The sequence below is a fragment of the Hyla sarda genome, chromosome 1 (genome assembly GCF_029499605.1).
Source record: "Hyla sarda isolate aHylSar1 chromosome 1, aHylSar1.hap1, whole genome shotgun sequence".
Classification (NCBI taxonomy): domain Eukaryota; kingdom Metazoa; phylum Chordata; class Amphibia; order Anura; family Hylidae; genus Hyla; species Hyla sarda.
The window spans coordinates 277,113,754-277,690,469 of record NC_079189.1 but is presented as its reverse complement, the minus strand read 5'-3'; the positions used below and the strand labels follow the sequence as shown (position 1 = coordinate 277,690,469).

At 44.8% G+C, this 576,716-nt stretch overlaps 2 protein-coding genes and 2 long non-coding RNA genes across 13 annotated transcripts; 2 read left to right on the top strand and 2 right to left on the bottom strand.

Annotated features, from left to right (window-relative positions):
- The first annotated feature begins 1,069 nt into the window (after positions 1-1,069).
- LOC130368739 (uncharacterized) lies at positions 1,070-1,542 on the top strand. Its single transcript, XR_008892551.1, has 3 exons — positions 1,070-1,180; positions 1,264-1,349; positions 1,491-1,542. It is a non-coding gene; the product is annotated as an uncharacterized LOC130368739 (long non-coding RNA).
- Positions 1,543-30,565: 29,023 nt separating this feature from the next.
- Positions 30,566-102,394, top strand: LOC130368729 (ectoderm-neural cortex protein 1-like). 2 transcript variants are annotated; one of them, XM_056572850.1, is made up of 4 exons: positions 30,566-30,895; positions 92,780-92,863; positions 95,029-96,837; positions 100,333-102,394. In XM_056572850.1, exon 3 carries the CDS (start codon positions 95,063-95,065, stop codon positions 96,827-96,829), a length of 1,767 nt encoding a protein of 588 aa, XP_056428825.1. In that variant the 5' UTR covers positions 30,566-30,895; positions 92,780-92,863; positions 95,029-95,062; the 3' UTR covers positions 96,830-96,837; positions 100,333-102,394. The 2 variants fall into 2 exon arrangements, with proteins under 2 accessions (XP_056428825.1, XP_056428815.1); XM_056572840.1 differs by lacking the exon at positions 30,566-30,895 and adding an exon at positions 92,387-92,411.
- Positions 50,612-108,680, bottom strand: LOC130368734 (uncharacterized). 2 transcript variants are annotated; one of them, XR_008892550.1, is made up of 3 exons: positions 108,485-108,680; positions 107,840-107,943; positions 50,612-52,385 (listed from the first exon to the last, which is right to left on the bottom strand). It is a non-coding gene; the product is annotated as an uncharacterized LOC130368734 (long non-coding RNA). The 2 variants fall into 2 exon arrangements; XR_008892549.1 differs by lacking the exon at positions 50,612-52,385 and adding an exon at positions 104,753-105,143.
- Positions 108,681-175,667: 66,987 nt separating this feature from the next.
- LOC130368702 (uncharacterized) lies at positions 175,668-531,017 on the bottom strand. Of its 8 annotated transcripts, XR_008892546.1 has the most exons (12): positions 493,651-494,146; positions 468,642-468,711; positions 467,744-467,835; positions 454,866-455,214; positions 407,452-407,537; positions 335,835-335,900; positions 329,564-329,680; positions 305,487-305,552; positions 263,951-264,102; positions 201,535-201,625; positions 183,097-183,178; positions 175,668-175,940 (listed from the first exon to the last, which is right to left on the bottom strand). XR_008892546.1 is itself a non-coding variant. In XM_056572756.1 (11 exons), the coding sequence occupies exons 1-11, from the start codon at positions 493,898-493,900 to the stop codon at positions 175,870-175,872; spliced, it is 1,410 nt and encodes a 469-aa protein (XP_056428731.1). In that variant the 5' UTR covers positions 493,901-494,142; the 3' UTR covers positions 175,668-175,869. The 8 variants fall into 8 exon arrangements, 7 of the variants coding, with proteins under 7 accessions (XP_056428731.1, XP_056428778.1, XP_056428768.1 ...); XM_056572756.1 differs by lacking the exon at positions 183,097-183,178 and having other exon boundaries at positions 493,651-494,142; XM_056572803.1 differs by lacking the exon at positions 183,097-183,178 and having other exon boundaries at positions 468,642-468,769; positions 493,651-493,751.
- Between the last annotated feature and the right edge of the window lie 45,699 nt (positions 531,018-576,716).

The following is a 576,716-nucleotide window of genomic DNA, read 5'->3' as shown; positions in this document are numbered from 1 at the left end:
GGTTAAATAGACAGGGAGCAGGTGGAGGCTAATTAGACTGATTGGGCCAGGCACCAATCATTGGTGCACTGGCCCTTTAAATCTTAGAGAGCTGGCGCGCGCCCTAAGGAGCGGAGCACCGCGCGCCAGGACGAGACAGCCGGGGACCGGGACAGGTGAGTGACTTGGGATGCGATTCGCGAGCGGGCGCGTCCCGCTATGCGAATCGCATCCCCACCGGCAGTGTCAGTGCAGCGCTCCCGGTCAGCGGGTCTGACTGGGGCGCTGCAGAGAGAGGAACGCCGCAAGCGCTCCGGGGAGGAGCAGGGACCCGGAGCGCTCGGTGTAACATGGACAAGTATCAAAAGGAGATTATGGATGGCATAAAAAGCAAATTGTATTAGAGATCGGGGTGACTATGATGTATATAGATGGAGACATAAGGGCAACCATAGGCATTGGAGGAAAAATAACATCAAAACCAACTCTACTCCAGATATAGAGCCATGGAGTTCAAATGTTAGCAGTATTGATTTTTATCTATGGAAGCAAGTGACACAGATTGAGGACAAGACGGGGCAAGCGCCAATCCCAAAAAAAAGGGAACCCAGACATCGGTGTCCCACTCCAACATATTGCAAGAGATACAAGTAGTTGAAGGGGATGAACATCATTCATCAACCCTCACCTTACCTGATGACCAACAAGATCAACTACAGATCATACATTTCTCCACATATACTCTCACAGATATTGAGAAGTCAGTATTGAGAAAGTGTCTGTCATTTTCACCTATGAAAACATTGGATGAATTAGAACTTATTAAGGATACGTATTTGTTTTGTAGGAAACTCATTGTCAGACTTCCACATGCTCAGCCAGAGATATTAGACAACTTGGAACAGAACGACCAGAGGGTTATCCGGGATCTTATGGAATTATTGGAAGAAACTGAGACAGGTATGACAGTAAATGACCGCTGCCCATGTAGAATTCCTTCTAAAACTGCTCCTCCGTTTTCATTATTCCCTGTGGTCCAGGTATTTTTTCAGACTGTGAGGGCAATGATTCAGAGGCTTCCTTCTGATTCTATTTCCGGGAAGACTCTCACTAGACAAGAAACTAAAGCCATCTAAGAATTACAGAGGAATGAAGAATTTTTGATAAAGGAAGCAGACAAGGGTGGCAATGTGGTACTGTGGTCAGTTGAATTATATATGAGGGAAGCTATGAGGCAAATGAATAACCAGCAATATTATCAGCTATTGCCCTCTAATCCTACAGATTACTTTCAGAGGAAGTATCTGCATATATTGGATGCAGCACAAGAATTTGGAATCAGCAGTAAAAGGGAACACCTATTTATAAAGGTAAGAGAACCCCACACAGCGACTTTTAACATGCTGCCTAAGGTGTATAAGAACATCATTGTCCCGCCGGGATGACCGATTATATCGGGTATCGGTAGTATGTGAGAAAAAGCTAGCACATTCATTGATTTTTCATTGCAGCATCTGGTTACATCTTTGCCATCATACATCCGGGACTCAATGCACCTAATACAGACGACACAGGAGATGGCATTGCCAGAAAAACGTATTACTGGTAACATATGACGTGGAGTCATTGTACTCTAACATTGCCCATAAAGATGTGTTCGAGCGGTATCTTACTTCCTTTAATTTTGATTCGTTTCAGATTAAACTTCTGGATTTTGTTCTCAACCATAATTTCTTCACTTTTGATGGACAATATTATTTACAGGTATCCGGTACGGCGATGTGTGCACGTTGCACCCCCTATTACGCCAATCTCTTTTTGGGGTGGTGGGAAGGGGTGCGCGTGTATCCATCACCGTACTTTACACAGATTTTACACTGGTTCAAATTGATAGATGACATTTTCTTTTTGTGGCAGGGGTCTGAGGAGGAATGTCTTGAATTTATTTCCTCCCTGAATAATAAGAACCTCAATATCTTCCTAATGACTGATATTTCTTCAATTTCAGTGGAGTTCCTGGATCTACAATTCGGTATGGCTGATGGACAACCGGAAATCAAACTTTATCGCAAGACAGCGGCAACTAAAAGCCTTCTCCATTTCTCCTCTTTCCATCCTCTTCATACACTACAAGGCATACCAACAGGACAATTTCTCTGGGTGAACTGTAGCAACAATCACGACTTTATACAGCAATCCAGAGACCTCACAAAGAGGTTTAGAGAATGAGGTTATCCAAAAAGAACCATTTACAGAGCCTTCCAGAGAGCACAGACATTAGACCGGAAATCTTTATTAGTACCTACTCCTGAAAAAACATCAGATGATACGGTGAGATTCGTCTCCACATACAACAACCAATGGGGTCATATATGAAACATATTAGAACGAAATTGGAACATCTTACTGTCAGATGCAAGAATACGGACTGTGGAACCAGAGAGACCAGCCTTGGTATCAAGACGGGCCCCCAACTTAAGGGACTTGTTGACTAAAAGTCATTTTTAAAAGCCGTTGAGACGTACTGAAGTGGGCATGAGACTTTCCCTGTGAAAATTACACTGTGTGCCAATTTATGGTTCTGACTCGTATTTTTGTAAATCCTGTGTACAACAGAGAATACAGACTAAGAAGATATGTGAACTGTAAGAGTACACAGATCATTTATGCCATTGTCTGTCCATGCAAGAAAGTCTATGTGGACCAGACGAGGCAACAATTGAGGAAACGGTTGCAGAAGCACATCTCCACCATTGCATTAGCGAAACGGTATAAAAGTTGTGGAAAAGTACTTACCTCTGTTGCTGGACTTCTTAGATCATCATCATGGGGGTCCCAATGGCTTGCAAGTCATTGGTCTTGAAGTTTCCTAAATAATATCAGGGGAGGACCCATAACAAACCATCTTTTATAAGCAGAATCCCGATGGATTTATGAATTGGGGACGGTTTCACCCGATGGACTGAATGAAGATCTCTTGTTTTCTGGATTTTTGGGTGAGTAGACGGTGGTAGACAACTATATTTATCTTGTTGGTTGTGTGTTTTTTTTATTTATGCTTATTCTATTAGAAGATCACAAAGCCATTATGGCCGTGTCACGCATTGACATAAAAATTGATTACAGGGGTCATGGATCTGAATGTTTCACAGGTAAGCAGTGGTTTTGGTGTTTGTTTTTTTGGGTTGTTGTGACACACATTGCAATACACGATATTGATGTATTATTATGATAGTATTGCTAGTGGATACTCACATTGAGTACACTTAATTCTCTTACACTAGTCACTTGTTTAACACGGGTGGATAACGTGGGTCTGGTATCTCTGGGTTCCATTTTCCATTCTCCATAATTTTTTACTGTTTTCTTTTAACACACTAACACACATCTTACTCCTTTTCACTCAGATGGATCAGTCTATACCCTGATTTATGTATGATTTCTCCCTGCATCTGGATGAATGAAGTATATCAGCATATGTACGTACCTCTTTAATCCGGACCAATCAGGATGGATTATAACATCGGTGGATTCCATATTGGCGACCTGTAACCAGGGATTTAAATACAATTGGATCTGGATTCACACATAAAGAAATGTCTAAAAATCGGAAATGGACTCCCTATTTGTTGGCATCAAAGTGCTTGACATGCAGTTTGAGAGCCCCAAGTGGTTCTGTTGCCGGGCATTATTTTGTCGTACATATTGGAGATGGACTCTAGACTATTCGAGACACTCCCATGACAAACCCATGAATGTATTTAATATAAAATTGGAGATTGATGATATTTCAGAACTACTGATCTACTAGAGATTTTGCTGAGACCTGAACACTATAGAGCTGGTCTATATTCTTTGAATACACATATTTTCTCTTTTTGTACATCTTTCTAGTAAATAGAATTTCTTGTATATTATAATATATTTATATCAATTTGTATTCCTACGGACACCACTGTTGTTGCAATGTGTGATATATACCTTGCAGTTGATTAGCACTATACACTACGCTTATCTTATATGGTAATTTGACTGGCGCAATAGCGGCAATAGTTGCACACATAAGCGATGATTTCCTGGGGAATACACGATACTTACCTACTACATGTGTCTATTTCCTAGGGAATATACATTATAGTGTGTGACTAAATCAAAACTTGTTATGGCATAGATATTGTCCATGACATGTGACGCATACTATTACCATTGATATTTGATAGATAGGTACTGTCATTATACATGTTTTAGATGCGCCGCTACTAATATGCATTTAGATGCCTAATATAGGTTACTTAGATGTTTATTAGAGGGTATTTCTGCGTTGCAAGTATAACATAGCCTATTAATCACTATCAATAGACATTTACCAGATGTTCCATTAACATAGTGGATAATTATTGGATGCGCCGTTATTATAAATTATAACTTCTAATTAGATGCGCCGTTAACATAATGGATAATTATTGGATGCGCCGCTATTACAATTCATTTTTCGTAACTTTAACTGGGTAAATATTTTGCGCATGCGTTGTATGTATACTATTGACTATGTGATGTGATTCATAGAGATGCACATCTGGCATTGCGCATGCGTTATATGCGTACCAATGATCATGTAACATAGTAACATAGTTCATAAGGTCGAAAAAAGACCATCAAGTTCAACCTATATCCCTAATGAGTCCCTGCTGAGTTGATCCAGAGGAAGGTAAAAAACCCTCATACTAGAGGTAAAAATTCCTTCCCGACTCCAAATATGGCAGTCAGAATAAATCTCTGGATCAACATTCTGTCCCTATAAATCTAGTAAACATAACCTGCAATGTTATTACTCTCCAAAAATGCATCCAGACCCTTTTTGAACTCTAGAGTTCACCATGACCACTAGTGATGAGCGGCATTGCCCATATTCGAATTTGCGATATTTCGCAAATATATAGACGAATATTCACCAAATAGTCTCGAATTTCGCGTATTCATTATATTAGAATATGCGAATATTCGCATATTTTGCGTATTCAAGGAAGAAAACCGAGAGGGGGTGGGCAACTTTACCATTGGTTGCTAGGGATGTTGTTGATAACCTCTGACAAGTGTATTTGCATCATTTTAGTTGGCCCACAAGTGAAAAGAAGGAATATGCGAATATGCGCATATGCGAATATTCACATATGCGCATATGCGAATATTCGCATATGCGGAAAAAAGTGAATATTCGTAATTTCGAATGTATAGCGAATATATTTGCAATATTCGCTATTAAAAATCGAAATGGGAATATTCGCGCCCAACACTAATGACCACCTCCTCCACAGTCTCACTGCTTTTACAATAAAGAACCCCCGTCTTTGCTGGTGTAGAAATCCTGGGACCTACTGCTATGGCCGGACCGGAACACTGTATATGGCTGGAGGCTGTATGTCTGTGGGGGAACTATACTGCACCTAATGTAGGGAAACTATACTGCACCTAATGTGGGGGAACTATACTGCACTTAATGTGGGGGAACTATACTGCACCTAATGTGGAGAACTATGCTGCACCTAATGTGGGGGAACTATACTGCCAACCTAATGTGGGGAACTATACTGCCAACAAAATGTGGGAAAATATACTGCCAACCTAATGTGGGGAACTATACTGCCAACCTAATGTGGGGGAACTATACTGCCAACCTAATGTGGGGAACTAGTTCAGCAAGAAGACAAGAAAGGATGAGACAACACTCACCAGACAGGATAACTTCTTTAATCACTCCGCAGTAACATCAAGCGGGATACAGGCGGGGCAGTGGGGTGGAGGAGGGATAGCCGGAACAAGTTGTTTTGTGCGCCTTGCGCACTTCCTCTAGCCGAGTGTGACCACTGGGGAGCGCCGTCCCGGAATTACATAGAGACGGCGCAACACAGTCGCTAGGCAACCTGATGCAATCCAGGATCATGTGACAGGGGAGGTAAGGTGATGTGAAAAAAATGAACAAAATAATACAAATAATAGTATAGAACAGCATCATTAGACATATATGTCAAAGAAAAGAACTGTATTCATTCCTGTCATTAAGTCAGATGTTGTATGTTGCGTTAAGCCGCACTATCCAGCGGGCTTCTTTCTTTAGGAGAACCCTGTGTCTGTCACTTCCATCACAGAGGGGTGGAATCTTTTCAAGCCCAAAAAATTGTAAATCGTTTGCTCTACCCTCATGTTCTTCTATCATGTGGGCAATCAGTCTGGGAGCTCCAGTGCCGGTTCGAATAGAGCGGACCTGCTCACGGAAATGGACCTGGAGCTGCCTGATCGTCTTGCCCACATAATACCTTTTACAGGGGCAAAGAAGGATATATACAACAAAGGTAGGCCTACATGTGATAAGATCAGAAATTGTATGAGTGACGCCAACTAAAGTGACATAGTCACTTCTGTGCATATGTTCACAATGTGGGCAAGATCGACATGGTCAATTACCAGTGTCTGGGTGGAAAGCCAATGGGTGGAAGATTTGGATTTCGATTGAGCCAGTTTTTTTATTCTATCACAGATAGTGAGGTTCCTACGGAAGGTGATTAAGGGAGGTTTACTAACTACTTCTTGAAGATCGGGATCCGATTCCAGCATGAACCAATTGCAGCGTATGGCGTTGGCCACTGCTTGGTTCATGTTGGAATTGGCGAGGGAAAAGGTGAATCTCTTAAGGGAGGCTTTTGGTTGTTTCTTGGGATACAGAAGTTGGGCACGATCCAGGGTCCTTACTACGGGATATTGTCTTATTAAAAGGTGCTGCTTAAGGTCTTTTGCTTGGCTCTCAAACATGTGGTCTTCACTGTTATTGCGACGAAGTCTGAGAAATTGAGAATAGGGAATACTGTGCTTCACGTGTTGGGGGTGTGAGCTATGACATTGAAGGAGAGCATTCTTTGCTAGGTTTGCAAGTTTTCGGAAGCCCTCAGTGATGAGGGTGCCATTTTGTACCTTTAGCTTAATGTCCAAAAAGTCAGCTCATCACCTCTGAAAACAGCTGTGAAGAACATATTCTCCTTATTCGTATTGTTCAGATACGTCACAAAACTAAAGAAATCGGCCTCTGTGGAGTCCCATATAACCAAGATGTTGTTGACATAACGAACAAACATCTTGATGTATTTGCAGAAGGGATTTGAAGGGGAGAAGACATACCTACGTTCAAGGATGGTGAGAAACAAATTGGCATTTGTGCAGGAGACCGACGTGCCCATGGCCGTCCCGGTCTCCTGCTTATACCAGTTCTCGCCATCCTTGAACGTGCTGTGGGTCAGAATAAAAAGGAGGGACTCACAGACGAAGTCTGCAAAGTCACCGCTTTTTCCAATCTCGATGAGGAACTCATGCACAGCCTGTACACCCGCATCGTGTGGGATGCGGGTGTACAGGCTCTCGACATCCACTGAGGCGAGGCTGAAAGTTTTGCCCCAGTGGAAGTCGGCGATGGTGGTGAGTAAAGCCCCAGTGTCCTTTATGTATGTTGTAGTGGACGACAGCTGTAACGCACCCTCCCGTAGCCTTGCATTGAGGGGCGGAGCGTGACGTCACACGGGGCGGAGGCGTGACGTCATACGTCGCCAGCCGCGTGGTCGCCGGTAATCAGACCCGGAGTGAACACGCTCCGGGACCTGATTACAAACGGGGTGCTGCGTGCAAGATCCCCGGGGTCCCCAGGGTCGGGACTCCTGCGATCAGGCATCTTATCCCCTATCCTTTGGATAGGGGATAAGATGTGTAAGCACCGGAGTACCCCTTTCAGGAGCCACTCCAGGTACTGCAACAAGTACTCGTCACAGAGCCGATCCCGGCCACAAAAGGTCGACCGGGGGGGTCGGCTCTGTGACTTGTGCACTTTGGGCAAAAAATACCATTTGGAGTGGCGAGGGGCCCTGGGGAGTAATTTAGCAGCAGTTTTGGTAGAGATCACTCCCTTCTCACACTGGGTACGTAGGAGGGTGCGCAGTTGGTTGAGGGTTTTCAAAGTAGGATCGGAAGACAGAGGCTTGTAAGTGGCTTGTAATGTGGGGAACTATATTGCACCTAATGTGGGGAACTATACTGCACCTAATGTGGGGAACTATACTGCACTTAATGTGGGGGAACTACAGCCTAATGTGGGGAAACTATACTGCACCTAATGTGGGGAACTATACTGCCTAATGTGGGGGAACTATACTGCACCTAATGTGGGGGACTATACTGCACCTAATATGGGGAACTATACTGCACCTAATGTGGGGGAACTATACTACACCTAATGTGGGGGAACTATACTACACCTAATGTGGGGAACTATACTGCACCTAATGTGGGGAACTATACTGCACCTAATGTGGGGGAACTACAGCCTAATGTGGGGAAACTATACTGCACCTAATGTGGGGAACTATACTGCCTGATGTGGGGGAACTATACTGCACCTAATGTGGGGGACTATACTGCACCTAATATGGGGAACTATACTGCACCTAATGTGGGGGAACTATACTACACCTAATGTGGGGGAACTATACTACACCTAATGTGGGGGAACTATACTACACCTAATGTGGGGAACTATACTGCCAACCCAATGTGGGGAACTATACTGCACCTAATGTGGGTAACTATACTGCACCTAACGTGTGGGGGGGGGACTATACTGCCAACCTAATGTGGGGGGAACTATACTGCACCTAATGTGGGGGGGACTATACTGCCAACCTAATATGGGGGAACTATACTGCATCTAATGTGGGGGGAACTATACTGCCAAATTAATGTAGGGGGAACTATACTGCCAACCTAATGTGGTGAACTATACTGCTGCTAATGTGGGGGGAACTATACTTCCAACCTAATGTAGGGTGGACTATACTGCCAACCTAATGTAGGGTGAACTATACTGCCAACCTAATGTAGGGGGAACTATACTGCCAACCTAATGTGGGGGGAACTGTGATGCGTACTTAAAGGGGTAGTCCACTGCCCCAGCATTCGGAACATTGTGTTCCAAACGCTGGGTGCTGGCTGGGGGGGTCGACACGCCACCTCTCATAGACTTGCTTTGAGGGGTGTGGTGTGACGTCAAGTCTATAGAAGGGGGCGCGTCGACACCGCACGCTACTCTGATTGTGCTCCTCCTGAGACTAGACTCTGTATCCGCCCCTGAATGAATGCATGTACAGTATGTGTGTGTATGATGCATGTACAGTATGTAATGTGTACAGTCTGTGTATGAAGCATGCACGTACAGTATGTAATGTGTACAGTATGTGTGTTGTGTGTATGAAGCATGCATGTGCATGTATATGATCTGAACCGGTCACCAAGTTTTGCCACATAAGCTCACACTGTGCTATAGGCCTTTTAATAAACATTTATTTCATGTCTGTGCTGTAGCTGACACCGTTAGCGCAATTCACATATTTAATTCAGCCATGAGCCCTATGCAAATTGTTTTATTGTCATCTGTACATGGGGTTCTGTTTTTAGCATCAATAGAACCAAGGGAGCTATGACAATATCTGTATAAAATTGTCCTAATGCATTAGGGAGCACTATTAGGTGTACAGTGAGTCAATGTACATATTAACCCTGTACTGTGAGTCACAGTACAGGGTTAATATACTCAATGATGTCACAGTACAGGGATAATATACAGTGATGTAATAGTGCAAGGACAGAACTCAGGAAACAGTATGTGGGGAACAGAGTCTAAATAAAAAGGACAAAGGGGTCTGGAGAAAGGGACAGTGGGGTGATGAGGATCTCTGCAAGAGGACCAAGGGGTTGGAGAAGGAGGGAAGAGAGGGATCTGTAGGAGAATGGGTGATGTAGGGGTCTAGGGGGGGACTGAGGGATCTGTAGGAGGACTGAGAGGAGGAGGGGAAAGAGGAATCTTGAGGAGGACTGGGGGTGACTGAGGGACCTGTAGGAGGACTGGGGGGGTCTGGTTGGAGGAGGGGACATAGGGGTCTGGAGGAGGACTAAGGCATTTGAGGTGACTGAAGGGTGTGGGGTGACTGAGGGGCAATGGAGGAGAAGACAGGGATCTGGAGGAAGGGACACAGAGGTCTTGGGGGACAAAGGGGTTTGGAGGAGGACAGTAGAGGGTTGTATTCAGCCAAACTGAGAAGAAACAGTGTGTGGCAGTATTTTCAGGGGCTTAGTGTTTGGCAGGATTTTATTCAGGGGGCACAGTGTCTAACAGGCTTATATTGATTATTTTTTCATATACAGGATAAGGATCTGCTGACAAAGTGAGGAACCAATGATGTCTGGGCATCAAACTCTGCAGAGGAAGATTTAGCTGGAAGTCATCACCCCATCTGGACTGGTTGAAGGAGAAAATGGTAGACAACTGAGAAGACATCACCTGTAAGCCATTATATCATTGTGTAATCTTCCTGACTAGGTGATCATGAGTGAAACGGTACCCCAATCTGTGGCTTTCCAACTGTTGCAAAACTACAACTTCTATGATGCGTAAGGCTCTCAAGACATTATGGGAGCTGTAGATTTTCAGTAAGTGGAAAGCCACTGGAACTGAGGTAATTGATGGGGTCCCAGCAGATTTGGGGGAGTGGCCCCCTCTTTAGCTGTGCACTTCTCCCTGTTTACAAAAGTTTTTTTTAATTGATAGTGAATCCTGCATGTCACACAGTCAGAGGCTATATGCTCAGCAGAGGTGAGTGGACTGAGCGTGTTAGGGTCCTATCCGAAGTGAAGCCACCTCCGCTTGGAGGATGGGGGACATTTTGATCAAAAAGTGCGCTAAGAGCCTCCATTTGACCAAGAGTGCTGCTGCAACCTTCCTTCTTTCTGTATGCTTGCCACTGACATGCCCCTTCCTGAGTAGTGGATGTCAGAATGAGTAAGCATCGGGACAAGATGATTTGTGAGCACAAATACAGAAGCTAGACACATAAAGATGTAAAGAATCTGCATAACCTAGTAATTAACATATACAAGCATTATTTTTTCCTGAGATATGGCAGGTACGCATTAAAGAATTTTCTGCTAAGGCTTTAGTGCCAGATACCACAGGACACCTGTGACGTTCAAGCCTTGAGGATTCAAAGCTGTTTTAGTGGCAAAAGGGCTTTTAATGTTATAAATAATAGTAGTTATAACATGATATACGTATTTTTACCAATCATTTTGAAATGTTGCAGAGTAATGCAGGCTGTGGGTTATGTGACTGTCATGCTAAACTTACTAGGAGTCAAGGTGCTAGTTCATTACAGGTGATCTGCACTGTCATTCCACAGACTATAGAAGAGAATAAAACAGCACTGATCAGACTCACAGGCAGAATACATAAAAGTTATTCTCAGGTGACATCTTCTGTAATTGAAGTTGATTACTTTCCTTTCCGTCTCCTTCCAACAAGATCCTCATGATGATTTCTGATATTGGCAAAGTCAGAATGTAGTGAACATCTGCTGTCTACTATGGAGGAAACTGCTGCCCACTATGGGGGAGTCTGCTTCCTACCTAATGTGAAGGAGATCTGCTTATTATGGTGGAACTGCTGCCCACTATGAGGAAACTGCTGCCTACTATGGGGGAATCTGCTGTCTACTATAGGGAAAAATCTGCTATCTCTCTATGGGGGGACATCTGCTGCCTACCTATTGTGGGGGGACATCTGCTGCCTACCTAATGTAGGGGACATCTTCTATCTACTAAGGGTGAAACTGCTGCCTACTATGAGTGAAACTGCCACCTACTATAGACAAAAATGCTGCCTACTATTGGGGGAATATGCTGCCTACTATGGGGAGAATCTGCTGCCTACCTAATGTGGGGGACATCTGCTGCCTACTATGGGGGGATCTGCTGTGCCTACCTAATGTGGGGGACATCTGCTGCCTACTATGGGGGAATCTGCTGTGCCTACCTAATGTGGGGGACATCTGCTGCCTACTATGGGGGAATCTGCTGTGCCTACCCAATGAGGGGGACATCTGCTGCCTACCTAACGTGTGTGTGTGTGGGGGGGGGGGGGGTGTTATCTGCTATGTTCCTGCCTAGCTAATATGGCTCAGAAAGGGGAAAAAAATATTTCTGTTTACATTTCTCTGTTGGTAAGGCAAGCTATGCAATTTCAGAATTTTTATATAGCTAAAAATAGTCTTTATTACAAATTCTCATTAAAACCCTATACAAAAAGCCGTCAAAAAGATATAGTAGTACAATTGATCAATCTTGTGTATCACATCAGTAAAGACTCTTACATTGCATCTGACCTGTTGACAGATTGCATCATATTATTACCGGCTTCCAGATGATTCACAGTTGAAATAGATTACTCCAATCCATATATTTCAATAGTACAGTGTTAGTGTGTATGTGTCTATATATATATATATATATATATATATATATATATATATATATATATATAATCAATATACTCCAGGGTTTTAATGAGAATTTGTATTAAAGATAATTTTTATGCAGTTTTTGTAGTGAAATATTATTTTATCTTAGCAGACTTTTATTACTGAATTAATGGTCACATTGTAAAACGATGTTGTAAGCAATAACCATACTTCTTTGTTGAGGTAAACAATGTTGATTTCTTAATAACTAAAATATGTTTAGTTTTCTATGTGTTTCTAGATTTTCTTGCACACAGAAGAACAAAGCACCCTTCTTCTATTAGCATTTGGTATTGGTGTAAAACAAGGTATTGAACCTTGTGTCCAACTGTTCCAAGGAAAAAGCTAATCTGCACATAAATCATGTTCTGTATAGTTGTGACACCTCTGTGAACCATCCTTTTGTTCCACTAGAGGAGAAAGAACAATAACTGGGTAAAATAATAAATAAATAAATAAAACTATACAAATATTTCATCCAAAACAAAATATTTGGCATTGTAATCAGAATAAATAGCTACCGTACTCTAAGACAGTATATTATATAAAGAATAAAGGTTTTCACCCCCTGACTGAGCGCTCTGCCAATGCATCACTGATCAGACAGAAAAGACGCATCTGGCTCTCTGGGGAAGCAGTGAAGGGGGAGGCTCATACAATGTGATCACTTTCAGATTAACACCATTACTAGCCAAAGCTATAATAAATGACCCATCAGCTTCTTCATCTGCTGAAAATGACTCTGCCTCAATTATCACACACCCCTCCCCCATCCTGGGATTTGGGCTATTAATCCAACAGGAACTGACTACTACTGTATTTTGTGGCTACTGGGTAACTTTACAAGAATAAATGTGAAATTTATCTAGGAAAATATGTGCGATAAGTTATCTTTACAATGAAAGCCATAGCTTTCTGTAAAAGAAAAATATTTTTAAAAATAAAGTCTCTTGAGCTGACTGATACTTGTAATGCTGATAAATGCCCAAAGTACATTCATTTATATACAGAATACCAAATATGTCCCCTTAGTATCATACTGTATGAGGGACATTTATCAATGTTTGCTTATGTATTCCTTTTTTTAGTACTTTTTTCTTTATTTTTTTTTGCTTATGTGTGACTTATTTATCAACTGGTTTTAACCTGTTTTCTTTCACGTAAGCAATTTTTTCTTTTTTACTTTGGTAGTAGCTTTTTCTGCTCCATTTTGGAGCTGGAGTAAATTTAGTAAATTTTTAACCTTATTGCGACTTTTTTTTGCGCACTTGCGACTGTCGCAGTTAATAAATACCTGACTACCCATAGTCCATTTTTAAATTATTACCACGTAGTTAAGTTTTGGAAAACTTGCTTTTCTCGCTTTCCAGTCAAAATGTTGCACGAAAAATCACGTAGTCGCAGGTGCGACATTTGTGCGACATTTTTAGTTAAAAAAAATTTTACTAAGTCGCTTGATAAATGTCTGTCTATGTGTTTCACTATAGGATTAAGTAATCATAGATGTATATAATACATTCATACAATATAAAGTGTTATTTGTAAAATTAACGGACTGATGGCTACCTGATACAAACACTGATCATCGATGTGCAAGTCGTTCAGCGTTAATTTTAAGAGCCCTTTAGAAAGATCCATAATTGATGGTGAAGAGCTTCTCAGTCAATTCAGTCATTCATTTTTAGGCTATGTTCACACAACGGAATTTCCGAGGGTATATTCCGCTTTAAAATTTCTCTGCAGCAGAGTCCCATTGATTTCAATGGGATTCTGCTACACTGTGCACACGGTGGAATTTCCGCTGCAGATTATATTCTTTCTGCTGAATTGACTCAAAAATGCATTTTATGCTGGCGCCCCCTGTCTGCCGGTTCGCCTCACCGGAAATGTACTTGGTGGACATTCCGCCATGTAAACATAGCCATAAGCTCAAAACTTTTCCAACACAATCCTCACCTCTCCTCCACCCATAGTGCCCCAAATTTCAAATGGTAATAATGCGTCCCTTGGTGGATAGGTGTCCTTTAGTAGGCAGTTGCCCCAGTAGGTAGATACTTGGCCTCAGTGTAGACAGGTTGCATGTTGGCAAATTCTCCTCCTCTACACTCTCACACCAACAGTAACTTTTCCAGGGCACTGTTCCTGGCCTCTTGTAGGTCGCAGGCCATGGCAGCCAGCAACCTAGAGAGTAGGTGACAGGAGAAGGAGTGGCTCCTTGCTCCATCATTTTCATCTGCATGCTCGTCCTAGAGGTGTGCTTGCAGCTAAAAGTAATGCTATGTAGCCGAGAGATCAAGGGTAAGTTTCCTGGATTCACGGTGTTAGTGATCGCCTAGGTGGATGCACTAGGTGGATGCCTACCCTGCAACCCCTTTTTTCCACCCTGTATGGAACCTAGTATTAGTATTCATCTTGCTTTCCCTACTGTCTGGCTGCACTGATGACTCTTTTTGAGGCTGTCAGAAATGATTACCCCCAAATCTTTCTCTTCTGAAGTCTGCACAAACACAGCTCTACTGCTTTTAAAGGGAAAAAAAAACCTAACTACCACAAGAATTAAAGGGTTGTGGGAGTTATTAAAATTTTTTATCACCTACTAGGGATATAAAATAAAAAAAACATTTTAAAGACCCTAGAGCAGGTCAAAATGTTGTACTTTTACATGGAGGAATAAAGCATTTTTCATTTGCTAATCATGCCTAGATTCATGTGATTTCTTTGAATATGGGCATTTTTATGGGTCCAGAATCTTGAAATTGTACGTTCACTTGCCTAGCTGTAGCTGTTTGATATAGGTCTAGGCACACACCTAGATTTTCTGTTTGGGAGATATTTCAGCTGACACTTAAAACCTTTAGTCTTTCCTCTTAAAATTTCTATTTACTTTACTGTGAATGTAATGGTAGAGGTTGGGGGCTAATTTGAGGACAATAGAATTGGACATGAAACCCCAACCCATCACACATACAGTACAGTGATCCCCCGACCTACGATGGCCCCGACATATGATAATTTCAACATACGATGGCCTCTCAGAGGCAACAACATGATGACGGCGATGGAGAGCGATGATCCTGGCCAGCGATGAGAGTCCGGAGCAGCGAGGACACCCCAGGGACGTGATGACAGCGACAATCCAGGGCAGCAGTGATGGTCTGGAGCGGCGGGGACACGCAAGTATAAATTCCTATGTTACTATTGCACGGATCCATCAACATACGATGGATTCAAGTAACGATGGTTCATTTGGAACAAATTACCATCGTATGTTGAGGGATCATTGTACTTGTAGGTAAAGGTTCCCTTTACTTCATCAGCTTGTACTGTTCAGTATATATGTTACAGTTAAAATTGTTTTTGCCTAGTGAAAACCACTTTGTAAACGACTTTGAAAAACGACTTTGTAAAAAACTGAATATACTGCTGTTCCCCAGTTTAAACCAGTTTTTAATGGACGCCTTTGTGAAAACTAGAATGTACTGCTTTTTCATAGTTTAAACCAGCTTTTACTGAGTGCTTTTGTGGAAACTAGTATTTTTGCTAATCAAAAGTCTGAATGTCAGTTAAAACTGTGACAATGTGCAAACCGGGCACTCCAGTATCCCAGCCAGACCGCCCTGCATCTCATTCATTTGAATGAGCTGACCGGAGTCAGATAGTGACTCCGGTTGACTCATTTTTGCCCCGTATGCGGTTTTGTGACCGGACTGAGAAGCATGGTATACTACGGTTTTCAGTCCAGTCACAAAACCAGACATGGGCAAAAATGAGCCAACCGGAGTCACTATATCTGACTCCGGTCAGCTCATTCAAATGAATGAGATGCGGGGCCAGGTCTGGCTGGGAGACGGGAGCGCCCAGTTTGCACATTTCCCAGCCGGATCCGGTCCCTGTATTACATACACTTAGTATGAATGCAGCCTAAATTGTAGTTTTTAAAAGATGTTCAGTCAAAACTAGTTTTCATTAGGAAAAAACAGTTTCAACTAAAAAACTGTTTTAACTGAAACATATATAATATAGGCTACAGTGTAAACAGAAGGGTGAGATCATACATTGTGGTCTTGCTGTACTTTTTAAAAACCTTAAAGGACATCTGCAGCGAATTAACACTTATCTCCTATCCACAGGATAGGGGATAAGTGTTTGATTATGGGGGGGTCTGACCGCTGGGACCCCCCGCGATCTCCCAAACGGGCCCCAGCATTGCCGCTCTGTAAGAGCGGCTAATGCACGTAGCGTTGACCTCAGTGAGGTCAACAGTACGCCCCCTCCACATACAATACAGGAATATGGGTGCACTACTGTGGTAGATGTATACAATGACATTGGCTATCCCTCAACACTGATGTTAAAATTGAGACATTCGCCAGTGTATCCTTATATGAAGGACACACCAGAGCCCGCACACCAACGCCAAGGTTTCTCAAGATGGTGCGAGACCTACGCTAATCCTACCTGTGCTTGATAAGCAAAACAGGGGCCAGTGGGCAATTACGGCAGCATTCGGTCGACTCACAACTTCCTCCCAGATACCCTCCAGCGTGACTGAGCACACATGCAATGGGAGGAGGGAGGCAAGCTGCAAGCCCCACCTGAGTTGGCTAATATGGGTGCCTGGCCTCACAGGTGCTACCTTAATGCTGCCTTGAAGATATTCAAGGCGCATTAATTTTGGAGTTTACACACCTCCAAGTATAAAATTTAAACAAACAACAAGAAACGTGGTCTCAAATGGCTGGAGGTGCTCAACCCCAAATGCGGTTGTGCATTTATACTGGGGGAGCAGATCCCGCCCTTGTAGTCCGTTGCTAAGGGCGATCCCCAGTAGTGTTGCTCGCGAATATTCGCAATTCGAATTTTATTCGCGAATATCGCATATTCGCGAATTCGCGAATATTCACGAATATAGCGCTATATATTCGTAATTACGAATATTCGTTTTATTTTTTTTTTATTTTTATTTTTTTCACAGTACACATCACAGTGATCATCCCTCTCTGCTTCCAGCTTGTGTGGTGTAAAGAAGGCTCTAATACTACTGTGTGAGACCGGTTTGTGAATTTTCGCATATGCGAAAATTTGCATATGCGAATGTTCGCATATGCTAATTTTCGCACAACGCGAATATTCACGTATGCGAAAATACAACGAGAATATTACGAATATGCAAATATTCGCGAATATGACGAATATTCGTCCATATATTCGCGAATATTCACGAATTCGAATATGGCCTATGCCGCTCAACACTAATCCCCAGTATAAAAATGCATACAATGAAGGATGCCTGCAGCGGACTACAAGTGCCACAATACAGTTCTATGGGAGAGGTGGGGAGGCACGAACATTTGTGAACATTTTCTCATAGTAGATGCTGAAAAATATGCTGGCAATGTAAAAAGATTATTTTATAGTACCAACTATACATGGTACTGCTAGCTGCCATGGTTACTATAGGATCCTCATATTTTTTTCTTCTCCTGTAATAGCTTTGTTCTTATCATTTTTGCCATTCCACACATAAGCCACCATCTGCTGTTCTTTAATAGGTGTTTAAGAGATATGTTGTGCTTTATGATTACTGTTACTGTGTAATTTCATTTTAGGTTATGATACTTTGTGATGCATGTTTATTATTAGTCTGTACAGACAGCGAGGTGTTAATTGTCACCAGTGAATTAGTTCAGGCACACCAGGATGACCCTATGCACATGTCTGTGCTTGATCCCTTCCCTTGCTTTCGGTTATTTCCCTATTGAATAAGCAAGAGTGAAAAAGCAATTAGCAATACAATGGTGGCACTTATTATGTCACTGTCAGATGTGGCGCAGGTTAGTTCAGCAATGAAATAAATGTGAAAGACATGAGCTTACCGGAGTGAACTAAGTTATTATGGCAAGTATGGTATATTAAGCTTTACACAATCTTTGTTTCAGTACACAGAAATGCAGCAGCAGTCTCACTATATAAATATATGTAATCTTTATTTTTTGTGTTTAGTGATACAAAACATAAAACATGCAATTTGACATGTAGTATATATAGATGGGATGTTAGATACTTGGCAGTTCTCAGGTTATAAGTGTCATCTACTAAGGGCCCTATAAGATGGCCTGATTCTCCATAGTAAACAATTGCTGATCTTGTAGATTGGTGCTCCTTTACACGGCTTGGTGATCAGTGGATTGTTCATGTGGCCCTTGGCTGCAATCAGCTGTTGCTTCCCATAAGGGTGCTTTCACACCACGTTTTCAGGCTACGGCTGCCGGATCCAGTTGGGGGAGGGGAAAACCGTGTGCTCCCGTACCCCAGCCAGACCATCGCTGAAATCCATTGACTTTAATGAGCCGACCAGAGTCACCGTTTAACTCCAGTCCGCTCATTTCTGCCCCGTATCCGCTTTTGTGACCACACCTAAAACCGTAGTATACGGCTGACAGGAGTCAAGCGGTGACTCTGGCCGACTCATTAAAGTTAATGGATTTCAGCGCCGGTCCGGCTGGGGTACAGGAGAGCACGGTTATCCCCTCCCCCAGCCATAGCCTGAAAACGTGGTGTGAAAGCATCCTTACACAGGACGATGTGTGGCCAATGGCTAGTTGTTTTCTGACAGGTTAAAATGACTTGTTCATGTTCTTGTTGGATGACTGCTGGTCCTATTACACATGGTGATTTATCGGTCTGTACGGATAATAATGGCCCAGTGATATAGGGCCCTAAGTCTCTAGTGTCGCACTGCTGCGATATCTCAGATGATGGACACTGTTAGCAAGCAGCTGGTAAAATCGTGAATGTTTGGTTTGCATCACTGAGGCTTCTTGCTTCAGTGACATAAGATGGAAATTTGAATCTGGGTTTTGACCGTGACTGAAGGTTCTAAAGATAAAGTCACTCCCATACTCCGGTTATGGTGTGTGTGAGTGTTGGAGTCCTAAACCTGATCTTGCAGCTATGTTAGCACCTCTAGAGAGCAGCAGAGAGGAGTTGTTCTGAAGCAAGACCAGTTTGACTCTGGTGTACCGATACACTACAACAAAAAGATTGATTTTTGGGACTAAACCTGCCATGTTTTGTGTGAGAGGCACATAGGTTTATCTGATGTGAAGGTTATTTAAATGGGTATTGTCAGATTCAAAAATGTTTTATATGTTGTACATCATTAAAGGAGTACTCCAGTGAAATACAACTTATCCCCTATCTAAAGTCCCCTTCTTGCTGACTGCCGTGCAGTAGATCATGGGGGTTCCAGCAGTCGGACCCCCCTGTGATCTATAACATGTCCCCTATCCTTTGGATGGGGATAAGTTGTATTTCACTTCAGTACAGTGGTCCCTCAACATACGATGGTAATTCGTTCCAAACGACCCATCGTTTCTCGAATCCATCCTATGTTGAGGGATCCGTGCAATGTAAAGTATAGGAAGCTATACTCACCTGTCCCCGCCGCTCCGGACCAGGTCCTCACCGCTCCCGATGCTGTCCCAGGGGCTCCCGATGCTGTCCCGCTGCTCCGGTGTCTTCTTCGCGATCCTACGGCTTCTTACGCATCTTCTGCAGGGTCCGGGCCTCGCTTTTGGGTGACGTTATTACGCTGCTGCGCCGGCGCGGCGTGCGTAGTGATGTAATAATGATGCCGGAAAGCGAGGCCCGGACCCTGGAGAAGATGCGGAAGACGCCGGAGGATCGCGAAGTGGACCCAGAGCAGCAGGAATAGGTAAGCGAACCTGCCCGGGATGCTTAAACTGCTATCCGACAGCAGCTTAAGCATTTTGCGCTGCCGGATAGCAGTTAATGCGATGGCCCCGACATATAAAAGCATCGTATGTCGATGCTGACCTCGACATGCGATGGCCTCTGAGAGGCCATCGTATGTCGATTTTATCATATGTCGGGGCCATCGCAGGTCGGGGGGTTACTGTAGTCCATTAACCTTTTTAATACACTCCATCAGAATATTTTATTTCCTTTTTAAAGAAATCATGGTTTATAAAAAAAAACTGAAAAAAACACCCCAATACCATCCAGAACATAATCCTGTTTGTCCACAGCATCATCTTTGTCCAAGTTGAAGCACAGGCACGGACAAAGTCCAGTAAGTGAGGGTGGAATAAGCACTCCTCTGTGCTCCTTCCTGTCCTATCAGACTGCAGCATAAAAAGGGGGAGGGGGTTACAGAGCAGCCTGCAGTGATTGGATGAAGAGACCCAGCACTGCACTGCAGACTCAGGGATTCATGCAGAGTGAGGACACACCCCTTCAAAGCACAGGATGAAAAACCAAATAAGCAACAGATAGAAGGTATTTGTAGGAAATATAAGCGCTAAACTATACATACATGATCAGGAATATGTACTGAGTAATCTATCATTTTTTTTTGTGGGATATGACAGGTACACCTTAAAGGACTCATGATACTTTAAAGTGTTAAGGTGACCAAAATGATTTTGACTGCCGATCAATATATATATCTTAATACGGATATATTTATATGTCATTTCTAATGCTGAAGGAAAAAGATATTTGTTGAACTATGCACCACTTTCCTGAATTTGCAAACTGCTAGTGACTGAATAACGTTGGATCAACGCCAGAAAGCCCAAGATGGAAGTCAAAACATTTAAGGAAGATGCAGATCGTATAAGAAGGGCAAAGAACAGAGTGAGAGGGCTGCATAAATGAACTTTGGCCAAGAAAGAAATTAAAGGTATTCCAGGCCAAAACTTTTTTTTATATATATATATCACTGGCTCCTGAAAGTTAAACAGATTTGTAAATTACTATTAAAAAATCTTAATCCTTCCAATAGTTATTAGCTTCTGAAGTTGAGTTGTTGTTTTCTGTCTAACTGCTCTCTGATGACTCACGTCCCGGGAGCTGTGCAGTTCCAATGGGGATATTCTCCCATCATGCACAGCTCCCGGGAAGTGACATCATCATTGAGCAGTTAGACAGAAAACTTCAGAAGCTAATAACTATTGGAAGGATTAAGATTTTTTAATAGAAGTAATTTACAAATCTGTTTAACGTTCCGGAGCCAGTTGATATATATGTATAAAAAAAGGTTTTGCCTGGAATACCCCTTTAATGGACACTAGATATGCTAATATATACGGACACAGTAGTCGAACAACCAATCAAATTGTAATATACTAATTTTGATGTAATAACTAACCTCCTTCTTTGCACAATGTAAAAACCAATTTACTTCCTGTAATTAACAGAACTCCCTGGGGTACCAAGGAGGGAACTCATACCAACTTGACATGGTGTGAATTTTCTTATGTCGACGCTCGGGAATTAGTACAGCGGTAGTGACTGACATATTAAGGCCGCACATTAGAGGCATCCTTAACAAAAGTATGATGTAAAAAAAAACAAAAAAACGTATCCCCTATCTGAAGGATCTCTGTTTTGGATGTTATACTTTTTTATTGATTTGAGTATTTCTGAGATGAAATTTCTGAATCTCATGTCCCCTTCAAATAGGTACTCCAGTGGAAAAAAAATTTCTCTATCATTCTTTTTTGTTTGACCACAGTGCTCTCTACTGACTCCTGTGTCCATGTCAGGAACTGTCCAGAGTAGCATCAAATCCCCATAGGAAACCTCTCTTGCTCCAGACAGTTCCTGACATGGACAGAGAGCACTGTGGTCAGACAGAAAAGAACATTTGAACTTCCTCTGGATCTTACAGCAGCTGATAATTTCTGGAAGGATTAAGATTTTTTTTTTAATAGAAGTAATATAGAAATATGCTCATGGAATTCCGCAGTGTGAACATACCCTAAGGGGGAGATTTATTAAACCTTGTGCCAAGGAACAGTGCAGCAGTCGCCCATAGCAACCAATTTGATTCCAGCTTTTGTTGTTGAGGAGTTTGAAAAATGAAAGAAGCAATCTGATTGGTTGCTATGGGCAATTGCACCACTGTTCTTCTGTACACGTTTTGATAAATCTCCCCCTCTCGGACTTCTTAGAAAGTGACAAGGTCCCCTACATCATTCTTCTATAATCTTCATTGCCAAATCTGAGTTTTCAGTTTTTGGCTAACTCTGGGCCTATAAATAGTTGTTTTTTAAAGCTTTTCTTTAAGTAGTTATACTAATTGACCTATTATGAGGTTTTCATAGTTTGCTCTCTCAGCTGTGAGGGTGACTGGTAGTCACTAGCTGAGGGAGAGGCTGGTTTCAGGTAGCTTGTAATAATCTTCTTGTTCCCATCCCCACCCTTCCTCATAAATGTACACCTTGTAACTTGGCTGCAGTTTCATATTACTGGCTCTTAGTATGCAGCCTGTGATTTTATCAGGAACTTTATTTGTGACTAAAACTTGACAAATAACAAAAATAACAAATAACAAAATAATAGTTTGGTTAGATTATTGGTTTCCTATAGATTATTATTGATTGAAGTGTAAAGATCCTTCATGCAAAAAAAGCAAGAATGGAAGAGTCATAAAAAAATATATATATCTAATGCAAGACATTTTTTTATGTGTAATATTTGCTGCTTTAAAACACTGCTACTACTGGACAAATATAAACAATCCAGGAAGCATGAAATGTTGCAGTTGGATGCTGTTGGCTTGGTCTGAAAGTCCCAGAGACATTAAAGGGGTTATCCACCATAAGGTGATTTTAGTACATACGGCCAGGCTATCTTTTTGTGAACTGGGTATTTCCTGTTGGAGTTCGGTCTCTTAAACTACACATCCCATAGTTCCATGCTTGTAAGTGTGAAGTTACATTCTTCCATCCCACACATCAGCCACCCCCAACCATTGCAACACAAATTAGCTCAAAAGATCAGTGTTTTCTAATCAGGGTGCCTACAGCTGTTCAAAATGATCTCTCTCCCACCCAGCGGTCGCTCCACCCATTGAAGCAGGACAGGCTCCCTTTCTACAACTGACTAGTGATGTCATGTCTCACGCAGTGCAACCTGGGAAATCCTGAGACCTGAGTAATTTTGTATGCTTTTAAAAATAAATACTGGGGTTGAAAATCCCATAAGAATTTCCAGACCACCATCACACACAGGCACAGACACTATATTATGAATAGTGTTGAGCGGCATAGGCCATATTCGAATTCGCGAATATTCGCGAATATATGGACGAATATTCGTCATATATTCGCGAATATTCGCATATTCGTTATATTTTCGTTTTATTTTCGCATATGCGAATTTTCACGTATGCGAAAATTAACATATGCGAAAATTAGCATATAGGAAATTCGCATACTCGAAAATTCGCATATGTGAAAATTAGCATACACTAATTTTCGTATATGCGAAATTTCGCACGCCAGTCTCACACAGTAGTATTAGAGCCTTCTTTACACCACACAAGCTGGAAGCAGAGAGGGGTGATCACTGTGATGTGTACTGTGAAGAAAAAAAAAAAAAAAAAATGAAAATTCGTAATTACGAATATATAGCGCTATATTCGCGAAATTCGCGAATTCGCGAATATGCGATATTCGCGAATAATATTCGAATTGCGAATATTCGCGAGCAACACTAATTATGAACTACAGTTACTTTTAAGCCCCTGAAGCATAGTCAAATAAAAAAAAAATCCTGGAATACCCCTTTAAATTTCTTGGAGGGTATGAAGACAACAGGGCATTACAAGACATAATTATTTTAGTAATAAAATTGTGAAAAGGTCAGTATGCCAATTTGAGGGAAGGATGAGCTATGACCTCAAACATTGTAGTTTTTATTGGTTGTATCTTAAAATCAGCATTATAAAACACAGTCTTTACAGAGAGTAAATGGTTATCGGACACTGATAAATGAACCACTGCTGGTGAACGTTTAATAAATATGCAATGCAATGGTCTGTCAATCTCAGTGGTGCATCCCGTAATAAGACAAAATCCTTAAATCCATAAACATGTCAAAGAAGTAAGAAACAGTGCACTCACCAGATATTCTTGCAGCTTTCATTGTATTGTACAGACAGGGATGTAAGGCTGTGTTGAGTGACTAAGATGTCAAAGGAGCAGGGGAAACAAGGAACACACCTGCAACAATTGTTTCGCGCTTCTATGGGCCGGTGCTCCGGACCTGTCCAATGATATTATAATGGACTATTTAGAAAATGTTAGGATACATTTATGTGCTGAGGTTGTGATGAAGGGCAGATGCTATTACCCTAGGAGCAGATGGCATTAACCCCTTGCATTTGTGACGCCAGGGCGAGGTTAACCTCTAAACCACGAGAGGTATGGCCTCTAGTTCTTGGGCTAGGTGCGGGGAAAATAATCACTCCGATGCAAAGTTACGGAACAACGGCAGCTTTACTGAGCCTACAGATGGAATAGTCTTTACAGCTCAGTTAGGCCCAAGGAGATGACCAGTGACTTAGGAGACTTGTGGGCTCGGTGGGACTTGTAGTGGACTTGGACTGAATTATGCAGACCAACGCTGATTTTAGCAGACTTTTTAGACTTGACTAGGACAGACTAGACTTCCCCTCTGTGATTGCTTACCAGGCTTTGACGTTCACCTGAAGGGGCACTTGGTGTTGGAAGCGTGGCTGCGTGGTTAGGCCTTGGGTCACACGGGGTGGAGTCGTGACATCACGTTCGTCCGCCATTGTGGTCGGGATTCGAAGCCTCCAGCGTTGCCAGTGTGAGGAGGAAGCTGTACAGGTGGGTGCTGCAGCCGAGATCCCGGGGGTCCCCAGCAGCGTGACCTCGGCGATCTGACATCTTATCCCCTATCCTTTGGTTAGGGGATAAGATGTCTAGGGGTGCGGAGTACCCCTTTAAAAAGCTCCGTATCTTACCTTCATTATTGCTCACATAGTATGAGCTGCTGGCAGGAGGAAGTGGGCGTTTCCCAGCAGGTGCGACATCACTAAAGCCTGCTGGGGGACCGCTTGTGCCCTCTCATTGCTGCTGTCTCCCTGTCGGTAAAACGAAAGCAGTGAAGAATAGAAGACCTCTCCGTGCAGCTATCAGTCAAGCAGGCTCAGCGCAGCATTCATTTTCGGGTTCCTGCGCTGTACTGATCCTCAGCCGGTTCTCTGTACGCGAGAGCTGTGCCCCGCTCACTTTCTGAGTTTGGACTCCTGCCAGGCCGTGAGGAAACCGAACTCACTGTATATTTTGCGGCACGGATCAGAACAGCGCCACCTAGTGGCCATTTTTTCAGTAACAGTTTAAACATATTTCTGTAAATAATTTTAAAATAAAGTGAATGGGAAAGTGTCTGGAAATTACATAACACTATATTAAAAGTTTTACTTGGTTACAGGTAGTCTTTAACAAACAGGCATTAAAGGGGTACTCCGGCTCTAATACATCTTATGGATAGGGGATAAGATGCATGATCGCGGGGGTCTCACACATACACCAAATACAATATGGTTGGTATATAACTTGCATCTTCCTATGTCATTCATGTGTGTCATCCTTTGCCAGGCCTGTAATGCTGGGACTTGTAGTTTTGGAATAGTTGGAGGTACAGTGTTTGGATAACTCTTTTTTTTTTTTTTTTTTGCAGCAGTGTTGTCTTCAGCTGTTTGCCTCCAGCTTTTGCAAAACTACAACTCCCAGCAGTGGCGTAACAAGGGGGGGGGGGGGTGCGGCCCGCCGCGGGTACCACTCTCAAGGGGGGTGCCAGGGACGGACTGACCCGCCGCTGCTGAAGTCCGGGACACTCGTCCCAGATCCCCAGCAGACAGCGGTGCCTTCTCCTGTATGCGCGATACACGCACATACATGAGAAGGTGTCCCCTCTGTGTGAGCCGCATCTGCAGCTTACACAGAGGAGACGTGACCTCCGCCCCCACGCAGCACGCAGTACAGGCGCCGGTGACGTCACTCATCCGGCGCCTGTACGGTGGAGGGGAGAAGACGCAGGCCCCTGCTGCTGAGGAGATCACTGCGTAGGAAATCAGGTGAGCATCCTTTTTTTTTTTTGCTCTGCATTTACCTATAGGGAAGGGGGGGAGAGGGGGGGTGCTCTGCATTTACCTATAGGGAAGGGGGGGAGGGAGGGGGGGTGCTCTGAATTTACCTATAGGGGAGAGGGGGGGGTGCTCTGCATTTACCTATAGGGAAGGGGGGGAGAGGGGGTGCTCTGCATTTACCTATAGGGAAGGGGGGGGAGGGGGTGCTCTGCATTTACCTATAGTGAAGGGGGGGAGAGCTCTGCATTTACCTATAGGGGAGAGGGGGGTGTTCTGCATTTACCTATAGGGAAGGGGGGAGGGGGGGAGAGGGGGGGGTGCTCTGCATTTACCTATAGGGAAGGGGGGGAGAGGGGGGGGGTGCTCTGCATTTACCTATAGGGAAGGGGGAGAGAGGGGGGGTGCTCTGCATTTACCTATAGGGAAGGGGGGAGAGGGGGGTGCTCTTCATTTACCTATAGGGGAGAGGGGGTGCTCTGCATTTAGCTATAGGGAAGGGGGGTGCTCTGCATTTACCTATAGGGAAGGGGGGAGAGGGGGGGTGCTCTGCATTTACCTATAGGGGAGAGGGGGGGTGCTCTGCATTTACCTATAGGGAAGGGGGGTGCTCTGCATTTACCTATAGGGAAGGGGGGTGCTCTACACTTACCTATAGAGGAGAGGGAGGGGGTGCTCTGCATTTACCTATAGGGAAGGGGGGTGCTCTGCACTTACCTATAGAGGAGAGGGAGGGGGTGCTCTGCATTTACCTATAGGGAAGGGGGAGGGGGGGGTGCTCTGCATATACCTATAGGGAAGGGGGGTGCTCTGCATATACCTAGGGCTGGGCGGTATGACCACATATGTGTATCACTGTATTTTTTTTTAACTAATGGCGGTTCCACGGTATATAACGGTATTCCCCCCCCCCCCCCAAATCATGTGACCCGCGCGCGGTGTTGGGCTCCCCCCCAAAATCATGTAACTGCCAGCACTGTTCTGCTCCCCCCAATTAATGATCAGACCAGCGGGGCACTACTCACATATGTCAAGCACTGCCCTCCTCCTCTTTTTTGGGGGCTGCCGGCAATGGAACTCACTGTACGCCAGTGGTCTCCAACCTGCGGACCTCCAGTTGTTGCAAAACTACAACTCCCAGCATGCCCGGACAGCAGTTGGCTGGGAGTTGTAGTTTTGCAACAGCTGGAGGTCCGCAGGTTTGAGACCACTGCTGTACGCTGTATCCCTATGCCCGGGCTGCAAAAGATACAGAAAATAAACTTTTAACTCACCCATGTCGGCCGCACGCTGGGGACGGGAACGCCGGACAGCCGTCAGCCTATCACCGGCAAGAGCGATGCCCCGTCCCTGCCAGTGATAGGCTGAGCCCACTGTCATGTAAGAAGCCGGCTTCATACATGACAGTGGGCTCAGCCTATCACTGGCCAGGGCGGGGCATCGCTCTGGCCGGTGATAGGCTGACGGCTGTCCGGCGTTCCCATCCCCAGCGTGCGGCCGACGAGGGTGAGTTAAGTTTATTTTGTGTATCTTTTGCAGCCCGGGCATAGGGATACAGCGTACAGCAGTGGTCTCAAACCTGCGGACCTCCAGCTGTTGCAAAACTACAACTCCCAGCATGCCCGGACAGCCGTTGGCCACTAGCGTACAGAGAGTTCCATCGCCAGCTGTCCGGACATGCTGGGAGTTGTAGTTTTGCAGCATCTGGAGGTCTGCAGGTTGGAGACCACTGGCGTACAGTATAGAGTTCCAGCGCCCGGTGGCCCCCAACAAAGAAGAGGAGGGCAGTGCTTGACATATGTGAGTAGTACCCAGCTGGGCTGATCATTAATTGGGGGGAGCAGAACAGTGCTGGCGGGTAACATAGGATTAGTTCCCGATGTGGGGACAGCGCTGTGCTAGGCTGATAATACATTCCCGAGGGGGAGGCGCCCAACCGGTATTGCGGTATGGGGGAAAATTCATATCGTGCAGCCCAAAAAATTTGGTATTCGGTATGAACCGATATACCTATGGGAAAGAGGGGGGGTGTAGCTCTGCATATACCTATGGGAAAGGGGGGGTGTAACTCTGCATATACCTATGGGAAAGAGGGGGGGTGTAGCGTAGCTCTGCATATACCTATGGGAAAGAGAGGGGGGTGTAACTCTGCATATACCTATGGGAAAGAGGGGGGGTGTAACTCTGCATATACCTATGGGAAAGAGGAGGTTACCGGGCTACCTACTTACCTGCCCTTTTACTGTGCAGGACACCAAGGAGGGCATTATTACAGTTTGTTGAACTATAGATTGGAAGATTGTGTAGAGGAGGGCACTGAATATATGCAGAGTCTGACATGTTTTTCCTGCAGATGTTAAGAGATCCACATGGTGGTCTTATCCGGACGGAGAAGAAAAGGAAAGAAGATGCCGCTGATCAGAAAAGACGTAATTGTGAGTCCCAAAATGTAACTGTAATCACTTATATGGTATACACATCCTGTGTACAGCTGATATCTACCGCCATATGGTCCTGTATATAATCACTTATATTGTGTACAGATTCTTTATAGTATAGTGGTCTGTATATAGTGGTTTTATTCAGTACAGTATGGCGGTATTATCCAGTTATTGTGTGGTGGTATATATTTACTCCTTGTATACCAGTACTATTGGTCATGGAAATTTACCTACGTTAAAGTGTTTCTGACATATATACATTTTAGTTTATTGTGTGTGGGATTTGGGTGGAACAGGAGCGTGGCAGAAGATTGACGAGCTGCAGAGCCTAGCAGGGGCCCTTGCCTTTTTTTGGGTCCGGGGGCCCCCGAGTGTTGTCAGTCTGCCCCCGGGGGGAGGGGAGGGAGGGGGTGTAATTAAGGGGGGGTGCATGTGTGTGTGTGGGGGGGGGGTGCCAAACAAAGGGTCCGCCCCGGGTGCCAAATGCTCTAGGTACGCCCCTGACTCCCAGCATGCCCAGACATTCTTTGACTATGCAGTTGTAGTTTTGCTACAGCTGGAGGCACGTTTGGTAAAACTCTGTATTACATGAGTGTTGCTGCAAGCTGTGCTCCTTCTGCAGCCTTGTGAATTAGCCATCTTGTGTCCATGACCCTTGGACACACTCATGCTGCTGTGGGACTCATCAGTGTCCCAGGAGGTATGGGGACCCCTAGTGGTGGGATTTTCTATGCAGTTTTCTTCAATAAATGTGAACATTTTTTTTTTAAAGAAGTATATTAGAAAAACCATTGTTTTGCCCAGATGTACAACAAAGTTTTTATATCTGACAGTGCCCATTTAAATCCTAGATGATCTTCATGTAGAGTTCTTTGCCATGAGGGGTGTACTTCATTTTGTTTCCAAGGTTTGGACATTAAAGGGGTACTCCAGTGGAAAAACATTTTTTAAATCAACTGGTGCCAGAAAGTTTAACAGATTTGTAAATTACTTCTATTTAAAAATCTTAATCCTTCCAGTACTTATCAGCTGCTGTATACTACAGAGGAAGTTGAGTTGTTCTTTTCAGTCTGACCACAGTGCTCTCTGCTGACACCTCTGTCCATGTCAGAAACTGTCCAGAGAAGAAGAGGTTTGCTATGGGCATTTGCTCCTGCTCTGGACGGTTCCTTAAATTGGACAGAGGTGTCAGCAGTAAGCACTGTGAGAACTCCAGAAAGAAATACAACTTCCTGTGGAATATACAGCAGATGATGAGTATTGGAAGGATTAAGATTTTTTAATAGAAGTAATTTATAAATCTTAGAAAAAGAGACAAAAATACCCAGACCTCAAGGAAGGTAAACTATATGAATCAATTGAAGGAAACAAGGATCGTGCTTCAATTATAATAGGATATACAGATTTTATTAAAAATTGATATAAAATATTCCACCTCACAAGGGGCCCCTTGTGAGAGGAGTAGACAATGACCTAAAATAGATGACCTGAAATAGACTATCACTGGTAACTAATTAATATCACAGAATGCACTATTAAACTGGAACAGTTATAGACCAATTGCACTGAAATAGTGAAGGCAAAATATGCTGATATGGACTGAAAGAGTTAAAGACCCTTGAATTGCCGGAAAGTCTCTTGGAAAACAGTCCTTTTCACTGGAGAGATGATAATGTAATATTATAACAAGTTCCTCTTAATGGATGACAATGAAACAATGTTTGGTGTGTTAAACTGAGGAAGTATTAAAGTTCACAGTTGCTAGTTCTGTATCACTGTGTTAGGACAGATAACAGGCAGCTTGGTGGTACATTACCGGTCCTGAGAGCGGAAGACTCCCGTGAGGCTGGATGGATCTAGCACTTGGATGGTCACTGCAGGTGGGCTACCTCCGTGTCCCGGCGCTGGCAGGCGTCGGGGATGGACACTTTCAGAGGTGGCACTCGCTGGTGGAAAAGTTCTGCCGTGGAGACCAGGTCTGCAGCAGACCGGTAGTAAATGCCTCTGCCTCGTGAGGGTGGCGTGTGATGTCAGTGCCAGCACCTGCAGGATGTGCTTTGATTCCACAGCTCGCTGTGGATCCACTCAAAACTAGATGTAAATTATGGACCGGAGCGGCAAGATCAACAGGGTCGTCTCCGGACCGGACCAGCAAGGCCACAGAGGTATGTCCAGATAAAATTTAAGTGCCAAGTACAGTCAGTGATAGTCCGCAAACTGACTAAGATGCGTTTCAGGGTATATAAATGGACCCTTTCTTCAGTCGTCAACATATCTCTTCCTAATTTATAAATCTGTTTAACTTTCTGGCACCAGTTGATTTCACATAATGTTTTAAGCAATACAGGACCGTATACGGCTGGGGGGGAACAAAAACTGGGCGCTCCCGTATCACAGTCATATGCGGCCTATATGTAATTAATTTCAAAGAGCCGACCGGAGTGAAACGCTGACTCCGGTCAGCTCATTTTTGCCCTGTATGCTATTTTCCCAGCAGACCTAAAACCGTGGTATACTACAGTTTTAGGTCCGGTGGGAAAACCGCATACAGGGCAAAAATGAGCCGACCGGAGACAGCATGTAATTGAAATGAATTACATACGGGGCGCATACGGGTGGGATACGGGAGTGCCCGGTTTTTGCTCCCCCCGGCCATATACAGTGTTGCTTAAAGCTTAATGTGAATCCAGCCTACCCCTTTAAATACTGTGTGTTGGGTTATTTTGAGGGGACACTGTTATAAAGATTGTGCACCCACTTCTTTACATAATATCACTGTGTCATTTGTCCAATGTTGTCACATGAAAAGATATAATAAAATATTTACAAAAATGTGAGGGGTGGATTCACTTATGTGAGATCTTGTTTTTCTGTTTTTTTTTCTTATTATGTTATTGACAATGCACAGAACCAAAGGTTACAGTTTTTAAAAATTTAGCTTGGCGGGAAAATGTCATAAATGTAATTTTTCCTCTTTGACAGCCACCTGCATAAGAGAGAGATATTTACAATGACAACAGCAATTTGCATTGCACATTTTTCACTAGGCTTAAAAAAGAAATAAATATATGTAGATATATGTTTTGGCATATACCATTTACTATGAGGTTTGACCTCTCTATAAAACTAAATAGTAAAACTATAGTAAATCAGGAAGGTTTTAAAAAGAACCAGTGAACCAGTAATGAGAGAGTTAACATATTATTACTCAGCAGCTGAGCAAATACTAAGTACCCAGAACAAGAGATTGTCTATCTTATGTGAGACTTCCTGTGCAAACAGCCAACATTGTTCATCAAGGACACTAATGTAACTCTTTACCTGTGGAATCAAGTAGTATTGATGCCTGAACTAAAAGAGAGTCACTAGTATAACAGGGATTTTCAGATACGAATCATTTTGAGGTTGTTTGCATATAGCCATACACCTTCACCACTGATAGGCCTGCAGGTAGAAAGGGTTACCAGTGAACTGCTCTATCATCACAGGATTCTGGCTTTTAAAGCTTGTTCTTGAGGGGTTAGTTCCGTCCCCTACCCTTCGTGGGTGCCTGAAAAACTACATTTGTGCACAGGAATGGGTACAGCAGTGCTGCTGATCTAAGACTAGGGTAACTGATCACCCAACATTTACATCTGTGCTGGGATGGTTGGCTGATCCAGGGAGCAAATGTGTAAGGGCATATACTCCAAATTTTCCTCTTTTGCATAAAAAGTACAGAATATGTATGTCACGTTCAGCAAAACTCTTAATTGTTATTGTTATATGTTATCAGTAAACATCTGTAACACTGGTGGTTGGCAACTGCCAGAGTGTAACGCATTCAGCTGCCTTCCTCACCAAACTCCTCCCAGCTGCAGGCTCTGAACCAGTGGTTCTTAACCTGGGTTCGATCAGTCTTGCGGGTTCGGCGGAGGTCAAGACACACACCCGACTCATATGATTCATGATGACATGCCCCGCTTGTCCATCATTGGCTGCGGGTGATCATGTCCCACCTAACAGATCTCAGAGTACTGTTTTACCGTACTGTAAGGGAAGCCTCCTATCCTTTATGGTTCCGCTCCTACGCGATCGCCTGCATGCGTCCCACTCTGGAATGCACCACTTCCGGCGGGGCCTCCCGTGACGCTCTTCCGGTCCCGCGACGTCTTAAACAGGCTCAACCAGAAGGTCCCTCTGACAAGCGGACAGCCTGGACGCACGGACGCCGCGGGAACAGGTAGGCACACTGAACCACACTGCCTTCACTCAATGCCTGGCTAACTGTGTCTAGTTCATAGTTAAACCTATCCTTACACTGAATCACCACTGCCTGTATTCAATATTTGTTTATCTGTGACTATAATCTTTTTTAACCCTATCCCTACCTAGCTACCCCGATCATATTTTATTTTTCCAATTAAGAAGGGTTCAGTGAATGCACATATGAAACTGGTGGGGTTCAGTACCTCCAACAAGGTTAAGAACCACTGCTTTAAACTGTTCCCTCTGCTTTCTTGCCTTTGCCTGCTCGGCCAGCTGCCACTTACCGGGATCACTCTTGTGGCAGAGACCTGGTGTTCCCCTGCAGCCAAGACCAGCTTCCACATCCTGGAGCGGGATAAAGAGTGAAAACCAGGGGAACACCTAGACTCCGCTCCCAATTTTGGCCCTACGCCAAACCGGTAAGTGGCACAGCTGGTCCACACAATTACAGTCAGGCCATGGACCCCCCTGGCAAGTCCAAGCCCACAGCGCAAGGTTTATACCAATAGCTACAACGCAGAGTGAATGCCAAGATGTTCGGCTGTAGTGCTTGAACACGATTTCTGCACATTTGCTCTTGCTGCACCACAGGTCACAGCAGCTCCTGCAAATCCTGTTTCATTTTGTTAAAACCATGGCGTTTCCGCTGTTCAGCTGCCTTTGCCCTCACGCTACAGTGGCAATCTAAAAGCCTGCAGAGGATTCCTGAATCAGTGCCTGATCCAAGTTTCTGACTGAACGAGCAAAATTTGCCTTCATAATCTCCCTGCTCTTGCCTAGGCTAATCCTAATAATTAGGATTCATTATTTCAGAAGACTTAAAGGTAGGAAGACAATGTAATTAGTGTTGCTCGCGAATATTTGCAATGCTAATTTTATTTGCGAATATCACATATTTGCGAATATTCGCGAATATAGCACTATATATTCGTAATTACGAATATTCGTTTTTTTGTTTTATTGTTTTTTTTACAGTACACATCACAGTGATCATCCCTCCCTGCTTCCAGCTTGTGTGGTGTAAAGAAGGCTATAATACTACTGTGTGAGACTGGCGTACGAATTTTCGCATATGCTGATTTTATATGCTAATTTTCGCATATGCGAAAATAAAACGCGAATATAACGAATTTGCAAATTTAGCGAATAGGCCATATCGCGAATTCGAATATGGCCTATGCCGCTCAACACTAAATGTAATAGAGCAGCAGGACGCTAGCAGAATGCTTGGATGTATAGGGAGAGGTATAAGCAGTAGAAAGAGAGAAGTGCTCATGCCGCTGTACAAAACACTGGTGAGACCTCACTTGGAGTATTGTGCGCAGTACTGGAGGCCGTATCTCCAAAAGGATATAGATACTCTAGAGAGAGTTCAGAGAAGAGCTACTAAACTAGTGCGTGGATTGCAGGATAAAACTTACCAGGAAAGATTAAAGGACTTTAACATGTATAGCTTGGAAGAAAGAAGAGACAGAAGGAATATGATAGAGACTTTTAAATACATAAAGGGAATCAACTCGGTAAAGGAGGAGAGCATATTTAAAAGAAGAAAAACTACTAATACCGTGTTTCCCCGAAAATAAACCCTACCCCGAAAGTAAGCCCTAGCAGGATTATGGGGTAGGGCTGCAATACCCTACCCCGAAAATAAGACCTAGTCCAGGGGTAATCTGCTGGCAGACCGCGGTCCAGATCCGGACCACGGCCGCCAGTAATGCCCGCAGACCCGACACCACGCCTGGCCACCACAGTGCGGTAATGCCCGCAGATTCCACATCTCCCCCGACCACCCGCGTAATGCCCGCAGACCCCACAGCCCCCCTCGGCCACCCCCCCGCCTCCTTTGGCTGGTCCCGCGGCTTACGGTAATTCAGCTGCGGCAGGGATGCTGACGTTCTAAAACGTCGGCGCGTATGCACGGCCGACGTCACGGACGTGTCCCTGCCCCCGGCTGCTACGGTAAGCTACAGGAGAAGATCTCGCCGCAGGGAACGGTAAGAAAGTGAAATGTGTACCGGTACCCAAGTTTATTATGGCAGAGGGGTTGGGGGGCACTGTAGGGCAGTGTTTCCCAACCAGTGTGCCTCCAGCTGTTGCAAAACTACAACTCCCAGCATGCCCGGGCATGCTGGGAGTTGTAGTTTTGCAACAGCTGGAGGACATTGGTTGGGAAACACTGCTGTAGGGTATGGTAGGAGTGTGGAAGACAACAGGGGAAGGGGAGGATGGGGGGCTGAAGGAGTATGGGGGGCTGCAGGAGTGTGGAGGATGCCCCCTATTCTCCACACTCCTGCAGCCCCCCATCCTTCACACTCCTGCAGCCCCCTCCATCCTCCACACTCCTGCAGCCCCCCATCCTCAACACTCCTGCAGCCCCCCATCCTCCACACTGCTGCAGCCCCCCATCCTCTACACTCCTGCAGCCCCCCATCCTCCACACTCCTGCAGCCCCCCATCCTTCACACTCCTGCAGCCCCCCATCCTTCACACTCCTGCAGCCCCCCATCCTCCACACTGCTATAGCCCCCATCCTCCACGCTCCTGCAGCCCCCCATCCTCCACACTGCTGCAGCCCCCCATCCTCTACACTCCTGCAGCCCCCCATCCTCCACACTCCTGCAGCCCCCCATCCTTCACACTCCTGCAGCCCCCCATCCTTCACACTCCTGCAGCCCCCCATCCTTCACACTCCTGCAGCCCCCCATCCTCCACACTGCTATAGCCCCCATCCTCCACGCTCCTGCAGCCCCCCATCCTCCACACTGCTGCAGCCCCCCATACCGTAAATAAATAAGCCCTACCCTGAAAATAGTATCACGCTAGTGTGTTTTTTTTTAACTAAAATTAATATAAGACCCGGTCTTATTTTCGAAGAAACACAGTATCATGAACTATTACTCTACTGACAGAGTAGTGGATGCATGGAATAGCCTTCCTTCAGAAGTGGTCGCTGCAAATACAGTGAAGGAATCATGCATGGGATAAGCATAAGGCTATCCTTCATATAAGATAGGACCAGGGACTATTGATAGGATTCAGATTATTGGGCAGACTAGATGGGCCAAATGGTTCATATCTGCCGACACATACTATGTTTCTAATCCTATATGGGAGCGAAGTGGACCTGAAACTGCTAAACTTCAGACTTTTCTGGTTGTTTTCCATACTGTGTTTGAGGTACCAGGTCATGCCTTGTCTGCAGCCTCTGCTCTCCTTTGTAAAGGCGCCATGACAGTTCTGAACCCTAGCTGCAAAACTGTCCTGGAACACAGCAAGCTGTATTCTGGGAGGGTCTTAACCTCTTAAGGACCACAGGTTTTCTAATTTTTGCACTTTTGTTTTTTTCTCCTCATCTTCTAAAAATCATAGCACTTTCAATTTTCCACCTACAGACCCATATAAGGGCTTTTTTGCACCACCAATTTTACTTTGTAATACCATCAATCATTTCATCACAAAAAAAAAAAACTGAAAAAATATTTGTGCACTTTTCGGTAAAAATTACACCTGTGCTGCAATGCAGACTGACACTATGGTCGTAGTATGTCTGGAATGGTCAAGTGCTGGGTGGGGGCCATTCCCCACAATCCAGGCTGCCTTTTGTTGGCCTTAAAGGCAGCCTGCTTGACCAGCTGAGGGGGGATTTGCTAGTCGCAGCTCACACTGCCAGAGAGAGCTGAATGTGGAGTTCTTCACTGTGTTTGCTCCAAGGTTGGAAGCTGGTGAACAGCCTGCTGCCTGCTTGATGCCGCGTGGCATCGACTCAGGTGTGAACAAACACCTAAGGAATACAGGTGGACTCTTGCTACATTTTCATTTGTTCTGCATTTAAAGACTGTTTGCTATGTGCCAAGTGTGAATAAAACACTGAACTTTGATTTGAAAAGTATTGTTTCCTTGCCTCTATACTGCAACCACACCTATCTGCAAGAGCCATCACAATATATATACAAGTGTGCATACACATATATAACCATTGCTCAATTTATATAAGTGCATCTGCTCTAAAATTTTGTTGAGTCCATTCGGATATAGGTTGTTCATTCTAAAAATCTCTTTATTACATGCTAACTTAAAATTACCATTATTAATTATTTCTAAGGGAATAATTTGCATCAAAGTGTCATGACACACTATGGAGCTCATACCTCATTTGAATAAAAGAGCAGTGTTTATTTTTCCGCTATCTTACACAATTGATGGTCCAACTAATGTGTCGTAGGCCACAAGGGCACTCAATCATATATATAACATAACTGCTACTATGGTTTAGATATTCTTTAAATTGGTAAGGTCTTTCTTTGCCCGATAAACTGATCTCAGTCCTTTTGTTCAAAATTTGAGCACAGAATTTGCATTTATCAATGCCACACCTAAAGGGGTACTCCACCCCTAGACATCTTTTCCCCTATATAAAGGATATGGAATAAGATGTTTAGATGTCTGATCGTGGGGTTCCCATAATTCCTTGTTTGTGTGAGGTCACTTTTCTCCATCCCACGCATCAGCCACCCCATCCATTGAAACACAAATGAGCTGCGTTCCATTAAAAGATCAGTGTTTTTTAACCAGGGTTCCTCCAGCTGTTGCAAAATTATCTCTCTCCCACCCAGGGGTCGCTCCACCCATTGAGGCAGGACAGACTCTTTTGTCCACCTGACTCGTGATGTCATGTCTCGATGCACTGTAACTTGGGAAAACCTGAGTTATTTTGTATGCTGTTAAAAATAAAAAGTGGGGCAAAAATCACAGAACAATTGCGAGACCACCGTGACACACAGGTACAGACACTATATTATGAACTACACTAAATTTACAGCCCCTGTTGCATAGTCAAATAAAATAAAAATCCTGGACTAGCCCGTTAACCCCTTGGGGACCAAGCCCATTTTGACCTTAAAGGGAAACTCCACCCCTAGACATCTTATCCCCTATCATTGAGCACTGAACAGTATTAGCAATGAGTGCTATAAATAGTCCTCTATGCGGACATAAAGAGTATAAAAAAATTGTAAAAAAGATTTAAGAAATAAAGCCCCTCCCCCAATAAAAATTTAAATGGCCCCTTTCTTTCACCCTAAATAGCCTAAAATAAATTGATAAACATTTAATATAGTCACGTGCGTAAATGTCCAAACTATTAAAATACAACATAAAAGATCCCGTATGGTAAACAGCGTAAACGGAAAAAAAAATCCAACATTGCTGCTTTTTTGTCACATCACATATAAAAAAAATTATAAAAAATTATTAAAAATTCACTTTTACGCAAAAGTGGTACCGATAAAAACTAGAGATCATGGCACAAATAATGAGCCCCATACACGGAAAAATTTGAAAGTTATAGTTGATCAAAATAGGGCAATTTTAGACTTCCTTATTTTGTAAAAAAAAAAAAATTTTTTAAATGCAGTACAATAATAGAAAAGCATCTAAACATGGGTATCATTTTAATTGTATTAACACACAGAATGGAAAATAAAAATTATTTTTTACCATAAAGTGTAAAGCATGACAAAGAAACCTTCCAAAATTTGCAAAACTGTGGTTTTCTTTTCAATTTTCCCACACAAATAATAATTTTTTGGTTTCGTGGTGTTATTACAAAGTACAATTGGTCATGCAAAAAAAAAAACCCTCATATGGGTCTGTGGATGGAAATATAAAAGAGTTAATGATTTAATGAGTTAATGATTTTTCGAAGGCGAAGAGGAAAAACGAAAAAAAAAATGTCTATGTCCTTAAGGCCAAAATGGGCTGTGTCCTTAAGAGGTTAAAGGAGAATCATGTTTTATTTGCATTGTTATGTTTTTACATAAGTTGTCATATACTGCATCATAGAGACTGTACACAACGCTAGGTGTGAAACAACCACAATGGCCCTGTGGTATGTAGATAAATAATAAAAATGTGTGTGTCACATATCACTGAATACATACACCTTATTAAAAACCCATTTTTAGGTAACTAAATGATATCTATGCATTAGGAATCCACTACCTCTCTCATTCCCAACCAGTTATACCACACTGTAGAGGACTAATTCTTTTTCATTTCTATTATTAATGGTGACCCAGTAGGCACATCTGGTATGTTGTTCCCTCAGTAAACCTTGGTCCCCTCCAGGAGGTCTACTTGCTTAAGCTGCACATCTCTCTTTTCCTCTAAACATCACCAAAAGGTCATGGCTTTCTTAGTTTGGAATGTGTCCATAACATTCACCGTAGTAATCAAGAACTACAATGAATCTTCTTTGAAAAGACCCCTCCAAATTGCATTAAAAAGTACTCTTTTATGGGGTGGCCTTCTCAAGTAAAATGACCACCATGCAAAATGTATTATGGACTGACAGTCACACTAAATCTGGACTGGATAAAGGGTGATCTTCTTAAAGAGGTGGTTGGAGAGTTTTTTTTAATTTACTGTAGATTAGTGTTGAGCGGAATAGGCCATATTTGAATTTGCGATATTTCGCGAATATATGGACGAATATTCGTCATATATATTAGCTAAGCTCGCATATTTGTAATATTCACGTTTTTTTTCCGCATATGCGAACATTCGCATATGCAAAAATTCACATATGTGAAAATTAATGAACTTTATAGCATGTATACCAGTGTAACTTGATAGAAGTAGCAGAAGGGAGGGATCAATATTCACGAATATTCGCCCGGCGGTCTCACACAGTAGTATTAGAGGCTTCTTTACAACACACAAGCAGAGAGGGGTGATCACTGTGATGTGTACTGTGGAAAAAAAAAAAAAGAAAGTGAATATTCGTAATTTCGAATATATAGTACTATATTCGCGAATATTTGCAAATTCACGAATATGTGATATTAGCGAATAAAATTTGAATCGCAAATATTCGCGAGTAACACTGCCAACAGTTGTACAAGGATCTGTTAAATTAACAACATCAAATAAAAAGAAGACTTAACATAAAGATTTCACATTTGTATTGATGCTAGCATCTGGCCTGTCAACAGATAAGACAACGTGGCAATGATTAATAATGCATTAAAACCAGCTTCATTTGCCATGCTCTCCAGAGATTTGCATTGATTTATAGATTCATGTTTGGGCACCTTGGCAAACGTGGAAAACCAATTAAGAATTTACAGTCACCTGGTGTCCTGTTTAATAAACATGGGTTGTAGATAGAGCACAGTTTATTAGCATTCTTATGCGTTGTCTGGATTTTATTATTAAATGTAATCAGTTCAAATATCTATCTATATATATATATATATATATATATATATATATATATATAAAACTCAATGGCCCTCATTTACTAAGAGTGGAGTGTAGGTTTCTTTGTGGGTTTTAATTCCCTACAATTTATTTTCCACGGTATTTACTAAGGTTTCCCTACAGTTTCCACTTTCCCTACATTTTGCTTTTTTTTACACATGCTCTGATCTGTAGAGTTTTCCTCAGCTCAAATCCACCACATTTTCTGTGGAAACCTTAGTAAATATGTTGGGTTTTTGTGAAAATGTCAGGAACACGCCCCTTTTTGGAGACCACGTCCCCTTCTGCCAATGACCACACCCCATTTTCAGGTTTTCTAAGCAAAATAGAGCGTTAGTCAGGTTTTTTCAATTCTGGCGCAAATTCTGGCGCAGACAGAATTTCTGGTGCAATGCAACAGAATCTGGCGCACAAACCGACAAAACATGTCGGGTTTGCAATAGTAAATGATGGCCAATGTGTGTATGTGTGTTTGTGTGTGTGTGTGTTCGTATGTTCCAGCATCACTTCCAAACGGCTAAAGATATTAACATGAAACTTGGGACACGTTACATATATGTCAACAACAAACATAGGATAGGTGATTTAACCCTTACTCACCCCCATTTGCCAGGGTCAGGGTTTTTGTTTAAAGTCCCATACAAGTCTATGGGTAAAATATGTTACTGCATAACTTCCAAACGGCTGAAGATATGTCGATAATACTTGGTCACATGTTACTTATATGTCCACTTAAAATATAGTTAATTTAACCCTTAACTACCCCCATTTGTGAGGGTCAGGGTTTTTAAAGTCCCATGCAAATCAATGGGAAATGTATGTTCCCACATAACTTCCACACGGCTGGAGATATTTCAATACCTGGTACACATAATACGGGTCGGGATAGGAGGTCAGGATAGGAGGTCGAGATAGGAGGACGGGATAGGAGGTGGAGATATGAGGACTGGATAGGAGGTCGAGATATGAGGACAGGAAAGGAGGACTGGATAAGAGGTCGACATAGGAGGACGGGGTGGGAGGTCGGGATAGGAGGTCGAGATAGGAGGACGGGATAGGAGGACGGTATAGGAGGTCGGTATAAGAGGTCGGTATAGGAGGTCGGGATAGGAGGTAGAGATAGGATGTCGGGAAAGGAGGACGGGAAAGGAGGTCGGCATAGGAGGTCGAGATATGAGGACAGGAAAGGAGGTCGGGATAGGAGGATGGAATAGGAGGTTGAGCTAGGAGGATGGGATAGGAGGACAGGATAGGAGGACGGGATAGGAGGTCGGGATAGGAGGTCGGGATAGGAGGTCGAGATAGGAGGATGGGACATGAGGATGGGATAGGAGGACAGGATATGGGGTTGGGATATGACAACAATATATGAGGACGGGATATGAAGTCAAAAGCTTCCTCCTTTGTTTATTTTCCTCCCCAACAAGGATTAGGAAGGAAAAACCAGGCAACGCCGGGTACTCAGCTAGTAATTGCTAATTAACAAACCTTTAAATAATCAGAAACACAATTATTTTTATCTATTCTATATTCTTAAAATTGTTGTAAAAGACAATGATTTACTATTATTGTAGGTTTTTCCTTATGGTTTGGATTTCATACAGTTTTTATTTTTTTGTTTACTATATTTACTAACATGGCTCATACTAATTGTGGTGCACTGATAAAAAGGGGCACATTGTGCTCCAGCTGTGTTTAAACAACCCATTAAGCCATTTATATTTTAAGTGTTGGTAGATTTAAAATATTAAAATTAGCATTCTGGTATTAAAGGGATACTTCGGCCCTAAGACATCTTATCCCCTATCCAAAGGATAGGGGATAAGATGCCTGATCACAGGGGTCCCGCCGCTGGGGACCGCCGCAATTTTTCATGCAGTATCCCGCTATCATCAGCCTCCGGAGCGAACATCGCCGCCCCCATGTGACCTCACGCTCCGCCCCCTCAATGAAAGCTTATGGGAGGGGGCGTTACATCTGCCACGCCCTCTCCCATAGGCTTGCATTGAGGGGGCGGAGCTGTGACATCCCTATACTCCGGCCCTGTGATCGTGATTCACCAGACCCCGGAGTGATGTTCCGGAGGCTGATGATAGCGGGGTGCTGCATGAAATATTGCGGGGGTCCCCAGCTCCGGGACCCCTGCGATCAGGCATCTTATCCCCTATACTTTGGATAGGGGATAAGATGTCTTAGGCCCGGAGTACCCCTTTAAAAAGGACTTATAAACAAACAAACAAATTATGACAGGAAAATTATATTAAAAAAAACACAGTAATTTTTCCTACACAATTCTGAAAGCTTTAAAAATGTCCTAAACTTAAGCCAAAACTTTTTGTAGGGTTTTTTCTGACCAACTTTAAATTGGTCTGTTTTAAAATAAATTATGGAATTTGCAAATTTTGGCACAAATAGTCCCATAATGATGCAACTGAAAGCTAAACATACCCACTATGATCATGGGCGACTTTAACATTCCCTTCTGCCACTCTCCACAATATGTTGTCTCCATGATACAGACACAGCCACCACATTCTACAATACCACAGTCAACACAGTAGTTGACTCAGTCACCCCTCTCACATTAATTATATCTCAGAGCATCAATAGACTCCCTTGCAACACTAGGCCGACTAAACAACTCAGGCAAGCTTCTAGGGCCGCAGAGTGTCACTTGAAGAAAACACTCTATACAGAAAACTTTGAGGTGTGCAAGCAAGCACTCTTCACTTTCTATTCTTTACTTACCTTCGCTACTTTAATATTTTCTCTGTCTCACAGACCCAGGCAACTCTTTAACACCTTCAACTGCCTTCTCCGTACCATTTTGCCACCCCCCAACATTTCTCATTTTGACTGAAGACTTTGCTAATTGCCCCATGACAGGGGGAAATAAAATTCCTTCCCTACCCCAATATGGGTATCAGAATAAATCCCTGGATCTAGCATCCATAACCTGCAATGTTATATTTTTGCAGAAAAACATCCAGGCCCCCTTGAACTTGTCAGTCATCACAACATCATGTGGCAGAGAGTTCCATAGTATCACTGCTCTTACAGTAAATAATCTCTGTCTGTGATGATGGAGAAACCTTCTTTCCTCTAGATGTAGAGGATGCCCCCTTGTCATGGTTATTGGCCTAGGTATGAAGAGATCACTAGAAAGATCTCTGTACTGTCCATTCATATATTTGTACATTGTAATCAGATCGCCCCAAATAAATAACCCCAAGCTTGATAACCTGTCTTGGGACTGTAATCCTCCCATACCATTAATTATCTTTGTTGCCCTCCTCTGCACCCTCTCCAGTTCAGCCATATCATTTTTACATACAGGTGCCTAAAATTGGACACAATACTCCATATGTGGCCTGACTAGTGATTTATACAGTGGCAAAGCTATGTCCTTGTCACGTGCCTCTATGCCTCTCTTGATACATCCCATGACTTTGTTAGCCTTTACAGCTGCTGCCTGGTACTGATTGCTAAAGTAGAGTTTACTGTCCACCAGTACCCCCAAGTCTTTTTTGGTAGTAGTTTTAGCTAATGTCTTATTATTTAACACGTAATTGTACATTTAAATTTTACGGCCCAAGTGAATAACCGTACATTTCCCCACATTTAACATTATTTGCCATGTCTGTGCTTAAGCCTCCAGCTTCCCCAGATCCCTCTGTAATATTATGTTATCATCCTCTGTGGTAATCACCCTACCCAATTTGGTGTCATCTGCAAATATAGAGATTCTACTTTGTAATCCCACTACAAGGTAAATAATAAATATATTTAAAAGAAGTGGACCCAGTACTGACCCCTGTTGTATCCCACTTGTAACTGTCACCCAACCAGAGTAAGTTCCATTAATACTCACCCTCTAACATCCTCTAACATACTCACCCTAACATCCACAGCTTCACCCTGGTCCAATCTATAACTGACCTCCTCATAGAAGCTGATCAAATTAGTCTGACAGGACCAAATCCCGCATGAACCCATGTTGGTGCTGTGTCAGAAGGTTATTTTCATTGAGATATTCCAGAATAGTATCTCTCAGAAAACCCTCAAAAATCTTACCCACTACAGATGTTAAACTTACAGGCCTGTAGTTCCTAGGATCCCTTTGTGACCCATTTTTGAATGATGGTACCACATTTGCCAAACGCCAGTCCTGTGGATCTATCCTTGTCATTATAGAAACTTTAAATATAAGGAATAGGGGTCTGTCTAGCACTGTATTTAATTCTTGCAAAACCCTGGGATGGATGCCATCTGGGCCCAGTGATTTGTGTGTTTTTATGATACTAAGGCGGCACCTCACCTTTTCTTGGTTTAAACAGGTGACATTTGCCAGAGAATTTACTTTGTTCCCACCCTTGTTATCTGACATTGGATTTTTCTTTGTAGATACAGTAGAGAAGTAATTTAGTAAATTGGTCTTTTCCTCATCCTCTTCCACCATTACCCCCATATTATTTCTTGAGGGCCAACATTTCCAGCTTAAAATTTCTTATTATTTATGTATTTATGTAGGTGAAGAATATTATGTAGGTGAAGAATAACTAGCTTCCCCTCCATTACTGAAGATGAGCTCTCAAAACTACTCTCCACTTGGAACCTCACCACATATGCACCTGATGCAGGTTACCTTTCGCTTGTGCGGAAGAGTAGAACATGAATATTTATGAAGGGGCCAGATTATAGGGACCAGCCGAGCAGGCAGAACAATGCCAAGGGTCTAGGATCGCCCCTTGTGCACCAAGATCAACGTGCAACCAAGAGCAACACAACTAAACAAAAGTTAACCTGTGTTAGATTCAGCATCATTTGCACTATTGCTCTGTGTAACCAGTTAGTGTGGGAGATGCTGCTAACAGATTCCCTTTAGGAGGCTAGTGCCCACACTGTTCCCCACCAATCTCTGGCAAGCTCTATCTATTTAGGTATATAGAGAAACATTTAGTCGGCACTGATAGAACTTTGGCCTTTCCACACACCTGAACAGTTCACAGTAGTGTTTGGAACTACGGATCCCATTCTTTTAAAACCACTGTGTTCTACCATTCGAGTGAAAGCAGTTCATTGGAATAGAAAACAAAAGAAATCAGGTGGCACTCACGGTAAGTAAGCAGAATCTTCTTTATTCGGTTCGGTGCGTAAAACAAACAGCGGGGCGCTGGACAAGCTGTGCGTTCGGACAACAGCTATTTCACGCCGCTCCCGGCGCTTCTTCAGGTCACACCTTCTCTGATGCGAGAGGTCAGGTAAATACCTCCTTACACTTGTCACGTCAGAGGTGTAACAGCACTACAAGAACATTAAAACAGCATAACAACACTTTTAACATTTTCGAGTCTGTAGAAACATTTAAAATAATTTCAAAAAGAAAGAATCTTTCCTGGCAGGACCTATATACAAAATGATCTCTGCAAAAATTCTTAAGAATGTAAAAATAGTGAGGATGGCTTAGACAAACGCATCCATGTCTAAGCCGTCATTCAGACCTAGATTTCCCCGTACATCTGTCCGAATAATCCACTTCGCCTCACATTGAAGGAGGGCTCGGCGTCTGCCCATACCTTCACTCAATGGTACCAGTTCTATTCCTAGAAATTTCATAGTTAATATGTCCCCTGCAGGATCCTCTATGATATAAGCAATTAGTCTGGATGAACCTTTATTTCTTTTTATGGAGTGAACATGTTCCCAGAACCTTATATTTAAAGAGCGAATGGTGCACCCTATATAAGCAGAGGCAAATCACTACAGGGGTAAATCACTGCATACACTATATATATATCATTCTGCAAGATATAACATCTTGACAAGACATCGGGATACCTCCTAACACCACGTTTTTTTTCTAGGCATGCAAAGGTGCACCAATTACAGGAACCGCACCTATGCATTCCAGGAGCAATAGTTCTTTGAAGCCAATTTTCACTTCTAGTTGAGTTGGTTTTTAAGCTACTTCTCACTAGGATGTTTTTGATATTTAAATTTTTTTTTAAAGGCTATCATAGGTTTAGACTGTGTATAGCTTGTTAAATCAGCATCATTTTGAATTAAAAAACAGTTATCATAGATGGATTTTTTTTATTTGTTTTGCCATTGGGCTAAACTGAAAGGAGAAAGAGAAACAAAACAAATTTGGAATTTACTGAGTTATGAGAGGATGTTAAATTAGAATTACAGTAGGGGGTCTTGTCACTTTCCCTACTGTTAATTAGTCTCAGGCGTAGAAATTGTCCATAAGGGACTGCTGATTTTACGTGCTCGGGGTGACAGCTTTTAAAATGAAGGAGGGCGTCACAAGCGGTCGGTTTTCTGTAACCTTTTGTCACAAAATTTCCCTCTTCTATCACCACGAGCACGTCCAGAAACTCTAGTTCTGATGGGCCAATTTTAGATGTAAATTTCCAATTCAGTTGATTATTGGAATTTAATGTAGAGACAAATGTCAAAAACTCAAATTCAGAGCCTGTCCATACCATAAATATATCATCGACAAACCGTCTATAACATGCAAGAAATTTCAAGAATGGGTTGGTATCAGAAAAAATATGTAATTTCTCAAACATTGCGACATATAAATTCGCTACTGTGCTGGCGACACCAAACTTGAAAGAATTGCATGTCAAAATCAGGTAAAGTGCATCACACACAAAATTCACATTATTCAGAGACCTATCAGAACATTTCAGGAATTCTCTAATGGCCTTCACTCCCTTGCTCTGGGGCACACTCATACATAAACTCTCGAGAGACACCAACATGGCATTATCTGGCCAACTTAAACCCTCCAAAGTAAGAAGAAAGTGGTTGGTGTCCTTTACTAGACTGGGTATCTCCTCTAGCAACGGGTGCAGAAGCCAATCAATGAACCTTGAAATGGGCTCTGTTAGTGACCCCACCCGGATACAATAGGTCTCCCGGGTGGGGACACCAAAGTTTTATGTGTTTTAGGTAAAAAATACCAGGTTGCTGGTCTTAGATTCAAAGGCAATAACGTCTCTGCCATTTTTTTTTAGAGAGGACATTTTTCTCTACATTACATCTCAAAAGTGTTTGGAGTTTCATAGTAAATTTTGGTACTGGATTATAGGGAATTTTTTCCCATCAGGACGATATTTCCTCCTTTATCGTATTTTCTAACAATGAAAGAGATCAATGCTGCTTCCAGACTGCACCGGCGGGTTAAAGGAAAATCCCACTCCGCCCGGGAACGCAAATGATCTATGGCTCTCGTTCAACATGCTCCTCTAACAAGAGATCAGTGAGTGTATTTAAACATTCTAATTCTGATGGTGGGGCATTAAGTAACGCACTAAAACCAAGAGAACCAATGCTCACAGGAATTTCTCCTTCTGCTCTTAAGGTGCTGTGAAATTAACAAAATCAAAGTCCTCTGTAATGCAAAAATTTTGCCCTCTAGCTAACACAGGCTTAGTCGCATCATCCATGATGAATTTAGACAAATTGATCACTGCCATATCGTCTATGTGATCTAAGTTTGCCACAACACTGTCTTCCTCTTTTGTCCTCTGTTTCCTCGTTCTCCCCCGCCGTGTCCTCTTCCTCCTAAAGGCATATTTGGCTCTGCAGCAGATGTAGGTTTGATGGTATTATAATCAGAGCCTCTAGACTCAGAGTCTGTCTTCCAAAAGTCAGTTTTTCAACGTCTTCCTTTATTTTTTCTCTGCTTGCTTTTTTGACCTGCCAATGTGAATACACGTTTGGTATCGAAATCAATCTTATCGCGCAAAAACTTATCGCGCTTAGTGTCCTTAATAATTGATTGTATAGAGGACAGTTTCCATTCCAGTTTTTTCATAAATACCGAAAAATTCACTTCATCCAGTCTGACACGCAGCTCCGTTTTGGCTTTAAAAAGTTCTGCTGTCACGATCTCGTTTTCCTTCTCATGTCTTGCATTGACTAATTTTAACATATTCATAGAGTAGTCCTAGATGAATCTTAGTCCACTTTTGCATAAAATCCTTGTCTTCTCCATATTGAGACGGTTCTTTGTAGTTACGTAAACCGCGAGGTACACGGCTGAATTCCACATAAGAACGAAGAGACTTGAGGGTCCAAAACAGTCTTTTTCTGACAAAGCTGAGACTTACATTTCTAGATTCTTGGCACTCATTACTTGAAGTACATTCTTAGTATTACAGACCCGAAAAAAGCTGTCTGCGTCCCCGCGCCCCGCGTTAAACGCTCCATCCGTGATATCCGTCACACTTCCACCTCAGTTGTCCGACTCCATCTCTGCGACTGGACGACTCATATAGGACAGAGTATGCGGTAGCAGACTCATATTGTGCTCTGACTTGAATACACTTCAATAGCAACTCAGATATATAGAGAAACAGATACAGTGACCCCCCGACAAACGATGGCCCCGACATATGATCAAATCGACATATGATGGCCTCTCAGAGGCCATCACATGTCGATGTCAGCATCGACATACGATGCTTTTTTATGTTGGGGCCATCGCATTAAGTGCTATCCGGCAGATCAAAATGCTTAAGCTGCTGCCGGATAGCAGCTTAATGTTCCCCGTGTGGTGCGGTAAGTATTACTTACCCCTTCACGATGCTCCGGGGTGCCCTTCGGGTCCAGCGCTAGTCCTCCGGTGTCTTCTCGGCCCTCTCCGGTGAGGTCAATACGAAGCTGCGCACGCTGTCCCGTCATCCAATAGGAACGGCGTACGCAGCGACGTAATAACGTCGCTACGTAGGCCCAGTAAGGCCTTGCAGAAGACAGCGGAGGACCGGAGAAGACCAGGAGAGCCCAGCAGAGGACCGGAGAAGACCAGGAGAGCCCAGCGGAGGCCCGGGGACACCATCGGGATCGGCGGTGACATCATCAGGAGCGGCAGGACGTGGTCCGGAGCGGCGGGGGGCAGGCGAGTATGACTTTACTTTTTTATATTGCACAAATCCCTCAACATACGATGGATTCGACAAACGATGGCTCGTTTGGAACGAATTACCATCGTATGTTGAGGGACCACTGTGGTCGGTACTGATAACACTTCGGCCTTTCCACACACCTGAACAGTCCACAGTAGTGTTTGGAACTATGGATCCTATTCTGTTAAAACCACTGTGCTCTACCATTCGAGTGAAAGCAGTTCATTGGAATAGAAAACAGAAGAAATAAGGTGGCACTCACGGTAAGTAAGCAGAATCTTCTTTACTCGATTCGGTGCGTAAAACAAACAGCGGGGCGCTGGACAAGCAGTGCATTCAGACAACAGCTATTTCACAACGCTCCCGATGCTTCTTCAGGTTGCGCCTCCTCTGACGCGAGAGGCCTGAACTGAATTTGAAATTTACATCTAAAATTGGCCCATCAGAACTAGAGTTTCTGGACGTGCTCGTGGTGACAGAAAACGGACCGCTTCTAATGCCCTGCTTTATTTTAAAAGCTATCACCCCGAGCACGTAAAATCAGCAGTCCCTTATGGACAATTTCCATGCCTGAGACTAATTAACAGTAGGGAAAGTGATTATGAAAGACAGGCTCTAGATCTTAAAGAAAGACTTGTAAAAAGAGGATATCCAATTTCAGTTAGGCGAGCAAGTGAACAGGATAGAGATAAATTGCTAAAAGGAAAGATAAACAGGAAAAAAATGGAAAGACAAGACCCCCTACTGTAATTCTAATTTAACATCCTCTTATAACTCAGTAAATTCCCCCCGAAAATTTGTATTGTTTCTCTTTCTCCTTTCAGTTTAGCCCAATGGCAAAACAAATTAAAAAAATCCATCTATGATAACTTGTTTTTAATTAAAAATGATGCCAATTTAACAAGCTATACACAGTCTAAACCCCTGATAGCCTTTAAAAAATGTTAAAAACATCTTAGTGAGAAGTAGCTTAAAAACCAACTCAACTAAAAGTGAGAATTGGCTTCAAAGAACTATTGCTCCTGGAATGCATAGGTGCGGTTCCTGTAATTGGTGCACCTTTGCATGCCTGGAAAAAAACGTGGTGTTAGGAGGTATCCCGATCTCTTGTCAAGATGTTATATCTTGCAGAATGAAATATGTAGTGTATGCAGTGATTTGCCCCTGTAGAAGATTTCATATAGGGTGCACCATACACTCTTTAAATATAAGGTTCCGAGAACATGTTCACTCCATAAAAACAAATAAAGGTTCATCCAGACTAATTGCTTATATCATAGAGGATCATGCAGGGGATGTATTAACTATGACATTTCTAGGAATAGAACTGGTACCTGAAAGGTTCTCTGTCTACTCAGTACCCCTGGTACTAGGTCCAATTTGGCTTAAGGCTTGTACTGGCCAGGAGAGCGTCTTGTCAGGTGTGGAAAAAATACATGCACACAAGATGCCTTCTAAGTACGCTCTGTTTTACTATTTGCCAACGTTCATATATATATACCATGTTGCTTAATAGTTACAAGTCAGCAGAACACAAGAACAGGATGTACGTGCACAACAGTTAGGAATCAGCAGTTGAGAAAACGAGAAGTACGGTACGAGCCTTGCGGTTACAAAAGGCAGAATTAAGATATATCATACAGTATTACAGAATTAAGATATACATCATACAAGATTACAGAATTAAGATACACATCATACAAGATTACAGATCTGTATTATTCTATCAAGACCCTTGTATCCTTCAATCCCCTCTTAAAACCAGTTGTCACTTTAGACAACTTGGTTTTTCTTGTTTTCTATTTTCTTTTGAAAAGTCTTTATGTAGGCAGTATAGCCTTCTGCTGAGTGACGGTGAAGTAGAGGGACTTGGGTGTCTGATGAGGTGGAGAGGAGGATTTTAGTATCTGCAGCAGGTCTTGGCTTGCAGCGTTTCATACATAAGAAAATAAGTTTTATTGACACATATACTATGAGGGTAATAACAGTAATGTATATTATGAGCTGCAGAACGCCTCCTATCCACCCCCCTATGCCAGGTAGCGGGATTCAATATTGAAAAGGTATCCCCCCACCACTTATCCTTGTTGATTTCATTGTCTTTGGCATATTTGTCCCTCAATTTTGGTATGTTCTCAAGCTGGTGGTGCATCTGAATTGTTCCTGAAGTGTCTATGTAATGGCAACAAGTAGGACCTATGCAATAAGTCTTTGGGCATTTTTTTAAGTAACACCAGAGAGGTATCTGTCCTAATCTACCGCAGTAGCCCACATCTGGGTTATTACATGTTGGATCAGTAAGATGGTATTCTAACGTGTCATTGCATGGTTGGTGTCCTGTTATATTATAGCAGTCTACGTCTTGAGTAGCCTGAGGAAAGAGGGTGTTATTTGGCCACCTTGGGTCATGTAAGTACCTTTCTATCTGGCTGGGTTTAAGAAGATCAGTACTTGCGGATGTCCTGTTAAAACTAACTTTCATTCCTTCTGTGGGGATCGCTCCTAGGTCTAGTATATGTGTGACCACTCGAGTTACCCAGGAACCCCCCTTGAAAGCCAACATTTGTTGTGGTCCTAGGCCTGGGCTGCTTAAGTTTCCCTGCCACCATGGCTGCCCCAACCATCCTACTATAGGAATACCCACTGAGGTGTTTCAGTTCTTTGCATATGGTGTCTCGTGTCAGCAAACATGTCAAAACAGTCTCCCTGAAATATGAGGGCACAGGGATAGCAAAGTAGGGAATGCTTTGGTCAGACACAGGGGCATGGGTGCATATCCAACAATCCTTCGCAGTGAGGTTTTGTGCAAACATTATATGGTGTTTCAGGAACTTATTGTTTGGGTGTCTCTCTAATTCATTATGCAGAGTCACCGTGGGGTGAATCAAAGTCAATAAAGTCATTAATGCAAACATCATGATTAATGCAAACAATTAGTTTCTTCAACCATCTGCCAGAACAAGGCCAGGGCATCAGTGAGTACATCTTTCGGTAGGCTTTCAAGGTCAGGGCTGTCTGCCCCCGTTATTACCTCCTTTGGGTGATGTTGGACGAGTTTGATCCGAGAGGCGTGGATCCAAGAAAGGCTGTCTTCCGTGAGAACCGCCGTCCTCGTCACGGCAACAACTGTGGTTGGGGGTCCAAAGGTGAAGTCTCCGGGCTTCTTTCCTTTCGACAGAGTCTTAACCAGGACAGTGTCACCTTCCTGGAACTGGTATGTTGGTTCCTGTATGAGAGAAGGAGAATTACAGACAACTTTTTGTTCTACTCTATCAAGGGTTTGGATAAGGTCTGTGACATATTGTTCCCTTATCTGGTCGAGGTCCCCTTCTTCTGTTATAAGTGGTCGTTGGGCCCATGGAGTCGGGAAAGGCCTACCCATGAGAATCTCAAAAAGGGGAGAGTTTTAAAGTCTTATGGGGGGTCATTCTAATTTCTGAGAGTATGATGGGAAGGACTTGTTTCCACTTCTCAAAGGTGCTCCCTGTGGCCTACTCCGTGGAAATGAGCAATAAAACTGGGGCACTGTGTTGGGGTAGGCACTGTGTTGGGGTATGCATGGTGTCCCCTCTTTGCAGATCAATCCTGTTACAGGATTTTTCTGCAATACCAGATAACACCAATCATATTCCTCTTGCTCGGGAACAGAGGACTGGAGAGAGAAGAAGTTTCTTTTTTTTTGTGTCTTCGAGTGAAGGAGGTGTAAGAACTGGTAACATCAGTGAGACAGGTTGTTGTGTAGCAGCCAGTTTGGCGGTGTGGTCTGCTAGAGCATTGCCCTTTGAAATGTGATCAGTCCCACGTGTGTGTGTCCTGCAGTGAATGATGACTAATTGTGATGGTAGGGATGTCCGGCATCACATCATCATGAATTTTCAGGCCAACTTGTGCGCAGGGCCAGATGTAGGGGAGGCATACACCATTTTCAAGTATGGATTACTGAGGAGAATTACCTCATATCCAGAGAGCCGTTGTGTTTACATGTGTTGTGTATGTAGGCCTTTAAGGAGAAAGATAACATCATGAGAAGTGTACAAGGTAGTGTCATGTCCTAAAGTAAGGGTGGTAGCTTGTTCAACAATCATAGCACAGGCAGCAAGAGCTCGCAGACATGCCGGCATTCCCTGTACAGAGACGGGCATCACCTTTGAGAAAAAGGGCACAAGGACATAGTTTCCCTCCATGAAACTGTATCAGCACACCCGCCATGGTTTTACAATTGTCTCGTGCATACATGTGGAAAGGCAAATTGTAATCTGGGAGGCCTAGCCCTGGACTTGTCATTAAAAGCTTTGTACATGTATGAGGACCATTTGATTAGATCGGGTTTGCCTGATAGGGTAGCATCTCTATGAGCAATCGGGAATCCACTGTCTGCAGTAGTTTATCATACCCAAGAAAGATAGCATTTCCTTCTGGGCGTGCGGGGTGACCAGGCCCGCTACAGACTGAACTCTAGACTTGCTCAACTCCCTTTTCCCTTTTGGCAGAACAAAACCCAGATATTCAACCTGTTCACAACACCATCCTCAAGGCAGGCCTCCTCAGAGAAACTACACATTAACAAATCATCAACATTTTGGAGGAGAACAGAACCCTGGGGGGCGTGCCATGATTGTAAAAAGGCTTGGAGGACAATGCTGAACACAACTGGTGAATCAGCATACCCCTGGGGCATTCTACACCAGGTTAACTGTAGTCCCTCAAAGGAAAAAGCAAAAAGGAGTCTGGTCTCTTTGTCCACTGGGATCGAGAAGAAAGCATTCTTCAGATCGAGGACAGAAAAATGAGTTGCCTGTGCTTGGATTGATGACAACAGTTGGGTGACATGAGGAACTATAGGGGCAATAGGCACAATTAGTCTGTTGATGGCTCTCAGGTCTGGTACAAAACAGACAGTACCATCAGGTTTGGGGACCGGATTAATTGGAGTGCAGTAGGGAGAGACAGTATGTTCTAAGACTCAAGTTTGTAGGAAATGTTTGATCATAGGGCGGATACCTTTGATTTTTTTTCCTGTGACAAGGGGTACTGTTTTTGGTAGACCGGGAGGATGTCTGGTTTGAGTCTTGCCTTGTATGGTGTACAGTCAATGTGTCCCACATCATGGTCTCCATGTGATCAGACAATGGGGTCTACCTCACGTGGGACTTGGGTCGGGGACATAACAGGATAATGTTAGTACCCTGCAGGTGTGACTATGGGTGCGAGGTCAGACGTGACATGTAACCTGGACTGGGATGCAGTGATATGTAATTTGAGTTTACATGTGAGGTCTCTTCCCAGGAGGTTTACAGGGCATTCAGGTATGATGCGAAAGAATGGAAGGTTAAATGGTCACCCTCGGGGCATTGTATATACAGCTACTATGAACATACTCAATTTCAAACAGTTGACATTTATATACGCATATATATATATATATATATATATATATATATATATATATATCCCCTGAAAAACAAAATTACTCCAGATCCGAAGAAGAAGAAGAAGCTGTCATGCTCCCTGTAAACCCCGCCTTACTCCTCCCAAACCTCTATGTCACCAGTCACCGCCCCTTTGAGTCTGGCTTCTTGTCTTTCCCCAGTTCTGGTCAGTCACCATGAAACGTCTATTATCACATGTGTTACTGACAGTGTTACTTAACATCAAGAGACATACAAGAAACATAACATGTAACAATACCGACATTTACAAATACTTAACTTACAACACACAGGGCCCACATTCTCACCAAAGATATAAAAATAAAAGTGTACACAGCTCTCTCAAAAATTTGAAAAATAATTATCTCCAATGCGCATTGTTTATAATCCAGTAAACCATTAGCTTGATTTTAAATGCCTAAAGTAATGTTTATCAATTAAATAGTGATCACTTTTTTATTTATTTTATCTTCTTGGCCAAATTTCTTCTCTTATTACTCCTGTAATATAATCAGACAATTAATCGCATTTCCTGATACATTTAATTTTTTTCATCAACCCTGTGTTACTGTGAAGGCAAGAAATTAATGAAATATCATCAAATAGTTCAATTTAATACCACGTGAATATATTTTTCTTTTAACACCATTTTCATTACAACAAAAACAGCTTCACCAGGAAAACATTCACTGGTCATTTTCTATACACTCCTGATTCTATACACCTCACACATATTCAACATACTTTATATCATAAGAACCATCCTATAAACGCTATCATATGACCACATACACAGGGCTTTCCTAGCGATTTACCACATCACTCCATTCCATAGCATTGAACACTCATCTTCACTTCATTTATTCCAGAAGTGTCAGCTCTGCTCATCCTACATTCCTCACACTGCTTCACATGCTTTCTCCTTCACAAATCACCTGCTTTTCCACCAAAACTTTGAGTCTCTATTTCTGACAACAATTTCTAATCCTATTAAACAATTTACACAGCTCTGCATCATAACGCCAACATGCTGTGATCCTTTTCCAAAAATCAGTAACAGTTTCACCAAGTTTTTGTTTGCATGCCACAGCAATAGGCAGTGGTGATTTTTGTTTGAAAACTTGGTTGAGTTCCTCTTCTAATTCTCTCCATATACGCTCTCTACCCTTCTCGAGATTACAAATGTAGTTGTTAGAGTGGGGGTCAGGTGGTATTTATCATTGGCCCCCTCCCTTGGTTATGGGCTGGAGTCCTTCATGTATTCTGACCAACCAACTATATCATCTACCCACGGATTCACTAAGTCCCATCCTGTAGGGCTAACTCGGGCCACATAATCCTTACATGTTTCACCGGGAAGGGGAGGAGGATAGGACTTAGATGATTTGGAACCCATGTTCCGTAATTGGTGCAAAGCCTCATTCTCTGGATTTGGCTGTACTGAACTCTGAAGGCTCCGACAATTCCTCTCAACAGAGTAGGGATTCTCTGATTTAATTGCACCAATCACTGAGCATGCACGGTATCTCTGAACAAACTGTCACTTGCTTTCACCACATCCCGGGTCAACAAGTTTCCTCTAGCCGGGAGGGTGGGGCGTCTTACAGATGTTTTGAGAACCAGCAGATTATTACTATTATTATTATTATAAGTTATATGCACCTTACTCTATACATTAAAGCAATGTTAGTATACTCACGTGTCTTCTTAAGCTTAAAGGAAAAAAGGAAGTTACAAGTAAAACACTAAACAGAACTAAACAGAAATACAAGAATTTTTTTTTAAGCGTTAAGCCAAATTGAAACATGACAACCACCCTGGATTGTCAAATTACTCTTAGTTCCTCATTTCCCCAGTTCCCTGAACAGAAGTCAAATACTGTAATACTGTGTCCCAGACACGATATGAAAGTAACTCTTATACTTACTGGAATCGAGACGTGGCCAGTGCCCCCCGGGTCGACAATACCACACAAGGATATGGTTCTTACCGGTCCGGAGGATGACCCTCTCGACCCCGGACTGAGCCCCCAGCTGAAAGGTTCTCTGTCTACTCAGTACCCCTGGTACTAGGTCCAATTTGGCTTAAGGCTTGTACTGGCCAGGAGAGCGTCTTGTCAGGTGTGGAAAAAATACATGCACACAAGATGCCTTCTAAGTACGCTCTGTTTTACTATTTGCCAACGTTCATATTTATATACCATGTTGCTTAATAGTTACAAGTCAGCAGAACACAAAAACAGGATGTACGTGCACAACAGTTAGGAATCAGCAGTTGAGAAAACGAGAAGTACGGTACGAGCCTTGCGGTTACAAAAGGCAGAATTAAGATATATCATACAGTATTACAGAATTAAGATATACATCATACAAGATTACAGAATTAAGATACACATCATACAAGATTACAGATCTGTATTATTCTATCAAGACCCTTGTATCCTTCAGTACCATTGAGAGAAGGTATGGACAGACGCCGAGCCCTCCTTCAATGTGAGGCGAAGTGGATCATTCGGACCGATGCACGGGGAAACCTAGGTCTGAATGACGGCTTAGACATGAATGCGTTTGTCTAAGCCTTCCTCACTATTTGTACATTCTTAAGAATTTTTGCAGAGATCATTTTGTATATAGGTCCTACCAGGAAAGATTCTTTCTTTTTGAAATTGTTTTTAATGTTTCTACAGACTTGAAAATGTTAAAAGTGTTGTTATGTTGTTTTAATGTTCTTGCAGTGCTGTTACACCTCCCCCTCTGACGTGACAAGTGTGAGGAGGTATGTACTTGGCATCTCGTGTAAGAGGAGGTGTGACCTGAAGAAGCGCCGGGAGCAGCGTGAAATAGCTGTTGTCTTTTCCAGCGCCCCGCTGTTTGTTTTATGCACCGAACCTAATAAAGAAGATTCTATCTATTTAGAGATGCTCTGCTAAGAATCTTTGGCTGAGGAAACTGTTACAGGACAACACCTGGAAATGGGATCTAAGTACTCTTTTATTTTCACCCTTTATCATACTCCAAGAAGTGCAAGCGGACTTGTGCACCAGTCCGCTCCACAAGCATTATCCCAATGTGGATAGCGACTGGTCCAGTGGACCAGGTGAAACCGGTACATGCTTGCTCAGATACAGGCAAATGTACAATGCAGGAAGCACAGATTCAGGTCAGCAATCTGGGTCATAACAGCAATGACAGCCTAGTACAGAAATGGTATGCTCTTTATGTACATGAAGAGACCACAATACTGTTGAGGCACAATATGCTGGATGGAACAGCCTTAAATAGATAGTGCTGGTAAAATGGTTTGGGACCGATAAGTGTGCACATGGGCCCTTTAAGAATCTGCAGTTGCATGCACACATTCCGCCTATGAGTTAACGGAAAGTTGCAAGAGCATAGAGGTCAGAAAATGGAAAAAGAAGATTGGGCAGACAATTACAGAATGCCAGTGTGAGCTATCTGCCTGTATCTGCAGAGCCACCAGTAGATAAGGGGTCACAAGACGCACCAGTCCACATTACAGTAAGTCAATAGGATTCCTCAAAATAAATAGGAATCCATTTGAAAATTAATCTTTTATTCATAGAATCCATGACGCTTCTGTGAAGAGAACCTAATGATATGTGCAGAATTGCTTAAAAATTTGTATCAGCACACAGTAGCAGCCATTTTTACATCCCAAACTGCTACAAATAGAAATGCTACTGGATAGCTTTTACAGTTGTGAACAATATATAAAAAATATGCAACAAACCAGTCACATGTTTCTTCACTCAGCAGAACTTTGTCCACATATAATAAACCAGTGTATTGCCCTACTTGTCCATTACAATAATGTTGGTTAGTGTAACATTGGGCAGGGATAAGTGCAGCCCCTGATTCACCCACAGCCAAAACAATAGATCCTCAACTGGACTGCGGTTCTTAGTAAGTGCAAGGGCGTAAGAAGGTCCAAAAATAATAAAAGAACGCAGTTCAGATGTCAGAGAAGCAGGTCAGGGTACAAAGGGTTAACAGGCAATGTACAAGAAACATAACACAGGGAGTAAACACACCAACAGATAGTGGTCAAACAAGCCGGTTCCAAACCAAGATAGCAGTAAAGATACCAAATCAATAAAAACAGATAATTGTAATGTCACAAGCCAAGGCCATAATTCACAGGATTAAACAAGCAAGGAGTATACAAAAGCTAGTACAGAAGAACTTAACACAAGAAACTTGAGATACAATCTGACAGTGTATTAATGTGCAGCTGAGAAGGGTGTGGACACTGAGACCAGATGTAATTGGCTTCATGTCCAAGCCTGCTGATTAGGATGTGGAGTTGAAGAAAATCAAAATGATGACCTGATGGACAGAGGCAGGGGTGGCCAGTCAGCAAAGCCCTGCCTCCTGTGTCTAATTCAGTGAACTGAGCAGCAGAACTTCTGCAGCCTATATCAGCAACCAGAGGACCAAATTTAGTAAGTGACCCCTCTGTGGATTCCTGGTCACCCACTCTATAACCCAGTGTTTTGGGTTTAGAGTGGGTGATCAGGCTGACAGTTTTCCTTTAAGGCCCAAATGGGATGTGTACTTAAAGGGTTCCTTGAAGGACACAGCCAGGTTCATTTGCATTTTCGTTTTTAAAATGGTCACCCGTTCACTTGCACTATAACCCGATACACCGGGTTACAGTGCGGGTGAACAGGAAACCGATGGGGGGGGGTCTAGGACTGCTATACCAACCTGCAGACCAGAGCCCCAATCCTCTGAAGTTCCCCATCTTCCAGCGTTGACTTGATGGGAATTTTTGATCATTAGTTTTTATTAGGGTATACAAAATGACCAAAAATATGCAATTATGGACTTTGGAATTTTTTTACATATACACCGTGCGGTTTAATTAAATTATATTTTTATAGTTCGGACATTTACGCAATACCACATATATGTTTATGTTTATTTTTGTTTACATTTTTTTTTTTATGGGAAAAGGGCTTGATTCAAACTTTTATTAGGGAAGGGGTTAAATCACATTTATTTGCTTTTTTATACCATTTTACATGTAATCTTCTGATTGCATACACTGTTCAATGCTATGCCATAGCATAGCATTGATCAGTGTATCGGCGCTCTGCTGCTCCGGCCTGCAGAGTAGGCATGGAGCAGCAGATCACCATTTGGATGTCGAGGAGGCAGGTAGGGACCCTCCCCCCATCTGTTCGGGACGCCGCAATTTCACAGCGGTGGTCCAGAACATCCCGACTGAGTTGCAGGGAATTGTTTACTTTAATTTTAGACTTTGATCAACTTTGTCTAAGGGGTTAATGCTGATCAGTAATGTCCGGCATTAGACATGGGTCCTGGATGTTGACCATGCATCATAGAAGGGGAGCGGGACCAAGGCATACAGGTATGCCCTTGGTCCCCAAGGTGTTAAAGAGGTACTCCGTTGGAAAACATCTTATCCCCTATCCAAAGGATAAAGGATAAGATCTCTGATCGTGGGGTCCTGCCGCTGGGGACCCCCGCAATCTAATTTATTCACATTTTTTTGTTTCTTTATTTGTACTACGTTTTTTACATTTTTGGAGGGCTATTTAGGCACTTTTCCTTGACACTTTACAGAAGGTGTTCTTTCATAATCAATCTTTTGTTGATTATACAGTTCAGTGCTCTGCATATGCATAAGACTGATCGGTATAACCGACAAACTACAGGGTGGGCCATTTATATGGATACACCTTAATAAAATGGGAATGGTTGGTGATACTAACTTCCTGTTTGTGGCACATTAGTATATGTGAACGGGGGAAACTTTTCAAGATGGGTGGTGACCATTGTGGCCATTTTGAAGTCGGCCATTTTGAATCCAACTTTTGTTTTTTCACATCAAACACACATCAAACTTCTTGGGAATTTCACAAGAAAAACAATGATGTGCTTGATTTTAACGTAACTTTATTATTTCATGAGTTATTTACAAGTTGCCCATTGTGTTACAAGTTGCCCATTGCCCATTGTCAATGCAACCCTCTTCTCCCACTCTTCACACACTGATAGCAACACCGCAGGAGAAATGCTAGCACAGGCTTCCAGTATCCATAGTTTCAGGTGCTGCAGAATGGGCAAAACAAAAATTGGAACAGGACCCTCAGTTTACGCAGATTTTGTTCAGTGATGAGGCAAACTTTTATGTGAATGGTGAAGTTAACAAACAAAACCACCGCTATTGGTCTGACACTAGCCCACATTGGATAGATCCCTCCAAGACTGTTGGAACACAAAAATTGATGGTATGGTGTGGTATATGGGGTACAAAGATAGTGGGACCATTCTTCATCAACCTCAAGGCCACTGGATATGCAAAATTGCTACATGATGATGTGTTCCCCTCTTTATACACTGAAGCTGGCACGCTCCCTGAGTTTTCCCAGCAAGATGGTGCACGTCCACATTATGGGTGTCAGGTCCGAGCATTCCTAGATGAACATTTCCTGGAAAGTGGATTGGTCGTCGTGGGCCAGTTGAATGGCCCCAAGGTCTCCCGATGTGACCCCCTTAGACTTTTATCTTTGGGGTCCTCTGAAGGCAATTGTCTATGCTGTGAAGATACGAGATGTGCAGCACCCGAAACTACGGATACTGGAAGCCTGTGCTAGCATTTCTCCTGCCGTGTTGCTATCAGTGTGTGAAGAGTGGGAGAAGAGGGTTGCATTGACCATACAACACAATGGGCAGCACATTGAACACATTTTATAAGTGGTCAGAAACTTGTAAATAACTCATGAAAGAATAAAGCTACGTTAAAAACAAGCACATCATTGTTTTTCTTGTGAAATTCCCAATAAGTTTGACCCTCTTCCTATTGAAAAAACAAAAGTTGGATTAAAAATGGCCGACTTCAAAATGGCCACCATGGTCACCACCCATCTTGAAAAGTTTCCCCCCCCCCCCACATATACTAATGTGCCACAAACAGGAAGTTAATATCACCAACCATTCCCATTTAATTAAGGTGTATCCAAATAAATGACCCACCCTGTACTTCTCTGGTCTGCCAGAAGGCAGAAAAGAAAAGAAGATTTTCTAAGAGTTGCAGGAGGCAGTTGAGGAGACCTCTGGCTGTAATCTTGGCTCATACAAAGCACACACAATGCTTCAAGTTAATCATGGCATGAAGGGTTAATGGCAGGCATCAGTGTGATCGTCATTACTGGCATTTTCCCTGCTGCTCATAGCAGCCCATACCCGCCATGCATAAATAGAGTGCAGCTTCTGTTCACATACAGGATGCAAATGTGCTGGTGTGGGAAATACAAGGGCATCAGGATGTACATTTACGTCCATAGTTCTTAAGGAGTTAATATGTTAAAAATGTTTAAATTCTTTTAATGTGTAAGGCATCATTTTACATTATGCTTTCACAATTTATAACCAAAGCTACAACTGTAATGAGGTTAACAACAATAAAACTGTTGGAGCTTTCAGGAAAATGGGTACAATTTAGGCTGTGCCCAACCTCTCTTCGGTAGACAGCTAGTCAGGAAGTTAGTCTTAAATGGGCACTGTCACTTTAAAAAACGTTTGACATGTTGTAGAGACATGTCAAAGGTTTGGATCAGTAAGGGTCTGAATGTTCACACCCTGACTTATCACTAGTGTACTTGCACTATCAGAATCATTAATTAGGCCTAGATATATAAAACTAAACTTTAATAAATGACAAATAAATTTAGACATAGAGACATATAAATATTTTCAAAAACAGTACAACATTGTGTCTTTCAACCAAATAAGGGACACAAATCACAGGTAGGGTAGGGAAGGGGTAAAGGGTACAGGTGAACCCCTACTCAATAAAGAGCCCTACCTAGTCTGATGTCCTTGCCCTCACTAGTCAATAAGTGTGGACAGGGGTTGGGTAATATGAACATTCCTTTATAAAGAATTCATCAACACAACAGGTTTGTATAGCATCTCGTGCTCCCTTTCCAACGCGTTTCTCCCTTAGCAAATGACTAGGGTTCATCAGGGAATGGAGGAGAAATTTTTTTAAATCATATAAATATCAAGAATCGCAGATAATGTACCGTAGTAGAGTTAAATCAAATAATGCTAAGACACAGTTGAGTGGGTCACGACTGTCAAAAGATAATAACAGTCAAGCCTACAAGCTGAGTTCATTAAGCAAATGTGTATAAATCAGTCCATTATTTGATAAGAACGGCCCCTTCCAAAGCGATACCAGCTTAGGGCCGAAGAAAACTGTAACAAAAACAGAAAAATATATATACCAATCAGGTTACTGTTGAAGATTCTCACATATAGGCATATACAAAAAAGAAAAAAGATCAAGTACCTCTGTATTAAGTTCACAATGGAACAACAGAAAAGCGAGATGATCCCAGTATAGTTCAGACAGAGCTAAATTAATAGGATATAGATGATCCCAAAAGCTGTAGAGATAAGATCCACCATTTATCAAAAAATATATATATATAGAGCAGTGTGACATAGTCCCTACACATGTGCGAAGAAAATAAGAAATGATAAAAGATAGCATACCAGGTTCAATTCAGGACCTAGACACGCAATCGGAAGATGGTACAGTCCTACAGATTTGACAGTGTTGGCCCATCCTGATGCAAGCCAAAGTACGTCCCTTCTCATACAGTAATTACTGTGAAGGACAATAAGAGCCAAATAACAACATCGCTCCCAACAATGTGTACAACAAGCCAAATTAAGCGTGCAAGCCTGGTCTAGGAGTCTTACCCTGATAGTAAAGTCCCATAGATGGAGCCGTGGTCAGAAAGTAAGACTATGTGTCCCTGTTCATTCGACTCAATGGCCTTCCTAACAATCAAGGATATCAAAGTCAGGCTAAATAAAAGTGCCAACAAAACGGTCAAATCATATGAAACACCAATGTGGACAACTTACCCCGCCCAGAAAGCTCAGACGCATGGACCCACAAGATGTGCGTGTCTAACCTGAGTCCCGCGCCCTTTTTATATCAGTCCAGACAGGAAATACAGAGGAGGTGTGTAACAGACTAAACACTGCGTTTCCGGCCTGTGGAACGCACTCATATGTCAGCGATTCCCGGCCGATGCTCAATCCATGCTGCTGATATAGTTCTGGATAGGGTTACCTTTTAGTGGTATAGTTTAGTGGACTTCCGTCCAGTGATGTAATTTCCTGGACTTCCGCCCAATGGAACGCATCCGCGTATCAAAGGGAGATAGTGTGAAACTTCGATGCGGGTCACCGGTGGAACGCAAATGCATATCGCCGGCCTTCAAACAAAAAGTAATAGTTGCTGATTATTGGGCCCTATTAATTTTACGCCCAGTGATCGTATATGTACAAGGGACATCGCAAATATGTCCAAGTGGCCAATTAACTATCAATATTATCAATCTGATAATTAAAGCGATAGCCACACTTATGCGCATGCGCCCGATGATAGAATACTTCTATATAGGCGATGCTAAAAATATCTATATCAGCAGTGTTGTAAGAACTGATGAAAAATAATGGTGGCTTAATAGGGGCGCATCTCAATATATCCTTAGTGTAATTGCATATGTTAAGGTACTTAAGTATAATGCAAAATGATGAGGGCTATAAAGTAACAAATAATAATAATTAATGAATAAATCAAAAGAAATAATGCATAGTGATGTGAACTCAACTCCAAAGCTACATGATAAATCATGCTCACTCAACTGTCAATTAGATGGTCAAAAAATACGTGGTAGTACCACTACCAAAAAATAGAAATTATTATAAATGCAGGTAATTTAAGATGAACCTGATAATTATATTAGGCTATAGTCGAATAGATTATTACCAAAGGTAGACAAGAATCTGGTTACATAAGGCATCTACAAGGAGACTCCTTGGTGGTCAAGCAAACATCATAGATTCACTGACAAAGTTAGTGATCTATGATAACAAAGGAAAATTTGAACAAATCAAAGCATTGGCCTTCTCCAAAAATGAATTATAAAAATCCCATGGGTTATATAAACGAGCAAAACGATATCTGCTCATTTAGGCCATGTGGAGTTACCGTCCGAAGACGGTAGATCCACCTGGCCTCTACTTGCAATAGCCTCTTATCGACGTCACCTCCCCTGACATCATGTTTGAATACATCTATAGCCTGGAAGCTAATATTCAGGGGATCAGCCGAATGCTTTTGATTCATATGGAGTGCCACCGGTTTCTCCTTCTTGTGTTTGATATCATTAATATGTTCAAGAATTCGGCGTCTTAGTTCTCTCTTCGTCTTTCCAACATAGCCCAAGGGGCAGGGGCAGCTGGCTAAATAAATAACTTGAGTTGTCTTGCAGTTGGCATAATTGTAACATTTGTATGTTTTTTGGTCCTTATAGCATTGGAACGTCTTAGATACCCGTACATACCTACACGCTTTGCATGTACCGCATTTGTAGGTACCACAGATCTTGCGGTCCAGCCACGTACCGGGGGGTCTGGGGGGGGTGTACAAGCTGTGTACCAGATGGTCCCCCAAATTCTTGCCCCTCCTGTATGTAATCATCGGGCAGTCCTCAATCAGTGGACCAATTATTGGGTCAGTTTTTAAAATAGACCAATGGTTAGAAATGACGTTACGGACCTCCCGTGCCGCCGCGTCAAAAGTCCCCACTATACGAATCGGAGGGGGATTATGGTCTTGATCTCTGGGTTTTGATCGTAATAAGGTAACCCTATCCAGAACTATATCAGCAGCATGGATTGAGCATCGGCCGGGAATCGCTGACATATGAGTGCGTTCCACAGGCCGGAAACGCAGTGTTTAGTCTGTTACACACCTCCTCTGTATTTCCTGTCTGGACTGATATAAAAAGGGCGCGGGACTCAGGTTAGACACGCACATCTTGTGGGTCCATGCGTCTGAGCTTTCTGGGCGGGGTAAGTTGTCCACATTGGTGTTTCATATGATTTGACCGTTTTGTTGGCACTTTTATTTAGCCTGACTTTGATATCCTTGATTGTTAGGAAGGCCATTGAGTCGAATGAACAGGGACACATAGTCTTACTTTCTGACCACGGCTCCATCTATGGGACTTTACTATCAGGGTAAGACTCCTAGACCAGGCTTGCACGCTTAATTTGGCTTGTTGTACACATTGTTGGGAGCGATGTTGTTATTTGGCTCTTATTGTCCTTCACAGTAATTACTGTATGAGAAGGGACGTACTTTGGCTTGCATCAGGATGGGCCAACACTGTCAAATCTGTAGGACTGTACCATCTTCCGATTGCGTGTCTAGGTCCTGAATTGAACCTGGTATGCTATCTTTTATCATTTCTTATTTTCTTCGCACATGTGTAGGGACTATGTCACACTGCTCTATATATATATATTTTTTGATAAATGGTGGATCTTATCTCTACAGCTTTTGGGATCATCTATATCCTATTAATTTAGCTCTGTCTGAACTATACTGGGATCATCTCGCTTTTCTGTTGTTCCATTGTGAACTTAATACAGAGGTACTTGATCTTTTTTCTTTTTTGTATATGCCTATATGTGAGAATCTTCAACAGTAACCTGATTGGTATATATATTTTTCTGTTTTTGTTACAGTTTTCTTCGGCCCTAAGCTGGTATCGCTTTGGAAGGGGCCGTTCTTATCAAATAATGGACTGATTTATACACATTTGCTTAATGAACTCAGCTTGTAGGCTTGACTGTTATTATCTTTTGACAGTCGTGACCCACTCAACTGTGTCTTAGCATTATTTGATTTAACTCTACTACGGTACATTATCTGCGATTCTTGATATTTATATGATTTAAAAAAATTTCTCCTCCATTCCCTGATGAACCCTAGTCATTTGCTAAGGGAGAAACGCGTTGGAAAGGGAGCACGAGATGCTATACAAACCTGTTGTGTTGATGAATTCTTTATAAAGGAATGTTCATATTACCCAACCCCTGTCCACACTTATTGACTAGTGAGGGCAAGGACATCAGACTACTCTTTATTGAGTAGGGGTTCACCTGTACCCTTTACCCCTTCCCTACCCTACCTGTGATTTGTGTCCCTTATTTGGTTGAAAGACACAATGTTGTACTGTTTTTGAAAATATTTATATGTCTCTATGTCTAAATTTATTTGTCATTTATTAAAGTTTAGTTTTATATATCTAGGCCTGATTAATGATTCTGATTATATTATATATAGATTATATATTTGTCATTTAAGGGCATTTACCATAATTTATATACGAGGGTACATATATTATCCCCTCGTTAGGTGAATTATCACTAGTGTAGCCTGGAAAAAAGCATGCTTGTCACGATTCGGCTGGCTGGAGGTGGATCCTCTGTGCCAGAGAGGGATTGGCGTGGACCGTGCCGGTGGACCGGTTCTAAGTTGCTACTGGTATTCACCAGAGCCCGCCGCAAAGCGGGGTGGTCTTGCAGCGGCGGTAGCAACCAGGTCGTATCCACCGGCAACGGCTCAACCTCTCTGACTGCTGAGATAAGCGTGGTACAAGGGAATAGACAAGAGCAAGGTCGGACGTAGCAGAAGGTCAGGGCAGGCAGCAAGGATCGTAGTCAGGGGCAACGGCAGGAGGTCTGGAACACAGGCTAGGAACACACAAGGAAACGCTTTCACTGGCACAATGGCAACAAGATCCGGCGAGGGAGTGCAGGGGAAGTGAGGTATAAGAAGGGAGTGCACAGGTGATGATACTGATTAGGCCTGCTGCGCCAATCAGTGGCGCAGTGGCCCTTTAAATTGCAGATACCCGGCGCGCGCGCCCTAAGGAGTGGGGCCGCGCGTGCTGGGACAACACAGACGGGGAACGGGTCAGGTACGGGAGCAGGGACGCGCATCGCGAGCGGGCGCATCCCGCGTCGCGAATCGCATCCCGGCTGGGAGTAATATCGCAGCGCACCCGGTCAGCAGGTCTGACCGGGGCGCTGCGAATGAGAGGACGCTGCGAGCGCTCCGGGGAGGAGCGGGGACCTGGAGCGCTCGGCGTAACAGTACCCCCCCCCTTGGGTCTCCCCCTCTTCTTGGAGCCTGAGAACCTGAGGATAAGACTTTTGTCTAGGATGTTGTCCTCAGGTTCCCAAGATCTCTCCTCTGGGCCACAATTCTCCCAGTCAACCAAGAAGAATCTTTACCTCTGACTGTCTTGGATGCTAGAATCTCCTTCACCGAGAAGACGTCAGACGAATCGGAAACAGGAGTGGGAGAAACAACTTTGGGAGAGAAGCGGTTAAGGATGAGTGGTTTAAGGAGAGAGACATGGAAGGCATTGGGAATACGGAGAGAAGGAGGAAGGAGGAGTTTGTAAGAGACAAGGTTGATCTGGCACAAGATTTTGAAAGGACCAAGATAGCGTGGTCCCAGTTTATAACTGGGGACACGAAAGCGGACATACTTAGCGGAGAGCCATACCTTGTCTCCGGGAGCAAAAATGGGGGGAGTTCTTCTTTTTTTATCAGCAAATTTTTTCATCCGGGATGAAGCCTGTAAAAGAGAATTTTGGGTTTCTTTCCATATGGTGGAAAGATCTCGAGTCACTTCATCAACAGCGGGCAAACCAGAGGGCATGGGAGTGGGGAGGGGAGGAAGAGGGTGACGGCCGTACACCACGAAAAATGGGGATTTAGCAGAAGATTCGGAGACTCTGAAGTTGTATGAGAATTCGGCCCATGGTAGAAGATCTGCCCAGTCATCCTGGCGGGAGGAAACAAAATGCCGTAAATAGTCACCCAGGACCTGATTAATTCTTTCTATTTGCCCATTGGATTGGGGATGATAAGAAGAAGAGAAGTTTAATTTGATCTTGAGCTGCTTACAGAGGGCCCTCCAGAATTTAGACACAAATTGGACGCCTCTATCCGAGACGATATGCGTGGGCAAACCGTGAAGGCGAAAAATGTGTATAAAAAATTGCTTTGCCAACTGAGGCGCTGAAGGAAGGCCTGGAAGAGGGATAAAATGTGCCATCTTGGAAAATCGATCAACGACCACCCAAACAACTGTGTTGCCACGGGATAAGGGCAAGTCAGTAATAAAGACCATACCAATCTGTGACCAAGGTTGTTCAGGAACAGGCAGAGGATGAAGGAGACCAGCAGGCTTCTGGCGAGGAGTCTTATCCCGTGCACAGACAGTACAAGCCCGCACGAAATCCACAACATCAGTCTCCAGAGTAGGCCACCAATAAAATCGAGAGATGAGTTGAAAGGATTTTTTGATGCCCGCATGGCCTGCGAGGTGGGAGGAGTGTCCCCACTTGAGAATCCCGAGGCGCTGGAGAAACGAAGGTCTTCCCTGGAGGAGTTTGTCTGATGGAAGCTGGAGAAGTGGAGATCAGACAGTCCGGAGGAATGATGTGTTGTGGAGAGGCTTCCACTTCAGAGGCATCTGAAGAACGAGAGAGGGCATCGGCCCTAATGTTCTTGTCAGCAGGGCAAAAATGGATTTCAAAGTTAAAACGGGCAAAGAACAACGACCACCTAGCCTGGCGAGGGTTCAGTCGTTGGGCAGACTGGAGATAAGAGAGATTCTTGTGATCAGTGTATATAATAACTGGATATTTGGATCCCTCCAGCAGGTGCCTCCATTCCTCAAGCGCCAATTTTATGGCCAGTAATTCTCGATCACCAATGGAGTAGTTTTTCTCCGCCGGAGAGAAGGTCCTAGAAAAAAACCACAAGTAACAGCATGCCCGGAAGAATTTTTTTGTAGAAGAACTGCTCCAGCTCCCACTGAGGAGGCGTCTACCTCCAATAAGAAGGGTTTAGATGGGTCAGGTCTGGAGAGTACGGGAGCAGAAGAAAAGGCAGACTTGAGATGTTTAAATGCGTCTTCCGCTTGAGGAGACCAGGACTTAGGATTGGCATTTTTCTTGGTTAGAGCCACGATTGGAGCCACAATAGTGGAAAAGTGTGGAATAAATTGTCTGTAATAATTGGCGAACCCCAAAAAACGTTGGATAGCACGGAGTCCGGAGGGGCGTGGCCAATCTAATACAGCAGATAGTTTATCTGGCTCCATTTGTAGTCCCTGGCACGAGACTAAGTATCCTAGGAAAGGAAGAGACTGACATTCAAAGAGACATTTTTCCATTTTGGCATAAAGTTGATTGTCCTGAAGTCTCTGAAGAACCATGCGGACATGCTGGCGGTGTTCTTCTAAGTTGGCAGAAAAAATCAGAATATCGTCCAGGTAAATCACAACACAGGTATATAGAAGATCACGAAAAATGTCATTAACAAAGTCTTGGAAGACGGCAGGGGCGTTACACAGGCCAAAGGGCATGACCAGATACTCAAAGTGTCCATCTCTGGTGTTAAATGCAGTCTTCCATTCGTCCCCCTCCCTGATGCAGATGAGATTATAAGCACCTCTTAAGTCCAGCTTGGTAAAGATGTGGGCGCCTCGTAGGCGGTCAAAGAGTTCCAAGATAAGAGGTAAGGGGTAGCGTTTTTTTACCGTGATTTTATTAAGTCCGCGGTAATCAATGCAAGGGCGTAGGGAGCCATCTTTATTGGAGACAAAAAAATCCAGCTCCGGCAGGAGAGGAGGACTTGCGGATAAACCCCTTTTTTAAGTTCTCCTGGATGTTCTCCGACATGGCTTGGGTTTCCGGAGCAGACAGAGGATAGATTCTGCCCCGGGGTGGAGTAGTACCTGGGAGGAGGTCAATAGGACAGTCATAAGGCCTGTGAGGAGGCAAAGTCTCTGCTTGTTTTTTGCAAAAAACATCAGCATAGTCCAGATAGGCCTTAGGAAGACCAGATACCGGGGGAATAACAGGGTCAGGACTGTGAGTACTGGGAGCCGGTTTAAGACAGTCCTTGTGGCAAGAAGTACCCCAGTTCTTGATTTCCCCTGTGGTCCAATCAAGGGTTGGGGAATGGCGTTGAAGCCACGGTAATCCAAGAAGAATTTCTGAAGTGCAGTTAGAGAGGACCAAAAATTTAATTTTTTCGTGATGGGGTCCGATGCACACTAGGAGAGGTTCCGTGCGGTAACGCACGGTACAGTCCATTTTTTCATTGTTAACAGAGTTGATGTAGAGGGGTCTGGCGAGACTGGTCACCGGGATGTTGAACCTGTTGATGAGAGAGGCCAAAATAAAATTTCCTGCAGATCCGGAATCCAAGAAGGCCATAGCAGAGAAGGAGAAGGTAGAAGAAGACATCCGCACAGGCACAGTAAGGCGTGGAGAAGCAGAGTTCACATCAAGAGCTGTCTCATCTTTGTGCGGAGTCAGCGTGCGTCTTTCCTGGCGAGGAGGACGGATAGGACAATCCTTCAAGAAATGTTCGGTACCGGCACAGTACAGGCAAAGGTTCTCCATGCGGCGTCGTGTCCTCTCTTGAGGTGTCAAGCGAGACCGGTCAACTTGCATAGCCTCCACGGCGGGAGGCACAGGAACGGATTGCAGAGGACCAGAGGAGAGAGGAGCCGGGGAGAGAAACCGCCTCGTGCGAACAAAGTCCATATCCTGGCGGAGCTCCTGATGCCTTTCGGAAAAACGCATGTCAATGCGGGTGGCAAGATGAATAAGTTCATGCAGGTTAGCAGGAATTTCTCGTGCGGCCAGCACATCTTTAATGTTACTGGATAGGCCTTTTTTAAAGGTCGCGCAGAGGGCCTCGTTATTCCAGGATAATTCGGAGGCAAGAGTACGGAATTGGATGGCGTACTCGCCAACAGAAGAATTACCCTGGACCAGGTTCAGCAGGGCAGTCTCGGCAGAAGAGGCTCAGGCAGGTTCCTCAAAGACACTTCGAATCTCTGTGAAGAAGGAGTGTACAGAGGCAGTGACAGGGTCATTGCGGTCCCAGAGCGGTGTGGCCCATGACAGGGCTTTCCCAGACAGAAGGCTGACTACGAAAGCCACCTTAGACCTATCAGTTGGAAACTGGTCCGACATCATCTCCAAATGCAGGGTACATTGCGAAAGAAAACCACGGCAAAACTTAGAGTCCCCATCAAATTTATCCGGCAAGGATAATCGGAGGCTGGAAGCGGCCACTTGCTGCGGAGGAGGTGCAGGAGCTGGCGGAGGAGATGATTGCTGAAGCTGTGGTAGTAGCTGCTGTAGCATCACGGTCAGTTGAGACAGCTGGTGGCCTTGTTGCGCTATCTGTTGCGACTGCTGGGCGACCACCGTGGTGAGGTCGGTGACAACTGGCAGCGGGACCTCAGCGGGATCCATGGCCGGATCTACTGTCACGATTCGGCTGGCTGGAGGTGGATCCTCTGTGCCAGAGAGGGATTGGCGTGGACCGTGTCGGTGGACCGGTTCTAAGTTGCTACTGGTATTCACCAGAGCCCGCTGCAAAGCGGGATGGTCTTGCAGCGGTGGTAGCAACCAGGTCGTATCCACCGGCAACGGCTCAACCTCTCTGACTGCTGAGATAAGCGCGGTACAAGGGAGTAGACAAGAGCAAGGTCGGACGTAGCAGAAGGTCAGGGCAGGCAGCAAGGATCGTAGTCAGGGGCAACGGCAGGAGGTCTGGAACACAGGCTAGGAACACAAAAGGAAACGCTTTCACTGGCACAATGGCAACAAGATCCGGCGAGGGAGTGCAGGGGAAGTGAGGTATAAGTAGGGAGTGCACAGGTGATGATACTGATTAGGTCTGCTGCGCCAATCAGTGGCGCAGTGGCCCTTTAAATTGCAGAGACCTGGCGCACGCGGAGCAGGGCCGCGAGCGCCGGGACAACACAGACGGGGAACGGGTCAGGTACGGGAGCCGGGACGCGCATCGCGAGCGGGCGCATCCCGCGTCACGAATCGCATCCCGGCTGGGAGTAATATCGCAGCGCACCCAGTCAGCAGGTCTGACCGGGGCGCTGCGAATGAGAGGACGCTGCGAGCGCTCCGGGGAGGAGCGGGGACCCGGAGCGCTCGGCGTAACAATGCTAAGTGCGTTCTCTCCCAACAATATGCCACATGATTGAGACAGGTTTAGTCTGTGAGGGGAAGATGTACAAGGACTTTTTAACTCTGGACTAATACCTCTTTTCTTTTAGTTTGGCTTAACCCCTTAACGACACAGGGCGTAAATGTACGTCCTGGTGAGCTGGTACTTAACACACCAGGACGTACATTCACGTCCTATACATAACAGCGGGCAATGGAGCGATGCCCGGATCATGCGCGGCAGGTCCCGGCTGCTGATAGCAGCCAGGGACCCGCCGGTAAAGGTCGACATCCACAATCGCGTGGATGTCTGCCATTAACCCTTCAGATGCCGTGATCAATGCAGATCATGGTATCTGAAGCAGTGCGGTCACTAAAATGGATGATCGGAGCTGCCATGGCGATCCGATCATCCAGAATGGCAGATGGAGGTCCCGTCACCTGCCTCCGCTGCCTTCCATGGGTCTTCTGCTCTGGTCTGCGATCGAGCAGATCAGAGCAGAAGATGGCCGATAACACTGATCAGTGCTATGCCCTATGCATAGCACTGAAAAGTATTAGCAATTGAATGATTGCTATAAATAGTCCCCTATGAGGACTATTAAAGTGTAAAAATATAAGTAAAAAAAGTAAAAAAAATTTAAAAAAAAGTTAAACAAATTTGAAAAACCCCCTCCCCAATAAAAACGTAAATTGTCCCATTTTCCCTATTTCACCCCCAAAAAGTGTAAAAAAAAACAAACATTTTATACATATTTGGTATCGCCGCGTGCATAAATATCCGAACTATTAAAAAAAACGGGAAAAAAAGTCCAAAATTGATGCTTTTTCCTAACATTTTATTCCAAAAAAAATTGATAAAAATTAATTAAACGTTTTATATCAGCAAATATGGTATCAATAAAAAGTACAAATCACGGTGCAAAAAATGAGCCCTCATACCGCCGCTTATACAGAAAAATTAAAAAGTTATAGGTCTTCAAAATAGGGGGATTTTAAACGTACTAATTTGGTTAAAAAGTTTGCGATTTTTTTTAAAGCGCAACAGTAATAGAAAAGTATGTTATCATGGGTATCATTTTAATTGTATTGAGCCAAATAATAAAGAACACATGTCACTTTTACCGTAAATTGTACTGCATGAAAACGAAACCTTCCAAAATTAGCAAAATTGCGGTTTTCTTTTTAATTTCACACCCATAGTATTTTTTGGGTTGCGCAATACATTTTATGGTTAAGTGAGTGATGGCATTACAATGGACAACTGGTTGTGCAAAAAACAAGCCCTCATACTCGTCTGTGGATGAAAATATAAAAGAGGAAAAAACTAAAACTTAAAAATAAAATTGTCTGAGTCCTTAAGGGGTTAACAAAACTGTCAGCTTATATGTTTCTCACTTAGGCTGGGTCCACACTACGTTTTGTCCCATACGGGAGCGCATACGGCAGGAGGGAGCTAAAACCTCGCGCTCCCGTATGTGACCGTATGCGCTCCCGTATGCCATTCACTTCAATGAGCCGACCGGAGTGAAACGTTCGGTCCGGTCGGCTCATTTTTGCGCCGTATGCGCTTTTACAACCGGACCTAAAACCGTGCGCTCCCGTATGGGACAAAACGTAGTGTGGACCCAGCCTTACATGTTGCATCTGCTGCAGCCTCAGCGAACCTTGTCTGTAACCTTGTTAAAGGCTGCCACATTTTCAAGTGGACCTGCTAACTGTCAAGTTTGCCAAGAAAAGAGAAGACTAGTTATGTACAAATGACCATTATGGTCACCCCACTGGGCCTCCATTCCATACACTTTACCCAGGAACTGGGCATGGAAAGGGGAGTTTTATACTTACATTGAACACAACTGAAGAATGTTTCTATATTTTCTATAGTGGGATCAAAATGTGCATTAGGAAGTTGGATTACATTACATTTGTTTTCTTATGAAAACTGTGACATCAGGCCACTGACTAATACCAATACCTCAAGCAATTACTAAAAAACCGAATTGATGTGAACTCAAATTCTACACATATGTTAGGAATCTATTTTATTTTAGTACATACAAGTGGCCAATTGTTTTTTCTAGGTTCATAAAAAGACAGAAACATCCATTCATCCTAAATATCTGTTTTAAAATCCCTTGTCTTGTTGACAAGCCTATACATGCCAAGGAAATGCCACAGTCTTCAAACAATCGGAAGTATCACCGGAGGGTAAATGCACTTAAAAAGCAAAACCTGAGAGTTACTTTAGGATAATATATATAATATTACATATACACTATACATTTTATTTTGTCATTAGTTATCCATGGATATGTAGGTAAAATATAACCTACATATAGGCTACTAAAATTAGTGGTGCTACATAGGCCTAAATGTACATAGTCATATTGCTTTTCCCTGACTAGAAAGTTTCTTCTTCGTATATAGTGACCAACATGTGACTGTAAGAGGATAGCAACAAAGAGAAGTTTTGAGACAAATATTCTTCGTTCCTGTGTATAGGTTATCTGGCTGTTTCCATATGGAACTGTATATGGACATACTATATGTGATTAAAATGATTTAAGAGGACACTGGAACTGTTATGGTGGCTATAGTGGAATGCACTATATGGCGGTGCAGCGCCATATTTTGTGTTTTGCCGTGGAATGTGTTACATGACTCAGCACTTTCTAGCGCTGGACTAAGACAGCTCCATTGGCTGACACGCGCTCACACGCCCGCTACCATTGGTTCTTGGGGGATGTGTGCGTGTGTCACGTGACCACAAATATGCTGTCTCAAACACCGTTCCCTTCAGTGTGATTTCGGCTTCCACAGCAAAAGGATGTCTCCTGCTGTGATAGCCGAAACGCTGTGGCTGCAATGTTGTTTGGGCTGCGGCTATAATGTAATTGATTCCCCGCTATGAGGACCGTGTGCCCGCAGGTGTCATAAGCTGAGCACAGCGCCTGGCATCTCATACAGTTCCCGCTACCGGGGATCGCGCTGTGGCTGACATGTGAGACTCGCCCTGCTATGGGGACCATGCACTGCGGGTGTCATAAGCTGAGTGCAGCGGCTGGCATCTTATACTGTCCATTACAGCGTGAATAACATTGCAGCCGCAGCGCTTCGGCTATCACAGCAGGAGACATCCTCTTGCTGTGGTAGCTGAACTCATACTGAAGGGAACGGTGTTTGAGACAGCATATTTGTGGTCACGTGACACGTGCACCCCCCCCAGGAACCAATGGTAGGGGGCAGGTGTGCGCATGTCAGCCAATGGAGCTGTCTTAGTGCAGCACTGGAAAGTGCTGAGTCATGTAACACATTCCATGGAAAAACACAAAACATGGCACTACAGCTGCATTAATGGTTTGTACAGTTATGGGTGAATTATGAATAGCATTGTTCAGTAGGGCATTGTGGCTTTTACACCACTACATTTTTTACATCCTATAAGTTAAAAAAAAGACACAGGCCCAGATTTTGGTAAAGTGAAAGCTGAGCTGTGATTGGTTGCTGTGGGGAAATCGCTCCACTTTTTCTCACACACAGTTTGATAAATCTGGGCGACAGTGATTCCAAAGGAAGAGTTTCTGCATTCATTTCTCTAATCATTTTAGGTGATAGGCTTCATTATATGCATTGAGCGCAGAGTTGGAGAGGGAAGTGTGCTACTATATGCTTCACCCAACAATATGTAATGTTTGGAGGGACCACTGAAACCCTGACTAATCTCAACTTCTCACATGTATGCGTGACATGTCAGAGGTTAATTTGAAAGACAGTAACACTTTAAGAATATTAGGAATCACTGGAAACTTGTATGACCTGTATGAAAGCAGTCATCCTTGGTGACTCGTAATGTTCTGATTATTTATAATGGGTGCATATTATCCCATATTTTTGTATGATTTTATTATGTATAAAATAAAGTTATTTTTTGTCATCATATTGGTCTGTGAGAACATGCTTTCATAAAGTGGGAAGATCACATAAAATGATTTATGGAACAATTTGAGAGCAGAAATAACTGTTAAACACCTTGCTTGGGTGTGACTTTCCAACAATAGCCCTGTCCCACAATTTCTGAACAACACAACTATCCTATTATTATGAAGTCTGTGACTGGCTGGTACCTATAGGGTAGTTTCACACAGCAATTTTGGGAAGAAAAATTAACTCCACCTCCTATGAAATGATTCTTATTTAAATTTTTCAATAGTTAGTACAAAGTAAGCAACATTTAAAGATTTAAATAACAGCATGTATGTACTGAACTGTGATATACGAGTTATAAGTTATAAGACAAATCCTTGCATCCATATCTATAGAGTATATAATTGTGTGGTGTCCCGGTACCGTATTGCATACCGTACCTTGTATGGTGGTCCCCAAAGTCAGAGTTACTACGTTCAGGTAGGATCCCCCAGGTGGGACAGCCCCTAGTCGCCTCCTTCTTTTCTAATTTTGTAATGTTTAAATGTATATATTTAATATAATGTATATTAGTATCATTCGTTCATGTGACTGTGTTAATTCCTTTATTGTATGTTGGAGGACCTTTGGAGGTCCTTGGGTCAAATGGTTTCCCAAAACTCTTTGTACGGAAGATTGACAGTTGTTATGGACCAGTGAGCTTAAGTCCAGCCCCTGCCCATATAAGGGAGCTGTAGCCAATGATCGCTCTCTTGGGTTGCTGCTCTCGTGGATGCCAGACTATCAGGACGGATCTGCGCAACTTACAAAGACAAGCTAGGCCAGAAGCCTATCGGCCTCAGCCTGAAACTAAACCGTGAGTTAGAATCTCAATCCCCACTAAAGCTACCGTGATTACTGGACCGAATCTATACCCCTAAATCCAGTGGATCAGCGCAACAATTATCTTCCTAAGCTCAATAGACTCACTAGTTCCCAACCACTTGTCAAGCTCTAATAGACTTTGTTATATGGACTGTTCCTGTTCATTATTGCATAACATCTTCAGTAAAAGTTCCGACAAGTTTCTGCAAATCTCCGGTTGTGGACAATCAATTCTTTCCTATCTCCCTATCGCTCTTGGGACAGGTGGCGGTAGGACAAGCATACAGAGAATAGCCCTCACTCTGGCGTCACGAATAGAAAGGGTTAAGCAAGTACCCTTTAGTAACCGCACAGCTACACCACCATATACCCTACACCCCCAAGCTACCTCATAGCTTTTTGGCGTCCCACAAACAGGATACGGATGTGTGTCTACAGCTGTTGCCACCAGTTAAAGTGTACTCCCCCCTATGTAAAGGACTTTATTAATGTGCTGCAAAAATGTGTAAATTCGCTGCAGAAATGTGTAAAGTGATAAGTGAATACATGAGGAGCCCATTATAAAAAGAGCCCTGCACTGAGACCTCTTCAGTCTGCACAAGGAAGAGATGAAGCGTACAGACATGGCGGAGAGCAGCATTCCACATGGCGTGAGCACCAAGATGGCGCCAGAGCAGAGGAAAGTTGTGGCGGTCGCAGCCCAACTATTCCATGACCTTGCCGACCGTCTGCAGCAGTTATCGTTGGATGAAGAGGGGGGCCTGCAATTTTTCCCCATTTCCTGACGATGACTATGACTGGCCGGATACCCCTCCAGGGGAAATCGCTGGGACACATGGAGCATTTTCACCGGTGAGACTGTCCCCTCACCACCGGATATGGGGTTCGTGGGCTGAGATCCAGACGGAGGAGTCTTCTGTAAGTACTCCATCAGAAGCTGCATTTTCTTCCTCCACCAGCCCTGAGCCAGAAATACCCCTGTCTGCTTTGCCGAGTGCATGACCGCGCTCACCAAGATTGCCTAAATGGACCTTTGGGGATGAACCTCAAATGATCCAGTACATGCATGATGTTCTCCAACCCCTGCCTGGGAAGTCCCTCCAACTGGTCCCTAAGGCACAGAGGGAAAGGGCCCGTCAGGAGGCTGAAATGGCCGAAGTGATGGAAAAGCTAAAGGCCCGACACCGAGAACTTTATGCCCCCAAGCATGTTCATCTACCTCATGAGAAGAGGATCCGCTACCAAGAAAACACTAAAGAAATGGAGGCACTCTACATTCGCATGTGGGACTATCCCCGAGAAGGGGAGAAGCCCTTGGAACGTCGCAGAGCAACAGTGGCAAAGTTCGACAAGGTCAGATGTTACGGTACCCTCGTTGATTACCACACCAGCTATACCATGCTCGTAAACCGTCGAGCTGTCCAGAGGCCTTACATCCACAAGAAGTTCCATTCCCTGGAGGTGGGTGAGATTGTGGAATACACAACCGTCCAGGGCCTGCGAGGAGAGTAGGCTGCCGCAGTCACCAGTCCAGCAGCTCCAACCCAGCTTCCTTTCAAGTATTTTCCATCCACTGATTGGGAGGCGGACCCCTTCCAGCTGAGGTCGAAATGGCCGGCTCCTGCTGCTTCCACCTATGAGCCTGAGGAGGAGTTTCTACAGCAGCAGTCACTTCCTTCTGTTTCCTGCAAAGTGCCCAGGCCTACTCCTACCAAGGAGGTTTGGCCTAAACTGCGGGCACCAACAACAGTGCCTAGGCCTACTCCCGGTGAGGAGGTTTGGCCTGCCCACCAGGCACCAACGAAAGTGCTGCGGCGCACTCCCGACGGGAAGGTGGGGCCGACTCAACCAGCACCAACTAGTCTGCCTTTGGCCATGACCACAGCGGCCAGTAACCATATGATTAATCTTAACCTTACAGTGTCCCACTCTACCCTCACTAATGTGGTGTGTGAAAGTCACATCAATTCCTTGCCTGGTTCTGATGTTGAGAGGGGTAGAGGTTCCAGAAGAGGAGGAGGGCGACACCGCAAGAGTTTCTTCTTTAGTGTGACCTTCATGTTTTTCTAAAGTTTTGCCTTCACAGACTTTTTTTTTGTTGCAACGTTTAAGAAGTGTGCCTAGTAGGACTATGCTAAGACTGTTCCAGTTAAACCTTAACCATCAAGCTTTTGTGCCTGGCCCTTAGGCCAAGAGACTCCTAGCCCCTTAGGAGATTCGTAAGCGTGTGCCCGGCTAAATGTGGTATCCGTGGTCCGTGGACTCTTAGCGCAGGTGGACTGATGCTCCTTGCATGCCTGTTTACATGCAAATACCTCAACAGTAACGTAATATTCTTTGCTCAAACTGCACTTATCAGGTGAATGCACATGAACCTTGTTGTAGTGTTTAATAAATGTCTGTGCTAAGGTAACCTAATGTAAATGGTTATTGTACACGGAAAAAAAATTGCCTTGTGCACGTGTACATAAAATGAAAAAATAATAGGTGTTGTAGTAGTTGCTAGTAGGTGGCTTTCTCAGCTCCTCTGGGAGTAACATTACCGTCACCCATCACTAACACCATCTCAAAGGTCTACACAGGGAAAACCCCTCTTAAGGTACCAAGACTGACCTTTTACACATAGTACCTCAAACTAATCACTCAAGTGTACTTACCTCACTTAAACTTAGTACACCAAACAACAAAAATATCTCACACTCAAGTCAACGCTTTAGGAATTGTAGCCTATGTCATTTTCCAATTCCTGCCACTGTTATGTACATTAACTGTTCTCTTCTTTCTCTTACGTGTGCGAGATGCCCTGCCAGTAGGTGCTCTTGCGAGCTAAAACAATACACGTAATCAAAAAGGTAACCTAGGTAAGGTTTATCTGCTGTGTTCTAGGGATAAGAGTGTGTAGCCAATGGACCCTGTCTCCTCCTGTTTCTCAGGGAGTCAGTATTGTTTAAAGGGGTTATCCAGGCAAAAACTTTTTTATATACATCAACTGGTTCTGGAAAGTTAAACAGATTTGTAAATTACTTCTATTAAAAAATCTTAATCCTTCCAATAGTTATTAGCTTCTGAAGTTTTCTGTCTAACTGCTCAATGATGATGTCACGTCCCGGGAGCTGTGCATGATGGGAAAATATCCCCATAGGAGCTGCACAGCTCCTGGGACGTGAGTCATCAGAAAGCAGTTAGTCAGAAAGCAGTTAGTCAGAAAACAGCAACTCAACTTCAGAAGCTAATAACTATTGGAAGGATTAAGATTTATTAATAGAAGTAATTTACGAATCTGTTTAACTTTCCGGAGCCAGTTGATATATAAAAAAAAGTTTTTGACTGGAATACCCCTTTAAGTCATATGAAATACACTGCTCAAAAAAATAAAGGGAACACTAAGATAACACATCTTAGATCTGAATGAATGAACTAATCGTACTAATACTTTCGTCTTTACATAGTTGAATGTGCTGAGTACAAAATTATTTTTTGCGCCACCAATTCTACTTTGTAATTACGTCAGTCATTTTACTCAAAAATTTTCGACGAAACGGAAAAAAAAAATCATTGTGAAACAAAATTGAAAAAACCCCTATCATTTTGAAAATTTTGGGGGCTTCCGTTTCTACACAGTAAATTCTTTGGGCAAAATGACACCTTATCTTTATTCTGTAGGTCCATACAATTAAAATGATACCCTACTTATATAGGTTTGATTTTGTCGTACTTCTGGAAACGTACATAACTACATGCAGGAAAATTTATACGTTTATAGTTGTTATATTATGACCCCTATAACATTTTTATTTTTCCGTGTATGGGGCGGTATAAGGGCTCATTTTTTGCGCCATGATCTGAAGTTTTTAGCGGTACCATATTTGCATTGATAAGACTTATTGAACTTTTTATTCATTTTTTCATTATATAAAAAGTGACCAAAAATACACTATTTTGGACTTTGGATTTTTTTTGCACATACGGCATTTACCATGCGGTTTAATTAACAATATATTTTTATAATTCGGACATTTCCGCATGCGGCGATACCAAATAAGTTTATTTTTATTTACACTGGTTTTTTTTTCTAAATTGGAAAAGGGGGGTGATTCAAACTTTTATTAGGAAAGGGGTTAAATGATCTTTAGTAACTTTTTTTCATTTTATGTTTTTGCAATGTTATAGCTCCCATAGGGGGCTATAAAACTGTACACACTGGTCTTTTACATTGATCAATGGTTTTTCATAGGAAACCATTGATCAATGATTCTGCCGTTTGACTGCTCATGCCTGGATCTCAGGCACTGAGCAGTAATTCGGCGATCGGACACCAGGAGGCAAGGTAGGGGACCCTCCTGCCGAGTCACAGCTGTTCGGAATGCCGCGATTTCGTCCCGGACATCCTCCTGAGATAACCGGCAATGATTTACTTGAACGATTAATTTGAACTTCGCATCTAAACGGTTAACAGCGCGGCAACACGATCAGTGCTGCGCGCTATTAGCCACTGGTCCCGGCCATTGTTAGAGGCCGGGCCCGACCCACTATGACGTGGGGCCATGCCGTGGCCCCGTGTTATGGAACGGGAGCGGACTCATGACATACCAATATGTCATGGGTCCTTAAGGGGTTAAAACAAGTCAAAATGAGGATCAGTAGTGTGTGTGGCCTCCACGTGCCCGTATGACCTCCCTCCAACGCCCAGACCTGGACTAAAGCATCCGCCAACTCCTGGACAGTCTGTGGTGCAACCTGGCATTGGTGGATGGAGCGAGACATAATGTCCCAGATATGCTCAATTGGATTCAGGTCTGGGGAATGGGCGGACCAGTCCACAGCATTGGCTTGCATTAGGAGGAACCCAGGGCCAACCGCACAAGCATATGGTCTCACAAGGGGATCTCATCTCGGTACCTAATGGCAGTCAAGCACATGGAGGGCTGTGTGGCCTCCCAAAGAAATGCCATCCCACACCATTACTGACCCACTGCCAAACCAGTCATGCTGCAGCATGTTGCAGGCAGCAGAACATTCTCCACGGCGTCTACAGACTCTGTCACATGTGCTCAGTGTGAACCTGCTTTTATCTGTGAAGAGCACAGGGCACCAGTGGCGAATTTGCCGATCTTGGTGTTCTCTGGCAAATGCCAAACGTCCTGCACGGTGTTGGGCTGTAAGCACAACCCCCACCTGTGGACATCAAGCCCTCATACAACCCTCATGGAGTCTTTTTCTGACCGTTTGAGTGGATACATGCACATTTGTGGCCTGCTGGAGGTAATTTTGCAGGGCTCTGGCAGTGCTCCCTCTGCTCTTATTTGCACAAAGGAAGAGGTAGCAGCCCTGCTGCTGGGTTGTTGCCCTCCTATGGCCTCCTCCACGTCTCCTGATGTACTGGCCTGTCTCCTGGTAGCGCCTCCATACTCTGGACACTACGCCGACAGACACAGCAAACCTTCTTGTCAAAGCTCGCATTGATGTGCCATCCTGGATGAGCTGCACTACCTGAGCCGCTTTGGTTGGTTGTAGACTCCGTCTCATGCCAGCATTCAAAAATGACCAAAACATCAGCCAGGAAGCATAGGAACTGAGAAGTGGTCTGTGGTCACCACCTGCAGAACCACTCCTTTATTGGGGGTGTCTTGCTAATTGCCTATAATTTCCACTTGTTGTCTGTACCATTTGTACAACAGCATGTGAAATTGATTGTCAATCCAGTGGCGGATCCAGGGGGGGGGGGGCAACGGGGCAATTGCCCCCCTCCCCCCGAGATTGCTGCCCCCCTCCCCCCCCGCTCCCTAGCATGGTGGAGCCGAAGCTGTAAGCTCCGGCTCCACCATTCACTAACCTTACACACACGCTGTGCGTACACAGCACGTGAGCTGCGGGGACGAGATCCACTAAAGGTCGGCGCGATGACGTCACATCATCGCGCCGTCGCCTGGAGGACCCGTCCCCGCGGCCTGCATACTGGAAGTAAAGGTATGCTCAGGGATTAGGGAAACAGGATATGCGCCATTGTTAGGAGGGGGGGGTCAGAGAAAAGGGAATATTTCATGAGGGTCTGCAGGGCAAAGCATAGGGGGCATTATATGTGAAGAGCACATGACAGGGGGGCCCCCTGTCCTGTGCCCTTCACATATAATGCCCCCTGTGCTGTGCCCCTCACATAATGCCCCCTGTGCTGTGCCACACATATAAATTATATGTGTGGGGCACACAGCACAGGGGTCATTATATGTGTGGTCACAGCACAGGGGGGCATTATATGATATAATGCCCCCCTGTCCTGTGCCCCTTACATATAATGCCCCCTGTGCTGTGCCACACATATATATTATATGTGTGGGGCACAGCACAGGGGGCATTATATGTGTGGGGCACAGGACAAGGGGGCATTATATCATATAATGCCCCCTGTTCTGTGCCCCACACTTATAATGCCCCCCTGTCCTGTGCCCTTCACATATAATGTCCCCTGTGCTGTGCCCCTCACATAATGCCCCCTGTGCTGTGCCACACATATAAATTATATGTGTGGGGCACACAGCACAGGGGGCATTATATGTTTGGGGCACAGGGCAGGGGAGCATTATATCATATAATGCCCCCTGTTCTGTGCCCCACACTTATAATGCCCCCCTGTCCTGTGCCCTTCACATATAATGTCCCCTGTGCTGTGCCCCTCACATAATGCCCCCTGGGCTGTGCCACACATATAAATTATATGTGTGGGGCACACAGCACAGGGGGCATTATATGTGTGGGGCACAGCACAGGGGGGCATTATATGATATAATGCCCCCCTGTCCTGTGCCCCTCACATATAATTCCCCCCTGTCCTGTGCCCCTCACATATAATGCCCCCTGTGCTGTTCCCCTCACATATAATGCCCCCTGTGCTGTGCCACACATATATATTATATGTGTGGGGCACAGCACAGGGGGCAATATATGTGTGGGGCACAGCACAGGGGGCATTATATGTGTGGGGCACAGGACAGGGGGGCATTATATCATATAATGCCCCCTGTTCTGTGCCCCACACTTATAATGCCCCCTGTGCTGTGCCCCTCACATATATTGCCCCCTGTGCTGTTCCCCTCACATATATTGCCCCCTGTGCTGTGTCCCACACATATAATGCCCCCTGTGCTGTGCCCCTCACATATAATTCCCCATCATCCGCCCCTCATATATAATGCCCTCATCATGCACCCCTCACATATAATGCCCTCTGTGCTGTGCCCCTCACATATAATGCTCCTGTCATGTGCCCCTCACATATATTGCCCCTCACATATAATGCTCCATCATGCGCCCCTCATATATAATGCCCCCTGTGCTGTGCCCTTCACATATAATGCCCCATCATGCGCTCCTCACATATAATGCCCCCTGTGCTGTGCCACACATATAAATTATATGTGTGGGGCACACAGCACAGGGGGCATTATATGTGTGGGGCACAGCACAGGGGGGCATTATATGATATAATGCCCCCCTGTCCTGTGCCCCTCACATATAATGCCCCCTGTGCTGTGCCACACATATAAATTATATGTGTGGGGCACAGCACAGGGGGCATTATATGTGTGGGGCACAGCACAGGGGGCATTATATGTGTGGGGCACAGGACAGGGGGGCATTATATCATATAATGCCCCGTGTTCTGTGCCCCACACTTATAATGCCCCCTGTGCTGTGCCCCTCACATATATTGCCCCCTGTGCTGTTCCCCTCACATATATTGCCCCCTGTGCTGTGTCCCACACATATAATTCCCCCTGTGCTGTGTCCCTCACATATAATGCCCCCATCATGGGCCCCTCATATATAATGCCCCCATCATGCGCCCCTCACATATAATGCTCCCTGTGCTGTGCCCCTCACATATAATGCCCCCATTCTTTGCCCCTAACATATAATGCCCCCATCATGCGCCCCTCATATAGAATGCCCCCTGTGCTGTGCCCTTCACATATAATGCCCCCTGTGCTGTGCCCTTCACATATAATGCCCCCATCATGTGCCCTTCACATATAATGCCCCCTGTGCTGTGCCCCTCACATATAATGCCCCCATCATGCGCCCCTCACATATAATGCCCCCTGTGCTGTGCCCCTCCCATATAATGTCCCCATCATGCGCCCCTCACATATAATGCCCCCTGTGCTGTGCCCCTCACATATAATGTTCCTGTCATGTGCTCCAAACATATAATGCCCCCTGTGCTGTGCCCCTAACATATAATGCCCCCTTAGGGGACAGGACATGGGGCTTTATATGTGAGGGGCACAGCACAGGGGGCATTATATGTGAGGGGCGTATGATTGGGGCATTATATGTGAGGGGCACAGCACAGGAAGCATTATATGTGCGGGTCGCATGATGGGGGGTTTATATATGAGGGGCACATGATGGAGGCATTATATGTGAGGGGCAAAGAATGGGGGCATTATATGTGAAGGGCACAGCACAGGGGGCATTAAATGTGTGGGGCACATGACAGGAGCATTATATGTGAGGGGCACAGCACAGAGGGCATTATTATGTGGGGGGAACAGGACGGGTCATAATTATTATATGTAGGGGTACAAGATGGGGCATTATTACTATATGTGAAGGCACAGAGTGTTTTGCCTTTCAGAAGTATAGTGTATATTATGAGGAATTTCTGGGGTGGTACATTTCTTAGGGGCCACAATACATTACGGTATTTTACTCAGAGGGTGCACTGCACAGCAAGTTATATTCAGAGAGTGCAGTGTGTGGTAGTATTAGATTTAGAGGGCACAGTATGTGTTAGTATTATATTCAGTGGGTACAGTGTGTGATAGTATTATATTTAGAGGGTGCAGTGTGTGATAGTATTCTATTTAGAGGGTGCAGTGTGTGATAGTATTATATTTAGAGGGTGCAGTGTGTGATAGTATTATATTTAGAGGGTGCAGTGTGTGATAGTATTATATTTAGAGGGTGCAGTGTGTGATAGTATTATATTTAGAGGGTGCAGTGTGTGATAGTATTATATTTAGAGGGTGCAGTGTGTGATAGTATTATATTTAGAGGGTGCAGTGTGTGATAGTATTATATTCAGAGGGTGCAGTGTTTGGTAGTATTAAATTTAGAGGGCACAATGTGTGGTAGTATTATATTCAGAGGGTGCAGTGTGTGGTAGTATTATATTCAGAGAGTGCAGTGTGTGGTAGTATATTTAGAGGACACAGTGTGTGATAGTATTATATTCAGAGGGTGCAGTGTGTGATAGTATTATATTCAGAGGGTACAGTGTATGGCGGTATTATATTCAGAGGGTACAGTGGGTTGTATATTCAGGGGGTACAGTGTGTCAGAATTGTATTCAGAGGGTGTGTGCCAGTATTATATTCAAAGAATACAGTGTTTGGCAGTATTATAATAATTATTGTTTTCATATAGAGGATCAGAATGTGCTGACATAGTGAGGAGACGTCTGGGCATCAAGTTCTACAGAGAGAAGATTTAGCTGGAACAAATCCTGGCGGTATGTACCAGCTGAATTAGATAAGGAAAGGCTATAGAGAAGACGTCACCTGTAATCACTGATATCATTGTGTATTCTCCTCACTATAGAGAAGACGTCACCTGTAATCACTGATCTCTATAGTGAGGAGAATACACAATGATATCAGTGATTACAGGTGACGTCTTCTCTATAGTGAGAATACACAATGATATCAGAGATTACAGGTGACGTCTTCTCTATAGTGAGGAGAATACACAATATCAGTGATTACAGGTGACGTCTTCTCTATAGTGAGAATACACAATGATATCAGTGACTACAGGTGACGTCTTCTCTATAGTGAGGAGAATACACAATGATATCAGTGACTACAGGTGACGTCTTCTCTATAGTGAGAATACATAATGATATCAGTGATTACAGGTGACGTCTTCTCTATAGTGAGGAGAATACACAATGATAAGACGTCACCTGTAGTCACTGATATCATTGTATATTCTCCTCACTATAGAGAAGACGTCACCTGTAGTCACTGATATCATTGTGTATTCTCCTCACTATAGAGAAGAGGTCATCTGTAATCACTGATATCATTGTGTATTCTCCTCACTATAGAGAAGACGTCACCTGTAGTCACTGATATCATTGTGTATTCCCCTCACTATAGAGAAGACGTCACCTGTAGTCACTGATATCATTGTGTATTCTCCTCACTATAGAGAAGACGTCACCTGTAGTCACTGATATCATTGTGTATTCTCCTCACTATAGAGAAGACTTCATCTGTAATCACTGATATCACTGTGTATTCTCCTCACAATAGAGAAGACGTCACCTGTAGTCACTGATATCATTGTGTATTCTCCTCACTATAGAGAAGAGGTCATCTGTAATCACTGATATCATTGTGTATTCTCCTCACTATAGAGAAGAGGTCATCTGTAATCACTGATATCATTGTGTATTCTCCTCACTATAGAGAAGAGGTCATCTGTAATCACTGATATCATTGTGTATTCTCCTCACTATGTCCCATCAGAGCTGGAGTTACTTGTAAGTTCTGCAGTTATGATGGGTGAAACAACAACTCCCAGCACAACCTTACCACTGCTTAGGTCATACTGGGAGCTGTAGTTTTAAATGGTAAAAACTTTAGCGCTTTCCCATTCTGTGGCAATTGGTATATTTGATTATTATTCTGACATATGAGCATGGCCAAAAAGTCTTAAACAACATTAGGACTGTATGATACATTTAATAATATTGTAAGTTCTGTAATCTTTTTTTCTGTCCGCCAACACAAAATACTCTAATAGTGCCCCTCCCGAGACTCGACTCTGGATCCGCCCCTGTGTCAATCAGTGTTGCTTCTGAGTGGACAGTGTGATTTCACAGAAGTGTGATTGACTTGGAGTTATGTAATAACCATTGTGCCCATAGTTTGTTGGTTCTGTTTCCTCTGCCACATTGAGACACAAATGCTTTTTCATATACTGTATTTGCACAGTTGAGACATGTTCAGTGATCTCTGTCAGTGTTAGTATGGCAGGCGTCTTCCATCTTCTTGTTAGGCAGGATCTTGTGGTGATGGCAATGTGGCAGATTGGGACTTGTACCTCCTTTTTAAACTTCTCAAGGCCATTATTAAGAAGGCATAGCTCAGGATTTGAGGGGACTGAACCTTGAGAAGGTGTATAGATTAGAGAATATAAGTATTTTCGGAGTTTGTACAATTTTGGCAATTCCCAAAAATGTGGAGAGTGGAAATGCTGGGGGGAGGGGGGGATTTCCATTCTCCACATTTTTTGGAATTGCCAAAATTGTACAAACTCAGAAAATGTGGGAGTGGGGGCCTCCAATATTTTCTCCTGCATGCCATTGGGATGTCGTGATAAAAAACGTGTAAAAAAAACTGGGGTAAAATACCATTAAAAAAAATTTTTAATCTTAAAATATAAAAAAAAATCCACCTCTGCTTTTAAAGCAGTTTCTTGAGTCGAAGTCAGAAGCGGAAACAAAGAGTTGGATTGTGCTGTTATGGGGGAAATGGGACTGGCAGGCACTATTTTTGGGGGGCAGTCTGATTGTCTTTTATTAAAGTCAACTGGTATTGGATACTGCATGTTTACAGCTGGCCATACACTTATAATGGTCAGACAAAATGGACAACTTTGGTCATTTTCATTTTAGCTGACCATTGTCTCTAAATTACAAGTCAACAATCATTTGTGATGACTAACTGCAGAAAATGCGAGTAACTATGGCAAGCTGAAAAAAAAATACACCTATGGCATGCTTGGTCAACCTTGGCCAATCATTGGGCAGAAGAAGCAGATTTTCATAACAAGCACATGCACATAAAAGGAAGGACTATTTACCTGTGCTTAGTTATGTCGATAGCAGTGAGGATAACAGGAGAACAGCTGCACATAACGAAAACAGTATATTCAACATATACTGTAATGGAGGGCAGTGGATGCTATTCCTTTGAATGGCTTGAACAGAGTAATCTAGTGACTCTGCTCTGGACATACACGCTATTTTAAGCGGACTCAAAAGCGCAGTCTTCTGAGTTGTTCAGTCCACTTAAATGGGCACTGTCAGATCCAAAAACTTTTTTCATGTTGTTACCAATGAAAATGAAAGACCTTTTGTAACATGGTTATATAAAACAATTTGAATACTTAATAAAGAGAACGGCTCCTAAAAATCCTACCTCTATGGGTCCCCATACCTACTGGGACACTAACCAGTCCTGGAGCAGCATCAGACTTTTCCTTGAGTCATGGACAAGGCTGCATGAGCAGATGCACCAATTGCAGATGATTCTAAACTCTGTAAAGCAGTAAACACTATAGAGGACAGTGCACTGTTACAAATGGATCTGGATGGGTTGGAGGTTTGGGCTGGGAAGTGGCAGATGAGGTTCAACACTGATAAATGTAAGGTTATGCACATGGGGAAGAATAATCCTGGCTGGGATTATGTATTAAATGGGAGAACACTTGGGACGACTGATGTAGAAAAGGAATTAGGGGTCTTAGTTAACAGTAAATTTAGCTGTAGGGACCAGTGTCGGCCAGCTGCTGCCAAGGCAAATAAAATCATTGGGTGCAATAGGGGAAAAGATGCCCAAGACAAGGAAATAATTGTACCACTGTACAAATCACTAGTCAGACCACACATAGAATGCTGTGTACACCAGTGTACAAGAAAGACATAGTGGAGCTGGAGAGGGTTCAAAGACGGGCAACCAGGGTAATACGGGGAATGGGAGGACTACAGTACCCAGAAATATTATCAGAATTAGGGTTATTTAGTTTAGAAAAAAGAAGGCTTAGGGGGACCTAATAACTATGTATAAATATATCAGGGGACAGTACAGAGATCTCTCCCATGATCTATTTATACCCATGACTGGATCTTTAACAAGGGCGCGTCCTCTGCATTTAGAGGAAAGAAGGTTTCTACACCACCACAGATGGTGGTTCTTTACTGTAAGAGCAGTGAGACTATGGAACTCTCTGCCAGAGGGGGTGGTCATGGTGAACTCTGTAAAAGAATTCAAAAGTGGTCTGGATGCATTTTTGGAGAATAATAACATTGCTGGTTATGTATACTAGATTTATAGCGACAGAACGTTGATCCAGAGATTTATTCTGACTGCCATATTTGGAGTCAGGAAGGAATTTTTACCTCTAGTATGAGGGTTTTTGCCTTCCTCTGGATCAACTCAGTAGGGACTCATTAGGGATATAGGTTGAACTTGATGGACTCTGGTCTTTTTTCAACCTTATGAACTATGTTACCCAAGGCCGGCGCCACCTATAGGCAAAGTAGGCGCAGGCCTAGAGCTCCCAGAGGATGAGGGTGCTGCTCGGGATCCAGGACTCACGTCCCGCATTCCCCGAGTGAGCGCTGCTTTAAACTCTGTGTGCGTTCTAATTACACTGCGTGTGGCTGTAACAGGATGGAGCCGTGCGGCTCCGTCCTGTCACAGCCAATTGGGCTTTCTGTGCGTGCAGCATATGTATGACGCTGCGCGCATAGAAAAAAAAAAGGAACCACGGGGATAGGAGCGCCTAAAGCTTCGGGGGGAACGATGCAGAGGTTAGTGGTGTTTTTTATTTTTTAAAGGGGCCTGCAATATGGTGGCAATGTATGTGTGAAGGCAATTTGTGTGAGGTGTATGGGGGCAATGTGTGTGAGGAACATGTGGGCAATGTGTGTGAGGTATATGGAGGCTATGTGTGTGAGGTATAGGGGGCACTGTGTGTGAGGTATATGGGGGCAATGTGTGTGAGGAATATGGAGGCTATGTGTGTGAGGTATAGGGGGGCAATGTGTGTGAGGTATATGGGGGCAATGTGTGTGAGGAATATGGAGGCTATGTGTGTGAGGTATAGGGGGGCAATGTGTGTGAGGTATATGGGGGCTATGTGTGTGAGGAACATGGAGGCTATGTGTGTGAGGTATAGGGGGGCAATGTGTGTGAGGTATATGGGGGCAATGTGTGTGAGGAATATGGAGGCTATGTGTGTGAGGTATAGGGGGGCAATGTGTGTGAGGTATATGGGGGCTATGTGTGTGAGGAACATGGGGGCAAAGTGTGTGAGGTGTATAGGGGCAATGTGTATGAGGTGAATGTGTGTGAGGAACATGGGGGCAATGTGTGTGAGATGTATGGGGGCAATGTGTGTGTGAGGAACATGGGGGGAAATGTGTGTGAGATGTATGGGGGCAATGTGTGTGAGGAACATGGGTGCAATGTGTGTGAGGTATATGAGGGCTATGTGTGTGAGGAACATGGGGGCAAAGTTTGTAAGGTGTATAGGGGCAATGTGTATGAGGTGAATGGGGCAATGTGTGTGAGGAACATACATAGGGCAATGTGTGTGAGTTGTATGGGGGCAATGTGTATGAGGTGTATGGGGGCAATGTGTATGAGGTGTATGGGGGCAATATGTCTGAGGAACATGGGGGGGGGAATGTGTGTGAGGTATATGGGGGCAATGTGTGTGAGGTATATGGGGCAATGTGTGTGAGGTATATGGGGGTTATGTGTGTGAGGTATTTGGGGGCAATGTGTATGAGGTGTATGGGGCAATGTGTGTGAGATGTATGGGGGCAATGTGTGTGAGGTATAGAAAGTAAGATCTAGTATGTTCTTTGTAAAGGGCACATCTCCCTGTCCAAAAGAGAGAAAATAAAATCTATGCCTGTTATTATAAGGCATGTATTTGGGATACACTTTACACCATTGTCTAACTTTGACAATAATAAATCTGTCAGAAACTTGCTGTCCTACACCATCCCATTAAATCCTGCTCATTTTCTTTACACAAAGATGGCACATTTTAGTGCAAATACTTTTTTTATGTCACGAAAGAGACAAAAAGCAGCTGATAAACCACCAGATTTTCTAAACATGTGCTCTGTTCTTGTGCTATTCGGTGCTAAGACCCAGAAGAAGGCTCAGAGAGTCAGTGCTGGGAAGCCAGCATTCTTTCATTGGCTGCATACTAGTGGGCAGGGTCAGGGCTTGAGAATAGTAAATAGGCTTTGTCCCAGCTGAGCTCTCAGTCTGAGCAAGGGAGGCGAGCTGAGAAGCAGGTAAATTGATATAGATTTGGCATGTTAGATTGTTACTGTAGCTGTATTCACATTTCTGTTATGACCTGTCAGTGACACCTGTACTCATACAGTACATTTTGTCTATGACAACTCCATTTTATACCATTCAATTCTATATTATATGCACACACTAACACATTCTAAAATGGGCACATTTATAGGAATTAGGTACACAGATTATGCTGCTCAGCATGATTTCACCCAGGTGCCCCATACTGATCTTACACATAAAACTATGATCCGACACAAAGAAAAACAGCATTGTGTGTCTGCGTTCAATTCTCGCTTCTTCCACCCTTACTGGTTGCATTAGAACATGCATACTTAACAATGTGTTAATGTTGCAGCTCTTGGAATCCCCTGCCACTGACTCACAAGGCTAGCCTACAAGAGGATGAACCTGAACATCTGATACCACAACCCTGGGCACAGTAAGTAGAACCCTTTCTATATAACTTCTACCAATGCCCTCATGGAGTTACAGGTGCCAACATTGCCCGGCTTCTATTCATGCTTGGCTCCTATTCATGTCTACTGAGTGCAGATTATGTCAGTGGACTGAATCATTGGGGTCAGGTTCTGAAAGCTTCTGTATGGTAATGTGTGACTATAAAGAGGGCTTGTCTTCTTTCTAAAACATGGTAACTGAGTAGGATACAAAAAGTATATTCAGATGCTATATACACTTCATGGCTTTTTGTATATACACTGAGTTAATATATTCCCTGACTGTGAACACAACTTCCATCTGGTGTATGATCACTTGGCAGAATATACACAGGGTTTAGTTTTCGATCTTGCTTGGGTTTTATTGATACGTAGTCATCAAAGATATTGAAAAACCTGGATCATGACACAAAAACAGTGTTTGGGCCGACCACCATTAGCTTCATATACTTTTTTATGTATGATAAAATAATTGTATCAAACAAGATTACATCACTGTGGAACTCACATGATATTTCATTGTGTCTGTGCTCATCACACTTACGCTACCAATTAATACCCAGGCATGGTGTTTGCACTTACTATTACAATGCCAATATATATGGTATACAGAGGCATATTCTGTACAACTGTACATGAGCAGTTAGAAAGTCATGCAGGGCTTGTATCCTCCTTCACTTCCTCTATTGTGCACATGGTTATAAGTCTGAACTTGCCCTGCTGCCATTATTTAAAGGGGACGTGTTCACCCCTATGTGTTGCCCTCCCTGGAGCTAGCATAAAGTGTTGACAGACATTGATTTCAGCATTCTAACACTTGTGTGGGGATGTGCAAAAGTTTAGTAGTTACAGAGTGATGCTAGAACTTTTTGGTAGAATTCCAGTGTATTCATGAAATGTAGGCTACCCCCGCTGCTGATCGACTACTTTTTTCCTATGCACAATTAAGAAAAGAGAAAGCTGTTGATCAATGGTGGACAAGCAAGAGACTCTGCATCTCATGAATACATCAGACTCCTTCCATGCCACACTGACATTGTGCATCAACTATTAAACTGTGAATTCTCTAAATCTGAAACATAGTGACACGTAAGTGACAGACTGCTAGAATCAACTTGCCTGTCACTACATTATACTGCCCTCAGAAAGGGACACATTCCCTTTAAGTAACTTGCTATCTCTGTTTGAGAAGCACACAAGAAATAAAAGAACAGGCTTTCATACATGAGGGAGTTAATGCTGGGTGCTCTGGTATTTCATGTGCCGCTGTATGGCAGGAAGTGACAATGAGTGTTTTGTGTATTTAGCTGGGAGCAGTGTACATTGTGGCTCCAGGGATTGTTTATTAACCTCACATGGTTTAATAATTGATGGAGTTGAGACCTTTGTCCTGACTTCTGCTAGTCTCCTTCAAAGCTAGACCGCCAAAAGCTGGAGTGCTGACTAAAGTAAAGGGGCTGAATGAAGATTAAATAACCATTGTATTATAGCATGCAAGGCTTCCAACCGCAACTGAATTTTATGCATTTACTGGTTTAGTCATAACATTTAAACCATTAAAGCCTATTGTTGGGTAGGTCCAGTTTGTGCCACCAAACAAGTCTGACCCATTGAGCCATGGATTCCTGAAGACCTCTGAAGGTGTCTTGTGGTACTGGGCCTCAAGACATTAATGTCAAATACTTTTGATGAAATAGATTTTGTCATAAAAACATTTTTTGCAAGTTGCAGAAATCCGATTGTGTTGAAATATATCAGAGAATGCATTTGACAGCTCGGTCTCCAGCCACTTCTGCATGTTCCTGAATGGTTGTCTAAGTTCAGTTGTGATTGAATCCAAGTTCTAAAGTGTATCTTTACTAAAGCCCCTTAATGGTTATTAAGCTCCATTCAAAATGTAGGATGTTCAAAGAAAGAGAAGTCAAACAAATCATTTCCACATTATGTTTTTCTGTCATGGTCTAGGTGGAAAGTTCCCAGGTCTGTGGCAATGAGAGGGTTGCTGGGAATTGCCTTTGTTTGCTTGTCTATGTATTCTCCCACCAGTATTTCCTGATGGTGCTGAATGATAGGGCATACACGGTTTTAGATTTTCAACATAGTGCTGTGTCATTCTGCCATCTAAAGATATTTATAATTTATTTTTTAGGTTTTTATCCTGGTAACAAGGAAATTACCCGAAAATGTCAGTCAGCAATCACGAGAACCGCAAGTCCCGCTCCAGCACAGGTTCAATGAACATTCATTTATTTCACAAGCCTGGGCACGCAGATAGCCTTCTAACGCATCTTAACTTGCTACGCAAACGCTGCCTCTTCACAGATGTTGTGTTGTTGGCCGGGAACCGTGCTTTCCCATGTCATCGAGCTGTTCTAGCCTCCAGCAGCCGTTATTTTGAGGCAATGTTCAGTGGGGGACTAAAAGAAAGCCAGGATAGAGAAGTCAACTTTCAGGATGCTTTGCATCCTGAGGTCTTGGAGCTGCTTCTGGATTATGCCTATTCTGCCCGTATTATACTCAATGAGGAAAATGCGGAGTCCTTGTTGGAAGCTGGGGATATGCTACAGTTTCATGACATTCGAGATGCAGCTTCAGAATTCCTGGAAAAGAATCTTCATACAGCAAACTGCCTAAACATGATGCTGATATCTGATGCACACTGCTGTGAGAGACTGTTTGAGCTGTCTTGGAGAATGTGTCTTTCCAATTTTGTGGAATTATCCAAAACAGAAGACTTTTTCAGGTTGCCAAAGCTGAAACTGATGGAGCTTATCCTAAGTGAGGAGCTTGAAGTAGAAGATGAAAGTTTAGTCTATGAAGCTGTGATAGGATGGATAAAATATGATCTTTGTCTTCGACTGGATGATCTACCAGATGTACTGCGCTGTGTCAGGCTAGCCCTACTACCTGACCAGTATCTCAGAAGTCTTGCTATGGATGATTTGGTGGTTAAAAATAAGCTAGCAAAGGCAATTGTGGAAGAAGCAACGCATTGCAGGAACAAGATTTTGCAAAATGATGGTCTAGTGACTGGTTTTTGTGCTCGTCCACGAAAAGTTAGTCAGGCCTTGCTACTCTTGGGAGGACAGACATTTATGTGTGACAAGATCTATGTAATGGACCAAAAGACCACTGAGATAATACCCAAGACTGACATTCCCAGCCCACGCAAAGAGTGTAGTGCCTGTGCAATTGGCTGCAAAGTTTATGTTACAGGAGGAAAGGGGGCAGAAAATGGAGCATCTAAAGATGTCTGGGTCTATGATACATTGCATGATGAATGGTCCAAGGCAGGGCCTATGCTTGTTGCTAGGTTTGGTCATGGATCTGCAGAGCTAGACAACTGTCTTTATGTGGTTGGGGGGCATACAGCTATTACAGGAGCTTTTCCAGCATCTCCTTCTGTATCCTTGAAGCAAGTTGAGCATTATGATCCACAAGTTGACAAATGGAGCTTAGTAGCTCCCCTAAGAGAGGGTGTGAGCAATGCTGCAGTTGTGGGGGCAAAAATGAAGCTTTTTGTGTTTGGAGGCACTAGTGTCAACCGTGAAAAGCTTCCCAAAGTCCAGTGTTTCGATCCAGTTCAAAATAGATGGACAGTGCCAGCCACGTGCCCTCAACCCTGGCGTTACACTGGTGCTGCTGTTTTAGGAAACCATGTCATTGTGATTGGGGGAGACACCGAGTTCTCTGCTAGTTCAGCCTATCGCTTTAATAGTGAGACTTATCAGTGGTGCCGCTTTGGGGATGTTTCCTCAAAGAGGATTAGCTGCCGTGCAGTTGCTTCTGGCAATAGACTATATGTAGTCGGTGGATACTGTGGTTCTCAGCGGGGCAAAACATTGGACTGTTACGATCCTTCAAGTGACACATGGAGTAGTGTTACCACAGTGCCTTATTCTCTCATCCCAACAGCCTTTGTCAGCACATGGAAGTATCTATCTGCATGAGCAAGAAGGTAAATATTATTTTTAGTTATAAGACTGGAAATGCATCTAATAATGGCTTTGAGAAAAATTTAGTAATCAGAATTATGTGAATCCAACTAAAAGCTCCTGCCTTTATAGGGATGGTAAACTGTGCATGAATTGGTGTTGTCTGTGTTTTTTTAAGGCAGATATGCCACAATAAGATAAATAATTTTCACATTTTTTTTAATAGTCCAGGAGGCTATAGGGTGGCACACTTGGGCCACTGTGGCTGTGTGCCAGTTGTCATATAGTGCTCTATGGAAACCAGATTATGGGGTTATTCTCCCTAAGAAACAATAGAGCCTGCCATTTATAGGAGTACAGTGGACTTTATTACAAAGACTTGGCTCTGTAATAAAATACCCACAAAAAAGCTCTATGAAAAATGTCTGTAATAAGCCTGTAATACAAATGGGATTTCTAAGTATTATGGATTTGCTTATCCTGCAGTTGTGCTATTCAGCTAATCTGCTTGTTTTTATTAAAGCCTTTTTATTACAAGCATGCCCACACAACAAGTGCCCTCTGTTGTATTGTGTGTGTATTCTTTTCTACAAAACAAGGTTTAAACAAGGGAACTGTTACAATGCTGTGAATGTCATGCGTCTCTCTTCATCTGTGATTCTTTGTAAGGCAAATGCCAGTCATTTTCTCAGGGGATGAGGAATGAACGAGCTCTTGTTATAGCATGCAAAATACTTCTGAACTATGTAGGTTGCCTACATACATTCTAGTCTTGTGAAATAATACTTGATGGATACCGGTGCCAGTTTGTAACTTAGATTCTTACATTATTTGTTTAGTTGTAGGCCAAGAGCAGTGTAGATTATGGAACGTATACATGGATGTTTAATAATGCAGTTAAAGCCTAGCACAGAACTTTGTTAAGAGGAACACCTGAGCCTTCTTTTCCTGCTTTGTGTAATCTGAAACCAGCAGAGAGGTGTTGGCCTAGGGCACATATTTCCCATGTCTTTTGACCTCCTAATTGCTCTATGACCCAGTATAAGTAAAATTCCCTTACTGCAGTATTTTTGCTCTCCCCCAACAGATAGGAAATAGACAGTTTTTATTTAAAACGTGTTCTTACAAGCACCTATCTAATGCCTGGTCTTATTTATCAACACCTATCCGATGCCAGGTCTCATTTTACACCACTTTTCTAATGCCAGGTCTCATTTTCACCACATATCCAATGTTATGAATGCTGCATTATGGCACTATCCTTTTTTTTTTAACCAGTATAGATTGTAAGCTCTTGTGAGTAGGGCCAATACACCTCTTGGTTTAGTTGTTAATTTGTTATTATGTAAAATTATTTATACAGTGCTGTAAAATATGGTGGTGCTTTGTAAATAGAGATGATTATTAGCATTCACCTCCTACAGCATATGCAGTCCCTACAGCTCCATATCATACACAGAGAGAGAGAATTACACATTTATTAAATCAATACAAAACAATAGTGATGAGCGGCATAGGCCATATTCGAATTCAAGATATTTCGAGAATATATGGAGGAATATTTGTCATATATTCGCGAAATTTGCATATTTGTTATATTCACTTTTTTTCTATGCGCATATGCAAACATCTATTTTCGCGAATATTGACCCCTCCCTTCTTTAATGGTATATGGAACTAATGGGGCTAGTGCATTAACTCTGTGATTTTTTGCCCATTGAAACCAATAGGCCCATTGTGGCCTATGGGGATCTCACGATATGTGAAACTGTAAGATAAGCAGGAGGGTCTCGGCAGTTCAGTGGATGGGAGACCGTGTGGTGCTTCGAGTCACAGGGTGGGACGGAGTGTTACAGTGTTGTGGTTAAACTTTACTTTCCTGGAAAAGTTGCTGAGTTGCCCATAGCAACCAATCAGATTGCTTCTTTCATTTTGCAGAGGCCTTGTGAAAAATGAAACAAGCGATCTGATTGGTTGTTATGGGCAACTGGACAACTTTTCCTTTGCACGGGTTTTGATAAATCTCCCCTATGGGGGAGATTTATCAAAACCTGTCCAGAGGAAAAGTTTCTGAGTTGCCCATAGCAACCAATCAGATTGCTTCTTTCATTTTTGAAAAGGCATCTGAAAAATGAAGAAAGCAATCTGATTGGTTGCTATGGGCAACTCAGAAACTTTTCCTCTGGACAGGTTTTGATCTCTCTCTATGGGGGAGATTCATCAAAACCAGTGTAGAGGAAGAGTGGTGCAGTTGTTCATAGCAACCAATCAGATTGCTTCTTTCATTTTTAACAAGGCCTTTGAAAAATGAAAGAAGCAATCTGATTGGTTGCTATGGGCAGGTATTGATAAATATCCAATTATGTTCCTTAACCTCCCATTCATTCATTCATACCCAGCCTTGCACATTACATCCAATTTGAATTAACCCCAATACCCATATTTGGTAACCTATTAACCTAGTTCCTACGGTTCAAACACTCAGTTAATTGCCAATTGACCTAGTTCCCACGGTTCAAAGGCTTTCTTAATTACCAATTGACCTACATTTGTCAATCACGAGTAAAAAAGTTAAACCACAACACCGTAACACCCTGGGACTCGAACCACCGCCCGGGCTCCCATCCACTGTACTGCTGAGACCCTCCTGCTTATCTTAAAGTTTTACATACCGTGAGATCCCCATAGAACACAATGGGCCTATTGGGTTCAACAGGCAAAAAAATCACAGAGTTAATACACTAGTGCAGCCAACGGCTGTCCGGGAATGCTAGGAGTTGTAGTTTTGCAACATATGGAGGTCCACAGGTTGGAGACCAATGCACTAGCCCATTAGTTCCCTATACCATTAAAGAAGGGAGGGCTCAATATTCGCGAATATGCGCATATGCGAAGAGCAGAGAGGGAGTATCAGTGATCACTGTGATGTGTACTGTGAACAAAAAAAAAGCGAATATTCGTAATTGCGAATATATAGTGCTATATTCGCAAATTCGAGAATATGCAATATTCGCAATTAAAATTCGAATTGCGAATATTCGCGAGCAACACTACAAAACAAACTGTAGTAAAATCAAAAAGATGTGTTTGCCATTGGTTAAAATAAGCAAAAAACATATATATGGATAAACCATACCATGGAGCTGTATGAGATTCCCCATGTTGTTCATATGATGCTGTGTGCATGTGGCCTTAGAAGACCCAAAGTACCAACAGCACATTAATACCCACTGCTGGACATGTGCAATTTTCCATGTTATGTGCAGGAAAGCTGCTATGACCCTTTGTCTGACCTATGGTCTTCTTGTGCTTCTTGAGCACTATTTGAATTATCCCACTCTGCTGCCTATGCCACAGTTTATCATATGTAGTTCCAGTAGTGGGCTATGTAAGACATTTAATTTTGGTAGGTTTAATCTAAATGTACTGGAAAATCTCCAAATATTAAGATTTAATTGTTCAAAATTGCTTTACTTTAATTTCATATATATATCTATATATATATTTTTTTTTTACAGATTTGCCTTTGTGGATTATTATGAAAATGAATAATTTTCATGGTGGAACAGTTTGGAAATCATCTCGAACCGTTGTTTATGGATGGCAAGAATGTCCACGGGCATGGGAATCTCTTTACCAGTGTTAGGATGCACAAAAAAAGCACTGTTATGGACTGTTTAGTTACATGTTTAATGAATTAGAAAGTCTTTTGCTAATGGAGTCAGAATAGATTTGTCATTTTATATTAAAATGACATTTTTATTTCTAAGTAAATTTTCCAAATTTCAGTTTCCCTCATGGATTCCAACACAACCTTATCATTCCATAACAATGATGATTATGTGATTTAGTAAATATTAAAGGGGCATTCCTGTATTTTTTTTTTATTTGACTATGCTACAGGGGCTGTATAGTTAGTGTAGTTCATAATATAGTGTATGTACCTGTGTTTCATGGTGGTCTCGCAATTCTTCTGTGATTTTTGCCCCAAGGTTTTTTTAACAGCATACAAAATGAGTGTTGTCTCAGGTTTTCCCATGATGCTGTGCGGCCGGAGACATTACATCACTAGTCAGGTAATCAGAGGGAGCATGTCTTTGCTTCAATGGGTGGAGCAACCTCTGGGTGGGAGAAAGATCATTGTTTTTGCAACAGCTGGAGGCACCCTGGTCAGAAAACACTGGTCTATTGCATTGAAGGGATCACATGTATGTTTCAATGGGTGAGGTAGCTGATGTATGGGAGGGAGAAAAGTGACCTCACACAACAAGGAATAATTTGTAGTTTAAGGGCACAAACTTACACAGGAAATAGGCAGTTCACAAAAAGCTAGCCACAGCATTATGGTAATCTCACAACCTAACTATTTAGCCCCAAGACAAGCACAGATCCTTTCTAAGCATGTCCAGAAGACAGGGCCTTGCTGGCATATTGAACTTAGTGCACAAAGGTGTAAGACTCCTATATGTAAATTTCAGAGTGGCATGCAGGGCAGCCAAAGATGCACCCGGATTTATAAAGTAACGTACATTCTGATAAATCCAGAGCATTATACGCTGGTAAGAGTTTACTTACTCCCCTCCCCCCCTCCCATAGCTTTCATGAACAGCATGTCACTGATAAGGCACTCTCTTTAATAAAGAAGGGTTACAGAAGAGTCACTAACACAGTACAATGTCTGATTCAGTAAAAATTGGTACAATGGGGTATGACTAGCAACCCTAAGGCAAGTTTCAGACTACGGAATCTCCAGATGGAACATTTCCTGTGGCCAGCGCTGACTGAATTAGTCGGCACTAAGATCACGCGGACATTGCCGTCCCCAATAGATGGCTATGTCTTCCTCGTGTAGATCTGCCTGAAGCAAGTCCTTACATGCAAATTAAGAAAGATCTGCTGGAAGCTGTAAATCACTGTCAATGTAGAGAACAGGAGCTTCTTCAGGCTCCTGTACAGTACACGTAATGTCCTAAAAAAGTAAAATGGAGCTGCCCTTACCTGGTGCCCAAAGAAGCAGCAGAGGTTAAGAATAGTACAGAACATGTAATACCTCCCTGTACTGTAGGGGCACTACCAGACAGGAATTCAGTGCATACACTTCAGTAATACAGGTGTTTGACCAGTAAAATGCCCATTCTAATTGGTCAGTTCTTCCAGCCATTGACATGTTTTTCAGATCTGGACTGTCCATAGCATTGAATGTTGAGGCTGGTTTCAAGTTACAATGGTCCAGAAAAGTTGAAATTATTGTATGTTGAGGCCATTGTAAGTTGAGGGATAACTGTAGTTGCATAGTAAAGTGTAAACTATAACTATGATGCACTGCTTCTTCACTCACAGCACTTTAGTTAATATATATATGTCCATATAATAAATACTTCTCAAACTCAAAGCTGGTAGAATAAGGTAAGATATTCTGCTTAACATTTTTTGTCTCAGTCTCAGCTAATGTGCCATCTAGAGATGAAACCTTTCTATTTGTAGAATTTTTACTGTGAGTATAGATGTCCTTTTGTATATTTCATACTGTTCAGCCTGGAGCTGATATTTGTGACAATTGATTAAATAAAGATAAATCACTTTAGATGGATATTATTTAAAATTAGGGGACTCAGACAACAGGATTTTACATCTGTGGAATTTCCTAACACAAAGGCAACAGTTTATGTTGTTCTTTTGCCAGGCACGTCTATTCCAATGGACTGAAATGGAATGTAGCAGCGGAAAAAAACTGCAACTAAAGATGAGAAAAATATTGATTTTATTTTCTTCACTGTTCAGATTGTTCCCTGCTCTAATGTTCTATTTATTGTAAGAGCAAACAACATATTTACAGTAGAAGAGACAGTTATATAGGATTCTATGCTTAGTATGTAGCTAATGCTCAAGTACAATACAGCACACTTACACATCTGGCCATTAGTATAGATATTGCTCTCCCCTTCCAGAGCCCTGGACATCAGTCAAGTAGGGTCTGAAAGGTAAGGACAATCAAGAAGATGTACCAGGCTGTGGCACTCGAGAAGCTTGGCCCATGACTGAAAAATAGCCATTTATATAAGTTTGAAAATGTACAGCGCCAGAAAATGTACAGTTTGCTTTTATACCATTAGTGTGAACATAGCCTTAGAGAGAAACATTGGACTATTCTGAAATGGCCTTATATAAGCCCTGATCTAATACTATAGAACATCTGTGGAAGGAGCTGAAACATGTAGTCTGAAGAAGGCACCCTTTAAACCTGAGACAGCTGGAGCAGTATCTTATGAAGAGTGGGCCAAGATACCTGGAGACAAGTACAAAAGTCTCATTGAGAATTAGGCTATGTTCAGACTACGGAATCTCCAGGCAGAAAATTTCCGCCCGGAGATTCCGAGTGCGGCCAGCGCCGGCTGAATCAGTTGGCGCTTGGACCGTGCGGACACTGCAGTCTCCAATAGATTGCAATGTGTTCCGCACGGATTTCCACCTGAAGAAAGAGCACGCCTTTCTTCAGGTGGAAATTTCCAAGCGGATTGTCCGTTCACAAATTCCGCTTCACAAATTCCGGTGTGAATTTGTGAACGGAAAATCATTCACTACACTATACATTTTAGAAAGCGGAATTTCTGCCTGCAATTTCAAAGCAAAATTGCAGGCGGAAATTCCGTAGTCTGAACCTAGCCTTACAGAAATCACTTGACAGCAGTGACTGTACTTAATAATGTGTAGCACAACTTTTGAGGCAGAGTATGATCATTTTTGTCCAGGACAGTTTCATTATTTCAGTTTTTTTTTATATATTTTTTTATTTTTCTGTTTAGCTGCAATATAAAAGCAATGCCTGATTATTTCAGGGAGCATTGTTTTTCTCTGTCTTAAACGGAAGGGTACCAACACTTTTCCTACATTTGGCCAGCTTTATCAATCTGGCTGAAACCAAAGCTAGTTTTGCCAATTTATCGCTAGTTTTTTCCAATGATAGCTCAGCTTTTCTTTTACTAAAACTGTTTAATAGATGAAAGCTAAGCTGTGATTGATTGCTACAGGCAAAACTAGTTTTGGTTTTAGGCAGTTTGACAAATCTAGGCCATCTTGTTTGTCGTAAAAGTGATAGGATCTGAATCTGTAAAAGATGCAAGTAAAATTTTCTAGAATTTAGTACAGAATTAGGTAAACCCTTTCAGGACCCATGATGTACCGCTACATCCGTGGGAATTCCACATCCATGGGATATCGATCAGCAGGCACCCTGTGCAAATGCCCAAGGGGGTCATCAGATCCCCCCATGTCGGCGATCGGCGCAAATCGCAAGTGAATTCACACTTGTGATTTGCACCAATTCCGGGTCATACGGGTCTATGGTGACACGGTGACCCGGAATATAAGGGGGATCGCGGTTGTCTAAGACACCCTCGATCCCCCTGAAGGGATAGGAGTGAGGTGGCAGCGGTGCCACCCCTCCTATCCCTGCTATTGGTCGTCAGAAGCGACGACCAATAGCAGATTGGGGGCGGGGGGTTAACTTTCGTTTTCCCCATTCTGCCCACCCACAATAGGCGGGGCAGGACGGGGAAACGATAGAGGGCCAGGCACCGAAGATCCACTTACCCATCCGGAGGTAGCGGGCGATGGTGATGGGCGTGCGGCGATGTTGTGCGGAAGAAGAGGACAGCTCCCTGGACCCTACGGAAGCCGGTAAGTTGCCTAGCAACATCTGGAGGGCTACAGTCTGAGACCACTATACAGTACAACAGCAAACAAAGTTTTGTATCAATATATCAAGATAGTACTTATTACAATCAACCTATTGTGTACTCCTACAAAAATATTGCAGCAGAAAACGAGAATGGAGACACTTATAATATAAAAATTACATAATTTTATTGAGTATGCATTAAAAAGTTCATTTAAAATCACATATGGGGAGAAGCATTCACAAAGTGGAGAGACAAAGGCGTTGCTTACAGACAGATCCACATTAATAAGTTGCATAAGGAAAAGTAACATGAAGCATAGTCACACGTGTGCATTAACAGCACATATATATGCAAAACAATGCTCTAAATATCATACAGTACAATGCACACAGTGAAGACAATAGGCATACCAAACTGTAATATCCAGTTCCTAGCAGGGTCTGCTGGAGCAACGCCACCCCACAATAGGCGGGGCAGGACGGGGAAACGATAGAGGACCGGGCACCGAAGATCCACTTACCCATCCGGAGGCAGCGGGCGATGGTGATGGGCGTGCGGCGATGTTGTGCGGAAGAAGAGGACAGCTCCCTGGACCCTACGGAAGCCGGTAAGTTGCCTAGCAACATCTGGAGGGCTACAGTCTGAGACCACTATACAGCAAATTTTTCCCTGCAGCGCAAACTGCTAGCGAGAAACTCACCGTAACACGCCAGTGCGAATGTACCCTAAAAACACTACACTACACCACCACATAATAAAGGGTAAAACACAACGTATACACCCCCTTACACTGTCCCCCCCCCCCCCCCCCAATAAAAATGAAAAACGTATTGTACGGCAGTGTTTCCAAAATGGAGCCTCCAGTTGTTGCAAAACAACAACTTCCAGCATTTCTGGACAGCCACTGACTGTCCAGGCATGCTGAGAGTTTAGCAACAGCTGGAGGCACCCTGTTTGGGAATCACTGGCATAGAATACCCCTATGTCCACCCCTATGCAATCCCTAATTTAGTCCTCAAATGCGCATGGCGCTCTCTCATTTTGGAGCCCTGTCGTATTTCAAGGAAACAGTTTAGAGCCACATATGGGGTATTTCCGTACTCGGGAGAAATTGCACTACAAATTTTGGGGGCTTTTTCTCCTTTTACCCCTTTATGAAAAGGAAAAATTGGGGGCTACACCAACCTGTTAGTGTAAAAAAATTAAAATTTTTACACTAACATGCTGGTGTTGCCCCATACTTTTTATTTTCACAAGCAGTAAAAGGAAAAAAGGACCCCCAAAATTTGTAACGCAATTTCTTCTGAGTACGGAAATACCTTATATGTGGGCGTAAAATGCTCTGCGGGTGCACAACAAGGCTCAGGAGTGAGAGCGCACATGTACATTTGAGGGCTAAATTGGTGATTTGCACAGGGGTGGCTTATTTTACAGCGGTTCTGACATAAACAAAAAAAATAAATACCCACATGTGACCACATTTTGGAAACTACACCCCTCACAGAACGTGACAAGGGGTATAGTGAGCCATAACAGGTGTTTGACGAATTTTCATTAAATTTGCATGGGAAAATGAAAAAAAAAATATTTTCACTAAAATGCTGGTGTTTTTCATTCAAAAAAATGTCATTTTCATAAGGGAAAATAGGAAAAAAAGCCCCCCAAAATTTGTAACCCCATTTGTTCTGAGTGAGAAAATACCCCATATGTGGATGTAAAGTGCTCTGTGGGCGAACTACAATGCTCAGAAGAGAAGGAGCACCATTGGGATTTTGAAGAGAAAATTTGTCCGCAATTGAAGCCCACGTTTGTTTACAAAGCCCCCATAGTGCCAGAACAATGGACCCCCCCCCACATGTGACCCCATTTTGGAAACTACACCCCTCATGTACAGATTAAGGGGTGCAGTGAGCATTTACGCCCCGCAGGTGTCTGACAGATTTTTGGAACAGTGGTCCGTGAAAATTAAAAATAAAATTTTTCATTTGCACAGCCCACTGTTCCAAAGATCTGTCAAAAGCCAGTGAGGTGTAAATGCTCACTGTACCCCTTATTAAATTCTGTGAGGGGTGTAGTTTCCAAAATGGGGTCACATGTGGGGGGGGGGGTCCACTGTTCTGGCACCATGGGGCGCTTTGTAAACACACATGGCCCCTGACTACCATTCAAAACGAATTCTCTTTCCAAAAGCTCAATGGTGCTCCTCTTTTGAGCATTGTAGTTCGCCCGCAGAGCATGTTACGTCCTAACATGAGGTATTTCCATACTCAGAAGAGATGGGGTTACAAATTTTTTTTCATTTACACATCCGATTTTAACGAAAAGTCGTCAAACACCTGCAGGGTGTTAAGGCTCACTGGACCCCTTGTTACATGCCTTGAGGGGTGCAGTTTCCAAAATAGTATGCCATGTGGGGTTTTCTGCTGTTCTGGCACCATAGGGGCTTTCTAAATGTGACATGCCCCCCAAAAACCATTTCAGCAAAATTCACTCTCCAAAATCCCATTGTTGCTCCTTCCCTTCTGAGCCCTCTACTGCGCCAGCTGAACACTTGACATACACATATGAGGTATTTCCTTACTTGAGAGAAATTGGGTTACAAATTTTGGAGGACTTTTTCTCCTATTATCACTTGTAAAAATTAAAAAACTGGGTCTATAAAAACATGCGAGTGTAAAAAATTAAGATTTTGAATTTTCTCCTTCACTTTGCTGCTATTCCTGTGAAACACCTAAAGGTTAACACACTTACTGAATGTCATTTTGAATACTTTGAGGGGTGCAGTTTTTATAAAGGGGTCATTTATGGGGTATTTCTAATAAGAAGGCCCTTCAAATCCACTTCAAAACTGGACTGGTCGCTGAAAAATTCCGATTTTGAAAATGTTGTTAAAAAATTGGAGAATTGCTGCTGAACTTTGAAGCCCTCTGATGTCTTCCAAAAGTAAAAACAACTTTATGATGCAAATGTAAAGTAGACATATTGTATATGTGAATCAATATATAATTTATTTGGAATGTCTATTTTCCTTACAAGCAGAGAGCTTCAAAGTTAGAAAAATGCAAAATTTTAAATTTTTCATCAAATTTTGAATTTTTCACCAAGAAATGAAGTATCGACGAAAATTTACCACTACCATAAAGTAGAATATGTCACGAAAAAACAATCTCGGAATCAAGTTGAAAAGCAAAAGCATCCCAGAGTTATTAATGCTTAAAGTGACAGTGGTCAGATTTGCAAAAAAAATGCTCCCGTCCTTAGGGTCATAATGGGCTCCATCCCCAAGGGGTTAAAGGGAACATGTCACACAGAAAAACATTATTAAACCAAAAAGAACACATAATACCTCTAATACTGTGTCCTGGAGAGCTCAACTCATTCCCACAAGGTAGAATGTCGGCACAGCAGTCCACACCACAGGGAACTAGGTGGTAATGCTCTCCAATGAGCCTGCAAACAGTCATAAATAATGCTCCAATTCATACATGTACAGATTAGCAACAAAAAATAGCAGCGTTGTAGTATAGTGTGCATTGAAACAACTGGTATATGAACCATGTCTAAAACTCGCTACGGGTCTATGAACTAATGCTGCAGTATAGCTCTGAAAATAAATATTGTATACTTATAGAGAAACACTAGAGCCACTAGACTACTGATAAAACAAAATGATTTTATTAATACTCTTTAAAATCACAAATATAGCTACTAAATAGTGTCATTTTACAAGGTCAATGATTGTAAACAGATAACCAATCCGAAAAGAAGGTGGTAAGACAGGTATAATTAATATAACAGTGCTCATGTATAGTATGTAAACAATGAGAGCTACAGCAGCAGTAATGGGTGTCCAACAGTAATGTCCAATAGGACAAGAGAAGGGGTATGTAACCTCTACTAATGTAATATCCAGCTACCCACACAGGATAGCTGGAATAGACACCAACAGTGCATAAAAGTAATGGCACTCTCAATGCTGGTCCTCACTTACCCATAATAGAGTCCTGTCACCACCGCCCCAATGTACGTTTCGTCAGCCTGGACTTTCTCAAGGGACGCTTTCTCAAGAGTGCACTATCTCCAGAGAATTAGTACAGGTATAGTCTGCGAATATAAAATGTAGACGGCACTCACCCCTGTTTATGTGCAAAAATCTTCTTTATTAAAATGCATAAAATCCATGCTTATGGGCAGACAGGCTTACACCGCCTGTGTGACAGCTGTTTCACAAAAGTTGACACCCCAGATGGGGATGTCATGTGGCAGGGTAGCTATCCTAAAGGTTTCCCAGTTACTTAACTCCTTAAAGGAGTACTCCGATGCAAATCATTTCATGGGCAAAGCATGCATTAAGTAAAGTTATATAACTAAGTAATATACTTGCGCTTTGCATATTGAATGGATCCCGGTGTTCTTCAGCTCTCTGCCGCCGACCGGAAGCTCTGTAGTTCTCCTGTGTTTGATGATGCTCGACCCTGTATTCTCAGCGCTCCGCTGCCATGTTAGCCCGGTGACTCACACTTCCCATGAGTCATTGCGGGCTCTGCTTGCCTCCTAGCCCAGAGTCGACTACTCCCCCCTTGCTTATTTATTCATATATTCATGTTTGCTGAGCTGGCATAGACTCAGCTCAGCAAATGCCTATCTAGCGCAGCCGGCCAATCAGATGTGATGAGCGGGCATTCTGGGAGGTGTAGTTTTTTTACACTGCGCTGGCCATGCACAGAACCAGGAAGTAACGGAAAATTCGGACAGGCATAGCGCAGGAATGGCTGGACCATTCTGCACGATATGAGGCTCTATGGACAGGTACGTGAATGGGTTACATTTTGATATTAGTTTATTTTTTTTAGGGGGCATCGGAGTTCTTCTTTAAGGACTTAGGACGTATGAGTACGTCCTAAGTCCGGTCCCTGCCTATAACGTCCTTGTCATAGCGGGATGGTCCCGGCGCCTATTCACAGCCGGGACCCGCGGCTAATAGCTCGCGGCCGCGATCGTTTGGCCACGCGCTATTAACCCCTTAAGGACACATGACATTCTCATACGTCTCCATTTCCGAGTCCTTAAGGACACATGACGTATGAGAACGTCATGTGTTTTACCGGCCCCCCGCAACCATCTGGAGCGGAGCCGGTGCCCGATGCCTGCTGAAATCGTTCAGCAGGCATCGGGGCATATCGCCCAGGGGGGTCATTATGACCCCCCATGTCGGCGATGGCCGCAGATGGCCCGGAATCCACCGCAGATCGTTGGACTGAATTGAATTGTGGACTGAATCCGGGTCAATCGGGTCTCCAGTGACCCGGAATTATTGGCTGATCGGGGCCGTCAGAGACGGCCCCGAACAGCCAGAGCCAGCAGGGGTGAGGTGGCACTGGTGCCACCTCACGATCGCCCTAATTCGTCGGCCGGATTACCGGCCGACCAATCAGGACGCCTGCTGCGGGTGTCACTCCCGCAACCCGCTCCGCCCCTCTTCCGGAGGACGTGAGCGGGTGCGGGACGTGCACCCCAAGGTGCTGGGGACCCCGATCCCCGGCGTCCCCGTTGGGATCGGGGCCCCAGGAGCAGCGGCGGCGGCGACGACGAGGGACTGACCTGTGCGGCGAGGATCGTTGGAGGTGAGTGACAGCCTCCTGCTGTTGCTTAGCAACATCTCCCAGCATGCAAAAAGGGCATGCTGGGAGCTGTAGTTATGCAACAGCAGGAGGCAGACCACCACAACTCCCAGCATTCCCTTATGGGCATGCTGGGACTTGTAGTTTTGCAACAGCTGGAGGCACATTCTTTCTATGGAAAAGTGTACCTTCAGCTGTTGTGTAACTACAACTCCCAGCTTGCACAATCAGCTAAAGTGCATGCTGGGAGTTGTAGTGGTGCATCTGGTGGTTGCATAACTACAACTCCCAGCATGCCCGTTGGCTGTCGGTGACTGCTAGGAGTTGTAGTTTTGCAACAGCTGAAGGCACACTGAGTTAAGTAGCAAACCAGTGTGTCTCCAGCTGTTGCATAACTACAATCCCCAGCATCCCCAGCCAAAGTAGTATGCCTCCAGCTGTTGCATAACTACAACACCCAGCATGCCCTTCCGCTGTCCGTACATGCTGGGGGTTGTAGCTTTTGCAACAGCTGAAGGCACACTGGTTGCAAAACACTGAGTTTGTTACCAAACTCGGTGTTTCACAACCAGTGTGCCTCCAGCTGTTGCAAAACTACAACTCCCAGCATGCACTGATAGACCGTACATGCTGGGAGTTGTAGTTTTGCAACAGCTGGATGTTCCCCCCCCCCCCCCCCCCCCAATGTGAATGTACAGGGTACACTCACATGGGCGGAGGATTACAGTAAGTATCCGGCTGCAAGTTTGAGGTGCGACAAAATTTATGCCGCAGCTCAAACTGCCAGCGAGAAACTACTGTGAACCCCCGCCCGTGCGACTGTACCCTAAAAACACTACACTACACTAACACACAATAAGATAAAAAGTAAAAAACACTACGTATACACATACCCCTACACAGCCCCCCTCCCCAATAAAAATGAAAAACGTCTGGTACGCCACTGTTTCCAAAACGGAGCCTCCAGCGGTTGCAAAACTACAACTCCCAGCATGCACTGATAGACCGTACATGCTGGGAGTTGTAGTTTTGCAACAGCTGGATGTCCCCCCCCCCCCCCCCCAATGTGAACGTACAGGGTACACTCACATGGGCGGAGGATTACAGTAAGTATCCGGCTGCAAGTTTGAGCTGCGTCAAATTTTCTGCCGCAGCTCAAACTGCCAGCGAGAAACTACTGTGAACCCCCGCCCGTGTGACTGTACCCTAAAAACACTACACTACACTAACACAAAATAAAATAAAAAGTAAAAAACACTACATATACACATACCCCTATACAACCCCCCTCCCCTCCCCAATAAAAATGAAAAACGTCTGGTACGCCACTGTTTCCAAAACGGAGCCTCCAGCTGTTTTAAAACAACTACTCCCAGTATTGCCAGATAGCCGTTGACTGTCTAGGCATGCTGGGAGTTTTACAACAGCTGGAGGAACCCTGTTTGGGAATCACTGGCGTAGAATACCCCTATGTCCATCCCTATGCAATCCCTAATTTAGGCCTCAAATGCGCATAGCGCTCTCACTTTGGAGCCCTGTGGTATTTCAAGGCAACAGTTTAGGGCCACATATGGGGTATCACCGTACTCGGGAGAAATTGCCTAACAAATTTTGGGGGGTATTTTCTGCTATTACCCTTTTTAAAAATGATAAATTTTTGGGAAAACAAGCATTTTAGGTAAAAAATATATATATATTTTTTACATATGCAAAAGTCGTGAAACACCTGTAGGGTATTAAGGTTCAAATTACCCCTTGTTACGTTCCCCGAGGGGTCTAGTTTCCAAAATGGTATGCCATGTGTTTTTTTTTTTTTGCTGTCCTGGCACCATAGGGGCTTCCTAAATGGGGCATGCCCCCAGAGCAAAATTCGCTTTCAAAAAACCAAATGTGACTCCTTCTCTTCTGAGACCTGTAGTGCGCCAGCAGAGCACTTTTCACCCCCATATGGGGTGTTTTCTGAATCGGGAGAAATTGGGCTTCAAATTTTGGGGGGTATTTTCTGCTATTACCCTTTTTAAAATTGTAAAAATTTTGGGAAACCAAGCATTTTAGGTAAAAAAAATATATTTTTTTTTACATATGCAAAAGTCGTGAAACACCTGTAGGGTATTAAGGTTCACATTACCCCTTGTTACGCTCCCCGAGGGGTCTAGTTTCCAAAATGGTATGCCATGTGTTTTTTTTCCTGTTCTGGCACCATAGGGGCTTCCTAAATGCCGCATGCCCCCAGAGCAAAATTTGCTTTCAAAAAGCCAAATGTGACTCCTTCTTTTCTGAGACCTGTAGTGCGCCAGCAGAGCACTTTTCACCCCCATGCGAGGTGTTTTCTGTATCGGGAGAAATTGGGCTTCAAATTTTGGGGGGTATTTTCCGCTATTACCCTTTTTAAAAATGTAAACATTTTGGGAAAACAAGCATTTTAGGTAAAAAAAATTTTTTTTTTTTTACATATGCAAAAGTCGTGAAACACCTGTAGGGCATTAAGGTTCACGTTACCCCTTGTTACGTTCCCCGAGGGGTCTAGTTTCCAAAATGGTATGCCATGTGTTTTTTTTTTGCTGTTCTGGCACCATAGGGGCTTCCTAAATGCGGCATGCCCCCAGAGCAAAATTTGCTTTCAAAAAGCCAAATGTGACTCCTTCTTTTCTGAGACCTGTAGTGCGCCAGCAGAGCACTTTTCACCCCCATGCGAGGTGTTTTCTGTATCGGGAGAAATTGGGCTTCAAATTTTGGGGGGTAATTTCTGCTATTACCCTTTTTAAAAAAGTAAAATTTTTGGGAAACCAAGCATTTTAGGTAAAAAATATATATATTTTTTTTTACATATGCAAAAGTCGTGAATCACCTGTAGGGTATTAAGGTTCACTTTACCCCTTGTTACGTTCCCTGAGGGGTCTAGTTTCCAAAATGGTATGCCATGTTTTTTTTTTGCTGTCCTGGCACCATAGGGGCTTCCTAAATGCGGCATGCCCCCCAAAACCATTTGTCGCTCCTTCCCTTCTGAGCCCTCTACTGCGCCCGCCGAACAATTAACATAGACATATGAGGTATGTGCTTACTCGAGAGAAATTGGGTTTCAAATATAAGTAAAAATTTTCTCCTTTTTACCCCTTGCAAAAATTCAAAAATTGAGTCTACAAGAACATGCAAGTGTAAAAAATGAAGATTTTGAATTTTCTCCTTCACTTTGCTGCTATTCCTGTGAAACACCTAAAGGGTTAATACACTTACTGAATGTCATTTTGAATACTTTGGCGGTGTAGTTTTTATAATGGGGTCTTTTATGGGGTATTTCTAATATGAAGACCCTTCAAATCCACTTCAAAACTGAACTGGTCCCTGAAAAATAGTGAGTTTGAAAATTTTGTGAAAAATTTCAAAATTGCTGCTGAACTTTGAAGCCCTCTGGTGTCTTCCAAAAGTAAAAACTCATAAATTTTATGATGCAAACATAAAGTAGACATATTGTATATGTGAATTCAAAAAAAATATATTTTGAATATCCATTTTCCTTACAAGCAGAGAGCTTCAAAGTTAGAAAAATGCTAAATTTTCATTTTTTTCATCAAATTTTGGGATTTTTCACCAAGAAAGGATGCAAGTTACCATAAAATTTTACCACTAAGTTAAAGTAGAATATGTCACGAAAAAACAGAATGATAACTAAAAGCATTTCAGAGTTATTAATGTTTAAAGTGACAGTGGTCAGAATTGCAAAAAACGCTCCGGTCCTTAAGGTGTAAAATGGCCTGGTCCTTAAGGGGTTAACCCTTCCGATGCGGTGCTCAATGCTGAGCGCCGTATCGAAAGTGAAAGTAAATGCTTTCCGGCTGCTCAGTCAGGCTGATCGGGGTCATCGCGATAAAATCGTGATGCCCCGATCAGCTACCCGGAGAGAAGAAGGTCCCTACCTTCTTCCGTCGGCGTCCCGGCTATGATTGTAACTCAGGCATGGAGCAATCAACCGCCGATTACACAGCTTGTTGCCATGCAACGGCAAGGCAACAATCTGTGTATGCAATCAGCCATTGCAAGCCCTATAGGAGCTATGAGTTCGCAAAAAAAGTGTAAAAAAGTTAACCCTTTCAGGTATTCCCTTCTGAATTAAAAGTTTAAATCACCCAGCATTTCCTAGTAACAAAATAAAACAGTGTAAATAAAAATAAACATATGTGGTATCGCCGCGTGTGGAAATGTCCGAATTATAAAAATATACCGCTTTTAAAACCGCACGTTCAATGGTGTACGCGCTAAAAAATTACAAAGTCCAAAATTGTGTATTTTTGATCACTTTTTATACCACAAAAAAGTGAATAAAAAGTGAGCCCTCATAGCGCCCTGAAAACAGAAAAATAAAAAAGTTATAGGGCTCAGAAAATGACCATTTTAAACGTATAAATGTTCCTGCATGTATTTATGATTTTTTTTTTTAAGTAATACAAAATCAAACCTATACAAGTAGGGTATCATTTTAACCGTATGGACCTACAGAATAAAGATAAGGTGTCATTTTTACCGAAAAATGTACTGCGTAGAAACGGAAGCCCCAAAATATATTAAATGGCATTTTTTCTTCAAGTTTGTCGCACAATGAATTTTTTTTCCGTTTCGCCGTGGATTTTTCGGTAAAATGACTAATGTCACTGTAAAGAAGACTTGGTGGCGCAAAAAATAAGCCATAATACAGATTTTTAGGTGCAAAATTGAAAGGGTTATGATTTTTTAAAGGCATGGAGGAAAAAACGAAAATGCAAAAACGTGAAATCGCTCAGTCCTTAAGGGGTTAAACAATGCTTTTGTCAAATAGATTGTCCCGAGAGTGTCAGGTGCAGGAATGAGAAACACTTGTGTAATGTGGGAACAACATAGAATGTTACAGAACTTTCTGTGCAGAAATGCAATCTCTTTATTACAAGTTTAAAGCAGATGATTTAAGATTTGGTCACTGCCTTTAAGAGTTATTATAATAGCAGATATACTAACTGGAAAGTATCTGGTATGTTTTACACACTTGTAGGTAGTTTTACCAGTGAAAATGCAGTTGCTACTGTAAGGTGCCATCACAGATTGGCTTACTGTGGTGCAGATACTTGCACTTTACTCATGGTTTTGCAGCTGATACCCTATGCACAGGGTATACGCTGAAGAAACTTCTGTGGCATGTTACCCACATTGCACTAACTCTGAATGCAGGTCACTGAAAAGAATAGTATATGTAAAGGGGCCCATGTACAACAATTTTCATCCTCTGGCTAGTAGATACTAATTTTTGGGCTGGAAACAGGATACAGGAAGAAAGATGCCCTTGCAGTCTGGACGGGAGATGACCAATTTGGTAGACATGTTCAGTCACTACATTCAGAACCTAGATATATCTCTTGTTGGATGGTACTTGCAACTAGAACAGGATTTGCGACTAGCTTTGACTTGAACAGGACCCGGGAATAGGCCTGAACTGAATCTAGGAAGAACACCAAGGAGAGATATCTTGCTCTGGCAAAAGCAAGAGTCAGACTCAAACTGAACCAGTTTTGGGGTCCAGACATCTGGAGCGAGGGGGTTAGACTACGGACTCCTCCCTCAGCCTTTCCAGAAACTTCTGCATAAAAGTATAGCTAGGAAGTGTATCATGTGACCAATGATTACCTCATTGTACAAAGATTATGCAAATACATAAACCATAACATATGTAGTGAACACCCCAGATTTGCATTTTTTTTTCTTTCCCTCAGAAAAAGTTATTAAAGGGGTACTCCATTGGAAAACATTTTCTTTTAAATCAACTGGTGCCAGAAAGTTAAACAGATTTGCAAGTTACTTCTATTAAAAGATGCCAATTCTTCCAGTACATATCAACTGTTGTATAATACACATGAAGTTCTTTTCTTTTTGAATTTCCTTTCTTCCTGACCACAGTGCTTTCTGCTGACACCCCTGTCTACGTCAGGAACTGTCCAGAGCAAAAGAGGTGTTTGCTATGGGGATTTGCTCCTGCTCTGGACAGTTCCTGACATGGACAGAGGTGTCAGCAGAGAGCACTTGTGGTCAGGCAGAAAGGAAATTCAAAAATAAAAGAACTCCCTGTGTATTATACAGCAGCTGGAAGTACTGGAAGGATTGGAATTTTTTAATAGAAGCAATTAATAAATCTGTTTAACTTTCAGGCACCAGTTGATTTAAAAGAAAATGTTTTCCAGTGGAGCACCCCTTTACACTTTCCAAACTTGGCAAACTGAAATGTATGAATTAATTAGTGTGGGAGATTAACACTACAGAGACACTGAAATTGCATTTAACATCAGTCAGCAAGCATGGCTTCTCCTGCTCTTTATTTACTTAAAAAAAAAAAAAAAACAGCCATATTCACACAAGTTCAACCTTAACCCCTTAAGGACCCAGCCCAAATATACCTTAAGGACCCGGCCATTTTTTGAACATCTGACCACTGTCACTTTAAGCATTAATAACTCTGGAATGCTTTTACCTTTCATTCTGATTCCGAGATTGTTTTTTCGTGACATATTCTACTTTATGTTAGTGATAAAATTTTGTCGATACTTGCATCATTTCTTGGTGAAAAATTCCAAAATTTGATGAAAAAATTGAAAATTATGCATTTTTTTTACTTTGAAGCTCACTGCTTGTAAGGAAAATGGATATTCCAAATAAATTATACATTGATTCACATATACAATATGTCTACTTTATGTTTGCATCATAAAATTGACATGTTTTTACTTTTGGAAGACATCAGAGGGCTTCAAAGTATAGCAGCAATTTTCCAATTTTTCACAAAATTTTCAAAATCAGAATTTTTCAGGGACTAGTTCAGTTTTGAAGTGGATTTGAAGGGCCTTCATATTAGAAATGCCCCACAAATGACCCCATTATAAAAACTGCACCCCTCAAAGTATTCAAAATGACATTCAGTAAGTGTGTTAACCCTTTAGGTGTTTCACAGGAATAGCAGCAAAGTGAAGGAGAAAATTCAAAATCTTCATTTTTTACACTCGCATGTTCTTGTAGACCCAGTTTTTGAATTTTTACAAGGGGTAATAGATGAAAAATCCCCCCAAAATTTGTAACCCAATTTCTCTCGAGTAAGGAAATACCTCATATGTGTATGTCAAGTGTTCGGCAGGTGCACTAGAGGGCTCAGAAGAGAAGGAGCGACAATAGGATTTTGGAGAGGGAATTTTGCTGAAATGGTTTTTGGGGGGCATGTCATATTTAGGAAGCCCCTATGGTGCCAGAACAGCAGAAAACCCCAACATGGCATACCATTTTGGAAACTAGACCCCTCAAGGCACGTAACAAGGGGTCCAGTGAGCCTTAACACCCCACAGGTATTTGACGACTTTTCGTTAAAGTCGGATGTGTAAATGAAAAAAAAAATTTTTTCACTAAAGTGCAGTTTTTCCCCCAAATTTACCATTTTTACAAAGGGTAATGGGAGAAAATGCCCCCCCAAATTTGTAACCCCATCTCTTCTGAGTATGGAAATACCCCATGTTAGGATGTAAAATGCTTTGCGGGCAAACTACAATGCTCAGAAGAGAAGGAGTCACATTTGGCTTTTTGAAAGCAACTTTTGCTGAAATGGTTTTTTGGGGGCATGTCGCATTTAGGAAGCCCCTGTGGTGCCAGAACAGCAAAAAATACCCACATGGCATACTATTTTGGAAACTACACCCCTCAAGGAACGTAACAAGGTGTCCGCTGAGCCTTAACACCCCACAGGTGTTTGACGACTTTTCGTTAAATTTGGATGTGTAAATGAAAAATTATTTTTTTTTTTACTAAAATGCAGTTTTCCCCAAAATTTTACATTTTTACAAGGGGTAATAGGAGAAAATGACCCCCAAAATGTGTAAGCCCATTTCTTCTGAGTATGGAAATACCCCATGTTAGGACGTAAAATGCTCTGCTGGCGAACTACAATGCTCAGAAGAGGAGGAGCGCCATTGAGCTTTTGGAAAGAGAATTAGTTTGGAATGGTAGTCAGGGGCCATGTGCGTTTACAAAGCCCCCCGTGGTGCCAGAACAGTGGAACCCCCCACATGTGACCCCATTTTGGAAACTACACCCCTCACAGAATTTAATAAGGGGTGCAGTGAGTATTTACACCCCACAGGACTTTGGAACAGTGGGCTGTGCAAATGAAAAAGTTTATTTTTCATTTTTACGGACCACTGTTCCAAAAATCTGTCAGACATCTGTGGGGCGTAAATTCTCAATGTACCCCTTATTACATTACGTGAGGGGTGTAGTTTCCAAAATGGGGTCACATGTGTCGGGGGTCCATTGTTCTGGCACTATGGGGGCTTTGTAAACACATGTGGCCTTCAATGCCGGACAAATTTTCTCTACAAAATCCCAATGGCGCTCCTTCTCTTCTGAGCATTGTAGTTCGCCCGCAGAGCACTTTAAATTCACATATGGGGTATGTTCTTACTCAGAAGAGATGGGTGTACAAATTTGGGGGGGCTTTTTTCCTATTTCCCGATGTGAAAATGAAAAATTTAGGGTAACACCAGCATTTTAGTGAAAAAATATAATTTTTTTCATTTTCCCATCCAACTTTAATGAAAATTCGTCAAACACCTGTGGGGTGTTCAGGCTCACTATACCCCTTGTCACGTTCGGTGAGGGGTGTAGTTTCCAAAATGGGGTCACACGTGGGTATTATTTTTTTTTGCGTTTGTCAGAACCGCTGTAAAATCAGCCACCCCTGTGCAAATCACCAATTTAGGCCTCAAATGTACATGGTGCACTCTCACTCCTGAGCCTTGTTGTGCGTCCGCAGAGCATTTTACGCCCACATCTGGGGTATTTCTGTACTCAGGAGAAATTGCGTTACAAATTTTGGGGGTCTTTTTTTCCTTTTACCACTTGTGGAAATAAAAAGTATGGGGCAACACCAGCATGTTAGTGTAAAAAAATAAAAAAAATTTACACTAACAGGCTGGTGTAGCCCCCAACTTTTCCTTTTCACAAGCGGTAAAAGGAAAAAAAGCCCCCCAAAATTTGTAGTGTAATTTCTCCCGAGAACGGAGATACCCCATATGTGGCCCTAAACTGTTTCCTTGAAATACGACAGGGCTCCGAAGTAAGAGAGCACCATGCGCATTTGAGGACTAAATTAGGGATTGCATAGGGGTATTCTACGCCAGTGATTCCCAAACAGGGTGCCTCCAGCTGTTGCTAAACTCCCAGCATGCCTGGACAGTCAGTGGCTGTCAAGAAATGCTGGGAGTTGTTGTTTTGCAACAGCTGGAGGCTCCGTTTTGGAAACCCTGCCGTACAAGACGTTTTAAATTGTTTATTGGGGGGGGGGGGGACGACAGTGTAAGGGGTGTATATGTAGTGTTTTACTCTTTATTAGGTGGTAGTGTAGTGTAGTGTTTTTAGGGTACATTCACACTGGCGGGTTACGGTGAATTTCCCGCTAGGAGTTTGCACTGCGGCAAAAAATTTGACGCAGCCCAAACTTGAAGCAGGAAATTTACTGTAAACCCGCCTATGTGAATGTACCCTGTACGTTCACATGGGGGGGGGGGGGCAAACCTCCAGCTGTTTCAAAACTACAACTCCCAGCATGTACTGACAGACTGTGCATGCTGGGAGTTGTAGTTTTGCAACAGCTGGAGGCACACTGGTTGGAAAACCTTCAGTTAGGTTCTGTTACCTAACTCAATATTTTCCAACCAGTGTGCCTCCAGCTGTTGCAAAACTACAACTCCCAGCATGTACTAATCACCGAAGGGCATGCTGGGAGATGTAGTTATGCAATAGCTGGAGGTACCCAACTACAACTCCCAGCATGCCGAGACAGCTGTTTGCTTTCTGGGCATGCTGGGATTTGCAGTTTTGCAACATCTGGAGAGCTACAGTTTTTAGACCACTGTACAGTGATCTCCAAACTGTGGACCTCCAGATGTTGCAAAACTACAACTCCCAGCATGTCCAGACAACAAACAGCTATGTGGGCATGCTAGGAGTTGTAGTTTTGCAACATCTGGAGGGATATAGTTTAGAGACCACTGTATAGTGGTCTCAAACTGCAGCCCTCCAGCTGTTGCAAAACTACATATTCCAGCATGCCCAAACATCTGTCTGGGCATGCTGGGAGTTGTAGTTTTGCAACATCTGGAGGGCTACAGTTAGAGACCACGGTCTCAGACTGTAGCCCTCCAGATCTACTTACCGGCTTCCGTAGGATCCCGGCAGCAGTCCTCTTCAGACGCACGTGACGCCGCCCGCCGATCAACGTCGCCGCAGCCTCCGGACGGGTAAGTGGACGTCGGCGCCCGGTCCCCTTCGGTTCCCCGTTCTGCCCCGCCTATTGTGGGAGGGCAGGACGGGGAAAACGAAAGTTAACCCCCCCGCCCCCGGTCTGCTATTGGTCGTCGCCTCTGACGATCAATAGCAGACCAATAGCAGGGATAGGAGGGGTGGCAACCCTGCCACCTCACTCCTATGCCTACAGGGGGATCGTGGGTGTCTTGGACAACCGCGATCCCCCTTCTATTCCGGGTCACCGGGTCACAATAGACCCGTATGACCCGGAATCGGCGCAAATCGCAAGTGTGAATTAACTTGCGATTTGCGCCGATCGCCGACGTGGGGGGGTCTGATGACCCCCCTGGGCATTTGCACGGGGTGCCTGCTAATAGATATCAGCAGTCACCCCGGCCCGGTCCCCGCCCGGCGCGCGGCGGGGACCGAAATTCCCACGGGCGTATGGATACGCCCTGGGTCCTTAAGTACCAGGACGTCAAGGCGTATCCATACGCCCTAGGTCCTTAAGTGGTTAAAGGGTACCTCTCATCAAATAAACTTTTGATATATTTTAGATTAATGAATGTTGAATAACTTTCCAATAGCATGTTAATGAAAAATATGCTTCTTTCTATTGTATTTTTCCCGATCAGTCCTGTCAGCAAGCATTTCTGACTCGTGCTAGAGTCCTAAACACTCAGAGCTGCCAGCCTGCTTTGTTCACAGCCAAACAGGAGGTCCCAGTGGCCGGACCCCCGTGATCAGACATCTTAACCCTTATCCTTTGGATAGGGGATAAGATGATAGGGGTAGAGTACCCCTTTATGCCCCAAGTGCACCCTGACATATACCCTGCTTTCTCCTCCACCCAGCCCACCAAATGAATGTTCATATCCCTCCTTCTTCTTTCAGCCTCCTCTTGTCACTTACTGTAAATGTGCTGCTTCCAGCTGTACGCCAAGAAATGGCACATGCGCAGTAAGTTTCAAAAGAAGGATGAAGACAGAAGGAGGGATATTATCTTTCATAAGGTGGGCCTGGACGAGGGCTGGATGTCATGGTCCACTTTGTGCTTGGAAACAGTGCATGAGCACCAAGTCGGGTCATTAGCATATCCGAAAAAAAACAGGCTTTATGAACCAATTGAGTCATGGAGTGAAGAAAGTTAAAGACCATTTTTTATCAGTGTCACCCGCACTACAAGCCTGTACCAACAGGTTAGTGGGGGTAATACTGACTAGTTTCCCTTTAAAACACATGTACCAGCTACATATGTTAGCTTGCCCTCACTATAGAGGTGGCTTACTACCAGCCACCCCAACAATGAACATGTAACTTAGCATAACATATTTTGCTAGGTAATATATGTAAAATTCAGGAAGCTGGCTATCCTTCACACAACAATCCCTAGCTTTTGTTGGCTGAGAAATGCGCTTTCTGTAATGCCATAGATATGAGGGTGGAATCTTGTATAAATAAAGTGATCACCAACCACTATTCCTATCTCTGTCTCACAAAAAATTATTAATGGTCTAAGTATGACTTTATTGACCAAATTGACCAATTATTGTACTTAAAGAGAAGATGGTTTACATGCACTAAACCCAAGATACGAGGTTATAGTTCGGGTGAAGAGTTGTAATGATGGAATTAGTTAATAGCTTTATTCCTAATGGGCCCCAGCACGCATTGGAGGTGGAGAGCTGGTTGGCCACTTTCAATGCACTCTGGTGTTAAAAATTTATACCGGTCATAGTTTATGACACGGTCACCATTGGAAGAATAAGTGAGCAGCTTGCTTTGTATATAAAGAAACATACATTTATTGTAAGCTTCTTGACATCATGGCAGACAGAATAAAACAAGAAATCTCATGTAAAAACAGTCCTTGCATAAGTAGTAAAGTAGGAAGGGTAGATATGTCCTTAGAGTTGTCTCACCAACTGAGGTTTGTGTCAGCTGGATCCATCTTGGGAAGTCATAAGGTGGACACCTCTGTTAGCATCCTTCATCAGGCTGGCTTGGTCTGGTCAGGCTTGGCCCCGCCTTCCTTCCTCCTTGGTTAGCTTGGCTTGGCTTCCTTCATTAGTCTTGCAGCGCTTGTAGGGGTAGTAATGATGGTGCCCCCTTGTGTTGCAGACTCTTATATACCATAAATATGGGTGTGTTTACTATGACTGAAGTGTGTCTTTTACATATGTGGGTGTGCTAATCCTAAGTAAACCTGTGTCTTCTATCCATAAATGTACCTATATAGTATATATCTCCCCCTAGTGGGTTGGCTTGAATATATCTTTAACTTATGGGTGTATACATTAGGTCATAGTTACCTTGTTATCTGATTGGATACTGCTACCCTAACATATATGGTACTTCTCTGAAGTCTCAACATGACTAGGTGACTATTCCCCTGTTAGAAATAGTATATACTGAAATAGTGTGCCATGTATTACTCTAGATCAGCAATTCTATCTAAAGGTTTCAGAGGCTTTCCTAAATGTCAGGTCAGCCATCTTGGATTTTATAAGCTTGATTCACAGATTATATTAAAAATGTATATTATTTTACAGCTGGGGAGCAATAGGAATAAAGCTATTTACTACAATTTGGCTGCACCTATCCAATGGTTACTTAAGTAAGTGACCCATCATTTTATAGCTCCTCACCCACATATAACCCAGTGTTCTGAGTTTAGTGCAGTTGAGCTAGCTGTAAAAAAACAAATAAACAAGGCTTCATATAACTAAAAAGTAATGGCTCATAGAAACTAGGGTTTAATAAAAAAAAATTATTTTTCTTTTATAAGGCCCAAAATTGGCTGCAACATCACAGGGATGACAGGATCCGGACTGGTATGCGGAGAGGACACTGGTGGTGGATCCTCTGTGTCAGTAAGGTGATGGCGTGGGCCATACCAGGGGAACGGAATCTAAGGGGTTACTGGTTTTCACCAGAGCACGCCGCAAAGCGGGATGGACTTGCAGCGGCAGGTAACCCCCAGGTCGTTCCACCCGATAGCGACTCAACCTCACTGACAGCTGAGACAGGCGCGGTACACAAGGACTAGACAGAGGCGAGGTCAGACGTAGCAGAAGGTCAGGGGCAACAGCAGAAGGTCTGGGTACACAGGCTTAGGAACACACTATAATGCTTTCTCAGGGCACAAGGCAACAAGATTCGGCAGGGAACGGAAGGGGAAGCAGACTTTTATGCACATGGAACAGATGGAAGCTGATTAGACTGATTGGGCCAGGCACCAATTAGCGGTGCGCTGGCCCTTTAAATCTGAGAGCCCCGGCGCACGCGCGCCCTAGAGAGCGGGGCCGCGCGCACCCGAGATCGGGACAGGTGAGTGGGACGGGATGCGATCCACGGACGGGCACGTCCCACTAGGCGGATCGCATCCCTGTCGGGCACAACAGAGCAGCGTCTCCGGTCACGGCGAGAGCGCTCCGGAGGAGGAGGGGGACCTGGAGCGCTCGGCGTAACAAGGGATAGTGGCCCCAAATGCATTAAAATAACAAGCTAACTGAAATTTACCTCTCTGATCCCATACTAGTCCCTCGTTCAACCTCTGGTATACATTACAGTCTTACATTACCGCCACATTCATTCAGTGGCCTTGACGGTCACGCTCCACACTCTCCAGGCTTCACTGCTTAGTAATAGAAGCCATGATTCCAGGAGTACGGATCGGAGTAACTGATTGGTCTTAATTCAGAAGCAGACATCACTTGACAAATGCAGCCAAAGTGTTGACTGGGAGACCAGGGATTTTTTTTTTTTTTACATGGATAACATTGATAACCCTTTTAACCCCTTAAGGACTCAGGGTTTTTCCGTTTTTGCACTTTCGTTTTTTCCTCCTTACCTTTTAAAAATCATAACCCTTTCAATTTTCCACCTAAAAATCCATATTATGGCTTATTTTTTGCGTCGCCAATTCTACTTTGCAGTGACATTAGTCATTTTACCCAAAAATGCACGGCGAAACGGAAAAAAAAATCATTGTGCGACAAAATCGAAAAAAAAAACGCCATTTTGTCAATTTTGGGGGCTTCCGTTTCTACGCAGTGCATATTTCGGTAAAAATTACACCTTATCATTATTCTGTAGGTCCATACGGTTAAAATGATACCCTACTTATATAGGTTTGATTTTGTCGCACTTCTGGAAAAAATCATAACTACATGCAGGAAAATTTATACGTTTAAAAATGTCATCTTCTGACCCCTATAACTTTTTTATTTTTCCACGTACGGGGCGGTATGAGGACTCATTTTTTGCGCCGTGATCTGAAGTTTTTATCGGTATGATTTTTGTTTTGATCGGACTTTTTGATCACTTTTTATTCATTTTTTAATGGTATAAAAAGTGACCAAAATACGCTTTTTTGGACTTTGGAATTTTTTTGCGCGTACGCCATTGACCGTACGGCTTAATTAATGATATATTTTTATAGTTCGGACATTTACGCACGCGGCGATACCACATATGTTTTTTTTTTTTTTTTTTTTACACTGTTTTATTTTTTTTATGGGAAAAGGGGGGTGATTCAAACTTTTATTAGGGAAGGGGTTAAATGACCTTTATTAACACTTTTTTTTTTAAATTTTTTTTGCAGTAACACTGCACACACTGATCTCCTATGCTGATCACTGGCGTGTATTAACACGCCTGTGATCAGCATTATCGGCACTTGACTGCTCCTGCCTGGATCTCAGGCACGGAGCAGTCATTCGTCGATCGGACACCGGGGAGGCAGGTAAGGGCCCTCCCGGTGTCCGATCAGCTGTTCGGGACGCCGCAATTTCACCGCGGCGGTCCCGAACAGCCCGACTGAGCAGCCGGGTCACTTTCAGTTTCACTTTAGAAGCGGTGGATTAAACATATGTGGTGACCCAGTATGGAATACTGTATCCTGCCCATCCTGTCAAGCAGATGTTGCCTTCAGTGTCCCTCATGGGCCCACTACTCAGGACTCATTCTATTGTATTGTTATACCATTATTGTTATTCTGGAATTTTCCATGTTACTGTTTCTTTAAGTCTCAGGGAGGAAGCATTTTAGAAGCGAAACGATCGTTGGGGTTGTTAGGTATGGTCTGGCATTCTTGATAATTTGCTTGGGCATTGGGCTATGTTCTTTTCATTTTGACATACGTCTGTTACAGTTTTATACTGTGGTTTACTTGTATCCTTAACCCTTATTGCCACATATACATGTGATTATTCCTGCATACTATATCACATACAGACCTATACCTGCCTTTCTATAGTGATCCAGTGCCTCTCATTTTATGTATTCTGTAATTTTCTATGTATGTTTTAACTTTGTGAGTTCAATAAAGTATATGGATTTATAATGATTTTATGCATTTGTGTGCACTGATTAGTACACGTCATCGGGGTTCGAACATACAGATTGTATAGAAGGGCAAAGATCTGGGATTTTCCAGTATGAGAGCAAGAGGGCCGCATATATAAACTTTGGCCAAGATGGAAACAAATGCTAAACATGCTAATATATACAGAGATAAAAGCTCAAATAACCAATCAAAATGTAACATGATGATTTTTACATCATAACTAAACCCCTCTTTTTTATCAAATGTAAAACAATGTACTTCTTTGTATTAATCAGAAACTCTTTGAGAACTCTATGGGAACACTCCTAATTTCCTCCTGAGGAAAGAGTTTTTATACCAACATTCTGTCTGGTGTGAATTTGCTTATGCCGGCCCTCAGCAATATGCAGCAGCGGTCACTCACATTTTAATGCCTCACCTCAAGCCATCCTTGACAGTTCTTTCTAAATCATTCCGGATAAAGGAAAAAAATCTCCAACAGAGGCAGAGATTTGTACTTTCACACTTAAACAGCCCTCTCTAATCGAGAAAAGCAAGGAGGAGGGGGCATAGCAGGGAGAACTTGCCTCCTAAATGTTTGCAGCTTCAAATAAATATTTTCTTTTTCAGCTCACTGTGAATGTCTCTTATCAGTATCACATAAAAGTTTGTACCAAATCAAGGTCAAATGTAATTCTAAATAATAATAATAACTGAATTGTAACTAAAGTGAAAATTAAAAGGAACTGTGGGGAAACATTGCCTGTCTAATGTGGGTAACACTGCCTGCCTAATGTGGGGTAACACTGCCTGCCTAATGTGGGGGAACACTGCCTGCACCTAATGTGGTGGTACACTGCCTGCACCTAATGTGGGGGAACACTGTGCCTAATGTGGGGGAACACTGCCTGCCTAATGTGGGGAACACTGCCTGAGCCTTATGTGGGGGAACACTGCCTGTGCCTAATGTGGGGGAACACTGCCTGCGCCTAATGTGGGGGAACACTGCCTGCCTAATGCGAGGGAACACTGCCTGCGCCTAATGTGGGGGAACACTGTCTGCCTAATGTGGGGGAACACTGCCTGCGCCTAATGTGGGGGAAGACTGCCTGCGCCTAATGTGGGGGAACACTGTCTGCCTAATGTGGGGGAACACTGCCTGCGCCTAATGTGGGGGAACACTGCCTGCGCCTAATGTGGGGGATCACTGCCTGCGCCTTATGTGGGGGAACACTGCCTGTGCCTAATGTGGGGGAACACTGCCTGCCTAATGTGGGGGAACACTGCCTGCCTAATGCGGGGGAACACTGCCTGCCTAATGCGGGGAACACTGCCTGCCTAATGCGGGGGAACACTGCCTGCCTAATGTGGGGGAACTATACTACCAACCTAATGTGGGGGAACTATACTGCACCCAATGTGGGGGAACTATACTGCCAACCTAATGTGCGGGGAACTATACTGCACCTAATGTGGGGGAACTATACTGCACCCACCGTGGGGGAACTATACTGCCAATCTAATGTGGGGGAACTATACTGCCAATCTAATGTGGGGGAACTATACTGCCAATCTAATGTGGGGAACTATACTACACCCATTGTGGGGGAACTATACTGCCAACCCTAATGTGCGGGGAACTATACTGCACCTAATGTGGGGGAACTATACTGCACCTAATGTGGGGGAACTATACTGCCAACCCTAATGTGGGGGAACTATACTGCCAACCCTAATGTGGGGGAACTATACTGCCAATACTAATGTGTATTCTGATTTAATTGCTGTGCTGGCACTTTGAGAGGGAAAAAGTTGGCGTGCGTTACGGTTCGGGCACTCGGGCTCAAAAAGGTTCGCCATCACTGAGATAGAGGCACCATGGTTGGGAAAACGGTGACCTACATACATACCTGGCTACCTGCCCTTTTACTGAGTGGGACACTAATGTCTGCCTAATGTGGGGGAACACTGCCTGCGCCTAATGTGGGGGAACACTGCCTGCGCCTAATGTGGGGGATCACTGCCTGCGCCTTATGTGGGGGAACACTGCCTGTGCCTAATGTGGGGGGACACTGCCTGCCTAATGTGGGGGAACACTGCCTGCCTAATGCGGAGGAACACTGCCTGCCTAATGCGGGGAACACTGCCTGCCTAATGCGGGGGAACACTGCCTGCCTAATGTGGGGGAACTATACTACCAACCTAATGTGGGGGAACTATACTGCACCCAATGTGGGGGAACTATACTGCCAACCTAATGTGCGGGGAACTATACTGCACCTAATGTGGGGGAACTATACTGCACCCACTGTGGGGGAACTATACTGCCGATCTAATGTGGGGGAACTATACTGCCAATCTAATGTGGGGAACTATACTACACCCATTGTGGGGGAACTATACTGCCAACCCTAATGTGCGGGGAACTATACTGCACCTAATGTGGGGGAACTATACTGCACCTAATGTGGGGGAACTATACTGCCAACCCTAATGTGGGGGAACTATACTGCCAACCCTAATGTGGGGGAACTATACTGCCAACCCTAATGTGTATTCTGATTTAATTGCTGTGCTGGCACTTTGAGAGGGAAAAAGTTGGCGTGCGTTACGGTTCGGGCACTCGGGCTCAAAAAGGTTCGCCATCACTGAGATAGAGGCACCATGGTTAGGGAAACGGTGACCTACATACATACCTGGCTACCTGCCCTTTTACTGAGTGGGACACTAATGTCTGCCTAATGTGGGGGAACACTGCCTGCGCCTAATGTGGGGGAACACTGCCTGCGCCTAATGTGGGGGATCACTGCCTGCGCCTTATGTGGGGGAACACTGCCTGTGCCTAATGTGGGGGAACACTGCCTGCCTAATGTGGGGGAACACTGCCTGCCTAATGCGGGGGAACACTGCCTGCCTAATGCGGGGAACACTGCCTGCCTAATGCGGGGGAACACTGCCTGCCTAATGTGGGGGAACTATACTACCAACCTAATGTGGGGGAACTATACTGCACCCAATGTGGGGGAACTATACTGCCAACCTAATGTGCGGGGAACTATACTGCCAATCTAATGTGGGGAACTATACTACACCCATTGTGGGGGAACTATACTGCCAACCCTAATGTGCGGGGAACTATACTGCACCTAATGTGGGGGAACTATACTGCACCTAATGTGGGGGAACTATACTGCCAACCCTAATGTGGGGGAACTATACTGCCAACCCTAATGTGGGGGAACTATACTGCCAACCCTAATGTGTATTCTGATTTAATTGCTGTGCTGGCACTTTGAGAGGGAAAAAGTTGGCGTGCGTTACGGTTCGGGCACTCGGGCTCAAAAAGGTTCGCCATCACTGAGATAGAGGCACCATGGTTGGGGAAACGGTGACCTACATACATACCTGGCTACCTGCCCTTTTACTGAGTGGGACACTAAGGGGGGCATTATTACAGGTCTATAGATGGGGAGATTGTGGAGCGTTAAGGAGAGCATTCGAAAAATGCAGAGTCTAAGATGTTTGTTCTGCAAATGAAGAGAGATCAAGTTTTGGCTGGAAGGAGACATCATGGTATTCTGAGTCGGACGGGGAAGAAAAGGAAAGAGGATGACGCTGATCAGAAAAGACGTGACCTGTGAGTTCCTTCATGTAGCTGTAATCACTTATATGGTATATATCCTGTGTACAGCTGGTATGTACCTCAATATGGTCCTGTATATAATCACTTTTATGGTATATATCCTGTGTACAGCTGGTATATACCTCTATATGGTCCTGTATATAATCATTTACAGTATATGGTATACAATTCCAGTGCATAGGTGGTATCTACCTCTATATGGTGAATGTATGTGGGGATATTGGTCTTTTGTATAGTCGATTTTATTCAGTAACAATATAGCGGTATTAGTCAGTGGTAATGGTAGTGGTGGTCATGGTGTGGCAGTATTATTTGTCCCTTACTGGTAACACACAAAATTAGCACTGTGCACGCATTTTGATTTTGTTTGGAGATGATGACCATTTTTTTTTTTGTACTGATAAGATTAGCAAGTATTATTGGTCTCAGATTTGTTCAGTAACAGTGTGATGGTAATATGTTTGGTGGTAATATTCCTCTTTTTACTGTGGTATTATTGGTAATATTAGTCTCAGTATACAGGATTTGGTCAGTAACAGTATGATGGTGATATGTATGATGATAATATTCCTCCTAGTATACTGGTAATATTGGTAAAATTGGTCCCAATCTACAGGATTTGCTCAGTAACAGTATCATGGTAATATGTATGGTGATAATATTTCCTCCTTACATACGGGTGTTATTTGGTAACTGTCTTATTTTATAATGTGTGTGTGTATATATGTGATAACCTGGGGGAGTAGGGTATGGGGAGTGTAGCTGTCCGTTGACTAAAGGGTGCTTGTTAACCCTTGCTATTCGTGATGCCAGAGTGAGGGCTCCTCAGTAATGCTTGTCCTACCGCCACCCTTCCCAAGAGCGATAGGGAGGTAGATAATAATGGAATGTCCACAACCGGAGAGTTTGCTGAAACAGTTGTAACTTTTACTGAAGATTGTATGCAAGCTTCATAACCGTAACAGTTGCTATACATGCAAGCTTTCTTTGGAGATTGACAAAGGTTGGGACTTTAGCAATTTAGAGTCTTTAGGATAATATGCGCTGTTCCACTGGATTTAGGGGATTTAGTTGCGGTCCAGAAGTCACGCTAGCTTTAGCGGGGAGTAGTTTAGAACTCACGGTTTAGTTCCGCTGAGGCCGGTGGGTTTTCAGGCCTTGGTTGTCTTAGTAGAGTTGCGTAGATCCGTCCTGCTAGTCTGGCATCCACAAGAGCAGCAACCCAAGAGAGCGATAACTGGCTACAGCTCCCTTATATGGGCAGGGGCTGGACTAGTGCTTATTGGTCCAATACTTGTGTCAATCACCATTACAAAGGATCATAGATAACACGTGACCCAAGGACCTCCAACATACCATAGAGGATATTGACAAGGTCACATGACCGAAGGTCCTGCGACACTAAACAAGGTAAGTACTATACATTATATTAAATATACATTATTACTAAATATGTACAGGTATTAACATTATAGAATTAGAGTAGAGAAGAGGCGACTAGGGGCTGTCCCCCCTGGGGGACCCTACCTGAGCGTAGTTACTCTGACTTTGGGGACCACCACACTAGGTACGGTATGCAATACGGTACCGGGACACCACATATATATAGATATATATATATATATTTTTTTTTTCATTATGTATCCTATTATAACCAACTATGATTGACAGGTGGTCCCTCTCCTTTTTGTCTCTGCCTTCACATAGCCACACCCATGACAGATGTGGGCTGCTTAGTCCCAGACCTATTTTCTGTTCCAGTCCTACCCTGCCCCTATCCACTGCTGCACCATGACCGCAACACTTTTCCGCCCGGCGCCTGCAGCTGTGGAGTTAGAGCAGCAGGGGAGGAGTGTTGCAGCAGCGCGCAACGTGACGTCAAGATGCCTACACCGCCCTCACGTATCTTTTAAAGGAGCAGAAGGATCCATCACCAGCGGTCGGACGGAGGCATTATCAAGATGTAAGTAAATAATTCTATGTGAAGGGAGGGGGTTGTAATTAAGGGGGTGGGGGTGTAATTAAGGGGGGGAAAGGGGGTGTAATTAAGGGGTAAGGGAGGGGGTGTAATTAAGGGGGGGAGGGAGGGGGTGTAATTAAGGAGGGGAGGGTGTAATTAAAGGGTGGAGGGAGGGGGGTTAATTAGGGGGGGAGGAAGGGGGGTGTAATTAAGGGGGGGGGTGCGGGTGAGGGGGGTGTCAAACAAAGGGTTTGCCCCGGGTGCCAAATGCTCTAGGTACTCCCCTGATTGGAACACCCATAGTTTGAGCACAAGAGGCATTGAGGGGGTCCCCGGGAGAAGCGTCATTAAACAAGGAAGTCCTATACAGCCCTCCGGGATAAGGAAGCACGAGGAGAAGGACGGCTGTAAGAAGCTAACAAAGGCGGCCATCTTTAAGAACATTTCAAGATGGATCCACCATGCTGGATGAAGTACTTAGGAAGAAATCCCATCTGGTGAGACAAGATTTATGGACACGGCTACGTAATCCTCCTACATTATCAATTCATGATAAGGACTACCATTATATGAAGATTTTTTTTTTTTTGTCTGCCATGAAGTCAGGAGGATTACAATAACTGTATGTTTTTTATACAAACAAAGTGCTCACTCTCCCCATGGTCAGTCCGGAATATAATTTAGCAATACGGTATTATTGAACAGTTTCTAGTTGACTCCATTGGCCCATTAAAGGGGTATTTTGGTAAATAACTTTTTGATATTTAGCTGGGGTTGGTGTAAAAGTTAGAAATACTCCTGTTCTAGCACCTGTTCATAATCCCAGATTATCACCACTTGTTCCTGCTTCTAAATCATTTTAGTAAGACCTACCAGCTCAGCCAATCTCTGGTCATAACAAAAATTATATGATACTGAAATTCAAAAGGATCATCTGGAGTGCAATTTTTAGCAGTTTACTAATGTATACTGGAAAGTTAAGGGAGAATAATTTATTGTGAACATTGACCACAGAAAAGTATCTGTTCTGTGCATTCCAGGCAACTACCAGGAACAGCTTCTTACACAGATACAAAAATATAATCTTAACTTGTTGTCACCTTCCTCCTTTTATCTTGGATCAGGTGGAATCAAAGGGCTACTCCAAAGGATAGCATATAAGAAGTCTGATTGCGGGGGTCCAGCCGCAATCTCTCCTGCCCCACCCACTTGTCATTAGCTGCACGGAGTGCAGATGTCTGATGACTCACGGCACAGGGTCCAGAGTACCGTTATACTACGCCCCCTCCCATAGACTTGCACTGAGGGGGCGGGGCACAATGTCATGCCCTTGCCCCCTGATGATGTCACACCCTGCCCCCTCAATGCAAGCCTATGGGAGGGGGCGTTACGGCCACCACGCCCCCTCCCATAGATACTCTGGCCCCTGTATCGTGTGTGCTGCAGGAGAGATTGCGGTGGTCCCCAGTGGATATGGGATAAGATGTCTAGGGGTGGGGTACCCCTTTAAGCAATTCTATATAATTGTTCCAAGTAGAAAGATTACTGGGCACTGCCTGCGTGAATGCAGGAGAAAAATATTGGAGCTGAGGCCATAAAGGGGTAAGTAAAAATAGCAGTCCAGGAATGTATAGGGTGCTACATGAAGATAGGTAATCAAAGCATAACTTCAGACTTGAGAAAGGAGAATTGGAGCATACACCTTGAAATCCTGCTGCATCAATTTATTCAACGTTCAGACATAGAACACAGAAATTCCTTAACCCCCGTCTCACGAGCAGAGCTGGGACGGCAGGAGCGTGTACCCAGACGGCAGCTGCTGTTTCATGCTGCAAGGCGTTTCATCAGGCCCCTGTGACAACATCCTGTTGCTCGTTCTCTTACTTAAATACTGTGCACCCACTATATACAAAGTACAATAATATACTGAAGGTACACAAAACTTATAATATAAAAACAACAACAAACTATGAAAGCTACAAAAAAGAACCTTGTTTGTTACGAGTCCTAAATAACCAAGAGCTTTGGCTCTTATAATCCAACATTTCTGCGCTTGACAAGCAATCTTGCCTATCACTACCTCTGACAGGACAGTTTACCCTTTCAATGCCTGCAAACTTAAACTGACTAAGTCTCCCTGATCGACCTCTTGCATATGTGCTATAAACCTAGGAGCTCCTATTCCTGCTTTTACAGATTTCATATGTTCCTTTATCTAAGTACAGTTTTCTTTTAGTTCTTCCTATATAATAAAAACCACAGGAACAGATTATACAATACACAACAAACGTGCTTTTGCAAGTGATTAACTGCCTCACAAGCACAGAGAGAGAAGGTTTTTAACACTAGATTATTCTGACAAACGGAACAGTTCCTGCGTTTCATTTTACCAATGGGAATTACTTCTTTTAATTAGTTAGATTTTTTTCCCTCCATATTTTTAGTTGTTTCATTTTCAACACATTGCCAATGAATTTACTACGCCCAAACATGATAAGGGGACTACTGGCATCAACCCCTTCCCAATCTTGATCACATTGAATTATATATACCAATTTTTACGCAGTACACCATTGATAATGTGGTTCAAGGGGGTGTTCGAAAAGGTGAAAACTATTTTATTCTCCTTTTTCGCCCGTCCATCGATTCTTTCCTTAGATTTATTCTTAGACAATAGACTGGTCCTGTCCATCTGATTCACTTTTTCAAAGGTTTCATCAATAACTGTCCGAGGATAACCTCTTTCAGTTAGCCTATTCATTACGAATTTTGCATGGAAAAAAAAGTGAACGAATATGCGAAATACATGAACATAGAACGAATATTCGTCCATCTATTCATGAAATATCGTGAATTCGAATATAACCCCTGCCGCTCATCACTACTCGTGACACGGGGGTAAAGGAATTTCTATGTTCTGTGTCTGAACGTTGAATAAATTGCTGCAGCAGGATTTCAAGGTATATGTTCCGATTCTCCTTTCTCCAGTTTGAAGTTATTTCTATAAATTACCTTTCATTCATATACAAAACTGCACAATCCCGACTAGCATTAAGGCGGTTAATAGCTCTTTTGTACCTTTTTGACAAGCCACAGCTTAATGGAAAAGGGGTTTTCCAAAGTCATGGTTGAATGAGAAAATGAAAGTAACTGCTCGGGATCAAATACAATATGGCCCCTGTCATCATGGACAGATATAGCCTATTACCAGTTCCAAGTCTATGATGCCTGGAGAGATGATGGATCTATCGTATAACAAGCATGTCTTCAGTGTAGAAAATTATTCAATCTTCCCCATCCAAAGTGACATTTCAGTCAAATATTTAAGGGGTATTTTGGAGCCTTAATCTTACAGATAAAAGAGCTCAGGGTATAATGATAAAGAAATAAAACCTGGACTCGCCTGCCAGTGTTCTCTTCGCCATAGCCAAACCAGCATTGCCTGTTCCTGCTGCTGAACACTTTCTGGTAGAGCCCTGCATTGGGATTGGGATCCTGCGGGTCCCGTAAATCCTGCAAAATCCCGCAGCAGCCTCAGTGACTCAGTCTCAGCCCCACCCTTCACTCACCAGCTTCTGCCTTAGGTACAGACTCACTAGGGTCTCCTCCCCCCACCGCCATTTTATGTATTTGGATCCACCGCTCAGTCTGCCCTGGAGGATCAGTGACCGTCCATCATCTTCTGCCGCCGCCCGGGCCTCGTACGGTAGGTCAGAATGTCCAATCATGTTACAGCACACACTCACTGTGCGCTGTGCTGTGGCCCCGGCTGGGTCGATGATCCTCCCAGGGCCTCTGTGTCTGCAGTCTGCTCTGCACTGCAGCACTGCTAGGGCTCAAGTCCTGCAGAAACATCAGAGTCCTACAGGACCAGCCCTTGAGTGGAAATCTTTGGTGAGTTCCCTATCTTTTTTTTCTCAGGACTTGACCCCTGCATGGGGGGGGGGGGTATGTGCAAAGTAGTCTGCAGACAGAGAATTGCACCCTAGTGTCTTCTGCAGACCCTAGGGTGCAAAGCTCTGCAGTCTGCACATACCCTATGGAAGCTCCCTATGGGAGCTATAACAAAAAAGTAAAAAGTGTAAAAAAAATAATAATAACCCGTTCCCATTATCCCCTTCCCTAATAAATGCTTGAATCCCCTGCCTTTCCCATTTTTTTTTTACTAAAATAATGTCATTAAAAAAGTTTGTGGCATCGCCGCGTGTAAATGTCTGAACTATTAAAAAAATAATGTTACTTAAATAGCCCGGTTGATGGCGTACACGTTTAAAAAAAAACTAAAGTCCAAATAGTCCCATTAAAACAAAAATGGTACTAATAAAAACTACAGACCACGACGCAAAAAATAAGCCCTCATACATCCCCATAGGCCAGGTATGTGCAGAGGTATGTGAGTCTGCACAGTCACTGCTATTCACATCTGTACATACATGTATAGCAGTGTGTGTACTATGTTAGCGGGAGTGGGTGGGAGTGGACAAATATTTCAGCGGGAGCGGGCAGGATTGGACAAACATTTCAGGAGGAGAGGCGGGAGTGGAGCAAACATCCTATGGGAGCGGGCTGGATTGGTCAAAAAAAAAATAAAATAAAAAAAACATCGGGAGCGGGATTGAAAAACCAGTCCCGCACAGGGCTCTACTTTCTGGTTCCTTTTCGACACACAGGAAATACCCAGTCAATCACTGGCTATAGTAAGATGCCAAAGCCAATGATTGGCTGAGCAGGCATATCCTGTGTGTCAAGAAGAGGCACTGTGTATCGTTTGTATTTACCTGCTTTGCATTCTTTGCTGTGTCATTGTTTTTTTATCAAGGTTTTTTTTTTCCATCTTACCTATGTGCCCCAAGCTTCTACTCACCTTCCTCGTAGCCTTTGGTCTCAACTGTTGCAGCACTCTATGGGGCTGCAGGCACCACATAACGTCACCCATTAGCCAAACACTGACTAGAGTGGGAAATCATTGTGACCAATGGTTAGCTAAGCAATGTGGGGTGTCTGCAGATCCATGAAGTGCTGCGACGGCTAAGACCGATTAAATGAAAAGTCTCATCACAAAGTACATATGGTCAACTAAAAATAGACTTCATATGGCTCTGTGGAAGTTATAATAAAGTTATAGGGCTCTTAAAAGGAGTGGAGGAAAAATATGAAGCAAAAATGGACCCGGTAGTTTTGCTGTATGCAAATGTACATGCAGAATTTATAACAAGTGACATGGGAAGAAGACAGGCAGCACAGCAATTGTGGATATGGGGTTTAGCAGCTGCTTACAGTATTGATCATTGGATATACAGCAGTACTGCATGCTAAAAAATTCAGCAAATCATGGATCTAACAAGCTGTATCGCTGTATGTAAGTATACTTGGGGCACTCTTCAGTAGAAAAGGACGTGAACACATTTTACAATCTCCTTTCTGCAGACACAGGGCCCCCTCTTCAAGGACAAAACAAACGACAGGATCCCTTCTTTATACCACACACAATTGGGGCACCAAGGCAACTCCAGATATTTGAAGAGATTCGCCCCCACCCCCACTATTAAAGAAGAGGGCTAGCTAATCCTTCCTTAGTTTGGAATAGTCCTGCTGTGTGTTAACCCTCCTAGTGCCATGAATAAGCCAGTCCCAGTTTGTGATTTATGTTTATTTTGTTTCCGATGTAACCTACATTCAAAAGAATTCTTAGTGTATAAATGAGTTTGCCTTCTTTAGTAAAATTTTATTTATTTTACAAGGTACATTCATTATCATTTTTATATTAAAGGAATGTGTCTATTTTTCTTGTATATAATACACAGCCTTAGAGTGCTGCCAGCAAGAGTAGAATTCACCATGGTGACACCAAGCAGATGGATTGCAGTTAAATAAAGACAAATGTATAGATCAGTGGTCTCCAAACTCTGGATCTTCTGTTGTTGCAACTAGATTTGCAACCTCTGGAGGTCCACAGTTTAGAGATCACTGGCATAGCTACTTTAACCCCTTAAGGAGCGAGCCCTTTTTCACCTTAAGGACCGGAGCGTTTTTTGCAATTCTGACCACTGTCACTTTAAACATTAATAACTCTGGAATGCTTTTAGTTATCATTCTGATTCCGAGACTGTTTTTTCGTGACATATTATACTTTAACTTAGTGGTAAAATTTTATGGTAACTTGCATCCTTTCTTGGTGAAAAATCCCAAAATTTGATGAAAAAAATGAAAATTTTGCATTTTTCTAACTTTGAAGCTCTCTGCTTGAAAGGAAAATGGATATTCAAAATAATTTTTTTTTTGGTTCACATATAAAATATGTCTACTTTATGTTTGCATCATAAAATTTATGAGTTTTTACTTTTGGAAGACACCAGAGGGCTTCAAAGTTCAGCAGCAATTTTGAAATTTTTCACAAAATTTTCAAACTCGCTATTTTTCATGGACCAGTTCAGGTTTGAAGTGGATTTGAAGGGTCTTTATATTAGAAATACCCCACAAATGACCTCATTATAAAAACTACACCCCCTAAAGTATTCAAAATGACATTCAATAAGTGTATTAACCCTTTAGGTGTTTCACAGGAATAGCAGCAAAGTGAAGGAGAAAATTCAAAATCTTCATCTTTTACACTCGCATGTTCTTGTAGACCCAATTTTTGCAAGGGGTAAAAAGGAGAAAATTTTTACTTGTATTTGAAACCCAATTTCTCTCGAGTAAGCACATACCTCATATGTCTATGTTAATTGTTCGGCGGGCGCAGTAGAGGGCTCAGAAGGGAAGGAGCGACAAATGGTTTTTGGGGGGCATGTCACCTTTAGGAAGCCCCTATGGTGCCAGGACAGCAAAAAAACACACATGGCATACCATTTTGGAAACTAGACCCCTCAGGGAACGTAACAAGGGGTAAAGTGAACCTTAATACCCCACAGGTGTTTCACGACTTTTGCATATGTAAAAAAATATTTTTTTTTAACCTAAAATGCTTGATTTCCCAAAAATTTTCCATTTTTAAAAAGTGTAATAGCAGAAAATACCCCCCAAAATTTGAAGCCCAATTTCTCCCGATTCAGAAAACACCCCATATGGGGGTGAAAATTGCTCTGCTGGCGCACTACAGGTCTCAGAAGAGAAGGAGTCATATTTGGCTTTTTGAAAGCAAATTTTGCTATGGGGGCATGCCGCATTTAGGAAGCCCCTATGGTGCCAGGACAGCAAAAATACACACATGGCATACCATTTTGGAAACTAGACCCCTCGGGGAACGTAACAAGGGGTTAAGTGAACCTTTATACCCCACAGGTGTTTCAGGACTTTTGTATATGTAAAAAAAAAAAAAAATTTTACCTAAAATGCCTGTTTTCCCAAAAATTTTACATTTTTAAAAAGGGTAATAGCAGAAAATATCCGCCAAAATTTGAAGCCCAATTTCTCCCGAGTACGGCGATACCCCATATGTGTCCCTAAACTGTTGCCTTGAAATACGACAGGGCTCCAAAGTGAGAGCGCCATGCGCATTTGAGGCCTAAATTAGGGACTTGCATAGGGGTGGACATAGGGGTATTCTACGCCAGTGATTCCCAAACAGGGTGCCTCCAGCTGTTGTAAAACTCCCAGCATGCCTGGACAGTCAGTGGCTATCTGGCAATACTGGGAGTAGTTGTTTTGCAACAGCTGGAGGCTCCGTAGTTTGAGCAGTGGCAGAAAATTTGCTGCAGCTCAAACTTGCAGCCAGATACTTACTGTAATCCTCCGCTCATGTGAGTGTACCCTGTACATTCACATTGGGGGGGGGGGGGGGGGGGGGGAACATCCAGCTGGTGCAAAACTACAACTCCCAGCATGGACGGTCTATCAGTGCATGCTGGGAGTTGTAGTTTTGCAACAGCTGGAGACACACAGGTTGTGAAACACCGAGTTTGGTAACAAACTCAGTGTTTTGCAACCAGTGTGCCTTCAGCTGTTGCAAAAGCTACAACCCCCAGCATGTACGGACAGCGGAAGGGCATGCTGGGTCTTGTGGTTATGCAACAGCCGGAGGCATACTACATTGGCTGGGGATGCTGGGGATTGTAGTTATGCAACAGCTGGAGACACACTGGTTTACTACTTAACTCAGTCTGCCTTCAGCTGTTGCAAAACTACAACTCTCAGCAGTCACCGACAGCCAACGGGCATGCTGGGAGTTGTAGTTATGCAACCACCAGATGCACCACTACAACTCCCAGCATGCACTTGAGCTGTTTGTGCAAGCTGGGAGTTGTAGTTACACAACAGCTGAAGGTACACTTTTCCATAGAAAGAATGTGCCTCCAGCTGTTGCAAAACTACAAGTCCCAGCATGCCCATAAGGGCATGCTGGGAGTTGTGGTGGTCTGCCTCCTGCTGTTGCATAACTACAGCTCCCAGCATGCCCTTGTTGCATGCTGGGAGCTGTTGCTAAGCAACAGCAGGAGGCTGTCACTCACCTCCAACGATCCAGCCGCACAGGTCAGTCCCTCGTCGTCTCCGCCGCCGCCGCTGCTCCTGGGGCCCCGATCCCAACAGGGACGCCGGGGATCGGGGTCCCCAGCACCGGGGGTCGTCTTCCCGCACCCGCTCACGTCCTCCGGAAGAGGGGCGGAGCGGGTTGTGGGAGTGACACCCGCAGCAGGCGCCCTGATTGGTCGGCCGGTAATCCGGCCGACGAATCAGGGCGATCGTGAGGTGGCACCAGTGCCACCTCACCCCTGCTGGCTATGGCTGTTCGGGGCCGTCTCTGACAACCCCGATCAGCCAGTAATTCCGGGTCATCGGGTCACTGGAGGCCCGATTGACCCGGAATCCGCCGCAGATCGCTGGACTGAATTGTCCAGCGATCTGCGGCAATCGCCGACATGGGGGGACATAATGACCCCCCTGGGCGATATGCCGGGATGCCTGCTGAACGATTTCAGCAGGCATCCGGCTCCGGCTAGCGGTGGGGGACGGAAATGCTCAGGGCGTATCCATACGCCCTCGGTCCTTAAGGACTTGGAAACGGGGGCGTATGGATACGCCCTATGTCCTTAAGGGGTTAAAGGCTGGTGTCAAATTTATAATTCTTTTTGAAAAACAGCAGTTTTTGTGAGCAAATGTGCTCGGAATGGAGAGGAGAGTAAGCTGGTGCCAGACACTTCTGGGGGTAGCTTATCTGCCCAGAAAACAAAAGAATTTGAAATGTGGAAATCCAACTGCTTGATTCTTCTCTTTCCTGAGATGAAAGGATCCCATACACATAAAGAACCCATTCACATCTGTGGTAGAGGGTGTGTGATGTAGGGCAGATGGAATTACCCTAGAGGCACTCTGCATTAACCCAGTGTATTTGTGACGCCAGGGCGTGGTTTATCCTCAATACCACCCGAAGGTATACAGCTGGATCCTGGGCTCGGCACGTTGACAATAATGACTCCGACGCCAAGTTACGGACAACGGTGAGGTTAGACAGGTGGAAAAGTTCAGGCAGAGCCCAAGGAGGTGACCAGTGACTCAGAGACCTGAAGGGCTTGCTGGGACTTGTAATAGAGGTGGTCAATTTAATGCAGGCCACGTTGACTTGACAAATGATGACTGTGACTGACTTGACTGATAATATTGAGACTGTGGCTTACTTGTATCTGCTTGTGGCTGCAGACTGGACTTGAGGCCTCCTATGACTCTGGACACACACTAGACTCGACTGCACAGGACCTCAACAGGAAGCAAGAGAGCAAAGAAAGAGAGTGAGCTAGCTCCTCCCAAGGCTCATATGGGGAGACTAGCAGTGAGCCCATAGGCCATTCTTGGGTCATCTGGTCACTGATACCTCCTGGGTAACATTGACATGACAACCTTCTTAAAGTTATAACACCTCTTTATACATGTTATAATACAACAATTGGTGAAACATATGTACATGGGGGAACAAGTGCAAGGGAGGCCCAGGGGACACTGCAGGAGGCTGCCTGACAAGGAAGCAAGGGTACAGGGTAACACCTCCCGTACTGGGCCACCATACATCATGTTTTGAATCCTGTTATAAAGTACTGTTTATTTTGCAACACTAGAAAAAAAAGGTATCATGAAGGGGCACGGTGGCGTATGTCACTAGTGCCCCCAGACTGACAAGCCCTCCTATCCCTTTAACCCCTTAAGGACTGAGCCCTTTTTCACCTCAACCCCTTGGGGACGGAGCTCATTATGACCCTAAAGATTGGAGCATTTTTTGCAAATCTGACCACTGTCACTTTAAGCATTAATAACTCTGGGATGCTTTTACTTAAAAATTGGATTCCGAGATTGTTTTTTTGTGACATATTCTACTTTATGTTAGTGGTAAATTTTCGTCAATACTTGCATCATTTCTTGGTGAAAAATTTGATGAAAAATTAGAAAATTTTGCATTTTTCTAACTTTGAAGCTTTCTGCTTGTAAGGAAAAAAACAAAAACAAATAAATTATATATTGATTCACATATACAATATGTCTACTTTATATTTGCATCATAAAGTTAACATGTTTTTACTTTTGGAAGACATCAGAGGGCTTCAAAGTTCAGCAGCAATTTTCCACAAAATTTTCAAAATCTGTATTTTTCAGGGACCAGTTCAGGTTTGAAGTGGATTTGAAGGGTCTTCATATTAGAAATACCCCATAAATGACCCCATTATAAAAACTGCACCCCTCAAAGTATTCAAAATGACATTCAGTAAGTGTGTTAACCCTTTAGATGTTTCACAGGAATAGCAGCAAAGTGAAGGAGAAAATTCAAAATCTTTTTACACTCGCATGTTCTTGTAGACCCAGTTTTTGAATTTTTACAATAGGTAAAAGGAGAAAAATCCTCTCAAAATTTGTAACCCAATTTCTCTCGAGTAAGAAAATACCTCATATGTGTATGTCAAGTGTTCGGCGGGTGCACTAGAGGGCTCAACAATGGGAGGAGCAACAATGGGATTTTGGAGAGTGAGTTTTTCTGAAATGGTTTTGGGGGGAATGTCACATTTAGGAAGCCCCTATGGTGTCAGGACAGCAACACCCCCCCCCCCACATGGCACACTATTATGGAAACTACACCCCTCAAGGAACGTAACAAGGGGTACAGTGAGCATTAACACCCCACAGGTGTTTGACAACTTTTTGTTAAAGTTGGATGTGTAAATGAAAAAGTTTATTTCTTTTAACTAAAATGCAGTTTTTTCCCCAAATTTTACTTTTTTACAAGGGGTAATAGGAGAAAATGCCCCCCAAATTTGTAACCCCATTTCTTCTGAGTATGGAAATACCCCATGTTTGGACGTGAAGTGCACTGCGAGTGAACTACAATGCTTAGAAGAGAAGGAGCGCCATTGAGCTTTTAGAGAGATAATTTGTTTGGAATGGAAGTTGGGGGCCATGTGCATTTACAAAGCCCCCCGTGGTGCCAGAACAGTGGACCCTCCCCACATGTGACCCCATTTTGGAAACTACACCCCTCACGGAAAGTAATAAGGGGTACAGTGAACATTTACAACCTACTGGCGTTTGACAGATCTTTGGAACAGTGGGCTGTGCAAACAAAAAAATTACATTTTTCATTTTCACGTACCACTGTTCCAAAAATCTGTCAGACACCTGTGGGGCGTAAATGCTCACTATACCCCTTGTTACATTCCGTGAGGGGTGTAGTTTCCAAAATGGGGTCAAATGTGGGTATTTCTTTTTTTGCGTTTATGTCAGAACCGCTGTAAAATCAGCCACCCCTGTGCAAATCACCAATTTAGGCCTCAAATGTACATGGTGCGCTCTCACTCCTGAGCCTTGTTGTGCGGCCGCAAAGCATTTTACGCCCACGTATGGGGTATTTCCATACTCAGGCAAAATAGCGTTACAAATTTTGGGGGTCTTTTTTTCCTTTTACCTCTTGTGAAAATAAAAAGTAAAGGGCAACACCAGCATGTTAGTGTAAAAAAAGTTTTTTTTACACTAACAGGCTGGTGTAGACCCCAACTTTTCCTTTTCATAAGGGGTAAAAGGAGAAAAAGCCCCCCAAAATTTGTAGTGCAATTTCTCCCGAGTACGGAAATACCCCATATGTGGCACTAAACTGTTTCCTTGAAATACGACAGGGCTCCGAAGTGAGAGAGCTCCATGCACATTTGAGGACTAAATTAGGGATTGCATAGGGGTGGACATAGGGGTATTCTACGCCAGTGATTCCCAAACAGGGTGCCTCCAGCTGTTGCTAAACTCCCAGCATGCCTGGACAGTCAGTGGTTGTCCAGAAATGCGTAGAGTTGTTGTTTTGCAACAGCTGGAGGCTCCGTTTTGGAAACACTGCCGTACAATACGTTTTTCACTTTTATTGGGGGGGGGGGGGGGGGGGGACAGTGTAAGAGGGTGTATATGTAGTATTTTACTCTTTATTAGGTGTTATTGCAGTATAGTGTAGTGTTTTTAGGGTACATTCGCACTGTCGGGTTACGGTGAGTTTCCCGCTAGGAATTTGCGCTGCGGCGAAAAATTTGCCGCAGCTCCTACTTGAAGCAGGAAACTTACTGTAAACCTGCCTGTGTGAATGTACCCTGTACGTTCACATGGGGGGGGAGCGTTTCAAAACTACAACTCCCAGCATGTACTGACAGACCATGCATGCTGGGAGTTGTAGTTTGCAACAGCTGGAGGCACACTGGTTGGGAAACCTTCAGTTAGGTTCTGTTACCTAAGTCAGTATTTTCCAACCAGTGTGCCTCCAGCTTTTGCAAAACTACAACTCCCAGGATGTACTGACAGACCGTGCATGCTGGGAGTTGTAGTTTGCAACAGCTGGAGGCACACTGGTTGGAAAACTTTCATTTAGGTTTTGTTACCTAACTCAGTATTTTCCAACCAGTGTTCCTCCAGCTGTTGCAAGACTACAACTCCCAGCATGCATGATCTGTCAGTACATGCTGAGAGTTGTAGTTTTGCAACAGCTGGAGGCACACTGGCTGGAAAACATTCAGTTAGGTTCTGTTACCTAACTCAGTATTTTCCAACCAGTGTGCCTTCAGCTGTTGCAAAACTACAACTCCCACCATGTACTGACAGACCGTGCATTCTGGGAGTTGTAGTTTTGCAACAGCTGGAGGCACACTGGTTGGAAAACTTTCAGTTAGGTTCTGTTACCTAACTCAGTATTTTCCAACCAGTGTGCCTCCAGCTGTTGCAAAACTACAATTCCCACAGCATGTACTGATCAAAGAAGGGCATGCTGGGAGATGTAGTTATGCAACAGCTGGAGTTACGCAATTACAACTCCCAGCATGCCGCGACAGCTGTTTGGGCATGCTGGGATTTGCAGTTTTGCAACATCTGGAGTGCTACAATTTAGAGACCACTGAATAGTGATCTCCAAACCGTGGACCTCCAGATGTTGCAAAACCACAAATCCAAGCATGCCCAGACAGCAAACAGCTGTGTGGGCATGCTAGGAGTTGTAGTTTTGCAAGATCTAGAGGGCAGTATAGAGATCACTGTGCAGAGGTCTCTAAACTGTAGGCCTCCAGCTGTTGCAAAACTACAAATCCCAGCATACCCAAACAGCTGTCTGGGCATGCTGGGAGTTGTAGTTTTGCAACATCTGGAGGGCTACAGTCTAGAGACCACTATAGTGCAACTTACCGGCTTCCGTCGGATCCAGGGAGCCGTCCTCTTCTGCCGCACGCCACCCGCCGATCACCGTCGCTCCGCTGCCTGGTAAGTGGACATCGGCGCCCGGTCCTCTTCGTTTTCCCCGTTCTGGCCCTCCTATTGTGGGTGGGCAGGACAGGGAAAACGAAAGTAAAGCACACCCGCCCCCGATCTGCTATTGGTGGTCGCGTCTAGACCACCAATAGCAGGGATAGGAGGTGTGGCACCCCTGCCCCTGTCTTAGACAACCGCGACCCCCCTTATATTCCGGGTCACCAGGTCACCATAGACCCGTAATGGGCGCAAATCGCAAGTGTGAATTCCCTTGCGATTTGCGCCGATCGCCGACATGGGTGGATCTAATGACCCCCCTGGGCATTTGCACAGGGTGCCTGCTGATCGATATCAGCAGTCACCCCGCCCGGCAGGGACCGAAATTCCCATGGGCGTATGGATACGCTCTTTGTCCTTAAGTACCAGGATGCAAGGGCGTATGCATAGAAGTGGGAGGCCGTGTGCGTTTACAAAGCCCCCCCCCCCCCCTCCGTGATGCCAAAACAGTGGACCCCCACACATGTGACAACATTTTGGAAACTACACCCCTCACAGAATTTAATAAGGGGTGCAGTGAACATTTACACCCCACTGGCATTTGACAGATCTTTGGAACAGTGGGCTGTGCAAATGAAAAATGTAATTTTTCATTTTTACGGACCACTGTTCCAAAAATCTGTCAGACACATGTGGGGAGTAAATGCTCACTGTACCCCTTATTACAATACGTGGGGGGTGTAGTTTCCAAAATGGGGTCACATGTGGGGGGCTTTGTAGACACACATGGCCTTCAATTTCGGACACATTCTCTCTCCAGAAGCCCAATGGCACACCTTCTCTTCTGAGCATTGTAGTGCACCCGCAGAGCACTTTACATCCACATATGGGGTATGTTCTTACTCAGAAAAAATGGGGCTACAAATTTTGGGGAGCTTTTTTCCTATTTTCCCTTGTGAAAATGAAAAATGTAGGGTAACACCAGCATTTTAGTGAAAAAATTCTTTTTTTTTTAGATTTTCACATGCAAATTTAACAAACATTTGTCAAACACCTGTGGGGTGTTAAGGCTCACTATACCCCTTGTTACATTCTGTAAGGGGTGTAGTTTCCAAAATGGGGTCACATCTGGGTATTTATTGTTTTGCGTTTATGTCCGAAACGCTGTAAAATCAGCCACCCCTGCGCAAATCACCAATTTAGGCCTCAAATGTACATGGCACGCTCTCACTTCTGAGCCATGTTGTGCGCCCACAGAGCACTTTACACCCACATAAGGGGTAGTTCTGTACTCAGGAGAAATTGCCTTACAAATTTTTTTTTTTTCTTCTTTTTATCGCTTGTGAAAATTAACCTCCCTGGCGGCATGATTCTGTCTGGAAATTTGTACCAAAAGCGGTACAATTTTTTGCATTGAAATTCCACATCTCCCCCCGTCACATTCCCCCTCCCTTGTCACATTTCCCCCCCCCCATATCACATTCTCCCCCTCCTTGTCACATTCTCCCCCTCCTTGTCACATTCTCCCCCCCTGTCACATTCATCTCCCCCCTGTCACATTCTCCCCCCTTGTTACATCCCCCCCCCTGTCACATTCCCCCCCCCCTTGTTACATTCTCCCCCCTCCATGTTACATTCCACTCCCCCCCTGTCACATCCCCCCCTTGTCACATTCCTCCCTTGTCACATTCCTCCCCCCTGTCACATCCCCCCCTTGTTACATTCCCCCCCCTTGTTACATTCTCCCCCTCCATGTTACATTCCACTCCCCCCCTGTCACATCCCCCCCTTGTCACATTCCACCCTTGTCACATTCCCCCCTCTGTCACATTCCCCCCTCTGTCACATTCCCCCCTATGTCACATCCCCCCCCCCTTGTTACATTCTCCCCTGTGTCACATTCCCCCCTCTGTCACCTTGTCTTGTCCTGCAGTAACACACTAGGTTTGCCGGGCAGATTTCAAACCTAGTGTATTTGCTGCAGAACAAGCCCTTTCCCCTTCAGCCAATCACAGGCTTTACACCACTGCGGCCTGTGATTGGCTGAAAAGTGAAAGGTCCTGTAAGATGAAGAGAGCAGGGACCAGAGCGCACGGAGGGGAACGACATCTTCAGGGACCGGGATTAGGTAAGCAAAAGTTTTTTTTATTTTCTACCTTTTTACTTTTACACTTAGCTCAGTGTTTTTCTACCAGGGGGCCTCTAGCTGTTGTGAAACTACTGCTCCCAGCATGCCCGGACAGCCTTTGGCTGTCCGGGCATGCTGAGAGTTGTAGTTTTGCAACATCTGGAGGCCCCCTGGTTGAGAAACACTGACTTTTAGTATATGTCTTTACCTGCTCTGGCCGGCCCCCACCACGGGATCCGACCCGAGCAGATAATCACATTTTTTCCCGGGGGCTGCATCACTATATTGCAAAAAGCAAAAATCGCGATTCAATTGCTTTTGCGATATACTGTGCAGCCCGCACAGCAACTTTGCAATTCTACCCCGAGTGAGGGGTTACCGCGTCTAGCAGCTAAAATTAACCCCGAGTCACGCTCGGGAATACCGCTAGGCTGGTTAAAAGTATGGGGCAGCATGTTAGTGTAAAAATATATTTTTTTACACTAACATAGACCCCAACTTCACCTTTTCATAAGGGGTAAAAGGATTTGTAACACAATTTCTCCCGAGTACGGAGATACCCCATGTGGCCCTAAACTGTTTCCTTGAAATACGACAGGGCTCCGAAGTGTGTAGGGGTATGTGTATATGTAGTGTTTTACTTTTTGTTTTGTGTAGGTGTAGTGTAGTGTAGTGTTTTTAGGTTACATTCACACGGTCGGGTTTACAGCGAGTTTCTCGCTGGGAGTTTGAGCTGCGGTGGAAAATTTGCCACATCTCAAACTTGCAGCAGAACTCGCTGTAAACCCGCCCGTGTGATTGTACCCTGCAAACCTCCAGCTGTTGCAAAACTACAACTCCCAGCATGCACTGACAGACCATACATGCTGGGAGTTGTAGTTATGCAACAGCTGGAGGCACATTTGTTGTGAAACACTGAAAGTTTGTTACTTAACTCTGTGTTTCCCAACCAGTGTGCATCCAGCTGTTCAAAACTAGAACTCCAAGCATGTACAGTCTCTAAGTGCATGCTGGGAGTTGTATTTTTGCAACAGCTGGAGGCACACTGGTTGCAAAACGCTGAGTTAGGTAACAAACTCGGTTTCACAACCAATATGTCTCCAGCTGTTGCAAAACTGCAACAATCAGCATGCATTGACAGTTGAAGGGCATGCTGAGAGTTGTAATTTTGCAACAGCTGGAGGCACACTGCTACAACTCCCAGCATGCCCTTTGGTAGTCTGTGCATGTTGGGAGTTGTAGTTATGCAACAGCTAGATGCATACTTTTTAATCGAAAAAACTACAACGCCCAGCATGCACAGACTACCAAAAGGGCATGCTAGGAGTTGTAGTTGGAACTCCAATTGTTGCAAAACTACAACTCCCAGCATGCCCTTTGGCTGTGCATACTGCGAGTTGTTGCTAAACAGCAGGAGGTGAACAGGCCTCACCTCCTGCTGTATCCTGCCGCCGGGACCGCTGCTGCCACTGATCCTGAGGGGACCCCCGCAGGACCAGGGCAAGGTAAGAGACCCCCCCCCGCTGACCCTGATCGCCGCCTTTATCACCGTCCAGCAGGGTCGTGATTGGTCGGTTGTTACGACCGATCAATCATGTGATCGTGAGGCAGCATCCGTGCCACCTCACTCCTGCTGGGTAAGGGTGAATGGGGCTGTCTCGGACAGCCCCATTCAACGTTTTTTTTTCCGGGTCACCAGAGACCCGATTGACCCGGAATAGCCACAGATTGCCGGTCTGAATTGACCGGCTATTTGCGGCGATCTCCGTCATGGGGGGGAGGGGGGTTCTCAGGGGTTTTCACGGGGTGCCTGCTGAAAGATATCAGCAGTCACCCCGGTCCGGTTCCTGCCCAAGGAGCGGCGGGGACTGTAATTCCCACGGGCGTACCCATACGCCTTCAGTCCTTAATGACTTTACAACGGGGGCGTATGGATACGCCCGGTGTCTTTAAGGGGTTAAAGCACATCATGTTCGTTTCATTTCAAATCCATTGTGGTGGTTTATAGAGCCAAAAATGTTACAATTGTGTTGATGTCCCAATATTTATGACCTGACTGTATGTGGCAGATGAAACGAGCCATGCCAGGGAGTGAGCTGGTGTTCACCAGAGCCCGCCGCAAAGCAGCACATAAGCCGTGCCAGGGAGCGGAGTCTAAGGTGCCGCTGGTTTTGCTGCAGCAGGTGGCACCCAGGTCACTACCCATAGCACACCTCGACCACACAGGCAGCTGAGGTGATGTGAGGCACAGAAGGGATGACACAGGATGTAGTCAGGATATCAGGAGGTCAGGGCAAGCGGCACAAGAGCCAATAGTCAGGGATGTAGCAGAAGGTCAATAGGCAGGTGGCAAGGAACATGCTCAGGTCACGGAAAACAGGGTCTGGAACATGGCAAGGTAACACAGAGTAACGCTTTCTCTAAGGCACTGAGGCAAACAAAGATCCGGCAGGGATGTGTGGGAGGTGCTAAAACTTATAACAGAGATACAGGTGTGAACACTAATTACGGGCGCACTGTCCCTTTAAATCTTAGAGCTGGAGCTGAGAGGCAGAGAAGGAGGCAGCAAAAAACTGAGGTGAGTGACGGGCTGGGACTCGCATTTGGGCGCATCCCGCAATACGAATCCCAGCCCCGCCAGCAGGAGAAGAGAGAGGAACAATGCACTCACGGCCAGAGTGTGCAGCCAGAGTGCAAGCTGTAACAGTACCTCATAATAGATCGACAGTCTTGAATATCAGATGGACAACTGTAGTAGTGAGCCACAATGCAATCAGATGCTACAAGAAGTGTTAAAATAATTGTAAGACCCATTGGCATGTTAAGGGAAGCAACACAAGCAGCAATTAAGGGGTTATGATTATAAGATCTCACCTAGCTGCGGAAGTGAATGGATTATATAGCATAACAGCAAACAATCCCGGAGCTCAGTAGAGTAAAGGCAAACATGCTGTATAAAAGATAGAACAGCGCCAAAGGGCCTATGGAATAATAGCACATTGCTGAGGCCACTGATGCAAATGAACAGCCTATAAACTTACCCCGACTATGACCCAGATACTTCTATCCAACATGGTCGGCAGTACGGGTAGATGCCGCGCGTTTTTTTAATAACGGCGTGGGCCTGGAAGTGACGTGGCTAATGCATTCTTAGTTGTGCATGCTCACAACAAAGCCCGAATGGGATGAGCAACAGTGCATATCAGTTAGAGGATGTGATGTGTATCCTAATGATAAGGGGCGTTCATCCTTAATGGAGCGAATGCCCTTCATGCGCATGCTCAGCAGTATAATGAAAGTAACGGTGGAACGCAAATGCGTTTCACTAAGAAAAAGAATTAACCCTGTATGCTGCAATAGTGTATTGTACGGACATTGGTGCAACTAAGTAAAGCATGACAATATCATAGTACTGTGGCTACAAATATAATTTTAAACAGCACCATTGAGAATATAGCAACTGCAATAATAAAATGGTATATACATAAATCAAAGATATTGTATAAATAGGTATGGATTATACAAAACATGATATGAATGATGACTGAATTAAATAAAGGCAAGCATAGAATTGACAGTACTAGTATAATGGAAAAAAGGCAATTGGTAAAAAGGAATGATGGTTACTATATACAGGTGTGGATAAAAATATACACACCTGTACGCCCTGAGTCGGCTCCTGATCTATACCATGGGGCCAGCCTTTAACAACGGCTGGGACCCGTGGCGGTGAAGCACGCTATTAACCCTTTAGACGTGGCGTTCAAAGTTGATTGCCGCGTCTAAAGTGAAAGTAAAACGTTGCCGGTTAGCTCAGGGGGTTGTTGGGGATCACCGCGGCAAAATTTCTGCATTCCAAACAGCTGCAGAACAGCAGGAGGGTCCCCTTACCTGCCCCCTGGTGTCAAATCGCCGAATGACTGCTCAGTGTCTGAGATCCAGGCATGAGCAGTCAAGCAGCAGAATCATTGATCAATGGTTTCCTATGAGAAACCATTGATCAATGTAAAAGTTTAGTGTGAACAGTGTTATAGCCCCCTATGGGGGCTATAACATTGCAAAGAAAAAAAAGTGAATAAAGATCATTTAACTCCTTCCCTAATAAAAGTTTGAATAACCCCCCTTTTCCCATTTAACCCCTTAACGACCACGGATGTATATGTACGTCCTGGTTTGGCGGTACTTCGCGCACCAGGAAGTATATTTACTTCCTGTGTATGACCTCGAGCATCGGAGCGGTGCTCGCGTCATACACAGCAGGTTCTGGTTGCTTTCAGCAGCCGGGGACCTGCCAGTAATGGCCGACATCCGCGATCGCGTAGATGTCTGCCATTAACCCCTCAGATGCTGTGATTAGTACAGATCACAGCATCTGTGGCAATGCGCATGTTAAAAAAGATGATCGGATCGCCTGCAGTGCTGCCGCGGCAGTCCGATCATCTGTACTGGCGGATGGAGGTCCCCTTACCTGCCTTCGTCCGTCTCCCGGCGTCTCCTGCTCTGGTCTGAGATCGAGCAGACCAGAGCAGAAGATGACCGATGATGCATAGCACTGAACAGTATTAGCAATCAAATGATTGCAATAGATAGTCCCCTATGGGTACATAAAAAGTGTAAAAAAATTCCCTCCCCCAATAAAAATTGTCCATTTTTCCCATTTTACCCCCAAAAAGCATAATTTTTTTAATAAACATATTTGGTATCGCCGCGTGCATATATGTCCCAACTATCGAAATATAATGTTAATGATCCCATACGGTGAACTATGTAAACGTAAAAAATAAAAAAAAGTCCAAAGATGCTGCTTTTTTGTCACATTTTATTCCCCAAAAAATTTATAAAAATCATCTAAAAGTTTTATATATGCAAATATAGTATCGATAAAAAGTACAGATGACGGCGCAAAAGATGAGCCCTCATACCGCCCTATATATGGAAAAATGAAAAAGTTATAGGTGGTCAAAATAGGGCAATTTTAGATTACTGATTTTGTACAAAAAGTTTTCGATTTTTTTTCTAAGCAGTACAAAAATATAAAAGTATCTAGTCATGGGTATCATTTTAATCATATTGACCCACAGAATAAAGAACACATGTAATTTATTATCATAAAGTGTACAGTGTGAAAACAAAACCCTCGCAAATGTGCAAAATTTGGGTTTTCGTTAAAATTTCCTCCCTAAAAAAAATATTTGCTTGGGTTCACCGTATATTTAATGGTAAAATGAGAGGTTTCATTACACAGTTGGTCACACAAAATTGGTCACGGTCACGCAAAAAACAATTGGTCATGCAAAAAACAAGCCCTTATATGGGTCTGTAGATGGAAATATAAAAGTGTTATGGATTTTAGAAGGCGAGGAAGAAAAAACGAAAACGCTAAAATAAAATTGGCCTGGTCTTTAAGGTTAAAATAGGCTTGGTCCTTAAGGGGTTAAAAAGATAGAAACAGTGTAAATAACGTAGAATAATGTACTGCGTAGAAAAGGAAGCCCCCAAAAGTTACAAAATGGCGTTTTTTCTATAATTTTGTCGCACAATGATTTCTTTTTTCCGTTTCACCATATGTAATTACAAAGTAGAATTGGAGGTGCAAAAAATAAGCCATCATATGGATTTTTAGGTACAAAATTGAAAGGGTTATGATTTTTTAAAGGTAAGGAGGAAAAAACGAAAGTGCAAAAATGCTCAGTACTAATACATCTTATCCCCTTTTTGTGAAAGAGTTTCTGACCAAAGTCACCGCCTCGGGCATCTGTTTTAAGGTTCTCAATCACCTGAAAATTTTGTGCTAGAGGGTTATCCGGATGATATTGATGCATATGTATGGGGATAGGTTTATCCCTTCGGTCAGCAGCTGTATGCTCCACAGGAATTTCTTTTCCTTTTGAATTTCCTTTCTTTCTGACCACAGTGCTCTCTGCTGACACCTCTGTCCATTTTAGGAACTGTCCGTAGCAGGATAGGTTTGCTATGGAGGATTTGCTACTACTTTCGACAGTTCCTAAAATAAACAGAGGTGTCAGCAGAGAGCACTGTGGTTAGACAGAAAGGAAATTCAAAAATAAAAACTTTCTCTGGAACATACAGCAGCTGATAAGTACTGAAAGGATTAAGTAATTTACAAATCTGTTTAGCCTTCTGGCACCAGTTGATTTAAAAAAATTTTTTCCAGTGGAATACCCCTTTAACCCCTTAAGGACCAAGCGTTTTACCACTTTTGTTTTTCCTCCTAACATTTTAAAAATCCTAACCCTTTAAATTTTGCACCTAAAAATCCATATGATGTTTTTTTTTTTTTTTTTGTGCCACCAACTCTACTTTTTAATGACATCAGTCATTTTACGGAAAAAAAAAATCATTGTGAGACAAAATTTAAGAAATAACGGCATTTTGTAAATTTTGGGGGCTTCCGTTTCTATGCAAAGCATTTTTCGGTAAAAATGACACCTTATCTTTATTCTGTAGGTCCATACGATTAAAATGATACCCTACTAATATAGGTTTGATTTTGTCTTACTTCTGGAAAAAATCATAACTACATGCACGAAAATGTATTAATTTACAATTGTCATCTTCTGACCCTATAATTTTTTTTATTTTTCCACGTACAGGGCGGTATGAGGGCTCATTTTTTGCGCCATGATCTGAAGTTTTTATTGGTACCATTTATGTTTTGATCGGACTTTTTGATTGCTTTTTATAAATTTTTTATGGTATAAAAAGTTACCAAAATATGCTATTTTGGACTTTGGAATTCTTTTGCGCGTACTCCATTAACCGTGCGGTTTAATTAACGATATATTTTTATGGTTTGGACATTTACGCACGCGGCAATACAACATTTGTTTTTATTTACACTTTTTTTTATGGGAAAAGGGTGGTGAGTCTGATGTTTATTTGGGAAGGGGTTAAATCACATTTATTAACTTTTTTAATGCAGTGTTATAGCCCCCTCTAGGGGCTATATCACTGCATACACTGATTGCAGGCACTGTTCAATGCATTGCCATAGGAATGCGATGATCAGTGTTTGCTGCACTTGATTGCTCAAGCTTTGGATTTCAGGCTTGGAGTAATCAAACGCCGATCGGACAGTCGGGAGCAAGGTAAGATACCTCCCGCAGTCCTGTCAGCTTAGCTCAGTGGAGCTGTTCGGGATCTCCGCGGTGAAATTGTGGCGCCCGAACAGCTCCGCTGAGCTAACCGGCAGTGTATTCTCTATATGGTGGGGCAGGGACATGAAGCAAGATATATTACCATTTTGGTTTTACAATTCGCATAGCCCAGACATTATTAAGTTTTACCACTAGTACATGCAAGGAACTCTTTGGATACTTTCATATAGTGACAGGCTTTAAAAGAGCCACATCTGTATGTGCCAGTGATCTTCCGTTCAAATCATGTCCCACTGTGTCTCCGTGGCACATAGTCGCTATGTACCAAACCAAAAGTCACTTAGATTTCTGCCTCTTTTGTAGGTAGGTCTTTCCCTTCAGATTACCCACCATTGGATCTGTTAGAATGTACCAATGTCTGGAAATAATGTTGCAAATGTCTTCTGAGGCGGCATCATAGGTGGCAATGATGGGAATTTCTGTGGTTCCTTTTGTTTAGGTTGTAGGAGAGGTGTCCTTTCAAGGCGTACAGTATGGTGGTATGCATTTTTTGGATATCCTCTTTCCCTAAACCTGTTATGCAGGATATTGGCCTCTTAATGAAAAGTATTGTCTGATGAACAATTTCTCCGTAGGCTTTAATATTGTCCCTTAGGTATCCCTTTTCTTAGCAGGTAAGGATGATGGCTTCCCCATTATAACAGGTTGTTCCCTGCTGTGTGTTTCCTGTATATTGTGCTATCAATACCCCCATGTTGTTTTTTCATAAAAGGACTAGAGATGAGCAAAATTACAGTAAATTTGATTCGTCACAAACTTCTCGGCTCTACAGTTGATGACTTTAGTCTGCATAAATTAGTTCAGCTTTCAGGTGCTCCCCTGGGCTGGAAAAGGTGGACACAGTCCTAGGAGACCCTTTCCTAGGACTGTATCCACCTTTTCCAGCCCACCGGAGCACCTGAAAGCTAAACTAATTTATGCAGACTAAAATTATCAAGTGCCGAGCCGAGAAGTTTGTGACGAATCAAATTTACTGTAAGTTCGCTCATCTCTAAAAAGGACATCTAGGAAAACCAGGGAATCACAATTAATTTTGTGTGTAAAAGTTAGGCCAATGATGTTCTGGTTGGGAGGTACCAAAAAATTCTCGAACTCACTTTTGGGGCCTGACCAGAAAACCACCATATATTGTAGCGGCTCCAATATTGTATATATTGAAGGAAATGTGAGTGAGTATCCCCGAAAACAATCACCTCCTCCCACCAGCCCAGGAGCAAGTTGGCATAAGTGGGCGCCACAGGGCTGCTGAGCTGGTGGTAGATTTGGTAGTTGTAGGTGAAAAAGTTGAATTGAAAAGGTGAGTATGAAATAAAGTAGTGACATGATAAATTGATTATGTGTAATATACTGTATACCTCTACTCTGGAGGAAGTGGTTCACTGCATTCATGCCTGCCTCATGAGGGATGGAACTGTGGAGTGCCTCAACCTCTATAGAACTAATAATTAATACAAATACCTGCATTTTGGGTTAAGTTGCCAACCTCCAATATTGGCCTACACTTTAAAGGAGTTAGGCCCTTATGGACCTTGGGTACTCCATAGAATGTGGAGAGTCGTATTGCAGATGGCAAAAGGAAGAATTACTTCTCATCTAGCAAACAGTCATTCAGGGCCTGCAGACGTTCTTTATGAAATATGGTGGGATCCTTTTACAATGTTTGGTATTACATAGTTACATAGTTAGTACGTTTGAAAAAAGACATACGTCCATCAAGTTCAACCAGGGAATTGAAGGGTAGGGGTGTGGCGCGATATTGGGGAAGGGATGGGATTTTATATTTCTTCATAAGCATTAATGTTATTTTGTTCCAGGAATATATCTAACCCTGTTTTAAAGCTGTTAATTTTTCCTGCTATGACCAGTTCCTGAGGTAGACTGTTCCATAAGTCCACAGTTCTGATGGTAAAGAAGGCGTGTCGCCCCTTGAGACTAAACTTTTTCTTCTCCAGAAGGAAGGAGTGCCCCCTCGTCCTTTGGGGAGGTTTAACCTGGAACAGTTTTTCTCCATATTTTTTGTATGGGCCATTAACCCCTTAAGGACCGGGGTTTTTTCCGTTTTTGCATTTTCGTTTTTTGCTCCTTGTCTTTAAAAAATCATAACTCTTTCAATTTTGCACCTAAAAATCCATATGGTTGCTTATTTTTTGCGCCACCAATTCTATTTTGTAATGACGTCAGTCATTTTGCCCAAAAATCTACGGTGAAATGGAAAAAAAAAAATCATTGTGAGACAAAATTGAAAAAAAAACGCCGTTTTGTAACTTTTGGGGGCTTCTGTTTCTACGTAGTAAATTTTTCGGTAAAAATGACACCTGATATTTATTCTGTAGGTCAATACGGTTAAAATGAAACCCTACTTATATAGGTTTGATTTTGTCGTACTTCTGGAAAAAATCATAACTTCATGCAGAAAAATTAATATGTTTAAAATTGTCATTTCTGACCCTTATAACTTTTTTATTTTTCCGCGTAAGGGGCGGTATGAGGGCTCATTTTTTGCGCCGTGATCTGAAGTTTTTAACAGTACAATTTTTGCATTGATAGGACTTATTGATCGGACTTTGGAATTTTTTTTACCCGTACGGTTTAATTAACGATATATTTTTATAATTTGGACATTTCCGCACGCGGCGATACCATATATGTTTATTTTTATTTACACTGTGTTTTTTTTTTAATGGGAAAAGGGGGGTGATTCAAACTTTTAATAGGGAAGGGGTTAAATGATCTTTATTCCCTTTTTTTTCCCCCCACTTTTCTTTTGCAGTGTTATAGCTCCCATAGGGACCTATAACACTGCACACACTGATCTTTTACATTGATCACTGGTTTCTCATAAGAAACCAGTGATCAATGATTCTGCCGCTTGACTGCTCACGCCTGGATCTCAGGCACTGAGCAGTCATTCGGCGATCAGACAGCGAGGATGCAGGTAGGGACCCTCCGGCTGTCCTGTAAGCTGTTCGGGATGCCATGATTTCGCCGCGGCTATCCCGAACAGCCCACTGAGCTAACCGGCATACTTTCACTTTAGACACGGCGTTCAACTTTGAACGCCGCGTCTAAAGGGTTAATAGCGCGCGGCACCGCGATCAATGCCGCGCGCTATTAGCTACGGGTCCCGGCCGTTGTTAGAGGCCGGGCCCGACCCGCTATGACGCGGGGCCACGCCGTGGCACCGCGTTATAGATTGGGAGCGGACACATGACGTTCCAGTACGTCATGTGTCCTTAAGGGGTTAATATACATTTATCATATCCCCCCCTTAAATGTCTCTTCTCAAGACTAAACAATTGTAACTCCTTTAATCGCTCCTCATAGCTAAGATGTTCCATGCCCCATATTAGTTTAGTCACGCGTCTCTGCACCCTTTCCAGCTCCACAGTGTCCCTTTTATGGACTGGTGCCCAAAACTGAACAGCATATTCCAGGTGAGGCCGTACCAATGCTTTATAAAGGGGGAGTATTATGTCCCTGTCCCTCGAGTCCATGCCTCTTTTTATACATGACAATATCCTGCCGGCCTTGGAAGCAGCAGCCTGACATTGCATGCTATTCTGTAGTCTGTGATCTACAAGTACACCCAGATCCTTCTCTACCAGTGACTCTGCCAGTTTAATCCCCCCTAAGACATACGACGCATGCAGGTTATTAGTACCCAGATGCATAACTTTACATTTATCCACATTGAACCTCATTTGCCAAGTGGATGCCCAGACACTTAGTCTATCCAAGTCATCTTGTAACCTATACACATCCTCTATAGACTGTACCGTGCTACAAAGCTTGGTGTCATCTGCAAAGATAGAAACAGAGCTGTTAATACCATCCTCTATATCATTGATAAATAAATTATACAACAGCGGGCCCAGTACTGAACCTTGGGGTACACCACTAATAACCGGGGACCAATCAGAGTACGAATCATTGACCACCACTCTCTGGGTACGATCCATGAGCCAGTGTTCAATCCAGTTACAAATTAAAGTTTCCAAACCCAAAGACCTTAACTTACCTGTCAGACGTCTATGAGGGACAGTATCAAATGCTTTAGCAAAATTCAGAAACACTATATCCACAGCCATTCCTCTGTCAAGGCTTCTACTCACATCTTCATAAAAGCAAATTAGATTGGTTTGACAACTTCTATTCTTAGTAAACCCATGCTGGTTATCACTTATAATACTATTATCCCCTATGTATTCCTGTATGTAATCCCGTATAAGTCCTTCAAACAATTTACCCACAATGCACGTTAAACTTACCGGTCTATAGTTTCCTGGGGAAGATCTAGAGCCCTTTTTGAACATTGGCACCACATTCGCCTTGCGCCAGTCCCTTGGCACAATACCAGACACCAGAGAATCTCTAAATATCATGAACAGGGGTACAGATATTACTGAACTTACCTCTCTAAGAACTCTTGGGTGTAGTCCATCCGGCCCTGGAGATTTGCTTACATTTATATTACTTAACTAACCTTGTACCATTTCTACATTAAGTCATTTCAGTACATTACATGATGTGTTACCAGCACCGACCTGTCCAATGTCAGCTCCTTCTTCCATAGTGTATACAGAACTAAAGAACCCATTCAGTAGCTCCGCCTTCTCTTGATCTCCCGTGACAACCTCCCCATTATCATTATTAAGGGGTCCTACATGCTCTGTCCTTGGTTTTTTAGTATTTATATATCTAAAAAAATATTTAGGATTAGTTTTGCTTTCTTTGGCCTCCTGTCTCTCATTTAAAATTTTTGCTGTTTTTATTACATTTTTACAGATTTTATTAAAGGGGTATTCCAGGAAAAAACTTTTTTATATATATGAACTGGCTCCAGAAAGTTAAACAGATTTGTAAATTACTTCTATTAAAAAAATCTTCATCCTTTCAGTACTTATGAGCTTCTGAAGTTAAGGTTGTTCTTTTCTGTCTAAATCCTATCTGATGACACCTGTCTCGGGAAACGCCCAGTTTAGAAGAGGTTTGCTATTGGGATTTGCTTCTAAACTGGGCGTTTCCCGAGACAGGTGTCATCAGAGAGGATTTAGACAGAAAAGAACAACCTTAACTTCAGAAGCTCATAAGTACTGAAAGGATTAAGATTTTTTAATAGAAGTAATTTACAAATCTGTTTAACTTTATGCAGCCGACCTTCTATCTCTTCAGTGATATTAGGGGGTCTGTAGATTACACCATATATTATTTTTTCAATATTTCCCTCCTTTTGTAATTCTACCCACAATGATTCCACATCCTCAGAATCATCACACACTATGGCATCGTTCACACTGACTTTCATACCACTTCTAACATACAGACAGACTCCACCACCTTTTCTGTTCATTCTATCCTTGCGAAACAATGTAAACCCCTGCAGATTAACAGCCCAGTCATGCGAGGAGTCCAGCCATGTCTCAGTGACCCCAACTATATCAATATGTTCCTCCAGTATCAAGGCCTCAAGCTTCCCCATTTTATTTGCTAGGCTTCTGGCATTTGTGAACACTTTACATTTCCATTAAGTTTTACACATATAGTCTCACTAATGGGATTTTCTGAGTTATTGGGGTTAATGTTATTATTTGAGTTATAAGGGCTAATTGTACTATTTAAGTTATTGGGGCTAATGGGATTTTTTGAGTTATTGGGTCTAATGTTATTATTTAAGTTATTGGGGCTAATGGGATTTTTTGCGTTATTGGGTCTAAAGTTATTATTTAAGTTATTGGGGCTAATGGTATTTTTTGAGTTTAATGTGGGGGAACTATACTGCACCTAATGTGGGGAACTATACTGCCAACCTTATGTGGAGGAACTGTACTGCACCTAATGTGGGAAACTATACTGCCAACCTAATGTGGGGGAACTATACTGCACCTAATGTGGGGGAACTGTATTGCACCTAATGTGGGGGAGCTATACTGCACCTAATGTGGTGGAACTGTACTGCACCTAATGTGGGGGAACTATACTGCCAACCAAATGTGGGGAACTATACTGCCAACCAAATGTGGGGAACTATACTGCCAACCTAATGTGGGGGAACTTTACTGCCAACCTAATGTGGGGGAACTATACTGCATCTAATGTGGGGGAGCTGTACTGCACCTAATGTGGGGGAGCTATACTGCACCTAATGTGGGGAACTATATACTGCCAACCTAATGTGAGGAACTATACTGCCAACCTTATGTGGGGAACTATACTGCCAACCTAATGTGGGGGAACTATACTGCCAACATAATGTGTGGGAACTATACTGCCAACCTAATGTGGGGGAACTATACTGCCAACCTAATGTGGGGGAACTATACTGCCAACCTAATGTGGGGGAGCTATACGGCACCTAATGTGGGGGAACTGTACTGCACCTAATGTGGGGGAACTGTACTGCACCTAATGTGGGGAACTGTACTGCACCTAATGTGGGGAACTATACTGCAACTAATGTGGGGAACTATACTGCCAACCTAATGTGGGGAAGCTATACTGCACCTAATGTGGGGTAGCTATACCAACCTAATGTGGGGGAACTATACTGCATCTAATGTGGGGGAGCTGTACTGTACCTAATGTGGGGGAGCTATACTGCACCTAATGTGGGGAACTATATACTGCCAACCTAATGTGAGGAACTATACTGCCAACCTTATGTGGGGAACTATACTGCCAACCTAATGTGGGGGAACTATACTGCCAACATAATGTGTGGGAACTATACTGCCAACCTAATGTGGGGGAACTATACTGCCAACCTAATGTGGGGGAACTATACTGCCAACCTAATGTGGTGGAACTGAACTGCACCTAATGTGGGGGAACTGAACTGCACCTAATGTGGGGAACTGTACTGCACCTAATGTGGGGAACTGTCAGGGTCCGGAGTGGTATGCAGGGATGACACAGGTAGTGGATCCTCTATGTCAGTGAGGTGATGGCGTGGGCCGTACCAGGGGAACGGAATCTAAGGGCTTACTGGTATTCACCAGAGCCCGTCTCAAGGAGGGATGGACTTGCTGCGGCAGGTAACCCCCAGGTCGTTCCACCCAATAGCGACTCAACCTCACTGACTGCTGAGTCAGACGCGGTACACAAGGACTAGGCAAAAAGCAAGGTCAGATGAAGCAGAAGGTCAGGGCAGGCGGCAACGGTTCGTTGCCAAGGGCAACGGCAAGGGTCTGGATACACAGGCAATGGACACACAAAATGCTTTCACTGGCACAAGGCAACAAGATCCGGCAAGGACAGGAAGGGGAAGTAGGTTTTTCTAATGTGGGAAGTGATTGGTACTGATTGGGCAATGCACCAATTAATGGTGCACTGGCCCTTTAAATTTCAGAGAGCCGGCGTGCGCCCTAGAGAGCGGGGCAGCGCTCGCCGGGACATGACAGCAGGAGGACGGGGCAGGTGAGAAGATTGGGATGCGCCCCGCAACACGGATCGCATTCCCCGCCGGTGATAACAGAGTAGCGCTCCCGGTCAGCGGGTCTGACCAGGGCGCTGCACGCTGAAGGACGCTGCGAGCGCTCCGGGGAGGAGCAGGGACCCGGAGCGCTCGGCATAACAGTACCCCCCCCCTTTGGTCTCCCCCTCTTTTTGGAGCCCAGGAATCTGCGGACAAGCTCTTTGTCCAAAATGTTGGCCTCAGGTTCCCAGGACCTCTCGTCTGGACCACAATTCTCCCAATCAATAAAAAAAAAATCTTTTACCTCGGACGATCTTGGAGGTGAGGATCTCTTTGACAGAGAAGGCATCAGAGGAGCCAGAAACAGGAGCAGGAACAGTGACCTTGGGAAAATAACGGTTAAGTATAAGAGGTTTGAGAAGAGATACATGGAAAGAGTTAGGAATACGAAGAGAAGAAGGAAGGTGGAGCTTGTAGGAGACAGAATTGATTTGGTTTTTGATTTTAAATGTCCCGAGGTAACGAGGACCCAACTTGTAGCTAGGGACACGAAACCGTATGTATTTGGCAGAGAGCCACACATTGTCACTAGCGATAAAGACAGGAGGAGTTCTTCTCTTTTTATCCGCATGTCTCTTCATACGAGAAGAGGCCAGTAAGAGCGACTTTTGAGTCTAGTTCCAGACAGAGGAGAAGTCACGGGTTAATTCATCCACGGCAGGAACTCCTGAAGAAGTGGGAATGGGGAGGGGGGGGGTCAGCGGGTGACGGCCGTACACCACAAAAAATTGAGATTTGGCGGAAGAGTCAGAATTTTTGAAATTGTGCGAGAATTCAGCCCAGGGCAGAAGGTCGACCCAATCGTCTTGGCGGGAGCAAACAAAATGTCGCAAGTAGTCACCAAGAATCTGGTTCACTCTTTCCACTTGTCCATTGGATTGGGGGTGATAGGAGGAAGAGACATTTAATTTGATCTTTAATTGATTACAGAGAGCTCTCCAAAATTTTGACACAAATTGAACGCCTCTATCCGAGACGATATGCGTGGGAAGCCCGTGAAGACGAAAAATCTGCAGAAAAAATTGCTTCGCCAACTGTGGCGCAGAAGGAAGGCCAGGAAGCGGAATAAAATGAGCCATTTTAGAAAAACTATCAACGACCACCCAGATGACAGTGTTGCCATGGGATAAAGGAAGGTCAGTGATGAAGTCCATGGCTATGTGGGATCAAGGTTGTTCAGGCACTGGCAGAGGAAGGAGAAGACCTGCAGGCTTCTGGCGTGGGGTCTTGTCACGTGCACACACTGTACAGGCTCGGACGAAATCGGTCACAACCTTTTCCAGGGAGGACCACCAATAGTGTCTGGCAATGAACTGTATAGATTTTTTTATTCCAGTGTGACCAGCCAGAAGGGAGGAATGGCCCCATTTGAGGATCCGGAGGATAAGACGTGGAGGAACATAAGTTTTTCCTGGAGGAATAGGCACCAGAGAAGCAGGAGCAGAAGAGATCAGACACTCAGGAGGGATGATGTGCTGAGGAAGGGTCTCGGCTTCTGAGGCATCGGTGGTACGTGATAGAGCATCAGCCCTGACATTCTTGTCTGCGGGACGAAAATGAATTTGAAAGTTGAAATGGGCAAAAAACAACGACCATCTAGCCTGGCCTGGCGAGGATAAGACAAATTTTTGTGATCTGTATAGATGGTGATGGGATGAAGGGATCCTTCCAGAAGATGTGTCCACTCCTCAAGTGCCAACTTAATAGCCAATAGTTCACGGTCTCCTATGGAATAGTTTTTTTCAGGAGGAGAAAAGGTTTTGGAGAAAAATCCGCAAGTGAAATTTTTTCCTTTAGCGGATTTTTGTAGGAGAACAGCTCCGGCTCCAACTGAGGAGGCGTCAACCTCGAGGAAGAAGGGCTTCAGAGGATCTGGTCTGGACAAGACTGTAGCTGAGGAGAAGGCGGCTTTGAGGTGGTTAAAGGCCTCCTCCGCCTGTGGTGGCCAGGATTTCGGATTAGCATTTTTCTTAGTCAGTGCTACAATAGGAGCAACGATGGTGGAGAAAGTGGGGAATAAATTGACGATAATCATTTGCAAACCGAGAAATCTTTGGATAGCTCGTAGGCCAGTGGGACGAGGCCAATCTACTACCGCAGATAGCTTATCAGGGTGAGCGAAAGGCTGTCTGGGCATGCTGGGAGTTGTAGTTTTGAAACGCCTAGACACAGCAGTGAAGATCACTTTACAGCGATCTTCACAGCTGTATCTGACACCGCCGCCGCCTCCTGTCAGCCGCTGGTGTCCCCGGGCCGTGATTGGAGGTAACTGCCGCCGGTCCCCGCCGCCATCTTTTACCCGCTCTGCCTCAACATTCAGTTCTGACCGGCCAATCGCAAGGGATATGAGGAGGACGGATGGGTGGGTCTCAGGACCCCCACCAGGCATTCGCACAGGATGCCGGCTGAATGGTTTCAGCTGGCACCCTGGTCTGATCCCCGTCCGGCTGGAGGCGGGGATCGAAATTCCCACGGGCGTACAGGTACGCCCTTGGTCCTTAAGTACCAGGATGCAAGGGCATATCCATATGCCCGTGGTCCCCAACAGGTTAAAGTGGATTTGGGGTTCCTCACTTTAAGAAATCCCATATAAATTACCCCATTGTAGAAACTGCACCCCTCAAAATGACATACAGAAAGTTTGTTTACCCTTTAGGTGTTTCACAGGAATAGCAGCAAAGTAGGAGAAAACTAAATATCTCCATTTTTTTACACAAACATGTTCTTCTAGCCCAACTTTTTTCATTTTTACAGGGGGTGAAGGGAGGAAAAGCCACCCCCCCCCAGAAAAAAAATAAATAAATTGTAGCCCAATTTCTCTCGGGTATGGAAACACCTCATAGGTGGATGTAAAATGATCTGCAAGCACACTAAAGGGCTCAGAAGGGAGAGACATTGGGCTTTTGGAGAGAGAATTTTAATGAAATGGTTTTGGGGGCCTTGTCGCATTTGGGAATTTTTTATATTCTTGGACCAATGTTCCCAAAAAATCTGTCAGCCACCTGTGGGGTGTAAATGCTCACTGCACCCCTTATTACATTCCGTGAGGGGTGTAGTTTCCAAAATGGGGTCACATGTGGGGGGATTCCACTGTTCTGGCACCATGGGGGCTTTGTAAATGCACATGGCCTTCAATTCCGGGCAAATTCTTTCTAAAAAAAACAAACAAATGTTTCTTCTCTTCTGAGCATTGAAGTGGGCCCGCAGAGCATTTTACATCCATATATGGGGTATTTCCATACTCCGAAGAAATAGGGTTACACATTAAAGGGGCTTTTTTCCTATTACTCCTTGTGAAAATGAAAAATTTGGGGTAACACCAGCATTTTAGTGAAAAAAATAATCAAAGGACCCAGGGCGTACCTGTACGCCCGTGGGAATTTCGGTCCCGCCGTGCGCCGGGGTGACTGCTGATATCGATCAGCAGGCACCCCGTGCAAATGCCCAGGGGGGGTCATCAGACCCCCCCCCCCATGTCGGCGATCGGCGCAAATCGCAAGTGAATTCACACTTGCGATTTGCGCCAATTCCGGGTCATACGGGTCTATGGTGACCCGGAATATAAGGGGGATCGCGGTTGTCTAAGACACCCACGATCCCCCTCTAGCGATAGGAGTGAGGTGGCAGAGTTGCCACCCCTCCTATCTCTGCTATTGGTGGTCTAGATGCGACCACCAATAGCAGATCAGGGGAGGGGGGGGTTTACTTTCGTTTTCCCTGTTCTGCCCACCCACAATAGGCGGGGCAGGACGGGGAAACGACGGGGACCGAACGCCGAAGATCCACTTACCCGTCGGTGGAAGCTGTAGGACGGGATCAGCGGCGGTGATCGGCACGGGCGGCGATGTCGTGCAGCAGAAGAGGACGGCTCCCTGGATCCGACGGAAGCCGGTAAGTTGCCTAGCAACATCTAGAGGGCTACAGTCTGAGACTGTAGCCCTCCAGATGTTGCAAAACTACAACTCCTAGCATGCCCAGACAGCTGCTGGGAATGGTGGGAGATGCAGTTTTGCAACAGCTGGAGGTCTACAGTTTAGAGACCACTACTGTAGCACTCTAGATCTTGCAAAACTACAACTCCCAGCATGCCCACATAGCTGTTTGCTGTCTGTGCATGCTGGAATTTGTAGTTTGGCTACATCTGGAGGTCCACAGTTTGGAGATCACAGTGCAGTGGTCTCTATCTGTAGCCCTCCAGATGTTGCAAAACTGCAAATCCCAGCATGCCGAAACAGCTGTCTCGGCATGCTGGGAGTTGTAGTTGCGATCCCTCCAGCTGTTGCATAACTAGATCTCCCAGCATGCCCTTCGGCGATCAGTACATGCTGGGAGTTGTAGTTTTGCAACAGCTATAGGCACACTGGTTGGAAAATACTGAGTTAGGTAACAGAACCTAACTGAAGGTTTTCCAACCAGTGTGCCTCCAGCTGTTGCAAAACTACAACTCCCAGCATGCACGGTCTGTCAGTACATGCTGGGAGTTATAGTTTTGAAACAGCTGGAGGTTTGCCCCCCCATGTGAACGTACAGGGTACATTCACACGGGCGGGTTTACAGTACGTTTCCTGCTTCAAGTATGAGCTGTGGCAAATTTTTCCCCACAGCGCAAATTTCTAGCGGGAAGCTCACTGTAAACCTGCGCCCGTGTGAATGTACCCTAAAAACACTACACTACACTACACTAACACATAATAAAGGGTAAAACACTACATAAACACCCCCTTACACTGTCCCCCCAATAAAAATGAAAAATGTATTGTACGGCAGTGTTTCCAAAATGGAGCCTCCAGCTGTTGCAAAACAACAACTCCCAGCATTTCCGGACAGCCACTGACTGTCCAGGCATGCTGGGAGTTTAGCAACAGCTGGAGACACCCTGTTTGGGAATTACTGGCATAGAATACCCCTATGTCCACCCCTATGCAATCCCTAATTTAGTCCTCAAATGCTCATGGCGCTCTCTCACTTCAGAGCCCTGTCGTATTTCAAGGAAACAGTTTAGGGCCACATATGGGGTATCTCCGTAATCGGGAGAAATTGCGTTACAAATTTTGGGGGGCTTTTTCTCCTTTTCCCCTTATGAAAAGGAAAAGTTGGGGGCTACATCAGCCTGTCAGTGTAAATTTTTTTTTAATTTTACACTAACATGCTGGTGTTGTCCTTTACTTTTTAATTTCACAAGTGTTAAAAGAAAAAAAAGCCCCCAAAATTTGTAACGCAATTTCTCCTGAGTACGGAAATACCCCATATGTGGGAATAAAATGCTCTGCGGGCGCATAACAAGGCTCAGGAATGAGAGCGCACTATGTACATTTGAGGCCTACATTGGTGATTTGCACAGGGGGGGCTGAATTTACAGCGGTTCTGACATAAACGCTAAAAAATAAATACCCACATGTGACCCCATTTTGGAAACTACACCCCTCACGGAAAGTAACAAGGGGTATAGTGAGCCTTTACACCCCACAGGTGTTTGACGAATTTTCATTAAAGTTGGATGGAAAAATGAAAAAAACATGTTACCCCAAATTTTTCATTTTCACAAGGAAACATAGGAAAAAAGTCCCCCAATATTTGTAACCCCATTTTTTCTGAGTAAGAAAATACCCCATATGTGGATGTAAAGTGCTCAGTGGGCGAACTACAATGCTCAGAAGAGAAGGAGCACCATTGGGATTTTGAAGATAAAATTTGTCCAGAATTGAAGGCTTCGTGTGTTTACAAAGCCCCCATAGAGCCAGAACAATGGACCCCCCCCCCCCCCCACATATGATGCAATTTTGGAAACTAAACCCATCATGTAATGTAATAAGGGGTACAGAGAGCATTTACGCCCCACAGGTGTCTGACAGATTTTTGGAACAGTGGTCCTTGAAAATGAAAAATGTAATGGGGGGGGGCTTTGTAAACGCACATGGCGCCCGACTTCTATTCAAACCAAATTCTGTCTTCAAAAGCTCAATGGTGCTCCTTCTCTTCTGAGCATTGTAGTGCGCCAGCAGATCACTTGGTGTCCACACATTGGGTATTTAAGAAATGGGGTTACAAATGTTGGGGGTCATTTTCTCCTATTACCCCTTGTAAAAATATAAAATGTGGGGGAAAACCAGCAATTTAGTGAAAACATATTTTTTTTTAATTTACACATCCGTCTTTAGCAAAAAGTCATCAAACACCTGTGAGGTTTTAAGGCTCACTGTACTCCTTGATGTGTTCCTTGAGGGGTGTAGTTTCTAAAATAGTATGCCATGTGTTTGTTTTTTGTGCTGCTGTTCTGGCACCATAGGGGCTTCCTAAATGCGACATGCCCTCCAAAAACCATTTCAGCAAAATTCGCTTTTCAAAAGCCAAATGTGACTCCTTCTCTTCTGAGCATTGTAGTGCGCCAGCAGAGCACTTGACGTCCACACTTGGGGTATTTACATACTCAGAAGAGATGGGGTTACAAATTTTGGGGCGTATTTTGTCCTATTATCCCTTATAAAAATAAATTTTTTTTGGGAAAACTAGCATTTTAGTGGAAAAAAATAAAAAATAATTTACACATCCAACTTTAACAAAAAGTCGTCAAACACCTGTGGGGTGCTAAGGCTCATTGGACCCCTTGTTACGTGCCTTGAGGGGTGTAGTTTCCAAAATAGTATGCCATGTGTTTTTTTTTGCTGTACTGGCACCATAGGGGCTTCCTAAATGCGACATGCCCCACAAAAACCATTTCAGAAAAACTCATTCTCCAAAATCCCATTGTCGCTCCTTCCCTTCTGAGCCCTCTACTGCGCCCGCCGTACACTTGACATACACATATGAGGTATTTCCTTACTCAAGAGAAATTGGGCTACACATTTTTGGAAGATTTTTCTCCCTTTACCCCTTGTAAAAATTAAAAAACTGGGTCTACAAGAACATGCCAGTGTAAAAAATGAAGATTTTGAATTTTCTCCTTCAATTTGCTGCTATTCCTGTGTTACCCAAAATTTTTCATTTTCACAAGGAAACATAGGAAAAAAGTCCCCCAATATTTGTAACCCCATTTTTTCTGAGTAAGAAAATACCCCATATGTGGATGTAAAGTGCTCAGTGGGCGAACTACAATGCTCAGAAGAGAAGGAGCACCATTGGGATTTTGAAGATAAAATTTGTCCAGAATTGAAGGCTACGTGTGTTTACAAAGCCCCCATAGAGCCAGAACAATGGACCCCCCCCACATATGACCCAATTTTGGAAACTACACCCCTCATGTAATGTAATAAGGGGTACAGAGAGCATTTACGCCCCACAGGTGTCTGACAGATTTTTGGAACAGTGGTCCTTGAAAATGAAAAATGTAATGGGGGGGGGGGGGCTTTGTAAACGCACATGGCCCCCGACTTCTATTCCAACCAAACTCTGTCTTCAAAAGCTCAATGGTGCTCCTTCTCTTCTGAGCATTGTAGTGCGCCAGCAGATCACTTGATGTCCACACATTGGGTATTTCCATACTCAGAAGAAATGGGGTTACAAATGTTGGGGGTCATTTTCTCCTATTACCCCTTGTAAAAATATAAAATGTGGGGGAAAACCAGCAATTTAGTGAAAACATTTTTTTTTTAATTTACACATCCGTCTTTAGCAAAAAGTCATCAAACACCTGTGAGGTTTTAAGGCTCACTGTACCCCTTGATGTGTTCCTTGAGGGGTGTAGTTTCTAAAATAGTATGCCATGTGTTTGTTTGTTTTTTGCTGCTGTTCTGGCACCATAGGGGCTTCCTAAATGCGACATGCCCTCCAAAAACCATTTCAGCAAAATTCGCTTTTCAAAAGCCAAATGTGACTCCTTCTCTTCTGAGCATTGTAGTGCGCCAGCAGAGCACTTGACGTCCACACTTGGGGTATTTACATACTCAGAAGAGATGTGGTTACAAATTTTGGGGGGTATTTTGTCCTATTATCCCTTGTAAAAATAAAAATTTTTGGGGAAAACTAGCATTTTAGTGGAAAAAAATTAATAAATAATTTACACATCCAACGTTAACAAAAAGTCGTCAGACACCTGTGGGGTGCTAAGGCTCATTGGACCCCTTGTTACGTGCCTTGAGGGGTGTAGTTTCCAAAATAGTATGCCATGTGTTTTTTTTTTTTGCTGTACTGGCACCATAGGGGCTTCCTAAATGCGACATGCCCCACAAAAACCATTTCAGAAAAACTCACTCTCCAAAATCCCATTGTCGCTCCTTCCCTTCTGAGCCCTCAACTGCGCCCGCCGTACACTTGACATACACATATGAGGTATTTCCTTACTCGAGAGAAATTGGGCTACACATTTTTGGAAGATTTTTCTCCTTTTACCCCTTGTAAAAATTTAAAAACTGGGTCTACAAGAACATGCCAGTGTAAAAAATGAAGATTTTGAATTTTTTCCTTCAATTTGCTGCTATTCCTGTGTTACCCAAAATTTTTCATTTTCACAAGGAAACATAGGAAAAAAGTCCCCCAATATTTGTAACCCCATTTTTTCTGAGTAAGAAAATACCCCATATGTGGATGTAAAGTGCTCAGTGGGCGAACTACAATGCTCAGAAGAGAAGGAGCACCATTGGGATTTTGAAGATAAAATTTGTCCAGAATTGAAGGCTACGTGTGTTTACAAAGCCCCCATAGAGCCAGAACAATGGACCCCCCCCCCCCCACATATGACCCAATTTTGGAAACTACACCCCTCATGTAATGTAATAAGGGGTACAGAGAGCATTTACGCCCCACAGGTGTCTGACAGATTTTTGGAACAGTGGTCCTTGAAAATGAAAAATGTAATGGGGGGGGGGGGGGCTTTGTAAACGCACATGGCCCCCGACTTCTATTCCAACCAAACTCTGTCTTCAAAAGCTCAATGGTGCTCCTTCTCTTCTGAGCATTGTAGTGCGCCAGCAGATCACTTGATGTCCACACATTCGGTATTTCCATACTCAGAAGAAATGGGGTTACAAATGTTGGGGGTCATTTTCTCCTATTACCCCTTGTAAAAATATAAAATGTGGGGGAAAACCAGCAATTTAGTGAAAACATTTTTTTATTTATTTACACATCCGTCTTTAGCAAAAAGTCATCAAACACCTGTGAGGTTTTAAGGCTCACTGTACCCCTTGATGTGTTCCTTGAGGGGTGTAGTTTCTAAAATAGTATGCCATGTGTTTGTTTTTTTTGCTGCTGTTCTGGCACCATAGGGGCTTCCTAAATGCGACATGCCCTCCAAAAACCATTTCAGCAAAATTCGCTTTTCAAAAGCCAAATGTGACTCCTTCTCTTCTGAGCATTGTAGTGCGCCAGCAGAGCACTTGACGTCCACACTTGGGGTATTTACATACTCAGAAGAGATGGGGTTACAAATTTTGGAAGGTATTTTGTCCTATTATCCCTTGTAAAAATAAAAATTTTTGGGGAAAACTAGCATTTTAGTGGAAAAAAATAAATAAATAATTTACACATCCAACTTTAACAAAAAGTCGTCAAACACCTGTGGGGTGCTAAGGCTCATTGGACCCCTTGTTACGTGCCTTGAGGGGTGTAGTTTCCAAAATAGTATGCCATGTGTTTTTTTTTTGCTGTACTGGCACCATAGGGGCTTCCTAAATGCGACATGCCCCACAAAAACCATTTCAGAAAAACTCACTCTCCAAAATCCCATTGTCGATCCTTCCCTTCTGAGCCCTCTACTGCGCCCGCCGTACACTTGACATACACATATGAGGTGTTTCCTTACTCGAGAGAAATTGGGCTACACATTTTTGGAAGATTTTTCTCCTTTTACCCCTTGTAAAAATTCAAAAACTGGGTCTACAAGAACATGCCAGTGTAAAAAAATGAAGATTTTGAATTTTCTCCTTCAATTTGCTGCTATTCCTGTGAAACACCTAAAGGGTTAACAAACCTTTTGAATGTAATTTTGAATACTTTGGGGGGTGCAGTTTTTATAATGGGGTCATTTGTGGGGCATTTCTAATATGAAGACCCTTCAAATCCACTTCAAAACAGAACTGGTCCCTGAAAAATTTTGATTTTGAAAATTTTGTGAAAAATTGGAAAATTGCTGCTGAACTTTGAAGCCCTCTGATGTCTTCCAAAAGTAAAAACATGTCAACGTTATGATGCAATCATACAGTAGACATGTTGTATATGTGAATCAATATATAATTTATTTGGAATATTAATTTTCCTTATAAGCAGAGAGCTTCAAAGTTAAAAAAAATGCTAAGTTTTCAATTTTTTCATCAAATTTTGGAATTTTTCACCAAGAAATGATGCAAGTATCGACAAAATTTTACCACTAACGTAAAGTAGAATATGTCACGAAAAATCTATCTTGGAATCAGAATGAAAGGTAAAAGCATCCCAGAGTTATTAATGCTTAAAGTGACAGTGGTCATATGTGCAAAAAATGGCCGGGTCCTACAGTGAAAATTGGCTGGGTCCTTAAAGGGTTAGTGAGAATTTCTCAAACACCTATGGGGTGTCAAGGCTCACTGTACTCCTTTTTTTGTTCTTTGAGGGGTGCAGTTTCCAAAAAGGGGTCACATATGCGTGTTTTTTCTTTTCATTTATGTCAGAAACACTGCAACTATCAGCCACCCCTGTGCAAATCACCAATTTAGGTCTCAAATGTACATAGTGCGCTCTCACTCCTGAGCCTTGTTGTGCGCCCGCAGAGCATTTTATGCCCACATATGGGGTATTTCCGTACTCAGGAGAAATTGTGTTATGAATTATGGGGGTCTTTTTCTCCTTTTACCTCTTTTACCTCCTTTTACACACACACACACACACCAAACATTCTCAATAAAACAAAGCCTTTTTGTGTATACAGTTTTAATACATACCTGAATCTCTCCAAGGAGAGTAAAACTCCTTTCCATTTGCCCCCTACTTCCAAACCTACAGACTGTAGCAGAGGGGTCAGATGGAAGGGAAAAGTACATAAAGTACATGGTTTTGTTTGCACTTGGTTTTCATAGAGACATATATAGGTATGTATATGAGCTGCAAGAGTAGGCTATTTAAATAGACCCTTTTTTTTAGATGCACTGAAGTAAAAATAAAAACAAAACACACAACATTTATGTTCAAAACATATTAATTAAATTAACTTTACAGAACATACATAAAACCTGTTTAGACATTATGTGGCTATAAGTCAACTTTCATCACAGGTATTTAACAGACACAAAAAATTATGTATAATGCTTTCTACATCCTATGAAAAGTTTTCTAGTTATTAACAAAAAACGGAACTTTTTTTTATTTGCTCACTGTATATTTATGAGAAACCTGTCAGTAGATTTCTGCTCTCTAAACCCTCAAAATGCTACAGGTGTCCTTATCCAAACTACTATGTTATACTGAGGGGGTGTCCCCGGCTCCCCTCTACCTGGCTGAGCTTGAATGATAGGTCTTTCCTTATACCTAAAGCCAGGAGAGACCTGGTAGGAGGGAGGAAGCCAAAGAGACTACCTCTAAAACACTTCTCAAGTGTCATGGATCAGTAATAAATCTTAAAATGTATTTGTTTGTAACAAGGGAGCCTGTTGAAATGTCAAGCTGTTCGTCAGTAGGACAGTTTTTCTTTATGGTTTAAAAACAGTAACACCATATAATTTGACAGTCAAAGAATGCTCATCATTATGATCATATGGTCACAGAAAATCAGAAAATGAAGATAAGGCACATAAAGAGAGCATAATAAATAAAGCAGGGACATTAAAGGGGTATTACGGTGGAAAACTTTTTTTTTTTTTTAAATCAACTGGTGCCAGAAAATTAAAAATATTTGTATATTACTTCTATTAAAAATTCTTAATCCTTTCAGTACTTATTAGTGGCTTTATACTCCAGAAGAAATTATTTTCTTTTTGGATTTCTTTTCTGTCACGACCACAGTGCTGTCTGCTGATACATCTATCCATTTTAAGAACTGTCCAGAGCAGCATATGTTTGCTATGGGGACTTTCTCCTGCTCTGAACAGTTCCTGACATGGACAGAAGTGTCAGCAGTCATGACAGAAAAGAAATCCAAAAAGCAAATAATTTCTTCTGGAGTATACAGCTGCTAATAAGTACTGGAAGGATTAAGAATTTTTAATAGAAGTCATTTACAAATCTGAAGAAAAGGAAAAAAGGGTGCAAGTGCAGCTCACAATTAATGTGTAGACACTACCTGAGGTCAACAGGGCATGCAACTATACCACAGCTGCAAAAAATAACGAAATATGTATAGAAAAAATATTGCCCGGACCTTCCAAGGTAGTGTGATTTGATTGAATAGACAATGGATAACTGGGTCGTACTCCAATAATAATTCAATGGTTATTTATTTAAAATGTATAGTGCATTACTCCTCACAGGGCCCTTGTGAGAAAAAACACATATAATAGATGTACAAAATAAGATATACAAAATTAAAAAATATTATAAAATATATCACTGGCATATAAAATAGCTCTATGTGGACGAATTCATAGAACGTCTTTTAGGGTATTGTAAAGATATAGTATAAATGTCCTTTTGTGTGGCAATAATAAATCAAAGTGGATACTCTGTTACCGGTCCTGGATGATGTGACTCTGTCAGCTCCCGTGCCCAAATAGCAGTCAGCGGTCTTGGATAGTACTGTGGCTTTAACTCTCAAGGTCCAGGTGTTATGCGGTAGTGGTCGTCCCAGGCTGGTGGCACTGGCAGGCGCCGATGGTGAATTCGCCGGGAGGCCGTGCGCAAGCAAGCGCCGATGGAAGATTTGTCAGGAGACCAAGCGCTGGCAGGCGCTGATGGTATCGATCTCCTCACCGCTGGACTTGGAAGCCGGAGACTAAACGCTGGATGGAGCTTGCCTCGTGAAGATGGCGTGTGACGTCAGCTTGAGCCGGAGCTGACCAGGTCAAATCAGGACCGGACACTAGTCTAGATCGACTAGTGCGTAGGAGATCCACAATGTGATGGATTTGCTCCGTGAGCTATAGCTTAAGTTCATGAGGAGCATAAATGCCAGTGAGCAAGATTAATGTACAGGACTAATACAGTCTAGTCCTGTACATTAATCTTGCTCACTGGCATTTATGCTCCTCATGAACTTAAGCTATAGCTCACGGAGCAAATCCATCACATTGTGGATCTCCTACGCACTAGTCGATCTAGACTAGTGTCCGGTCCTGATTTTACCTGGTCAGCTCCGGCTCAAGCTGACGTCACACGCCATCTACACGAGGCAAGCTCCATCCAGCGTTTAGTCTCCGGCTTCCAAGTCCAGCGGTGAGGAGATCGATACCATCAGCGCCTGCCAGCGCTTGGTCTCCTGACAAATCTTCCATCGGCGCTTGCTTGCGCACGGCCTCCCGGCGAATTCACCATCGGCGCCTGCCAGTGCCACCAGCCTGGGACGACCACTACCGCATAACACCTGGACCTTGAGAGTTAAAGCCACAGTACTATCCAAGACCGCTGACTGCTATTTGGGCACGGGAGCTGACAGAGTCACATCATCCAGGACCGGTAACAGAGTATCCACTTTGATTTATTATTGCCACACAAAAGGACATTTATACTATATCTTTACAATACCCTAAAAGACGTTCTATGAATTCGTCCACATAGAGCTATTTTATATGCCAGTGATATATTTTATAATATTTTTTAATTTTGTATATCTTATTTTGTACATCTATTATATGTGTTTTTTCTCACAAGGGCCCTGTGAGGAGTAATGCACTATACATTTTAAATAAATAACCATTGAATTATTATTGGAGTACGACCCAGTTATCCATTGTCTATTCAATCAAATCACACTACCTTGGAAGGTCCGGGCAATATTTTTTCTATACATATTTCATTTACAAATCTGTTTAATTTTCTGACACCAGTTGATATAAAAATAAATAAAAAAAATAACAAAAAGTTTTCCACCTGAGTACTCCTTTAATGTCCCTGCTTATTTATTCTATATTGCTTATAATATTAACATCTACATTATAGTAATATTACAAATATCTGTTAGGTGCATACAATAAAACATATTCCAAAATGACTTTAATCTGTAGATTTTCATACTTTTATACAATTAAAGACCAGCACTGCTTCTGTGTCCTGAAGATTGGCTATGGAGTAGCAGTTACCTGAAAAATAAAATCTTTCAATGAATTAAATTCCCCTGACTCTTGCAATTCAAACTTTAAAGTCTGTTGATTCTAGGAGTATAACAGATTTTTCTGTAAGTGAAGTGAGCCCATGTAAAAATGTTCACCCCACATTCACTTGTATCCAAATAACAATGGTTTATCCTGCATAGGATAAACCATGGTATATTACATCCTCACAAACTTAAACATTACATATATTAAGTCTTTATACAAAACAAGGCTGGCTGAACAGATTATAGGCTCTTACTCACTAGTATCTACTATCAGTCCACATTGAAATTTTTTTTTTTTACAGGAATCAGCAATAAAGGAAGTCCAGCTAACAATTAAATTAGGAGGTTAACTAAAAAACCACTTATACCCAAAACAGTTGTAACATATAAAACCTACAATAAAAAGTAAAAGCTGCCAGTCCTCAGAAAATCACCAACTCATATACGACTAGGTGCATAATGGCATCTGGTCTAACCGTATTATTGTGTTCTAGGAGATATTTGTAGGATAGTATTTACTCCTACAGTGATCCCTCAACTAACAATGGCCTCAATATACAATGGTCTTTTTGGGACCATTGTAAATTGAAACCAGATTCAACATACAATGCTACAGACAATCCAGATCTGTGAAACATGTCAATGGCTGGAAGAACTGACCAATTAGAATGGGCATTCACTGGTAAAACACCTGTATTTCTGAAGCATATGCACTGAATTCATGTCTGATAGCGCCCCCTACAGTACAGGAAGGTATTACATGTTCTCTACTACTTTTAACCTATGCCACAGTTAGCTGCTCCTTTGGACACCAGGTAAGGGCCGCTCCATTTTACTTTTTTTGGGGACACACTGGCCCTCATTTACTAAGAGTGGATTGTAGGTTTCTTTGTGGGTTTTAATTCCCTACAATTTATTTTCCACTGTATTTACTAAAGGTTTCCCTACATTTTGCTTTTTTTTCCCCACATGCTCTGATATGTAGCGTTTTCCTCATCTCAAATCCACCACATTTTATGTGGAAACCTTAGTAAATATGTTGGGTTTTTGTGAAAATGTCGGGGCCACACCCCTTTTCCGGGTTTTCTTAGCAAAATGGAGAGCTAGTCAGGGTTTTTTCAATTCTGGCGCAAATTCTGGCAGACAGAATTTCTGGCGCAATGCGACAGAATCTGGCGCACAACCCGATAAAACATGTCGGGTTTGCAGTAGTAAATGAGGGCCACTGTGTACTGTACAGGACCATGAAGAAGCTCCTGTCCTCTACATAGAAAGTGATTTACAGCTCCCAGCAGCACGCTTACTTTTATATTTAAGGACTTGCTTTATATATATATATATTAAATATCTACCTATTTTTGTCTAATCCTCACTTTTTACTATTTTTAGATGACATTTTTGGTGGCTTCCGATCCAATTACAAGGTTTCCATAGAGTTATGGTCTCAACATACAATGGTTGTCCTAGAACCAATAAATATTGTAACTTGAGGGACCCCTGTACAAAAACCACTGTAAAAAAAAAAAAAAAAATCACAAATACAATAAAAAGGATAGTATTTATTAGGGGTGTCCCGATACTGGACATTTGCATGAGTACTTTTGCAAATGTTCCCAATACCTAATCTGATACCTGGGACCTGTTACTTTTTTGGTAAAAATTAGCACCAATATAGTGAGGGGATACATACGTAGTGGACCTAGTAAAAAGGGTCCTGTGGTTCCAAACCACAAAGATACTGTCAGGATCCGGACTGGTATGCAGCAAGGACACTGGAGGTGGATCCTCTGTGTCAGTGGGGTGATGGCGTGGGCCGTACCAGGGGAATGGAGTCTAAGGGGTTACTGGTTTTCACCAGAGCCCGCCGCAAAGCGGGATGGACTTGCAGCGGCAGGTAACCCCCAGGTCGTTCCACCCGATAGCGACTCAAACCCAACTAACAGCTGAGACAGGCGCGGTACACAGGGACAAGGCAAGAGCAAGGTCGGACGTAGCAGAAGGTCAGGGCAGGCAGCAAGAGTCGTAGTCAGGGGCAACAGCAGAAGGTCTGGGTACACAGGCTTGGGAACACACTAAACGCTTTCACAGGGCACAAGGCAACAAGATCCGGCAAGGACAGGAAGGGGAAGTGGGTTTTTATTCACATAGAGCAGGTGGGAGCTAATTAGGAAGATTGGGCCAGGCACCAATTAGCAGTGCGCTGGCCCTTTTAATCTGAGAGCCCCCGGTGCACGCGCGCCCTAGAGAGTGGGGCCACGCGCACCGGGACCCAGCAGGAGATCGGGACAGGCGAGTGGGACGGGGTGCGATCTGCGAGCGGGCACGTCCCGCTAGGCGGATCGCATCCCCGCCGAGCACAACTGAGCAGCGTCTTCGGTCAGCACTGCCGGCCGGAGCGCTGCAGGGCAGGAGACGCCGCGAGCGCTCCGGAGGAGGAGCCGGAGCGCTCGGCGTAACACATACAACCTATCCAAAGAAAGGAACCACTGCAAAAAGCGGACCAAGTAAAATTAATAATATTTTATTAGGTATACAAGAAAACAATGTAAACATTGAAAAAAATGCATAAAAACACACAAATGGCGTGGACACAGACAAAAAAGTGGGGGACTGGGGAGAGGGGGGGACAAAGTTAATTGGGTATGAGCAGCAACAGTCCAGTGCAAATCCAGCAATAAAGTGCAGACACAAAAAGAGTATATAAATATATACACACACAAGCAATGTAAAAATATGCAGATAATTGAATGGGCACTACCGTGTCTAATGTAAAGTGCAAGATGTGTCTAGCAGCAACCTCCAAAGAGGGAAAATAATCCAGCACAAGTGTGCAAATATGCAATACAGTAACCCCCCCCGACATGCGATGGCCCCGACATATGATCAAATCGACATACGATGGCCTCTCAGAGGCCATCGGATGTCGATGTCAGCATCGACATACAATGCTTTTATATGTCGGGGCTATCGCATTAACTGCTATCCGGCAGCGCAAAATGCTTAAGCTGCTGTCGGATAGCAGTGTAATGTGCCCCAGCAGGTTCACTTACCTATCCCCGCTGCTCCGGGTCCTCTTCGCGATCCTCCGGCGTCTTCTGCATCTTGTCCGGGCCTCACTTTCCAGAATACAAGCTTGTTAGTGACACGTCTTCAGAGCAATGCATGTTATCTGACTGTCTACTGACTCGTCTTCAGAGCAGGCTAGTACCGATTAATAGGACCATGTTGTTACTGACACGTCTTCAGAGCAACTCACTGGTCAGTTCCGAACTTCTATCCCGAGCGGTTTTTCATCAGTTATAGTCATTATTACTGACACATCCTTAGAGCAAACACACAACTCCAGGCTGTCTACTGACTCGTCTTCAGAGCAGTCTACTTACTCACAGAATTACAGGCTTGTTACTGATACGTCTTCAGAGCAATGCATGTTTTTCCAACTGTCTACTGACTCGTCTTCAGAGCAGTCTAGTACCGATTAATAGGACCATGTTACTGACACGTCTTCGGAGCAACTCACTGGTCAGCTACGAACTTCTCTCCCGAGCAGTTCTACGTTGAAATTTATAAAGTCATATTATTACTGACCTGTCCTCAGAGCAAACGCATGACTCACGGCTGTCTACTGACTCATCTTCAGAGCAGTCGAGCTACGGTCAGTTACGTTACTGACACATTCTCAGAGCGCAAAAAAAAAATTATGTATTTTTTGGTTTAGTTGGTTTAAAGGTCAGAAGGCAGTGGTGCAGGCCGCGTCCAGCTGTCGGCACTGGGAGTGCAGGTGCGCTATTGCTCATGCTAATTCTTGTGTTGGATGTCTCTCAGTTTCTCAGCTCCTCACTGGTGGCACACGGTGGCGCGATGGGTCGGCCACGGGGGTTGTCCCATTAGTACGCACACTACGGCACAGGTTTAGCCGGGTCACGCCCCGGGTACGGTTTTGGTGAAGTAGGATGTAGCACAGCGAGTTATAGTTGAGATCTGTGGGTCACTTGGTTAACTCGAACTCGGCTCTTCGGCACTCTCCGCCTCGGGGTTGGTAAATCACGTCCTGGTAGCATCAGCCAGGCACTACGTAGTGCACAGCCAGCAATTGCATAAATATGTTATGTTTTATGTATCTAGAGCTCGTCTCGCAGTGCTTTTTCAGGTTCCAAGCGAAGTCTCTTGGTGTTCAGGTGTGTATAGGGACGTTCAAACGGAGGCCCCAGGCGCTTCCCAGACATGGTTGTTTGTCCAGTCCTCAGAGCAGTAGCGTGCGTGGTGGCCTACTCTCGTTCTCATACACCGGGTATACACCTAGTGTAGGGAGCTCATACGTTGTTTCCTTATTAATTCCGTTTTGTCTCTTTGTTAGGTGCTTCAGTGGTCCAGGTGTTTCAGCGGCGCAGCCGCTTCCGGCGGCAACACTTGCAGTGCAGGTGTGATATGTGTCCCTCAGACATTCTGCCCTCGGAGATTCTCAGCTCCTTGCTGCTTTAGAGTCAGGGTTCCCTAGGATAAGGGTCACCCCGTTGTCAGGGCCCGTCACTGGGACTAGTTTGTTCTTTCACAGTGCCATTTAGGTGGGGCTTGGGGGGGGTTTCCAATTCGATCTCACAATATATTATTTTTTTCCGTTTCGCCGTAGATTTTTGGGTAAAATGACTGATGTCATTACAAAGTAGAATTGGTGGCGCAAAAAATAAGCCATCATATGGATTTTTAGGTGCAAAATTGAAAGAATTATGATTTTTTAAAAGGTAAGGAGGAAAAAACGAAAATGCAAAAACGAAAAAACCCCGAGTCCTTAAGGAATATATTTTGGATGTACTTATGTTTCTGCTGCGATATAACTAACTTTTTTACTTTCAATGGTCATTTCTTTTTCCAGGCTAAAGGATGCCCTCTGGGTGCCAAGTTCTCTCCATCTCTGGCAGATCTATATATGGTATACTGGGAGGAGGGATATCTATACCCAGACATCAACTCATACCAGCATAACATCATCTGTTATGGGAAATACTGTATATAGATGGCCTCCTCCAAGTCTGGCAGGGACAGGAGGAGGACATACGTTTTGTGTCTCTTTGCAATGATAATGACATAAACTTTCGGTTTACTGTCCATGTGGAAAAATACCAGACAGATTTCCTCGATGTTACTCTGATTTTAACACAAAAATAATTAGTACCAAAATGTCTTGTAAGCCGACTACAGGAAATAGCATTCTTCATGCGCGTAGTGGCCATCCTAAACATACTACCAAGAGTCTTCCTATTGGAGAATATATCAGAACCAAGAGGGCATCCTCTGAAGAGTCCTATATCCAGCAGTCATGTTCTGAAATTACCAAAAGATTAAAAGCTAGATGGTATGATAATTCTACAAGCCAAAATGTATAGTCGACTCTAAAATGAGGGAACAATAAACAGTCCATCTAAAAGAGATGCTACCATTATGTCCTCCTCCATTCCCACACTCAGCACGCCGTTCAGTCGGAATTTTGACCAAATCAAGAATATTGTTATGAGACATATTCCAGTATTACTACAAGATGACATCTTGGCTAAATTGTTATCGGATGGGATGAGCTTTGTGGCCAAAAAAGCAAAATCGCTAGGCAGCACTTTGTCCCCCAGTGATTTTCCAGGAGACAAACATGCCCCCACTTGGCTGCACACAACTGGAAACCATAAATGTGGTCGTTCACGCTGTAATATGTGTAAATACATGATGCCATCACAAAATATAACCTCAATGTCAACAGGTTCTAATTATTATATTAAGAGTTTTATTAATTGTGACAGCGAAAGTGTGGTGTACTGTGTAACATGTGGGAAGTGCAAATTACAGTACATAGGATGCACAGGTCAAAAACTTAAAAGACGCATCAATGAAAACCTTCAATGTCCTAAGGATTTTTCTGGGCGATCTATGTCTGGTCTCACCATGCATTTGGTGGACAAACATGCATGCAAAAGTGATACTACATACATACAAAGAATAGAAAAAGTTCACCCTCCTAAACAGGGAGGCGACTGGGCAGATTCACCTTACACCAGGGAAGCCTTTTGAATTCTCAGAATGGATACTAGATCAGTGTTAGGCTTGAATTACAGGAAAGATTTAATGTACTTTTATTAGTGAGCTATTTTCCTCTTTTTTTGTCTATTTATTTGTTTATTCTATTTTTGCCATGTTGCTATTATTTCTGGGCTGGTCTATACTAGGAATCGACCGATATCGATTTTTTGGGGCCGATACCGGTAATCTGTGGAGGTTAGGGCCGATAGCCGATAACTTATACTGATATTCCGATATAAGTTATCGGCTATTTATCCCCTCGCGACACCACTGTAGATCATTGATTTAAAGCGGGCGCTTTAAATCAATGAACTGCAGCTGCTTTTACGGTGCCATAGGCCGACGCCGCCACCCGCTTCTCTCCCCCTGCCTGTCCGGGGGTCCTCCTGAGTCCTATCACCGCCACCGCGAGCGCCACCCCCCCGGCCCCATTGCCTCCCCCATCCCCGGTTTTATAGTTACCTGTTCCCGGGGTCCACTCTACATCTGGCTCCGGTAGCATCCTTCTGAACTGTCACTGTGCGCACTGACGGTGACGTCGCGTCACTCGTCATTGCGCACAGCGTAACGCAGGAAGCAGCAGGAGCCAGAAGTAGCGTGGACCCGGCCCACGGGAACAGGAAATTATAAAACCGGGGATAGGGGAGGCAATGGGGCCGGGGCGGTGGGGGGTGAGACGCGGTGCGGTGGGTGGGCGGTCGCGGTGCATAATCGGATTATCGGCAAGGTAATTGCCCATAATCGTGAATATCGGCCAAACCGATAATCGGTCGATCCCTAGTCTATACTATATTTAGTTAGTTTTCTTAATACATGTCTTCTCACCTGCTTTCAGAGTGAAAAACTGTGTTTTTGATTTGTTTGTATTGCGTTATGCTTATCATTCCTATGTTATCTAAAATATATACAATCTGCTTTAGGTTTATTCATGTACACTTTTTAAATGTGCTTTTATATGTATTGTATCCATTTGTGCTTATTCCTTTTCCATTCAATGTAAAGGTTAACTGCATATACTGTGTGGTGGAATAGAGTGTCAATATCCACATGCTGCATTTATCAGGGAGACATACCGTGCTGTTTTCATCTTTGTTATGTCTCTGAATTTTTTCCATCTCAACATCGGCATATCTACGAGTATACACATCAGCTAACCTGTAGTGTCAATATAAATTGATATGATATTATGTATCTATGACACAGTGGAATATTTTACTTCTATTTATATTATTTTATTTGTGTTTTTCTTCCTGGTGTGATTACTGCCATACGGCACTTGTTGGGGACATATATACACACTGCTCAAACAAATAAAGAGAACACTAAGATAACACATCCTAGATCTGAATGAATCGAAGGAAATACTTTCATCTTTACATAGTTGAATGTGCGGACAACAAAATCACACAAAAATTATCAATGGAACTTAAATTTATCAACTCATGGAGGTCTGGATATGGAGTCACACTTAAAATCAAAGTGGAAAACCACACTACAGGCAAATCCAACTTTGATGTTATGTCCTTAAAACAAGTTAAAATGAGGCTCAGTAGTGTGTGTGTGGCCTCCACGTGCCCGTATAACCTCCCTTCAATGCCGGGACATGCCGGGGATAAGGTGCCCAACTCATAAATCCACCTACATTCTCGTTGCAGGAGGGTTTGATCGAAGTCCCCTCCTCTAGCTGGTGGATTCGTTTTTTCAAGACCAAAAAACTTGAGTTCCTGTTCCCTGCCTCTATGACAGTGGTTCATGTGTCGGGCTAAGGGGGTGTCTCTATCTCTCCGTATGTCACCCAGATGTTCCAGTACTCTTTTTTTGATCTCTCTAAATGTTTTGCCAACATATCTTTTGGGGCATGGACAGACCGTCCCCTGACGAAGATCCAGTACTCTATTTTTGATCTCTCTAAATGTTTTGCCCACATATCTTTTGGGGCATGGACAGATCGTCCCCTGACGAAGCACAGGTGAAACGTACGTTGGGGTAGGAGGAGGTGGGTGTTGGCTGCATGGCAGGAGGACTTTATGGTGTCTCATTCATTTCTCCCTTGGCTACTCTCTGTTTATTGTACTCTTTCCCATTTAGGACATTCTTTGATGTGTCACTGTTACATTATTTGTTACCCATGTGTTTATAGACATTTTTCAATAATATCCAGTGACCTCTTCCATGTTTACATTTGTACTTTCTATGGTACACCAGTTATTCCCTGTACTCCATGTAGGGCTACACCACTTGCCTGCTCCCATCTTCTGTGACTGCTATTGTAGTGCCTTATTTTATCCTCTTTTTATAATTTTTTATTGTATGTATTTTTTGCATATGTGTTAATAAAAGTCATTTTACATGATCTGGTTCTATTTGGTTGGTAGTGTTATGTTATAGCGGACCAGCCATGGTTTCTTTACTTAGTTGCTGTGTATGTATGAATTAAACAGGTACTCTTCCAGTTTTTAGTTTTTTGTTAATCGCCCCCAGTGCTACACCCTCTTCCAATATTTTCTTAAGTTCCACTACGACTAAGCACCTGAGCGTGCGAAACGCGTCAGATTGTGTCCTGCCTTACAGTGTGTGAATAAAGCCATTTATAAGTTTTATCTGCAACTTCCTGAGTGCCGGACGTTTTCTTGCGTGACTTCTACTGAGCTGGGAGCGGTACCGGTGTCCGCAGCACGAGGACGTGCAGTAAACGCAGGAGTGGTGAGCAGCCTTACCTTGTCTGCACTTAATAGTTCCCGCATTGGAGTGCTCCCACCGCGTTGTCAAATATGGCTGAATCGAATTTGGAAACGCCAAGGGCAGGACTGGGGAAACCTATAACCGGTGATGCTAGCAATGTGGACAAGTATGGTCCGAGCAGAGATGTGAAAGCTCAAACAGTGTTCAAAGACTTTGTAACACCCACGGTTAATGTGGTTCCCCCCGACATGCTTTCCATTACAAGACAACTGGAGAATCTTATGATTAAAGAGATGAAGACATGGTGGGACAATAAAACTCTCACCACATATTTGGAAAAGAACATTGTTCCAAGGGGCCTTAGGCTCAAAAAAAGACCTATAAAAACATATTCACAGGGATTCATTACCAAATGGGACTCCGCACTGCTGGAATGTTCAGCGAAACTTATGACATATATAGTGGAGGAAGAATCCCTGGAATTAGCCAATATGCAGCAAGAAATGGAGGGCCTTAGGACCCAGCTGGCTAATTACAAAGAGCATAAGGATTTTGCCAGCGTGGAACAAGCAGCCTTGGAGAAACTTGACAGTGTGGAAAACTCCATAATGGATATCAAGAAAAGTAAATTCCAAAGGGACATTTTGGATTATACCACTATATGTGGTTTTTACATGATCTGGTTCTATTTGGTTGGTAGTGTTATGTTATAGCGGACCAGCCATGGTTTCTTTACTTAGTTGCTGTGTATGTATGAATTAAACAGGTACTCTTCCAGTTTTTAGTTTTTTGTTAATCGCCCCCAGTGCTACACCCTCTTCCAATATTTTCTTAAGTTCCACTACGACTAAGTACCTGAGCGTGCGAAACGCGTCAGATTGTGTCCTGCCTTACAGTGTGTGAATAAAGCCATTTATAAGTTTTATCTGCAACTTCCTGAGTGCCGGACGTTTTCTTGCGTGACTTCTACTGAGCCGGGAGCGGTACCGGTGTCCGCAGCACGAGGACGTGCAGTAAACGCAGGAGTGGTGAGCAGCCTTACCTTGTCTGCACTTAATAGTTCCCGCATTGGAGTGCTCCCACCGCGTTGTCAAATATGGCTGAATCGAATTTGGAAACGCGAAGGGCAGGACTGGGGAAACCTATAACCGGTGATGCTAGCAATGTGGACAAGTATGGTCCGAGCAGAGATGTGAAAGCTCAAACAGTGTTCAAAGACTTTGTAACACCCACGGTTAATGTGGTTCCCCCCGACATGCTTTCCATTACAAGACAACTGGAGAATCTTATGATTAAAGAGACGAAGACATGGTGGGACAATAAAACTCTCACCACATATTTGGAAAAGAACATTGTTCCAAGGGGCCTTAGGCTCAAAAAAAGACCTATAAAAACATATTCACAGGATTCATCACCAAATGGGACTCCGCACTGCTGGAATGTTCAGCGAAACTTATGACATATATAGTGGAGGAAGAATCCCTGGAATTAGCCAATATGCAGCAAGAAATGGAGGGCCTTAGGACCCAGCTGGCTAATTACAAAGAGCATAAGGATTTTGCCAGCGTGGAACAAGCAGCCTTGGAGAAACTTGACAGTGTGGAAAACTCCATAATGGATATCAAGAAAAGTAAATTCCAAAGGGACATTTTGGATTATAACAAAGATCAAGTGTTTTCTTGGCACCTGAATAAAGGAGATAATCCAGACACACCACGCTCCATTTTGCGCACACCTCGATCCAGATCCAAATGCAGAAGCCACCCAAGGTTTCGATCTGCAAGAAAAGTGAGCTTCTCAGACCCTGAAAGCTCCCAGGAGGAAAGCACAGGTGCCCAACATTCATCTGTACAACAAAAAAAGAAATCGACACCTATTGCCGCACCACCTAAGGAACCAGGAGCTGTTCCAAAAAACCGTTTGGGACAGACCGACAGTATAAAGGGACAAAAACCAGGAGAGCTGGACGCAAACATAGAAGAAAGAAGATACCCTCTGCGTTCACTATTAGTTCCGAGATGAACCCGGTAATGAACTTATCCGCATGCATTCTAACTGCTGACCAGATTGGAGTACTCAGCAAAGGACTGAATTTTGTAAGTTTAAACTTTTTAACACCATATTAGATGTCAATAGATTGGCAAGAGGACTCACTCTGAAAAGACATTTTCATAACGGGGTAATAGATCACGAGGAGGGTGAATTTTCAGGCACAGTTATGGAGGGGCAAGAAGTGAATAGTGGCGAAGTTAATAACACAAATGTTACTGTTAGTAACTTTAAGGATCAAAATGTATTATTACAACTTACTTGTTTGCAGAGGGAAAATGTAGTCATTGATGACAGTCTGGATAAACATTACCGCTCGGCCAACCCTGGTTTCTATCTTGTTGCTTCCCGTCCGGAAGCACTGGATAGATTCCAGGAGCTGGTCGAGCGGGACCTAGTGAAACTTAATGAGCAGGTGTCTCTTGATAATGGTTATGATAACTTGAATAAAAATGAACGCACAGCATTAAAAGAAATATCTGAGAATAAATCTATCGTGATACGTAACGCCGATAACGGTGGAAATATTATTGTCTTGGATTCTGGGTTATATAAGAAACTTAATGAAGATATGTTATCGGATGCATCAACCTACTGTAAATTAAAAAGTGACCCCACCAGGATGTTCCAAGTGGAACTTAAGAAAATATTGGAAGAGGGTGTAGCACTGGGGGCGATTAACAAAAAACTGGAAGAGTACCTGTTTGTAGACAGTCCAGTCACCCCAGTGTTCCACTCACTCCCCAAGGTCCACAAAGGGGTATTTCCACCTCCCCTTCGACCCATTGTGACTGGCATTGGGTTGCTTGGTGAACGCCTTGGGGAGTGGGTGGATCACTATCTCCAACCCCTGACTAAAATCACCCCCACGTTTATACAAGACACTAAACATGTTATCAATATTTTGGAAAATGTCATCTGGGATGAGCAGTTGTCATGGGCAACCTGTGATGTCATAGGTTTATATCTATGCATTCCCTGGTCTAAGGGCTTGGAAGCCCTGTCTGCCCACATGGAAAGGTTCACCACATACTCCCCTGGTCTGCGGGAATTCATCACCATCGCCATGGAGTTTTTGCTTAAACACAACTACTTCGTGTTCGATGGTGGTTACTACCTGCAGACCAGGGGAGCGTCAATGGGGGCTAAATATTCCCCATCTTTTGCGAACATTTATATGTTCCATTGGGAACAGCTCTTTATTTTTAATGGCAACAACCCGTACCATGATAATATACACTGGATCAGTCGTTATATAGACGATTTACTGATAATCTGGAGGGGTACGGAAGTACAGTTTTCGGAGTTTGTCAGGTATATCGGGAACAATAATTTAAATTTGGGTTTCACCTCACATTTTGATAAAAACATAATTAATTTTTGGGACATCTCGTGGATTGGCAGGGGTGATGGTATAGAAATTCGTCCTTATAGAAAAGATACAGCTTCCAATTCTATTTTACTAGCCTCCTCCTGCCATCCACGACACGTCTTGGATAACATTCCCTTCGGGGAATTAAGTAGAACAAAACGCAATTGTTCTTGCGAAAAACAATTTAAAATTGCAGCTCAAGAACTCCATACTAGATTTGAGCAGAGGGGGTACAGTGAAAAAAATATTTAAAAAAGCACATAAAAGAATAGAGGGATTGGGGCGTGAGGAACTAGTATCCTATTCTTGAAGACATCAGAATAGAAGGGACTTGTACAATGCTGGAGGGAAGATAGCCAAAAACAGGACAAACAACCATTTTTTGTGACATCATACAGTACCCAATTTGGACAGATTAAGAAAATAGTAAACAGGTATATCCCAGGACTAGAAACAGATCCGATATTAAGAGATATATATTATCGGATGGTATTTCTATTGTGTCCAAGAGAGGCCCCACTATTGGAACTAGAGTTTCACCCAGTCTATTCGTCAGTCAAAAAGAATATGTAAGGGACCGGGACTGGCTGAGGAACATAAGTAATCGCAAATGTGGTCATACCAGATGTGTCACCTGTGTACACATGGTAGATTCGAACACAATAACATCTTGCACAACGGGTAGGACACACAATATACATCAGTATATTAACTGTAACACTAAATCCATCATATATGTAGCTACCTGTACAATCTGCAATTTGCAGTATGTAGGCTGCTCGGGGAATTCATTAAAAATGAGGTTTAGGAAACACATAACAGATGCTAAGAGTACACTAACAAGCATCTTTATGCTGTCACGTCATTTTAGAGAGTCTCATTTGGGGGACACTACCCATTTATGAGTATCAGGGGTAGAAAAAGTTACTTTAGGACCAGAGGAGGCGATCTCAGGAAGAAATTATATAATAGAGAGGCACATTGGATGTTCCTTCTGGGAACGAGGTACCCACAAGGGTTAAATAAAAGATTGGATTTAATGTTGACGTGTACATAAATGTAATAAGAGAGTATATCTGATGCATACATTTTGTGTTTATTTTGCGTGTGCAGTCTTTGGTCTAATACTCCTTGTTATATATCAACACTTTTGGAGTTTTGTTGCAATATAGGTGGGAGTTCACACAGGGAGACGCATGTCATGCGTTTAATAGTCACTATACAAATAGGACAGTTTATATCTCCACTTATACACATAGTCCATATTATTTAGTCTGGTTGATACGGGCTCTAAATGGATGAATAAATATTCTTTGTGATGGACTACTTAGGAGTAGAACCAAAAACCACAGTGTAAATTAAAATTAAACTTGAAATTGAAACTAAATCTAAAATCGCAGTACATGCGCCCATGTGTGAACTCTCTCCTAAATGCCATATGTAATCATGATTCCCAGTTCCATGTTTTGTAACGAACAGTTTTAATTAAGATTCATGTGGTCATGTGACCAAACTTATGTGTATTTTAACTCGTACTATTGAATATATGTCTATCTACGACTAAGCACCTGAGTGTGCGAAACGCGTCAGTTTGTCTCCTGCCTTACAGCGTGTGAATAAAGCCATTTATAAGTTTTATCTGCAACTTCCTGAGTGCCGGACGTTTTCTTGCGCGACTTCTACTGAGCAAGGAGTGGTACCGGTGTCCGCAGCACGAGGACGTGCAGTAAACGCAGGAGTGGTAAGAAGCCTTACCTTGTCTGCATATATATATGTATATATATATATATATTCCAATCACTTGGATACAGCAAGACATTATTCAACCATTCACCAGGGGTAGTACGTACCTGGCAGACAATAATGGACATGCTTAGGAAGGATCTGCGCTTGTCTTGGGGCTAGTGGCTATGTTGTGAGATTACCATAACACTGTGGCTAGCTTTTTGTGAACTGGTATTTCCTGTTTGACTTTTATTTTTTTTACTAGAAATCCCACAATTCACCTCCCTCCCACACATCAGCCACTCCACCCAACATAAATGAGCTGCATCCATTCAAAAGACCTGTGGTTTTCAATCAGGGTGCCTATAGCTGTTGCATTTGTTGCAGATTGATCTATCTCCCGTCAAGCGAACACTCCACCCATTGAAGCAGACAGGCTCCCTGTCATCAGCTGACTAGTGAGTCAGGTCTCGGCCACATTGCAAGCTGGGAAAAATATGAGACAACAGTCATTTTGAATGCTGGTAAAAATAGTGGGGTGAAAATCACATAATCGTGAAAAACCCGTCACACACAGGTACAGACACTATATTATGAACTACACTAACTTTGCAGCCCCTTTAGCATAGTCAAATAAAAATTCCTGGAATACCCCTTTAACCTCTTAAGGACGCAGGGCGTATGGATACGCCCTGCATTCCGAGTCCTTAAGGACGCAGGGCGCATCCATACGCCCGTGGGAATTCCGGTCCCCACCGCAAGCCGGTTGGGGACCGGAGCCGGATGCCTGCTGAAATCATTCAGCAGGCATCCCGGCATATCGCCCAGGGGGGTCATTATGCCCCACCATGTCGGCGATGGCCGCAGATCGCTGGACAATTCAGTCCAGCGATTTGCGGCGATTCCGGGTCAATCGGGTCTCCAGTGACCCGGAATTACTGGCTGATCGGGGCCGTCTCTGACGGCCCCGAACAGCCAGAGCCTGCAGGGGTGAGGTGGCACTGGTGCCACCTCACGATCGCCCTGATTCGTCGGCCGGATTATCGGCCGACCAATCAGGGCGCCTGCTGCGGGTGTCACTCCCGCACCCGCTCCGCCCCTCTTCCGGAGGACGTGAGCGGGTGCGGGAAGACGACCCCGGGTGCCGGGGACCCCGATCCCCGGCGTCCATGTTGGGATCGGGGCCCCAGGAGCGACGGCGGCGGCGAGGGACAGTCCTGCGATGGAGCAGCAGCAGGAGGTGAGTTACAGCCTCCTGCTGTTGCTTAGCAACAGCTCCCAGCATGCAAAAAGGGTATGCTGGGAGCTGTAGTTATGCAACAGCAGGAGGCAGACCACCACAACTCCCAGCATTCCCTTATGGGCATGCTGGGACTTATCGTTTTGCAACAGCTGGAGGCACATTTTTTCTATGGAAAAGTGTACCTTCAGCTGTTGTATAACTACAACTCCCAGCTTGCACAAACAGCTAAAGTGCATGCTGGGAGTTGTAGTGGTGCATCTGCTGGATGCATAACTACAACTCCCAGCATGCCCGTTGGCTGTCGGTGACTGCTGAGAGTTGTAGTTTTGCAACAGCTGAAGGCACACTGGTTGTGAAACCCATTTTTTTTTTTACCTAACTCAGTGTTTCACGACCGGTGTGCCTCCAGGTGTTGCAAACTACAACTCCCAGCAGTCACCTTACACCATGCACCGTACATGCTGGGGGTTGTAGTTTTGCAACAGCTGGAGGCACACTGGTTTTGAAACACTGAGTAAGGTCACAAACTCAGTGATACATAACCAGTGTGCCTACAGCTGTTGCAAAACTAAAACTCACAGCTTGTACAGTCTGTCAGCGCATGCTGGGAGTTGTAGTTTTGCAACAGTTGGATGTCCCCCCCCCCCAATGTGAATGTACAGGGTACACTCACATGGGCGGAGGCTTACAGTAAGTATCGGGCTGCAAGTTTGAGCTGCAGCAAATTTTCTGCAACAGCTCAAACTGCCAGCGAGAAACTACTGTGAACCCCTGCCCGTGCGACTGTACCCTAAAAACACTACACTACACTAACACAAAAAATTAAATAAAAAGTAAAAAACACTACATATACACATACCCCTACACAGCCCCCCTCCCTTCCCCAATAAAAATGAAAAACATCTGGTACGCCACGGTTTACAAAACGGAGCCTCCAGCTGTTGCAAAACAACAACTCCCAGTATTGTCGGACAGCCGTTGACTGTCCAGGCATGCTGGGAGTTTTACAACAGCTGGAGGCACCCTGTATGGGAATCACTGGTGTAGAATACCCCTATGTCCACCCCTATGCAAGTCCCTAATTTAGGCCTCAAATGCGCATGGCGCTCTCACTTTGGAGCCCTGTCGTATTTCAAGGCAACAGTTAAGGGTCACATATGGAGTATCGCCGTACTCGGGAGAAATTGTGTTACAAATTTTTGGGGGTATTTTCTGCTTTTACCCTTTTTAAAAATGTAAAATTTTTGGGAAAAGAAGCATTTTAGGTAAAAAATTATAATTTTTTTTTTTACATATGCAATAGTCGTGAAATGCCTGTGGGGTATTAAGGTTTACTTAACCCCTTGTTACATTCCACGAGGGCTCTAGTTTCCAAAATGGTATGCCATGTGGTTTTTTTTTTTGCTGTCTTGGCACCATAGGGGCTTCCTAAATGTGACATGCCCCCAGAGCAAAATTTGCTTTCAAAAAGCCAAATGTGACTACTTCTCTTCTGAGACCTGTAGTGCGCCAGCAGAGCACTTTTCACCCCCATATGGGGTGTTTTCTGAATTGGGAGAAATTGGGCTTCAAATTTTGGGGGGTATTTTCTGCTTTAACCCTTTGTATAAATGTACATTTTTTGGGAACAAAAGAATTTTAGGTAAATTTTTTTTATTTTTTTTTACATATGTAAAAGTCGTGAAACACCTGTAGGGTATTAAGGTTCACTTTACCCCTTGTTACGTTCCCCGAGGGGTCTAGTTTCCAAAATGGTATGCCATGTGTTTTTTTTTGCTGTCCTGGCACCATAGGGGCTTCCTAAAGGTGACATGCCCCCCAAAAACCATTTGACGCTCCTTCCCTTCTGAGCCCTCTACTGCGCCCGCCGAACAATTAACATAGACATATGAGGTATGTGCTTACTCGAGAGAAATTGGGTTTCAAATACAAGTAAAAATTTTCTCCTTTTTACCCCTTGCAAAAATTCAAAAATTGGGTCTACAAGAACATGCGAGTGTAAAAAATTAAGATTGTAAATTTTCTCCTTCACTTTGCTGCTATTCCTGTGAAACCCCTAAAGGGTTAAAACGCTTACTGAATGTCATTTTGAATACTTTGGGGGGTGCAGTTTTTATAATGGGGTCATTTATGGGGTATTTCTAATATGAAGACCCTTCAAATCCACTTCAAACCTGAACTGGTCCCTGAAAAAAAGCGAGTTTCAAAATTTTGTGAAAAATTGGAAAATTGCTGCGGAACTTTGAAGCCCTCTGGTGTCTTCCAAAAGTAAAAACCCATCAATTTTATGATGCAAACATAAAGTAGACATATTGTATATGTGAATAAAAAAAAATATTTGGAATATCCATTTTCCTTACAAGCAGAGAGCTTCAAAGTTAGAAAAATGCTAAATTTTCTAATTTTTCATAAAATTTTGGGATTTTTCACCAAGAAAGGATGCAAGTTACCAAAAAATTTTACCACTAAGTTAAAGTAGAATATGTCACGAAAAAACAATATCGGAATCAGAATGATAACTAAAAGCATTCCAGAGTTATTAATGTTTAAAGTGACAGTGGTCAGATTTGCAAAAAATGGTCGAGTCCTTAAGGTGAAAAAGGGCTCAGTCCTTAAAGGGTTAATTGTAAGTGACCTATATATTAGGATAAAATAGGATAAATCATAGCTGGTATGAAAATCACAGGTGTTAAATTTACAGATCTCTAACAAAGGTTATAATAGATCATGTCATTTTACTATGAATTATTGGATGATTCCTGTTCTTAAAGGGGTATTCCGGGCAAAAACATCTTATCCCCATCGAAAGGTTAGGGGATAAGATGTCTGATCGTGGGGGGCCCACCGCGATCTCCCTGCAGCAGCCCGCATTCTAAGCGTAGCTGCGCCTGAAGTTTCGGAAACCGCCGGGCTTCCAAGACTGGGACGTGACATCACACCACGCCCCCTCCATTCCGTTCTATGGGAGGGGGGCGTAACGGCGGCAGGCCCCCCGCGATCAGACAACTTACCCCTATCCTTTTGATAGGGGATAAGATGTTTTTGCCCGGAATACCCCTTTAAACGTGTTGAGTGTGGAATGACACTTAGCTAGAAACGTGTATGTGTCATCCATTATACAAACCTTGTATTCTAAGGATTACAAATGTAAAGTATTCGTTCTGAGTTGCTCATCTACAAGGGTTTATGGAATGCTACAAATAGTACTTGGTTGTTTCGATTCGGTTTCGGTTCACACACACACAGAAGCCATGCCAGTGCCATGACCGTTGGGTGATGGCTGCATTATACAGCGGACACTTGACATTAAAGGCTGGGAAGGGAAATAACTCCAGTCCTGCTTATTTAACTCTAGATACTGTTGGGACTATAATATTCTGATATATTGATCGCTATATCTATACTCATATGCCTTTGCTAAATGCTATATACTATTGCTAAAATATTGCAGAAGAACTTTGTTTCTCCTTAATTCAAAACATTTCAGCTTTCTCTTTGCCTGTAATTAAGATGAGAACCTTGCATGGAGCCAAGATACAAGAAGTTAGCAGTGCAACTGTCATGAATATTGTACCCCCCAGACTAATACCATGATAGTATAAATGATAACACTTTTAATGCAGCTGTACCTTTGGCTGCTGTTTATCAGCAGGAAAATAGTTTTATTGTGCAGTCACACACAGTGAGCGCTGGGACCACTGTGTGATTGACACACAGGTCCCCACCCCCGATGTCCATGATGTGCGGTCCGGCGTGACTCCACTGAGCCTATACATATTATGTGCACCTTTATGATATATGTAATACAGTGCCTGTACTCCTCTTCTTTCTTCTCCTGGTGCCGGAGACACGCTGCTTTTGCTTTCACTAGAGGCAGAGAGAAAGTGCTCAATCCCGTTGCCAGCCACCAGCTCAGTGCGCCTGTGCAGTGCTAGAGGCAGGGAGCGAGTTCTGTGACTCTAGCGAAAGCAGAAGCAGCGCATCTCCGGCACCAGGAAAAGAAAGAAGAGGAGTACAGGCACTGTATATCATAAAGGTGCATATAATATGAATAGGCTAAGTGGAGTCACGCCGGCCGGCACATCATGGACATTGGGGGTAGGGACACCAGTGTCAATCACACAGTGATCCCTGCACTCACTTACAGGGGATAGGCGTGGCAGAGGTGGGACATTACGATCCCCAGCCACGCCTATCCGACAGTTGCTGACCGCACAATAAAAATTTTTCCTGCTGATAAAGAGAAGCCAAAAGTATAGCTGCATTACAAGTGTCATCATCTATACTATCATGTTATTAGTCTAGGGGGTACAATATCCATGAAAGTTGCGCTTTAACCCCTTAAGGACCATGGACGTACAGGTACGTCCTGTGTGTCAAACACACAGTGATCCCTGCGCTCACTTACAGGGGATAGGCATTGCGGAGGTGGGGTATTACGATCCCCAGCCATGCCTATCCGACAGTTGTTGACCGCACAATAAAACTAATTTCCTGCTGATAAAGAGCAGCCAAAAGTATAGCTGCATTACAAGTGTCATCATCTATACTATCATGTTATTAGTCTAGGGGGTACAATATCCATGAAAGTTGCGCTTTAACCCCTTAAGGACCATGGACGTACGCGTACGTCTAAGCATCCTGGTAGTTAAGGACCAAGGACGTACGCATACATCTGTGGGAATTTCGGTCCCTGCTGCACGCCGGGCAGGGAGCGGACCGGGGTGACTGCTATCGATCAGCAGTCACCCCGCGCAAATGCCCAGGGGGGTCATCTCAAATCGCAAGTGAAATCACACTTGCGATTTGCGCAATTCCGGGTCATTACGGGTCTATGGTGACCAGGAATATAAGGGGGATCGCGGTTGTCCAAGACACCCACGATCCCCCTGAAGGGATAGGAGTGAGGTGGCAGGGGTGCCACCCCTCCTATCCCTGCTATTGGTGGTCTAGACGCGACCACCAATAGCAGATCGGGGGCGGGGGGGGGGGTTAACTTTCGTTTTCCCCGTCCTGCCCACCCACAATAGGCAGGGCAGAACGGGGAAACCGAAGGGGCGATGGAGATCGGCAGGCGGCGATGTCGTGCAGCAGGCTCCCTGGATCCAACGGAAGCCGGTAAGTTGCCTAGCAACATCTGGAGGGCTACAGTCCGAGACCACTATACAGAGGTCTCTATACTGTAGCACTCCACATGTTGCAAAACTACAACTCCCAGCATGCCCAGACAGCTGTTTGGGCATGCTGGGATTTGTAGTTTTGCAACATCTGGAGTGCTACAGTATAGAGACCTCTGTATAGTGGTCTCGGACTGTAGCCCTCCAGGCTACAGTTTGAGACCACTATATGGTAGTCTCTGAACTACCGCGTTTCTTCGAAAATAGGACCGGGTCTTATATAAATTTTAGCCCCAAAAATCACACTAGGGCTAATTTTCAGGGTAGGGCTTATTTATTTATGGTATGCACATTGAACAACATGGCGGTTCCACGGCATTTACCCCCCCCCCCCATTATCATCATGTGATATGCGCGAGCTGCGCATATCACATGATGATAATGGGGGTAAATGCCCCCCAACGTCCCTAACCCCCCCCCCCCCCACCCGGTTTATCAGCCCAGCGCTGCACCCCACAATCCCCACATCGGGGTACTGATCATTTGTTACCCGCGAGAGCAGCTTCTCTCCCCCCCTGCCAAATAATTATCAGCCGCTGCGCTGTATCTATTCCTGTGCCCGGGCTGCAAATATTAAAAAGGAATCTTTAACTTACCTTCGTCCTCCGTTCCCCTGTTGCTAAGGCACCGGCCTCATGGTCCCTCCGCTGTTCTTGCTGCTTCCTGGTGTTGTGACGTCTCAGAGCCTTCAGCCTATCACCGGCCGCAGGGATGTCCCGCCTCGGCCGATGATAGGCTGAGCCGACTGTCATGTACGAAGGACAGCGAGGCCGGTTCCTTAGCAACGGGGGAATGGAGGACTAAGGTAAGTTAAAGATTGCTTTTTAATATTTGCAGCCCGGGCATTGTCTAGGTCAGTGGTCTTCAACCTGCGGACCTCCAGATGTTGCAAACATTTGCAATATCTGGAAGTCCGCAGGTTGGAGACCACAGGTCTAGCTCTTATTATCGGGGTAGGGCTTATATTGCAGCCCACCCGAATAATCCGTCTGTTTTGCAACAGCTGGAGGCACACTGGTTGGAAAATATTGAGTTAGATAACAGAACCTAATTGAAGGTTTTCCAACCAATGTGCCTCCAGTTGTTTCAAAAGTACAACTCCCAGCATGCACGGTATGTCAGTACATGCTGGGAGTTGTAGTTTTGAAACTGCTGGAGGTTTCCCCCCCCCCCCCCCCCATGTGAATGTACAGTGTACATTCACACGGGCGGGTTTACAGTAAGTTTTCTGCTTCAAGTATGAGCTGCGGCAAATTTTTCGCCGCAGCGCAAACTCCTAGCAGGGAACTCACTGTTAAACTCCGCCTGTGTGAATGTACCCTAAAAACACTACACTAACACAAAATAAAGGGTAAAACACTACATGTACACCCCCTTACACTGTCCCCCCCCCCCCCCCAATAAAAATGAAAAACGTATTGTATGGCAGTGTTTCCAAAACGGAGCCTCCAGCTGTTGCAAAACAACAACTCCCAGCATTTCTGGACAGCCACTGACTGTCCAGGCACGCTGGGAGTCTAGCAACAGCTGGAGGCACCCTGTTGAGTAATCACTGGGTAGAATACCCCTATGTCCACCCCTATGCAATCCCTAATTTAGTCCTCAAATGCGCATGGTGCTCTCTCACTTCAGAGCCCCGTCTTATTTCAAGGAAAAAGTTTAGTGTCACATATGGGGTATTTCCGTTCTCGGGAGAAATTGCACTATAAATTTTGGGGGGCTTTTTCTCCTTTTACCCCTTATGAAAAAGAAAAGTTGGGGTCTACACTAACATGCTGGTGTTGCCCTTTAATTTTTATTTTCACAAGAGGTAAAAGGAAAAAAAGACCCTCAAAATTTGTAACGCAATTTCTCCCGAGTACAGAAATACCCCATATGTGGGCGTAAAATGATCTGCGGACGCATAACAAGGCTCAGGAGTGAGAACGCACTATGTACATTTGAGGCCTAAATTGGTGATTTGCACAGGGGTGGCTAATTTTACAGCGGTTCTGACATAAAAGAAAAAAAATGAATACCGACATGTGACCCCATTTTGGAAACTAAACCCCTCACGGAATGTAACAAGGGGTATAGTGCGCCTGAACACCCCACAGGTGTCTGACACATTTTCGTTAAAGTTGGATGGGAAAATGAAAAAAAAAAAATGTTTTCACTTGTTACCCTAAATTTTTCATTTTCACAAGGGAAAATAGAAAAAAAAAGCCCTCCAAAATTTGTAACCCCATTTCTTCTGAGTAAGAACATACCCCATATGTGGATGTAAAGTGCTCAGCGGGCGAACTACAATGCTCAGAAGAAAAGGAGCGCCACTGGGATTTTGAAGAGAAAATGTGTCCGGAATTGAAGGCCATGTGTGTTTACAAAGCCCCCATAGTGCCGGAACAATGGCATGTGACCCCATTTTGGAAAATAAACCCCTCACGTAATGTAATAAAGGGTACAGTGAACATTTACGCCCCACAGGTGTCTGACAGATTTTTGGAACAGTGGTCTGTGAAAATGAAAAATTTTATTTTTCATTTGCTCAGCCCACTGTTCCAAAGATCTGTCAAATGCCAGTGGGGGTGTAAATGCACACTGCACCCCTTATTAAATTCTGTGAGGGGTGTAGTTTCCAAAATGGGGTCACATGTGGGGGGGGGGTCCATTGTTCTGGCACCATGAGGGGCTTTGTAAACGCACATGGCCCCTGACTTCCATTCCAAACAAATTCACTCTTCAAAAGCTCAATGGCGCTCCTCCTCTTGTGAGCATTGTAGTTCGACCACAGAGCACTTGACGTCCACACATGGGGTATTTCCATACTCAGAAGAAATGGGGTTACAAATTTTTGAGGTAATTTTCTCCTATTACCCCTTGTAAAAATGTAAAATTTGGGGAAAAAACTGCATTTTAGTGAAATTTTTTTTTTTTAATTTACACATCCAACTTTAACAAAAAGTTGTGAAATACCTGTGAGGTGTTAAGGCTCACTGTACCCCTTGTTACGTTCCTTGAGGGGTGTAGTTTCCAAAATAGTATGCCATGTGGGTATTTTTGCTGTTCTGGCACCATAGGGGCTTCCTAAATGCGACATGCCCCCCCCCAAAAAAAAACATTTCAGCAAAATTTGCTTTCCAAAAGCCAAATGTGACTCCTTCTCTTCTGAGCATTGTAGTTCACTCGCAGAGCATTTTACGTCCTAACAATGGGTATCTACATACTCAGAAGAGATGGGGTTACAAATTTTGGGGGGCATTTCTCCCATTACCCTTTATAAAAATGGTACATTTGGGGAGAAAAACTGCACTTTAGTGACATTTTTTTTTTTTTTCATTTACACATCCGACTTTAACGAAAAGTCGTCAAACACCTGTGGGGTGTTAAGGCTCACTGGACCCTTTGTTACGTGCCTTGGGGGCGTAGTTTCCAAAATGGTATGCCATGTGGGGGTTTTTCTGCTGTTCTATCACCATAGGGGCTTCCCTTCTGAGCCCTCTACTGCGCCCACCGAACACTTGACATACACATATGAGGTATTTCCTTATTTAAGAGAAATTGGGTTACAAATTTTGGGGGGCTTTTTCTCCTATTACCCCTTGTAAAAATTCAAAACTGGGTCTACAAGAACATGCGAGTGTAAAAAACTGAAGATTTTGAATTTTCTCCTTCACTTTGCTGCTATTCCTGTGAAACACCTAAAGGTTTAACACACTTACTGAATATCATTTAGAATACTTTGAGGGGAGCAGTTTTTATAATGGGGTAATTTGTGGGGTATATCTAATATGAAAGCCCTTCAAATCTACTTCAAACCTGAACTGGTCCATGAAAAATTCTGATTTTGAAAATTTTGTGAAAAATTGGAAAATTGCTGCTGAACTTTGAAGCCCTCTGATGTCTTCCAAAAGTAAAAACATGTCAACTTTATGATGCAAACATAAAGTAGACATATTGTATTTGTGAATCAATATATAATTTATTTGGAATGTCTATTTTCCTTACAAGCAGAGAGCTTCAAAGTTAGAAAAATGCTAAATTTTCTATTTTTTCCTCAAATTTTGGAATTTTTCACCAAGAAATGATGCAAGCATCGACAAAATTTTACCACTAACATAAAGTAGAATATGTCACGAAAAAACTATCTCGGAATCAGAATGACAGGTAAAAGCATCCCAGAGTTATTAATGCTTAAAGTGAAAGTGGTCAGATGTGCAAAAAATGTTCTGGTCCTACAGTGAAAAATGGCCTGGTCCTTAAGGGGTTAAAGTCTCAAGATAGAGACGATGCAACATAAATTGACCTATGCTACGCCATGCTCAAATGACCAATCAGCATATAATACAATGATTTGATGCAATAGTTTTACCCTCCCATTTTTGTCAATTGTAAAAACGAATGTGATTTTCTAATAAATGGCAGAGCTCATTGGGAGTCAGTGCTGAGAAGGGGATTCATACCAACATTGTCTGGTGTGAATTTGCTTATGTTGACACTCCGCAAAATAGCACAGCGTATTCACTCACAGTTTAAGGCCTCACCTTAAAGGGGTTATCCACCATAAGGTGATTTTAGTACGTACCTGGCAGGAAGTAATGGACATGCTTAGGAAAGATCTGCACTTGTCTTGGGGCTAAATGGCTATGTTGTGAGATTACCAAAACACTGTGGCTAGCTTTTTGTGAACTTGTATTTCCTGTCTGACTTTTTTTTTTTTACTACAAATCCCACAATTCAATTTTCCTCCCTCCCTCACATCAGCCACCCCACCCATTGAAACATAAATTAGCTGCATCCATCAAAAGACCTGTGGTTTTCAATCAGGGTGCCCACAGCTGTTGCATTAGTTACAGATTGATCCCTCTCTCACCCAGCGATCGCTCCACCCATTGAAGCAGGCAGGCCGCCTGTCATCAGCAGACTAGTAAGTCAGGTCTCGGCCGCATTGCAAGCTGGGAAAAATCTGAGACAACAGTCATTTTGTATGAAGTTAAAAATAAATATTGGAGAGAAAATCACATAAGAATTGTGAGAAACCGTCACACACAGGTACAGACACTATATTATGAACTTAACTAACTTTACAGCCCCTGTAGCATAGTCAAATAAAAAATAAATCCTGGAATACGCCTTTAAGGCATCCTTGACAATACCACAAGCTAAACAGTGCCACTCATGAGTCTATACATTAGAAGAAAAGATTTAAATGTTCTATATTTCATTTATTGTTAGATTACAGTTTTAGGTATAAAAAAATTAAAACCACTCTTTTCTTTTTTACCTGGAGGAACAAAAAAGAAGTCTCCATCCTTTAAAATGTGTTCTGACTTGTGCAAATTAAGTTGTACCTTGCCCTTTTCAACATAGTAAATCTATAATAAAGATTAAGAGAAATTATAAGTTTGAAAACAGGTAAATACATAAGTTCACTTTTCACAGCAAACAGTTCAAGCATGTTTCAAATGAACTGAAGAAATACCAAGTAGTGGATTTTATTACAATTCAAACTGTTAGTATGGCCCCACACAAACAACCTCTTGTAATAAAACACTTCACAGAAAATGAAAGAAGCAATCTGATGCTATGGTCAACTGCAACACTCTTCCTCTACACAGGTTTTGATTTTTTGTGGTATAGTGGTCCAGATCGAACACCCAGCCCCTCCACCATTCATCTGGCCCCATCAAAACAAAAATTGTACTTATAAAAACTAGATTACATTGAAAAAAAATAATAATAATTAGCCCTCAAATAGCCCCAAAAATAAAAATTTGTTAATAGGGTTTCACAGGGAGTTTACAATGTGAAATTTCCAGATGGAATTTTCATCAGACTTCATTGTTGTTCCCATAGAAAAAAAGTATATCTGAGCAGATCCGCAGGAAAATATGCTCAGAAATGCATTGCTGTATATGGCGATAACAATGCAGTCCGCGTGGTCCTAGTGCCACCCACGGTATCTTGGATGGAAATTCTGTCCGGAGTTTCTGAAGTGTGAACGTGGCCTAAGAATAAAAATTTTCTTACAAAAAGTTATAATTTATTTAAACACTCTTTGCACAGAAACAAAACCAAAATAATTTTTTTTTATTTCACCTCACAAATAGTTTTTTATTTGCTTTTCCCTATGTTTTGTGGTAAAATGAATGATGCCATTACAAGGTAAAACTGGGCTTGCATAAAACGAGCCTTCATATGGCCCTTTAGGTGAAAAATGAAAAGACCTATGGCTATTAAAATGTGAGCAAAGAAAAAAAAACTAAAAGAAAAAAAAAATATCAAAAGTGAAAAAATAGCTGCATCCTTTACCCTTAGAGGACACAGTTTAGGTTAAATCGCACCTGTCAGATCCCACAAAAAACTGTAATATGTTACTCAGTACCTAATCCTGATAATGTACATGCAATTTTTATGTATCTATAACCGAAATTTCACAAAAAAATAGCATATTACAGCTGATCAATGTCTTTTATAAATTGTCAAAGGGAGGGGGCGTTTCCCTCCCTTGCCTGCATTGTGATCATTCCTCCCCCTCCCTCACTCTGTTGACTCACTGCTCTCGGGAGCCTGGCAGCCCTGCTCTGTATCCCTTTCCTCACTGATTTTATTCTTTGCACACACACACAATGATTAGTGGCGATTGCCTATACTCTACCACCAAAGACAATATGGTGAGTGTATAACTTACATCTTTCTAAATTAGTGCAAAGGTTTAGTGCTAAAAGTATAGTGTTTTTTTATGCATACATTTCCTGTGTCATTCATCAGTATCATCCTTTGCCAGTACTGTAATGCTGGGAATTAGTTTTGGAATAGTTGGAGGTACAGTGTATGGATAACTCTTTTTTGCAGCATTGTTGCCTTCAGCCGTGTGCCTACAGCTTTTGCAACTACAACTCCCAGCATCCTCAGATATCCTTTGACTGTCCAGGCATACGGAGTTGAAGTTTTGCAACAGCTGGAGGCACATATTTGGTAAAACTCTGTGTTACACTGTGTTGCAGAATGCTTTGTTCCTCCAGCAGCTTTGTCAATCAGCCATTTCCTGCCCATGACCCTTGGACACGCTCATGCTGCTGTGGGACTCATAAGAATCCCAGAGGTATGGGGACCCCTAGTGGTGGAATTTTAAAAGGCAGTTTTCTGAATTTTTTTTTTTTTAGTAGTAGATTAGAAAAATATTGTTTTGCCAAGATGTGGGACACATAAAAAGTTTTTATTTCTGACAGTGCCCATTAAAAGGACACAACCAAATTTGACAGTGCCCATTAAAGGATACAACGTAAGGGGCGTGGCTTGACATGGCGGAGTGAGGACGCGTTTTGTTGGAGCTCCGGTCCTGCACCCACCATAAGCCAGATTCCAGCATACTTCCATGGGAGGAAATTCCAAGAAACCCAGGAGAAGGACCCGCTCCAGACCCCCTTCCCCTGTGAGGACTCTGTTGCCATACCTGACACGCTTCCAGCCCCGCAGGAGCGCCTCTCTCCCTCCTGGCTCCATGGCTGACTGTGCTCCCGCGGCCGCGGCTACCACACCACCGGCAGCTACTTCAAGGACCTCCACCTCACCGCTGGCGGCAGTACCGGGTGCGTCCCTGGACTCGGGCATGCCTTCATCGGCTCCAGCAGCCCCGCGGCAGTCTCTCCCTCCGGTGCGGCCTTCCCCACCTTCGGCAGCTGTGGACGGCGCTCCCCAAGATGGCGGCGGGGAAGTGCGCACGTCCGGGCACCTGCAGCCTGCAATCTCTCTCCAGCTGGAGTCTCGTCAGGCGTCCGAGGGGGGACCCAAGGTAAGGGGCGCATATTCTACACCCGCTCCCGCTGATGGTGCTCCCGGTCCCGGCGGGCTGCCGGGTGGGGGACAGCATAATCCCCAGCCCTTACCTCCTCGTGGTCCCGCTGGGCCTGTAGGGCCCCCCTCTATGGGGATCACTGGGGGCCCATCTCCTCCTGCAGCCCGGGTACTGGACCTGGCCCCTGATGAGTGGCCCGCTGTTCCTGCAGGCTTATCCCCCCCAGCTCTGGCTCCATGCATCACATCGCAGGCCTCTCCATCCCCTGCCGGCCTGGATCCTGCTGTGTCACCATCCTGGGCCTCAGGCTCACCCTGGGACTCCCCTCTGCACTTGCCTCAGGATACAGTTCAGCCGCTGTACTCATCCCCAGGAATTCCTCCTCCATTGGCCCCCAGCAGTGGGCCCCCCCATCCGTCCTCTCCAGGATTGCCACCTAGTTTGGAGGGGACTCCAGCGGTTTTTCATGCTCCTTCCCCCACACCGGCTGTACTGTCGCTGCCCCATACCCATTGGGGGACCCTCATGTACCCAGGACACTCTCAGCTTTCCCCAGCGGACCGTCCTGTCACCTTGGCGGACCTCCGCACCCTGGTGGCCTCTCTCCCTACCAAAAATGACCTTTCATCACTGGCTAAACAAATAGTCGCTGAGTGCAAAGAAGAATTTGTTCAACTGCGTCAGGATGTGTCGGCGCTGACCGCCCGTGTGGTGGGGGTAGAGGAGACGCAGGCGTCTTCCTCTTCTGCTGTCCAGGCCTTACAAGCAGTGGTGAAACAACATAGTGACCAGCTCTTCACTCTACAACAGCACCTCGACGACGTTGAGAACCGTAACAGACGCAACAATATTCGCCTTCGGGGGCGTCCGGAGGAACTTTACCCTGCTTTACTGTCTATCTTCAATGACCTGTTGGAGCGGGCCCCTGATGTCCACATTGAGCTGGACCGAGCACATCGGGCCTTGAGACCCCCTAGTCAAGATGATCAGCACCCCAGGGTTGTGATATGTAGAGTGCACTACTATGCTCTCAAAGAGGACATTCTCAGGGCGGCCAGGGCCCGCAGACGCATCTATTACAAGGACATACAAGTGCAGTTGTTTCCGGACTTGTCCAGACACACCTTGGCTCAAAGGGTGACGCTCAAACCAGTGCTGGAGGCTTTGAGGGAGCGAGACATCCCTTATAGGTGGGGGTTCCCGTTTGCCCTGACTGTCCGTAGAAACGGGAAAACCTTTACCCTGCGCTCTCCTGCTGACGTTCCAGCCTTCCTGAAGGACTTGGACTTGCCTGCCATCCCTATCTCGGATTGGCCACAGATTTCCTCTGGAGCCCCGAAACGCTCTGTACCAAGATCCCCTCAGCAGCTCTTTAAGATGTCTCGACCTGACCTGCCCCCCCGACCTGGCCGCCGACAAAGGCTGGTGGCCCGATGGGACACTAGCTCTCCCGGCCCTCAGATTGTGCAGTCTCCCCACACTTGATACTGTTAGAAATTTTATTGCTGTGTTTTATGGGTTTATATTCTCCTCCCTTTTCACAGGTTAGCTGGACTACTGTTAATAATGTATATTTTACTATGTGGCTCTGGTGCTAGGGGTTCCGTTCTCCTTGCTCTCCCTCCTATTCATCCCCTCCCTCTCCTTTTCATTCTCTCCCCACTTCCGCTCCCTCTGTAATGCCTATCCTGCTCTTCTACCCCCTCTCTGCCCCTTCTCCTACTCCTTTCCTCCCCCCCCTTCCTTTTCCCTCCCCCGCTTTCCTCCCCCCCTCCCCCTTCCCTTTTTCTCTTTCCCCTCTGTTTCTCCCTCCTTCATCTTCTCCGTCTTCCCCCGTTTTCCCCCCTTTATCTTTTGCTTTTGTCATGTGTCCCTACCCTGGGTTTCCTTCGCCTTCTGCACTTATATGCCTTCTATTTCCTTTCTGGCACTATTCTTATCTCTTGCTCCTTGCTCAGTTTGGGTGACTAATCCGGTCTCCTCCCCTGCGTCAGAGTCTTCCACCTACCCCCAATAGGTTGGAGCCCAGGCTGGTGGCATCTCAGTCCTGGGCGTTTCCGTCAGCCTTTGCTGTGCTGTTTAGATTGTGCTGCGGTAGTACTTTTCTACTGCTACCTCTCTCTTGTTCTTGATTTCTTACCCTCCCCTCTCATTTTGTTCTTATTAACTGTTTTTCTGTTCCTTCCCTAGTGTTTGTGTTTGTCCTGTTTGGTGGCTGAGGCGGACCGGCTGGCTGACCCTTTTCTAGTGCCTACCTGCTGATGGCTGATCTTAACATTGCCTCGTTCAACGCTAAAGGCCTCAACATCCCGGCGAAGCGAACACAGATCCTGCACCACTTCCACAAGCGTAAGACCCATATCCTTTGTTTGCAGGAAACCCATTACAAAACCGGCCACACCCCGACCCTTACTAATAGACACTTCCCAGTATGGTTCTGTGCCAATAACTCTGCCTCCCGTTCAAAGGGTGTAGCGATAGCTTTACATAAGTCTCTGACACATCAGGTTACCAATGTGGTAATCGACCCCCATGCCAGATATATTGTTCTCTCCCTGCTGATTGGTGGTAGAGCCATCACCATCATCAACGTGTATGCACCTAATCAGGGCCAGTGTGACTTTCTCGTCCGACTGGTTGACTCTGTGTTGCCAGTGGCTCAGGGGACCGTGATCTGGTGTGGGGATCTTAACCTGACCCTAGATCCTACCCTAGACAACTCCTCAGGCCACTCTAGCTTGTCCTATGCGGCAATTAAGAGAGTAAAACGCTCCTTAGCCCACCTTCAGTTATGTGATGCGTGGCGCCTACAACACCCCTCGGATAGGGACTATAGCTACTACTCCCCTCCCCATGATTCCTATAGTCGCCTAGATTACATTTTAATTCAACACTCTGCCCTCACTTGGCTGAACGGATCGGACATCGGTAGCATCATCTGGTCGGACCATGCCCCCGTGTTCTGTTCCCTCCATCTACCACACCTGACTAAGTCAGCCTGGTCATGGCGGTTGAACGAGTCTCTTCTTCTGGACACAGCATGCATGGCAGATCTCACCAGGGCTGTTTCTGATTTCACTTTCGTTCATGTCTCTGATTCCACGGCCCCATATACCCAGTGGGAGGCCCTTAAGTGTGTCCTCCGTGGCGTTCTCATCAGACACGGTTCTCGCTTGAAGCGGGAGAGGGCCCACACCCTTACGGCAGCTTTAGCTAGGGTTTCTTCGTTGGAGCTGGCACACAAACGGTCACTCTCCCGTCCTGTCTTACAGGACTTACAGCTGGCTCGCTTGGAGGTGAAGCGCCTCTTGGAGGCTTCCTGGGGCCGTTGGCTCCAAATGGGACGCAGTAAATTTTACGAATATGGGAACAAGAGTGGCCGGATGCTTGCCAGGGCTTTGAAGACACGCCTGTCCCAATCTCATATCCCCTCTATCAGGACCCCAGCTGGGACGATGGTGCACACCACGGAGGAAATTGAATCTGTTTTTCACTCCTTCTTCTCTGATCTGTACCACCTCCCGATTCCCGGGCCCTCCCACCTCCCAGACCCTCCTTCACCCTTCCCGGCTCTCTCCGCAGTCGAGAGGGAGGCGCTGGACGCCCCCTTTTCCCCCGAGGAACTTGAATCGGTGATTCGTGCCCTCCCGGGGGGCAAAAGCCCAGGCCCTGATGGCTACACTGCCAAGTTTTATAAATCACTGTTGGATTCTATTTCTCCTCTTCTGCTGAAAGCGTTTAATTCCATCTCCCCTGACTGCCCACTGCCTCCCGCCTCTTCCCTTGCCCATATAATTCTTTTGCCCAAGCCCCATAAAGATCCCCGCTCGTATGGTAGTTATCGGCCAATTTCCCTGCTGAATGTAGATCTAAAAATTTACTCCAAAATATTGGCCAACAGGCTTAATATGTTTCTCCCCTCCCTTATCCACCAGGACCAGGTGGGGTTTGTGCCGGGTAGGGAAGCCAGGGACAATACCATCAAGACCCTGGACATCATACATCATGCCCAGACCTCTAAATTGCCCCTTATGATCTTATCGCTTGATGCCGAAAAGGCTTTTGACCGTATCTCCTGGTCCTCCCTGTCACAAACCCTACGACATGTTGGTCTTGGCCCTTCCTTCATAGGGAAAATTATGGCACTGTACGGCTCCCCTTCTGCACGCCTGAAGATTAATGGTTCCCTTTCAGACACGTTCCCCATACATAATGGTACCCGCCAGGGCTGCCCCCTTTCCCCTCTCTTGTACGTTCTGGTAATGGAACATTTGATGGCCAGCATTAGAGCGGACCTGGATATCCATGGGGTGTCTATCGGCACATACTTATAAATGCTCCGCGTTCGCTGATGACCTTCTGGTCTACCTCTCTGATCCTTTAACCTCTCTACCATGCCTCATGTCCCGCCTGTCTGAGTTTGGCAAGTGGTCAAATTTCAAAATTAATTATACCAAATCTGAGGCCCTGGGTGTTGCGTTGCCAGAACGTACATTGTCTGCTCTCCAATCTGCTTTTCCCTTTCGCTGGCCTCCGGGTAGTATCTCCTATCTGGGCACAGTGATCCCCTCAGACTTGTCCCGTCTGTTTTCTCTAAATTTTTCCTCGCTGCTGGCACGTTTCCGAACGGACCTAACAGCCTGGAATAGTAAAGAGTTCTCGTGGTTCGGCCGCATAAACATCCTTAAAATGACCTTACTTCCCCGCCTGTTGTATTTAATGCAAACGGTCCCCATATATATCCCGTCCCCCTACTGGAGACAGTTGCGGACTTGCTTCGGCTCGTTTGTGTGGGCTGGAGCACGTCCCCGTTTGAGTAGGCTTACCCTGTCACGACCCAAACTACAGGGGGGCGCGGGTCTTCCCGACTGTCACGCATATTACTTGGCCTGTGTTTACACCCGTGTCTTGGACTACTTCCATAATACCTCTACCAAACAGTGGGTCCAACTAGCGCAAGATATCTGCCCTTACGCTATTTCCACTCTGCCGTGGACGACGTCACGATCGTCCCAACTCCCCTCCCAATTGTCCTTCTCCACGCGCCACACCCTAGCTGTCCTGACCAATGTACGGTCGCCGGCTTCCCTTATAGATCGTGAGGGCCCCCTCCTCCCTATCACGGACAATCCCGTGTTCCCCCTGGGAGTTTCCCCGACTGCTTTTCTCGGGGCCTCCCGATCGGAACCACTCCGTTTCCACCATGTCCTTGACGGGGAGGGGCTCAAGTCATTGGGGGACCTTCTGTCCAACCGCCCACGCGCCAGACGCGCACCCTTTGCTTACCTCCAGTTGAAACATTTCTACTCCCATCTCCCATGTCGCCCTTCCCTACATCGCCCTCCCACGCCCTTTGAGAGATTGTGCTTGGCCTCATCGTTCCCTCGTCACTCCATCTCGACCTTGTATGGACTATTGTTGTCTCCCAGATCGGAGTCCCTTCCGACATTTTGTCGTGCATGGGAAACCGAACTTGCCAAATCGTTTACTCCTGATCAATGGGCTAAGTGTTTCTACTTGACCCACAAGGCCGTGATTGCCACTAAATTTCAGGAAACCAGCTTTAAAATCTTGTCCCATTGGTACCGGGTGCCCGCGGTGTTGCATCGCTGGTACCCTTCTGTGCAGAGTACCTGTTGGCGATGTGGAGTTGGCGAGGGTACTATGGTCCATATTTGGTGGGGATGCCCTAAATTGCAGCCTTTCTGGTCCGCGGTTTTCCGCGTCATCCGGGAGGTGACCGGGGCCCAGATTCCCTGGTGCCCAGAGGCAGCTCTGTTGTATATGTTCCCTATGGCGCAATCAAAGTACAAAAACTCCCTGGCCCGTCACCTTCTCCAGGCAGCAAAGACTGTAATACCCAGGAAGTGGAAAACCCTGGACCCCCCCTCTATGGCCGACTGGATAGGCGAAATTGCCCAAATTCACCGCATGGAGGAACTTTTGGCGGTTCACCCTGACGAAGTCACTAGGTTTGGAGCTACATGGCTCCCGTGGTCGGAATTTTGCTCCTCCCCTGCTGTTCGGTTTTTGAGTTGATTTCCAAATACTGCTATGGATGATAGTGTGGTGCTTCGCTTCGCTGTGGATGCCTGTCCGTCGTGCGTCGCCAGTGGTCCCGCCTCAGCTGTCTTCTATGTTTGTTTGTTGTCCTGTATGTGTCCCCCACTTTCTTTAGTCTTCCGTATGTTTTGTGTATCTCCATTCTTTTCCCCCCTTCTTCTAAGGCCCTTTTTCAAGGTTGCCTCTTCTTTCCATTTACATCGTTCTGATTCTGTTCCTACTCTCGATCCCTTGCTATCTGCTGGGCCCCTTCTTACCTAGTCAGGTTCTTCTGGTATAAGTCAATTGGCATGGTAATTCAGATTATTTCGACAACCACGTGTTAAATTTGTTGTATATTCTTTGCCTGGACTTTAACCCCCGCCCTGCATTGTTGGGATAGGGGAAATTTGAGAAACTTTCTCATATGCTATTGTTCACTGGAACGTATTTGTCTTGTTCTTTTGTTACCCATGTTATTTTTCATCCCATCTGTCTGATATTTCGGTCCACAAGACCGTATTGTGCTAAGTATTCCCTGTATTGGTGTACCCACCACATCTACCTTAATAAACTTTTTTGTTGAATTTAAAAAAAAAAAAAAGGATACAACGTAAGTCTCAGTTTACGTAATAAAAGCTGTAAGATGCTTTTATCTCTCATACTGATTCTGAGACTGTTTAATGACATTCTCATTTACGTGAGTGGTAACTTTTCATCAATACTTGCACAATTTCTTTGTGAAAAAAATCCAATATTTCATGAAAAATTCGTATTTTTAAATGAGAAATTTTCTGCTTGTAAGGAAAATAGACACAATATGCATGCCAAACAAATTACATATTGATTCAAATATGTCCACTTAAACCCCCTTAACCTTTTAAGGACGCAGTGCTATCAACCATTTAGATAAGGTGTTCAAAGTTGATCATTCGGGCTGATCAGGACCATCGCGGTGAAATTGCGATGTCCCAATCAGCTAGAATGCAAGCGGAGGGTGCCTGCGCAGGCTTGAACAATCGACCACCGATAACACTGATCATTGCAATGTTAATGCATGGCAGTGATCTGTGTAGATCAGTGTGTGCAGCATTATAGCCACTAGAGGGGTCTATAACACTATAAAAAAAAATTTGGGAAAAAAAAGTTAAAGATAATTTAACCCCTTCCCTAATAAAAGTATGAATGACCCCCTTTTCCCATAAAAAAAAAAAAAATTTCAAACAGTGTAAATAAAAAAAAAAGGTGGTATCGCCGCGTGCGGAAATGTCCGAACTATAAAAACATATAATTAATTAAACCACACGGTCAATGTGCCAAAAAATTCCAAAGTCCAAAATAGCATATTTTTGGTCACTTTTTATATCATGAAAAAATGAATAAAAAGCAATGAAAAAGTCAGATCAATACAAAAATGGTACCTTTAAAAACTTCTGAATACTGCGCGAAAATTTGCCCTTATAACGCCCCGTACGCAGAAAATAAAAAAAATTATAGGGGTCAAAAGAATACAATTTTAAACGTATACATTTTCCTGCATGTAGTTATGATTTTTTCCAGAAGTACGACAATATCATTTTAATCGTATGGACCTACATAAAGAAAAGTTGTTATTTTTACCAAAAATGCACTGCGTCGAAGCGGAAGCCCCCAAAAGTTACAAAATTGCATTTTTTCTTTAATTTTCTCACTCAAATTTTTTTTTTCCGTTTCGCTGTGAATTTTTTGGTAAAATGACTACTCACTGCAAAGTATAATGATAGAAATATAAGCCATAATATGGAATTTTAGGTGCATAATTGAAAGGGTTATGATTTTTAAAGGTAAGGAGGAAAAAAACAGCATGTGTCTCTTTAACCCCTTAACGACGAAGGACGTATATTTACGTCCCCCGCCGACATGCCGCGGGGTAACGCGGTGTCCCCGCGGCATATCGGATCGGTCCCGGCGGCTATCAACGGCCGGGACCCGTGGCTAATACAGGACATCACCGATCGCGGTGATGCCCTGTATTAACCCTTCAGATGCGGCGATCAAAGCTGACCACCGCGTCTGAAGTGAAAGCTGCTTAGTCGGGCTGTTCGGGACCGCCGCTGTGAAATCGCGGCATCCCGAACAGCTTACAGGACACCGAGAGGGCCCTTACCTGCCTCCTCTGTGTCCGATCGACAAATGACTGCTCCGTGCCTGAGATCCAGGCAGGAGCAGTCAAGCGCCGATAACAATGATCACAGGCGTGTTAATACACGCCAGTGATCAGCATCAGAGATCAGTGTGTGCAGTGACCTATAATACTGCAAAGAAAAAGTAAAAAAAAAAAAAAAGTGTTAATAAAGGTCATTTAACCCCTTCCCTAATAAAAGTTTGAATCACCCCCCTTTCCCCATAAAAAAAATTAAAACAGTGTAAATAAAAATATGTGGTATTGCCGCGTGCGTAAATGTCCGAACTATAAAAAAGATATCGTTAATTAAACCGCCCGGTCAATGGCGTACACGTAAAAAACTTCCAAAGTCCAAAAAAGCGTATTTTGGTCACTTTTTATACCATAAAAAAATTTATAAAAAGTGATCAAAAAGTCCGATCACCAATAAAAACGTCATATCACAGCGCAAAAAATGAGCCCTCATACCGCCCTCTACGTGGAAAAATAAAAATGTTATAGGGGTCAGAAGAGGACATTTTTAAACGTATAAATTTTCCTGCATGTAGTTTTTTCCAGAAGTACGACAAAATGAAACCTATATAAGTAGGGTATCATTTTAACTTTATGGACCAACAGAATAATGATAAGGTTTCATTTTTACAGAAATATGCACTGCGTAGAAACAAAAGCCCCCAAAACTTACAAAATGGCGTTTTTTTTCCCGATTTTGTCGCACAATGATTTTTTTTTCCGCTTCGCCGTAAAATGACTAATGTTCCTGCAAAGTAGAATTGGTGACGCAAAAAATAAGCCATAATATGGATTTTTAGGTGGAAAATTGAAAGGGTTATGATTTTTAAAAGGTAAGGAGCAAAAACTGAAAAACCCTGCCTCCTTAAGGGGTTAAGTGGTAACACATGCTTTTATCTAGCGACGCAATTCTGTAGGTCAGTATGATCATGGCGATACCCAACTTATATAGCTTTTTTATGTTCTTTTACCTTTTCTAAACAAAATCCTTTTTTCACTTTTTAATGTTGCCATGTTCTAACAAAACACTTTTATAACTGTCAGTCCTACACCAATATCCTGTGCGATCCAGACCTATGGACCTCACAGGCTTCCGTATTAGGCAGACAGGAGGCCATCAGCTGGCCTCCTACTGCCATAGCAACAAACGTGATCCTGGGATCGGCGGCGGTGGATTGGGGGGGGGGGGAGGGGATGGTTACCCCCCCCCCTAAAAACCTCGTAGATTCCGTGATCAGGACTGAAAACAGCATATATGGGGTTAATGCTGCCGAGACCGGTGCAATCCCCGGTCTTGGCAACTGCAGCGGGACACCAGCTGTGATTGACAGCTGGGTCCTGCAAGCGATCTCCTGCAGCGCATCGTGCGGAGAAGCATATCGCCAGGACATATGCATACGTCCAGTTGCGCTAACAACTGGACGTAAAAGGGTTAAAGAAAAACTGACATCCTGTTCAACCACACTAAACTTAATAAACTGGTTTATAGTGTGGGTGAATAGGAATTGAGGGGTCATTTGCTAACATACGTATTTTAGGTCTAGAGTTATGTCCCACCGAAGATCCTCTTCTATCTTCACTAAATTGCGAGCTAGAGGCGGGACCCATCAGCTGCATTTGCATATTCATCGGCGTTGGTCTCCACGTCCTAGTGCTGATAAAGGGAGCACTCACGTGACCACTAGGACGTGGAACATATCTCCAGATCTAAAAGTAGGTATGTTAGTAAGTGACCCCTCAACGGACTCCTGTTCACCCACATTATAATCCAGTGTATTGGGTATAGTGTGGGTGAACAGGATGACAGCTTTCCTTTAAGGAAGGAACACCATTTGGTTTAAGAGAGAGAATATGGCTAGAATAGTTTTCGGTGGCCATGTCATGTTTTACCAGACAGCAGAAAGCCCCCCCAAGTGACAGAAGTGTGGAGACTTCAACCCTCAAAAAACATAACAAGGGGTGAATGAGCATTTACACTATGTTTCATTTTTACGCTATAATGCTGGTGTAAACTAATTCTTCTTTTTCACAAGGGGTATGAAAATACCCCATATGTTGTAAGTAAAGCGATGTGAGGGCGTACAACAGGACAGCGCACATTTGAGGCCTATAGTCATGATTTACAATGCAAAAAGGAAAAAAAGCTCCACCTAAATTGATAACAGGATTTCTCCTGACTATGGAAATACCCCATATGTGAGCCTAAACTGTTGCCTGTAAAATCATCAGGACTCATAGAGCTCTGGTCACATTTGAGGCCTCATTTTTTTACTGACCTATCAGTAGCTGACAATTGCATACATTCAGAAGAAAAAATTAAAATAAAAAACACCCAAAAGTAAACTCATTACAGAGAGTACACCCCCCTGAGAAATGTGTGCAGGGGGTGAAGTGAGAATTTTACCCAAGTGTTTCATCAATTAATTTTCCCAGATGGGATGTAGTGCAGTGTGTAAAAAAATGTAATAGCAAATTTCCTACTAATATGCCATCTCTGTATGATAAACCCAGAGCATGCTAACAGTAAAACATGTACCTGTACCAAACCCTATGCTCTTCTTCATCATTCTTCTAGCAGCAACCAACATTTGACAGTGGACAGGTACAAAGGGGTAGAATGAGAAGATATAAAAACAAGTGTAAAAAGTAGGGATGCCCCGAAAGGGAAATATTGGGCTGAAACCGAAAATTTAGGCTGTTGCGTGGCCGAAAACCAAATCTGAAAATGCATTGCCCTGACGACTTTTTTTTTATAAAGTTTTTGTAAAATTGTATTATCAGAAATTTTTGGTTCAATAAATTTGTGAATTTAATAAATCTGAAATTAAAAACTCCATGCTAATAATAATAAAAAAAAACATCACGCCCTGTACACTAAACCAGTCGTTTTTACACAGTGCACACTATGGTTAAAATAATAGGTTATCTTTATTTTGTAGGTCAATGCTATTAAAATTAGACCCAATCTATATACAGTGGTCCCTCAACATACGATGGTAATTCGTTCCAAACGATCCATCGTTTGTCGAATCCATCGTATGTTGAGGGATTCGTGCAATGTAAAGTATAGGAAGCTATACTCACCTGTCCCCGCCACTCCCGATGGTGGCCCCGGGCATCCGCTGGGCTCTCCTGGTCATCTCCGGTCCTCCGCTGTCTTCTCTGGTCCTCTGCTGTCTTCTCCGGTCCTCCACAAGGCCTTACTGGGCCTGCGTAGCGACATCATTACGCCGCTGCGTACGCCATTCCTATTGGATGACGTGCGCAGCAGCGTATTGACATCATCGGAGAGGGCCGAGAAGACACCGGAAGAACAGGACTGGACCTGGAGGGCACCCCAGAGCATTGGCAGCAGCTTAAGCATTTTGCGCTGCCGGATAGCACTTAATGCGATGGCCCAGGCATAAAAAAGCATCGTATGTCGATTTCATCATATGTCGGGGCCATCGTAGGTCGAGGGGTCACTGTATATAAAACTCAACGTGTGTGTGTATGTTCCACGAAAACTTCCAAATGGCTAGAGATATTAACATGAAACTTCTCACACATGTTACTTATATGTCAACAACAAACATAGGATAGGTGATTTAACCCTTACTCACCCCCATTTGCTAGGGGCGGGGTTTATGTTTAAAGTCCTATACAAGTCTATGGGAAATATATGTTACTGCATAACTTCCAAACGGCTGGAGATATTTCGATAATACTTGGTCACATGTTACTTATATGTCCACTTAAAATATAGGATAGTTCATTTAACCCTTAACTACCCCCATTTGTGAAGGTCAGGTTTTTGTTTTTTTAAAGTCCCATGCAAATCAATGGGGAATGTATGTTTCCATATAATTTCTGTACGGCTGGAGATATTTCAATACCTGGTACACGTATTACGGTCGGGATATGAGGACGGGATGGGAGGTCGAGATAGGAGGTCAAGATAGGAGGACGGGATAGGAGGTCGAGTTAGGAGGTCGGGATATAAGGACGGGATATGAGGACGGGATAGAAGGACGGGATAGGAGGACGGGTTAGGAGGTCGGGATAGGAGGACGGGCTAGGAGGACGGGCTAGGAGGACGGGATAGGAGGACGGGATAGGAGGTGGAGATAGGAGGATGGGATAGGGGGTTGAGATAGGAGGACGGGATAGGAGGTCGAGATAGGAGGACGGGATAGGAGGTTGAGATAGGAGGACGGGATAGGAGGATGGGATAAGAGTTCGGGATAGGAGGACAGGATATGGGGTTGGGATATGACAACAATATATGAGGACGAGATATGAAGTCGAAAGCTTCCTCCTTTGTTTATTTTCCTCCCCAACAAGGTGTGGAAGGAAAAACCGGGCAACGCCGGGTATTCAGCTAGTTTAAATATATTTTTCTAATATTGCAATACTTTTATTCTTTATTATTAAGTCAAACAGTATAAAATAAAATTAGAATATTTAACCCCTTAAGGACCAGGCCATTTTACACCTTAAGGACCAGAGAGTTTTTTGCAAATCTGACCACTGTCACTTTAACCCTTTAAGGACCCAGCCATTTTACACCTCAGGACCCGGCCATTTTTTGCAATTCTGACCACTGTCACTTTAAACATTAATAACTCTGGAATGCTTTTAGTTATCATTCTGATTCCGAGATTGTTTTTTCGTGACACATTCTACTTTAACATAGTGGTAAAATTTTGTGGTATCTTGCATCCTTTCTTGGTGAAAAATCCCAACATTTTATGAAAAATTTGAAAATTTTGCATTTTTTTAACTTTGAAGCTCTCTGCTTGTAAGGAAAATGGATATTCAAAATATTTTTTTTTTTTATTCACATATACAATATGTCTACTTTATATTTGCATCATAAAATTTATGTGTTTTTACTTTTGGAAGTCACCAGAGGGCTTCAAAGTTCAGCAGCAATTTTCCAATTTTTCACAAAATTTCCAAACTCACAATTTTTTATGGACCAGTTCAGGTTTGAAGTGGATTTGAAGGGTCTTCATATTAGAAATACCCCACAAATGACCCCATTATAAAAACTGCACCCCCCAGAGTATTCAAAATGACATTCAGTAAGTGTTTTAACCCTTTAGGTGTTTCACAGGAATAACAGCAAAGTGAAGGAGAAAATTCACAATCTCCATTTTTTACACTCGCATGTTCTTGTAGACCCAATTTTTGAATTTTTACAAGGGGAAAAAGGAGAAAATGTATACTTATATTTGTAGCCCAATTTCTCTCGAGTAAGCGCATACCTCATATGTCTATGTAAATTATTCGGTGGGCGCAGTAGAGGGCTCAGAAGCGAAGGAGCGACAAGAGGATTTTGGAGAGTACGTTTTTTTGAAATGGTTTTTGGGAGGCATGTTGCATTTAGGAAGCCCCTATGGTGCCAGAACAGCAAAAATCCCCCACATGGCATACCATTTTGGAAACTAGACCCCTTGAGGTACGTAACAAGGAATAAAGTGAGCCTTAATACCCCACAGGGGTTTCACGACTTTTGCATATGTAAAAAAATAAAAATAAAATTTCACTAAAATGTGTGTTTCCCCCCAAATTTCACATTTTTGCAAGGGTTAATAGCAGAAAATACCCCCCAAACATTGTAACCCCATCTCTTCTGAGTATGAAGGTACCCCATAAGTTGACCTGAGGTGTACTATGGGTGAACTACAATGCTCAGAAGAGAAGGAGTCATATTTGGCTTTTTGAGAGCAAATTTTGCTCGGGGGCATGTCGCATTTAGGAAGCCCCTATGGTGCCAGGACAGCAAAAAAAAAACACATGGCATACCATTTTGGAAACTAGACCCCTTGAGGAACGTAACAAGGAATAAAGTGAGCCTTAATTCCCCACAGGGGTTTCACGACTTTTGCATACGTAAAAAATAAATAAAAATAAATCACTAAAATGTGTGTTTCCCCCCAAATTTCACATTTTTGCAAGGGTTAATAGCAGAAAATACCCCCCAAAATTTGTAACCACATCTCTTCTGATTATGGAGGTACCCCATAAGTTGACCTGAAGTGCACTACGGGCGAACTACAATGCTCAGAAGAGAAGGAGTCATATTTGGCTTTTTGAGAGCAAATTTTGCTCGGGGGGCATGTCGCATTTAGGAAGCCCATATGGTGCCAGGACAGCAAAATAACCCCCACATGGCATACCATTTTGGAAACTAGACCCCTTGAGGAACGTAACAAGGCATAAAATGAGCATTTACCCCCCACTGGTGTCTGTCATATCTGTGGATAAGTGGGCTGTACAACATTTTTAATTTGCACAGCCCACTGTTCCAAAGATCTGTCAGACACCAGTGGGGTGTAAATTCTCACTGCACCCCTCATTACATTCCGTGAGGGGTGTAGTTTCCGAAATGGGGTCACATGTGGGGTTTTGTTTTTTTTGAGTTTGTCAAAACCGCTGTAACAATCAGCCACCCCTGTGCAAATCACCTCAAATGTACATGGCGCACTCTCCCTTCTGGGCCTTGTTGTGCACCCCCAGAGCACTTTGCGCCCACATATGGGGTATCTCCGTACTCGGGAGAAATTGTATTACAAATTTTGTGGCGCTTTTTTCCCTTTTACCTCTTGTCAAAATGAAAAGTATAGGACAACACCAGCATGTTAGTGTAAAAAATTTATTTTTTTACACTAACATGCTGGTGTAGACCCCAACTTCACCTTTTCATAAGGGGTGAAAGGAGAAAAAGACCCCCAAGATTTGTTAGTCAATTTCTCCCGAGTACGGCGATACCCCATATGTGACCCTAAACTGTTGCCTTGAAATACGACAGGGCTCCAAAGTGAGAGCGCCATGCGCATTTGAGGCCTGAATTAGGGATTTGCATAGGGGTGGACATAGGGGTATTTTACGCCAGTGATTCCCAAACAGGGTGCCTCCAGCTGTTGCAAAACTCCCAGCATGCCTGGACAGTCAACGGCTGTCTGGCAATACTGGGAGTTGTTGTTTTGCAACAGCTGGAGGCTCCATTTTGGAAACCGTGGCGTACCAGGCGTTTTTCATTTTTATTGGGGAGGGGGGCTGTGTAGGGGTATGTGTATATGTAGCGTTTTTTACTTTTTATTTTATTTTGTGTTAGTGTAGTGGTGTGTAGTGTTTTTAGGGTACAGTCACACGGGCGGGGGATTACAGCGAGTTTGAGCTGCCGCGCAAAATTTGCTGCATCGCAAACTTGCAGCCTGATACTCACTGTAAGCCCCCTGCCCATGTGAGTGTACCCTGTACATTCACAGGGGGGGGGGGGGGGGGGGGGCCTCCAGCTGTTGCAAAACTACTACTCCCAGCATGCCTGAGAATGTTTGGGAGTTGTGGTTTTGCAACAGCTGGAGGCACACGGGTTGGGAAACACTGAATTAGGAAACAATGTTTCCCAACCAGTGTGCCTCCAGCTGTTGCAAAACCACAACTCCCAAACATTCTCAGGCATGCTGGGAGTAGTAGTTCGGCAACATCTTTAGAGCCAGATGTTGCCGAACTACAACTCCCAGCATGCTTGGAGTTGTAGTTTTGCAACATCTGGAGGACTACAGTTTGCAGACCACTAATACAGTGGTTCCCAATCTGTGCCCTTCCAGATGTTGCAAAACTACAACTCCCAGTATGCCAAAACTGTCCAGGCATGCTGGGAGTTGTAGTTCTGCAACATCTGAAGGGCCAGATGTTACAGAACTACAACTCCCAGCATGCCTGGACAGTAAGGGCATGCTGAGGATGTGTAGTTTTGCAACATCTGGAAGGGCACAGTGGTCTCCAAACTGTGGACCTCCAGATGTTGCAAAACTGCAACTCCCAGCATGCCCAGACGCCAAGGGCTGTCTGGGCATGCTGGGAGTTGTAGTTTACAGGGTCCTATTACAGCAATGCATGTCGCTTTACGGCGACGTGCATTGCTGTAAAGGGCCCGACCGCGGCTGAAGATCTACTCACCTGTCGCCGCTGCCGCCGTCTTCATCGTCTGGATCCTGGTCTTCAGGGACGAGGTAAGTACCGGGGCCGGTCCCCAGCACTCCCCCGTCCCCCGCCGCGTCCTCCGGTCTTCCTCCCGTCCTCTCCGGACTTTCAGGGGCCGGGCAGGACGGGAGGAAGTAACCGCCCCCCCTCCTGCGATTGGTCGGTTAACTAACCGACAGATCGCAGGGGATCGGAGGAGGTGGCCGGCTTGCCACTTCGCTCCTATACTTCAGCATGGTCCTGGCTGTCTGTGACAGCCGGGATCATGCGAAATTACCGGGCGGTCGGGTCCCAGAGACCCGATCAGCCCGGTATCGCCGCAGATCGCAAGGGCGATTTCCCTTGCGATTTGCGGCGATCGCCGACATGGGGGGCCTACATGGCCCCCCTCGGCGTTTGCCCTGGATGCCTGCTGAAGGATTTCAGCAGGCATCCAGTTCCGATCTCTGCCCGGCGAGCGGCAGAGACAGGAAAACGCCATGACGTATGCATACGTCATGGGTCCTTAAGACCCAGGGTGTGAAGACGTATGCATACGTCATGGGTCCTGAACAGGTTAAACATTAATAACTCTGGAATGCTTTTAGTTATCATTCTGATTCCGAGACAGTTTTTTCGTGACATATTCTACTTTAACTTAGTGGTAAAATTTTATGGTAACTTGCATCCTTTCTTGGTGAAAAATCCCCAAATTTGATGAAAAAAATGAAAATTTTGCATTTTTCTAACTTTGAAGCTCTCTGCTTATAAGGAAAATGGATATTCAAAAGAAATTTTTTTTGGTTCACATATACAATATGTCTACTTTATGTTTGCATCATAAAATTTATGAGTTTTTACTTTTGGAAGACACCAGAGGGCTTCAAAGTTCAGCAGCAATTTTGAAATTTTTCACAAAATTTTCAAACTCACTATTTTTCAGGGACCAGTTCAGGTTTGAAGTGGATTTGAAGGGTCTTCATATTAGAAATACCCCATAAAAGACCCCATTAAAAAAACTACACCCCCCAAAGTATTCAAAATGAAATTCAGTAAGTGTATTAACCCTTTAGGTGTTTCACAGGAATAGCAGCAAAGTGAAGGAGAAAATTCAAAATCTTCATTTTTTACACTCGCATGTTCTTGTAGACCCAATTTTCGAATTTTTGCAAGGGGTAAAAAGGAGAAAATGTTTACTTGTATTTAAAACCCAATTTCTCTAAGGACATACCTCATATGTCTATGTTAATTGTCCAGCGGGCGCAGTAGAGGGCTTAGAAGGGAAGGAGCGACGAATGGTTTTTGGGGGGCATGTCACCATTAGGAAGCCCCTATGGTGCCAGGACAGCAAAAAAAAAAAAACACATGGCATACCATTTTGGAAACTAGACCCCTCGGGGAAGGTAACAAGGGAACCTTAATACCCCACAGGTGTTTCACGACTTTTGCATATGTAAAAAAAAATAATTTTTTTACCTAAAATGCTTGGTTTCACAAAATTTTTAAAAAGGGTAATAGCAGAAAATACCCCCCAAAATTTGGCTTTTTGAAAGCAAATTTTGCTCTGGGGGCATGCCGCATTTAGGAAGCCCCTATGGTGCCAGAACAGCAAAAAAAAAAAAAAAAAAAAACACATGGCATACTATTTTGGAAACTAGGCCCCTCGGGGAACGTAATAAGGGGTAATGTGAACCTTAATACCCCACAGGTGATTCACGACTTTTGCATATGTAAAAAAAAAAAAAAAGATTTTTTTTTACCTAAAATGCTTGGTTTCCCAAAAATGTTACATTTTTAAAAAGGGTAATAGCAGAAAATACCCCCCAAAATTTGTAACACAATTTCTACCGAGTATGGCGATACCCCATATGTGGCCCTAAACTGTTGCCTTGAAATACGACAGGGCTCCAAAGTGAGAGCGCCATGCGCATTTGAGGCCTAAATTAGGGGTGGACATAGGGGTATCAGTGGCTATCTGGTATCTGACAGTCAGTGGCTATCTGGCAATACTGGGAGTAGTTGTTTTGCAACAGCTGGAGGCTCCGTTCTGAAAACAGTGGCTTACCAGACGTTTTTCATTTTTATTGGGGAGGGGAGGGGGGCTGTGTAGGGGTATGTGTATATGTAGTGTTTTTTTTACTTTTTATTTTATGTTAGTGTAGTGTAGTGTTTTTAGGGTACAGTCGCACGGGCGGGGGTTCACAGTAGTTTCTCGCTGGCAGTTTGAGCTGCGGCAGAAAATTTGCCGCAGCTCAAACTTGCAGCCGGATACTTACTGTAAACCTCCGCCCATGTGAGTGTACCCTGTACGTTCACATTGGGAGGGGGGGAACATTCAGCTGTTGCACAACTAAAACTCCCAGCATGTACGGTCTATCAGTGCATGCTGGGAGTTGTAGTTTTGCAACAGCTGGAGGCACACTGGTTGTGAAACACCAAGTTTGGTAACAAACTCAGTGTTTTGCAACCAGTGTGCCTTCAGCTGTTGCAAAAGCTACAACCCCCAGCATGTACGGACAGCGGAAGGGCATGCTGGGTCTTGTAGTTATGCAACAGCTGGAGGCATACTACTTTGGCTGGGGATGCTGGGGATTGTAGTTATGCAACAGCTGGAGACACACTGGTTTGCTACTTAACTCAGTGTGCCTTCAGCTGTTGCAAAACTACAACTCTCAGCAGTCACCGACAGCCAACGGGCATGCTGGGAGTTGTTGTTATGCAACCTGTCACTCACCTCCTGCTGCTGCTCCAGGCCGCCGCACAGGTCAGTCCCTCCGCCGCCGCCGCTCCTGGGGCCCCGATACCAACCTTCACGACGGGGATCGGGGTCCCCAGCTCCCGGGGTGCATGTCTCGTACCCGCTCACGTCCTCCGGAAGAGGGGCGGAGCGGGTTGCGGAAGTGACACCCGCAGCAGGCACCCTGATTGGTCGGCCGGTAGATCGGCCGACGAATCAGGGCGATCGTGAGGTGGCACCAGTGCCACCTCACCCCTGCTGGCTATGGCTGTTCGGGGCCGTCAGAGACGGCCCCAATCAGCCAGTAATTCCGGGTCACTGGAGACCCGATTGACCCGGAATCGCCGCAGATCGCTGGACTGAATTGTCCAGCGATCTGCGGCCATCGCCGACATGGGGGGGCATAATGACCCCCCTGGGCGATATGCCGCGATGCCTGCTGAACGATTTCAGCAGGCATCTCCTACGTCCTCGGTCCTTAAGGACTCGGAAACGGGGCGTAGGAGTACGTCCATTGTCCTTAAGGGGTTAAAATTGTCCACTTCTGACGCCAATAACTTTCTTTTTCCGTATATGATGGATGTATGAGGGCTAATTTTTTACATTTTTTACGCCATGATCTGTAGTTTTTATCAGTACCATACTTGTTTTAATGTTTTGTTTTTATTTGTAGTAAATTTTTTGTGATATATAATGTGATTAAAAATCAATATTTTTGGACATTAACATAATGTTTTTATGAACCCGGTGGTACCAAGTATGTTGATTTATTAAAAATGTTTACCTTTTTTTTAACCTCTTAAGGATACAGGGCATACCTATATGCCCTGCGCCTGCTCCCGTACTATAACAAGGGGGTCACACACTGATGCCGTGTCATACAGGGTCAGTCCCAGCACCTAGCAACGGCCGGGACCAGTGGCTAATACCGTACATCACCGATCGCAGTGATGCCTGGTATTAACCCCTTAGATGCAGCTATCAAAGTTGATTGCCGTGTGTAAAATGAAAGAAAATGCTTCCCGGCAGCTCAGTCAGGCTGATCAGCTGAGGGGACACAAGGAGGGTCCCTACCTTCCTCCTCGTTGTCCGCTCGGCAATCCATTTCTCCATGCCTGAGATCCAGGCTGGAGCAATGGAGTAGATCTTAGGCATGGAGCACCGATAAAACTGATCAATGCTATGCTATGGCATAGCATTGATCAGTGTATGCAATCAGAAGATTGCATGTTATAGTCCCTTATGGGGGCTATAAATGGGTAAAATAAAATAATTAAAAAAAGTTAATAAGTGTTTTAACCCCTTCCCTAATAAAAATTTGAAACACCCCCTTTTTTCCATTTAAAAAAAATACCGTATGTAAACGAAAATAAATATAAACAGATGTGGTATCGCCACATATGTAAATGTCCAAACTCTAAAAATATAATGTTGGTTAAACCGCACAGTCAATGGCGTACTCATTAAAAAAAATTCCAAAGTCCAAAACTTCGTATTATTGGTAAAAAATTTATAAAAAGCGATCAAGAGTCCCATCAAAACAAAAACGGTACCAAAAAAAAACTTCAAATCACAGAGCAAAGAATGAGCCCTCATATAGGCCAGTATATGGAAAAATAAAAAAGTTATAGAGGTCAAAAGACGACAATTTTACACATACTAATTTTGGTGCATGTACCCTATTTATCGGGGTATACCACGCACCGGCCTATAACACGCACCCTCATTTTACCAAGGATATTTGGGTAAAAAAAGTTTTTTACCCAAATATCCATGATAAAATGAGGGTGCGTGTGTGCGCGTGTATACCCCGATACACCCCCAGGAAAGGCAGGGGGAGAGAGGCCGTCGCTGCCCGCTTCTCTCCCCCTGCCTTTCCTGGGGTCTAGAGCGCTGCTGCCGGCCCTTTTCACCCCCTGGTTATCGGCGCCGCTGCCCGTTCTGTCCCCTTGACTATCGGTGCCGGCGCCGATAGCCAGGGGGAGAGAAGCGGCGCCAACAGCCAGGGGGAGAGAAGGGGCAGCGGCACCCATTGCCGGCGCCGCTGCCCCGTTGCCTCCCCCCATCCCCGGTGGCATAATTACCTGAGTCCGGTCCGCGCTGCTCCAGGCCTCCGTCGTGCGTCCCCAGCGTCGTTGCTATGCACGGCACAGCGCTCTGACGTCATGCGCCGCGCCGTTCAGCGCATAGCAATGACGCCGGGGACGCACGACGGAGGCCTGGAGCAGCGCGGACCGGACTCAGGTAATTATGCCACCGGGGATGGGGGGAGGCAACGGGGCAGCGGCGCCGGCAATGGGTGCCGCTGCCCCTTCTCTCCTCCTGGCTGTCGGCGCCGCTTCTCTCCCCCTGGCTATCGGCGCCGGCACCGATAGTCAGGGGGACAGAACGGGCAGCGGCGCCGATAACCAGGGGGAGAGAAGGGCCGGCAGCAGCGCTCTAGACCCCACTAAAGGCAGGGGGAGAGAAGCGGGCAGCGACGGCCTCTCTCCCCCTGCCTTTCCTGGGGGTGTATCGGCGTATAACACGCACACAGACTTTAGGCTAAAAATTTTAGCCTAAAAAGTGTGTGTTATACGCCGATAAATACGGTATATATTTTTTTTAAGTAGCAAAAAAACTTTGTATTTTAAAAGTTCGTACTATTCCACTTTTTTAAGTGTTAGAGATCTCTTCATGTAGTCTAGCTTTAGCCTTCATCTTAAAAAAGATAGTGGTTACTCCATATGATCTGTACTTTAGGTGCTAAGAGGAGGGGAATTCCTTATATGCTTTGTGAGGATGCCCACTGGTAGTTCCTGGAATTTCTGTTTCTTCTTACCCCAGGAATTTGGGCTACCAAATATGTCCTATTTTATCAAGTTCACTTTCTTAAGTGGAAACGTTCTAAGAAATTTGACAAGCTGTAAATGCCATGGATTCTTCTAGGTGTCTCAGTTAGTGAAACTCACAGGGCTGACTAAGCTACTATATCACCTACAACAAAACTACACCATACATCCAGAATATGTACAAAAGTGGTAAAAAAAAATATTAATTTTATTAAGTATATTAATTCATTTAGACAACAAGTAACCCCCCCCCCCCCCCCCCCAATTAAAAAAAACACTCAGACATCACTCCTGGACGAAGCAGGGCGAAACGCGTTGGAGTCTGAGGTGGAGGAACACTGGAGTAGGCCACGCTACTTTATTTCGGTCTGTACTGTGCTGTTTCATTGCAGCACCCTATATCTTTGCTGTGTTACCATGAATTTTTACAGTGCCTTGATGGTGATAGATTGGTAATTTATTTTATGCAGCTGTGTACCTTATCCATGGGGATTTCATAAATGTAATGGATACACTCATGCAATTAAATTGAGTAGGTGCATATTGCAGGCATAAATATACAATATACCTATGTTTACCAGCTTCTATCATTTGTAAACCAATAGTATTTGGACTGATATATATATATATATATATATATACATTAATTTCTACTCAGTGTTCCCCCACTGTGTTATTTTTTATCTTGTCTGAGTGTTATATGTATTTTATGGGGGGTTACTTGTTGTCTAAATGAATTAATATACTTAATAAAATGTATATTTTTGGATACCACTTGTGTATATTCATTTTTTAAGGATATATTCTGTATATATGGTGTAGATTTGTTGTAGGTGATATATCATTGTATGTCTTAGCCCTAATTTTTTTGCTTTACTTTCATTTGTGTATTTGGTGGCCTTATTCATGTAGGTTTTTGATTAAGCTACAAAACTGTCTATGGCTGCATTCACAATACCGTTGTGACAGAACAGGAGAAAATTTACTGCATATACCGTAATAGTAAATGGGAGCCGCTGGGGCCCGTTGTTGCAAGTCATGAGAACCGCCATTAAAGTCAGAAAAGAAAAAAAAGACTGACGGCCGTTCTCGACATCAAGCAATGGCAGTATGAAAGGGGCCTATGTCTTTGTCCATCCTGGGGGGGAGGGATAGGCATTGAAAGGACTGGTGTTCTTGTGTGTATGCATGTCTCTCAGTGTTGAAGGCACCCTGGCTGGTTGTGTTTTAGTTGTGCAGTATGAATTTGTTCTGTTACATTTTCCATGACAAGAAGCTGAGATCTCCTGCTATATGCCCTTCTCTACTACATTTGTAGATATGTAATTTCTGGAAATTTTGATGCAATGGAAAATAACCTATTTATCAATCTGATTCCTATTGATGTTCTACTGCATCACAGCTACTGTTTGCCTATTTTTAGTATGGCTGACTAGTAAGCTGTTTTTTCTTTTCTTCCTCACAGTAAAATGGTGAGACTAATTTACAGCATTGAAATTATTTTCAATTTGTAAAACTACTCCATTCTGCATTCCATTTTTCCAGAAAAAACTATTCAGGCCACTCTTAAAACACAGGAACAATTAGTTTATGTATAACAAGATGGAGTCCAGTCACAATCAAACTAAACTGAAACCTTTTCCCTACAGCACCCCTAGAGACAGAAAAAGCAGACTGGTCTTTTTTTATGCCCCTAGAGCAGTGATTCCCAACTGGTGTGCTGTTGACGGCATTGTCGGCATTGACCGGGGTGCAGCGGGCTCCGGCGATCAAAACAATTTTTTATATATTTGAGAATCCCTACTGGCGGAAGCGTCATGTGCTGAAAGATTCTGCCAGAGAGTATCCTGCGTTCAGGCGGGGAAGCGCCCACGTCACTGCAGCAACGATGTGGGACGCTGCCCGGCAGCCCACTTACAGAACAGCGCACAGGTGAGGAGCGAGGATTTTTAATGAACATGAATGAAAATAAATGATGTACGCAGGGGCAAGGGCAATAGGAGGGGAGGGGGAAGAATGGAAGAAGGAGCGGGGGGGGGGGGGGTTAATGGAAGCAGGGGGGGGGGTTAAAGGGTACCTCTCATCAAAAAAACTTTTGATATATTATAGATTAATGTATGCAGAATAACTTTACAATTGCATGTTATTAAAAAATATGCTTCTTTCTATTTAATTTTCCACTTTGAAGAAATGACCACTAGGGGTCTCCCTACCTGTCCTGGCAGCAAGCATTTCAGACTCATGCTGGAGTCCTCAACACTACGAGCTGCAAGTCTGCTTTGTTCACAAAAGAGAACACTCAGAGCTGCCAGCCTGCTTTGTTCACAGGCTGTTTGGCTGTGAACAAAGCAGGCTGGCAGCTCTGAGTGTTTAGGACTCCAGCATGAGTCAGAAATGCTTGCTGACAGGACTGATCGGGAAAAATACAATAGAAAGAAGCATATTTTTCATTAACATGCTATTGGAAAGTTATTCAACATTCATTAATCTAAAATATATCAAAAGTTTATTTGATGAGAGGTACCCTTTAATGGAAGCAGGGGGGGGGGGGGTTCAATGGAGCATGGACAGGAGGGGGTGAATGGAAGAAGTGGGGGGGGGGGTTAATGGAAGCAGGGAGGTAATGGAAGCAGGGGAGGGTTGGGGGGTTAATGGAATCGGGGGGTTTGGGGGAAATGGGAGCGGAGGGGGAAAATGCAAGTAGGAGCATGTGAATGGAAGAAGGAGCAGGGGGTGAATGGAAGCAGGAGGGGGGGGGGGGTTTAATGGGAGCCAGGGGTGGAATAATGGGAGTTGGGGGGGTAAATGGGAGCAGGGGGGTGGGTTAATGGGAGCAGGGGGGGGTAATTGGAGCAAGGTGAGGTTAATGGGAGCAGGGGGGATAATGGGAGCAGGAGGGACAATGGGAGCAGGAGCAAGGGGGGTTAATGGGAGCAGGGGGAGATTAATGGGAGCAGGGGGGGGGTGAATGGAAGCAGAAGCAAGGTGGGTGAATGGAAATCTAAGCCGAAGGAAGGGGGGGGGGGAGTGAATGGAAGCTGGGGCAGGGTGGGGGTGAATAGGGGCAGGGTGAGGGTGAATGGAATCAGGGGCAGGGGGGGTGAATGGAAGCAGGGGGGTGAATGGAAGCAGTGGGGGTGAATGGAAGCAGTGGCAGGGTGTCTGGGGAGTGAATGGAAGCAGCGACAGGGTGGGGGCGAATGGAAGAAGGGGCCGGGTGAAGGTGAATGGAAGTAGGGACAGTGGGGGTGAATGGAAGCAGTGGGGTAAATGGAAGCAGGGGTGGGTAGTTGGGTGGCTGCCGGGTGAATGGAATCAGTGGCAGGGGTGAATGTAAGCAGTGGCCAGGGTGGATGGCTGGGGAGGGAATTGAAGCAGTGGCGGGGGTGAATAGAAGCAGGGGTGGGGGGTGAATGGAAACAATGGCGCTGGGAGTCAGGTGGGTGGCTGGAGGCGTTTGGGTGGGAGGCTGAAGGCAAAAGGTGTGAGAGGTTGGTTGGCTGGAGGCAATAGTGGTGAGTGGGTGGGAGACTGGATGCAAAAGTGGTGGGTGGATGGGAATCTGGAGGCAATAAGGGAGTATGAAGGCAATAGTGGTGGATGAGAGGCTGGAGGCAATAGGGGTGGATGAAAGGCTGGAGGCATTTGAAGGAGGTTGAAGGTATTTTTGAGTGGGAGAGTAACAGTTTATAAGGTCAAAAAAAAGGCAAGAGTCCATCGAACGAGGCTGCATGCATTGTGTGTGAGAGGGGGTCTGGAGGCATTTGAGGGGAGGCTGGAAGTATTGTGTGTGGAGAAAAGAGGTTGGAGTAATTTGAGGGGGGATGCTGGAGGCATTGTGTGTGGGAGAGAGGTTGAGGCATTTGGGGGAGGCTGGAGGTATTGTGTAGAGGGGAGGCTGGAGGTATTGTGTGTGAGGCTGCTGGAGGCATTGTGTGTGTGGGTACGCTGGAGGCATTGTGTTGTGTGTGGGGGGGGCTGCTGGAGGCATTGTGTGTGAGGTTGCTGGAGGCATTGTGTGTGTGATACTGCTGGGGGCATTGTGTGAGGCTGCTGGGGGCATTGTGTGAGGCTGCTGGGGGCACTGTGTGCATGAGTGTGGTTGCTGGAGGCACTGTGTGAAAGGCTGTTGGAGGCAGTGTGTGTGTGTGTGTGTGTGTGTGTGTGTGTGTGATACGGATGTGACACGACTGTCATTTGAGTGTATTAAATTGTAATGACTGTCTCTCAAGTGAATAATTAGGTTACTTTAGGATATGGCTGGGGTTTGAAGACTTTGTTTCTTCCAGATTAAACTGATTTGTATGACTGGTTTGTATGTCATGTGGTGAAATCTTGTCAACGAGTTATATAATTAGTGAATAATAAGTAACAGCGCATGCGTGCCTGTGCTATCTACAAGACTAAGATGATAACACTGCACAGAAGCAGATGTAATTGTTATATAGTTATATGAAAAGGGATTTCCAACAACGAGTGGGACTTATTATTAAACATGATCCAACACATCAAACTTAGTTCGCCCGATATACACCAACAAAAACAACAGAAAACCCTACACAAACTGTCCCCTCGCCCACACCACCCCTCCTGTACATGGGTCAGAGTCTATACCGTTCGTACAGTTCACAAAGTCAGTCCTCACCCATGTCAGAAAGAAAAAAAAAACCACCACCACCCACAAATACACCCTCCCCACCAACTTATACACACACACTGAACCACAAACCACTTTAGGCCCAAGTTTGGTCACCTGTAAGCCCCGACATACCATATCAGCTTAAAACAAAACAAAAAGTTAACATGCACATGCATTAGCCCACCACCAGGAAGAAGGATGGCAAATTTGATACATTCAAAATAATTTTAAACTCTTTCCCTAACTCTCCCCTACAATTCTCCCTAATTCTATCCCTCCATTAAAACTAACCCTGTACTCACCCTATCTCTATCCCTATAACAATACCCCTAACCAAAATAAAGGTACTCTACCCAAAAGGACTAGTACCTAGGGCACATGAAAAGAAAAACCTCTCCATAGGAGAGAAGTCCTACTGGTACCAATACTGCCATACTCAAAAGACCTGATCTTCGCGAGGTCACCGGTGATATTCCTACAGACCTCCCCCTCAAAGAGGATTTTCTGTTGGGTCGACTCTAAACACCGTGCATTCCATGTGGAGTACCTAACCACTAAACTAACTAAGAATACAGTGCCCGGTCTCGGACACCCAGGGTCATGAATGCCCCATAAGCCCACTCCGGATAGGTAAGGCCAGCAAGCTGACTCCAGCCGATTGAAGCACCCACCCTGTTGTAAACCCCTTAAGGACCCAGCCCATGTTCACCTTAAGGAACATCTGACCACTGTCACTTTAACTCCTTGCGGACGGAGGGCGTATGCATATGCCCTCGCGTCCCGTCACTTAAGGACGGAGGGTGTATCCATACGCCCGCCGCATTTCCAATTACTGCCGTTCGTCGGGCTGTGATTGGACCGGGATGACTGCTGATATCTATCAGCAGGCATCCCCTGGCAATGCCTAGGGGGGTCCTGAGACCCCCCATGTCAGCAATCGCGGCAAATCGTTGGTCAATTCAGACCAGCGATTTGACACGTGCGGCGAAGGGGGAGCATGGCCCGGACGGGTGGAGGCATCCTGGACCAACTGCAGCTCCGGCATCAACAGCAGTTAGAGCGGTCGGAAAGTGCGGTGTGCAGAAGGCTGCAGTGAAGATCGCGGTAAGTGATCTTCTCTGTGGCCTTCTAAAAGCTGCAAAACTATAACTCCCAGCATCCCCACACAGCCAAAGGCAGCCTGGGCATGCTGGGAGTGGTAGTTTTGCAACATCTGGAGGGTCACAGTTTGTAGACCACTGTATAGTGGTCTCTAAACTGTGCTCCTCCAGATGTTGCAAAACTACAACTTTCAGCTTGCACTGACTGTCTGGGCATGCTGGGAGTTGTAGTTTTGCAACATCTGAAGTGGCACAGTTTGGAGACCACTATACGGGGGTTTCCAAACTGTGACCCTGCAGATGTTGCAAAACTACAACTCCCAGCATGGCAAGACAGTCAGGGATGCTGGGCGTGCAGTTCTGCAATATGTTGCAGAACTACAACTTCCAGCATGCCTGGACAGTCTGGGCATGCTTGGAGTTGTGGTTTTGCAACATCTGAAGCATCAGATATTGCAGAACTACATTCCCAGCATCCCTGACTGTCTGACCATGCTGGGAATTGTAGTTTTGCAACAGCTGTAGGCACATTGATTGGGAAACACCGAGCTAGAGTCTGTTTCCTAACTCAGTGTTTCCAACCTATGTGCCTCCAGCTGATGCAAAACTAACACTCCCAGAATGCACTGACAGACCGTACATGCTGGGAGTTGTAGTTTTGCATCAGCTGGAGGCACATTGGTTGGAATCACTTAGCTAGAGTCTGTTTTCTAACTCAGTGGTTCCCCACCAGTGTGCCTACAGCTGTTGTAAAACTACAACTCCCTGCATGTACAGTCTGTCAGTGTATTCTGGGAGTTGTCATTTTGCCACAGCTGAAGGTTTGGGGTGCCCAAGTGGGTTTCCTTCTACAAGTTTGAGCTGCGGCAAATTTTCCGCTGCAGCTCAAACTCCCAGCGGAAAACTTACTGTGAACCCCCGCCTGTGTGAATGTACCCTAAAAACACTACACTACACTACCAAATAATAAAAAGTAAAACACTACATATACACCCCCTTACATGTCTTCCCCCCCCACATAAAAATGAAAAACGTTTCATACGGCAGTGTTTTTTTTCTAAATAGAGCCCCCAGCTGTTGCAAAACCACAACTCCCAGTATTGCCGGACAGCCATAGACTGTCCTGACAGGCTGGGAGTCTTGCAACAGCTGGAGGCACCCTGTTTGGGAAACACTGCTGTAGGGTTTTAATGTAGGTAACCGGGTCCGCCCCTATTGCAAATACCTTATTTAGGCCTCAAATGCGCATGGCGCTCTCACTTCAGAGTCCTGTCGTATTTCAAGGCAACAGTCTAGGGCCACATATGGGATATTTCCGTACTCGGGAGAAATTGCACTACAAATTTTGGGGGGATTTTTTTCTTTTTACCCCTTATGAAAAGGTAAAGTTGGGGGCTACACCAGCATGTTAGTGTAAAAATTTTTTAAAAATGTTACACTAACATGCTGGTGTTGCTGCATACTTTTCATTTTCACAAGAGGTAAAAGGAGAAAATGACCCCCAAAATTTGTAACACAAATACGGAAATACCCCATACGTGTACGTAAAATGCTCTGGGGACGAACTACATGGCTCAGGAGCAGGCCCGTTGCTTCAGGACAGGCAAACCAAGCAATTGCTTGGGGCCCCGAGCTGGCTGGGGGGTCCCCGAGCACAGCCAGTGCTTGTCCGTCCTCTAGCGACGGGGCATTTCCCCCCACCACCAGGGCCGGATTAACAAACGTGCTCTTGGAGTTTGAGCGCCGGGCCCCAGGCACCCAGTCAAACAAGAGGGCCCCCAAATGTCTGAATTTTTATTTTAAATAAACTCATTTGCAGCTTTGGAGTTCTTCTCACCTCACCACAATCACGCTCCCCCCCACCCCCGCTGCACTTGGTATGTTCCCTCAGCCCGGACTCTTCTCTCAGCCTTCAACCGTCAGAGCAGGAGGAGGGAGGAGAGAGCTGTGAGGAAAGGAGACCGCAGAGGCTGTACAACATGGGGCCTGACTAACGTAGGTGTCCCTGCATGTATTTGTGTATAAACAGGTGTGGGTGTGGATATATATATATATATATATATATATATATGTGTGTGTACATATGTGTATGTCTATGTACTGTGTCTGTGTGTGTGTTACTACTGTGGATGACTATATGTAAAGTGCATGTGTGTATCTATACCAGTGTTTACCAACCAGGGTGCCTCCAGTTGTTGCAAAAAATATAACTCCCAGCATGCCCGGACAGCCAAAGGCTGTCTGGTCATGCTAGGAGTTGTAGTTTTGCAACCTCTGTAGGCATCCTGGTTGGGAAACACGGATCTATTCTATCTGTGTGTGTATGATGCATGTATAGTATGTAATGTGTACAGTCTGTGTGTGTATTAAGCATGCATGTACAGTATGTAATGTGTACAGTGTGTGTGTGTGTATGATGCATGTACAGTATGTAACGTGTACAGTGTGTGTGTATGATGCATGTACAGTATGTAATGTGTACAGTATGTGTGTGTATGAAGCATGCATGTATAGTATGTAATGTGTACAGTATGTGTGTGTATGAAGCATGCATGTACAGTATGTAATGTGTACAGTTATGTGTGTGTGTATGACGCATGTACAGTATGTAATGTGTACAGTGTGTGTGTATGATGCTGTCAGGCCCAAGGCCTGACTATGGAAACATACATGTGTTTTTATTGTATATGTGTATTATAAATTATAACTGTGTGTGATGGATTGTCCAGGACATGGGTGAGAGGTCATTCAGACGGTGTGTCCTTTTGTGCATTGCATTTTATTGGGGGTCTGGCTGTCTGTTTGGTTTCTCCTTTCAAGTCATGCACTCTGGTCCCATCATATAATCAAACAGATAAGGGGTCGGGAAGAGAGAAGACCACCAGGGAGGAGGGGGGAATGGAGTCTCCCTCCCAAGAAAGCAGAGATGATATTTAAACAATGCTAGACTAAAAGTTGGGTGTTCAATGCTGTGCAACAAGCTGACAAGACCATCCTAAGAACAGCTGAAACTCACTCTCTTGGAACTGCTACATCATCATGCTGTAAGAACTTCATATTTTGTTTTCTGAACTTGCCTTGCTAAACTCTTTCATATTTTTGTAACTGTATGTCATTTGTTTCTGTATTTTTATTCATAGCACTGTGATACCTTTTATCAGATTAAATGTTGAATTAATCAGCTCTGGTCTTTGATCTCTAAATATATGAGCTCACCTTTCTGAAGGCAGCTCTGGTGGAAACACGGTTATCTCAGGGTTAATTTGGTGACTTGCTGGGACTAGTAGTGGATACCCAGAGGTCTGGCAGCTTTAACCCTTGCACCATCACACTCTCTCTAGCGTCTTAGCTGGACCGATAGGGTGTGATCGTGACAACTGGTGGCAGCGTCGGGATATATTTAGAGATTTTCAGTGCTTGCTGGATTTTACCTGTAAGGAAATCTTAGCACTAAAAAGAAATTGCATACATATTCTTGTGTGTAAATTCCAAAGACAGAGCTCAGTGCTGGTTTAAAAGACATACAAAAAGAGTGCAAGACAGTTCTGTCCTCCCCATCTCCTGTTTTACCTCCTCTTTCTCATCTCAGAAATATGGAGGCATATCACAAGCAGTCCAAGCCTGCACTGGAACTAATGTGCCAAGAAAAAGAGATCCCTACTGCAGGAAAGAACAAGGAACAACTTATTGCTGATCTTGTGGAGTATGATGCCCGTGCAAAAGATCTGAGTGACATGAGACAAAGTCCTACAGTTGGAACTGCCATCCAAGGACTGATATCTCCTGGGGAATATAACATTACTCCTCATCAGGACAGTACTCCCCATGAGGCCTTGGACTCTTATATGCGGACTGCCTTACAACACCTTGGGAATGTGGATGCTAATATGAAACTCCAACTGCTTCTCCAGTACCAAACTGCAGAGAGAGAGGCACGAGCCGCAGAAAGAGAGGCCCAGGCACAAGCCGCAGAAAGAGAGGCCCAGCGAAGGCATGAACTGGAGGTTCTGAGGCTGAGAGGGGATGCTTCATCCGCACGGAGTGACGTGCAGGATCAAGGAGACCACAAACCCCGCTTGGAACATTTCCCCATGTTGGAGAAAGATGGTGATCTGGATGTGTTCCTGAGGGGATTTGAAGGTTTGCCGGCAGTTCCATCTACCTAAGGAACAGTGGGGACGATATCTAAGCCCACGGTTGCGAGGGAAAGCTCTGGTATATGTTTGCTTCTCTTTCCTCTGAGAGTGACCAGGACTATGAGGCAATAAAATCTGCCCTGCTAAAAAGTTTTAATCTGACTCCAGAGACTTATCGGAAAAAATTTCGGACTTTGCAACAAAGCGCCACAGAAAGCTGCACTGAACATGCAGGTCAGCTAAGGACTGCATTCAGGCAATGGACTGGGGGCCTACAAGTCACTACCTATGAGGCCCTGGCGGACTTGATGGTCCTGGATCAGTTTCTCCAAACACGGAGCTTTGAAGCCAGAGAGTGGATTTTGGACCGCAAGCCCAAGACAGCAATGGAAGCAGTAGTTGGAGGACACACAGCCGTTCTTCTGGTGTCCGGAGCGGTGAAGAAAAGAGCGGATAACCTGCAGAGTGTAACTGTGGGTGACCGGCTGACAGTGGGGTTACGAGATTCTGGAGCCTCCTTTACCTTGGTGTGGCCTGAAGTGGTGGATACAGAGTACATCATCCCTTGAAGAACCATGGCTTTAAAAGGAATTTGAGGTGTGCGGCCTGCTGTGCCCATGGCCCGTGTGTACCTGGATTGGGGTACAGGCAAAGGTTTGCGGGAGGTGGGGTCTCTGAGGACGTCCCTGTTAATGTTCTGCTGGGGAATGATTTGGGTCGGATGCTCTGTCATTATGCTCCAGAGGACACTACCTGCACACCGGATGGGCTAGGAGAGAGCCCTGTTCATTCTGAGGTATTGTGCGAGACTTTGGGAGACACTATGAACTGTGGTAACTGGGAGGGAGTGCAGGGGATTGATAATTGTTTACCTGTGACTGAACCAGTAATGTTTTCCAAAAGTGAAATGGGGTGTATTGTAAAATGTGGTGACAATGCATTGCCAATGCCAAAACCTAGTGGAGATGGGCTAGGGGGAGGGGTTGGTGTGCCCCTGGTGACATGTAAGGATGAGGGACCAGCAGTGAGTGATATGTCCCAATCCTGTGAGCCTAAGGAGGAGGAGGGAAGGAGTGATAGCCCTGTGTATGATGCCTGTATTGTTATGTCTGGAACTGAGAGAGAGGAAGGTAAACCCCAGGGACACATACCAATGGTGGCAGTGGTAACACGTCAGCAGCGTGCCAGGGCTGCAGCTTTAAAAAGAAGGGAGGATGGTGATGCAAGGGGCAAGCTGTGTGACTTGCAAGCCCCAGCAGAGGAAGGTGGAGATGCTAGTTCACCTGGGGAAAATGTGCTCCCTGATACCACGAGATGGGAGAGGGAAATGAGCATTTCCGGGAAGCTCTGCGCAGTGCCCCTTCCCTTGAAGGGCTGAGACAACGTGCTGAACATACAGGTGTTGACACAGATGGGCATCGGGTATATTGGGAAAATGATATCTTGTACTGGGAGTCCTTTTCCAAAGGCATGCTAGGGGCCCAGGAGAGAGAAAGGCAGTTAGTGGTTCCTAGGCAGTACAGGAAAGAGCTGCTGAGGTTTGCCCATGAGACCCCTCTGGCAGGACATTTGGGAGTGGCCTATGCGGTCATAGAGAAGGAATGTCTAGCTGTGGTCTGGGCTTTGCAAAAATTACAGCCATACCTGCAGGGATTTTACTGTCATAACTGATCACAACCCTCTACATTGGTTGGACAGAGTGTCCGGTAACAATGGCAACTTGAAACAAACGCTAAAAACATTTGTAGAATCGGAGGGCAGAGGCTGGGAAAAGTATTTACCCCATCTGTTCTTTGCTTACAGGGAGGTAGCCCAAGAGCCTACAGGTTTCTCGCCCTTTGAGTTATTATATGGTCACAAAGTGCGGGGACCCCGAGATTCAGTTAGGGAAGAATGGGAAGGGGGGCTACCTGCCCCTGAGACTTCTGTGGTGGAGTATGCTCTGAGATTCAGGGACAGGATGCAGACATTGACTGGTACATGACAACCTCACAACAGCACAGTCCAGGCAGAAGTACTGGTACGATCGCAATGCAAGGGACTGGGTCTATGAAGTGAGACAGAAGGGAATGGTTCTGAACCCCATCAGGCAGAATAAGTTGCAGGCTGCCTGGGAGGGTCCCTTCCCCATTCTGCAGCACCTAGAACCCACCACATATGTAGTAGCCATTGATGAGAAAGGTCAGAGGCAGAGACAGTACCACATTAATATGCTAAAGGCATACTATGACCCTGAGGAGGTGGTACTCAGTGTATGTAGTGCACCAGAGGAAGGGCTGGGTAGTGATCCCTTACTTAATCTAGTGGAGGAAGCTAAGAGCCAGGGATCCCTTCAGGATGTGGAGATCAATCCACAGCTCTCAGATAAAAGGAGGAGGCAGCTTAATCAGGTACTAGGCCCCTTCAGTGTCATCTTTGCCTGGGAATGCATCGCCTGTGGTGTCAAGAAAAGAAATAGATGTTTAAGGGAGACAGATCTATCAGCCTGGATAGGCAAGATCTCTCTGTCTCCATCTTAAGGGGGAGGTGTCAGGCCCAAGGCCTGATTATGGAAACATACATGTGTTTTTATTGTATATGTGTATTATAAATTATAACTGTGTGTGATGGATTGTCCAGGACATGGGTGAGAGGTCATTCAGCCGGTGTGTCCTTTTGTGTATTGCATTTTATTGGGGGTCTGGCTGTCTGTTTGGTTTCTCCTTTCAAGTCATGCACTCTGGTCCCATCATATAATCAAACAGATAAGGGGTCGGGAAGAGAGAAGACCCCTTGGTGGGATCAGAGGGGAGGGGGGAATGGAGTCTCCCTCCCAAGAAAGCAGAGATGATATTTAAACAATGCTAGACTAAAAGTTGGGTGTTCAATGCTGTGCTGACAAGACCATCCTAAGAACAGCTGAAACTCACTCTCTTGGAACTGCTAAATCATCATGCTTTAAGAATTTCATCTTTTGTTTTCTGAACTTGCCTTGCTAAACTCTTTCATATTTTTGTTACTGTATGTCATTTGTTTCTGCATTTTTATGCATAGCACTGTGATACCTTTTATCAGATTAAATGTTTAATTAATCAGCTCTGGTCTTTGATCTTTAAATATATGAGCTCACCTTTCTGAAGGCAGCTCTGGTGGAAACACGTTTATCTCAGGGTTATTTTGGTGACCTGCTGGGACGAGTAGTGGATACCCAGAGGTCTGGCAGCTTTAACCCTTGCACCATCACACTCTCTCTAGCGTCTTAGCTGGACCGATAGTGTGTGATCGTGACAGATGCATGTACAGCATGTAATGTGTACAGTGGACTGTGTGTGTATGAAGCATGCTTGTACAGTATGTAATGTGTACAGTATCTGTGTGTGTATGATGCATGTACAGTATGTAATGTTTACAGTATGTGTGTGTATGATGCATGTACAGTATGTAATGTGTACAGTATGTTGTGTGTGTATGATGCATGTACAGTATGTAATGTGTACAGTATGTGTGTAAGATGCATGTACAGTATGTAATGTGTACAGTATGTGTGTATGATGCATGTACAGTATGTAATGTGTACAGTGTGTGTGTGTATGAAACATGTATAGTATGTAATGTGTACTGTATGTGTGTGTATGATGCATGTACAATATGTAATGTGTGCAATATGTTGTGTGTGTATGAAGCATGCATGTACAGTATGTAATGTGTACAGTATCTGTGTGTGAATGATGCATGTACAGTATGTAATGTGTACAGTATCTGTGTGTGAATGATGCATGTACAGTATGTAATGTGTACAGTATGTGTGTATGATGCATGTACAGTATGTAATGTGTACAGTATGTTGTGTGTGTGTGAAGCATGCATGTACAGTATGTACTGTGTACAGTAAGTTGTGTGTATGAAGCATGCATGTACAGTATGTAATGTGTACAGTATGTTGTGTGTGTATGAAGCATGCATGTACAGTACGTAATGTGTATAGTATCTGTGTGTGTATGAAGCATGCATGTACAGTATGTAATGTGTACAGTATGTTGTGTGTATGATGCATGTACAGTATGTAATGTGTATAGTGTGTTGTGTGTATGATGCATGTACAGTATGTAATGTGTACAGTATGTGTGTATGAAGCATGCATGTACAGTATGTAAAGTGTACAGTATGTTGTTTGTATGATGCATGTATAGTATGTAATGTGTACAGTATGTTGTGTGTGTATGAAGCATGCATGTACAGTATGTAATGTGAACAGTGTATTGTGTGTGTATATAATGCATGCAGTGGCAGATCCGGGGGGGGGGGGGGGGGGGGAACGGGGCAATTGCCCCGTCCCGTGCGTGCACCCATTGGAAAGCAACGCGGAGGAGCGGAGAAGCGAACAGGACATGCGCTGGCCAGCATGGTAAGTGACCAGCGGCACATCAGCTTCAGTGCTCTGACCACCGCTCCTCCAGTCCCGGGACCTACTGCTATGGTGGCCGGACCAGACGCTGGAGGCTGTATGTCTGTGGGGGAACATACTACACATAATGTGAGGGGACTATACTGCACCTAATGTGGGGGAACTATACTGCACCTAATGTGGGGGGACTATACTGCACCTAATGTGGGGGGACTATACTGCACTTAATGTGTGGGAACTATAGCCTAATGTAGGGAGAACAATACTGCACCTAATGTGGGGAACTATAGCCTAATGTGGAGAGAACTATACTGCACCTAATGTGGGGAACTATACTGCACCTAATGTGGGGTAAACTATACTGCCAACCTAATGTGGAGAACTATACTGCACCTAATGTGGAGAACTATACTGCACCTAATGTGGGGAGAACTATACTGCACCTAATGTGGGGAACTATACTGCACCTAATGTGGGGAACTATACTGCACCTAATGTGGAGAACTATGCTGAACCTAATGTGGAGAACTATACTGAACCTAATGTGGAGAACTATACTGCACCTAATGTGGGGAACTATACTGCACCTAATGTTGGGGGACTATACTGCACCAAAGGTGGGGGACTATACTGCACCTAATGAGGGGAGAACTATACTGCACCTAATGTGGGGAACTATACTGCACCTAATGTGGGGGAACTATACTGCACCTAATGTGGAGAAGTGTACTGCACCTAATGTGGGGAACTATACTGCACCTAATGTGGGGAGAACTATACTGCACCTAATGTGGAGAACTATACTGCACCTAATGTGGGGAACTATACTGCACCTAATGTAGGGAACTATACTGCCTAATGTGGGGGAACTATACTGCACCTAATTTGGGGAGCTATACTGCACCTAATGTGGGGGAACTATACTGCACCTAATGTGGGGGAACTATACTGCACCTAATGTGGGGGAACTATACTGCACCTAATGTGGGGGAACACTGCTAGCCTAATGTGGGGAGAACTCTGCTGCACCTAATGTGGGGAGAACTCTGCTGACCAGCGGCACATCAGCTTCAGTGCTCTGACCACCGCTCCTCCAGTCCCAGGACCTACTGCTATGGTGGCCGGACCAGAGGTCGGAGCACTGAAGGGGGGCAGTAAACAGGCATACAGCCTCCAGCCATACACTGTATGGCTGGAGGCTGTATGTCTGTGGGGGAACATACTACACCTAATGTGGGGGGACTATACTGCACCTAATGTGGGGGAACTATACTGCACCTAATGTGGGGGGACTATACTGCACCTAATGTAGGGAGAACAATACTGCACCTAATGTGGGGGAACTATAGCCTAATGTGGGGAGAACTATACTGCACCTAATGTGGGGTAAACTATACTGCACCTAATGTGGGGTAAACTATAATGCCAACCTAATGTGGAGAACTATACTGCACCTAATGTGGAGAACTATACTGCACCTAATGTGGGGAACTATACTGCACCTAATGTGGGGAACTATACTGCACCTAATGTGGAGAACTATACTGCACCTAATGTGGGGGACTATACTGCACCTAATGTGGGGGAACTATACTGCACCTAATGTGGAGAACTATACTGCACCTAATGTGGGGAACTATACTGCACCTAATGTTGGGGGACTATACTGCACCAAAGGTGGGGGACTATACTGCACCTAATGTGGGGAGAACTATAATGCACCTAATGTGGGGAACTATACTGCACCTAATGTGGGGAGAACTATACTGCACCTAATGTGGAGAACTATACTGCACCTAATGTGGGGAACTATACTGCACCTAATGTAGGGAACTATACTGCCCAATGTGGGGGAAGTATACTGCACCTAATTTGGGGAGCTATACTGCACATAATGTGGGGGACTATACTGCACCTAATGTAGGGGAAAATTCCCCTGAAAAAAAATTCCCCTGAAATCCTGGTGTTACCCCAAATTTTTCATTTTCACAAGGGGTAATAGTAAAAAAGCCCCAAAAAATTTGTAACCCCATTTCTTCTGAGTATATAAATACCCCATATGTGGAAGTAAAGTACTCTGCGGGTGAACTACAATGCCCAGAAGAGAAGGCGCGCCATTGGGCTTTTTGAGAGAATTAGGCTAGAATTGACGGCTATGTGTGTTTACATAGTTACATAGTTAGTACGGTTGAAAAAAGACATACGTGTGGAGCGATATTGGGGAATGGATGGGATTTTATATTTCTTCATAAGCATTAATGTTACAAAGCCCCCATGGTCCCAGAACAGTGGACCCCCTCCACATGTGACCCCATTTTGGAAACTACACCCCTCACGGAATGTAACAAGGGGTGCAGTGAGCATTTACGCCCCACAGGTGTCTGACAGATTTTTTGAACAGCCCACTGTTCCAAAGATCTGTCAAATGCCAGTGGGGTATACATGCTCACTGCACCCCTTTTTAAGTTCTGTGAGGGGTGTAGTTTCCAAAATAGTATGCCATGTGTTTTTTTATTTTTTTTACTGTTCTGGCATCATGGGGCTTCCAAAAAGCATTTCAGCAAATTCGCTTTCCAAAAGCCCAATGTTGCTCCTTCCCTTCTGAGCCCTCTAGTGCACCCACAGAGCACTTTACATACACATATGAGGTATTTCCTTACTCGAGAGAAATGGGGTTACAAATTTTGTGGGGCATTTTCTCCTATTACTCCTTGTGAAAATGAAAAGTTTGGGGTAACACCAGCATTTCAATGTTAAAAATAAAATGCTTCATTTACACGTCCAACTTTAACAAAAGTTTATCAATCACCTGTGGGGTGTTAAGGCTCACTGTACCCCTTGTTACGTGCCTTGAGGGGTGTAATTTCCAAAATAGTATGCCATGTGGGTGTTTTTGTGCTGTTCTGGCACCATAGGGGCTTCCTAAATGTGACATGCCCCCCAAAAACCATTTCAGCAAAATTTGCTTTCCTAAAACCAAATGTGACTCCTCCTCTTCTGAGCATTGTAGTTTGCCCACAGAGCCTTTTGCGCCCTAACATGGGGTATTTCCATTCCCAGAAGAGATGGGGTTACAAATTTTGGGGGGGCATTTTCTCCCATTACGCTTTGTAAAAATGGTAAATTTGGGGAAAAAAATGCACTTTAGTGAAAAAAATTTTTTTTTCAATTACACATCCGACTTTAACGAAAAGTCGTCAAACACCTGTGGGATGTTAAGGCTCACTGGACCCCTTGTTACGTGCCTTGAGGGGTGTAGTTTCCAAAATAGTATGCCATGTGTTTTTTTTTGCTGTTCTGGCACCATAGGGGCTTCCTAAATGTGACATGCCCCCCAAAAACCATTTCAGAAAAATTCACTCTCCAAAATCCCACTGTCCCTCCTTCCCTTCTGTGCCCTCTACTGCGTCCACCGAACACTTTACATACACATATGAGGTATTTCCTTACTCAAGAGAAATTGGGTTACAAATTTTGGGGGTCTTTTTCTCCTATTACCCCTTGTAAAAATTCAAAAAACTGGGTCTACAAGAACATGAGAGTGTGAAAAATGAAGAAAAATAATTTTCTCCTTTAATTTGCTGCTATTCCTGTGAAACACCTAAAGGGTTAACAAACTTTCTGAATATCATTTTGAATACTTTGAGGGGTGCAGTTTTTATAATGGGGTCATTTATGGGGTATTTCTAATATGAAGGCCCTTCAAATCCACTTCAAAACTGAATTGGTCCCTTAAAAATTCTGATTTTGAAAATGTTGTGAAAAATTGGAAAATTGCTGCTGAACTTTGAAGCCCTCTGATGTCTTCCAAAAGTAAAAACATGTCAACTTTATGATGCAAACAAAGTAGACATATTGTATTTGTGAATAAATATATAATTTATTTGGAATGTCTGTTTACCTTACAAGCAGAGAGCTTGAAAGTTAGAAAAATGCAAAATTTTCATTTTTTCCATAAAATTTTTGAATTTTTCACCAAGAAATTATGCAAGTATCGACAAAAATTTTCCACTAACATGAAGTAGAATATGTCACGAAAAAACAATCTCGGAATCAGAATGAAAAGTAAAAGCATCCCAGAGTTATTAATGCTTAAAGTGACAGCGGTCAGAATTGCAAAAAATGCACCGGTCCATAGGGTTATAATGGGCTCCGTCCCCAAGGAGTTAAGCATTAATAACTCTGGGATGCTTTTACTTTTCATTCTGATTCCTAGATAGTTCTTTTGTGACACATTCTACTTCATGTAAGTGGTAAATTTTTGTCGATACTTGCATCATTTCTTGGTGAAAAATTCAAAAATTTGATGAAAAAATTGAAAATTTAGCATTTTTCTAACTTTGAAGCTCTCTGCTTATAAGGAAAACAGACATTCCATATAAATTATATATTGATTCACATATACAATATGTCTACTTTTTATTTTCATCATAAAGTTGACATGTTTTTACTTTTTGAAGACATCAGAGGGCTTCAAAGTTCTGCACAATTTTCCAATTTTTAAATTTTTTTTCAAAAATCGGAATTTTTCAGGGTCAAGTTCAGTTTTGAAGTGGATTTGAAAGGACTTCATATTAGAAATACCCCACAAACGACCCCATTATAAAAAACTGCACCCCTCAAAGTATCCAAAATGACATTCAGTAAGTGTGTTAACCCTTTAGGTGTTTCACAGGAATAGCAGCAAAGTGAAGAAGAAAATTCAAAATCTTCCTTTTTTACACTGGCATGTTCTTGTAGACCCAGTTTTTGAATTTTTACAAGAGGTAAAAGGAGAATAAGTCCCCCAAAATTTGTAACCCAATTTCTCTCGAGTAAGGAAATACCTCATATGTGTATGTCAAGTGTTCGGCGGGCGCAGGAGAGGGCTCAGAAGGGAAGGAGCGACAGTGGGATTTTGGAGAGTGAATTTTTCTGAAATGGTTTTTGGGGGGATGTCGCATTTAGAGGAAGCCCCTATGGTGCCAAAACAGCAGAAAACCCCCACATGGCATACCATTTTGGAAACTACGCCCCTCAAGGCACGTAACAAGGGGTCCAGTGAGCCTTAAGACCCCACAGGTGTTTGACGACTTTTCGTTAAAGTCGGATGTGTAAATGAAAAAAAACAACATTTTTTTCACTAAAGTGCAGATTTTTCCCCAAATTAAATATATTTACAAAGGGTAATGGGAGAAAATGCCCCCCAAAATTTTGAACCCCATCTCTTCTGAGTATGGAAATACCCCATGTTAGGATGTAAAATGCTCTGGGGGCACTTAGGAAGCCCCTGTGGTGCCAGAACAGTAAAAAAAACAAAAAAAAACAACACATGGCATACTTTTTTGGAAACTACACCCCTTAAGGAACGTAACAGGGGGTACAGTAAGCCTAAACACCCCACAGGTGTTTGACGACTTTTTGTTAAAGTTGGATGTGGAAATGAAAACTATTTTTTTCCCCTAAAATGCAGTTTTTTTCCTAAATTTAAAATTTTTACAAGGGCTAATTGGAGAAAATGACCCCCAAAATTTGTAACCCCATTTCTTCTGAGTATGGAAATACCCCATGTGTGGACGTCAAGTTCTCTGCTGGCGCACTACAATGCTCAGAAGAGAAGGAGCACCATTGAGCGTTTGGAAAGAGAATTTGTTTGGAATGGAAGTCAGGGGCCATGTGAGTTTACAAAGCCCCCCGTGGTGCCTGAACAGTGGACCCCCCACATGTTGCCTCATTTTGAAAACTGCACCCCTCACAGAATTTAATAAGGAGTGCAGTAAGTATTTACACCCCACTGGCGTTTCACAGATCTTTGAAGTGGGCTGAGAAAAAAAAAATTACATTTTTCATTTTCACGGACTACTGTTCCAAAAATCTGTCAGACACCTGTGTGTGTGTGTGTGTGTGTGTGTGTGTGGGGGGGGGGGGGGGGTAAATGCTCACTGCACCCCTTATTACATTATGAGAGGGGTGTAGTTTCCAAATTGGGGTCACATGTGGGGGGGGTCCATTGTTCTGGCACTATGGTGGCTTTGTAAACACACGTGGCCTTCAATTCCAGACAAATTTTCTCTTCAAAATCCCAATGGCGCTCCTTCTCTTCTGAGCATTGTAGTGCACCCGCAGAGCACTTTACATCCACATATGGGGTATTTTCTTACGCAGAAGAAATGGGGTTACAAATTTTGGGGGGCTTTTTTCCTATTTCCCCTTGTTAAAATGAAGAATTTCGGGTAACACCGGCATTTTTGTGAACATGTTTTTTTTCATTTTCCCATCCAACTTTAATGAAAATTCTTCAAAACACCAGTGGGGTGTTTAAGGGGTACTCCGCCCCTGGCATCTTATCTCCTATCAAAAGGATAGGGGATAAGATGTTAGATTGCCGCGGTCCCGCTGCTGGGGACCCCGGGGATCACCACTGCGGCACCCCGCCATCATTACTGCACGACCGCCACGCCCCCTCCCACAGACTTGTATTGACGGGGGCGGGCCGTGACGTCACGAGGGGCGGAGCCATGACGTAACGATGCTCCGGCCCCTGTATTGCCCGTCATTACGTGCAGAGCGATCTCGCTCTGCGCAGTAATGATAGCGGGGTGCAGCAGCGGGACCCGGGCGATCTGACATCTTATCCCCTATCCTTTGGATAGGGGATAAGATGTCTAGGGGGAGTACCCCTTTAAGGCTCACTATACCACTTGTTACGTTCTGTGAGGGGTGCAGTTTCCAAAATGGGTTCACATGTGGGTATTTAGTTTTTTGCGCTTATGTCAGAACCGCTCAAAAATCAGCCACCCCTGTGCAAATCACAAATTTAGGCCTCAAATGTACATGTGCACTCTCACTCCTGAGCCTTGTTGTGCGCCGGCAGAACATTTTACGCCCCCCACATATGGGGTATTTCCAAACTCAGGAAATATTGCATTACAATTTTTTTTTTTTTTTGCTTTTACGTCTTGTGAAAATAAAAAGTATGGGGCAACACCAGCCTGTAAGTGTAAAAAAATAAAACATTTTACACTAACAGGCTAGTGTAGCCCCCAACTTTTCCCTTTCATAAGGGGTAAAAAGGAGAAAAAGCCCCCCAAAATTTGTAGTGCAATTTCTCCCGAGTACGGAAATACCCCATATGTGGCCCTACACTGTTTCCTTGAAATACGACAGAGCTCCGAAGTGAGAGAGCGTCATGCGTATTTGAGAACTAAATTAGGGATTGCATACGGGTGGACATAGGGGTATTCTACACCACTGATTCCCAAACAGGGTGCCTCCAGCTGTTGCTAAAATCCCAGCATGCCTGGACAGTCAGTTGCTGTCTGGAAATGTTGGGAGTTGTTGTTTTGCAACGGCTGGAGGCTCCATTTTGTAAACAGTGCCGTACAATACATTTTTCATTTTTAAACATCAAACAATGAAGCATTATTGAAATGAATAGCAGATAGCATAGTATAAAGCAAAAAACAGGTCCGTAGACCTAACCAAGAACAGTAAATCCAGGTACAGAGCATAACATGCATAATTTAGCAAAGTACAAAGGTATCAAAAACAAGCAAAATTAGGTGCTACTTCCGTCATGACAAGCAGTTGAAGTGCAATTTTCATCCGGTAATAGAAACAATAAAAACAATGATAGCACAGCACCCCAAACCCCCCCCCCCCACCCCCCAGAACAAACCTTAAAGGGGTATTTCCCCCCTAGACATCTTATCCCCTATCCAAAGGATAGGGGATAAGATGTCAGATCGCCGCGGTCCCGCTGCTGGGGACCCCCGGGATCCCCGCTGCGGCATCGCGCTATCATTACTGCGCACAGCGAGTTCGCTCTGTGCGTAATGACGGGCGATACGGGGGACGGAGCAGCGTGACATCATGGCGCCGCCCCTCGTGATGTCACGGCCCGCCCCTTTCAATACAAGTCTATGGGAGGGGGCATGGCGGTCGTCACGCCCCCTCCCATAGACTTGCATTAAGGGGACGGGCCGTGCTGTCACGAGGGGCGGCGCCATGACGTCACGCTGCTCCGTCCCCCGTATCGCCCGTCATTACGCACAGAGCGAACTCGCTCTGTGCTGTAATGATAGCGCGGTACCGCAGCGGGAATCCCCAGCAGCGAGACAGCGGCGATCTGACATCTTATCCCCTATCCTTTGGATAGGGGATAAGATGTCTAGGGGCGGAATACCCCTTTAATAAAGAGAGAAAGGGTGGCTGACCTCAGGGCAGAAAGAAGAGGAGAACCAGGGATCCCACACCAGGTTAAAGTGATCCACTTGATCCTCTCTTATCGCAGACAGTTTTTCATACAGCATGATAGTGTTAACCCTCTCAACTACAGTAGCGCAAATCAGTCTTTCGCCACTGCAAAGCTATATGAATACGCGTAGCCAACAATACGAACTGCGAAAGCTTAAACAGGCGGTATTGCATTCTCGACAGTTTGTGACTTAAAAGACAAAAAGAGGAGGTCGTGGTACAGTGCATGGAAGAATGGAGGATAAAAGATTTGAAAAATCCATGTCAAGAACCGTGCCACAATGGAGACACTCAACATTTTTCATTTTTATTTGGGGGGGGGGTGTCAGTGTAAGGGGTGTATATGTTAATTTTTACCCTTTATTTTGTGTTAGTGTAGTGTCTTAACACTGGCAGGTTAAGGTGAGTTTCTCTCTAGGAGTTTGCGCTGCGGCGAAAAATTTGCCGCAGCCCAAACTTGTAGCAGAAAACTCACTGTAAACCTGCCCGGGTGGATGTACCCTGGGGGGCAAACCTCCAGCTGTTTCAAGACCCCCCTAGGCATTTGTGCAGGGTGCCTGCTGATAGATAACAGCAGTCACCCCGGTCTGGTCCCCGCCCGGGAGGGACCAAAATTCCCACGGGCGTATGGATATGTCCTGGGTCCTTAAGTACCAGGAAGCCAGGGCGTATTTATACGCCCTAGGTCCTTAAGGGGTTAAAGGCACAATGAAGCAGGAAGTGGTCCATGCTTTCCAGCGTGTCCACGCACTCTTCTCGGGGACATCCCCGGTGATCAGAGTTCCTGTACTTCAAATTGTCCATTACATATAGCTTCCCCGGAAAGCAGCGTCAGGCTAAGTCACAAAACTTCTGGGGGATCCTTTTCATGTTTAACCCTTTAAGGACCCGGGCTTTTTCCATTTTCGATTATTCCTCCTTAACTTTAAAAAATCATAACTCTTTAAAATTTTCACCTAAAATTCTATATGATGGCTTATTTTTTGCGTCACTAATTCTACTTTGTAATGACATTAGTCATTTTACCCAAAAATCTACGGTGAAATGGGGAAAAAAATCAATGTGCGACAAAATTGATGAAAAAACACTATTTTATAAGTTTTGGGGGCTTCCGTTTTTACGCAGTACATTTTTGGCAAAAATGACACCTTATTCTGTAGGTCCATACGGTTAAAATGATACCCTACTTGTATAGGTTTGATTTTGTATCACTTCAGAAAAAAATATATGAATACATGCAGGAAAATGTATACGTTTAAAATTGTCATTTTCTGAGTCCTATAACTTTTTAATTTTTCTGTGTTCGGGGCGCTATGAGGGCTCATTTTTTGCGCCATGATCTGAAGTTTTTAGCGGTACCATTTTTGTTCTGATCAGACTTTTTGATTTTTGATCACTTTTTGTTGACTTTTTTGTGGTATTAAAAGTGATCAAAAATGTTCTATTTTGGACTTTGGAATTTTTTTGCGTGTACGCCATTGAACTTGCGGTTTAAAAAGCGGTATATTTTTATAATTCGGACATTTCCGCACGCGGCGATACCACATATGTTTATTTTTATTTACACTGTTTTTTTTTTATTCTTGGAAATGCCGGGTGATTCAAACTTTTATTGATTTTTTTTTTTTACACTTTTCTTATGCAATATTATAGCTCCCATAAGGGGCTATAAAATTGCATTTACTGATCTTTAACACTGATTGATGCATCCCCATAGGAATGGATCTATCAGTGTTTTCGGCGTTTGATTGCTCAAGCCTGGATCTCAGGCTTGAAGCATTCATTCGGCGATCGGACTGCAGGAAGGAAGGTAAGAGACCTTCCACCTGTGCTACAGTTGTTCGGGATGCCGCGATTATACCGCGGCGATCCCGAACAGCTCCCTGAGCTAGCCGGGCACTTTTACTTTAGTTTTTAGCCGCGTGGCTCAGCTTTGAGCACGCGGCTAAAGGGTTAATAGCACGTGGCACCGCGATCAGTGCCGCACCCTATTAGCGGCAGGTCCCGGCTTCACTATGACGCTGGGCCCGCCGCGATATGATGCGGGGTCACCGTGTGACCCTGCGTTATATCGCAGGACTGGGACTCAGGGCGTAAGTTTACGCCCTGGGTCCTTAACAGGTTAAAAGGTACAACCCCACCCTGAGATCCCGACCTGGGCAGTCCCTGAGCGGCAGAAGCTTCTGGAAGTGGGTCAACAGAACCAGTTGTCAAGGAACTGCCTTGACTGGGTCCTGATCTCCCACACTCCCAGACGCCACCGACGTATCACCTTCAGAGTCGGGGTAGCGTAAGCCGGAAGATATCCATGGGGCGTATGGAGGTCCTTCACTAGCCTCTCTCCCATTCCTGGAAGAAAGGCCAAAACCATTCCCTGCAGGAGAGTACTCACGGAGGAGCCCTCTCTTTCCAGAGGTTTGCGATGTTCGCTTTCAAGAAGGTGTTCGTAAAGAACACCACCGGGTTTACCATAGATAAACCGCCTAGTCTCCTCGTGCGGTACGTAACCTCCCTCTTGACTAGGTTCATCCTGTTCCCCCATAACAGTTGGAAAAACAGGCTGTAGATCCTAGTATAGTAAGCCTCTGGCAAGATACATAGACTGCCCAGATAGATAAACAAGGGGAGCAGGTACGATTTGATCAGGTGTACATTTTCCCTGAGGGTCAAAGACCAACCCTTCCACTGGTCCACCTTCTGAGCGGCATCCTGGAGCTAACCATCCCAGGTTTTGGTGGGATAATCATCCTGGCCGAATGTGATGCCTAAGACTTTTGCCGATTCTTGGGACCCTGGAAGGATGTCCGGGAGATCAAACGTGGAATCCCCCATCCCAGCCACAGACTCTCACACTTAAGTTAATCTCACAGTAGTGGTCCACCTTCAACATCACCACATCGACCTCCTCTCTCTCGAGGAGACAAAAATAGTGACATCGTCAGCGTACACCACCACTCTCTTGCTCCCACCAATGGTCCGTGACTCACCTTCCTAAGGAAGGGATCGATCGCGAACACATATAAGACTGGGCTCCAAGGACAACCCCGACGGACTCCGGACCACACATCAAAAGAGTGACCAGACCACCTGTTCACCAGCGGGAAACTCTCTGCCCCTGCATACAAGATCTTAAGCCAATTAACAAAAGTACTTGGTAAGCCATATTACAGAAGGACGGACCAGAGGTACTCGTGGTTCACCTGATCAAATGCTTTGGCCTGATCCAAGGACAGCAAGTACCCCTTCCAGAGACCCGCACTACTCCGCTCCCCTGCTTCCCTGACACTAAGGACAGCACTTAAGGTGCTTTGGCCTGGAACAGTGCAGTGCTGGGCCTCCGAAAGAAGCCGGGGTGCAAACTTCACCAGCCGATTAAACAGTATCTTGGCCAGAAGCTTCCTGTCCATATTAAGAAGAGCTATTGGCCTCCAATTCTCAATCAAGGTAGGATCTTTACCCCTTTGAACGAAGAATCAGGGCTGACCTCCTCATTGATTTCGGCAGAGTGCCCGAGGAGAGACACTCATTGAATACCTCAGTCAAGAGGGGAGCTAAAGACTCCTTAAAGGTCCTGTACCACTCGGATGTTAAGCCATCCAGATCTGGCGACTTCTTAGGGGCAAGCCCCTCGATCGCCAGTCCCACTTTCTCTTCCCCGATTTCGTCTTCGAAAACATCAAGATAGGGGTCTACCCCTGGCTCAGGAATGGCTTCAGCGAGGAAAACCTACCTCACATCCCTATCCAGATCCTTTCTCCCCAAGAGGTGCGAGTAGAAGGTTCTGACTACCTCCAGGATCCCTGATCTGGACCGATTCAGAGATCCCGTACTATCAATCAGTCCTGAAATTACTTTACTACTCACAGACATCTTGCAGTTTCTTTACGGGTCGGGCGAGCGGTAACTCCCGTAATTCTTCTCAAAAACCAAAAATGCGAGCCTATCGTACCGAAACCTCATCACCAAGGACTTCACTCTGGAGATATCCTCTCGGCTACCTCCAGTCGAGACGAGAAGCTCGAGTTTCCTCCTCAGACCCAGATACAGGCGATACCTATACAGAGACCTTAGGCTAGAGAGCTGGCGGAAGAACCCTGCAACCCGCTTCTTAAATATCTCCCACCACTCTGACTTACTACTACATAGGTCCAGGAAAGGTACCTGACTCTGAAGAAAATCCTCAAAGGACTGTCTTACCTCCGCTTCCTTCAGGAGGGACGAATTCAGCTTCCAATAAACTTTACCCATCCGTCTCTGAAACATTCAAGGAAAACAAAGTCATACAGTGATCGGAGAACTCCACCTCAACCACAGACACTGCGGAAGAGACTGCTTCCTCCTTCAAATAGAACCTGTCTAACCTAGACCTGCAGCTACCTTGATGAAAGGGGAAACCCACATGGCCTGAGGGACCCTGGATGTGGGCATCCTCTAGGCGAGCTTCCCTAACTATATAATTGGGGTCCACACAGTTATAAGTCAGCGGATTATTGGAACCTCTCCTATCTTGGGACCTCGTGACATTATTGAAGTCCCCTCCAAAAATCACTTGCCGACTCGTAAAAAGAAAGGACTCTAAATAGAGAGATCCTTACGGCCCCACCTGGTTTGTGGGGCATAGATGATAATGATCCGGAACTCTTGTCCCTTCATGAAGGTATCATAGATCAGGCACCTCCCCATTTCCAATTCAATAACCCGTCGGCATTCAACAGGAGCGGTAAAAAGGACCGCCACCCCACTATACGACTCAGCCGCAAAAGACCAGTGGGAGGGTCAACGCCTCCACTCTCTTCTGGCTTTAACCAGAGAGGCTAGATCTGACAACCTGGTCTCCTATAGAAAGAAAATGTCGGCTTCAACATGGTAGAGAAAATCAAAGGCTGCAAATCTAGCCGTATCTGACTTTATACTGGCACAATGAATAGATGCCAGTGTCAATGGGGTGAGTGCTGCCATACAGCGTGAATAAATTAGAAGGCCACACCCTTTATCTTTCCTTTCCTTTCTTTTTAGCCCCCTCATCCCCCGAACAAGATGAGAGGTCAGGACTACTTTTAGATTTTTATTTAGATTCAGATTGATCCATTTGATCCACGACTCAAGGTGCCTCATCAGGACAGGGCCCAGTTCCTCCCAGAGGCTCCTTCTCCCTAGACACCTTGCCCTCCAAGGAGGGGGAGGAGATGGTATTGAGGACAAGGTACCGGTTTGACAAGTCAATCAGAGGGGGGGGGGGGGGGGGGGGCAGTCAGGCTTCCTTTTTGGACCTGGCCCGCATTACAAGGAGCAGAGGGCTCTGACCTCTTCTTTCTCCCTTTCCTTTTGCCCTTGTCTTTCTTTTTGGGCCTCTCGCTGCTCTCCTCATCCAGGGTTGGAAATATTGCTTTCCTCTCTGTCGTATGTCTTAGGGGGGATTAAACTGGCAGAGTCACTGGTAGAGAAGGATCTGGGTGTACTTGTAGATCACAGACTACAGAATAGCATGCAATGTCAGGCTGCTGCTTCCAAAGCCAGCAGGATATTGTCATGTATCAAAAGAGGCATGGACTCAAGGGACAGGGACATAATACTCCCCCTTTATAAAGCATTGGTACGGCCTCACCTGGAATATGCTGTTCAGTTTTGGTCGCCTGTACATAAAAGGGACACTGTGGAGCTGGAAAGCGTGCAGAGACGCGCGACTAAACTAATATGGGACATGGAACATCTTAGCTATGAGGAGCGATTAAAGGAGTTACAATTGTTTAGTCTTGAGAAGAGACGTTTAAGGGGGGATATGATAAATGTATATAAGTATATTAATGGCCCATACAAAAAATATGGAGAAAAACTGTTCCAGGTTAAACCCCCCCAAAGGACGAGGGGGCACTCCCTCCGTCTGGAGAAGAAAAAGTTTAGTCTCAAGGGGCGACACGCCTTCTTTACCATGAGAACTGTGAACTTACGGAACAGTCTACCTCAGGAACTGGTCACAGCAGGAAAAATTAACAGCTTTAAAACAGGATTAGATACATTCCTGGAACAAAATAACATTAATGCTTATGAAGAAATATAAAATCCCTTCCCTTTCCCAATATCGCGCCACACCCCTACCCCTTAATTCCCTGGTTGAACTTGATGGACATATGTCTTTTTTCGACCGTACTAACTATGTAACTATGTAAGCCTCCTGATCGCCTCATCCAGCATGTTATCCTCCAGGGCTTCAGCGGATACAGGGCAGGAGCTACCCCCATCACCTGGGCACTCTCCATCTCCCTACTCCTACGTTTTCCTCCCGCCTTAGTTTGGCAGGGCCCGTACCCTCCCCAGCCGAGGCAACTTCACAGCTCTCCTCAGCCGGAGTGGCTGTTGCACAGGCGAAGGCGCAAGGACAACGGCTGAAAGGGTGCCCGAGGACACCACACAGGTGGCACCGGATCTGCCTACAGGATGCGGCCAGATGACCCACCCCACCACACAAGTACAGTACAGGCTGCGAGAAAATTAGTGGGGCTGCCACACCTGTGACAGAACCAGGTCTCCTACCAGGGGCAGCCTAAGGTCTATCACGTCCAAGGAAGGAAGCTGACGGAATGTGGGCAACCGTACTCCCTGAATGCTTGAGCTTGAGGGAAAATGTCCAGGCCCTAGACCAGATCCTGTGCTCATCCAAGTTTTTCTTGGGCATGTCAGTCACATCCCCATACCATCCGAGCCAGGTCATGATGTCATAACAACTGACAGAGTTCTGACGGGAAATCGCCTTTACGATGAAATCCCGCCAGCCGGGCTCGTTCTTCACCACTTCGTAGTTTGACCAGAAGAGTTCAAGACCCTCTGGCCGAACGAAACTGACATCAAACTCAGACGAACCATAGGGGTGAATCAGAGCAAATATGAATCCATCTGAAGGAGGAGCGCAACCACTTTAGTGCGAGGTGGGCACGCATCCTCACCCCTCCAAATCAGACAGACCATATTCCTAGAGTTATTGTCCTGCCCGTATGTCGGGAGGGACCAGACCACCTCCCCATTCTGCTCTCAGAAAGCCCCCAATCCATGCCTCTCTATCCAGAAAGACACTCACCCCTTCCCTCTACCTGGATAGACCTGTCGCCCCTGCGTTGAGCCTCTGGAGGCGCTCTTACAAAAGGCCTCCAGAGCTGGACGGAGATGGGGACCTCCCTGAACCCCCGCAGCAACATTGGCATAGCTCCTAGGAACAGTCACTACTGGGAAGGCAGTTGAACCAGATTAAGACCTAGACCCAGAACCACTAATACCACCATTCACGCCACTACTCTCATCATCTTTATATCCATTCATGCTAGACTTCCCATTCATACCACTACTACTACCACCAACATTCACTCCACTGACACTCCCACACACATTCCTCTCATCCACAACACTACTACACCAATCATTCTCACAACTTACACTCTTAGCATCCTGCCTTAAAAATTCTGAGCTGGCTGGGACTTGTAGTGTTGCTGGTTTTAGATTTTCTGTGCTGGCTTAGCTGCTGGGGTCGACGCTAATGGCTCCTTCTCCATGGGTGATGTGACCTCTGGAGTCTGGGGCTGCCCCTCCAAACGCACACCAGCTCCTCCCACAGCACCTGCACTTAGTTTGTCCGACCGCACGGGCCCTGCAGCTGATCCGAGGTGCCCGGACACTCCCCCCCCCCTCCTCACAGGAGTGTCCCGCAGCGCCCACAGAACACACAGTACTCGGAGGACCCCCCGAGCACATGGACCTACCACTCTCCGCCACTGGCACCCGAACACTCCCCCTCCCTCAGTGGGGATTGCCCCACAGCGCCGGTAATGCCCACAGCACTCGGGGAACCTCCCCCCGAGCACACAGCAGCATGACTCGCCTCACCACTGCCCACCATGAGCCCATCCTGCCCCTCCCTACCGGCAGGATAGGTGGGTTTCACATCTATTGCATCCGCAGCATTTTCTGACGCCTTCCTGTATGCTGGCTCCATTCCACCACAGAAACAGGGTCTGGCAGTCTGGGGGGCCCAGAAGCCTGAACCAGCTTTGCAGCTGGCTCAGGCTGCTGGAAAGGAACAAACACGTACGGCACAGATTCTTGGGAGGGCTGGGGACTCTTGCATGACTATAGCCCTCAATAATCCCCCAGCCTCACTCTGCACATCATCCTCCTCGCTCTCACTTGAAGGAAGCGCCACCTGGACCGGTTCAATGTAGCTGTTCTGGGTGTCACAGGGAGCAGCCACAGGCACTGCATCTTCCTTCACACTCTCCTCCTCCTTTTCATCACCACCATCCTTATTTTTTTTTCACTGCCACTACTCTCCCATTCATCCACCTCCACCTTCACCTTACCTGGGGATTTCATGGCGGCAAACCGATCCTCATTTTCTAGTTTCTCCCTGAAGAGACTGCTCCCCTCCAGGATCTCTGCCCTCCTCTCCTGCAGCTTTGTGGTCTCAGCCTTCAGGGATGTAATTCTTTTTTTCAGCTCAGGCCTGCTTCTCTTGGACCCAGAGTTTGCCAGACTCTGGGCCCCAAGCAGATCCTCTCTGACCAACCTAAGCTCCATACCACAGCGATCATATTCAGCAAACCGTGCGGTCATGCGGAACCAGTAGGTGGCGCTGGACTCCTGGCTCTGGACGGTACACACATTATCATTGTCTGTAAATACATTATTTTAAAGGAAAACTGTCACCCGTTCACCCACACTAAATCTGATACACCGGGTTATAGGGCAGGTAAACATGAGACCAATGCAGGGTTTCAGACCTATATACGTACCTGAAGTACGACGCCCGGTCACTATGAAGTTCAGCGTCTTCGTGCGCTGAATTGTGCCCTGGAGGTGGAGCCTCCAGCTGGATTTGAATATTCATGGGGGCTGGTCACATGAGCACACAGTAGGCAGAAGCGCTCATGTGATGATCGGCGATGAATATTCAAATCCAGCCAGCGAACCCGCCTCAATTGCGTAATTACGCGCTAGAAAAAGTCAAACTTCAGAGGGACCGGGCGCTGGACTTCAGGTATGTATTTAGGTCAGAAACCCAGCATTGGTCTCCTGTTCACTCACATTATGACCCGGTATATCGGGTTTAGAGTGTCGGTTTAGAGTGTCTGCAAAAGTCTGCAACTATTGTTATCTGAAAAGAGTCTAAATACATTTGCAAAAAAATTAGTGAATTTTATTGATTGTGCAAAATTCAGATTCAGAAAATCTGCTCTCCAAAATCCCACAGTTGCTCTTTCCCTCTTGATCAGGCCCGTCGCTACCGGACCGGCAAACAAAGCAATTGCTTGGGGCCCCGAGCTGGCTGGGGGGCCCCGAGCAGAGCCGGTGCTTGCCCGTCCTGTAGCGACGGGGCACTTCGGGGGGCCCGCACATTTCAATTACCATTTTGTAGGGCGCGGGCCCCTTAAGAAACATAGCAGGGCCGGCACCGGACAGGTCAGGGGCTGATTGGAGTAGAGACGTCACGTGCCCCGCGCAGGCACGCACGTCTACGCCAATCACCTGACCTGTCCCTGCTTACGTCCCCACGCAAACCTCCAGCATCCTCCGTGCAGTGACAGGAGCAGCAGCAGACTCAAGCCGCTGCAACGATCCCCGGCAGGGTAAGTAAACTGGCGCGGGGGGCCGGGGGGGGGATTGTATGGTGGTTAGGGGACTGCAATGGTGATGAGAGGTGTGTGTGTGTGTGTGGGGGGGGGGTTGTTATGGGGGTCATGAGAGATGCGGGGGGGGGGTGTTATGGGGGTCATGAGAGATGCAGGGGGGGTGTTGTGGGGGTCATGAGATGCAGAGGGGGTGTTATGGGGGTCATGAGAGATGCAGGGGGGTGTTATGGGGGTCATGAGAGATGCAGGGGTGTTATGGGGTCATGAGAGATGCAGGGGGGGTGTTATGGGGGTCATGAGAGATGCAGGGGGGGTGTTATGGGGGTCATGAGAGATGCAGGGGGGGTGTTATGGGGGTCATGAGAGATGCAGGGGGGGTGTTATGGGGGTCATGAGAGATGCAGGGGGGGTGTTATGGGGGTCATGAGAGATGCAGGGGGGGTGTTATGGGGGTCATGAGAGATGCAGGGGGGTGTTATGGGGGTCATGAGAGATGCAGGGGGGTGTTATGGGGGTCATGAGAGATGCAGGGGGGTGTTATGGGGGTCATGAGAGATGCAGGTGGGGTGTTATGGGTTCATGAGAGGTGCAGGTGGGGTGTTATGGGGGTCATGAGAGATGCAGGGGGGTGTTATGGGGGTCATGAGAGATGCAGGGGGGTGTTATGGGGGTCATGAGAGATGCAGGGGGGGGGGTTATGGGGGTCATGAGAGGTGCAGGGGGGGTGTTTGGGGGTCATGAGAGGTGCAGGGGGGTGTTATGGGGGTCATGAGAGGTGCAGGGGGGTGTTATGGGGGTCATGAGAGGTGCAGGGGGGGTGTTATGGGGGTCATGAGAGGTGCAGGGGGGTGTTATGGGGGTCATGACAGGTGCAGGGGGGGTGTTATGGGGGTCATGAGAGGTGCAGGGGGGTGTTATGGGGGTCATGAGAGGTGCAGGGGGGGTGTTAAGGGGGTGATGAGAGGTGCAGGGGGGGTGTTATGGGGGTGATGAGAGGTGCAGGGGGGGTGTTATGGGGGTAATGAGAGGTGCAGGGGGGGTGTTATGGGGGTGATGAGAGGTGCAGGGGGGTGTTATGGGGGTGATGAGAGGTGCAGGGGGGTGATGAGCGCTGCAGGGGAGGGGGTGTTATGGGAGTGAGGAGAGGTGCCCCCCCCTGCACTTCTCGTCATCACCCCCCCATAACCCCCCCTGGTTATAATAGTGATGAGGAGAGGTGGGGGGGAGTTATTGTAATGATGAGGAGAGGTTTGGCGGGGGGTTATGGGGGTGATGAGGACACAGGATAAGAGGGGTGCTTATGTATATATGATGTGTATGCATGTGTGGCAGTATTGTATTCAGTGGATACAGTGTGGAGCAGCATTATATTCACGGTACAGTGTGGGGCAGTATTATATTCAGGGTACAGTGTGGGGCAGTATTATATTCAGGGTACAGTGTGAGGCAGTATTTTATTTAGGGTACAGTGTCGGGCAGTATTATATTTAGGGTACAGTGTATAGCAGTATTATATTTAGTGGGTACAGTGAATAGCAGGATTAAAGTTAGTGGGTGCAGTGTAGGGCAGTATTATATTTAGTGGGTACAGTGTGTGGTAGTATTATATTTAGTGGGTACTGTGTATAGCAGTATTATATTTAGGGTACAGTGTGTGGCAGGATTATATTCAGGGTACAGTGTGGGGCAGCATTATATTCAGGGTACAGTGTCGGGCAGTATTATATTCAGGGTACAGTGTGAGGCAGTATTATATTCAGGGTACAGTGTGTGGCAGTATTATATTCAGGGTACAGTGTGGGGCAGTATTATATTTAGTGGGTACAGTGTGTGGCAGTATTATATTCAGGGTACAGTGTGGGGCAGTATTATATTCAGGGTACAGTGTGTGGCAGGATTATATTCAGGGTACAGTGTGGGGCAGTATTATATTCAGGGTACAGTGTGTGGCAGGATTATATTCAGGGTACAGTGTGGGGCAGTATTATATTCAGGGTACAGTGTGGGGCAGTATTTTATTTAGGGTACACTTTCTGGCAAGGTTATAATGATTACTGTCTTCATGCAGAGGATGAGGATCTGGTGAGGAGCCAATGATGTCTGGGTGTCAGACTCTGCAGAGAAGATGGAGCTGGAGGAAGACCTAGTCTCTGGACCAGATGAAGAAGAAAAGATAACAGAGAAGATATCCCTCAAGTCAGAAGGCGTCACTCAGGTCACTGATATCATTGTGTATTCTCCTGACTGTCCCATCAGAGCTGTAGTCATTTGTAAGTTCTGCAGTGATGATGGGTAAAACTGTGCCCAATCTGTGTCTCTACAGCTGTTACAAAACTACAATTCTCATTGCCAGAGGCTCTTCAGACATGATGGGAGTTTTAGCTTTCCAACAGCTGGAGAACCACTTTAACCGAGGTGATCGGTGGGGGTCTCGGCAGTCAAACTCCCACCAAAAAATGGCCCTGGGGGGGGGGGGGTTTGGACAGGGGGTATGGGTAGGGAACACTGCTGCACCTAATGTGGGGGGAACACTGCCTACCTAATGTGGGGGGAACTCTGCTGCACCTAATGTGGGGGGAACTCTGCTGCACCTAATGTGGGGGGAACTCTGCTGCACCTAATGTGCGTCGTATCGACGTTCGCTCACGTTGCGCTCCCAGAATTCAAGGGCCGGCGTCAGGACATAGTAACGCCGGCGTGATCATCAAAGGGGGGGGGCCTCCATGTCCATTTTGCTTGGGGCCCCCAAATTCCTTCAAACGGCCCTGCTCTTGATTCACAATCCATTTACAAGCAAAGAGTTTCAAAGTTAGAAAAATGCTACATTTTGGAATTTTTCACCAAGAAATGATGCAAGTATCAACGAAAATGTACCACTATCTTAAAGTAGAACATATTACGAAAAAAACTATCTCAGAATCAAATTCACAAGTAAAAGCATCTCAGAGTTATTAATGGATAAAAAGAAAGGTCAGATTTGCAAAAAAAAGGGGCTGAGTCCTTAAGGTGACTCCTCTTAATGACCATGGAAATCTATACATGTCCAGGAGGGATGCACGTTCCCGCACCTGGACGCGTACACATGTCCATGGTCCTTGTGGGTACTGCCCAGCCACCCAAAAAGCACTCAATGTACTCACTTTTGGTCCGTATGAATACTTTAGGGGGTGTAGTTTCCAAAATGGGGTCATTTGTGTGGGTTCTGTATGGTCCTGGCAGCTAAAACCCTTTGCAAGCATGAAGTGTGGCCATTCGGCCTAAAATGATGCCCTGAAAACCAATCGGCGCTGCTCTTCTTCTGGGTCCCACCATGCAGCCAAGCAACAAAATATGGCCTTAGCGGGGCATTTTCGAACCAGCAAGGGGGTATTTCCAAACACGGGACGAGCCGCTCAATAAAATATGGGGTGCATTTCCTTCCTTTCAGACACATTGCACACAAAATATGTTCCCAAAAAAAAAAAAAAAAAAAAAGCAAAATTCAAATATTTCTACTGACTTTCTAACCATTGCAGCCACACATAACTCAAAGTACTCACTTTTGGTCTAGATGAATACTTTAGGGGGTGTAGTTTCCAAAATGAGGTCACTTGTGGGGGTACTGTATGGTTCGGGCAGCTAAAACCCTTTGAAGGCATGAAGTGCGGCCTACAATCCATTTGGCCAAAAAAGATATGGTATTTCCAAACACGGACTGAGCAGCTCAATAAAATCTAGAGTGCATTTCTTTTGATATTAGAAATTTCTTATTTTTAAACACTGACTTTGTAATAATTCCTGCCAAAAATCTATGGTGTTAAAATACTCACTAGTGAATTCCTTGAGAGTCTAGTTTTTAAAATGGGGTCATTTGGGAGGGGGGGGGGGGATTCCCATGTTCTACCTCTTTTAAGTTTATGCAAACCTTGCATAGCACATTAAAAAAAAATTACTTTTTAAATTTCCTGAATTTTGAAAATTTCAACTAAAATTGCTAGGTTTCTAATTCATTTAAAATAAAATAAAAATGCTTACAAAATAAAGTAGACATCTGAATGTATAGGTTTCATAAACTATTTGCTCAGTAAGTATAAATATGTGCAACCTATTAGTGTTTTTTATTTCATGATTTTTTGCACTGTAAAAAAAAAACTACAAATGATATTGGCTTACTTTTACTCTGTACATGATGAAAAATTGTGACAAAAAAACAATGTCAGAATTATCGTGATTGGCAAAACGTTACCAGAGTTACTCTCTAATAAAGTCAGGCATCCCTGATTTGAAAAAAAAAACAAGCTTAGGATGTAAGGGCATACAGGCCTAACTGTCTTGGTCCTTAAGGGGTTAATTATGAATGGTATTATCTGATCTCTATTCTGGTATCTTAATTTAGGGCACACATACTACAAAGATATACAAGATATAGAAAGATATCAAACTTAAATAGGAGCATGCCAAGAATTAAGTGATGTACTGGCAAAACTTTGTTATGGACATATGTTTATTTGCACATACAGATATCTACTCATAGATGTTTATCTGTCACCTAGGAGTACTCTGAGAATCTGTCCCAGGGCGGTTAGAGTGCATAGTATTCGACCTCACATTCAGTATCACTAATGTTTAATGTCTCATACAGCATTTTTCAGTTTACATATTCCTTCTTGGTTATAAGATGATCGCTCTGCTCATATGATCCTGCTTTGCTATATACTAAGAGGATCACTCTACTCCTACGATCCTGCTGTGTTATACATCATGATAGAGATCATTTGCATATCTATACCCTCAATTGATCCACAAACTGTAGTTGAAGGCTGTGAGAGTGGGGTTCCCCCTTAGGATGCGACACAGATTACACTCTGGTAGGCCTGGCTTTGCAAAGAAGCTCATCTTGCCTTGCTGGGACGTCACTCAAGGGGGAGACTCTGGCTCTCAGAAGTAGGCCATTGGTTGGTAAGGGTAAAGGTATGAGCCCGAATTTATCACACTGTGTGAGAGAAAGGGTGGAGTGGGAAAATCACTCAGCTTTTTCTCTCACAGTTTGATAAATCTGGGCATTAGACTTTAGGCATTACCTGCTGCATTTGCCACTGCAAAATGGTCCTTTGGCATGTAACCATAAAGGTCTCCCAGATGATCCATAGGGTTATGAGAAGCCGCAGATGCAAATATCCGTTTAGCTTTTTTTGAAACTATTGATATTTAAGCACCTTGATAAATATTATTCTTTCTGCACTGTGAAAATTATGAAATACCTCTGCACCTAATGGGCCTCATTTACTAAGAGTGTTGGGTTTTTACTAATGTGAAATGTTGTTTCCAACTTATAGGATTCCTCTCTATTTACTATGGGGATCACAGATTTACAAGTCGGGAAAAAATTTCTGAAAAGTTATTTGTAGGTGGAAATTTACAGCCATTTATGGATTATCTGTGAATTCAATAGGAAATAGGTCTGATTGGGAAACCACGCCCTTTTTTGGGCCGACCACGCCCCTTTGTGACAGACCACGTCACCTTTTTCAGCTTTTCACAATGCAATGTCTGGTTGGTTGGATTTTCCTGGTGTACACGGTCTGAGACATGTCTCAGAAAAAATAACTTGGAAAAACCCGACAAAAGCTAGTGGCTTTTAGCTTAGTAAATAAGGGCCAACAATGTGGGGATTTAGTTTTTTGCCCCAGAGAACAAGTGTAGATAGTGTAGGGATAACAGCTATTACAATATACATGTATAGTGACTACTGCTTAAACTGCATATATGTCTCTGATTTTTGATAGCTATTTATGACCGATTTATCAATTTTTTTAATCTACATGTTATTGTGTCTGGTCTATATGATTTGTGCGCACCACTACAGTTTGTTGTTAAGGTCTTGTTTTTTACCCAGTTCTATTAAAAGTTATATTTTAAACATTTATCTTGGGACGTCTATAACCCAAAGTTTTAAAAGTTTTTTTTTTTTTTTTCAAGTTTGACTGTGACCAACTAAAAAAGTTAAGGAACAGTGCATTACCCACAGAATAAAAATACATTTTAACTCAGATATTCTGTAACAATCTGTACCCACCAAAATATCTAAAAGAAGAATGCGTCTTTGGCTCTTCTTTTTTGGAGCGATAATCATCTTTCCAGTGTTAAATATACAATTGTTTAAGTTAAACCAAGACTTGCAGGATTCATCTCCAAGAAATGTGCTCATTTCACTTTGGGCAATACATTCTACCATGAAAGAGAATAAGAAAATTAGATCTAACATTAGTAGTATAAAAGCAATTTTCGTAAGAGAAAAATAAATGTATATTATATATATATATATATATATATATATATATATATATATATATATATCCAAGTAAGGGCACAGCACTCCATTGAAGTTAAGGTGCAATTTTATTATTTCATGTCACAGCAACATTTCAGCTTCTCAATGAAACCTTTATCAAGCATGGTGACACACAAAAATTTAGGGGCATTTATACCAAAGTGTACACATGTTTATAGTGAATAATTATAGAAAATTACAACTCATTACCAAAAAATTTCATAACCTCATACAATATAAATATACAAAAGTGCTAATAGTGTACATATGTGCTAGATATTATATTGTCCGGAAGAACAAAGTGCAAATACAAATAAGCTAAAAATAGGGCTTGAATATAAACTTCATAAATCGGCTGTTTGTACATGAATTATAACCACAGGTGTATATAATACAGTGAATTAATCTAATATACTAATAGAGGGAAAAGACTCACCCACTATATGTCCAGTAACAGCGCAGCCATGAATCTCAAATCTTTTTCTGTACAACCAAAATCAGAAAGATGTTTTAACACAGGAAGGTCCATTTTTTTTCTTTCTTATACTGTGTCTGTGATTATGTATCCTTGTTTCCAAACCCCAAGTTGTTTGTCCCAGTCAACAGATGTATAAATAGAGAACCTTTCATCATATTAGGACAATTAACACAAGAGAAATGGGTAGGAACCCAGTCTCCTACTACCAATGAGAGTTTGTCCTGTACTTTTGTCTGATTAAGTAATTGACTGTACCAGTTTGTCTTTCAAATTATATGATCGCCTGTATGAGATATTGGGTTTCAAAGAAAATCCCTCAATTTGCGGGAAACTACTCTTAAGGATGTACCAATATGTATTTAGTATTCTGTCCAAGAGGTAGGCAGCACAACCGCAAAAGTAGTGACAAAGTCCAGGGATGCAGGCAGACACTTGCAGTCCCAGTCGCAGACTGCTCACATAATGCAATCCAAGAAATTTCAGCAGCACACCCGTGTATTCCAGTGAAGCAGTGGGATTTTTATTTACCCATATCAGATACAACGTTTCAACTGCATCTCACAGTCTTTTTCAAGCATAGTGCACAGATTACAACACTCACAATATATCAGTTGTCCAATTAACAATCCAATTATTATAAAAGTCATCATAAAAACGATCAAATACAAAATACATAACAATCAAAGTGCATATCCCATTGTGCAACCACAATATACATCATACATTAGCATGATCCTACAATAGTATACAAAACACCATTATATTCTATATTTGCATTATCCCATGTGTTCAAGTTTCAGGTGTAAGGTGTCTTGTACTGATTAAAAACAAATCTCTACCTGGAGACAGATCCACGTTCTACTATGTGTTCTGTAGTCGCCATTACAGCGTCTCATACTTCTACCCGCCAGGGGTCACATGATCGTAGCTCTCCGGCCGGTGAGCTCAGCGCATGCGCACATGACACCTGAATGCCGACCCAAATGTAAATCTCATATTTTCAAGTAGCAACCCATGTATTATATATACTATTGGGGGGTAAGAAATCATTTATGAGCTGTATGTGTGATTGGCGCTATACAAGATATAAGCCAGCGAATTATGTGTATATTTACATCACACGCTCTAGATACTATTGCATAATTCAACATTTAAAACTATATACTATTAGAATATTAGTGTATTCAGATATGTGGATGTGATAAAACAAATGTGTATACTAAAAAAAATAACAGTTTACAGAAGCGCATGAATAACGTCTCAAAAGCGCATCTAATGTGAATGGTGTTGTATAACTAATTATGTGATGGGAGACATATACCTCTCTCTCACAACCTTAGTGTTATGTGGCTGTAATATATAGACTATGTGTCATCATTTATATATAATGTGTAACAACGTGTACGAGTGTATAATAAAATAAAAGATGTATGCAAAATGTGAAAAAAAAATAGAAAAATTAATAAAAATTGCATATTATAGAAATCTTTCTTAAATCAAAAAAATTTTTGGGAAAAGAAGAATTCCAACAAAAATATGTAAAGTGGCTATACAATTTATTTCCTATAGTTATATAACAAATTTAAAAACACATAATATAAGGTCAAGTAGATTTTGTGGATCTGTTTCTTCGGTATAAAGAGGAGAAAAATTTATAAATGTTCTGTCTACAAGACAAAAACTTTTTCTTTTCATATAATCACCGCCTAAGTATCTGTGCACTGTTTTCTACATGAGGACAAAAAGGTTTAGGCCTTGTAAATAGAAGTTACCACAAAATCAACATTCAAACCCTGAGGGCGTAGGGTAACTAACTTATGAATCCAAAATAATTCCCTCTTTTTCAAACGACTTATTCTGTCCCCTCCACGTTTTGATGTCGGAATATGATCTATTAATGTATAGCGTAGGTCGTTTTCCGGGTGCGAAAATCGAGGGTTGTTTCCCCCACATACAGGAGGTGACAAGGGCAAGTTAGTACATAAATAACATAACTTGGAGTACATGTTAAATAATATTTAACCTGTACCCACAATTGGTTTTGGGATCAATAAATGTTGGACCCTTGTTCATGCGGAGGCAGTTGATACAGCCTCTGCATGGAAACGAGCCTGTTTGTTTAACAGTCAGATACCTATGATGATCAGCCGGTTTCAAAGATACATCGGTCTTCACCAACTTGTTCCTTAAGCTAGGTGACTTACGATATGACATTAGGGGCATTATCTGAAATTCTGGGACCATCGGATGACAGTCCTTAATAATGGACCAGTGCCTGCGAATCACATTAGCAATTTTCCCAGAGCAAGAATTGTACATAGAGATAAAAGATACTCTAGAGGGCCTGTCTTCCTTCTGTGTCTGGTGTATAAGTTTTTTTCTATCCATTCCAATTACTTTCTGCTTACTCTTGTTCAAAAGATCTAGGGGATAACCCCTCTTTGAAAAATTAGAAATAATTTTGTCCAAGGCCGGTTCCAATTTTTTATCAATCCCTACCACACGGCGGACCCTCATCATCTGACTAGATGGGAGGGACCGAACCATGGGGCGGGGGTGATGACTGTCATACCTTAAAATTGAGTTGCTGTCGGTTGGTTTCACGTACAGATCAGTAGTTAGGTGGTCACCCTCGATGATAACTAATGTATCTAAAAATTGTACCGATACTGGGGAAAAAGTTAAAGTAAATTTAATGTGATTATTATCCTGGTTTAAATAACAAAAAAATTCCTGAAGTTGCATCTTGGTACCTGACCAGATGAGGAAGATGTCGTCAATGTTAGCGCCACCACCCCAGCACGTGGCTGAAGTGGTGGCACCCATAGACGACATCCTCCTCCAGGGCCGCCATGAACACGTTGGCGTACGTGGGCGCCACGTTCGTGCCCATGGTGGTCCCTGTCAACTGTAAATAAAAAGTGTCATTGAACATAAAATAATTATTTCTGAGAACCATTTCCAATAGTGATAGTATTAATTTACATTTCTCTTCTGTAAGATCTGGTGTAATAGCATTTATTACAGCTGACAATCCTGCCTCATGTGGGATGGACGTATACAAAGATGTTACGTCCAAAGAGGCCAGGATTGTCTTGGGAGGAATTTTGATTTGCTCGATCTGTCTAAGAAAATCCGAAGTGTCACAAATAAAAGATTTAGATCTTACTGCGTATGGTCGCAGAACACGGTCCAAAAAAACTGAAATAGAACTTGTAATGGAACCCCTCCCGGAGACAATGGGTTTACTGGGAGGGTCCACAAGGGATTTATGAATTTTAGGCAAAATGTACAAAAAAGGGGTGGTAGGATGTGCAACATACAAATAATCAAATAATGCCTTATCAATTAAACCATCTTGTAATGCATGGGACAAGTATTCTACAATCCTCCTCTCAATATTATTTCTAGGGTCTGTATTTAATACTTGATAAACCGAGGTGTCAGAGAGTTGTCTGTAGACCTCACTCAGGTATTTAGATTGATCATGACCACAACCCCACCACCTTTGTCAGCCGACTTGATGATGAGGATGTGGTCATGGATCAATTGATTAAAGGGGTACTCCGGTGAAAACCTTTTTTCTTTTAAATCAACTGGTGCCAGAAAGTTAAACATATTTGTAAATTACTTCTATTAAAAAATCTTAATCAGTGGTTAGCACTGCTGCCTTGTAGTGCTGGGGCCTTGGGTTCAAATCCCACTAAGGACAACAATAAATAAAGAGTTATTATTATAATGACGTCAGAAAAGAGCACTGTGCTCGTGATGTCATCAGAGAGAATTCCAAAAAGAAAAGAATTTCCTCTGTAGTATTCATCAGCTAATAAGTACAGGAAGGATTCAGATTTTCTAATAGAAGTAATTTACAAATCTGGTTAACTTTCTGGCACCAGTTGATTTAAAAGAAAAAAGGTTTTCACCGGAGTACCCCTTTAAGTGCCGTATACTGTGCCTTGGACAAGTTAGAGCGAATACATTCATTGTCTTCCAGGTGGAGCCTGTCTAGATCCCGCCTGACTAGAGTGCAGAAAGTCTCAATGGGATTGGATTGGCAGCTGTAAAAAATGCTATTACACCAGATCTTACAGAAAAGAAATGCAAATTTATACTTTCACTATTGGAAATGGTTCTCACAAATAATTTTTTTATGTTCAATTACACTTTTTATTTACAGTTGACAGGGACCGCCATGGGCACGAACGTGGCGCCCACGTACACCAACGTGTTCATGGCGGCCCTGGAGGAGGATGTCGTCTATAGGTGCCACCACTTCAGCCACATGCTGGGGTGGTGGCGCTACATTGACGACATCTTCCTCATCTGGTCAGGTACCAAGATGCAACTTCAGGAATTTTTTTGTTATTTAAACCAGGATAATAATCACATTAAATTTACTTTAACTTTTCCCCCAGTATCGGTACAATTTTTAGATACATTAGTTATCATCGAGGGTGACCACCTAACTACTGATCTATACGTGAAACCAACCGACAGCAACTCAATTTTAAGGTATGACAGTCATCACCCCTGCCCCATGGTTCGGTCCCTCCCATCTAGTCGGATAATGAGGGTCCGCCGTGTGGTAGGGATTGATGAAAAACTGGAACCGGCCTTGGACAAAATTATTTCAAATTTTTCAAAGAGGGGTTATCCCCTAGATCTTTTGAACAAGAGTAAGCAGAAAGTAATTGGAATGGATAGAAAAAAACGTATACACCAGACACAGAAGGAAGACAGGCCCTCTAGAGTATCTTTTATCTCTACGTACAATTCTTGCTCTGGGAAAATTGCTAATGTGATTCGCAGGCACTGGTCCATTATTAAGGACTGTCATACGATGGTCCCAGAATTTCAGATAATGCCCCTAATGTCATATCGCAAGTCACCTAGCTTAAGGGACAAGTTGGTGAAGACCGATGTATCTTTGAAACCGGCTGATCATCAGAGGTATCTGACTGTTAAACAAACAGGCTCGTTTCCATGCAGAGGCTGTATAAACTGCCCCCGCATGAACAAAGGTCCAACATTTATTCATCCCAAAACCAAATGTGAGTACAGGATTAAATATTATTTAACATGTACTTCAAGTTATGTTATTTATGTACTAAATTGCCCTTGTCACCTCCTGTACGTGGGGGAAACAACCCTCGATTTTCGCACCCGCCTCAACCAACACCGGTACTCCATCAGGAAAGCCAGGATGGATTTACCAGTGTCAAAACATTTCGTTGAGGCGGGGCACAAAACAACCTACGCTATACATTAATAGATCACATTCCGACATCAAAACGTGGAGGGGACAGAATAAGTCATTTGAAAAAGAGGGAATTATTTTGGATTCATAAGTTAGGTACCCTACGCCCTCAGGGTTTGAATGTTGATTTTGTGGTAACTTCTTCTATTTACAAGACCTAAACCTTTTTGGTCTTGTAAACAGAACATTTATTAATTTTTCTCCTCTTTATACCGAAGAGACAGATCCACGAAATCTACTTGACCTTATATTATGTGTTTTTAAATTTGTTATATAACTATAGGAAATAAATTGTATAGCCACTTTACATATTTTTGTTGGAATTCCTCTTTTCCCAAAAATTTTTTAGATTAAGAAAGATTTCTATAATATGCAATTTTTATTGATTTTTCTTTTTTTTTTTTCACATTTTGCATACATTTTTTCTTTTTTCTTTTATTTTATTATACACTCGTACACGTTGTTACTGTTACGCCGAGCGCTCCGGGTCCCCGCTCCTCCCCGGAGCGCTCGCTACACTCTCGCTACTGCAGCGCTCCGGTCAGATCCACTGACCCGATGCGCTGCGATTCCGCCTCCAGCCGGGATGCGATTCGCGATGCGGGTGGCGCCCGCTCGCGATGCGCACCCCGGCTCCCGTACCTGACTCGCTCTCCGTCGGTCCTGTCCCGGCGCGCGCGGCCCCGCTCCCTAGGGCGCGCGCGCGCCGGGTCTCTGCGATTTAAAGGGCCACTGCGCCACTGATTGGCGCAAGTGGTTCTAATTAGTGTGTTCACCTGTGCACTCCCTATGTATACCTCACTTCCCCTGCACTCCCTCGCCGGATCTTGTTGCCATTGTGCCAGTGAAAGCGTTTCCTTGTGTGTTCCTAGCCTGTGTTCCAGACCTCCTGCCGTTGCCCCTGACTACGATCCTTGCTGCCTGCCCCGACCTTCTGCTACGTCCGACCTTGCTTCTGTCTACTCCCTTGTACAGCGCCTATCTTCAGCAGTCAGAGAGGTTGAGCCGTTGCTAGTGGATACGACCTGGTCACTACCGCCGCAGCAAGACCATCCCGCTTTGCGGCGGGCTCTGGTGAATACCAGTAGTGACTTAGAACCGGTCCACTAGCACGGTCCACGCCAATCCCTCTCTGGCACAGAGGATCCACCTCCTGCCAGCCGGCATCGTGACAGTAGATCCGGCCATGGATCCCGCTGAAGTTCCTCTGCCAGTTGTCGCCGACCTCACCACGGTGGTCGCCCAGCAGTCACAACAGATAGCGCAACAAGGCCACCAGCTGTCTCAACTGACCGTGATGCTACAGCAGCTACTACCACAGCTTCAGCAATCATCTCCTCCGCCAGCTCCTGCACCTCCTCCGCAGCGAGTGGCCGCTTCAGGCCTACGACTATCCTTGCCGGATAAATTTGATGGGGACTCTAAATTTTGCCGTGGCTTTCTTTCTCAATGTTCCCTGCACTTGGAGATGATGTCGGACCAGTTTCCTACTGAAAGGTCTAAGGTGGCTTTCGTAGTCAGCCTTCTGTCTGGAAAAGCTCTGTCATGGGCCACACCGCTCTGGGACCGCAATGACCCCGTCACTGCCTCTGTACACTCCTTCTTCTCGGAAATTCGAAGTGTCTTTGAGGAACCTGCCCGAGCCTCTTCTGCTGAGACTGCCCTGTTGAACCTGGTCCAGGGTAATTCTTCCGTTGGCGAGTACGCCGTACAATTCCGTACTCTTGCTTCAGAACTATCCTGGAATAATGAGGCCCTCTGCGCGACCTTTAAAAAAGGCCTATCCAGCAACATTAAAGATGTTCTGGCCGCACGAGAAATCCCTGCTAACCTACATGAACTCATTCATCTAGCCACTCGCATTGACATGCGTTTTTCCGAAAGGCGTCAGGAGCTCCGCCAGGATATGGACTTTGTTCGCACGAGGCGTTTTTTCTCCCCGGCTCCTCTCTCCTCTGGTCCCCTGCAATCCGTTCCTGTGCCTTCCGCCGTGGAGGCTATGCAGGTCGACCGGTCTCGCCTGACACCTCAAGAGAGGACACGACGCCGCTTGGAGAATCTCTGCCTGTACTGTGCCGGTACCGAACACTTCCTGAAGGATTGTCCTATCCGTCCTCCCCGCCTGGAAAGACGTACGCTGACTCCGCACAAAGGTGAAACAGTCCTTGATGTCAACTCTGCTTCTCCACGTCTTGCTGTGCCTGTGCGGATATCTGCCTCTACCTTCTCCTTCTCTACTATGGCCTTCTTGGATTCCGGATCTGCAGTAAATTTTATTTTGGCCTCTCTCATCAACAGGTTCAACATCCCGGTGACCAGTCTCGCCAGACCCCTCTACATCAATTGTGTTAACAATGAAAGATTGGACTGTACCATACGTTTCCGCACGGAGCCTCTCCTAATGTGCATCGGACCTCATCACGAAAAAATTGAGTTTTTGGTCCTCCCCAATTGTACTTCCGAAATTCTCATTGGACTACCCTGGCTTCAACACCATTCCCCAACCCTGGATTGGTCCACTGGGGAGATCAAGAGTTGGGGTACCTCTTGTTTCAAGGACTGCCTTAAACCGGTTCCCAGTACTCCTTGCCGTGACCCTGTGGTTTCCCCTGTAACCGGTCTCCCTAAGGCCTATATGGACTTTGCGGATGTATTTTGCAAAAAACAAGCTCTACTCTACCTCCTCACAGGCCTTATGACTGTCCTATTGACCTCCTCCCGGGCACTACTCCACCCCGGGGCAGAATTTATCCTCTCTCCGCCCCAGAGACTCTTGCTATGTCTGAGTACATCCAGGAAAATTTAAAAAAGGGCTTTATCCTCAAATCCTCCTCTCCTGCCGGAGCCGGATTTTTCTTTGTGTCCAAAAAAGATGGCTCCCTACGTCCTTGCATTGACTACAGCGGTCTTAATAAAATCACGGTAAAGAACCGCTACCCTCTACCTCTTATCTCTGAACTCTTTGATCGCCTCCAAGGTGCCCACATCTTTACCAAACTGGACTTAAGAGGTGCTTATAATCTCATCCGCATCAGAGAGGGGGATGAATGGAAAACGGCATTTAACACTAGAGATGGACACTTTGAGTATCTGGTCATGCCCTTTGGCCTGTGCAACGCCCCTGCCGTCTTCCAAGACTTTGTTAATGAAATTTTTCGTGATCTCTTATATTCCTGTGTTGTTGTGTATCTGGACGATATCCTGATTTTTTCTGCCAACCTAGAAGAACACCGCCAGCATGTCCGCATGGTTCTTCAGAGACTTCGTGACAATGAACTTTATGCCAAGATGGAGAAATGTCTATTTGAATGTCAATCTCTTCCTTTCCTAGGATACTTGGTCTCTGGCCAGGGACTACAAATGGATCCAGACAAACTCTCTGCCGTCTTAGATTGGCCACGCCCCTCCGGACTCCGTGCTATCCAACGTTTTTTGGGGTTCGCCAATTATTACAGACAATTTATTCCACATTTTTCCACCATTGTGGCTTCTATCGTGGCTTTAACCAAAAAGAATGCCAATCCTAAGTCATGGCCTCCTCAAGTGGAAGACGCCTTTAAACAGCTCAAGTCTGCCTTTTCTTCTGCTCCCGTGCTCTCCAGACCTGACCCATCTAAACCCTTCCTATTGGAGGTAGATGCCTCCTCAGTAGGAGCGGGAGCGGTCCTTCTACAAAAAAATTCTTCCGGGCATGCTGTTACTTGTGGTTTTTTTTCTAGGACCTTCTCTCCGGCGGAGAGGAACTACTCCATCGGGGATCGAGAGCTACTAGCCATTAAATTAGCACTTGAGGAATGGAGGCATCTGCTGGAGGGATCAAGATTTCCAGTTATTATTTACACCGATCACAAGAATCTCTCCTATCTCCAGTCTGCCCAACGGCTGAATCCTCGCCAGGCCAGGTGGTCTCTGTTCTTTGCCCGATTTAATTTTGAAATTCACTTTCGGCCTGCCGATAAGAACATTAGGGCCGATGCTCTCTCTCGTTCCTCGGATGCCTCGGAAGTAGAGCTCTCTCCGCAACACATCATTCCTCCTGACTGCCTGATCTCCACTTCTCCAGCCTCCATCAGGCAAACTCCTCCAGGGAAGACCTTCGTCACTCCACGCCAACGCCTCGGAATCCTCAAATGGGGTCACTCCTCCCATCTCGCAGGCCATGCGGGCATCAAGAAATCCGTTCAACTCATCTCTCGTTTCTATTGGTGGCCGACTCTGGAGACGGATGTTGTTGATTTTGTGCGGGCCTGCACTGTCTGTGCCCGGGATAAGACTCCTCGCCAGAAGCCCGCTGATCTTCTTCATCCTCTGCCTGTCCCCGAACAGCCTTGGTCTCTGATTGGTATGGACTTTATTACAGACTTACCCCCATCCCGTGGCAACACTGTTGTTTGGGTGGTCGTTGATTGATTCTCCAAGATGGCACATTTCATCCCTCTTCCTGGTCTTCCTTCTGCGCCTCAGTTGGCAAAACAATTTTTTGTACACATTTTTCGTCTTCACGGGTTGCCCACGCAGATCGTCTCGGATAGAGGCGTCCAATTCGTGTCAAAATTCTGGAGGGCTCTCTGTAAACAACTCAAGATTAAATTAAACTTTTCTTCTGCTTATCATCCTCAATCCAATGGGCAAGTAGAAAGAATTAACCAGGTCCTGGGTGATTATTTACGGCATTTTGTTTCCTCCCGCCAGGATGACTGGGCAGATCTTCTACTATGGGCTGAATTCTCGTATAACTTCAGAGTTTCTGAATCTTCTTCCAAATCCCCATTTTTCGTGGTGTACGGCCGTCACCCTCTTCCCCCCCTCCCTACTCCCTTGCCCTCTAGTTTGCCCGCTGTGGATGAAATAACTCGTGATCTTTCCACCATATGGAAAGAGACCCAAAATTCTCTCTTACAGGCTTCATCACGCATGAAGAAGTTTGCTGATAAGAAAAGAAGAGCTCCCCCCATTTTTTCTCCAGGAGACAAGGTATGGCTCTCCGCTAAATATGTCCGCTTCCGTGTTCCTAGCTACAAATTGGGACCACGCTATCTTGGTCCTTTCAAAATTTTGTGCCAGATTAATCCTGTCTCTTACAAACTTCTTCTTCCTCCTTCTCTTCGTATTCCTAATGCCTTTCACGTTTCTCTTCTCAAACCACTCATCATCAACCGTTTCTCTCCCAAACTTGTTTCTCCCACTCCTGTTTCCGGCTCCTCGGACATCTTCTCAGTAAAGGAGATACTGGCCTCCAAGAAGGTCAGAGGGAAAACCTTTTTTTTGGTCGATTGGGAGGGCTGTGGTCCTGAAGAGAGATCCTGGGAACCTGAGGACAATATCCTAGACAAAAGTCTGCTCCTCAGGTTCTCAGGCTCTAAGAAGAAGGGGAGACCCAAGGGGGGGGGTACTGTTACGCCGAGCGCTCCGGGTCCCCGCTCCTCCCCGGAGCGCTCGCTACACTCTCGCTACTGCAGCGCTCCGGTAAGATCCACTGACCCGGTGCGCTGCGATTCCGCCTCCAGCCGGGATGCGATTCGCGATGCGGGTGGCGCCCGCTCGCGATGCGCACCCCGGCTCCCGTACCTGACTCGCTCTCCGTCGGTCCTGTCCCGGCGCGCGCGGCCCCGCTCCCTAGGGCGCGCGCGCGCCGGGTCTCTGCGATTTAAAGGGCCACTGCGCCGCTGATTGGCGCAAGTGGTTCTAATTAGTGTGTTCACCTGTGCACTCCCTATGTATACCTCACTTCCCCTGCACTCCCTCGCCGGATCTTGTTGCCATTGTGCCAGTGAAAGCGTTTCCTTGTGTGTTCCTAGCCTGTGTTCCAGACCTCCTGCCGTTGCCCCTGACTACGATCCTTGCTGCCTGCCCCGACCTTCTGCTACGTCCGACCTTGCTTCTGTCTACTCCCTTGTACCGCGCCTATCTTCAGCAGTCAGAGAGGTTGAGCCGTTGCTAGTGGATACGACCTGGTCACTACCGCCGCAGCAAGACCATCCCGCTTTGCGGCGGGCTCTGGTGAATACCAGTAGTGACTTAGAACCGGTCCACTAGCACGGTCCACGCCAATCCCTCTCTGGCACAGAGGATCCACCTCCTGCCAGCCGGCATCGTGACAGTTACACATTATATATAAATGATGACACATAGTCTATATATTACAGCCACATAACACTAAGGTTGTGAGAGAGAGGTATATTTCTCCCATCACATATTTAGTTATACAACACCATTCACATTAGATGCTCTTTTGATGCGTTATTCATGCGCTTCTGTAAACTGTGCTATTTTTTTAGTATACACATTTTTTTTTATCACATCCAAATATTTGAATACACTAATATTTTAATAGTATATAGTTTTAAATGTTGAATTATACAATAGTATCTAGAGCGTGTGATGTAAATATACACATAATTCGCTGGCTTATATCTTGTATAGCGCCAATCACACATACAGCTCATAAATGATTTCTTACCCCCCAATAGTATATATAATACATGGGTTGCTACTTGAAAATATGAGATTTAAATTAGGGTCGGCATTCAGGTGTCATGTGCGCATGCGCTGAGCTCACCGGCCGGAGAGCTATGATCATGTGACCCCTGGCGGTCACATGACAGTCACATGACTCCGAGATGCAGACCAGGAAGCATGAGACGCTGTAATGGTGACTACAGAACACATAGTAGAACGTGGATCTGTCTCCAGGTAGAGATTTGTTTTTAATCAGTACAAGACACCTTACACCTGAAACTTTAACACATGGGATAATGCATATATAGAATATAATGGTGTTTTGTATACTATTGTAGGATCATGCTAATGTATGATGTATATTGTGGTTGCACAATGGGATATGCACTTTGATTGTTATGTATTTTGTATTTGATCGTTTTTATGATGACTTTTATAATAATTGGATTGTTAATTGGACACCTGATATATTGTGAGTGTTGTAATCTGTGCACTATGCTTGAAAAAGACTGCGAGATGCAGTTGAAACGTTGTATCTGATATGGGTAAATAAAAATCCCACTGCTTCACTGGAATACACGGGTGTGCTGCTGAAATTTCTTGGATTGCATTATCTGAGCAGTCTGCGACTGGGACTGCAAGTGTCTGCCTGCATCTCTGGACTTTGTCACTACTTTTGCGGTTGTGCTGCCTACCTCTTGGACAGAATAATAAATACATATTGGTACATCCTCAAGAGTAGTGTGTCTCTATAAAGTCCTGTAGGTATACCCGATCAACAAAATTAGAGACCATATTGTCTAGTGATAACCTCAATACATCATCATTATCATCCACTATCCTGGCTAGAGGGCAAGGAGTTCACATCTTTCTTGGATGGCAGCTATCGTAATGTAGCAGTGTATTCTTATCTGTATGTTTAATGTACATGGGGGGTATTTATCAATTTTGCCTGTTGACAGTTTCTTTTTACCTTTTTTTTTTTTTTATTTGGTTTTCGTGGACATGCACCAAATTTATCATTTGGTGTAAGTTGTTAGCAATTTTGGCTCAAATGTTGAAATCAGCTGTTCACAGCGCCTTTTACACAGAACTTACTACCACAGAGGACGCGTATTTTACCCTGTAGAGCAGCCATTTCGGAGTTCCTCCTCCAGTATATCAGCAAGCGACGTGAGTTATTTTCTTTTTTGAGGTTTATAGCCACCATGTGAAAAGGATTTTATTTTCAACTTGAGTAGTTTATTTATTTATTTATTGGTTACTTTAGTGCAGTGGTCTTCAACCTGCGGACCTCCAGATGTTGCAAAACTACAATTCCCAGCATGCCCGGACAGCTGTTGGCTGTCTGGGCATGCTGGGAGTTGTAGTTTTGCAACATCTGGAGGTCCGCAGGTTGGAGACCACTGCTTTAGTGCTTACCTTTCCTGAACCTGTGTGGCCATGTCCAATGCTGGCTCAATGGAGGGTGAAGGTTTCTCAGAGACAACTATGTCGCAGGATAGTATTGAGCAGCCCTTTTTTAATGTATTTTGACGCCTTTACATTTTCTGACATTGCTAAGTGTGTTCTCCATGTGCAAAATTTCTTGGCGGTGATTTGCGCCAAAAAAATGTGATTTGCGCCAAAATTGTGCCAAAGATTGATTGGAGCAAATGATGAATTACTGACTAAAGTTAAAATCACACACAGGACCGTGTGATTTTGAGAAAGTTGTAAAAATGACAGTGGAGAAGATGCGCCAAAAGACACTGCGCCAAAGTTACGTGAAAAAAACCACATAAATCCTTTGATAAATACCCCCCATAGTGTGCAATTGATTATTGGACTTGATAACCTTAACATCCAAAATACTGACACTAGCAGAAGAATAAGCGAACGTAAAAGATATTTGGATCAATATTATCCAGAAAATTATGAACGGAGTGTAATTTATCAATGGAACCCTTCCAGAGGAGGAAGATGTCATTAATGTATCACCACCATCACCCCAGACATTGTCTAAAATGGTGAGATACAAAGATGACATCCTCCTTCAACATAGAAACAAAAAGATTTGCATACATAGGCGCTGCATTCGTCCCAATGGTGGTCCCGACTAACTAACTTTAACCGATATTCAAACACAAAATAATTACCGTATTTATCGGGGTATACCACGCACCGGCCTATAACACGCACCCTCATTCTACCAAGGATATTTGGGTAAAACAAGTTTTTTACCCAAATATCCATGAAAAAATGAGGGTGCGTGTGTGCGCGTGTATACCCCGATACACCCCCAGGAAAGGCAGGGGGAGAGAGGCCGTCGCTGCCCGCTTCTCTCCCCCTGTCTTTCCCGGGGTCTAGAGCGCTGCTGTCGGCTCTTTTCACCCCCTGGTTATCAGTGTCGCTGCCCGTTCTGTCCCCCTGACTATCGGTGCCGGCGCCGATAGCCAGGGGGAGAGAAGCGGCGCCGACAGCCAGGGGGAGAGAAGGGGCAGCGGCACCCATTGCCGGCGCCGCTGCCCCGTTGCCTCCCCCCATCCCCGGTGGCATAATTACCTGAGTCCGGTCCGCGCTGCTCCAGGCCTCCGTCGTGCGTCCCCAGCGTCGTTGCTATGCACGGCGCGGCGCTCTGACGTCATGTGCCGCGCCGTTCAGCGCATAGCAATGACGCCGGGGACGCACGACGGAGGCCTGGAGCAGCGCGGACCGGACTCAGGTAATTATGCCACCGGGGATGGGGGGAGGCAACGGGGCAGCGGCGCCGGCAATGGGTGCCGCTGCCCCCTCTCTCCCCCTGCCTTTCCTGGGGGTGTATCGGCGTATAACACGCACACAGACTTTAGGCTAAAAATTTTAGCCTAAAAAGTGCGTGTTATACGCCGATAAATACGGTATTAGTAAGAATTAAATCAAGTAATTAACATTAAGTCTTGGGCCGCCATGGAGAACGAAGAGTTGGCAAGAACTTTCCTTACTGCTGCTGTCCCTCTTTGGTGACTGATGGATGTATAGAGGCTTACAATATCCAAAGAAACCAACAGGATGTTATTTGGAATCTCAACATCACAAATCTTTAGCAAAACGTCACTAATATTTTTGGTATAGAAGGCTGTACGGAAAAAAAAGGCCTTAATATTTTGTCCAAAAATATAGATGCATGGCTAAGTGCATTCCGTCCTGAAACTATAGGTCTACCCGGAGCATTAGAAAGGGACTTCTGAATTTTGGGCAACATATAAATTGTAGGTGTACTAGGGTTTTTTACTGTAAAAAAAAAACACAGAGATCTATATCAATCAATCCACTCCCAACAACGTCATCAATAATGTTTGCAAGTTTATTCATAATATCCTATTTAGGATCTGTCACTAAGCTGTCTGTATACCTCACATTTCTAGTCAGCTGTGTCCATAACCACTATCCCACCACCCTTGTCAGCAGGATTGATGTGAGATTGCGGTTATGGGCAAGCTCCTCCAATGAACTTTGTTCATCCATGGTTAAATTGTATTCCTTTATCCTTTACCTCTCACTCTCTAGTTTCAGGTGTTCCATATCTGACCTCACAAGGAAATTTTTTTTCCAGGGGATGTGAAACGACTGTGGGATTAAATGTACTTTTGAACAAATCAAAATCTCTCAGACATACTTGATGTTATCATTAACAGTATAAAAACCAGACTGTGTTTCCCTCTCCTGGAACCACTACGGAAAAAAGTTTGTAAATCGCATTCTAGATCAAACCAGTTAGGTTGCACAATAGGACAAAATGAGAGACCTTTAACTAATACACATACTCTGTGGACGAGTTTGTAATGGTTTTATTACAGAATCAACAATGTTACTGTGGTAAATATTTCTTCTGTTACCCTTGCCAATGTGCAATTTTCTGTATTAGCTAAAGGTCTCTCATTTTGTCCTATTGTGCAACCCAACTGGTTTGATCTAGAATGCGATTTACAAACTTTTTTCCGTAGACTGAAACAAAAAACTTTGGTTCCAGGAGAGGGAAACACAGTCTGGTTTTTATACTGTTAATGATAACATCAAGTAAGTCTGAGAGATTTTGATTTGTTCAAAAGTACATTTAATCCCACAGTCGTTTCACATACCCTGGAAAAATTTTTTTCCTTGTGAGGTCAGATATGGAACACCTGAAACTAGAGAGTGAGAGGTAAAGGAGAAAGGAATACAATTTAACCATGGATGAACAAAGTGCATTGGAGGACTTTGCCATAACCGCAATCTCACATCAATCCTGCTGACAAGGGTGGTGGGATAGTGGTTATGGACACAGCTGACTAGAAATGTGAGGTATACAGACAGCTTAGTGACAGATCCTAAATAGGATATTATGAATAAACTTGCAAACATTATTGATGACGTTGTTGGGAGTGGATTGATTGATATAGATCTCCGTGTTTTTTTGACAGTAAAAAACCCTAGTACACCTACAATTTATATGTTGCCCAAAATTCATAAGTCCCTTTCTAAAGCTCCGGGTAGACCTATAGTTTCAGGACGGAATGCACTTAGCCATGCATCTATATTTTTGGACAAAATATTAAGGCCTTTTGTTTTCTATATAAAAAATATTAGTGACTTTTTGCTAAAGATTTGTGATGTTGAGATTCCAAATAACATCCTGCTGGTTTCTTTTGATATTGTATACATCCATCAGTCACCAAAGAGGAACAGCAGCAGTAAGGAAAGTTCTTGCCAACTCTTTGTTCTCCATGGCGGCCCAAGACTTTATGTTAATTACTTGATTTAATTCTTACTAATAATTATTTTGTGTTTGAATATCGGTTTAAGTTAGTTAGTCGGGACCACCATGGGGACGAATGCACCTATGTATGCAAATCTTTTTGTTTCTATGTTGAAGGAGGATGTCATCTTTGTATCTCACCATTTTAGACAATGTCTGGGGTGATGGTGGTGATACATTAATGACATCTTCCTCCTCTGGAAGGGTTCCATTGATAAATTACACTCCGTTCATAATTTTCTGGATAATATTGATCCAAATATCTCTTTTACGTTCGCTTATTCTTCTGCTAGTGTCAGTATTTTGGATGTTAAGGTTATCAAGTCCAATAATCAATTGCACACTATGTACATTAAACATACAACTAAGAACACACTGCTCCATTACGATAGCTGCCATCCAAGAAAGATTTGAACTCCTTGCCCTATGGCCAAGATAGTGGATGATAATGATAGTGGATGACAATATGGTCTCTAATTTTGTTGACCGGGGATACCTACAGGACTTTATAGAGACACATAGGAAAAAAGTCTCTAGTAAGAAGTCCACCTTAAGGGTTACTCCGAGGAGAGGTCAAAAAAAGGATTCCCTTTATATCTACTTATGGTATCCATAGTGGTAAAATATCCAGAATACTAAATAGATATTCGTGCATCCTCAAGAGTAGTTTCCCGCAAATTGAGGAATTTTCTTTGAACCCCAATATGTCATACAGGCGATCATATAATTTGAAAGACAAACTGATACAGTCAATTACTAAATCAGACAAAAGTACAGGACAAACTTTCTTTGGTAGTAGGAGACTGGGTTCCTACCCATTTCTCTCGTGTTAATTGTCCTAATATGATGATAGGTTCTGTATTTATACATTCATTGACATCCAAATCCTATACCTTAAGACATCTTTTGACTTGTGATTCAACATGGGTTATATATAGGTTATCATCTGTCCGTGCAAATTATTGTACGTAGGACAAACAACTTGGAGTTTGAAAACAAGGATAAATAATCACAGATACAGTATAAAAAATTTAAAAAAAAGTATCTTCCTGTGTCAAAACATTTTTCAGATTTTGGTCACCTTAGCTCCCTCAAACCATATAGCTGTTACGCCGAGCGCTCCGGGTCCCCGCTCCTCCCCGGAGCGCTCGCAGCATCCTCTCATTCGCAGCGCCCCGGTCAGACCTGCTGACCGGGTGCGCTGCAATATCACTCTCAGCCGGGATGCGATTCGCGATGCGGTAGGCGCCCGCTCGCGATGCGCATCCCGGCTCCTGTACCTGACCCGTTCCCCGTCTGTCTTGTCCCGGCGCGCGCGGCCCCGCTCCTTAGGGCGCGCGCGCGCCGGGTCTCTGCAATTTAAAGGGCCGCTGCGCCACTGATTGGCGCAGCAGGCTTAATCAGTATGTTCACCTGTGCACTCCCTACTTATACCTCACTTCCCCTGCACTCCCTCGCCGGATCTTGTTGCCATTGTGCCAGTGAAAGCGTTTCCTTGTGTGTTCCTAGCCTGTGTTCCAGACCTCCTGCCGTTGCCCCTGACTACGATCCTTGCTGCCTGCCCTGACCTTCTGCTACGTCCGACCTTGCTCTTGTCTACTCCCTTGTACCGCGCCTATCTTCAGCAGTCAGAGAGGTTGAGCCGTTGCTGGTGGATACGACCTGGTTGCTACCGCCGCTGCAAGACCATCCCGCTTTGCGGCGGGCTCTGGTGAATACCAGTAGCAACTTAGAACCGGTCCACCAACACGGTCCACGCCAATCCCTCTCTGGCACAGAGGATCCACCTCCAGCCAGCCGAATCGTGAAAGTAGATCCGGCCATGGATCCCGCTGAAGTCCCACTGCCAGTTGTCGCCGACCTCACCACGGTGGTCGCCCAGCAGTCGCAACAGATAGCGCAACAAGGCCACCAGCTGTCTCAACTGACCGTGATGCTACAGCAGCTATTACCACAGCTACAGCAACAATCTCCTCCGCCAGCTCCTGCACCTCCTCCGCAGCGAGTGGCCGCTTCCGGCCTACGATTATCCTTGCCGGATAAATTTGATGGGGACTCTAAGTTTTGCCGTGGCTTTCTTTCGCAATGTTTCCTGCACTTGGAAATTATGTCGGACCAGTTTCCTACTGAAAGGTCTAAGGTGGCTTTCGTAGTCAGCCTTCTGTCTGGGAAAGCCCTGTCATGGGCCACACCGCTCTGGGACCGCAATGATCCTGTCACTGCCTCTGTACACTCCTTCTTCACGGAGATTCGAAGTGTCTTTGAGGAACCTGCCCGAGCCTCTTCTGCTGAGACTGCCCTGCTGAACCTGGTCCAGGGTAATTCTTCTGTTGGCGAGTACGCCATCCAATACCGTACTCTTGCCTCCGAATTATCCTGGAATAATGAGGCCCTCTGCGCGACCTTTAAAAAAGGCCTATCCAGCAACATTAAAGATGTGCTGGCCGCACGAGAAATTCCTGCTAACCTGCATGAACTTATTCATCTTGCCACCCGCATTGACATGCGTTTTTCCGAAAGGCGTCAAGAGCTCCGCCAGGATATGGACTTTGTTCGCACGAGGCTGTTTCTCTCCCCGGCTCCTCTCTCCTCTGGTCATCTGCAATCCGTTCCTGTGCCTTCCGCCGTGGAGGCTATGCAAGTTGACCGGTCTCGCTTGACACCTCAAGAGAGGACACGACGCCGCATGGAGAACCTTTGCCTGTACTGTGCCGGTACCGAACACTTCTTGAAGGACTGTCCTATCCGTCCTCCTCGCCTGGAAAGACGTACGCTGACTCCGCACAAAGGTGAGACAGTTCTTGATGTGAACTCTGCTTCTCCGCGCCTTACTGTGCCTGTGCGGATATCTTCTTCTACCTTCTCCTTCTCTGCTATGGCCTTCTTGGATTCCGGATCTGCAGGAAATTTTATTTTGGCCTCTCTCATCAACAGGTTCAACATCCCGGTGACCAGTCTCGCCAGACCCCTCTACATCAATTCTGTTAACAATGAAAGATTGGACTGTACCGTGCGTTACCGCACGGAACCTCTCCTAATGTGCATCGGACCTCATCACGAAAAAATTGCATTTTTGGTCCTCTCCAACTGCACTTCTGAGATTCTTCTTGGATTACCGTGGCTTCAACGCCATTCCCCAACCCTTGATTGGTCCTCAGGAGAAATCAAGAACTGGGGTACCTCTTGTCACAAGGACTGTCTTAAACCGGTTCCCAGTACTCCCTGTCGTGACCCTGTGGTTTCCCCTGTATCCGATCTTCCTAAGGCTTATATGGACTATGCTGATGTTTTTTGCAAAAAGCAAGCAGAGACTTTACCTCCTCACAGGCCTTATGACTGTCCTATTGACCTCCTCCCGGGTACTACTCCACCCCGGGGCAGAATCTATCCTCTGTCCGCTCCAGAGACTCTAGCCATGTCGGAGTACATCCAGGAGAATTTAAAAAAGGGGTTTATCCGCAAGTCCTCCTCTCCTGCCGGAGCTGGATTTTTTTTTGTGTCCAAAAAAGATGGCTCCCTACGCCCTTGCATTGATTACCGCGGACTTAATAAAATCACGGTAAAAAACGCTACCCCTTACCTCTTATCTCAGAACTCTTTGATCGCCTACAAGGCGCCCACATCTTTACCAAACTGGACTTAAGAGGTGCTTATAATCTCATCCGCATCAGGGAGGGGGACGAATGGAAGACTGCATTTAACACCAGAGATGGACACTTTGAGTATCTGGTCATGCCCTTTGGCCTGTGCAACGCCCCTGCCGTCTTCCAAGACTTTGTTAATGAAATTTTTCGTGATCTCCTATATTCCCGTGTTGTGGTTTATCTGGACGATATTCTGATTTTTTCTGCCAACTTAGAAGAACACCGCCGGCATGTCCGCATGGTTCTTCAGAGACTTCGGGACAATCAACTTTATGCCAAAATGGAGAAATGTCTCTTTGAATGTCAATCTCTTCCTTTCCTAGGATACTTGGTCTCTGGCCAGGGACTACAAATGGACCCAGATAAACTTTCTGCCGTCTTAGATTGGCCACGCCCCTCCGGACTCCGTGCTATCCAACGGTTTTTGGGGTTCGCCAATTATTACAGACAATTTATTCCACACTTTTCCACTATTGTGGCCCCTATCGTGGCTTTAACCAAGAAAAATGCCAATCCTAAGTCCTGGTCTCCCCAAGCGGAAGACGCATTCAAACATCTCAAGTCTGCCTTTTCTTCTGCCCCCGTGCTCTCCAGACCTGACCCATCTAAACCCTTTCTATTGGAGGTAGATGCCTCCTCTGTGGGAGCTGGAGCTGTCCTTCTACAAAAAAATTCTTCCGGGCATGCTGTTACTTGTGGTTTTTTTTCTAGGACCTTCTCTCCGGCGGAGAGAAACTACTCCATTGGTGATCGAGAACTACTGGCCATTAAATTGGCGCTTGAAGAATGGAGGCACCTGCTGGAGGGATCAAAATTTCCAGTTATCATATACACTGATCACAAGAATCTCTCCTATCTCCAGTCTGCCCAACGGCTGAACCCTCGCCAGGCTAGGTGGTCGTTGTTCTTTGCCCGTTTTAACTTTGAAATCCATTTTCGCCCTGCTGACAAGAACATTAGGGCCGATGCCCTCTCTCGTTCTTCTGATGCCTCTGAAGTAGAGGTCTCTCCGCAACACATCATTCCTCCTGACTGTCTGATCTCCACTTCTCCAGCCTCCATCAGGCAAACTCCTCCAGGGAAGACCTTCGTTTCTCCACGCCAGCGTCTCGGGATTCTCAAATGGGGACACTCCTCCCACCTCGCAGGCCATGCGGGCATCAAAAAATCCTTGCAACTCATCTCTCGTTTTTATTGGTGGCCGACTCTGGAGACTGATGTTGTTGATTTCGTGTGGGCCTGTACTGTCTGTGCCCGGGATAAGACTCCTCGCCAGAAGCCTGCTGGTCTCCTTCATCCTCTGCCTGTTCCTGAACAGCCTTGGTCACAGATTGGTATGGACTTTATTACGGATTTGCCCTCATCCCGTGGCAACACAGTTGTTTGGGTGGTCGTTGATCGATTTTCCAAGATGGCACATTTTATTCCTCTCCCCGGTCTTCCTTTAGCGCCTCAGTTGGCAAAACAATTTTTTGTACACATTTTTCGCCTTCACGGTTTGCCCACGCATATCGTCTCGGATAGAGGCGTCCAATTCGTGTCTAAATTCTGGAGGGCCCTCTGTAAACAGCTCAAGATCAAATTAAACTTCTCTTCTTCTTATCATCCCCAATCCAATGGGCAAGTAGAAAGAATTAATCAGGTCCTGGATGACTATTTACGGCATTTTGTTTCCTCCCGTCAGGATGACTGGGCTGATCTTCTACCATGGGCCGAATTCTCATACAACTTCAGAGTCTCCGAATCTTCTGCTAAATCCCCATTTTTCGTGGTGTACGGCCGTCACCCTCTTCGCCCCCTCACTACTCCCTTGCCCTCTGGTTTGCCCGCTGTGGATGAAGTGACTCGTGATCTTTCCACCATATGGAAAGAGACCCAAAATTCTCTTTTACAGGCTTCATCCCGGATGAAAAGATTTGCCGATAAGAAAAGAAGAACTCCCCCCATTTTTGCCCCCGGAGACAAGGTATGGCTCTCCGCTAAATATGTCCGCTTTCGTGTCCCCAGTTACAAACTGGGACCACGCTATCTTGGCCCTTTCAAAGTCTTGTGCCAGATTAACCCTGTCTCTTACAAACTCCTTCTTCCTCCTTCTCTTCGTATTCCCAATGCCTTCCATGTCTCTCTCCTTAAACCTCTCATCATTAACCGCTTCTCTCCCAAACTTGTTTCTCCCACTCCTGTTTCCGGTTCTTCTGACGTCTTCTCCGTGAAGGAGATTCTGGCCTCCAAGACTGTCAGAGGGGAAAAAAAATTTTGGGTGGATTGGGAAGGCTGTGGCCCAGAGGAGAGATCCTGGGAACCTGAGGACAACATCCTAGACAAAAGTCTTATCCTCAGGTTCTCAGGCTCCAAGAAGAGGGGGAGACCCAGGGGGGGGGGGGGGGTACTGTTACGCCGAGTGCTCCGGGTCCCCGCTCCTCCCCGGAGCGCTCGCAGCATCCTCTCATTCGCAGCGCCCCGGTCAGACCTGCTGACCGGGTGCGCTGCAATATCACTCACAGCCGGGATGCGATTCGCGATGCGGTAGGCGCCCGCTCGCGATGCGCATCCCGGCTCCTGTACCTGACCCGTTCCCCGTCTGTCTTGTCCCGGCGCGCGCGGCCCCGCTCCTTAGGGCGCGCGCGGGCCGGGTCTCTGCAATTTAAAGAGCCGCTGCGCCACTGATTGGCGCAGCAGGCTTAATCAGTATGTTCACCTGTGCACTCCCTACTTATACCTCACTTCCCCTGCACTCCCTCGTCGGATCTTGTTGCCATTGTGCCAGTGAAAGCGTTTCCTTGTGTGTTCCTAGCCTGTGTTCCAGACCTCCTGCCGTTGCCCCTGACTACGATCCTTGCTGCCTGCCCTGACCTTCTGCTACGTCCGACCTTGCTCTTGTCTACTCCCTTGTACCGCGCCTATCTTCAGCAGTCAGAGAGGTTGAGCCGTTGCTGGTGGATACGACCTGGTTGCTACCGCCGCTGCAAGACCATCCCGCTTTGCGGCGGGCTCTGGTGAATACCAGTAGCAACTTAGAACCGGTCCTCCACCAACACGGTCCACGCCAATCCCTCTCTGGCACAGAGGATCCACCTCCAGCCAGCCGAATCGTGACAGTAGATCCGGCCATGGATCCCGCTGAAGTCCCACTGCCAGTTGTCGCCGACCTCACCACGGTGGTCGCCCAGCAGTCGCAACAGATAGCGCAACAAGGCCACCAGCTGTCTCAACTGACCGTGATGCTACAGCAGCTATTACCACAGCTCCAGCAACAATCTCCTCCGCCAGCTCCTGCACCTCCTCCGCAGCGAGTGGCCGCTTCCGGCCTACGATTATCCTTGCCGGATAAATTTGATGGGGACTCTAAGTTTTGCCGTGGCTTTCTTTCGCAATGTTCCCTGCACTTGGAAATGATGTCGGACCAGTTTCCTACTGAAAGGTCTAAGGTGGCTTTCGTAGTCAGCCTTCTGTCTGGGAAAGCCCTGTCATGGGCCACACCGCTCTGGGACCGCAATGATCCTGTCACTGCCTCTGTACACTCCTTCTTCACGGAGATTCGAAGTGTCTTTGAGGAACCTGCCCGAGCCTCTTCTGCTGAGACTGCCCTGCTGAACCTGGTCCAGGGTAATTCTTCTGTTGGCGAGTACGCCATCCAATTCCGTACTCTTGCCTCCGAATTATCCTGGAATAATGAGGCCCTCTGCGCGACCTTTAAAAAAGGCCTATCCAGCAACATTAAAGATGTGCTGGCCGCACGAGAAATTCCTGCTAACCTGCATGAACTTATTCATCTTGCCACCCGCATTGACATGCGTTTTTCCGAAAGGCGTCAAGAGCTCCGCCAGGATATGGACTTTGTTCGCACGAGGCTGTTTCTCTCCCCGGCTCCTCTCTCCTCTGGTCATCTGCAATCCGTTCCTGTGCCTTCCGCCGTGGAGGCTATGCAAGTTGACCGGTCTCGCTTGACACCTCAAGAGAGGACACGACGCCGCATGGAGAACCTTTGCCTGTACTGTGCCGGTACCGAACACTTCTTGAAGGACTGTCCTATCCGTCCTCCTCGCCTGGAAAGACGTACGCTGACTCCGCACAAAGGTGAGACAGTTCTTGATGTGAACTCTGCTTCTCCGCGCCTTACTGTGCCTGTGCGGATATCTTCTTCTACCTTCTCCTTCTCTGCTATGGCCTTCTTGGATTCCGGATCTGCAGGAAATTTTATTTTGGCCTCTCTCATCAACAGGTTCAACATCCCGGTGACCAGTCTCGCCAGACCCCTCTACATCAATTCTGTTAACAATGAAAGATTGGACTGTACCGTGCGTTACCGCACGGAACCTCTCCTAATGTGCATCGGACCTCATCACGAAAAAATTGCATTTTTGGTCCTCTCCAACTGCACTTCTGAGATTCTTCTTGGATTACCGTGGCTTCAACGCCATTCCCCAACCCTTGATTGGTCCTCAGGAGAAATCAAGAACTGGGGTACCTCTTGTCACAAGGACTGTCTTAAACCGGTTCCCAGTACTCCCTGTCGTGACCCTGTGGTTTCCCCTGTATCCGATCTTCCTAAGGCTTATATGGACTATGCTGATGTTTTTTGCAAAAAGCAAGCAGAGACTTTACCTCCTCACAGGCCTTATGACTGTCCTATTGACCTCCTCCCGGGTACTACTCCACCCCGGGGCAGAATCTATCCTCTGTCCGCTCCAGAGACTCTAGCCATGTCGGAGTACATCCAGGAGAATTTAAAAAAGGGGTTTATCCGCAAGTCCTCCTCTCCTGCCGGAGCTGGATTTTTTTTTGTGTCCAAAAAAGATGGCTCCCTACGCCCTTGCATTGATTACCGCGGACTTAATATAATCACGGTAAAAAAACGCTACCCCTTACCTCTTATCTCAGAACTCTTTGATCGCCTACAAGGCGCCCACATCTTTACCAAACTGGACTTAAGAGGTGCTTATAATCTCATCCGCATCAGGGAGGGGGACGAATGGAAGACTGCATTTAACACCAGAGATGGACACTTTGAGTATCTGGTCATGCCCTTTGGCCTGTGCAACGCCCCTGCCGTCTTCCAAGACTTTGTTAATGAAATTTTTCGTGATCTCCTATATTCCCGTGTTGTGGTTTATCTGGACGATATTCTGATTTTTTCTGCCAACTTAGAAGAACACCGCCGGCATGTCCGCATGGTTCTTCAGAGACTTCGGGACAATCAACTTTATGCCAAAATGGAGAAATGTCTCTTTGAATGTCAATCTCTTCCTTTCCTAGGATACTTGGTCTCTGGCCAGGGACTACAAATGGACCCAGATAAACTTTCTGCCGTCTTAGATTGGCCACGCCCCTCCGGACTCCGTGCTATCCAACGGTTTTTGGGGTTCGCCAATTATTACAGACAATTTATTCCACACTTTTCCACTATTGTGGCCCCTATCGTGGCTTTAACCAAGAAAAATGCCAATCCTAAGTCCTGGTCTCCCCAAGCGGAAGACGCATTCAAACATCTCAAGTCTGCCTTTTCTTCTGCCCCCGTGCTCTCCAGACCTGACCCATCTAAACCCTTTCTATTGGAGGTAGATGCCTCCTCTGTGGGAGCTGGAGCTGTCCTTCTACAAAAAAATTCTTCCGGGCATGCTGTTACTTGTGGGTTTTTTTCTAGGACCTTCTCTCCGGCGGAGAGAAACTACTCCATTGGTGATCGAGAACTACTGGCCATTAAATTGGCGCTTGAAGAATGGAGGCACCTGCTGGAGGGATCAAAATTTCCAGTTATCATATACACTGATCACAAGAATCTCTCCTATCTCCAGTCTGCCCAACGGCTGAACCCTCGCCAGGCTAGGTGGTCGTTGTTCTTTGCCCGTTTTAACTTTGAAATCCATTTTCGCCCTGCTGACAAGAACATTAGGGCCGATGCCCTCTCTCGTTCTTCTGATGCCTCTGAAGTAGAGGTCTCTCCGCAACACATCATTCCTCCTGACTGTCTGATCTCCACTTCTCCAGCCTCCATCAGGCAAACTCCTCCAGGGAAGACCTTCGTTTCTCCACGCCAGCGTCTCGGGATTCTCAAATGGGGACACTCCTCCCACCTCGCAGGCCATGCGGGCATCAAAAAATCCTTGCAACTCATCTCTCGTTTTTATTGGTGGCCGACTCTGGAGACTGATGTTGTTGATTTCGTGTGGGCCTGTACTGTCTGTGCCCGGGATAAGACTCCTCGCCAGAAGCCTGCTGGTCTCCTTCATCCTCTGCCTGTTCCTGAACAGCCTTGGTCACAGATTGGTATGGACTTTATTACGGATTTGCCCTCATCCCGTGGCAACACAGTTGTTTGGGTGGTCGTTGATCGATTTTCCAAGATGGCACATTTTATTCCTCTCCCCGGTCTTCCTTTAGCGCCTCAGTTGGCAAAACAATTTTTTGTACACATTTTTCGCCTTCACGGTTTGCCCACGCATATCGTCTCGGATAGAGGCGTCCAATTCGTGTCTAAATTCTGGAGGGCCCTCTGTAAACAGCTCAAGATCAAATTAAACTTCTCTTCTTCTTATCATCCCCAATCCAATGGGCAAGTAGAAAGAATTAATCAGGTCCTGGATGACTATTTACGGCATTTTGTTTCCTCCCGTCAGGATGACTGGGCTGATCTTCTACCATGGGCCGAATTCTCATACAACTTCAGAGTCTCCGAATCTTCTGCTAAATCCCCATTTTTCGTGGTGTACGGCCGTCACCCTCTTCGCCCCCTCACTACTCCCTTGCCCTCTGGTTTGCCCGCTGTGGATGAAGTGACTCGTGATCTTTCCACCATATGGAAAGAGACCCAAAATTCTCTTTTACAGGCTTCATCCCGGATGAAAAGATTTGCCGATAAGAAAAGAAGAACTCCCCCCATTTTTGCCCCCGGAGACAAGGTATGGCTCTCCGCTAAATATGTCCGCTTTCGTGTCCCCAGTTACAAACTGGGACCACGCTATCTTGGCCCTTTCAAAGTCTTGTGCCAGATTAACCCTGTCTCTTACAAACTCCTTCTTCCTCCTTCTCTTCGTATTCCCAATGCCTTCCATGTCTCTCTCCTTAAACCTCTCATCATTAACCGCTTCTCTCCCAAACTTGTTTCTCCCACTCCTGTTTCCGGTTCTTCTGACGTCTTCTCCGTGAAGGAGATTCTGGCCTCCAAGACTGTCAGAGGGGAAAAAAATTTTTGGGTGGATTGGGAAGGCTGTGGCCCAGAGGAGAGATCCTGGGAACCTGAGGACAACATCCTAGACAAAAGTCTTATCCTCAGGTTCTCAGGCTCCAAGAAGAGGGGGAGACCCAGGGGGGGGGGGTACTGTTACGCCGAGCGCTCCGGGTCCCCGCTCCTCCCCGGAGCGCTCGCAGCATCCTCTCATTCGCAGCGCCCCGGTCAGACCTGCTGACCGGGTGCGCTGCAATATCACTCACAGCCGGGATGCGATTCGCGATGCGGTAGGCGCCCGCTCGCGATGCGCATCCCGGCTCCTGTACCTGACCCGTTCCCCGTCTGTCTTGTCCCGGCGCGCGCGGCCCCGCTCCTTAGGGCGCGCGCGGGCCGGGTCTCTGCAATTTAAAGAGCCGCTGCGCCACTGATTGGCGCAGCAGGCTTAATCAGTATGTTCACCTGTGCACTCCCTACTTATACCTCACTTCCCCTGCACTCCCTCGTCGGATCTTGTTGCCATTGTGCCAGTGAAAGCGTTTCCTTGTGTGTTCCTAGCCTGTGTTCCAGACCTCCTGCCGTTGCCCCTGACTACGATCCTTGCTGCCTGCCCTGACCTTCTGCTACGTACGACCTTGCTCTTGTCTACTCCCTTGTACCGCTCCTATCTTCAGCAGTCAGAGAGGTTGAGCCGTTGCTGGTGGATACGACCTGGTTGCTACCGCCGCTGCAAGACCATCCCGCTTTGCGGCGGGCTCTGGTGAATACCAGTAGCAACTTAGAACCGGTCCTCCACCAACACGGTCCACGCCAATCCCTCTCTGGCACAGAGGATCCACCTCCAGCCAGCCGAATCGTGACAGTAGATCCGGCCATGGATCCCGCTGAAGTCCCACTGCCAGTTGTCGCCGACCTCACCACGGTGGTCGCCCAGCAGTCGCAACAGATAGCGCAACAAGGCCACCAGCTGTCTCAACTGATCGTGATGCTACAGCAGCTATTACCACAGCTCCAGCAACAATCTCCTCCGCCAGCTCCTGCACCTCCTCCGCAGCGAGTGGCCGCTTCCGGCCTACGATTATCCTTGCCGGATAAATTTGATGGGGACTCTAAGTTTTGCCGTGGCTTTCTTTCGCAATGTTCCCTGCACTTGGAAATGATGTCGGACCAGTTTCCTACTGAAAGGTCTAAGGTGGCTTTCGTAGTCAGCCTTCTGTCTGGGAAAGCCCTGTCATGGGCCACACCGCTCTGGGACCGCAATGATCCTGTCACTGCCTCTGTACACTCCTTCTTCACGGAGATTCGAAGTGTCTTTGAGGAACCTGCCCGAGCCTCTTCTGCTGAGACTGCCCTGCTGAACCTGGTCCAGGGTAATTCTTCTGTTGGCGAGTACGCCATCCAATTCCGTACTCTTGCCTCCGAATTATCCTGGAATAATGAGGCCCTCTGCGCGACCTTTAAAAAAGGCCTATCCAGCAACATTAAAGATGTGCTGGCCGCACGAGAAATTCCTGCTAACCTGCATGAACTTATTCATCTTGCCACCCGCATTGACATGCGTTTTTCCGAAAGGCGTCAAGAGCTCCGCCAGGATATGGACTTTGTTCGCACGAGGCTGTTTCTCTCCCCGGCTCCTCTCGTCATCTGCAATCCGTTCCTGTGCCTTCCGCCGTGGAGGCTATGCAAGTTGACCGGTCTCGCTTGACACCTCAAGAGAGGACACGACGCCGCATGGAGAACCTTTGCCTGTACTGTGCCGGTACCGAACACTTCTTGAAGGACTGTCCTATCCGTCCTCCTCGCCTGGAAAGACGTACGCTGACTCCGCACAAAGGTGAGACAGTTCTTGATGTGAACTCTGCTTCTCCGCGCCTTACTGTGCCTGTGCGGATATCTTCTTCTACCTTCTCCTTCTCTGCTATGGCCTTCTTGGATTCCGGATCTGCAGGAAATTTTATTTTGGCCTCTCTCATCAACAGGTTCAACATCCCGGTGACCAGTCTCGCCAGACCCCTCTACATCAATTCTGTTAACAATGAAAGATTGGACTGTACCGTGCGTTACCGCACGGAACCTCTCCTAATGTGCATCGGACCTCATCACGAAAAAATTGAATTTTTGGTCCTCTCCAACTGCACTTCTGAGATTCTTCTTGGATTACCGTGGCTTCAACGCCATTCCCCAACCCTTGATTGGTCCTCAGGAGAAATCAAGAACTGGGGTACCTCTTGTCACAAGGACTGTCTTAAACCGGTTCCCAGTACTCCCTGTCGTGACCCTGTGGTTTCCCCTGTATCCGATCTTCCTAAGGCTTATATGGACTATGCTGATGTTTTTTGCAAAAAGCAAGCAGAGACTTTACCTCCTCACAGGCCTTATGACTGTCCTATTGACCTCCTCCCGGGTACTACTCCACCCCGGGGCAGAATCTATCCTCTGTCCGCTCCAGAGACTCTAGCCATGTCGGAGTACATCCAGGAGAATTTAAAAAAGGGGTTTATCCGCAAGTCCTCCTCTCCTGCCGGAGCTGGATTTTTTTTTGTGTCCAAAAAAGATGGCTCCCTACGCCCTTGCATTGATTACCGCGGACTTAATAAAATCACGGTAAAAAAACGCTACCCCTTACCTCTTATCTCAGAACTCTTTGATCGCCTACAAGGCGCCCACATCTTTACCAAACTGGACTTAAGAGGTGCTTATAATCTCATCCGCATCAGGGAGGGGGACGAATGGAAGACTGCATTTAACACCAGAGATGGACACTTTGAGTATCTGGTCATGCCCTTTGGCCTGTGCAACGCCCCTGCCGTCTTCCAAGACTTTGTTAATGACATTTTTCGTGATCTCCTATATTCCCGTGTTGTGGTTTATCTGGACGATATTCTGATTTTTTCTGCCAACTTAGAAGAACACCGCCGGCATGTCCGCATGGTTCTTCAGAGACTTCGGGACAATCAACTTTATGCCAAAATGGAGAAATGTCTCTTTGAATGTCAATCTCTTCCTTTCCTAGGATACTTGGTCTCTGGCCAGGGACTACAAATGGACCCAGATAAACTTTCTGCCGTCTTAGATTGGCCACGCCCCTCCGGACTCCGTGCTATCCAACGGTTTTTGGGGTTCGCCAATTATTACAGACAATTTATTCCACACTTTTCCACTATTGTGGCCCCTATCGTGGCTTTAACCAAGAAAAATGCCAATCCTAAGTCCTGGTCTCCCCAAGCGGAAGACGCATTCAAACATCTCAAGTCTGCCTTTTCTTCTGCCCCCGTGCTCTCCAGACCTGACCCATCTAAACCCTTTCTATTGGAGGTAGATGCCTCCTCTGTGGGAGCTGGAGCTGTCCTTCTACAAAAAAATTCTTCCGGGCATGCTGTTACTTGTGGTTTTTTTTCTAGGACCTTCTCTCCGGCGGAGAGAAACTACTCCATTGGTGATCGAGAACTACTGGCCATTAAATTGGCGCTTGAAGAATGGAGGCACCTGCTGGAGGGATCAAAATTTCCAGTTATCATATACACTGATCACAAGAATCTCTCCTATCTCCAGTCTGCCCAACGGCTGAACCCTCGCCAGGCTAGGTGGTCGTTGTTCTTTGCCCGTTTTAACTTTGAAATCCATTTTCGCCCTGCTGACAAGAACATTAGGGCCGATGCCCTCTCTCGTTCTTCTGATGCCTCTGAAGTAGAGGTCTCTCCGCAACACATCATTCCTCCTGACTGTCTGATCTCCACTTCTCCAGCCTCCATCAGACAAACTCCTCCAGGGAAGACCTTCGTTTCTCCACGCCAGCGTCTCGGGATTCTCAAATGGGGACACTCCTCCCACCTCGCAGGCCATGCGGGCATCAAAAAATCCTTGCAACTCATCTCTCGTTTTTATTGGTGGCCGACTCTGGAGACTGATGTTGTTGATTTCGTGTGGGCCTGTACTGTCTGTGCCCGGGATAAGACTCCTCGCCAGAAGCCTGCTGGTCTCCTTCATCCTCTGCCTGTTCCTGAACAGCCTTGGTCACAGATTGGTATGGACTTTATTACGGATTTGCCCTCATCCCGTGGCAACACAGTTGTTTGGGTGGTCGTTGATCGATTTTCCAAGATGGCACATTTTATTCCTCTCCCCGGTCTTCCTTTAGCGCCTCAGTTGGCAAAACAATTTTTTGTACACATTTTTCGCCTTCACGGTTTGCCCACGCATATCGTCTCGGATAGAAGCGTCCAATTCGTGTCTAAATTCTGGAGGGCCCTCTGTAAACAGCTCAAGATCAAATTAAACTTCTCTTCTTCTTATCATCCCCAATCCAATGGGCAAGTAGAAAGAATTAATCAGGTCCTGGATGACTATTTACGGCATTTTGTTTCCTCCCGTCAGGATGACTGGGCTGATCTTCTACCATGGGCCGAATTCTCATACAACTTCAGAGTCTCCGAATCTTCTGCTAAATCCCCATTTTTCGTGGTGTACGGCCGTCACCCTCTTCGCCCCCTCACTACTCCCTTGCCCTCTGGTTTGCCCGCTGTGGATGAAGTGACTCGTGATCTTTCCACCATATGGAAAGAGACCCAAAATTCTCTTTTACAGGCTTCATCCCGGATGAAAAGATTTGCCGATAAGAAAAGAAGAACTCCCCCCATTTTTGCCCCCGGAGACAAGGTATGGCTCTCCGCTAAATATGTCCGCTTTCGTGTCCCCAGTTACAAACTGGGACCACGCTATCTTGGCCCTTTCAAAGTCTTGTGCCAGATTAACCCTGTCTCTTACAAACTCCTTCTTCCTCCTTCTCTTCGTATTCCCAATGCCTTCCATGTCTCTCTCCTTAAACCTCTCATCATTAACCGCTTCTCTCCCAAACTTGTTTCTCCCACTCCTGTTTCCGGTTCTTCTGACGTCTTCTCCGTGAAGGAGATTCTGGCCTCCAAGACTGTCAGAGGGAAAAAAAATTTTTGGGTGGATTGGGAAGGCTGTGGCCCAGAGGAGAGATCCTGGGAACCTGAGGACAACATCCTAGACAAAAGTCTTATCCTCAGGTTCTCAGGCTCCAAGAAGAGGGGGAGACCCAAGGGGGGGGGGGGGGTACTGTTGCGCCGAGCGCTCGGGGTCCCCGCTCCTCCCCGGAGCGCTCGCAGCATCCTCTCATTCGCAGCGCCCCGGTCAGACCTGCTGACCGGGTGCGCTGCAATATCACTCTCAGCCGGGATGCGATTCGCGATGCGGTAGGTGCCCACTCGCGATGGGCATCCCGGCTCCCGTACCTGACCCGTTCCCCGTCTGTCTTGTCCCGGCGCGCGTGGCCCCGCTCCTTAGGCTGTGCGCTCCGGGTCTCTGCAATTTAAAGGGCCGCTGCGCCACTGATTGGCGCAGCAGGCTTAATCAGTATGTTCACCTGTGCACTCCCTACTTATACCTCACTTCCCCTGCACTCCCTCGCCGGATCTTGTTGCCATTGTGCCAGTGAAAGCGTTTCCTTGTGTGTTCCTAGCCTGTGTTCCAGACCTCCTGCCGTTGCCCCTGACTACGATCCTTGCTGCCTGCCCTGACCTTCTGCTACGACCGACCTTGCTCTTGTCTACTCCCTTGTACCGCTCCTATCTTCAGCAGTCAGAGAGGTTGAGCCGTTGCTGGTGGATACGACCTGGTTGCTACCGCCGCTGCAAGACCATCCCGCTTTGCGCCGGGCTCTGGTGAATACCAGTAGCAACTTAGAACCGGTCCACCAACACGGTCCACACCAATCCCTCTCTGGCACAGAGGATCCACCTCCAGCCAGCCGAATCATGACAATAGCCTCAATGTAGAATTTAATATTGTTTCAAACAGAGTTTGGTGATAGTTGCATCACTCTCTTTCATCTGTCCTTCAGATTTTTACGATATTTTGACTTCAGTTGTGATATACACAAAATGTAAACCTTTTCTCATTATTTTGTCTCATCCTTTTTGCACAGATTTCTATTATGTTGATTAAAGAAAAGGGAAAGGACAACCTCCTCTCTGACTCTTCTGTTTGAACCATTAAATTATTTTATTGTTTTAGTTTTTAAATAAAGGGATTATCTCAGTGGGTGCTGTGTTACTATATATGAAGAGAGAAAAGGGGGTTCAGTCCACAAAAACTGAAGAAAGACGGGTGCTACTCAGTGATATATTACTGAAACAACATAGTAAAGACAAAAGCAACATTGAATTATAGAAGCATACCAGAAATAATGCAAATAATCAAATCTTTAATATACAAAAAAATTTTGTATACAAGATATATATCAAACGTGTAAGGGACGAATGAAAAAACAATTACAATGTCTCACGAGAAGCCAAAGCACAGCCCTGGGGAGGGGCCATGAACCACCTCACCTAGGAATTGGCACTCGTCCTCAAAGGCTATAAGTAAAATATACACTCCATCCAAATATATACAATGTGCCTTATTAAAGATGAAAATATACAGATTATTGTCCGGAGAAGGTGCTTGGTCTACTCATAAAACATAGTGTATGCATAAGACAATGATGGGGAGATAGTCATAAGGTGCTGTCTCAGTTGATAATTGCACAAGCCCCCAAAAATAATAACAGTATAAATAATGCAAAAAGCAATTCCCCAGTGTCACGAACCGCGACTTGCGGGTGGTAGGATTATCTATAAAATCACTATTTGTCTACACTAGACCGAAAATAATGATAAAAAATCAATCTTACACCACCCCATTAACTCGCTGCCACCACCTGCCTATTTAAAGCCGACAGGAAGCTATCAATCCAATCTGGATATGCTACAATTCCCAAATATAATCTACTATCCCCAGTAGTATATAAAAAACAGGAAAAAGGTTAATCCAAATCTATAATGTAGCCGAACAGGTAAATCTAAGACTATAACTTCAATCTCTCCGAGGACAATGTACGTCCGTTTTACCAGACATAAGGCGGTACTTAACCCCTTAAGGACCCAGGACGTACTAGAACGTCCTGGCACCCTGGGCTTTAAGGACCCAGGACGTACTAGTACGTCCTGGTGTTTCTCCGGTCTCTGCCGCGCCCCGGGCAGAGATCGGAAGCGGATGCCTGCTGAAATCCTTCAGCAGGCATCCAGGGCAAACGCCGAGGGGGGCCATGTAGGCCCCCCATGTCGGCGATCGCCGCAAATCGCAAGGGAAATCGCCCTTGCGATCTGCGGCGATACCGGGCTGATCGGGTCTCTGGGACCCGACCGCCCGGTAATTTCGCATGATCCCCGGCTGTCACAGACAGCCAGGACCATGCTAACGTATAGGAGCGAGGTGGCAAACCGGCCACCTCCTCCTATACCCTGCGATCTGTCGGTTAACTAACCGACCAATCGCAGGAGGGGGGGGCGGTTACTTCCTCCCGTCCTGCCCGGCCCCTGAAAGTCCGGACAGGACGGGAGGAAGACCGGAGGACGTGGCGGGGGACGGGGGAGTGCTGGGGACCGGCCCCGGTACTTACCTCGTCCCTGAAGACCCGGATCCAGACGATGAAGATGGCGGCGGCGGCGACAGGTGAGTAGATCTTCAGCCGCGGTCGGGCCCTTTACAGCAATGCACGTCGCCGTAAAGCGACATGCATTGCTGTAATGGGACCCTGTAAACTACAACTCCCAGCATGCCCAGACAGCCCTTGGCGTCTGGGCATGCTGGGAGTTGCAGTTTTGCAACATCTGGAGGTCCACAGTTTGGAGACCACTGTGCCCTTCCAGATGTTGCAAAACTACACATCCTCAGCATGCCCTTACTGTCCAGGCATGCTGGGAGTTGTAGTTCTGTAACATCTGACCCTTCAGATGTTGCAGAACTACAACTCCCAGCATGCCTGGACAGTTTTGGCATACTGGGAGTTGTAGTTTTGCAACATCTGGAGGGCTGCAGCTTGGACACCACTACACAGTGGTCCCCAAACTGTTCTCCTCCAGCTGTTACGTAACCACTACTCCCAATATGCCCTTCGGCTGCCTGGGCATGCTGGGAGTTGTGGTTTTGCAACAACTGGAGGTACACTGGTTGGGAAACATTGTCTGTTTCCTAACTCAGTGTTTCCCAACCTGTGTGCCTCCAGCTGTTGCAAAACTATAACTGCCAGCATGCACTGATAGACTGTGCATGCTGGGAGTTGTAGTTTTGCACCAGCTGGAGGTCCCCCCCCCCCCCCCCCCTGTGAATGTACAGGGTACATTCACATGGGCAGGGGGCTTACAGTGAGTATCAGGCTGCAAGTTTGCGATGCAGCAAATTTTGCGCGGCAGCTCAAACTCGTAGCGGGAAACTCGCTGTAACCCCCCGCCCGCGTGACTGTCCCCTAAAAACACTACACTACCACAAAATAAAATAAAAAGTAAAAAACACTACATATACACATACCCCTACACAGCCCCCTCTCCTCCCCAATAAAAATGAAAAACGTCTGGTACGTCACTGTTTCCAAAATGGAACCTCCAGCTGTTGCAAAACAACAACTCCCAGTATTGCCGGACAGCCGTTGACTGTCCAAGCATGCTGGGAGTTTTGCAACAGCTGGAGGCACCCTGTTTGGGAATCACTGGCGTAGAATACCCCTATGTCCACCCCTATGCAAATCCCTAATTCAGGCCTCAAATGCGCATGGCGCTCTCACTTCGGAGCCCTGTTGTATTTCAAGGAAACAGTTTAGGGCCACATATGGGGTATCGCCGTACTCGGGAGAAATTGCCTAACAAATTTTGGGGGGCTTTTTCTCCTTTCACCCCTTATGAAAAGGGGAAGTTGGGGTCTACACCAGCATGTTGGTGTAAAAAAAAAAAATTTTTTTACACTAACATGCTGGTGTTGCCCTATACTTTTCATTTTGACAAGAGGTAAAGGGGAAAAAAAGCCCCCCAAAATTTGTAATGCAGTTTCTCCTGACTACGGAGATACCACATATGTGGGCGCAAAGTGCTCTGGGGGCGCACAACAAGGCTCAGAAGGGAGAGTGCGCCATGTACATTTGAGGTGATTTGCACAGGGGTGGCTGATTGTTACAGCGGTTTTGACAAACGCAAAAAAGAAAAAAAAACCACATGTGACCCCATTTCGGAAACTACACCCCTCACGGAATGTAATGAGGGGTGCAGTGAGAATTTACACCCCACAGGTGTCTGACGGATCTTTGGAACAATGGGCTGTGCAAATAAAAAATTTTGTACAGCCCACTGTCCCAAAGATCTGACAGACACCAGTGGGGGGTAAATGCTCACTGTACCCCTTGTTACATTCCTCAAGGGGTCTAGTTTCCAAAATGGTATGCCATGGGGGGTTATTTTGCTGTCCTGGCACCATAGGGGCTTCCTAAATGCGACATGCCCCCGAGCAAAATTTGCTCTCAAAAAGCCAAATATGACTCCTTCTCTTCTGAGCATTGTAGTTCGCCCGTAATGCACTTCATGCCAACTTATGGGGTACCTCCATACTCAGAAGAGATGGGGTTACAAATTTTGGGGGGTATTTTCTGCTATTAACCCTTGCAAAAATGTGAAATTTGGGGGGAAACACACATTTTAGTGAAAATTTATTTTTATTTTTTTACATATGCAAAAGTCGTGAAACACCTGTGGGGTATTAAGGCTCACTTTATTTCTTGTTATGTTCCTCAAAGGGTCAAGTTTCAAAAATGGTATGGCATGTGTTTTTTTTTTTGCTGTTCTGGCACCATAGGGGCTTCCTAAATGCAACATGCCCCCCAAAAACCATTTCTGAAAAACGTACTCTCCAAAATCCCCTTGTCGCTCCTTCGCTTCTGAGCCCTCTACTGCGCCCGCCGAACACTTTTCATGGACATATGAGGTATGTGCTTACTCAAGAGAAATTGGGCTACAAATTCAATTATAAAGTTTATCCTTTTACCCCTTGTAAAAATTCAAAAATTGGGTCTACAAGAAAATGCAAGTGTAAAAAATTAAGATTGTGAATTTTCTCCTTCCCTTTGCTGCTATTCCTGTGAAACACCTAAAGGGTTAAAACGCTGACTGAATGTCATTTTGAATACTTTGGGGGGTGCGGTTTTTATAATGGGGTCATTTGTGGGGTATTTCTAATATGAAGACCCTTCAAATCCACTTCAAACCTGAACTGGTCCCTGAAAAATAGTGAGTTTGAAAATTTTGTGAAAAATTGGAAAATTGCTGCTGAACTTTGAAGCCCTCTGGTGTCTTCCAAAAGTAAAAACTCGTCACTTTTATGATGCAGACATAAAGTAGACATATTGTATATGTGAATAAAATAAAATAAATATTTGGAATATCCATTTTCCTTACAAGCAGAGAGCTTCAAAGTTAGAAAAATGCTAAATTTTCAAATTTTTCATCAAATTTTGGGATTTTTCACCAAGAAAGGATGCAAGTTACCACAAAATTTTACCACTATGTTAAAGTAGAATATGTCACGAAAAAACAATCTCGGAATCAGAATGATAACTAAAAGCATTCCAGAGTTATTAATGTTTAAAGTGACAGTGGTCAGATGTTCAAAAAATGGTCGGGTCCTAAGGTGTAAAATGGCTGGGTCCTTAAGGGGTTAATAAATGAATGATTTATTATGAAAGAAAAATATTCACAGTACATGTAGAAACAGATATTAACAAGTCAAAGTTACACCACCCAGAAAATAAAATTAAGGGAAAAAAATATAGAACCCTTACTTAAAGAAAGCTACAGAGGTCTATTCCATGGGGTCTGGTATGAAATGGCGTCTGGCATCCAAAATTAGATCTCGTCCCCCATGCAAGCGCCCTAGTCTCCCCAGGTCTGAAGTTTTATACCCTGCTATGGATAGGAGACACCTCCATGTTCAGCCCCTGGGTGGGACAAGGAGGGGTGATAGATGCTGCACACTTCCGTATGATAACTTTATGCCCACAGAATAGGAAATTACCCCTAACTTTTATCATGGGTCAGGCACCTACATCATTTTGTTATATTTGGGTTCTCCATTAAATCCTCTTTCTAGGGGTACCTGACATGACCCCCTTATTGTGTATGATTTACCCAGCGCATACAGTTCGGGCAGGGATCAATACACATGGGTCATGTGAGGACTCATTTTAAGGGTAGTATGATGGAGAATCTAACCGTATAATATAGGGCTGCGGACATACTTCCCTGACCCCCATATCTAATATTTGGAAGATATTGCACTGACACAGGGGAATATGCACCAAACATTCCTTTGATCTATTAACATCAGGCCTTGGGGCCTGCATGTCTGAGAAGGTGTTACCGTTTCCTGTGTACAGCAGTTGTGTTAATGAACCCCCTGCTAGGATTAATTACACCTATACCCCCGCTGGAGAGACACGTCGGCTCCTTAAAGCTTGGATCAAACACAAGGGACTCTTTGAAATGTTAAGTAATGCAGATAGGGGTGCAATGGAATTAAAAGTGTGCATATGGATGGACATCTGGCAGGACGTATGAATGACAAGTGATCATAATGCAACATGGATACATATTTCAGCCATTGTCCATGACACCCAGTATATTGCCACAATCCAGTCATGCCACTATGAGAGAGATATAATACTTGCTTCCTATGTTTTATCCATCATTGCAAGTATTATATCTCTCTCATAGTTGCATAACGGGATTGTGGCAATGTATTGGTGAATAGTTTTTTGCATTATTTATACTGTTATTTTTTGGGACCTTTGCAATTATCACAGCACCTTACGACTATCTCACCATCATTGTCTTTTGCATACACTATGTTTTATGAGTAGACAAAGCACCATCACTGGACACTAATCTGTATATTTTCATCTTTAATAAGGCCTATTGTATATATTTGGATGGAGTATATATTTTACTTATAACCTTTGAGAACGGGTGCCATTTCCTAGGTAAGGGGGTTTATGTCCCCTCCCCAGGGTTTTGTTTTGGCTCCTAATGAGCCATTTTAATAGTTTTTTATGTCCCTTACATATGTGACATGTCTTGTATACAAGAATTTGTTGTACAATAAAGAATTGATTATTTGCATTATTTCTGGTGAGCTACTATAAGGCCCCTTTCACACTACAGGTATCATCCTGCTTTTTTACTGCTGTTATTTTACAATCATCCGTTATTTTTAATGGTTTTTTTCTTTAAAAAAACTGAACTATATGGTATGAGTTATGAAGACCTGGTTTATACAGGTGCTTTCTGGAAACACATCTGACTTATAAGTCTCTAATAAAATTCTCTTTTATTATAATATTTTTCTTTTTTCATTAGTAGTCTATTTTTTGGTATTTTTATATATATATATATATATATATATATATATATATATATATATATATACACACACACACACAGCATATACATTAAGCTCTTAATATTGATAATATATGGTTATTTTCAAGAATATTTCTTACATCTAGACATGCGTTACGCGCCTACTTTGATTTATTATTTTTTCAGCCTTCTGCCTCCGGTTACTGGGAGGCTCGTTCGGCGTCCCAGTTGCTATGAGAAAGGGATCAGGTGGTTATGTATTAACTTGGGACTGCTCAGTTGAATGGCACATGCAATAACATTTTGATCTTGTGACAGATCATATGATCGCTAGCCTCAGTTGCACTGAAACAACGCAGGCGCAGTTGTCTCTACCACAAAGGGCCGGCGCTGTTACAGGACATATAGTGGGTGAGTCTTTTCCCTCTATTAGTATATTAGATTAATTTACAGTATTATATGCACCTGTGGTTATAATTCATGTACTAACAGACGATTTATGAAGTTTATATTCAAGCCCTATTTTTAGCTTATTTATATTTACACTTTGTTCTTACGGACAATATAATATCTAGCACATATGATCCCTATTCGCACATTTGTATATTTATAATGTATAATATTCTGACATTTCTTTGTAATCAGTAGTAATTTGCTGTAATTATTCACTATGAATTAACATGTGTGCACTTCGGTATATATGGCCCTGTATTTGGGGGTATCACCATGCTTGATAAAGGCTTCATTGAGAAACAGATACGTTGCTGTGACATGAGATAATAAAACTGCACCTTAACTTTGAATGGAGTGCTGTGCCCTTACTTGTGTAGTGGTAAGGTAAAGTGTATTATTTTTATTGTGACAGCTCGGGTAGAAATATACATAAAAAAAAAAAAAATCCTGGATACCCCAATATGAAATATACATTCTGTTACTAAAGGAATGTTAACAGGATAGTTGATAAATATTTGCTTGATCTGACTACCACATATCATGAAATTGAGGGTCCAAACGTTATTGTTTGAATAACACAGTGATCAAGTATGCACAGTACCACTCCATTTAAAGTCTAAGGGACTGCCGAAGGTAGAGGAGTAATGTAGTCTGCTATCTTCAGCAGCTCTATAGCATTCGATTGGTGCAGCAATGCAAATACTTCCCAAATATTACTCTGTTGAAACAAGGATCACCATTCAGACACTTCTCATCTTCTATCCTAAGGATAAGTTGGTATCCTTGGAAACCCTGAAAATAGTTATAACAACATACCAGTTACATACCTAAAAGTTTATCACTTCTCGTTTCAGGATCAAAAGTTATTGAACATCGTTTCAATAATTCTCTCTCTGGAAAAAAAATTTGAGTGTCACATGAGCTATTTCATAGAGAAGAAATTTGTAGGCAAAAAAGTTTGCTACCTACTACAGTCTTACACTTCTCTTTTCTACACGATTCCCTTCTGGCTTTGGCTCAAAATTGTAGTGGCAGTTGTCCAATGAACAGCCTTGTTACAACAGCCTTAAAGGGGTACTCCGGTGAAAACCTTTTTTCTTTTAAATCAACTGGTGACAGAAAGTTAAACATATTTGTAAATTACTTCTATTAAAAAATCTTAATACTTCCTGTACTTATTAGCTGCTGAATACTACAAAGGAAATTCTTTTCTTTTTGGAATGCTCTCTGATGACATCACGACCACAGTTCTCTCTGCTGATGTTATTATAATAACGCTTTATTTATTGTTGTCCTTAGTGGGATTTGAACCCAAGTCCCCAGCACTGCAAGGCAGCAGTGCTAACCACTGAGCCACCATGCTGCCCTTAGCATACATATGCTAAGCATCTGCTATGCATGGTTGCTAAAATGGACAGAGACGTCAGCAGAGAGCACTGTGCTCGTGATGTCATCAGTGTTCCAAAAAGAAAGGAATTTCCTCTGTAGCATTCAGCAGCTAATAAGTACTGGAAGGATTAAGATTTTTTAATAGAAGTAATTTACAAATATGTTTAACTTTCTGTCACCAGTTGATTTAAAAGAAAAAAGGTTTTCACCGGAGTACCCCTTTAAAATCTTTTTAGACAGGGTCATTAAAAACTAAATGGGTCGATTATTGCCCTATAAGGACAATATTACCCACAGCACTAGCAGCCACGGCTAGTGCATGTGGCAGAGAACTGTAGACAAGAGCCAGATTTGTCAAATTTAAGTCTAGGTGCAGCCAACCGGCAGTTATAGTAATAGCAATTGTTATTCACCGATATCTGCAGGCTTCACCTGGACTTGCTACTGTTTAAATTGGCAAGTCTGGGACTCCCTGTGGAAGAGCACACTAAAATGTGTGTAAATGGTGGATGGTAAATTATAATTTGTGCAGATGTTTACCATCAATTACTGGTTTGTCTAAAGCAGAGATGTCCAAACTGTGGCCCTCCAGATGTTGCAAAACTACAAATCCCAGCATGCCCAGACAGAAAACGGCTGTCTAGGCATGCTGGAGGCATTCTGGGAGTTGTAGTTTTGCAACATTTGGAGGGCCACAGTTTGTACATGCTTGTCTACAGGGTTTTGGTAAGGCTATGGTCATACAACAGAATCAACTCCTGGAGATATTCTGGAGATTGAACTTAGCCTTAGGGTCCGTACACACTGGTAAGTCAATGATAAAATAAGCAGCAGAAAATCAGCTGCAGAAAATACATATCAAAATCTGCCCAGGTGAACAGACCCTTAGGCTATGTTCACTTGGAATTCTGCTGAAAAATTAAGCTTGGAAATTCCGCCAAATAAGCTGCACATTGAAATGAATAATGGATTTCACTGTCTCATTTACACGGCAGAAATTCAGGCACAAAAAAATTCTGCTTTCCAGATACTGCAAAAATATATGAGATCCGTCTTTAAATTGTGCAGAGTTCTGGGCAGAATCCTTTTGAACTTAAGGGGGTGTTAAATTTCAACAGATTTTGTGTTTTAAGCAAACAAAAATTCCACTCAAATTCCCCAGCAAGCTTTGCAGAATGGAATTCAAGCAGAATAGCAGGATTTCCGCTGTGTAAACAAAGCCTTAGTATGTTTCCGCAATTTTGACTAAATTATCTTTGTGAGTTACTCCATGTGATTAGCATTCCTAGGCTTAAAGGGGTACTTAGAAGTACAAAAGGTATTCATATCTTATCCCCTCATGGCCAGATTAGCTGCATTGTAATATACACATAACCTGTACTGGCACATATGCAGGAAGTGCTTGTCCACTTTGTCTCCTCTCTCACACTTTGTCCTGGCCATGCCCCTTTCTGATGCCATTCAACCAAGCCACTCCCACTCTGATAGCTGTCAAGCCTCGACCCTTTCAGACATCATATTGGCAAGTCACGCACCCTTTCAACCATTCTCGGAAGTGAGGACTGTATGTAGTTTTAATAGGCTGTGCAAGAGGAAGAAGCATTGTGGATCAGTGAATGGTACCAGAAACATGCCTTGTAGAGTTTTTTAATTTATTTTAAAGGTCAATGAATAACCCGCTTAACTGCAGGTGATTTTCTTGATATGAATGATATGATACTCATAAAGCAAAACCCACAAATACATAATCAATTAAGTACTAACTATGTAAACAAAGAATGCAGTAAAAATGCAGATGTGTGAACACAGGGGAATTTATTATTGGTGTTACCATGTTTTTTGGCAGTAGTAATGTGGTTGAAGTCAAAAGAGGTTTCACTTGCACTGGTAGCTGATCAAATAAGACAACTGAAAACTGATGCAAATTTTTGCGCAATCTCACTCCAGCCCAACTACACTTGGAAACTTACTTAGATCTAAGCAACTTATGAAGAATGTGCACCTTTTGGAAAAATTTGGGGGAAGTAAACATATATGCACAGTAAAATAGTGGGGAAGATAACTATTTTCATACAGTGATAATTTCACAAGCAGCATATCCGCTGCACAAATTTCTGCAATTGTTCTACATATTACAAATAATGCTTGCAAAAACCCATGCATACATACTGACGTGTGTAGCATGGATTTTTGGATTTTCAATTTGCATGTTAAAACCCTAGGTGATGTTCAAGGATCCTATCTGAAATTATGGAACAGACATTTCATAAAATGATTCCCAGCTTATACATAGGTAATGTGATATGAGACAAATATTATTACATATTAACATGCATAAATGTTTTTTGAGTGAAATAAACTTTAAATAGTGATATATTATTGCACAATAGTTACTAACCTAAGATTTGTGCAACTGTTTTTGGACCACCAAAGAAATGTTCTACTAGAACCTGTTTTTTTTTTTTTGTAAACGGATTGTGGATATATAAAAAACATTTTGAGTCATATTACTTTTACATTTTGCTGTTATTTGTATAAATGTTATATATCAAACATCTGTGTGTTGCTTAGTAGTAGAAATGCTCCACTGTAACAATTTTTTTCTTTTAAGAGGACTGTATATATGCATAAAAGATTTGTTCTGCAGGAGGCAGCCAAAAAGGACATTTTTCATTTCTAACTCCATGCCTTTTTTTCCATCTAGAGACCCATTTCAGTTTTTTTTTTGCATGACCTGAACACCTTTGATTTTAACATAAAACGTATGGTGCAACGAAAAAATAAATTATTATTCGTGGTGGAAAACCGTAAAAAATAAATAAAAAAAAAAGCAATTTTGCAACTTTTTGAGGAGATTGGGGACTTTTTCGCACACAGTGGGGCTTATTCATTTTTTTTTAAAGTAAGGACTCCAAGTGGCATGGAGGAGATAAGGATGGAACAGCTACCATCTTGACTGATCAGACCTCTGCAATCATGCTGTGGGTGGTCCGATAAGTTGCCCCAAGAAGGGATAGTGGCGAACATTAGCATGATTGCTAATGTCTGTCATTATTCATAAGTTCCCAGAGGCTGATAACAGTAGCCGGGTTGGCCCGATCACAGAGTAGGGAGAGGAGGTAAAGAGAGGTTCTATGTGTCTACTTGCACTAACCGCTATTTAAATAGTGTCAGCAGTTTGGACCATAATTTGCAGCTAAAAAGTTTCTCTTATTCTTGCAACCATGTAGACAATTCATAATTTCTAAAAGAGCAATCAGAGGTGTGGCCAGAGAAAGTTACTTATTTGCCCTACCTGAGGGCAACTTAAACTAGTGACAAACTCTGATCAGAAAAATGTACTACTCATATTGTTCTGTTCAGACATTCTTCTGATATGCAGAAGAATGGTCTCCATGCCGCACCACATCAGCTGCCAATCAGTGGCTGGTGGGAGCGGGTCCTCATGAAAATTGAGGATGGGAACTACTGAGTGTGTGCACTTAATGAAGAGGACTAGTATATGGTACTCGGCATCAATACTATTCATCATGACATCTGCAAAATGGCTGCACAGAATAATAATAGAGAATCAAAGACCTAGTGAAAGTCTTTAACACCTTAAGGAAACAGGACGTAAACGTACAGCCTGATCCACTGGTACTTAGCGCACCAGAACGTACATTTATGGCCAATACATGACGCGAGCACCGGAATGGTGCTTGCATCATGCCCGGCAGGTCCAGGCAGCTAGGGACCCCTCCGGTAATGGCGGAAATCAGCAATCACACAGATGTCTGCCCTTACCCCTCAGATGCCATGATCAATATAGATCACGGCATCTGCGGCAATGCCACGCTTTGAATGAATGATGACTGCCACTGGGAAATAGAAAAATAAATAAATAAAAATTCGCCCCTTTTGCTAATTTTATCAACAAAAAACATAATATAAAATAATTAATAAACATATTTGGTATCACCTTGTGTGTAAATGTCTGAACTATCAAAATATAATTTAAAAGATCCCGTAGGTAAAGGGTGAATTGCTGTGTTTTGGTTACATCAAATAAATAAAAAAAAATGCGATCAAGTTGTCACATACGGCGTATACAAATGTGATACAAAAAAAAATACACATGACGGCGCAAAAAATTTGCCCTTATACAGCCTGCATATGGAAAAATGTGACGGTTATAGATGGTCAAAATAGGGCAATTTTAAACATACTTATTTTGTGAGACAAATTTTTTTTTTAACTCCTTAAGGACCAGGCCATTTTTTATTTCTGCACTTTCTTTATTTCCTCCTCACCTTCTAAAAATCATAACACTTTAAATTTTGCACTTACAGACCCATATGAGGGCTTTTATTTGTGCCACTAATTTTACTTTGTAATGAAAGCAAACATTTCACCACAAACTCTACAGTGAAACCAGAAAAACAATATTTGTGGGGCATAATTGGAAAAAAATAAATTCTGGGGGCTTCTGATTCTCCGCAGTGCACTTTTCGGAAAAAACGACACCTTATCTGTAGGTCTTTATGGTTACAAGGATACCTAATCTATATAGGGTTTGTTTTATTTTACTACCTAAAAAAAAGAATAACTACATGCACCAAAAAGGAGATTTATTGTACTTACCGTAAAATCTCTTTCTCGTAGCATTCTTTGAAGGACACAGGATACAATTGGTATATGCTCTTGACACTAGGAAAAAAGTTGGCTCCTCCCTGTCAGAATATACCCGCCCACCTGCCATGAGAAAATCAGTTATGTCACTAAGCAGTAGGGGAAGCCAACAAGAAGAACAGATGTCCGAAGGACCCTATAAGGAATCCTGGATAAAAACTAATGAACCGGAAAGGAGAATCCGGGCAAAGCATGAAGATATGGGTGGGTGCTGTGTCCCCCAATGAAGGCTAAGAGAAAGAGATTTCACAGTGAGTACAAAAAAATATTCTTTTTCTTGGTCGCTTCATTGGGGGACACAGGATACCATGGGACATCCCAAAGCAGTCCCTGGGGTGGGAAGTTACAACCGCCAGAGAAGAGGACACAGTCCAGAGACTGAACCCTGTTCGCCTGCAAGGCTTGCTGGAGAGACCCTCGGCCGAGAGGAAACTGGGGCCCGGAAACTGAGCATCTGGAATCACCACCACCCATGTCCAGGAAGCCAAAAAGGAAGAGACCGTCCTTAGCAGACACGGGAGACCTATAGTCTGCAGAGAGACATGAAAAGGTAGTGTTGGAGGCCCGATGGGCCGTAATAATCCTGGAAGGAGGAAAGCAAATCCAAGCAAGCTACGGAACCAGACAGAGGACTAGCCTGGCTGGAAAACACAGTGAAAAGAGCAGCGAAAAGAGAACACGATCCAGAGAATCAACCGATTGAAGAGAACACGGCGAGAAAACGCCAGCGAGATCAACATACGCCTGGAAGATGGCGAGCACATGGAAAGTAGAGACCAGAAACCTCTAGGGGAAAAAAAGGAAGAGACATAATGCATTTGACTGATGACCCAGACCGACAAGCTTCATGTTCCAGAAACACTGTCTGAGGGGTACACCGCGAGAACCCGGGAGGAAGAGCGGACTCAGAGTATGACACAGAGAGCAAAGAGTGAACCATGTCCGTGCATAAGATCAAATTGGCCAGACTGGCGCAATCCGGCTGACCTGAACGCCCTCCGTCCCGGGAGTACATGGACCCCAAAGGAGAAGGAAAGTAGACCGGCCGGACAAGTACTTGAATGCCCTGCGAAGAGCATGCCGGAATAACAGAGTGACCAAACAAGGGAACTGGAGGATCCTAGGTCTCCTGGAAGGCCCGTACCTGTAGAGTAGAGTGTGTCCCAGAAATTAAGGCACGCCACTGCCGTCTTGAAGGGTGCCTAATGCAAGAAGACTCTCGGCACTCGCAAACACAAGTGAATAGGGGATGGACAAGGAGAACCAGCCCTACACATACAGTGGTCCGAACAAACCAGAAGACTCCAAAACATCATCCCATCAGGACAGGAAAGGAGACAGAGGGAGCCCAACCGAGACTACCAGGGTCTGGGCACATGAAGGTTACACCAGAAGACTGTTGCGTCAGTGCAGAAGAACTGACATTGTTGAAGGGAGGGATAGACACACCCATTCAGGGAGTCCCCACCAAGGAAAGAGGAGAGCAAAGGCAGGAACCATACAACAGATGGTGGTCAGACTGGTTATAGCCGAATCATACATGACAAACTCCTCCAGCAGAAGAGAGTGCCCTGGAGGCATAAGGAGCCGGAGGTAACCAAGAAATGGGAAAGTGCTAGGCTGCAATAGTAGGCAGTGAGCACAGAAACCTAGCCGGCCAAACACCACCCTAATTGCTTTTAGCAGAACAGGGACCCAGTTAGATACCCCACCTATGAAGCGGGGAAGAGAGATGGCTCAATATTGGCAGTTCCCCATTGGAGAGAGAAACAAAAGGCAGTCATGGTGAACTCTGGCACAGTCCGTGCCGAGCCCCCTGATCTCTGCACCCCCTGTGAAAGGGGGATCATCAAGCTTAAGCCAGGTACCGTATGAGCATGCTAAACACCGCCCAACGGTAACGGGTGAACGTACCGAGTGACAATAGTAAGCCCAGGAACTCTACGACAACATACCGAGGTATGGAGATGCCATCTGTGTCCTCGGAGGATCTGAACCCGGGACACTCATGTTGGGTAAAGACGTTACTATGAATGCAAGTAAGGTGCATATGTATCATCATAAAGCTGTAGGAGGTACGTCACCAAATGGAATAAACCTTGGACAATCTGAACAAAAAACAAATGCGGTATCCACTGAGCAATCCTGGCTCTCGTCTAAAAGATACAGGGGGCTGTTGAACACACCGCGTCGCCCTATCAGGCCCCATTCCAGAACAGAGGTGCCCAGCCGCAACAGAAATGAGAAGCATCTACCGGTGTGCCAAATCGATGCTGGTATAGTGATAATATGCTGCTGTTTCTGGGAAGGTCTAACAAACCTGCAGAAAACACCCACATCCTACCCCGTAAAGGTGCTACAGAAACCTCTGCCATGACAGCATGAAATAGAATGCACTAGAACTAGACTTGTGCAGTAGAAAAATTTTCGTTTCGTTTTTTCGTTTTGGAAAATTTTTTCGGTTCGGCAATATTTTCAGTTTTGATTTTTCGGATACATTGGGTATTCGGGTGTTCGGGTTGATTTTTTTTTCGGATACATTCGGTATTCGGGTACATTCGGTAAATCTTTTTATTCTTTTTTGGACTTTAGCGATCCTAAAAAATAATGGAGATACCTTTTTTAATAAAATTTCGTAGGGTACCATAAAAAAAATAATAAAAAAGATACAGTATGGTTGGAAAAAATTGTATCTAACGAAATGTATCTTTTTTATTATGTAATGTTTATTAATTTTTAAACAGGGATCAATTTATGTGAGCGGGTAAAGCACTAAAAATGTAGCAGACAATAATAAAAATGTATTGTGTGCGTGTTTTTCATTTTTTTTATTTTACATTTTTTAGTTAGTACTACTACTCCCAGCATGGAACACACTCTTCCATGATGGGAGTAGTAGTTACCTGTACTAATTGACAGATCTCCGGGGTCCTTTGTGATCCTCTTGTATAGATGGGGCAGCAGCTTTTCTATGTCCCCCCCCCCTGCACTCACGTATATATACACATATTCATATTTCCCGCAGAGCTGTGATTGGCCAGATGGTTCCAGCCAATCACAGCTCTCTGTGAGAAATAGGAATATGTGTATATATACGGCCGTGCAGGGGACCATAGGAGAGCGGGCGCCGCATCCATACATTATACAGGAGCATCACAGCGGGTATCAGGAGTGATACCCACAGTGATCTTTCCTTTACTACAAGTACTAGACGTCTGACAGGTAAGTTAAGGTCTTTGGGTTTGGAAATTTTAGTTTGTAACTGGATTGAACACTGGCTCATGGATCGTACCCAGAGAGTGGTGGTCAATAATTCGTACTCTGATTGGTCCCCGGTTATTAGTGGTGTACCCCAAGGTTCAGTACTGGGCCCGCTGTTGTTTAATTTATTTATCACTGATATAGAGGATGGCATTAACAGCTCTGTTTCTATCTTTGCAGATGACACCAAGCTTTGTAGCACGGTACAGTCTATAGAGGAGGTGTATAGGTTACAAGATGACTTGGATAGACTAAGTGTCTGGGCATCCACTTGGCAAATGAGGTTCAATGTGGATAAATGTAAAGTTATGCATCTGGGTACTAATAACATGCATGCGTCATATGTCTTAGGGGGGATTAAACTGTCAGAGTCACTGGTAGAGAAGGATCTGGGTGTACTTGTGGATCACAGACTACAGAATAGCATGCAATGTCAGGCTGCTGCTTCCAAGGCCGGCAGGATATTGTCATGTATAAAAAGAGACATGGACTCGAGGGACAGGGACATAATACTCCCCCTTTATAAAGCATTGGTACGGCCTCACCTGGAATATGCTGTTCAGTTTTGGTCACCAGTCCATAAAAGGGACACTGCAGAGCTGAAAAGGGTGCAGAGACGTGCGACTAAACTAATATGGGGCATGGAACATCTTAGCTATGAGGAGCGATTAAAGGAGTTACAATTGTTTAGTCTTGAGAAGAGACGATTAAGGGGGGATATGATAAACGTATATAACTATATTAATGGCCCATACAAAAAAATATGGAGAAAAACTGTTCCAGGTTAAACCCCCCCAAAGGACGAGGGAGCACTCTCTCCGTGTGGAGAAGAAAAGGTTTAGTCTCAAGGGGCGACACGCCTTCTTTACCATGAGAACTGTGAACTTATGGAACAGTCTACCTCAGGAACTGGTCACAGCAGGAAAAACTAACAGCTTTAAAACAGGGTTAGATACATTCCTGGAACAAAATAACATTAATGCTTATGAAGAAATATAAAATCCCATCCCTTCCCCAATATCGCGCAACACCCCTACTAGGGATCGACCGATTATCGGTATGGCCGATATTATCGGCCGATAATCACGATTTTGGGCATTATCGGTATCGGCAATTACCTTGCCGATAAGCCGATAATGCCCCACCCCCACCGCACCGCGACCGCCATACCCCCAACCCGCCGCACCCCCCACCGTGATGCTGGGCGGTATACCGGTATGGATTTTTGCCCATACCGCTATACCGGTCGGGCCCTTCCCCCACCCTCCGAGTCAATAAAAAACTTAAACTTACCCATAATGGGGGTGGTCCGGGCCATCCATCCTTCCTTCCTGTAGTGTCTGGGGGCGTTCCGGGTGAACCGGTCCGGGCTGTCCTTCTTTTCCGGCGGTCATCTTCTCCACTCCGGGCAGGCTCCGGCCTAGTACGCTGCATAGACGCCGTGACGTCAGGTGCGTCGCTGCGCACGGGCATCACAGCGCAGCAGCGTCTATGCAGTGTATTAGGCCGTAGCCTGCCCGGAGTGGAGAAGATGACCACCGAAGAAGGACAGCCCGGACCGGTTCACTCTTCACCCGGAACGCCCCCGGACACTACAGGAAGGAAGGATGGATGGCCCGGAACACCCTGACAGGTAGGGGAGAGAAGCGGGTGGCGGCGGCGGCCTATGGCCCCACAAAAGCCACTGCAGATCATTGATTTAAAGCGCCCGCTTTAAATCAATTATCTGCAGCGGTGTCGCAGGGGGTTAAATAGCCGATAACTTATACCGGAATATCGGTATAAGTTATCGGCTATCGGCCCTAACCTGCACCGATTATCGGTATCGGCCCTAATAAACCGATATCGGTCGATCCCTAACCCCTACCCTTCAATTCCCTGCTTGAACTTGATGGACATATGCCTTTTTTCGACCATACTAACTATGTAACTATGTACTACTACTCCCAACATGGAGCACACTCTGCTCCATGCTGGGAGCTGTAGTACCTGCATTAATAGACAGATTGCAGCGGGTGTCAGAAGTTACCCTCGCTGCGATATGTCTATTAATGCAGGTACTACAGCTCCCAGCATGGAGCAGAGTGTGCTCCATGTTGGGAGTATTAGTACCTGCAGTAAGGGACAGATCCCAGCGGATGTCACTCCTCCTGACACCCTCTGCGATGTCCTGATGTGAATGTCAGGGTCAGCTGTTCTCAGGGCTACAGAGCCGGAAGAACAGCTGACGCTGAGCCGTAGGTATACATCGTATATCTACTGCCCAGCAAGAACTTACAGTGAGCCTGCAATGTGTATACAGTATACACATTGCTGGCTCACTTAACCCCTTGATGAGCTGTGCACTATGCGCAAGTCCAGCAAGGAAAGAGTTAACTTACACTGCTGGACAGTGTAGGTTAACCCTTTGGGCGGTATGCACTATATACAGCTATCTATAGATAGCTGTATATAGTGTATACAGAAGATGAAGTCCGCTTACTTCCCTCGAGTACCGGGCAGGTCAGTGTAGCTCCGCCCCCTAGTGATGACATCATTAGGGGGCAGAGCTACAGAAGGGAACAATGTGAACAGACCCTTCTGGCAGTGTCTACCCAGACAGGGAGACTCCAGCTGTTGCTAAACTACAACTCCCAGCATGCCCAGACAGCCAAAGGCTGTCTGGGCATGCTGGGAGTTGTAGTTTTGCACCAATTGGTGGCTCCCTGTTTGGGTAGACATTGCATCATGGGTGCTCTCCCCAGCGGACAGCGCTAAAAATGTCATAACCAATTTTTTGTGTTTTTTTTCTTCTCGTTTCAGATCCGTGTATGCAGAGGATTACAGCGGATTCGATGGATTACGGCGGATTATTTTTTTTTTCTTTTAACAAAATGGTTAACGAGGGCTGTGGGGGAGTGTTTTTTAAAATAAAATAATTTTTCCAATGTGTTTTTTTTATTTTTTTTAATTGTATTTTCAGGGTTAGTAGTGGAAGTAACAATGGTCCTCGCCTACTCTGGTAACGTCAGGCTGTTGCTGTTTGGTTGGTATTGTGCTGAGAATGAAAATACAGGGAATTATTTAAATAAATGTATTTAAAAATATTTTTTTTTAAACGCATAGGGTTCCCCGTATTTCCATTCTCAGCACAATATCAACCAAACAGCAACAGCCTGACGTTACCAAAGTGGGCGAGGACCATTGTTACTGGCCCTACCCAGCCTAAATAACGCCAGCCTGTTACCGCCTAGGCCCAGGAGCGCCATTATTGACGCTCCGGGCCTGTTGGTACCGGCTCTTCCCGACACCCATGTGGCGGTGGGTACCAGGGTAATAATTGGGGTTAGCGCTAGCTGTTTTTGGGGCTAGCACTAAGCCCTGGCTTAGTGATGGATTCAGTCAATAAGACCAGCTTCCAATACTAAGCCTGAAAATTCAATAAAAAAAAAACAACACATTTGAAAAATTATTTTATTTAAAAAAACACTACCCCCACAGCCCTCGTTAACCATTTTATTAAAAGAAAAAAAAATAATAATGCGCCGAAATCCATCGAATCCGCAGTAATCCTCTGCATACACGGATCTGAAACGAGAAGAAAAAAAACACAAAAAAATGGTTATGACATTTTTGGCGCTATCCGCTGGGGAGAGCACCCATGATGCAATGTCTACTTAAACAGGGAGCCATCAATTGGTGCAAAACTACAACTCCCAGCATGCCCAGACAGCCTTTGGCTGTCTGGGCATGCTGGGAGTTGTAGTATAGCAACAGCTGGAGTCTCCTTGTCTAGGTAGACACTGCCAGAAGGGTCTGTTCGCATTATACAAAACGGACAATGTGAACAGAGCTTCAGATTAACTAGCCTTGTTCCCTTCTGTAGCTACGCCCCTAATGACATCATCACTAGGGGGCGGAGCTACACGGACCTGCCCGGTACTCGAGGGAAGTAAGCAGACTTCGTCTTCTGTATACACTATATACAGCTATCTATAGATAGCTGTATATAGTGTATATCCCCCAAAGGGTTAACCCACACTGTCCAGCAGTGTAAGTTAACTCTTTCCTTGCTGGGCAAGTGGTTAAAGGGGTAGTCCAGTGGTGAAAAACGTATCCCCTATCCTAAGGATAGGGGATAAGTTTGAGATTGCGGGGGGTCCGACCGCTGGGGCCCCCTGCGATCTCTCTGTACGGGGGCCAGGCTCTCCGGCCAGATAGCGGGTGTCGACCCCCGCACGAAGCGGCGTCCGACACGCCCCCTCAATACACTTCAATGGCAGAGCCGGAGATTGCCGAAGGCAGCGCTTCAGCTCTGCCATAGAGTTGTAGAGTTATATACAATGTATACCTACGGCTCAGCGTCAGCTGTTCTCCCGGCTCTGTAGCCCTGAGAACAGCTGATCGTGACATTCACATCAGGACATCGCAGAGGGTGTCAGGAGGAGTGACAACCGCTGGGATCTGTCCCTTACTGCAGGTACTAATACTCCCAACATGGAGCACACTCTGCTCCATGCTGGGAGCTGTAGTACCTGCATTAATAGACATATCGCAGTGAGTGTAACTTCTGAGACCCGCTGAGATCTGTCTATTAATGAAGGTACTACAGCTCCCAGCATGGAGCAGAGTGTACGCCATGTTGGGAGTAGTAGTACTTGTAGTAAAGGAAAGATCACTGCGGGTATCACTTCTGACACCCGCTGTGATGCTCCTGTATAATGTATGGATGCGGCGGCTGCTCTCCTATGGTCCCCTGCACGACCGTATATATACACATATTCCTATTTCTCACAGAGAGCTGTGATTGGCTGGAACCATCTGCCCAATCACAGCTCTGCGGGAAATATGAATATGTGTATATATACGTGAGTGCAGGGGACCATAGAAGAGCTGCCGTCCCATCTATACAAGAGGATCGCAAGGGACCCCGGAGATCTGTCAATTAGTACAGGTAACTACTACTCCCATCATGGAAAAGTGTGTTCCATGCTGGGAGTAGTAGTACTACCTAAAAAAAAGTTTTTAAAAAAGTGAAAAACACGCACACACTACATTTTTATTATTGTCGGCTACATTTTTTGTGCCTTACCTGCTCACATAAATTGATCCCTGTTTAAAAATTAATAAACATTTCATAATCAAAAAGATACATTTCAGTAGATACAATTTTTTCCATCACTACTGTATCTTTTTTTATAATTATTCTTTTATGGTACCCTACGAAATTTTAATAAAAAAGGCATCTCCATGATTTTTTAGGATCGCTTAAGTCCAGAAAAGAATAAAAAGATTTACCGAATGTACCCGAATACCGAATGTATCCGAAAAATCAAACTGTATCTGTATCCTTTTTATTATCTTTCATCTTTATCTAGAATGAATTCTTTACGTTCGTTTACGGATAACGAATGCATTCGTTATTTACCGCATACATTCGGGAAATAACGAATGCATTCGTTATTTTGCTATTCATATTATCGTGGCTATTCGGGAATGTTCAAAATATGTTTTCGTGCATTCGGATCGGTCCGAATGGGCGAAAACGGTAAAATTCGGTAAATTAGACATTCGTGCTGAACCGAATTGCACATGTCTAACTAGAACTGCATACACAAATGACTGATGTTGGATGCACTTGGTGCAGGAAACCATGCAGACACAGTCTGGCTTACTGGTATAGGGTACGATAAACACACAGGGGGATATTTATCAAAGGATTTAGACTGTTTTTTCCTGTCTAAATTTGTCGCACAGAAAGTCGCAGTCTAAATGTGTGCGACTTTTCTGCGACTTTTGCTCTAGAGGATTTTTAGAACATGATGCATTCTAGTCTATTTTAGACGGAAATGCAATGGTTCTGAATTTATCAAAAGCGACTTTTCAGCGACAGGTTGCATCGGCAGAAAGTACGCCGAAATGTCAGACCATGTTGGAGCAGGTTTAAATACAGTCAAAAGCATAGATCCCGAAGTCTGTGCACAGAATTTATCAAGAGACGTTCACCATTTGATAAATTAGGCGCACAATAGACCAGCCAAACACACTGTAGTTTGGTCTAAATTCATGCGGGACATAGAAAGCTTTGATAAATATCCCCCACAGAGTCACATTTTGCACACTGAAGGTGAGCTGCCGGACTTCAGCCGCAAGTATGGGGTAGAAGACCTGGTAGATTAGGAAGTTGTGCAGATGGCTGTCTGGCTTACTGGTTTAGGAATTCCTGCAACACATAAGGTCACCCACCCAGACATCTCACATCGAGAGATACCAGAACGTGAGCTGCGTTATTGGCAGGTATGCAGTGGGTGATCTGGTAGAGTCAGAGCCCATACAGAGCACTGGGTAGCGGAACTCCCGCCGTGGGATCGGCAGGAATGTGCTAGGTGACCCAGTGAAGAGGTAAACCTTGCAGACTACGGTCTGGCTAACTGGTATAGGGTCCCGTGAACACACAGGTCCACTTCTGCGGGCACATCACACTGAAGGTGGGGCACTGGATTGCATCCGTGAGTGCGGCAGATATATGATGGGTAACATAGTAAAATAGTTTGCAAGGAATGAGAAAAACCCCCATGATGCCAATTGTCCCATGACAGAGGAAAAATTCCTTCCCGATCCAGATATGGCAATCAGAATAAATCCCTGGATCAACATTCTATCAACATAAATCTAGTACCCATTATGACCCTAAGGACGGGAGCATTTTTTGCAATTCTGACCACTGTCAATTTAAGCATTAATAACTCTGGGTCTGACCCGGAATAGCCGCAAATCGCAAGTGTGAATTCAAGTGTGATCGGATGACCCCCCTGCCCCTCCCCCCCCCCCCCCCTGGGCATTTGCGCTGATCGATATCAGCCGTCACCCTGGTCCGGTCCCCGCGCGAAATTACCACGGCCATATACATACGCCCTTGGTCCTTAAGTACCAGGACGCAAGGGCGTATGCATACGCAAACTGAATGGTTTTATAATACCCTTCTGGTAATGAGACGCCATGTGGCGGACTCTGCTGGTGATACATCCTAAGGCACGGAGTGGCGGAAGAAGGCTCAGGCATGGAGGAAAGGGGGGGGGGGGTCAGCTTGGAAGGGCCCCTCAGTTTTTGCTAGAAATGCATTGCCACCATTTGCGGCACCGTATCGGTGCTCTGCCCTTGTACGGAGGTACTGGAAATCGGCAGCGGGTGCGCCAGACATGGCATGGCCACTAACGCTAGAGAAAAACACTAAGGGTGCGTTCACACAGGCGTATTTGTCAGCGGATCCGCAACTGTGGATCCGCTGACAAAGACCCCTAAAGTGCTGCCCTCTTTGTGCCTGCTAATAGCAGCAATCCGCCGCTACCAGCAGACACACTGAAGTGCGAGTCGCAGTGTATCCGCAGATCGCGGCCGCTCCCCCGGCTCCCTGAGCTACACAGAGAGCGGCCGCGATGTGTGCGAGTACACTGCAGGGTAACTCGCACATCGTAGTGTGTCTGGTGGTAGCGGCAGATTGCTGCTATTAGCAGACACAAAGAGGGCAGCACTTTAGGGGCCTTTGTCAGCGGATCCGCAGCTGCGCATCAGCTGACAAATACGCCGTGTGAATGCACCCTAATGGAATATATCCCCAGGATTTTCCAAGGGAACATGAATCCTTGGTAATGGCCGGCCACGGCAGGTCGCAGAAGTTCCCCCACAGAAGGAAAATGGAGGGGTAGTCCATATAAATAAAGTCCAGATGCTCATAAGCAGAGAGAGAAGGCCCACAACACCGTCCCCAAGGGTGTAACGCAGGGAAGCTTTGCAGAAAAGAGGTTTAAGTCATGTGGAGTACAAAAGTACTACCAAAATTGTGCCAATACTAAATCGACCCCCCCCTCCCCCCCAATCCTGTTGGAAGGGTCCCTCAAATGTATGGCCCGTGGACAGGGATCCTAGATACAGCCAAAAAGCCGATAAGAGGAGAGACTGCAGGGATGCAGTTTATTAAATTGCCACCTAGAAGCTGTAATACAGCTTACAACCACAAGTTATTGAATTTTTCAGAATACCACCCCTTAGTTTACACACCGCGGTAGAGGGGAAGAAGGGTGGAGCTATGCAAGCAATAATGGCCACCGGCTTACAGTGTGAGCGTCGGCGGTGCGAAGCAGCGGGGGAGAGGGAAGGAATTACCCCAGCTGGCATAAGCGCTCCAGAGAAGCGCCGGTGGACGCGGCATGAGATCTCTGTAAAGGACCTGCGGCAGCACAGTGAGAAGACGCGTTGTGCTGATGTATGCCGCAAGGCAGGGGGATAAAACTGTCCGCCTGCACTGTCTGCCATTACAGCTGTAGTGCAGAGCAGAACTGCTGTCACTCCAGCAATTAACCGCATGTAAGGTGCCGGAGAATGCATAGAGCAGCTGTCCACTGGTAAACCCCTTACATACCACCGGGAAACCGAGGCCCCAATGCAGCGCTCCAACTAAGGACTGAGAGTCCCTCAAACCCTGTGTGACCTGGACCACAGCCATTCTGATATGGGGTTTTGCAGGGGAATGGGGGGGGGGGGGGAGCTCGGAATATACTTACCCAAAAATGCAGATGCTCACTCTGAAGTCTTCAGCCCGCATATGGCCATGCTGCATCATGCCATAGCGAGCAGGGGCAGCGGGGGACCTGGACCCAGGGTACTAACGCCAAGCGCTGGCAAGAAGGGGTTGACGGCCCATACTCTTATGCACCGTGCCCTTTGGCGCATGTGGGAGATCTGGTATCGCCATGCTCCTGCTGTCTAATCTAGAAAAGTAACAAAAGGGAAAATACCTAGCTAGACAAACTTAACTAGAAAACAAGAAAATAAAAGACCAGGTCTGGGAGAGCTCCCAGACATGTGTCTAGCCTCCTACTGACACTAGCTAAAACTGATTTCCTCATGGCAGTTGGGCAGGTATATCCTGCCAGGGAGGAGCCGACTTTTTTCATAGTGTCAGTGACTCTCAGGATACCATGGGTATATGCTCTTGCCACTGTGTCCCCCCAATGAAGAGACCGATAAATTTGTATGTTGAAAATTGTTATCTTCTGATTATTACTATATTTTTCCATATATAGGGGAAAGTATAAGGTCTCATATTTTGCGCCATCATCTACATTTTTTATCTGTACCATATTTGTTTTGATGGGACTTTTTCATTGTTTTTTTTTATACATTTTAAAGGGTATACAAAGTGATCAAAAATATGCAATTTTGGACTTTGGTATTTTTTACCTAAACGCCAATGACCATACGGTTTAATCAACATTAGATTTTTATAGCTAGGACATTTGCACACACGGCGATACCACATATGTTTATTTTCATTATGTTTACATATTTTTTTTATATCTAATTTGGGAAAAGGGGGGTGATTCAAACTTTTAATATGGAAAGGGTTAAAGGGATTATCCAGGAAAAAACTTTTTTATATATCAACTGGCTCCAGAAAGTTAAACAGATTTGTAAATTACTTCTATGAAAAAATCTTAATCCTTTCAGTACTTATGAGCTGCTGAAGTTGAGTTGCTTTCTGTCTAAATGCTCTCTGATGATCCCTGTCTCGGGAACTGTCCAGAGTAGAAGCAAATACCCATAGCAAACTTCTTCTACTCTGTGCAGTTCCCGAGACAAGCAGAGATGTCAGCAGAGAGCACTGTTACCAGACAGAAAAGAACAACTCAACTTCAGCAGCTGATAATTATTGGAAGGATTAAGATTTTTCTAATAAAAGTAATTCACAAATCTGTAACTTTCTGGAGCCAGTTGATATATAAAAAAAAAATATTCCTGGAATACCCCTTTAATGAGTGTATTTTTTTAAAACTTTTTAATCAACTTTTTTTTATTTATTTTTTTACACTTTTAGTCCCCTTAAGAGACTTTTAGAAGGAATCAGTAGATTCCTCATACAGATCAATGTAGTTCCATAGAACTCTGCGCACGATTCATAAAGCCTGGTTCAGCCAAGCTCGATCAATCACAGAGCCGAGACCAGCATTGGCGCTGTGGTAAGCCCTCCGGCTACCTCCAGAGTGGATCAACACCTATCCCCACGCGATCGTGATTTATCCATCCCACTGGACCACAAGGGACTGGTTAAAGGTCCCTTTAGACGCCGCTGTCACATTTGACAGCGGCGATCTAAAGGGTTAATAGCCACATGTTGGCTATTAATGGCGGCCCACAGCTACAGGAATCAGCTGGGGGCCGGCCGGTATGGCGCGGCCTCGAGTCGGGAGTCCGCGCCATACACTGTTAACAGTAGTGATGAGCGGCATAGGCCATATTCGAATTTGCGATATTTCGCAATTATATGGACAATTATTAGTCATATATTCGCAAAACTCGCATATTCGTTATATTCGCTTTTTTTTGCTCATGTGTAAAAATGAATGTGCATATGCGATAATTTATGCGCATATGCGCGAATATTCAGCCCTCCCTTATTTAACGACACATGACTTACTGAAACGTCATGTGTCCACTCCCGATTTATAACGCGGAGCCACGGATAGCGGGTCGGGCCCTGCCTCTAACAACGGCCGGGACCCGTGGCTAATAGCACGCGGCATTGATCGCTGTGCCGCGCGCTATTAACCCTTTAGACACGGCGTTCAAAGTTGAACGCCGCGTCTAAAGTGAAACTGAAACCATGCCGGTTAGCTCAGTTGGGCTGTTCGGGAAAGCCGCTGCGAAATCGCAGCATCCCGAACAGCTTACAGGACAGCGGGAGGGCCCCTACCTGCGTCCTCGCTGTCCGATCGCCGAATGACTGCTCAGTGCCTGAGATCCAGGCATGAGCAGTCAAGCGGCAGAATCATCGATCACTGGTTTCTTATGAGAAACCAGTGATCAATGATAAAGATCAGTGTGTGCAGTGTTAAAGGTCCCTATGGGAGCTATAACACTGCAAAAAAAAAGTGGAAAAAAAAAAGTGAATACATATCATTTAACCCCTTCCGTATTAAAAGTTTGAATCACCCCCCTTTTCACATAAAAAAAAAAAACAGAGTAAATAAAAATAAAAATATATGGTATTGCCGCTTGCGGAAATGTCCGAATTATAAAAATATATTGTTAATTAAACCACACGGTCAATGGCGTGCGCGCAAAAAAATTCCAAAGTCCAAAATAGTGCATTTTTGGTCACTTTTTATATCATTTAAAAATGAATAAAAAGTGATCAATAAGTCCTATCAATGCAAAGATGATACCGTTAAAAACTTCAGATCACGGCGCAAAAAATGACCCTCATACCGCCCCATAGATGGAAAAATAAAAAAAGTTATAGGGGTCAGTAATGACAATTTTAATTTAATTTTCCTGCATGAAGTTATGATTTTTTCCAGAAGTACGACAAAATCAAACCTATATAAGTAGGGTATCATTTTAACCGTATGGACCTACAGAATAAATATCAGGTGTTATTTTTACCGAAAAATTCACTACGTAGAAACGGAAGACCCCAAAAGTTACAAAATGGCGTTTTTTTTCAATTTAGTCTCACAATGATTTTTTTTCCCGTTTCACGGTAGATTTTTGGGCAAAATGACTGATGTCATTACAAAGTAGAATTGGTGGCGCAAAAAATAAGCCATAATATGGATTTTTAGGTGCAAAATTGAAAGAGTTATAATTTTTTAAAGGCAAGGAGCAAAAAACGGAAATGCAAAAACGGAAAAAACCCCGGTCCTTAAGGGGTTAATGGTATAGGAAACTATGACTAGTGCAATAACTCAGATTTTTTTGCCCATGGAGACCAATAAGCTCATTGTGGTCTATGAGGATCTCACGCCATGTAAAACAGTAAGCTAAGCAGGACTGTCTTGGTAGCACAGTGAAATGGGAGAACACCACTGGTTTGAGTCCAGGGTGGGACAGAGTGTTACAGTGTTGTGGTTAAACTTTACTTTCCTGGAAAAGTTTCTGAGTTGCCCATAGAAACCAATCAGATTGCTTCCTTCATTTTTCAGAGGCCTTTTCAAAAATGAAAGAAGCAATCTGATTGGTTGCTATGGGCAACTGCACAACTCTTCCTCTACACTAGTTTTGATGAATCTCCCCCATAGAGGGAGATTTATCAAAACATGTCCAGAGGAAACGTTTCTGAGTTGCCCATAGCAACCAATCAGATCTCTTCTTTGATTTTTGAAAAATGAAGGAAGCAATCTGATTGGTTGCCATGGGCAACTCAGAAACTTTTCCAGGAAAATGAAGTTTAACCACAACACTGTAACACTCTGTCCCACCCCGAACTCGAACCAGTGGTGTTCTCCCATTCCACTGTGCTCCCAAGCCAGTCCTGCTTATCTTACTGTCTTTACATGCCATGAGATCCTTATGGACCACAATGGGCCTATTGGTTTCAATGGGCAAAAAAAAATCACAGAGTTATTGCCCCAATCACAGTTCCCTATACCATTAAAGAAAGGAGGGCTCAATATTCGCGAATATGTGCAAAAATTTCCGCATATGCGCATACATTTTCACATATGCGGAAAAAAAAAAGAATATTCGTAATTACGAATATATAGTGCTATATTCGCAATATTCGATATTCGCGATTAAAATTTGAATTGCGAATATTCTCGAGCAACACTAGTTAACAGCACAAGGGACGTTATCAGGTTAAAAGAGGTACAATAAAAGAAAAGAATGTAATTATGGGTATCATTTTAATAGTATTCACCCACAGAATAAAGAAAACACAATTTTTACCATAAACTGTACAGCGTTAAAACAAAAACCCTCCAAAATTTGCAAAGTTTTTTCAGTTTTTTTTCAATTTCCTTACTCACAAATTTTTTTGTGTTTGCGGTACATTTTATGGTAAAATGGAAGATTTCCTTCCAAAGTACAATTCGTCATGTAATAAACAAGCCCTCATATGGGTCTGTGGATGGAAATATAAAAGAGGTATGATTTTTAGAAGGCGAGAAGGAAAAAACAAAAAAACGCAAAAATAAAATTGGCTGTGTGCTTAAAGGGGCACACCGCCACTAGAATCTTATCCCCGATCCAAAGGATAGGGGATAAGATGTCAGATGGCGGGGGTTCTGCAGCTGGGGACCCCCGGGATCTTCGCTGCAGCCCCCCAGCTATCATTACTGCACAGAGCAAACTCGGAGGTAGGTAGGAGGCATTTGGCCCAGGCGTTTTTAATTAGCAGGAAATTAGCAGGAAACTGCATAAGGGTTTCCTCCTACCATTCTCCCAGCCCCCACATGGTAGGTTTCATACTGGAGTGGTTCTCGGTGGCGGCCATTGTTTCTGTGATGCTTTGTCTGTGGGGTGGAGTGGCCCAGAGCCAGGGGCTTGGTCGGGCAGAAGTGGGGCTTCCAGGCCACTGCGTCGCTCTCCCCGTTGGGCATGGGGTCTCGGAGGCAGTGGTCGCTGCTGGGTGCTACGCCAGTGTCAGGTTAGGGACCCACTAACGAGGTGGCCTTGATGTGGCGAGTGGGCTTGTACTTTTTGATCAAAATGTATACTAACAACCTGTTCCGTTTTTGAAATTATGCTGAGAAGCAAGTAGATCAAATTACAAATGGTGGATGTGTGGCTGTGTTTCTCTTTTTGTGTTGCACCATAATACTGTGGCTAGCTTTTTGTGGACTGGTATTTCCTGCTTGATTTTTCTTTTTTCACTACAAATCCCATAATTTCATTTTCCTCCCTCCCACACATCATCCATCCCACCCACTGAAACATAAAAGAGCTGCATCCATTCAAAAGACCTGTGGTTTTCAATCAGGGTGCCTACAGCTGTTGCATTAGTTGCAGATTGATCTCCCTCTCCCACCAAGCGATCCCTCCACCCATTGAAGCAGACAGGCTTCCTGTCATCAGCTGACTAGTGAGTCAAGTCTCGGCCGCATTGCAAGCTGGGAAAATCTGAGACAACAGTCATTTTGTATGCTGTTAAAAATATTGGGGTGAAAATGAAATAAGAATTGTGAGAAAACCATCACACACAGGTACAGACACTATATTATGAACTACACTAACTCTACAGCCCCTGTGGCATAGTCAAATAAAAAATAATTCTGGAATACCCCTATAAGGTGCTATGCTGAGCAGATAGACTGTGTGGTCAGCACAGCTAAAGTACCTCCAAGCCGGCTGGAAGGAGAGGGAAGCCATGCACATCAGGCTGAGTGTGCGCCCAGCGCAGCTGCCGGCCAAAATGAAGTTGAAAGTATGCTGCGCTGAGCCGCAGCAACATGTGGCCAGCTCAGCAGAAGTACAAATCCACAGAATGAGAGAGAACAGGCCCTGAGAACGTCGCTGGGACCCTGTGCCGAGCGGGAGGTCAGTAAATACTTACCTATGATGATATACTCAACTTGAACACTTCAGTTAGCTTATGACCCCACTGCTCATCCTGGCTAATGCCAAGGTGAGCAGGGGCAGGTTGGGGCCGGGACCCAAGGCACTCTGCCAGGCGCTGACCGGTGGTGACTAGGGGACAATGACACAAATAGGTTAGTGTTGTGCCCCTTATCGTGTGTGGGTAGACAGGGGAGGCTTAAGAGATATGGATGGTATCCCTGTCTCCCAAACATGGAAGGAAAAAAAAGAAGAAGAAAAAAGGAGAGAAAACCCTAACTAAACAAGCTAAGATGAAAAAAGGAAAGACCCGGCCTGGAGAGCTCCAGACCTGTGTCTGCCTCTTGCTGACACTAAGCTAAAATTAATTAGCTCATTGTCAGAGGGTGGGTACATCCTGCCAGGGAGAAGCTGGCTTCTTTGCTTCCTTAGTGTCAGTCTCCCAGTGAAGAGCAGCATATACCCATGGTCTGTGTCTCCCAATGAAGTGACCAAGAAATCAGCAATTGTGAAACAGTGCCTGCAAAATATCCTAAGAAAAAAATTGTGTCAAAATCCCCTAGGTGCTTGATCATGTCTCAGACATGTGTGTGAGTCAGGTAGCACACTAAGGTGACATAAGGGGTATTTCTACAAACTGAATAATAAATACATAATACATATTAGAATGTTCTGTTATTACCTGCTACATTATAGAACAAATATTTAAAGTTGAAAGTTTTCAAAAAAATAAAAAAATAAATAAATAAAATAACGAAAGAAATTAAATTTCACCTACAAAAATAAAATACCAAAGTCCAGAACTGCTGATTTTGGTCACTTCATATATCACAGGAAAAAAATATTAACAGTGAGCAAAAGGTTCCATCAAAACCAAAATGGTACCAATAAAAACTACAAATCATGGAGACAAAAATGAGCCCTTATACAGCTCCATATATGTAAAAATAAAAAAAAGTGTCAGTGCTCCCGTTTAGAGCCTGCTGAATCTCCATCCTGAATACCCATCCTGGCTTCCCAGATGCCGGTGACCAGATCTAAGGCTAAGGAGATGCTCCCTAAGCAAGATTCGAGCCGAGGGCAGGAGAAATCGGCAGTGGCAAAGTTGAAAGAGTTAGCCCACGCTGGCAAACAAGAAGGCCCTGGCCGCACATCAGCGGCCCAGGCATCCCTCTCTGACTATGCACCAGCCCGTGCTGACAGACACCTCAGAGCCCGAGTCGGGTGCCCCCGAACTGACTCTCCAGGAGGTTAGTGAGATGTTACTTACCGCAAACCAGACCAGCAGCACGTCCCTCATGGGCCAGGTGCAGGAGGATGTAGGGCTCCTGCGGCAGGACCTGCATAGCCTTAGAGACCGGGTGACGGCATTTTTCTCCAGCTCCAGCTATATTAAAATGAAATGTTATGATTGTTGGTGACATCTTTAACCCCTTAAGGACTCAGCCCATTTTGGCCTTAAGGACTCAGACAATTAAATTTTTACGTTTTCATTTTTTCCTCCTCGCCTTCTAAAAATCATAACTCTTTTATATTTTCATCCACAGACTATTATGAGGGCTTGTTTTTTGCGCGACCAGTTGTCCTTTGTAATTACATAACTCACTATATCATAAAATGTATGGCGCAACCAAAAAACACTATTTTTGTGGGGAAATTAAAAAGAAAAACGCAATTTTGCTAATTTTGGAAGATTTCGTTTTCACGCCGTACAATTTACGGTAAAAATGATGTGTGTTCTTTATTCTGAGGGTCAATACGATTAAAATGATACCCATTATTACATACTTTTATATTATTGTTGTGCTTAAAAAAAATCACAAACTTTTTAACCAAATTAGTACGTTTATAATCCCTTTATTTTGATGACCTATAACTTTTTTATTTTTCCGTATAAGTGGCGGTGTGAGGGCTCATTTTTTGCGCCATGATCTGTACTTTTTTTTATACCACATTTGCATATAAAAAACTTTTAATTCATTTTTTATAATTTTTTTTTTATAAAATGCATTAAAAAAGTAGCAATTTTGGACATTTTTTTTTTTTACGTTCACGCCGTTCACCGTACGGGATCACTAACATTTTATTTTAATAGTTCGGACATTTACGCACGCGGCGATACCAAATATGGTATCATCCAAATATGGATTCATTTAAATCGCACACTGCCGCAGATGCCGAGATCTATATTGATCCCGGCACCTGAGGGGTTAATGGCGGACGCCCGCGAGATCGCGGGCGTTGGCCATTGCCGGCGGGTCCCTGGCTGCGATCAGCAGCCGGGATCAGCCGCGCATGACACGGGCATCGCTCCGATGCCTGCGGTTATGCACAGGACGTAAATGTACGTCCTGGTGCATTAAGTACCACCGCACCAGGACGTACATTTACGTCCTGCGTCCTTAAGGGGTTAAAGGCTTAGGAGTAGTAAATAAAATAACATTTTGGGAGAACTTTGTTTACAGTTTGCCATGCAATATAAATAACATTAACCTTTTATGAGTTATTATAATTTAATCAAAGCCAAAACATGTACAGTTTTGTATTTCATAATAACAAATTCTTATTTATTGCTTGTAGTTTCTATTAACACATACATCTACAGAATGTATAAATTACTGATACACACACACACACACACACATATATATATATATATATATATTTTTTATTTTATTTTTTTTCTTTGGGGGGGGGGGGGGTTTGAAAGGGGTAAGAAAACTAGAAAACTCTGGGATTTTGGACAGGTTTTCTTGGTCATAACAACTGTGCAATAGACATTTCATTCTTTATTGTCTATTGGTCTAGGTGATAATGACATCCCTAGGGCACAATCTGAATTCCCAACCTTTTTCGGCTCGGGGCACCCCTCCGGAAGAAAAAAATTTCGCAGGGCACCCCTACCAAGGTTGATGAGCAAAAAAGAAAAAAAAAAAATTAAAAAGCAAAAGCACAATATCTATTTAAAGTGCTGCTTTAGACAGCAACTCACAAATCACGTCTTCTCTGATCAGCATCGTTCCCCTTTCTTCTCCATCTGGTCTGCGCCATCATGACAATTTCTTCCAGCCACAATTCTTCACCATTAAACCTATTAGGCTCCACACTTTTTTTCCATGGGTGAAGAGTGTACATGAGTGACAGAAGAGTGTACATGGGTAACAGATGGTGTACATGGGTGGCGGAGGGGTGTAGAAGAGTATACATGAGTGACAGAACAGTGTACATGGGTAACAGGGGTGTACATGGGTAACAGGGGTGTACATGGGTGGCAGAGGGGTGTAGAGGAGTGTACATGGGTGGCAGAGGGGTGTAGAGGAGTGTACAGAAGGGTGTAGAGGAGTGTACATGGGTGGTAGAGGGGTGTAGAGGAATGTACATGGGTGGCAGAGGGGTGTACATGGGTGACAGAAGTGAAAATGGGTGACAGAAGGGTGTAGGGGGTGACAGAGGGGTGTATATGGGTGAAAAGGGGATGTAGGGGTGACCGAGGAGTGTAGAAGAGTGTACTTGGGTGACAGGGGGGCCTAGGGGGTGACAGAGGGATGTAGAGGAGTGTACATTGGTGACAGAGGGCTGTAGAGGAGTGTACATGGGTGGCAGAGGAGCGTAGGGGGTGACAAAGGGGTGTATGTGGGTGACAGATGGGTGTAGAAGAGTGCACATGGGTAAAAGAGGGGTGTAGGGGTGACAGAGGGGCATACATGGGTGACAGATGGTGTAGAGGAGTGTACATGGGTGGCAGAGAGGTGTAGAGGAGTGTACATGCGTGGCAGAAGGGTGTAGAGGAGTGTACATGGGTGGCAGAAGGGTGTAGAGGAGTGTACATGGGTGACAGAGGGGTGTAGAGGAGTGTACATGGGTGGCAGAGGGGTGTAGAGGAGTGTACATGGGTGGCAGAGAGGTGTAGAGGAGTGTGCATTGGTGACAGAGGTGTACATGGGTGACAGAGAGGCGTACATGGGTGTAGAAGAGTGTACATGGGTGACAGAGGGGCGTAGGGGGTGACAGGAGTGTAAATGGGTGACGGGTGTATATAGGTGACAGAAGGGTGTAGAAGAGCATACATGGGTGACAGGGGGGCAGAGAGGGTGACAGAGGGGTGCAGAGGAGTGTACATGGGTGGCAGAGGTGTAGAGGAGTGTATATGGGTGACAGAGGTGTATAGAGGAGTGTAAATGGGTGACAGAGGGGTATAGAGGAGTGTAAATGGGTGACAGAGGGGTATAGAGGAGTGTAAATGGGTGACAGAGGAGTGTAGAAGATTTTACATGGGAGACAGGGGGGGATGGACATGGGAGACAAGGGGGTTAAAAGGGGTGACGGTGAACAAGGGGTGAATAGGTGTGTGGACATGAGTGACGTGGTAGACTGGCGGTGAACATGGGAGTGGACATGGGAGACAGGGGGGTGAACAGGGATGACAGGGGGTCAGAGGGGTGGACAGGCGTGACAAGAGGGAAAAGAGGGGCGGACAGGGGTGACAAAGGGACAGAGAGGTGAATAAAGGGTGGACATGGGTGACAGAAGGGTAGACTGGGGGGGTGGTCAGAGGGGTGGATGAAGGGGTGAGAGATAGACAGGGGTGGTCAAGGTGGACATGGATGACAGGGGCGGGTGGACATGGGAGACAGGGGGGGTTGTGAACAGGGGTGACAAGGGGGGAAAAGGATGACAAGAGAAGTAAAAGAGGGGTGACAAATGGACAGATTGGTGAATAGGGGGATGGACATGGGTGAAAGGGTAGATTGGGGGGTGGACAAGGTGGACATGAATGACAGAAGGGTGGACATGAATGCCAGGGGGGAGGGGTGAATAGGTGACGGTGGGGTAGACATGGGTGACGGGGTGGGGTGGACTTGGGTGACGGGGTGGGGTGGAAATTGGATGAGGGGGAGGGTTAACAGAGGGGTGGAAAGGGTACAGTACCTAAAGCAAGCCGGCACGGGGTGCAGCTTGCAGTTCCACTGCATCTTCCCACCATTTCAGTTCCACAGCATCTTCGGCCCCATTTTTGGCTTATTGCACCGCAGTGGGGAGGGGGACGCTGTATGCGCAGTACGCACGTACGCTTCCCTTCCCCCTGTGGTGCCGTGAGTCACAGGCACGCAGGCTGGGGCGGGAAAGAAATTTTTTTTTAAGTTCACGGCAAAATCCCGGCAAAAACACCAGTGTGCCGGGCACCTCGATTGGGAATCACTGCCTTAGGCTATATTCACATGGCGGAATTTCCGTTGCAGCAGAGTCCTAATGATTTCTGCTGCACTGTGCAAATAGCATAATTCCCATGGCAGATCCCAATCCCGGCGTCTGCAGAAACACTGAACTAGTTCATTGTTTCTGCAGATTCTGCTTGGAAATGCATTGCTATCTATGAACACTGTGCATTTCCGAACAGTCCTAGTGCCGCCGAATCAAGGTAATTTGCAGGATGACATTTTACACATTTTTGGCCATGTGAACATAGCCTTAGGCTGCAGTCACCTTTGCTATTCACAAACACTGAGCCTCACTCTTGTCAACATTCATGTGAGTGAAATGTAAATTCTGTTATTATGACCTCCAAATCAAGAAGTGTGCACTCAAGGGGTTAAGCAGCTGGCATTAGAGCTTTCTTCAGTGACAGCTGTTATCATGCGGGTATATACCTTTAAATGTCTAAACTCAATGTTAAATTTCTATGCTCAAATGTGCCACTGAGTTAAAGTGTAACAGTTCTGCCTCAGTGCAGCATAAACCTGATAACAGGGTCACTGATTCAGGAGCTAACTTTTTTTTGGGTGCCACAGTTTTTGTAAAAATCCTGTTTATTAGCTGGGACTACAGAGCAAGTGGTCGTTCCATAGTCCACAATATTCATAAATTGCTGCTCCAGACTGCCTAATCGCTGCTGAATAACATTTTTCTGTTAGTATAGTGCATACAGAGAAAATTGGCAATCAACGGCTAGTGGGTGGCCAAGAGCCTTATGAACATCACAGACTACAGAACAAGAATCCCAGCTAATATATGGGGTTTTCTATAAAAACTGCAGTACCAAAAACAATTAAAGGGGTTATCTGGGAAACTACAGTTATCCGTCTTGGATGGAGGCCCTTATGCTTCGAGAACAAGTGATTCGATCGCTACCATCACAGCTAGCGGGGTCCCTGTGCCGACTAGCGGTGTCACAAGAATGCCAAGCGCGGCTCTGTTCCCCATCCCTGTCAGCTCTCAGGGTACGGGAACAGATTTAAAAGCCTTGCACGCAGCTAACGTAGTCCTGCGCATGCGCAGTACTACACAAATAGCGTAGGGCTAACGCCAGGCTCCTAGCGCTGCCTACGTTAGCCCTACGCTACTCACGTAGTGCTGCGCCTGCGCAGTACTACCTGAGCCGCGCGCAAGGCTTTTAAATCTATTCCTGTACCCTGAGAGCTGACAGGGATGGGGAACAAAGCCGTGCTAGGCATTCTTGTGACACCGCTAGTGGGCACAGGGACCCCGCTAGCGCTGATGGTTGCGCTCGCGGGGGGCACATTTGACACCGCTAGTGGGCACAGGGACCCAACTAGCAGTGATGGTAGCAATCGCGCTCGCGGGAGGCATTCTTGTGACACTATGACACTAGTCAATAGTGTGCCTCCAGCTGTTTCACAACTACAATTCTCAGCATGGCCTGACAGCTAATAGCAATCATGGCATGCTGGGAGTTGTAGTTGGGAAACAGCTGGAGGCACCCTATTAGATAAATAACACTCATGCATAGACGATGTGAGGGTGGAAGTAAGCGCCCAGCAAGGCGTCAAAGACGTTGCGCCTGTTGGGAAGCGCTGCTCCCTGCCCTGCTTTATAGAGCAGATTTAGAAGCACTAAATCTGCTCTATTAATGCGATTAAAAAATTTTTGAAGCCAGGTAAGGGGTTAGGGCTAGATTACTACTAGGTAGGGACATATTAGATTATATAGTACTTGGTGGGAGCTACCCTTTAAAGGGTACCTCTCATCAAATAAACTTTTGATATATTTTAGATTAATGAATGTTGAATAACTTTCCAATAGCATGTTAATGAAAAATATGCTTCTTTCTATTGTATTTTTCCCGATCAGTCCTGTCAGCAACCATTTCTGACTCATGCTAGAGTCCTAAACACTCAGAGCTGCCAGCCTGCTTTGTTCACAGCCAAACAGGCTGTGAACAAAGCAGGCTGGCAGCTCTGAGTGTTCTCTTTTGTGAACAAAGCAGACTGGCAGCTCGTAGTGTTTAGGACTCCAGCACAAGTCTGAAATGCTTGCAGACAGGACTGGTAGGGAGACCCCTAGTGGTAATTTCTTCAAAGTGGAAAATTAAATAGAAAGAAGCATATTTTTTAATAACATGCAATTGTAAAGTTATTCTGCATACATTAATCTATAATATATGAAAAGTTTTTTTGATGAGAGGTACCCTTTAAGTAAGATAGCCTCTCAATCATGATCCCTTTTCACTAGGTTTATGTTGCCATCAGATGATGACCGCGGATTTTGTGTTTCCGAGGAACACGGAAGGTTAATACACATACCTGAACTAACACTGGGCTCATCACCTTCAGCTGAACAGTTTTCTTCTTCAGCACCAGATTCAGTATCTGTATATTAAATGGAATGGCCATTATATGTGCAAATGAATAGTGTGAAACAAACATTCTAGGCACTCCTTTCACTCCATGACATTTTGACCCCTTAAGGGTTTTTCCATTTTCATTTTTTCCCTCATCACATTCTAAAAATCATAACGCTTAAAATTTTGCACATAAAATTCCATATGATGTCTTATTTTTTGCGCAACCAATTCTACTTTGCAGTGACAGTCATTTTACCAAAAGATCCATGGTGAGACGGAAAAAAAATTCATTGTGCAACAAAATTTAAGAAAAAATAACATTTTGTAAATTTTTGGGGCTTCCGTTTCTACGCAGTGCATTTTTCGGTAAAAATTACACCTTATTTTGATTCCGTAGGTCCATACGGTTAAAATGATACCCTACTTATATAGGTTTGATTTTGTCGTACTTCTGAAAAAAATCATAACTACATGCAGGAAAATGTATACATTAAAAATTCTCATCTTCTGACCCCTATAACTTTTTTATTTTTCTGTGTATGGGCCCGTATGAGGACTACTTTTTTTGTGCCATGTCCAGAAGTTTTTATCGGTACCATTTTTGTATTGGACTTTTTGATCGCTTTTTATTCATTTTTCATGATGTAAAAAGTTATCAAAAATACACTATTTTGGACTTTGGAATTTTTTTGCGCGTACGCCATTGACCATGCGGATTAATTAACGATATATTTTTATAATTCGGACATTTCAACACGCGGCGATACCACATGATTTTTTTATGGGAAAAGGGGGGTGATACAAACTTTTATTAGGGAAGAGGATAAATGACCTTTGCTAACTTTTTTTTGCAGTGCTATAGCTCCCATAAGGGGCTATAGCACTGCTCACACTGATCTTTTACACTGATCCCTGCAAAGCCATAGCTTTGCATGGATCAGTGTTATAGGCGGTCAATTGCTCAAGCCTGTATCTCAGGCTTGGAGCAATCAAACGCCGATCAGATGCAATGGAGCAAGGTAAGGGGACCTACAGCAGCGACAGGCACCCGAGTTCCCCCACAGCAGCGACAGGCACCAGAGTTCCCCCACAGCAGCGACAGGCACCAGAGTTCCCCCACAGCAGCAACAGGCACCAGAGTTCCCCCCACAGCAGCGAAAGGCACCAGAGTTCCCCCACAGCAGCGAAAGGCACCAGAGTTCCCCCAAAGCAGCGACAGGCACCAGAGTTCCCCCACAGCAGCTACAGGCACCAGAGTTACCCCACAGCAGCTACAGGCACCAGGGTTCCCCCACAGCAGCTACAGGCACCAGAGTTCCCCGACAGCAGCTGCAGGCACCAGAGTTCCCCCACAGCAGCGACAGGCACCAGGGTTCCCCCACAGCAGCTACAGGCACCAGGGTTCCCCCACAGCAGCTACAGGCACCAGGGTTCCCCCACAGCAGCTACAGGCACCAGGGTTCCCCCACAGCAGCTGCAGGCACCAGAGTTCCCCGACAGCAGCTACAGGCACCAGAGCTCCCCCACAGCAGCTGCAGGCATCAGAGTTCCCCCACAGCAGCTACAGGCAATAGAGTTCCCCCAAAGCAGCTACAGGCACCAGAGTTCCCCCACAGCAGCTACAGGCACCAGAGTTCCCCCACAGCAGCTGCAGGCACCAGAGTTCCCCCACAGCAGCAACAGGCACCAGGGTTCCCCCACAGCAGCTACAGGCACCAGGGTTCCCCCACAGCAGCTACAGGCACCAGGGTTCCCCCACAGCAGCTACAGGCACCAGGGTTCCCCCACAGCAGCTGCAGGCACCAGAGTTCCCCAACAGCAGCTACAGGCACCAGAGTTCCCCCACAGAAGCTGCAGGCATCAGAGTTCCCCCACAGCAGCTACAGGCAATAGAGTTCTCCCAAAGCAGCTACAGGCACCAGAGTTCCCCCACAGCAGCGACAGGCACCAGAGTTCCCCCACAGCAGTTACAGGCACCAGGGTTCCCCCACAGCAGCTACAGGCACCAGAGTTCCCCCACTGCAGCTACAGGCACCAGAGTTCCCCCACAGCAGCTGCAGGCACCAGAGTTCCCCCACAGCAGCTGCAGGCACCAGAGTTCCCCCACAGCAGCTGCAGGCACCAGAGTTCCCCCACAGCAGCTACAGGCACCAGAGTTCCCCCACAGCAGCTGCAGGCATCAGAGTTCCCCCACAGCAGCTACAGGCATCAGAGTTCCCCCACAGTAGCTACAGGCACCAGAGTTCCCCCACAGCAGCTGCAGGCATCAGAGTTCCGCCACAGAGGCTGCAGGCATCAGAGTTCCCTCACAGCAGCTACAGGCATCAGAGTTCCCTCACAGCAGCTAGAGGCATCAGAGTTCCACCACAGCAGCTACAGGCATCAGAGTTCCCCCACAACAGCGACAGGCATCAGAGTTCCCCCAAAGCAGCTACAGGCATCAGAGTTCCCCCACAGTAGCAGTTTCCCCCAAATTAGGTAATGGGGGGGTTGCTGGGAACAGGATCTGGCGCAGGGTTGGGGGGGCGGGGGTTGGGGGGGCGGTAAGCAGAAGGGTGGCGGTGTGACATAGGGGGGATGGAGGAGGGGGTTATGGGACACAGGATAGGACTAAGCTGAGAACCGGGGGAGGGGAGGGGGGGTGGATGTTATGGGACACAGGTTCGGGCGCAGCTGGGAACCTGGGGGGGGGGATAACTGCGCTCGTTCACAGGCAGTGCGTGCCCGCGCATAAGCTGTATGCATACAGCTGAAATCTCCTATACTGGATACAGGCACACTTTACGGACGGTATTTGGTATGCTGCAAAATCAACACTAGTCTGTCTGGCTAAAGACAGACGACCCCTAGTGGTGGCTATTTTTTTATTTAATTTCCGGGGAAAATTGAATTTTTTTTTTTTTTTTAAATGTATATTTCAAAAAGCCATCACATGATTAGTTCTGTCACATATGTTTTCAACAACGACAGTGCCTCTTTAAAAATAAAACAAAAACATATTTACTGATATTCCCACATAAAATGAAATGTGGTGAATTTGAGCTTTAGAAAACGTAGCGAAAACTAGTAAATACAATGGGGAAATACCTGTCTTATTACTCTGATGTCTGTCATTTATATGCATAAATGCTGTGATCAATAGTGATTGCAGCATTTAAACATTAAATGCTGGTAAAGCCTAGCGTCTAGGGGTCCCATCAGCACCTAGCGATGTAATCACAGTGCTCCAATGGGTCACGGGGGAAGCCCTGGTCCTTAACTGGTCCTCTGTGATTGTTGAAGGTTACCTTAGGCAGCCCTTAGCAATCAAGTGCAGATTACCTGGATCAATGTAAGGCTTCTACTGATGTCTTGTGAAAGGCCCCTAGGATGGTCAAAAAAATATGTTTTAAAAAAAAGTCAAAAAGTTTTTTAACCCCTTAAGGGCCAAGCCCATTTTGACCTTAAGGAACAGGCCAATTTTATTTTAGCATTTTCGTTCTTTCTACCTCGCCTTTGAAAAATCGTAACTTTTATATTTTAATCCACAGGCTAGTATTGATAAGGATGACCATTATGATTTTGATTACTGATTATATATATATATATATATATATATTTAAAAAAAAAAATATATATATATATATATGCTGCAGAAAAAACATTTTCCTTATGAGACACATCAGATTGCTATTTGCTTGTGACTAGACCTTGGAACGAGGCCAAACGACACAAGAAGTTAGAGAGAAAAAAAATTTGAAGCAGGATAGACTGTGCAGAAGGACAGATACATCCGGAATTTTCAGGTAGAATAGGGAGATGGCAACAAAAGTGACCTATGGCTAAGAAAGAAATGAATGCTTAAGATGCTAATATATACAGATGCAATACTCAAATAACCAATCAAAATATAACATGATGATTTTGACGTGATAACTAAACTCCCCTTTTTGTCAACTGTAAAAATCAATGTACCTCCGTATAATAAACAAAACTCCTTGAGACAGCTCCTTAGCCAGTATGCTGAGAAGGAGATATATACCAACATTTTGTCTGGTGTTTATTTCTTGTGTTGACACTCAGCAGTATACAGCAGCAGTCACTCAGAGTTTAATGCCTAACCAACAGCCAACCTTAACCTCTTCAGGACGCAGGGCGTATGGATACACCCTGCATTCCGAGTCATTAAGGACGCAGGGTGTATCCATACGCCCGTGGGAATTCCGGTCCCCACCGCTAGCCGGTTAGGGACCGGAGCCGGATGCCTGCTGAAATCGTTCATCCCGGCATATCGCCCAGGGGGGTCATTATGCCCCTCCCATGTTGGCGATGGCCGCAGATCGCTGGACAATTCAGTCCAGCGATCTGCGGCGATTCCGAGTCAATCGGGTCTCCCGTGACCCGGTGACCCAGAATTACTGGCTGATCGGGGCCGTCTCTGACGGCCCCAAACAGCCAGAGCTAGCAGGGGTGAGGTGGCACTGGTGCCACCTCACGATCGCCCTGGTTCGTCGGCCGACCAATCAGGGTGCCTGCTGCGGGTGTCACTCCCGCAACCCGCTCCGCCCCTCATCCGGAGGACGTGAGCGGGTGCGGGAAGAAGACCCCGGGTGCTGGGGACCCCGATCCCCGGCATCCCTGTTGGGATTGGGGCCCCAGGAGCGACGGCGGCGGCGAGGGACTGACCTGCAGCGGAGCAGCAGCAGGAGGTGAGTGACAGCCTCCTGCTGTTGCTTAGCAACAGCTCCCAGCATGCAAAAAGGGCATGCTGGGAGCTGTAGTTATGCAATAGCAGGAGGCAGACCACCACAACTCCCAGCATTCCCTTATGGGCATGCTGGGACTTATAGTTTTGCAACAGCTGGAGGCACATTTTTTTCTATGGAAAAGTGTATCTTCAGCTGTTGTATAACTACAACTCCCAGCTTGCACAAACTGCTACAGTGCATGCTGGGAGTTGTAGTGGTGCATCAGCTGGTTGCATAACTACAACTCCCAGCATGCCCAATGGCTGTCGGTCACTGCTGAGAGTTGTAGTTTTGCAACAGCTGAAGGCACACTGGTTGTGAAACACTGAGTAAGGTCACAAACTCAGTGATACATAACCAGTGTGCCTACAGCTGTTGCAAAACTAAAACTCTCAGCATGTACAGTCTGTCAGCGCATGCTGGGAGTTGTAGTTTTGCAACAGCTGGATGTCCCCCCCCCCCCCCAATGTGAACGTACAGGGTACACTCACATGGGCGGAGGCTTACAGTAAGTATCCGGCTGCAAGTTTGAGCTGCTGCAAATTTTCTGCCGCAGCTAAAACTGCCAGCGAGAAACTACTGTGATACCCCGCCCGTGCGACTGTACCCTAAAAACACTACACTACCAAAAAATAAAATAAAAAGTAAAAAACACTACATATACACATACCCCTACACAGCCCCCCTCCCCAATAAAAATGAAAAACGTACGCCACTGTTTCCAAAATGGAGCCTCCAGCTGTTGCAAAACAACTACTCCCAGTATTGCCGGACAGCCATTGACTGTCCAAGCATGCTGGGAGTTTTACAACAGCTGGAGGCACCCTGTTTGGGAATCATTGGCGTAGAATACCCCTATGTCCACCCCTATGCAATCCCCAATTTAGGCCTCAAATGCGCATGGCGCTCTCACTTTGGAGCCCTGTCGTATTTCAAGGCAACAGTTTAGGGTCACATATGGGAAATCACCGTAGTCGGGAGAAATTGTGTTACAAATTTTGGGGGGGTATTTTCTGCTTTTACCCTTTTTAAAAATTAAAAATTTTTGGGAAAACAAGCATTTTAGGTAAAAAAAAAAAATGTTTTACATATGCAAAAGTCGTGAAACACCTGAGGGGTATAAAGGTTCACTTAACCCCTTGTTACGTTCACCGAGGGGTATAGTTTCCAAAATGGTATGCCATGTGTTTTTTTTTTTTTTTTTGCTGTCCTGGCACCATAGGGGCTTCCTAAATGCGACATGCCCCCCGAGCAAAATTTGGTCTCAAAAAGCCAAATATGACTCCTTCTCTTCTGAGCATTGTAGTTCGCCCGTAGTGCACTTCAGGCCAACTTATGGGGTACCTCCATACTCAGAAGAGATGGGGTTACAAATTTTGGGGGGTATTTTCTGCGATTAACCCTTGCAAAAATGTGAAATTTGGGGGGAAGCACATTTTTGTGAAATTTTTTAATTTATTTTTTTACGCATGCAAAAGTCGTGAAACACCTGTGGGGTATTAAGGCTCACTTTATTCCTTGTTACATTCCTCAAGGGGTCTAGTTTCCAAAATGGTATGCCATGTGTTTTTTTTTTGCTGTTCTGGCACCATAGGGGCTTCCTAAATGCAACATGCCCCCCAAAAACCATTTCAGAAAAACGTACTCTCCAAAATCCCCTTGTCGCTCCTTCGCTTCTGAGCCCTCTACTGCGCCCATCGAACACTTTACATAGACATATGAGGTATGTCCTTACTCGAGAGAAATTGGGCTACAAATATAAGTATACATTTTTTGAATTGTAAAAATTCAAAAATTGGGTCTACAAGAACATGCTAGCATAAAAAATGAAGATTGTGAATTTTCTCCTTCACTTTGCTGCTACTCCTGTGAAACACCTAAAGGGTTAAAACGCTGACTGAATGTCATTTTGAATACTTTGGAGGGTGTAATTTTTATAATGGGGTAATTTGTGGGGTATTTCTAATATGAAGACCCTTCAAATCCACTTCAAACCTGAACTGGTCCCTGAAAAAAAGCGAGTTTCAAAATTTTGTGAAAAATTGGAAAATTGCTGCTGCACTTTGAAGCCCTCTGGACTCTTCCAAAAGTAAAAACACGTCAATTTTATGATGCAAACATAAAGTAGACATATTGGAAATGTGACTAAAAAAAAAATATTTGAAATATCCATTTTCCTTACAAGCAGAGAGCTTCAAAGTTAGAAAAATGCAAAATTTTCAAATTTTTCATCAAATTTTGGGATTTTTCACCAAGAAAGGATGCAAGTTACCACAAAATTTTACCATTATGTTAAAGTAGAATGTCACGAAAAAACAATCTCGGAATCAGAATGATAACTAAAAGCATTCCAGAGTTATTAATGTTTAAAGTGACAGTGGTCAGAATTGCAAAAAACGTCCAAGTCCTTAAGGTTAAAAAGGGCTAAGTCCTTAAGGGGTTAACAGTATAAGGACCAGTTGTCCTTTACAATGACATCATTCATTTTACCATAAAATGTATGGCGCAACTAAAAAAAATACTATTTGTGCAGGAAAATTAAAAAGAAACAGCAATTTAGCAGATTTTGGAATACCATATATACTCGAGTATAAGCCGACCCGAATATAAGCCGAGGCCCCCAATTTCACCCCAAAAACCCAGGAAAAGTTATTGACTCGACTATAAGCCTAGGGTGGGAAATACATCATCCCGCCATGTCAACATCCCCCCTGTCATCATCCAGACCCCCGTCATTAACACCCCCGTCATCATCCCCCTCGTCATCATCCCCTCCCCCCCCCCTTCATCATCACCGCCTGTCAACCCCTTCATCAGTGGTCTTCAACCTGCGGACCTCCAGATGTTGCAAAACTACAACTCCCAGCATGATTATTTTCTATTATTGATGCGCTTAAAAAATAATCGCTCACTTTTTAACCAAATTAGTACGTTTAAAATCACTCTAATTTGACAACCTATAACTTTTTCATTTTTCTGTATAAGTGGCGGTATGAGGGCTAATTTTTTGCGCCGTGATCTGTACTTTTTTTCGATGCCACATTTGTGTATATAAAACGTATACTTTTTTTATAATTATTTTTTATTTTTTACTAAAATGTTACAAAAAACAGCAATTTTGGCCTTTTTTTACGCTCATGCTGTTAATTGTATGGGATCATTAACATTATATTTTAATAGTTTGGTCATAAAATAAAAAAAAGGACATTTTACATTTTTATTGGGGGAGGCGATTTTTCGAATTGTTAATACTTTTATATATATTTTTTTTCTGGTACACCTTAATAGTCCTCAAAGGGGACTGCTAATATTGATTGCTAATATTGTTCAGGGCTATGCATAGGGCATAGCACTGATCAGGGTTATGCATAGGGCATAGCACTGCTGGAAGGCAGATCAGAGCAGAAGCAGCCGGGAAGGCGGCGGAGGCAGGTGAGGGGACCTCCGCCATGTTAGCTGATCTGATCCCTGCGGCCGTGCTGCCGAAGATGCCGTGATCTGCATTGATCGCAACATCTGAGGGGTCAATGCAGACACTTGATCGTGGATGTTGGCCATTACCGGCAGGTCCCCGGCTGCTATCAGCAGCTGGGACCTGCCGCACATGACCCGTACATTGCTCTGGTGCTCGCGGTCATCAACAGGACCTAAATGTACATCCTGGTGTACGAAGTACTGCTGCACCAGGATGTACATTTACATGCTTGGTCGTTAAGGAGTTAAAATAAAACTGCCCCCCCCCCCCCCCAAAAAAAAACACACAAACACTCACACAATAAAAAAAATGTAAATCACCCGCCTGTTTTCATTTTTTAAATAAAACTAACACTTTAAAGAAAAAAAAAGAAAAAAACAATAATAATCATCATATTTGGGATCGCCAAGTGTGTAATTGTCTGAACTATTTAAATATTACATTCCTGATACTCCACAGGAAATGGTGTAATCGCAAAAAAAAACAAACACCACAATTGCTGATTTTTGGTCACACTATATCCAAGATAAAATGGAATAAAAAGAGATCATAAAGCAAGATATACACAATAGTGGTACCGTTAAAGTACAGCTCATGGAGCAAAAAAAAACGCTCAGTAGAAGTAAAAATGAAAAAGTTCTATGGGCCAGAATTGTCAGGATCCGGACTGGTGTACTGGAAGGACACGGGAGTGGATCCTCTGTGTCAGTGAGGCGAGGTCGTGGGCCGTATCAGGGGAACGGAATCTAAGGGGTTAATGGTTTTCACCAGAGCCCGCCGCAAAGCGGGATGGACTTGCTGCGGCAGGTAACTCCCAGGTCGTTCCACCCGATAGCGACTCAACCTCACTGACGGCTGAGACAGGCACGGTACACAAGGACTAGGCAAGGCGAGGTCAGACGTAGCAGAAGGTCAAGGCAGGCGGCTAGGTTCGTAGTCAGGGGCAACGGCAAGGGGTCTGGAAACACAGGCTTGGGAACACACAGAAACGCTTTCTCAGGGCACTAGGCAACAAGATCCGGCAAGGACAGGAAGGGGAAGTGGGTTTTTATAGTGTGGGAAGTGACTGGAACTGATTGAGCCAGACACCAATTATTGGTGCACTGGCCCTTTAAATCTGAGAGACCCAGCGCGCGCGCGTCCTAGAGAGCAGGGCCACGCGTGCCGGGGCTGAGCAGGAGGACGGGGAAGGTGAGAGGAACGGGATGCGACCCACGCAAGGCACGGCCCGCTGCGCGGATCGCATCCCCGCCGGGGGACACAGAGCAGCGCTCCCGGTCAGAGTCTGACCGGGAGGCTGCAAGCCAGAACAGTACGCCTCGAGCGCACAGTACCCCCCCCCCCCCTTTGGTCTCCCCCTCTTTTTGAACCAAGAAATTTGTGGATAAGCTCTTTGTCCAGAATATTGGCCTCAGGTGCCCAGGACCTTTCCTCAGGACCACAATTCTCCCAGTCAACCAAATATTTTTTTTTTTACCTCGAACAACCTTGGAGGTGAGGATATCCTTGACAGAAAAGACATCAGAGGAGCCAGAGACAGGAGCAGGAACAGTGACCTTGGGAGAATAACGGTTAAGTATGAGAGGTTTAAGGAGAGAAACATGGAAAGAGTTAGGAATACGAAGAGAAGGAAGATGGAGCTTGTAGGAGACAGAATTGATTTGATTTTTGATTTTAAATGGCCCAAGGTACCGAGGACCAAGCTTGTAGCTAGGGACACGGAAACAGATATATTTGGCAGAGAGCCACACTTTGTCACCGGGGGCAAAGACAGGAGGAATTCTTCGCTTTTTATCAGCATGTCTCTTCATGCGGGATGAGGCAAGTAAAAGCGACTTTTGAGTCTCCTTCCAAATAGAGGAGAAGTCTTGTGTCAACACATCTACAGCAGGAAGTCCAGAAGAAGTGGGAATGGGGAGGGGGGAAGCAGGTGACGGCCGTACACCACAAAGAATGGAGATTTGGAGGAAAATTCAGAATTTTTCAAATTGTACGAGAATTCAGCCCAGGGCAGAAGGTCGACCCAGTCATCTTGACGGGAGGATACAAAATATCGCAAGTAGTCACCAAGAATCTGGTTCACTCTTTCCACTTGTCCATTGGATTGGGGGTGATAGCAGGGAGAGAAATTTAATTTGATCTTTAATTGATTGCAGAGTGCTCTCCAAAATTTATACACAAATTGAACGCCTCTATCCGAGTCGATATGCATGGGAAGACCATGAAGACGAAAAATCTGCAGAAAAAAGTGCTTCACCAACTGTGGCGCAGATGGAAGGCCAGGAAGCAGAACAAAATGAGCCATTTTGGAAAAATGATTAACGACCACCCAGATGACAGTGTTGCCATGAGATAAAGGAAGGCCAGTGATGAAGTCCATGGCAATGTGGGACCAAGGCTGTTCAGGCACCGGCAGAGGAAGGAGAAGACCTGCAGGCTTCTGACGTGGGGTCTTGTTACGTGCACACACTGTACAGGCTCGTACAAAATCGGTTACATCTTTTTCCAGGGTGGACCACCAATAGTGTCTGGCAATCAACTGTAGCGAACAGAAAGACACTGGTAGACGGCACTCACAGGTAAAAACTTGCGGTTCCGTTATTGGGATAAGCTGGATACAAAGCATCATGTACTCAAGCGGCCGGTTTTGCGCTGCACAGAGCGCCTAAATTAGACGTGACCTGACGTGACACGAGAGGTCACGTCTAAGCACTCTGTGCAGCGCGAAACCGGCCGCTTGACTACATGTTGCTTTGTATCCAGTTTGTCCCAATAAAGGAACCGCAAGTTTTTACCTGTGAGTGCCATCTAGCAGTGTCTTTCTGTTCGCTCTGGATTTATCTATGTTCCGTAAGGACTGAGCACCACACAGAACAGCAGAGGATAGTAATTAAGCAGTGTGACCAGACTCCTATATAAAGGTACAGACTTGCAGTGCCGACTGCTTATTGCTTCACATGTGTATCTGGCAATCAACTGTACAGATTTTTTTATTCCAGCGTGACCAGCCAGATGGGAGGAATGGCCCCATTTGAGGATTCGGAGGCAAAGACGTGGAGGGACATACGTTTTACCAGGAGGAACTGGCACCAGAGAAGCAGGAGCAGAAGAGATCAAACACTCAGGAGGTATGATGTGCTGAGGAAGGGTCTCGGCTTCTGAGGCATCGGAGGAACGTGATAGAGCATCAGCCCTGACATTCTTGTCTGCAGGGCGAAAATGGATTTGAAAGTTGAAACGGGCAAAAAACAACGACCATCTAGCCTGGCGAGGATTTAACCGCTGGGCGGTTTGAAGATAAGACAAATTTTTGTGATCAATGTAGATGGTGGAGGGATGAAGGGATCCTTCCAGAAGATGTCTCCACTCTTCAAGTGCCAATTTAATAGCCAATAGTTCATGGTCTCCTATGGAATAGTTTTTTTTCAGGAGGAGAAAAGATTTTGGAGAAAAATCCGCAAGTGATATTTTTTCCTTTAGCGTTTTTTTTGTAGAAGCTCCGGCTCCGACTGAGGAGGCGTCAACCTCGAGGAGGAAGGGCTTCAGAGGATCTGGTCTGGACAAGACTGGAGCAGAGGAGAAGGTGGCTTTGAGGTGGTTAAAGGCTTCCTCCGCCTGTGGGGGCCAGGATTTCGGATTCGCATTTTTCTTGGTCAGTGCTACAATAGGAGCAACGATGGCGGAGAAGTGGGGAATGAATTGACGGTAATAATTTGCAAATCCGAGAAATCTTTGGATGGCTCGCAGGCCAGTGGGACGTGGCCAAACTATTACAGCAGATAGCTTATCAGGGTCCATTTGAAGGCCTTGACCGGACACAATGTATCCCAGGAAGGGTAGACTGCTGCGCTCAAAAAGACATTTCTCAATTTTGGCGTAAAGATGATTTTGACGTAGGCGCTGAAGCACTTGACGGACATGGAGACGATGTTCTTCCAGGTTGGAAGAATAAATTAGGATGTCATCCAAGTAGACTACCACGCAGGTATACAGCAGATCCCGAAAGATTTCATTAACAAAATTTTGAAAAACAGCAGGGGCATTGCACAGCCCAAAGGGCATGAGAAGATATTCAAAGTGTCCATCTCTGGTGTTGAATGCGGTTTTCCACTCATCGCCCTCACGAATTCGAAGGAGGTTATATGCGCCCCTTAGATCTAGTTTGGTGAAAATTTTTGCTCCGCGCAACCGGTCAAAGAGTTCTGAGATAAGTGGGAGAGGATAGCGGTTTTTCACAGTGATTTTATTAAGACCGCAGTAGTCAATGCATGGGCGCAGAGATCCGTCTTTTTTGGCAACAAAGAAGAATCCTGCTCCGGCGGGGGAAGAAGACTTCCGGATAAATCCTCTTTTAAGATTTTTTTGTATGTACTCGGTCATGGCTTGAGTCTCTGGAGCAGAGAGTGGGTAGATCCTGCCACGGGGCGGTGAAGTTCCTGGAAGCAAGTCACTAGAGCAGTCGTAGGGTCTGTGAGGAGGTAAGACCTCTGCTTGCTTTTTACAAAACACATCAGAAAAGTCCTGATAGGCCTTAGGAAAATCTGACAGTGGTGTAGCGGTGGACACTTGGCAGGAGGGAGCAGACTTGAGACAATGCTTGTAGCAGGAAGATCCCCAACTTTTAATGTCCCCAGTGGTCCAGTCGAGGGTTGGTGCGTGACGCTGGAGCCAGGGTAAGCCAAGGAGAATTTCAGAGGTACAGTTGGGCAAAACAAAAAATTCTATATTTTCATGGTGGAGAACTCTGATGCTCATCAGCAGAGGTTCAGTGTGGTAACGCACGGTGCAGACCAGTCTTTCTCCGTTCACAGAAGAGATGAAGAGAGGTTTGACGAGACAGGTAACAGGAATATTGAATCTGTTGATGAGTGAGGCTTCAATGAAGTTTCCTGCTGAACCGGAATCCAGGAAGGCCACAGTGGAGAAGGAAGAATTCATATTTGCGGGTAGAGAAATCCGCACAGGTAGAGTCAGTCATGGAGAGGAAGGATTCACACCTGGTAACGCCTCTCCTATGTTAACCAAGTACATGTGTTTTCCCTGACGCGGAGGACGAATAAGACAGTCCTTCAGGAAACGTTCGGTACTAGCACAGTACAGGCACAAATCTTCGTTCCTACGGCTTGTTGGGTCAGGCGAGACCGATCCTTTTGCATAGCCTCCTCGGCGGAAGGCACAGGAGCTGGTTGCAAAGGAGACTGGAAGAGAGGTGCCGAGCAAGGAAACCGCCTGGTGCGAACATGATTCTTTTCCTGGCGAAGCTCCTGGCGTCTTTCTGAAAAAAGCATGTCAATACGGGTGGCCAAATGGATGAGTTCAGACAGGGTAGCAGGAATCTCTCGGGCGGCCAGAACATCTTTGATGTGGCTGGATAAACCTTTCTTGAAGGTCGCGCAGAGGGCCTCGTTCCAAGCTAGCTGAGAGGCGAGGGTACGAAACTGCATGGCGTATTCGCCCACTGAAGGACTCCTTTGGATGAGATTCAATTGAGCCGTCTCGGCTGAGGAAGCCCAGGCTGGCTCCTCAAAGACACTGCATACTTCGGAGAAGAAGGACTGGATGGAAGCAGTGGCAGGATCGTTGCAGTCCCAAAGCAGTGTGGCCCAGGACAAGGTCTTTCCAGATAGCAGGCTGACCACGAATTCGACCTTAGACCGTTCTGTAGGGAACTGGTCCGACAACATCTCCAGATGCAGAGCACTGGGTCAGGAACCCACGGCACAGCTTAGAGTCCACATCAAACTTGTCAGGCAGAGAGAGGCGGACTCTGGACGAGGAGGCGGCAGCGCGCTGTGAAGGAGATGATTGCTGCAGGGAAGGCAGAAGCTGCTGGAGCATGGCAGCTGTTGTCCTTGCTGGGCAATCTGATGCGATTGCTGGGAGACCACGGAGGTAAAGTCAATGATACTGGGCAGCGGCATCTCAGCGGGATCCATGGCCGGATCTACTGTCAGGATCCGGACTGGTGTACTGGAAGGACACGGGAGTGGGTCCTCTGTGTCAGTGAGGCGATGGTGTGGGCCGTACCAGGGGAACGGAATCTAAGGGGTTACTGGTTTTCACCAGAGCCCGCCGCAAAGCGGGATGGACTTGCTGCGGCAGGTAACCTCCAGGTCGTTCCACCCGATAGCGACTCAACCTCACTGACGGCTGAGACAGGCGCGGTACACAAGGACTAGGCAAGGCAAGGTCAGACGTAGCAGAAGGTCAAGGCAGGCGGCAAGGTGCGTAGTCAGGGACAACGGCAAGGTGTCTGGAAACACAGGCTTGGGAACACACAGAAACGCTTTCTCAGGGCACTAGGCAACAAGATCCGGCAAGGACAGGAAGGGGAAGTGGGTTTTTATAGTGTGGGAAGTGACTTGTACTGATTGGGTCAGGCACCAATTAATGGTGCACTGGCACTTTAAATCTGAGAGACCCTAGACAGCGGGGTCGCGAGCGCCGGGACTGAGCAGGAGGACGGGGCAGGTGAGAGGAACGTGATGCGACCCGCGAGCAGGCACGTCCCGCCGCGCGGATCGCATCCCCGCCCGGGGACACAGAGCAGCGCTCCCGGTCAGCGAGTCTGACCGGGAGGCTGCAAGCCAGAACAGTACGCCGCGAGCGCACTGGGGGAGGAGCGTGACCCGGAGCGCTCTGCGTTACAAGAACATTGCAATCAACTGTTTTTTTTTTCTATTTCAAGTTTTCAAATATTTTTTTTTATCATAAAACAAAAAACAAAATTATCAAGGATTTGAATAATTGGAATTGTACTGACCTATAGAACAGTTGCATGTTAGTTTTACTGCATTGTGTGAACTCCATATTATTTCAATTTTGTTCTACATATCATTTTTTTATGACTTTGTAATACATTATATGATAAAATAAAATGCACCATAAAATACAACTTGCCAAACAAAAAAATAAACCATAATACAACTTTGTCAGTGGAAAAATAAGAAAGCTGTGGGTCTTACAAGGTGAGGAGAAAAAAAATGTGAGCCAGAAGTCCAAATTTGCCAGGTCATGAAGGGGTTAATGTACTTCTATATTTATATTATAATCTTTGTTAGATAGCTGTATTATATGTCTTTCATATTGTTGCTCTTATTTACTATCCCTGAACTTCAATCAGTTTATCATACACTGTGTGCACAATTATTTTTACTTTATTTTTATTTATATAACTCAAAATAGGGTTATGCGCTAAAATTTCTCTAATACACTCAACTCCTTCTTCTTGGGGGATATTAGTGTACAAGCTTTGTACGTCTAGGGTACACAGATAGGTGACATCCTGAAAACCAATTTTTTTCCAACCGCTACAAAAAATCTGTAGTGTCACATAAACATCTTGGTAATTTTTTTACTTCTTTCTGTAAATAACTCTATTTTGAGTAATAGAATGCTAGCTTTTTTGATGACAATACTAGAGATGGTTCTCACAAAGAATTATTTCAGATTCGATACAGAGTTTTTTCTTCAGAAGCATGGAGTTTCAATGGGGTCCTTAGTGGCCCCATCTCTAGCCAATGTATTTATGTCTAAGTTTGAAGATTTATATGTTTTTTCCACAGGTTTGCTGAACACGTCATCGACGTGGCTTCGCTACGTCGATGACGTATTCATGCTTTGGTATGATACTGAGGAATCACTGCTGAGTTTTGTGAATCAATTAAATCAGGTACATGAAAGTATCAAATTCACCCTCACTTATAACAGTTCTAAAATACATTTCTTGGACGTATAGATCACTAAGACAGACAGGTTTTTCCACTACTCTGTACACAAAACCAACTGATCGTAACCATATGCTACAAAAAAACAGTCATCATGCACCTAACATCTTCAATAGTTTACCCTGCAGTCAATTCATTAGAGCCCGTCGTATGACAAGTACCGAAGTAGAATACGATAAAACTAGTGAGAATATAGTAAAGAAATTTGTACAGAAAGGATACAATAAAAATAAAATCCAAAATGAGAAAGAAAAGGTAAAACTACTAACTAAAGAACAACTTAGGATGAGATCTGCTAAAAAAGAAAAAGATAAGAAACAGATTCTATATATAGGTACATACGACAAAAGGAGTAAAATAGTGAAAAAAAAGATCACCAAGTATTGGGGACTATTGAAAAATGATACAAAATACGGACACCTATTTAGTACACTACCTATGTATGTACACAAGAGAGGTAAATCCATTGGAGACCAACTCATAAAAAGTGACATCCTTAAAAAGAAAAAGGATAGACAGACCTTTCTGGCAGCTAAAAAACTAGGCACGTACCCCTGCCTCTCATGCTCCAACTGTAATAACGTTATCAAGGGAGATACCATCACCCATCCAAGCAAAGGTACTAAAATTAAAACCAAAGGCTTTTTTACATGTAATTCTGATAACGTTATCTACTTGTTGAAATGCCCGTGTGGCAAGGGGTGCGTCGGCCAAACCTCTAGAAACATAAAAACTAGAATTATTGAGCATAAATCAGCTATTACGAGAATGTTACGAAAAAACGCACAAGAGATATTGGACAGTGTTTACACCAAATATGGGGAAACTACCGTAGCCCGGCACTTTAAGGAGGCTGGACAACAAACTTCAGAACTTAGATGGTTAGTGTTGGAGCAGGTACCTATTCAAACCAATGAGGACTTAAACCGTAAAAGGCTATTGCAAAGAGAAACATTTTGGATAACCGAACTTGATACACTTACACCGAGAGGTATGAATGAATGCTGTAATTTTAATGCATTCCTGTAGTGCTGCATAATTCTGTAGTGCTGCAGTGATGCATGATATATTGAAGCATTTTAATAGTTATATAGCAGCTTTCCCCGTTTATTTGACATTAATGCGCACATCATAAAATATTTAAAGGGTTAATACTCACGGCTGCTGTGTTGCTATTTATACGTTCTTGTTCCGTTCAGTTACTGCGCATGACTAAGGGGGCGTGCCCCCGAAATGTTGGGCCAGACTGAAAGGAGCACGGAGCATGTAATCATCTATGCTGCTTTGAATTATCGCTGCTAACCTGATGTTCTGCGAGACAACGTACCTGGAATTACTTGAATAAACTTGAAAGAAAGTCTTTCTGCATAACCGTGAGTCACTATCATTTATGTGCACACTCACCTAAGCTCTAGTTGCCGGCGTGACCGCTGCTTATGTGCCCGATACACCTGTGTCTAATCAAGGCAATGCAGTTACTGCCAACGTTACCCTATGAAAGGGTTAATGTGAAGGTCAAAAGAGCAGAAGCTGTGGCTACACCAAAGCCCACAGCACTCCACCCAGGAAAGGGAAAGCAATGTGGGGGGAGGGGGATAGCAACCCCAAATACCAGGTCGGAAGAGGGAGAACGATGGCTGCGAGTGTAACAGCAGGGACTGCCCAAGAATGTGAGCACCCCCTCAAGGGTGGGGGTTGATGGCTAGACTTGCCAGAGCAGGAATCATGCAAAACCCGTCATTACTCCACCTCACAGAGGGACATAGCAATGACTGTATGAACATTGCAGGCATCCTACAAATTAAACTCCCTATACCAGGAGGAAGTGCAATCCAAACACCCTCATAATTCCCCTTAGCAACAGCAGGTATGCAGCAAAACATCGAACCTATGAGAGGGTTTATGCGATGGCTAGATAGAAGCAGAAGCAGGCAATCTGCGTATAATTCCCTTGTGGAAAGGGATGTCGGGCGCTACCTCCGCAACGTGGCTATTGCATATGCAGGGCCAACTAGATGTCCACCTCGCAGTGGTACTGGTGATACCGTAACTACAGCCGCGGAAGTGGCAAACATGAGTTATGGGTCATGTTTGACCATCTGAAAATCACTGATGCACCACCTAAGGAAGGAGCAAAAAGAGCACCGCATCAGTAGAAAAGTCCGGTGTATCTGTAAGTACACCCCTTCCGGTCATTTCCCACCTTAGTGGGGCACTGGAGTGGCAGCTGCTAAAATGGCAGACATCACGCAGTGAAAGGATGTTGGGGAGGGCCGAGTGCACAAGTATGGTCACCCGCACTAGTGACCTCTCCCTGTTCGTAGGATACTGGAACTGCAGTGGCAGAAGCCACACTGTCAGTGGATTATGAAGAGAGCACCCAGCACAAGCAGGGTCAACCCTTCTGGTTACTCCGCACTGGTAGTGGGGTGCCGAAAATCCAGCCGCAGATGCAGCAGACGTCACGCTATCCTTGGATGCTGGAGAGGGCCTTCCGTATATGCAGGGACACTCCCTCCGGTCACAACCCACTGGTAGTGGGGTACCGAAACTGCAGCTGCATATGTGGCAGAGGCACACTCTCCCATGGATGTTGGGGAGGGCAGGCTGCACACGCAGGGTAACTTCTTCGGTCACCTCTCACAGGCGGCGGTGGTATTAGACCTGCAGCTGCCACACACATCACACATCTTTGATCCCGTAGAGGATCCGTGGCACATGGGGTCATCATCCCATCGGTCACCTTTCACTGGTAGGGGGGGGTTCCGGAATCTCAGCCGCAGATGCGTCAGAAAGCACACTCATCATAGATGCCATAGAGAGCCATAGGGTGCCGGAACAAGAGCCATGGATGCAGCATACATCACACATCACGGATACCATAGAGGGTCCATTGCACACACAAGATCACCCTTTCAGTCAGCTCCCACAAGCTATGGGGCACCAGAACTACAGCCACAGATGCGGCAAACATAGGGTGGGTGATTGCTGGTGTAGGAAGCAAGTAGAACATGAACTGTCTGCCTAGAACTCCACAAGGGGATATGGTAAGAAAAGCACGCATCCCTGTAGGTGGACATTGTATCGGAAGGATATCCCTTTGGGCATCTCGCACAGGTAGTGGGGTGCAGATACTTCAGCCGCAGATGCGGCAGACACAAGACGGGTGACCGGCAGTGGGGAAACGCATGTAGAGCACTGCCTGGGTTTTTTTTTTTTTTTTTTTTGTACTCCGCAAAGGCAGACCACCCTGAAGACAGCAAGTGAGCCTGTACACTCATGAACAAGGGGCTAAGTCAGGGGGATACAACTTGTCAATGCTAAAAGGCATTGCCATATAGTGAAAACCCACTGGACAGAGATTACTACTGAGGGTCCCAAATGTGCAATACCGAAGTATGGAAGCTAAGGCATGGACCAAAGCTGCATGGCGACACTGGGGATATGGACCATAAAATTAATTATTCGGGAAAAGAGAATTAAAGAGAGAAATGGAGGTGTAATTAGGAGATTTGGCCACTAGAGGGTAGGGATCGACCGATATCGTTTTTTTAGGGCCGATATCGATAATCGGTGGAGGTTAGGGCCGATAGCCGATAACTTATACCGATATTCCGGTATAAGTTATCGGCTATTTATCCCCCCGCGACACCGCTGCAGATCATTGATTTAAAGCGGGCGCTTTAAATCAATGCACTGCAGTGGATTTTGCAGTGTCATAGGCCGCCGCCGCCACCCGCTTCTCTCCCCTACCTGTCAGGGTGGTTCGGGCCATCCTTCCTTCCTGCAGTGTCCGGGGGTGTTCCGGGTGAAGGGTGAACCGGTCCGGGCTGTCCTTCTTCTCCGACGGTCATCTTCTCCACTCCGGGCAGGCTCCGGCCTAGTACGCTGCATAGACACCGCTGCGCAGTGACGCCCGTGCGCAGCGACGCACCTGACGTCACGGCGTACCTGCGGTGGGGGAGGGGCCCGACCGGTATAGTGGTATGGGCAAAAATCCATACCGGTATACCGCCCAGCACTACGGTGGGGGGTGCTACGCGGTGGCGGTGCGGCGGGTCGGGGGGCGGTCGCGGTGCGGGGCATTATCGGCTTATCGGCAAGGTAATTGCCGATACCGATAATGCCCAAAATCGTGATTATTGGCCGATAATATCGGTCCAGAGCCAGGGGCTTGGTGGGCAGTTGGGCATGAGGTCTCGGAGGCAGTGGTCGCCGCTGGGGGCTACGCCAGGTTAGGGACCCACTCTAACAAGGTGGCCTTGACGTGGCGAGTGGGCTTGTACTTTTTGATCAAAATGTGTACTAACAACCTGTTAGTTTTTGAAATTATGCTGAGAAGCAAGTAGATCAAATTACAAATGGTGGATGTGCGGCTGTGTTTCTCTTTTTGTGTTGCACCATAATACTGTGGCTTGCTTTTTGTGAACTGGTATTTCCTGCTTAATTTTTCTTTTTTTCACTACAAATCCCATAATTCCATTTTTCTCCCTCCCACACATCATCCATCCCACCCACTGAAACATAAAAGAGCATTCAAAAGACCTGTGGTTTTCAATCAGGGTGCCTACAGCTGTTGCATTAGTTGCAGATTGATCTCTCTCTCCCACCAAGCAATCCCTCCACCCATTGAAGCAGACAGGCTTCCTGTCATCAGCTGACTAGTGAGTCAGGTCTCGGCCGCATTGCAAGCTGGGAAAAATCTGAGACAAAAGTAATTTTGTATGCTGTTAAAAATAAATATTGGGGTGAAAATGACATAAGAATTGTGAGAAAACAATCACACACAGGCACAGACACTATATTATGAACTATACTAACTCTACAGCGCCTGTAGCATAGTCAAATACAAAATAATTCCTGGAATACCCCTATAAGGTGCTATGCTGAGCAGATAGACTGTGTGGTCAGCACAGCTAAAGTACCCCCAAGCCGGCTGGAAGGAGAGGGAAGCCATGCACATCAGCCATGCACATAATCGGTTGATCCCTACTAGAGGGTGCCCAAATGCAGCTCCTTGAATTGGCCTGAGAAATAAGCCCTGAAACTTTTACTTCCAACAACAGGAGGGCACCCAACACAAAATAATGTCTCCCACCCTCTCCGGCGCAGGAAGGAGAGGAACAGGTACAAAGGGGTACTCTGTAAGGATGACCCCAGAAGGGCATACTGCCTGTGGGAGGGGAGATATAGGAGCAGGACCAACCCCTTCACTGAGCTTGATAGGCTAGGGGGCTGGTTACAAGGAAGATGACCCCGGCAAGCGCGCACACGAGGAGAGAGGGGTGGAGATATGAGAATCCGCCCAGGGAGGCGCCATTGCCGCCTGGTTTTAAAGGGGTTATCCACCATTAGGAGATTTTAGTAGGTACCTGGCAGACAGTAATGGATATGCTTAGGAAGGGTCTGTGCTTGTCTTCGGGCCAAATGGCTATGTTGTGAGATAACAATAATAGTGTAACACAAACAGAGAAACACAGCTGCACATCCACCATTTGTAATTTGATCTACTTCCTTTTCAGCATTATTTCAAAAACTAACAGGTTGTTAGTATACATTTGGATCAAAAAGTACAAGCCCACTTGCCACGTCAAGGCCACCTCGTTACAGTGGGTCCCTAACCTGACACTGGCGTAGCCCCGGCGGCGACCACTGCCTCCGAGACCCCATGCCCAACGGGGGGAGCGACCCAGTGGCCAGGCAGCCCCGCTACTGCCCGACCAAGCCCCTGCCTCTGGGCCACTCCACCCCACAGACAAAGCATCACAGAAACAATGGCCGCCACAGAGAACCACACCAGTATGAAACCTACCATGTGCTCACTGCCAGAGGGCTGGGAGAATGGTAGGACTCATTTGGCCCAGGCGTTTTTAATTAGTAGGAAACTGCATAAGGGTTTCCTCCTTCCATTCTCCCAGCGCTCTGGCAGTGAGCACATGGTAGGTTTCATACTGGTGTGGTTCTCGGTGGTGGCCATTGTTTCTGTGATGCTTTGTCTGTGGGGTGGAGTGGTCCAGAGCCAGGGGCTTGGTGGGCAGTTGGGCATGAGGTCTCGGAGGCAGTGGTCGCCGCTGGGCGCTACGCCAGGTTAGGGACCCACTCTAACGAGGTGGCCTTGACGTGGCGAGTGGGCTTGTACTTTTTGATCAAAATGTGTACTAACAACCTGTTAGTTTTTGAAATTATGCTGAGAAGCAAGTAGATCAAATTACAAATGGTGGATGTGCGGCTGTGTTTCTCTTTTTGTGTTGCACCATAATACTGTGGCTAGCTTTTTGTGAACTGGTATTTCCTGCTTAATTTTTCTTTTTTTCACTACAAATCCCATAATTCCATTTTTCTCCCTCCCACACATCATCCATCCCACCCACTGAAACATAAAAGAGCATCATCCATTCAAAAGACCTGTGGTTTTCAATCAGGGTGCCTACAGCTGTTGCATTAGTTGCAGATTGATCTCTCTCTCCCACCAAGCAATCCCTCCACCCATTGAAGCAGACAGGCTTCCTGTCATCAGCTGACTAGTGAGTCAGGTCTCGGCCGCATTGCAAGCTGGGAAAAATCTGAGACAAAAGTAATTTTGTATGCTGTTAAAAATAAATATTGGGGTGAAAATGACATAAGAATTGTGAGAAAACAATCACACACAGGCACAGACACTATATTATGAACTATACTAACTCTACAGCCCCTGTGGCATAGTCAAATACAAAATAATTCCTGGAATACCCCTATAAGGTGCTATGCTGAGCAGATAGACTGTGTGGTCAGCACAGCTAAAGTACCCCCAAGCCGGCTGGAAGTAGAGGGAAGCCATGCACATCAGGCTGAGTGTGCGCCCAGCGCAGCTGCAGGCCATAATGAAGTTGAAAGCATGCTGCGCTAAGCCGCAGCAACATGTGGCCAGCACAGCAGAAGTACAAATCCACAGAATGAGAGAGAGAGAACAGGCCCTGAGAACGTCGCCGGGACCCTGTGCCGAGCGGGAGGTCAATAAATACTTACCTATGATGATATACTTAACTTGAAGACTTCAGCTAGCTTATGACCCCCCTGCTCATCCTGGCTAATGCCAAGGTGAGCAGGGGCAAGTGGGGGGCCGGGACCCAAGGCACTCTGCCAGTTGCTGACTGGTGGTGACTAGGGGACAATGACACAGATAGGTTAGTGTTGTGCCCCTTATCGCGTGTGGGTAGACAGGGGAGGCTTAAGAGCTATGGATGGTATCCCTGTCTCCCAAACATGGAAAAAAAAAAAAAAAAAGAAGAACAAAAAAAAGGAGAGAAAACCCTAACTAAACAAGCTAAGGTGAAAAAAGGAAAGACCCGGCCTGGAGAGCTCCAGACCTGTGTCTGCCTCTTGCTGATACTAAGCTAAAACTAATAAGCTCATTGTCAGAGGGTGGGTACATCCTGCCAGGGAGAAGCTGGATTCTTTGCTTCCTTAGTGTCAGCCTACCAGTGAAGAGCAGCATATACCCATGCTCTGTGTCTCCCAATGAAGTGACCAAGAAATCAGCAATTGTGAAACAGTGCCTGCAAAATATCCTAAGAAAAAAATTGTGTCAAAATCCCCTAGGTGCTTGATCATGTCTCAGACATGTGTGTGAGTCAGGTAGCACACTAAGGTGACATAAGGGGTATTTCTACAAACTGAATAATAAATACATAATACATATTAGAATGTTTCTGTTATTACCTGCTACATTATAGAACAAATATTTAAAGTTGAAAGTTTGCGCAAAAAAAAAATAATGAAAGAAATTAAATTTCACCTACAAAAATAAAATACCAAAGTCCAGAATTGTTGATTTTGGTCACTTCATATATCACTGGAAAAAAAATATTAACAGTGACCAAAAAGGTTCCCTCAAAACAAAAATGGTGCCAATAAAAACTACAAATCATGGAGACAAAAATGAGCCCTTATACAGCTCCATATATGTAAAAATAAAAAAAAAGTGTTATGGGGGCATGGCCTGGTGCTTGGTATGAGCGGTTGCACGGAGTGAGTGCTCCCGTTTAGAGCCTGCTGAATCTCCATCCTGAATACCCATCCTGGCTTCCCAGATGCCGGTGACCAGATCTAAGGCTAAGGAGATGCTCCCTAAGCAAGATCCGAGCAGAGGGCAGGAGAAATCGGCAGTGGCGAAGCTGAAAGAGTTAGCCCACGCTGGCAAACAAGATGGCCCTGGCCGCACATCAGCGGCCAAGGCCTCCCGCTCTGACTCTATGCACCAGCCCGTGCTGACAGACACCTCAGAGCCTGAGTCGGGTGCCCCCGAACTGACTCTCCAGGAGGTTAGTGAGATGCTACTTACCACAATCCAGACCAGCAGCACGTCCCTCATGGGCAAGGTGCAGGTGGATGTAGGGCTCCTGCGGCAGGACCTGCATAGCCTTAGAGACCGGGTGATGGAGGCGGAACAGTGGGTCTTCATGCTGAAGGATACCATGGACCCTGTTCCACATTCTATTGCTGCCCTATGTACTCAGGTGGAGCAAAGCAGAAGAATAACGTTTGAGGCTGCGCCGAAACAACATCACGATCATCGGCATGCATGAAAGCGCGGAGGGGCAAAACCCGGTCACATTTGTGGAAAGCTGGCTCAAAGACCTATTCCCTGATGTGAACTCTTCGCATGCATTTGCAGTGGAGAGGGCGCACCGCGTCCCAGCTAAGCCGCCCATCCCGGGCGCTCCACCATGATCGCTGTTGGCTAGACTCCTGAAGTGCAATGACCGTGACCTGGTCTTAAGTTCTGCCCGGAGGCTCCTGGAAATCTGCCATGATAATGTATGGATATCTATCTTCCTGGACTTCTTGTCTGACCTGCAACGCCACAGAGCCACGTTTGCCGGGGTCAAAGGCCGCCTCTGTAACAAAAGGAATTGCGTACTCCATGGCTTACCCTGCTAGAATGCGAGTGGCGGATGGGGACAGAGCCATGTTTTTCTCCACTCATCAGGAGGCCGATGACTGGCTACGATGACAACGCTGCACGGTTTACTACCATACCTACCTGCTGTGGTTCTCATCTGATCCTGCTGGCCCGGGACTATGTGCTATGGTTTGGCTGCTCAGTGACATTCTCTCCCTCCTCTGGCTGCGTTACCATCAATGCCATTGCTGAAGATTCCCGAGACCTTCTTACTCTCCCAGATGAACTCTGACTACCTCTGCTAATGTGCAATTATCCATACCGTCTCTCCTCTTACCCCTGCTCCTTGCCTCTTCTCTTTTCTCCTCCTGCATTGTCGTTATCCTTCCTTCTTTGTTTGTCTGGTTCTCCTCTTTCACCCTTTATTTTTCCTTCCCGTCTTCCCCTGCACCCCTCTCCTTTATCCCTTTCCTCTTCTTTTCTTTCTCCTTTCAGTTTTCCCTCCTTCCACTCCCTTCCTCTCTATCCCCCCTTTTTTCTTTCTTCCACTCCCTTCCTTTCCACCCCACCTTCTTTTATTTGTTTCCCCATTTTCCCCTCTCTCATTTCTCTCCATATTTCATTCCTTTCATCCTTGGCCTTTGTTCCTACTATATGTCTCTTAGAAGCACGTTCTTACACGCCATTGCAGGCTCTCCCTGCTAGATGGAGCCATAACCACAGGGAAACTTTCTCTGTATGCTGTATCTAACAGTATGTTCATTGTTTGTTTGTTCTTCCCTTTTGTTGTATGGAAGGTATTCTGGTTTGTGGGTCTTAACCATTACACACCGTAACAATTATTTGATCCATATGTTGCTATGTTTATACTACAGTTATCAACAATTTATATAAATACTACTGCTCAAAAAAAAAAGGGAAAGCTAGATCTGAATGAATGAACTAATTGTACGAAATACTTTCGTCCTTACATCGTTGAATGTGCTGACAACAAAGTCACACAATAAGTATCAATGAAAATCAAATTTATCAACCCATGGAGGTCAAGATATAGAGTCACACTCAAAATCAAAGTGGAAAAACCAACTTTGATGTAATGTCCTTAACCCCTTAACGACGCAGGACGTATATTTACGTCCTGCGCCGGCTCCCGCGATATGAAGCGGGATCGCGCCGCGATCCCGCATCATATCGCGTGGGTCCCGGCGCTAATCAACGGCCGGGACCCGCGGCTAATACCACACATCGCCGATCGCGGCGATGTGCGGTATTAACCCTTTAGAAGCGGCGGTCAAAGCTGACCGCCGCTTCTAAAGTGAAAGTGAAAGTGACCCGGCTGCTCAGTCGGGCTGTTCGGGACCGCCGCGGTGAAATTGCGGCGTCCCGAACAGCTGATCGGACACCGGGAGGGCTCTTACCTGCCTCCCCGGTGTCCGATCGACGAATGACTGCTCCGTGCCTGAGATCCAGGCAGGAGCAGTCAAGCGCCGATAATGCTGATCACAGGCGTGTTAATGCACGCCAGTGATCAGCATTAGAGATCACTGTGTGCAGTGTTATAGGTCCCTATGGGACCTATAACACTGCAAAAAAAATGTAAAAAAAAAGTGTTAATAAAGGTCATTTAACCCCTTCCCTAATAAAAGTTTGAATCACCCCCCTTTTCCCATAAAAAAAATAAAACAGTGTAAAAAAAATAAAAAATAAACATATGTGGTATCGCCGCGTGCGTAAATGTCCGAACTATAAAAATATATCATTAATTAAGCCGTACGGTCAATGGCGTACGCGCAAAAAAATTCCAAAGTCCAAAAAAGCGTATTTTGGTCACTTTTTATATCATTAAAAAATGAATAAAAAGTGATCAAAAAGTCCGATCAAAACAAAAATCATACCGATAAAAACTTCAGATCACGGCGCAAAAAATGAGTCCTCATACCACCCCATACATGGAAAAATAAAAAAGTTATAGGGGTCAGAAGATGACATTTTTAAACGTATAAATTTTCCTGCATGTAGTTATGATTTTTTCCAGAAGTGCGACAAAATCAAACCTATATAAGTAGGGTATCATTTTAACCGTATGGACCTACAGAATAATGATAAGGTGTAATTTTTACCGAAATATGCACTGCGTAGAAACGAAAGCCCCCAAAAGTTACAAAATGGCGTTTTTTTTTCGATTTTGTCGCACAATGATTTTTTTTTCCGTTTCGCCGTGCATTTTTGGGTAAAATGACTAATGTCACTGCAAAGTAGAATTGGTGACGCAAAAAATAAGCCATAATATGGATTTTTAGGTGGAAAATTGAAAGGGTTATGATTTTTAAAAGGTAAGGAGGAAAAAACGAAAGTGCAAAAACGGAAAAACCCTGAGTCCTTAAGGGGTTAAAACAAGTCAAAATGAGGTTTAGAAGTGTGTGGCCTCCATATGACCTCCCTTCAATGCCTGGGCATGCTCCTGATGAGGTGGTGGATGGTCTCCTGAGGGATGTCCTCCCAGGCCTGGACTAAAGCATCCGCCAACTCCTGAACAGTGTATGGTGCAACGTGGCGTTGGTGGATAGAGCGAGACAAGATTTCCCAGAAGTGCTCAATCAGATTCAGGTCTGGGAAACGGGCGGACCAGTCCATAGCATCAATGCCTTCCTCTTGCAGGAACTGCTGACACACTCCAGCCACATGAGGTCTAGCATTGTCTTGCATTAAGAGGAACCCAGGGCCAACCGCACCAGCATATGGTCTAACAAAAGGTCTAAGGATCTCATCTCGGGACCTAATGGCAGTAAGGCTACCTCTGGCAAGCACATGGAGGGCTATGTGGCCCCCCCCCAAAGAAACGCCACCCCACACCATTACTGACCCACCGCCAAACTGGTCATGCTGGAGGATGTTGCAGGCAGCAGAACGTTCTCCACGGTGTCTCCAGATCTGTCCAGATATGCTCAGTGTGAACCTGCTATCATCTGTGAAGAGCACAGGGGGCCAGAAGTGAATTTGACAATCTTGGTGTTCTCTGGCAAATGCCAAACGTCATGCACATTGTTGGTGGATGTCGGGTCCTCACACCACCTTCATGGAGTCTGTTTCCGAGTGGACACATGCACATTTTTGGCCTGCTGGAGGTCATTTTACAGGGCTCTGGCGGTGCTCCTCCTTGCACAAAGGCAGAGGTAGCGGTCCTGCTGTTGGGTTGTTGCCCTCCGATGGCCTTCTCCACATCTCCTTATGAACTGGCCTGTCTCCTGGTAGCGCCTCCATGCTCTGTACACTACGCTGACAGACACTGCAAACCTTCTCACAGCTCGCATTGATGTGCCATCCTGGATGAGCTGCACTACCTGAGCCACTTGTGTGGGTTGTAGACTCAGTCTCATGCTACCACTAGAGTGAAAGCACCACCAGCATTCAAAAGTGACCAAAACATCAGCCAGGAAGCATAGGAACTGAGAAGTGGTCTGTTATCACCACCTGCAGAACAACTCCTTTATTGGGGGCGTCTTACTAATTACCTATAATTTCCACCTGTTTTCTCTTCCATTTGCACAATAGCATGTGAAATGGATTGTCAATCAGTGTTGCTTCCTGAGTGGACAGTGTGATTTCACCTTAGTGTGTTTGACTTGGAGTTACATTGTGTTGTTTAAGTGTTCCCTTTATTTTTTACAGCAGTGTACATTGGAGCATTCAGCTGTACCTGTCCCTAAGTCCTTTTTTTTACTACCTTGCATTCTTTATTTACTCCCTTTATCTGGGGTCGTAACAGACATAAAGTCAAATTGTCCAAACTTCAGGGTCCGAAGTCGGTGGCAGGGGCAGCTCTGCCGGATGTTCATTTATATTATTTAGCTGGCTAATTACGATATTTAAGATACCGGGCCCATGCCAGGTGCGGAGTGTACACTTGCTAAATACGTTCAGCTCCCTTCTATTCGCCCTTTGTTGGAGGGTCTCCCTGCAGGACACTTGCTCCCCCTGCACAAACTAGCCATTCAGGTGTGGAGGGCCAACAACCGAACTCACTCGTTCACTGATGTCTGATGGCATAATCCCCATCTTTCTCATCTAACTAATTCCCCAGATTCTGAATTCTGGACAGGGTATGGTGTGACTATGTTAGAACATCTCTTCAATGATAATGTGTTGCGCTCCTTTCTTCAGATTCAATCTGTTTTTGGGGTCTCTAGGGAGGCGTTTCATAAATGTTTCCAGTTTTGCCATGCGGTGAATGCCCAGTACGTGGGTAATTGTCCTCCCATCTCATCCTACCCTCTGATTCGAGAGCTGCGTTCACAAGGTTCTAGGGGTCTGGTATCCATCCTGTATACTCTCCAAGTGAAGATTTCGCAATCTCCTCTCTCTGCTGAACTGCACTGTAGGTCCCACATATCCCTTCCATGACTACTGAGAACTGGGAGGACATACAATCTTCCCATTTGTTGGTTTCTCCAGCTGCCAATAACAAGCTTATCCAACTATATATTATTCATTACTGCTACATTACTCCGCTTCGTCTTTGTCAGATGAGGTGCACATTTTCGGATGCATGTCACAGGTGCTCTACCCCGAGGACAGATTTCTGGCACCTCATGTGGGACTGCTCATATGTGGCATCCTTCTGGGCGGAGGTCTTATGCTTACTAAATTCTCTAGTGGCCCCATTTATTCTGGCTGACCCCCTGATATGTTTATTTTAACTGAAAATGCAAAAAAAAAAAAAAAAAACAGGAGCGCAACCTAGTGCTTTATATCTGACATAAAAGGTGTCATTTTATTAGGGCAGATTTGTTATGCTCACCGATGTAGGTTATGCTAAGAGCATAACATCTGTTGCAGCGAGTAACAGGAGCGGGTAGGTAGGCAGCCCTGGAGACCCGATTTCCAAAGGATTTCAGCCGAGGTAGAGAGATGCAGGCGAGAGAATAAAAGAAAAATTTCTCCAGACTTGGGCAAAAGGAGGGAGGAGCTTAGCCACAGGATGACATAGGACGCTACCACCCCCTCGCCACCTGGGGACCCGTGGAAAACTTTGCCGAAATACCCGATGCCTTGACCCCTTCCTACGCTGCCTAACTGCCTAAGTATCGCTGGCGAGCTGCCTGCTGATCCCCTTGCAAAAACTACTGTTGCGCTGCTGTTACTGTTGTGCCGCTGTACCTCGGCTGTGCTCCTCTGTTCCTGACTGCTCAGATTGCTTGCTACGGCGTCCGGAGGGCTGCCGGAGTCTGTGGAGGATCGCAACGTCTCAGCGTGGCCTGGGTAGCTGTGTGCAGTGAGGCTTTCGTAGCCGTGTGGATACTGTTGCGGCTTCCGTACACGGATCACGTGAGAGCGGGTCTCTGCTAGAGCGCGCAGTGAAGTGGCGGCCGAGGAGACGGGGACTACGCGGACTGACCTGTCTCTTTTTTTGGAGGAAGGACTCACGGATGATTCTGCCTCTTCTCTGGACAGGTGGCGTGGTGAGTCTGGAACAAGTTATTAAGTGCTTGGGGTTATTATTGTTATCATTGCAGCGGAGTTCACTAAAAAGTAAAACAGGCTTGATCTATTTGATAGTCTGATCTCTGCTGGGCATATTGGGGATTGGCAGGGGTATATACCCCCAGACACTTTAATATGGCAGCAGCTGCAGCTAAGAGAAGGGCTAAGGCCCTGGCAAAAGCCCTTGCAATTCAGGAGGCGGTGGTGGCAGAATCCTCATTTATGGGGTCTGAGGTGCAACATGAGTCATCTCCAAATGAAAGTTTGGAGGTCTTCAGCCAAACAAGAGAGTATCAAGGTCTATCAAGTGCAGTCACTGTGGAGAACTTATCAATAAGAGCAATTGAGTGTACCTCGCAGGCTGTGGGCCAAGCATTACCAGAGGGCACGGCACCTCTCCTCAAGCTATATACACTACATTTGCACCAAATAATATATCTAGAAATCCCACAGGACAGTCTATACAGGAAAAGGAACCAATGCTCAGAGATATTATGTCCGCCATCACTGGCCTGTTAGCTCAGGTGGGGCACTTACAGCAGGACATTTCAATTTTAAGGAATGATTTCCAAAAAATTTCAGAAAGAGTAACCCATTCTGAACAGAGGTTAAGCAGGGTGGAAGAAAAAGCTGCTGAGACCAGCAATTATCTATTGAAGATATTGCTGTGTTAATGGACAAAATTGACGATATTGAAAACAGATCTAGGCGAAGCAATATTCACTTTTTGGGATTCCCAGAAAAAGCAGAGGGCACTAATGTGATAGACTTTCTGGAAAAATGGATTATTGAAAATTTTGGACGTGACTCTCTTTCTTCTATATTCGCGATTGAACGGGCACATAGGGTTCCAACTAGGACAGTGATCCCAGGTCATCTTCCTTGTCCAATTATAGCTAGGCTACTCCATTATAAGGATAAGGAGGTTATCATCCGTTTGGCAAGATCTGCTCGGGATCTTCAGTTTAATGGGGCCCGGATATCGCTGTTCTCAGATTATTCTATAGAAGTACAGAAGAAGAGATCAAAGTTCAAGGACGTAAAAAAGAGACTGCAGCAGTTAGCAATTTCCTATGCTATGCTCTACCGTGCTCGGCTTAGAATAGTAGCCTTTGATATGAAATTTTTTTTTGATAATGCAGAGGATGCCTGTAATTGGATTGACATGAATGAAGGACGTATCAGATAATAAAGGGTCAAGGAGAAGTATTCATAGACTATTAAGAAAAGGCAATTTGGTGATGGTTATTTTTGCCCTGGTATAGAGGGAATATCGGGTTAGTTATGCTGGGTTAATATATAGACGGGTCCCTATAATGAATGAAAGACGTATCAGATAATATAGGGTCCAGGAGAAGTATTCATAGACTATTGAGAAAAGGCAATTTGGTGATGGTTATTTTGGGAATATCGGGTTAGTTATGTTGGGTCATTATATAGATGGGTCCCTAAAATGGTGGGGCGAGTTTTTTGTGGGGTGTCATTCCTACGGTTTTTCTCTAGGGCTGGGTAACAGATTAGGTACCTCTCACTCTCCAGGCTCGGAGAGAATATGTTTGGTGGTGGGGTAGAGTGTGTTCTTAATAAAAAATTTTGTCAATAATAAATGGTCATGTTCTGGGGTTTTCCTTTTTGTTTTTTTGGTTTTTTTTTTCTCCTCTTTCTTTTCTCCCCCTCTCTCTCTCAATTTTATTTTTGCCTGTCCATATTATCCCCCCGTTTCTATGATGTATTTAACACCTTAAGGACTCAGGGTTTTTCAGTTTTTGAACTTTCGTTTTTCCTCCTTACCTTTTAAAAAAAGATTCCACCTAAAAATCCATATTATGGCTTATTTTTTGCGTCGCCAATTCTACTTTGCAGTGACATTGGTCATTTTACCCAAAAATGCACGGCGAAACGGAAAAAAAATAATTGTGCGACAAAATCGAAGAAAAAATGCCATTTTGTAACTTTTGGGGGCTTCCGTTTCTATGCAGTGCATATTTTGGTAAAAATTACACCTTATTATTCTGTAGGTCCATACAGTTAAAATGATACCCTACTTATATAGGTTTGATTTTGTCGCACTTCTGGAAAAAATCATAACTACATGCAGGAAAATTTATACGTTTAAAAATGTCATCTTCTGACCCCTATAACTTTTTTATTTTTCCACGTACAGGGCGGTACATTTTTTGCGCCATGATCTGAAGTTTTTATCGGTATGATTTTTGTTTTGATCAGACTTTTTGATCACTTTTTATTCATTTTTTAATGGTATAAAAAGTGACCAAAAATGCGCTTTTTTTGACTTTGGAATTTTTTTGTGCGTACGCCATTGACCGTGCGGTTTAATTAATTATATATTTTTATAGTTCGGACATTTACGCACGCGGCGATACCACATATGTGTATTTTTAATTTTTTTTACACTGCTTTATTTTTTTTTTATGGGAAAAGGGGGGTGATTCAAACTTTTATTAGGGAAGGGGTTAAATGACCTTTATTAACACTTTTTTTTGCAGTGTTATAGGTCCCATAGGGACCTATAACACTGCACACACTGATCTTTTACACAGATCACAGGCGTGTATTAACACGCCTGTGATCAGTGTTATCAGCGCTTGACTGCTCCTGCCTGGATCTCAGGCACGGAGCAGTCATTCGCCGATCGGACACCGAGGAGGCAGGTAAGGGCCCTCCCGGTGTCCTGTAAGCTGTTCGGGACGCCGCGGCGGTCCCAAACAGCCCGACTGAGCAGCCGGGTCACTTTCACTTTCGAAGCGGCGGTCAGCTTTGACTGCCGCTTCTAAAGGGTTAATACCGCACATCATCGCAATCGGCGATGTGTGGTATTAGCCACGGGTCCCGGCCGTTGATGAGCGCCGGGACCGACACGATATGATGCGGGATCGCGGCGCGATCCCACTTCATATCGCGGGAGCCGGCGTAGGACGTAAATATACGTCCTGCGTCGTTAAGGGGTTAAAAGAAAATTATGTCCCTAACAGTATTTAGCTGGAATGTAAGAGGATTATTAGATCCTAACAAGAGGGAAGCAATCTTTCAAGCTTTATTAAAATCCAAAGCTTCAATTTTTTGCTTGCAGGAGACAACTCACCCCGGAGCGTCTGCATTTCATGAAGAAACCATGGATAAAGTTGGCATATCACTCCACTTATACTAACCTCTTGCGAGGAGTGAGTATATTAATACACCGTAAATTAATGCTTACTGTAATCAAGGAATATGCAGACGCCCGGAGTAAATTTGTGAGTATTGTCTGCGAAATAGCTATGCAAAAGCTTTTGTTTATAAACATATATATCCCTCCACCGTTTTCCTCTAATATTTTACGGAAAATACCTTCAATTTTTTTTATTTTTATTCAGATGTCCCTGTGTTCCTGATTGGTGACTATAATAATGTTATTAATAATGAGTTGGATAGGTGCCCCTCCCCAGTGAACTTGGGAGAAGGTAGACTCACCCCCCTTTGGCATGCTGCTTAAAGAGGCAGGGCTCTCGGATCTGTGGCGGCTGAGATACCCTTTGGGTAGACAATATTCATGCTGCTCGTCTACCTATGCTTCTTTGTCAAGAATCGATCTGGCACTGGGGAATGCTCTGATTATACCTTATGTAAAGGACGTTCTATATGTAACACGCACTTTGTCGGACCATTCCCCAGTGCAGATCTGTATTGAATGGATGGAGAACGGTGGAGGAAGATATCTGTGGAAGTTAAATCCATACTGGCTGGGTATTATAGATGATGACCAGGGTATAAAGAGATTATTTACAGAGTACTTTATTTTAAATACCAATACTTCATCTATACAAATAATGTGGGACGCCATGAAGGCGTTTCTTAGAGGAATCCTTATGAAAGCTATTATAAATGAGAAACGTAGTGCAGCCTAGGAAAACAGACACTCTATATGATGCTGTACGGGCTGCGGAGCTGGGTTTCAGTACAGACCCGGGAATTCAAAGAGGAGAGATTTTGGGAAAAGCACAAACTGAGTTGAGATTAAATCTCTTGGAAACCGCTAATAATAGCAGAATGCGGAAACAACAAACTGATTATGCAGAAGGGGAGGGGGTGGGGCATATATTGGCTAATATTGTGAAGGCTCAGGACCCCCCTTCATATATCTCAGCTATTCAGGATAAAAACGGTACCCAGGTCATTGAAAGTGCTGAGGTACTACAGGTTTTTGTGGAATTTTATTCCACATTATATAAATCAACTAATAGGGATTCCTCAGTAGATAAAGATATGATGGATTTTTTAAAATCATGTTAATCTCCCTCAATTGTCGGCATCTGAGCAGGAGCTACTAGAGGGAGAAATAACCCTGGATGAACTAGAGCAAGCGGTTAGTGCTTCTGCAAATAATAAATCACCTGGTAGCGATGGACTACCAGCTGAGATATATAAAAAGTATGATAAGGTTCTCCTAGCAAAACTTCTGGACGTTTTTAATCAGTCATTGAGAGATGGGTTTTTACCACCCTCAATGAATGAAGTTAAATTTGTCGTCATATTAAAAAAAGAAAAAATCCTCTTAATCCTGCTTCCTACAGGCCCATATCTTTGCTGACTAGCGATGTAAAGCTATTGGCAAAAGTTCTGGCCCTACGCTTAAATAAAGTGATAGCAAAATTGATTCACCCAGACCAAACTGGATTTATTCTGACCAGATCAGCATCAATGAATATCAGGGTGGTGTTTTTGAGTCTTCAGGTTCCTCCCGACTCTCCCAAAGACAGGGCTATTTTTTCACTAGATGCGCAGAAAGCTTTTGATTCAGTAGAGTGGCCCTGTCTCTGGGTGACTCTGGAGGCTATGAGGTTCGGGACAAGATTCATATCTTGGATAAAGATACTGTACAAAAATCCGATAGCACGAATCAGATTAAATGGGTGTATGTCTGAAAGTTTTCCATTATATCGGGGGACAAGACAAGGGTGCCCACTGTCTCCTTTATTGTTCGCCATTATAATGGAGCCACTGGCTGAATATGTGCGGACCTCATCGGAGATAGTGGGCTTCCAATATGGGGACTATTCTAATAAGATTTCTTTATATGAAGACGACACTTTACTTTTCCTGAACGATATAGGTTCTTTACTCCGGGCTACTGTCGAGACGTTTACTCGCTTTGGCAGTTTCTTCGGAATAACTATAAACTGGGAGAAGTCATTTTTACTTCCCCTGGATAGTCAAGCTACATATATACAGATTAACAAGGACCTTACAATTGAATGTGCTAAACAGATTAAATATTTAGGTATAGAAATCTCCCCCAGGGTACAGGAATATGAAAAATTCAACATACTACCGTTATTTAATCGAATTAAAAAGAAAAAGATAGCTTGGAGTAAAATAAATCTTTCCCCAATAGGTAGAGTAAATCTAATAAAAATTACTGTTATGCCACAACTCCTAGACTTCTTGCACAACTCCCCAATTTGGTTGTCTTACTCCCTGTTTTACAGGATAAATGTCCGACTCCGTGACATGATTTGGAATGGGAGAAAGCCAAAACTGAAATTAGAATATCTTCAGAGAGAGAAGACGGATTGGCATTGTCGAATCCATGGCTATATTTTCTTGGATCACAATGTCAACATATTAGGGGTTGGGATCTAGAGTAATCTCCCTCGTATAATATGTGTATTATGATGAGTGCCCTTGCTACAAATAATTTAGTCATGGCATTAGAAAAAGGAGAGTTTAAAACAAAGAAACGCCTATATCTCCCAACATTCAGTTAAATCCATAAAGCTTGGAATAAGGTAAAACAAATCAGAGGGGTGGGCACATTCACTGAATATACTCCATTATGGGAGAACCAAACTTTACCTGAGGTAAGAAAATTACAAGGTTTCGGTAATTGGAGAAAACTTGGTATCGCATGGCTAAAGGATATCGTTAGGAATGACTCTACTCGTACTTTTTTAGAACTGCAGAATGATTTTCATCTACCCCGAGAGGCATTTTTTCAATATCTATATTTGTCACTTAGTATATTTAAAGATACAGCATTGGACTTTATACTGAAACAAAAAAAAGCAAAAAGGGTTTATTTCGCAGGTATAGGTTTTTTTTTTTAGCTATCAAGGGATGGACAAATCAAATAATACCGGCTTTTCAGAAATGGCAACGGGAGGGAGAGACTTCTGAGGAACAGTGGAAGTCTATTCTTAGGAACGTACCATTGCAAGCATTAGGAGAGGGAGCAACACTAACCCAATTATATATTCTTTATAGGTCCTATAGAACGCCTACCTTTTTATATAAAATTGGATATTGTACTGATGATAAGTGCCTTCGGTGCTCAAGGGACGGGACAGACCTGATTCATATGTTCTGGGTGTGCCCGCAGGCTCAGGAATACTGGAGATGTATATTAGACTATATAGGGAGGACTTGGAAACTTGTGCTCCCTATGAAGATGAAAATTTGTATACTTGGATATGTGGACAGTATACATTTGTCTTCTACAGGGAAATTGGCCCTGGGAAGACTATTGTATAATGCTAGAAAAATGCTGGCACAGGAATGGAAGGATTCAAGGGCCCCCACAATGGAGCAATATATTAGAAAAATGGAGAGGATAGTGTCCTGGGAAAAGGAGATAAACTGTAAAAGGGGACAGGAAGATAAGTTTAATTTGATATGGAGGGTATGGTTGGACAGATTATGAATTAAGTTGTGATATAGGAGAGGGTCTTACAATCCTTTTTTTTTTTTCCCCCCTTCTTACTCTTTCCCTACCCTGGATGTTTAATGTAATACACTCTATCGCTAATAGTTTTGTATTCTGATTTATGCTTTGTTATGTTATACATACTAGCTTTATCTATTATGCTCTGTGTAATATGTATAATATTATGTTGGATATTATGTATTGTCAGATATGAAGAAATAAATTTATAAAACTTTAAAAAAAAAAAAAAAGACTTGGCGCTTTTACCCTTAAAATGTAGATTTATTCAATAAAAGATCCAGACAGGTATTAAAAGGCATTGGTCAACGCGTTTCGAGCTCGGGCAGAGCTCTTTCTCAAGTAGTGCATGCATTCCTCCAGGAGGAAACCTGGTACTATTAAATAGGGGGGATTATCTACAAATGTGTCAGAGACTTCTAAGTGATACCGATACGTACGAGATCCTGGATAACGATCCTACGAAGAAATACACTAGCGAATTGCTAATAATTTTGGACCAAGGTTAAATTGATCGTATTATAGATGAATGAGAGTACAAATTTCTGGCTCCCAATGCCCCCACGGTGTCTACCTTTTACACCCTCCCAAAAGTTCATAAAGGGCTTGAGGCCTTGAAGGGGAGACCCATCGTGGCTTGCATTGAGAGCATCAGCCAGAATGTTGGCATTTACATTGATAAGGTCCTACGGGAATTTGTTGTGGCATTGCCGTCTTACATACGTGACACCATGGACCTTTTGAACAAACTCGAAGGGGTCATGGTGGAATCTGAAACACTATTGGCCAGTATTGATGTGGAGGCCCTATATTCCTCCATACCACATCATGTTGGTATGGAGGCAGTGGGGCACTTCCTTTCCACGAGGGGGTCATTTATGCATACACATAATCGGTTTGTACTGGATCTATTATTCTATATACTGACTCATAACTTTTTCCTGTTTAATGGGCGGTATTATCAATTACGTGGAACTGCAATGGGGAGCCCCTGCGCCCCTACGTATGCAAATTTGGTATTGGGGTGGTGGGAGTCCACCATTGCGTTTCAAGATGAAAGGGAACAATTCTCAGAATACGCCCTAACTTGGTCCCGCTTCATAGACAATATTTTTATTCTATGGACGGGAACACAGAATCAATTTGATACTCTCATTGATTCATTGAACAATAACAACATTGGGCTATTTTTTACTAGTGAGACCTCTGTGACAGGTCTGGCCTTTTTGGATATTTTCATTACCAAAGGGAAGGATGGAGCATTAACTACTACTATTTATCGCAAAGGTACTTCTACTAATAGCCTCCTAAGGTGGGAGAGCTGCCACCTGGGTCCCCTCAAGAGGGGGATACCCAGGGGGCAGTATCTCCGCCTTAGGAGGAATTGCTCCGATCCAGAGGATTTTCGGAGACAGGCAAAGGATTTGAAAAATAGATTCAGGGAAAGAGGATATCCCGATGGTGTATTGAGGGAAGCATTTAAGAAAGCATTACAGAACCCCAGGGAATCATTGTTGTTGCCTAGAGTAAGGGAGGATGAGCAACAGCTCATCCGACTGGTAGGTACTTTTGGTAGTAAGGCCCCGGAAGAATGACAAATTCTGTTCTGCGCCAGTACCGAGCACTTCCTTACAGACTGTCCTCTCCGTCCTCCGCGTTCGGGAAAACGCACGCACCTAGTGAACGTGGGAGAGGCGCTGCTAGGTGTGGATTTCTCCTCTCCACGTCTTACATTATCAGTACAGCTCATTGTGTCTGCCAAGTCTACCTTCACTGCCACCGCCTTCTTGGATTCAGGATCTGCCGGCAATTTCATCCACGCCTCTCTTGTTGACAAGTATCAGATCCCTGTGGTTAGTTTGCCCAAGCCATTCTGCATTTCTACTGTCAACTGTGAGAGACTTTCTGCCACTGTGCAGTACCGCACTTTGCAATTACAAATGGACATCGGGTTTTCGCATACAAAGACTTTGGAGTTCTTGGTCCTCCCATACTGCTCCTCAGAACTCCTGGGCTTGCCATGGCTTCAGCGTCACTGTCCCATCCTAGATTGGTCCTGCGGAGAGATCCTGAGGTGGGGTTCCTCTTGCTCTGGCCGTTGTCTCAAGTCTGTTTTTGTCAAGCAAAATCCAGCTGTTCCTCCGCCACCTGGTCTTCCGGAGCCTTACCACTGCTTCGCTGACGTTTTTTGCAAGAAGCAAGCCGAAGTTCTTCCAACCCATAGACCCTACGACTGTCCTATCGACTTGGTGCCTGGAACTACTCCACCCCGGGGTAGAATCTACACACTCTCACCACCAGAGACTCTCGCCATGTCGGACTACATTCGTGAAAATCTACAGAGAGGTTTCATAAGGAAGTCCTCCTCTCCCGCTGGAGCTGGTTTTTTCTTCGTTGCTAAAAAGGAAGGCTCCCTCCGTCCTTGCATTGACTACAGAGGCCTTAAAAAGATCACGGTTAAGAACCGTTACCCTCTCCCCTTGATCTCTGAGCTCTTTGACCGTCTCCGTGGGGCCAGAATCTTTACCAAGTTGGATCTTACAGGAGCCTACAACTTGATCCGAATTAGAGAGGGTGACGAGTGGAAGACTGCCTTCAACACATGGGATGGCCCTTTTGAATATCTGGTGATGCCCTTCGGTCTCTGCAACGCACCTGCCGTGTTTCAAGAATTCGTCAATTACATTTTTAGAGATTTGCTCTACACCTGCGTAGTGGTTTATCTTGATGACATTCTCATCTTCTCCTCTAACCTAGATCAACACTGAGTAGGTGTTGAAAAAAACGCGTTTTCGAGAAGTGCATCTTCGAGCGGTCCAGTCTGCCCTTCCTAGGGTACATCATTTCTGCCCAGGGTTTACAAATGGACCCAGCTAAGCTCACCGCGGTCTTGGACTGGCCACACCCCTCAGGACTTCGCGCCATTCAAAGATTTTTGGGGTTCGACAATTAATACAGGCAATTCATTCCGCATTACTCCACCCTGGTGTCTCCTATTGTGGCCTTGACCAAGAAAGGGGCTAATCCCAAATCCTGGCCTTCTCAGGCTGAAGAGGCCCTCCAATCGTTGAAGCTCGCTTTTGCCTCCGCCCCTGTACTTTCCAGACCAAACCCTGCTAAGCCCTTTTCCTTGGAAGTAGATGCCTCCTGCGTAGGAGCTGGAGCAGTGCTCATCCAAAAATCATCTAATAGAGAAACTACTCTATTGGAGACAGGGAGTTGTCGGCCATCAAATTGGTACTTGAAGAGTGGAGGCACCTTCTCGAAGGCTCCATCCATCCTTTTTGTGTTTACACCGATCACAAAAATCTTGCCTATCTCCAGTCCGCCCAGAGGCTCAACCCACGGCAAGCTCGCTGGTCCCTGTTCTTCGCTCACTTCAACTTTGTGATCAACTTCCGTCCCGCGAACAAGAACATCAGGGCAGATGCCCTCTCCCGCTCTTCAGACGTAGTGGGTGAAGAGGTTACTTCACTGCATATTATTCCTCCAGAGCACCTTATTACCGTGGCACCTGTGGATCTTCGCCTTCTTCCTCCTGGCAAGTCCTATGTACCTCCGCGCCAACAGTTGGAAGTACTTAAGTGGGGTCACTCTTCCCTGCTGGCGGGTCATCCAGGTATCCAAAAGACCCTTCAACTGATCGCTGGAAGATATTGGTGGCCTACCATGGCTAAGGATGTGTCTGAATTTGTCCAAGCCTGTACAGTCTGCGCACGAAATAAGTCGCCTCGTCTGAAGCCGGCTGGGTTACTCCAACCTCTTCCTGTTTCTGAGACCCCATGGTCTCACATCGCCATGGACTTTGTGACTGACCTTCCTCCTTCCCAGGGCATGACGGTCATTTGGGTCGTTGTAGACCGCTTCTCTAAAATGGCACTTTGTACCACTACCAGGATTACCTTCGGCGCCTCTGCTGGCGAAAAAAAATTTCCTGCACATTTTTCGCCTTCATGGTCTTCCCTTACATTTTGTTTTGGATCGTGGGGTGCATTTTGTTTCCAAATTCTGGAGAGCTCTTTGTGGACGGTTTAACCCCTTCAGGACGGAGCCCATTTTGGCCTTAAGGACCGGAGTGTTTTTTGCACATCTGACCACTGTCACTTTAAACATTAATAACTCTGGGATGCTTTTAGTTATCATTCTGATTCCGAGATTGTTTTTTCGTGACATATTCTACTTTAACATAGTGGTAAATTTTTGTCGATACTTGCATCCTTTCTTGGTGAAAAATCCGTAAATTTGATGAAAAATTTGAAAATTTAGCATTTTTCTAACTTTGAAGCTCTCTGCTTGTAAGGAAAATGGATATTACGAATACATTTTTTTTTGGTTCACATATACAATATGTCTACTTTATGTTTGCATCATAAAATTGATGAGTTTTTACTTTTGGAAGACACCAGAGGGCTTCAACAAGACACCAGAGGGCTGCAGCAATTTTCCGATTTTTCAAAAAATTTTCAAACTCAGTATTTTTCAGGGACCAGTTCAGGTTTGAAGTGGATTTGAAGGGTCTTCATATTAGAAATACCCCATAAATGACCCCATTATAAAAACTACACCCCCCAAAGTATTCAAAATGACATTCAGTAAGTGTTTTAACCCTTTAGGTGTTTCACACGAATAGCAGCAAAGTGAAGGAGAAAATTCACTATCTTCATTTTTTACACTTACATGTTCTTGTAGACCCAATTTTTGAATTTTTACAAGGGGTAAAAGGACAAAATTTTTACTTGTTTTTGTAGCCCAATTTCTCTCGAGTAACCACATACCTCATATGTCTATGTAAAGTGTTCGGCGGGCGCAGTAGAGGGCTCAGAAGCGAAGGAGCGACAAGGGGATTTTGGAGAGTACGTTTTTCTGAAATGGTTTTTGGGGGGCATGTCACCTTTAGGAAGCCCTTATGGTGCCAGAACAGCAAAAAAAAAAACACATGGCATACCATTTTGGAAACTAGACCCCTTGGGGAATGTAACATGGGATAAAGTGAACCTTAATACCCCACAGGTGTTTCACGACTTTTGCAAATGTAAAAAAATAATAATAATTTTTTACCTAAAATGCTTGTTTTCCCAAAAATTTTTAAAAAGGGTAATAGCAGAAAATACCCCTAAAAATTTGAAGCCCAATTTCTCCCGATTCAGAAAACACCCCATATGGGGGTGAAAAGTGCTCTGCTGGCGCACTACAGGTCTCGGAAGAGAAGGAGTCACATTTGGCTTTTTGAAAGCAAATTTTGCTCTGGGGGCATGCCGCATTTAGGAAGCCCCTATGGTGCCAGGACAGCAAAAAAAAAAAACACATGGCATATCATTTTGGAAACTAGACCCCTCGGGGAACGTAACAAGGGGTTAAGTGAACCTTTATACCCCACAGGTGTTTCACGACTTTTGCATATGTAAAAAAAAAAAAAAATTTTTTTTTACCTAAAATGCTTGTTTTCCCCAAAATTTTACATTTTAAAAAGGGTAAAAGCAGAAAATACCCCCCAAAATTTGTAACACAATTTCTCCCGAGTACGGAGATACCCCATATGTGACCCTTAACTGTTGCCTTGAAATACGACAGGGCTCCAAAGTGAGAGTGCCATGCGCATTTGAGGCCCAAATTAGGGACTTGCATAGGGGTGGACATAGGGGAATTCTACGCCAGTGATTCCCAAACAGGGTGCCTCCAGCTGTTGCAAAACTCCCAGCATGCCTGGACAGTCAACGGCTGTTCGACAATACTGGGAGTTGTTTTGCAACAGCGGGAGGCTCTGTTCTGGAAACAGTGGCGTACCAGACGTTTTTCATTTTTATTGGGGAGGGGGGCTGTGTAGGGGTATGTGTATACGTAGTGTTTTTTACTTTTTATTTTATTTTTTGTGTTAGTGTAGTGTAGTGTTTTTAGGGTACAGTCGCCTGGGCGAGGGTTCACAGTAGTTTCTCGCTGGCAGTTTGAGCTGCAGCAGAAAGTTTGCGGCAGCTCAAACTTGCAGCCAGATACTTACTGTAATCCTCTGCCCATGTGAGTGTACCCTGTATGTTCACATTGGGGGGGGGGGGGGGACATCCAGCTGTTGCACTGGAGACCCGATTGACCCGGAATCGCCGCAGATCGCTGGACTGAATTGTCCAGCGATCTGCGGCGATCGCCGACATGGGGGGGCATAATGACCCCCCTGGGCGATATGCCGGGATGCCTGCTGAACGATTTCAGCAGGCATCCGGCTCCGGTCCCCAACCGGCTAGCGGTGGGGGCCGGAATTCCCACGGGCGTATGGATACGCCCTCGGTCCTTAAGGACTCGGGATGCAGGGCGTATCCATACGCCCTATGTCCTGAAGAGGTTAAAGTGAAGTTGGATTTCTCTTCTTCTCACCACCCCCAAACCAATGACCAAGTTGAACGTGTGAACCAAGCTTTGAGGGAATATCTACGCCATTTTGTATCTTCACGTCATGATGATTGGGCTGATCTTCCTTGGGCGGAATTCTCCTACAACTTCAGGAATGCCTCCGCTTCTAACAAGTCACCGTTTTATGTGGTCTACGGTCGCCATCCTCTACCACCTCTGCCGTTGCCTTCTCCTTCTTCTGTTCCGGCAGTCGATGAGCTCATCCAGGACTTTTCCTCTATTTGGCGAGAGACCCGCACCGCTCTTCTTAAAGCCTCAGCCCGCATGAAGCCCCAAGCGGACAAGAAAAGCAGGGTTCCTCCGGTGTTTTCTCCTGGTGACAGAGTGGGGCTCTCGGTCAAATACATCCGTTTTAATGTCCCAAGCTACAAACTGGGTCCTCGTTACTTGGGACCTTACAAGATTAAAAGAAGAATTAACACTGTGGCTTACCAACTTCATCTCCCCTTCAATCTTAGGATCCCAAACTCATTTCATGTCTCCCTCCTCAAACCAGCTATCTTTAACCGATTCTCCCCCACGGTCTCTACTCCTAGCCCAGTGGCCGGTACATCGGACATTTTTTCTGTTAAGGAGGTCCTGGCTTCCAAGTTGACCCGGGGAAGAAGATATTTTTTGGTCGACTGGGAAGGCTGTGTTTCTGAGGAGAGGTCCTGGGAGCAAGAGGAGAACATCTTGGACTGCAGTCTTATCCTCAGGTTCTTGGGCACCAAGAAGAGGGGGAGACCAAAGGGGGGGTATTGTTACAGTCAGCGCTCCGGTCCCTGCTCCTGGACCGGAGCGCCCACTGCCTCCGTCCCGGTCCCCAGCGTCCCGGTCAGACACACTGACCGGGAGCGCAGAGTTTGCCCTGTCAGGAATGCGGTTAGCGATGCGGGGGGGTCCCTGCACACGCGCCGCATTCTGATGCCGCCCCTCCTGCGGCTCCGTGCATCCTCTCTGTCCCCCGGCGTGCGCATCCCCGCTCTCTGGGGCGCGCCAGTTTCATGAAATTTAAAGGGCCAGCGCACCATTAATTGGTGCCTGGCCCAAAGTACCTATAAATGTTCCCTGCCCCTTCCTGCCCTTGCCGGATCTTTGTGCCTCGTGCCGAGAGAAAGTGTTCAATACCATTTAAGTGTTCCCTGCCAGTTGCCGACCCTTGCCTGTGACCTCCGCCTCTGAACCCATGCTGCCTGCCTTGACCTGTTGCTAGTGACTACCGCTTCTGATCCTGTGCCGCCTGCCCTGACCTTCGCTATGTCTGACTACGCTTCTGCCTGTTCCTCCAGTACCGCGCATATCTCAGCAACCAGAGGGGTCGAGTCGCTATCTGGTGGAACGACCTGGGGGCTACCAGCCGCAGCAAGACCATCCCGCTTTGCGGCGGGCCCTGGTGAAGACCAGTAGCTCCTTTGATTCCGTTGCCTGGGTACGGCCCACGCCATCACCCCTCTGGTCCAGTGGATCCACCTCCAGTCTCCTGTCCGGACCATTACAGGAATAATAGGGACACCCCGGTGGCTACGCACATGAGAGAATATCATGCTGGGGATGTCAGAGGCCTTAGGTTTGTGGGAATGCAGAAAATTACTCCATACTTTTTCTCTTTACATATATACGTAGTGCCCTCTTTCTTGCCCTAAACCAATATGGCGAAATAGTTTTCATTGAATTTTCCTACTTCCGGTTATCGCGATGCTTGACAGGAGCGATTCAAAGCGAGTGCTCTGTTTGAGGAGGCCGCGCCCCCTCCAAGGACGCCGGAAAGAGAGTGGCTTTGACGAAAGCATATAACCCGTAAGTGTAGGTGATATTGTTAGGCGCCGGCTTCACCTAGCCACGCTTAGACGCCGGAGCACTATCCGGTCCTCCCTGCCACTGCAGGCTGACTTTGTACGGACGGCGCATATTGTAAGTATTACATTCACTGGCCGACCGTGTACAGTAGGGTGCCGTTTGGGAATTAGTATATATGACCTAATTGTGCTCCCTCCCTCTTTCTATAACTTGCTATTTTAGGGACTCCATGCATAGTACGCCCTGGGCTTTATGTATTGATGGCTACTGGAAGGGGTAGGTCATATACTTATTCTGGCATTTTCTATTTGTTTTATTTGCAGGGGCTGACAACTTCCCTGGCTTCATTTGGAAGATCTGTGTGGGGCAAACTAGCCCGTTCTTTTCTATATATTTATGTTGATTCTTTTTTTTTTTATTCTTTATTTATATTTTCAATAATGTCATAACAAAAGTAGAAAACCGTAAATCAAAGCAGGTCTTGTATAATAGATGGGCAAGCAATCAGGAGTCTGCTTCATATAGTTAATATAGTATCTATCCTGTACTAGTACTTGCGGCGTCTGTACTGGACTGTGTTACATCTCTATAGTGCAGCCAGGGGTACCACGTCTTAAAGTATTTATCGTAAGAGCAATTGCTCCAACTGGACAATTCTTCCTATCTACAAATACTACTCACTCTAGCTAGCCATTCATGTGACGTCGGGGCATTAGGTTGTCTCCAGTTTGTCTCCAGTGCAGTGGAATCAAGTAGTGTTGCTGCTGCCAACAGATGGGCTAAGAGTGAATGTTTGTGCAGTGTAGCTCCCTGGTGTGGTAGGCCTAAGAGTACTAGTGGTGGGGTCAGGTGGACCTTTTCACCTAGGATCAGGTCTGTGTGGCCCCACCTCCTTCCAGAAATCTGCTATCACTGGGCATGACCACCACAGGTGAGATAATGAACCAGTGTGTTTGCATCCTCGGCACAGGGCCGGAGGAACCGACACATTCAGCACCTCTGATTTAGTATAGTTTACTTTAAAGTTTGATAATATCCCATATCCGTCTAAGACATGTTGTATTTTGGGCAGAGCCTCCAATGGGTTTGTAATGAGTAATAGCAGATCGTCTGCGAAGGCAGCAGCTAAGTGGCTATGCCCTCCAATCGTAAGCCCCCTTATACTTTGCTCTTATCTAAGTTTCTGAAGCAATGTTTCCATTACTATGATGTAAAGGGACGGGGACAGGGGGCACCCCCGCCTGGTCCCATTATGGATTTCAAAGGACGGGGAGAGCGTCCCGTTCAGCCTTATCCTCGCACTGGGCGCTCCATACAGGGACATGATAGCCCTTGTGAATCCCTCGGGTATGCCAAATTTTTGTAGAACTGCCACCATGTAATCCCAAGCTACTCTGTCAAATGCCTTCTCGGCGTCGGTGCCGAGAAGGACCAGGGGGATGTTGGTTGTATTGGCTAAGTGTATGGCATGTAACACACGTAAAGCATTGTGTCTCCCCTCCCTTCCTCTGACAAAGCCGGATTGGTCCGGGTGTATAAGATCTGGTAAATATTTGCTTAAACGGTTGGAAAGGAGCGTGGCCCAAATTTTAATGTCAAGGTTCAGTAAAGATATTGGCCTATAGGTGGAGCAAAGGGACAAGTCCTTTCCCTCATTAGGTAATATTGTATATGGGCTTCTAGGGATTGTTTCGGGAGCACAGCGCCTTTCAGGAGCTCATTGCACCAATTAGTAAGATGCTGTAGGAGGGCTGGTTGAAAATTTTTGTAATAGAGGAGGCTGAACCCGTCTGGTCCACGGCTTTTTCCAATGGGGAACGAGTTTAGTACTGCGAGAACTTCCTCGGGAGAACAAGGGGTCAATAAGGCCTGACCTTCCTCAATGGACAATCGCGGCAATTGGAGGTCAGTCAAAAATGTTTGTATGGCTCGTCGTCTCTCCTCGCCGGTCCCGCCTGCCGACTCAATATTGTAAAGAGAGTTGTAGTAGTGTTGGAAGGCTAAGGCTATTTAATTGATGTCGGATTGGGACTTCCCACCCCCATTAACGATCCTAGGTATAAAGGCTCTATCCCTTTTCTTTTTAATCAAGGCTGACATGAGGCGCCCCCCCCCCTTGTCTGTGGAGGAAGGGTTTTTGTTGGAACCTCACAACATTGTTAGCATGTTGCTTGTTTAGGATTATTTATGTTGATTCTTATGGATATATAAACAGGTTCCCCTGAGGAAGTCCTTGTGTATGTGCACTAACACACGGACAAAAACGCGTTGGGAAACGCGCTATTGTATCAACAAGAAGGCATTTATATAATTATGCTCATTATATTATTGATAAATGAGAGGAACTGAATACTATTCTCTCTTGTATGCATTGAGCCAAGGACTTGCTACTATATCCCGCCTATCCATAAGGGATTAGCCTGGGCTAACTGCTAGATGAGTGTATAGTTATTCACTGTCTATATATGCTTTGGTAATTTATTTATATCCCTACTCTATCTTATCTCTGGGTTCCACTTGTATTCTGAGTTTGGTGGTTTTTGAGAGAAACTATTAAAGATTATATTTTTTAGCGACACCCCTATATTTGGTTTAAGATTTATAGTTTATTGTCTGTGGGGGCATAATCTAGGGTTTGTGCAGACCCTTTACATATGCTAGTGCACATCTGATGTTCCTATGCCATGTAACTAAGGGCTAACGCCCGAAACGCGTAGGCTGTTGTCCTGTATCCTGCATCCAGATTTTATGCCTTAATAAACCTAATAGCATCGGACACCGTGTGCTGGGCTTTTCTGTTTGTGCAGAGGAAAAGTTGCCAAGTTACCCATGGCAACCAATCAGATCGCTTCTTTCATTTTTAAAAGGGCTGGTGCAAAATTAAAGAAGCAATCTGATTGGTTGCTATGGGCAACTGATCAATTTTTCTTCTGCACAGGTTTTGATAAATCTCCCCCATTGTGTTTTGCCAATACTGCTCTTTAGGAGAAGTAGTACTCTTGTTTTTTTTTTGTTTTTTTACGAGAGACATATTTTTCCACTTACTTAGCTCCTACTTATCTGCATGGGTAATGTCCCAATTTCTATTTAGTATCACCTCTAGTAGCCCGTCCTGTCTTAGAAACATTAAAACTTAACTTACCTTCCTCCGTTCCCTCGTAGCTCAGAATCAGGACGCCCTGTCTCTGGCCGGTCTTTGCTGAAAGTCTGCTTACTGTGACACCACTTCACCGCTCAGCCCATCACTGGCAGAAGACTTGTCCCAACTTGGCCAGCAGGCTGGGAACAATAAGTAGAATTTTAGATTTACCGTAAAATCTCTCTTACTCTGAGCTTCTAATGGGGGACACTGGATCATGGACCATGGGTATATGCGGCTTGCCACTAGGAGGCTGACACTAGGCAAAAAACAAAAGACGGCTGGCTCCTCCCGGCAGGATATACCCGCCTCCTGGCTCTGAGCAAATCAGTTTTAGTCCCAAAGCAGAAGGAGAGCCAACCCCGAAAAACAAACAGTCGAACACAACACCCAGAAAAGGGAAAACCGACCAAAAAGGGGAACACCCCCGCCCCGGAAGGGCGGAAACAAAACAATGGGTGGGTGTTGTGTCCCCCAATAGAAGCTCCGAGAAGGAGAATTTACGGTAAGTCTAAAATTCTACTTTTCTCGAGCGCTTCATTGGGGGACACAGAACCATGGGACGTCCTAAAGCAGTCCCTGTGGAGGGCAAACCAACCCCAACAGAAGAAAGCTCTGGCGGAGTCTTGAACCGCTGCCTGCAAAACCTTGCGGCCCAGGCCTGCGTCGGAGGACGCAAAAGTATGAACCCTGTAAAACTTGGTAAAGGTATGCAGGGACGACCAAGTCGCAGCCTTGCACACCTGAAGGGCCGAAGCCCCGTGACAGACTGCACAGGAGGCCCCCACCGCTCGGGTGGAGTGAGCCGTCACGTAGAAGGGAGGCACCTGACCCGTACAGCGGTACGCCTCTGAAATGGCAGAACGGAAATGGACTTCGAGGCCGGGAGCCACTTGCGCCTCCCATCGGGGAGCACAAACAGGAAGTCACTACGCCGAAAGGAGGAGGTGACCGACAAATAGGTCCGCACCGCCCGGACCAAGTCCAACTTATGAAGCCGGCGCTCTCTCGGATGGGAGGGAGACTGACAAAAGGAGGGCAATATGATGTCCTCGTTCAGGTGGAAGGTAGACACCACCTTAGGCTGGAAAGAGGGCACCAGCCGAAGAACCATCTTATCCTGGTGAAGCACCAGAAAGAGGGAACGGCAGGAGAGGGCGGCTAGTTCCGAGACACGGTGAAGAGATGTGACCGCGACCAGAAAAGCCACCTTCCAAGAGAGGAAATGGAGAGAAACCTGAGCCAGAGGCTCAAACAGAGTGCCCTGAAGGGCATCCAAAACAAGGTTAAGGCGCAGTGGGGGACCGAAGAGGAGGGGCCTCGTGGGCCACACCTTGCAAAAAGGTGCGAATATGAAGGTCAGACACCAGAGGGCATTTGAAGAGGACCGACCGGGCCGAAACCTGCCCCTTAAGGGAACTGAGGGCAAGGCGCGTCTCCAGTCCATACTGTAAGAAGGACAGGAGATTAGGCATAGAGAAGGAAGTGGGAGAAAGGGAACGGGCCTCACACCAGCGGAAATACGCCCGCCAGGTGCGGTGGTAAATCCTGGCGGACGAGGGATTACGAGCATGGAGCATAGTCCGGAGGAAAAACCCAGAGCCCTCAAAACTGCGGTCTCAATCGCCACGCCGTCAAACGCAGCGGGAGTGAATTGGGGTGGCAGAGGGGCTCTTAGGAGAGAAGGTCGGGATGGTCCGGAAGACGGAAGGGAACGTCTGCCACGAGGCTGACCACGTCTGCCTACCACACGTGACGGGGCCAGTCCGGAGACACCAGAATGGCCGAGACCCCCTCCACCTTGAGCTTACGGACGACCCGGGGAAGAAGCAGAAGAGGTGGGAAGAGGTAGAGAAGGGCGAAAGAGGCCCAGGGGACCACCAGGGCGTCCGCTGCAAGCCCCAGGGGATCCCGAGACCTGGACACGAAGAGAGGGACTTTCCTGTTCGGACGAGACGCGAACAGGTCCACGTCCGGCGTTCCCCACCGACGGCAGATCTGATCGAAGACTTCCGGGTGGAGAGACCACTCGCCCGGATCCGTGGTTGCGCGACTTAGGAAGTCGGCCTCCCAGTTTTCGATGCCTGTAATGTGTACGGCCGAGAGGGCCGGAACCTGAAGTTCCGCCCACCTGAGAATCTTTGTGACTTCCCTCATGGCCGCCGAGCTGCGGGTGCCCCCCTGGCAATTGATGTGAGCCACGGCGGTGGCGTTGTCCGTTTGCACCCGGACTGGGAGGCCCCGGAGAAGGCGGGTCCAGTGCCGAAGGCACAGGAGGATCGCCAAAAGCTCCAGAACATTGATGGAGAGCTTGGCCTCTGACGCCGTCCAGCGACCCTCGACCGTCTGGTCCCAGAAGACCCCTCCCCAGCCGAGGAGGCTCGCGCCCGTGGTCAGGACATGCCAGTGGAGAGGCAGGAAGGAACAACCCCCTCGGGAAAGTGGGGGACAGGAGCCACCAAAGGAGGGAGAGGCGTACTGTCACGATCGGCTGGCAGGAGGTGGATCCTCTGTGCCAGAGAGGGATTGGCGTGGACCGTGCTAGTGGACCGGTTCTAAGTTGCTACTGGTATTCACCAGAGCCCGCCGCAAAGCGGGATGGTCTTGCAGCGGCGGTAGCAACCAGGTCGTATCCACTAGCAACGGCTCAACCTCTCTGACTGCTGAAGATAGGCGCGGTACAAGGGAGTAGACAAGAGCAAGGTCGGGGCAGGCAGCAAGGATCGTAGTCAGGGGCAACGGCAGGAGGTCTGGAACACAGGCTAGGAACACACAAGGAAACTCTTTCACTGGCACAAAGGCAACAAGATCCGGCGAGGGAGTGCAGGGGAAGTGAGGTATAAATAGGGAGTGCACAGGTGAATTCACTAATTAGAACCAGGCGCCAGTCAGCGGCACACTGGCCCTTTAAATCGCAGATACCCGGCGCGCGCGCGCCCTAGGGAGCGGGGCCGCGCGCGCCGGGACAAGACCGACGGAGAGCGAGTCAGGTACGGGAGCCGGGATGCGCATCGCGAGCGGGTGCCTGCCGCATTGCGAATCGCATCCCGGCTGGGAGAGGTATCGCAGCGCACCCGGTCAGCAGGTCTGACCAGGGCGCTGCAATTGCGAGGATGTTGCGAGCGCTCCGGGGAGGAGCGGGGACCCGGAGCGCTCGGCGTAACAGTACCCCCCCCCCCCCCTTGGGTCTCCCCCTCCTCTTGGAGCCTGAGAACCTGAGGATAAGACTTTTGTCTAGGATGTTGTCCTCAGGTTCCCAGGATCTCTCTTCGGGACCACAGCCCTCCCAATCCACCAGAAATTTTTTTCTTCCTCTGACCGTCTTGGAGGCCAGAATCTCCTTCACGGAGAAGACGTCAAAAGAGCCGGAAACAGGAGTGGGAGAAACAAATTTGGGAGAGAAGCGATTAATGATGAGTGGTTTAAGGAGAGAGACATGGAAGGCATTGGGAATACGGAGAGAAGGAGGAAGAAGGAGTTTGTAAGAGACAGGATTAATCTGGCACAAGACTTTGAAAGGACCAAGATAGCGTGGTCCCAGTTTGTAACTGGGGACACGAAAGCGGACATATTTAGCGGAGAGCCATACCTTGTCTCCGGGCGCAAAAATGGGGGGAGTTCTTCTTTTCTTATCGGCAAACCTTTTCATGCGGGATGAAGCCTGTAAAAGAGAATTTTGGGTCTCTTTCCATATGGTGGAAAGATCACAAGTCACTTCATCCACAGCGGGCAAACCAGAGGGCAAGGGAGTAGGGAGGGGGGGAAGAGGGTGACGGCCGTACACCACGAAAAATGGGGACTTAGCAGAAGATTCTGAGACTCTGAAGTTGTATGAGAATTCGGCCCATGGTAGAAGATCTGCCCAGTCATCCTGGTGGGAGGAAACAAAATGCCGTAAATAGTCACCCAGGACCTGGTTAATTCTTTCCACTTGCCCATTGGATTGGGGATGATAAGAGAAGTTTAATTTAATCTTGAGCTGTTTACAGAGGGCCCTCCAGAATTTAGACACGAATTGGACGCCTCTATCCGAGACGATCTGCGTGGGCAAACCGTGAAGACGAAAAATGTGTACAAAAAATTGTTTTGCCAACTGAGGCGCTGAAGGAAGACCAGGAAGAGGAATAAAATGTGCCATCTTGGAAAATCGATCAACGACCACCCAAACAACAGTGTTGCCACGGGATGGGGGTAAGTCTGTAATAAAGTCCATACCAATCAGAGACCAAGGCTGTTCGGGGACAGGCAGAGGATGAAGGAGACCAGCAGGCTTCTGGCGAGGAGTCTTATCCCGGGCACAGACAGTACAGGCCCGCACAAAATCAACAACATCTGTCTCCAGAGTCGGCCACCAATAGAAACGAGAGATGAGTTGCAAGGACTTTTTGATGCCCGCATGGCCTGCGAGGTGGGAGGAGTGACCCCATTTGAGAATCCCGAGACGTTGGCGTGGAGAAACGAAGGTCTTCCCAGGAGGAGTTTGCCTGATGGAGGCTGGAGAAGTGGAGATCAGACAGTCAGGAGGAATGATGTGTTGCGGAGAGACCTCTACTTCCGAGGCATCCGAGGAACGAGAGAGGGCATCGGCCCTAATGTTCTTGTCGGCAGGGCGAAAATGAATTTCAAAGTTAAAACGGGCAAAGAACAATGACCACCTGGCCTGGCGAGGGTTCAGCCGTTGGGCAGACTGGAGATAGGAGAGATTCTTGTGATCGGTGTAAATGATAACTGGAAATTTTGATCCCTCCAGCAGATGCCTCCATTCCTCAAGTGCCAATTTAATGGCCAGTAGTTCTCGATCCCCGATGGAGTAGTTTCTCTCCGCCGGAGAGAAGGTCCTAGAAAAAAAACCACAAGTAACAGCATGCCCGGAAGAATTTTTTTGTAGAAGGACCGCTCCAGCTCCCACTGAGGAGGCATCCACCTCCAATAGGAAGGGCTTAGATGGGTCAGGTCTGGAGAGCACGGGAGCAGAAGAAAAGGCAGACTTGAGCCGTTTAAATGCGTCTTCCGCTTGGGGAGACCAGGACTTGGGATTGGCATTCTTCTTGGTTAAAGCCACGATAGGAGCCACAATAGTGGAAAAGTGTGGAATAAATTGTCTGTAATAATTGGCGAACCCCAAAAAACGTTGGATAGCACGGAGTCCGGAGGGGCGTGGCCAATCTAAGACGGCAGAGAGTTTATCCGGGTCCATTTGTAATCCCTGGCCAGAGACCAAGTATCCTAGAAAAGGAAGAGATTGACATTCAAACAGACATTTCTCCATTTTGGCATAAAGTTGATTGTCTCGAAGTCTCTGAAGAACCATGCGGACATGCTGGCGGTGTTCTTCTAAGTTGGCAGAAAAAATCAGAATATCGTCCAGATACACAACAACACAGGAATATAAGAGATCACGAAAAATTTCATTAACAAAGTCTTGGAAGACGGCAGGGGCGTTGCACAGGCCAAAGGGCATGACCAGATACTCAAAGTGTCCATCTCTGGTGTTAAATGCAGTCTTCCATTCGTCCCCCTCCCTGATGCGGATGAGATTATAAGCACCTCTTAAGTCCAGTTTGGTAAAGATGTGGGCACCTTGAAGGCGATCAAAGAGTTCTGAGATAAGAGGTAGGGGGTAGCGGTTCTTTACCGTGATTTTATTAAGTCCGCAGTAATCAATGCAAGGACGTAGGGAGCCATCTTTTTTGGACACAAAAAAAAATCCAGCTCCGGCAGGGGAGGAGGATTTGCGGATAAACCCCTTTTTTAAATTTTCCTGGATGTATTCAGACATAGCAAGAGTCTCTGGAGCGGACAGAGGATAAATTCTGCCCCGGGGTGGAGTAGTGCCCGGGAGGAGGTCAATAGGACAGTCATAAGGCCTGTGAGGAGGTAAAGTCTCAGCTTGCTTTTTGCAAAACACGTCAGCATAGTCCATATAAGCCTTAGGGAGACCGGTTACAGGGGGAACCACAGGGTCACGGCAGGGGGTACTGGGAACCGGTTTAAGACAGTCCTTGAAACAAGAAGTACCCCAGCTCTTGATCTCTCCTGTGGACCAATCAAGGGTTGGGGAGTGGCGTTGAAGCCACGGTAATCCAAGGAGAATTTCGGAAGTGCAATTGGAGAGGACCAAAAACTCAATTTTTTCGTGATGAGGTCCGATGCACATTAGGAGGGGTTCCGTGCGGTAACGCACGGTATAGTCCAATCTTTCATTGTTAACACAATTGATGTAGAGGGGTCTGGCGAGACTGGTCACCGGGATGTTGAACCTGTTGATGAGAGAGGCCAAAATAAAATTTCCTGCAGATCCGGAATCCAAGAAGGCCATAGTAGAGACTGAGAAGGTAGAGGCAGATATCCGCACAGGCACAGTAAGGCGTGGAGAAGCAGAGTTGACGTCAAGAACTGTTTCACCTTTGTGCGGAGTCAGCGTACGTCTTTCCAGGCGGGGAGGACGGATAGGACAATCCTTGAGGTGTCAAGCGAGACCGGTCAACTTGCATAGCCTCCACGGCGGGAGGCACAGGAACGGATTGCAGAGGACCAGAGGAGAGAGGAGCCGGGGAGAAAAAACGCCTCGTGCGAACAAAGTCCATATCCTGGCGGAGCTCCTGACGCCTTTCGGAAAAACGCATGTCAATGCGAGTGGCTAGATGAATAAGTTCATGCAGGTTAGCAGGAATTTCTCGTGCGGCCAGAACATCTTTAATGTTGCTGGATAGGCCTTTTTTAAAGGTCGCGCAGAGGGCCTCATTATTCCAGGATAATTCGGAAGCAAGAGTACGGAATTGGATGGCGTACTCGCCAACGGAAGAATTACCCTGGACCAGGTTCAGCAGGGCAGTCTCAGCAGAAGAGGCTCGGGCAGGTTCCTCAAAGACACTTCGAATTTCCGAGAAGAAGGAGTGTACAGAGGCAGTGACGGGGTCATTGCGGTCCCAGACCGGTGTGGCCCATGACAGAGCTTTCCCAGACAGAAGTTTGACTACGAAAGCCACCTTAGACCTTTCAGTAGGAAACTGGTCCGACATCATCTCCAAGTGCAGGGAACATTGTGAAAGAAAGCCACGGCAAAACTTAGAGTCCCCATCAAATTTATCCGGCAAGGAGGAGGTGCAGGAGCTGGCGGAGGAGATGATTGCTGAAGCTGTGGTAGTAGCTGCTGTAGCATCACGGTCAGTTGAGACAGCTGGTGGCCTTGTTGCGCTATCTGTTGCGACTGCTGGGCGACCACCGTGGTGAGGTCGGCGACAACTGGCAGTGGAACTTCAGCGGGATCCATGGCCGGATCTACTGTCACGATCGGCTGGCAGGAGGTGGATCCTCTGTGCCAGAGAGGGATTGGCGTGGACCGTGCTAGTGGACCGGTTCTAAGTTGCTACTGGTATTCACCAGAGCCCGCCGCAAAGCGGGATGGTCTTGCAGCGGCGGTAGCAACCAGGTCGTATCCACTAGCAACGGCTCAACCTCTCTGACTGCTGAAGATAGGCGCGGTACAAGGGAGTAGACAAGAGCAAGGTCGGACGTAGCAGAAGGTCGGGGCAGGCAGCAAGGATCGTAGTCAGGGGCAACGGCAGGAGGTCTGGAACACAGGCTAGGAACACACAAGGAAACGCTTTCACTGGCACAAAGGCAACAAGATCCGGCGAGGGAGTGCAGGGGAAGTGAGGTATAAATAGGGAGTGCACAGGTGAATTCACTAATTAGAACCAGGCGCCAGTCAGCGGCACACTGGCCCTTTAAATCGCAGAGACCCGGCGCGCGCGCGCCGGGACAAGACCGACGGAGAGCGAGACAGGTACGGGAGCCGGGATGCGCATCGCGAGCGGGTGCCTGCCGCATCGCGAATCGCATCCCGGCTGGGAGAGGTATCGCAGCGCACCCGGTCAGCAGGTCTGACCGGGGTGCTGCAATTGCGAGGATGTTGCGAGCGCTCCGGGGAGGAGCGGGGACCCGGAGCGATCGGCGTAACACGTACCTTGGGAGAGAGAGCCAGATCCTGCGTTGGAGAGACAAGGGAGACTTGTCCCACTGGGACAGGATGGCCATTGGAGAGGACGGCAGCGAAATTGAGCGAAGGGCACCGCCTACATGGCAGCCACCATCTTCCCCAAAATGGACATGCAGGTGCGGATGGGAAATGGGCCCAGTGCCCGAAGGGAGCAGACCACCGACAAGAGCTCCTGGAGTTTGTCCTCCGGAAGGGAGACACGAGCAACACCTGTGTTGAAGTGGAGCCCCAGAAAAACCAGGGACTGGGACGGGGACAGATGGGACTTCTCGTGGTTCACAATCCAACCGAAACTGGAGAGGGTCTGGAGGGTGATGCTGAGGCTGGCCCGATTCTGCTCCAAGGAGGGCGCCTTGATTAGCAAGTCATCCAAGTACGGAAGAACCGAGATGCCCCGAGAGTGGAGAAGAGCCACCACTGCCTCCAACATCTTGGTAAAGACCCGGGGAGCAGTTGCCAGCCCGAAAGGTAGGGCGACAAACTGGAAATGACCCTCGGGGACAGCGAATCTGAGGAAGCGGTGGAGGGCTGGGAAGATAGGGATGTGTAAGTAAACATCTCGGATGTTCACGGAGGAGAGGAACTCCACCTGATCCATTGAAGCCACAACCGACCTGAGAGACTCCATCCGAAAATGCCTGAGGCGCACGTGTCGGTTCAGGAGTTTGAGGTCGAGGATCGTATGAACCGAGCCGTCCTTCTTGGGGACCACGAAGAGGTTCAGGTAGAACCCCAAGAAGCAGTCCTGAGGAGGGACCGGAACAATCACTCCCTGGGAAAGAAGAGTGCAGAGGGCCACCTGAAAAGCTGCAGCCAGAGCTGGGGACCGAGGAGAGCGGGACCGGAAAAACAATCCCGGGGCATAGAAGCGAACTCTATCCGTTAACCCTGGGAAACAACCTCCTGAACCCAAGTATCCTGGACATGAGCTAGCCAAACGTCCGAAAAGAGGGACAGGCGACCTCCCACCTGAGGAGAAAACTCGGATGGGGGTGCACCCTCATGCCGTGGGGGGCTTGCGGGTCCCCGACTTGGGAGGGGGGTGGTTAGAACGAGGGTCCGACTTCTAGGAGGGTCGAGACTTGAAGGACGGAGCCCTCTTGTCCTGGGAGGCCTGGGGCCTATAGGTGCGGCCTGAGAAACAGGAAGGGCAAAAGTAAGAAGTTCCCCGCTGCGCACCCGATTGGCACGGCCGATTTTGAGGCAAGAGAGAACATCCCCCCCTCCCCCGTGGCCTCAGAGATGATCTTGTTGAGGCGCTTACCGAACAGTCGAGATCCCTGAAACGGGAGTTCAGTGAGAGAGCGCTTAGAGGCCACATCGGCATTCCAAGCCTTAAGCCACATGGAGCACCTGAGGGCCACCAAGTTGCCCGAGGCCAAGGCCGCGCAGCGTGCCGACTCTAAGGAAGCCCAACAGAGGTATTAACCAATGTAGGTGATTTGCTGCGCCAAAGCCGCCATATAACTGGAGGAAGTCCCCGCCAAGATGCCTTGGCGCAGCTCACCTGCCCAAATCAACAGGGCTTTGGACACGCAGGTGGAGACAAAAGCCGGGGACAAGACAGGGCCTGCCGCCTCAAAGGCGAATTTGGCTAGGTTCTCTATGCGCATGTCCGATTGGTCCTTAAAGGAAGCCGCATCAGCTAGCAGCAAGGTAGTCGATGTAGACAGCCTAGACACAGGGGGATCCACTGAAGGGGGAGAAGACCACTTGGCTACTAGGTCCTGCGGAAAGGGATAAAGAGCTTGAAGCTTCTTAGAGCCAGAGAAGCGCTGCTCCGGATGTTTCCAGGCCGCTTCCAACAGCTCCTCGAATTCAGCGAGGGGGCTGAAAACCTGGGGGGTCCGAGGAGCTCGGCGGAAGGAGACTTCAGGGGCAGCCCCAGAAGTTTCCGGGTCCTGTAGGTGGAAGGTGTCCCTGACAGCCGATATCAGGCTCTCCACCATATCTGACATGCGGGGAGTCACTTCCGAGTCAGAGGGGGGGTCAGAATCAGAATGCCGCAGTTTGCCAGGAGACTGGGAGCGCTCCGGAGGAGTCCTGGAGCCGGGGGAGGCGGACCGGGAGCGGGGAGACCGGGAGCAGACAACAGGCGACAGAGCGGCGACGCCTGGAGGAGGTGAAATGAGAACGGGAACTCCGATGGGAAGGTCCCGGGCGGCTCGACTCGGGGGAGGACACCGAGGAAGGTCGCCCCGCACGGGCGTGAGAGGGGCGAAGGGGAGGGTGGGAGCCACTCGCCGTCGGCTCCCTGAAGGAAGAACGTGAAGAGGAGTGCCCCAGAGTTGACACAACTTCCCGGGAAACCTTGGCCAAGTCAGAAATGGACTGGGAGAGGGAAGCGACCCATTCCGGAGCGGAATCAGACCGCCCGCCATCTGGAGGACAGCCCTGGGCGGTAGCTAGGGGGGGGGGGGCAGGGCGTACAGGTGGGTTCGGAGGAACCACCTGGCATTTTGGTCTTACAGCCTGAGCAGGCGTAGTAAGTGACCAGCGCAGTAGTAGCCTGCCAGGAAGGGGGGGGGGGGGGGGTCGGACATTAGGAAGCACTAGTAAGTCAGACAATCCACAGACAAGGAGTAATCTCACCCAGGTGCCTGTATCCAGAGAGGATCCTGTAAACAGCTGGAGGAACCGCAGTGGGACGGCAGAAGACAGCTGGAAGAACTTCAGGAGGGACGGAGAAACCGACTGCCAGTGTGAGGTGAAAAATTCAAACCCGTGAATAAAATCGGAACGCCCCTTTCCGAAGTTTGCCTAAGCTAGAAGGGGGGGAGGAGCAAGTGTGCCGAAGCTACAGTGGGGAGGAGCGAGGGCAGAGCGGGGAGGAGCGAGGGCAGAGCCATGGGTTTGATTTTTTCACCCCCAGAAGCCGCAGCGCTGGGTGAAGATCCGGCAAAGCGAGCGGAGAGGCCTGTCGTCCGTGCCACCCGGGACAAGAAAAAGACCGGCCCGCAGAAAAAAAGGGGCAGCGCGACGTGTGCGCCGACAGAAGCCCCGAACCCCGGAGGTAAAAGACTGTGGCAGTGCTGCCGGAACCTGTAAGGAGCACAGCCGCAGTGTTAACCCCGAAGGGCTTAAGTTAACTCCCCCTTCGCCGGAATGCAGAGGGGATATTAACCCCCAGAAGTAAAGTTAACCCCCCCACCGACCGAGCAGAGCCGCCGTGGAAGAGGGGAGAGAGATTGACCCCTCTACTGCCACCATCTTCCCTCTGTATTAAATAACCCCCCTCCGGCCGAATTAGCCCGACTACTGCCCCCTCTGACCCCACAGCCAGGGGAATAGAGACCCCCAGTCCATGGGGAAAAAAGGTAGGGGTGGGGGAAGGGAGGAGGGGGGGGGAGAGAGAGCATACTTACCAAAAGGGACCTTCATACTTACCATGAGGGATCTTCTTACCCAGACATCTTCGACCAGCTAGTGCCACCTGCCTTTAGCCACCATGGCGAACAGGGGCGAATGGGGGACCCGGACCATAGGTACAGCACCAGGCGCTGGTTGCTGGCGAGGAGGGGTTAACGGCCCATCCATGATGCACCGTGCCCCTAGCTCGCATGTGGGGGATCAGGTAGTGCCATGCTCCTGTCGCGCCATGCCAGATAAAACAAAAAAAGGGAGAGAAAGTCTAAAATGTACCTGATACTAGGAAAAAAACTAAAGAAATAATACCAGTTCTGGAGAGCTCCAGAGCTGCGTCTAGCCTCCTCTGACACTAAGCTAAAACTGAGTTGCTCGGAGCCAGGAGGCGGGTATATCCTGCCGGAAGGAGCCAGCCTTCTTTTGTTTTTTGTCTAGTGTCAGCCTCCTAGTGGCAAGCAGCATATACCCATGGTCTATGGTCCTGTGTCCCCCAATGAAGCGCTCGAGAAAAAAAATTCCACTGGACAATCTTTAAAGGGTAGCTCCCACCAAGTACTATATAATCTAATATGTCCCTACCTAGTAGTAATCTAGCCCTAACCCCCTACCTGGCTTCAAACATTTTTTAAATCGCTTTAATAGAGCAGATTTAGTGCTTCTAAATCTGCTCTATAAAGCAGGGCAGGAAGCAGCGCTTCCCAACAGGCGCAACGTCACTGACGCCTTGCTGGGCGCTTACTTCCGCCCTCACATAGTCTATGCAGCGCTCCTGTCGGAAGCGCGCATAGATGATCTGCCAATAGCACGGCAGGCAGCTCCAGGGTCTCCTCCTCCCTCTTTAGCTGTGCATGTGCTATCCAGGGATGAGGAGTAGAGGAGCATCGCCGGCCTGCCGTGCACATTGAAAAACTACAACTTCCAGTATGCCAATACAGCTGTCAGGGCATGCTTGCTGTTGTAGCTTTTCAGCAGCTGGAAGCACACTGTTTGAGAAACACTCATGTGTAATCAGGGTGCCTCCAGCTGCTGCAAAACTACAACTCCCAGCATGCCCTGAAAGCTGATGACTGTATGGTCATGCTGGGAGTTGTATAAAGTATTATAAGACCTCAGATCAGACTTACCCATCCGGAGGATCAGCGCAGCAATGAGTGCGCGCGCTGCCTCCGGACAGGGTAACGGGGGCGGGTGGGCGGGGCCACGTGCGAGGCCAGTCGAGCTGGCCAATGCGCGCAGCCCCAGCTATCAGCGTGCTCGCTCTCGCCTGTTTGATTGACAGGTGGGAGCGAGCACCGCAGTGACTGAATTTCGGCTCATTTGCCAGGCTGACATGAGTCAAAATTCAGTAGTGACGTCACTGCTGAATGCATTCGGCCACTAGAAGGGCGACCCCTAGTGGTCGAATTTAAAAGTGATTTTAAACTGGTTAAGTATATTAGAGATTAGTACATATCAATTTTTTTATTCATGACAGTGCCCATTTAAGGTTGCTTCCATCCAGAGCCTCTAGTTAGCCAAACTCTCATTTCTATATGATCTTACTGTTGGCAGAATCATAATCCTACTATGGAAGATCATACCTTGCACTCCTCTCCCAACCACTCGTATTCTAAAATAGACCACATATTTCTTCCAGCCTCAATTCTACCTTTAGTAACCTATGCAAAGATCTTTCCTTGCTCCTGGTCAGACCATGATATTTTATGTGTAAGTCTTAGCGAATGGTCCCAATTATCTGATCTGAGTTAGGGAACACTCTAAAGGAGCTCAAATTTTACTTTGAAACAAACTACTCTGATGAGATCTCTCCTATAGTATGGGCAGCTCATAAAGCCATTCTTTGTGGGAAATTGATCAAACCGGGTGCCTGATTAAAAGGAGATCTGAGGTGTATAACACTTATAAGGGTCTGATCGTGGGAGGTCCGAATGCTGGGGGGCCCAAGATCTCCTGTACAGGGCCCCAGCTTTGCGGCGGCTCTCCCGTGCAGGAGTGTCGGCCACAGCATGCCGGTACAGCCCCCTCTGACCCCACAGCCAGGGGGCTGTACCGACGTACTGAATTGCGCACTGGAGGCAGGCCCGCTGGGTGAATTTGAATATTCATGGGTGTTGATCCCATGAGCGCTTAGTTGACGCAAGCGCTCACGTGTCCAGTGCCACATGAATATTCAAATTCGCCCAGCGGGCCCGCCTCCAGTGCATAATTTGCTGAAGAAAGAAGCAGACCTTCAGAGGGACACTGCTCCAAGCTGCAGGTACGTATGTTAGTCAGAGACCTGCATCGTTCTTCTGTTCACCCACTATAACCCATATGGCCATATTTCCTTAAATGCAGTCCTTCTGGAATGGAAGCTACCTATCTGGAAAAGGCTTTCTTTTGGACTTGAGAAAAGCCTTTCACTCAGAGTTGGGAATAGCTGTTCTTTGCAACGGTGGATTTTGGTTCATCTTTCCTGACACTGCTAACCCTTAGAAGACACACAACGTACATATGCCCTGCCAATATCTGTATTATGGCATCTAAAGTATTGCACCTCTGGTGCAATTGTGGGGGTCCGGTGTGTTAACATGACTGCCGGACCAGCACTCACCTGCTCCGGCAGGCTGCCATGCTCTTCTTCCCTAGTCTGCCACAGATACTACTGATAAGTCCTATGCCTATGCTAAGTAAGTCCAAAACTGCTGCTTTTAGTCACATATACATTAAAACCTTCCATACTAAGTTTAAATCAAACCTGCCGCTGCTTGTCAACGGTGAGTGTCCGACTACTGAAAGTAGCCCTCATTTACTGCTATGAAGCAAGTGCAGATCCTGCCCTTGTGTCAGTTATTTAACACTCCAGGTACATTTACGCCCCGGTGAATTAGGTTGCAGACGGCAAACATTTATGTCCTGCGTCATCTAAGGGTTAAAGCATACTGTACTTTTAAAAGAAATTTAAAAGCCTGCATGGTTTTGTTGCATTAAACCTTCAGTAATGACAAGGTGATATTATTGCTCTTATTGTGCCTCTGAAAGTACCCTTCACGATACACAACGATATCTCCATTTTAGAGGGCAGAACCAGAACTCGATTGTTTTCTAGGAGTATTCTAATTACTTAAGTAATAGGGCCTCACGTCTGCCTTAACAATTTCACCTTGCGGATCAAGACTAATAAAAAATATTTATAAAAGGTGCCGTAAAACTTAGCATTTATTTATATAGCTAGATAAAATTCACCACAATATTAGTGCAATATAATGATACTATCACCAAATAATAATTAAAGAAAATATGCTATATGTATCCTACTTATGATGATGCGAACCATTCACAATACATATCTGATTGCATTGAGTATGCATAAAGATAAGGCTGCATTCACATCACGATTTCTCCATCCGAACTGAGACCACGATTTCAGAAATCAAAATCGTATGAAAACGTACACAAAGTCTGATTCATTGACTTCCATGAAAAAATCTGATCTTTTATACACATCCGATTTGATCCGCATCCGATTTTAAACGATTTTTTTTCGGGTCTGAAATCGGGTTTGACCACGATTTTTCCCCCAGTCTGAAAATCGGATACAAATCGTATCTGAAAAAGATATAATGAAGTTCAATGTAAATCGAATAAGATCTTTAACTGCGATTTCATCAGATTAATCGCACCCGTATTTTTTGTTCACACATGCGCAGTAGCCACAGAATGGTCCAGCAAGTTCTGGAAACTGCTACAAACTTTGAGAATCCTCCTCCCAGCAGTCTCTGCTCTATATATAAAGGAGCAACCTTTCCCCCACACACACCTAGTCTGTGAAGCCTAGACACCATCTTGATGCACCCAAGGAGTGAGGTACCCTTCTGAAAGTAAGTTTCCTCAGATATCTCTATGCAATAGATGTTTTATGTTATCAATATATAATTTTCAAACATTTTATTTTGTGTAGGATTTATTTTCTATGTTTTATGCATGTTTTTATTTCCCTATATTGGCTGTGTTCTCATTGTATAGCCACAGTAAATTGGCTGTTTGGTGCTGCTACCATGTTTTCTTGCATTCAACATTGCACTTTATATTACTTTGGGGGATAGGGGGTTATATAGTGGATAGCTGCAATGATAACTTTATAATGTTTTTGGGTGGGATCCTGCTGTTTTAATTTTTTCACCATGTGTTTATGCATGCTTGCTTGTGTACTTCCAAAATGTGTGGTGATTGGGGTGGGCTCCTGCTGTTCTTTTTGCACCATGCTCTCACAGGTGGAGATTTATCCAAAGCTGAGCAGTGGAAGAGTGGTGCTGTTGCCCATAACAACCAATGTGATTGCTTCTTTCTAGAGGCCTTTTCAAAATCTAAATCACTGATTGGTTTTTATAGGCAACTGCACCACCTTTTTAGACATCTCAAGAACAATGTCTGTCTCAGTAGATTCACATTATTATCTTTTTTTGTGTTTAAACAGATGTTTAGTGATGATGATGATGATGAAGTACCAGGATATACGCAGGAATCCTTTCCTGGGGTAAATTTTTGTGTGTATATCAATATGGCTAGATATGGATACCTAGATATAGCTGGGGTGTGTGTGTGTGTATAATATATAAGAAAAAAAAATACATATATATGTGTGTAATGTATATGGTGGAGATGTATCAAAACATGTGTAGAGCAAGGGTGGTGCAGTTGCCCATAGCAACCAACCTGATAGCTTTTATTTTTCAACGGCCTCTTTAAAAATTAAAGAGATGACCTGATTGGTTGCTATGGGCAACTGCACCACCCTTACTCTACACGTTTTGTTAAATCTCCCCCTATGTGTATGTATGTCTGTGTGCGTGTGTGTGTGTGTATATATATATATGTATTTGTGAGTGTACATAATTTTTTTATTTTTTTTGCAGAGTCCATGTTCATCTGACCATAGCACTGTATGTACCCCTTTTTTTTTTTTTTTTTTTTTTTTTTAATGTCATAGGTAAAAGCACAGTTGACCTTTAAAATTGCTTTTATATTTACCATTATATATAGACTCAGGCAAGGTTTAGCCCAGAGCCGGAGGAGCAGTGTCAATCTCCCCATCTGCCTACCACTAGCCAGGTTATTATTTTATTTTATTTTATTTTTTTTATTCTACATAGTTTTAGCATGTTCATTAATTTAAATTTTTTTTTTTTAGGCATCTTCTGTTACCACAAGCCAGAAATCAAAGAAGCCTTCATCTAGTCAAAGCACAATTGGGGTAAGTATGCTCATCTTTTCAAAGACTATTTTGACCTTCAAGGGTACCACAAAACCACTATCGAAATTTACATCATTCATGGTGATGCAAATTGCCAATATTTCCAAGGATTTATTGTATAATTAATTTATTTCCAAGGATCTCTTCATGTATGTAGCTTTTTTTTTTTTTTTTTTTCATCATGAAGGTTGATCATAGTAGTATGCTTTGGACACAATGGGGGAGATTTATCAATAACTGTCCAGAGGAAAAGTTGCCCATAGCAACCAATTCTATTGCTGCTTTTATTTTAACAAGACCTCTGCAAAATGAAAGTAATCTGATTGTTTGCTCTGGGGAACTTTTCCGATGGAAAGGTTTTGGTAATTCTCCCCCAATTCACCCTCCATTCCTGTCTATTGGTTCTGTGCCTTTTGGTTTCAATTAGTGCTTAGACCAATTATGTTTTTTTAATTTAGGTATCCCAAAAAAAGAAAAGATCAAAGGGAAATGAGGGTGAAATGGTGCCTGACTTTCCAACTGAGAAATTAATCCTATTAGTACAAGATCGGCCAGCACTGTGGGATCATACCCATTAAAAACACTCAGACAATTATCATACAAGAAAGATGTAGCAGGAAGTGGGGGAATGTTTAATTCCGAACTATGAAACATTGTCTTCCTCAGTCAAGACTAAATTAGGTTTGTTTGACAGTCTAAATGTTTAGATATTTTATTTCCAAAGTTTATCCTATGTAATTAATGAAAAATTTATTGTTTTCATAAGATGAGAAGATGCAAAAAAAAATGGCGGTCAGTAAGAGATGCTTTTAAAAGATATTGTACTAAAGAGGAACAAGCGTCTAAAAGTGGTTCTGGTGCCTCCAAACTTACAGTGTACAAGCATGCCAATAGTCTTCAATTTCTTCGAAAATGCTTCAAACTTCGAAAGTAAGTATATTTAAGGCCAAAAAAATAGCATCTTTAAATTTTCACATGAATCTTTAAACAGAGGCTGACTGGTTACTATGGGCAACTCAACTCTTTCTCTACACAGGTTTTGATAAATCATCCACTATATGCCTTTGAAATATTATATTTTTTTGATTTTCAGGACAACATCAAGTCTTTCTTCAACATTACAGACAGAACAGATAGAACAGACTGAGGGTTCCACACTACAATCAGAAACTGCTCCACCAGTAGAAGGAGAACCTTCATCTCGCATGTCTGTTGCAGATCGAATACAGCATCAAATTATGCATGCCAGTAGACGCCAACGAAAAGACCATGATTTTAGAGATAGCTTAATGTTAGAGGGATTTCAAAAAATAGAGGACAGCTTTGAGAGTAGATTAATGTCCCAAGATTTAAGGATTTTGCGTTTGGAGGGAGGGTGGAGTGGTGAGAAAGAAAATGCAGATTGTCAATTCCTTCTCTCACTACTCCCTGGTATGTCTACAATGACATACTCTGAAAAATAATATTTTCAGGGAAAAATTCTTAATTTAATGGCACAGATAGACAAAAAGCACTGCCAAACGCCCACATTTCATGAACCATCACCAATGCAACAATATCAATCACTAGATCCCCAGACACGTGTGCCTCCAAGTACACCACAGCGTTTCATTCAATATGGTCAACCTCAAGTTGTCCAAACACAGTATCCCAATGTTTGTACCTTCTCTCATCAATATGTCCAGGAAAGCACACCTGTTCGGGGATCAGAGGTTCAATTCCAAAATTTGTAGCTACTTTTGTCTTTGCACAATATGAACCAGCTTTCTCAAATAGTGCGTGAGAAACATTGGTGTGAATTTCCAAAAGCAAATGCTATTGTAAACTCACTCCACTGTTCCACACTGATTGAGAAATCAGGTTCATTAGAGATCTTTTATTGACAGTGAGTTTTGGTTGGTTCAAAATTTTTTATAAAATGATCTATAGCACTTTATTGAAGATTCTCACCTATCTCAATCTGGATGTTTCCCAACCAGGCAGCTTCCAGCTTTTGTCAAACTACAATTCTCAGTATTGTTGGTGTGTGGAGATGCTTTAAATTGTATTTTGACAACAGCTGTAGGCCCAAAAGAGTATTGTTCTGCCAAGAACTTGAGTCCATTGTGAAGAACTCACCTGCCTCCGTTACCCCGTTGCTGTTCGGTCCTTTGGTCCAGTCTTCTTCCTCCTTTTGTGAGCATAGATCATCACACTGAGCTCAGCAATATCACCTGCCACAGAGATGTACAAACTTGGCTGAAAACAGTGTGGTGATCCATGCACACAAGAGGAGGAAGAAGGTAACACTCAATTTTTTTGCAGAACAATACTGTGATGGAAATTGTATTGAGTCATGGAATTCTATGCACTAGTATGCCACTTTTTGCTGCCTTTTTTTTTTAAAGTTTTATAAATTTATATATTTCTAAACACCTATGTAGGGTAAATTGTCAACGTGGCAAAATATACCAACATTGTAATGAACCTTTTTTGTGAAGGTTTAAAAAAATGCCAGCAGAATTTATACCTGTACTGTTTGTTTCTCAAAGGATTTGTTTGAATATTCTTTGATTTTTACCCAATTGTGGGTAATGTTTACATTTTATTGTACAATGTTTTTACTTTTATAAAGTAAAGAAATTTCTAAAAAAAAAAAGTCTTCATTATTTTAAGTTCACAAATACGAAATTAGTTTAACAAACGACATTAATATTAAAATTGGTTATATAATTGGTTCTTGTTGACCGTGTCAAATGCCTCCAGATGAAGTCTGTGAAGAGAAAAATAATAAATGTTAGTACATTTATAGAAGATTAAAGATAATAAGGGGGAGGGGAATTATCAAAAGCTGTGCAAATAAATAGTAGGCAAGTTGACCATAGCAATCAGTCAGATCCCTTCTTATTAGCAGAGGCAATTTTTATAAATGAAAGAAGCGATCTGATTGGTTACTATAGGCAACTGGGAAACATTTATTCTGTAGAGGTTTTATACCCCCATGAGTGGACCCAAAGCTCCTCAAACCAATTACATACCTAAAGATTATCTTGCCATGGAACTTTGCCTTGTGGGCTGATGAAGTACTCTGCATATTTGTCACGGATATTTAGGACAGCTCTGGTGGATTGTGCAGAAACAGTTTGTAAACTGTCCAGCTGGGACTCGCTGTCACTTGGGTCCATGTTCAGTGGTTCCAAACTGGTCACATAATTGTGCAACACTACACATGCTTTAACAATTTGGTCTATGTTATCTGGAGAAAGTTGAATAGTAGTGTTCAGGATTCGCCAACGTGCAGTCAGTATGCCAAATGCACACTCTACAAATCTGCGGGCCCTGGTCAGCCTATAATTAAATATTCTTCTTATGGGGTTCAATCTTCGTGACCTATACGGTTTAAGACACATTAGGAAGGCTTCATCTCCTACCAAGACAAATGGCATTGGGGGTCCCCCTGATCCTGGGAGTTGTTGTGGAGCTGGGATGTTAAATGTCCCCTGGTATAGTTGTTTTCCCATGCAGGATTCTTTAAAGACTTTAGAGTCATTTGTACGGCCATATGCACCAATGTCGACTGCCACAAATTGATACTGGGCATCAGCTATTGCCATTAATATTATAGAGAAAAACTCTTTATAATTATAGAAACTTGAACCACTGTGAGCCGGCTTCTTGATGCGAATGTGCTTGCCATCTACTGCCCCTATGCAATTAGGGAAATTTGCAACTTTAAATTTTTCAGCAATGGCCAACCACTGATCACAGGTGGGATGTGGCATGTATTGTGGTTGCAGCTTTTCCCAGATAACCTGACAGGTCTCTTTAACAAGGTAGCAAACAGTAGACTTGCCAAGGCGATATTGGTAGTGCAGGGAGCTGAAACTTTCCCCAGTGGCAAGGTACCTGAGTATGAAGAAATAGTATTCAGACTAGACACAGGCAATATACATTCTCGGATATTCAAGCAAATCCCCCACCCACCTCATTCACCCCCCAAAAAAGTGTATATAGTGAATATCTACCTTAGGGTGACAGCCAGTCTTTCTGTTGCAGAAACACATTTCCGGAACCTTGTATCCTGGCGTTGTAGATCAGCTCCAATCAGCTGCAGAAGACTGTCGGGTCTCCTGCCACTGCAGGACTTGCGTGATTGTTCGCTCTCTACACTGCAGCTCAGGTCTGGCCTCCTATAGTTCATTGATATCTGGTACATCTATTTACAGTACAGTGGACCTGGAATTGTTCATATATGAGGTAATTTTGAGATATCCCCGTGCTATCAGTGGTATTATTCCAGAGTGGGTTTATCATTACCCACAGGGAAAATGTCTTCTATTGGATTGACTTTTTAATTATATTCTATTTTGCTCCACCTGGAGCGGCCTAGAGCTGCAGTGTTGTGCTTAATATTTATGGTCATTAAAGGCTGTGACCATTCATACTATTTTCTATATATGGATAATTAACCCTTTGTGTGTCTAATTAAAGAAAAACTCTGATGCCCCCTAAAAAAAATAAACTAATATCAAAATGTAACCCATTCACGTACCTGTCCATAGAGCCTCATATCGTGCAGAATGGTCCAGCCATTCCTGCGCTATGCCTGTCCGAATTTTCTGTTACTTCCTGGTTCTGTGCATGGCCAGCGCAGTGTAAAAAACTACACCTCCCAGAATGCCCGCTCATCACATCTGATTGGCCGGCTGCGCTAGATAGGCATTTGCTGAGCTGAGCCTATGCCAGCTCAGCAAACATGAATATATGAATAAATAAGCAAGGGGGGAGTAGTCGACTCTGGGCTAGGAGGCAAGCAGAGCCCGCAATGACTCATGGGAAGTGTGAGTCACCGGCCTAACATGGCAGCGGAGCGCTGAGAATACAGGGTCGAGCGTCATCAAACACGGGAGAACTACAGAGCTTCCGGTCGGCGGCAGAGAGCTGAAGAACACCGGGATCCATTCAATATGCAAAGCGCAAGTATATTACTTAGTTATATAACTTTACTTAATGCATGCTTTGCCCATGAAATGATTTGCATCGAAGTACTCCTTTAACCCTTTGTGTGCTTTGTGACCCCTGAGGAAGCCTGGTTGTATATGTGATAATGACTAACCTAACCAGGCAGAAACGCGTCGGGTGTATTTAGGATTATCTTTATGCATACTCAATGCAATCAGATATGTATTGTGAATGGTTCGCATAAACATACCAGGCGATCATCATAAGTAGGATACATATAGCATATTTTCTTTAATTATTATTTGGTGATAGTATCATTATATTGCACTAATATTGTGGTGAATTTTATCTAGCTATATAAATAAATGCAAAGTTTTACGGCACCTTTATAAATATTTTTATTAGTTTTCTAGGAGTACTCACATTTGTTGTACTGGTAAAAGTGCACTGGACTGAACAGGCTGGCACTATGTTAGGTGTTGATTTACAGTACCGGAATATAGATGTAGGGTGGGAAGGAGGTTATTGATTTATTAACTTTTGAAAGTGCTATGTGAGCAGAAAAGAAAAAATAAACAGGATCACAGCAAGGCAGGGGTTGAGTCATATAAGCAGTTCTGGTCTAACCAGTGAACTGTCAGAGATAAGAGGAAAGCACTGATTTTAAATGGGTACTGGCAATTTGATCCCTTCGCGACACATGACAGATTTAGTCAGTCTTGGTGTTGTTAAGGTGTATCATGCGGGCACCTGACTCCACCTCAGAGGTAGCCGAGGGCAGGGTTTACCAATGGAGCGCAGATTACTTATTAAAAGTTAAAATCACTGTCCAATGTTCCATATAAAAAAAACATGTAAGAATAAAAATAAAACATATCTGGCATCGCCACATGCTTCATTGTCCGAGCTTCCAACATTTATCCCGCATGGTAAATGGCTTAAATGTAAAAAAAACAACCACCACCACAACGGCACACAGCATACATTCGCACGTTCCAAGCTTTCTCCTGCACACAGCACTAGCTCAGCCTCACCCCCAGTTCCTGTGCTCAGTCTTAGGGTGCGTTCACACGGAGTAATTCAAGAGGAATTTACTCGAGTAATTCCTCTTGAATTCTCTGCTCCAAATTAATGCACATCTCCTCTGCCCATTGACTTTAATGTTATTTCTGCTGTCCTGTTCACACTGCGGAAATTCTACTAGCAGTATTCCGACGCTGAATTCCGTTCCGCTTGAAGAAAGAACATGTTCATTCTTCAAGCGGAATCCGCTAGCAGAAGTCAATGGTAAAAAAAAAATTCCGCCCGACATCGTTTTCGCGTGGAATTCGCGCGCAATTTGCTCGGAATTAGCACGGAAATGGCTGAAAACCCTTCACTTCTTTCTTCCCCATTTCTGCGCGCAATTCCGTGCAAATTGCGTGCAAAAAGAAAAAAAAAATTCACCTGTACATTTTCCCCCCTGAATTACTCTTGATTTACTCTGTGTGAACGCACCCTTAGGATTTATGTTACTAAATACAGATGGAGCCTACCAAGAGACAGACTGCAAATTTTGTGGATTTAAACCCTGGTGGCAGAAACTTTAGACATTTTAAGTGGTAAGAAAAAAATAACTTTTTAGGACAATAAATTAGAGATTTTATTGTTAGTGCTCATGTTTAAAGTTATGTTAAAATCTAGTGTCAAATCTGTTTAACTGTACCTGTGACATCCAAATCATAAGCAACTGGTTTCACGTGTCCAACAAATCGAACTGCTCTTGTCTGGCGTGTAACACGTCCACTTTGACTGCAAATAAAATAACACAATATTTTACTGTTGACCAAAACTTACTTTTAAAAGGAACTTAGAGCAAGGAAACAAAAAGACAAAAGTTTCATTTAATTTGCAACTTAGTCAATCATATCTAGGAATATAGGACAAGCAAACAGTACCGTGGCAGTGTCACATCAGGTTAAAACAACATACCATGCTTTTTTGAAGCACAGCAGAACAGCAGCTGTGATGTTGCAAAACATAGAGAGAGCTACATGCAGTACATGGGAGAGCACCCTGCTTGACGTAGTAAGCAGCGAATGCCTACAGTAATTTATGCATCAATGATCGATATACACAAGAGTAAAAAGTAGAGAAACAAAAGTGCATGCTCCTCTACCTGCAGTCTGAGCCAGGCACCGATAGCGCACAAAGTTACTCACTGTTAATCCCCATTTATTTTTTCAGATTTCAGGCTGCTTCCCACATGACTTCAGCACTGCATGTCCTACCTAGGTGGTGGAAATAAGCCATAGATGTGACACTGTCTGCATATGAACAGGGTCCATGAGAAACATCCAATATTGCAGAACAAGAGAGACCCCTTACCGTGAGATTGCATAAGGTGCTCCCCCAACATTCACAAAAATACAAAGACAGGGCTTTATAGGGCAACACTGGTAAAGCATGAATGGTTAGTAGGGATGTAAGAAAAAATTGATTCTCGCGATAATCGCGATTTTTCATTTGCCGATACAGAATCGATTCAAAATATTTTTGAATCGATTCTTTTAGGGATGTGGAATTTTTAATAAAACGCACTTTCTCTTACCTGCCAACGAGCCCCCGGAGCTCCGGTACAGGTGTTCGGTCCCCGGGCTGTATTCTTCTTACTTCCTGTTAGTCCGGCACGTCACATGGAGCTTCAGCCTATCACCAGCCGCAGCGATGTCCCGCCTCCGCTGGTGATAGGCTGAAGCTCCATGTGACGTGCCGGACTAACAGGAAGTAAGAAGAATACAGCCCGGGGACCGAACACCTGTACCGGAGTGTACCGGAGCTCCGCGGGCTCGTTGGCAGGTAAGATAAAGTGCGTTTTATTTTATTTTGCAGCCTGGACGGGATAACATGAGAAAAGTGAGCACCGGAGTACTAGATCGCCGCTGTCAAAGCTGACAGCGGCGTCTATTGGGATCTATGAATGCTCCCAGGTGGGCGATGTATCGGGATATATCGCGATGTATCGTCACCTAGACGGTATCGCGATATATCGCGATATATCGAATCGCCACACTGGTATCGCGATTCGAATCGAATCGCCAAATTCTTGGCGATTCACACCCCTAATGGTTAGCGCAAATATTTTATCTGCTGAACTTAGTAGGTTGTGCAGCCTGAGCACAACAATAGTGTCAGCTTATTACTTAACTGAGATCGCAGCCAGACTTCTCCCTCCCATCTAGAGACCACAGTGGATTTGGTGCTGACCTGTCTTGTACTCCAATAACCACCACATCTTATGGATGATTCCTTCTACTAACCACCCTCTTTTATTAGGTTAATCCAGTGCTTGACAAATTTCCTTTGAATCTAGGAGCCAGCAAAAAACCTCTGTGCCACCGGATCATCATTCTTAGTAATAGAGTGTGCCTTAGCCAGACTATTAGCAGGCCGCCGATATCACTGATCACAGTTATGCCATTGCACTTATCAGTGAAAGCAATCTTTGGATCTCTTATAATATTCCCCTAAGGGGACTTAGAGGGGTACTCCAGGGACATTATATTTGTGCTAAAGCCATGACACTACCTGGATATGTTCACTAACTATCCTGCCTGATATGCATGATTCCTGTGGCCACTGTTGTCTTCTCTGGCTGCTTGATATTCTTTGCCATCCTTATCTCCCCTTGCCTACATCTGAGCAGCAGAGGTTCTGTGTCTGATTGGCTAAGGCTGCACACACCTCCCCGTTCTCATCACTAAAGAGAGCATAACTCATCAGTGCAATGCAGAAATGATTGTTACTGTCAGTAGTCAGACACTCATTGCTAATGACAGGAAGCAACTGGATCAATGGCAATCATGGTGTCTAAAATATTAAATGCAACATGACGGTTAGCTCAGAAAGCTCATTGGGCCCCGTGACATGATCGTGGGGATTTGATGAGCTATAATGGCAGAGGGTCTCTTAACATGCCTTTGGCCATCGGAACGGCGATTCAATGATGCAGCCTAGTCTGTATAAGCAGCAAGGCTGTATAAGAGGAACGCCGATTGCACCACATAATGCTATGCAATAGGCATACCATGGCACAGTGAATGGAATCTACCAACTGCATATAAAAGTCCCTCTCCCACCGCCAAAAAATACAGAAGAAAATTAAACCAATATTGTATTGCCGTGTGTGCTATCCCCATTAAAATATTTCAATAAAGAAACTCACAGTAAACTGTGTAATTGTAAAAAAAAAAGTGGATTTTTGTATTCACTATAAAATCTTTTTCGCAGCCTTCATTGGGGGGACACAGGATGACCATAGGTATATGCTCTGCCACTAGGAGGCTGACCCTAAAGGGGGAAAAAGGTTGGCTCCTCCCTGGCAGGATTTACCTGCCAACTGGCACTGAGCTATCCTGGTGTGTCACCAAGCAGTAGAAGCCAACAAGACAAAGGATGTCTGAAAAGACCCAAAACAAAGCAATCGAAATGAACCCTGCCGGTAGAAAACAAAGTCCCTCATCAGGCAACCATATATGGGGAGGGGAGCAATGAAGGCTACGAGAAAGGGATTTAACTGTGAGTAAAAAAAGTTGCCTGATCTTCTTCATGAGGAGAAACAGGATGAGCATGGGATTTCTAGAAGCAGTCCCTGGGGTTGGAAAAAAAACAAGACTCACCCTGTAGAAGCCACAGAAGATGTGCAGAGAGGACCAGGTCCGGCCTTGCACACCTGAGTGCCGAAGTACGGTTATGGACTGCCCAGGAGGCCCAAACAGGCAGAGTGGAGTAAGAAGTGACCCGAAAGGGAGGGTAGGCCACGTGGTAGGCCACGAGATGGCCGGCCAGATTCAGCAGGAAATGTTCACCTTGGAGGCGTGGAGACCCTTGCACAGTCCTTCTGGAATCACAACGAGAGTCGGTGTGACAGAAGTAAGAGGTAAGAGACAAATACAAACGCATCACATCTAGTCAGTGGGGAGAGTGATCCTATGGATGGGCAGGAGCGGGGCAAAAGGAAGGTAGAACAATTTGGACATGATAGCGACCAGAAAAGCCACCTTTATGAAAGGAACCTGAGGAAAACATCCCATAGGGGTTGAAAAGGAGAACCCTGCAGTGCATCCAGAACCAAGTTAAGGTCCCAGGCCTAAGTAGGAGAACGATAGGGAGGAATCTAATGGGCAACCCCCTGCATAAAGGTGCGTATACGAGTGTTGGTTGTGTGGAGTCTCTGAAAAATAATAGAGAGCGCAGAAACCTGTCTCCTGTCTCCAAACCACACTGTAGAAAAGCCAGAAGATCCAGGAGGAAAAACAACGAAGGAGAGAGGCTATGGCCTTCACACCACGTAAAAGAAGTCTGCCAGGTACAATGATCGATCATGGAGGAGGAAGGCTTAAGAGTGCAGATAATGGTACGGATGATCTGATTTGAAAAGCCGTGGGCCTTTAAAACAGCCATGCTGATAAATGAAGCAGACGAGAAGAGGGCCCCGAGATAGGAAACTGGGCCGGACCGGAAGAAACATGGGAACGTCTGCAACGATGTTGACCACCTCAGCAAACCGCGCACGTCAGGTGCCGTTCTTTTGGGTGTGGGGAGAAGCATGTGAGCGGTTGCAGGTGTGTGGGCCGCTCGCCTTACAACTGATCACACAGAGGATGATTGTGCTGCAGCCTGGAGATGTGATGCATAGATGCTGGATTGCTGCCACACCATGCTGCCGTACTGAGCCAGTTGCGGGAGAGCCAAGGAGAGAGGGAAGAAGCTGCTGGGGAGGTGTAAGCTGTTAATCTTACTGAGGTCGGCTGTCAGGGATGCTGCTGGAGAGAGATGCTGCTGATGGAGCCTGTACTGAGAGCTGCAAGGAGGACGAGGAGTGAGAGGGAGCTGAACTGTGTGGAATCTAGGATGATGAGGTCAGATGGGGGAATCAGAGCAAATTGTCAGGCTTGCAGTAATGCTGAGGACTCTGGATTCCTTAGGCCACTATGTTGAAAAGGAGAGAGTTGGAGGTAACTGCTACTAAAAAATAGTTTAAGTATAAAGTTAGGTTACTATCTGCTGTTTGTGCTGATTAATACTACTAATGTTATTGAAGGTTTAATTAGTACTGGACAGAAGGATCCTTTTGGTGGAATAGTATGAAAGAATTGCAGATATTATCTACCCTCCGCAGCATTCCCTCCGCAGGCGATAAACTTGGGACACTATCTGCTTATTTTTGATGAATATTAGTACTAATGCTACTGCAGGTTTAATCACTACTGGATTGAAAGATTATTTGGATGGATTAGAATGAAAGATTTGTGGACATGACCTACTCCCCTCTGTGTTTAAAGTGGTACTACAGGGTTAATTATTGGCTAGAAGGACTCGATGAAACAGAAAGGAAAAATTGCGGACATCACCTTCTTCCTTCAGTGTTCAAAGGCGATATGCATAAACTTGGGACACAATCTGTTGATTTTTTCTAAATATTATCACTAACACTATTGCAGGTTTAATAGAAAGACTTGGTGAAATAGAAAGTGTTTAACCACTTCGGGACCACCCTCAATGTAAGTCTATAGGAGGGGGCGTGACGGACCTCCCATAGACTTGCATTGAGGGGACGGGGCAGGGCGTGACGTCACACGGGGCGGAGTCGTGACGTTGCGCTCGTCCGCCATTGTGGTCGGTCTCCGAAGCACCCAGCGTTCCCGGTGTGAGGTGGCAGCCGTACAGGTGGGTGCAGAAGCAGAGATCCTGGGGGCCCACAGCAGCGGGACCCCGGCGATCTGACATCTTATCCCCTATCCTTTGGATAGGGGATAAGATGTCTAGGGGTGCAGAGTACCCATTTAAGGACCTGTACGCCCGTGGGAATTTCGGTCCCCGCCGGGACCGGGGTGACTGCTGATAACAATCAGCATGTACCTCGCGCGCAAATGCTCATGGGGGTCATCAGAGTCGTCAAGAAGCGACGACCAATAGCAGATCGGGGGCGGGGGGTTAACTTTCAGTTTACCCCTTATGCCCACCCACAATAGGCGGGGCAGAACGGGGAAACCAAGAAGGACCGACACCGAAGGTCTACTCACCCATCTGGCGGAAGCGGGCGACGATCAGCGACGTGGATCAGCCACAGAAGAGGACGGCGATGCGGTTCCCTGGATCCGACGGAAGCCTGTGAGTTGACTAGCAACATCTGGAGGGCTACATTCTAAAACCACTATACAGTGGTCTCTAAACTGTAGCCCTCCAGATGTTGCAAAACTACAACTCCCAGCATGCCCAGACAGCTGTTTGTTGTGTGGGCATGCTGGTATTTGTAGTTTTGCAACATCTGGAGGGCCACAGTTTGGAGATCACTGTGCAGTGGTCTCTAAACTGTGGCCCTCAAGATGTTGCAAAACTGCAAATCCCAGCATGCCCAAACAGCTGTCCCGGCATGCTGGGAATTGTAGTTGCGTACCTCCAGCTGTTGCATAACTACATCTCCCAGCATGCCTTTCGGCGGACAGTACATGCATGGAGTTGTAGTTTTGAAACAGCTGGAGGCACACTGGTTGGTAAAATACTGAGTTACGTAACAGAATCTAACAAAAGGTTTTCCAACCAGTGTGACCCCAGCTGTTGTAAAAGTACAACTCCCAGCATGCACGGTCTGTCAGTACATGCTAGGAGTTGTAGTTTTGAAACAGCTGTAGGTTTGACCCCATCGCCCCCCACCCCCCCCCCCCCCCCCCCCCCCCCTCATGTGAATGTATAGGGTAAATTCACACGGGCAGGTTTACAATAAGTTTTCTGCTTCATGTTTGAGCTGCAGCAAATTTTTCGCCGCAGCGCAAACTCCTAGCGGGAAACTCACCGTAACCCTTCGGTGCGAATGTACCAAAAAACACAACATATACACCCGCTTACACTATCCCCCAATTAAAATGAAAAACTTATTGTACAGCAGTGTTTCCAAAACATAGCCTCCAGCTGTTGCAAAACAACAACTCCCGGCATGTACTGTCCGCCGAAAGGCATGCTGGGAGATGTAGTTATGCAACAGCTGGAGGTACGCAACTACAACTCCCAGCATGCCTGGACAGTCAATGGCTGTCCGGCAATACTGGGAGTTATTTTGTAACAGCTGGAGGCACAGTTTTGGAAACCGTGCTATACGAGACTTTTTACATTTTTAGGGTGTGTTGTGTAAATGTAGTGTTTTACTCTTTATTTTGTGTAGTGAAGTGTAGTGTTTTTTCAAAACTACAACTCCCAGCATACATTGGCAGACAGTGCATAACCGCTGGAGGCACACTGGTTGGGAAATACTAAGTTAGGTAACAGACTACCACAGTGTTTCCGCACCAGTGTACCTCCGGCTGTTTCAAAACCACAACTCCCTGCATGCATGGTCTGTCAATGCATGCTGGGAGTTCTAGTTTTGCAACAGTCGGAGGTAGGGATCGACCGATTATCGGCATGGCCGATATTATCGGCCGATAATCACGATTTAGGGCATCATCGGTATCGGCAATTACCTTGCCGATAAGCCGATAATGCCCCGCACCGCCCCCACCGCACCGCAAAAGTTATCGGTATAAGTTATCGGCTATCGGCCCTAACCTGCACCAATTATCCGTATCGGTATCGGCCCTAAAAAAAACTATATCGGTCGATCCCTAGTCAGAGGTACACTGGTGTGGAAACACTGCAGTAGTCTGTTACCTAACTCAGTGTTTCCCAACCAGTGTGCTTCCAGTTGTTGCAAAACTACAACTCCCAGCATGCCCAGACAGCAGAAGGGCATGCTGAAAGTTGTAGTTATGCAACAACTGGAGGAGAACAGTTTAGAGACCACTGTGTAGTGGTCTCAAAATTGTGGCGCTCCAGATGTTGCAAAAATAAACTCCAAGCATGCCCAGGCATGCTGGGAGTTGTAGTTCGGCAACATCTGAATGGGCAGATGATGCAGAACTACAAAGTCCAGAATGCATGACTGTCTAAGCATGCTTTGAATTGTAGTTTTGCTACATCTGGAGGGCTACAGTATGAACACCACTGTATAGTAGTGTTCAAACTGTTCCCTTCCAGATTTTGCAGAACTACAACTCCCAGTATGCCTGGACTGTCTGGGTAGCTAAGAGTTGTAGTTTTGCAACATCTGGAAGGGCACAGTTTGGTGACCACTGCACAGTGGTCTCCAAACTGTGGCCCTCCAGATGTTGCAAAACTACAACTCCCAGCATGCCGGGAGTTGTAGTTTTGCAACTCCTAGAAGGCAGCAGTGAAGATCACTTACCAACGATCTTCACTGCTGCCGCGCTGTCTCTGCCGCCGACACACGCTGCCTCCCGATCCACTGCCACAGGTCCTCGTTCCTGCCGCCAGGCCCTCCTTCCTGCCGCCAGGCCCCTGGCCACTCTTGCCCCCGCATTTCCCGCGGCCATCTTTCCCCCGCTCTGCCCAGACTTCCAGGGGCGGGCAGAGCAGGGGATCTCAACTGTAACCCCCCTGCCCCTGCCCTGCGCCGGTCAGTCCTGATCAGCCAAATGCAGGTGATAGGAAGAGGTGGCACCACTGCCACCTCACTCCTATCCTTCATGGTCGGAGCTATCTCGATTTTCCAGGCAATCGGGTCACCAGAGACCCGATCAGCCCGGAAAAGCTGTGATTCGGACCGGAATTTAAACAGACATACAGGTACATCCTTGGTCCTTAAGTACCAGGGAGCAAAGGCGTACCTGTACACCATAGGTGTCAAACATGCGGCCCACAGTGAACATCTTTGCGGCCCGGCAGAGGTATTCATTGCTCTGGTTACCTGGATGCGGGCGGAGATAAAATTAAAAAGTCAGAGGCGGTCCAGGAGCAGTTGAAGGCTGGCAGAGGCGGTCAAGGAGCAGTTGGAGGCGGTCCAGTAGCTGACAAGCGGTCCAGAAGAGGATGGAGGCTGGTGAAGGCGAGCCAATAGAGGATGGAGGTGCGCAGAGGTCAACGTCACGTCCTGATGTGAAGCGGCTATAGACGCAGGGCACCAGATTCACAAGGTAAGAAAAGTAAATATTAATGCTCATTTATTTTTATTTTTTTTAAACAGGGAATAGGGTCTTGTGCAAAAGGGGCATGGGCTCTTGTGAAGGAGGGGGGCATGGGGTCTTGTGCAAAGGGGGTCATGGGGTCTTGTGCAAAGGGGGTCATGGGGTCTTGTGCAAAGGGGGGCATGGGGTCTTGCGCAAAGGGGGGCATGGGGTCTTGCGCAAAGGGGGGCATGGGGTCTTGCGCAAAGGGGGCATGGGGTCTTGCGCAAAGAGGGGCATGGGGTCTTGCGCAAAGAGGGGCATGGGGTCTTGCGCAAAGAGGGGCATGGGGTCTTGTGCAAAGAGGGGCATGGAGTGTTGTACAAAAGGGGTATGGGGTCTTATGCTGGGGGGGGGGGGGTGGATTATTGTACAGAGGGAGTTGGGGTCTTGATACATATAATAAAGTTTTAAAAAAATTTCCCCCCCACGTCTCCACGACATCACCCATGAGTTTATCTCCTCCTACTGATTGGGACAGGAAAAAAACAGAGGTTAAATTCCCCACCCCTTCCTCTCCACACCAGTCTTTTTTCCTGTCCCTGTCAGGGAAGGAGCTGAGAGGTGCAGGGGGGATCTTCTCTCCTGCATGAAGAAAATTGGAGGTCCTTACCGGGGCCTTGCAGACTCGGGGGTGCTGGCATTGCACACCCCCTGTAATTTTTTCTCCCCTTTTTTTGGTCCGGTCCAATTTGAGGTCCGCTCCGGGACCATGGAGGCAGAGGGAATGCCGCGGGAACACTGAGTGCGGGATCTGACGAACACTGAGTGCGGGATCTGAGGGCGCGTTGTTCTTACTGCTTTCAGCGAGCGCTTCTTCGTTTATTTTCTCCCGGAGGAGCTTTGCAGATCTCCTTGCGGCCAGGATGCTGCCGTCTGACGTCACTTCCGGCAGCGCTTGGGCGAGGAATTTGAATCTGGAGACCGGCTTTTTTTCCTATAAGAAAAGAGGCTGCATCATGAGCTCACCTGCAAAAGGTTCTAGATCCTCCAGTGATCCCAGGATCCGTGAGTACTGAGGGCCTATGGGTTCACCCTGGCCTATCTTCATTGCATGGTGTTTTATCATTCTCTTCCTTGTATTTCAGGGAGACAAGGATTCGCCAGGTTCTTCGATTAAACCGAAAAAATCTAAAACCTAAAAAATATGTAATTTGCTATAAAGAGTTTCCTGAATCTGCTTCTAAACGCTTATGCAAGAAATTAAATCCATGATTCATTCAAAGATACACTCTGCATTAGCCTCTTTTACACCTGTTACCCGTGGCATCCGGTTAATATCTCAGCTGTAAAAAAGACTAAAACTGTGTCTTTTTCGGATTCTGCAGAAAGTATATCTCCAGAATTGGAAGAATGAGAATATGTGGAAAATCCTCATGAAGAGGAAGATTCTTCCTTGAAGAAATTTTTATTTAATTCTGATGATATAGAATCCTTAATTAAGTCCGTTCGTACTACCTTGAATTTAGAGGAAGTTCAGGAGACTAAGTCATACAGGATGAGCTTTTTGGAGGCCTAGGAGACAGGAAACCCTGTACTTTCCCTGTTCATATGAATTTACATAAAATTATTAAGGATGAATGGGCAAAGCCAGAAATGAATGATTTTATTCCTAGGGGTCTAAAAAGACGATATCCCTTTGATGACGCAGACTCTACTACCTGGGACACGATACCATTAGTAGACATCCCGGTTGCTAAGGTAGCAAAGCGTACCTTTCTGCCTTTCGAGGATGCTACACAACTTCGATGGATAGAAAGGCAGAGAGTTTGCTTAAAAAGACCTGGGAGGCTGCTTCCTCACTGTTAAGGCCTAGTATAGCCTCTACCTGTGTGGCCAAAACTTTAGGAGTTTGGTTAGACCAACTGGAATACCACCTCCAGTCTGATACCCCTAAGGACCAGATTTTGGAATCCTTGCCTCTGCTCAAAATGGCATCTAATTTTTTTATCAAATGCCTCTGCAGAATCTGTAAAACTTGCTTCTCGTACTGCTGTTTTGTCCAATACCACTAGGCGTGTACTGTGGTTGAAATCTTGGTCAGGAGACATGACTTCAAAAAGTTAACTCTGCTCCCTTCTTTTCCATGGAAAATGTTTATTTGGTCCAGAGTTGGATTCTATTCTGGAAAAAGCAGCAGACAAGAAAAAAGGATTGCCCTTAGATAAAGTCCAAACTAAAAAGTCTCCTTTTCATCTTTTATCCCAGTCAGTCCAATCTTTCAGAGGAGGTAAAGGGAAAACAGGACATTGGTCTTATAGGAAGGGAGGTAGGGGTAGAAATATCTTTACTAACCCCGGTCAGTCCTCTTCCAACCCTAAGCAATGACGCAAGGCTAGTGGGGGCAAGGCTTTCCCATTTTGCCCCAGTTTGGGAGTCACTAATTCCCAATCCCTGGATAGTAGAGATAATATCTCGGGGCCCCCAGATCGAGTTGTCATCACCTCCCCCTCCAAGGTATGTTGTTACTCAGCAGAGTCTAAAAAAATAGAAATTGGTTCTCAAGGGTGTTCAGGACCTTCTCAGCCTGGGTGCTATCCAGGAGGTTCCTCTCCTTCAGAGGGGCCTAGGTCATTATTCTTCCCTGTGTTTGGTTTCCAAACCAAACAGGAAGTTCCGTACAATTATAAACCTGAAACCCCTGAACAAATTTGTGGTTTACAAAAAATTCAAGATGGAAAATGTGAAGTCTGCTATGTGAACATAGAGACGAACTGTCAATGATTAGCACTAAAGCACTTGAGTTCAAGATTTCTACTTCGGCAAAGAAACTAGGCTTTTTTGGACCAAACATTCATTGAAAGCCTATGCAGAATTTGAACGCACCCCTAGAGGTCTCCGGGTCTATAAGTCCCCCTCCCAGTTTACTGACGATGTGGACTTTATACATGCCTGGAATGAGGCTCTCCTACAACATTCCCTTAAGTTGCAACAGCTAGTCCTTGAGAAGAGCCAAAAAGACTATGAAATCATTACGGCCGATCTATGCAAGGCGAAACTGGAATTGCGTACCAGACTATCGGATACCCAGTACAATAGTTTCACACAAAGTCTAGAGAAGAAAATGTTACATTTACAAACTATCTTAAAGGAATCTAAAAAAAGATAAATTTTTTGAGACAAAAAAGACTTTGAGTTGGATTTAGTTTTTAACTGGGGTAAAGCATCCCAACCTGCTAAACCGAGCAATTGGAGGAGAAATAATAGGAAACGGCAGCCCCACTACCACAAAAAGAAAGCTATGCAGTCGGATTTCCTAACGACTGAATCAGAGACTTCATTATCTGACGACTCAAGGGAAGGCGATGCAAGCGTTAATATTCCATCTACGACCTCGGCTGCCCCTTTAGGAGTAAAAAGACCCGAAGAGGGGGGAAAAGATGGAGGAGAAAACAGGAAAAAACCCTGGCGACAAGCCAAACAGGGGAAGTCGGTCACATGGAGCTGATTCAGACCTCCTCAATAGTGATCAACCTCACCAACATCCCCCTTTCTGAGGACTGCCTTAAAGTTCTTGAAAAAGGACTCAATTATGGTTTGTGTGAAAGGTTCGATTTTACTCAATTTGAGATCGATCTTTTCATGGGGGTACGAAAGTTGAATTTGAAAAAGTTTTTTTTCTCACAGTAATGCTAATAAAATATCCACTGCATCGTATACTCCACAGGTTCTTGAAGGTGATAGACCATGCAAAACCTCTGGGTTTCTCAGTGGTGAAAGACTTCACCACAGAGAAGGCCCAGGCCACTCGTACTCTAGCTACTCTGGGCTTAGCTGGTTCTGACATGGAGTGTTCCTTGGATGATATAGAATGGGAAGGCTTAGGGATAGGTGATATTAGCCCCTTTATAGGTGGCAATAAATCTAAATTTAACCCTCCATTGACCTATTCTATAAAACAGTATTAAAAGAGACTAAAGCCCTCCTTTACCCTGAACCCACCCCTAACCTGTCTAAGTCAGAGAATGAGGCTCTCTACACATAAAGACATAATTATACTGAAGGCTGATAAAGGTGGAGGGGTGGTTGTATGGTACAGGAGAGACTATGAAATCGAGGCTGAGAACCAGTTAGGCAATGTAATGACCTATGAGAGACTCCCTTCCAATCCCACTGGTAAAATTAAAGAAAAACTCCGTTGTTTTCTGCGAAAGTATGTAGATAAAGGAACCCTCTCTGAAAAAACAGCATTAAAATTAATCCCAGAAAATCCAAAATATCCCTACTGGTACATATTCCTAAAGTGCATAAATCGCTGAGCCAGCCCCCAGGCCGCCCAATTGTGGCGGGGGTTGGCTCGGTAACAGAACACTATCTGGGTACCTAGAGTGGCTACTGTCCCCCTTATTGATAGAGATGCCTACATATCTTAGAGATACTGGTGACCTTATCTCCATCCTCGACGAGTTCCCTGACAAGATGGTTTCCATCTTGCGTCAATTGACGTGGAGAGCCTCTATACCCGTATCCCCCATGATGCGGGTATAGAGGCAGTCCAAGAGGTACTAGGCAGTACCGATAAATCACCTGATTTTGTGGAGTTCATAGGTGAGGCTTTGAGACTTATTCTTACCAACAATACCTTCACATACGGTAAGGATTGGTTCAGACAAATTCATGGCACGGCGATGGGCACGCCCATCTTGTGTACATACGCCAATCTCTTCCTATCAATATTTGAAAGGAATTATGTTTTCTCGTCTACGAACCGATTCATCAGCCACATTAAGCTGTTTGTTCGGTACGTAGACGATATTTTTGTAATATGGGAAGGGTCAGAAGATCTTTTTTCAGATTTTGTATCCGAATTAAATAGATCCAATAATGTTAATATGACTTTCATCTACCAATTTGGGGTCCAATCCCTGGAATTCCTTGATGTCAAAGTGCGAGTGGTAGATGGGAATCTTCTCACTACAGGGTTTAGGAAACCAATAGCCAAAAACTTCCTCCTACACTTTAAAAGCTCGCATCCGTACAGTGTTAAAAAAAAGTATCCCTTACAGTCAGTTTATCCGCCTTAAACGAATAAACAAAGATAACACCTCTTTTCTCCAACAGGCAGACGATCTTAAAAAGACTGTTAGCTAGAGGTTACCCACTCAAAGTCATCGAACAATCTTTATTTAAAGTAAAATCTATGGATAGACAGTCTCTTTTACACAGCCCTACTAAAAAACATGTCTCTTCATCTAGACAGGACTCTTAAATTACATTTAGTTTTTCTAATACCCCCATGAATGGCATCATCAGTGGTATACTGAGAAAGAATTGTTACATGGTACAGAGAGATGAAGAAATCAAGGGGGTGGATCTCACCAACCCTTTGATTACGTTCAGACGGAATAAAACTATTGGTAATGTACTTAAAAAGAACATCCTTGAAAAACAAGATGAAAAAGAACCTAATTGGCTTAGACAAATGACCCCCCGTCGGCAATTACAGCTGTAAAAATTGCTCGATATGCAGTAAGAATTTAGCGAGCAAAACCTTTTCTCTCGGTGCTTGTGTTGTCAATGTAAGGCAGTTGATAACATGCAAGAGCACGTTCGTAATTTAATATATGATTTGCCCTTGTGGTTTCTTTTATGTTGAACGCACGAAAAGAAAGGTATATTTGCGTATTAAAGAGCACCTCCGTTCCCTTGTGACAGGAGTAGGTGCTCCGCGATTTATAGCACACATGAAGGAAACACATCAGGGCAGATCAGACTGCCTCAAGTTTGCCGGCGTGGAAAGGGTCAACACCGCAGTAAGAGGAGGAGACTTTACCTTAAGCTATATCTATATATTTGCTTGTTTTTTAAAGCTTTCTATATATGTTTGTATATCCTTTTAATATTCACCTGGTGAAGGGGAGGGTGTTATTTAAGGTGAACGTGACTGACAGGAAGCAGTCAACGGAGGGTTTGACAAAGCGCCAATCCGGCGTGACACAGCGTTGTAACCCCCTGATAGCTCCTGCGTTCTCCGCTCTGCGATTGTGCCGCGGACCGATGTTCCTTTCATGCTTGGCCTGAAAATAAATTGAACACTGCAGCAGGACCCAGGTGTGTGCTCCTCATTTCTTTCTTCTTTATTGTTGGTTCTCAAGGGTGTTCAGGACCTTCTCAGCCTGGGTGCTATCCAGGAGGTTCCTCTCCTTCAGAGGGGCCTAGGTCATTATTCTTCCCTGTGTTTGGTTTCCAAACCAAACAGGAAGTTCCGTACAATTATAAATCTGAAACCCCTGAACAAATTTGTGGTTTACAAAAAAAGTAGAGTTGCCATCCAGTGGGGGTCCAGGGTCCGCCACTTTCAGTTTGTCTCCCATTCGGCCTGTCATCGGCGCCTCCAATTTTCACCAAGGTCTTAGCAGAGGTGGTTGCCCTTCTCAGGAAGGAGTCTATTCTATTTATCCCATATCTAGATGACATACTGATAGTGGCGGACTCAGTTCCTCAATTGGAACAGTCTACCTCAGGAACTGGTCACAGCAGGAAAATTTAACAGCTTTAAAACAGGGTTAGATACATTCCTGGAACAAAATAACATTAATGCTTATGAAGAAATATAAAATCCCATCCCTTCCCCAATATCGCACCACACCCCTACCCTTCAATTCCCAGGTTGAACTTGATGGACGTATGTCTTTTTTCAACCGTAATATGTAACTTAATTTACAGAGAACAATTATTGTTCTCCAGAAGTTGGGTTGGATCCTAAATCTAGACAAATCAGATCTTATTCCCAGCCAGAGGAAAATATTCCTAGGTAACCTCTTGGATTAAAGGATTCAGACCTCTTTCCTTCTGGATTCCAAGAGGGTATTGCTGCAGGTGTTAGTCTCCAGATTTCTAAACCTCCATTCTTGTACAATCAGGACAGCAATATCGACTCTGAGCCATATGACACCATGCATTCAATCAGTAGCTTGGGCTCAGTTTCACTCCAGTCCTCTACAAAAGTGGATCCTAACCATTTGGGACACATCTCAAAAGTCTCTAGCCAGAAGAATGATAATCCCCACTCAAGTAAAAACCATCTAAGATGGTGGACTTTCAAGAAAAATTTTGAGAAGGGAGTAAGTTTGTTTCAGACAACATAACAACAGATGCCAGTGCAGGGGGATGAGGTGCTCACTCAGAGACTCGAGTAGTCCAAGGGAAGTGGGATCCTCGGACAGCAAGAAAATCTTCCAACTACAGAGAGCTACTGGCAATATGGATGACACTCCATATCCTCATTTACTCGGACAACATGACTGCAGTGGCCTTTATAAGGAGTCAGCGATGTCCAAGGTATACAGCTCTCCAGTCAATTTCGCATCAAATATTTTCTTGGGCAGAAAACAACGTGCATTCTATTTCAGCAGTCCATCTCGAAGGGTCTGGAACTTGGAGGCGGACTTACTGAGCAGACATATTAGACCCAGGGGAATGGTCTCTAGCTCCGTGGGCATTCAGAATGACTACGGAGAAGTGGGGGGTTCCTCAAGTGGATCGCTTTGCAACCAGGAGAAATCACAAATTGGATCTATTCTATTCCGTAAATCCAAGGGACTCTCCGCTAGCAGTAGATGCATTGGATCAGGATTGGACATTCAGTATGGGATATTCATTTCCTCCCCTGCCGCTAATATCTCGGGTCCTTCAGAAGCTAATAAACTACCATTGCATTCTAATCCTAGTAGCTCCATTCTGGCCAAAGAGGAGCTGGTTTTCTCTATTTAAGACTGAATGTAGAGGATCCCATCTGCCTTCCTTCTCAAAAGGATCTTCTGTCCCAGGGACAATCCTTTCATTGTCAGATCAAAAACCTCAGCTTCACAGCACGGAAATTGAAAAGTCCATTCTGCTGAAGGAAGGTTTCTCTGAAAAAGTAGTAAATACACTTCTTTCTAGCCTTAAAGATACTACCTCTAGAATCTATGCTAAAACCTGGAAGAAATTTATCTCTTGCTGTGGGGATTCTTTTCCTATCAACACTCCGGTGATTCCTAAAATTCTAGACTTCCTTCAGCAGGGATTTAATTTAGGTCTTTCCCCTAGTACCCTCAAAGTACAGGTTTCTGCTCTCACTGCTCTCTATCATGTAAAATTGGCTGACAATATGTGGATTTCAAGATTTATTAAAGCATCCAGCAGACTCAGACCTAAGACTTTAAATATCTATCCTCAGTGGAATTTAAATACAGTTCTAGCAGCTCTTCCTCTGGATCCCTTTGAGCCTCTGGATTCTATTTCAGAAACATTTTTGACTCTCAAAACTATATTTTGAATTGCCATCACTACAGCTAGAAGGGTAGGTGAGATTCATGCTCTTTCTATCAGAGAGCCTTATTTCAGAGTTTTGGATGACAAAATAATTTTTAAGCTTGATCCTAACTTCCTCCCTAAAGTTGTACATTCTGTTCAGATCCCAAAAATGACTTAGAAAAATCATATATACCGTATTTATCGGCGAATAACACGCATTTTTTAGGCTAAAATTTTTAGCCTAAAGTCTATTTTCGTGTTATACGCCGATAAGCCGCTGCAATTCAATGATTTTTAAATCAATGAACTGCAGCGGCTTTTGCAGTTGCAGAGACCTGCCGTCACTGCCGGCTTCTCTCCCCCTGCTATCGGCGCCACTACCCCTTCTCCCCCCCCCCCCCCCCCCCGGCTATCGGTACCGCTGCCCCTTCTCTCCCGCAGGCTATCGGTGCCGCTGCCCCGTTGCCAGCGCCGATGGCCAGGGGGAGAGAAGCAACGCCGGCAATGGGGCAGCGGCGCCGACAGACAGGGGGAGAGAAGGGGCAGAGGCACCCATTGCCGGCGCCGCTGCCCCGTTGCCTCCCCCATCCCCGGTTGTATAATTAATTACCTGTTGCCGGGGTCGGGTCCGCCCTGCTTCAGGCCTCCGGTGTACGTCCCCTCTCTCCGGTGTACGTCACTCGTCATAGCGCAGCGCATAGCAACGACGCAGGGGACGTACACCGGAGGCCTGAAGCAGCGTGGACCAGACCCCGGCCGCTTTTCTCCCCCTGGCTATCGGCGCCGGCAATGGGGCAGCGGCACCGCTAGCCTGGGGGAGAGAAGGGGCAGCGGCACTGATAGCCAGGGGGGGGAGAAGGGGCAGCGGCACCGATAGCCAGGGGGGGGGGGGAGAAGGGGTATCGGCGCCGATAGCAGGGGGAGAGAAGCGGCGGCAGCAGGGCTCTAGACCCCAGGAAAGGCAGGGGGAGAGAAGCGGGCAGCGACGGCCTCTCTCCCCCTGCCTTTCCTGGGAGCTTCTGCGGGGTCAGAAACAGTATACACATGCACCCTCATTTTACCAAGGATATTTGGGTAAAAAAAAAATTTACCCAAATATCCTTGGTAAAATGAGGGTGCGTGTTATAGGCTGGTGCGTGGTATACCCCGATAAATACGGAAAGAACTAGTCAGTGGAGGAAGGATGATAATCTATTTATTCAGTTTGCTGGCCCTAATAGAGGCAAAAAAGCCTCTAGGAGTTCTATAGCCAGATGGATTGAGACCGCAATTTCAGAGGCTTATGTAACCAGAGGTAAAGCCCCTCCTATACAATTGAAGGCCCACTCTACTAGAGCAATTTCCTCATCATGGGCAGAGAGAGCCGGAGCTTCTGTAGAACAGATTTGCAAAGCGGCCACTTGGAAAAACTTCCATATTCTTTCCAGACATTATAGAGTTCACGTTTTGTCTTCTGAGGATATGGCCTTTGGACGTAATGTTCTCAGTGCTATAGTCCCTCCCTAAGTAAATTCATTGGTATTTCTCATGGGTGCTGTGGTGGAGACTTGGGGGGGAAATGGTGAATTATACTCACCGATAATTCCTTTTCTGGAAGTCTCCACGACAGCACCCATACATGTTTTTTATTGCAGTGTTTCTGGTGCACTTTTTTCCTTTCCTTCAGTGTTCTTTATAAATACACTGGTGTGGAACTTCCGGTTCCGGCGCAGCCTGATGTAGACGGCGCGCGACTGTGCTCCTCCACCCCCGGCTCATACCAGCACTGTACCGCTGCAAGAACCGGCTTCGGAGGTCCCTCAACACCAGCCGGTACCTCTGCCAGACCTAGGGGATGGACAGGTACCTTCAACGTGGTGGCTCCTCCGGCCCCTTGCCGCCCGCGCCTCCTCCACACACACCGCAAGGCGCACCTGTCATGGCGGCGGCAGCAGGACATAAGCTGTCGCCAGTTTCGGGAGTCCCCACACTGCCACCAATGACTGATACCTGTGCGGGGACACCGGGGACAGACCGCACGACACCACGGGGCGGCTTCCAGCATTCGGCACCGCCTGCGGTCCCAGAACAAGCACAGCTCGGCACTTCTAAAATGGCGGCGGCAACGGGATCACCACCCGCTGCATCAGGGGATAAATTACGGCCACCACTGACGGAGGGACAGCTGAACAATGAGGTAGCCTCAATGGAGGTCAGCCTGCCAGCTGACCACACTTGGGACTGCACTCTGAAGCCATGGGTCCCGTACTCCCTGAGACTCCTTTAACAGCTCCTCAACTTTCTTCAGGGCCGTCCTTTTCCATAGACTATCAGCAGCTGGCAAATGAATTGGCGCTGCGCATTACCCCAACTGTACGGAACATTGTAGAGGTCGTCTTGAAAGCAACTCTCCAAAACCTAAAACTAGAAGTACAAGAACATACTGGCCGCCTATCAGAATTGGAGCACAGAACCTCACAACTGGAGGATACCGACACGGTTACAGCTAAACGCCTACATGACATGGAATCGGAGCTGACCAGAAATGGTGAGAAAATAGAAGACCTAGAGAATCGCTCTAGGCGCAATAATCTACGTATTGTGGGGGTTAAGGAGACAGTAGCTCCTCTCGACCTGCAACGCTTTTGTGAGCGAGATCTTCCTAAGTCACTAGGCCTCTCTCACCCCTGCAGGGTGGAACGTGCCCACAGAATTGGCCCAGCTTTACCCCCCCCCCCCCACCCCCCAGTCTAACCGACCATCTTCCACTCCGGAAAACCGCCCCCGTCAAGTCATTCTGCGATTACTGGACTACAATGACAAAGTTGATATTCTGAGGGCGTACCGCCGTTTGTCGCAACCCCTGGAAATTCATGGAATGCGCCTGTTGATTTTTGAGGACTTCTCGGTGGAGGTGGCGAAACGAAGGAGAGCCTTCAGCACTGTTTGCACTAAGCTCTTTAAGGCGAAATATAGATTCCAACTACAGTATCCGGCTATTCTGCTGGTATTCCACCCTGACGGCTCTAGTTCCATTTTCAAGACTCCAGAGGAAGCATCTTCATCAGTGAACCAGCTGCTGTCCTATTCTTCCTCTTCATCTTCCCGTCCACCGGCTCGGACACCCACTCGTCGTTCCAGGTCGCCGAGGAGGAATCATCGTTCCCGCTCAACCCCTAGAGACTCCACAAGCCAAAGACACTGACGCAGGCGTCATCGCTCTCCAGGTCGTGGATATGACAGCGACAGGCGATCTTCACCTGACTGATCACAGCTGTTCCTTGTTCCTCATGGTTCAACCTTCCTGCCTTTGAGCCTTCCGCTAGGACTTCGTGTCTGATGAACCAAACATACAGGTTTTCTCTTTATTTTTCTTTTACTCACTCGTATGAAGCTGATAAGCTGCAGGTTTCCATTGTTGATATATTTCTACCCGGCTTTAGTACTGTGTGGTTACATTGCTGCACGGCAGGGACTGCCTCTCATCTGCCTGACTGAGGGACTCGACCATCTTAGAGGGGGTCGGCATGGGTTTCCTAAAATATATGATATTACTTTGGTGCCTATGTCGGCCGAAAAAAGGAAGTCCACTATCCGAAGGGAAAGTGTCGCAAGACTAGCAACATTTTCTAGGATTTTTTGTGGGATGATTTTGTTATTTGCTTGTATGCTGTTTTTGTTTTGTTTTTTTTTCCCCACAGCTTGGAACCTCCAGTGGAGATTACTGCCTCTTTTATTGTCTGGTACTTTTTCTACCTTACGTATACTTTGCATGGTATTACTTCTTCAGGGTCAAGTTTGGTACGCCCCCATTGCTGCTGTACCCTTCCATATCTGCTTACACTTATGCTGCCCGCACACCCCTTCATGAGGGAATTTCTAGACGGTTTTGATTTACCATGCCTAACATAATATCGTGGAATGTCAAGGGTCTTCGCTCCCCCCAAAAGCGAAGACTTTTTATACGATACTTGAAACGCTTCCACCCGGACATTGTCCTCCTCCAAGAAACCCACCTTGCTGAATCAGACTTCTTTAGGTTGCAGCAGCAATGGGTGGGGCAGGTGTTTGGCTCTCCGGCCACAGATAGGAAGGCTGGAGTTCTCACCTTGGTTCACAAATCTTTTGCATTCAGGCTTATATCACACAACACTGATGATGAAGATAGGGTCTCTCATTTACAGCTCGACCATAATGGGGAGGTCTTTAGTATTTATAATGTTTACGGTCCCAACGGGGGAAATAGGTCCTTTTTTCACGCTCTAGCGGACAGAATTCATGACGATAGCACAACGAACAAAATAGTGGGGGGTGACTAACACAGTCCTTGACCCCCTGGTGGACAGAAAGGGCTCGACATTTCAAGCAATCCCCATACGTGGCAGGGACTGTGTATTGCCCCCTTTTCTAGACCAATTAGGGCTGCTGGACGTGTGGAGAATGTCCCATCCAGACGATAGGGAATTTACCCATTTCTCCAATGCCCACTCTTCATGGTCTCGTATAGACTATTTATTAACATCACCGGAACTTCACCATAAAGTTAGCTCAGTGGACATTGGAGAATTGGCGTTATCAGACCATGCCCCTCTTTGTCTAAGGCTCTTGCCCTCCTACCCCAAGGGGACAGATATACTCTGGCGTTTCCCATCACTTTTGGCCAAGGATGATACCTTCCTTGAATTGCTTCGGGATTGGTGGTTAGAATATACCGTATATAATGCAGGACACCGCTCAAAACCAACCCTGTTCTGGGAATCGGCAAAGGCAGTACTTAGGGGAAGATTGATGGCACACATGGCCCAACTAAAACGCACTTCACTCAAAAATCTGAATGAAGCCAGTGCTCGACTGAGGGATGTCTATGCCACCTTTGTAGCCCACCCTACTTCTCAGAATCGTGAGGAATGGAAATCGGCTAGAACCAATTTAGAATTATGGTGGGATAGGAGGGAACGCCTTAGGAGGTCACAATTTGAGGTAGACCTTTTTAGAAATGGCAACAAGTCGGGGCGTTTACTGGCCCGTATAGCGAGGGGAAAGATGCCCCCCTCTCACATAACAGCACTTAACCCATTAAGGACAATGGACGTACTCCTACGCCCCCGTTTCCGAGTCCTTAAGGACCGAGGACGTAGGAGTACGTCCTGTCCATTCCCGGCCCCCCGCCGCTAGCCGGAGGGGAGCCGGTGCCCGATGCCTGCTGAAATCGTTCAGCAGGTATCGCGGCATATCGCCCAGGGGGGTCATTATGCCCCCCCCCCCATGTCGGCGATGGCCGCAGATCGCTGGACAATTCAGTACAGCGATCTGCGGCGATTCTGGGTCAATCGGGTCTCCAGTGACCCGGAATTACAGCCATAGACAGCAGGGGTGAGGTGGCACTGGTGCCACCTCACGATCGCCCTGATTCGTCGGCCGGTTTACTGGCCGACCAATCAGGGCGCCTGCTGCGGGTGTCACTCCCACAACCCGCTCCGCCCCTCTTCCGGAGGACGTGAGCGGGTGCAGAACGTGCACCCCGGGTGCTGGGGACCCCGATCCCCGGCGTTAATGTTGGGATCGGGGCCCCAGGAGCGCCGACGGCGGCGGCGAGGGACTGTCCTGATGCGGCGTGGAGCAGCAGAAGCAGGAGGTGTGTGACAGCCTCCTGCTGTTGCTTAGCAACAGCTCCCAGCATGCAAAAAGGGCATGCTGGGAGCTGTAGTTATGCAACAGCAGGAGGCAGACCACCACAACTCCCAGCATGCCCTTATGGGCATGCTGGGGCTTAAAGTTTTGCAATAGCTGGAGGCACATTTTTTCTATGGAAAAGTGTACCTTCAGCTGTTGTATAACTACAACTCCCAGCTTGCACAATCAGCTAAAGTGCGTGCTGGGAGTTGTAGTGGTGCATCTGGTGGTTGCATAACTACAACTCCCAGCATGCCCGTTGGCTGTCGGTGACTGCTGAGAGTTGTAGTTTTGCAACAGCTGAAGGCACACTGAGTTAAGTAGCAAACCAGTGTGTCTCCAGCTGTTGCATAACTACAATCCCCAGCATCCCCAGCCAAAGTAGTATGCCTCCAGCTGTTGCATAACTACAAGATCCAGCATGCCCTTCCGCTGTCCGTACATGCTGGGGGTTGTAGCTTTTGCAATAGCTGAAGGCACACTGGTTGCAAAACACTGAGTTTGTTACCAAACTCGGTGTTTCACAACCAGTGTGCCTCCAGCTGTTGCAAAACTACAACTCCCAGCATGCACTGATAGACTGTACATGCTGGGAGTTGTAGTTTTGCAACACCTGGATGTTCCCCCCCAATGTGAATGTACAGGGTACACTCACATGGGCAGAGGTTTACAATAAGTATCCGGCTGCAAGTTTGAGCTGCGGCAAATTTTCTGCCGCAGCTCAAACTGCCAGCGAAAAACTACTGTGAACCCCCACCCGTGTGACTGTACCCTAAAAACACTACACTACACTACACTAACACAAAATAAAATAAAAAGTAAAAAAACACTACATATACACATACCCCTACACAGCCCCCCTCCCCAATAAAAATGAAAAGTCTGGTACGCCACTGTTTCCAAAACGGAGCCTCCAGCTGTTGCAAAACTACAACTCCCAGCATGCACTGATAGACCGTACATGCTGGGAGTTGTAGTTTTGCAACAGCTGGATGTCTCTCCCCCCAATGTGAACATACAGGGTACACTCACATGGGCGGAGGTTTACAATAAGTATTCGGCTGCAAGTTTGAGGTGCGGCAAATTTTCTGCCGCAGCTCAAACTGCCAGCGAGAAACTACTGTGAACCCCCGCCCGTGTGACTGTACCCTAAAAACACTACACTACCAAAAAATAAAATAAAAAGTAAAAAACACTACATATACCCCTACACAGCCCCCCTCCCCTCCCCAATAAAAATGAAAAACGTCTGGTACGCCACTGTTTCCAAAACGGAGCCTCCAGCTGTTGCAAAACAACTACTCCCAGTATTGCCAGACAGCCGTTGACTGTCCAGGCATGCTGGGAGTATTGCAACAGCTGGAGGCACCCTGTTTGGGAATCACTGGCGTAGAATACCCCTATGTCCACCCCTATGCAAGTCCCTAATTTAGGCCTCAAATGCGCATGGCGCTCTCACTTTGGAGCCCTGTCGTCTTTCAAGGCAACAGTTTAGGGTCACATATGGGGTATCGCCGTACTCGGGAGAAATTGTGTTACAAATTTTGGGGGGTATTTTCTGCTATTACCCTTTTTAAAAATGTAAAAAAAATATTTTTTTACATATGCAAAAGTTGTGAATCACCTGTGGGGTATTAAAGGTTCACATTACCCCTTGTTACGTTCCCCGAAGGGTCTAGTTTCCAAAATGTTATGCAATGTGGGTTTTTTTTTTTTGCTGTCCTGGCACCATAGGGGCTTCCTAAATGCGGCATGCCCCCAGAGCAAAATTTGCTTTAAAAAAACAAATGTGACTCCTCCTCTTCTGAGACCTGTAGTGCGCCAGCAGAGCACTTTTCACCCCCATATAGGGTGTTTTCTGAATCGGGAGAAATTGGGCTTCAAATTTTGGGCGGTATTTTCTGCTATTACCCTTTTTAAAAATGTAAAAATTTTGGGAAACCAAGCATTTTAGGTAAAAAAAAAAAAGTTTTTTTGTTTTTTTTTACATATGCAAAAATCGTGAAACACCTGTGGGGTATTAAGGTTCACATTACCCCTTGTTACGTTCCCCGAAGGGTCTAGTTTCCAAAATGTTATGCAATGTGGGCTTTTTTTTTTGCTGTCCTGGCACCATAGGGGCTTCCTAAATGCGGCATGCCCCCAGAGCAAAATTTGCTTTAAAAAAACAAATGTGACTCCTCCTCTTCTGAGACCTGTAGTGCGCCAGCAGAGCACTTTTCACCCCCATATAGGGTGTTTTCTGAATCGGGAGAAATTGGGCTTCAAATTTTGGGCGGTATTTTCTGCTATTACCCTTTTTAAAAATGTAAAAATTTTGGGAAACCAAGCATTTTAGGTAAAAAAAAAAAAGTTTTTTTGTTTTTTTTTACATATGCAAAAATCGTGAAACACCTGTAGGGTATTAAGGTTCACATTACCCCTTGTTACGTTCCCCGAGGGGTCTAGTTTCCAAAATGGTATGCCATGTGGTTTTTTTTTTTTGCTGTTCTGGCACCATAGGGGCTTCCTAAATGCGGCATGCCCCCAGACAAAAATTTGCTTTCAAAAAGCCAAATGTGACTCCTTCTCTTCTGAGACCTGTAGTGCACCAGCAGAGCAATTTTCACCCACATATGGGGTGTTTTCTGAATCGGGAGAAATTGGGCTTCAAATTTTGGGGGGTATTTTCTGCTATTATCCTTTTTAAAAATGTAAAATTTTTGGGAAGCCAAACATTTTAGGTAAAACATTTTTTTTTTTTTTTTTTTTTACCTATGCAAAAGTTGTGAATCACCTGTGGGGTATTAAGGTTCACTTTACCCCTTGTTATGTTCCCCGAGGGGTCTAGTTTCCAAAATGGTATGCCATGTGTTTTTTTTTTTTTTGCTGTCCTGGCACCATAGGGGCTTCCTAAAGGTGACATGCCCTCCAAAAAACCATTTGTCGCTCCTTCCCTTCTGAGCCCTCTACTGCGCCTGCCGAACAATTAACATAGACATATGAGGTATGTGCTTACTTGAGATAAATTGGGTTTCAAATACAAGTAAAAATTTTCTCCTTTTTACCCCTTGCAAAAATTCAAAAATTGGGACTACAAGAACATGCAAGTGTAAAAAATGAAGATTTTGACTTTTCTCCTTCACTTTGCTGCTATTCCTGTGAAACACCTAAAGGGTTAATACACTTACTGAATGTCATTTTGAATACTTTGGGGGGTGTAGTTTTTATAATGGGGTCTTTTATGGGGTATTTCTAATATGAAGACCCTTCAAATCCACTTCAAACCTGAACTGGTCCATGAAAAATAGCGAGTTCGAAAATTTTGTGAAAAATGTCAAAATTGCTGCTGAACTTTTAAGCCCTCTGGTGTCTTCCAAAAGTAAAAACTCATAAATTTTATGATGCAAACAGAAAGTAGACATATTGTATATGTGAACCAAAAAAAATGTATTTTGAATATCCATTTTCCTTACAAGCAGAGAGCTTCAAAGTTAGAAAAATGCTAAATTTTCATTTTTTTCATCAAATTTTGGGATTTTTCACCAAGAAAGGATGCAAGTTACCATAAAATTTTACCACTAAGTTAAAGTAGAATATGTCACGAAAAAACAGTCTTGGAATCAGAATGATAACTAAAAGCATTACAGAGTTATTAATGTTTAAAGTGACAGTGGTCAGATGTGCAAAAAACGCTCTGGTACTTAAGGTATAAAATGGCCTGGTCCTTAAGGGGTTAAAGATGCCTCTGGTATCACACATAAAAACCCTCACTCCATTAACAAATTGCTGTCATCTTATTTTAGCTCGCTTGACTCCCCCTCTGACATTTCGGTGGGTGCGGCCTTCTTGAGACGGGTCCAACTTCCCACACTGAAGAAAGAGCAGAGGGAGATTCTAAATGCACCAGTGTCGGTGGAAGAAATACACGGGGTAATCAGACATCTAAACAACGGGAAGGGCCCGGATGGGTATTCGGGGGAATTTTATAAAGCCCTATCAGAGCAGATTGTCCCGGTCTTACGGGATATGTTTCAGGTATTCATGTCTACGGGTTCTTTACCAAAAGAAACCTCTCTTGCACAAAAAAGTTTTGCCTAAATCGGGTAAAGACCTAACTGACCCGGGCTCCCACCGTCCGATTTCTCTAATTAACCAGGACATCAAAATCTTATCGAAAATCTTTGCTGACCGTCTTTCTCAATTCATGCCAGCTTTAATCGGTTCCCATCAAGTGGGTTTTTATCAGGAACAGATCAGCTACCATGAATTTGAGAACGGTTATGGCGGTTCTGGATGGCCTCCAGCATCAGCCCCAGAGGGGTGAAGCTCCTGCTTTGTTCACTCTGGATGCTGAAAAAGCATTTGATAATGTTAGATGGGATTGGCTGGGGCTGGTGCTGGATGCGATTGGCATTCAAGGGCCGTTTAGAAATTACATTTCCGGGATTTATGCAGCCCCCATGGCTAGAATACACACACCTGGTATCCTATCCACCCCCTTCCCTCTCTTTAAGGGTACTAGGCAAGGTTGCCCACTCTATACTCTTTAACTTAGCATTAAAACCTCTTGCGCTTTCCCTACTGTCTGAAAATATTTACACTGGCATTAAGGTGGGGGAGAAGGAAGTTAAATTGACCATGTTTGCAGATGACATTTTATTGTTCCTTGATGACCCGACTGCTTCCTTAGGGCGCATTCTTGATCATCTGGGAACATTCGGGGCATTCTCGGGATATAAGATAAATGTATCTAAATCGGAACTTCTACCCCTGGGTCCTTTTCGTCATCTGTGGCTCACAGAAGTTTCTGGTATGGGAGTCCGCATTGCTGACTTTTCTATCACCTACCTAGGTATCAAAATAGGGAGAACGCCTGACACCATTTATAGTTTAAACTACACTCCCCTTTTCACCAAGATTTAAGTTGAACTGCGTAAATGGGAAGGACTCCCATTCAACTTTATGGGGAGATGCGCACTCATTAAAATGATTAGCTTTGCGCGTCTCCTATATCCCCTGCAAACCCTGCCACTCCTGTTAAAACATACTGATGTGAAAAGCCTTAACTCGGCATTTACCAAATTTATCTGGGCTGGAAAGAGGCCCAGAATCGCACTAAACAAACTGATGCTTAGTAAACCTGATGGGGGGCTGAATTTTCCCAACATAAGAGGATACAATTTATCGTGTCTTTTCCGATTTGTTACTGACTGGATACATGGATCCTCTTACCATGCTCTTTGTGATCTAGAAAGTGAATTAGTGGCCCCATGGAACCTAGCGGTTCTCTTACATACTACCTACTCTAAACCCCCCCCCCTCCCCCCCTCATAGTGAAACGCTCTGTTTTGCTGAGGGATACAGTGGTGTCCTGGCAGGAAGTCAGGAAGTTGTATGGCCTGCCTTACTTATTGTCCAAACACTTACCACTGGCGAAACATCCAGAGTTTCCCCAAGGACTTCCTCCTAGGGTGCTCGACCTTTGGTCAGAAAAAGGCCTCACGAAGGCCAAACACTCTATGGACGTTACTCAAAAACGCTGGCTCCCACCAATCACACTATTCTTCCTACATAACCTTCCCCCGTCTCATACTTTGCCTATACAACAGTTTCATTCCTTCTTCATTAGTCGATTGCGTGACCTGTCCACAGAGGCCACAGAGAACGAAATAGATTATCTTATTGGTTCGGAACCACGTGAATTGTCCATCTCTATGAAATACACATCCCTCAGGAGAGTACTTTTCAAATTTGCCCCTTCTTCTATCTTTTCTGCGGTGCCGGGAGATGACATTTCGGAATGTATCTTGAATGGGTGGAACATCGTCCGCAAGTGTATTATAAATGAGAGATGGCGGGAGACCTATTACAAATTGGCCCATAAGGCCTTATATGGATTTAACATACTGCCTTCCCCTGATTTCCCCGATCGTATTACTGCCTGTCCTAAATGTTCTACCCCTTTGACAAGTATGTGGCATGGAGTTTGGACGTGCCCCCATACAGAAGGGTATTGGCATATGATTATATCATATATCAGAGAGAAATGGAAAGTGTCATTACCGCATACACCAAGAGCCCTACTGTTTCACCAGTTCAGACCCCCTGACTTGACCGGCCAAGGCCCCACCAAGACACCCCAGCTAGTCCACATTGTCCTCTTAGTGGCACTTAGGTGTATCTTCGCCGCCTGGCTCTCCCCTTCTGTTCCCACCATTTCCATGGTCATATCACAACTCAAACTGGGATAAATAGGCTTGATACTGAACGACACAAGAACACAAACACAGCAAAGTATTTTGCCAAATGGCAAGACTTTATTGTTGCACACTACACTTAAGCTGAAATAGAGGACATAGTAAAGCCTTTTAGCTCGACAGACTGGTACTGTTTGGGGGTCTTGGGTAATTCACTGGGGCCATTACAACTTACCTCTTGATCCTGAATGCTAGCGCGATAAATGTTACGCACGCCTAGTTTACGCGCAGCAAACGACTGCTGTGATACTGCCTCCTATTCCCACTTAGGTTTTCTACTAGCTGTGTGGAGTTTATTGATAATTGATTGTTATTATGGCTCTGCTCCTGTGATACCTTAACATAGCCATCTATGTTTGTAACACTGAAAATGTAATCAAATTTGTTTAAAAAAAAAAAAATACACTGGTGTGGAGAGTAAGGGGTGGGGAATTTAACCTCTCAGTGTTTTTTCCTGTCCCAATCAGGAGGAGGAGATAATTGCATGGGTGCTGTCGTGGAGACTTCCAGAAAAGGAATTATCAGTGACATGTATAATTCACCATTTATTTATTTTTTATACGGCCCACAAACTTAAACCTTTTATTTTTTTTTGGCCCATATTAGCCTTTGAGTTTGATATGCTTGCTGTACGCCCTTCATCCCAAAAAGGTTAAAAATAGCTCACAAAAGATTACACAATTTTTTTTTTATCGCTCAGACTTGTACGCTGTAAATATTAGATAAAATGAAAAGATCAAAGAAATATACATTTTAAAATAGGGAGGAAAAGGGTATTTGCACGTGTACTTTGAGTGCCCCGTTTTGAAGAAATTTTGGTCTAAGATTATACAGTTTGTGGAGAAATGATTATGACTAAAAGATGGAGGTAAATTAAGAACTTTGCTAGGAAGACAGGAAGTAGGACGGGGGGGAAGAAGGGGAAATTGAGGGAACAGGTAGGGAAGAGCAAAGCTCCTCATTGGGACCACAAGCGTGTCTGCTGCCACGGGAAGAGGATCCCTGGACCTGGCGAAGAACCTGGGAACTTTATTGTTCAACTGGGACACCATTAGGTCCGAGTCTGGGGTCCACCAGCATCGGCAAACACCTTGGATGGAGGGCCCATTCCCCAGGATCTGTGGAGGAGAGGCTGAGAAAGTCCGCCTCCCAGTTGTCCACACCGGCCGACAGAAAGGGAACGTAGAGAATCCTTGCTCCCTCCGCCATCCCCGACGTGCTGTGGGTCCCGCCCTGGTAATTGACATACGCCACCGCTGTGGGGCTGTCCGTTTGAATACGGACCCCGGAAGCCCACGAAGGAGAGGCTGTCAATGGAGCAGACAGAAGGAGATGGGCTGGAGCTCCAGGATATTGATCGGGGCGCAAGTCTCCGAGGGAGACCAAAGGCCCTGGACAGTCCTGTCCCAAGCACACACATCCACCCCCCCCCCCCACCCCATTCCACCCCATCCCCAGGGTCACAACAGTCGTCAGCACCTGCAAGTGGACTGGCAGGAAGGAAAGCCTGAGAACAATGAGGTGAGACCGGAGCCACCAGAGGAGGGAACAGCAAACCTGCAGGGATAGAACAACCCTGTCCCAAAGGGAAAGAATGGCTAACTGAAGGGGGCGGCAGTGAAACTGCATGAATGGGACAGCTTCTAATGCTGGTACGATCCTCCCCAGACGGAGAACGGACAAGGGCAGCGGAGAATCCTGACCCCCGCCCTAAGAACAAAAGCGGACAGATTTAGGGCCGGACGTCCAGGAAGGTCGACACTAAGGACAAAGCCTTCTTGTTTTGGAGATGGCTGGGCCTTGTCCGTGCAGTCTGAGGACCGAAAGGCTGTATACTTATGACGAGGATCAGAACGCCAAGTCCGATTCTGAGGCAGGAGAGAGCTCTTGCCCCCCTATAGCCTCTGAGATAATTTTATGGAGACCTGGAATGCCCAAGCAGGGGAGCGACCGCACCCGAGCGCGACAGGTCAAGAGGTCCCATGCAGCGAGGACTCAGAAGAAGAGCCAGATGAAGAGGCCCCAGGCAGCATCTGGGCAGGTGGCCGGCTAGCCCAGATAGGGGAATCCCTGAATACCCCCCGAGGGGAGGGCGGTGGGACAGAACTCTCCAGGGCCAACACCATGGCCTGGGAGATCCGCGCCAGACTGGGAAAAGGGAAGATGCCAGGGCCAGCAGGCAGACGATCCACAGGGACATCCTGGGTGGTTGGCAGAGAGGGGGCGGGCCGTGTCAGGGAGCTGCAGGAGGGGCAGTATTGCTCAGTAGAACCGACGGACAGTAGAACCGCCAGACCATGCTCTGACAGGCCAGGGCAGGAAAACATGGCCCCTGCAGAAGGCTGATAGAGAGAGAATGACCCCTGCCGTCACATGAGAGTATAGGCAAGGAGCTATCTGACTAACTGCTTCACGCGCTGGTTGGGGAAGACGTAGGGGGCGAAGCCAAGCACCATGGCCAAGGGTGCCGGGTTTCACAATGCTGCGCTGAGCCACTTGTACAGCATAATTTCAAAAACTAAGAGGTTGCTAGTATACATTTTGATCAAAAAGTACAAGCCCACTTGCCATATCAATGCCACACAGTCAGAGTAGCTCACTGTCAGTGGGCTGGTATAGCATGCCAAGAAGAAGCCAACTTCTTTGTTCCTTAGTGTCAGCCTCCTAGTGGCAAGAGCCTATCCCCATGGTCTGTGTCCCCAAATGGAGCGACAGAGAAAAGTTAATTATGGTGAGGAGGAAGTGTGTTTTTTTTTGCTTTGTTATTCTGTTCCTCTTACTTTCAATAAGTTTTTACTAAGGTTTTTCATATATAAGTATACAACAGGCGCCAACATTGCGCATAGGATCATACAAAACACAAACAAAACAGAAAATACCTGGATGTATATCATAGAACTTAATTTCACAGTTCAATCTTCCAAAATTTGTAAAATAAAGACATAGGATAATTAAATGAGTTATCCTTCCTAAGCCATAAAGTGCGATTTCAATGAGAAAGGCCATAGCGTACCTACTAAGGCCATTTCCCCAAATTCCCAATAAGAGCTGTGTGTTATGACTGTAACTTCATGTAATGGAATGTTCCTATGTTAAAAGTCTCTACAATAAGTAGAAGAGATCTACAGTTGCCACCTGCTGGAGAAGGAGTTGTATTTGCCTGAACCTAGTGCTATTTGTAACACTCACGTTTCAGAAGACAGGAACACCGGTGGATCTGGATCTGCTGGACCTGTGTGGCTGATGACTCGGACCATACCAAGGAGTGGTGTCTAAGGTGCCGCTGGTTTTCACCAGAGCCCGCCACAAAGCGGGATGGACTTGCTGCGGCAGGCGGCATCCAGGTCGCTACCCAGGCACGGCTCGACCACACAGGCGGCTGAGGAGATGCGAGGCACAGGAGGGATAAGGCAGCTCGTGATCTGGATAGCAGAAGGTCAGGGCAGGCGGCACAGTAGCGTAGTCAAGACGTAGCAGGAGTTCAGTAGGCAGGCCGCAGAGGAGCAAGGCCAAGTCACAAAGCAAGGGATCAGATACACGGCAAGGCAATACTGAGGAACGCTTTCGGCAACAAAGATCCGGCAGGGGAGTGAGGAGGGTGGAGGGTGGTGGAATTTATAAAGGAGCCACAGGTAAATTACACTAATGAGCGCCCTAGGGTACAGGGACACGCGCGCCGGACCAGAGAGGCGGAGGCAGGAGAAATACCCAGAGTGTGACGGACTGGGGCTCGCATTCGGGGGCGTCCCGCGATGAGTGTCCCAGTCCTGTCGGCAGCAGGTAAGGGGACCATGCGCTCACGACCAGCGTGTGCGGCCGGAGCACATAAAGTAACACTAATTTTTTTGTAAGAACATATTAAGCTAATATAAGCTATTCAGTATACTCACAATAACCTCTATGGTTGGAATGTCTTTGATTTCCAGTGGCTCGAGACAGCTATCTTAGCTATAATACAAATAAGGAAGAAGAGATCTCTATGTGTAGGTGGTATATGCTCCATATCTAGGAACAAAAGGGCCAACTCTGGGGACCAGTTAAAGGCACAGTCGAAGACTGTACTAAGTTTTTGACACTCTACCCAAAATGGTTGTATTGTCGACAGGACCAATGGACATGTAGAAGATCCGAGGATCCCGGATAAGCTTTGGCTAACTTTATAGGAGTGAAATACCATCTCAAAATAGTTTTATAGGCACTTTCCAGATGTATTGAGCATTGAAAAGCTTTATGTATGCCTGACTCAGTTCCCATTAGTGCAGAATAAATATGTTTCAGGCCTTTCAAATCTGAGGCGTTATTCTGTTCCTCTTGATGCTCTCTCTCTTGCCTTTCTCCAACTACATCTTTGTTGGAGGGAGGGGGTTAGATAGAAGGAAGATAAGAGTAAATTAAGGAATGTAATTAACCTATTAAGGACACAGGGCATACCTGTACGCCCTGTGCCCGGTCCGGGTGTTTAAAACGGGGTCACGCCGAGACCCCGCATCACACCGGGTCTGTCCCGGCTGCTATTGATAGCCAGGACCATGGGCTAACAGTGCGTGGCACAGATCGTTGTGCCGCGCGCTATTAACCATTCAGACATCTTTGATCGCTGCGTCGAAAATGAAAATTTTCCCGGGAGCTCAGTCGGGCTGATCGGGACTATCGCGATAAAATCGCGATGTCCAGATCAGCTAGGACGCAAGCGGAGGCCCCCTTACCTTGCCCTGTCGCATCCGATCGGCATTTGATTGCTCCAAGCCTGAGCTACAGGCTTGAGCAATCAACCCCCTATTACGCTGATCCATGCAAAGCTATGGCTTTGCAGGGATCAGGGTAAAAGATCAGTTTGTGCAGTATTATAGCATCCTATGGGAGTTATAACACTGCAAAAAAAAATGTAAAAAAAAATTTAGAAAAAAAAAAAGGTAGTTTAACCCCTTCCCTAATAAAAGTTTGAATCACAACCCCCCCCTTTTCCGATAAAAAAAAAACTAAATAAACATATGTGAAATCGCCGCGTGCGTAAATGTCCGAACTATAAAAATATATCATTAATTAAACCGCACGGTCAATGGCATGCACGCAAAAAAATTCCAAAGTCCAAAATAGCGTATTTGTGGTCACTATTTATATCATAAGCGATCAATAAGTCCGATCAGTGAAAAAATGGTACCGATAAAAATTTCAGAACACTGTACAAAAAATGAGCCCTCATACCGACCCGTACGCAGAAAAAAAAAGTTATAGGGGTCAGAATATGACAAGTTTAAACGTATATATTTCCCTGCGTGTAGTTATGATTTTTTTCAGAAGTATCACAATCAAACCTATATAAGTAGGGTATCATTTTAACCGTATGGACCTACAGAATAAAGATAAGGTGTCATTTTTACCAAAAAATGCATTGCATAGAAACGGAAGCCCCCAAAATTTACAAAATGATATTTTTTCTTACATTTTGTAGCACAATTAATTTTTTTTCGTTTCGCCGTGGATTTTTGGGTAAAATGACTAATGTCACTGCAAAGTAGAATTGGTGGCGCAAAAAATAAACCATCATATGGAATTTTATGTGCAAAATTGAAAGTGTTATGATTTTTAGAAGGTGATAAGGAAAAAATTGAAAAAACGGAAAACCCCTTATGTGTATAACCCCTTAAGGACTCAGGGTTTTTCCGTTTTTTCATTTGACATTTTTCCTCCTTACCTTTAAAAAATCATAACTCTTTCATTTTTTCACCTAAAATTCTATGTGACAGCTTATTTTTTGCGCCACCAATTCTACTTTGTAATGACATCAGTCATTTTACCCAAAAATGTACAGCGAAACGGGGGGAAAAAAATCAATGTGCGAAAAAATTGAAGAAAAAACACTATTTTTGTCACTTTTGGGGGCTTCCGTTTTTATGCAGTGCATTTTTCGGTAAAAATGACACCGTATCTTTATTCTGTAGGTCCATACGGTTAAAATCATACCCTACTTGTATTCTTTTGATTTTGTCGTACTTCTGAAAAAAATCATAACTAGAAGCAGTAACATTTTTATGTTAAAAATTGTCATTTTCCGACCCCTATTACTTTTTTATTTTTATGGGGATGGGACGGTGTGAGGGCTTATTTTTTGCGCCGTGATCTGAAATTTTTATCCGTATCATTTTTGTTTTGATCTGACTTTTTATTCATTTTTTTTTATGGTTTGAAATGTGACCAAAAATACGCAATTTTGGACTTTGGAATTTTTTTGCGCGTACACCATTGACCGTGCGGTTTATTTAATGATATAGTTTTATAGTTCGGACATTTACGCACGCGGCGATACCACATATGTTTATATTTATTTTTATTTACATGTTTTATTTTTTATTATGGGAAAAGGGGGGTGTTTTGAACTTTTGTTCAGGAAAGGGTTAATACATATTTTTTAACTTTTTTTTTACACCATTTTTTTTTTTTTGCAGTGTTATAGCCCTCATAGAGGGCTATAGCACTGCACACTTTGATTCATTGCACAGATCCCTGCCATGGGTTACTATGGCAGCGATCAGTGTTATTGGCACTTGACTGCTCCTGTCTGGATCTCAGGCACGGAGCAGCCATTCGGGGATCAGGCGCCGAGGAGGCAGGTAAGAGCCCTCCCGGTGTCCTGCTCGATGTTCGGAACGCGATTTCACCACAGCGGTCACGAACAGCCCGACTGACTAGCCGGGATAGTTTCACTTTCACTTTAGAAAAGGCGGTCAGCTTTGACCGCCGCTTCTAAAGGGTTAATACCGCACATCGCCGCGATCGGCGATGTGTGGTATTAGCCGCGGGTCCCGGCCGTTGATGAGCGCAGGGACCGACGCGGTATGATGCGGGATCGCGGCGCGACCCCGCTTCATATCACGGGAGCCGGCGCAGGACGTAAATATACGTCCTGCGTCGTTAAGGAGATAAACATCATTAGTTCGTTTTTGGAGAGTAGGGGGAAGATGAAAAACTGGTTGTGAGGGCGATGAAGGGTCGGACAGAGAACCAAACATAAAAATGAAAAATTTTAAGAGGAAAGGGAGGGTGGGGGATTTATTTAGTATATGTGGAATATGTATAAGGGAAAAATGTTTGGTATTATGATAAAATAAATTTGTAAATTATAAAAAAATAAAAAAATAAAATAAATAAACAGACAAAAGCCCATACGACATGGTTAGAGGGGAGCTGATCTGTCATTTATGAATGTCAAATCTATTTCTGTGTGAGAAAAAGTGTTTACCTGCAGGAAAATACATACATGATCCTCCCAGAGTTCCTTACCCAAAGATACAAACTTCTATGGTCAATGGTACAGAAAGGGGGAGGAAAAGAAGGATAGCACAACACTTCAAAAAGGACTAAATAGACGGACATGCCCAGATGAGATGAACAAAATCAGCCTCCAGGGCTCTAAAACAAATACACCACGAAGAAGAGAGGCAATGCATATTAACCCCTTAAGGACTGAGCCCTTTTTCACCTTAAGGACTCGGCCATTTTTTGCAATTCTGACCACTGTCACTTTAAACATTAATAACTCTGGAATGCTTTTAGTTATCATTCTGATTCCGAGATTGTTTTTTCGTGACATATTCTACTTTAACTTAGTGGTAAAATTTTGTGGTAACTTGCATCCTTTCTTGGTGAAAAATCCCAAAATTTGATGAAAAATTTGAAAATTTTGCATTTTTCTAACTTTGAAGCTCTCTGCTTGTAAGAAAAATGTATATTCAAAATAATTTTTTTTTTAATTCACATATACAATATGTCTACTTCATATTTGCATCATAAAATTGATGAGTTTTTACTTTTGGAAGACATCAGAGGGCTTCAAAGTTCCGCAGCAATTTTCCAATTTTTCACAAAATTTTGAAACTCGCTTTTTTTCAGGGACCAGTTCAGGTTTGAAGTGGATTTGAAGGGTCTTCATATTAGAAATACCCCACAAATGACCCCATTATAAAAACTGCACCCCCGAAAGTATTCAAAATGACATTCAGTAAGCGTTTTAACCCTTTAGGTGTTTCACAGGAATAGCAGCAAAGTGAAGGAGAAAATACACAATCTTCATTTTTTACACTCGCATGTTCTTGTAGACCCAATTTTTGAATTTTTGCAAGGGGTAAAAAGGAGAAAATTTTTACTTGTATTTGAAACCCAATTTCTCTCGAGTAAGCACATACCTCATATTTCTATGTTAATTGTTCGGCGGGCGCAGTAGAGGGCTCAGAAGGGAAGGAGCGACAAATGGTTTTTGGGGGGCATGTCACCTTTAGGAAGCCCCTATGGTGCCAGAACTGCAAAAAAAAACACATGGCATACCATTTTGGAAACTAGACCCCTCAGGGAACGTAACAAGGGGTAATGTGAACCTTAATACCCCACAGGTGATTCACGACTTTTGCATATGTAAGAAAAAAAAATATTTTTTTTACCTAAAATGCTTGGTTTCCCTAAAGTTTTACATTTTTAAAAAGGGTAATAGCAGAAAATACACCCCAAAATTTGAAGCCCAATTTCTCCCGATTCAGAAAACACCACATATGGGGGTGAAAAGTGCTCTGCTGGCGCACTACAGGTCTCAGAAGAGAAGGAGTCACATTTGGCTTTTTTGAAGGAAATTTTGCTCTGGGGGCATGCCGCATTTAGGAAGCCCCTATGGTGCCAGGACAGCAAAAAAAAAACACATGGCATACCATTTTGGAAACTAGACCCCTCGGGGAACGTAACAAGGGGTAAAGTGAACCTTAATACCCTACAGGTGTTTCACGACTTTTGCATATGTAAAAAAAAATTAAAAAATTTACCTAAAATGCTTGGTTTCCCAAAAAATGTACATTTATACAAAGGGTTAAAGCAGAAAATACCCCACAAAATTTTAAGCCCAATTTCTCCCGATTCAGAAAACACCCCATATGGGGGTGAAAAGTGCTCTGCTGGCGCACTACAGGTCTCAGAAGAGGAGGAGTCACATTTGGCTTTTTGAAAGCAAATTTTGCTCTGGGGGCATGACACATTTAGGAAGCCCCTATGGTGCCAGGACCGCAAAAAATACCCACATGGCATACCATTTTGGAAACTAGACCCCTCGGGGAACGTAACAAGGGGTTAAGTGAACCTTAATACCCCACAGGTGTTTCACGACTATTGCATATGTAAAAAAAATAAAAAAAATTTTACCTAAAATGCTTCTTTTCCCAAAAACTTTACATTTTTAAAAAGGGTAAAAGCAGAAAATACCCGCCAAAATTTGAAGCCCAATTTCTCCCGAGTACGGCGACACCTCATATGTGACCCTTAACTGTTGCCTTGAAATACGACAGGGCTCCATAGTGAGAGTGCCATGCGCATTTGAGGCCTAAATTAGGGATTGCATAGGGGTGGACATAGGGGTATTCTACGCCAGTGATTCCCAAACAGGGGGCCTCCAGCTGTTGCAAAACTCCCAGCATGCCTGGACAGTCAACGGCTGTCCGACAATACTGGGAGTTGTTGTTTTGCAACAGCTGGAGGCTCCGTTTTGGAAACCATGGCGTACCAGATGTTTTTCATTTTTATTGGGGAGGGGAGGGGGGTTGTATAGGGGTATGTGTATACGTAGTGTTTTTTTACTTTTTATTTTATTTTTTGTGGTAGTGTAGTGTAGTGTTTTTAGGGTACAGTCGCACGGGCGGGGGTTCACAGTAGTTTATCGCTGGCAGTTTGAGCTGTTGCAGAAAATTTGCTGCAGCTCAAACTTGCAGCCCGATACCTACTGTAAGCCTCCGCCCATGTGAGTGTACCCTGTACATTCACATTGGGGGGGACCTCCAGCTGTTGCAAAACTAAAACTCCCAGCATGCGCTGACAGACTGTACATGCTGAGAGTTTTAGTTTTGCAACAGCTGTAGGCACACTGGTTATGTATCACGGAGTTTGTGACCTTACTCAGTGTTTCAAAACCAGTGTGCCTCCAGCTGTTGCAAAACTACAACTCCCAGCATGTACGGTGCATGGTGTAAGGTGACTGCTGGGAGTTGTAGTTTGCAACTGCTGGAGGCACACCGGTCGTGAAACACTGAGTTAGGTAAAAAAAAAAACTCTAAGTTTCACAACCAGTGTGCCTTCAGCTGTTGCAAAACTACAACTCTCAGCAGTCACCGACAGCAAACGGGCATGCTGGGAGTTGTAGTTATGCAACCAGCAGATGCACCACTACAACTCCCAGCATGCACTTTAGCTGTTTGTGCAAGCTGGTAGTTGTAGTTATACAACAGCTGAAGGTACACTTTTCCATAGAAATAATGTGCCTCCAGCTGTTGCAAAACCATAAGTCCCAGCATGCCCATAAGGGAATGCTGGGAGTTGTGGTGGTCTGCCTCCTGCTGTTGCATAACTACAGCTCCCAGCATGCCCTTTTTGCATGCTGGGAGCTGTTGCTAAGCAACAGCAGGAGGCTGTAACTCACCTCCTGCTGTTGCTTCATCGCTGGACTGTCCCTCGCCGCCGCCGTCGCTCCTGGGGCCCCGATCCCAACATGGACGCCGGGGATCGGGGTCCCCAGCACCCGGGGTCGTCTTCCCGCATCCGCTCACGCCCTCCGGAAGAGGGGCGGAGCGGGTGCGGGAGTGACGCCCGCAGCAGGCGCCCTGATTGGTCGGCCGGTAATCCGGCCGACGAATCAGGGCGATCGTGAGGTGGCATCAGTGCCACCTCACCCCTGCAGGCTCTGGCTGTTCGGGGCCGTCAGAGACGGCCCCGAACAGCCAGTAATTCCGGGTCACCGGGTCACTGGAGACCCGATTGACCCGGAATCGCCGCAGATCGCTGGACTGAATTGTCCAGCGATCTGCGGCGATCGCCGACATGGGGGGGCATAATGACCCCCCTGGGCGATATGCCGGGATGCCTGCTGAACGATTTCAGCAGGCATCCGGCTCCGGTCCCCAACCGGCTAGCGGTGGGGGCCAGAATTCCCACGGGCGTATGGATACGCCCTGCGTCCTTAAGGACTCGGGATGCAGGGCGCATCCATACGCCCTGCGTCCTTAAGAGGTTAAACAATTTCACAAGACTCAAAAAGGAAGTGGCGGGGAATTCCACCACCCCCTCCCTACCTCACACAATGCCCCACATGTAAGTTACCTAGAGCAGATCTCCGGCATTGTTTGTGGGACTGTCCACAGGTAATGGGTTTATGGCAAGAGGTACAAATTTAAGTACAAACTATTTGGGGCTACAGACTTTCTCACTCACCAGAACCCTATTTATTCCACTATTTTCCTTCAAGAGAATCAGATCCCCCGGATAGAGGACTGTTGAACAAGAGTATACATTATTTTTAGTCCCGAAACGGTGCCTTCTAAGACCTTGGCTTCTCCCGACAATTCCGAGCCTCGCGGAAATTCTTAAAGAATTTCACTCAATTGTTCATAGAGAATTATTACTCGCCATTCAAAACTCAGAACTGCATGCCAAATAATTTTTTCACAAGTGGAAGAAATACCTACACTACCTAGAGGATGAGTCAGAGAAGCATAGAATTGTGGACCATTTCAAATCTTCCACCTGGAATAATATGGAACTTCTCAAAGGTACACTAGGAAACCAAGATTTACCTGCGTGACTTGTTACAAGGCATAACTTTTCTATCACAGTAGGTAGCTATAACATTCCTTATCCCACGGTAATGGCGAACCAGGGGGTTCCTGTCCCACTAGTTTATTACTGACGGAGCTAAGTGTACATATAGATCGCTATGGACTATTTTAACAATTATATTATTGTGGACATGGGAGGTGTTTGATGTTCTGTTTTGTTGTTTTTCCTGATTATATTTGTATGAATGTATAATCACTTTGCCTGTTCTTATGATCAATCACTTACAGTAATGGACATAAGTCATGTACCGCCATTCAGATGTTGATTTTTTATAGCACTTGCTTTATGCTCTTCTATGGGTTTGTAGTATGCTGCAAAGCTAAAGATATCAGAAAAGTTGAGTTTGCGTAAAAGACACCAATTGAATTCCCTTCAGGGCAAAAGCCCCTCAGGGACTAATTCCCTATACTAGGGATACTCCTTTAAAACACCCCAGCATCCCCCTGACATTTCGCCGGTAACAACCGGCTTTATCAAGGTACCGGATACTAATGCAGTGTATGGGCATTCCCTGGGGTTTTTAAATCCTCTGTGTGTAGGCGTTACTCTAAGCAGCTTTCTATTTTTAGTGGTTAAAAATAGAGTAGGGTTAAATAATTCAACCTAGGAACTCTATAATTAAAACCAACATTATAAAAACATTTTAAAAATAAATAGACAACAATAAGGTAGAATAATAAAATTGAACTATAAAGAACTATCCCCTCTCCCCTAAAAGATATTTTATTTATAATCATACAATACTTTGAGATATTGGGAATCACTCCTCCCCTTCGAATATACTTCCTCTACTACTCCTAAGGATGGACCTAGATTACTAGGATGTAAATACCTAGTGCGTCTGTGCCAGTACATAGAGTGCAGGGCTACCTGAGGGAGAAGTACGCGCTGTCCGAGTCAATGATGACTGAGGCGCAGGGGTGGTGATGAGTAACCATTGCGCCTGCACACCCGCCAGTGAGAACGGAAAATAGATCACATGGGAGGGCCGTCACATGACAGATCATGTGAAACCGGATCAAGTGACGCAGGAATGGGGATTGCCGTGGAATAACCCAGAAGATTTCCGGAGGTAAGAGGTCCTCCGTGACGTATAGTAGAAGGCATATCCTTATTGGCTAGAAATAGACACTGCTTAGAGTAACACCTACAAACAGAGGATTTAAAAACCCCAGTGAATGCCCATACACTGCATTAGTATCCAGTACCTTGATAAAGCTGGTAGTTACAGGCGAAACGTCGAGGGCATGCTAGGGCGTTTGGTATTTTAAAAGCAACTCAGGAATTGGACACAAAAGAGCGAATAAGATCAAATACAGGGGACAAGAAATATTGCCCCAAAGACAAGGCATAATAAATTAGACATGATCCCATGATAATATCCCCTAAATTAGTATTGGTCCAAATAGGACAATAATCAATCTCCTGTGTTCTGTTTTTAATACACACTTTTGTATTATTTACTCACATTAATGGGAAACTTACGAAAATATAAATAAAAGTGATTTTTTTTAAACAGGTATCCCTAGTATAGGAAATTAGTCCCTGAGGGGCTTTTGCCCTGACACCGTATGGAAGATACTGGACACCGTATGGAAGATTTTGTTGTATTATATTGCGTAAAAGACAGACATTTTTGTCATACAGATATCCAACAATCTGTATAACATAGCCCACCCAGAAGAGATCCTCACTAAGAAGCAGGGTGGAAATATAACTATTACCCAATAATGGTACCTCAGACAATACATCAGAAAAGCCTGAGACCTTCTTAGCATGCAGCCATACCGACCTAGCTAATGTATGTAAAAGGCAGCATTTCTGAGGGGCAATTAAAAATCTTGGCCTCCAGAAAACCCAACAAGCAGGTAGTGGGAGCTGCATGTGCATAGATGCAAGGACATAAGAGGGCATCCAATAATACAATGGGCGGAATTGTCCTGCTATATAGTACAGAAGAATTCTGGCAGTGCAGCTCCTGCCATGTTCTTGGCCCCTGTAAAGTGAATAATGTTAATTTAGGCCAGGAGTTACGTCTTATAAAACCCAAGGGGGACTATAACCACACTTTGCTGAAGCAAATATAGCAGTTTAGGCAACAAATTAATTTTAACTAGGCTTATTCGGGCAGTAACTGACAGTGGTAGCTTACTTCATATAGGGAATTTAATGTCAATCAACGGGGAAATATTCAGTTTATAGTCCTTGGCCAAAGCCTTGGTGATCATAACCCACAAATATTTGAACTTCTCCACAAAGGGTAAGGGAGATACATTAAGCGATGCATGGAAATCAAATGGAATAAAGAGAATTGATAGTGAGGCCAGAACAAATGGCAAAAGCAGCTATAAATGTTTAACAGACCGCAGGAGAGAGGGAGCCTGGTCAAGCAAAATCACCATGTTGTCCGCATATCGCCTAACAGTGCCTACCCTGTCCGCAATGGCAATCCCTACCACCTGTGAAGAGGAACAAATCCTGATGGCCACTGGTTCAATTGCCAATGCGAACAGGTGGGAGACAATGGGCACTCCTGCCTTGTACCCCTATGGAGAGATATGGTAGAAGAGAGAAGACCAGTGATGAAAACTCTTGCCGTTGAGGCGGCACACAGGATAGGTATCCAACTACAGAACCCAGGTCCCCATGAATATTTACGCAGGCAGGCAAACAAAAAAAAAGGCCATTTGACTGAATTTAACGCACCAAATCATGGACGCCAAAGCCCAATCATTATCTATTAGAGGGCTATATTGTACTGAACCCTACGAATATTAACCCCTTAAGGACCGGGGTTTTTTCCGTTTTTGCATTTTCGTTTTTTGCTCCTTGCCTTTAAAAAATCATAACTCTTTCAATTTTGCACCTAAAAATCCATATGATGGCTTATTTTTTGCACCACCAATTCTACTTTGTAATGACGTCAGTCATTGTGCCCAAAAATCTACGGTGAAACGGGAAAAAAAATCATTGTGAGACAAAATTGAAAAAAAAAACGCCATTTTGTAACTTTTGGGGGCTTCCGTTTCTACGTAGTACATTTTTCGGTAAAAATGACCCCTTATCTTTATTCTGTAGGTCCATACGATTAAAATGATACCCTACTTATACAGGTTTGAATTTGTCGCACTTCTGGAAAAAATCATAACTTCATGCAGGAAAATTAATACGTTTAAAATTGTCATCTTCTGACCCCTATAACTTTTTTATTTTTCCGTGTATGGGGCGGTATGAGGGCTAATTTTTTGCGCCGTGATCTGAAGTTTTTAACGGTACCATTTTTGCATTGATAGGACTTATTGATCGCTTTTTATTCATTTTTTCATGATATAAAAAGTGACCAAAAATGCACTATTTTGGACTTTGGAATTTTTTTGCGCGCACGCCATTGACCGTGCGGTTTAATTAACGATATATTTTTATAATTCGGACATTTCCGCACGCGGCGATACCATTTATGTTTATTTTTATTTTTATTTACACTGTGTTTTTTCTTTTATGGGAAAAGGGGGGTGATTCAAACTTTTAATAGGGAAGGGGTTAAATGATGTTTATTCACTTTTTTTTTGCACTTTTTTTTTGCAGTGTTATAGGTCCCATAGGGACCTATAACACTGCACACACTGATCTTTTACATTGATCACTGGTTTCTCATAAGAAACCAGTGATCGATGATTCTGCCGCATGACTGCTCATGCCTGGATCTCAGGCACTGAGCAGTCATTCGGCGATCGGACAGCGAGGAGGCAGGTAGGGGCCCTCCCGCTGTCCTGTCAGCTGTTCGGGATGCCGCGATTTCACCGCGGCTATCCCGAACAGCCCACTGAGCTAGCCGGCATGCTTTCGGTTTCACTTTAGACGCGGCGTTCAACTTTGAACGCCGCGTCTAAAGGGTTAATAGCGCGCGGCACAGCGATCAATGCCGCGCGCTATTAGCCACGGGTCCCGGCCGTTGTTAGAGGCCGGGCCCGACCCGCTATGACGCGGGGCCACGCCGTGGCCCCGCGTTATAGATCGGGAGTGGACACATGACGTTCCAGTACGTCATGTGTCCTTAAGGGGTTAAAAGGGTATTCTGGTGAAAAACTATTTTTTTTTTTTTTTTAATATCAACTGCCTCCAGAAAGTTAAACAGATTTATAAATTACTTCTATTAAAAAAATCCTAATCCTACCAGTACTTATCAGCTGCTGAAGTTGAGTTGTTCTTTTCTGTCACCTCTGTCGGTCTCAGGAACTGTCCAGAGCAGGACACATTTGCTATGGGGATTTGCTCCTACTCTGGACAGTTCCTGAGACAGACAGAAAAGAACGACTCAACTTCAGAAGCTGATCAGTACTGGTAGGATTAAGAAATTTTAATAGAAGTAATTTACAAATGTGTTTAACTTTCTGGAGCCAGTTCATATGAAAAAATGTTTTCACTGGAATACCCCTTTAATTGTGGTACTGTTACCTGCCTGGCATGAAGCTCGTTTGATCGGGATGGACTAAATGAAGAAAACCCTAATTTAGCTTAGTAGAGAAGACCTTTTCGATTAATAGTCAATGTTAACTAAAAGATATAGGCCTATAGGAGCCACAATCAAACAGGGGCTTTCCAAGTTTAAGAACAACAACAAAGGTGGCCTCATATAAAGAGATGAGAAGCATAACAGTTTAAAGGGTGCTTGCTGTACAAAAGCTGCTGCAAGTTTGGCACCAGAAGGTCATTACAAGGACTGTAAATTTCAATGGGTAACCCATCTGGCCTGGGGTATATACCTTGGAACATGTCAAAGATGGAATATTCTCTTCTCCTCCTCAGTAATATCCCCATCCAGGAAAGCCCCATGATCAGACCGTTCTGAAAAGCAGAGTAGTAATTTTCTAATGAAAGCAATTGCAAAACCTATTGGTTTTGCATGCATTACAACATATCTAAAGTTTTTGTATCTGACAGTGCCCATTTAACCCCTTCCCTAATAAAAATCAGAATTACCCCCCTTTTCCCATTTAAAAGAAAAAAAAGTGTAAATAAAAATGACTCAAACATATGTGGTATCGCCGTGTGCGTAAATGTCTGAACAATAAAAATATATTGTTAATTCGCACGGTCAATGACGTCCAAAGTAGCGTATTTTTGGTCACTTTTTATACCATAAAAAAAATGTATAAAAAGCTATAAAAAAAAGTCTGATCAAAACACTACAGATCACGGCGCAAAAAATGAGCCCTCATACTGCCCCGTTTGTTGTAAAATAAAAAAGTTATAGGGGTCAGAAGATGACCATTTAAACATCAATTTTCGTGGATGTAGTTATGATTTTTTCCAGAAGTACAATCAAACCTATATAAGTAGGATATCATTTTAATCGTATGGACCTACAGAAGAAAGATAAGGTGTCATTTTAACCGAAAAATTTACTGCATAGAAACAAAAGCCCCCAAAACTTACAAAATGGCGTTTTTCTTAAATTTTGTCACACAATTATTCTTTTTTACCGTAATTACAAAGGTCATTACAAAGTAGAATTGGTGGCAAAAAAGGATTTTTAGGGGCAAAATTAAAAGGGTTGTGATTTTTAAATGTAAGGAGAAAAAAAACGAAAGTGCAAAGACTGAAAAGCGCTTGGTCCTTAACACCTTAAGGACCAAGCCCATTTTGACCCTAAGGACCAGGCCAATTTTATGTTTGCATTTTCGTTTTTTCCTCCTCGCCTACTAAAAATCCATGACTTTTATATTTCCATCTACAGACCCATATAAAGGGCTTGTTTTTTGCGTGACCAATTGTACTTTGTAATGAAACTTTTCATTTTGCGTAAACATTTATGGCGAACCCAAATTATTTTTTAGGGAGGAAATTTAAATGAAAACCACAATTTTGGAGGATTTCGTTTTCACACTTTAAACTTTACGGTAAAAATTACGTGTTCTTTATTCTGTGGGTCAATACGATTAAAATGATACCCATGGATAAATACTTTTTTATTTTTTGTACAGTTTAAAAAAAACTCAAACTTTTTGTACAAAGTCAGTAATATAAAAATCGCACCTATTTTCATCACCTATAACTTTTCAATTTTTCTGTATATGGGGTGGTAAGAGGGCTCCTTTTTTGCGCAGTCATCTGTACTTTTTATCGATACCACATTTGTATATATTAAACTTTTAGATCACTTTTTTTGGAATAAAATGTGACAAAAAAGCAGCATTTTTGGACTTTTTATTTTTACGTTTATGCCGTTCACCGTACGGGATCATTAACATAATATTTTGATAGTTCGGACATTTACGCATGCGGCGATACCAAATATGTTTATTAAAAAAAAAAGATTTTGGGGGTAAAATGGGAAAAAGGGACAATTTTCATTTTTTATTGGGGATGGGTAATTTTTCACTTTTTATTTTTACATTTTTCATCTTTTTTCTATTTTTATTTTTTTACACTTTATGTCCCCATAGGGGACTATCAATAGCATTCAGTTGATTGCTAATACTGTTCAGTGCTATACATCGGGAATAGCACTGATCGGTATTAATCAGCTATCTTCTGCTCTGGTATACTCGATCTCAGACCAGAGCAGAAGACCCGAGGAGATGGCCGAAGGCAGATGAGGAGACCTCTGGCCGCCATTACGATGACCGGATCCCCGCGGCAGCGCTGCGGGCGATCCGATCATCTATGCGCATTGCCGCAGACGCCGTGATCTGTATTGCTCACGGCATCCGAGGGGTTAATGGTGAGCAATACAGTTTTCTTTATATCCTACTAGAAGGAGAGGAAAAATCTTGAAATTGCAGAAAAGAAATTCAGAAAGCAAAAGGATCTGGTACATAATTGGGCACTGTCAGATTCAAAGACTTTTAATATGTTGTACATCTTGGCAAAACATTAACCTTTCTAATATACTTCATAAGAAAATGTTATTTCCTTTTTATAGAAATCATGGCTTATATAATCATGGCTTTGTCCAAGCTTAAGCACAGGCATGGACAAAGTCCAGTGAGGGTGGGCTATCACTCCTCTGTCTGTCTGATAGGACAGGAGAGATACCAGGAGTTTTATCAGACAGGAGAGAGCACAGATAAGTGATAGTCCACCCTCACTTACTGGACTTTGTCCCTGCCTGTGCTTCAGCTTGAAAATAACCTTGATTTTATAAGCAATGATTTCAATAGAAAAGGAAAATAAAATGTTTATTATGAAATATATTAGAAAGGTTGATGTTTTGCCAAGATGCACAACATATAAAACGTTTCTGTTTCTGACAGTGCCTATTTAAGTTCACATCTTCCTCCGTCTTTTGCCCAAAGTTATTAATTTCTAACCTTCCACTGTCAGGCTGCCTGCAAACAGTTGCTTCTACATGTTCCTTCTCATCTGCTTTCAACAATTCACCAGTGTGATTTATTTTTCTGGAAAACAGTTCGGTGGTGGAAGTATCTTGAATTTCTTTAGCTTCAAGGTCATTTGACATGTGATCCTTTGTAAACTCTAATTCATTTTGCATCGTCTCTGAAGACTTTCTATCCTTGATAGACTCTTTGATCTTCTTTTCTGCTGCATACTTTTTTCCCCTTCTCTCTTTAACCAGCTGATTTTCCTGTTTTTCTTTTAGTTGTTTAGAGATTTTTTTCTTTTTGTAAGCAGGTTTAAATCTTTCAGCTTTACGTTTACCTAAAACACATAGCATAACTGGTTAGGAATTGCCATGACAGCAGAGAAGCATGTAAAAAGAAAAACCATAAGGAATCAAAGGAATCTGTAACATTACACATTCATAATTCAAGTAACAATGGTAAATAGAGCCTTTGAATGGAAAAGACATGGGTCTTTTTCACAGAATATTGTAATATACAGTCATAGCCGTAAATGTTGGAACCCCTGAAATTTTGCAAGAAAATGATGTCTTTCTCACGAAAAGGATAGCAGTAAACACATGTTTTGCTATTCACACGTTTATTCCCTTTGTGTGTATTGGAACTAAACCAAAAAAGGGAGGAAAAAAAGCAAATTGGATATAATGTCATACCAAACCCTAAAAATGGTCAGGACAAAATTATGGCACCTTTTCAAAATTGTGGGAAAATAAGATTGTTTTAAGCAATATAAAAATTACACCTGAAAGCAGATAAAAAAGGAGAGAAGTTCACTTAGTCTTTGCATTGTGTGTTTGTGTGTGCCACACTAAGTATGGACAACAGAAAGAGGAGAAGATAACTGTCTGAGGAAATGAGAACCAAAATTGTGGAAAAATATCAAAAATCTCAAGGTTACAAGTCCATGTCCAGAGATCTAAATTTGCCTTTGTCCACAGTGCGCAACATTATCAAGAAGTTTGCAACCCATGGTACTGTAGATAATCTGGACGGAAGAGAAAAATGTATAAAAGGTGTCAATGCAGGTGTCAGAACCTATAGGGTTAAAAGGTTCTGACAGGTTCTTTTTTAAATAAAAAACAAAAAACAAAATGTGTGTGGTTCCCCGTCTTTTCATTTTCAGCCAAATACCAACCAAACAGCAACAGCCTGACGTTACCAGGGTGGGCGGGGACCATTGTTACTGGCCCTCCCCAGCCTAAATAACGCCAGCCTGTTACCGCCTAGGCCCAAGAGAAAAAGCCTCCCAAAATGTGTAACCCCATTTCTTCTGAGTATGGAAATACCACATATGTGGATGTAAAGTGCTCTGTGGGCGAACTACAATGCTCAGAAGAGAAGGAGCGCCATTGAGCTTTTGGTGAGAGAATTTGGTTGGAATAGAAGTCAGGGGCCATGTGTGTTTACAAAGTTCCCCGTGGTGCCAGAACAGTAGACCCCCACATTTTGGAACCTACACCCCTCACAGAATTTAATAAGGGGTTCAGTGAACATTTACACCCCACTGGCGTTTGACAGATCTTTGGAATAGTGGGCTGTGCAAATGAAAAATAGATTTTTGGAACAGTGGTCCGTGAAAATGAAAAATTTTGTCAGCTACATGTGGGGTGTAGATGCTCACTGTACCCCTAATTACATTACGTGAGGGGTGTAGTTTCCAAAATGGGGTCACATGATGTGGGGGGGGGGGGGGTCCCACTATTCTGGCACTATGGTGGCTTTGTAAACACACATGGCCTTCAATTTCGGATACATTCTCTCTCCAAAATCCCAATGGCGCTCCTTGTGGCACTCACCTCTTGATTCCCTGGCCTTCTGGCTAGGATCAGAGAAATTTTTTATAGATCCGGCCGGATGTCCGGGCAGTATATCTGCACACATTCACTTATTTATTTCTTTTTTGTCTCACTGTGTCACTTTTTGCGTGTTGTGTGTTCACAGGATTTGTCAGGATGCGGTAGCCCTTCTGGGTGTCCCTACTGGCGGTCTAGGGGAGGTGTGTGTGGCCATTAGGTTACGCACCTCCCTGCAAACACCCCGGGTACTCCTGCTTAGGCAGGGTACCTACCGTTATCGGCTCTGTGGGCAGATACCTTGGCTAACGCCAAGGAGGATGCCGGGAGCATTTGTGGTCCCCTAGTAGCTTCGGCGAAAAGGGACATCGAACCTGGAACCTCACAGGTACCTTTTGGTCCGGAGGCGAAGGGTAAGGTTTGTTGGGGGGCCTGTCTCCTATCAGAGAAGGGCTTGCGATAGACCGCATCCTTTGTGCACGTTTTTTTTTAGTGTAACACGTTTGCACTTTTTCTTGCACCTTGGGTGAATCGACAGCACGTTCCTGGGCTTAAAAAAAAAAAATCCCAATGGCGCTCCTTCTCTTCTGAGCAATTTACATCCACATATGGGGTATGTTCTTACTCAGAAAAAATGGGGGTACAAATGTTGTGGGGTTTTTCCTATTCTCCCTTGTGAAAATTAAAAATGTAGGGCAACACCAGCATTTTAGTGAAAAAAAATTTCTCTTCATTTTCACATCCAACTAACACCTGTACATTTACGTCCTGTGTATGACCGCGAGCATCGGAAGGGTGCTCGCGTCATACACGGCAGGTTCCGTCTGCTAACAGCACCCGGGACCCGCCTGTAGTGGCCGACAGCCGCGATCGCACGGATGTCCGCCATTAACCCCTCAGATGCCGTTATCAATACAGATCACGGCATCTGCGGCATTGCGGTACTTTGATTGGATGATCGGATTGCCCGCAGCGCTGCCGCGGCGATCCGATCTTCCAGCATGGTGGCCTGAGGTCCTCTCACATGGCTCCGGCCGTCTCCCAGGGTCTTCTGCTCTGGTCCGAGATCGAGCAGACCAGAGGAGAAGATCAACGATAATACTGAGCAGTGCTGTGTCCAATGCAAAGCACTGCACAGTATTAGCAATCAAAGGATTGCTATAGATAGTCTCCTATGGGGACATAAAAAGTGTAAAAAATAAAATAAAATAAAAATAGGTGAAAAATGTAAAAATAAAAAAATGTGAAAAATTCCCTCCCAATAAAAATAAAAATTGTCAGCTTTTCCCATTTTACCCCCAAAAAGCGTAAACATTTTTTTTAACCCCTTAACCCCTTAAGGACCAGGCCATTTTACACCTTAAGGACCAGAGTGTTTTTTGCAATTCTGACCACTGTCACTTTAAACATTAATAACTCTGGGATGCTTTTATTTATCATTCTGATTCCGAGATTGTTTTTCGGTGACATATTCTACTTTAACTTAGTGGTAAAATTTTATGGTAACTTGCATCCTTTCTTGGTGAAAAATCCCAAAATTTGATGAAAAAAATGAAAATTTTGCATTTTTCTAACTTTGAAGCTCTCTGCTTGTAAGGAAAATGGATATTCAAAATAAAACATTTTTGGGTTCACATATACAATATGTCTACTTTATGTTTGCATCATAAAATTGACATGTTTTTACTTTTGGAAGACACCAGAGGGCTTCAAAGTTCAGCAGCAATTTGGAAATTTTTCACAAAATTTTCAAACTCGCAATTTTTCATGGACCAGTTCAGGTTTGAAGTGAATTTGAAGGGTCTTCATATTAGAAATACCCCATAAATGACCCCATTATAAAAATGACACCCCCCAAAGTATTCAAAATGACATTCAATAAGTGTATTAACTCTTTAGGTGTTTCACAGGAATAGCAGAAAAGTGAAGGAGAAAATTCACAATCTTCATTTTTTACACTCGCATGTTCTTGTAGACCCAATTTTTGAATTTTTGCAAGGGGTAAAAAGGAGAAAATTTTTACTTGTATTTGAAACCCAATTTCTCTCGAGTAAGCACATACCTCATATGTCTATGTTAATTGTTCGGCGGGCGCAGTAGAGGGCTCAGAAGGGAAGGAGCGTCAAATGGTTTTTGGGGGGCATGTCACCTTTAGGAAGCCCCTATGGTGCCAGGACAGCAAAAAAAACCACATGGCATACCATTTTGGAAACAAGACCCCTCAGGGAACGTAACAAGGGGTAAAGTGAACCTTAATACCCCACAGGTGATTCACGACTTTTGCATATGTAAAAAAAAATAAAAAAATGTTTTACCTAAAATGCTTGGTTTCCCAAAAATGTTACATTTTTAAAAAGGATAATAGCAGAAAATACCCCCCAAAATTTGAAGCCCAATTTCTCCCGATTCAGAAAACACCCCATATGGGGGTGAAAAGTGCTCTGCTGGCGCACTACAGGTCTCAGAAGAGAAGGAGTCACATTTGGCTTTTTGAAAGCAAATTTTGCTCTGGGGCATGCCGCATTTAGGAAGCCCCAATGGTGCCAGAACCGCAAAAAAAAAACACATGGCATACCATTTTGGAAACCAGACCCCTCGGGGAACGTAAAAAGGGGTAAAGTGAACCTTAATACCCTACAGGTGTTTCCCAACTTTTGCATATGTTAAAAAAAATTTTTTTTTTACCTAAAATGCTTGGTTTCCCAAAATGTTTACATTTTTAAAAAGGGTAATAGCAGAAAATACCCCCCAAAATTTGAAGCCCAATTTCTCCCGATTCAGAAAACACCCCATATGGGGGTGAGAAGTGCTCTGCTGGCGCACTACAGGTCTCAGAAGAGAAGGAGTCACATTTGGCTTTTTGAAAGCAAATTTTGCTCTGGGGGCATGCCGCATTTAGGAAGCCCCAATGGTGCCAGAACAGCAAAACAAAAAAACACATGGCATACCATTTTGGAAACTAGACCCCTCGTGGAACGTAACAAGGGGTAATGTGAACCTTAATACCCCACAGGTGTTTCACGACTTCTGCATATGTAAAAAAAAAAAGTACGGCGATACCCCATATGTGGCCCTAAACTGTTGCCTTGAAATACGACAGGGCTCCAAAGTGAGAGTGCCATGCGCATTTGAGGCCCAAATTAGGGACTTGCATAGGGGTGGACATAGGGGTATTCTACGCCAGTGATTCCCAAACAGGGTGCCTCCAGCTGTTGCAAAAGTCCCAGCATGCCTGGACAGTCAGTGGCTGTCTGGTAATACTGGGAGTAGTTGTTTTGCAACAGCTGGAGGCTCCGTTTTGGAAACAGTGGCGTACCAGACGTTTTTCATTTTTATTGGGGAGGGGAGGGGGGCTGTGTAAGGGTATGTGTATATGTAGTGTTTTTTACTTTTTATTTTATTGTGTGTTAGTGTAGTGTAGTGTTTTTAGGGTACAGTCGCACGGACGGGGGTTCACAGTAGTTTCTCGCTGGCAGTTTGAGCAGCGGCAGAAAATTTGCCTCAGCTCAAACTTGCAGCCGGATACTTACTGTAATCCTCCGCCCATGTGAGTGTACCCTGTACGTTCACATTGGGGGGGGGGGGGGGGGGGGGGGGGGGGGAGACATCCAGCTGTTGCAAAACTACAACTCCCAGCATGTAGGGTCTATAAGTGCATGCTGGGAGTTGTAGTTTTGCAACAGCTGGAGGCTCCGTTTTGGAAACGGTGGCGTACCAGACGTTTTTCATTTTTATTGTAGGGGTATGTGTATATGTAGTGTTTTTTTACTTTTTATTTTATTTTGTGTTAGTGTAGTGTAGTGTTTTTAGGGTACAGTCACATGGGCGGGGGGTTCACAGTAGTTTCTCGCTGGCAGCTTGAGCTGCAGCAGAAAATTTGCTGCAGCTCAAACTTGCAGCCGGATACTTACTGTAATCCTCCGCCCATGTGAGTGTACCCTGTACATTCACATTGGGGGGGGGACATCCAGCTGTTGCAAAACTACAACTCCCAGCATGTACGGTCTATCAGTGCATGCTGGGAGTTGTAGTTTTGCAACAGCTGGAGACACACAGGTTGTGAAACACAGAGTTTGGCAACAAACTCAGTGTTTTGCAACCAGTGTGCCTTCAGCTGTTGCAAAAGCTACAACCCCCAGCATGTACGGACAGCGGAAGGGCATGCTGGGTGTTATAGTTATGCAACAGCGGGAGGCATACTACTTTGGCTGGGGATGCTGGGGATTGTAGTTATGCAACAGCTGGAGACACACGGGTTTGCTACTTAACTCAGTGTGCCTTCAGCTGTTGCAAAACTACAACTCTCAGCAGTCACCGACAGCTGTTTGTGCAAGCTGGGAGTTGTAGTTACACAACAGCTGAAGGTACACTTTTCCATAGAAAGAATGTGCCTCCAGCTGTTGCAAAATCATAAGTCCCAGCATGCCCATAAGTGCATGCTGGGAGTTGTGGTGGTCTGCCTCCTCCTGTTGCATAACTACAGCTCCCAGCATGCCCTTTTTGCATGCTGGGAGCTGTTGCTAAGCAACAGCAGGAGGCTGTCACTCACCTCCTGCTGCTGCTTGATCGTCGCACAGGTCAGTCCCGCCGCCGCCGCCGTCGTCGCTCCTGGGGCCCCGATCCCAACATTAACGCCGGGGATCGGGGTCCCCAGCACCAGGGGTGCACGTCCCGCACCCGCTCACGTCCTCTGGAAGAGGGGCGGAGCGGGTGCGGGAGTGACACCCGCAGCAGGCGCCCTGATTGGTCGGCCGGTAATCCGGCCGACGAATCAGGGCGATCGTGAGGTGGCACCAGTGCCACCTCACCCCTGCAGGCTCTGGCTGTTCGGGGCCGTCTCTGGAGACCCGATTGACCCAGAATCGCCGCAGATCGCTGGACTGAATTGTCCAGCGATCTGCGGCCATCGCCGACATGGGGGGGCATAATGACCCTCCTGGGCGATATGCCGCGATGCCTGCTGAACGATTTCAGCAGGCATCGGGCACCGGCTCCCCTCCGGCTTGCAGCGGGGGGCCGGGAAAGGACAGGACGTACTCCTACGTCCTCGGTCCTTAAGGACTCGGAAACGGGGGCGTAGGAGTACATCCATTGTCCTTAAGGGGTTAAGGACCCATGACGTACCAGTACGTCATGAGTCCGCTCCCAATCTATAACCCGGGGCCATGCCGTGGCCCCGCGTCATAGCAACGGCCGGGACCCGTGGCTAATAGCGCACGGCATTGATCGCGCAATTAAGCCTTTAGACGCGTCTAAAGTGAAACCATGTGAAAGTGAAACCATGCTCAGGGAGCTGTTAGGGATCGCCGCGGCGTAATCGTGGTATCCCGAACAGCTGCAGGACACGAGGAGGGTCTCCTACCTTGCCTCCTGTTGTTCGATCGCCGAATGACTGCTCAGTGCCTGAGATCCAGGCATGAGCAGTCAAGCGGCAGAATCATCGATCAGTGGTTACTTATGAGAAACCACAGATCAATGTTAAAGATCAGTGTGTGCAGTGTTATAGGTCCCTATGGGAGCTATAACACTGCAAAAAAAAGTGAAAAAAAAAGTGAATAAAGATCATTTAACCCCTTCCCTATTAAAAGTTTGAATCAACCCCTTTTCCCATAAAAAAAACTAAAAAAAACTGTGTAAATAAAAACATATGTGGTATCGCGGCATGCGGAAATGTCCGAAATATAAAAATATACTGTTAATTAAACCGCACGGTCAATGGCGTGTGCGCAAAGTCGTGCATTTTTGGTCACTTTTTATATAATTAAAAAATTAATAAAAAGCGATCAGTAAGTCCTATCAATGCAAAAATGGTACCGCTAAAAACTTCAGATCACGGTGCAAAAAATAAGCCCTCATACCGCACCATAGGCAGAAAAATAAAAAAGTTATAGCGGTCAGAAGAGGACAATTTTAAACGTATACATTTTCCTGCATGTATTTATGATTTTTTCCAGAAGTACAACAAAATCAAACCTATATAAGTAGGGTATCATTTTAATCGTATGGACCTACAGAATAAAGATAAGGTGTCATTTTTACCGAAAAATGTACTGCGTAGAAACGGAAGCCCCCAAAAGTTACAAAATGATTTACTTACTCACAATGATTTTTTTTTTCCGTTTCGCCGTTGATTTTTGGGTAAAATGACTGATGTAATAACATTGTAGAATTGGTGGCGCAAAAAATAAGCCATCATATGGATTTTTAGGTGCAAAATTGAAAGTTATGATTTTTTAAAGGTAAGGAGGAAAAAACGAAAATGCAAAAACAGATAAAAACCCCGGGTCATTAAGGGGTTAATAAACATATTTGGTATTGCCGCGTGCGAAAATGTCCAAACTATCAAAATATGTTAATGATCCCGAACGGTGAATGGCGTAAACGTAAAAAATAAAAAAAAAAGTCCAAAAATGCTGCTTTTTTTGTCACATTTTATAAAAATAAAAAATGATCTAAAAGTTTTATATATGCAAATGTGGTATCTAAAAAAAGTACAGATGACAGCGCAAAAAATTAGCCCTCATACCGCCCTATATAAAAATGAAAAGTTATAGGTGGTCAAAATAGGGCAATTTTAGATTACTGATTTTGTACAAAAAGTTATAGATGTTTTTTAAGCGGTACAAAAATATAAAAGTGTCTAGCCATGGGTATCATTTTAATCGTATTGACCCACAGAATAAAGAACATGTCATTTTTACCGTAAATAGTACAGTGTGAAAACGAACCCCTCCAAAATGTGAAAAATTTTGGTTTTCATAAAAATTTCCTCCCTAAAAATAATTTCTTTTTGGGTCCGCTGTACATTTTATGGCAAAATGAGAGGTTTCATTACAAAGTACAGTTGGTCACGCAAAAAACAAGCCCTTATATGGGTCTGTAGATGGAAATATAAAAGAGTTTTGGATTTTAGAAGGAGAGGAGGAAAAAACAAAAACGCTAAAATAAAATTGGCCTGGTCCTTAAGGTGAAAATGGGCTTGGTCATTAAGGAGTTAAGGACGCAGGGTTTTTCCGTTTTTGCATTTTCCTTTTTTCCTCATCACCTTCTAAAAATCATAACGCTTTAAATTTTGCACATAAAAATCCATATGATGGCTTACTTTTTGCGCCACCAATTCTACTTTGCAGTGACAGTCATTTTACCCAAAAATCCACGGCGAAACGGCAAAAAAAATTAATTGTGCGAAAAAATTGAAGAAAAAACATAATTTTGTAACTTTTGGGGGCTTCCGTTTCTACGCAGAGCATTTTTTCGGTAAAAATGACACCTTATCTTTATTCTGCAGGTCCATGCAGTTAAAGGACAACTGCAGCGCAATATACACTTATCTCCTATCTGCAAGATAGGGGATAAGTGTTTGAGCGCGGGGGGCGCAACCATTTTTTGCGCAGTGTTCTGAAGTTTGTATCGGTACCATTTTTGTATTGATCGGACTTTTTTTTTTTTTTTTTATGGGAAATGGGCGGTGATTCAAACTTATTAGGGAAGGGGTTAAATGACCTTTGTTAACTTTTTATATTTTTTTTCACTTTTTTTTTTGCAGTGCTATAGCTCCCATAGGGGGCTATAGAACTGCTCACACTGATCTTTTACTCTGATCCTTGCAAAGCCATAGCTTTGTATGGATCAATGAGATAGGGGCTCGATTGCTCAAGCCTGTAGCTCAGGCTTGGAGCGATCAAACGCCGATCGGATGCAACGAAGCAAGGTAAGGGGGTCTCCGCTCGCGTCCTAGCTGATCGGAACATCGCGATTTTATCACGATGTCCCGATCGGCCCGACTGAGCTGCCGAGAAGCGTTTACTTTCCCTTTGATCGCCGCATCTGAAGGGTTAAAGGGGTACTCCGGTGCTTAAACATCTTATCCCCTATCCAAAGGATAGGGGATAAGATGCCTGACTGCGGGAGTCCCGACGCTGGGGACCCCCGGGATCATGCACGCGGCACCCCGTTTGTAATCAGACCCGGAGCGTGTTTGCTCCGGGTCGGATTACGGGTCGACCGCAGGGCCGGCGGCGTGTGACATCAGGCCTCCGCCCCTGTGTGACTTCACGCTCCGCCCCTCAATGCAAGCCTACGGGAGGGGGCGTGATAGCTATCAATGCAAGCCTACGGGAGGGGTGTAGTTTCCAAAATGGGGTCACACGTGGGTATTTATTTTTTTTGAGTTTATGTCAGAACCGCTATAAAATCAGCCACACCCCTGTGCAAATCACCAATTTAGACTTCTAATGTACATAGTGCGCTCTCACTCCTGAGCCTTGTTGTGCGTCCGCAGAGCATTTAACGCCCACATATGGGGTATTTCTGTACTCAGAAGAAATTGCGTTACAACTTTTGGGGGTCTTTTTTTCCTTTTACTGCTTGTGAAAATTAAAAGTATGGGGCAACACCAGCATGTTAGTGTAAAAAAATAAAAATAAATTTACACTAACATGCTGGTTTAGACCCCAACTTTACCTTTTCATAAGGGGTAAATAGGAGAAAAAGCCCCCCCAAAATTTGTAGTGCAATTTCTCCCGAGTACGGAGATACCTCATATGTGGCCCTACACTGTTTCCTTCAAAATACGACAGGGCTCCGAAGCGAGAGAGCACCATGCGCATTTGAATCCTCCACAAAAATACCCTACGGCAATGTTTCCCAAAGAGGGTGTCTCCAGCTGTTGCAAAACTCCAGCATGCCTGGACAGTCAGTGGCTGTCCGGCAATACTGTGAGTTGTTTTTCAACAGCTGGAAGCCCAGTTTTGAAACAGAGCCTTACAAGACTTTTTTTATTGGGGGGGGGGGGGGGGGGGGGGGGGACTGTGTAGGGGTATGTGGCGTTTTACCTTTTATTTTGTGTAGTGTAGTGTTTTAGGGTACATTCACACTGGCAGGTTTACAGTGAGTTTGAGCTGGGAGTTTGCCGCATGTCAAACTTGCAGCAGAACTCGTAAACCCGCCCGTGTGAATGTACCCTGTACATTCACATTGGAGGGGTGCAAACCTCCAGCTGTTGCAAAACTACAACTCCAAGCATGCACTGACAGACCATACATGCTGGGAGTTATAGTTATGCAACAGCTGGAGGCATAATTGTTGCGAAACAGAGTTTGTTACTTAACTGAGTGTTTTGCAACCAGTGTGCCTCCAGCTGTTGCAAAACTACAACTCCCACCATGTACAGTCACTCAGTGCATGCTGGGAGTTGTATTTTTGCAACTGCTGGAGGCACACTGCTACAACTCCAGCATACCCTTTGGTAGTCTGTGCATGTTGGGGAGTTGTAGTTATGCAAACAGCTGGATGCACTTTTTCATAGAAAAAAAATGTGCCTCCAGCTGTTGCATAACTACAACCCCCAGCATGCACAGACTAGCAAAGGGCATGCTGGAGTTGTAGTTGGAACTTCCAGCTGTTGCAAAACTATAACTCCCAGCATGCCCTTTGGCTTTGCATGCTGAGAGTTGTTGCTAAGCAACAGCAGGAGGTGAACAGGCCTTACTTCCTGTTGTATCCTGCCCCGGGACCGCCGCCGCTGCTTCCGGGACCGATCCTGCTGCTCCTGTCGCCGCCACCAATCCTGAGGGGACCCCCGCCGGACCAGGGCAATGCTGGAGACCCCCTCCGGACCAGGGCAAGGTAGGAGACACCCGCTGGCGTCGTTCTCCGCTCGCCGTCCCCAGCAGGTCCGTGATTGGACGGTCGTTCCGACCAATCAATCACGTGATCGTGAGGCGGCACCCGTGCCACCTCATTCCTGCTGAGAAAGGGACAGCCCCATGTCTTGGACAGCCCCATTCACCCTTTTTTCCGGGTCACCAGAGACCCGATTGACCCGGAATAACCGTAATTCGCACGTCGCACGTCTGAATTGATGCGCGATTTGCAGCGATCGCCGATATTGGGGACCTCAGGACCCCCCTGGGCGATATGCCGAGATGCCTCCTGAACGATATCAGCAGGCATGCCGGTCCGGTCTCTGCCCGGCAAGCAGCAGGGGCCGGAACAACGCAGGGCGTAACATAAGCCCTGAATCCTTAAGGACTCGGAAACGGGGGCGTATGGATACGCCCTGCGTCCTTAAGGGGTTAATGTCAATCTGAATACTTTTAGGGGTGCAGTTTTTAAAATGGGGGTGAATTATGGGGTAACAGAGGCCCCTTAATTCCACTTCAGAATGGAACTGGTCCATGAAAAATCAGATTTTGCAATTATCTTGAAAATCGCTGCTAAACTTAAACATTCTTCTACTTTTTTAGAAGGTTTATATCAAATGATGGGAACATAAAGTAGACATATTGTAGATGTGAATCAATCATTAATTTGGTGCGGAGTGACTATTTGTCGTACATGCAGAAAAATGTACAATCTAGGAAAATGCTAATTTTTCATTCGTTCACAAAATTTTGGCTAAACAGCTAAATATATCAATCAAAATTGACCACTGATGTAAAGTAAAGTATGTCACAAAAAAAATTTAATCTCAGAATCGCTTTCATAAATAAAAGCAAAAGGAAAATTTGCCTTGGTCATTAAGGTCAAAACAGGATAAGGCGTAAAGGGGTTAAAATACAAATGTTAAAAACAGAGGTTCCAATGCCCTTCTCCAGTCTTATGAATGGGCCATCCACCACCAATGGCAGGGGGGAATAAACAGCTTGTCAGCTCTTCATTAATTAACTTCCTAGATGTGTCAACAAATGTCATACTAACCAGGCAGGAGGAGGAATCTACATTCTAAACCATTTCTAGGCCAGGTCTATGCAGACTCTATGACCAGACCATGCTGAAGCAAGCATGGCCCAACCCACAATCCTCCAACCTAACCCACAAGGTTTTGGATAAGTTGGACTGCAGAGAGAAGAAAAGCAACCAAACAGTGCTCAGTGCCTCTGTGGGCAACATTGAAAAAATCTAAAATATAAACAATAATTTTTTTTTACAGTTTATAGAGTTCATAGAGTTCTTTTATAGTTTAAAAAAAAAAATAATTAATATGTGCTGTAACTGTACATATTCATGCAACACCACACAAATACACCTTACCTCGCCTGCTTCTTATACTGAATGTTTCCTCTAAAGTCCCTTTAGGAGGTTTACTCCTTTTTCTTCTTTTTGAATTTTCCATTGAGGATATTCTGGTAAAATATAACAAAGACCTAATTTATTATTCTGCACAGCAATTACACAATAACTGGTAATTACAAGGGGCAGTCAACCTGCTCATTGGATGCTGCTAGCTGGATTTTTAACCCCTTAAAAAAGGGTACTCCGGTGGAAAACTTTTTTTTTTTTTTAATCAACTGGTGCCAGAAAGTTTAACAGATTTGTAACTTACTTCTATTAAAAAAAAATCTTAATCCTTCCAGTACTTATAACCTGTTGAATACAACAGAGGAAATTATTTTCTCTTTTTGGAACACAGTGCTCTCTGCTGACATCTCTGTCCATTTTAGGAACTGTCCAGAGCAGCAATTTTTTTGCTATGGGGATTTCATTTTACTCTGGACAGTTCCTAAAATGGACAGAGATGTCAGTAGAGAGCACTGTGGTCATGATGTGAGCAGAGAGCTCTGTGTTTCAAAAAGAAAATAATTTCCTCCGCAGTATTCAGCAGCTAATAAGTACTGGAAGGATTAAGTTTTATAGAAGCAATTTACAAATCTGTTTAACTTTCTGGCTCCAAATGATTAAAAAAAAAAGTTTTGATTTATTTTACTTCTGTTAAAAAATGATAACGTTATGCATGAAAATTTGTAGATTTAAAATTTCTTGTTCTGACCCCTATAACTTTTTTATTTTTCCATAAACGAGGCAGTATGAGGGCTCATTTTTTGCATAATGATCTGAAAGTTTTCATTTGTGCCATTTTTTGTTTTGATGGGACTTTTTGATCAGTTTTTATACATTTTTTTTGTGCAAAACATTTTGCCACTTTGCTCACCTGAAGAGAATGATAAATTCACAGAACAGCATATGTTTGCTATAGGGATTTCCTTTTACTCTGGCAGTTCCTAAAATGGACAGAGATGTCAGCAGAGAGCATTGTGCTCGTGATGTCAGTAGACAGCTCTGTGTTTCAAAAAGAAAATAATTTCCACTGTATTATTCAGCAACTAATAAGTACAGGAAGGATTAAGATTCTTTAATAGAAGTAATTTACAAATCTGTTTAACTTTCTGGAACCAGTTGATTTAAAAAAAAAAAAAAAAGTTTTTCACCGGAGTACCCCTTTAACCCCTTAACCTGTTCAGGATCCAGGGCATAATTTTACGCCCCGGCACCCTGGTACTTAAGGACCCAGGGCGTAAACTTACGCCCTGGCGTTTTCCGGTCCCTGCCGAGAGGCGGGCGGGGATCGGAAGCGGATGCCTGCTGAAATGCTTCAGCAGTCATGCAGGGCAAAACGCTGAGGGGGCCATCTAGGCCCCCCATGTCGGTGATCGCCGCAAATCGCAAGGGAAATTATCCTTGCGATCTGCAGCGATACCGGGCTGATCGGGTCTCTGGTAATTTTGCATGATCCCGGTTGTCACAGACAGCCAGGACCATGCTGAAGTATAGGAGTGAGGTGGCAAGCCTGCTCCTATCCCCTGCGATCCGTCGGTTAGTTAACCGACCAATCGCAGGGGGGGGGGGGGGGCGGTTACTTCCTCCCGCCCTGCCCGGCCCCTGGATGTCCGGAGAGGACGGGAGGAAGACAGGAGGACGCGGCGGGGGACGGGGGAGTGTTGGGGCCCAGCCCCAGTACTTACCTCGTCCCTGAAGACCCGGATCCCGGCGATTAAGACAGCGGCGGCGGCGGCGACAGGTGAGTTCCTCTTCAGCCGCAGTCGGGCCCTTTACAGCAGTGCACGTCGCCGTAAAGCGGTGTGTATTGTGCATTGCTGTATTGGGACCCTGTATACTACAACTCCCAGCATGCCCAGACAGCCCTTGGCGTCTGGGCATGCTGGGAGTTGCAGTTTTGCAACATCTGGAGGTCCGCAGTTTGGAGACCACTGTGCCCTTCCAGATGTTGCAAAACTACTCATCCTCAGCATGCCCTTACTGCCCAGGCATGCTGGGAGTTGTAGTTCTGTAAAATCTGGCCCTTCAGATGTTGCAGAACTACAAATCCCAGCATGCCTGGACAGTTTTGGCATACTGGGAGTTGTAGTTTTGCAACATCTGGAAGGGCACAGATTGGGAACCACTGTATTAGTGGTCTGTAAACTGTAGTCCTACAGATGTTGCAAAACTACAACTCCAAGCATGCTGGGAGTTGTAGTTCGGCAACATCTGGCTCTAAAGATGTTGCCGAACTACTACTTCCAGCATGCCTGAGAATGTTTGGGAGTAGTGGTTTTGCAACAACTGGAGGCACACTGGTTGGGAAACATTGTCTGTTTACTAACTCAGTGTTTCCCAACATGTGTGCCTCCAGCTGTTGCAAAACTATAACTACCAACATGCACTGATAGACTGTGCTGGGAGTTGTAGTTTTGCAACAGCTGGAGGTTACCCCCCCCCCCCCCTCCTGTGAATGTACATTCACATGGGCAGGGGGCTTACAGTGAGTATCAGGCTGCAGGTTTGCAATGCAGCTAATTTTGCGCGCCAGCTCAAACTCGCAGCGGGAAACTCACTGTAATCCCCCGCCTGTGTGACTGTACCCTAAAAGCACTACACTACCACAAAATAAAATAAAAAGTAAAAAACACTACATGTACCCCTACACAGCCCCCCTCCCCTCCCCAATAAAAATGAAAAACGTCTGGTACGCCACTGTTTCCAAAATGGAGCCTCCAGCTGTTGCAAAACAACAACTCCCAGTATTGCCGGACAGCCGTTGACTGTCCAAGCATGCTGGGAGTTTTGCAACAGCTGGAGGCACCCTGTTTGGGAATCACTGGCGTAGAATACCCCTATGTCCACTCCTATGCAAATCCCTAATTCAGGCCTCAAATGCACATGGCGCTCTCACTTTGGAGCCCTGTCGTATTTCAAGAGAACAGTTTAGGGCCACATATGGGGTATCGACGTACTCGGGAGAAATTGCCTAACAAATTTTGTGGGGCTTTTTCTCCTTTCACCCCTTATGAAAAGGTGAAGTTGGGGTCTACACCAGCTTGTTAGTGTAAAAAAAATTTTTTTTTACAATAACATGCTGGTGTTGCCCTATACTTTTCATTTTGACAAGAGGTAAAAGGGAAAAAAGCCCCCCCAATTTTTTTATGCAATTTCTCCCGAGCACGGAGATACCCCATATGTGGGCGCAAAGTGCTCTGGGGGCGCACAACAAGGCCCAGAAGGGAGAATGCACCATGTACATTTGAGGGGATTTGCATAGGGGTGGCTGATTGTTACAGCGGTTTTGACAAACGCAAAAAAAAAAAAAAAAACATGTGAGAATTTACACCCCACTGGTGTCTGACAGAGCTTTGGAACAGTGGGCTGTGCAAATAAAAAATATTGTACAGCCCACTGTTCCAAAGATCTGACAGACACCAGTGGGGGGTACATGCTCACTGTACCCCTTGTTACGTTCCTCAAGGGGTCTAGTTTCCAAAATGGTATGCCATGTGGGGGTTATTTTGCTGTCCTGGCACCATAGGGGCTTCCTAAATGCTACATGCCCCCCCGAGCAAAATTTGCTCTCAAAAAGCCAAATATGACTCCTTCTCTTCTGAGCATTGTAGTTCGCCCGTAGTGCACTTCAGGTCAACTTATGGGGTACCTCCATACTCAGAAGAGATGGGGTTACAAATTTTGGGGGGTATTTTCTGCTATTAACCCTTGCAAAAATGTGAAATTGGGGGGAAACACATTTTAGTGACATTTTTATTTTATTTTTTTACATATGCAAAAGTCGTGAAACACCTGTGGGGTATTAAGGCTCACTTTATTCCTTGTTACATTCCTCAAGGGGTCTAGTTTCCAAAATGTTATGCCATGTGTTCTTGCACCATAGGGGCTTCCTAAATGCAACATGCCCCCCAAAAACCATTTCAGAAAAACGTACTCTCCAAAATCCCCTTATCGCTCCTTCGCTTCTGAGCCCTCTACTGCGCCCGCCGAACACTTTACATAGACATATGAGGTATGTGCTTACTCGAGAGAAATTGGGCTACAAATATAACTATACATTTTCTCCTTTTACCCCTTGTAAAAATTCAAAAATTTGGTCTAAAAGAACATGCAAGTGTAAAAAATGAAGATTGTGAATTTTCTCCTTCACTTTGCTGCTATTCCTGTGACACACCTAAAGGGTTAAAATGCTGACTGAATGTAATTTTGAATACTTTTAGGGGGTGCAGTTTTTATAATGGTGTCATTTGTGGGGTATTTCTAAGATGAAGACCCTTCAAATCCACTTTAAACCTGAACTGGTCCCTGAAAAATTGTGATTTTGGAAATTTTGTGAAAAATTGGAAAATTGCTGCTGAACTTTGAAGCCCTCTGGTGTCTTCCAAAAGTAAAAACTCGTCAATTTTAGGATGCAAACATAAAGTAGACATATTGTATATCTGAATAAAAAAAAAATTGGAATATCCATTTTCCTTACAAGCAGAGAGCTTCAAAGTTAGAAAAATGCTAAATTTTCCATCAAATTTTGGGATTTTTCAGAAAGAAAGGATGCAAGTTACCACACCATTTTACCATTATGTTAAAGTAGAATATGTCACGAAAAAACAATCTCGGAATCAGAATGATAACTAAAAGCATTCCAGAGTTATTAATGTTTAAAGTGACAGTGGTCAGAGGTGCAAAAAATGGACGGGTCCTAAGGTGCAAAATGGCTGGGTCCTTAACCTCTTAAGGACCAGGCCATTTTATACCTTAAGGACCGGAGCGTTTTTTGCAATTCTGACCATGGAAATGTAAAGTGTATGTTCACAAATGCCAGAAGCCTAGCAAATAAAATGGGGGAGCTTGAGGCCTTGATACTGGAGGAACATATTGATATAGTTGGGGTCACTGAGACATGGCTGGACTCCTCGCATGACTGGGCTGTCAATCTGCAGGGGTTTACATTGTTTCGCAAGGATAGAATGAACAGAAAAGGTGGTGGAGTCTGTCTGTATGTAAGAAGTGGTATGAAAGTCAGTGTGAACGATGCCATAGTGTGTGATGATTTTGAGGAGGTGGAATCACTGTGGGTAGAATTACAAAAGGAGGGAAATACTGAAAAATAATATTTGGGGTAATCTACAGACCCCCTAATATCACTGAAGAGATAGATGTTCGGCTTCATAAACAAATAGAGAGGGCCACCCGGGCAGGTACAGTGGTAATAATGGGAGATTTTAACTATCCAGATATAGATTGGGGTCCGGGGTTGGCTAAAACTACAAAGGGGCGACAATTCCTAAATTTATTGCAGGATAATTTTATGGGCCAGTTTGTGGAGGACCCAACAAGAAGTGATGCCTTGTTGGATCTGATCATTTCCAACAACGCAGAGCTGATTGGTAATGTAACTGTGCGGGAAAACCTTGGTAATAGCGACCACAATATAGTTACTTTTGACTTAAAATGTAGAAAACAAAGACAGGCGGGGAAGGCAAAAACATATAACTTTAAAAAGGCAAACTTCCCTGGGCTGAGGGCTGCACTACAGGACATAGACTGGGGGGAAGTGTTCTCAAATACTGATACAGAAGGTAAATGGGACATCTTTAAATCAACTCTAAATAACTATACAGCTAAATATATACCAAAGGGGAACAAATATAAACGATTAAAATTAAATCCTACATGGCTGACACATGATGTTAAAAGAGCAATAAACAACAAAAAAATTGCCTTCAAAAAATACAAATCTGATGGGTCAGCGATAACATTTAAACAGTACAAAGAGCTTAATAAAATCTGTAAAAATGTAATAAAAACAGCAAAAATTCAAAATGAGAGACAGGTGGCCAAAGAAAGCAAAACTAATCCTAAATATTTTTTTAGATATATAAATGCAAAAAAAAAAAGGACAGAGCATGTAGGACCCCTTAATAATGATAATGGGGAGGTTGTCACAGGCGATCAAGAGAAGGCGGAGCTACTGAATGGGTTCTTTAGTTCTGTATATACTAGGGAAAAAGGAGCTGACATTGGCCAGGTCAGTGCTGGTAACACATCATGTAATGTACTGAACTGGCTTAATGTAGAGATGGTACAAGGTAAGTTAAGTGATATAAATGTAAGCAAATCCCCAGGGCCGGATGGACTACACCCAAGAGTTCTTAGAGAGGTAAGTTCAGTAATATCTGTACCCCTGTTCATGATATTTAGAGATTCTATGGTGTCTGGTATTGTGCCAAGGGACTGGCGCAAGGCGAATGTGGTGCCAATCTTCAAGAAGGGCTCTAGGTCTTCCCCAGGAAACTATAGACCGGTAAGTTTAACGTGCATTGTGGGTAAATAGTTTGAAGGACTTATAAGGGATTACATACAGGAATACATAGGGGATAATTGTATTATAAGTGATAGCCAGCATGGGTTTACTAAGGATAGAAGTTGTCAAACCAATCTAATTTGCTTTTATGAAGAGGTGAGTAGAAGCCTTGACAGAGGAATGGCTGTGGATATAGTGTTTCTGGATTTTGCCAAAGCATTTGATACTGTCCCTCACAGACGTTTGACAGGTAAGTTAAGGTCCTTGGGCTTGGAAACTTTAGTTTGTAACTGGATTGAACACTGGCTCATGGATCGTACCCAGAGAGTGGTGGTCAATGATTCGTACTCTGATTGGTCCCCGGTAATTAGTGGTGTACCCCAAGGTTCAGTACTGGGCCCGCTGTTGTTTAATTTATTTATCAATGATATAGAGGATGGTATTAACAGCTCTGTTTCTATCTCTGCAGATGACACCAAGCTTTGTAGCACGGTACAGTCTATAGAGGATGTGCATAAGTTACAGGATGACTTGGATAGACTAAGTGTCTGGGCATCCACTTGGCAAATGAGGTTCAATGTGGATAAATGTAAAGTTATGCATCTGGGTACTAATAACCTGCATGCATTGTATGTCTTAGGGGGGATTAAACTGTCAGAGTCACTGGTAGAGAAGGATCTGGGTGTACTTGTAGATCACAGACTACAGAATAGCATGCAATGTCAGGCTGCTGCTTCCAAAGCCGGCAGGATATTGTCATGTATAAAAAGAGGCATGGACTCAAGGGACAGGGACATAATACTCCCCCTTTATAAAGCATTGGTACGGCCTCACCTGGAATATGCTGTTCAGTTTTGGGCACCTGTCCATAAAAGGGACACTGCGGAGTTGGAAAGGGTGCAGAGACGCGCGACTAAACTAATATGGGGCATGGAACATCTTAGCTATGAGGAGCGATTAAAGGAGTTACAATTGTTTAGTCTTGAGAAGAGACGTTTAAGGGGGGATATGATAAACGTATATAAGTATATTAATGGCCCATACAAAAAATATGGAGAAAAACTGTTCCAGGTTAAACCCCCCCAAAGGACGAGGGGACACTCCCTCCGTCTGGAGAAGAAAAAGTTTAGTCTCAAGGGGCGACACGCCTTCTTTACCGTGAGGACTGTGAATTTATGGAACGGTCTACCTCAGGAACTGGTCACAGTAGGAACAATTAACAGCTTTAAAACAGGATTAGATACATTTATGGAACAAAATAACATTAATGCTTATGAAGAAATATAAAATCCCATCCCTTCCCCAATATCGCGCCACACCCCTACCCCTTAATTCCCTGGTTGAACTTGATGGACATATGTCTTTTTTCGACCGTACTAACTATGTAACTATGTAACTTGCATCCTTTCTTGGTGAAAAAAACCAAAATTTGATGAAAAAAATGAAAATTTTGCATTTTTCTAACTTTGAAGCTCTCTGCTTGTAAGGAAAATGGAAATTCAAAATATATTTTTTTCGGGTTCACATATACAATATGTCTACTTTATGTTTGCATCATAAAATTTATGAGTTTTTACTTTTGGAAGACACCAGAGGGCTTCAGAGTTCAGCAGCAATTTTGAAATTTTTCTCAAAATTTTCAAACTCACTATTTTTCTGGGACCAGTTCAGTTTTGAAGTGGATTTGAAGGGTCTTCATATTAGAAATACCCCATAAAAGACCCCATTATAAAAACTACACCCCCAAAGTATTCAAAATGACATTCAGTATGTGTATTAACCCTTTAGGTGTTTCACAGGAATAGCAGCAAAGTGAAGGAGAAAATTCAAAATCTTCATTTTTTACACTCGCATGTTCTTGTAGACCCAATTTTTGAATTTTTGCAAGGGGTAAAAAGGAGAAAATTTTAACTTGTATTTGAAACCCAATTTCTCTCGAGTAAGCACATACCTCATATGTCTATGTTAATTGTTCGGCGGGCGCAGTAGAGGGCTCAGAAGGGAAGGAGCGACAAATGGTTTTTGGGGGGCATGCCGCATTTAGGAAGCCCCTATGGTGCCAGGACAGCAAAAAAAAAAAACCACATGGCATACCATTTTGGAAACTAGACCCCTCAGGGAACGTAACAAGGGGTAAAGTGAACCTTAATACCCTACAGGTGATTCACGACTTTTGCATATGTAAAAAAAATATATATATTTTTTACCTAAAATGCTTGGTTTCCCAAAAATTTTACATTTTTAAAAAGGGTAATAGCAGAAAATACCCCCCAAAATTTGAAGCCCAATTTCTCCCGATTCAGAAAACACCCCATATGGGGGTGAAAAGTGCTCTGCTGGCGCACTACAGGTCTCAGAAGAGAAGGAGTAACATTTGGCTTTTTGAAAGCAAATTTTGCTCTGGGGGCATGCAGCATTTAGGAAGCCCCTATGGTGCCAGAACAGCAAAAAAAAAAAAACACATGGCATACCATTTTGGAAACTAGACCCCTCGGGGAATGTAACAAGGGGTTAAGTGAACCTTAATACCCTACAGGTGTTTCACGACTTTTGCATATGTAAAAAAATATATATATTTTTTACCTAAAATGCTTGTTTTCCCAAAAATTTTACATTTTTTAAAAGGGTAATAGCAGAAAATACCCCCCCAAAATTTGTTAGGCGATTTCTCCCGAGTACGGCAATACCCCATATGTGACCCTAAACTGTTGCCTTGAAATACGACAGGGCTCCAAAGTGAGAGCGCCATGCGCATTTGAGGCCTAAATTAGGGATTGCATAGGGGTGGACATAGGGGAATTCTACGCCAGTGATTCCCAAACAGGGTGCCTCCAGCTGTTGTAAAACTCCCAGCATGCCTAGACAGTCAACGGCTATCTGGCAATACTGGGAGTAGTTGTTTTGCAACAGCTGGAGGCTCCGTTTTGGAAACAGTGGCGTACCAGACGTTTTTCATTTTTATTGGGGAGGGGAGGGGGGCTGTGTAGGGGTATGTGTATACGTAGTGTTTTTTACTTTTTATTTTATTGTGTGTTAGTGTAGTGTAGTGTTTTTAGGGTACAGTCGCACGGGTGGGGGGTTCACAGTAGTTTCTCGCTGGCAGTTTGAGCTGCGGCAGAAATTTTGCCGCACCTCAAACTTGCAGCCGGATACTTACTGTAATCCTCCGCCCATGTGAGTGTACCCTGTACATTCACATTGGGGGGGGGGGGAACATCCAGCTGTTGCAAAACTACAACTCCCAGCATGTACGGTCTATCAGTGCATGCTGGGAGTTGTAGTTTTGCAACAGCTGGAGGCACACTGGTTGTGAAACACCGAGTTTAGTAACAAACTCAGTGTTTTGCAACCAGTGTGCCTTCAGCTGTTGCAAAAGCTACAACCCCCCGCATGTACGGACAGCGGAAGGGCATGCTGGGTGTTGTAGTTATGCAACAGCTGGAGGCATACTATTTTGGCTGGGGATGCTGGGGATTGTAGTTATGCAACAGCTGGAGACACACTGGTTTGCTACTTAACTCAGTGTGCCTTCAGCTGTTGCAAAACTACAACTCTCAGCAGTCACCGACAGCCAACGGGCATGCTGGGAGTTGTAGTTATGCAACCACCAGATGCACCACTACAACTCCCAGCATGCACTTTAGCTGATTGTGCAAGCTGGGAGTTGTAGTTACACAACAGCTGAAGGTACACTTTTCCATAGAAAGAATGTGCCTCCAGCTGTTGCAAAACTACAAGTCCCAGCATGCCCATAAGGGAATGCTGGGAGTTGTGGTGGTCTGCCTCCTGCTGTTGCATAACTACAGCTCCCAGCATTCCCTTTTTGCATGCTGGGAGCTGTTGCTAAGCAACAGCAGGAGGCTGTCACTCACCTCCAACGATCCTCGCCGCACAGGTCAGTCCCTCGTCGTCGCCGCCGCCGCTGCTCCTGGGGCCCCGTTCCCAACATTGACGCCGGGGATCGGAGTCCCCAGCACCCGGGGTGCACGTCCCGCACCCGCTCACGTCCTCCGGAAGAGGGGCGGAGCGGGTTGCGGGAGTGACACTTGCAGCAGGCGCCCTGATTGGTCGGCCGGTAATCCGACCGACGAATCAGGGCGATCGTGAGGTGGCACCAGTGCCACCTCACCCCTGCTGGGTCCGGCTGTTCGGGGCCGTCTCTGAGAGACCCGATTGACCCGGAATCCGCCGCAGATCGCTGGACTGAATTGTCCAGCGATCTGCGGCCATCGCCGACATGGGGGGTCATAATGACCCGCCTGGGCGATATGCCCCGATGCCTGCTGAACGATTTCAGCAGGCATCGGGCATCGGCTCCACTCCAGATGGTTGCTGGGGGCCGGTAAAACACATGACGTTCTCATACGTCATGTGTCCTTAAGGACTCGGAAATGGAGACGTATGAGAACGTCATGTGTCCTTAAGGGGTTAAGGACCAGGCCATTTTACACCTTAGGACCAGAGCGTTTTTTGCACATCTGACCATTGTCGCTTTAAACTTTAATAACTCTGAGATGCTTTTAGTTATCATTCTGATTTCAAGATTGTTTTTTCGTGACATATTCTACTTTAACATAGTGGTAAAATTTTGTGGTACCGTATATACTAGAGTATAAGCAGAGTTTTTCAGCATGATTTTTCGTGCTGAAAACACCCCCCTCAACTTATACTCGAGGGAACTCTCCGCCCTCAGTGGTCTTCAACCTGCGGACCTCCAGATGTTTCAAAACTACAACTCCCAGCAAGCCCGGGCAGCCATCGGCTGTCCGGGCTTGCTGGGAGTTGTAGTTTTGAAACCTCTGGAAGTCCGTAGGTTGAAGACCACTGCGGCCTTCGACATCATCCAGCCCCCCCCCTCTCACCCCCTTTAGTTTTGTACTCACCTCCGCTTGGCGGGACGTTAGGGTGCGCTGGTCTGGTGCTGCAGGACTGTCCGGTGGGGAGGTCGTCCGGTGGGATAGTGGTTCCGGGCTGCCATCTTCACCGGGGGGCCTCTTCTCCGCGCTTCGGGCCCGGCCCCGAAATAGTCAGGTTGCCTTGACGATGACGCAGAGGGACGTTCATTACCAACGTCGCTCTGCGTCGTCGTCAAGGCAACGCCTCTATTCCGGGCCCGAAGCGCGGAGAAGAGGCCCCACGGTGAAGATGGCAGCCCGGAACCACTATCCCACCGGACGACCTCCTCACCGGACAGTCCTGCAGCTGGATGATGTCGAAGGCCGCAGTGGTCTTCAACCTGCGGACCTCCAGAGGTTTCAAAACTACAACTCCCAGCAAGCCCGGACAGCCGATGGCTGCCCGGGCTTGCTGGGAGTTGTAGTTTTGAAACATCTGGAGGTCCGCAGGTTGAAGACCACAGTATCAGACATTGACAAGCGGTGATGATGAAGGGGGGGGGCTGATGACATGTGGTGATGATGACAAGGGGATGATGAAGGGGGGGTGGGGATGATGACAAGGGGATGATGAAGGGGGGGTGGGATGATGACAAGGGGATGATGAGGGGGGGGTGTAGGATTATGACAAGGGGATGATGAAGGGGGGGTGTGGGATGATGACAGGGGGATGATGAAGGGGGGTGTGGGATGATGACAAGGGGATAATGAAGGGGGGGTGTGGGATGATAACAAGGGGATGATGAAGGGGGGGTGTGGGATGATGACAAGGGGATGATGACAAGGGGATGATGAAGGGGGGTGTGGGATGATGACAAGGGGATGATGAAGGGGGTGTGTGGGATGATGACAAGGGGATGAAGGGGGGTGTGGGATGAGGACAAGGGGATGATGAAGGGGGGGTGTGGGATGATGACAAGGGGATGATGACAGGCAGTGATGATGAAGGGGGGATGATGACAGGCGGTGATGATGAAGGGGGGATGATGACAGGGTGATAATGATGAGGGTGTTAATGATGGGGGTCTGGATGATGACAGGGGGGGATGATGTATTTCCCACCCTAGGCTTATAGTCGAGTCAATAACTTTTCCAGGGATTTTGGGGTGAAATTAAGGGCCTCGGCTTATATTTGGGTCGGCTTATACTCGAGCATATACGGTAACTTGCATCCTTTCTTGGCGAAAAATCCCCAAATTTGATGAAAAATTTGAAAATTTAGCATTTTTCTAACTTTGAAGCTTTCTGCTTGTAAGGAAAATGGATATTTCAAATAAAAAAAAAAATTGATTCACAAATACAACATGTCTACTTTATGTTTGCATCATAAAATTGACGTGTTTTTACTTTTGGAAGACACCAGAGGGCTTCAAAGTTCAGCAGCAATTTTCCAATTTTTCACAAAAGTTTCAAAATCACAATTTTTCAGGGACCAGTTCAGGTTTGAAGTGGATTTGAAGGGTCTTCATATTAGAAATACCCCACAAATGACCCCATTATAAAAACTGCACCCCCCAAAAGTATTCATAATGACATTCAGTCAGCATTTTAACCCTTTAGGTGTTTCACAGGAATAACAGCAAAGTGAAGGAGAAAATTCACAATCTTCATTTTTTACACTCGCATGTTCTTGTAGACCCAATTTTTGAATTTTTACAAGGGGTAAAAGGAGAAAATGTATACTTATATATTTGTAGCCCAATTTCTCTTGAGTAAGCACATACCTCATATGTCCATGTAAAGTCTTAGGCGGGCACAGTAGAGGGCTCAGAAGCATAGGAGCGACAAGGGGATTTTGGAGAGTATGTTTTTCTGAAATGGCTTTTGGGGGGCATGTTGCATTTAGGAAGCCCCTATGGTGCCAGAACAGCAAAAAAAAAAAAAAAAAAACACATGCCATATCATTTTGGAAACTAGACCCCTTGAGGAAGGTAACAAGGAATTAAGTGAGCCTTAATACCCTTCAGGTGATTCACGACTTTTGCATATGTAAGAAAAAAAAAAATTCTCACAAAAATGTGTGTTTCCCCCCAAATTTCACATTTTTGCAAGGGTTAATAGCAGAAAATACCCCCCAAAATTTGTAACCCCATCTCTTCCGAGTATGGAGGTACCCCATAAGTTGACCTGAAGTGCACTACGGGCGAACTACAATGCTCAGAAGAGAAGGAGTCACATTTGGCTTTCTGAGAGCAAATTTTGCTCGGGGGGGGGGGGGGGCCATGTCGCATTTAGGAAGCCCCTATGGTGCCAGAACAGCAAAAAAAAAACACATGGCATACCATTTTGGAAACTAGACCCCTTGAGGAACGTAACAAGGAATAAAGTGAGCCTTAATACCCCACAGGGGTTTCACAACTTTTGCATATGTAAAAAAAATAAACACATTTTTTCACTAAAATGTGTGCTTCCCCCCAAATTTCACATTTTTGCAAGGGTTAATAGCAGAAAAGACTCCCCCAAAATTTGTAACCCCATCTCTTCTGAGTATGGAAACACCCCATATTTGGACGTCAAGTGCTCTGCTGGCGCACTACAATGCTCAGAAGAGAAGGAGCGCCATTGAGCTTTTGGGAACAAAATTGTTTGGAATGGAAGTCAGCGGCCATGTGCGTTTACAAAGCCCTCCGTGGTGCCAGAACAGTGGACCCCCCACATGTGACCCTATTTTGGAAACTACACCCCTCACAGAATTTAATAAGGTGTGCAGTGATTATTTACACCCCACTGGCGTTTGACAGATCTTTGGAACAGTGGGCTGTGCAAATGAAAAATTAAATTTTTCATTTTCACGGACCACTGTTCCAAAAATCTGTCAGACACCTGTGTGGCGTTAATGCTCACTGTACACCTTATTACATTACGTGAGGGGAGCAGTTTCCAAAATGTTGGTATTTATTGTTTATGTCAGAACCGCTGTAAAATCAGCCACCCCTGTGCAAATCACCAATTTAGGCCTCAAATGTACATAGTGCGCTCTCACTCCTGAGCCTTGTTGTGCGCCCGCAGAGCATTTTACGCCTACATATGGGGTATTTCTGTACTCAGGAGAAATTGCGTTACAAATTTTGGGGGTCTTTTTTTCCTTTTAACGCTTGTGAAAATAAAAACTATAGGGCAACACCAGCATGTTAGTGTACAATTTTTTTTTTTTTTACACTAACAAGCTGGTGTAGCCCCATTTTTACTTTTCATAAGGGGTAAAAGGAGAAAAAGCCCCCCATAATTTGTAGTGCAATTTCTCCCGGGTACGGAGATACCCCATATGTGGCTCTAAACTGTTTCCTTGAAATATGACAGGGCTCCGAAGTGAGAGAGCTCCATGCGCATTTGAGGACTAAATTAGGGATCGCATAGGGTGGACATTGGGGTATTCTACGCCAGTGATTCAGCTGTTGCTAAATTCCCAGCATGCCTGGACAGTCAGTGGCTGTCCGGAAATGCTGGGAGTTGTTATTTTGCAACAGCTGGAGGCTCCGTTTTGGAAACACTGCCATACAATACGGTTTTAATTTTTATTGGGGGGGGGGAGGGGACAGTGTAAGGGGTGTATATGTAGTGTTTTACTCTTTATTATGTGTTAGTGTAGTGTAGTGTTTTTAGGGTACATTCGCACTGGTGTGTTACGGTGAGTTTCCCGCTAGGAGTTTGAGCTGCGGCGAAAAATTTGCCGCAGCCCAAACTTGAAGCAGGAAACTTACTGTAAACCTGCCTGTGTGAATGTACCCTATACGTTCACATGGGGGGGCAAACCTCCAGCTGTTTCAAAACTACAACTCCCAGCATGTACTGACAGACCGTGCATGCTGGGAGTTGTACTTTTGCAACAGCTGGAGACACACTGGTTGGAAAACCTTCAGTTAGGTTCTGTTACCTAACTCAGTATTTTCCAACCAGTCTGCCTCCAGCTGTTGCAAAACTACAACTCCCAGCATGTACTGATCGCCGAAGGGCATGCTGGGAGATGTAGTTATGCAATAGCTGGAGGTACGCAACTATAACTCCCAGCATGCCAAGACAGCTGATTGTTGTTTGGACATGCTGGGATTTGCAGTTGTGCAACATCTGGAGGGCTACAGTTTTAGAGAACACTGCAAAGTGATCTCCAAACTGTGGTCCTCCAGCTGTTGCAAAACTACAATTCCCAGCATGCCCTGACAGTTGTTTGGGCATGCTAGGAGTTGTAGTTTTGCAAGATCTGGAGGGCTACAGTTTAGGGACCACTATATAGTGGTCTCAAACTGTAGCCCTCCAGCTGTTGCAAAACTACATATTCCAGCATGCCCAAACAGCTGTCTGGGCATGCTGGGAGTTGTAGTTTTGCAACATCTGGAGGGCTACAGTTAGAGACCACTGTATAATTGTCTCAAACTGTACCCTCCAGATGTTGCTAGGCAACTCACTTGCTTCCGTCGGATCCATCCGCACGTCATCGCCGCCTGACGATCTCCGTCACCCGCAGCCTCCGTCGCCCGCCCGGATCAGTAAGTAGATCTTTGGCGCCGATCCCCGTCGTTTCCTGTCCTGCCCCGCCTATTGTGGACGGGACGGGGAAAACGAAAGTTAACCCCCCTGCCCCCGATCTGCTATTGGTGGTCTAGACCACCAATAGCAGGGAAAGGAGGGGTGGCACCTGTGCCACCTCACTCCTATCGCTTCAGGGGGATCCTGGGTGTCTTAGACACCCGCGATCCCCCTTACATTCCGGGTCACTATAGAGCCGTAATGACCCGGAATCGCGCAAATTGCAAGTGTGAATTCACTTGCGATTTGCCGCAATCGCCAACATGTGGGGGGTCTGATTACCCCCCTGGGCATTTGTACGGCGGGGACCGGAACTGCCCATGACGTAAATGTACGTCCTTGGTCCTTAAGACCCAGGGTGTCAGGACGTAACGTTACGTCATGGGTCCTGTAGGGGTTAATAACTCTGGGATGCTTTTAGTTATCATTCTGATTCTGAGATTGTTTTTTCGTGACATATTCTACTTTATTTTGGTGGTAAATTTTCGGCGCTACTCACATCCTTTTTTGGTGAAAAATCCCCAAATTTCATGAAAACTTTGAACATTTGGCATTTTTCTAACTTTGAAGCTCTCTGCTTGTAAGGAAAATGGATATGGATATGTTGGCATCATAAAATGGACATATTTTTGCTTTTTGAAAAAATTTGAGGGCTTCAAAGTAGAGCAGCAATTTTCAAAAATTTCATGAAAATTGCTAAATCTGAAGGGACAGATGTTACAGAACTACAACTCCCAGCATGCCTGGGCAGTCCAGGCATGCTGAGAGTAGTAGTTTGGCAACATCTGGAGGCCTACCGTTTGGGCACCACTGTAACAGTGGTCTCCAAACTGTGACCCTCCAGATGTTGCAAAACTACAACTCCCAGCATGCCCAGACAGCCTTTGGCTGTCTGGGCATGTTGGGAGTTGCAGTTTGGCCTTCCTAGTGGTTGCCACAGTAAAGATCACTTTACTTTCACTTTCAATTCCCCCCTCCCCCACAGTAGTTTCCCTACCTGACCCAGGATCCAGCAGTCTCCAGCAACGATGGGGCTCTCCAGGTATCTTCTCCTGCAGGTACCGACTTCCATCTTCTTCCCACGATTCCCTCGACATCCAGGGGTGGCCAGAACGGAGGGTTGCCATGGCAACCCACTGTCCTTCTCTGCCATTGGTCAGAATCAATTCTGACCAATGGCAAGGGATAGGAGGAAATCGCAGCATTGCGACTTCACTCCTACCCTTCAGGATGATCTGGGCTGCCACTGATAGGTCAGATCATCACAATTTTCCGGGTGATCGGGTCACCAGAGACCCGATCAGCCTGGAATAGGAGAAAATCGCATGTCTGAATTGACATGCGATTTTCTGCGATCACCGACATGGGGGGTCCCGGGACCCCCTCGGCATTTGCACGGCATGCCTGCTGAAGGATTTCAGCAGGAATGCCGTCCCGATCTCTGCCCGGCGCGTGGCAGAGACCGGAAAAACACCAGGACGCTCTGGAACGTCCTTGGTCCTTAAAGCCCAGGGTGCGGGGACGTCCCAGAACGTCCTTGGTCCTTAAGAGGTTAAGAGACTCCGTTACTGATGTCTAGGGCTTCCAGATTTGGTGATGCAACGTCACACAATTGGTCATCCAATCAGTGGCTGAGGTGGAACATCGCTGCAGCCACCTATTGAATGAGCGGTTGCGTAATAGCACATCCCTTAAACCCTTAGGCTAAGTTTCCACTTTTTTTGTGCGTTTTTCCCCCAAAAAACGCCAAAACGTCCCCCATGGCATTTTTTTATTGAATGAATGTTGTGGCTAGATGTTAGCTGTAAGTCAATTCTTCGCAAAATTCTTTTTCCACTTTGCCAAAATGCAAAAGGAAAAAAAAAAAGCCAAACTGAACAGTGCAATCTTTTTGGGCGTTTTTCAGCTCCTTGGCGGCTTTGCAAAGTCGCAGCATGTTGAGCCTATGGTGTTTTTTTTCCATGAAATAGTGGAAATTTTCTCCCATAGAAGTGACATGTTGGTTTTAACTTTGGCGTTTCTGCTGGTAGTTTTTATTCTTCTTTGGACTTTAGGAGATCCAAAAAAGTGATGGTGATAGCTTTTTTTTTTATAACATTTCGTAGGGTACCATAAAAAAAAATTTTCAATAAAAAAAGTAGTGATGGAAAAGACTATTTAAAAAAAAAAATTTTTATCCAAAATCTCTTTATTGGAGTATAAAAGTGACATAACAGAAATAAGAGCATGGAATGCCCTACAACAATAGAACTTGGGGGTAGGAAGAGAAAGAAAAATAAGGGTGAGGGAAAGGATAAAACAAAACAAAAGATACACCAATCAATATTACACATTGATATAGATTCCTGACTATAACAACATATAGCATGAGCGGAGTGGCACCAGTAAGACAGAACAGTCCGTAGCATAAGGATGTCCGAATCGCAAAGAGGGTGAGAGAAGTCACTCAACTTTAGAGCAATTTGTGCGGATCATGTAGATCCACTCAGGTTGGATTGCAGCCAGTAGTCCCAACATTGAAGAAAGGTAAGTTCTTTGCCCGTGCGATTGGCCATCAATCTCCATAGAACATGCAAAATTAACTTTGCCTATCAAGACCAAGAAGTCCAGGGTGTCCTGAGATTTAAATAGGGCAGCATTAAGTATGGGTGCTGACAATGCTTAGGGTGCATGCACACCACATTGTCAGGCTACGGCTGCCGGATTCTGCTGGGGGAGGGGAAAACCGTGTGCTCCTGTACCCCAGCCAGACCAGCGCTGAAATCCATTGACTTTACTGAGCCGATCGGAGTCTCCAATTGACTCCGGTCAGCTTATTTTTGACCCGTATCCGGTTTTTCTGACTGGACCTAAAACCATAGTAAACTACGGTTTTAGGTCCGGTCAAAAAAACGGATACAGGACAGAAATGAGCAGACCGGAGTCAAAGGGTGACTCCGGTCAGCTCACTAAAGTCAATGGATTTCAGTGTCAGTCCGGCTGGGGAACTGTTTTCCCCCCTTCCCCAGCTGGATCCATCAGCCGTAGCCTGAAAATGTGGTGTGCATGCACCCTTACACTTGCGACTTTTTAACCTCTTAACCTGTTAAGGACGGCGGACGTATCCATACGCCCATGTTTTAAAGTCCTTAAGGACTGAGGGTGTATTGGTACGCCCGTGGGAATTCCTGTCACCGCCGCTAGCCGGTTGAAGACCAGATCGGGATGCCTGCTTAAATCATTCAGCAGGCACCCTGGCACATCACCCAGGGGGGTGTAACATTTGTCCCTTCAGATTTTGCAATTTTCAAGGAATTTTTGAAAATTGCTGCTCTACTTTGAAGCCCTCTAATTTTTTCAAAAAGTAAAAATATGTCCATTTTATGATGCCAACATAAAGTGGACATATTGTATTTGAGAATAAAAATACAATTTATTTGGAATATCCATTTTCCTTACAAGCAGAGAGCTTCAAAGTTAGAAAAATGCAAAATTTTCTAAATTTTCATGAAATTTGGGGATTTTTCACCAAGAAAGGATGCAAGTAACAACGAAAAATTACCACCAAAATAAAGAAGATTATGTCACTAAAAAACAGTCTCAGAATCAAAATATTCGTTAAAAGCGTTTTCGAGTTATTAATGCGTAAAGTGATGGTGGTCAGAATTGCGAAAAAGGGCTCAGTCCTTAAGGTGAAAAAGGGCTCAGTCCTTAAGGGGTTAAGGATGCAGGGCATACCTGTACGCCCTGCGCCAGTCCCGGTATTTAAAACGGGGTCACGCCGCGACCCTGCGTCATACCGGGTTAGTCCCGGCGGCTTATGATAGCCGGACCCTAAGCTAATAGCTTGCGGCACAGATCGTTGTGCCGCGCGCTATTAACCCTTCAGATGCGGCGATCAAAGTTGGTCGCCGTGTCTCAAACCAAAGTAAATGCTTCCCGGCAGCTCAGTCGGGCTGATCGGGACTATCACGATAAAATCGCGATGTCCCCATCAGCTAGGACGCGAGCGGAGGCCCCCTTACCTTGCTCCGTCGCCTCCGATCGGCGTTTGATTGCTCCAAGCCTGAGCGATCAACCCCCTATCAGTGTGTGCAGTGTTATAGCTCCCAATGGGAGCTATAACACAGCAAAAATAAAAAGGGGGGAGAAAAAAGAGTTAATAAAAGGTCATTTAACTCCTTCCCTAATAAAAGTTTCAATCACCCCCCTTTTCCCATAAAAAAAAAAACTGTAAATAATATAAACATACGTGGTATCGCCGCATGCGTAAATGTCCAAACTATAAAAATATATTGTTAATTAAACCGCACGGTCAATGGCGAATTCCAAAGTCAGAAACAGCGTATTTTTGGTCACTTTTTATATCATGAAAAAATGAATAAAAAGCGATCAATAAGTCCAAACAATACAAAAATGGTACCAATAAAAACTTTAGAACACGGCGCAAAAAAAATTGCCCTCATACCGGCCCATACGCGGAAAAATAAAAAAGTTTTTACTATACGGTTTCGGCATACGGTTTCATAAAAAATAAAAAAATAAATAAATAAAACTTATGCAACCGTACAGAAAACAATGCCCATAGAATTCCCATTCAAAACCGTATGCACCATAATGTATACGGTTGTCTCCATTTTTTAAACAGTTATTTTTTTTAACATGGGAGTCAATGGGAACCGTACAGAACCGTATGTGCATACAGTTCCAACTGGTTTTCACCATACAGTTTTTGGCTTTGCTTAGTTTTTTTTCTTGGAAGTTCAATCAAACAAGTAAAAAAAAAACTTTATTCATAATGGAGTGAAAAGTAAATAACTTATACGTTTTTTTCTTAAAAAAACAGATGCAACCTGACATCATTTTTCAAACTGTATACAGATAAAAATTTGTACACACGTTTTTATACAGTTTAGTCAGGTTTTGAGGAATCCGTTTTTTTTAATCAAAAACCTGATACAAAACTGTATTGCAAAAACGTGGCGTGAACCCACCCTTATAGGGGTCATAAGATGAGAATTTTTAACGTATAAATGGCCCAGAAGTACAGGGTGGTCCATTTATATGGATACACCTTAATAAAATGGGAATGGTTGGTGATATAAACTTCCTGTTTGTGGCACATTAGTATATGTGAGGGGGGAAACTTTTCAAGATGGGTGGTGACCATGGCGGCCATTTTGAAGTCGGCCATTGGGAATTTCACAAGAAAAACAATGATGTGCTTGGTTTTAACGTAACTTTATTCTTTCATGAGTTATTTACAAGTTTCTGACCCCTTATAAAATGTGTTCAATGTGCATCTAAGGGGGTCAGATCGGGAGACCTTGGGGGCCATTCAACAGGCCTACGACGACCAATCCACTTTCCAGGAAACTGTTCATCTAGGAATGCTCGGACCTGACACCCATAATGTGGTGGTGCGCCATCTTGCTGGAAAAACTCAGGAAACGTGCCAGCTTCTGTGTATAAAGAGGGAAACACATCATCATGTAGAAATTTCCCATATCCAGTGGCCTTGAGGTTTCCATTGATGAAGAATGGCCCCACTATGTTTGTACCTGTCAGGATTCGGCAGGCTGGAGGTGGATTCTCTGTGTCAGAGAGGGATTGGCGTGGACCGTGCCGGCGGACCGTTTCTACGTTGCTACTGGTTTTCACCAGAGCCCGCCGCAAAGCGGGATGGTCTTGCAGCGGCGGTAGCAACCAGGTCGTATCCACCGGCAATGGCTCAACCTCGCTGACTGCTGAGATAAGCGCGGTACAAGGGATTAGGCAAGAGCAAGGTCGGACGTAGCAGAAGGTCGGGGCAGGCGGCAAGGTTCCTAGTCAATAGCAACAGCAAGAGGTCAGGTACACTGGTAAGGCAAACACTGTAATGCTTTCTCTGGCACAAAGGCAACAAGATCTGACAAGGAAGTGAAGGGGAAGTGAGGTAATGTACACAGGGAGCAGGTGGAAGCTAATTAGACTGATTGGGCCAGGCACCAATCATTGGTGCACTGGCCCTTTAAATCTTAGAGAGCTGGCACGCGCCCTAAGGAGCGGAGCCGCGCGCCAGGACGTGACAGCCGGGGACCGGGAAAGGTGAGTGACTTGGGATGCGATTCGCGAGCGGGCGCGTCCCGCTATGTGAATTGCATCCCCGCCGGCAGTGTCAGTGCAGCGCTCCCGGTCAGCGGGTCTGACCGGGGCGCTGCAGAGAGAGGAACGCCGCGAGCGCTCCGGGGAGGAGCAGGGACCCGGAGCGCTCGGCGTAACAGTACCCCATATACCACACCATACCATCAATTTTTGTGTTCCAACAGTCTTGAAGGGATCTATCCAATGTGGGTTAGTGTCAGACCAATAGTGGTGGTTTTGTTTGTTAACGTCACCATTCACATCTGAAGGCAATTGTCTATGCTGTGAAGATACGAGATGTGCAGCACCTGAAACTACGGATACTGGAAGCCTGTGCTAGCATTTCTCCTGCGGTGTTGTGAAGAGTGGGAGAAGAGGGTTGCATTGCCAATCCAACACAATGGGCAGCACAGTGAACACATTTTATAAGTGGTCAGAAACTTGTAAATAACTCATGAAAGAATAAAGTTACGTTAAAACCAAGCACATCATTGTTTTTCTTGTGAAATTCTCAATAAGTTTGATGTGTCACGTGACCCTCTTCCTATTGAAAAAACAAAAATTGGATTAAAAATGGCCAACTTCAAAATGGCCGTCATGGTCACCACCCATCTTGATAAGTTTCCCCCCTCACATATACTAATGTGCCACAAACAGGAAGTTAATATCACTAACCATTCCCATTTTATTAAGGTGTATCCACATAAATGGCCCACCCTGTAGAACAAAATCCAAGTATGGTATTTTAATTGTATGGACCTACAGAATAAAGATAATGCGTAATTTTAACCGAAAAATGCACTGCGTAGAAACGGAAGCCCCCAACAGTTACAAAATGAAATTTTTTCTTCAATTTTGTCGCACAATTAATTTTTTTCCCCGTTTCGATGTAGATTTTTTGGTAAAATGACTAATATCACGGCAAATTAGAATTGGTGGCGCAAAAAATAAGCCATCATATGGAATTTTATGTGCAAAATTGAAAGCGTTATGATTTTTATAAGGTGACGAGGAAAAAATGAAAATGCAAAAATGGAAAAAAGCCAAGTCCTTAAGGGGTTATAAGGGGTTTTGCAACTTTTTTTTATTTTTTTGCCTAAGTGCGACTTTCGCACTTGATAAATTCCTGACCACAGCAAAGTGAAAACAAAGTTTTTGCCTGCGGTCGGGAAACCGCATACGGCCGAAAACGAAGCCGACCGGAGGCTGCGGTTCACTCCGGTCGGCTCATAGACTTGCATTAAATACGGTTCCCGAATACGGCTAAGTGCGGGCGCCGCGATTAAGCCCCGCCCCCCTCCACCAAACCGTATACGGGAACCGTATTTAAGAAAACGTGGTGTGAACCCAGCCTTACTTGACTTAGGCTCCTTTCTAGAGGAGTAACCAAGGTCTCTTTTAGAGGGTGACAACAAGCGATATTTTGTAACGATACAAGATGGCTTCAGGGGCCAGGCAATACCACAGCCACGCCCATGGGGGGGGGGTTGGGGCTATACAGTGTGGCAGATTTGAGCACACTCACTGAAAAGGTCTCCTTGTGTAATACAAAGATGCCCTTCCACACCAAAAAATAATAGCACTTGTTTTTTGGCCACTACATTTTTGGATATAACATAGGGGCCATTATTCTTCTTATCTCTTTCCTCACTTTAGTGACCCAATGGCATTTAACCCCTTAAAATCACTAGTTATTCAAATTGTAGAAAATGGATCTAGTTGGCAAGGTTGGCACCTGTTTTCCTGCCAATTCACTCTTTGGGCCAGGCTGGATACACATATGTATTATGGAGGGGCCTTCACTCTTTATATTTTCACCCTTAACCCCTTAAGGACTGAGTTTTTTTCCCACTTTCATTTTTTCCTCCTTACCTTAAAATCATAACCCTTTCAATTTTGCACCTAAAAATCCATATGATGGCTTACTTTTTGTGCCACCAATTCTACTTTATAATGACGTCAGTCATTTCATCCAAAAATCTATGGCGAAATAAAAAAAAAAATCATTGTGCGACAAAATTGAAGAAAAAACGCCATTTTGTAACTTTTGGGGGCTTCTGTTTCAACACCGTACATTTCGGTAAAAATTACGCCTTATCTTTATTCTGTAGCTCCATACGAATAAAATGATACCCTACTTAGATAGGTTTGATTTTGTCGCACTTCTGGAAAAAATCATAACTACATGCAGGAAAATGTATACGTTTAAAATTGTCATCTTCTGACCCCTATAACTTTTTTTATTCTTATGCGTACAGGCCGATATGAGGGCTCTTTTTTTTTTGCGCCGTGATATGACGTTTTTAGAGGTACCATTTTTGTATTGATCGGACTTTTTGATCGCTTTTTATTCATTTTTTCATGATATAAAAATTGACCAAAAATACACTATTTTGGACTTTGGAATTTTTTGCGCATACTCCATTGACCGCGCAGTTTAATTAACAATATATTTTTATAAAACTTACATTTCCACATATGTTTATTTTTATTTTACACTTTTTTTTATAAATGGGAAGAGGGGGGTGGTCAAACTTAATAGGGGAGGGGTTAAACGATCTTTACAAAAAAAACTAACTTTTTTTGCAATGTTATAGCTCCCATAGGGACCTATAACACTGCACTCACTGATCTTTTATATTGATCATTATTAACCCATAGGATAACATTGATCAATGATTCTGCCGCTTGACTGCTCATGCATGGATCTCAGGCACTGAGCAGTCATTCAGCGTTCGGACACCAGGAGGCAAGGTAGGAGACCCTCCTGCTGTGTCAGAGCTGTTCGGGATTCCGGATTTCACCACGACGATTCTGAACAGCCCCCTGAGCTAGCCGGCAACGTTTTACTTTCACTTTAGTCACGTCCCCTCCCATAGACTTGCATAGCGGGGGCAGAGTCGTGACGTCACGATGCTCCAGCCCCATGGTTTGTGAGCTCGCACCACGGCATGCAGCTCAAACAGGTGGGTGGCGAATACAAGATTGCGGGGGTCCCCACCGGCGGAACCCCCGCAGTGAGACATCTTATCCCCTATCCTTTGGATAGGGGATAAGATGTCTCAGGGCCAGAGTACCCCTTTAAGGGGTTAAGTCAGTGGCTCAACAGCGTTTAACCCCTTAAATTCCTCACTTATTCAAGATGCATATTTTTATCCATTGTTTAATGTTTTTTTCAGTAAAAACACAATCTAGATTTTTTTTTCTTAATCTGATTGTTCTTAATCTGATTGTCCCCTGAGGAAGCTGCTGGATGCAGTGGAAACGCGTTGGGCTTCAAACTATAATTGTATTGGTGCATTAGTATATTTAATTCTATTTTATGGGTCACTACTGGTGGATTTTACATATATACTATTAAAAGTTATATTTTAGAGCACTTCCTATGGTTGTTGTTTTTTTTTTCCCCCCTTTATGATTTCATATGATTGCTGGGAAGATTAATCATCTGAACCCTCTGTAGGTTACTTATTTACTACAGACCTATTAATTAATCTGATTGTTCCCAAATAATATTCAACATTCATGTATAAAAACAGATTTACTGCAGAGGAATAAGAGGAGAAAGGTTTACGTATAGTACTGTATAAGAAACTGGCCGAATAAGAAACCAACTTCAGCCTCGTGTGGTTTTCAACAAGGTGCCTCTAGATGTTACAAAACTACAACTCCCAGCATGCCCAGAGAACCAAAATCTGTTTGAGGATGCTGAGAGTTGTAGTTTTGCAACAGCTTGAAGTACACTGGTTGGGGAATGCTGCCTTACAAGCCTTCCGAGGCAATGTACCTCAAGCTGTTGTAAAACTACAACTCTCAGCATCTTCAAACTGATTTTGGTTGCCTGGGCATGCTGGGAGTTGTAGGTTTGCAACACCTGGAGGTACCCTGGTTATACAACATTACCTTGGAAGCCTCAGCTTCAATGCATTGTTTTTCAAAAAGGTGCCTCTAGATGCTGAAAAACTACAACTCCCAGCAGGCCCAGACTGTGCATGCTGAAAGATATAGTTTTACTACATCTGCAGAGGGACATGGCGGTAGGGAGACGTTGGCTCATATACCTTCCTGTGTCTTGCCGCTCCTGTAACAAAAGGGCGCCTTCCCGCGCAGACCCTGCAGACTACCGCGCCTCTTTACTTCTAGGCGCGAAACTAAGGGGCGGGCCGACGTCTTCCGGCGGATGAGCTCACACCGGACAGCATAGGCAGTCCATGCCCGGCCCTGCCCCACCCCCGGGGCCTGTGAGCTTGCCCAGATGTCTCCCCTCCCTCTGCCAGTGAAGGGATGACCCCTGTGATTGATGGAGGACATTTTCCTGTAGAGCGCACCAAGCACATGGAGCCTGCACAGTTTAACCCTCTCCTGGCTGATCGCACAGGGACAGGAATCTTGTATAAGTATAGTACTTACACTGTCACTAATGTCCTGCCACTAAGTCATCATATAGGGGGGTATACCTGTGGCCGCGTAACACCATGACTGCTGGAAATACTTCTGTAAAAGCCAGCAGCCTTTGTGTTAAACAGATGGGTGTTTTAGTTTTTCAGGACGGGACTGAAGCATTTCCGAGCATAAATACTGTGTGTTCTGTCTGTGCAGCCTGTTCCTCTACAAGTTTAACCCTTGGGGGTGGGGGGATAAATAGACCACACTGGACTGGAAATAACACTGCAGTATTTATCCTCTGCCATATGACTCTGTCCCTGTACAACTAAGGGACATTCACACGTTCACATTTTTCTACAAATTATCTGCAGCTGATTTTGTTACCCACTGACTAGAAAAATCAGCTGCAAAAAATCCGTAGCAAAATACGCACATGTGAACGTTCCCTTATACTGCAGAATGAGGGCTTCTACAAAGAGTATATAAAATAAAAACATAGAAATTCAGGTTACTCCCTTTTCCCATTTTTTTAAATAAAAAATTCCAAACTGCAAAAATAAGATAACATATTTTGTATTTCTACATGTGGGAATGTTCAGTCTATTAAAAAGGAACATTATTAAGCCCACGTGGTAAATGCTGTACTTAAAAATAAATTAAAAAAATAAATACCCAATCTCAGAAGTAGTTCTTTGTCACATTACGTCCCCCAATAAAAAAAAAAACTACAGATTATAACGCAGATAATGACACTTACACAACTCTGCTAGTAATTTGTTCAGTCTGCACAAACATACTGAGTGCGTATGTTTGTGTGATCACTCTATTCACTGACAGTACAATCCTAATATTCACTTATAGCATATTGATTATTGAGCATATTGAGCATTTTTACTCAGTATTATCACAGTATGGTGGTATTGTTTAGTTCTGGTATGGTAATGTTATTCAGTCACAGTATGGTGGTATTGTTTAGTTTTGGTATGGCGGTGTTATTCAGTCACAGTATGGTGGTATTGTTTAGTTCTGGTATGGTAATGTTATTCAGTCACAGTATGGTGGTATTGTTTAGTTCTGGTATGGTAATGTTATTCAGTCACAGTATGGTGGTATTGTTTAGTTCTGGTATGGTAATGTTATTCAGTCACAGTATGGTGGTATTGTTTAGTTTTGGTATGGTAATGTTATTCAGTCACAGTATGGTGGTATTGTTTAGTTCTGGTATGGTAATGTTATTCAGTCACAGTATGGTGGTATTGTTTAGTTTTGGTATGGAGGTGTTATTCAGTCACAGTATGGTGGTATTGTTCAGTTTTGGTATGGTAATGTTATTCAGTCACAGTATGGTGGTATTGTTTAGTTCTGGTATGGTAATGTTATTCAGTCACAGTATGGTGGTATTGTTTAGTTTTGGTATGGCGGTGTTATTCAGTCACAGTATGGTGGTATTGTTTAGTTCTGGTATGGTAATGTTATTCAGTCATAGTATGGTGGTATTGTTTAGTTCTGGTATGGTAATGTTATTCAGTCACAGTATGGTGGTATTGTTTAGTTATGGTATGGTAATGTTATTCAGTCACAGTATGCTGGTATTGTTTAGTTTTGGTATGGCGGTGTTATTCAGTCACAGTATGGTGGTATTGTTCAGTTTTGGTATGGTAATGTTATTCAGTCACAGTATGGTGGTATTGTTTAGTTCTGGTATGGTAATGTTATTCAGTCACAGTATGGTGGTATTGTTTAGTTCTGGTATGGTAATGTTATTCAGTCACAGTATGGTGGTATTGTTTAGTTATGGTATGGTAATGTTATTCAGTCACAGTATGGTGGTATTGTTTAGTTTTGGTATGGCGGTGTTATTCAGTCACAGTATGGTGGTATTGTTCAGTTTTGGTATGGTAATGTTATTCAGTCACAGTATGGTGGTATTGTTTAGTTCTGGTATGGTAATGTTATTCAGTCACAGTATGGTGGTATTGTTTAGTTCTGGTATGGTAATGTTATTCAGTCACAGTATGGTGGTATTGTTTAGTTTTGGTATGGAGGTGTTATTCAGTCACAGTATGGTGGTATTGTTCAGTTTTGGTATGGTAATGTTATTCAGTCACAGTATGGTGGTATTGTTTAGTTATGGTATGGTAATGTTATTCAGTCACAGTATGGTGTAATTGTTTAGTTTTGGTATGGCGGTGTTATTCAGTCACAGTATGGTGGTATTGTTCAGTTTTGGTATGGTAATGTTATTCAGTCACAGTATGGTGGTATTGTTTAGTGCTGGTATGGTAATATTATTCAGTCACAGTATGGTGGTATTGTTCAGTTTTGGTATGGTAATGTTATTCAGTCACAGTATGGTGGTATTGTTTAGTTCTGGTATGGTAATGTTATTCAGTCACAGTATGGTGGTATTGTTTAGTTCTGGTATGGTAATGTTATTCAGTCACAGTATGGTGGTATTGTTTAGTTTTGGTATGGTAATGTTATTCAGTCACAGTATGGTGTTATTGTTTAGTTTTGGTATGGCGGTGTTATTCAGTAACAGTATGGTGGTATTGTTCAGTTTTGGTATGGTAATGTTATTCAGTCACAGTATGGTGTTATTGTTTAGTTTTGGTATGGCGGTGTTATTCAGTAACAGTATGGTGGTATTGTTCAGTTTTGGTATGGTAATGTTATTCAGTCACAGTATGGTGTTATTGTTTAGTTTTGGTATGGCGGTGTTATTCAGTCACAGTATGGTGGTATTGTTCAGTTTTGGTATGGTAATGTTATTCAGTCACAGTATGGTGGTATTGTTTAGTTCTGGTTTGGTAATGTTATTCAGTCACAGTATGGTGGTATTGTTTAGTTTTGGTATGGCGGTGTTATTCAGTCATTTTATGGTGACTGAATAACACCCCCTCCTCTAATCTGCAAGCATATGTGTAAACAGAAAACTTGTTTGTCTGGCAGATTCTGCAGAGGCAAGTCTTGGCCAGGGGAAGTCATCATGGCAGAAAAGTAGAAGTGAATGATCAGAGAAGACATCTCCTGTGTGATGCTAGATGTAACTGTAATCACTTATATGGTCTGCAGATCCTGTGTTCAGCTGGTATCTACCACTATATGGTCACTGTATGTGGGAATATAGGGTGTTTGTATAGTGAATTTTTGACAGTAACAGTATTGTGGTGTTAGTCATTAGTCAGTCATAATAGTAGAAGTGGTCATGGTGTGGCAGTATTATTTGTTCCTAGTGTGCACCTGTACAAGTATAGTCCCGAGGTACATGTACATTGTCCCGGCCCACAGGACACTAGATACACCTCTGATCTTATAGCTGCCCTTTCACCACATGAGGTTGGTGCTGTCGTGACAGTGAAACCATCTCACAACCGATTCGGATCACCATGTAAAATCAGCAGAAAATGATGCAGGACCTCATGTTCGAGTTTCGCCTAAGGCCTCACAAAGTCTAGAGCTGCCTCTGGATAGCTCACCCCCCCCCCCCCCCCCCCCAAACGATGCCTCTGTATATGCCAAGGTATGCCATATTGTAATATGTAATATTGCCACAGATGTTGAAGCCGGACCTGTAGATCCTGTATACTTACATATTTAGTGTCAAGGATGGGTTAATGCAAGGCCTTAAACTGTGAGTGACTACTGCTGTGCTATTTTGCAGAGTGTCGACATGAGCAAATTCACACCAGACAATCAGACAATGTTGGTATTAATTCCCTCCTCGGTACTGACTCCAGGGAGTTCTGTTTATTATCCGGAAATCACATTCGTTTTTACTATCTAACAAAAAGGGGAGGGTAAAACTATGCATGAAATTATGATTTTATATGCTGATTGGTCATTTGAGCGTGGCGTAGCATAAGTCATTTATGTTGCAAGCCCTCTAGATTGAGATTTCTCCATCCTTCCACAAAGCCCAATGTTTAGACTTCTTGTATCCATAGACTCCATCTCAAGGTTCTAGTATTAATTACAGGCAAAGAGCAGCTGAAATGTCTTGAATTAAGGAAAGCAAAGTTCTGCGATATTTAGCAATAGCATATAGGATTTAATAAAGGTATATGAGTATAGATATAGCGATCAATATATCAGAATATTATAGACCCAACATTAGTACAGAAAAGAAAAATGTCCTTCAAGTTCACACTCATTGTTGTAGAAGATGGCTCGCCATCAATGCTCTCTCATGGTGATAAACCTGGTGAATGGGAAACTGTTTCAATAGAGACATTTCTGGAAAACATTTCTGGAAAATCTATTCTGTGTATGGGCAAACCTTATTGGCATATCGGGATTGGCATCTTGCGGGTTCCAATAAAATACTTGCAGGTGCAGGCGGTAACAAGGTTGTTTCGAGCAGTCAAAGAACATACAGCGAGTCCCGCAAATTCCCGCACAGTCCCACAAACCTCCCAAATGCCACAGGGGGCTGATGAAATTACCGATAATGTCCAAAATCGTGAATATCGGCCGATAATATCGGCCAAACCGATAATCGGTCGATCCCTACTAACTACTCTAATGATTCCTATAAATTTTTTCCATAACATATGCTCTGAAACAAAATCAAAAAAATATTAGTGAAGTGAAATTGAAATAGTAGAAGATAATTTAGCAAATTTGGTGGTTTTCTTTTCTACACCATTTACCTTGTGGTTGAGCTTACATGTTATTTTGGTACTTTAGGCCGGCCTGATTACAGCAATACCAGATTTGTATAGTTTCTGTCATGTTTTAACCCCTTGCCGCATATGAATGTTTATAAACGTCCATTTGCGGCTCCCGAGGTATGACGTGCTTAGCAGGTGAGCGTGCATCATACCCGGTGGGTCCCGGTTGCTGAAAGCAATGAGGACCCACGGCTAATGCCGGACATCGCCGATCAGGCTGATGTTCGGCATTAACTCTTTAGACGCGGAGATCAAAGTTGATCGCCGTGTTTAACCCCTTAAGGACGCAGCCCTTTTTCACCTTAACCCCTTAAGGACCAAGGACGTACCGGTACGTCCTTGGTCCTGCTCTTCTGATATAACGCGGGGTTACACAGTAACCCCGCGTCATATCATGGCGGGCCCGGCATCATAGTGAAGCCGGGACCCGCCTCTAATAGCGCGCAGCGCCGATCGCCGCGCGCTATTAACCCTTTAGCCGCGCGCTCAAAGCTGAGCCCGCCGGGTGAAAGTGAAAGTTCCCAGCTAGCTCAGTCGGGCTGTTCGGGATAGCCGCGGCTAATCGCGGCATCCCGAACAGCTGACAGGACAGCGGGAGGGCCCCTTCCTGCCTCCTCGCTGTCCGATCGCCGAATGACTGCTCAGTGCCTGAGATCCAGGCATGAGCAGTCATGCGGCAGAATCGTTGATCACTGGTTTCTTATGAGAAACCAGTGATCAACATAGAAGATCAGTGTGTGCAGTGTTATAGGTCCCTATGGGAGCTATAACACTGCAAAAAAAAAGTGAAAAAAAAAAGTGAATAAAGATCATTTAACTCCTCCCCTATTAAAAGTTTGAATCACCCCCCTTTTCCAATAAAAAAAAAAAACACAGTGTAAATAAAAATAAACATATGTGGTATCACCGCGTGCGGAAATGTCCGAATTATAAAAATATATCATTAATTAAACCGCTCGGTCAATGGCGTGCGCGCAAAAAAATTCCAAATTCCAAAATAGTGCATTTTTGGTCACTTTTTATATCATTTAAAAATGAATAAAAAGTGATCAATAAGTCCTATCAATGCAAAAATGGTACCGTTAAAAACTTCAGATCACGGCGCAAAAAATGAGCACTCATACCGCCCCATACACGGAAAAATAAAAAAGTTATAGGGGTCAGAAGATGACAATTTTAAACGTATTAATTTTCCTGCATGTAGTTATGATTTTTTCCAGAACTCCGACAAAATCAAACCTATATAAGTAGGGTATCATTTTAACCCTATGGACCTACAGAATAATGATAAGGTGTAATTTTTACCGAAAAATTTACTACGTAGAAACGGAAGCCCCCAAAAGTTACAAAACAGCGTTTTTTTTTCAATTTTGTCGCACAATGATTTTTTTTCCCGCTTCACCATAGATTTTTGGGCAAAATGACTGACGTCATTACAAAGTAGAATTGGTGGCGCAAAAAATAAGCCATCATATGGATTTTTAGGTGTAAATTTGAAAGAGTTATGATTTTTTAAAGGCAAGGAGCAAAAAACGAAAATGCAAAAACGGAAAAACCTCCGGTCCTTATGGGGTTAAGGACTGAGCCCTTTTTCGCAATTCTGACCACCGTCACTTAACGAATTAATAACGCGAAAACGCTTTTACCGAATATTCTGATTCTGAGATTGTTTTTTCGTGACATATTCTACTTTTTCTACTATTTTGGTGGTAAATTTTCGGCGTTTTTTTTTTGTGAAAAATCCCAAAATTTCATGAAAATGTAGAAAATTTAGCATTTTTCTAACTTTGAAGCTCTCTACTTGTAAGGAAAATGAATATTCACAATAAATTGTATTTTTTTTCACAAATACAATATGTCCACTTTATGTTGGCATCATAAAATGTACATATTTTTGCTTTTTGAACAAATTAGAGGGCTTCAAAGTAGAGCAGCAATTTTCAAAAAAATTCATTAAATCTGAAGGGACAGATGTTACAGAACTACAACTCCCAGCATGCCTAGGCAGTCCAGGCATGCTGAGAGTTGTAGTTTGGCAACATCTGGAGGGCTACCGTTTGGGCACCACTGTAACAGTGGTCTCCAAACTGTGACCCTCCAGATGTTGCAAAACTACAACTCCCAGCATGCCCAGACAGCCTTTGGCCGTATGGGCATGCTGGGAGTTACAGTTTGGCCTTCCTAGTGGTTGCCACAGTAAAGATCGTTTTACCCCCCCGTCGATTCCCTACCTGATCCAGTATCCAGAAGTCTCCAGCGAAGATCCCGGGTCCCCAGGGATCTTCTCCTGCAGGTACGGCCTCCATCTTCTTCCCACGATCCCCTCGACATCCAGGGACGGGCAGAAGGGGGTTGCCATGGCAACCCCCTGTCCTGCGCTGCCATTGGTCAGAACTCCGGAATTGGAGAAAATCGCATGTCTGAATTGACATGCGATTTTTTCCAATCGCCGACATGGGGGGGTCTCAGGACCCCCTGAGCGATGTGCCAGGGTGCCTGCTGAATGATTTCAGCAGGCATCCCGATCCGGTCCCCAACGGCTAGTGGCGGGGACTGGAATTCCCACGGGCGTATCCATACGCCCTGCATCCTTAAGGACTGGGGATGCAGGGCGTATGGATACGTCCTGAAGAGGTTAAAGGGAAAAGTAAAAGCTTCCCAGCAGCTCAGTCGGGCTGATCGGGACCATCGCAGTAAAATCACGATGTCCCGATCAGCTAGAATGCAACAGGAGGGTGCCTTACCTGCCTCCTGCGAGTCCAATCGGCGATTGATTGCGCCAAGCCTGAAATCTAGGCTTGAGCAATCAACCGCCGATAACAATGATCACTGCATTGCAATGCATTGGCAGTGATCGGTGTATTGAATCAATGTACTGCATGTTATAGCCCCTATGGGAGCTATAACATTGCAAAAGAAAGTGAAAAAAAAAGTTAATAAAGATCATTTAACCCCTTCCCTAATAAAAGTTTGAATCACCCCCCTTTTCCCAATAAAAAAAAAAACTCTGTAAATACAAATTAACATATGTGGTATCGTTGCATGCGTAAATGTCCGAACTATAAAAATATATTGTTAATTAAAGCGCAAGGTTAATGGCGTGCGCACCAAAAAATTCCAACGGCCCAAATAGCCTATTTTTCGTCACTTTTTATACCATAAAAAATGAATAAAAAGTGATCAAAAAGTCTGATCAAAACAAAAATGGTACACATAAAAACTTCAGATCATGGCTCAAAAAATGAGCCCCCATACCGCCACGTACATGGAAAAATAGTTAGGGGGGGTCACTACTACTGCATGTAGTTATGATTATTTTTCAGAAGTAATACAAAATCAAACCTTTATAAGTAGGTTATCATTTTAATCATATGGACCTACAGAAAAAAGATAAGGTGTCATTTTTACCGAAAAATGTACTGGGTAGAAACGGAAGCCCCCAAAAGTTACAAAATGGCATTTTTTCTTCCAATTTGTCGTACAATGAATTTTTTTCTTCCGTTTTGCCGTAGATTTTTGGATAAAATGATTGTCATTACAAAGTAGAACTGGTGGCCCAAACAATAACCCATCATATGGATTTTAGGCGCAAAATTGAAAGGGTTATGATTTTTAAAATGTAAGGAGGAAAAAAACTAAGTGGAAAAACGCTATGTCCTTAAGGGGTTAAAATGAACATTGTGAGTGGCAGCGGGGGTCATGTATAATGAAAGCACTGTGGGGGGCAATATATTTATACAGTAACCCCCGACCTACGATGGCCCCGACATATGATAAAATCGACATACGATGCTTTTATATGGGGCCATCGCATTAACTGCTATCCGACAGCGCAAAATGCTTAAGCTGCTGCCGGATAGCAGTTTAAGCATCCCAGACAGGTTCGCTCACCTACTCCCGCTGCTCCAGGTCCACTTCGGGATCCTCCGGCGTCTTCCGCATCTTCTCCAGGGTCCGGGCCTCGCTTTCCGGCGTCGTTATTACGTCACTATGCACGCCCGCCGGCGCAGCAGCGTAATAACGTCACCAGAAAGTGAGGCACGGACCCTTCAGAAGATGGGGAAGAAGCCGGAGGATCCCGAAGAAGACGCCAGAGCAGCGGGACAGCATTGGGAGCCCCTGGGACAGCATCGGGAGCGGTGAGGATGCGGTCCGGAGCGGCGGGGACAGGTGAGTATAACTTCCTATACTTTACATTGCACGGATCCCTCAACATACGATGGATTCGACAAACGATGGGTCGTTTGGAACGAATTACCATCGTATGTTGAGGGACCACTGTATAGGGCTGCGGGGGGGGGCGCAGACATATAGCCTATATATCTAGCGCACCCCCTCCGGCGCATTAATAAAGATATGACCCCTGCCTGCGCATCTATAATGTACCCCTGCTGGCGCCTTTATAATGTACCCCCTGCAGCGCATTTGTCATAATTTGCCACCGCAGCGCTATATGTGAAAAGTATATCTAGCAGCAAGGCATCGGACCAGCAGCCAGCCAGCCCGGTGATGCTGATGCAATACTTTTCATTCATAGCGCTGCGGCGGCATTTGTATATAGAAGCACTGTGGGGGCCAGATAACGCTATATGTCTGCCCCCCCCCCCAGCACTTCTATATACTTATGCCCCTGCAGCGCTATGTATGAAAAGTACAGGGTGGTCCATTTATATGGATACACCATATTAAAATGGGAATGGTTGGTGATATTAACTTCCTGTTTGGGGCACATTAGTATATGTCAGGGGGGAAACTTTTCAAAATGGGTGGTGACCATGGTGGCCATTTTGAAGTCGGCCATTTTGAATCCAACTTTTGTTTTTTCAACAGGAAGAAGGTCATGTGAAACATCAAACTTATTGGGAACTTCACAAGAAAAACAATGATGTCCTTGGTTTTAATGTAACGTTATACTTTCATGAGTTATTTACAAGTTTCTGACCACTTATAAAATGTGTTCAATGTGCTGCCCATTGTGTTGGATTGTTAACCCTCTTCTCCCACTCTTCACACACTGATAGCAACACCGCAGGAGAAATGCTAGCACAGGCTTCCAGTATCCGTAGTTTCAGGTGCTGCACATCTCGTATCTTCACAGCATAGACAATTGCCTTCAGATGACCCCAAAGACAAAAGTCTAAGGGGGTCAGATCGGGAGACCTTGGAGGCCATTCATCTGGCCCACGACGACCAATCCACTTTCCAGGAAACAGTTCATCTAGGAATGCTCAGACCTGACACCCATAATGTGGTGGTGCACCATCTTGCGGGAAAAACTCAGGGAACGTGCCAGCTTCAGTGCATAAAGAGGGAAACACATCATCATGTATGACACTGGATATGCGAAATTGCTACATGATGATGTGTTTCCCTCTTTATACACTGAAGCTGGCATGTTCCCTGAGTTTTTCCAGCAAGATGGTGCACCACCACATTATGGGTGTCAGGTCCGAGCATTCCTAAATGAACAGTTTCCTGGAAAGTGGATTGGTCGTCGTGTGCCTGTTGAATGGCCCCCAAGGTCTCCCAATCTGACCCCCTTAGACTTTTATCTTTGGGGTCATCTGAAGGCAATTGTCTATGCTGTGAAGATACGAGATGTGCAGCACCTGAAACTACGGATACTGGAAGCTTGTGCTAGCATTTCTAACATAGTTCATGAGGTTGAAAAAAGACCAGAGTCCATCAAGTTCAACCTATATCCCTAATGAGTCCTTACTGAGTTGAGTTGATCCAGAGGAAGGCCAAAAAAAACTCATACTAGAGGTAAAAATTCCTTCCCGACTCCAAATATGGCAGTCAGAATAAATCCCTGGATCAACGTTCTGTCCCTATAAATCTAGTATACATAACCAGCGATGTTATTACTCTCCAAGAATGCATCCAGACCCGTTTTGAACTCTTTTACAGAGTTCACCATGACCACCTCCTCAGGCAGAGAATTCCACAGTCTCACTGATCTTACAGTAAAGAACCTCCATCTGTGCTGGTGTAGAAACCTTCTTTCCTCTAGACATTGAGGATGCCCCCTTGTTATAGATACAGTCCTGGGTATAAATAGATCATGGGAGAGATCTCTGTACTGCCCCCTGATATATTCATACATAGTTATTAGGTCTCCCCTAAGCCTTCTTTTTTCTAAACTAAATAACCCTTATTCTGATGATCTTTCTGGGTACTGTAGTCCTCCCATTCCCCGTATTACTCTGGTTGCCCGTCTTTGAACCCTCCCCAGCTCCACTATATCTTTCTTGTACACTGGTGCCCAGTACTGTACACAGTATTCCATGTGTGGTCTGACTAGTGATTTGTACAGCGGTAGAATTATTTCCTTGTCGTGTGCATCTATGCCCCTATTGATGCACCCCATGATTTTATTAGCCTTGGCAGCAGCTGCCCTATACTGGTCACTACAGCTAAATGTACTGTTAACTAAGACTCCTAAGTCCTTTTCCATGTCAGTAATCCCAAGTGTTCTCCCATTTAATACATAATTCCAGCCTAGATTTTTCCTCCCCATGTGCATTACCTTACATTTATCAGTGTTGAACCTCATCTTCCACTTCCCAGCCCAAACCTCCAACCTATCCAGATCCATTTGTAACAGTACACTGTCCTCTATAGTGTTTACCACTTTACAGAGTTTAGTATCATCTGCAAAGATTGCAACTTTACTATTCAACCCCTCTACAAGGTCATTAATAAATATAATATTTCTCCTGCGGTGTTGCTATCAGTGTGTGAAGAGTGGGAGAAGAGGGTTGCATTGACAATGCATCACAATGGGCAGCACAGTGAACACATTTTGTAAGTGGTCAGAAACTTGTAAATAACTCATGAAAGAATAAAGTTACGCTAAAACCAAGCACATCATTGTTTTTCTTGTGAAATTCCCAATAAGTTTGATATGTCACATGACCCTCTTCCTATTGAAAAAAACAAAAGTTGGATTCAAAATGGCCGACTTCAAAATGGAAACCATGGTCACCACCCATCTTGAAAAGTTCCCCCCTGACATATACTAATGTGCCACAAACAGGAAGTTAATATCACCAACCATTCCCATTTTATTAAGGTGTATCCATATAAATAGCCCACCCTGTATATCTAGCAGCAGAGCATGGGGCCAGCAGCCTGCCCGCTCAATGATGTTGACTGAATACTTTTCATACATAGCGCTGCGGTGGCATATGTATATAGAAGCGCTGAAGGGGCAGACATATAGCGCTATATGGCCCCCACAGCACTTCCATACACATATGCCGGCGCAGCGCTGCTACTAGATATTCTTTTCACATATAGCGCTGCGGTGGCAAATTATGACAAATGCGCTGCAGGGGGTACATTATAAATGTGGCGGCGGGGGGTACATTTACAAATGCCCTGGGGGGGGGGTTCTCATATCTTTATAAATGCGCTGGAGGGGCAAGATATATAGGCTATATGTCTGCCCCCCCTGCAGCGCTATATAATGCATATGGCCCCCTCTGCTACTCACAATGTTTATTTTAAAAACCCTGCTGAGAGCCCTGAATGGCTGCTCGGTACCAGCCATTCAGGACTCCTGGCAGGGGATTTAAAAATGAAAGTAAAAACTATACATCACAGGGTTGCGGAGCTTGCCCGCTCGCGCCCCTGCTTAACCCCTTAACGACGCAGGATGTATATTTGCGTCCTGCGCCGGCTCCCGCGATATGAAGCGGGATCGCGCCGCGATCCTGCATCATATCGCGGCGGTCCCGGCGCTCATCAATGGCCGGGACCCGCGGCTAATACCACACATCGCCGATCGCGGCGATGTGCGGTATTAAACCTTTAGAAGCGGCGGTCAAAGCTGACCGCCGCTTCTAAAGTGAAACTGAAAGTGACCCGGCTGCTTAGTCGGGCTGTTCGGGACCGCCGCAATTAAATCGCGGCGTCCCGAATAGCTGATCGGACACCGGGAGGGCCCTTACCTGCCTCTTCGGTGTCCGATCGACGAATGACTGCTCCGTGCCTGAGATCCAGGCAGGAGCAGTCAAGCGCCGATAATGCTGATCACAGGCGTGTTAATACACGCCAGTGATCAGCATAGGAGATCAGTGTGTGCAGTGTTATAGGTCCCTATGGGACCTATAACACTGCAAAAAAAATGTAAAAAAAAAGTGTTAATAAAGGTCAATTAACCCCTTCCCTAATAAAAGTTTGAATCACCCCCCTTTTCCCATAAAAAATAAAACAGTGTAAAAAAATAAATAAACATATGTGGTATCGCCGCGTGCGTAAATGTCCGAACTATAAAAATATATCATTATTTAAACCGCATGGTCAATGGCGTACGCGCAAAAAAATTCCAAAGTCCAAAAAAGCGTATTTTGGTCACTTTTTATACCATTAAAAAAATGAATAAAAAGTGATCAAAAAGTCCGATCTAAACAAAAATCATACCGATAAAAACTTCAGATCACGGTGCAAAAAATGAGTCCTCATACCGCCCTATACATGGAAAAATAAAAAAGTTATAGGGGTCAGAACATGACATTTTTAAACGTATAAATTTTCCTGCATGTAGTTAGGATTTTTTCCAGAAGTGCGACAAAATCAAACCTATATAAGTAGGGTATCATTTTAACCGTATGGACCTACAAAATAATGATAAGGTGTAATTTTTACCGAAATATGCACTGTGTAGAAACGGAAGCCCCCAAAAGTTACAAAATGGCGTTTTTTTTTTTCCGATTTTGTCGCACAATGATTTTTTTTTCCGTTTCGACGTGCATTTTTGGGTAAAATGACTAATGTCACTGCAAAGTAGAATTGGTGACGCAAAAAATAAGCCATAATATGGATTTTTAGGTGGAAAATTGAAAGGGTTATGATTTTTAAAAGGTAAGGAGGAAAAAACGAAAGTGCAAAAATGGAAAAACCCTGAGTCCTTAAGGGGTTAATAAGTTCTGATTGCATCGGTTCTCAAGTGAGACCCGGTGCGATCAATCACTTAGCCCCTGTACTACAACCCCCATCATGGAACAGTCTCTGTTCCATGATAGGGGTAGTAGTACAAACACTAATGTAGCCTCCCGAACCACCGGCAGACTCCCGCAGCCAGGGAACTACTACTCCAATCATGGAAACAAGTCTGTTCCATGATGGGAGTAGTAGAAGACCCAGCTGTGGGAGTCTGTAGGCAGAGGTGTTGTAACAGCCGTACATGACGGATGTTATAACGGGTCTTAACGGATGAATATGCCCGTTATTTTGACGGACGTTATTCGGCAGTTAGCATACGTTATTTCATCCGTTATTATACATCAGTTTTTACTCAGAAATAACGGATGAATACTCATAGGCTGACATTTATCATTGTCTTTAAGGCGCAAGCAGGGTTTATTTTCGCCTTTTTGTTTACACATTTCTGCTGATTTTGAGTTGCAATCCACTGATTTTGGCAATACACATGATATAAAAGGGATTTATGAACTGCGCCTTTTTGTAAAAAGGTGCAAAAAGGCACAAAGCCACTGAAAAGTCTCTAAAACTACACCAGCCCAGACCTGGCGTAGCTTTTTGGTGTATGTGAAGAGAGAAATTTGAGAAAATGTTTTCCTGCACAAAATGTATCAAATGCTCTGTGACCATTTAATAAATGTGGTGCTCCTACACATTACCAGTACACAAAAAAAGGTGTAAAAAAAATGCTTCACCTAAACTACAATGATAAATGTGGGCCATAGGGTGAAAGGAGACTAACAGATATAATTGGTCACATACACAATTTTTTGGGACTATTCATCTCATAGATAATATATTTTTATATACTTTAATATTTCCTTATGGAAATGTTTTATATTTTGTAATGCATTTTCTACAGCTATCTCTATATATTTTGCTGACTCTTCACTGGCAAGGGCCCTGCTGGTGAAGTAGGTTACATATTTGTGCTGGATTTTAACTTTTTTTTTTTTTACCTTACATTTCATCTATATATCTAGTAGATCTTGAGCACCAGTACCTAGTTTTTAGCTTTATACTCCTTTTTGCATCGGGATTTAGGTGTATTCCTGGCTAGCTTGACCTATTTATTAGAATTTTCGGAAAGAGAGCCATCCCAGCACCGTGGTTTATTCTTGCTAAATTTCGCTTTGGTTGTCTGGGAATGATGGGGGATGTAATTTATCAACAGCTGGAGGCTCTTTGTTTGGTCAGACACTACCAGAAAAGGACTCTTCACAGAGCCTTACTTACCACACCTTGTTCCAGGCTGTGAGCTTCTTCTTGTGTAACAATGACATCACTAGAGGCGGGGCTTGCCAAAAAGAGGCGCAAACCAGCGACAAAGTGGTAAGTAGACGTCTATTAACTGTAGACATTATTCAGCCATCTAGATCAGTGTTTCCAAAGCACAGTCCTCAAGTATCTCAAACAGTTTGTGTTTTCGAACTTTCCTTCTTTTACTGTTGATTTATTGTATATTATGGTCATTGCATCAGGCATCACCACAATTATATCACCTCTGAAAGACTAGAAAATCCTGAAAACATGACCTGTTGGGGGGTCTTGAGGACCGCACTTGGGAACACTGACCTAGATAGATAGCTGTATAATGTATACTACCCCCAGAAGCGCAATTTATACCTTTCACTGTCGGCGAGCTGAACTCTAAGAAAGCTCGCTCATCAATAGTCAGATTCATCTCCTTTTATAAGGGATTGGTTAAACAAATCAGTGCAGCCTTATTTAACTTTCAATACATCTAAAATATCAGCCTTTAAAAACACTGAAGCTGAACACTGACAGCTAAAAGTAAAGCCATGTCCAATCATTTGATTTTGAAAGCCACCTTTAGAAAATACTGAACAGTAGCTATTCAAATGGCCAGAAACAGCCTGTATAGTTTTTTTTTCTGTACAATACTAATAGTTATAGATTGGCACTAGAGATGAGCGAACTTACAGTAAATTCGATTCGTCACGAACTTCTCAGCTCGGCAGTTGATGACTTTTCCTGCATAAATTAGTTCAGCTTTCAGGTGCTCCGGTGGGCTGGAAAAGGTGGATACAGTCCTAGGAGACTCTTTCCTAGGACTGTATCCACCTTTTCAAGCCCACCGGAGCACCTGAAGACTGAACTAATTTACGCAGGAAAAGTCATCAGCTGCTGAGCCGAGAAGTTCTTGACGAATCGAATTTACTGTAAGTTCGCTCATCTCTAATTGGCACTCATCTCTTAAATCACACTTTATTAGAATTCATAAAAAACAGCTTATATCTGCAAAAGTATAAAAAGGAAACATCATCCACAGCTGAGCGTCACACAGGCTCAAGCACCGTAACGTGGTCTCCTGCTTCTTCTGGCTTTGTTTAGGTCATCACCAGGGGACTAAATATATGGAACCTATGGTGTTCCCTATAAGGGAAAAATTCTAATATATGACAAATAGCATACAGTATGTATTATTAAAACGTATGCCTAATTAAGATGCAACCATAGTTAAAAAATTTGAATATTCTTGGGTGAAAAAGTGCTGTCCCTGCAGCTATTACAGCTAGTGTGTATTTGTGAGGAGACCAAATACAGGAAGTTATGACAGCACAAGCAGGGCTCTGTGCAAACGTCTGGCTTGTCAATCATCCTGATGTATGAGCCAGAAGCTTGTAATAAAGCCTCATTGCACAGAGCCCTGCTTGTCCTCAGTGCACAGACCCCTGCTTGTCCACCCCCACTTCCTGTATTTGGTCTCCTCATAAACACACATGCAATAGCTGCAGGGACAACAATATACATATCTTTTAACCAATGTATATTACAAATGTGTGTATATGTAATGGTATTATCTTCATTATATAACATTTTTTTGTTGATGGCAGGTAAACTTTAAAACTATAACAAACTCCTATTGGAAAATATTCAGTTTGTTGCAGTCATTAAGACCTAGAACTCCTAGCACATCGGTGTACATAACCTATACAGCAGAGGTACTCAACTATTTTTTGTGAGGGTCCTCTTATTCAGGTCTGCCATTGGTAAAGGTCCAAGCAAAGCGCTGAGGCCTGGTTCACACCTAGTGGCTGCAGTGTCATGAACAAAATAGGTAAAATGACTGAAGTCTGGAGGATGTAAACTAGGGATGTCCCGATACTGATACTAGTATCGGTATCAGGGCCCATACCCGGCATTTGCATGGTATCGGGGACTCGTTTAATGTCCCCAATACCATGTCCGATACCTGCTGCAGTGCGGCCCTGCTCCACTTCCCTATTATCCTGTCCGCATCATGGCGTCCCATGGAGGAGCATGTGACACACACGTAACTCCACCTCCTCCCATGTGCGCAGCGTAACGCTACGGAGGAAGCAGAGCGACGTGTGTGTCACATGCTCCTCCATAGGACGCCATGATGCAGACAGGTGAAAGGGAGAACGGAGCAGCGGAGGTGAGCGCTGTCTACAAGGGGGGGCCTGCTATGTACAAGGGGGGACTGCTGTCTACAATGGGGGTGCTGTTTACAAGGGGGACAAGAGGGGGTGCTGTCTACAAGGAAGCAGGGCCTGCTGTCTATAAGGGCTGTGCAGTCTACAAGGGGAAGGGGCCTGCTTTCCACAAGGGGGGGGGGGTTGCTGTCTACGAGGGTGGGCAGATGTCTACAAGGGGGGGTGCGCTGTCTACAAGGGGGGGCTGCTGTCTACATGGGGAGCTGCGGTCTACAGCGGGCTGAGGCTAATGTCTGCAACTATCTATACTACCTACAAGGGGATACTACCTACTATTAAAGGGGTACTCCCGAGGAAAACTTTTATTTTTAAATCAACTGGTGCCAGAAAGTTAAAGAGATTTGTAAATCACTTCTATTAAAAAATCTTAATCCTTCCAGTACTTTTTATGGGCTGTATACTAAAGAGAAATCCAAAAAAGAAATGCATTTCTTGTGATGTCCTGACCACAGTGCTCTCTGCAAACCTCTGCTGTCCATTTTAAGAACTGTCCAGAGAAGAAGAAAATCCCCATAGCAAACATATGCTTCTCCTGACAGTTCCTAAAATGGACAGCAGAGGTCAGCAGAGAGCACTGTGGTCAGGACATCACAGGAAATGCATTTCTTTTTGGATTTCTCTTTAGTATACAGCCCCTAAAAAGTCCTGGAAGGATTAAGATTTTTTAATAGAAGTGATTTACAAATCTGTTTACCTTTCTTACTTTTTATGTAGATAGTGCAGGTGACCCATTTTCTACCGCTGCTCACCACGTAAACATCAGCGCAATCGCTCCAGAAATATTGGTCTCGCCGCCAAAGCAAATTCCCTGTTCTGTCCAATGGAGAAGTTGCTCATACTACAGCAGCCGCCTCCATTGTACACAACAAGGAACCTACATATCAGCACGGTAAGCAACACCAGAAACCGCATCACCCTGATGTCAGATTCTCTTTAAAATGTACTTGTAATTGGTATCAGCGAATACTAAAATTAAAGTATCGGTACCCGTACTCGGTCTTAAAAAAATGGTATCGGGACATCCCTAGTTTAAGGGATGTGATATTACGCAACCACTCAATAGGTGGCCGGAGCGATGTTCCACCTCAGCCACTGATTGGATGACCAGTTGTGTGACGTTGCATCACCAAATCCGGAAGCCCCGGAAATCGGTAACTGAGCCTCGTAATTCCAGTGGGAGCGAGGAAGGTTAGAAACTGGTTTTATGGGGGGCGTGGCTAGATATGTAAGAAGACGGTTGCAGGCTGCTTGAGCTCCGTGACCACGGCCAACACTAGGGGAAACTATACAGCCCAGATGGGAGCCAGGAGGTCGGGAAGAAGCCGCACGCCACAGCCAGCATCGCAGCAGGCAGCGGTTCCCATTTCTAATCTCTTTGCGCCCCTGCAGGAGCTGCCGGAGTCTGCGGGCCTCATGCCAGGGCATTCCAAGATAGCGCGGGAGCCGTTGTCCACCGTGGCTCCTGCCCCCTCCCTGCCAGCGGGCAGAAGGAGCGGGACTGATCACACTGCCTCGCCTCAAGGGACCAGACTACAGGCTTTGATGGACTTACCCAGCCTGGTGAGGTCCTCAGGTGTGCCCTCTCAGCATGCCTCTACAGTGGAGGGGGCCACCGGGGCTGCTGAACTGCCTCACAGTCCGCCTCCCAGCCCGTTCTCTGTACAAGACGGCAGCTGCAGCATACAACGGTCCTCAGTAACACTGACGCTGGCACGCACGGAGCAGGGTGCCGACGGTGCTGTGCCACACAGCCCTACACCTCTACCACAGCTGAGCATTGGATCGGAGGTACGTGCACAGGGGGCCCAACCTTCTCAGAAGACCCGTGCCCACCGTTCCCCCAACCAAGGTGGCTCCCCTGAGAGTGCTGCTTCACCCTCACAAAGTATCCCCTCTATATTCAGGAGTCCTGAGGGCTCACCTTCACAAGTCCAGCTCTTTATCATGCAGGAGGGGACACATGTAACAGGAGACACTTTTCCTGAGGACATGGACAGTCTAACAGCTGGGAGCAAGTGTCTGATTGGGGGGGCCCGGAGAAGCCACATTCCCCTTACCACTGCCTGGACCCTGCTACTCATGGAAGGCCCTGTACCTCGACTAGGGGGGCCCTTTTTGATCCGCTCCTTCATCCAGCTCACCCCCATTTCTCTGCTGCAGTCCACATGCCTGCTCTTCAAGGGACGGATACACTTTCTTCCCCTTTGCCTCCTCCGGCCCAAGCGGTGGCGCTGTCTGAAGGGACACCCTGAGCTAAGGGCGCTATTGGCCCTACTCCCCACTAAGTCAGATATGTCCGCTTTAGCTTCTGATTTAAAGTACGCCTGGAGGCAAGATTTACAACCGGTCAAACAACATATCTCTGAGCTGCAGGAGAGGGCGGGAGTGCTAGAAGACTTCTGTGCGAGAGATACAAGAGACGTTGCGTGCTCAAGACTCCAAGTGTCACGCTATGGTGAATCATTTGGATGGCGTTGAAAACAGGAGCAGCCGCAACAATGTTCGCATCTGCGGACTCCCAGAGGCTACTCGTACTCCTGATCTTTTACCTATGGTTACAGACACCAAATATTGAAATTGATCGAGTGCATCGCGCCCTGAGAGCGCAGAGTTCTGATCCTGCCCACCCAAGGGACGTCATCTGTCGAATTCATCGATACACATTGAAAGAGCAGATAATGAGGTCTGTGAGACAGAGGGGTGACATTGACTTTGATAGGGCCACCCTCCAGCTTTACCCAGATCTGTCAAGACGGATTCTTCGTCAGAGGGCCTTATTGAAACCACTTCTGCGCCTTCTCCAAGAACTACATATGCCGTACAGATGGGGGTTCCCCTTTGCCTTGCATGTCTCCGCTGGCACTATGTCAGCCTCTCTGCGCACCCCTGAGGACTTGTCATCTTTCCTGGATAGCCTCCACCTTCCCCTGCTGAGGCTGCCGGATTGGCTAACCTTCCTGAAGGACCCGTATGCCCCTCCACCTGCTCTCAGGGCCCCTCAAACCCAACGCTCTGGATGCCAGGACCTGGCGGGCCTGCTCCCACAGAGGCAGAGGCGACCCAACCCCCTTTCGACGGGGCCTTCGCTGGAGTCATAACTTCACCACGCTCAGATTGCTCGTCGCAGACCTCTGCTTACTCATCATTGCCGGCTAGTGAGACTGGACATTTTTGCCTGAGGATGCTCGTCTTTACTTTACTTTATTGGACAGACCTGCAATTACCTCAGAAGACCCGACTATACCTGTGGTTCACCCGCCCACATCTATTTTTGTAATTACCTTGGAAGAATGGTGACATTACTTTTGTTCAGACCCAACCCCCCCCCTCCCAAATAACCACCCACCCCTTCCTCCTCTCCTTTCCCCCCCCCCCCCCTCCCTTCGACTGTGCTTACCCCCACCCCCTTCCTTTCCAGCCATTTGTCGGGTGTCCCTCTGGGCTCACATGTCAATTGAGCTTCCACTGTTTTTCTGAATTCCTTTTCTCCATCCCCTCAGATATTCCCTTGACGGATCCAACTCAGGATCCCTTACCGCACTACATAAGGCCGTGGCCAGACTGAGCTTTCCGACCATACTGTTTTCTCCCCTGTGTGTGTTTTGGTTACCGCAAGGTTACTCACCTGAGCCTTCTCCCTAAGTTTACCATTCATAGGTTGGGTGTGCGTCCTGCACACCTATTTGGCAGTAGTGCTATCGCTGCCGTTAGAGTCCCCTTGCAAATTCTTTTGCTTACCCTTTTAGTTGGATTGTTCTTATTGGTGTTATTTGTTTGTCTTTGATACTGTGGTTCTACCTGAAGGTCAGACATTTTAAAGAAGGCCATGTCCTGCACAATCTTAGCCGCTACTTCACCACCTGGTTCCATAGCCCCAATGCTGACTCTCGCGCGAGAGGGGTCTTAATTGGTATCCACCGAGTTCTCCCCTTTTCTGTGATGGAGGTTCGGACAGACCCCGGGGCTCGATACCTTTTCGTGAGGGGCAAAATATTGGATCAGGTGGTGACCGTGGCATCCATATATGCTCCAAATAGTGGTCATGTCCCCTTCCTTACCTGTACACTAGAGGAACTGTCAGATTTTTCACAGGGTATGCTGCTTCTGGTAGGCGACTTCAATCTCCCCCTCCAACTGTTGCTGGATGCCTCCACACAGCGCTCATCGGTTTCCTATCGGCAACTTAGCCGTCTCAGGTGCCTGCTCCATTCTCTCCAGTTGTGTGATGTGTGGCGCCTCCAGTATTCGGGGGTCCAGGACTATACTTACTATACTAGCCCACATGGCACCTATTAAAGAATAGATTACATATTTCTTCCCCACTACCACTTACCTTGTCTCTCTTCCATGCAGATAGGCAATATCTTCCTTTCAGACCATGCCCCGGTCATTGTACGGTCCACATCCCCTCCTTAAACCCTGTTGTTGGATTCACTCTGCCCGGCGGACTTGAAGTCTACTATCACTAACTTCCTGTCCGACCACGCACAAGATCCGACCCCTCTGCCCATGCAGTGGGAAGCCCTCAAATGTGTGTTGCGCGGGGTCCTGATCAGGTGGAGAAATTACGGAGGCTCCTTGAGCAGCTGAGTACCCTAGAGGCTCAATATAAACAATCTCAACAAGAGTCCACTTTCAGGGATCTCATCAGAGTATGTCACGATATCTGTTCTCTCCTGGACGATAAATACAGACAATTCCGACAGAGATGTTCTAAAACCTCTATGAGTGGGGAAATACCTAGCTAGGGCCCTCAGAGAACATCTCGCTACATTCCCTCTATTTGCACTCTGGGAGGCGGGAAGTCCTTTTTAACCTCGGACATCCTATCAACATTTGAACACTACCACTCTGATCACTCCCACTGCCTCATATCTCCCTAACAGACTATGTCAGGCAGACTGCACTTCCCCGCCTATCTGATAGTGACATTGATGCCTTGGAGCGCCCTTTACAGAGGAGGAAATAGCTCTAGCCATTACGGGATTACCCGCTGGCAAGAGCCCAGGCCCCGACGGATACACGGCAAAACTCTATAAATCTCTAAAATTGGACTTCCTCCCCATTTTTTGCCGAACGTTTACCAGTATATCTCCAGACGTAGGCTTCCCTGCAGCTGCCCTTAGCGCCCATAATGCGGTGATACCTAAAGAGGGACGGGACCCCAATCTATGCGCCAGCTTCCGCCCCATATCCCTCCTTAACACTGATACTAAGCTGTTCGCCAAGCTCTTGGCGGACCGCCTGGCGGCGGTCCTTGGGCCTCTGATCCATCCCGATCAGTCTGGTTTCCTTCGATCTAGAGAGGCCAGAGAGGCCACTGTTTGCCGTGTTCCCCTAATGCTTCTCTCACTTGACGCCGAAAAGGCTTTTGATTGGGTGGACTGGAGGTTCATGGAGGCCTCCCTGCTCCAGATCGGGTTGGGTCCCTCAATGCTGGGATGCATTACTGCACTCTATCGCAACCCCCAGGCTCGAGTGAAAGTCAATGGATCCCTCTCTTCCACTATACATATCCGTAATGGCACTCACCAGGGCTGCCCGCTTTCCCCCCTCCTTTATATAATCTGCATGGAGCACCTTCTAAATGCTCTCCGAAATGACCCGGCGATAGATGGGTTCTATGTGAATGGCGAAACACACCTGTGCTCTGCATTTGCAGATGACTTACTCCTCTATTTATCAGCCCCCCAATACTTCCCTACCTGCCATGGCCAGTGCACTCCGACTCTATTCCCACTTTAGCAACCACAAAATTAACATGACCAAAAGTGTTGCTTTGAATATTACCCTCCCTGGGACAGTAGTCACTCACCTTCAAAGAGAACACCCCTTCTAATGGGCATCGAAGTCCATTAAATACCTAGGGGTACAGGTCCCGTCGGATCTGTCCACAACCTACTCCCTCAATTTTCTCCCAATTCTAGCGACCTTGGAAAGAGACTTGACGAAATGGTCATCTGGCATGTTCTCCTGGTTAGGCAGGGCCAATATCCCTAAAATGAACGCTCTCCCCAGACTCTTATACCTCTTCCTGACAGTCTCCGTGGCCATTCCCACCTCATATTGTTTACGCCGAGCGCTCCGGCTCCTCCTCCGGAGCGCTCGTGGCATCTTCTGCCCTGCAGCGCTCCGGTCGGCAGCGCTGACCGGAGACGCTGCTCTGTTGTGCTCGTCGTGGTTTCGATCCGCCTAGCGGGACGTGCCCGCTCGCGGATTGCACCCCGTCCCACTCACCTGTCCCGATCTCCTGCTGGGTTCCGGTGCGCGCGGCCCCGCTCTCTAGGGCACGCGCGCCGGGGCTCTCAGATTTAAAGGGCCAGCGCACCGCTAATTGGTGCCTGGCCCAATCATCCTAAATAGCTTCCACCTGCTCCATGTGAATATAAACCCGCTTCCCCTTCCTGTCCTTGCCGGATCTTGTTGCCTTAGTGCCCTGAGAAAGCGTTTAGTGTGTTCCCAAGCCTGTGTACCCAGACCTTCTGCTGTTGCCCCTGACTATGACTCTTGCTGCCTGCCCTGACCTTCTGCTACGTCCGACCTTGCTCTTGCCTTGTCCCTGTGTACCGCGCCTGTCTCAGCTGTCAGTTGGGGTTGAGTCGCTATCGGGTGGAACAACCTGGGGGTTACCTGCCGCTGCAAGTCCATCCCGCTTTGCGGCGGGCTCTGGTGAAAACCAGTAACCCCTTAGATTCCGTTCCCCTGGTACGGCCCACGCCATCACCCCACTGACACAGAGGATCCACCTCCAGTGTCCTCGCTGCATACCAGTCCGGATCCTGACACAAATTTCCACACTCACCAAGTTGTTTGGGAAATTCGTTTGGGCGGGGCTGCCGCTGGGGCTCTCCAGGGAAGTACTGTTTAGACGTAAGCGAGCGGGTGGTTTAGAGGTCACTAATTGCAGGGCCTATTACTTGGCAGCCACATTGGCTAGATTTTTGAACTTCCTCCATGGCCGCTCCACCAAACAATGGGTGGGACTTAAACTAGCTGACACTCAATCTGAAATCCTCTTCTTCCCCTGGTTACCACCAGGCACTCTCACCACAATGACACACGTAACTCTGCCATGGGTTTCCAGGGAACTGTACACGATTTTACCACGATTACATTTTTAGATCTATGTATTTCACATGACGCTTTTAATAACATTTTTACATCTACTTATTTTAAATCTGTCGATGTGAATAGCTATTTGGATTTTCATAGCGGACATTACAAAAAATGGATCCATAACATCCCTTTTAGCCAATTTCGGAGAATAAGAAAAAACTGCACAAGAGACAGTGATTTTTTAACCCAATCCCGTATTTTAAACAAACGTTTCAGATCAAAAAAATACCCGGAACATATCATCCAAACCGCATTTGAGAAAGCCAGGAACCTGGATCAAAGAAGTTGCCTAGCACCAAAACCTAAAACCAATGCTGAAAAAATGGACAATAAATTCTCTATGAATTTTATCACAACATTTAACAAAAATATACCGTCTATAAAAAATATCTTAAGGTCACATTGGCACATCTTGCAACAGGACAAATATCTTCAACAACATTTACCTGCTAACCCACAGCTGACCTTCCGGAGAGCTCCGAATTTGAAGAGTTTATTAGCCCCAAGTCAGCTACGCCAACACCGTCTCAAAACCGATGAAAAAGCTGTAAACCATGCTTTAAAATCGGGCAGTTACAAATGTTACAGAAAAAATTGTAGATGTTGCGGAGAAATTACACATGGTCTTACCCAAATCATTTTAAAAAAAACGGGAGAAAGATTTACTATAAAAAACCACCTCACATGTCAGTCCGACTATGTGATATACGTTATAGAATGTACATGCTCACTTCAATATGTCGGGAGAACCACACAACCGCTCCATAACAGATTAAATAAACACCGACACAACATTAAAAACAAATTTATGCTACATGGGGTGTCCAAACATTGTGCTCTATTTCATCCAGATATAACTAATCCTATCAAAATTACCCCTCTGGAAATAATACCACACAATGCTTCCAACAGGTTTGAACAACTGAAAAGAAAAGAAGTATACTGGATTTACAGAATGGGAACTTTGATTCCCGATGGCCTTAATGAACTTTCGGAAGTCATCCTCTAATAATAACAACAAACCTCTGAAGTCATCCCCTAACCAATCACTATCAAAAAACTATAAACAAGCAAATTTCTACAGAAGACTCAACAAACAAATAATCATCTTTAAGACAAAAAGGTGATGACAAAAAAGATTCTTCCACTTACCGAGTATTTTTCTCTCCACACTCTCTTCTCCGGATGATTGCTAGGACATCCATCACTTTACAACATCAGGGCCACATTGCCATCTAGTGGTATTTTTTGAGCAACTACACTATTATTCCCTCTCCACTACACCGCCACCTAGTGGTGGTTTTTAGGTACTGGTTCCCTTGTACATTTACGTACTACAATATTGCCATCTAATGGTCACACTTAGGTACTGTTTTTCATTCATTCTTTTAAAGTTCTTATATTCTACTAAATTTAGTGCAATACTTCCACTATTTTAACATTTATATCTCTAATTGGAATTTTTATATATTTTTATGGAATTGACTGAACAAACACTTTACCAGTGTCATGTTTATCAAAATGACACGTAGCCATGACACGTCATTTTCCGGTTCCCCGGAAGTGGTCATCAATTTCCTAACACTATAAATGTAACCTTATTTTATTGTATTGTATGCCTGACGAAGATCCCGGTTCGGGATCGAAACGCGTTGCAAATAAAAGAAACTTTTCATCCATTCTTGGGTACCAGCGCCTTCTTAAGAGGATCTCATTCACGGACTATCCCTATTGCTATTTACCGGATTGACGAGCGTCTTACCAGGCTTGGTCCTCGTGGCAGCGGTTTCCCGTTTACCTCTACACTTTGATGCTACTACAGGTGTTGTGCTCTGAGCGCAACACCTAGGGGTAAGAACCCATCTTTATGTTCACTTTTTTCATTGTTTAAACGGTCCTCACTAGGGGCGCACCTCTTGTGTTTTTTTTTGTTTGTATTAGGGAACTGTACACGACACTTCAGAGATACCTTACTAACTCCAAGATCTTGACACCAGATGGGCCGCTTACCCCTGTCTTGAACAACCCACAATTTCCACCTGGGGTTGGATGCCCTTCTTTTCTGAGCTTGCCAAACTACCCGACTCTACTTTTTATGGACCTTATGGCGGGCTGCCTGCTTCGCCCATATGAGGATCTGGTGCCAAAGGGCCTCTGCACGCCAACCCGGTACATGCAATACCTACAACTCCGACATTTTGTGACAAACGAAGATAGGAGCTTGGAACTAGATAGGCCCCTTCTCCCCTTCGAGGTCCTGTGCACTTCCTCCTCTCCAGTCCCCAGAGTGGTCTCTCAAATGTACGGCATACTCCTCGATGGGATCGAACTCTGTACTCTGAAGTTTGTGGGGGCGTGGGAGGGGGAATTGGTACGACCTTCGCCCAATCCGATTGGTCCACGGCCTTCCAGATGTGCCATAAATTGTCAATTTCTTGTAGGGCACAGGAAACCAACTACAAGATATTGACCAGATGGTATAGGGTTCCTGCAGTTTTACATAAAATGTTTCTGTTATGTGTTGGAGGTGTGGGAGGGACAAAGGAAACATGACCCACATTTGGTGGTCCTGCCCTTCCCTTAGTCAATTTTGGTTTGATGTACTGTCCCGTATACTAGCCGTAACTGGGGTACGCTATCTCAATGACCCGAAGGTACTTCTATTGACGATTCTCCCTAGATCCCGGAAGTCCCCATCTAAGACACTAGCACATCTTCTTCTGATGGCAGCCCGGATGGTAATACCCAGACACTGGAAAGAGGTGTCGCCCCCGTCGATCACCGAATAGTATAAGGAGATACACTTCACCAATCGCATGGAGGAACTGATGGCAGATTCCTCAGGTGCCTCCGCTAGGTACACTGCGGTTTGGCGACCATGGCTCGCTTTTACCGAAACCCCTCTCTTTCACACTGATTAGGCTTTCCATGTATATGATGGACCTCTTCCTGGGCCCACGTGGCCCTCCCCTTTGAACGGACGTGCAGAGGTGGTGGTGTGGCATGGGTCAGCCAGTGGCGTTCAGGTTAGTGGTTTATCTTATAGTTGTCCTGTTGTTCCTCCCTACCCATCTTCTTCTTTCCCCTCTTACCCTAAGCTGTTTCTCTTATCCTCTATACGTCGTCGTCCCCTATCGCCCCTCTCACCTTCCCCCCTCTCGCCCCATCCGTGTTCACCCCCCCCCCCCCCCTATTCCCTTTTTCTTTCTTTCTGTTCTTTTCCACCAGTGCCGATGTATGGAGAGTTTCCGACTTAGCAGGACCTGACGAGGCATCATTGATACCATCATATCATAGTTCCTGTTGATGTAATATTTTTCCTGAAACTCTCTGATTGCCATTATTATGTTACTACTTACTTATCGCTCCATTGCACTGGGGATACTGCGGTCCTGTTCTGTATGCCTTCCCTGCTTGGGTGAATATAAAATAGCACTTTAATGAAGATATGTAGTGCTCTGAACTTTATCCCCTATCCGAAGGGGATCAAACCTACATAAGTAGGGTATCATTTTAACTGTATGGACCTACAGAATAAAGGGAAGGTGTCATTTTTACTGAAAAATGCACTGCGTAGAAACAGAAGACCCCAAAAGTTTTTTCCATTTTTGTCTCAATGATTTTTTTTCCGTTTCGCCGTAGATTTTTGGGTAACATGACTGACGTCATTATAAAGTAGAATTGGTGGCACAAAAAATAAGCAATCATATGGATTTTTAGGTGCCAAATTGAAAGAGTTATGATTTTTTAAAGGTAAGGAGGAAAAAATGAAAGTGGAAAAAGGGCGAATGCATACATCCTTGCGTCCTGGTACTTAAGGACGAACGGAGTATGCCAGGGGTGTAGCTAGAAACCACAGGGCCCCGCTGCTAAAATTTGCCCAGGGCCCCCCTATCACCTGACGACCCGCTTCCCCAATCCCGGGTAACCCCTTACTCGGCTACTCAAAGATACCAATGACTACAGCACTGATGAGACACAGTCAGGAGAATGCACAATATAAGTGACTGACAGGCAGGGCCAGACAGACAAAATATAGGCCCAGGCATTTAAGAATAAGCAGACCATTTTTCTACTGTGGGACCAACTGCTGGGACCCCCACCTATCACCTTGGTTCCAGTTGCTCTCCAGCTGTTATAAAGCTATAACTCCCATCATGTCTGGAGAGTCTCAGGCATTATGGGAGTTGTAGTTTTGCAACAGATCGAGAGCCACAGATTGGGGTACATTGTCACCTATCATCACTTAGGGCTGGGCGCAGGCCCGTCGCTTCCGGACCGGCAAACCAAGCAATTGCTTGGGGCCCCGAGCTGGCTGGGGGGCTCCGAGCAGAGCCGGTGCTTGCCCGTCCTGTAGTGATGGGGCACTTCGGGGAGCCCGCACATTTCAATTAAATTACCTTTTTGTAGGGCGCGGGCCCCTTAAGAAACAAAGCAGGGCCGGCACCGGACAGGTCAGGGGCTGATGGGAGTAGAGACATCACGTGCCCCGCGCAGGCACGCATGTCTACGCCAATCACCTGACCTGTCCCTGCTTACGTCCCCACGCGAACCTCCAGCATCCTCCATGCAGTGACAGGAACAGCAGCAGGCTCACGCCGCTGCAACGATCCGCGGCAGGGTAAGTAAACTGGTGGTTAGGAGACTGCAATGGTGATGAGAGGTGTGTGGGGGTGGGGGATGTTATGGGGGTCATGAGAGATGCAGGGGTGTTATGGGGGTCATGAGAGATGCAGGGGTGTTATGAGAGTCATGAGAGATGCAGGGGTGTTATGGGGGTAATGAGAGATGGGGGGGTGTTGTGGGGGTCATGAGAGATGCAGGGGGTGTTATGGGGGTCATGAGAGATGCAGGGGTGTTATGGGGGTCAAGAGAGATGCAGGGGTGTTATGGGGGTCATGAGAGATGCAGGGGGGGTGTTATGGGGGTCATGAGAGATGCAGGGGGGGTGTTATGGGGGTCATGAGAGATGCAGGGGGGGTGTTAGGGGGGTCATGAGAGATGCAGGGGTGTTATGGGGGTCATGAGAGATGCAGGGGTGTTATGAGAGTCATGAGAGATGCAGGGGTGTTATGGGGGTAATGAGAGATGGGGGGGTGTTATGGGGGTCATGAGAGATGCAGGGGGTGTTATGGGGGTCATGAGAGATGCAGGGGTGTTATGGGGGTCATGAGAGATGCAGGGGGGGTGTTATGGGGGTCATGAGAGATGCAGGGGGGGTGTTATGGGGGTCATGAGAGATGCAGGGGGGGTGTTAGGGGGGTCATGAGAGATGCAGGGGTGTTATGGGGGTCATGAGAGATGCAGGGGTGTTATCGGGGTCATGAGAGATGCAGGGGTGTTATGGGGGTCATGAGAGATGCAGGGGGGGTTATGGGGGTCATGAGAGATGCAGGGGGTGTTATGGGGGTCATGAGAGGTGCAGGGGGGGGTGTTATGGGGGTCATGAGAGGTGCAGGCGGGTGTTATGGGGTGATGAGAGGTGCAGGGGGGGTGTTATGGGGGTGATGAGAGATGCAGGGGGGGTATTATGGGGGTCATGAGAGGTGCATGGGGGGTGTTATGGGGGTCATTAGAGATGCAGGGGGGTGTTATGGGGGTCATGAGAGGTGCAGGGGGGTGTTATGGGGGTCATGAGAGGTGCATGGGGGGTGTTATGGGGGTGATGAGAGGTGCAGGGATGTTATGGGGTGATGAGAGGTGCAGGGGGGTTGTTATGGGGTGATGAGAGGTGCAGGGGGGTTGTTATGGGGGTGATGAGGGGTGTTATGGGGGTGATGAGAGGTGCAGGGGGGGTGTTATGGGGGTGATGAGAGATGCAGGGGGGTGTTATGGGGGTGATGAGAGGTGCAGGGGGGGTCTTATGGGGTTGATAAAAGGTGCAGTAGTGTTATGGGGGTCATGAGAGATGCAGGGGGGGTGTTATGGGGGTCATGAGAGATGCAGGGGGGTGTTATGGGGATCATGAGAGATGCAGGGGTGTTATGGGGGTCATGAGAGATGCAGGGGTGTTTTGGGGGTCATGAGAGATGCAGGGGGGTGTTATGGGGGTCATGAGATATGCAGGGGGGTGTTATGGGGGTCATGAGAGGTGCAGGTGGGTGTTATGGGGGTGATGAGAGGTGCGGGGGGTGTTATGGGGGTGATGAGAGGTGCAGGGGGGTGTTATGGGGGTGATGAGAGGTGCAGGGGGGGGTGTTATGGGGGGATGAGAGGTGCAGGGGGGGTGTTATGGGGGGATGAGAGGTGCAGGGGGGTGTTATGGGGGTGATGAGAGGTGCAGGGGTGTTATGAGGGTGATGAGAGGTGCAGGGGGGGTGTTATGGGGGTGATGAGAGGTGCAGGGGGGTGTTATGGGGGTGATGAGAGATGCAGGGGGGGTGTTATGGGGGTGATGAGAGATGCAGGGGGGGTGTTATGGGGTGATGAGAGATGCATGGGGGTGTTATGGGAGTGATGAGAGGTGCAGGGGTGTTATGGGGGTGATGAGAGGTGCAGGGGGTGGTGTTATGGGGGGATGAGAGGTGCAGGGGGGTGTTATGGGGGTGATGAGAGGTGCAGGGGGTGTTATGGGGGTGATGAGAGGTGCAGGGGGTGTTATGGGGGTGATGAGAGGTGCAGGGGGGGTGTTATGGGGGTGATGAGAGGTGCAGGGGGGGTGTTATGGGGGTAATGAGAGGTGCAGGGGGGTGTTATGGGTGTGATGAGAGGTGCAGGGGGGTGTTATGGGGGTGATGAGAGGTGCAGGGGGGGTGTTATGGGGGTGATGAGAGATGCAGGGGGGGTGTTATGGGGGTGATGAGAGGTGCAGGGTTGTTATGGGGGTGATGAGAGGTGCAGGGGGGTGTTGTGGGGTTGATGAGAGGTGCAGGGGGGGTGTTATGGGGGTGATGAGAGGTGCAGGGGGGGTGTTATGGGGGTGATGAGAGGTGCAGGGGGGTGTTATGGGGGTGATGACAGGTGCAGGGGGGGTGTTATGGGGGTGATGAGAGGTGCAGGGGGGTGTTATGGGGGTGATGAGAGGTGCAGGGGGTGGTGTTATGGGGTGATGAAAGGTGCAGGGGGGGTGTTATGGGGGTGATGAGAGGTGCAGGGGGGGTGTTATGGGGGTGATGAGAGGTGCAGGGGGGGGTGTTATGGGGGTGATGAGAGGTTTGGCGGGGGTTATGGGGTGATGAGAGGTGCCCCCCCCCCTGCACCTCTCCTCATCACCCACCCATAACCCCCCCCCCCCCCCCCCCCTGGTTATAATAGTGATGAGGAGAGGTGGGGGGGAGTTATAGTAATCATGAGGAGAGGTTTGGCAGGGGTTATGGGGGTGATAAGGACACAGAGGATAAGAGGGGGTGTGTATATGTATATATGATGTGTATGCATGTGTGGTAGTATTGTATTCAGTGGATACAGTGTGGAACAGCATTATATTCAGGGCACAGTGTGTGGCAGCATTATATTCAGTGTACAGTGTGGAGCAGCATTATATTCAGGGTACAGTGTGTTGCAGCATTATATTCAGGGTACAGTGTGTGGCAGAATTATATTTAGTGGGTACAGTGTGTGGCAGTATTATATTCAGGGTACAGTGTGGGGCAGTATTATATTTAGTGGGTGCAGTGTATAGCAGTATTTTATTCAGGGTACAGTGTATGGCAGTATTATATTCAGGGTACAGGGTGGGGCAGTATTTTATTCAGGGTACAGTGTGGGGCAGTATTTTATTTAGGGAACAGTGTGGGGCAGTATTATATTTAGGGTACAGTGTATAGCAGTATTATATTTAGGGTACAGTGTATAGAAGTATTATATTTAGTGGGTATTGTGAATAGCAGGATTATATTTAGTGGGTACAGTGTGTGGTAGTTTTATATTTAGTGGGTACAGTGAATAGCAGTATCATATTTAGTGGGTACTGTGTATAGCAGTATTATATTTAGGGTACAGTGTGGGGCAGTATTATATTCAGGGTACAGTGTGTGGCAGGATTATATTCAGGGTACAGTGTATAGCAGTATTTTATTCAGGGTACAGTGTGGGGCAGTATTATATTCAGGGTACAGTGTGTGGCAGGATTATATTTAGTGGGTACAGTGTATAGCAGTATTATACTCAGGGTACAGTGTGGGGCAGTATTTTATTTAGGGTACAGTGTATAGCAGTAGTATATTCAGGGTACAGTGTATGGCAGTATTATATTCAGGGTACAGTGTATAGCAGTATTTTATTCAGGGTACAGTGTATGGCAGTATTTTATTTAGGGTACAGTGTGGGGCAGTATTTTATTTAGAGTACAGTGAGGGGCAGTATTATATTTAGGGTACAGTGTATAGCAGTATTATATTTAGGGTACAGTGTATAGCAGTATTTTATTCAGGGTACAGTGTATGGCAGTATTTTATTTAGGGTACAGTGTGGGGCAGTATTTTATTTAGAGTACAGTGAGGGGCAGTATTATATTTAGGGTACAGTGTATAGCAGTATTATATTTAGGGTACAGTGTATAGCAGTATTATATTTAGTGGGTACAGTGAATAGCAGGATTATATTTAGTGGGTGCAGTGTATGGCAGTATTATATTTAGTGGGCACAGTGAATAGCAGGATAATATTTAGAGGGTACAGTGTGTGATAGTATTATATTTAGGGTACAGTGTGGGGCAGTATTATATTTAGTGGGTACAGTGTGTGGTAGTATCATATTTAGGGTACAATGTGGGGCAGTATTTTATTTAGAGTACAGTGAGGGGCAGTATTATATTTAGGGTACAGTGTATAGCAGTATTATATTTAGGGTACAGTGTATAGCAGTATTTTATTCAGGGTACAGTGTATGGCAGTATTTTATTTAGGGTACAGTGTGGGGCAGTATTTTATTTAGAGTACAGTGAGGGGCAGTATTATATTTAGGGTACAGTGTATAGCAGTATTATATTTAGGGTACAGTGTATAGCAGTATTATATTTAGGGTACAGTGTATAGCAGTATTATATTTAGTGGGTACAGTGAATAGCAGGATTATATTTAGTGGGTGCAGTGTATGGCAGTATTATATTTAGTGGGCACAGTGAATAGCAGGATAATATTTAGAGGGTACAGTGTGTGATAGTATTATATTTAGGGTACAGTGTGGGGCAGTATTATATTTAGTGGGTACAGTGTGTGGTAGTATCATATTTAGGGTACAATGTGGGGCAGTATTTTATTTAGGGTACAGTGTGGGGCAGTATTATATTTAGTGGGTACAGTGAATAGCAGGATTATATTTAGTGGGTACAGTGTATGGCAGTATTATATTTAGTGGGTACAGTGAATAGCAGGATTATATTTAGTGGGTACAGTGTGTGGTAGTATTATATTTCATGGGTACAGTGAATAGCAGTATTATATTTAGTGGGTACTGTGTACCATCAGAGCTGTAGTCACTTGTAAGTTCTGCAGTGATGATGGGTAAAACTGTGTCCAATCTGTGTCTCTCCAGCTGTTACAAAACTACAACAAAACTACAGTGTATGGCAGTATTATATTCAGGGTACAGGGTGGGGCAGTATTTTATTCAGGGTACAGTGTGGGGCAGTATTTTATTTAGGGAACAGTGTGGGGCAGTATTATATTTAGGGTACAGTGTATAGCAGTATTATATTTAGGGTACAGTGTATAGAAGTATTATATTTAGTGGGTATTGTGAATAGCAGGATTATATTTAGTGGGTACAGTGTGTGGTAGTTTTATATTTAGTGGGTACAGTGAATAGCAGTATCATATTTAGTGGGTACTGTGTATAGCAGTATTATATTTAGGGTACAGTGTGGGGCAGTATTATATTCAGGGTACAGTGTGTGGCAGGATTATATTCAGGGTACAGTGTATAGCAGTATTTTATTCAGGGTACAGTGTGGGGCAGTATTATATTCAGGGTACAGTGTGTGGCAGGATTATATTTAGTGGGTACAGTGTATAGCAGTATTATACTCAGGGTACAGTGTGGGGCAGTATTTTATTTAGGGTACAGTGTATAGCAGTAGTATATTCAGGGTACAGTGTATGGCAGTATTATATTCAGGGTACAGTGTATAGCAGTATTTTATTCAGGGTACAGTGTATGGCAGTATTTTATTTAGGGTACAGTGTGGGGCAGTATTTTATTTAGAGTACAGTGAGGGGCAGTATTATATTTAGGGTACAGTGTATAGCAGTATTATATTTAGGGTACAGTGTATAGCAGTATTTTATTCAGGGTACAGTGTATGGCAGTATTTTATTTAGGGTACAGTGTGGGGCAGTATTTTATTTAGAGTACAGTGAGGGGCAGTATTATATTTAGGGTACAGTGTATAGCAGTATTATATTTAGGGTACAGTGTATAGCAGTATTATATTTAGTGGATACAGTGAATAGCAGGATTATATTTAGTGGGTGCAGTGTATGGCAGTATTATATTTAGTGGGCACAGTGAATAGCAGGATAATATTTAGAGGGTACAGTGTGTGATAGTATTATATTTAGGGTACAGTGTGGGGCAGTATTATATTTAGTGGGTACAGTGTGTGGTAGTATCATATTTAGGGTACAATGTGGGGCAGTATTTTATTTAGGGTACAGTGTGGGGCAGTATTATATTTAGTGGGTACAGTGAATAGCAGGATTATATTTAGTGGGTACAGTGTATGGCAGTATTATATTTAGTGGGTACAGTGAATAGCAGGATTATATTTAGTGGGTACAGTGTGTGGTAGTATTATATTTCATGGGTACAGTGAATAGCAGTATTATATATACCATCAGAGCTGTAGTCACTTGTAAGTTCTGCAGTGATGATGGGTAAAACTGTGTCCAATCTGTGTCTCTCCAGCTGTTACAAAACTACAACTCCCATTGCCAGAGGCTCTTCAGACATGATGGAAGTTTTAGCTTTCCAACAGCTGGAGAACCACTTTAACCTAGGTGATCGGTGGGGGTCTCAGCAGTCAAACCCCCACCCAAAAAAATGGCCCCGGGGGGGGGGGGTCTGGACAGGGGGTATGGGTAGGGAACACTGCTGCACCTAATGTGGGGGGGAACACTGCTGCCCCTAATGTGGGGGGAATACTGCTGCACCTAATGTGGGGGAACACTGCCAACCTAATGTGGGGGGAACCTTGCTGCACCTAATGTGGGGAGAACACTGCTGCACCTAATGTGGGGGAACACTACCAACCTAATGTGGGGGGAACCTTGCTGCACCTAATGTGGGGAGAACACTGCTGCACCTAATGTGTGGGAACACTACCAACCTAATGTGGGGGGAACCTTGCTGCACCTAATGTGGGGGGAACACTGCTGCACCTAATGTGCGTCGTATCGACGTTCGCTCACGTTGCGCTCCCAGAATTCAAGGGCCGGCGTTACTATGTCCTGATGCCGGCCCTAGAGCGTGAAGTGCATGAACATCAAAGGGGGGGGGGCCTCCATGTCCATTTTGCTTGGGGCCCCCAAATTCCTTCAAACGGTCCTGGCTGGGTGGTATACCGGTGAATACCGAATTTTTTGGGCTGCACGATATGAATTTCCCTCCATACCGCAATACCGGTTGGGCCCCTCCCCCTCGGGAATGTATTATCAGCCCAGCGCAGCGCTGTCCCCACATCGGGGAACTAATCCTATGTGACCCGCCAGCGCTGTTCTGCTCCCCCCCCCCCCCCCCCCAATTAATGATCAGCCCAGCAGGGTACTACTCACAGATGTCACTTTCAAGCATTGCCCTCTTTGTTGGGGGCCGCTGGGCGCTGGAACTCACTGTAACTCCCAACGGCTGTCCGGACATGCTGGGAGTTGTAGTTTTGCAACAGCTGGAGGTCCGCAGGTTTGAGACCACTGCTGTACGCTCTATCCCTATGCCCGGGCTGCAAAAGATACAGAAAATAAACTTTAAACTCACCTACGTCGGCCACGCGCTGGAAACTGGAACGCCGGAGAGCCGTAAGCCTATCACCGGCCGGAGCAATGTCCCGCCCCGGCCAGTGAAAGGCTGAGCCCACTGTCATGTAAGAAGCTCTGGCTGGCTTCTTACATGACAGTGCGCTCAGCCTATCACTGGCTGGGGCGGGATATCTCTCCGGCCGGTGATAGGCTGACAGCTGTCCGGCGTTCCACGCCCCAGCGTAAGGCCCCGACGTAGGTGAGTTAGTTTATTTTCTTTATCTTTTGCAGCCCGGGCATAGGGATACAGTGTAAAGCAGTGGTCTCCAACCTGCGGACCTCCAGCTGTTGCAAAACTACAACTCCCAGCATGCCCGACAGCCGTTGGCTGTCCGGGTATGCTGGGAGTTGTAGTTTTGCAACAACTGGAGGTCCGCAGGCTGGAGACCACTGGCGTACAGTATAGAGTTCCAACGCCAGCGGCCCCCCAAAAAAAGGAGGAGGGCAATACTTGAAGGTGACATCTGTGAGTAATACCCCACTGGGCTGATCATTAATTGGGGGGAACAGAACAGTGCTGGCGGGTCACATGATTTTGGGGGGGGGGGGGTCGCCGAACACCGCACGCGGGTCACATGATTGGGGGGGTGAAAATACCGTTATATACCGTGGAACCGCCGTAAGTTAAAAAAATACCGTGATACACATATTTGGTCATACCGCCTAGCCCTATCATCACTGCAGAACTAACAAGTGATTACAGCTCTGATGGGACAGTCAGGAGAAAACGCAATGATATCAGTGACCTGAGTGACGTCTTCTCTGTTGTCTTTTCTTCTTCATCTGGTCCAGACGTCAGGACTTCTTCCAGCTCCATCTTCTCTGCAGATTCTGACACCCGGACATTACAGGCTCCTCACTTTGTCAGTAGATCCTTATTCTCTGCATGAAGACAATAATCATTATTATTGCTAAATACTGTGCCCCCTGAATATAATACTGCCACCCACTGTATCCCCTGAATATAAAACTACCATCCACTGTACCTCCTGCATACTGCCACCCACTGCACCCCCTGAATATAATACTGCCATCTACTGTACCCCCTGAATATAATACGGCCACCTACTGTATCCCCTGAATATAATACTGCCATCTACTGTACCCCCTGAATATAATACTGCCATCTACTGTACCCCTGAATATAATACGGCCACCTACTGTATCCCCTGAATATAATACTGCCATCTACTGCACCCCCTGAATATAATCCTGCCACACACTGTATCCGCTGAATATAATACTGCCACACACTATATCCCCTGAATTTAATACTGCCACACACTGTATCCCCTGAATATAAAACTACCATACACTGTACCTCCTGCATATAATACTGCCACCCACTGTACCACCTGAATATAATACTGCAACCTACTGTTCCCCCTGAATATAAAATTGCCATCCACTGTACCCCCTGAATAAAATATTGCCATCTACTGTTACCCCTGAATATAATCATGCCACACACTGTGCTCTCTGAATTTAATACTACCACACACAGTACCCCTGAATATAATACTGTCACACGGTGCCCATGAACGTAATACTGCCACCCACTGTATCCTTGAATATAATACTTCTACACACTGTACCCTCTGAATATAATACTACCACACACCATACCCTCTGAATATAATACTGCCACACGGTGCCTATGAAACGTTACACTGCCACCCACTGTACCCCTGAATATAATACTTCCACACACTGTGCCCATGAATATAAACCCTCAAAAATAACCAGGCTATACGCTGTACCCTCTGAATATAACCCTGCCACAAACTAACTTCCAAATATAATAATCCCTCCATAATACTAATACTGTTACACACTGTTTCTTCTCAGTTTAGCTGAATCACTCCTGTCCTCCTCCAGACCCCTCTGTCCTCCTCTATACCCCTCTGTCCTCCTCCTGGCTTCTCTGTTCCAACCCCCCTTTCCTCCCAGACCCTTAAGTCCTCCTACGTGCTCCTCTTCCCCCCTCCCTAGACCACTAAGTCCTCTCCAGGCTCCTCTGCCCCTTCCCCAGACCCCAGAATTCTGCTCTGGGCTCCCCTGCCAAACTCTCCAGACCCCAAAGTCTGACCCATACCCAATCACCTCCTGTCCCCCCCACATTGATGAACAGTATATGTATTTGTGTATGATAGATGTGTATGAGACTCGTGTATGTATGGTAGATGTATGGTTATGATATTTTCGTGTATGATAGATGTATGTATGATAGATGTATGATACATATACACATATACACACATCTAGCTTACACAGATCTATCAAACATACACACATCATACAAACACACGCCCATCGCCTCCTAAACCCCCCTCCCGCCCCTCCCACACACACACACACATACATGCATAATACATACATATACATGCACATCATACACTCACATACATTATACATAAACACATATCATACATGCACCTGCCGCCTCCAGATCTCCCCGCATAATACATTTTCACACATCATACATACATCCTTCTAGCTTACACACATCTCCACACATCATACATACATACATGTTGTTTACACACATCATTCATACACACACATCATACATACACCATACATACAGTACATACACACATCATACATACACCATACATACAGTACATACACACATCATACATACATCATATACACACACATCATACATACATCATACATACAGTACATACACACACACATACATACATCATGCATACAGTACATACACATGATATACCATACATACAGTAAATGCACACACATCATTCATATATATATACTGTACATACACACATCATACATACACCATACATACAGTACATACACACACATCATACATACACCATATATACAGTATATACACACACATCATACATGCACCATACATATAGTACATACACACATCAATCATACATCATATACACAGTACATACACACATCATACATACAGTACATACACACATCATACATACATACACCATACATACAGTACATACACACATCATACATACAGTACAAACACACATCATACATACAGTACAAACACCCACACACATCATACATACAGTACATACACACACACATCATTCATACATCATATACACAGTACATACACACATCATACATACACCATATATACAGTACGTACACACATCATACATACAGTACATACACACACATCATTCATACATCATATACACAGTACATACACACATCATACATACAGTACATACACACATCATACATACACCATACATACACACACATCATACATACACCATACATACAGTACACACACACATCATACATTCACCATACATACAGTACATACACCATACATACAGTACATACACACACATCATACATATAGTACATACACACACATCATACATACAACATACATACAGTTCATACACCATACATACAGTACATACACACACATCATACATTCACCATACATACAGTACATACACACATCATACATTCACCAAACATAAAGTACATACACGCATCATACATTCACCATACATACAGTACATACATGCATCATACATACACCATACATACAGTACATACACACACATCATTCATACATCATATACACAGTACATACACACATCATACATACAGTACATACACACACATCATACATACACACTCTGCCTCCAGTGTAATGAGAAATTCTGTGTCTTGACAAGTTCTGTGTCCCGATCAGCTGATAAAGTGCTGAGTCAGCATAGCTGCAGCACAGACACTGTGATTGCACTGTGATTGGTTGATGGGAGGGTGAGTCTGCTCACTGCACAGATCACACTGTTTTGCAGCCTCTAGACAAGCCTAGACCAGCACAGACACAGATTTTTGCAAACCCTAATCCCTTATAGAGTACCTGTCATCAACAAAAACTTTTAATATGTTGTTCATAATCATTAATGAAGAGATATTGTAATATATCTTCATTAAAAAATATTAATATTTATACCAGTTTTTTCATTTTATACTTTTGGCCACTAGGGGTCTCTCTTCTATGCCTGGTCTGCAGGTAACTTCCTATGCTTTTCATAGTAAGTGTACAGCTTTTAGGACTAATGCTGAAAGGGCTCTGGTCCTTCCACCGGAAGTTCAGTACTGTGAGCTACAAGCTTGCACATGCCTCTCATATAACAGCCAGTCACCTCCCCCTCCCCCCTGCTCTGTGTTCTCACTGCCCCTCACCACACGTTATCTTATACATTGTATTATGTCACTGCACTCCCTGCTCTGTGCCCCCCCCCCCCACCCCACCCTACCATTCATCTTAATCACTACCTATGTAATTGCTCCCTCAGCCCCTGGTTCTCAGCATTGACTTTTTAGTGCAGAGAGACACAGGAGATAGAGACAGGCTGCCGTCCCTCCCCTGTACTTAGTCTGTATGCACACTGCAGAGCAGTGTTTCCCAACCAGGGTGCCTCCAGCTGTTGCAAAACTACAACTCCCAGCATGCCTGGACAGCTGTTGGCTGCCTGGGCATGCTGGGAGTTGTAGTTTTGCAACAGCTGGAGGTGCCCTAGTTGGGAAACACTGCTGCAGAGGGAGAGCAGCATACAGGAAGACTGGCAGAAGCAGAGTCCCAGCCAGGCTTCATGTGACATCATGCCTGCCGGGACCCGCCTCCTTCCACCCCTCAGAAAGACAGTGCTCCTGAGCTAATGAAGAGGGATAAAAAAAAGGTATTTCCACAGCGTTTTAAACCTCAATAAACACAGGGATAGGCATAGTTAGAGTAAGGGACAGATGGGAAGGGGGATCAGGGAAAGTTTAGATGATGACAGGTACTCTTCAGACTGGACACACATCTTTTCAAACCCTAAACTCTCATGTACCCAGCTTTTCTAAGACACACATCTTTTCAAACCCTAAACTATCATGAACCCAGCTGTTCCAAGACACACATCTTTTCAAACCCTAAACTCTCATGTACCCAGTTTTTCCAAGACAAACATCTTTTCAAACCCTAAACTATCATGAACCCAGCTGTTCCAAGACACACATCTTTTCAAACCCTAAACTCTCATGTACCCAGTTTTTCCAAGACACACATCTTTTCAAACCCTAAACTATCATGAACCCAGCTGTTCCAAGACACACATCTTTTCAAACCCTAAACTCTCATGTACCCAGTTTTTCCAAGACACACATCTTTTCAAACCCTAAACTATCATGAACCCAGCTGTTCCAAGACACACATCTTTTCAAACCCTAAACTCTCATGTACCCAGTTTTTCCAAGACACACATCTTTTCAAACCCTAAACTATCATGAACCCAGCTGTTCCAAGACACACATCTTTTCAAACCCTAAACTCTCATGTACCCAGCCTTTCCAAGACACACATCTTTTCAAACCCTAATCTCTCATGTACCCAGCACACATCTTTTCAAACCCTAAACTCTCATTTACCCAGCTTTTCCAAGACACATCTTTTCAAACTTATAAACTCTAATTTACCCAGCTTTTCCAAGACACACATCTTTTGAAACCCTAAACTCTCATGTACCCAGCTTTTCCAAGACACACATCTTTTAAAACAATAAACTCTCATGTACCCAGCTTTTCCAAGACACACATCTTTTCAAACCCTAAACTCTCAAGTACATACACACTCTGCCTCCAGTTTAATGAGAAATTCTGTGTCTTGACAAGTTCTGTGTCCCGATCAGCTGATAAAGTGCTGAGTCAGCATAGCTGCAGCACAGACACTGTGATTGCACTGTGATTGGTTGATGGGAGGGTGTGTCTGCTCACTGCACAGATCACACTGTTTTGCAGCCTCTAGACAAGCCTAGACCAGCACAGACACAGATTTCTGCAAACCCTAATCCCTTATGTATTCAGACTGGACACACATCTTTTCAAACCCTAAACTCTCATGTACCCAGCTTTTCCAAGACACACATCTTTTCAAACCCTAAACTCTCATGTACCCAGTTTTTCCAAGACACACATCTTTTCAAACCCTAAACTCTCATGTACCCAGCTTTTCCAAGACACACATCTTTTCAAACCCTAAACTCTCATGTACCCAGCTTTTCCAAGACACACATCTTTTCAAACCCTAAACTCTCATAAACCCAGCTGTTCCAAGACACACATCTTTTCAAACCCTAAACTCTCATGTATCCAGCTTTTCCAAGACACACATCTTTTCAAACCCTAAACTCTCATGTACCCAGTTTTTCCAAGACACACATCTTTTCAAACCCTAAACTCTCATGTACCCAGCTTTTCCAAGACACACATCTTTTCAAACCCTAAACTCTCATGTACCCAGTTTTTCCAAGACACACATCTTTTCAAACCCTAAACTATCATGAACCCAGCTGTTCCAAGACACACATCTTTTCAAACCCTAAACTCTCATGTACCCAGTTTTTCCAAGACACACATCTTTTCAAACCCTAAACTATCATGAACCCAGCTGTTCCAAGACACACATCTTTTCAAACCCTAAACTCTCATGTACCCAGTTTTCCAAGACACATCTTTTCAAACAATAAACTCTCATGTACCCAGCTTTTCCAAGACACACATCTTTTCAAACCCTAAACTATCATGAACCCAGCTGTTCCAAGACACACATCTTTTCAAACCCTAAACTCTCATGTACCCAGTTTTTCCAAGACACATCTTTTCAAACACTAAACTCTCATGTACCCAGCTTTTCCAAGACACACATCTTTTCAAACAATAAACTCTCATTTACCCAGCCTTTCCAAGACACACATCTTTTCAAACCCTAATCTCTCATGTACCCAGCACACATCTTTTCAAACCCTAAACTCTCATGTACCCAGCTTTTCCAAGACACACATCTTTTCAAACTCTAAACTCTCATGTACCCAGCTTTTCCAAGACACACATCTTTTCAAACCCTAAACTATCATGAACCCAGCTGTTCCAAGACACACATCTTTTCAAACCCTAAACTCTCATGTACCCAGCTTTTCCAAGACACACATCTTTTCAAACCCTAAACTATCATAAACCCAGCTGTTCCAAGACACACATCTTTTCAAACCCTAAACTCTCATGTATCCAGCTTTTCCAAGACACACATCTTTTCAAACCCTAAACTCTCATGTACCCAGCTTTTCCAAGACACACATCTTTTCAAACCCTAAACTCTCATGTACTCAGCTTTTCCAGATTCCTATAAAACCTACGCTCTCATGTACTCAGCTTTTCAAGATTCCTGCAAATCCTACGCTTTCATGTACTCAGCTTTTCAAGATTCATGCAAACCTTATACTTATGTACTGAGCTTTTCCAGATTCATGCAAATCCTACACTCTCATGTACTCAGCTTTTCCCGATCTCTTTGCTCGCTCTGGCTGCTGTCTGGGGAACATTTCTTTTCAGCATCTTCTTGCACCAAAATGTAGAGTGAAAAATCCACATGACTTTGCATTTCTGCGATTAGTGGCCATACCCTTAGGGTAGTGGTCTCTAAATTGTTGACCTCCAACTGTTGCAAAACTACAACTCCCAGCATGTCCAGACAGTAAACGTCTGTCTGGGCATGTTACAAAGACAAAAGAAGACAGGAGCGCTTCCATGTGCAGGATCATCTATGATAATGTGGTAGAGAATGGTGAGTATTATGCTCACCTTTAATCGTTGTGCAAATTCGTGGCACAACACTCCAAAGAATATTACGGAGACCGCTAATAAAGCATCAAGGCTGCTGCAGGCTTCCCACGCCGGGCGGGCGTGTATAGGGGATCAGAGGAAAAACACTATGGGGATTTTGGGAAGTAGTCCTGCGCTGCCGAAATCTCCAGGTGGAAAGACGTGAATATTATCAGTTATGATTTTATTGAACACACATAACGGGTTTCAAGGCTGAGTTAGCCTTTTCATCAGGCGTGAGCGCAGAGGGGCCCCCAAGTCAGACCTGCGAGAGTATGGACAATGGCGCAGATAGGCATCGGCCAACTGACTACGTAGGATGTCTCTGTAGTAGGTCAGTTTGTCCTCCCTCTCAGTGGGTGTAAAAAAGGCCCCCATTGTGTGCCGGTAGCGAGGGTCCAATAAGGTGGAGATCCAGAAGTCATCCCAATACGGAATGGTGACAATTCGGCTGTCACTACGCAAGCAACTGAGCATGCATCGTGCCATTTGTGCAAGTGACTCGGAGGGACTCCCTGCCTCCATCTCCACTGCATACTGCCACTTAGCATGTTCGCGTTCGCATCGCCGGGCGAACATATGTGAAGTTCGATTCGCCCCCTATACTTTAACATTGCGGTAAACTTTGACCCTGTGAGTCAGAGTCAGCAGACACATTACAGCCAATCAGCAGCAGTCCCTCCCTTCCAGACCCTCCTACCTCTTGCACGGACGCCATTTTACCCTCATTCAGCATGCTGCAGGCTTAGGAAGTGGAGGGTCAGAGAAGCTGCTCCTGCTGTATAGGGAAAGCGATAGCTAGGTTACTGTTAGGTGGTGTATTCAGGGTCCAGTCTACTTCTAAAGCACTAGTGTAACATCTGCTTTAACCCCTTAAGGACACATGACGTTTTCATACGTCTCCATTTCCGAGTCCTTAAGGACACATGACGTCTGAGAACGTCATGTGCTTTCCCGGCCCCCCGCAACCATCTGGAGCGGAGCCGGTGCCCGATGCCTGCTGAAATTGCGGTTTACCGGCCAACCAATCAGGGCTCCTGCTGCAGATGTCACTACCGCAACCCGTTCCGCCCCTCTTCCGGAGGACGTGAGTGGGTGCAGAAAGAAGACCCCGGGATCTGGGGACCTCGATCCCCGGCGTCAATGTTGGGATCGGGGCCCCAGGAGCAGCGGCGAGGGACTGACCTGCAGCGTGGATCAGCAGTTGGGTGAGTGACAGCCTCCTGCTGTTGCTTAGCAACAGCTCCCAGCATGCAAAAAGGGCATGCTGGGAGCTGTAGTTATGCAACAGCAGGAGGCAGACCACCACAACTCCCAGCATTCTCTTATGGGCATGCTGGGACTTATAGTTTTGCAACAGCTGGAGGCACATTTTTTCTATGGAAAAGTGTACCTTCAGCTGTTGTATAACTACAACTCCCAGCTTGCACAATCAGGTAAAGTGCATGCTGGGAGTTGTAGTGGTGCATCTGCTGGTTGCATAACTACAACTCCCAGCATGCCCGTTGGCTGTCGGTGACTGCTGAGAGTTGTAGTTTTGCAACAGCTGAAGGCACACTGGTTGTGAAACTCAGTTTTTTTTTTTTACTTAACTCAGTGTTTCACGACCAGTGTGCCTCCAACTGTTGAAAACTACAACTCCCAGCATGCACCGGACATGCTGGGAGTTGTAGTTTTGCAACAGCTGGAGGCACACTGGTTGTGAAACACTGAGTTAAGTAGCAAACCAGTGTGTCTCCAGCTGTTGCATAATTACAATTCCCAGCCAAAGTAGTATGCCTCCAGCTGTTGCAAAACTACAACTCCCAGCATGCACTGATAGACCGTACAAGCTGGGAGTTGTAGTTTTGCAACAGCTGGATGTCCCCCCCCTCCCCAATGTGAACGTACAGGGTACACTCACATGGGCGGAGGTTTACAGTAAGTATCCGGCTGCAAGTTTGAGCTGCAGCAGATTTTCTGCCGCAGCTCAACTGCCAGCGATAAACTACTGTGAACCCCCGCCCGTGTGACTGTACCCTAAAAACACTACACTACACTAACACAAAATAAAAAGTAAAAAACACTACATATACACATACCCCTACACAGCCCCCCTCCCCAATAAAAATGAAAAATGTCTGGTACGCCCCTTTTTCCAAAACGGAGCCTCTAGCTGTTGCAAAACAACTACTCCCAGTATTGCCAGACAGCCACTGACTGTCCAAGCATGCTGGGAGTTTTACAACAGCTGGAGGCACCCTGTTTGGGAATCACTGGCGTAGAATACCCCTATGCAAGTCCCTAATTCAGGCCTCAAATGCGCATGGCGCTCTCACTTTGGAGCCCTGTCGTATTTCAGGGCAACAGTTAAGGGTCACATATGGGGTATCGCCGTACTCGGGAGAAATTGTGTTACAAATTTTGGGGGGTATTTTCTGCTATTACCCTTTTTAAAAATGTAAAATTTTTGGGAAACCAAGCATTTTAGGTAAAAAAATTTTTTAATTTTTTTTACATATGCAAAAGTCGTGAATCACCTGTGGAGTATAAAGATTCACTTAACCCCTTGTTACGTTCCCCGAGGGGTCTAGTTTCCAAAATGGTATGCCATGTGGGTTTTTGTTTGCTGTTCTGGCACCATAGGGGCTTCCTAAAGGTGACATGCCTCCCAAAAACCATTTGTCGCTCCTTCCCTTCTGAGCCCTCTACTGCGCCCTCTTAACACTTTACATAGACATATGAGGTATGCGCTTACTCGAGAGAAATTGGGCTACAAAGTAAAAATTTTCTCCTTTTTACCCCTTGCAAAAATTCTAAAATTGGGTCTACAAGAACATGCGAGTGTAAAAAATTAAGATTTTGAATTTTCTCCTTCACTTTGCTGCTATTCCTGTGAAACACCTAAAGGGTTAAAACACTTACTGAATGTCATATTGAATACTTTGGGGGGTGCAGTTTTTATAATGGGGTCATTTGTGGGGTATTTCTAATATGAAGACCCTTCAAATCCACTTCAAACCTGAACTGGTCCCTGAAAAATAGTGAGTTTGAAAATTTTGTGAAAATTTTTAAAATTGCTGCTGAACTTTGAAGCCCTCTGGTGTCTTCCAAAAGTAAAAACTCATAAATTTTATGATGCAGACATAAAGTAGACATATTGTATTTGTGAATAAAAATAAAATTTATTTGGAATATCCATTTTTCTTACAAGCCGACAGCTTCAAAGTAAAAAATATGCAAAATTTTCAATTTTTTCATCAAATTTTTGAATTTTTCACCAAGAAAGGATGCAAGTTACCACAAAAAATTACCACTGTGTTAAAGTAGAATATGTCACGAAAAAACATTCTCGGGATCAGAATGATAAGTAAAAGCATTCCAGAGTTATTAATGTTTAAAGTGATAGTGGTCAGATGTTCAAAAAACGCTCTGGTCCTAAGGTGTAAAATGGCCTGGTCCTTAAGGGGTTAAGTACAGCACCCAAAAAAGCCCAAAAAAGTCTGTGTGTCTTGCAACAGCTGGAGACACCCTGGTTGGGAGGGAACCGCTGGTTAAAATGGGGTGCTCCAGTGTAAAACTTAAGTTCCTTCAAGCAACTAACTACAGTATTAAAAGGGCTATAAGTTCAGTCCGTGTGTCTTGCAACAGCTGGAGGCACCCTGGTTGGGAGGGAACCGCTGGTTAAAAGGGGTACTCCGGTGAAAAACTTAATTTCCTTCAAGCAACTAACTACAGTATTAAAAGGGCTATAAGTTCAGTCCGTGTGTCTTGCAACTGCTGGAGGCACCCTGGTTGGGGACCTCTGCTTAAAAGGGGAACTCTGCTGGCAACCTTTGTTGCTCATTGTCACACTAGTGTAAATCACATTTGGTGTGACAGTTGTTCAAATAAAATAAAAAAATACCTTTTTTGGCTGTGAAATAAAACCAGTCCTGCCTAAAGGGGGGCTCTAACTATGTGCTGCCTAATATGGGGGAATCTATTTGCTGCCTAAAGGGGGGATCTAAATTTGTGCTGCCTAAAGGGGGCTCTATGTGCTGCCTAAAGGGAGGCTCTAACTATGTGCTGCCTAATATGGGGGAATCTATGTGCTGCCTAAAGGGGGGGCTCTATGTGCTGCCTAAAGGGGGGCTCTAACTATGTGCTGCCTAAGATGGGGGAATCTATGTGCTGCCTAAAGGGGGGATCTAACTATGTGATGCCTGAAGGGGGATCTAACTATGTGATGCCTAAAGGGGGCTCTATGTGCTGCCTAAAGGGAGGCTCTACCTATGTGCTACCTAAAGGGGGGGCTCTAACTATGTGCTGCCTAATATGGAGGAATCTATGTGCTGCCTAAAGGGAGGATCTAACTATGTGATGCCTAAAGGGGGGCTCTAACTATGTGATGCCTAAAGGGGGCTCTAAGTGCTGCTTAAAGGGAGGCTCTACCTATGTGCTGCCTAAAGGGGGGCCCTAACTATGTGCTGCCTAATATGGGGGAATCTATGTGCTGCCTAAAGGGGGGATCTAACTATGTGATGCCTAAAGGGGGCTCTATGTGCTGCCTAAAGGGGGCTAAAGCACGTTATTCCAAAGAATTTAGGAATAATAGGTGATTTATGCCCTTTATGGATTAAAACCAGACTCTGCATCAACTATGTCATTTTCCATGGCAGTTTTGCCATGGATCCCACTCCGGTACACCACAGTCCAGGTATTAGTCCCCTTGAAACAACTTTTAAATCACTATTGTGGCTAGAAAGAGTCCCTGTGGGTTTTAAAATTCGCCTGCCCATTGAAGTCAATGGCGGTTCGCCCGGTTCGCGAACATTTGCGGAAGTTCGCGTTTGCCGTTCGCGAACCGAAAATGTTATGTTCGCGACATCACTAACTGCCACGCAGGGCTGGTGCAAGGATTTTTGCCACCCTAGGCGAAAGCTAATTTTGCCGCCCCCCCCCCCCCTTGACCCCACCCATTGGCCCCGCCCTTTGACACGCCCCACCTTACTACTGGGGTGGCACTCTGAAACAAACCTCCTCATCTTCTTACTACTGGGGAGACACACTGTAACAAACCTCCTCCTCTTGTAATTTTATTACGGGGGGGGGGGGGCACACTGTAACAAACCTCCTTCTCATGTAATCTCCTTACTACTGGGGTGACACACTGTAACAAACCTCCTCCTCATGTAATCTCCTTACTACTGGGGTGACACACTGTAACAAACCTCCTCCTCTTGTAATCTCCTTACTACGAGGGTGGCACACTGTAACAAACCTCTTCCTCATGTAATCTCCTTACTACTGGGGAGACACACTCTAACAAACCTCCTCCTCATGTAATCTCCTTACTACTCTGGTGACGCACTGTAACAAACCTCCTCCTTATGTAATCTCCTTACTACTGGGGTGACACACTGTAACAAACCTCCTCCTCATGTAATCTCCTTACTACTGGGGTGACACACTGTAACAAACTCCATCTTCATGTAATCTCCTTACTATTGGGGTGACACACTGTAACATACCTCCTCCTCATGTAATCTCCTTACTACTGGGGTGACACACTGTAACATACCTCCTCCTCAGGTAATCTCCTTACTACTGAGGTGACTCACTGTAACAAACCTCCTCCTCATGTAATCTCCTTACTACTGGGGTGACACACTGTAACAAACCTCCTCCTCATGTAATCTCCTTACTACTGGGGTGACACACTGTAACAAACCTCTTCCTCATGTAATCTCCTTACTACTGGGGAGACACACTGTAACAAACCTCCTCCTCTTGTAATCTCCTTACTACGAGGGTGACACACTGTAACAAACCTCCACCTTATGTAATCTCCTTACTACTGGGGAAGCACACTGTAACAAACCTCCTCATCATGTAATCTCCTTACTACTGGGGTGACACACTGTACCAAACTCCCTCTTCATGTTATCACCTTACTACTTGGGTGACACACTGTAACAAACCTCCTCCCCATGTAATCTCTTTGCTACTGGGGAGACACACTGTAACAAACATCCTCCTAATGTAATCTCCTTACTACTGGGGTGACACACTGTAACAAACCTCCTCCTCATGTAATCTCCTTACTACTGGTGTGACACACTGTAAGAAACCTCCTCCTCATGTAATCTCCTTACTACTGAGGTGACACACTGTAACAAACCTCCTCCTCATGTAATCTCCTTACTACTGAGGTGACACACTGTAACAAACACTAGTTTAGCAGACAGTATAACATTTAGCAGTATTAAATAGAGAGTTACAGCAGACAGTATCACACTTTATAGGATTGGATACAGGGGCTCAACAACCAGTATCACACACATATTGATTAGATAAACAGCTCAGCAAACAGTATCACACATGGTGATTAGATACATAGCTCAGCAGACAGATCACATATGGGAGATTAGATACAGGGGCTCAGCAAGCAGGATCACACATGGGGGGGGGATTAGACACAGTTCAAAGGGGGGCTCTAACTATGTGCTGCCTAACATGGGGGAATCTATGTGCTGCCTAAAGGGGGGATCTAACTATGTGATGCCTGAAGGGGGGATCTAACTATGTGATGCCTAAATGGGGCTCTATGTGCTGCCTAAAGGGGGGCTCTAACTATGTGCTGCCTAATATGGAGGAATCTATGTGCTGCCTAAAGGGAGGATCTCACTATGTGATGCCTAAAGGGGGGCTCTAACTAAGTGATGCCTAAAGGGGGCTCTAAGTGCTGCTTAAAGGGAGGCTCTACCTATGTGCTGTCTAAAGGGCGGCTCTAACTATGTGCTGCCTAATATGGGGGAATCTATGTGCTGCCTAAAGGGGGGATCTAACTATGTGATGCCTAAAGGGGGCTCTATGTGCTGCCTAAAGGGGGCTAAAGCACGTTATTCCAAAGAATTTAGGAATAATAGGTGATTTATGCCCTTTATGGATTAAAACCAGACTCTGCATCAACTATGTCATTTTCCATGGCAGTTTTGCCATGGATCCCACTCCGGTACACCACAGTCCAGGTATTAGTCCCCTTGAAACAACTTTTAAATCACTATTGTGGCCAGAAAGAGTCCCTGTGGGTTTTAAAATTCGCCTGCCCATTGAAGTCAATGGCGGTTCGCCCGGTTCGCGAACATTTGCGGAAGTTCGCGTTTGCCGTTCGCGAACCGAAAATGTTATGTTCGCGACATCACTAACTGCCACGCAGGGCTGGTGCAAGGATTTTTGCCACCCTAGGCGAAAGCTAATTTTGCCGCCCCCCCTTGACCCCACCCATTGGCCCCGCCCTTTGACACGCCCCACCTTACTACTGGGGTGGCACACTGAAACAAACCTCCTCATCTTCTTACTACTGGGGAGACACACTGTAACAAACCTCCTCCTCTTGTAATCTTATTACGGGGGGGGGGGAACACTGTAACAAACCTCCTCCTCATGTAATCTCCTTACTACTGGGGTGACACACTGTAACAAACCTCCTCCTCATGTAATCTCCTTACTACTGGGGTGACACACTGTAACAAACCTCCTCCTCTTGTAATCTCCTTACTACGAGGGTGGCACACTGTAACAAACCTCTTCCTCATGTAATCTCCTTACTACTGGGGAGACACACTCTAACAAACCTCCTCCTCATGTAATCTCCTTACTACTCTGGTGACACACTGTAACAAACCTCCTCCTTATGTAATCTCCTTACTACTGGGAGACACACTGTAACAAACCTCCTCCTTATGTAATCTCCTTACTACTGGGGTGACACACTGTAACAAACTCCATCTTCATGTAATCTCCTTACTATTGGGGTGACACACTGTAACATACCTCCTCCTCATGTAATCTCCTTACTACTGGGGTGACACACTGTAACATACCTCCTCCTCAGGTAATCTCCTTACTAATGAGGTGACACACTGTAACAAACCTCCTCCTCATGTAATCTCCTTACTACTGGGGTGACACACTGTAACAAACCTCCTCCTCATGTAATCTCCTTACTACTGGGGTGACACACTGTAACATACTTCCTCCTCATGTAATCTCCTTACTACTGGGAGACACACTGTAACAAACCTCCTCCTTATGTAATCTCCTTACTACTGGGGTGACACACTGTAACAAACTCCATCTTCATGTAATCTCCTTACTACTGGGGAGACACACTGTAACAAACCTCCTCCTCTTGTAATCTCCTTACTACGAGGGTGGCACACTGTAACAAACCTCCTCCTCATGTAATCTCATATTTACAGGGGTGACACACTGTAACAAACCTCCACCTTATGTAATCTCCTTACTACTGGGGAGACACACTGTAACAAACCTCCTCATCATGTAATCTCCTTACTACTGGGGTGACACACTGTACCAAACTCCCTCTTCATGTTATCACCTTACTACTTGGGTGACACACTGTAACAAACCTCCTCCCCATGTAATCTCTTTGCTACTGGGGAGACACACTGTAACAAACCTCCTCCTTATGTAATCTCCTTACTACTGGGGTGACACACTGTAACAAACCTCCTCATCATGTAGTCTCCTTACTACTGGGGTGACACACTGTAAAATACCTCTTCGTCATGTAATCTCCTTACTACTGAGGTGACACACTGTAACAAACCTCCTCCTCATGTAATCTCCTTACTACTGGGGTGACACACTGTAACAAACCTCTTCCTCATGTAATGTCCTTACTACTGGGGAGACACAGTGTAACAAATCCCCTCCTCATGTAATCTCAATCTCATTACTACTGGGGTGACACATTGTAACAAACCCCCTCCTCATGTAATCTCTTTACTACTGGGGAGACACACTGTAACAAACCTCCTCCTTATGTAATCTCCTTACTACTGGGGTGACACACTGTAACAAACCTCCTCATCATGTAATCTCCTTACTACTGGTGTTATACACTGTAACATACTTCCTCCTTATGTAATCTCTTTACTACTGGGGAGACGCACTGTAACAAACCTCCTCCTTATGTAATCTCCTTACTACTGGGGTGACACACTGTAACAAACCTCCTCCTCATGTAATCTCTTTACTACTGGGGAGACACACTGTAACAAACCTCCTCCTTATGTAATCTCCTTACTACTGAGGTGACACACTGTAACAAACCTCATCATGTAATCTCCTTACTACTGGGGTGACACACTGTAACAAACCTCCACCTCATGTAATCTCCTTACTACTGGGGTGACACACTGTAACAAACCTCCTCCTCATGTAATCTCCTTACTACTGGGGAGACACACTGTAACATACTTCCTCCTCATGTAATCTCCTTACTACTGGGGTGACACACTGTAACAAACCTCTTCCTCACGTAATCTCCTTACTACTGGGGAGACACACTGTAACAAACCTCCTCCTCATGTAATCTCCTTACTACTCTGGTGACACACTGTAACAAACCTCCTCCTTAGGTAATCTCCTTACTACTGGGAGACAAACTGTAACAAACCTCCTCCTTATGTAATCTCCTTACTACTGGGGTGACACACTGTAACAAACCTCCTCCTCATGTAATCTCCTTATTACTGGTGTGACACACTGTAAGAAACCTCCTCCTCATATAATCTCCTTACTACTGGGGTGACACACTGTAACAAACTCCATCTTCATGTAATCTCCTTACTATTGGGGTGACACACTGTAACATACCTCCTCCTCATGTAATCTCCTTACTACTGGGGTGACACACTGTAACATACCTCCTCCTCAGGTAATCTCCTTAATACTGGGATGACATACTGTAAAAAACCTCCTCCTCATGTAATCTCCTTACTACTGGGGTGACACACTGTAACAAACCTCCTCATCATGTAATCACCTTACTACTGAGGGGACACACTGTAACAAACCTCCTCCTAATGTAATCTCCTTACTACTGGGGTGACACACTGTAACAAACCTCCTCATGTAATCTCCTTACTACTGGGGTGACACACGGTAACAAACCTCCTCCTTATGTAATCTCTTTACTATTGGGGAGACACACTGTAACAAACCTCCTCCTAATGTAATCTCCTTACTACTGGGGTGACACACTGTAACAAACCTCCTCCTCATGTAATCTCCTTACTACTGGGGAGACACACTGTAACATACTTCCTCCTCATGTAATCTCCTTACTACTGGGGTGACACACTGTAACAAACCTCTTCCTCATGTAATCTCCTTACTACTGGGGAGACACACTCTAACAAACCTCCTCCTCATGTAATCTCCTTACTACTCTGGTGACACACTGTAACAAACCTCCTCCTTAGGTAATCTCCTTACTACTGGGAGACACACTGTAACAAACCTCCTCCTTATGTAATCTCCTTACTACTGGGGTGACACACTGTAACAAACCTCCTCCTCATGTAATCTCCTTACTACTGGTGTGACACACTGTAAGAAACCTCCTCCTCATATAATCTCCTTACTACTGGGGTGACACACTGTAACAAACTCCATCTTCATGTAATCTCCTTACTATTGGGGTGACACACTGTAACATACCTCCTCCTCATGTAATCTCCTTACTACTGGGGTGACACATTGTAACATACCTCCTCCTCAGGTAATCTCCTTAATACTGGGATGACATACTGTAAAAAACCTCCTACTCATGTAATCTCCTTACTACTGGGGTGACACACTGTAACAAACCTCCTCATCATGTAATCACCTTACTACTGAGGTGACACACTGTAACAAACCTCCTCCTAATGTAATCTCCTTACTACTGGGGTGACACACTGTAACAAACCTCCTCATGTAATCTCCTTACTACTGGGGTGACACACGGTAACAAACCTCCTCCTTATGTAATCTCTTTACTATTGGGGAGACACACTGTAACAAACCTCCTCCTAATGTAATCTCCTTACTACTGGGGTGACACACTGTAACAAACCTCCTCCGCATGTAATCTCCTTACTACTGGTGTGACACACTGTAAGAAACCTCCTCCTCATGTAATCTCCTTACTACTGAGGTGACACACTGTAACAAACCTCCTCCTCATGTAATCTCCTTACTACTGAGGTGACACACTGTAACAAACACTAGTTTAGCAGACAGTATAACATTTAGCAGTATTAAATAGAGAGTTACAGCAGACAGTATCACACTTTATAGGATTGGATACAGGGGCTCAACAACCAGTATCACACACATATTGATTAGATAAACAGCTCAGCGAACAGTATCACACATGGTGATTAGATACATAGCTCAGCAGACAGATCACATATGGGAGATTAGATACAGGGGCTCAGCAAGCATGATCACACATGGGGGGGGATTAGACACAGTTCAGCAGACATATTAAACATGGGGGGATTAGATACATAGCTCAGCAGACAGATCACACATGGGAGATTAGATACAGGGGCAAAACAAACAGTATCACACATGGGGGGATTAGATACACAGTTCAACAGACAGATATGACATGGGGGATTAGACACAGGGGCACAGCAAAAAGTATCACACATGGGGATTGGATACATAACACATCAGACAGCACATGGGGGAGTTAGATACAGGGGCTCAGCACACAGTATCACACATTTGGGGTATTAGATACACAGCTCAGCATTCAGATTACACATGACAGGAGTCTCACCAGGTCAGCGTCTCTTCCCTCTCTCCGGTGGCTCTGAGGTCAGGAATGTCCGATACTTGGGATTTTTCTCTTTTCACTCTGGTTTCACTGAAGACACATGGAGCGTAGTGCTGAGACAGAGACCTCGGGGGAGGAGTAGCGCTCCTCCAGAAGGATAAAGTAAGCAGAAAAGCTACAGTAATGTGGTGGTGGTGATTGGGGGAGTTTAAAGCGGATGATGGTACAGTGGATCTGTCAGCGCTTCTCAAGATAATGAGGAGCCGGAGTACAGTGGAGCTCACAGCGTTCCTCCAGGAACATAAATGGCAGGGTGGGGGTGTTGTGGGATGGGGGCGCTGTCACAGACGATCGCTACTTTTGCTTGTAGTGCTCCTCCAGCATGATGAGGCCCTGGAAAGATGTGTATTGTCAGTGGACAGTGTACAGTGCTCCTCCAACATGGGGCGTGGTGATGCTATCAGGCCTGTGCTGGGTGGTTAAAATGCTGATTGCGTTTGCTGCAACAGGCAGAGTGGTGCACCCCTCCAGGGGCCGCTCTAGGCGGTTGCCTACTTTGCTGTCACGATGTGTCTGGGTTCTCTGTCTCGTCTTCCTCATAACCCTCTAGCTCCTCTAGCTGCTCCTCCTCTACTGTCAGATTACTAGAAAAACCGCCCATCTCGCAAAACCTAAACTGTGCTCCACTGTGCCCCTCCTCCTCCAGTTCAGCCCCCACAGGGATCATGTGGCCGTGAGATGTAGGTGCCACATCTCCAGTCCCCTGACCAGCCATTGTTTCCAACATGTGTTGTAGTAGATGAAGCAGTGGAATGACGTTATTCATCCCGTAATCCTGGCGACTGACTAATAATGTGGCTTCCTCAAAGGGACTGAGCAAACGGCAGGTGTCACATATGAGCTGCCACTGGTTCACATTGAAGTTACACAGGGAAGTCCCCTCATCCGCTTGGATCATCAAGAAATCGGTGATGGCTTTTCTCTGTTCGGTGATGGCTTTTCTCGGTCCAGCATATGGAGGGTGGAATTCCAATGTGTGAAAACGTTGCAAATCAGACTATGTTGGGGGATGCCGTTCTGACACTGCAGCTCAAGGAGGGTGTGCTTTGCGGTGTACGAGTGGCTGAAGTGCATGCAAAATTTCCTTCCCATTGTTAAGATGTCTCAGGAACTGCTTGATAACCAGATTAAACACGTGTTTCATGCAGGGCGCATGTACCAAGCTTCCTTGTCGCAGCGCAGGCAAGATGTTCTTGTATGGCTTCTCTGTTACCATGGTTCCCATTTCCAGTTTTCGTGGAGTAAGCCATGATTAAGTGCAATAGGAGCCTCTGATTAGAGAAACACGCTCCATCAGGAACTCTTTCTGCTCCGCTGGCCAGCCGCAGCTAGGACAACTGCATCCAGCCCACGATCGGCATAGCCGGTAAGAGGCACACAGTTCCAAACTCACATTGCGCTCGGAGCCTCCCATACCTGTCCCCGCGCCACCGTGTGACAGCGAGGTCCCGAAGTGGAGAATTTCAATAACTGTGGACAATCAGCTACAACCCCCGATGAGTTTGAAGCCACTCATACTGTAGCCCTGGACAGTCAGGGTAGAGTGGGCTCCAAACAGGGGGCATCCAGCACTGCCAAACGCTGCAACGAAATATTATCTACTGCTAACTAACTTATTTTGGCACGGTGCCGTCTCTGCCAAGCTATTGACTATACATAATCCATCTCCAGTTGCGGAGGAAATATCCATATTTGCAGCACTTGTAGCGCCTAATATAGCGCAAAGACTTTCCTATTTCCGTGTCCAGTTCTAATTATATTTAATAGGGATATTATTCAGTGTTGTTTTTATATATATCTTCAGTACAGTTCTCATAGTATATGTATATATTATATTTTTATCTCGTGAATAGTCCGAAGCAAGGGCCCTGCTAAGGACCTCACTCCACTAAGTATATTTAAATAAATTCAATTTTAACCTGTTCAGAACGCCGGGCGTATACATACGTCCTGCATCCCGAGTCCTTAAGGACGTGGGGCGTATGCATACGCCCGTTCGAATTCCGATCCCCACTGATAGCCGGTTGGGGACCGGACCGGAATGCCTGCTGAAATCATTCAGAGACCCCCCCATGTCGGCGATCGCAGAAAATCGCATGTCAATTCAGACATGCGATTTTCTGCTATTCTGGGCTGATCGAGTCTCTGGTGACCCGATCACCTGGAAAATAGCGATGATCAGAGCTGTCAGGGACAGCCCCGATCATCCTGAGTGCTAGGAGTGAGGTCGCAGTGCTGCGATCTCCTCCTATCCCCTGCCATTGGTCAGAACTGATTCTGACCAATGGCAGAGCAGGACAGTGGGTTGCCATGGCAACCCCCCGTTCTGCCCACCCCTGGATGTCGAGGGGAACATGGACAGAAGATGGAGGCCGGTACCTGCAGCAGAAGATGCCTGGAGATCCCCAATCTTCGCTGGAGACTGCTGGATCCTGGCTCAGGTAGGGAAACTACGGTGGGGGGGGGGGGGGAATTGAAAGTGAAAGTAAAGTGATCTTTACTGTGGCAACCACTAGGAAGGCCAAACTGCAACTCCCAGCATGCCCAGATGGGCCACAGTTTGGAGACCACTGTTACAGTGATGTCCAAACGGTAGCCCTCCAGATGTTGCCAAACTACAACTCTCAGCATGCCTGGACTGCCCAGGCATGCTGGGAGTTGTAGTTCTGTAACATCTGTCCCTTCAGATTTTGCAATTTTCATGAATTTTTTGAAAATTGCTGCTCTACTTTGAAGCCCTCTAATTTTTTCAAAAAGCAAAAATATGTCCATTTTATGATGCCAGCATAAAGTGGACATATTGTATTTGTGAAGAAAAATAACATTTATTTGGAATATCCATTTTCCTTACAAGTAGAGAGCTTCAGAGTTAGAAAAATGCTAAATTTTCATGAAATTTTGTGATTTTTCACCAAAAAAGGATGCAAGTAACACCGAAAATTTTCCACCAAAATAAAGTAGAATATGTCACGAAAAAGCAATCTCAGAATCAGAATATTCGGTAAAAGCATTTTCGGGTTATTAATTCGTAAAGCGACGGTGGTCAGAATTGCGAAAAAGGCCTCAGTCCTTAAGGTGAAAAAGGGCTGCGTCCTTAAGGGGTTAATTTGGAAACTCTCTCTCTTATTCTCTTTTCCTTTTTATTTATTTTATTACTCTTTGTATTTTTTCTTCTGTTCTCTCTCTTATCTCAATGTGCCAAAAAATGCAAGTGGAGACAAAAAATGGGTAACAGTCCTACTAGGCTGGGGGGGGGGGGGGGGGCAGCCTAGTAGGACTGTTACCCATTTTTTTTCTCCACTTGCATTTTTTGGCACATTGGGTTTTTTCTGCAACACAGTATTCTCGGCTTGGGCAATCAGTTTTATGTTGAGCTCCCATTTATGTTTAACTATTTTATCACCCGGTGAGTACTTTTGCCTGGCCTTTCACAGTATCTAGTCCCACAGTAAATAGTACACCACTTAGATGTACATATGTGGTGTTAACTTATGGGGGGGAGAAAAATGCGCTACATTACACTTAAAAAAGTATTTGTGCACAACACCAGCAGTACACACCAGGGCTGCAGCACACAGTTGCTGTGTACTACACCCAAAATTGCACTTTCCCTGTCAGTGGTTCTAACCAGGATTTGTGCTTGAGGTGAATCGCTGCTGTTCTGTGCAACACACTGCTCTTTGTCCCTCTCTGTAATAGAATGCTGTGGACAGTGACTGGGAGGTGAATCACTGCAGTAAGAATGTAGAAGGAGAAGTGAAATGTCGAAAATCGCACTCACCACAATTGCCCAAGTTTCTTTATTGAAGCATGTACGGCAGGTATAGATGACTCACATGCGGGGGCACCTCCGTGGGACGGTGTCCGTTTTGTGTGGCATTGCTTTGGTATTGGTTGGTATCTAGCGTATACTGAAAATTGGGGGAACCACACACATTTTTTATTTTTAAAAAACAACAACAAAAAGCGCATAGGGCTCCCCCTATTTTCAGTATCAGCAAGATACCAACCAAGCAGCAACAGCCTGACATTACCAGGGTGGGCAAGGACTATTGTTACTGGCCCTCCCCAGCCTAAATAATATATGTTACCGCCTAGGCCCAGGAGCGCCATTTTGGACGCTCCAGGCCTGTTGGTAATGGCTCTTCCCTGCACCCCTGTGGCGGTGGGTACAAGGGTAATAATTGGGGGTTAGCGTTAGCTGATTTTGGGGCTAACGCTAAGCTCCAGCTTAGTAATGGATTCTGTGTACAAGACGTCTTCCACTACTAAGCCTGAAAATTCAATTATAAAAAACACGACACATCGAAAAAAAAAATTTTATGAAAAAATAAACACTCCCCCACAGCCCTCATTAACCATTTTATTGGAAAAAAAAAACGCTGTTCATCGTCGCAGTCTACCGAATCTGACGTAGTTCTCCGGATTCACGTATCTGAAATGGGAAGAAAAGAAAAACAAGAAATATGGGTTAGTACATTTTTTTTGCGCTCTCCCCTGTAGTGATGAGCGGCATTGCCCATATTCGAATTCACGATATTTCGCAAATATATAGACAAATATTCGTCCTATATTCGCGAATTTAGCATTTTTGTTATATTCGCATAGGTGAATATTCACATAATCTCGTATTTGAGGAAGACACCAGTGAGGGGGTGGGCAACTTTACTATTGGTTGCTAGGGATGTTGTTGATAACCTCTGACAAGTGTATTTGCAACATTCTAATTGGTCCACAAGTGCAAAGAAGGAATATGTGAATATTCACATATGCGAATATGCGGGAAAAAAGTGAATATTCGCAATTTCGAATATATAGCGAATATATTTGCAAATTTGCGATATTCGTGATAACAGAGCCATACTTACCACCCTGGCTTCAAGCCTGAATGGAGTAGGTCCGCCCATAATGATGTCATCACTAGGGGGCGGAGCAATAAAGGTCGCAGGGGGTCTCACTCATGAGACCCCCTTTCGATCTGTCCCTCTGCCCTTGGACTACTACTCCCATAATGGGACAGAGTCTATCCGCTGATGGGAGTAGTTGTAGTACTGCAGCGCTGAGGGGTGGCACTTTCACAGTTAGTTTTGGACAGTTAGGACTACTACTCCCATCATGGACATACTTCATCCATGATATGAGTTATAGTCCAGGGGTAGATCGCAGCAGGTCATTCTGCTGATACCCACTCCGATCCGCATTTATTAAGTTAACAAGCCAGAGGCACATACGGCTCCACTGCTCTCCCTGCCAGCTCCAGGCAGGGAATACTGTATATGCTGTCATAATATATAATCCCTGCCACCGGGAGATGGGAGCTCTGATTGGTGAATAGCTATTCACCAATCAGAGCTCCCGTCTCCCAGCGGAGGGGTTATGAATTGTGAGAGCTGTATACAGGAGCCTGGAGCCGCAAATCGGGATCAATGGCGTGTGTGTTTGAGCTCCTCAAGCTCTAACTGCCGTATGAGGACGCCTGGATCATCAGTGCCAGCACTATCTAAGCTGCCCCACTTCTTTCACCTTGAGCCGGACGCCGATCAGCAAAGAAAGCCGGCACTTACACGCTGCACTTACAACCAGCGCAACCTAGCGATATCCATTTCTAGCAACGATCCACAATATCGCTGATTCTCACCAACGATCCCCGCTGACCTCCTGGAACCACAGGTATTACGTTCCCTAGGCCGGGAATTACCCGTGCCAACCTGTGGGAACCCACAGCACGGACACCAGTCTTATATCAAAGCGGTATTTCTGTTACTAAAACTTATTCTTTGGATCTATGACATTGATACAATCCAAGACTGTTACTATTGAGATATTCATTATGAAGTCTTATTAGTCACACTGCCTGCATTCATTCTTATGCAATTTTAATTGAGACTAACTGACTCTTTGTCCAGCAAGGGGGCATTTCACACTGTTCAATTATTTCTATTACCTTATATGTTGTGACCAATTTTATCGTTCTATTACATATATATATATATATATGTCACGATTCGGCTTACGGGTTGTGGATCCGCTGTGTCAGCGAGGGATTGGCGTGGACCGTGCTAGTGGACCGGTTCTAAGAGGCTACTGGTTTTCACCAGAGCCCGCCGCAAAGCGGGATGGTCTTGCTGCGGCAGTAGCAACCAGGTCGTATCCACTAGCAACGGCTCAACCTCGCTGACTGCTGAGAAGGCGTGGGACAGAAGGACTAGGCAGAGGCAAGGTCAGACGTAGCAGAAGGTCGGGGGCAGGCGGCAAGGTTCGTAGTCAGGATGGATAGCAGAAGTTCAGGTACACAGGCTTTGGACACACTAAACGCTTTCACTGGCACAAGGCAACAAGATCCGGCAAGGGAGCGCAAGGGAGGAGATCAGATATAGCCAGGGAGCAGATGGAAGCCAATTAAGCTAATTGGGCCAGGCACCAATCATTGGTGCACTGGCCCTTTAAGTCTCAGAGAGCTGGCGCGCGCGCGCCCTAGAGAGCGGAGCCGCGCGCGCCAGCACAAGACAGCAGGGGACCGGGACGGGTAAGTGACCTGGGATGCGATTCGCGAGCGGGCGCGTCCCGCTGTGCGAATCGCATCCCCGACGGCCATGACAGTGCAGCGCTCCCGGTCAGCGGGACTGACCGGGGCGCTGCAGGGAGAAAGACGCCGTGAGCGCTCCGGAGAGGAGCGGGGACCCGGAGCGCTAGGCGTAACAGTACCCCCCCCCCCCCTTAGGTCTCCCCTTTTTTTTGTCCGGTAACTGCCTCCCCTGGGATGAGGACACCGGGAAAGAATGGAGGGTTTCCTCAACGGCAGGCAGTACAGCAGGAGTTGGAATGGGGAGGGAGGGCAGAGGGTGAAGCTTGGCACGGGGCAGGGTGACACAAGGACGGGAGCCATGAGGAGGCACAGAGGCTTGCCTGACGGGACTGGGAGGGGGGGAGAGGCACTTCCTATGGCAGGCAGAGTCCCAGTTCTTGATCTCCCCGGTGGTCCAATCAAGGGTGGGGGAATGAAGCCGGAGCCATGGCAGACCAAGGAGGACCTCAGAGGTACAGTTGGGTAGGACGAAGAGCTCAATCCTTTCGTGGTGGGGTCCAATACCCATCAGGAGGGGTTCTGTGCGGTAACGCACGGTGCAATCCAGTCTGACTCCATTGACCGCGGAAATGTAGAGCGGCTTGACGAGACGGGTCACCGGGATGCGGAATTTATTAACAAACGACTCCAAAATAAAATTTCCAGAGGCACCGGAGTCCAAGCAGGCCACGGCTGAGAGGGAGGAGTTGGCTGAAGGAGAAATCCGCACGGGCACCGTGAGACGTGGAGAAGCAGACTTGGAACCAAGAGACGCCACACCCACGTGAGCTGGGTGCGTGCGTGCGTTTCCCAGACGTGGAGGACGGATAGGGCAATCCACCAAGAAATGCTCGGTACTGGCACAGTAAAGACAGAGATTTTCTTCCCTACGGCGATTCCTCTCTTCCTGGGTCAGGCGAGACCGATCCACTTGCATGGCCTCCTCGGCGGGAGGCCCAGGCGTAGACTGCAAAGGATGCTGTGGGAGAGGTACCCAGAGATCTAAGTCTTTTTCCTGGCGGAGCTCTTGGTGTCGCTCAGAAAAACGCATGTCAATGCGGGTAGCCAAATGGATGAGTTCTTGGAGGTTGGCAGGAATCTCTCGTGCGGCCAGCACATCCTTGATGCGACTGGATAGGCCTTTTTTAAAGGTCGCGCAGAGAGCCTCGTGATTCCATGATAACTCGGAAGCAAGAGTACGAAATTGGATGGCGTACTCGCCCACTGAAGAATTACCCTGGACCAGGTTCAACAGGGCAGTCTCGGCAGAAGAAGCTCGGGCAGGCTACTCGAAGACACTCCGGACTTCAGCGAAGAAGGCCTGGACTGTGGCTGTGGCAGGATCATTGCGGTCCCAGAGCGGTGTGGCCCAAGACAAGGCCTTTCCTGAAAGAAGGCTTACTACAAACGCCACCTTAGACCGTTCTGTAGGAAACAAGTCCGACAACATCTCCATATGCAGGGAACACTGAGACAAAAATCCACGGCAGAGTTTAGAGTCCCCATCAAATTTGTCCGGCAGGGACAAGCGGAGGCTAGGAGCGGCCACTCGCTGCGGAGGAGGTGCAGGAGCTGGCGGAGGAGATGGTTGCTGCTGTAGCAGAGGCAGAAGTTGCTGTAACGTGGCGGTCAACTGCGACAGCTGCTGTCCTTGTTGGGCAATTTGCTGCGATTGCTGAGCGACCACCGTGGTAAGATCAGCGAGACTTGGCAGCGGCACCTCAGCGGGATCCATGGCCGGATCTACTGTCATGATTCGGCTTACGGGTTGTGGATCCGCTGTGTCAGCGAGGGATTGGCGTGGACCGTGCTAGTGGACCGGTTCTAAGAGGCTACTGGTTTTCACCAGAGCCCGCCGCAAAGCGGGATGGTCTTGCTGCGGCAGTAGCAACCAGGTCGTATCCACTAGCAACGGCTCAACCTCGCTGACTGCTGAGAAGGCGTGGGACAGAAGGACTAGGCAGAGGCAAGGTCAGACGTAGCAGAAGGTCGGGGGCAGGCGGCAAGGTTCGTAGTCAGGATGGATAGCAGAAGTTCAGGTACACAGGCTTTGGACACACTAAACGCTTTCACTGGCACAAGGCAACAAGATCCGGCAAGGGAGTGCAAGGGAGGAGATCAGATATAGCCAGGGAGCAGATGGAAGCCAATTAAGCTAATTGGGCCAGGCACCAATCATTGGTGCACTGGCCCTTTAAGTCTCAGAGAGCTGGCGCGCGCGCGCCCTAGAGAGCGGAGCCGCGCGCGCCAGCACAAGACAGCAGGGGACCGGGACGGGTAAGTGACCTGGGATGCGATTCGCGAGCGGGCGCGTCCCGCTGTGCGAATCGCATCCCCGACGGCCATGACAGTGCAGCGCTCCCGGTCAGCGGGACTGACCGGGGCGCTGCAGTGAGAAAGACGCCGTGAGCGCTCCGGGGAGGAGCGGGGACCCGGAGCGCTAAGCGTAACAATATATATATATATATATATATATATATATATATATATATATATATATATAATTTGAATCTATAGAAAGGGCCCTGCTCGGGTTCCAGCTTTTGATATATGCTTTTTATATGATTTTTATTATTAATAAAAAAAAAAAAACACGTGATTATGGAGAAACCAGCTACATCCTATTCTATTATAGTTTTAATTTCTTAATTCTGTCTGCACCTTGAGATCTGAATTTCAGCTTTTTTTTTATTGCATCTTATCAACTTTTCCTCTGGACAGGTTTTAATAAATCTCCCCCAATGTGTGTATATGTGTATGTTCCAGCATCGCTTCCAAACAGCTGAAGAGATTTCAAAAAAACTTGCGCACATGTTACTTATGTGTCAACTACAAACATAGGATAGATAAATTAACCCTTACCCACCCCCATTTGTGAGGTTCAGGGTTTTTGTTTAAAGTCCCATGCAAGTCTAGGGGAAATGTATGATCCAGCATAACTTCCAAATGTTACTTTTATGTCAAATAAAAATATATGATAGTTAAATAAATCCTAACCTAACCCCTATCATGAAGAAAGGGGTTCTTGTCTTAAGTCCCATGCAAGTATGTAGGACTTCCAGTACCTTTCCCCAAGCTCTGCTCTGCATCTCCTGGTCAGTGCATCAGTCCGGCCACACCCGTCCCAAATGCCACACCTTATCTCTTAAAACCACACTCCACAAATTAATCCACACCCCTTTTATTTTTTACCCTTAGTGCATTAGTCTGGCTTGCAAGTCACACCCACTTCCACAAAACCACGCTTCCTTCTATTTACGGCTTACAATCTCTTCATCACAACTCAGCCTTACCTGAGGACGGGATATGAGGTCGGGAAATAAGGACGGTATATAAGGTCAGAATATGAGGGCGGGATATGAGGAAAGAGATATGAGGTCAGGATATGGGGACGGATATAAGGCGGAATATGAGGTCAGGATATGAGGATGGGATATGAGGTCAGGATATAAGAGCGGAATATGAGGTCGAGAAATGAGGAATGGTTCTTCCTCTTATTTTGCTTTTCCTCCCTCACATGGATTAGGAAGGAAAAACTTGGCAATGCCGGGAACTCAGCTAGTATACTGTAATAATAAAAATAACAATCTGAGCAAAAACAGTAGATGTCCTATGTAATAATCAGAGTAAAAACGATGTACTATGCAACTTTGTTGCTTGGCCACCTAAAAACTGCACAGAAATAGTCCAACACAGTATAGGAGATATATAGGAGAACATTGTTACCCACTGACAGCCACACACCTCCCAACACCAGTTTGGTATTATCCAGGTATAGATCCTTTGTGTTATGTAATTTTGGATACTTGCTTGCAGGAGCTGTCATAATACTATTGTTACTATTGCTATTCATTATACTGTGTTGGACTATTTCCGTGCATTTCATGATATTCCATAATTTTTTCACCCCACATCCACACCTAGTCTCATGGGTGTAGTGTTATTGTGGTTTTATTTTTCTCTTGTTTGTATGTTTTATTTGTTTATGCAATAAAATTGATCTCGTTTTCGTCTGTATGCATGTTTGTGCTCTTTTTCTGGTTTTCATATTTCAGTGAGCATGACATCGTTTTTGTGGGCTTATCTGTGCTTATTTATATTGGTGTTATCACTTAAAGAATCCAAATACATTAGTATTGTACAACTCCCTTACACATTGCTCTAGTTACAGTCTATTAGTTATGCTTGAAGTGTTGCTTCAAAAGAATTGTGCACAATTAGAAAGCAGCCTATGGACAGTTTTCAGGGGGGGAAAAAACAGGACAACTCCTTAGGCTGGGTTCACACACAGAACATTGGAGGTGTACATCGACATCCTATTGAGGATCGGTACATTATTTACATTTAACAATTTATTTCATCCTACAATTGTCTAAGCTTCTGCCTTTTTTTTTTTTTGTAATGTTTAACAATCCAGCTAAGGTTTAAAGGTGTTTACTGGTCCATTTCAAAAAAGGAAACACTCACTCCAGCTTGGTCCCATTCCCACACCACTGCTGCATTAGCCTAGGAACTGTACTGTAAAGTGATCAGACAATGTGCATATGTTTCTGCAGCCAATCACTGGGCTCAGCGGTCACATGCACTTCTTCTTGCATGTGATGGCCAGTAATTGGCTGCATTGATTTTCTTTCCTGCCCTTCCCTGTTAGCTGGCCCCTTTTTAAAAAGGATCATAAAGCCCCTTTAAGTATTCTAGTTTTGTGTAAGCTAAATTTAGTTGTACACTTTCTATTTGAACATAACAGTGCTTCTGGTACATGATAGGTGGGGTCCAAGGGGTGGATATTAGAGATGAGCGAACTTCCAGTAATTCGATTCGTCGCAAACTTCTCAGCTCAGCAGTTGATGACTTTAGCCTGCATAAATTAGTTCAGCTTTCAGGTGCTACGGTGGGCTGGAAAAGGTGGATACAGTCCTAGGAGACTCCATCCTAGGACTGTATCCACCTTTTTCAGCCCACCGGAGCACCTGAAAGCTGAACTAATTTATGCAGGCTAAGGCTGGGTTCACACTACGTTTTCTCCCATACGGGAGCACATACGGCAGGGGGGAGCTAAAACCTCGCGCTCCCGTATGCCTTCGTATGCACTCCCGTGTGTCATTCATTTCAATGAGCCGGCCGGAGTGAAACGTTCGGTCCGGTCGGCTCATTTTTGCGCCGTATGCGCTTTTCCCCTGGACCTAAAACTGTGGTCAACCACGGTTTGAGGTCCGGTCGTAAAAGCGCATACAGCGCAAAAATGAGCCGACCGGACCGAACGTTTCACTCCGGCCGGCTCATTGAAATGAATGACACACGGGAGCGCATACGAAGGCATACGGGAGCGCGAGGTTTTAGCTCCCCCCTGCCGTATGCGCTCCCGTATGAGAGAAAACGTAGTGTGAACCCACCCTAAGGCTGGGTTCACACAACATTTTTCAACTACGGTTCCCGCATACGTTTTCTATCAAAAACCGTATGGGGGAAAAAACGGATGGAACAGTATGGGAAAAAGTTAACCGTATGCGTTTTTAAACAGTATACTGTTTATAAAAGTGCATACAGTTCCGTCAGTTTTTATAGAAAAAAAACCATACGTTTTTGAAAATTTTGTCCATTTTTAATGGGAGGGGTCTTGGGTGGGGACTTAAGGATTCAAATGCGCATGTGCAAAGTAAAAACGTATAAGTTTTTCCCGTATGGAACCGTATACATGTGCGTTTCCCATTAACGTCCATGTTAAAAAAAAAGTATGCTGTTGCAGTACGGTTTTTAAACCGGAGACAAATCGTGGTCAACCACGGTTTTGACTCCGGTTTAAAAACCGTACTGCAACCGCATAAGTTTTTTTTTTACATGGAGGTCAATGGGAAACGCACATGTATACGGTTCCATACGGGAAAAACGTATGCGTTTTTACTTTGCACATGGGAATTTGAATCCTAAAGTCCCCACCCAAGACCCCTCCCATTAAAAATGGACATTTTCAAAAACTTATGGTTTTTTTTTCTATAAAAACTGACGGAACTGTATGCACTTTTAAAAACAGTATACTGTTTAAAAACGCATACGGTTTACTTTTGCCCCATACTGTTCCACCCGTTTTTTTTTTTAATAGAAAACGTATGCGGAAACCGTAGTTGAAAAACGTTGTGTGAACCCAGCCTAAAGTCCGCAAACACCGAGCCGAGAAGTTCGTGACGAATCGAATTACTGGAAGTTCGCTCATCTCTAGTGGATATGCCATACATTTCTCATCCATTTAAAAATCTATGAAGACAGTCATATCTAAGAAAGTCAGTTCTTACCAACCAGTCTTTGAAAGTTGTTTTACTTAAACCAAACATCTATTAACCCTTTAAGGACCAGGCCAATTTTAACTGTAGGACAAGAGCATTTTTTGCACATCTGACCACTTTAAGCATTAATAACTCTGGAATGCTTTTACCTTTCATTCTGATTCTGAGAATGTTTTTTCGTGACATATTCTACTTTATGTTAGTGGTAAATTTGTCGATACTTGCATCATTTCTTGGTGAAAATTTCCCAAATTTGATGACAAATTTGAAAATGTAATTTATTTTTTTTTACTTTAAAGCTCTCTGCTCATAAGGAAAATGGACAGTCCAAATAAATTATATATTGATTCACATATACAACATGTCTACTTTATGCTTGCATCATAAAGTTGACATGTTTTAACTTTTGGAAGACACCAGAGGGCTTCAAAGTTCAGCAACAATTTTCCAATTTTATCACAAAATTTCAAAATCAGGATTTTTCAGTTTTGAAGTGGATTTGAAGGGCCTTCATATTAGAAAATTACCCCATTATAAAAAAAATGCACCCCTCAAAGTATTCAAAATGACATTCAGTAAGTGTCTTAACCCTTTAGGTGTTTCACAGGAATAGCAGCAAAGTGAAGGTGAAAATTTAAAATCTTCATTTTTTACACTCGCATGTTCTTGTAGACCCAGTTTTTGAATTTTTTCAAGGGGTAAAAGGAGAAAAATCCTTTCAAAATTTGTTACCCAATTTCACTTGAGTAAGGAAATTCCTCATATGTGTATGTCAGTGCTCGGCGAGCGAAGTAAAGGGCTCAGAAGGGAAGGAGCGACAATGATTTTGGAGAGTTTTTCTGAAATGTTTTTTGGAGGGCATGTCACATTTAGGAAGCCCCTATGGTCCCAGAACAGCAGAAAAAAAACACATGGTATACTATTTTGGAAACGACACCCCTCAAGGCACGTAACAAGGGGTACAGTGAGCCTTAACACCCCACAGGTGTTTGACGACTTTTCGTTAAAGTCAGATGCGTAAATGAAAAAAAAAGTTTTTTCACTAAAGTGCAGTTTTTTTTCCCAAATTTACAATTTTTACAAAGGGTAATGGGAGAAAGTGCCATCCAAAATTTGTAACCCCATCTCTTCTGAGTATGGAAATACCCCATGTGTGGACATCAAGTGCTCTGCTTGTGCACTACAATGCTCAGAAGAGGAGAAGCACCATTGAGCTTTTGGAAAGAGAATTTGTTTGGAATGGAAGTCAGGGGCCATGTGCTTTTACAAAGCCCCCCGTGGTGCCAGCAGAGTTGACTCCCCCCCACATGTGACCCCATTTTGGAAACTACACCCCTCACAGAATTTAATAAGGGGTGGAGTGAGCATTTACACCCAACTGGCGTTTGACAGATCTTTGGAACAGTGGGCTGAGCAAATGAAAAATTCAATTTTTCATTTTCACAGACCACTCTTCCAAATATCTGTCAGACACCTGTGGGGCATAAATGCTCAGTGTACCCTTTAATACATTACGTGAGGGGTGCAGTTTCCACATTGGGGTCACATGTGGGGGGGGTTCTATTGTTCTGGTACTATGGGGGCTTTCCGGACAAATTTTCTCTTCAAAAGCTCAATGGTGCTCCTTCTCTTCTGAGCATTGTAGTTCGCCTGCAGAGCACTTTACATCCACATATGGGGTATGTTCTTACTCAGAAGAAATGGGGTTACAAATTCTGGGGGGCTTTTTTCCTATTTTCCCTTGGGAAAATGAAAATTTTAGGATAACACCAGAATTTTACCTGTTAAGGCTCACTATACCCCTTGTTACGTTCCGTGAGGGGTGTAGTTTCCAAAATGGGGTCACATGTGGATATTTAATTTTTTGTGTTTATGTCAGAACCGCTGTAAAATCAGCCACCCCTGTGCAAATCACCAATTTAGGCCTCAAATGTACATAGTGCGCTCTCACTCCTGAGCCTTGTTGTGCGCCCGCAGAGCATTTTACGCCCACATATGGGGTATTTCTGTACTCAGGAGAAATTGCGTCTTTTTTTTACCGCTTGTGAAAATAAAAAATATGGGGCAACACCAGCATGTTAGTGTAACATTTTTTTACACTAACCAGTTGATGTAGCCCCCAACTTTTCCTTTTCATAAGGGGTAAAAGGAGGCGAAAAAAAATTTGTAGTGCAATTTCTCCCGAGTATGGAAATAGCCCATATGTGGCCTTAAACTGTTTCCTTGAAATACGACAGGCCTCCGAAGTGAGAGAGCGCCATGCGCATTTGAGGAGTAAATTAGGAATTGCAGAAGGGTGGACATAGGGGTATTCTACGCCAGTGATTCCCAAACAGGGTGCCTCCAGCTGTTGCTAAATTCTTAGGATGCCTGGACAGTCAGTGGCTGTCCGGAAATGCTGGGAGTTGTTGTTTTACAACAGCTGGAAGCTCAGTTTTGGAAACACTGCCATATGATACGTTTTTCATATTTATTGGGGGGGACAGTGTAAGGGGGTGTATATGTAGTGTTTTACCCTTTATTATATATTAGTGTAGTGTAGTGTTTTTAGGGTACATTCACACAGGTGGAGGTTTACAGTGAGTTTCCTGCTAGGAGTTTGCGCTGCACTGAAAAATTTGCCGCAGCTCATACTTGAAGCAGGAAACTCACTGTAAACCTGCCCGTGTGAATGTACCCTGTACATTCACATGGGGGGGGGGGCAAGCCTCCTGCTGTTTCAAAACTACAACTCCCAGCATGCACTGACAGAGCGTGCATGCTGGGAGTTGTACTTTTTCAACAGCTGGAGGCACACTGGTTGGAAAACCTTCAGTTAGGTTCTGTTACCTAACTCAGTATTTTCCAACCAGTGTGCCTCCAACTGTTGCAAAACTACAACTCCCAGCATGTACTGATCGCAGAAGGGCATGCTGGGAGATGTAGTTATGCAACAGCCGGAGGTACGCAACTACAACTCCCAGCATGCCGAGACAGCTGTTTGCTGTTTGGGCATGCTGGGATTTGCAGTTTTGTAACATCTGGAGGGCTACAGTTTAGAGGAGACCACTGCACAGTGATCTCCAAACTGTAGCCATCGCCATCCTCTTCTGCAGCCGATCCCCGCCGCCGATCGACGCCTGCTGCTGCCGCCGATGGGTAAGTGGATCTTCGGCGACGGTCCTCGTCGGTCTCCCCGTTCTGCCCAGCCTATTGTGGGTGGGCAGAACGGGGAAACTGAAAGTTAACACTCCCGCCCCCAATCTGCTATTGGTCGTCGCTTCTTGACGACCAATAACAGGAATTGGAGGGGTGGCACCCCTGCCACCTCACTCCTATCCCTTCAGGGGGATTGTGGGTGTCACCGGCGATTGCCGACATGGGGGGGGGGTCTGATGCATTGATCGATATCAGCAGTCAAACCTCCAATGGCATTCAATATTATTAGTTGAGATTTTAGCAATGCAGCATTGAGATATTATTTCACATGACCACACGTGTCCGTGTAGCCTTAGGCCCATGCATACTGATTAAATTCAGCAAAGAATTTCCTCAGTAGATCCGTGCTGCCTGAAATCGGCCATTATTTCGTACAGAATATTACTCTGCAAATATGTTTGGAAAAGTGTATTCCCCCAAAAGAATGGATGTGTTCATTCTTTCTGCGGAATCCAGATCCTCGTTGGAAGCTTTGCTGTGGAACTTTTGTAGCGTGCAGGCCGCAGCAGAATTTCACCGAGGTTAATGGCATTCTGCTGCAATCAGATTCCGCTTAAAATTTCCTAGAGGAAATTCTGAGTGTGATATACTCAATATGCAAGGGCCCTTAACCGTACTCGCAATTTTATGAAACTACATACTTTGGTGAATCACTTTCATTCTTTTTTGTTATAAGAAAATGACTGGTTAGAGTTGCAGCAAAGCATGCTCACACATACCCACAAATTACATACTAAAGCTCTTCAGACAGTACAAGTCCACACACAGCACAAACACAGGCCATTCTTTCTCCATTGTTTTCAGAATAAAAGAGAACATCTCAGATTCATTTTTTTCCTTTTATATAATTTTCCTTAGTTTTGCTGATCACTTACAAAAGAAACTGTCCGTTCTTAAAAAAAATAGGGAAACTCACATCTACTCCCACCCCAGCCCCAGATCCCAAAAACAAAATAGAGAAAAAAAGGAGATTTCAACTCATGAGAACTATACAGTTTAAAAACCCAATTATTCAAATTTATCAAAATGTAAATCATCACTTAATTTAACCCTCAAGCAGCTAAAGGAGACTGCAACATATTACAGTCCCGATTGACTACATTGAAGTCCAACCTGGGGAGAAGGACATCCTAAATTTGGTTTATCTGAATATATTAAGACAATTGCCACTTTAAAGGGGTTCTCCAGTGGAAAACTTTTTTTTTTTTTTTTTAAATCAACTGGTGCCAGAAAGTTAAACAGATTTGTAAATTACTTCTATTAAAAAAAAACGTAATCCTTCCAGTACTTATTAGCTGCTGAATACTACAGAGGAAATTATTTTCTTTTTGGAACACAGTGCTCTCTGCTGACACCTCTGTCCATTTTAGGAACTGTCCAGAGCAGCATATGTTTGCTATGGGAATTTTCTACTACTCTGGACAGTTCTTAAAATGGACAGAGATGTCAGAAGAGAGCACTGTGGTCATGATTCAGCAGAGAGCACTGTGTTCCTGAAAGAAAAGAATTTCCTCTGTAGTATTCAGCAGCTAATAAGTACTGGAAGGATAAAGATTTTTTAATAAAAGTAATTTACAAATATGTTTAACTTTCTGGCACCAGTTGATTTAAAAAAAAAAAGGTTTTCGACCGGAGTACCCTAAAAGTTTAGCTCATTTCCCTTTAAATACAATCCTTGGCAAGTTAATGGAGATGTCCTCTCCCCTTTATTCTCATGGAGCATTGGACAACTAGAACATATTGCATATACTGGGAGGCTTTGGAAGACGCAAGAGATACAACAAAGACAGAAAATATATAATTCTGCAGAGGGAATAAAAGAACAAAGTGAAAAGACTGCCATATAATGATATTAATGAAACAATGTAATTGATATTTGCCAAACTCACCAGGTAATGGAGCATGAAAGTAAAAAGAGTTGCTATCTCCCAAGCAGACTATGAACACGAGACATTCTTACTCAGTTTGTAGCCTACTTTTCCATTAAAATTTGATACATCTAAGGGGACCCTCTAGTGATCATAGGAGCCAGATTAAAGTGTAAATTCACCTTTAACACTATTTTAACCCCTTAAGGACAATCGATGTAAATGTATGTCCTGATGCGGCAGTATTTAACACACCAGGACGTACATGTACGTCCTATACATGACGCGAGAATCGGACTGCTACTCGCATCATGCGCGGCAGTTCCAGGCTGCTATGAGCTTCTTTTCTTTTTGGAACACAGAGCTCTCTGCTGACATCATGACCACAGTGCTCTCTGCTGACATATCTGTCCCTTTTAGGAACTGTCCAGAGCAGCATATGTTTGCTATGGGGATTTTCTCCAACTCTGGACACATCTTAAAATGGACAGAGATGTCAGCAGAGAGCACTGTGGTCATGATGTCAGCAGAGAGCTCTATGTTCCAAAAAGAAAACCATTTCCTCTGTAGTATTCAGCAGATAATAAGTACTGAAAGGATTAAGATTTTTTTAATAGAAGTCGTTTACAAATCTGTTTAACTTTCTGGCACCAGTTGATTTAAAAAAAAGTTTTCCATGGGAGTACCCCTTTAAGGGGTTAACCATATAGAATCATGTAACTTAAAACCTTAAGGGGCTTAAAACAACCCTTTTGGGGAAAAAAGTCAGTGACATTAGCTGACAGCCAAAGAACCAGGTTATATACCCACAGCCACCAGCTGTTAATTGTCATTTCCCTGCAATGTTTGTGTGCATGTATCATTATGTGGAGGCCATTCAAATAAATTGATATTTATTAAATGCAAGAAAAAGTTAGGAGTGGCTTTTACACCTTGGCTCCTCATTTTGATTCATAGAAGGTGGCTATGAGATAGAGATAAAAGCAGTACTCTAGTACAGAACATCTTATCCCTGATACACAGGATGGGGGATAAGTATACAGCGTTCCTGTATCTCTGGTTCTCCCTGAGAGATAGATGAAGGGAAGTGTCGGCCACTGCTTCATGCCGTGGTTGACAAGAATCTGTGCATGGAGCAGAGGTTGCTCCATGCATGGAGAGAGTCGGGTACCATCGATCGGTTCCCCCGCTATGTGGATAGGGGATAAGATGTTCTGTATTGGAGTTAAGCTTTAAGCAATATGGATGGAGGGTTTCTTTGAGAAACAACCCCTTTAGGGTCAATTCACATGTACAGTATTCTGCGCAGATATGATGCACAGGATTTCAAGCTGTGTACAGTCATTCAGTTTAAATTAAAATCTGCTGCAGAAAATCCTGCGCAGAAAATCTGCACAGAATACTGTACATGTGAATAGACCCTTATGCAACTTTGTAAATACTCTTCTTCTACTAGTACTGTTTATAAAATAAAGGTGGTGCTCCATTAACCACATGGCAAACTTTAGTGCTAAAGATTGCCATTTTATTACATAAGAGTTGGCTGAACTCTATATTTGATGGAATTGTCATCTGTTTCATGTGTATCGTGGCCCAACTCTCCCCTGATGGCAGCTGCAAGGAAAGAGGATCAAGGATGTTGTATTTTAACAGGTTTATCGTTTAGTTCTATCTGTCCCACTTTGCCAAGTGTGCATGAGTATGCATGGGAGAATTGAAAGAGATAGCGGTCAACTGGATAAGTGTTCCACTGACAGCTATCTCTTGTATATGGCCAGCTAATTATCTCCGGACATTCACTGCTTTCCTAATGTTTGCTGATGGCATTCTGAAAAGTGTTCCAGGCTAATCTTAGGACAGGCATTCAGCTAAGCTGCTAGGGATATGTCTGTCAACAAGTTGGCTGACGGTTTAGAATCTCAACCAGCAGAAGGAAGCTATAAGGGTCAGTTTACACATGTGTGTATTGTCTGCTGCAGATCTGTTGCAGATTTGTTTCAGCAGATTTTGCTGGCCATTGAAGTCAATGGCCAGCAAAATCTGCAGCAGCAAATCTGCAACAGATCTGCAGCAAAAATAGACAGGGCCAGGACAAGAGTTTAATTTGCTCTGCACCTTACTCTTCATGTTTTATGATGTCCCCACTAATATTTTCTTGCAAGTCATTTTCTACTATATGGCAATCAGATCACTCATAGTAAAGGTCAGAGTTCTGTAGTTCTAAGTTTACATTTCCAGTGGAATCAAAATAACAGGTCCAAGGCATGAAATACTCACACTATCTAACAATAGTGAAATCTTATAAAAGATACAGAAATAAAGGAATGATTAGCATGGCAACTAGGGAAGCGACAAGAATTGAACTAATGCAAAGGAAAGTACATAAAGGAAAAATGTATATACATATGGATCATTTTAAAATGAAGGCTGAGTAGTATGAATAAGTATCGTGAGGTTCAAAGACATAGAATAGTGCAATATGGTTATTGCATGGTATAGAAATATAAATGCAGAACTTGATGTGTCTGACCCAAACATCTGGAGAGGCTGTTAACCTAGCTGGTCATTCCAATCACCAGAAGAACTCATATATGCATGGTTTAAGAGTCTAACAACTCTATGAAGACATAATGGGTAATAGAAGTTTTTATCCAAATGAGGTACAAATTCACAAAATCAAGAAAAGGGCTTGGACAAATTAAATTCATAGTCCCCAATCTGGCACTTAAATTGTAGAAAATAAAATGTAAACTATTGTCTGGCAGCTGAATGACTTTTAGAGAGATATTTCATTTTTTTTTTTTGAAAAAAAAAAAAAGGCTAAGTTCACACAGTACACAATTTGGCGACGTACATTATTTTATAGCATAGATAGAAGCAAATGAATCCACCACAGAATAAAATGAGACACTTAAACTATACTTGTCTGGATCAGTACTTTATTATGTGCATCCATTTTCACCTTTAGGCTAGGTTCAGACTACGGAATTTCCGCCGGAATTTCGCTTTGAAATTTCTGGCAGAAATTCCGCTTACTATAATGCATAGTGTAGTGAATGGTTTTCCTTCCACAAATTCACACTTCGGAATTTGTGAAGCGGAAAATCCGGATGAAAAATCCGCTAGAAAATTTCCGCCTGAAGAAAGGGGTTGCTCTTTCTTCAGGCGGAATTCCAAGCGGAACACATAGCAGTCTATAGGAGACTGCAGTGTCCGCGCGGTCCTAGCGCCGACTAATTCAGTCGGCGCAGGCGGAACTCGGAATCTCCGGGCGGAAATTTTCTGCCCGGAGATTCCGTAGTCTGAACCTAGCCTTAGGGTCTATTCACACGGCAGAATTTCCACTAGCAGGATTCTGCTTCGCGGAATTCTGCATCAAATTAAAGCCCATAGACTTCTATGGGATTCCGCACTCCTATTCAACCTTCTGAAATTCCGCTTGTGGAATTTCAGCACCAATTCCGCAAGAAGAAATTCAGAAGTGTGAATGGGAGTGTGGAATCCCAAAGAAGTCTATGCTTTAATTTGAGGCGGAAATTTGACAGCAGATTACATTAACTTCAATGGGGATCACTGTCGATTTTGCTGTGGCTCAAACTCGCAGCAGGAAGCTTACTGCAAACTCACTATTAAACCTGTCCATGTGAATATACCCCATATCCATGTAAATATGCCCATGTGAATGTCACATTTAGGGTACAATCACACGTGCATATTTTTGCTGCAGATTTTGCTGTCCACTGACTTCAAAGGGTAGAAAAATCTGCAAGAGCAGATCTGCAGCCGAAAATACACACATGAACATATCCTAACTGGTTAAAAACAGACGCAGGTTTTGCAGCCATTTCACAGATGACAATGTGAGAATAAAATACGTTGCTGAATTTTACTTTGTGTGAACTTAGCCTAAGGAGGTATTCACATCATATTTTGTCTGTAAGGTGCAAGTATATGCTGGAATACCATCAATAAATAACTTTTGTACTGGTAATGTCTTCTAAGGGTAGGGTCACACATGCCATAGTTCCCTGAGGTTTCGCTGCCTCGTATCTTTCTACCCATTGAAGTCAATGGGTAGCAAAATCAGCTGTGTATATTCCTACCCATTAACATCAATGGGTAGGAAAATACGCCTCGGCATATACTCAGCATATATGTGACCCTACCCTAAAAATATAGAATGTTACACAGATAGTTCTGAAACACTCTCATGTAAATGAAACTGATAGCAAAACGTCCGTGTTGCTCAAAACAACCAATTATGGCTCAGCTTCCATTTCCTACACTGCTGTACTGTGAGTAATTCTTATGGCCATCAAGACAGTCTTTTAGACAGTTTTGACAAATTAGGCCCAGTAGCTTCTTTTCTGCTTTCATTTATAGTTGGTAATTTGTAAATAATACAATTTATTGATTGACATATTTTTTTTCTTTATTTACCACCAAAATCAAATATGTCCAGTATATGTTAAGGGTATAAAAGTTATTTCTTAAGTATAATTTTACATAATTTGTGTTAGAAAACAATTACACTTGTTTTTCTGAAAGAAATATTCAAAATCTTAAAAACTGGATGAAGTTTGCACTCACTTTAAACAATACAGTTTTCCCTATGATTATTAATTGGGAAAAATGAATTACTGCAATTGTAAATTAAGTGATAACATAAAGAAAGGATACAGACCATGTAAGAGGTTCTCCAGTCTGTTATCTGTTACATTTTCTACACTACTGGCTCCTTAGCTTCTATTAATGTTCCTTAGGTACCGTCTCTATGCCAGTGCTATTTATCTGCTAAGATAGATAAGGGCTCGTTCACATTGCCATTTGGCTCTGCTACATGGAGCTCCATTGTCAAGTTTAGCAGAGAAAGAAATAGTGCATGCACCACCTTTTTTATCTCCACTAAACTCAGGTAAAGTACTGGATGCCAAACGGATCGTATTTAAGTCTATGTGATCCGTTGGGACCCAATGGTGTCAGTTATGCTCAACCCCTTTTTGGGGCCATTAAGCACATTAGAGAGCCGAACGGACCCAGAACAGGATAGACCTAGCCTAAATAGTTTTTTTTTTATTATAAGTTGATCCTGCCAAAGACCCTAAACATAAAACTTGTGAAACCATTTTATCCCTGCCACCAACCCAAGCCCTTCAGTTCTCATTGAGTTATTATTATTTTTTTGTTTTAGCAGGGGGGCATATGACAGAAATTAAAGTACAGCCAGCAGTGTAAGTGTTTAACAGCCTCTCTAAGGATACACAATCAACAAGGGGAAAGACAATGCAAAAGAAATAATGAATAAATGAAGACTACATAACAAAAAAAAACTATTCAAAATCCATTAACAAAATAATAAGGAATCAGAAATCATTAACTGTTTAATGTCTGTACACAATTCATATTTCCTGTATACTGAAGTCAGAGCATGCAGCAAATGAGCAAGTGGTTATTTCATCATTTGTCAGAAGGCAAGGCACATAATGTGATAGAAAATTCCGTGCAAATAAGGGAAAAAAGATAATTTGTACATATTTAATGCTATATATATTTATATATACTATTATTTTGTTTCATATGATACTTTTGCAATCTCTAGTGTTTTATTTATATTGCGTTTTTTTTCCAAGTTTTCCTTCCAATTAACATCTCAAAACACAGCAGACTCCCATCTCAAATTCTAGTGATGGTCTTACAGAACAGAAAGAAACTACTATTCTCACCACTTCAAAATATCCCTCAATTGTTTTAAGTTTGCAATATTTTGTTAGTAGCGGAAAATAACATGCTTGATCAATGTAGCCTTGTGAAGATTATGTCAATTGTTATCTGAAAGACTGCTGAAGACTCTTTGAGGAGTTCTCAACAGAAAGGATTTATTTGGGGTGAAAGGGTGGGTCAGCTGAAGAGTACATCCCTACCACAGTAAGTACAAAAATCCAATAACAGAATTACTGTTCCCTCCTTCAAAATCTCCTCTTAGACAGACTACTAGTATGGGCAGAGATGGTGAGGTGAATCCTAAAATAGGCACTCTCATCCTAACTATTAATAGGGCCATATTTAAATCTGCCATGCAGGTCTCCAGCCACAAGCCTTTATTATGGGTGCAAGGAGTGGAGTGATTGCAGGAAAAAGCACCATGCAGTTTTACTCTGTCACATGGCTGATAAGTTTCATTTAATAAGGACAACTTCTCCGATTCTTTTCAGATACCAACAAAGTAGGTTGTTTTTTTCATTTGAGGGACACATCCAAGTAGTGTATGTATTTTAAATATCTATACATTTCCTGTCCATGTGTGTTTACATTTTGGTTACAACTATATATTAGCATATATACTAAATATACAAGGTGGGCCATTTATATGGATACACCTTAATAAAATGGGAATGGTTGGTGATATTAACTTCCTGTTTGTGGCACATTAGTATATGTGAGAGGGGAAACTTTTCAAGACGGGTGGTGACCATGGCGGCCATTTTGAATCCAACTTTTGTTTTTTCAATAGGAAGAGGGTCATGTGACACATCAAACTTATTGGGAATTTCCCAAGAAAAACACTGGTATGTTTGGTTTTTACGTAACTTTATTCTTTCATGAGTTATTTACAAGTTTCTCTTTGTTTACAGTCATTGACATTTTGTTGAGGTTAAAACGTGAGGAGCGGATAGAAATTCTTTTGATGTCAGGTGAACGCAATAACCGGGTCATCACAGCAGATTTCAATGCAAAACACCCTATGAGACCACCCATCTCCCATTCTACAGTTAGCAAACTGCTTGCTAAGTTTCCTGAAACTGGTTCAGTGTTGGATTTGCCAAAATGTGGACGCATGAAATCTGTCACTAATGAAGAAACATCAGTGGCTGTCCTAGCTTCATTCAGCAAGAGCCCACAGTGTAGCACTCACCGCATGTCAGTGGAGAGTGGCATTAGTCGAACATCCCTTCGGCAGATATTAGCTACTCACAAATGGCACCCTTACAAACTCCAGCTACTGCAGGACCCTCAGTTTATGCTGAAGATTTTGTTCAGTGATGGGGCAAACTTTTATGTGAATGGGGAAGTTAACAAACAAAACCACTGCTATTGGTCTGACACTAACCCACATTGGATAGATCCCTCCAAGACTATTGGAACACAAAAATTGATGGAATGGTGTGGTATATGGGGTACAAAGATAGTGGGGCCATTCTTCATCAATGGAAACCTCAAGGCCACTGGATATGCGAAATTGCTACATGATGATGTGTTTCCCTCTTTATGCACTGAAGCTGGCACATTCCCTGAGTTTTTCCAGCAAGATGGTGCACCACCACATTATGGGTGTCAGGTCCGAGCATTCCTAGATGAACATTTCCTGGAAAGTGGATTGGTCGTCGTTGGCCAGTTGAATGGCCCCCAAGATCTCCCGATCTGACCCCCTTAGACTTTTATCTTTGGGGTCATCTGAAGGCAATTGTCTATGCTGTGAAGATACGAGATGTGCAGTACCTGAAACTACGGATACTGGAAGCCTGTGCTAGCATTTCTCCTGCGGTGTTGCTATCAGTGTGTGAAGAGTGGGAGAAGAGGGTTGCATTGACAATCCAACACAATGGGCAGCTCATCGAACACACTTTATAAGTGGTCAGAAACTTGTAAATAACTCCTGAAAGAATAGTTACATTAAAACCAAGCACATTATTGTTTTTCTTGTGAAATTCCCAATAAGCTTGATGTGTCACATGACCCTCTTCCTATTGAAAAAACAAAAGTTGGATTCAAAATGGCCGACTTCAAAATGGCCGCCATGGTCACACCCATCTTGAAAAGTTTCCCCCCTCATATACTGTATACTAATGTGCCACAAACAGGAAGTTAATATCACCAACCATTCCCATTTTATTAAGGTGTATCCATATAAATGGCCCACCCTGTATATATATATATATATATATATATATATATATATATATATATATGTATATATTCCATTTAGACCTGAATTTGCAAATTGATGTACAATAAAATTTTTGATCCATTCTTCATTAATGCATCTTATGTCATACTCTAATGATGCTATTGCAAACTATACATATTAAACACAGTGGGTTTCATATTGAATTATACACTGATAGCCTCCATTGTCTGTTTGGTGGAATTTCAAAACCTGGGACCCCCCACTGATTAGCAAAAAGGCAACAGCCCATACCTTTCATTGCAGTACATGCCACAGCAAAATCTGTGTGTCTACAAGGTTACGTCTGATATTGCAGCTCAGCCCATTTAAATTACTAGCATAACATGTAGACCAGACACACTCACATAGAAGTGTGTAAGTAAATCAGTTTTACAGTGGAAAAGGCTACATCTGATGTTGCAGCTCAGCTTATTTACATTGCTAGCTTAAGTTGTAGACCAGACACAGTCACAAACACTGTCTATTTCTATCTATTTGCAATCTATTTCTTTATGTGTATGTACCTCATTCTGTGTATTGCTGATCATAAGAGTTAACACATATATCTTGAAGCTGGCTATAGACGTATAGATTATTAACAATCCAGGAAATTTCACATCGCTAACAATCTTTGTATTTGTGGTAGTTAACATGATTTGGTAATCTGTCTCATCTGTCAGTACACTTATGTGTTATAAAATATACACATGGATACATACATATAAAGTTTGCATATATATAAGTGTAGCCCTTGATGGAGTTAAGATATATATATATATATATATATATATATATATATATATATATATAAAGAACTCAGAGGTTTCACTGTGTGTGTATGTGTGTATATATATATATATATATATATATATATATATATATATATATATAGTTATTCCTCTCCACACAGACGTACAGATGTCAACATACTATATGTGTACATTAAGAATCACAAAAAAATATATCTGTGATTGTAATTACTACATGGACAAGAAATGTGTAACATATTTAACACTTTAGTGTCCTAAACATATCACATGTGGTGATTTAGATGTATTTCTGTATCTAGTTCACTAGGTACTCTAAAGTAACCAACAGGACCTGGGGAAATGGTTAAGGTGCATACCACAATATTTTGTGTATCCCCCAAATGGCAAGCTGTCCCGTCATAAATAAAAGTCCTTCAGCCAGGAACAGTGACATTTTTCGGGAAGGGAGCAGAACAGAGTAAATAAACAATGAAGTTATATCAATCGCGTAATAATATTATTAATAATAGCAACAATAATAAAGTATATCCATACAGGAAGATTTTTGTTCTTCCTCCTTCTTGCTGGTTGG

Coding starts and splice junctions, on each gene's coding strand:
- LOC130368729 (XM_056572850.1), top strand. CDS start 95,063: ATGTCAGTCAGCAATCACGAGAACCGCAAGTCCCGCTCCAGCACAGGT.
- LOC130368702 (XM_056572756.1), bottom strand. CDS start 493,900: ATGTCCTCCATCAATCACAGGGGTCATCCCTTCACTGGCAGAGGGAGG. Junction 467,836..468,641: donor GAATTTATCATTCTCTTCAG/GTGAGCAAAGTG, acceptor ATATTTTACCAG/AATATCCTCAATGGAAAATT. Junction 201,626..263,950: donor TTCTTCTTTTAGATATTTTG/GTGGGTACAGAT, acceptor TCTTTATTATAG/ATTTACTATGTTGAAAAGGG.